Source organism: Galleria mellonella, unplaced genomic scaffold (assembly GCF_026898425.1).
Source record: "Galleria mellonella isolate WM207_F2 unplaced genomic scaffold, CSIRO_AGI_GalMel_v1 utg54, whole genome shotgun sequence".
Classification (NCBI taxonomy): domain Eukaryota; kingdom Metazoa; phylum Arthropoda; class Insecta; order Lepidoptera; family Pyralidae; genus Galleria; species Galleria mellonella.
In genome coordinates, this window is record NW_026442114.1 from 2,656,663 (window position 1) to 3,233,378 (window position 576,716).

At 35.8% G+C, this 576,716-nt stretch overlaps 22 protein-coding genes, 1 long non-coding RNA gene and 1 pseudogene across 30 annotated transcripts in view; 15 read left to right on the forward strand and 9 right to left on the reverse strand.

The window, feature by feature from the left end:
• Positions 1 to 12,994: 12,994 nt before the first annotated feature.
• LOC128201535 (uncharacterized protein K02A2.6-like) lies at positions 12,995 to 17,267 on the forward strand. The gene is made up of 3 exons (XM_052898821.1): positions 12,995 to 13,563; positions 14,196 to 16,553; positions 17,021 to 17,267. The coding sequence occupies exons 1-3, from the start codon at positions 12,995 to 12,997 to the stop codon at positions 17,265 to 17,267; spliced, it is 3,174 nt and encodes a 1,057-aa protein (XP_052754781.1).
• Positions 17,268 to 23,801: 6,534 nt separating this feature from the next.
• On the forward strand, positions 23,802 to 59,920 carry LOC113520208 (integrator complex subunit 7). Its single transcript, XM_052898851.1, has 17 exons — positions 23,802 to 24,040; positions 24,243 to 24,657; positions 25,019 to 25,131; positions 25,655 to 25,788; positions 27,672 to 27,860; positions 29,857 to 29,993; positions 30,250 to 30,376; positions 36,824 to 37,011; positions 38,721 to 38,906; positions 45,691 to 45,821; positions 46,176 to 46,417; positions 46,654 to 46,802; positions 47,330 to 47,534; positions 48,629 to 48,843; positions 51,255 to 51,333; positions 52,225 to 52,419; positions 59,523 to 59,920. Exons 1-17 carry the CDS (start codon positions 23,953 to 23,955, stop codon positions 59,577 to 59,579), a joined length of 2,850 nt encoding a protein of 949 aa, XP_052754811.1. The 5' UTR covers positions 23,802 to 23,952; the 3' UTR covers positions 59,580 to 59,920.
• Positions 59,921 to 65,696: 5,776 nt separating this feature from the next.
• Positions 65,697 to 70,438, forward strand: LOC113509631 (leucine-rich repeat neuronal protein 3-like). Its single transcript, XM_026892996.3, has 2 exons — positions 65,697 to 66,878; positions 69,960 to 70,438. Exons 1-2 carry the CDS (start codon positions 65,767 to 65,769, stop codon positions 70,198 to 70,200), a joined length of 1,353 nt encoding a protein of 450 aa, XP_026748797.1. The 5' UTR covers positions 65,697 to 65,766; the 3' UTR covers positions 70,201 to 70,438.
• A 15,646-nt stretch (positions 70,439 to 86,084) lies between these two features.
• On the reverse strand, positions 86,085 to 95,070 carry LOC113509635 (vang-like protein 1). 2 transcript variants are annotated; one of them, XM_026893000.3, is made up of 5 exons: positions 94,679 to 95,070; positions 94,327 to 94,475; positions 91,708 to 92,682; positions 90,728 to 91,046; positions 86,085 to 89,895 (listed from the first exon to the last, which is right to left on the reverse strand). In XM_026893000.3, exons 2-5 carry the CDS (start codon positions 94,410 to 94,412, stop codon positions 89,587 to 89,589), a joined length of 1,689 nt encoding a protein of 562 aa, XP_026748801.1. In that variant the 5' UTR covers positions 94,413 to 94,475; positions 94,679 to 95,070; the 3' UTR covers positions 86,085 to 89,586. The 2 variants fall into 2 exon arrangements, with proteins under 2 accessions (XP_026748801.1, XP_031766623.1); XM_031910763.2 differs by having other exon boundaries at positions 94,637 to 94,710.
• A 782-nt stretch (positions 95,071 to 95,852) lies between these two features.
• On the forward strand, positions 95,853 to 100,013 carry LOC113509762 (uncharacterized). Its single transcript, XM_026893174.3, has 4 exons — positions 95,853 to 96,401; positions 97,598 to 98,490; positions 98,564 to 98,699; positions 99,316 to 100,013. The coding sequence occupies exons 1-4, from the start codon at positions 95,927 to 95,929 to the stop codon at positions 99,603 to 99,605; spliced, it is 1,794 nt and encodes a 597-aa protein (XP_026748975.1). The 5' UTR covers positions 95,853 to 95,926; the 3' UTR covers positions 99,606 to 100,013.
• Positions 100,014 to 100,768: 755 nt separating this feature from the next.
• LOC113509600 (SCY1-like protein 2) lies at positions 100,769 to 111,698 on the reverse strand. The gene is made up of 6 exons (XM_026892955.3): positions 111,422 to 111,698; positions 110,066 to 110,901; positions 108,307 to 108,979; positions 107,262 to 107,481; positions 106,037 to 106,237; positions 100,769 to 104,844 (listed from the first exon to the last, which is right to left on the reverse strand). Exons 1-6 carry the CDS (start codon positions 111,546 to 111,548, stop codon positions 104,367 to 104,369), a joined length of 2,535 nt encoding a protein of 844 aa, XP_026748756.1. The 5' UTR covers positions 111,549 to 111,698; the 3' UTR covers positions 100,769 to 104,366.
• Positions 111,699 to 112,161: 463 nt separating this feature from the next.
• LOC113509761 (TM2 domain-containing protein CG11103) lies at positions 112,162 to 113,012 on the forward strand. Its single transcript, XM_026893173.3, has one exon. The coding sequence runs from the start codon at positions 112,303 to 112,305 to the stop codon at positions 112,852 to 112,854; it is 552 nt and encodes a 183-aa protein (XP_026748974.1). The 5' UTR covers positions 112,162 to 112,302; the 3' UTR covers positions 112,855 to 113,012.
• An 839-nt stretch (positions 113,013 to 113,851) lies between these two features.
• Positions 113,852 to 115,835, reverse strand: LOC113509630 (40S ribosomal protein S13). Its single transcript, XM_026892994.3, has 3 exons — positions 115,692 to 115,835; positions 115,408 to 115,535; positions 113,852 to 114,182 (listed from the first exon to the last, which is right to left on the reverse strand). The coding sequence occupies exons 1-3, from the start codon at positions 115,712 to 115,714 to the stop codon at positions 113,878 to 113,880; spliced, it is 456 nt and encodes a 151-aa protein (XP_026748795.1). The 5' UTR covers positions 115,715 to 115,835; the 3' UTR covers positions 113,852 to 113,877.
• Positions 115,836 to 118,763: 2,928 nt separating this feature from the next.
• On the forward strand, positions 118,764 to 119,457 carry LOC113509784 (NADH dehydrogenase [ubiquinone] 1 beta subcomplex subunit 4). Its single transcript, XM_026893205.3, has 2 exons — positions 118,764 to 119,065; positions 119,171 to 119,457. The coding sequence occupies exons 1-2, from the start codon at positions 118,928 to 118,930 to the stop codon at positions 119,381 to 119,383; spliced, it is 351 nt and encodes a 116-aa protein (XP_026749006.1). The 5' UTR covers positions 118,764 to 118,927; the 3' UTR covers positions 119,384 to 119,457.
• A 2,033-nt stretch (positions 119,458 to 121,490) lies between these two features.
• Positions 121,491 to 125,505, reverse strand: LOC113509737 (trafficking protein particle complex subunit 5). Its single transcript, XM_026893146.3, has 5 exons — positions 125,141 to 125,505; positions 124,916 to 125,042; positions 123,359 to 123,442; positions 122,704 to 122,802; positions 121,491 to 121,730 (listed from the first exon to the last, which is right to left on the reverse strand). Exons 1-5 carry the CDS (start codon positions 125,302 to 125,304, stop codon positions 121,632 to 121,634), a joined length of 573 nt encoding a protein of 190 aa, XP_026748947.2. The 5' UTR covers positions 125,305 to 125,505; the 3' UTR covers positions 121,491 to 121,631.
• Positions 125,506 to 130,067: 4,562 nt separating this feature from the next.
• On the reverse strand, positions 130,068 to 134,894 carry LOC113509697 (ras-related protein Rab-39B). The gene is made up of 3 exons (XM_026893096.3): positions 134,664 to 134,894; positions 134,234 to 134,582; positions 130,068 to 133,061 (listed from the first exon to the last, which is right to left on the reverse strand). Exons 1-3 carry the CDS (start codon positions 134,769 to 134,771, stop codon positions 132,853 to 132,855), a joined length of 666 nt encoding a protein of 221 aa, XP_026748897.1. The 5' UTR covers positions 134,772 to 134,894; the 3' UTR covers positions 130,068 to 132,852.
• Positions 134,895 to 135,166: 272 nt separating this feature from the next.
• Positions 135,167 to 138,821, forward strand: LOC113509646 (uncharacterized). Of its 2 annotated transcripts, none has more exons than XM_026893024.3 (5): positions 135,167 to 135,291; positions 135,579 to 135,678; positions 136,419 to 136,530; positions 136,814 to 137,006; positions 137,915 to 138,821. In XM_026893024.3, the coding sequence occupies exons 2-5, from the start codon at positions 135,600 to 135,602 to the stop codon at positions 138,767 to 138,769; spliced, it is 1,239 nt and encodes a 412-aa protein (XP_026748825.1). In that variant the 5' UTR covers positions 135,167 to 135,291; positions 135,579 to 135,599; the 3' UTR covers positions 138,770 to 138,821. The 2 variants fall into 2 exon arrangements, with proteins under 2 accessions (XP_026748825.1, XP_026748826.1); XM_026893025.3 differs by having other exon boundaries at positions 135,204 to 135,299.
• Positions 138,822 to 139,815: 994 nt separating this feature from the next.
• LOC113517257 (uncharacterized) lies at positions 139,816 to 461,016 on the forward strand. The gene is made up of 14 exons (XM_052898853.1): positions 139,816 to 140,112; positions 238,684 to 239,064; positions 442,647 to 442,811; positions 445,858 to 446,035; positions 447,888 to 448,139; positions 450,725 to 450,973; positions 451,620 to 451,879; positions 452,250 to 452,391; positions 452,730 to 452,870; positions 453,549 to 453,706; positions 454,110 to 454,180; positions 454,599 to 457,366; positions 458,037 to 458,231; positions 458,943 to 461,016. Exons 2-14 carry the CDS (start codon positions 238,724 to 238,726, stop codon positions 459,195 to 459,197), a joined length of 5,175 nt encoding a protein of 1,724 aa, XP_052754813.1. The 5' UTR covers positions 139,816 to 140,112; positions 238,684 to 238,723; the 3' UTR covers positions 459,198 to 461,016.
• LOC113509832 (UDP-glycosyltransferase UGT5-like) lies at positions 167,236 to 169,822 on the reverse strand. Its single transcript, XM_031910892.2, has 4 exons — positions 168,916 to 169,822; positions 167,947 to 168,166; positions 167,649 to 167,868; positions 167,236 to 167,563 (listed from the first exon to the last, which is right to left on the reverse strand). The coding sequence occupies exons 1-4, from the start codon at positions 169,810 to 169,812 to the stop codon at positions 167,257 to 167,259; spliced, it is 1,644 nt and encodes a 547-aa protein (XP_031766752.2). The 5' UTR covers positions 169,813 to 169,822; the 3' UTR covers positions 167,236 to 167,256.
• On the reverse strand, positions 306,462 to 318,826 carry LOC113521090 (uncharacterized). 2 transcript variants are annotated; one of them, XM_052898856.1, is made up of 8 exons: positions 318,638 to 318,814; positions 314,819 to 315,014; positions 313,736 to 313,836; positions 312,966 to 312,992; positions 312,204 to 312,230; positions 310,219 to 310,356; positions 307,669 to 307,792; positions 306,462 to 306,557 (listed from the first exon to the last, which is right to left on the reverse strand). In XM_052898856.1, the coding sequence occupies exons 1-8, from the start codon at positions 318,708 to 318,710 to the stop codon at positions 306,482 to 306,484; spliced, it is 762 nt and encodes a 253-aa protein (XP_052754816.1). In that variant the 5' UTR covers positions 318,711 to 318,814; the 3' UTR covers positions 306,462 to 306,481. The 2 variants fall into 2 exon arrangements, with proteins under 2 accessions (XP_052754816.1, XP_052754817.1); XM_052898857.1 differs by lacking the exon at positions 312,204 to 312,230 and having other exon boundaries at positions 318,638 to 318,826.
• Positions 409,776 to 413,285, forward strand: LOC128201540 (UDP-glycosyltransferase UGT5-like). Its single transcript, XM_052898854.1, has 4 exons — positions 409,776 to 411,548; positions 411,968 to 412,187; positions 412,528 to 412,747; positions 412,823 to 413,285. Exons 1-4 carry the CDS (start codon positions 410,718 to 410,720, stop codon positions 413,193 to 413,195), a joined length of 1,644 nt encoding a protein of 547 aa, XP_052754814.1. The 5' UTR covers positions 409,776 to 410,717; the 3' UTR covers positions 413,196 to 413,285.
• Positions 416,199 to 420,360, forward strand: LOC128201541 (UDP-glycosyltransferase UGT5-like). Its single transcript, XM_052898855.1, has 4 exons — positions 416,199 to 417,608; positions 418,025 to 418,244; positions 419,345 to 419,564; positions 419,640 to 420,360. The coding sequence occupies exons 1-4, from the start codon at positions 416,778 to 416,780 to the stop codon at positions 419,959 to 419,961; spliced, it is 1,593 nt and encodes a 530-aa protein (XP_052754815.1). The 5' UTR covers positions 416,199 to 416,777; the 3' UTR covers positions 419,962 to 420,360.
• On the forward strand, positions 426,099 to 428,910 carry LOC113511347 (UDP-glycosyltransferase UGT5-like; annotated as a pseudogene).
• A 52,402-nt stretch (positions 461,017 to 513,418) lies between the features above and the next one.
• On the forward strand, positions 513,419 to 516,996 carry LOC128201542 (uncharacterized). Its single transcript, XM_052898884.1, has 2 exons — positions 513,419 to 514,349; positions 514,870 to 516,996. Exon 2 carries the CDS (start codon positions 514,875 to 514,877, stop codon positions 516,744 to 516,746), a length of 1,872 nt encoding a protein of 623 aa, XP_052754844.1. The 5' UTR covers positions 513,419 to 514,349; positions 514,870 to 514,874; the 3' UTR covers positions 516,747 to 516,996.
• A 20,427-nt stretch (positions 516,997 to 537,423) lies between these two features.
• On the reverse strand, positions 537,424 to 550,841 carry LOC113509594 (WD and tetratricopeptide repeats protein 1). 2 transcript variants are annotated; one of them, XM_026892946.3, is made up of 12 exons: positions 550,387 to 550,841; positions 550,194 to 550,305; positions 547,315 to 547,493; positions 545,799 to 546,000; positions 545,236 to 545,353; positions 543,922 to 544,031; positions 542,475 to 542,669; positions 541,798 to 541,925; positions 540,137 to 540,381; positions 539,310 to 539,469; positions 538,367 to 538,694; positions 537,424 to 537,814 (listed from the first exon to the last, which is right to left on the reverse strand). In XM_026892946.3, exons 1-11 carry the CDS (start codon positions 550,581 to 550,583, stop codon positions 538,367 to 538,369), a joined length of 1,974 nt encoding a protein of 657 aa, XP_026748747.1. In that variant the 5' UTR covers positions 550,584 to 550,841; the 3' UTR covers positions 537,424 to 537,814. The 2 variants fall into 2 exon arrangements, with proteins under 2 accessions (XP_026748747.1, XP_026748746.1); XM_026892945.3 differs by having other exon boundaries at positions 539,310 to 539,472.
• Positions 550,842 to 551,577: 736 nt separating this feature from the next.
• On the forward strand, positions 551,578 to 554,904 carry LOC113509715 (coiled-coil domain-containing protein 130 homolog). The gene is made up of 4 exons (XM_026893118.2): positions 551,578 to 551,771; positions 552,140 to 552,456; positions 553,649 to 553,909; positions 554,335 to 554,904. Exons 2-4 carry the CDS (start codon positions 552,145 to 552,147, stop codon positions 554,851 to 554,853), a joined length of 1,092 nt encoding a protein of 363 aa, XP_026748919.2. The 5' UTR covers positions 551,578 to 551,771; positions 552,140 to 552,144; the 3' UTR covers positions 554,854 to 554,904.
• Positions 554,905 to 560,682: 5,778 nt separating this feature from the next.
• Positions 560,683 to 564,001, forward strand: LOC128201537 (FAU ubiquitin-like and ribosomal protein S30). Its single transcript, XM_052898833.1, has 5 exons — positions 560,683 to 561,014; positions 561,188 to 561,272; positions 563,021 to 563,186; positions 563,479 to 563,572; positions 563,898 to 564,001. Exons 2-5 carry the CDS (start codon positions 561,198 to 561,200, stop codon positions 563,953 to 563,955), a joined length of 393 nt encoding a protein of 130 aa, XP_052754793.1. The 5' UTR covers positions 560,683 to 561,014; positions 561,188 to 561,197; the 3' UTR covers positions 563,956 to 564,001.
• Positions 564,002 to 565,677: 1,676 nt separating this feature from the next.
• On the forward strand, positions 565,678 to 567,272 carry LOC128201551 (uncharacterized). Its single transcript, XR_008253283.1, has 3 exons — positions 565,678 to 565,805; positions 566,474 to 566,531; positions 567,148 to 567,272. It is a non-coding gene; the product is annotated as an uncharacterized LOC128201551 (long non-coding RNA).
• Positions 567,273 to 567,505: 233 nt separating this feature from the next.
• The window catches only part of LOC113509831 (intermembrane lipid transfer protein VPS13A-like), a 64,118-nt gene continuing 54,907 nt past the window's right edge, over positions 567,506 to 576,716 (reverse strand). For 2 of the 4 annotated variants that reach the window (XM_031910848.2, XM_031910847.2), the window contains exons 49-53: positions 576,260 to 576,283; positions 575,268 to 575,413; positions 573,902 to 574,047; positions 573,020 to 573,143; positions 567,506 to 571,958 (exon numbers count right to left, since the gene is read on the reverse strand). In XM_031910848.2, coding sequence (XP_031766708.2) covers positions 571,824 to 571,958; positions 573,020 to 573,143; positions 573,902 to 574,047; positions 575,268 to 575,413; positions 576,260 to 576,283 — 575 coding nt within the window. In that variant the 3' untranslated portion in view covers positions 567,506 to 571,823. Of the gene's footprint in view, positions 571,959 to 573,019; positions 573,144 to 573,901; positions 574,048 to 575,267; positions 575,414 to 576,259; positions 576,284 to 576,716 lie in introns of those variants that run through there. The other 2 variants (XM_026893260.3, XR_008253282.1) reach the window with 2 other exon arrangements.

Genomic DNA, 576,716 nt, shown 5'->3' on the forward strand with positions numbered 1-576,716 from the left:
AACCAAATAATGGTGGTTTTACACAGTGGCGGGTAACCCGATATGCGGATTAAACCGGATCCAACCGGAATGATCCGCTAATGGGGAGTAATTGGGCGGAATAACTACGTTACAGTAACCCGAGCTCTCCTTGTTTAGTTAATGATCGGACATCAGTTTACAATGTTTAAACGAATTATCCACAATTTAGTTTCCTTTTTAATTTAATTATCTCTGACAAACAATATTAGGAAACAGTTAGACGTCATTATTTCTTGTAGGCCATCTATAATAGAGTGACAGAATAGAGTGAAATAGTTAACGGCTGATGATAATGATTTATTTGTGTAGGTGTTTATATGCATGTGTGTATGTGTATATATGTATATGTGTTTAAATGTATGTATATATATATATATATATATATATATATATATATATATATATATATATATATATATATATATATATATATATATATATATATATATATATATATATATATATATATATATATATATTTTGTATATATACCTATGTGTATATGTTTGTATGTACGTGTATATGTATATAATAGTGAGTAGGGATATATATTTGCATTATTACATGTATTACATTTCCATATTTAGTAATAATAGGATCTTCATCGTGCCTCCGATCAAACTGTTTATAATTACTCCTCTCCATCCAAAGGTTGCCTGGAAGTGATCGCTCTTAGCGATAAGGTCGCCCATTGTTTTCTCATTGTGATTATTTCTTGTAATTGTTTATATTTATAATAAGTTTACTATTGTAATCTTTTGGAGGAAACAATAAAGAGTATCTATCTATCTATAATGATAAATAATCTATTCCAGCATTATTCTGTTTTAATAGCAATCTTTTGTCCTTACACAAATTTGCTTTCTGCAATAAATCCTTTTTTTTTTTTAATTCATCATGTATTTTCTTCAATTTAGTTATACGTTTTAATATCAATCATTATGTTTTATTCTTATTTTTTATTTTAATCGATTTAAAAAAAAATAATACTTTTGTCGGTATATTTTGTATTCATGTTTATTACACGATTTCTTAACCCATAAAATTAATTTCGTTGTAATTATATATATTTTGATGATTTATTAATCTAAAAGATTTACGTATTTTTTTTTATACAACTTAGAATGGCAAACAAGCTGACGGCCCACCTGATGGAAAGTGGTAACCGTCGCCTATAGACATGAGCGATACCATGGACATAACAGAGTATACTGTTTCGCCCATGACACCTCCCATGCGTTGCCATTCCTGAGGACTCAGGTGTTATTCCTCTGTACACTGTGAATTCACGCCATATCCCACCCTTCAAACCGAAATACAGCAATGCAAACACAGCTGCTTCACGGTTGAAACACGAATGGGACAGAGGTACCCAAGCAATCGACTTTTGTACAAAGTCTCCCTCTGGTAATAGATATTTCTATTTATTATTCACACCTATAATATATGTTCATACGGAGATCGATGCCAAAACGTCGGAATTATCCTTTTCTTTTCTAATAAGCTGTAATCCTTGTTTCTATAACATCAATTTACGAAATTTTTCAATTATGTCACATTAAAATCAGTTACTTCTTGAATAAATATTAAAATTATTTAACTTTTTTATATTTAGCTTCTAATTTTCTTGATTGTAAGCTGTAAGTCAGTTATAACTTAACTAAAATATTAGTTAGAAGCTTTATTAATATATTTTCATGTTACATTAAACTATATTCAATAACTGTAACACTAAGGACCCTCGTACGTGAGTAATAAGCACGTTACCTTTTAACTTTAGTCGCGTCAGCAAATACATTGTTATTTTCCTTTTTTGATGTTGGTTTTTTTTTATACAACTCAGAATGGCAAACAAGCTAACGGCCCACCTGATGGAAAGTGGTAACCGTCGCCTATAGACATGAGCAGTACCATGGATATAAGTAAGTATACTCTTTCGCCCATGATATCCCCCATGCGTTGCCATTCCTGAGGACTCAGGTGTTATTCCTCTGTATCCTGTAAATTCACACCATATCCCACCCTTTAAACCGAAACACGGCCATGCAAACACAACTGCTTCACGGTTGAAACACGAATGGGACAGAGGTACCCAAGCAATAGACTTTTGTACAAAGTCTCCCTCTGGTATATTGAAGTCATATTATCATCATAATTATATCAGCCCTTAACTGTCCGCTACTAAACATAGGCTCGCCCCATAGAGGGGAGATTTTGCCAGTAGTTGCCACGCTTGGCAAACGCAGTGGCAAGCCGCAGTTAAGTTTTTATAGTTTAAGAGGGACGCTGCTGCTCATCCCTCGATCCTCAGACCTAAGGGAACTTATCGACTCGATAAGTTCCCTTAGTCGCGTCTATATATTGAAATGAACATACATAAAGTTGTACAACTTTCTATAGTACGCCTCAGTCTATAATATTGATACCGCTAGGTTAAGCAAAAGAAATTTTATATTATAAAGTAATTAACTTTATAATATAAAATTTATAAATACTATGAACTAGACTGTATACAAACTTTTTTTTCGAAGGAACACAGGACCAAGCTATGTAATGTAATTCAATTTATTTTATTGTCTATTTTTTATTTTTTTTTTTTTTTTTTTTTTTTTTTTGTGGATCTAAGAATAAGAAACAGGCTGGTTATCCGTTTAATGCAAAGATATCATTTTTGTTTTTATTTTTTTATAAAATTATAATTGTTATTCTCATTTTACGTTTTTTTAATAAAACTCGCTTATTACTTGTATACCATTTATTACAATTTCTATTATATTTCTTAACTAACACCATTTTTCCTTTTTACCATAAGCAATAACATTATTTTGTCTCTATTACAAAACATAGACAAATAGTGATGTCAATGCACTAAACATATAAATATAAATAAGTCCGTACACGGTCAACATTAATCATTTATACATTTTATTACTAACCGTACTCACAAGCGTCACATTACTAAAATATCACATTGGACGTAGCCTTGCAGTTCACACCCTATCACCATACACAATATGGCGTCCCCCTCCACTGACGTTCATGTTATATAGTCACATAATTGCAACGGGCACAATGACTTGGTGACAATGGGGTGGTGACGACACGACACGCGGGACCCCGGGGGACCCGCTTCCGGGTGAAACTGGTCCAGGAATAAAGATGGCCGAAAATGTTTTTAATGTTACGAACTGTAGTCGTTCTATACAAAAAAAAAACATAATAATAATAACACTTCACAAAACGCCATCTAGTCTGAAACTAAGCAATGTTAGTAATACAAGTACTAGATACCTGATAGAAATACTTTTGTAAATATATAAAAAAAACAAATAGTCTTTCGTGCCTCAAGTCAAATTGTTTATAATTACTTTTCTTCATCCAAAGGTTACCTGTAAGAGGTCGCTCTTAGCAATGAGGCAGGCCATTGTTCTCTCAGTGTAATCTTTTCTTGTAATTGTTGTATTTATAATAAGTTTACTAATGTAATCTTTTGGAGGAAACAATAATCTATCTATATTTTACGATAATAATAAATGTTTTCTTTTTGAGGAAACGATATACATACATAATGTCCAAAAATAGCAAGTATAAACAGGCATATTCATGAATACAAATTCTGTTATAGATACGATGATTTAGCAAATGATTTTCGTGTATTTTTCAAGTTAACCCGGCTCGGTCGATTCGTACAATCGATTCTCTATGGTAATAGAGAAGTATAAAATAAGTACATGCGGAATATAGAACTATCTTTTTTTTTAAGTTAACAAAAAACAAAATGTCTATGGTACACTTTTTATGTTTTTTTTTCTATACTCGCCATATTTAGTGAAAAATTTTAGCATGTTTATTTTGTCGAATTTAGTAATTTACAAATAAAATATACAAAAAAAATTAACTAGTTACAAGAGATGAACGCATCCGCGCAAAATGAATAATATCCAGAAATTTTTCTGTATATGTGTATAAAATATAATTGTATTTTACAAATGTACATATTGCTTACAAATTAATATACATGTATTATTTAAATGGCAGCCAATTTCAATATTTTAACAACAAAAACATATTTAAATCAAGTATAAATTTAAGTATTTAGTAAAAATAAGCATCATTACGAATCATTATGGACTGTTTGTTCTGCTCTTGCTCTTTCAAATGTATTAAAAAAAATTAACATTTTTATTTTTCAATACAATCTTACAATATATTTTCTTCCATATATTTTGTAATAATGTAATTATGGTAACCCCATTCACGAAGCATAGACAAAAGTTTGACCTGTGTTCAGCGAAGCATTAATATGGAGACACTTAACTGAAAATTTAACCTAAGAGTTAAACCTAGAGCCAAGGGCCTCTATCCATAACTTCAATTACCAATATGAAGTCAACGCATTCAATGTTATTATATTGTTATACTTATTAATAACCGCAGGACACGAGCGGACAATAAAAGTAAGGGTACCAACGTAGTAGCATGGTGTTAATTCGATTTGTTACCAGCTGCGACCCCCCGACGGAACTGTCGGCTGTGAGGACATTATGATAGAATAGAGGACATTTTATGTATAACTAGCTACTCCCCGCGGTTTTGCCCGCGTGAATAACTGCACAAAGTATCCAATGTATTAAGTTAGACTATAATCTACTAATATTATTCAAATTCAATAGTTAGATATTGATATTCATCCATTTTCATAAAGTATCTCATACATCAGGATATTATATCGAGTATGATGGGGACTGCAAAGGGATACTTTTTACAAAAGTCGTTTGCTTGTCCACCTCTGTCCCATTCGTGTTTCTACTGTGAAGCAGTTGTGTTTGCATGGCTGTGTTTCGGTTTGAAGGGTGGGATATGGCATGAATTTACAGAGTACAGAGGAATAACATCTGAGTCCTCAGGAATGGCAATGCATGGGGGCGAAACAGTATACTCTGTTATGTCCATGGTACTGCTCATGTCTATAGGCTACGGTTACCACTTTCCATCAGGTGGGCCGTCAGCCTGTTTGCCATTCTAAGTCATATAAAAAAAAGTATATGGGAGATATTTAAGAACAATTGCTATGAGAGGTCTTAATAAAACCAATAAATGGTAAAACAATAATTTTTAAAACGTCTTCCTGTCTATATGATTGTTCCGGCATCACATAATTTCACAGTTGTATATCTGAAAATCGATGTGATGATCTTAAAATCTGGCAAATATTTTTACTTAATACGCCATCTAGTAGTGGTTACCTACTTACAAAATCCACGAGTTCGTAGTTGTAATAAATAAAAAAAAAATCTAATAAATAACATAAAAAAAAATGTAACCAGATCTCACTAAACCATGACCATAGACAGAGTGCTGGCCACAGATAATTGATGCTTTTATACAAGTATTATCGCACATTGGTGTCTATGGTCGGGCCCATATCGCCTCATCTTACCGTAACTAGATACGATACCGGGCGTAGTGGATTCGTTCACAATAGAATACGTCCACAGAAATTATACTTCAAATAGTGAAAGAGACAGATTTTTTATACAGTAGGTATCCTATGACTACATTCTTATAATTTGAAAATATCTATTTCGTTTTGTTGATTCTGATTTAATAAATAATCTCCGGTCGAAAGCCGACGGATCCATTTTATTAAAAAAAAAAATTATATCTACTAAAATAGATTCATTTATTATTATTTAGTACCTAGTATTTAGATAAAGAAAACTTTATAAACCATATCAATTTACCAAACATTGAAAATGTGAAAATTTGAAATACATGTTTCATTGAAATTGATTCAGCATTTAGAAAATACGTTACCATAAACAAATATAAACTCCGCAGTCAATTTAAAAAAGTTAATACCCTAAATTGGTCCGACAGAGAATCGAACCTACACATAACCAAAGCCTATTTTACTAAAAAGATAGTCACATACTTAAATATTTATTATGAATACTTTAAACTACATTTTCTAACGCACTATTGTTAACCGAGTAGTGTTCTAAGAGTTCTTCTACCACAATAGACGAAACGAAAACGTCATTATACCGCCGCGCCGTTACAATATTTACATTAATGTTTATGTAATAGGAAACAAAAGCTTTCATACAAATCACCGCGCCGTGACGCGACGATCGTAGATAGTGCACTTTGTAACCACTTACATCTACTCCATCTATGTATATAATAACATTGTAATAATCACGCATTTTACTTTTGTGGGCAAGCGATAAGTGATTACAATGAGACTGATTCAGATACTTTATTTATATTTAACAAATATTAGCGTAGTGTAATTCACTCTCCATCTTAGGTTTTATCATAACACCGTCCAGTGTTAAGTCCGCCAAAAATACATAGGTACATGGAATTTCGCTGTGTTCTAAATTTGAAATAAATGTAGTATTTTTTTTTATATATATATTAATATAAAAGATTTATATTGGAATTAAAACATTTCATATTCTCGAAATGCAGAACTAACAACATACTAGCTCTATATTGTTCTGATAGACGCGTATTAATGTAACTTGCTAGTGAAAACTATTGCAAACCTATCCCAATTCTAATCTTATTTCTTATAGTTGTTTCATATATGCATTACAAAATTGTCATTGGCAATTGGCAATATTAGATTCAAGAGAAAACCTGCTAAATTTAAAAAGTAACACAAAGGTCATTGTATGTCTCTCACAATTATTTATTATTAATTACCAGAGGAAGTCTTTGTACAAAAGTCGATTGCTTGGATACCTCTGTCCCATTCGTGTTTCTACCGTGAAGCAGTTGTTTGCATGGCTGTGTTTCGATTTGAAGAGTGGGATATGGCTTAAATTTACAGGGTATAGAGGAATAACACCCGAGTCCTCAGGAATGGCAACGCATGGGGGGTATCATGGGCGAAACGGTATACTCTGTTATGTCCATGGTACTGCTCATGTCTATAGGCAACGGTTACCATTTTCCATCAGGTGGGCCGTCAGCTTGTTTGCCATTCTATGTTGTATAAAAAAAATTATTAACTCTATTTTTCCTCTCAAAGAAATTAAGTATAATATTTATTTATAAATAATGACAGACTTTTACAATTGCATTACGTAATTATACTTACATTAATACACAGTTATAACATGTAAAAACAGAAACAATTTTGCTACGCGTTGAGCTTATTAAGAACTGTTTTTTTTTTTATTATAATTATAATTTTTTTTTTAATTCTAGAATTATTTAAAGAGAATTAAGTGTTAAAGTAATTATAATATCTAATGCTAGAGTTAAAACGTCTCTTTTTAAGGTTATACTCAAACAAATAGGTTTACAACTTAGATTATATAGATAGTGTCCCCATACAAATATTTCGACAAAAATAGATCAACTTTTTATCTGTGTGTGCATTAATAGTGTTTTTTTTTTTTGATCGGTGGAAATAATATGGTAACCCCGCCTGCGCTAACGGGATACGCTGGCGAGGCACCAGTGAAGGGTGATAGATGAGAATGAAAACAGGCCAGTTAGCCCGTCATGATGAATTCATCAGGAATTAACGATGATAGTTTCCAGGGGGAACCGCGAGGAGGTCGACCTGGTTGGATATTGCTAGCAATAGGATTCTTAGTCTCCATTACTAACAATCCCTTTCCTCCCTGCATGAATAGTGTTGCCATGATATACATATATTTATTACTCAGTATATGGAAGGGCGAGGAATGGGCAACAGCGTTCCTCTTAAAACATCTCTAAAACCTAACTGCGGTTGCCAATCTGCCTACTAAGCGTGACAACTACTGGCAAAACTCCGCAAGGGGGAGGCTTAAGACTAATATGATGATGATGATGATGATGATGATGATGATATGGGAGAAATTATATTGTAAGGTTAAATTGAAAATTAAAAACAATACAAAATTATTACTAATAGATTTGAAAAAAAAAACGAGAGAAACAGTGCATAATGATTCGTAATGATGCTTATCGTTATTACTCTGATTTATATCTGAATATAGATGAAGTATGTATATTTTAGTTTTTAAGTCATTGAAAAAGGCCGCCATTTTAATTAATAATAACTGGAAATTTTCAATCTAATTACTTGCAACACTGAAAAAACCGCCTTTTGTTTTGTTTTAAAAAAAATATATGTCAGCCATTAACTAACAAAATTTTGACTCCTTTTTTATACTCGATTCGATTCTCGATCTATATAAATCTAAAGTTTAAAATTATAAGTACGTAGAAATATTATAATAATTATATTTATATTTGTTGTTTATTTCAAATCCACTGCCTGTAAGAACAGTCATCGTAAATTGAGTAACCCATAATCATTATTTAGATAATCCGTTGGTCTTTAAAAGCATAGCTGCTTTCAAATGTTGAAAGCCAAATGCAAAAATCATTCTATACCCGTCACGGTGGCCGACTTAAAAAATAAGAATAATACCTCTTTCTTCGCCTCTTTTGTTACATTGCGTGAACTCAGTGGTTTATCCGAATATCTGTGAGGCATTGTTGAGAGGTGCTTGGGAAACGGGGTGATTAAGCACGTTCGAATACGCGCCGGAGAATTCACATTTGTATAATTAGGGGAAAGGTAAGTAAAGTTTATTTTTTTCTCAAATATTGTCATCCTCTCTACTCTAACATCTTATAAAATTTATGTAAAGCCCTTAATTAATCTATACCATAGATACATATAAAAATCTATGGTTGACATTTGAATTTAAAGTGCGATAATAAAATTTTGTCTTTTAACCACAATTTATTATTAAAAAAATAATAAGTTAAAAAAGAAATATTTCATTCGAAGAGCGTATACGCGAAGTCTAAGATAAGAAGCTTACCCTAGTATGGGACCTCAGGATTATCTGTCCGTTTTTTAAAAACAATTGAACAATTTTCAATATAGATTAGTTATTTAAAAAGTGTTCTAATATACTTAATCTCAAATTCAATATGAACAGTGGAATCCTAAAAGCGTCACAAATTTATCAATACATAAATCCGAGATAAACTCTACAAATCTGTTAAAAAAAAAACACATTCTGAGAAGTGTCGAGTCGTTAAAACATTACGCTCCATCAATTTTGTAACGCTCTTCATCCACACCTATGTCATGAAACTTACAATTGTTAATCTTATTACAAATGGAACAGAGTGCAAAACGTATTAAAAACGCTATAAAATAAAGTGTAGTTTGTTGTCAAACATCACACCTTCGCGGTATCATCTGAATGGACCACTGGTGTAATCAAAACATCGTGAAGTAATCCCTTTGTGACGGAGGCTGCGCGGGCGCAGACGGACCTGACAAATGGCGCGACAGTTTCTGGTGATAATACCTCGCGAACACATTGTGACGGCAACGAGATACAAATCTTTTGGTAATCTCTCACCTTCTATGTTTACCACAATTCAAGGTCGCTATTGGGATATAAAATAAGGTGGAGAACTTATCACATTCATTACTACTGGCGAAACAGCAATCAAACTTTTATTCCTTTTTTTAATGAATTTTAATGAAATACTGGCCAAAAAGAGTATATTAAGAAAAAATACCTCTTCTCTTAAGGTATAAAGGGGTATTTTTCTAATTAGGTCGTAATTCCTAAACTTTTTAAATCAATACTTACTTAAACTCATTTCGTATACATTTTTAATTAGTCGGTATTTTTGTTAAGAATGCAAAATAAGTTTTTGTTTAAATATACATAGATAATATTCATCGAACGCGTTGTTTATAGTAATTGAAAATTCTTTGAAATGCAGAACATATTTTTGTATATTTATTCGATTTTCTGCTTAAATTAAAATTAAAAAAACTATTACTTAGATACTTTATTAATTTAGATAATAACACTAAAAATAATTGATAATATAAATATTAATCAGTGAAATTAATAAATTTATTGTTTTTTCAGGCTGATAGATGTAAATTACACAAATAACTATTTCTTAGTGTTCCAAAATTGTCAGGAACCTATTAAAAATACTGTCCACAAACACTCCTCTAATCTGGTCACACCACCCCACATTGCAAATGGCGTTAATTTTGACACCAACGGCTGCTAACAGAAAAAAAAAAAACACGGTATTTATTATCTGCGTATTATTCTCTGTAAATAAATATAGTGAGTCGATCGGGGCAGATTTCATTGTACCTCTGTCATTGTTATTCGCATTATGTGGGGATCATGATAATGTTTTTAAGGCAAGAGCTGTCTCCTCGTATAGGATTAGTGGTGGAAACGGCTGGATGATTGCCGTGGACAAATATTTGTGATACACGCCACTATGATACCGCGATGAGTGATCGCACCTATTATAAACGTGTTATGTCAATACCTAGTACACTTACCCTGTAGTAGGTTTATGCCATAGAGATTCTACATTCAAAATTTTGATTCTATGATTAATCTGTACGAGTCCAAAAATATAACAGTTTCTAATCTATAGGTATTTATGTTTAAAGCTTTTTGTCAGGTGTTCTACACAAGTAGCTTGTGGGTCAACTATAGTCAAAAAACTTACAATGCTCTTCGAGTCCAATACAATAATGCCTTCAGGGCACTGTTGGGGCTACCTAGTCACTGTAGTGCGTCACACATGTTTGCACGGGAGCGTACAGATGATTTTTACGCAATACGACGCAAACGAATTGTTTCGCTGTTGGGTAGGGTGCGTGTTAGCTCAAACAGTGTCCTGAAGACAATTGCTGATAAAATGGACTGTCCCATCCTAAAATATTGGGTGGGACAGGTTATCAATGTAAGAGCGTTATGACCGCTCATTTACTAACATAGGTTAAGTCAATTTGTAACTAACAAAATGGGCCTTGTAGTCTAATTAAATATTATTATTATTATTATTATTTATTTTTTAAAAAAACTTCAAAGAAGAGAATATTCACAATTCATTAGTTTTTTTTTTTTTTTTTTATATTGTTTGATTTCAAATGTAAAAGTAACTCTAATTAAAACAAATTAATTATAAAAAAACACAAATAGCCACTTGTTTACATATACTATACAAAATACTTATACACAGAACAATTATTAGATTCTTATCAGAGTAAACGTTCGCCTACGCAATGTTAATAAAACTTAATTACCTTCTTAGTTATTTTTAAAATTATTTAATCTAGAATTTAGAATTTTTTAATATCATTTATTACCAATATTAGACATCTAGGCTTAAAGCATTATAAATTATACCTTTTATAACTCACAAGTAAAAAACAAGTAGGTACCTTTAGATGTTTGGAAATTTAATTGAAAATTATTAAGTATGCAACTGAATACTCTATCAATTTCAAATGAAAAAGTCACTATAAATTTTTTTTGCTAAATGCTACCGATTCACAGGACCTTCCACAATCTTATCTGAGCTAAACCTTAATCCTTATTCAGTAGAATAGTAAGCCCAATAATAACTCTTAATCCTCATAACAATAACTTACAATGAATGAAATAACGTGTGGAGATGTTGCAACAAAAAATATTTGCTATCTGTATAAATGCTACGTAAGCAATTGTGCATCTTTCCCGCCTAAAAATAAAGATGACAGATTAAAAATGTCGCCTTTCTACTCTATGATTAAAACTCCCGGAGCAAACTTTGCATTTCCCCGAAAGATTTCTTTTGTATCTCTATTATTAGGGGCTAAAATCTGGTCTCTAAATACTTACGTCCGGCATCAATTACTTACGTAAATCATACAATAACTGAAACGTTTTGTAAAAGTAAAAACTTGTCAAAATATACCATTGTCTGAATGCGGAAGGACAGCGGTGATTAAGTAAGAAAGATGGATTATAGAGACAAAAATTTAGTAAGTACCTACGTAAAAATATTCGTAGAAATTTCTTAGGTGTTTTTAATCTTGCTCTACATCTACGGAAGGACTTTTTTCCAAATATTGACATAATTTTAAACTGCCTTCGAACTAATCAGCAATGCACTTGACTTATAAAACACAGGCCTTAAGCTCAATTCTGAAATTAAGAGTATTTCTATCAGTTATTAAGCGTACTATCAGTATTAGATAATAAAAATACATATTTTAAAAATTTATACATACTATACAAACTTGGAGTATACTGTGGATCTAAACAGACATACGAATACATTGTATAATTATAGTACGGAGTTTGAACCCCCAACCATAAGAAGGTGATGCAGTCTGTTTAAACCGCTACAACTAAAGGTCGTCATACGTAAGAAGTTAAACATATATTCTAGGCATTAAATAGAAATTAAATTAAATAAACCTTACCGCATATAATAATAGGCACATCGAACTACACTCGATTAATCCTATACGTATAAAATAACTCCAATTATCTCAACAAATGATTCGCGATCTGCCATCATTAGACGGCGCCATTTCACATTATTTCTCCGTAATGGCAACACACGATAGGTAGAGCGACACAGGTGGGCGTAATTACCGCCTTTGAGATCCGAGCCGTGTTGCAAAACATTGCTTTGAGTTGATCCTAAATGTGGAGATTCTAAGCGTTACAACTTGAAACTGCTATTACAATAGAAACCTTAGATGATAATTTGATAATGCCCCTGGTCTTTTCATTGTAGGTACGTTTTAAGTGTACTCGTACTTGTTTGAGTTTGCTGCTTGTTACGCACCTCAACACATAATGTCAAAATGTTCTGTCAGATTTGCGCTGTCTGCTATCGCTTGCTTTTACAAAATTAATACGTATAATAAATCTGTTGTTTATAATAATAGCATTTAAATACTACACCCAATATAGAAACCCACAAAACACAACAGACTGGCGACGAGGATCGAAGATTAACTGGTACAGCAGCATTAATCGGTACACCTAAAGTGAAATGGCGGGACAGCCACGTGTTCAATAACCCAATTGTTCCTACATATATACCCTTCCTTCCAATCCAGGGGCTCCTTTCCCTGTGATGATAGCCCGCTTCACAAATTCCTGTATCCATTACAATGGAAGTACAATTTACGCAACTTATGTCGTCACTCGCCGAGACACTACGTACGGTGCAGAACCAACAAGCGCAGATGCAAACCATGTTTATGCAGCAACAGCAAACTACAAGTAATAACACAGTAAGTGGTATTGTTTTACAACCTTATGACGAACTCCACGAATCTTTTGGATCATACATACAAAGATTGAACAATTATATTAATCTTAAAGGGGTTACAAGCCCTGTTACAAAGTTGCAAATCTTCTTAAATTGTATTGGTGCTAAATATTACCAAGTCCTCAAAAATATTACTGCTCCAGATACACTGGAAAATAAAACATATGAACAACTTGTTGAGATATTAAAGAACCATATTGCGCCAGAACCAGGAGAAGTTGCTCAACAACACAAATTCTGTTTAAGGATTCAAAATGAAAATGAATCTATCGCTAACTACGTAGCGGGACTAAAGGAAATAGGAGGAAAATGCAATTTTATCTGCAATTCATGTAAATCTACAACATTTGATACACATTTACGTGTACAATTCATACGAGGTCTTCGCAGTTCAGAAATTAAAGAAAGGTTATTACAAGAATCATCACAAACATCATTTGATGAAATAATAAGGATTGCAATGGCAATCGAAACATCCAAAAGCGAAACCCAACAAATGGGGCCAGATGTTCATATGCCCAATATTAATAAAATTTCACAAAAACCTATACCAAAAATTTACAAAAATACAGGTAAGAAAGGCAGCTGTTATAGATGTGGAAAATCAAACCACAAGGCAAATAAATGTTATTTGAAGAATAAATTATATATTAATAAATTATAGTAAAAAGTGCAACCGAAAAGGATACATCCAATCAGTTTGCTTTAAGTCGCAAAAACAAATTACAACAATTGAAGATGAAGAATATTCAAGTCAAGATGAAATTTATGAAATACATAAAATAGAAAACAGCGAAAAGGATGAAAAGTTTAAAATTACATTACAATTACATAGCAAAGAGAGACATACATGGGAATTGGATACAGGAGCCGCAGTCACCACCTGTTCTACAGAATATTATAATAAATATTTCAGTGATTTAAAACTAGAAAATTCAAAAATAAAATTGAGAACTTATACTGGTGAAATTATAAACCCAATAGGAATTTGTAACATAAAAATACAATACAAAAATAAGAAGATTATTTGTTCTTAATAGGAAAGTCGACCCAGTAGTGGGAAGAGAATGGTTAAGAAAATTAGGAGTACGTTTGGAAATAAATAAAATAGAGATAGGGAGAAATGATATAACTGAAGAACAATACAAGAAAAATTTAGAAAAATTAATAGATCAATATAGAGAGATATTTTCAGAAGAAATTGGAGAAATAAGGAACTACACAGTGAAATTCAGCTTAAAAGAAAATGTTACACCAATTTTCATCAAGGCAAGACCAGTACCGTTTGCACTAAAAGAAAAAGTTGAAAACGAAATTGATCGATTAGAGAAGGCTGGGATATTAGAGAAAGTTACATATTCACAATGGGGAACGCCTGTAGTACCAGTCGTGAAGCAGAATGGCAGTGTACGGTTGTGTGCTGATTACAGAGCCACACTAAATAAAAATTTACTTGATGATAAGTACCCAATCCCAAGAGTGGAAGAAGTTTTCTCCAAACTAAGTGGTGGTAGATACTTCTGTACATTGGATATAAATCAGGCATATTTACACATGAAAACTGACCCAGCCACAGCTGAAATGCAAGCTATCAGCACATGCAAAGGTACATTTAAAGTCAATAGACTAATGTTTGGTGTCAAAGTCGCTCCAAGTCAATGGCAAAGATACATGGATCAGACCCTCCAGGGACTACCAGGTACAGCCTGTTTCTTCGATGATATAGCTATTCAAGGACAGACATACATAGAATTATTAAAAAGAATACAAACTATCTTTCAAAAGTTAAAAGAGTGTGGACTACATTTAAATAAAAATAAATGCCAATTCTTGAAGAAATCTATTACATACTTGGGACATAAAATAAATGAGAACGGCTTGCATCCTACTGTAGAAAAAGTAAATGATATTAAGAATAGTCCACGTCCCACTGATGTATCTACATTAAGAACATTTCTGGGAATGGTTAATTATTACCAACAATTCATTCCTAATCTAGCTTCAAAACTAAATCCTCTATATACACTTCTACAGAAAAATATAAAATTTATATGGTCAAAAGAATGTGAAACTTCATTTCAAGAATTAAAGAAGGAAATATGTAGCGAAAAGGTACTTACACCCTTTCATACACACTTACCAATTACATTAGCTACTGATGCATCACCTGTTGGATTTGGTGCAGTGTTGTCACACATTATGCCAGATAATAAGGAGAGACCGATAGCATTTGCATCGAGATCACTTACCAGTGCAGAAAAAGGCTACAGCCAGCTGGATAAAGAGGCAGCAGCATTGATATGGGGTTTGAAAAAGTTCTTTCATTATTGCTATGGACGCAAGATTACATTAATAATTGACAATCAACCACTAGCAAGAATACTTCATCCGGAAAAGCCTATGCCTACAACTACCGCTGTAAGACTATTACACTATGCAAATTTTCTTGCTGGATTTGACTACAATATAAAAGTACGGAAGTCTACGGAACATGCAAATGCAGATTATTTCTCAAGGTTAGAACACCCTACAGTAAACTATAACCAACTAACAGATGATGATGTATTCTACTTGAATCAACTTACAGTACTACCAGTTACATTCCAGAAAATTAAAGAAGCTACAGCTAAAGATTTAGAATTACAGAAATTATATCAGGATATTCAATCAGGTACAAATTATACAAAAGGACTACATGAATTTTCTATACAAAGTAACTGCATTTTCTATGGAATAAGAATAGTCATTCCAAAACAATTACAACCTGAAATTCTACAAGAATTACATACAGCTCATACTGGTATTGTAAAAATGAAGGCACTAGCAAGAAGCTATGTCTGGTGGAAAAATATAGATGCAGATATAGAAAGAATGGTAAATGAATGTAAACCATGTTGTTTATTACAGAAAAATCCTACAAAAATACCTATACACAGTTGGGAATACCCAAAAGAACCATGGAGTAGAATTCACATTGATTATGCAGGACCATTTTTTGATCAATATTTTCTGATTGTTGTGGATGCATACACCAAATGGCTAGAAGTAATACCTACTACATCCATAACAACTACAGCTACTATTAAAATATTAAAAAACTTATTTACTACATTTGGACTACCTATAACTATAGTATCAGATAACGGAAGACAGTTCCGTTCAGAAGAAATGATGACATTTCTGAAAGAAAATGGAATTCAGTCCAAGTTTACAGCACCGTTTCATCCATCTACAAATGGACAGGCTGAAAGATATGTACAAACTTTTAAAAATAAAATTAAAAGCATGATCCATGAGAAAGGCACATTAATGGAAAAGTTATCAAGATTTTTGATGATGTACAGAAAAACTCCTAATAATACTACAGGATTAAGTCCAGCGGAAATGATGTTTAAAAGGTTATATAGAACAAAAATAGACTTAGTAAAAAGAGATCTAACTACAGAAATGAATATGAAACAAAATACAGAAGGATTTAATAAAATATATAGAGAAGGAGACAGAGTGCAGATTAGATTCTATGACAGTAATAAATGGAAAATTGGGAAAGTAATACGAAAGAAGGGAAAACTACACTACAATGTGGAAGTGGATGGAAAAATACATACAAGGCATATAGATCAGATAAGAAGAACTATGTGTACTCAAGGAAATGATGTTACATACTTACCTTACTTACCTAAGTTGATAGCCACGCCAGCTGCGACATCTGTATCATCACCTGAAAAAGAAAGAAGATTGAATTATACACCTGATGGGAGAGAATACTTACCTGACTCACCTGTACTGGAAACTTCACCCTGCCATGAAACAGGAACGGAGAATAATAAGCCTGTTTCGAAAAGAAAATCTTTATTTGTTCCAGGTTCTATTACAGAGAATGTGACACAGCCACAGCTCGCACCAGTAGCTACGCCGGCATCTCCGAGTGGTGTCGAGCAACCAGTTGTGCTTCGCCGAAGTACGAGAATCAGAAAACCTACAAACAGATTGAACCTTTAAGTTACAACGTGGGGGAGTGTTACGTACGCTCGGAACGCACCTCAACACATAATGTCAAAATGTTCTGTCAGATTTGCGCTGTCTGCTATCGCTTGCTTTTACAAAATTAATACGTATAATAAATCTGTTGTTTATAATAATAGCATTTAAATACTACACCCAATATAGAAACCCACAAAACACAACACTGCTAATTACGATTTTGGCTTTATTGGATATTGTTAGCACATGAAAACTTTTTGTTATCTATAATAATTTGAATTTAATAAAAAAATAAAAACATTCTTTTTCTAGCTGTCAACAAATCTTTTATTTCTTAAAATTAAAAATATTTAAAATATTATAAATAAAAGCAAAATACAGCTAGAACACTAACATTTTTGGTGCCGAAACCCGGGAGGGTATAAAATGAGTAATCCAAGTGGTGAAACAGTGCAACAATCAGTTGACCTCAAGAGACTTCGCTTCGAACGCGGTCGCTGTAAGGCGACCATTACGCGGTTGGAGACTTTTCTCTCATCAGGGGTTGCTGACGCTGAATCGCTACGGCTCCGTAAGGGGGCTCTTGAGGATGCTTATAAAAAATACACGGTCATCAATGCGGACATCATGTATCACGATCCAAGCGACGACGAGGATGAAGCACAAATGGAAGAACGCTATTTTAAACTGTGTGCTGCATTAAATCAGCACACCATCATCAAGACTCTTCCATCAACAAGCTCATCTGCTGGTTCGAAGCTCCCGCCCATTGAAATAAAGGTATTTGATGGAAAGGATCTCGCCGACTACGTGCCGTTTATTGAAATCTTTACAGCTGTCATTGATAGCGACCATAATCTAAATAATATACAAAAACTAATTTACTTGAAGAAATATTTGCGAGGTGAACCGCTTAGTATTATAGATAACTTGCCATTATGTAGCTCGTCATACCAAGACGCACTTATTTTGTTAAAAAATAGATACGATAATCCATTCTTGCTTGTAAGTAATCACATAAATAATTTGTTAGACATCAGTCCCATCAGTAGAGGTACCGCTTGTAATTACCGAAACATAATTGTAAAAATTAAACAGAACTTAGCGGCCTTGAAAAATTTAAATGAGCCTATAGAGTACTGGGATTCTTTACTTGTGAATATAATAACTCGCAAGCTTGACGCTTTTACAATAAAATTTTATCATTGTGAAAGAGATCACGCAGTCAAGCCTACGGTTTCAGATCTTCTTTTATTTTTGGACAAGAGAGCGATAGCTCTCGAGTCATGTGGACTGGAGTCGAACAAGAATAAATCTGTAACCAATTATGTACAGTCAGCAAAGAAAAAACATTTCGAAGTTATTTGTAAATTATGTGCACAAGGTCATAGGCTCTATAACTGTCCTCAGTTTGTTTTAATGTCTATTAACAAACGAATTGATTTTGTAAATAATAATAACATTTGTAAAATTTGCTTATTTTCACATGGCGGCAAGTGTAAGTATCACTTCAAGTGTGCAACCTGTAAGTCTGATACGCATAACACGCTGTTGCACATAGACTCATCGTCACCAACTACTTTCGTGGCATCTAAAGGCGAGTCAAGCGATAGCGTCGTACAGGCTCAACAAGATCAGGTCATAATGCATACTGTTAATCAAAAAGTAAGTAATGTTTTGTTGCCAACGGTACAAATAGCAGTATTTGATATTAAAAAGAACAAGCACATTATTAGGGCTCTAGTCGATTCAGGTAGTGAGTCCTCCTTTTGTACAACGAGACTATTTGAAAAATTAGGTTTTCCTCACTCCGAGTGTCAGAAAAATATTATCACACTTGGACAAAAATCTAATAAAATAAGCAAATTTGTAAATATTAATATTCATTCCATAACCGAATCCTTTAGTTTAAATGTACCTTGTTATGTTATTGAATCTATAACAACAAAACTTCCTCACCAATATATAGATATTACCAATTTTAATGTACCTAAACATGTTGCGCTAGCAGACATTAATTTTCATATACCATCTGAAGTAGACATTTTACTATCTGCTGACATATTCTTTCGTATATTAAAGAAAGGTAAAATCGAGGGAGGTCCGTCTGATCCGATCTTACTTAATACTCGATTTGGCTACATTATTTCTGGCTCATATACATCTTTTAATAATTGCCATTCATTAAATAATGCAGTTGTTTTGAATGCATCAATGGTTAATCTTGATTTAGAATGCTGCATTCAGCGTTTATGGGAGACAGAAAAGGTTCCTGAGATTTTTAATGAATCTATTCCTGAACATGAATGTAGTGAAAAGGTTTTCAAAGAATCTGTTAGTATCAAAAATAAGCGTTTTGAAGTAAAATTGCCTTTAAAAACAAGTACTGACGGAATAAATTCTGCCGATTCATTTGTATTAGCTTTGCAACGTTTTTATCAATTAGAAAAACGTTTTAGTAAAGATCCTTTATATTATGAACTTTATTGTGATTTTATAAATGAATATTTGTCATTAGGTCATGCCAAAATTATAGATATAGACAATTGTAGTGAGTTAGATAAACCATTATACTTTCTGCCCCATCATGGAGTTTTGCGTTTGGATAGGATAACCAATAAGTTACGTACTGTATTTGATGGAAGTGCAAAAAGAGAATCTTCTCACAGTCTTAATGATATTTTGTGCAACGGTCCTGTTGTACAAAAACAGTTATTTGATATTATTATGTTATTTCGAACACATAAATATGTTATTATGTGTGACATTAGACATATGTATAGGCAAATAAATATACACCCTGAACATCGAGCTCTACAAAATATTCTATGGCGCAGTAAAGAGACTGAATCCTTACAATGCATTCAACTTCAGACGGTTACTTATGGTCTTACTAGTTCAGCATACTTGGCTACTAGATGTTTAGTTGAGTTGGCAATTATGTATAGATCTGAGTATCCATTAGCAAGTGAAGCCATTATTCGTTCATCTTATGTAGATGATATACTTACAGGACACGACACTTATGATAAAACTACTGAACTTATTCAAGAATTAAATGATTTACTTAGTTTAGGAAGCTTTGAATTGCATAAATGGTGCGCCAATGATATTAATTTATTGAGCGCTATTCCAAAAAATAAATATGCATTTGATGAACGTGCTTTAGATCAAGATAAGTTGGTTATTAAAACATTAGGTATATATTATGATGCTAAGGCAGACGTTTTCAAAATAAATGGTAAATTAGAGAAAAATGCTGCTCACCCAAGCAAACGTAATGTTTTAAGTGAAATCAGCAAATTTTATGATCCAATGGGCTTTGCTGGTCCCATCACGGTACGGGCTAAAATGATTTTGCAACAAATTTGGCGCCATAATATTGAATGGGACACTCCTTTACCATCCGATTTGTCTAAAATGTGGCTTTCTTTCCGTGATGGTATTATCAATATGCCTACTATAAATATAAAACGTCATGTTGAAGGTAAAGGTTCTAAAAATGTGCAGCTCATTGGCTATTGTGATGCTTCGTTGCATGCTTTTGGAGCTACTATCTATATTAAAAATGAGGATGGAGTATTTTTGCTCTGTTCTAAATCACGTATCACTCCTATTAAATCTAAGCTTACAATACCTAAATTAGAATTAAATGGAGCTGTACTTTTATGCAAACTTATGTGTAAAATATCTTCTTTATTTCCTAATATACAGGACATTCATTTATTTTGCGATTCTCAAATTGTATTAAATTGGATAGATACAAATGTTAATACTTTACCTGCTTATGTGGGCAATAGAATCAAGGAGATCACAAAGCTTTCAAATAATATGTCATGGCATTATACTCCTACAGCTCTCAATCCTAGTGATATTCTAAGTAGAGGCTGTGATCCTACCAAAATTCAAGATAATAATTTGTGGTGGCACGGGCCCGATTATTTAACAGACACAAATAGCAATTACAATTTTTATTTAAGTTACGTCGAGTTACCTTTGAACATAAGTCAAAGTGATATAAATGTTAGTTTAGCATGTACAGAAAATGTTTCTTTATTGTCTATTTTTACTAAAATATCAAAACTGTTTAAACTGCAACGTATTATAGCCTATGTACTCAGGTTTATAAATTACTGTAAAAAATCAGTACAGTTCAAGGGTATACTATGTGTCGAGGAACTTAATGAATCTATGAATTTAATTATTAAGTGTATACAAAACTATTACTTTTGTAATGAAATAAAAGCTATTCAAAGTAACAAACCCCTAACCTCGAATCTTAAATCGCTTCATCCATTTATTGATGCCAATAATATTTTAAGAGTTGGAGGCCGATTACAAAATGCAAATATTCCATTTTCATCCAAGTTTCCTATTATTTTGCCTAAATGTCATTTTACTATTTTAGTCATCAGAAATGAACATTTATCTTTAATGCATGGTGGTTTAAAACTTACTTTGAGTAGCCTTCAACAAAAATATTTTATTATTAATGCTATTAAATTAATAAAGAGCGTTATTTATAAATGTACAATATGCTGCAGATTAAAAGCTGAACGCTCCAAACAATTAATGGGTTCTTTACCTATGTGTAGAGTTACTCCAGCAAGGGTTTTTGAAAAAGTAGGTATCGACTATTGTGGACCTTTTGATGTAAAACAGTTAACTTTAAGACGAAGCCAAGTAACCAAAGGTTATGTTGCTGTATTTGTCTGTTTTGTCACGAAAGCAGTCCATCTTGAAGTCGTATCTGACATGACTACTGATGCATTTTTGGCAGCCCTAAAACGCTTTATAGCTAGACGAGGTTTGCCCTCTGACATATTCTGCGATAACGCAAAGACTTTTAAGGGAGCACAAAATAAGCTTTCTGAATTCTATAAATTTCTTTTTAAAAAAGATTTTATTCATGTTATAAATAATTACACTTGCAGTAAAGGTATTCAATTTCATTTTATACCAGAATATAGTCCCAACCACGGAGGTTTATGGGAAGGAACTGTCAAATCTGCAAAGCATCATTTTAAAAGAGTAGTTGGAAATAAAATATTTACATACGAGCAGCTTTGTACAGTGTTTACAGAAATTGAAGGTATTTTTAATTCCAGGCCTTTAAGTTTATTGTCAACTGATCCCTCCGAGATGACTTTTTTAACACCTGGTCATTTTCTTGTGGGTTGCGCATTAAATAGTTTTCCGCAACCTGATTTAACTTCTATTCCTAATAACCGTTTAAAGTTTTGGCGTAGTTGTGAACAAATACGGCAACATTTCTGGCGGGCCTGGTCTAAGTATTATTTATTAAATTTACAAAAACGTTACAAGTGGCAATCTGTCACTGAAAATGTACGTGAAGGTATGGTGGTACTATTAGTTGTGCCTAATGCTCCACCGCTTCATTGGCCCTTAGGATTAATTACAAGAGTTTTTTCAGGATCAGACTCCAAAGTTCGTACTGTTGAAGTGAGAACCCCTGACCGAAAGACTCATATAAGGGCCATATCTAAAATAGTGATATTACCTATAGAATAATTAAGATATAATTTTGTTGAATCTTATTCTTTTTTACTTTTTGCCGCGGGCAGTATGTTAGCACATGAAAACTTTTTGTTATCTATAATAATTTGAATTTAATAAAAAAATAAAAACATTCTTTTTCTAGCTGTCAACAAATCTTTTATTTCTTAAAATTAAAAATATTTAAAATATTATAAATAAAAGCAAAATACAGCTAGAACACTAACAGATATTAACATGTGAAAGTTGGTAATATTCTGCATGCATACATGTACATAGATATGAAATGATACTTTATATACGATAGATATCTAATTCAAATACATGAAGGGATCGTCAGCATTAGGGATTTGAATTCCCTTTGTTAGTAATATACTATTAGTTGTTAATTCGAACTTGGATACCTGTTTTAACTTCAACTGTATCGGTACAGAAACATAATATCATAGTTCTCGGGGATAAAAACAAAAAGGTATTATAAGCGTCACAGTGTATTTCATGATCTCCATAGTACTATTTATTACCACAGATGATGATTTCCATTGAGTGGATCATTTTTTTATGTTTTAATAATCTATGCCGTATCTATGAATTTTTTATACCACAAAGGCAAACAAACATACAGCCTGGTTGCCAGCCATGGTTTATAAATTTTTCTTTATACCACAAAGGTGGCAAACGTGATGGTAAACGATCACTGTAGCCTATGGACGCCAGCAACACTAGGGGTGAAACCTTAATATATACTTTTTGAAGAACCCTATACTGTAGTCTCTAGGAAAAACTTCGACAATAAAATAACTCGATAAATAAATAGAAAATAAAATGGAGATTTTAATCGTTTAACCGATATACTGCATTGTGACGCCATCTATGATCTGGACTAGACAAGTGCAAGATTCGGTTGATAAAAATTATTAACAGATGGCCCACATTTTTTAACTATACCACTCATAAAATATATGTCTGTGAACGATACAGAAAGCAAAAATTTCGTGTAATTCCTTGTCCTTAAACATAAAATTTACTAGGTACCAAGCGGAATATTGAAACAACGTTAAATCATCAAATTGTCAGTCAATCAATCACACGTTAACTATCAAATATAAATTCTACGTCAACGACAAACACAGAGTAGAGTAACTATGATGACAAGTCATACTGTATTTATCTGTGACCATAAGTTTTTATTATTGAGATTGCCCGGTGTTTTCTTCGATATAATCAAATTTTTCCCTGTCATAACTATAATTATTAAATTGTTTTTTATAAAATTATTAATATAATATTGCTACAATGATTGGAGTTCGGCTAAATACTTTTAATGACAATTCTGGAGAGCCTGAGCAAGACGCAAACTCGGCTTTGACTGAACTGGACAAAGGTAACCTTAGTATTATTGTTTTTACAACTAAAATTTCGAACAAATATAAACATAAATATAATCATATTTATATATAATTTCTTACAAAAATAGTAAAATTAATAGAATAGTGAACTTTTGAATATATATGATACTACTTATACTAAATATAAAAAATTAAGTTATATTTTTTTTATTTTAAAATGTTAAAAATTTGTTCCAGGTCTTAGGTCTGGTAAAGTAGGTGAACAGTGTGAGGCAATTGTCCGATTTCCTCGCCTCTTTGAGAAGTACCCATTTCCAATATTAATAAACTCATCATTCTTGAAATTAGCTGATGTTTTTCGTATGGGCAATAATTTTCTCCGTTTATGGGTGCTGCGAGTTTGCCAGCAGAGTGAAAAACATTTGGATAAGATTTTAAACGTAGATGAGTTCTTACGAAGGGTTTTCAGTGTTCTACATTCGAATGATCCAGTTGCTAGAGCATTAGCATTGAGAACACTTGGTGCAGTTGCGGGAATAATTCCGGAGAGGCAGAATGTTCATCATGCTATTAGACGAGGTCTAGATAGCCATGACAATGTTGAAGTGGATGCTGCAATTTATGCTACCACCAGATTTGCAGCCCACTCCAAGTTTGTATTTTTTATTGTTATAATTTATCTTTAACAACTAGTATAACTGTAGAAATACTTAAAATTAATCTCTATTCCAAGCCACCTTTAAAATTTAGTAAAATAGACTAATATTTTCATCTAATATCAAATATTTGTGCCCACTAGTGGATGTTAATTATGTTGTTTTAATAATTTATTCTAAAACAGTATCTATTGAGCTTTTTGCCACTTCTCTACTTTCTGAAGTGGTGAACATAAATATATTTTTTTTTTTATTTTATATATATAATACTAAAATTATGTAAATGCTATAAATTTCTGAAAAGAAATAGAAAATGTGAATAAAATAATATTAAGCTATATGTTTATTTATTTTCAGTACCTTTGCAGTGGCTATGTGCAACAAACTCTCAGATATGGTTGAATGTGAGAGCACTGGGGCGGAGAGGCGAGCTAAACTGGTTCGTGCACTGAGGACTGTTCATGGTGGAGGTACGAATCCTTACTAATATTATAAATATGAAAGCGAGTTTGTTTGTTACCTCTTAACCCATTAACCAACCATTATAAAATCTAGAATATACATAGTACATTGGATGAAAAGGCTAAAATTGTTATATATAAGTCCTTTATATTTTTATTTTACTACAGATATTTGACTGATAACACAGATTTTTTTTTTATACAACATAGAACTGCAAACAAGCTGACAGCCCACCTGATGGAAAGTGTAGGTATAGGTGTAAACTATAGACATGAGCAGTACCATGGACATAACAGAGTATATGTTTCACAAGTGGGTATTTCTAGAAAAACACTGGCACATTGAATTATTGATATACAACAGATTACACCTGGAAATTAGCAAAATGGTTTCAAGAGGGAGCCATGTGAAGGTCGACCTGGTAGTCTACCTAGTATACCCTTCTCCCCCTAGAATCCATAAACCAAGATTATTTTTGTTCAATATAATCTATCATTGTAATTTGTTTCAACAATTATAATTTTATTTCAGCTGTAAGAGCCCAAGGTGTGTTAAAACTACTACGTTCACTACTGGAGCGGTTCCCATCGTCCAGCTCCGTGCGGGCAGCCATAACTGCGTTGACTGCTATTGCCGCTGACACTGTAGTACACGTCCCAGATCAAGTGAGACTTTTATCCTTACAAATATTATAAATCTTAAAGAATGTTTGTTACTTCTCAAAATCAAAGGAAGCCATATTGAAATTTGGCATGAAGAAGTAGGCGTAGGTAATATCAGTATTGCTATAATATGTATATATTGGATCCATTTGTTTATTTTTTTCGATATTATATATTAGATAACAAAAGAAATTAGAAAGCGGCTTATCAAAACCTATATCTGGAGTATAGCTCTGTATAAATGTGAGACGTGGACATTAACTCAGAAGGAAATGGAATAAACTTAGAGCCTTTGAAATGTGGTGCTGGAGAAGGATGGAGAAAATTAGCTGGAGGGATTGAATTAGCAATGGGGAGGTCCTGCTTAGGCTTAAAGAAAAAAGACAAATTATTAGAACTATTGAGGACAGAAGGGGAAAAATGTTAGGACACTTGATACAACACGACGAACTTATGAACATTATAATAGAAGGAAGAAGGGGGAGAGGGAGACCAAGACATAGTTACATCAGGCAGATCAAGAAAGGAGTTCATGTTGTGTCGTATCAAGAGGTGTAGAGACTCGCTGAAAATCGTAATGAGTGGCAAGAGCTCCACCAACAAGAACGCAGCTCTTAAATAGGATAGATAGATAGATATTAAATAACTATTATTTAATATATCCCTTATATATTATAATATATACCGTCCCGGCGTCGCACGGGTGGACATTTTTACATTTTAAAAAGTAGCCATTAAGGCTGCACACGCGACGGAAGCTTAAAAATGGAGTAACTTCTCCCGTTTTCCCAACATTTCCTTTCACTGCTCTGTTCGTATTGATCGTAGCGTGATGAAAAGTATACTATAACCTGCCCAGGAGTATGAAGAATAATTGTACCAAGTTTCGTTAAAATCCGTCGAGTAGTTTTTGTTTCTATAACAAACCTACAGACAGACAGACAAAAATTTTACTGATTGCATTTTTGGCATCAGTATCGATCACTAATCACCCCCTGTGATAGTTATTTTGGAAATATATTTCATGTACAGAATTGACCTCTCTACAGATTTATTATAAGTATATGAGTAGGTGTATATTGGATGGATTGGATTATATATGTGTATTCCTTATTATATATAGATACTGTAACTACAGTAAATAGCTTTGTTGCAGTCGCATTTATTATTGGATCATGCTGTGTGCACATGTTGTGGCAAGTTTACCTGATACCCGTTATGTACTTGCATATTATAATTTAAGTTTTTATTTGTAAACTTCTGTTATGTGCGCCTAATAAATAAAATAAAAAAATAAAAATAAATAAATAAATAGATATTAGAAAGAAAGAAGAAAGAAATAATTTAATCAAAGAAGCATGCGGCCCACACAGTAGCGCACAAAACAAGAACAAAAGAAATCAAAACAAAACAAACAAAAGAAAATAACAATTGTGTACAAATAGAAAGCAATTAAATTATAATAATAATCAATAAACAAACAAACAAACAGTAGGATGACTCTTGAATCCAACATCGATCCCAATCCAAATCTATTGTAAATGTTACTATATTATTATATCAAAAATATTACTATATATTACTTACCCTTATGAAGAAGAACAAGCTTTTTTTATTTATTTTTTTATATATTCAGACCCATTTTCCAATATACGGCTTCTGTTATATTTTTCTAAAACCCTGGTACATGATAAATACGAGAGTTTGTGCATAAGTTTGAACATACTAACTAATCTATATTTCACTTGTTTATAATATATATATATATATATATATATATATATATATATATATATATATATATATATATATATATATATATATATATATATATATATATATATATATATATATATATATATATATAATTATGAATGTTAACACAGGTGGAACTACTTCTAAATATTGCAATGAACGATGCTCGCTCGATAGTCCGTCGCGCCGCTCTCGTCGGCCTGAAGAAGTTAGCGGAGCATGCGGCGCTGTGGCCGGCGGAGTGCATACAGAACTTGGTCCAAGCTGCCACCGACAGCGAGGATGCGGAGCACACCATGCTGTGCTTACAAGTTATGCAGGTGAGAATAATTGCAAATGTGTCCTCAGGAATGGCAACGCATGGGAGGTATCATGGGCGAAACAGTACACTCTGTTATGTCCATGGTACTGCTCATGTCTATAGGCGACGGTTACCACTTTCCATCAGGTGGGCCGTCAGCTTGTTTGCCATTCTAAGTTGTATAAAAAAAAAAGTGTCCTATTGAAATCAGTGAGGTTATGGACAAAGTTATCTGCGTTGATAATTTCTCACCTATTAAATCTGCCATTAAACAGCTATGTTCGCATAATTGTCATTATGTTTGAAGTATAAAATATGATAGATAGATAGATAATTTATTTGCATTACTTACAGCACACAAGTAACAATACAATCATACACATTAAAAAGAGATAAAAGAATGCATATACAAAAAAAAGGAAAATATATAAAAGAACAATTTCCTTCTTTTATGGGTGTGCCATAGTAACCCAAAACGGTCACAACTCAGTTTATTGCTTTGCCCTCAAAAGAGCAAAACACTGATATTCTGTTGTGGCCAAGAGTCAGTCGCGAAATTCCTTAATAAAAACAAAGGGAAATATGAATAAAATACATTGTGTGTATCTATTACATTTCCTACCATTTGATATTTTATACTAAACTAGCGGCCCGTCTCGGCTTTGCATTTAAAAAAGTGGACGTTAAGGCTACACACGCGACGGAATCTTAAAAATGGAGTAATTTCTCCCGTTTTCTCAACATTTCCCTTCACTACTCTGCTCCTATTGATCGTAGCGTGATGAAAAGTATACTATAACCTGCCCAGGAGTATGAAGAATAATTGTACTAAGTTTCGTTAAAATCCGTCGAGTAGTTTTTGTTTCTATAACGAACATATAGACAGACAGACAGTCAAAAACTTTACTAATTGCATTTTTGGCATCAATATCGATCACTAATCAACCCCCGATAGTTATTTTGAAAATATATTTCATGTACAGAGGTCAATACCTCTCTACAGATTTATTATAAGTATAGATAAATAAATAACAGATACCATTAAAAGAGGGGTAGTCAAAGGTCACTTTCTGTTACATTCTGTTATTCAAGCAATAAATATATATGCTACATAGCTAGAGAAGATACTAAATGTGGAGGTATAAAATCTTCATTATATTATCCATAATTGTCCACTGCTGGACACAGGCTTCCCACATAAGAGGGAGTTTTGACAGTAGTTGTCATACTTGGTAGGCAGGTTGATAACCGTGGTTTTTTTTTTAATGGATGATAATGCAATGGTAACCTTGCCTGCGCTAACGGTATACGCTGGCGGGGCACCAGTGATAGATGATAGGTGAAGATGAAAAGGCAGGTCAGTTAGCCCATCGTGATGGATACACTTGGAATTCAGCACGATGGTTTCCAGGGGAGACCACGGGGAGGTCGACCTGTTAGGGTATATTATTAGCAATGGAACTGATAATCCGCATTACTAACAATCCATTCTCCCCCTGATAACCGTGGTTAACCTTTGGTGATATTTTAAGGGGGACCCTGCTGTTCGTCCCTCGACCATTATGTTCCCTTAGCCGCCTACGACACCCTCAGGAAAGAAAGGGATAGCCTGTTTTATGTCAAGAACATATGGCATAAAATCTTAGTCCTCGAGAATGGTAACATACGATGGGTGCCAAATGAGTTAGTATTTTGTGATATTCATGGTGCTATTCATATCTACAGGCGACAGGAACTATTTTCCATCAGGTGGGCCATCAGCTTGTTTTATCTTCACAAGGCTCAGGCCAGTTACGGGCGAGGAAACAATATCAAATTTCATACAATTTGCGACTCTTGATCAAACCGTGTGGAAAATCGGTCATTACATTTTTATGGAACAGAACTGAATGCTCATGTCTAACATTTGGTCGTTCCTTAATGAGCCGATCTTAAGCCTGCGGTCGATCGGCGAGGGTGCTTTGTACGCTATGTGGTGTAAAAGTGTAGATGGTGAGCGATAGTGCGCGTTGCAGATGCTGGTGCAGTGCCCGGCGGTGTGCGCGGCGGCGGCGCCGGCGCTGCGCCAGTACTGCGCCGGCGCCGCGCTCAGCGCCGACCTGCGCCGCGCCGCCGTCGCCGCGCACGTGCTCACCACCATCCTCGTGCACTGGTACGCCACGCCACGCCACGCCACGCCACGCCACTTGCTTTATTTTAATGTTCACTTTAATTGCTTTTCTTTTTTTTTTACTAATATAGTTTGTAAGGCAATTGTTACTAACAAAATGGGACCAAATTGTAGTCTGAAAAGTAAAATATTATTATTATTAAAGAAATGGTATCACAGAATCAACCCCACTGTGACACAATAGTTGTAATTCGGTATTCAACAGTGTTGTCATTTTCATTTCCCCCCCCCCCCCCAGTTACGAGGAGTCTGTGCCGGTGGATGGCGCGGATCTGATGATAGCGCTCGAGTCATTAGTCATCGCAACCGGCATGGACGATGGCCCCGCCAATATAAAGTCTCTACGGATTGCGCTACGTTGTCTGGTAAGTTGCTAGTATCTAATTTTTTTAAACGTTAAGTGGGTGGTAAACGATCATTCCATCATACCAGCCGTTAGCTATTCACTGCTGATCCTACCTTTCTCGTAAGGTAGCTTTTGTTAGTAGTTGCCCACATTTGTTAAGCAGGATGGTAACCGCAGTTACTGTTTTAAAAGGAATGCTGCTACCCATTCTTTGAGCATTAAATTCCCTTAGTTATCTCTTATGATACCTACGAAAAAAGAAAGGGTTTTCGTGTGTATCCGGCGTCATATGGACCAGTAAAGAATGATAGATGATAATTAAAGCGATTCAGTGGGAATATTGTGACAAATTCATTGAGAATTAACCTCGATGGGATGTTTTGTGGAGGTCGACTAGTGGTCATGGCTGGAAAGAAGCCATATAGTATATTTAAAAAAAAGAATAAGAATGATTTGAATTTTAGCATACCATTCTTGTATCTCTGTGTGTAATGTCTTATAACTATAATTTGTTATGTAAATAAATATAAAAAACACTAGTGGAACTATAAAAGTGGTATCATTTTGGAGTAAATCGTATATATTTTGGTCCATCGAGTCGGAGTATCGAGGATTAACGACAAATTTAAACTGCTTTTTTGTACGAAGTCGGCGAGCGTCAATTGTTGTTGTTGAACATTGTATCGTCATATTGCAGCCGTAAGGACATCAAAGCAGAACTGAACATAGTATTGTAAGTGATAAGTGCTGGTGAACTGTGAGTACATTTTATTTATCTAATTACAGAAGACTAAGGAATTTACTCTAAACATTTCATATAAATATTTACTTGTAAAAACTTTGGATATTATTGAAACTTTATTATTAAATTTATACAATGGATTCATATATAAAAGTACAGTTTGATTTAAGTGAAAGAATTAGTAGAGCAAAATCTAACTTCAAAAAGGCACCCAAGGAGCGACTTCGTTCTATAGATTATATTAGTACTAGATTGGAAGCTTTAGAAGAATTATGGCGTCAGTTTAGTTCGACACATACAAAACTCATTCAAAATACAAACTACAAAGATTTGAATGCTAGTTCCTACGTATGTAATAACGTCTATGATTCTACTGAAGAGTTATATATAGAATACAAATTTCTACTGAAGGAAGCGTTGACTAGTTTAAGGCAGTCTAGTACTAAAAGTGCGAGTTGTTCTGAACAAAACAATAGTAATAAAGATCTTAATTGCAATTTAAAGCTACCCAAGATATCTATATCTCCGTTCTCAGGCAAATATTCAGAATGGATTAGTTTTAGAGATCTGTTCGTATCATTGGTACACAATAATAAACATTTAGATGACGTACAAAAACTACATTACTTGAAAGGATTATTAGTTGTGGAAGCGGAGCAATTACTACGTCATGTACCGATTACTCATAATAATTATACTATTTGTTGGGAACAATTGGAGAAAAGATATAATAATAAAAAATATCTTTCAAACTGTATTCTGAAAAGGTTTATGAATCAAAAAAGCATCAGTACTGAATCAGCTAGTACACTAAAGGAGTTGCTAGATACTACTAATGAATGTCTTCATGGGCTTAACAATTTAGGAATAGACATCAGTACTTGGGACGTGCTTGTTATCTATATTATAAGTCAAAAATTAGATATGGAGTCTCGCAAGCAGTGGGAACTAAAAATCAGCGAGTTCTCAGATGAGTTGCCTACCTTGAAGCAGTTCCAAGACTTTCTAGAAACTAGATTTAGAGCGTTAGAGTTTATTGATCCAAAATTGTATAAGTCTAATGTAGTGCATAAAAGTAATGTTATTAATAATAGCCCTAAAGTATATTACACAACCAATTTTATATGTCCTTACTGTTCTGAAAGTCATCGTTTAGCAAATTGTAAAAAGTTTTCTAAAGAGGAAATTAACACTAGACGCGAATTTGTCCAATCCAGGGGTTTGTGCTTTAACTGTTTATGTTCAGGGCACTCTGTATATGCTTGTCGTCAAATCTCTCGTTGCCGTTTATGCAGACGGAAGCATCATTCCTTACTCCATCTAAAAAATGTTACCAATCTCAATTCAACCGACACTACAGGTATCGCAAATCAATCGGTTGAACAAGATGTCGTTGCACATGCAACAACATCATCGTCTGTAGATCAATCCACTAGTGTCACAGCCTGTGTTTCGACCTCAAACTGTCAAGTCTTACTTGCAACAGCATTAGTTAGTGCACAATCGAAATCAGGTAATGGTATCACACTGAGATGTTTAATAGATCCAGGTTCTCAAGCTAGTTTTATTACTGAATCTGCTATTAAATTGCTGACATTAAAGAAGATACCATACAAAAGTGTTATTTCTGGATTAGGAAGTGATCAAGGTCATTGACCTCTCAGTCTATGGTATTGGTTTCATTACAATCACTTGATGATCCCAATTTTACGTTTAAGGTTCAAGCTTTTGTCTTGAGTAAACTCACTTCAATCCTCCCTGAGAGGCAAATTATTGTAGAACCGTGGTCAGAGTTTTCAAATATCAAACTGGCAGATCCATCATTTCATACACCAAACAAAATCGATATTATTCTCGGAGCAGATGTTTACAGTCAGATCTTGTTAGATGGTGTAATCAAAGGTCCACCAGGTGTACCTATAGCTCAGCGAACAACGCTTGGTTGGATTATTTCTGGCCCTGTAAATTTAGATAAAAGTAATATACAAAGGCTACTAATTAGTATGCATATTTCTCATGTAAGTGAAGATGACTTATTAAAGAAATTTTGGGAGTTGGAAGCTGAAAACAGTGTAGATATTAAAAAACATTTATCTGAAGAAGAAAAGAAATGTGAAGAAATATTTACAAATACTACGAAGCGGGACAATTCAGGGAGATATATAGTTAATCTTCCATTCCGTAGTGATGATCCCAGTCGTAAATATGGCAATTCTAAAATTATTGCAACTAAAAGATTTCTGCAACTAGAAAAAAGATTATCAATGGATCCTAATTTAAAAATTAAATACGCTGAAGTCATTTCAGAATATCTAGAATTAGGACACATGGAGAAAGTACCAATAACTGAACAAGATGATCCTGAAGCAGTCTATTTACCACACCATGCAGTGGTGCGAGAGGATAGAACCACTACAAAAGTAAGAGTTGTTTTCGATGCAAGTTGTCCTGGTACAAATGGCGTATCTTTAAATCAAGATTTATTAGTAGGACCCACTCTTCAAGCTGACTTGCGTCATCTCTTAATACGTTGGCGTCGTTATCCTATATGTCTTGTGTCTGATATAATTAAAATGTATAGACAGATAAAGGTTGAAGAAAGACACACTAACTTTCAACGTCTGGTATGGCGTGATCATCCGGAAAGTGAACTGCAACATATGAGACTATTACGAGTAACATTTGGAACGGTATCAGCACCTTACCTTGCTGTTCGGTGTTTACATCAAATTGTTTATGATGAAGGCAAAAATTATCCTCTTGCTGCTGAAAGAGTTCTAAATCATTTTTATATGGACGATTTACTAACAGGTTGTGAGTCAGTCGAAGAAGGTATTCAAATCTATAAGGAGATAAATGAGTTATTGAAAAAAGGAGGATTTGAGCTTCAGAAATGGAGTAGTAATAGTGAGAAATTATTGAAAGTAATTAGTGAAGAGGATGTAGCTTCACAAGGAAGCGTGCAATTAAAAATAGATAGTGTTTTGAAAATTCTGGGACTGACCTGGAATCGAAGTAGTGATCATTTTGAATATGTTGTACAACTGCCTGAACTGAAGGCACCTGTAACTAAAAGAAAAGTTATTTCCGATATTTCTCGGATTTTTAATTCAGTTGAATGGTTAATGTCTGTTATTCGTGTAAGAACATTTATCCAAATGTTATGGCTCTCTGGAATAGGTTTAGATGAAGAATTACTAATACAACTTTTGAATAAATGGTTACAGTATCTAAAGAATCTTCAAGAAACTTACCTGGTTGATGAATTAAAGAACGAAGAAAGAAAAAAGAAAGATTAGCAGTAGTGTTATTATAGATAGTGTTATTATTAGTAGATTAGAAAAGAAAATTGTACTTACCTTCTCGAATCCGTGGAATGATGAAGATGAAACTCTAAGAGTTGATAGACAGTCGCAATGTACTAATATTAATGGTACATATCATCAGTGCATTATTTTACATAGTTTGCACACTATAATCTTATTAATAATATATAGAAGTTTACTTAAGTTTCTCCTTCGGTTTCATCATAGATATAAATGTAATCATAAGGTCCCACAACTACAAATAGGTGACATAGTGTTGGTGATGGAGAATGATCTTCCGCCAGCATATAATGGCTTTATGGTTTTATAGTTGAAAAGCACCCGGGAATAGACGGTGTTACACGTGTTGTTAGTTTACGCTGCAAAAACAGCATTATAAAAAGGGCTGTATCAAAACTTTGTTTTCTACCATAGTTATTTTGTTTATTTTAAGAGTGAGCGTCTAACATTAATTGATAACTATAATTAAGATCTAAAGCAGTTCAAAGTATTATGTTATGTTTGTTCATTATTATATGTAGGGTAATATTGTTAAATTTCTACCAAGGACATTGTTTATTCTTTAATTATCTTAATTTTGTAAAGTATTTATTCATGGTGGGCGGATTAAGGACAATATTGTCATATAGTCCTTGGTGGGCGGTATGGTCATGGCTGGAAAGAAGCCATATAGTATATTTAAAAAAAGAATAAGAATGATTTGAATTTTAGCATACCATTCTTGTATCTCTGTGTGTAATGTCTTATAACTATAATTTGTTATGTAAATAAATATAAAAAACACTAGTGGAACTATAAAAGTGGTATCATTTTGGAGTAAATCGTATAACTAGATATGAAGAGTACCCATCTTTCTTTCACGTATCAATTTTATGGGGTTGCAGTAGGAATGGTAAGCGTTAATTGTATTACGAGGAGGGATCAAAAAGTAGTGAGAACGATATACTCCTTGGTAAGAAAAAAAAATACTGGCAAGCACAGCTCAGATACATATTAATAAAGAAAAAATCTTCGACCTCCTTTTGTTTTTTTTTTTTTCTGAATGTAGTCATTTGTTTGCTTTGTGACGGAACGTGTTCTCAAAAATGGAGAAAAACGAAATGCGAACCCTTATTAAATACCTCTGTTTGAAAAAGTTAACGACGCAAGAGATTCATTGAGGTTTGGAGGCAACATAAGGAGAGTCTGCTCCGCCGTATTCCACTGTCGCAATGTGGGCTTCTCATTTCGAGTAGGGAGAACGAGCACGGAAGACGAGCATCGTTACGGCCGTCCATCGACATCAGTCACCCAAGAAAATATTGCGAAAGTCGAGATTGAGCGATCGAAGAGTTACCTTCCGATACTTAATTCAAGAAACGTTCATTTCATATGAAAGTATTCAATCCATAATGAAACAATTTTTGAATATGAGAAAAGTCTCCGCAAGATGGATGCCGAGAATGTTAACCGACAGTCAGAAACAAAATCGACTTGACATTTCGAAGATATTTTTGGACAAGTTTCAAGAAGATTCTGAAAACTTTTTGTCTCGTTTTGTAACAATGGACGAAACATGGGTCCATCTTTTTGATCCCAAGACAAAATAGCAATATTTGCAATGGAAACGGCCATCATCGCCGACCCCGAAGAAGTTTCGTGCCGTAGCATCGGCTAGCAAGGTTATGGCATCAATATTTTGGGACTCAGAAGAGATATTGTTGATTTATTACCTGGAGCGTGGAACCACTATTACAGGCCAATATTATGCAGGTTTAATTCCCAAGTTAAGGAATGACATCAAAAAGAAAAGGAGAGTGAAATTTCGAAGGGGCGTGCTGTTTCATCACGACAACGTACCCGCGCACAGGTCGGCAATTGCGATGGCTGCCATTTAGCAAGCTGGCTTTGAATTGGTTGATCACCCCCTTTATTCACCAGACCTGGCGTTTAGCGATTTTTATCTGTTCCGCAATTTGAAAGAATACTTAAGGGGAAACAGATACGGAGCCGATAACGAGGTGATGGATGCCGTAGAGAGCTTTTTGCAGGACCAAGACAAAACTTTTTTTTAAAGAGATCGAAGCCTTGGAAAAGCGCAATAACTTGGTGTGTAGAGAGATTCTGAGACTATGTGGAAAAATAAATTATTAAGATATCAATAGTCGTTATATTCTATCTTATTTTCACAACTTTTTGATTCCTCCTCGTAATAGTGTATGCTGACGGGGTAGCAGTGAATTATGATGAATGAGGATGAACTCAGGGTAGTTGTTTTACCGTGACGAGTTCACCTTGAATTACTTACGATGGTTCGTATTGCATTGATCTAATAAGGAACTCGTGTATTCGACCGTCACCATGTAGTGATAGTATAGTCAATATATAGTGATGTGGTGTGGCGTGGTGTGCGCGGCAGGTGAAGCTGTGCAACGCGGAGCCGGCGGAGTACGCGTGCCGCACGGCGCGTGCGCTGGCGGCGCAGCTGCGGGGCGCGGGGCCCGCGCGCGGCCGCGCGCTGCTGGAGGGGCTGGCCGCGCTGGGCGCCGGGCTGCAGGCCGCCGCCGCGCTCGCGCCAGCACTGCCCGCGCTCGGCCGCCGCCTGCGGTGAGTACGCAGCGAGCGGGCGGCGGGCGGCGGGCGGCGGGCGGCGGGCGGCGGCCGCTGCTGGTGGGGCTGGCCGCGAGGGGCGCCGGGCTGCAGGCCGCCGCCGCGCTCGCGCCAGCACTGCCCGCGCTCGGCCGCCGCCTGCGGTGAGTACGCAGCGAGCGGGCGGCGGGCGGCGGGCGGCGGGCGGCGGGCGGCGGCCGCTGCTGGAGGGGCTGGCCGCGCTGGGCGCCGGGCTGCAGGCCGCCGCCGCGCTCGCGCCAGCACTGCCCGCGCTCGGCCGCCGCCTGCGGTGAGTACGCAGCGAGCGGGCGGCGGGCGGCGGGCGGCGGGCGGCGGGCGGCGGCCGCTGCTGGAGGGGCTGGCCGCGCTGGGCGCCGGGCTGCAGGCCGCCGCCGCGCTCGCGCCAGCACTGCCCGCGCTCGGCCGCCGCCTGCGGTGAGTACGCAGCGAGCGGGCGGCGGGCGGCGGGCGGCGGGCGGCGGGCGGCGGCCGCTGCTGGAGGGGCTGGCCGCGCTGGGCGCCGGGCTGCAGGCCGCCGCCGCGCTCGCGCCAGCACTGCCCGCGCTCGGCCGCCGCCTGCGGTGAGTACGCAGCGAGCGGGCGGCGGGCGGCGGGCGGCGGGCGGCGGGCGGCGGCCGCTGCTGGAGGGGCTGGCCGCGCTGGGCGCCGGGCTGCAGGCCGCCGCCGCGCTCGCGCCAGCACTGCCCGCGCTCGGCCGCCGCCTGCGGTGAGTACGCAGCGAGCGGGCGGCGGGCGGCGGGCGGCGGGCGGCGGGCGGCGGCCGCTGCTGGAGGGGCTGGCCGCGCTGGGCGCCGGGCTGCAGGCCGCCGCCGCGCTCGCGCCAGCACTGCCCGCGCTCGGCCGCCGCCTGCGGTGAGTACGCAGCGAGCGGGCGGCGGGCGGCGGGCGGCGGGCGGCGGGCGGCGGCCGCTGCTGGAGGGGCTGGCCGCGCTGGGCGCCGGGCTGCAGGCCGCCGCCGCGCTCGCGCCAGCACTGCCCGCGCTCGGCCGCCGCCTGCGGTGAGTACGCAGCGAGCGGGCGGCGGGCGGCGGGCGGCGGGCGGCGGGCGGCGGCCGCTGCTGGAGGGGCTGGCCGCGCTGGGCGCCGGGCTGCAGGCCGCCGCCGCGCTCGCGCCAGCACTGCCCGCGCTCGGCCGCCGCCTGCGGTGAGTACGCAGCGAGCGGGCGGCGGGCGGCGGGCGGCGGGCGGCGGGCGGCGGCCGCTGCTGGAGGGGCTGGCCGCGCTGGGCGCCGGGCTGCAGGCCGCCGCCGCGCTCGCGCCAGCACTGCCCGCGCTCGGCCGCCGCCTGCGGTGAGTACGCAGCGAGCGGGCGGCGGGCGGCGGGCGGCGGGCGGCGGGCGGCGGCCGCTGCTGGAGGGGCTGGCCGCGCTGGGCGCCGGGAGGCAACGGCATCCACACCACCCTCAAATATATTGGACGTGACAACTGACATTAATGTCTTAGTTCATAGACATGAATGAAGACTAAATCTTATCTCGATCAATAAATTCAATAAGATTAAAAATAATAGTAAATAAACCGAGCGACACGTAACATCTGAATGTAATATAATGTAAATTGAACTCTCTTTTCTGCACTCAGCCTCTCATTTCGGCCATTTTGCGTATGAGTCGTGGCTAGTACAGCCAACCCAGCTCCGCCCACCACGTAACATCTAAAAAACAATATAATCTCTAATCCATCAGGGAGCAACCGGACGACCCTTCGGACGACGGCACTACGCTGGTGCTGCTGTGCACGGTGCTGTTCCAGGAGCGTGCTGGTGCCGCGCTGGTATCCACCATCTCTAAATCCTGGCAGCGGAGTATCATGGACGCCATCCGTCCCTTCGACGGCTGGACCCGGTACAGGGTCGCAAGGGCTGCGCTGCGGTGAGTTATATTTTTTTTAATATATTTTTATTATAACAAAAACTTTGTAACTGCAATAAGTAATTACTTGATATCATCAATCATCATCACTATGGATCACCAATGATTTACTCATAAAATACTATCCTAATAAGCATGAGTAAAGCCTGTAACGTAACGTTAGATCTTACACATTTTTTTTTAATAAATACATTTTAATAAATATTATTATCTATGTAAACCAGTAGACAAGTACAATATTGTCTATGTTTGTTTCAACGAACCATTGCCCCTCACTACACGTCATGCACGTGACACACCTTCAATGATCTTTAAAGCACCTGTACGTCGCTCTGTTGCGTTAACGCATCTACCTACGTATTAGTAAATTATAATACCGATTTTAAAATAAATAGAATTTAAAAACTATATGTATTAATGTGTTCCCATAGCGGGAACACCCTAAGGAATTTTAATAAGTTTCTGCCTACCTCAAACTGACAATTCGATTGATATAACATATGGAATGTAATTTGTATTTAATTAATAATAATAATGTAATTGTTAATTTTATTTCACGATATTGAATATGTATTTACACACATTTATTGATTTGACTTGATAATTGTTTGAGAATTGTTTTTTTTTTTTTCTTTTTGTATTATTCTATAATCTTAAGTTAAATTTGTATCCTTATTTAAGCAATAAATTAGATTTGCACGCCTACAATTTTAAGGCGATCAAACAGATGCCAAAAAGTTTTGTCACATGGTCCTTATAATGTCAAATGTCTGTTTAAAGCAAATAAATATTTTTTTATATTTCATATAACTACCTACCTAGCGAGCATTACATAGTGCACTGAAGTCTAGATCTAACAGAAACAGATGGTGCACGAAAGTCGAAGACTGAGGAGAGTGGAGTATTTCTGAACTGGGACGTTATTTTTTTTTTACGATTTATGACCTGAGGATGTTGTAACTTTCCACACTCTGATTTTATTCTACCTAATTATACAAATATATATAATAAATAAATATATAATATAAGTCGATGGCTTGGGTACCTCTGTCCGATTCGTGTTTCAACCGTGAAGCAGTTGTGTTTGCATGGCTGTGTTTCGGTTTGAAGGGTGGGATATGGCAGTGCGTTTACTGGGTACAGAGGAATAACATCTGAGTCCTCAGGAATGTCAACGCATAGGGGGTATCATGGGCGACAGTATACTCTGTTATGTCCATGGTACTGCACGTGTCTATAGGCGACGATTACCACTTTCCATCAGGTGGGCCGTCAGCTTGTTTGCCAATCTAAGTTGTATAAAAAAAAATCTAGTTTTTCGCATTTTCTTATATTATTCTAATAGTAAATGCGACAAGTCACGGGATACACTAGTAAAGTACAGTAGTCACTGTACAAATGAGTAATCAGTAATAGTATGTATGTAGTCATCAAGGATGTGCGTATATATATGGTAGATACATTTTATAAATTCAGATTCAAAATACAGATAGCCACTATCTGTGATCTAATCAGTGGAAATGACTTTATATACATCATTGTAGTGGCTGACGTCAATGATCAAGATTCACTATCTTTTTTTTTTTTTATGAGTAAAAATGGTATGGTAACCCCGCCGGCGCTAACGGGATACGCTGGCGGAGCACCAGTGAGATATCACCTATCTGGTGATAGATGAGAATGAAAACAGGCCAGTTGGCCCATCGTAATGAATTCATCAGGAATTAACCATGATAGTTTCCAGGGGGAACCGCGAGGAGGTCGACCTGGTTGGGTATATTGCTAGCAATGGGATTCTCAATCTCCATTACTAACAATCCCTTTCCCCCCAAGATTTACTATCTTAGATAGTGAGATTATAGTAACACAGTAATTTTTTGTAGCCACGAGTTCATTCCCATGACTGGGATATGTTTACTGACCGGTATTAACAGTACCCTAAATCAGGAGTCTGCTTTTGTACAACGTCTCCGTCTGGTAAATCCTCCACATGCGGCTGTTTGGATGTGAAGCTGCAGCTCTTTAGTTCCATACGCAAATACTATTTATTTAATAAAAAAAAAAAAAAGAAACTAAATATCGTTCTGAATCGATTAACGAGGATTAGGCACGAAACTTTATTTATTCAAGTATCGGCAAGAAAAATTTTTGTGGCTTTTTAAAATATTTATAAATATATTTTGTATATTGTAATTTTTTACTCTTCCGACTTCAAAGGTTGCCGACCCCTGATCTAACACTTTCTCCATCTCTTATAGTAAGTACGTGAATACAAAATTTCATAGTGATTGGTTAAGCCGTTAAAGCGCTATAAGATGACATACAAACAAACTCACTATCACATTTATAATGTAAGTAAGGATTATAAATATATATTTTTATATACAAAAAGCCATTTCAATCGTGTACATTTCCACTTAATATGTATCTATGTGTATCTATATATCATACTATATCAGCCGTTAACTAATCACTGTTGAACATAAGCTTGCCCCATTAAGAGGGTTTTGCCAGTAGTTGCCACTCTTGGCAGACGGTTTGGCAACCGCAGTTAAGCTTTTGGTGATATAAGCGTTCGTACTGTTATATAAGTGTCTTCACAAATGTGTCTACCAATCCGTATGTGAGCACTTGTTTAATCTTGAGGATTGGTAGATGCAGCACGTTCCCCAGTTTGATGTCGAAATTCATCAATACCTCTTATTCGGTTATCTCTTTTTAGTTAAATTTCCAATTTGAAAGAAAGTGACAAACAATGTACAGTGGATTTCGGGTATAACGACGATGAAGGGACCACTCTATTTTCGTCGTTATATCCGGAAGTCGTTACAGCCAAAGGTAAAGAGATACAGACACGTACACATGTATAGTTTTTTTTTTTCTTCGCACAATTCAGCATTGTTTTCACCGTTTTTCAATTTTGAAATGATTTCTGCCTTTTCTTTAACAGTGAATGTGCGTCGAGGCAGTCATACTTATTCAGAAATTTACTAAACTCAGTTGTTGCTCAGAATATCACTTTGTAACTGAACCATAAGTTCAACTCCGAAACGTATACGTTTCCCTACCTACTTAGCTGATATCTATAAACAATAGGTAAAGGTCTCCACACTGTGTTGATTTAAACAAAAGGTTAGCAATGTTTGTGAAAGAAAAAAAACTTGTGTCTCTTTGGCGGCCAACTTCGGTCGCAATATCTGCATGGGATTTCTAGGAATTTGTTACAAATGATTCATTAAAAACAGTCGTTACACCCGAACTCGGCGTTACACCCAAAGTCGCTATAGCCACATGATTTTTGTACTAAAGTATGCTTTAAATTCAAGGGACTTAGATTTAACGTCGCTATAGGCAAATGGTCGCTACAACCAAGGTCGTAATAAATGTAATCCACTATAATGGTTAAAATGGGATTGTAGGTTTCTATTTTTATGAATAAAGCGTTAGTCTTTATCATTTAATGAGTAATAGTGAACTTATTTTTTTAATCCATCCACTTTACTTACTTTTTTATATATTTAATTGCCCTAATATAGACGTGAATAATATAATGAACAACCGTGACTTGAATAGATAGATAGATAGATACTCTTTATTATTTCCTCCAAAGGATTTGAATAGTAAACTTATTATAAATATAAACAATTACAAGAAATAATCACAATGAGAAAACAATAGGCGACCTTATCGCTAAAAGCTATCTCTTCCAGGCAACCTTTGGATGGAGAGGAGTTTGATCGGAGGCACGATGAAATACTATTATTTCTTATTATAGAGATATGATACATGTAATAATATAAAATATATATCCCAACTCATTATATACACTTATATACTATTACATATATACACACATACATATGAATACATATATGTAAAATGTAAATATATCCATAACAGCGTTTGATTATAATAAAAATATAAATACAGTAAGTATTAATGAGAAGGAATACAAAAGACGGCCTTATTGCTGAGCAATCTCTTCCAAAAAACCTTTGGGTAGAGGACTGTGATGAGAGTTTTCATATATTTATTTAAATTTTAGCACAAAAACACAGACATAATGTAAGTATACATATATACAGACAAGCCTCTGTCACATAAAAATTATCTACATTCTAGAAAATTAATTAATTTCAAAGTAAACAAGTTTATTTGAAGAAAACATATTTGATTGATTGATTTAAGAACATAAACCCTTTTCAATCGGACGACGAAGCATTATGCTCTTATCGATTTTCAATATAATAAAATATTACACTGCGATATTGTAATCCGTGAGGTACCTTAACAAAATTAATGCTAAATTAAATTAATTTACTTACGGATATAGGAGAAATGTTGAATTTTATCAATTATTAATAATTATTACAGTTAAGGACGAATAAGGGACGGATATATTTATTTATTTATTTTTAACAGAAAAACCATTATTATTTACTATATATATTTTTTATATACATAAAAAAAATACAAGACAACAATAATTAAGCTAAAAGACAATATATACAAAATGCGACAGTGCTTGGTCTTATAGAAATAAACCAAAAATTATAAGGTTATTTAAATAGCTCTTAGTATTAAATATTTCCTGCTTTATTTATTTATTTAACACTTTATTGCACCAACATAACATGATTTGTTAAAACAATTTTCAATACGTCTAGTGTAGTACAAAAGGCGGTCTTATTGCTAAGCAATCTCTTCCAGACAACCTTTGGGTAGAAAGAATTAAAGCATAAATAGGTAGGTGGCGCGTTAAAAAAGATACATTTGTAAAAGATAATATCTGTGACAGCATAGTCATATACATATACATACATAAATAAACACATACAACCAAACATATACATATATATACATACACATACACATATAAATATATATACATACATATACATATATACGCATATAAATACATACAAATATACCATATTAATACACATATATATAACACACATAAAACTGGAAATACGTAGGACTAAGTGATTATAAGGATAGGTAGTGGGCTTTAACTAAGTTTTAAAAAATGGGCAACGATTGAGCGCACCGTATAGAGGTAGGGAGTGAGTTCCACAAACGAACTGCTTGCACGGAAAAGGATTTGGAGTAGAAAGATTTATTACTGTTTGTTTTATACTAAGTTTTAAATTCTTATATTATATAAATATATGTATTGTTTATTTATTTAAATCGACTAATCAAGCTTTGCAGTTTCACGATATGCTCACCTTAAAAAAAATAGAATAGGATAGCAAAATATGTATTGTATAAATAATACAAACACATAAATTATTTTTATTCTATGTCTTCTACCCAAAGGTTGTCTGGAAGAGATTGCTCAGCGATAAGGCCGCCTTATCTACCATTTATTATTAAAATTTACTGTATTTATTGTTTTTAAATGGTGCAATAAAGTAGAAACAAATACTAGAAAAAAAGGGTTAACTCAGCTGATGCTGGGTACCACAGTGCAGTGTGTACAGCAGCACAGCACTGGTTTTCAGTCGGTTAACAAAACAAAATGTAAATGAATGTTCATGACAAAGAATAAATTGTGACTATACTTTTTTTAATACAATTCAATGAAGAAATAACCAACTTTTTTTTATACAACTTAGAATGGCAAACAAGCTGACGCTCCACCTGATGGAAAGTGGTAGCCGTCGCCTATAGACATGAGCAGTACTATGGACAAGTTTTGTTGAAAATACCATAGAACCACTATCTAAGAGATATTAATGACAAATCGACATATCAGCAGACTGTAGGTACATGTATGTTTGTTTATATTTTCATCAAGTTCTAACGAAACAGATTTTTTTTATACAATTTAAAATGGCAAACAAGCTGACGGCCCACCTAATGGAAAGTGATAACCGTCGCCTATAGACATGAGCAGTACCATAGACATAACAGAGTATATTGTTTCGCCCATGATACCCTCCATGCGTTGCCATTTCTGAGGACTCAGATGTTATTCCTCTGTACCCTGTAAATTCACGCCATATCCCACCGTTCAAACCGAAACACAGCTATGCAAACACAACCGCTTCACGGCAGAAACACGAATGGGACAGAGGTACACAAGCAATCGACTTTTGTACAAAGTCTCCCTCTGGTATTTATTCATCACGATGGGCTAACTGACCTACCTTTTCATTCTCATCTATCATCCTCCACTGGTGCATCATCAATGTATACCGTTAGCGCTGGCGGGGTTACCATTCCATTAAAAATATAATAGAATTGTAAATAAATGACATGTGAGATATTAAAAACAATTATATAGATGGTCTTGATAAGAGCATCAGAAGCCAAAACAGTAATTTAAAAAAAAATGTCTGTATATACGTTTGTTCTGGCATCACGTTGTGTTTATGAAGATGTAACCAAATATTATCAGTATGTTTTATCTTGATTCGCCATCAAAAATTATGCATTTCATGGTTTCTCTTCTTCTAAAATATACGCATACAAGTAGCGAGCAATAATCTAATTGCAGAATAATAATAAACAGCCGTCTGGTCCCGGTATAGAATAGGCCACATCTTTTTATCCCGTGGGTGTCGTAAAAGCCAACTATGGGAGGACGAGGGATAGGCAGCAACGTCCCTCTTTAAACATCTCTGAAGCCTGACTGCGATTGCCAATCCGCCGGCCAAGCGTGGCAACTACTGGGAAAACGCCCCAAAGGGGAGGCTTACGTTCAGCTGTGGACAGTTATAGGCTGGTATGATGGTGATGAATAAACAGAACGTTAACAATAGTACTTTCCATTCAGGTACGGCCACCACAGCCTGGCGGCCGATATACTCAAGTGTCTGGCGGAGCAGGCTCCCAGCGAGTCCGCACAACGTTGGCTGTCCGCTTTACACCGGGCCGCAGCCGCGGACGCCATGCTTTTGGAGGAAGGTTGGTCTATCTTGCATGTTCTTTATGCCATTAAGGAAGGACAAGGCTGCATACAAGCATATGGCCAGCTTGATAGTAAGCAGTAGTCACACGACCACGACGACACGACGGTGATAGTGTGCAGCTGCGAGCCTCAAGTATGCACTGATTATCCGGGTATACTGCAGGGACATAGTGCTACCGTGTCAATCATTTTGGCCAGACCTACACTATTTGAAAATAGCTCAGACGTGGGGGTAAAATGTGAGAAAAATAATAAATTTTGAAGTTCATACTATAGTTTCTTGGGAAAAATTTGATTTCTTTTCGTAACCTAAGCGGCTGCTTCACTTTGTTTGCGGTTGGTGGGCGCAGGTATCGCGGGGCTAGAGGCGGCAAGCGCGGCGTGGGAGGCGAGCAGCGGCTGGGGCGGCGCGGGCTGCGGCTGGGGCGCGGGCTGCGCGGCCGGCTGCAGCGGCTGCAGCGGCTGCGCACCGCTGCCCGCCGCCAGCATGGCGGCGCGTGCGCAGGCATTGTCCGCGCTGGCCCGCGCCGCCGGCGCCGCGCGCGCTCTCTGCACGCAACCGCCGCCCGCCGTTGCGCACGCGCACGCCCAGGTACTACGCCTGCCGTTATTACCTAGCACTAACGTTAACAATCAAACACAGAAGTATGCCATAAAATGCGCCAGACTGTACGCACACTACCCGCGTCATTTCCACCAAAAGTATAAACTTAATATATCTTCTCGTAGCGCTCATAAATCAAGTATCAATATACTCGCTACATAAGTATTTCGCGAATAATTTGTATCAGTGTAAGATCATTGTACGTCCCGATTTGCGTGTGGCAGGCAGCGCGGGACCGCGCGGCGGCCGCGGGGGCGGCGGCGGGCGCGACCCGACGCGCGGCGCGCGCGCTGTCGGCGGCGGCGCGCCGGTACGCCGCGCTGGCGCGCTCCGCCTTCCACGCCGACAACTCCACGCTGCGCCACTTACATATGTATCCTTTCTCTACAGTCACCAGTAATCCGGCTAGAAGGACTATATCGAGCTTACTGTTCACATTAGTAATCCAGCTTGAAAACCTAATTCGAATTATAACAATCAAATTAATTTATAATAACTGTTAATAATAATTTTCAAATTTATATCTTATTTTCATTACTTGATTTTGCCTTATAAAGTCGTTGCTGATACGTTTGTCTCAGAAAAAGTACCAAAACGAAAACTAAATATATAGTTTAAACTACTAAAATCTTACTTGCACAACACATTTAACAATAACGATCCGGCTCAAAGGACCATGTAATTTTTGGCGAAAATAAAGAGTACTAGGCTCGATTCTGAAATTCATTTTGATATCACAGCGAAATATTTATTATTATAATTTTAGATTATTATAGTTCATAAAACAGTAATTAGACGAAATTATCAAATTAAAATAAGGTTAACAGATAAGTTCAATGGGTTAAGTGACAGGTACATATCTTATTTGAAATATATTATTTCTTTATCACGATTACTCAGTGCCCAGCACACTTACAACCAAATGGCCCAGTTTCTGGAGCGCATCACGTCCAATCAGCAGGAGCGGCCTGCTGAGCTCATCACCAAAGAGTTGAAAGCCACCACCCTTGAGGAGATGATCGCACTCGCGCCGAGCATCGCCATAGCCAAAATATCGACTAAACTTTTCGACGACCCCACCACTGGACCTGGTTTTACTCACAGGGTAAGTTCTTTTTTTTTTATTTATATAATTTATCTGGCAAACTATTGTATAAATAATTTTCAACTTTATATTATTATTCGTACAGCCGTTGTCAATATTCTGTGGATTTTTCCTCTGACGAGTGTCGGTAAACGTTACAGTATTGAAGATGCTATTTTTTATTAATTGATAGTTCAAAAAGAGTCATTTATCAAATATTTATTAATAATGTTATTTTTCATTACATATAATCCACAGATATCTAAATAAAGTAGATGGATAATGTTGAGCTCTTTGTATGGGGATCAGACATCGCAGTTTATCTGTCATATGACAGCTGTCAACTTGACACAATCCGTCAATCTAGGGATTAGATAGCATTGACATTAGTCTACAACTCGACATCGATATACTTTGAATACCACCGCCCGTGCAATTGTAATGGTCGCAAAATGTTTATTAATAAGATTTCTCATTATATTTCTGAAGTCTATACTTCTTTATTAATATTATATTATTATTATAAGGCTGTGAGCCTAAGTTTAGACATTGTATTATCGAAACAATCTGACTCGAAGCTAAATATCTTTATAAATATCTTACGCTGTTATGTGAAACTTTAAATTTGGTACTAGAATGTTTAAAAATTTATTTAAAAATAGAATTTAGAATAGGTTTTTAAATCTATCGGTACTATGGGATTCCTTGTGATTTATAAGTTAAAGATATAAAGCCATTTTGGAAATGTTGCGGAGCTGATAAGAAGACTCGTGAAAAAGTTATTTCGCTCCTATGTAAATATCATGTGTTACTATTAGTTGCGTATTCATGGTATGAACAGATATATAATGTCAAAGTGTATGATGTTAATTCACCAATCTATTCTAACAGATAGGATTTTTTTTCTGAGAAAGAGTTAAGAATGTGTAGAATGGTCGCACATGCTAGAGACGAATTTTGAAAACAGAATCAAGGTGGAGGTGTAAGAATAGATATCTATGGCAGTCGACTCTCTTCACTTATTCCGCAGAGGATTCAGCGGGAATGTAGATAAAGCCAAATTTACATGGTGACCGCAGAGATAGGTGTACTGTAGTGAGTCTGTGTGTGCGCAGCACGCGGAGGCGATGTTGGCGGCGGTGCGCGCGGCGTGCGGAGGCAGCGTGTGGGCGCGCGGCGCGGCGGCGGGCGGCGCGGGCGGCGCGTGCTGCCGCCTGGCGCTCACGCCCGCGCCGCGCGCGCCGCCCGCCGACCACGCCGCCGCGCTGCCGCTCGCGCACCGCCTCGCGCTTAAGCTCGAGGGCGTCGTGCTGCCCGTGCCGCCGCTCAGGTACCACCACCCGCACTCGCACTCGCACTCGCACTCGCACTCGCACACTCGCTCTCACACTCGCTCTCACCCTCGCTCTACAACTCGCTCTCACACTCGCTCTCACCCTCGCTCTACAACTCGCTCTCACACTCGCTCTCACCCTCGCTCTACAACTCGCTCTCACACTCGCTCTCACCGTCGCATTACAACTCGCTCTCACACTCGCTCTCACCGTCGCTCTACAACTCGCTCTCACACTCGCTCTCACCGTCGCTCTACAACTCGCTCTCACACTCGCTCTCACACTCGCTCTACAACTCGCTCTCACCCTCGCTCTACAACTCGCTCTCACACTCGCTCTCACACTCGCTCTCACACTCGCTCTCACACTCGCTCTCACCCTCGCTCTACAACTCGCTCTCACACTCGCTCTCACCCTCGCTCTACAACTCGCTCTCACACTCGCTCTCACCGTCGCACTACAACTCGCTCTCACACTCGCTCTCACCGTCGCTCTACAACTCGCTCTCACACTCGCTCTCACCGTCGCTCTACAACTCGCTCTCACACTCGCTCTCACCGTCGCTCTACAACTCGCTCTCACACTCGCTCTACAACTCGCTCTCACCCTCGCTCTACAACTCGCTCTCACACTCGCTCTCACACTCGCTCTCACACTCGCTCTCACACTCGCTCTCACACTCGCTCTCACCGTCGCTCTACAACTCGCTCTCACACTCGCTCTCACCGTCGCACTACAACTCGCTCTCACACTCGCTCTCACCCTCGCTCTACAACTCGCTCTCACACTCGCTCTCACCGTCGCATTACAACTCGCTCTCACACTCGCTCTCACCGTCGCTCTACAACTCGCTCTCACACTCGCTCTCACACTCGCTCTCACACTCGCTCTCACACTCGCTCTCACACTCGCTCTCACCCTCGCTCTACAACTCGCTCTCACACTCGCTCTCACCCTCGCTCTACAACTCGCTCTCACACTCGCTCTCACCGTCGCACTACAACTCGCTCTCACACTCGCTCTCACCGTCGCTCTACAACTCGCTCTCACACTCGCTCTCACCGTCGCTCTACAACTCGCTCTCACACTCGCTCTCACCGTCGCTCTACAACTCGCTCTCACACTCGCTCTCACACTCGCTCTACAACTCGCTCTCACCCTCGCTCTACAACTCGCTCTCACACTCGCTCTCACACTCGCTCTCACACTCGCTCTCACACTCGCTCTCACCGTCGCTCTACAACTCGCTCTCACACTCGCTCTCACCGTCGCACTACAACTCGCTCTCACACTCGCTCTCACCCTCGCTCTACAACTCGCTCTCACACTCGCTCTCACCGTCGCATTACAACTCGCTCTCACACTCGCTCTCACCGTCGCTCTACAACTCGCTCTCACACTCGCTCTCACCGTCGCTCTACAACTCGCTCTCACACTCGCTCTCACACTCGCTCTACAACTCGCTCTCACCCTCGCTCTACAACTCGCTCTCACACTCGCTCTCACACTCGCTCTCACACTCGCTCTCACCCTCGCTCTCACCCTCGCTCTACAACTCGCTCTCACACTCGCTCTCACCCTCGCTCTACAACTCGCTCTCACACTCGCTCTCACCGTCGCACTACAACTCGCTCTCACACTCGCTCTCACCGTCGCTCTACAACTCGCTCTCACACTCGCTCTCACCGTCGCTCTACAACTCGCTCTCACACTCGCTCTCACACTCGCTCTACAACTCGCTCTCACCCTCGCTCTACAACTCGCTCTCACACTCGCTCTCACCCTCGCTCTACAACTCGCTCTCACACTCGCTCTCACCCTCGCTCTACAACTCGCTCTCACACTCGCTCTCACCGTCGCACTACAACTCGCTCTCACACTCGCTCTCACCGTCGCTCTACAACTCGCTCTCACACTCGCTCTCACCGTCGCTCTACAACTCGCTCTCACACTCGCTCTCACACTCGCTCTACAACTCGCTCTCACCCTCGCTCTACAACTCGCTCTCACACTCGCTCTCACACTCGCTCTCACACTCGCTCTCACACTCGCTCTCACACTCGCTCTCACACTCGCTCTCACCGTCGCTCTACAACTCGCTCTCACACTCGCTCTCACCGTCGCACTACAACTCGCTCTCACACTCGCTCTCACCGTCGCTCTACAACTCGCTCTCACACTCGCTCTCACACTCGCTCTCACCGTCGCACTACAACTCGCTCTCACACTCACTCTCACCGTCGCTCTACAACTCGCTCTCACACTCGCTCTCACCGTCGCACTACAACTTTATTACACCATAACTATCTGTGTCGTAAATTAAAACATTTCACTCTTGTTTCGGGCAATCGTATAACAAACAGTGCCATCTATTGTTGTACTCATAACACACTTTTTCATCTCGCAGCAAGCGTCAACCGAAGCGGCAAGTGAAAGGTGTTCAAATCACCGTCACCGCCACTCCGCATCCACGAACCAATGAAAAGGTAATGAAAATAAGTGTATTTTCATTAAATGTATGAGCCTGTACATTTTATTACTATAAATTACTAATCAAATAGAAACACGTGCAGTAATTTGTCTACACTATAGATAGCAGTAAAGTAAGTAGATGTTACAGTGACATCTTCGATTTAAGAGAATAATTTTATTGAAAAAGAACGAAGAACTGTGGAACTCACTACCTACCTCTATACGGTGTGCTCAATCTCTCGCTAGTTTCAAAACCTCTGTTAAAGCCCATTATCTCTCCCTTTAAGTAACTATTTTTTCCCATGTTCTATCTTCATCTTCCAGTGTCACTCTCTCCTGTTGTATGTGTACTTTTAAGTTTGTGTATGTTTGTGTATGTATTTGTTTATGTATATATATGTATATACATGTATATGTATATATCTTTGTATATGTTTGTTTATATATAATTAGTACTAATATAATAGTGCGCCACCTACCCTTTATTTTTCTTTGTTTTCTCAATGTTCTCTACCCAAAGGTTGTCTGGAAGAGATTGCTTAGCGATAAGACCGCCTTTTGTATCATTTCTTATTACAGTTAAATGTGTTTACTATTCTATAAATGGTGCAATAAAGTGTACATAAATAAGAACCTAAAAGAATTTATCTTGACTCTTTTTGTCGACTACATCAAGGACAGTGTCAATAATCGTGATAATATGATTTTTAAGGCACATATTTTTAAAAATACTTGAATAGCATTAAAGTATTTGTCAATTTCAATCTATTAAAAAAAAACACATACTTTCTTTTTATTTATTGTTTTTTTTTTTCAATTAATAGTTTCATATTCTCTACCTATTTGTAACTTACGAAATTCTCGCCAAAAAAAATTTTATTTTTTCGTTTCGTTTTATGTCGCAGACCGTGGAGCTAACGAACATCCCTCCAGTGTTGACCGCCGTACAGACCGTGACGCCGGTCCGCGATTTCTTCTCAGCACAGCAACTAGTGTCCGTGAACGCGCCCGGTCTCTACACGGTGGCAGTGGAGGCGGCATTCGTCGACGAAAACGGCGAATTATGGAACACTGGACCTAGGACATCTATTGTTATCAAGGTAGGCATAATTATAATGCTCTTTATAAATTATTACTTCCCGCGGCTTCACCCGCGTGAATCACAATATATAGTATACTATATGCCAAGTTAGGATATGACCTAGCAGTGTACAAAATTTTATTCAAATCCGTTCAGTAGTTTTTGTGGAAAAGAGTAACAAATATCCGTCTATCCTTCCATTTATCCGTTCATACTAAGATGTAAAAGTCCATAAAAAAATAAGGACCAAAAAAAAATTTTTTTTTTTTTCTTTACAAGACAAATTCTTTTAATGTTCATTCATTTACTAAATGACAGTGAGACCGGAGAGAGAATATTCGGGGCCAAACTAAACACAAATTTGATGTCAAAATCACACGAAAATACTGTACAAAATTTACAAAATCTGTTTTTTAAATTTTTATGGAGCAGATTTCGAATGAACGAAGTCACAAAATTGTGTCCGAAACTTCGGAATTTCAGTTTATTGTATACGCTCTTAATTAAAATGCATTGCGTTGTTTAGAAAAAGTACGCGGAGAAGCAAACAAACGCTTTGTACTGTGCTATTTAGAGATAATATAGAGAGAATAGTACAACATATGTGTACCTAAAAGTCGTGCTAAGTACCTAACAGCTAACATTATTCGTGATTATGTTCTTATCGGTCATTGCCTTCATATATCGATTTAGAATCTAAAGATGATATAGTATTTTTTTAATAGATGATAATGGAATAGTAACTCCGCTTGCATTATCAGTATACACTGGCAAGGCACCAGTGAGGGCTGATAGGTGAGGATGAAGCAGGCCAGTTAGCCCATCGTGACAAATTCAATAATAAATAAATCACGATTGTCTATTATTAATAATCCCTTCCCACCCCCTTCAACGACAAATGACAAACAAAAAACGACTTCAACTGTGTCTAAAGCAGTTATTTTAATTTAAAAACTAAACTGCTGAAATGATTATGATATTTATCTGCGATCAATCCGTAAGTGGTATCCTTTCAGATAAAAAATCGGTTTACAACTGATGGAGTTCGGTAACAGACATAAAATAGATACAAAAAAAAAATTAAACCAAATCGTGAACTTTCTTTTTGAAGTCGGTTGAAAACACACCTAATGAAGTATTTGTAAATTGTTTGTTATTAGATAACCAAAAGCAAATAAGATAGTCTAGAAATGTGATAACCGTAATTGGTAATAACCTAGTTCTACTAACACTAATTGTAAAAGCATTGTTTGTTACCAGTTGCTATGTGCGCTGTTCAAAATTAACCTTTTTAGATAAGTTGGCAATTATAGTTTTTTATAAAAAAAAAAAAGAAAAGAAAATATATATATATATATATATATATATATATATATATATATATATATATATATATATATATATATATATATATATATATATATATATATATATATACATATACATATATGAGATCTGATCTGCCAGTGTATTGTATTATTTAGCTTTATTGTAGCTGTATCTTGTTGGTAATCCTATAAATATATATATATCCTATATATATATATATATATTATAGCACATCAACAGACGGTATTTTTATATAAATGTAATAAAATTAATAAGTAACTACATTAATAAACAGAATTAGCATATTTATATACACCAACTCAATTTTTTAGATCATTTGATGAAAAAATATTTCCTTTTTTGCTCTTCATTGCTCCACTTAAAAATATTTTTATAATCTCTCAATATTCTTAAATAATTTAAGATTTAATAAAAAAAAAAAAACTTCAACCGTTTCAGTACCAATTGTTGAAAACAATTGATATTTATAAACTAAACTACAATACCGAATTTGAAAAAAAATCTATGAGACCAGTCTGTAAATATATCCTTTCAGATAAAATAAATTCCAATTTTCAAAAATGAAAACATTATGAAATTCGCCTACGATCGCAGTATCAGCCAATGATCAATGCAGACAATCAGTCAGACGTCCAACTAGAGACAGAGATGACGAAGTAACTTCATATCCATGTGGACTAATTGAATGGCTCCTTTAAAACATACTGATAAGGCAACTGCGACATAGTAAACGTTATCTTTCTTATGAGACAACACTGCTCTTTAAAATGCCACGTGCCAGACGTGTTTATTTTTTTTTATACCACCAAAATGGCAAACAAGCAACAGCCCATCTGATGGTATACGATCACTGTCAACACCAGACCCTCTAGACAAATGGCAAGCGAATTCGTCGATGGAATCAACATGGTTAGCGAGACTGTGAGTTGGAATGAGATATCCGACTTTTTTTTTAATGGATGATAATGGAATGGTAACCCCGCCTGCGCTAACGGTATACACCGGCGGGGCACCAGTGAGGGATGATAGGTGAGGATGAAAGAGCAGGTCAGTTAGCCCATCGTGATGAATGCACCTGGAATTCAGCACTATGGTTTCCAGAGGGGAGCACGTGGAGGTCGACATGATAGGGTATATAGCTAGCAATGGGACTAATAGTCCGCATTACTAACAATCCCTCCCCCCTGCCCGTGGACTGTATGTTAGGATGACATATACATAAAGGAATACTTTATTTACCTTTATATATATCGTAAATCGAGGAATAGCATCTGAGTCCTCGGGAATGGCAACGCATGGGGGGTATCATGGGCGAAACAGTGTACTCTGTTATGTCCATGGTACTGCTCATGTCTATAGGCGACGGTTACCACTTTCCATCAGGTGGGCCGTCAGCTTGCTTGCCATTCTAAGTTGTATAAAAAAAAATAGCTATAACACAGAAATATTGTTTTTTTTTTTAGTATGTAGTACATAATGATGTAGAATATAAAAACCGTCAAGACATTGTAAATATTTCTATTGAGCAAACAATTGAACTATCTTGCGTAGAATTAGTTACTTGTATAATAATTTGCGTTTATCGTCCGCCATCGGCTTGTTTTGATTCTTTTGAACTGGCTATGGAGGAAGCATTGAGACGAGTCGCACGGAGGAATAAAACATTATTTGTATGTGGCGATTTTAATGTTGATTTATTATCGGAATGCTCAATAAGCTTAAGATTGATTAACTTATTTAAATCATTTAATTTGCACAATCTTTTTTTAGAACCCACTAGGGTCGCAGGAAATTCTGCCACTTGTATAGATAATGTTTTTTGTAATTGTGAAGTAAAGGTGGAAATGAATTTCGACTGTCTTGGATCTGATCATTACGGACAAAAAGTTATAATTGAAACTAAGGGATCCAAAGGGACTCAAACAATTACATGCAGACAAATAACACAAAAGAATTTGGCACGTTTTAAAAATAAAATTGAACATAAAATATCTAGTGTCATAGTACCTCAATATGACCCGGACATTGTATGTGAACATATTTTTAATTTAATTGAACATGAAGCTAGCAGTGAATTTAAAACAAAAACATTTTCAACTAGTGTAAAATCAAAGTTTTGTGACTGGGCCACGTTTGGTATTTATAGGTCTAGGGCTAATCTTTACGAACTTTACGAAAAACGAAGCTATATATCCGATCCCTTATTTCATGAACATGTAAAATCTTATTCGAAAATATTTAAAAAGGTTTGTCATACAGCTAAGTCTCTCTATTTAGGTAAAATAATAACTAAATCTAAAGATAAAATAAAAGCCACTTGGAAAGTAATAAATAGCGAAACTGGAAAAGTTAATTTTCAAAATAGCAAAATAGCTTTAAATATTAATAACAAATTGGTAAATTCCGACACAGAGGTCGCGCATACATTCGAATCTTATTTTACTAATATTCCATTAATTACGACACAGGCTCTAAAATCTTCCCCGTCTGCTGCTGAAACTTTACTAACAGACAATGTTAGCAAGTCATCAGCTGTATTTAACTTTAGACATACATCATCAGTAGAAATAATGAAAATATTCAAACAACTTAATAATAAAAAAACAGAGGATCTATGGGGTATATCTGTTAAAATACTGGATAGTATAATGGAAATTATTGCGCCCTCTCTTGCTTTTATTTTCAATAAATGTATAGATGAAGGTAAATTTCCTAACATAATGAAAATTAGTAAAATCATACCGCTTTTTAAATCTGGAGATAGGAGTGACCCAATAAATTATAGACCTATATCCATACTCCCAGCACTCAGTAAAATTTTTGAAAAAATAATCCTTATGCAACATGTCAGTTATTTCAATTTAAATAATTTAATCCACAATAGTCAATTCGGTTTTTCCAAAGGTCGTTCAACTACAGACGCAGGTGCAGAGTTGCTTAGACACGTATTTGCTGCATGGGAAACTAAAATGGATGTGATAGGTGTTTTTTGTGACCTTTCTAAGGCTTTTGATTGCGTTGATCATAATACATTGCTAAAAAAACTTGCTTTTTATGGCGTCAAAGACAATGCTTTAAATTTAATAAAATCTTATCTATCTGATAAAATACAGAAAGTGAAGATTAGCAACGCTACGTCTGACGGGTCACTTGTGCAAATGGGTGTATCTCAAGGATTTATTCTCGGTCCATTTTTATTCCTAGTTTACATTAATGATCTCCCATATGCCATGCAGGATAGATGCGGCATAGTATTGTTTGCAGACGATACTTCATTGATTTTTAAAGTTAATAGAATGACTAATAATTATGACGATGTAAATAGTGCTTTGCGGCGTCTCCTGCACTGGTTTACAACTAACAATCTTATGTTAAACGCTAAAAAACAAAATGTGTTAATTTCTCTCTATCTAAAAGTTTTAATACTAATTGCAATATTAAATTAAATGACGAATCTCTCGAATTTATAGAATCTACTGTCTTTCTAGGAATCACACTAGATAATAAAACACAATGGGGTGCACAAATTCAAAGCCTTGCAGCGAAACTAAGTTCAGCAGCTTTTGCCGTGCGTAAAGTTAGACAGTACACTGATACTGATACTGCTAGATTAGTCTATTTTAGTTATTTTCATAGTTTACTCTCTTATGGAATATTACTATGGGGAAAAGCGGCAGATATTAAGAATATATTCATATTACAAAAACGTGCCGTTCGAGCGATCTACTGTATGAAGAGTCGTGACTCATTAAGAGAGAAATTCAAAGAGGCAAATATTCTCACCGTTGCTTCTCAATTTATATATTCAAATATTCTATATGTTCATAAAAATCTTGACTTATTTCCAAAAAACAGCAATATTCATAATATTAATACTAGATTTAAAGACAAACTTGCTGTCCCCAAGTATCGTTTAGAAAAAGTTAATAGGTCTTTTATGGGAATAGGTATAAAAATTTACAATAAGATACCAAAGGATATGTTGGAATTACCCTTAAATAAATTCAAAACATCTGTTAAATCATATTTACTGAGCAAAGCCTATTACTCACTAAACGATTACTTGAATGACGAGTGTGCATGGCAATAGTTGTTCATGCACTGAATTTTCATTTAATGTTAGACATAGACACCTATATAAATATACATTGTAAATGAACTGGCTTTAAAAGAAAAAAAGTAATTCAATTGAGTTTCTTGCCAGTTCTTCTCAATTGGATCTATATACCGAACTGGACGGTAGGGTAAATATAAAATTATAATGTAAAAATTTGACGTTCATAAGCGGCTAAAATGTCCTACATGAATAAATGATTTTTGAATTTTGAATTTTGAATTTTAATTCTTCAATTGTTTTAAAAATTGACAGATAATTGTGACACTCTTCGTCAAGGTGAAGCTAAGAACGCTCTCAATTGCCTTGTTATGATCATAGACACGCGTTATCATATAACTTTCTTATCATTATCTCATTTGGTATATACGTACTATTTGTATAGGATGTAGAACCAACCTATGGAGGAACGTAGTCACAGCTAAATATTTATAATAATTGAATTAAATAAATAACGTAAATTTCTAATATAGATAATACATATTCATTTATTTTAACATTTATTATATATATATTTCCCACAGCTTTGCGTGCGTTAATATAGTAAGTATTCTATGTGTTAACTGAGTATATAACCTACATTTAGCACTAAACTTCATTCAAATTTGTTCAACTGTTTAAGCGTGATTGAGTAATAAACATATTTATAAATTTCAATATTTATATATATATATATATATATATATATATATATATATATATATATATATATATGTGTGTGTGTGTGTATATATAGGAAGGTATTGTATTTGTTTTTTTTTTTAATTTAAAAGTTATACACAACAGGTAATAACATTATAAACATTTATATAAAGATAATAGTTTGAACTAGATTGAGACCCAGACATGTGTACACACAGCATGGTTAAAGCAGCATTCCTGAGGACTCAAGTGGTATTCCTCTGTACCCTGTAAATTCACTGCCATATCCCACCCTTCAAACCGGGGGGGGAAAGTGATTGTTAGTGATGGAGACTGAGAATCCCATTGCTAGCAATATACCCAACCAGGTCGACCTCCTCGCGGTTCTCCCTGGAAACTATCGTGGTTGATTCCTGATGATTTCATCATGATGGGCTAACTGGCCTGTTTTCATTCTCATCTATCACCCTTCACTGGTGCTCCGCAAGCGTATCCCGTTAGCGCAGACGGGGATTACCATACCATTTTCACCCATCAAAAAAAAACCCTTCAAACCGAAACACAGCCATGCAAACACAACTGCTTCACGGTAGAAACACGAATGGGACAGAGGTGCTCGCGCAAACGACTTATGTACAAAGTCTCCCTCTGGTAAATGAAATGAAAATCTCTTAAATGAAGAGAAGTTAATGCCCTCCTGCCTGCCAAGTTGACGGCCCTCATAATAAAAAATGGTTGCCATTGCCTATAGTTATAAACAGCTCAGCAGACCTGATTGTATTAATGCCGTAAATATGGAAATTTATAAATATGTTTATTACTCAATCACGCTTAAACAGTTGAACAAATTTGAATGAAATTTAGTGCTAAATGTAGGTTATATACTCAGTTAACACATAGAATACTTACTATATTAACGCACGCAAAGCTGTGGGAAATAGCTAGCTATCTGTATACATCGACGATGTGAGATTATGTTACTATTAACATGTATATTGTATATATTTTTGTTTCAGGCACACGAAGACCCAACGACAAAAGGCATACCACAAGCTAATCGAGGACGATACTGAAACAATACTATAATCATTTTAAAAGTTCATGCGAAATGATTGCAAAGTCCCAAGATAATTTTTTAAAATAATTTATCTAAAATAATGAATATTTTTCAATTAGTTTTGAAAATTGTTGCTAACATTTTGTCATGAATGCATTTAAAATAGGTACATATATCTACTAAAAACTAAAATTATGTCTATTAAATATGTCTTCTATAAAATACTATAACGAATGTTGAATTGTATTAGAATTATAAGGTCCTTATAATAAATATTACCTATATAACAATACATTTGTACTTCAAACTCGAATACAGTTCAGTTCTTAGGTCAATTTTGGTAAGAAATAAAGTGTATTTCTTTAAATCTTGGTTATTTTATTGTTACCCGTGGAAAACCTGTATTTTTTCGTTTGAGGAACTTCTGATAAATATTTTCGTAGCAGATGTCTACAGTCTAGAGAGTTTTGTCCTGACCATGACCATCCAATTGATACAGTCTTGTAACATTCTGAACAACTATATAGTTGTGGGGGGAGTGGGGTATTATAATATTGTTAATTATTATTATATTATTGAATATAATTGACCGTATGGTCCCGGAATAGAATACGCCACTAGAAAGAAATTTCTAGTGGGTGTTGTAAGAGGCGACTATGGGAACTAAATGATCGAGGAACGGGCAGTAGCGTCTCTCTCAAAACATCACCAAAGCCTAACCGCGATTGCCAACCCGCCAGCCAAGCGTGGCAACTACTGACAAAACCCCTTCAGGGGGGAGGCCTTTGTTCAACATGGACAGTCAACGACTGATATGATGGTAAAATCTACAAGCATGGACTACGTAAACCAGGTTTGTCCTTATTTCTTACCTTGTTACTTTAATACAGTAGAGATTATATAGGTACCTATACTATACTATATTACAGGCCATGGTTTTGATTTTCAACATATTTGATAATGTCTGACGTGGCTGTCATGAAATCGTCATAGTCGTAGAATACTGACGGATCTGACGAATATATGTTATATTCGTCAGATCCGTCAGTATTTTACGACTATGACGATATATGTATTTCGTCATCACACAGTCACATACGTGGATATTGCACTATGATGACAAAATAATAAATTATGATGATTCATTTTTTAATCAAATAAATAAATAGAATAGGTGAATTCATCACGATGGGCTAACTAACCTGCCTTTTCATTATTCACCTATCATCCCTCCAGTTGCGGACTGTGATGTTGAGAAGAGCCTGCTAGCTATTACTTCTAATGCTGTGGGGCCAGATGACATAAGTCGTACTATGATCCTTCCCATTCTTGACATTGTTCTTCCCATTATTACATTGGTTTTCAATAATTCCTTGTCCTCGGGAGTTTTCCCTTCTGTCTGGAAAAACGCACACATACTTCCTCTCCCTAAAAAACCCAATCCAACATCTTTTTCAGACTTCCGTCCAATTTCCATTCTTCCATTTCTTTCTAAAGCTCTCGAGCGACTTGTCCATCAACAACTAAATGAATTCCTATCCAAGAATGATCTTTTTAATCCCCTCCAATCAGGTTTCCGTGCCGGTCATAGTACGACTACTGCTCTTGTCAAAATCACTGACGATATCCGTCATAGTATGGAAAACTCACAGCTTACGGTTTTAACATTGTTAGACCTAAGTAATGCTTTTAATACTGTCGATTTTGATATATTATTAGGAAGATTGCGCTCTCTCAACATATCTCCAGCCGTAATCGAGTGGTTTCAAAGTTACCTGAATGGACGCCAGCAACGCATTCGTACTGAAGATAGCTTTTCATCATGGTGTCGCACGCTAGCTGGTGTACCTCAGGGTGGCGTCTTATCTCCATTACTTTTTTCGTTATTTATTAACACCATCACTATTCAACTTCGCTCTTCCTACCACCTTTATGCAGATGATCTTCAAATTTACTCACACGCTCCATTTCATGAGTTAGACTCTGCGATATATTCAATAAACAAAGATCTGGCACACATTTCGAGCTGGTGTAAATCATTTGGATTAACTGTAAACCCTAATAAAACGCAGGCTATTATTATCGGGAGCCCCAACTATGTGAATGTGAATGTGAAAGGGACTCCATTTTCCGCACTTAGCCTCTCATTTGGGCCATTGTGCGTATGAGTCGTGGCTAGTGCAGCCAACCTAGCTCCGTCCAGAAGCGCAGAAGCTTCCTGGGTTCTTCACAGGCCTCACGGAGCGACCTCACCGTTCCGAGGATTTCTAAACGTTGATGGGCCACAGCCTCACATTCCAGGATTACGTGAGCTGCCGTTTCTTCGGCGTTGAAACAGCCTCGACATAGAGGGCTGTCTGTGGCTCCTATTGTGTATAGATGTTTGTTTAATGGACAATGACCCGTTATTGTCCCTATCATTGTTTTGAGGTTTTGAGGTTTTTTCTGTCTAGATGTAATAAACGTTTTGATAGTCGTTGATTCAACATAGGTACGGCCAATTTTGATTGTCTGCAATCAGTAGCCTGTATCCATCTTTGGTTTTGTATGTCAGAGGATCTTTGACGAATCCACATTCGAAATTGTGAGAATGGAAGAGGAAGGAGTGGATACGGGCCTACCACCCTCGTTCCTGAGCCTTTCCTAGCTAGTTCGTCTGCGGCATCGTTACCATAAGATCCACTGTGCCCTCTTATCCATTGGAGGATAATACGGTTATTGGAAGATATCCTATCCAGTAAATGGTGGCATTCAATTATTAGTTTGTTGTTTGTCTTGTTGTTTCTTAATGTTTTTAGTACTGCTGCGCTGTCGGATAAGAATCTAATGCTATAACCAGTTATTGCTAGCTTATGTACAACTGCAGCAGCCTCGGTTATTGCAACACATTCGCATTGGAAAATTGAGCTGTGGTCGCCAAGCGGTATGTGCATGTTTATATTAAGGTCTAAGGAAAAGACTCCAGCTCCTGAACCGTTCTCAGTTTTGGAGCCATCGGTGTATATGCGTAATTCATGTACACCGGATTGATCCTTTTCCTCTTCTTTTATTTGTACTTGGTATTTTTTGTTAAATATATAATGATTATGAGTCCTGTCACACGGAGCCGCAATCAAAGGTTGATATTCGATTGCCTGGTTCAGAATAGCAGTGTGGGGACTGTAGTGATTTTTACCCCATAGATCCAGATGCATTAGTCGGATAGCGGCTAAGGCCGCTTCCTGCTGTATGTGCAGGTCTAGGGGTGTTATGTTAAGGGCCAACTCTATTGCTGTTGTAGGAGCTGTTTTCATGCAGCCGCTGACAGAGGAGCAAACCAGTCTCTGAAAGCTTTTTAGTTTGGCGGCAGTGGTCGATAGTTTTGTCCTCGGCCACCAAACTAGTGCCCCATAGACCAACATTGGCCTGATTACAGCCCTGTACAGCCATAGAGTTATTTTTGGCGAAAGGCCCCATTTATTTCCTAGCATCTTTTTGCACTGGTAGAATGCAATTGTGCTTTTGTTAAGTTTATAGTCAAGATGTTTATTCCAAAGCAATTTACTGTCTAGTATTATGCCAAGATACTTGACTTCTTCCTTAAGTTTCAGTTCCGTATTGAAGAGTTTTGGTAGCCTGTAAGGACATGTAACTCTTCTATTTGTGAACATGATTAATTCTGTTTTTGTAGGATTAACAGAGAGTTCATGCTGTACGCACCATCTCTCAATTATGTCAAAAGCTACTCTCATGCGATCACACAGAGTACTTTCGAAGCTTCCTGTTAAAAGTACAGCTATGTCATCCGCATAACCTACCGTGTAGAGGCTGTTATCGTTGAGCTCTATTATGAGTTCATTTACGACTATATTCCACAATAGTGGTGACAGTACGCCGCCTTGTGGACAGCCCCTACCGACGATTCCTCGTGTGGTAGTATTTACAGTAAATTGTATAGCTCGTTGTTTAAGCATGTTATGTATCCATTCTCTAAGTGTTATTTCTACTCCATGTGTAGCTAGTGCCCGACTTATACTGGCAAAGTTTGTCTTGTCGAATGCCCCTTCGATGTCTATAAATGCACCTAAGGTTGGCTGCTTCGATTGCAATGCGTTGCCTATTCGAGATACTACGTTATGAAGTGCCGATTCTGTTGACTTGCCTTCACTGTAAGCATGTTGGTTAGGGTGTAAAGGTTTACACAAGGAGACTTGGCATCTAATCTCTTTGTCACATAGTCTCTCCAAAGTTTTCAAAAAGAACGAGGTGAGACTGATCGGTCGAAAGGATTTGGCCACGGTGTAATCTCCTCTACCTGGTTTAGGAATAAATATAATTTTTACCTCACGCCATTTCAAAGGTATGTAGCGGTGAGCTATACACGCTCGGAACAGCTGTACTAAATAGTCAGCTATGATGCTCCCGCTCCATTTCAGAAGGGCTGGAAATATTCCATCCAGGCCTGCCGCTTTAAATGGTAAAAAGGTACTGATTGCCCATAGTAGTTTTTCTTTATCTATAACTCTGTTTGCCACTTCCCAGTCCGAGCTGCTGGTTTCCCTTTCCTTGTATGGTTCCCATGACCACTCAGCAGTAGTCTGGAAACCTGGAAAATGTGTGGTTAGTAGCAATTCGGTTGTTTCTGTGTCGTTCTTTGTATAGTTATTATCAGGTTTCTTAAGGCAACCTATTGTATGATCTTTCTCATTAGAGAGACATGATTTTACTTTAATCGCCTGGTTATTGTTTTCTATGTTTGTACAGAAACGCCTCCAGCATTCTTGCTTTCTCCGGCGTATGAGTTTCTTATATTGTTTTTTGGATGTTGTGTATTTGTTCCAGTCTTCTTGTGACCGTTTGTTCATGGCTATGTTAAACAGTTTCCTGCCTCAACTATATTTCAAGAATTTGCTGGGAAAATCTACCTAACATAATGTTCGACGGGATATCTGTGGACTATAAAGACTTTGTAAAGGATCTCGGAATATATCTTGACAGAACGCTATCCTGGAGCACCCAAATAACAGAGATTAGTAGGAGGGTTTTTGCGATTGTGGGCTCACTCAGAAGATTACGTAATTTTTTACCTATGGCCACTAGAGTTGCGCTTGCTCACTCCCTTGTCCTTCCTGTTCTTGACTATGCTGATACCTGCTACATTGATCTCACCGAAGACCAACTTAATAAACTTGAGCGTCTCCAAAACCTGTGTATTAGATTTATATTTGGACTTCGTAAATACGACCACATCTCTAATTTTCGCACTCAGCTCAAGTGGCTCCCAATACGTCGACGCCGAGATTGGCATATTGGCTCTTCTTTATTCCATTCTATTCAATCCTCTTACACCTCACTATCTTAAAGAGCGATTTACATTTCTCGGTGAAGTGCAGAGTCACACTTCGCGTACCTCAAATAGTCTCCGTTTAAAAACCCCAGCACATACCTCCGTGTACTACACCAAATCCTTTTCTGTTCAGGCAGTGCGCTTATGGAACTCACTGCCACCGTCTATACGGAGTGCTCAATCCTTGGCTTCGTTTAAAGGACAAGTCAAATCACATTTTCTTTCACTGTAGTTACTCTTTTCCACTCCTTTGTAATTTTTGGACTAGATTTGTCATATTTCCTTGTGTGTGCTATGTATGTATTTATATGTGTATGTTTATGTATGTTATATGTGTATATGTATGTATATATGTATGTGTATGTATATGTGTGTGTGTGTGTGTATATATGTATATATATTGTTATAGTAAGTAGTTTAATAAATTATATGTATTTGATATTTTTGTGCATTACATGTTTTTGTATTTTATGCACGAAAATTATTAATTCACTCTTGCGCCACCTGCCCTTTTCTATCTGTTCTCCCTTAACTAAAGGTTGTCTGTAAGAGATTGCCCTAGCGATAAGACCGCCTTTTGTACCTTTATGTATATATTTCAATCTGTATTTATGTTACTGTATTTCATTTGAATTATTCACTTGTCATTGTATATTTTTATTTATAGTGCAATAAAGAGTTAAATAAATAAATAAATCCCTACTTTATTATAGATTGATTGAATATTATTTTTATCTATTCATGAAATAGATAAAAAAAAAACAATTGTGTATAAAAACGATTAAATTATGAAGTTATCGTATGGCCTTATCGTCTAGTCCGCTACATATAGTCAAACAAATGATAGCTCGCTCAGTTTCACAAGTTAACATCCAAAATGATGTCGAGTTGGAGTGTTATCGCGATCATTTTGTTACAGTGCTACGCGAGCCACAGTATCAGCGTGTGTGACGACATCTGTACTTGTGGTTATAGAAATAATAATGAAGATTACCTAGGTAAAGAAATTGATTGCTCGTTTAAAAATCAAGACCTACTGATTAACAATTACACTCTGCCAAATGTGGTGTGCTCGCTAGATTTGTCATCTAACAACTTGATAAGTATACAAAAGTCGAACTTGCTGCGTTCGGACACACTCCTCGAGCTGTATCTGAACAGGAATAACATAACAGACATAGCTGTGACCGCCTTCGCTTTACCTGAACTGAAGATTTTGGATTTGAGCTTTAATAACTTGGAATATATTGATCCAGAAGTTTTTAGAGGTTTGAACAAATTGGAATATTTGAATCTGGCAAACAACAAGTTCACGGCAATCAGCAGTCTTCGATTCCACCATTTGAACAATCTAAATAAAATTGTACTGGACTTTAACAGGTTAGGGCCCAGTATGATGGAGATAAACTTATTCGATAGAAATGGCTTTGGACTGACAAACAAGATCAAAAGTCTGAGCATTAAAGGAATCGATCTCGACAGAATTCCAGATAACTTCTTCGCCGATTTATACGATATACGACAGTTAACAATATCGGATAACACTTTGGAAGATATCTTCGAACTCCCGACTACTTTGGAATACTTGGATTTATCGAATAATCCAATCAAAGAAATTTCAGAGGAAGATTTCGTGGACGTTCCAGGATTAAGGAGGTTGAAACTCAACAATTTGCTGATCAAAGAAGTTCCTGATTACGTTTTCGCTCCATTGCCCGGTTTGTTGAGTTTGGATTTGGAGAGAAATAGGAATCTCACGTATTTCAGTCGTTTGGCATTTGGCCATGAGGTGTTGGAAGATGCCGACGATTTCCTTATGGAGAAATTGTCGCTCAGAGGATCGAGACTGTCGAAGCTGGACGAAGACCTTTTAAAACCCTTTGGTAGATTATTCCACCTAGACTTGCAAGGCAACCCATGGGTATGTGACTGCGACATTGTATGGGTGAAGAGGTTGCAGATAAACCCCAAAGACTACGACTACGTAAGGTAAGTTTGAATGAATATAAATAAACTTTGGTTATTTATATAATTTATATTATTACTAGCTGTATACCGCAGCTTCACCCGCGTAAATCAGTATATAAAATAGAATAGAATAAAATAAATATTTATAAAATATTCTATGTGCTGAGTTAGGATATAAACTACCCGTAGGTATACCAAATTTTATTCAAATCCGATCAGTAGTTTTTGCGTGAAAGAGAAACATATAATAACCATCGTTAAACATATATAAACCTTCGCATTTTAATAGGATTAATAATTATTACAAAAATTAATGGAATATAACATAAGGTATTTTACAAGAGGCCAAGAATGAGAGGTTTAGATATTGTAAACAAAAACTAAACGCGCCCAGTAAGTAAATATAGATCTTTTTAAATGAAATGAAATTTATTACGATGAATGTGGTAAATTTAGGTAATATTATATATTTTGTGCAACCTTAACATTCAGCCAGCTTGGCATGCAACATTTTTATTTTACTTTATTCTTTATTGTACACAAAAAATTACAAACATATAATATATATTAAATAATGGTGTACAACAGACGAGCTTAACTCTGTAAGAGTTCCCTTCCAGTTCCAGTTCTTCTTCAGTTCAAACCCTGAGTGGAAAAGAGAATTAAATACCATTATACGTATTATTACTGCAAACTATTAATTTAAAAAAGTCGTTAATAAAGAAAAAATAACAATTGAAATAATGTTCATTGCTAAGCACATCACTTGCGAATAACAAATTTTAGTTAATAAAAATATTAATACATTAAATATTAATTAATAAACATTGTAATATTTTTACATGAATATTTTTTATAGGAAACAAAAAATCTTTGTATATCTATTACACTTAGATTATGTAGATAGAGCCTCGAGTCTCAAAAACGGGTCAACTATTTGTTAGCTAATTGTCAAATTAGCTGACTCGTTTTCTTTTATCAGTGTTCTATATACTTACGCACACAATGTATCTTGACGTACTATTTAATAAATAAAATTAGTATCTACGAATTAAAAAGATGCAGAAATTATAAAATAAAATAAATATGGAAGTTATAAAGGAACCACTCATAACTATTTATCATGCAAAATTGTATAAAAATGTTGACCCGATTTTTTCGAAGCATTTGTATGGGAGACACTCTATCTACATAATATAAGTATAAAATATGTAGGTCTACAATGTACATAATGTACTTAGGTACGTACCACAGAGCAAGTAATCAAGTATGTACTAAAACACTTTTTTTTTATTTTTAGATGAGGCTTCATAATAAACGACTGTGGTTTCCTCCATCCAATCTATGTATTTTAAATTTAAATATTTGATAAAGAATGAATATTTTATAATATTATTAAAATGTTAAAACTAATTTAATATTTCTTTATTAACTTAAAACGTCCTCTACTGAAAAGTTGTCTGGAAGAGATTGCTTAGCGATAAGACCACCTGTTGTACCACTTTTCATTAATATTTACTATATTTGTTATTTTTAAGTGGTACAATAAAGTGAAAATATGAATAATTTACCACTTATCTATACAAATAAAAATAAATGACAGCACGTGTTGCTAAGCTTAAAACTCTAGGACAGCTGGACTACCATAAGCTAGACCTATTCAACATTTTTTTTTTTACAATTCGTTGAATTCCAAGCAAGGTTTTTATGAAACAAAAAATTGGCAACATTGCCTGTAAAAACCTAAAAACTCAATTTTTTTTTCATACAAACTGTAGAGAGTAGAGATTACTCAACCTCGAATACATATTATGAATATTTCGATCTTTCTTTTATTGCCCACCCCAGAATCGTATAATGCCTATCATGAGATGCGAACGAAGTTTTCAGCTACGTACAGAGTCATCTTTGAAAATTTCGAAATATGTATTAGATAAAATGAAAATTATAAACAATAATAATATTAGATTAAAATGAACACGATGACACATCTACATGACACATTTTTATTGTCATTGTACTTTCATCACTTTTTAATCTTCGCATATCTTACAGTATAACTATTTATGAATACATAAATATTTATTTATACATTTTTTTATTCTTATCTGTTTCTCACTATTGTTGTAATTATTCATGATGATATAAGAATTTTATTGAATCTTGATTCATCATACTTTTGCCTTCATAGTAATGATTTATAATAAAAAATAAGGTCATTGCCCTATTCATTATTTTTCGCGGGAATTTTTTATCTATTTCTTCATCTTTAGTCTGACTTTTAAAAAGTAAGATCCTCTTTTTCTTTTAAATTGGTAAATAAGATTAAATTACTTAACTCGTTTAAACCAAACATTTAGATATATGTACCCTTAATAGTTATGTATTTATATAAATAAAAATGAAATGCTGCTCTTTTTCAAACTGATCATAAAGAAACGGCAACCAGTTCACCCTATCGGTGTTTGCTGATGGAGTACCGATAATTGATGATAGACGTGGATGAAAATATTCTTCATCGTTAAGAGTATCACTAGAGAATGAATTAATAAATTCTTAAGAATAACGGACATTATAATGACTTGGTACATTGATGAACTCATAGCAATATTTACTTATTACGTGACTTAATCCATCCATCCGATAATACGACGTGCTAATCTCAAAAGTTTCTCAGATAAGATCACATCGACCGCTTTGCATAAACTCATCACAGTTGCGAATAATCTTATTAGATGATATTTTTATATGCTGGCTAGAGACTAGTAAAAGATGATAGGGGAGGGTGAAAGCAGATCAATCAGCACGTCGAATAAATACATCTATTTTGACGAAGTTAAGTCATCCCAATCATTTCATCTTCATTACTAGCAAAATACCCTAACAGGTCGACCTCCACACGGTTTTCTCCCTGGAAACCATCGTGGTTATTTTTTGATGAATTCATCACGATGGACCAACTGACCTGCTTCATCCTCACCTATCTTCCCTCACTGATGCCTCGATAGCCTATCCCGATAGTACAGACGGGCCGACCATTCCATTTCCATCCATTAAAAAAAACTGGACACAGGTTATTTTAAAACACGTTCTTTCTTTCAGATGCGCCTTACCACGATCCTTGTACAACAGCCGGATATTCGAGCTCGAAGATAAATACTTCATATGCAAGAGCACAAAACGATATATTGGTGTAGCTATATCTATAATCACATTATTTGTGGCCACATTCACTATTATGATGTGGATATTAAAATGTATACCCAAGAGGAAGCTTGCCAATTACAATATGTTCAATCCATACATAGCGTATACAACGCTTTCGGTTAATATGACAACATAATTAAATTGGGGAATGTGGAGCGCCCCACGTATTAATTATAAGTCTACAATTTCCGAACGAGAATGTAGACGGCTAGACGAAGAGAGATGCTACACTGCCGTAAACTTGCGGAACAGCATCTATATGTCGAGAACGAGTTTTGGTGAAACAAAATAATGTTGCGGTCACTTAAATTTGTTAATTTTATATATCTCTGATCATTTTTGGAGATCGAGTGACCGGGGAATTAAAAACTCCGTTATACACGATTCATTATAGTATTTGCTATGTATAACCCGCCATTACAAGATAAGTGAAACTTTTTTATAATTGTTTATTATTATTTTTTTTTTATTTTCAGTGGTACAAGTCGCCATCAAGCGAAACATACTCGTAAATGGCGAGACAGAGGATAATCTTGCCATATTAAAAAAATTATAAAATTAAAAAATGGAATTTAAGCTTATTGTTGCAAAATAACGCTTTTTAAACTTGATAGATTATTACAAAGCAAATACTATTGTAATTCGTGTAAGGTGAAACCAAAATTGGTGCCAGTATTTATTTTAGAAAATTATAAAATAATATAAAAGCCAATATTACGTCATCCATAAAACTCTCTTTTTTTTATAGCTACTTATCTTAAAATAAAAAAAAATCTCACTATGACAACATATTTTTATATTGTTACCTTAGTTTTCTTAAGAAATAAACTACTTAAGTGTACCTGTGAATTTTATGTTTGAATCATTAAGTAACTGCATGTATAATAAGTAAAATACACTCCTCGCAAAAATTAAGGGAACATAAAAATTTTTGAAATTTTTGGGTGATTTTCAACAGGCTGTATTTCAGTGAAAAATAATCGTACAGGAAATTTAAAAAAAGGGTTTTGAAGCTTGAAAACTCTAGTTTTCAGATTTTTTGGTGAAACAATTTTTTGAGCTCCGGTTTCCATGCAATTCTTAAACAAAGCTGAAAATAAATTTTTTCTAAATTTTCTAGGTTTCGTTTTTCACTCTATGGGCATGGAAAATTTTTTTCGAGCTACTCCATTGTATAGGTCTCTTAGCGTGTTTATTCAGCTTCAAAAATCGCTTTGGATGGCTCAATTACGACTATTTGTCTCCAAAATATTGAACTTTGAATGCAAAAGCATCCTTTTCCATTCAACTGCTAATATCTCTGGAACTACTGGTCGCACAGCAAGCAAAAATTTTTCTTAAAAATTTTCCATACCATAATAGTCGCACAGCAAGCAAAAATTTTTCTTAAAAATTTTCCATACCATAATAGACCAGTAGTTCCAGAGATATTAGCAGTTGCATGGAAAAGGATGCTTTTGCATTCAAAGTTCAATATTTTGGAGACAAATGGTCGTAATTGAGCCATCCAAAGCGATTTTTGAAGCTGAATAAACACGCTAAGAGACCTATACAATGGAGTAGCTCGAAAAAATTTTTCCATGCCCATAGAGTGAAAAACGAAACCTAGAAAATTTTGAAAAAAATTATTTTCAGCTTTGTTTAAGAATTGCATGGAAACCGGAGCTCAAAAAATTTTTTCACCAAAAAATCTGAAAACTAGAGTTTTCAAGCTTCAAAACCCTTTTTTTAAATTTCCTGTACGATTATTTTTCACTGAAATACAGCCTGTTGAAAATCACCTAAAAATTTCAAAAAATTTTATGTTCCCTTAATTTTTGCGAGGAGTGTATAATAGATAATAAGTTAGAATATAATAAATATTATAATTATAATGATATCCCGACTGATCTATCAACGCACTTTTACAGTTAATAACCTTAAATAAAAAAAAGGCTTGATTTCTTTTAAAAAAAAATATTACAGATTCTAGAGAAATCAAGATTAATATAATGACAGTCTCTTAGATACATGTTTTTTTTTTAATGGTTGAAAATGGATTGGTAACCCCGCCCGCGCTATCGGTATACACCGACGAGGCACCAGTGGAAGATGATAGGTGAGAATGAATACAGGTTAGTTGGCCCACCATGATGAATTCGACAAGAATTAAACATGATGGTTTCCAGGGGGAACCGCGTGGAGGTCAACCATTATTAACAATCCCTTTCCCCCCCTTAGATACATGTTTGTATTCCGATAAATAAGACATAACAAGTAGATATATATAATACGTATATTCATATCTACCTATATATTTTATATCTGCACAAATTCAATAAATATCTGTGATTAAATTGTAGTTCTTGGTAGTTTAATTTAAAGAATTCTAATAATTTATTTTCAAATAATCATTTAAGCCTTAGTTATCAGTATTTATCTAGTCTTTATAATGTACTTATAACAATATAATTATTTTTACCATGTTATTAAAATATAAAAACTATCTTATACAACTTAAAATGGCAAACAAGCTGAGGGCCCACCTGATGGAAAGTGATAACCGTCGCCTATAGACATGAGCAGTACTGTGGACATAACAGAGTATACTGTTTCGCCCATGATACCCCCCATGCGTTGCCATTCCTGAGGACTCGGGTGTTATTCCTCTGTACCCTGTAAATTCACTACTATGTCCCACCGTTCAAACTGAAACACAGCCATGCAAACACAACTGTTTCATGGTTGAAACACAAATGGGACAGAGGTACCCAAGCAAACGACTTTTGTACAAAGTCTCCCTCTGACTTATATATGAGAGACGACCTTCCACAAACACTGATAAAGCTCGCTGGCCAAACGTGCATGGTGGAAGCAGTTGAAGGAATATTGCACAGCAATGAGACACCATCGGCTATGATCGATTGGTTAAAACATAACCAAAAGAGAGGAAAGGGATTGTTAGTAATGGAGTCTAATAGCCCCAATGCTAGCAATTTAACTCTATCAGGTCGACCTCCATGCGGTTCCCACAGAAACCTATGGTGGTTAATTCTTGTTGAATTCGTCACGATGGGCTAAATAATCTGCTTTCATCCTCACCTATCACTGGTCTCCTGCTAGCGTATAGCGCAGGCGGGGTTACCAAACCATATTCACCAGTTTTAAAAAACATAACCAATTAAATTAGAATTTAAGTATCCATGGCATGGTATATTTATGGTAATAATAAAAAAAATTAATTAAAAAAAATATATTCATAAATTACCTGTATATAATAGAAATAATGTCGAATGAGTCAGGAGTTAGTAAAAAATATTTATGTTTTGTTACTAACTAGGCATTATATATAGCTACTAATAATTTATTACTTATTGTATTATTTTTGCACCATATACCATATGTTATGCTTTATATACAAACCCTATAGACACTATCTCCTTTCGAATTCCAAGGTTGACTGGAAGATCCTTATAAGGAATAAGTCCGCCTGTGTACACTTCTGTTATAATCTAATATTTAAACTGTAAGTGAATGGACAAAAATTTATAAATAAATAAACGTTCTAGTCGATGTCTAAATTGTATTAAATAATTATTAATATGTAATTAGATTTCTTTAATATGTCACAGTTAAAACATAACCAGTCAAATGTAGACATAATGTTTAACTATTTTTTTGTTTTTATTTAACTGTGACACAATATTAAACGAGTAACCAAATCGGTACAACAAACAGTAGGTACCTTATCGTTAACTGAAAAAGTTACCAAAGGGAGACTTTGTACAAAAGTCGTTTGCTTGGATACCTGTCCCATTCGTTTTTTTTTTTTTTTTTTTTATGCAACTTAGAATGGCAAACAAGCTGACGGCCCACCTGATGGAAAGTGGTAACCGACGCCTATAGACATGAGCAGTACCATGGACATAACAGAGTATACTGTTTCGCCCATGATACCCCCCATGCGTTGCCATTCCTGAGGACTCAGGTGTTATTCCTCTGTACCCAGTAAATTCACGCCATATCCCACCCTTCAAACCGAAACACAGCCATGCAAACACAACTGCTTCACGGTTGAAACACGAACGGAACAGAGTTACCCAAGCAATCGACTTTTGTACAAAGTCTCCCTCTGGTGTTTCAACCGTGAAGCAGCTGTATTTGCATGGCTGTGTTTCGGTTTGAAGGGTGGGATATGGCAGTGAATTTGCAGGGTACAAAGGAATAACACCTGAGTCCTCAGGAATGTCAACGCATGGGGGGTATCATGGGCGAAACAGTATACTCTGTTATGTCTATGGTACTGCTCATGTCTATAGTTGGCCTTTTACCACTTTCCATCAGGTGGGCTATCAGCTTGTTTGCCATTCTAAGTTGTATAAAAAAAAACTGAAATAGTTATCCTCTATATAGTGTTTTCAGAGAATATAATGAATAATAGATATACCATAACATTGACATTGACATTACAGCCATGCAAACACGACTGCTTCACGGTAGAAACACGAATGGGACTAGAGGTGTCCAAGCAAACGACTTTTGTACAAAGTCTCCCTCTGGTAAATCTGGTTTTAAAATAGCAAGGGGCATACATCGTTAAAAGGGAATGAGGAAAACCTGAGGAGTTCTGTTTATTTCTTTGTAAAATAAAAAAAAAAAACATGTAATATAATTACTAATATATATTAAAAAATACAAAAGTGTACAAATTGTTATACAATGTATTACAATATCATTTGTGCTTACAATATGTATAGTTAGGCAAACATTTTGTGCTCGTGTCTATAATAAAACCACGTGTACGTCTGACTGTACCTACTTCGTAAAAATATATACAAAAATTAACTTTATATTGGTTTCATTTCTTATTTAAATTACACACTTAATAATTATGCATACAAGAGGCACAAGCGAATACAAACACTTACAATTTGAGCATATTCTTTATTATATATAAATAAATTGATATTTATTAAAACCTGGGTAATTTGACTCAGTGAATTGAAGAACAAATGAGGCCTATAAAATCAAAAACAGCTACATACATACATACATATCTGTCACGCCTGTCTCCCATTAGGGTAGGCAGAAACAATGGACCGCAAAATGCTTCGATTCAAACAAACCTCTTTCGCTTCTTCCACATTCATCAATCTCTTCATACACGCTCGCCGGTTACGGGCACTTTTAATTTGGCCCTTCTTCAGCACGTCGCCTATTTGGTCGACATACGTCCGTCTAGGGCGGCCCCTACCGACATCTCCATTCATTCTTGCTCGATAAATCTCTTTCGTAATTCTTCTTTCATCCATCCTCTCCAAATGACCAAACCAACGCAACATTCCACAAACAGCTAAACGCCATAAAATCGATCTCATTTTCACACTGTACTCAAATATTTCTCATAAATAAAAATTCTATTAATTGAAATCCAAGTTATTACTAATATTCAAATTTTCTTCAATCTGATCAAAAATATAGAATATCGTTCCATATTCTTGAGAAAATATTAATTTTTTGTAGTTTCCTAAACATTTTACAGACTTGGATTTAGCTGTGATTTTGTACGCCTCAAATACAAAACAGATCCAATTTTATTCTTTTTTATACTATTGAGAACGATACACTAATTGATAGCTCCCAACATCTCTCGTGCGTGGCGTCTCTGAGGTCATGCATAATGCTAACGTGAAATTGTAACATACCGACATTGCTGTTGTAAGGATAAACAATATTGGGTAGAAGTGACACTCACACGAATATTATAATACGTTAACAGATTAGACAAATGTTTTGCTCCTCACCGCCACCTACTGGATCCATTTCTTATTGACATAAAAATTTCCCTATCTCTCAAGTCAAGTCATAGAATACACATTTACAAAATCGTAACTTAAAACGAGCGAGAAGTTCCGGAGATGAACATGAACGAACGTTGTAACACGGGGTTTTTATATATTAAGTTTTTTTTTAATGGCTGATGAATGGAGTGACAACCCCGCCTGCGCTAACGGTATACGCTGGCGGGGCACCAGTGAGGGATGATAGGTAAATAATAAAAAAGCAGGTCAGTGAGCCCATCGTGATGAATACACCTGGAACTCAGCACGATGGTTTGTAGGGGGAACCGTGTGGAGGTCGACCTGACAGGCTGTATTGCTAGCAATGGGACTGGTAGCCCGCATTACTCACGATCCCTTCCCCCAATAAGATAATAGTTAGGATAGGCCGCATAATACAACTCTTTGAAGGGTTTTTTAAAAGAGATTTTTTATGATGGGATCAGTAGCCCCGTTGCTAGCAATGGAAAGCATCCTGTTCAATTCTTCGTGAGTTCATGGCGGCTAACTGACCTGCCATTTTGGGAGGGAAAGGATTGTTAGTAATACGTACTATCAGTCCCATTGCTAGCAATATCCCCTGTCAGGACGACCTCCACGCTGTCTCCCCTGGAAACCACCAATCTGGATCCCTGGTGCATTCATCACGATAAGCTAACCGACCTGTCATTTCATTCTCACCTATCATCCCTCACTGGTGCCCCACCAGCGTATACTAACGCGGGCAGGGTTACCATTCCATTATCATTTATCAAAAAAAAAAACAACCCTAGGTCGCTAGTCGAGGTACAAATATAGCATAGAAATGACTAACGCATCTTAATCTGTGGCATATTTAAAAAAAAAATTCCAGGATGGGCATGAAATGTCTTTGTCTATCGTTGAAAGCTACGGCTTCTGATCCTAGAGTTATTAAACATTTCTGAAGTGAACACGATCCAAACAACAGTGTCGCTTCTACCTGGATATATATATCTATTTTCGGTCAATTCAAACACGAAATCACGGGAGACGCAGCATGTATAGTTGTTAAAATATACGATAACTTCCATGATTTCATAATTTCTATATATATATATATATATATATATATATATATATATATATATATATATATAAATTTTATAACTCAAGAACGGGCTCACCTATCCTATATAAATATAAATAAATGTTTAGTCTTTGTTCGGACTATTTAGTAGATGGTTTATGTGAAGTTTGCACAAAATCGGTCGAACGGTTCTTCATTTATTACATTTTTTGTAACAAATGAATTCAATAAATGGCGGATCATTTTGTTAATGGGGATTTTTGTGTCAAATTCAAACTTTTTTTAAGATTAGGATTGTGCTGTCAAATCGAAACTTTTTTCAGTGTTGACAGTACAAGAATGTTGTCGATGTCATTCATGCGGTCATTTCATTTTGGGCGTGCTTCGATTAAAGCAAATTGTCAGCGATATTGATGTTAATTTTTTTTTTTATTATTTCACTTTATACGTAGTGAATCACGTATCGGGCCGCTAGTATATTTTATGAAATCCATTATAAGTATATATACAGGGTGGAAGGGACATGTTGGCCAAAACGAAAACAGCTGATTCAGATGAACAGTCTGAATTACATGGCAGATTATTTTCCCATCGGTAATACACCACCATCATATAATTAACGATTCTTAGTATTGACGCCGCGCAATGTATTCGAAATTTTACAACGTACTGTACTCCACGTGACGCGGAATATCTACACCGCGCGGTCAAAGGCGCTTCTTCGTAGGTAGTTTTCGTACGCTCGTGACGTTGACCTTATACAGCTAATTCCGCGCATCGCGATAGGATTTAAAAACAAATATCAGGTTTTCAGTTCAGACTAATGGTTTGAATTTGGGGGGAAAGGGATTGTTAGTAATGGAAAATGAGAATCCCATTGCTAGCAATATACCTAAACAGGTCGACCTCCTCGCGGTTCGCCCTGGAAACTATCATGATGGAATTCATCATAGTGGGCTAACTGGCCTGTTTTCATTCTCACCTATCACCCTTCACTGGTGCTCCGCCAGCGTATCCTGTTAGCGCAGGCGGAGCTACCATACCATTTTCACCCATAAAAAAAAAAATTGTTGGAATTTACTGTTTCAGTTTTTGCCAACCTCTTCTTTACACCCTGTATATACATTATATTGATGCGACGTAAAAAAAAAACTAGATGTATTATACGGATAAATAGTACTGATGTTATCTGATAAGATTACAGTAATATTTGATATGATTACATTATACATAGTAAGCACAAGGATTTAGGTATATAATTTCTTACAAAGAAAATCCTTGTACTTAGCTCTATATGTTTATCATTCGACTAGCTATTGCCCGCTACTTCGTATGCGTGGATTTTAGAAGTATGAAATACAATAAAATAGGTCACTTCTTGTTGGTGTATCAAGATATACCAGATTTTAAGTTAGAAAGAATGAAGCACTTTTCACCGTTGTATTTCTGAATAGTGAAAAGTGCTTCATTCGTGATGCCAGTACAAATATACCAAAAGACGGACAAAAATCCAAAAAAAATTTTTTTTATATATATAACTTATAATAGCAAACTAGCTGACAGCCCACCTGATGTAAAGTGGTAACCGTCGCCTATAGACATGAACAGTACCATGGACATAACAGAGTATACTGTTTCGCCCATGATACCCTCCTAGCGTTGCCATTCCTGAGGACTCAGGTGTTATTCCTCTGTACCCAGTAAATTCACGCCATATCCCACCGTTCAAACCGAAACACAGCCATGCAAACACAACTGCTTCACGGTTGAAACTCGAATTGGACAGAGGCACCCAAAGAATCGACTTTTGTACAAAGTCTCCCTCTGGTAAATTGTTTTGGTTTCAATTGCTTCGTTTAGATCCCTTACATCATTGTTGTTTTTTAAATATCTCTCATACGCATAGAACCTCTAGTTACAATTTTATTATTTTACTAAGAATAAAAATAGATATAGGTAAATCATCATTAGACATGAAAGTTATTACCATAATAAACAATTAACGATCGCAGCGCCATCTAGTCTTAAACAAATAATGTTTATTCAAATAGACTTTTGTTTACAAGGTCTTTTGAAACGCCATTTTAATGATTCTGCAGCTAGGTTTAGAATGTTATCTGCTGTAAAGAGTTTGTTTACGTGTAAGATAATTTTACGTTTGTATGGGTAATCCAGATCACACACTGCGCACACATGTACCTACATACATGTCAACATCATCATCATTTCAGCCATTGTCCGTCCACTGCTGGACAGAAGCCTCCCCCATACATACATGTATATGTGAAAATTAAGTGTAACATTTTAATTATTTTTTACCCCTTCTATTGACATTTTTCTATTTTGTAAATTTATTGTATTAGTTGTTATGTGTAAATATATGTATAAATGACATAATGCACTATAATCTAGACTTTTAATATGTAAGGTCAATTTAAATAATGTAATTGAATTATAATTTTGTTTACCGGTTTTTTTTTATATATATAAAATGTAAAATATTTGCATGCCTACATCTTTTGAGGCAATTAAACAGGCGCCAAAATAATACCACGTGGCTTGTAATAATTTTAAACTGTTTAATGCAAATAAACTCATTATATTTCATTTCATTTAAATTCCGTTTAAACACAAGCAATACGCGCGAAGATTTGCGTCTCCGTAACATTCCATTGTCGATTTAACGGTCTTTTGGACTTTATCTTCTATTTAGTTATCTTCCTTTTATTAAAAAAAATTAACATTGGGTTAATTTTAATTTTAAGTAGTGATTTCTCTTTTTGTTATTTCTCTGTGTAACTTCCTTTTTTTAGACGTCAACATATTTTCGATCTTTGTTAAAAATCGATATTTTTAACTACGACTTTCTACTAAATAGAACTGAGACGTCCCGGTTCACATAAATTAAAAAAAAATCGATACTTTACTTAAAATCAGAAACTACATTTAACAAGACCATGAAATGTTTAAATAGCCAGATAAACATCCCAAAATGCACCGCACTATCTTAGCCTGGCATCTACCTAATCTACGTGTCTGTCATCGTGGTACCTACGATATAGGGTTATCTGTAGTACAGTCCTGTATATATTGATTATCAAGGTTATTTAAAAAAAAAAACTTGATAAACAGATCGTAGCCCTGTAACGTTGTAACCAAGCCAAAGTTTGTAGTTTTAAATTTGTAAAATAAACCTATGGCTCACTAAACGTTCTGGGATACTGTAAGTATTGTGAGCAATTTATAAATAAATAATGAGGGAGACTTTGTACAAAAGTCGATTGCTTGGGTACCTCTGTCCCATTCGTGTTTCAACCGTGAAGCAGTTGTGTTTGCATGGCTGTGTTTCGGTTTGAAGGGTGGGATATGGCGTGAATTTACTGGGTGCAGAGGAATAACACCTGAGTCCTCAGAAATGGCAAAGCATGGGGGGTATCATGAGCGAAACAGTATACTCTGTTATGTGCATGGTACTGCTCATGTCTATAGGCGACGATTACCACTTTCCATCAGATGGGCCGTCAGATTGTTTGCCATTCTAAGTTGTGTAAAAAAAACCAATTATGTTATAAATGTCTCAAAGCACTATTGAAATTAACCGACTTACGCAAATACAAACATATACTTGATAATTAAAATATATATGTATATCAGTTATCAATCAATAACTATTTGTTAAATCCGAGTTGAAATAAAAACAAGTCATTAACGATTTCCATTCAGAATTTGTAATATAAACATTAATGGCTTTCATTCAATAAGTTAGTTTCCATTAACGTCTTTTTAATCAATGGCTTCTATTCAAAACATTTAATTTACGACTTCCATTCAAAATCTGTCTTTTCATTAACCGTTTTCAACTATATTTTTCCCATTTTTCTTTACCTATTTTATCAATTGATAAACATAGCTTAATATATAAATCACCTGATATTTGTAAATAGAAATAACCAGATATGATAATGCATGATACTGAGAATAAATAAGTTATCATAAACAATAATACCATAATCGTTATTACAATTCTTGGTATCCTATATCAGGTTATAGATATTAGATATATTACTTTATGTTTCGGCTCCATTAATACCTACATCTTTAAAATAAATTAATAAAACAATTTCGTTCAAAGCTTAGCAATTCATATTAGACCGAGATAACTTATTGTTCCGTGTCCATGACCCATTTTACTTTGTCTGTAATCAACAAGTTTTATTCGAATACGAAGCTGCCAAATAAGACATACAGGGGGAAAGGGATTGTTAGCAATGGAGTTTGACAGCCCCATTGCTAGCAATATGCCTTATTAGGTCGACCTCCACGTGGTTCCCCCTGGAAACCATCGTGAACTATTCTCGTTGAATTCGTTACGATGGGCTAACTGACCTACTTCATCCTCATCTATCATCCTTCACTGGTGCCCCGCCGGTGTATACCGATAGCGCGGGCGGGGTTACCATTCCATTATCATCCATAAAAAAAAAATAAGATATACGGCCCGCTTGATGGGGAGAAATCACCGAAGCCCAGGAATCGGGGTTGCTAGATACTATTTATTATTTTTTTAATTGTGTCAAATATTTTTTCTCCAAATCGATTTTACCCTCAATTTTTGTTAAGTTTGACCATAAATCACAAAAAGACGATAAAGCCCGATTCCATGTTGTACTTTTAGCTTCCTTGTATTATCCCATCTTCTATTTTGCTACTTTCATACATATATCATAAAGCTGCCAAAAAATTTACCCAAAATTCTCCAAGCCCATTAAACTTTTCTTCCATTTATTTCTACAAAATATCGCGAACAAAAAATTTTTAGCCCAAATTGCAAAAAAAGGTACCCAAACTGGCAACGCTTTAGGGGGAAAGGGATTGTTAGTAATGGAGACTGAGAATCCCATTGATAGCAATATACCCAACCAGGTCGACCTCCTCGCGGTTCTCCCTGCAAACTATCATGGTTAATTCCTGATGAATTCATCATGATGGGCTAACTGGCCTGTTTTCATTCTCATCTATCACCCTTCACTGGTGCTTCGCCAGCGTATTCCGTTAGCGCAGGCGGGGTAACCATTGCATCTTCACACATAAAAAACGCTGCCATAAACGCTTGCAACACCAGAGACGTACACAAAGCTAACCTTGGTGGAAGGTGTTATTGAAACAAAACAGTGTGTGACTTTCTCTTTGTTAACAGTGTAATTGTGTGTTCATTTGTACCAATCAAACGATTTATCTATTAATTTAATAATTATGCCGATAAATAGCGGCATCGTCATAGCAACAAGTATTATTTAACACAAGCGTGCCGTACACCTGTGCGAGTGGGCTCGCAGCTAATAGAAAAAATATTACAATAAAAAAAAGCATGCAGTTTTAATTTTGGAACCTAATTGAATACCCCAACATGGCAACACTTACGTATGATTTATATGACATATTATTTATATTTTTGAAGTTTTAAATTGAAAACTTAATAACAATCTAAGTTAATCAAAAGACAGGCATGTGTGACATTTTTTTTTAAATCTTCAACAAAAAGTCCTGGCTATTAAAAAGTGTAAAATGCAATAAATACTTAAAACGAATATCAAGTTCTAAATTCAAATTTAAAAGGGATTACATTTATTTACTAACTCTGTGACTATGCAGTATTTATGATATACTAAAATGATATCAAATATGATACTATTTATCATAATTCTAATATTGTTTATGTATTCATATTAGGCGGAAAATCATACTGCCATGCAAAAGTTTTCCGCCTTAGGGCCCATGCACACTGGTCACCGAAACGATAATGTATATTTTAGCTATTTTACATATTAATATACATATATAAAATAACTTTATAATATCAATTTCATGAAAGTAATTTTTTTTTTTAATCCATTAGAATTATTATTGATTATAGGCATTTGTTGAAGTCGCGGTCCCGTCAGCATCAAAACTATTGCGATACTGGTTTCATATCACTTTTATACCATAACGTTAGAAGTATGATTTTATTAAATAATCTCATGGAGTATTAATGTGTTTTAGAATCTTTAAAGAAGCTAATGTATAGACTACGAAGATGCAATAAATTTCCCCTGCAATCCCCATACGAAATAATAATGACACTGTTTAAATGTTTTGTAAACACACATTACATTTTAATGTAATAACTGTTGGCTAATTAGGTAATTACATTATAATATATCAGGATCGCGCTCGTGTTACAGCCGCTCATGATTAAGGGTCACGAAATGATGCCGAAACTAGTCGAACTTTCTCGATCTAATTACATGTAAATTAAACCTGTAATTACTTCATTAAAAAATATTGACATTACTTTGGAACTTGTATCATAAAATAAATTCGGTCTCGGCCTTAATGCCATAATCTAGTTATGTACACCTGTGTTATCTACGTATAATATGTATATAATCATAAAAATAAAATGTACTTAGGTATGCGTGTCAATTGTCTAGTACAAGCTTACTTAATTTGAGAATAGATGGCGCTGTGCGATGTATCCGATGGAATTTATTATTCACTTCAGTACTAACGCGCTTCCGTGACCTTAACAGCACATACGTTAAACCATACACTAGTAATTTTTCACACAATACAACTGATAATACTATACAACTAATAATCACGTGTCGACACTGATGAGTGTGTATAACGCTTTATTTTATATATTTTTTATGACAAATCTTGTGCAAGGATATGTGCCTCGTATCATCACCTTTGATGAAGGATTTGTGATCATCACAGAATAATTGATTCAGTTTAATGTTTATTAATTTCTCTCTTTAGTGATCATATGTAAATTACATTTATTAATATTCATTATAAAAAATTTAAGGCATATTTACAAGGCATATAAGTGGGAGTTCGCGAAGCTTGCTATAAATAGGAATAAATATTATTAATCTATGATATGGTTACAATAAATGTCTTGTGTGCCTCGGCATAGAATGAGTCGCCCCTTCCTTTCCCGTGGGTATCGTAAGAGGCGACTAAGGGACGACGAGAGATGGACAGCAGCGTCCCTCTTAGAACATATCTAAAAACCGCGATTGGCAAACCGTCTGCCAAGCGTGGCAAGTACTGACAAAACTCCCCTTATGGGGAAGGCTTATGTCCAGCAGTGGACAGTTAACGGCTGAAATAATTTAAAAAAAATGTTGCAAATACTAATACTCAACAGTGGTTTAATAACAGGCGTCGCTGTACTGCAGTCTATATACTGTGAGTCGATATGTAAGCGTATTATACTAAACTTATCTTGCTCTAGTTTGCTGCTTGTCACATTCACTAAATACTTCGATAGTTGTTACTTCGATATTCATTAGACATCATTCTGGATACATTTAACACAATTATACTTCAGGGGGGAAAGGGATTGTTAGTAATGGAGATTGAGAATCCCATTGCTAGCAATATACCCAACCGGGTCGACCTCCTCGCGGTTCCCCCTGGAAACTATCATGGTTAATTCCTGATGAATTCATCATGATGGGCTAACTGGCCTGATTTCATCCTCATCGATCACCACTCACTAGTGCTCCGCCAGCGTATCCCGTTAGCGCAGGCGTGGTTACCATACCATTTTTACTCATAAAAAAAAAAAGATAGTGAATCTTGATCATTGACGTCAGCCACTACAATGATGTATATAAAGTCATTTTCACTGATTAGATCACAGATAGTGACTGTCTGTGATCTCTATATAGGGTTACCATTTCACTTTCACCCATCAAAAAAATGGGTTCTAATTAAAATATAGTAAAATTATAAAAAAAAAATGCATACTGTTATCATGAATACGAGTTTGAGATCAAGAACGTCTTAAATTTCAAAGGGCTAAAAGCAATTTTGTATAAAAATTCAATTCAACTAAGTTTTTTTTATAAATGTAATAAATGACATAATATGTTGGATTCCAGAACGAAATATGATTGCATGTTCTCTCTAAAGAATTATCTACATAAAAAAAAAATACGAAAGAGATTTATCCAGCAAGAATGTATGGAGATATCGGTAGGGGCCGCCCTAGACGGACGTATGTCGACTAAATAGGCGACGTGCTGATGAAGGGCCAAATTAAAAGTACCCGTAACCGGCGAGCGTGTATGAAGAGATTGATGAATGTGGAAGAAGCGAAAGAGGTTTGTTCGAATCGAAGCATTTGGCGTTCCATTGTTTCTGCCTACCCTAATGGGAGACAGGCGTGACAGATATGTATGTATGTATGTAAAAAAAAATCTTATGCAGCTTCTATTAGGTATAAACAATTTGTTGTCAGTCGATGATAAAAAGATATCATCAGTGATGATGACGATAAGATGACACATTCAAGATACACAAAACTGATTTCTGTGAAAATATGATTAGTGATAGACCACTCGACAAGTCATAACAACACACGTATAAACAATGGAAGGCAAGTTTTTTTTTTCTTTTATACCACTGAAAACTCTAAAGAAATCTCTAAAGAAACCTCTTTATTCCCCTTTTGAAGTACAACTTGTTCACTTCTTTCCTTGTTCATATTAAAGTTACCATAAAAAATAAAAAGCGATCGAGATAGGATTATATATCTATATAATCCTTATTTGTGTTTTATAAAGCACTATGTCTCGACTTTAGAAGTAAGAAAGCGCTATGAATTATATATTGGGGGCTTATTACAAAATAAAAAAAAATACCGGGTCAGATCACGTGACCACAAACTTGTCTATTTTGTCTATGATTTTAATACCAATATATAAGACGATACCCTTTTTAAACTATAAAACTCGCAAGCTCTCGTTAAGCAGTTGTATTTGCATAGCTGTGTTTCGGTTTGAAGGGTGGGATATGGCGTGAATTTACTGGGTACAGAGGAATAACACCCGAGTCCTCAGAAATGGCAACGCATGGGGGGTATATCATGGGCGAAACAGTATACTCTATTATGTCCATGGTACTGCTCATGTTTATAGGTGACGGTTACCACTTTCCATCAGGTGGGCCGTCAGCTTGTTTGCTATTCTAAGTTGTATAAAAAAAAACGCTGGAGGTTGGAGGTCTAAATAATTCTGTTTATAGGCGAATATATATATATATATATATATATATATATATATATATATATATATATATATATATATATATATATATATATATATATATATATAACCACCGATCTTTAGACCAATAATTTCTATGGGATATCAAACAGAATGTCCCCATATACTTATAACCTGAATCTAAATATCCGATAATTCCCTTGTGGTCCCGGCATAGGATAAGCCACTCCTTCCTTCCCCGTGGGTGTCGTAAGAGGCGACTAAGGACGGCAAGACATAGGCAGCAGTGTACCTCTTAAAACATCTCCAAAGCCTGACTGCGGTTGCCAATCTGCCTGCCAAACGTGGCAACTACTGGCAAAAACCCTCAAGGTGAAATTTTAATCTAGAGAATGCAACTTACAATATCATTGTTTAAAAAATCTGACGTCAACAAAGAGATAATTTTGCAAAATTACAATTTATCCAATGTAATAATCGAATTATCAAGTATTAATATTTATCAATAAAACAATTATACTGAACGTGTAACGTGTTTTGAAATGTGCCTTGTGTAAAAAGTATCTATTGTGATTGGTTGAATCAATCGTACAGAGATAGTCTCGGCTGATCGGCTGTTAAAAAAAAAAAACGAGAGTTCTGTACATTTTCCCGAAATGGCATTAAATTTACAATAGTAGCATAGGTTAATGAGAAGTATAAACTTGATATGTTTGTACGAATCGCACTCGCCTGTAATTATGTCTAAAAAGTAAATCAAAGCTGACTTGAACTTAGTCTAAAATGATCACTGGTGATTCGGAATACAGTTCTAAAACGTGCCATATTAGCAATTTATGATATTAACAACCCTTTAGACAAGTAGAGTATAAGGGTATACATGGTATAAGAACCTGAACGTTGTCACATTCTTTCACATGCATGCAATAACGTGAGTCTATCGATATTAGTTAACGATTGCATGAGAAACAAGACATGGCAACATTTCATTCTATCTCAAAGATTTATTTGGAGATAACCAATAAAATAAACAAATAAATAAAAATAGAGATTCGTTTACCAATTTTCTACAAAAAAATAAATATAATAATTATGCTTTATGTATCTTTTTTTTTCTCTCTTTCAAACATCTATTCATTTGTATGTACTGTACGTACAAATATGTTATCATTCGAACGCATTTTAATGACGTATTTCTCTATTCTATTCAGATCTATAGTAATCGCTTCTTTACATATTAACCATCTACTTATATTAGTTAAATATCAAACTACTTATGATAATTAATCTATTTGTGCATAATTATTGTACTTAGAACTACACATTAAAAATATAATATATATATGACACAAAATTTACAATACTTCATATAAAGTGTAAATTCATAAAAAAAAATCTTAAAACTACAAATACATATCAAGTCTTCAAAACGGCTTAATTTCACACACCTTACATCTATTTTATTTAGAATAATCAATTTCAATTGCACAAAGTCATTTTTTTATCAAACATTTAATGTCAATTGAGGACATTTTTAAAAAATTCTGTAACTTAATTATAAAAAAAAAATCAATGGGTACGGACCACAGATAACATAATCTATCTCCTTCATTACATAAAGGTATGTACAGATGATGAACTCTTTGTCCACAGATGAAGTTTCTCTTCGCACAATCTGTCAAAAGATGTGCGTTGTCGTAGACATGGGAGTTATTGCTAGTATTCATTTATTGAAATATTTTTTTGTAAATAATAGACAGCGATTGTAAATCTCAATCACCCAACTTCACAACTGCTTCTATTTTCTATTGAAAATGAAATTTTAAATATGATTTTTATGATCAGTGTGTTAAAGTCTAGAATTAATTCGCTTTTACGATTCAGTCAATAGTCTGAGATTTCATTTCACCACTAATCAACCGCAGCCGATGACTCACGAATACATTTGAGCACAGCGACTATGAGTATGAAATTATTTCATTAAACGATATTTTATAGCAGTCTCTGTGAATTATATACATGACAGAATGTTATTTTACAGGCTACTTGCAAAAAAATCATTTAAATGCTTAAAGCGATTAAAAATTTACCTGTAATTTTTAATCGCATTAAGTCCCGATAGTGTATTTAAAATACTTGTAAAATATTTCAAGTCTACATTGTAACTTGCAATTTTGGGCGTTTTATTATAACTAGACTAAAATGTATTAATTATGATTCTTTTAATAGATTCAAATAACTGGACAGAGTAAGCAAAAACAAAGAGAAATTATATCCGTAGACAAAATGTCTCTTGTCTACACAGGCAATAAATAGATAAATAAAGCAGCTATCAAACCATAATCAAAATAATACTTTGTACTAATGATTGACGTCGTCGTAGAGCCTGGCACAAATATGAACCTTATATCGGATCAACGATAAAGACAAACGACGCACTTCTTTTTTTATACCATAGACAATGACAAAAACAATTCCCGCCAATTTTATTCACAGAATACAAATTTTATAAAACGAATTAGCCTACTCGATACTCTACATTCCTTCTATTTACATTAAAAACAAGCGTAAATAGCTGCCCAGTGGCAAGTAAAATTTGAGCTCAGTTCCACACTTACTAATAAAAATCTCCGACGTACGCCTATTTTAGCTATTAAAGTCTATTGTCTTTATCTTTTGCACTAATTTCTCAACATGAAAGAAAGTGTGAAAACACTCTAATAATTAACGTAAAAATTATGAACATTGCCTGGTTCCTCATAACGAAGAGTACTCTAGCTTGAGAACCAGCCGTATTAGACAACGAATTTATCTATAGAATCATTTCGATTAGCACTCACATAAGATAGAAAAAGACAGCACACATCGCCATCTCATTCTATCACCTGGATTCGCTAGCGATAACGATTCTATTAATAGATTCGTTTGTACTTTTTCTAGAAGGGGCAAGTGATTTGTATGGTTACTTAACACATATTATTATCGAAATGGTTAACAGTTATTTAAAGAAATTAGAACTCCAACTGAATTAATTAATGACTGGCTAGTGGACATCTTAACAGCCATTCGTTTTCCTATTTGAAAACTTTGTCTACTACGAATGCATATAAGCGGCTTTGTCACCGCGCAATATTAGTGACTAACAATTCTCATTTGCACAGAGAGCGTTTATAAACCTCATATTATTGTAGCGAAACCACCATTACTTCACTAAGGCATTAGTAACGGAAGATTCATTATGGAGGTTAACCTTTCGCTTCGTCCTATCTCAACTTTAGTTTAACTTCAGTCAGTAAATCACTTGGTGATAATATTGCATTATTAATCTCATTTTATAGTGTTACCTATGTGTATTTATAAAAACGAAAGAAAAAAATTCAAATTAAAAATTGAGGGTAAAAGAAAAGGAGAAAATATTTCTTTATCTAAGTTTAAACGTCCGTCGTTTCGATGAATAAGGCGGTAACGTCTGCAAATAAATTACTAATCTCTAAACAATCATTGGCTTGTCGTTTCGAAGTGAGATTCTTAATCTAAATAAAATCTAAATGTCATACGTATCTGTGGCCATCCCTGCTCGGGCAGTGGTCGTGTCAGACGGACGTCTCGGAGTTGAGCCGCAGCACGAACCTGTTGCTCTTGGGATCGACCACCTCCTCGGCGAGGCTGAACTTGGGCAGCCGCTTGACGGAGCACAGCAGGTAGACGTCGCCCTGGCGCAGCTGGAAGTGCACGCCGGCGGCCAGCGGGCGCGCCAGCAGGTGGTCGGAGATGAGCGCCCAGCGCTGCAGCGCGCGCGCCTCCTGCTCGTGCGCCAGCACCGGGCCCTCCACCACGAACGGCTCCACGAACGCGCGCGGCGACGCGTCCTGCGCCAGGCAGCGCGCCAGGTGCGCCAGCACCTGCACCACATCCTCGGTAATGCCACCCGCCTGCCCTGCCAGCTCCACCTCCACGTGCTTGCCCCCGGTGTATTCATCACTATAGGCTACCTGACCTGCTTTTTCATTCTCACCTATCATCCCTTACTTGGGTCACGTAAGCGTAAACCGTTAGCGCAGCCGGGGTTACCATTCTATTTTCATTCATAAAAAAAATATACACGATCGTCAGTAGGCCAAAACGCAACTTTTGAGTAATATCGCGTCAGTGACGTCACAGGGAAGTAAACAATCATCTAGTGTCAATTATATACACTTTAAATATAGATCTGGTGTCTGAATTATTAAAAATAGCCACCATTCTTATTTTCTCTGTTATTTGACTGACATCTATCGAATAGAACTATTTTTAATATATGTGTATGAAGACATTTATTCACATACATATATAATGTAAATTTATATCATCATGTTACGGATGGAATATAACAGTTGAATTGCAGAAAGGATTTAAGCCAAGTTAGTAGATACTCATTGTCAAGATAGGAAAGCATCTCAAGTAGGAAGGCATTGAACTAGTATCATCGTTTTCACTGAGGGAGAATCAATAGCAAGGGTAAATATTTAGATCTAAGTGGATTATAAGCTAAGGGTTTCGAGTGCTGGGAAGACACTGAACTAGTACTATTTTCACTGAAGAAGTATCGATCGCAGGGGTGAAATTCATGCCTCCAGGGAAAGTATTAACTGAACGTAAAGATTCACGCTACATATGGGATACCATTCGAACTAAGCCATCGACAGGGTGTGGAGGGTGGCGGTGGCAGTAGTGGCAGTGGATGCGGGCACTCACCGAGTCGGCGGAGTGTCGCGGCTGCTGGCGCGTGGCGCGCAGGTACTTCTGCAGCGCGCGCGCCAGCGACGGGAACACGGCGGCCGCCGCCTCGCGCGGCCCGAGCACGCCGCTGGCGGCGGAGGCGGCGGCGGCGGCGGCGGGCGCGGCGCGGAGGCGGCGCACGTGCGCGAAGGCGTCGTCGGCGGCGGCCAGCAGCCGCGCGCGGCGCTTGCGCACGCGCCGCTCGCGCTCCGCCTCCTCGTAGTAGCGCTCGTTGTGCGCCGAGCCCGCCTCGCGCCGCCGCCCGCCGCTGCCCGTGCACGACCCCGCGCCCGTCCTGCCGCCGCCAACAAACACATTAGCCATATACTAGTTTAATACTGATTTTCACCTCGTCAAAAACTTGGAGGGAAAGGAATTGCTAGTAACAGATCTTTTCCATTATTAGCAATACACCCTACCGAGTCAACCTCTCTCCTGGAAACGATCATAGTTAACTCTTGTCAAAGTCGTCGCAGTAAGTCAGTCAACCCGATTTCGTCTTCAGCTATTATCCACCAGCGTATACTGATAGCGCAAACAAGGCTGCCATTCGATATTTACGCATTAAAAATCCTTGTAAAATATAATTAACATATCCTTTATGTCGGTCTGCAGTATGGTTGTCCTACACTCCAAAATAATATTAAATCTATCGTTTGAACATAATTTTGCAAGCACCAGATACAAGCCTCTTTTTCAGCTTACATTTTTAGATACTTTCATATTTATACATTTTAGATATAAAAAATACTGTGAAACTAGTTGTATTAATAATTATTATAAATTCTATAGTTTTCATATAAAATGCTGTAACTTCATCAAATTCTAAAATTAGTACCTGACTAACAGAATATTTATCTACTGCAAATCCCTAATTTACAGCCTCATTATTTATTTACATTTATAATACTTATTACACTCTATTGATAATATAAACGTCCGACAAAATTACATACCTTGGTTGCCCTGAGGATGGATTTGTATTTGAACTGTCTACGTCATAAAACTTGATGCTGGACTGCGCCCTCCTCTGAGATTTTGATATTGGTATTTTCTCCAAATATGGATTATAAATTGGAAACTCCGTATAATACTTCTGTAAGACCCACACGGCAGCCCTCTGTATACTCAGCTGCCCAATAGAATATGATCTACTTTCTCCATCTGGACTCCTCACTACCTTTATATAATACACTGGTTCCAGATGCCGTATCTCCATTAGAATGACAGCTACATAGTGTATAAAAAGCAGTGTATCTGCAAAATTGGATACGTATCCAACAAGTGACTTGTAATCAATAGCATCTTCGCCAACAGCCAACGCCTTCGTTGCTTCCGTTATTTGTACAATATAAAACAACCAGTAGGAAAATATACATACAGCTACAATAACTAGTGTCATAGCGCGAAATACAAAGATTCTTGGTAGAATAGCATTTCTCGGTCTTAAAAATACTGCCCAAACTCCTATGGCGAGTAAGACAAGCTTGAACGCCAATGATAACAAAATACCTTTACACTCAGCAGTACATGCGAGCAATTGTATTCTTTGACTTGGTTGTATTGCTATATTATCAGATAGGTCAGGGAAAAACCCTATTTTGGGCAACACAACCATTGTTAAAGGACTCACAAATGATACAAAAGCAAGTCCGAGCGATATTGTAGTGCCAAAATATCTGGAACAGAGAAAACCTAATCCCGTATCATTCTCCATTGGCCAATTGCCGATATCCTCCATGGATTGGGAGCCTTCAGATGTGTTTCCAGTTACAGCGGTGGTCGTTTCTCCCCAGTTCTCATCTTGGGGTAGAATTTGTACTTCAATAACCTCTTGTCCATCTCTTCCCATTTCGGGGTTAATATTCACACTGGTTTGGAATGGGGCCATTGTGTTGTCTCCACAGTCTTTTCTTTGCGATTTAGTACTTCTGAAATAAAATATCAATATGGTTCAATAAGTTGCAATAGCTAATTTTAAACTTGTAAAATCAGTTTGTATCTCAAAACAAATAATAATAATTACACTGAGATAAATTCCATTCTATAAAACTTTCATTATATTAATAAGAATTGCTTATACTTCAATATATCATCAGTTAACTGACCACTGTCAAACATAGGCCTTCCCCTTAAGGAATTTTGCCAGTAGTTGCCACACTTGACAAGCGGGTTAGTGACCACAGTTAAGTTTCACAATTTTTTTAAGATGGACACTCATGCCCACCTCTCTCAAGTTCCTAAGTTCCCATAGTCATCTTTAGCAACATCCATAAAAATGGGTGACCCATTCTGTGCTGAGACCTCATGGTGAACTTATTTACTTTGTTATTTCTTAAATAAAGTAGGCATGTATTTTAGTCAATAAAATGAACAACAACAACTAAGGCAAACAAGTTTTTATGTAAAATTATTAGATATTATTTTAAAAAAATATTAATTAAGAATCTTCTCCCCAAGGAATGTTTCAATAAGATTATTTACCAATAAGACTGCTTTATATACTGCTACAGATAAATAAACACTAAAACTTTCACAATAAAATAAATAAAAATATCCTTTACTTTACAATTTACAGTTTCGGTTTGAAGGGTGGGATATGGCATGAATTTACAGGGTACAGAGAAATAACACCCGAGTTCTCAGGGGCATGGGGGGTATCATGGGTGTAACAGTATACTCTGTTATGTCCATGGTACTGCTCATGTCTATAGGCGACGGTTACCACTTTCCATCAGGTAGACCCTCAGCTTGTTTGCCATTCTAAGTTGTATAAAAAAAAACTTTAAATTATACTTTATAATAGTACTACTTTGTTTAGATAATTTGTTGTAATCCTTATATGCCCCTTTTCATATATTTCTACTCCATGTCAATCAAGCATGTTTTTAGTTTATAAACAGAAAATAAAATCTACATATAGTTTTATACAAAATATATTCTTTAGTATTTTAGATTATTAGTTCCAAGCAATATGAATTTTAATTTTATCTTTATTTGCTCTCCCAGTAATTGTTACACTGATAAGATTTAATATTAAAATTACTGTCTATTTATACTTTGTGTACAATCATTTTAAAGGAAACACAGCATGCTAATTAACAAATAAACAATAATACGGCATAACAAACTCTTGAAGTATTTGACATTGGTATAGTTTTTTAGATTCAATAGATGATTGCTTCACATAAGTTTTAGCTATTTAAATTTCTATGCTTTCTTTTTGTGCTAATATATATATATATATATATATATATATATATATATATATATATATATATATATATATATATATATATATATATATATATATAATATATATATATATATATATATATATATATATATATATATATATATATATATATATATATATAACCTAAATAAAACATATATTTTGAGAAAATGTACTTCAACTGTGTCACTTCAACTTTTACACTTAATCATATGCATTTTCATTCAAAACTGGTTCACTTTCTTTGCTAATAAACATTTTGACATTAGTAACTATTTACTTGCGAAAACCGATTATATACCCAAAAAAGTGAACCATTAACTTATTAAGACAAAAGTACCTGGTGCTCCGGTGTGTATGCTGCCTGTGCCTTGAGCTGCGCCGAGACCGGCTACTCAATTCGGATCTCACAGATTCCGTCTCCATTATTGTGATGATCCGCGAATATCCTTTCCTCTATCTTATCCATGAGCATATTCACTGGCACTCCTGTAATAATATATGACCACTAAGTTTAAAACAAACACTGCACTCAAGAGGGCAATTAAAATGCTTGGGGCTTCACGGATCCTGAGCATGCAGAAATTGTCTTTAAACACGAGATACACATCCAAATCTTCAAACAACAGCAAAAACAAATCACATCTTACATTCACTATTTCATTAATTTGCCAAGAGATCGTAGAAATTACCTTCTCATTATTAATTTACGATTTTTATAATTGAAGTCTCAGTCAGTCACTCATGTCGATCGGTGGAATTCATATTGTATTATACGGCCAATTACAAACGTAAATAAGAAAGTCTCTGTTTGCTATTTTTTCACTCTTGTATAATGGTGTATGTCCGACTCTTTCTAACGGAAAAGCCGCTCATACTTCTCTGTATTTAATCGCATAATATTCACTAGTTGCGTTCAGAAACTTGAAAAATCGAAAAAAAATTATATGAAACCTCATAAATCACTTGCAAATCTATTGCCGATTGTTAGACAAAGAAGACAGCGTAACCGTTTTTGTCCATTTGTCCTATGAGGAGCAATAAATAGATACATGAACCCAAACTTGAATGAGTCAGGATATTCTCGTAAACTTGATAACTCGCAAACTATTTTGTCACTCTATACAACACTAGTTAGAAGTTCACTCGAGTACTGTTCTGTTATTTGGTCTCCTTTTTATCAGAACTACATTGACAGAATAGAAGCAATTCAAAAACGCTTTGTTAGATTCTTGAGCACTAAGTTTGATCTGAGAAGGAAACTTCATTCGTATGAATTAAGACTTAATTACTTTAATATAAATTCTCTTATAAATAGAAGATCTATGTCTGATTTTATTGCTCTCTGTAAAATAATAAATTATAAATGGGACAGTAGCACATTGTTGAGCATTATTTCATTTCGTATAGGTAATAAAAGAATACCAAAATTATTTTATATACCAATTTATAATAATAATGTATCGTATCACAATGCAATTATCCGCATGTGCAGAAAATATAACAATGTATGCAAGGAGCTTGATATTTTCCAACAATCCTTGCAAAGTTACATTAAGGCTGCCAATTTGTTACTTAAAATTTATAGCCGTCATTCTTTTAATGTATATAATATCGAATGTTATGCAGAGCAGTTATTGGAGTGCAAATTTAATGCCGTTTTATGTAATATTTATTTTATAAATGTATCAATTTGTAATCTGTTGCCTTGCTATAAATAAATAAATATTTAAAAAATATTGATGTAATCCTTAGTCTATGATATTATCTATGACGAGTCTAAAATACCATGGCGGTAATTTTGAAAAATATAGAACAACAGTGATTACAACAATGATAAGTAATGATAAGATACCACACCCATTGCAAACTGATAACTCACACGCTGTCCGGATTACATGTTTTAGTCATGAAGCTATTGTTATCGTTTAAAAAAAAACATGGAGTCGGAAATAAATTCTAGTGTGAATCAAAACGAAAGTCGTGAAAACAGAGTAGTCGACTTACATTTGGATAGAGTGGTCGCGTCACAACCAGAAATCGGTCCAACTCCCCCAGATGGGGGGTACGGTTGGTTGATTGTTGTATCAGCAGTGGTGTATCAAATCACAGTACCCGCTATACTTACCTTGTATGGATTAGTCATTTTAAAAGGTTTAAGAGAAGTGGACCACGAGGAAGGAGAGACATTGAAAATATGGGATGCCGATATAATGTTAGTACCAGTTATGACGACGATCATTAAACTACTGTTGGATTCATGGAGCAGACTTATAGTGAAAACGTTCAACATGCCTCGGTTTATAGCCCTGGCGGGGCTGTGCCTCACCGTGGCCGGTGTACTGTTGTCCAGTTACTCCACTAACGTTGACAGTAACGATCATATTGTAAACATATTCGCTGGCATTTTCGCAGGTAAATATTAGCTCATAAAATGTTGTTTTTCGTCATTGCCTGCTGAAATATAAAGAACTAGGGGCGGGGGAGGGGGATATGAAAATGTATAAAATCAATTAATTAATTTAACATCGTCAAAAAAACAAGTGACTTTGGAATAAAGCCCGTAAGTTGTAAAAAAAAGTACCGAACACCATAAGCAAGTAATTCGACCATCAGTACCGAAGTACTAGCGAAGATATTGTTGAATGTAGATAGATGCTTTATTAATATAGGACTAATAGTTTTAATTATAATGCTTGTTAATTCTTACTCGACATTTTATTCTCATCAAGATTAGTTAACACAGAGCAGAGTAAAACATTATGTTCGGAAACACATTACAACAGATATCATGTAACATACACACAAAATATATACAATAATCAAACCTCTCTGCTTGATTCATAATGATGGAGATACGTTTTATGGAAACGTAATAGTATATATTTACCAGAGGGAGACTTTGTACGAAAGTCGATTGCTTGAGTACCTCTGTCCCAATCGTGTTTCTACCGTGAAGCAGTTGTGTTTGCATGGCTGTGTTTCGTTTTGAAGAGTGGAATATACCATAGAGTGAATTTACTGGGTACAGAGGAATAACACCTGAGTCCTCAGGAATGGCAATGCATGAGGGGTATCATGGGCGAAACAGTATACTCTGTTATGTGCATGGTACTGCTCATGTCTATAGGCGACGGTTACCACTTTCCATCAGGTGTGCCGTCAGCTTGTTTGCCATTCTAACTTGTATAATAAAAAAAAAAACACAACATAATAGGAAACATAATAGTTTTTAAAGGCCACGTAAACCTGTCATCCGATCATATAAGTTTTTCATATACTCATAGGTCATGGAATGGTAACCCCACTTGCGCTATTGCTATATGCTAGCGAGCCACCAGTGAAGGATAGGTAAAGATGAAGCAGGTCAGTTTTCCATCGTGGTAAATTCATTAAAAATTTGCTGAATTCACCACGCACACATTTGCCCCTGGAAACCACGATGGTTTCCAGGGGCAAATGCGTGAAGGTTGAACTGTTAGGTATATTACTAGTAATGAGCCTGTTAGATCTTATTACAAACAACCCCTTTCTTTCTCTTTATAAGTATTTTTGATGGCAAAACGATAACAGTTACAACTACTTACCTACCTATCTATTTATGTTTTCAGGAATGGGATGCGCTCTAACAGGACAGCAAACAGAAATGATAATAACAATCTACTTCAGGGAAAAACTGGTGATACCGCAGCGGCTGATCAGGATGGCGCCAACTATAGGCAACTGTCTTGTGCCCATTTTGGTCGGTTACCTGTGCACCTTATATTCGGGCGATGCAGTCGTGATGATATACGGAGCAATTATTATGCAGAATTGCTTTTTCTTAGCATCATATACTAGACCTGTGTACATAGAGAAAGTCATTAAAACTACATATAGGATGCTCCAAGATGCAATTGAAGATGATGATCAAGTTATATTTTCGAATCAGAACCGATCAAATGAAAGACAAGAACAGAGGCCTGCAGCCGCTGCAGGACCAAGTGGACAAGAAGAAGATGCGAACGACGTAGTAGTCTTCAACTCCAAAAGAAATGCTAAAGAAATCATGGACCCACAAATTCAACAACGCGAGAAGAAGATAGTCATTAACGAGAATAGATTTTCCTCAGATTTTAGCACGATGTACACCGAATTTCCATCTAATAATAGATTTTCGTCAGACTTCGGTGCCCTTGATGTGACCAGCTATAGCAGGATCACTGGTTACCAAGAACTCGAGAGTATAGACAGGGACGGGCCAAATCCTCAACCGTTGTACAGGGAAACAACAGTAAATTCCCCAGAAAATAGTGTAGTATTTGCCACAGAAATGACAGAAGGCACCATAAGGAGAACTGGAACGTTAAAAAAGAATATTATAGCAATAAAAAGCATGTTGCTGGATCTCAACTTCTACTTGTACACATTGCTTCATCTCTGCACTACATTTTCTGTCCTTGTACTAGGAGTTGTATTTCCGCTTCTCGTTTGGCAACAGAATCCGTCGATGAATATTTGGGGGGTATGTAGAATTAATTAGAAATTCTCTAACTTCTCCTTATTATAGCAGTTCTTATAGTCCAATGTTGTTTCAGGTTTCAAAAATGTTGTCAATGGCGCACGGTTCGGCTCTATGCTTCGTGTCAATCTGCATGTTCTTGCCAAAATCCATCAATGAAAAAGCTAGGCTTTGCAGTCTGTTCTGTTTAACTGGTTGCATTGGATTTTACGGTAAGCATTGAACGAAATATATAATCAAACAAAGAATATAGGTACAACAGTTTTAGCAAGAGACTACTGCGTAGGGTTTTTAAAAAAGGTTTAAAAAAGTTTCATTAACAGCTTGCGTGCAATTCTAATTGTGTTACACGCTCTCATAAACCGCTTACCATCAGGTAAGCCGCAAACAAATATGTTGCACCATCTCTGCGGTGTAAAAAACCAGAATGTCCAAAATAGGGCAACTTAAAAGATATAGTTTCCTATTGTCCCTACGGAAAATCGAACCCTATTGCTATTCTCACTTACGCAAAACAACCACCATTAACCATGAATCACGGGATAAAAGGAATTGTTAGTAATGGGGATCTAACAGCTTCATTGCTAGCAATATATCCTATCTGATCAACATCCACATTATTCCCCTGGAAACCATAGTGGTTAATTCTTATTAAATTCATCACGATGGGTTAACTGACCTGCTCATTATCATCTCTCACCCCACACTGGTGCTCCGCCAAAGTACCTATACTGATAGCGTAGGCGAGATTATCATTCTATTTATCATCCATTAAAAACAACTTTGAACCACGAGATCGTTCAACTGCTACTGCCTCCTTTTTTCCAGGCATAACCTTGACAGGGAGCAAGTTCCTTCTAACAGCTTGGTGCATGTTCTCCAGCTTCGCGACAGCCGCGTGCAGCATGCTCCTACAACCGCTGCACAGCAATAGCAGCTTGAACGAGTTCAGTACAACGGCCACCATGACATCCGCTAATATCGTGGTGGCCATCTTCCTCACCGTATGGAGCGTGATAAGGAACTACGAGTACCAGACTTGTTTCTTGACCGCGAGCATTTTGCAATTAGTATGCGCTTGCGTCTTCCTCGCATCGTCATTCAGACGAAGGAGATAAGGAAATAACAGTTTACAAATGGAAAATCGCCTTTTCCGATAAAATTGTAAGGGAAGCTACATTAATTGTTCAAGCTAAAATATACTGAATTAAAAAAAAAAGTTATGGAGTCATAACTAACTTAACATTTTTTACAACTTACAAATAAATACAACTCTAATTCCGGGTGGGTTGTTGGGACGAAGTAGTTTTTTTTTTTATGGATGACTATGGAGTGGTAACCCCGCCTGCGCTAACAGTATACGCTAGCGGGGCACCAGTGAGGGACGATAAATGAGAATGAAAAGGCAGGTCAATTAGTCCACCGTGATGAATACACCTGGAATTCAGCACAATGGTTTACAGGAGGGACCACGTGGAGGGCAATTAATTAATTGATTTTAATAATTAAAACTAGAGTATCTTTAATTTTTGGTTGCCTATATTTTCTTGTACCTACCTAAACTTTGGAAAATCCATAAATTGAATAAATTCGTGTCTATTTATTCACAGTGCGAAACACCTAGGCCTGATTAGAACGATTTTTAAGGTAAACAAAATAATAATCTTTAAAAGTTCCTTACTACAAATTAAAAAAAATGTTTCTATTGGTCATAGCTCATAAAGAACATAGTACTCGTATCCACAAAATTAATGCTTAAACCCCCAGTATATATATATATATATATATATATATATATATATATATATACCTAACTACTTATTTCAAGTAGTTAACTGGATGAAGGTATTATATTATCTGTGATGGAAGGGACAGGTCGGCCAAAACGAAAACTGCTGATTCTAATCAATGATCTGAATCAGATGGCAAATTATTTTCCCACCGGAAATTGTGGTGTATTTCCATACTATATAATTAAGAATTCTTAGTTTTGACACTGCGCAATGAACCTGTTTGAAATTTTTTCATCCACACGACGCATAATACTTTTTTTTTATACAACTTAGAATGGCAAACAAGCTAACGGCCCACCTGATGGAAAGTGGTAACCGTCGTCTATAGACATGAAAAAAGATAATTTTTTTCATGCAATTTAAAATACAAAACAAAATTAAAAATTAAAAAAGGGTATAGAAAATATTTAAAAAAAATTATATTAAGTTTTAATTTATACCAGATACCAGTGTCTTAAGGTATTAAGAAATTAAATAAAACGAATAAATAGTATTTATTTACATTTTTTATTTATTTCGTTATTTTATAAGAGATCAATTTTCTATATAAGTATGTTGATAAATAAAATATTTTAAGTTAAACATCAGTGGCAATTAGATCCAAACATTATTTACAATACTGTAATACAAATAATTTGTATGTTTAACATTATATAGATAGAGTATCTCAATAGACACACTTAGATAGAGTATCTCTTCGGACACACTGTGCACACTGTGCGGGGAGAAATCGGAATCCATGGAACACTTGATGTGCAACTGCGATTCGTTGGCAAGTATGCGTATGAGTCTACTGGGAACGGCTTATCCAGAGCTAGGGTAGTACAGGTATCTTAAACCGCGGGATATCGTTAGGGTAACACATAGGATCTATGAAATGATGGTATAAGGCAGGGGGAAGCACAAAAGATCCATATGGGTCGACGTGCATCGGCTTAGCTGACCCCATATGCGAAAAAATAAGATAAGATCTCAATAAAAATGCTTTGAAAAAAACGGATCAATTTTTTCATACAATTTTGCGTGATATATGGACCGTTTATTTTGAAAGTGGTGCAAGTCCATTTTCTTTTGTTTCGAGAAAATTAAAGGTTACCATATTTGTTGATTTAAAAATACAGACAAATCATATGAGGTCTGGCACTGTTTCTATTGTTTTATCAACATTTAATTTGTTTATATAAATTTGTTTTTTGATAATTAGACTACGATTACACATATTTATGTGCTGTAAATGGACTTACACCGCTTTCAAAATAAACGGTCCATATATAATTCATGAGTAATTCCTTTATAACTTCTACATTTATTTTGTCTTATAATTTATGCAGCTTTTTAATGCGTAAACACTCATTTTATTTATTAAATAATACATCAACATACATTTTATGCGTAAATATATAGAGTACTGATAAAAAAAACAAGTCAGTTAATTTGACAATTAGCTGACAAAAACTTGAGCCGTTTTTGAGACTCGATACTCTTTCTATATAATCTAAGTTTCTATGTAATAATAATTCATAACATAAAATTCATTTTATGGATCTACAGATTGTATTTTTTATTTTGGATTGCTTCAACTTGAACATTATGAAAAATTAGGCGTGTTTTTATCCCCAAATGGGGCCTGGCCCTTTCAAAAAGTTATATTACGTACTCTCAGACAGACTTTATACATAGAGGTGGGCACCAGACAATTCTAGAGGTGGGCACGCCCGTCGCCCCCTACCCCTCACATTTAAATACGCCTGAATGTGAATGTGAAATAGGACTCCATTTTCCGCACTTAGCCTCTAATTTGGCCCGTTGTGCGTATGAGTCGTGGCTAGTACAGCCAGCCTAGCTCCGCTCAGAAGCACAGAAGCTTCCTGGGATCTTCACAAGCCTCACAATTTTTAAATACGCCCTTGAGAAAAATAAATTCATGCCATCCAGGCCTACCACGAAACGTTTTCCGAAATTTCGGAGCCAGACGAAACATAAATTTGATGTTAAAAGATAAAAATCAAGCAGCATGGTTTCTAGAAGCCATTATATCCTTAGCTGTACTATATATTTTTATGTATAAGAAGCAACGAATTTAACAATAATAAAATCATATTACGAACACGTAATTAATAAGTTTAAAAGTTACATTTTAAATGCTCAAGTACCCTCATATTTCATATGCACTAAGTATATTATAATTAATAGGAATGTAAAATTATCATCTTATAAATAATTAAAAAGAAAATCATATTAAAACATTTTCCGCAGTACTCATAAAAACTTAAAACTCTAACATCGGTTCAAAAACTTGGTTATTTTCTTTCAAATTAAGAAATAAACTTAAAAACTACAGTTTTAGTTACTCGACCAGCTAAAACAATTTTGATGTTTTATGCTTTTATGAATAATGCACAATACAATAGTCAACATATATATATATATATATATATATATATATATATATATATATATATATATATATATATATATATATATATATATATATATATATACAGCGTCCTTTGCAATAAAAATTAAGAAAAATAAAATAAAGAAAGACTGAAAGAAAGCAACATTTGCATTTTTTATCAATATAATCTAATATTACAATATAGTTTTTGAAGCTAAACTTAAAGCTTTGAATGCAAGTGCTCTTATTGTATAGTTAAATAAATATTGATGGCCAGCAACAATGGTTTATAAAATTTAAAATTAAAAAAAAAATCACTTAAGTTTCTTGCCCGTTCTAAGCTGAAATTGCATTCCGAAAGAGCTCTACAATCATAAAAAATTTACTCTTAATTTTTTTTTTTATTTAAGTTTACTTGAATAAAAATATTTCTATCTTTCGGTGTTGTTCATATCTACACGTTTCTGAGAGTCGCCCGAGACGAAAGTCTGTGCCGTGTAGACTTGTAGACCGAACATTATGGGCATAACACAAATACTTTATTACGACAATAATTTTATAATTCGAGACCGTGACTGCCGGTGTAAGAACTATCATCACGCCAAATGCTTTAGAGAGAAGACAGACTGCCTCTATCGTTACATACATTACTTGTTTCATTTATTTTTATAAAGAAATATAAATACTAATATAATTTCCATGGAACCTTTCAGATAAAAAAAAAGAATTATCCAAATCGGTTTATGAATAACGTGGTTACGAGATAACGAACATAAAAATACTACCAAATTCAGAACCTGTACCTTTTTTCTGAAACCGATTGAAAATTTAATAAATTGTTAAAAAAAAAATTAAGTGCGAACGGAATGCTCTCGACTGTATCTGCTAAATACATATTATAGATATACAGATAAATGTAGACCTTATTATAACGCAGTAAAGTTCATAAGTTCTTCAACTTTCGCTATTCATTTTAATAGCCCAATAAATAAATTATCAATATACAAATTTCAACCGTATTACAACGCAATAACGTCTTTGAGTGCATAACGACTTGCTAAACTATATCAGAATGATAGACATTACCATAATACCACAGTATAAGTAATAATACTAAAATACAATATGGACACTCCCTGCCGCCCGCTGCGTCTGACCTCACCCCCTCTTTAACACGAGTCAGCTACCAAATTCTAATGGATGTCTCCAATCTCCACTTTAATAACCGCCGTAGTAACAACAGGATAGATAGAAAGTATAATATTTAAGAGGTTTGAAGAAGAATATACGTCACAGCTCATTCCACATTACACAATACATCGAAGCGCGCTTTTCTCGCGCTATACCTAACAACACAAGCACACACACACATTGTCACATGTACAGACTGTCCAATATAGAATAAAAAAAAAATATTTAAAAAATGAATAGTTTATATTTTTGTTGTACTGGCAACAGTAATTTTTATTTTATATAAAGAATATTTTTTCTAAATGGCAATATTGTATTGTATTGTAGTGTAATATTGTGTTATATCAATTTATTTGTGTTTGTTCAATAAATTACGATAAATTAAAAATAAGGCTTTTCATTAATACAAGTACAGATGTCACTTGTATCTGTAGTTGTGACAATTACAGATTGTGGCAATTTTGTACGAAGTGTCCGGTGTCTGATAATACCTGAACCTAACTCAATAGATCCATCATTTCACTGTCACTTAACTTTTTAACATTATTATTCGTGGTTTGATTATTGTTCTGACTCTGATTAGGGAGTAGAGATTCAAAGGCCGACCAGTCCTGTTTCATGTTACCCTGGTTCTGGTTATTTGCCCACTTATTATTGAAGTTACCACTCGCTGGTGACCACCCAGTGGTGGGTGGTAACGCTAATTGACTGTTGAAGCCTGTGGGCATGTTATTCTGATAACCGAACGGCATTTGATTTGACGTCATTGATATATTGTAGTTTGGGCCTTGTGGTGATATGGGGTTGGGAGTGGATGTGTTTGGATAGGACTTTGTGGTTAGCTGGTTGAGGTTGGATTGCAGTAGAGAGCTGGTGAGGTCCACGGGCTTCGGTTGCTGCCGCGGCGGTGCTGATATCGCTGTCGGCGGTGGCTGCTGGGAGAATTTGCGCACTGTTTCTTGTTGTTGAGCGAGCCTGTAAAAATATTGTTTTTTTTTTTTTTTATACCACAAAGGTAGCTGATGTAATATTACAATACAGTATATATAGAGACATAGACCATAATCGTATACAGCCATAGGTGTGAGAGTGTGCTCTATCTTGGGTTACAATAGTGGTAAACAAGCACACAGCCCTTTTTTTTTATGGGTGAAAATGGAATGGTAACCCCGCCTGCGCTAACGGGATACGCTGGCGGAGCACCAGTGAAGGGTGATAGATGATACCAGATGATGATACCAGAGGGAGACTTTGTACAAAAGTCGATTGCTTGGGCACCTCTGTCCCATTCGTGTTTCAACCGTGAAGCAGTTGTGTTTGCATGACTGTGTTTCGGTTTGAAGGGTGGGATATGGCGTGAATTTACAGGGTACAGAGGAATAACACCTGAGTCCTCAGGAATGGCAACGCATGGGGGGTATCATGGGTGAAACAGTATAGTCTGCTATGTCCATGGTACTGCTCATGTCTATAGGCGACGGTTACCACTTTCCATCAGGTGGGCCGTCAGCTTGTTTGTCATTCTAAGTTGCATAAAAAAAAAAAAAAAAAAAAAAAAAAAGATGAGAATGAAAACAGGTCAGTTAGCCCATCATGATGAATTCATCAGGAATTAACCATAATAGTTACCAGGGGGAACCGCGAGGAGGTCGACCTGGTTGGGTATATTGCTAGCAATAGGATTCTCAGTCTCCATTACTAACAATCCCTTTCCCCCCACTAGTATAGGTTAGGTTATTAGGTTAGCTTTGTTTAGTTCGTGAGTAGATGACACCGTGTAAAAGCTTGCCAACAAACATAATATCAGTCATTAAGAATTACTGCAGTTAAAAGACAGGTTCATATACTATTATTTCACGTTTCTAACTTCTTTTATAATCTAACACTGCTTAGTAGTTTGTATTCACACAAATTCATTATTTATATAGTTAATTTAAAAAAAAAAAGCAACAGCTAACTTTCTTGCCCGTTCTTCTTGGCTGAAAGTGCGTTGCGAATGGGCAATAATGAAAGAATGACAATTCAAAAATGCTTAAATCTAAGTTTACTTGAATAAAAATATTTCTTTTTTTTTTTCTATTTCCGTAAAAATTATTATGTCTACTAACTGTATCCTTGGACTTCTCTAGTCATAACCCAATAGTTATGACACAATTGTCATACGTACCTCTGTTTCTCTTCAATGCTGAGCGAGCCAGCGCTCTCGGCCAAGTACGGTGCTGGTTCCACTTTCTCCTGCTTGCTACTGCTGTTATTGAATGAGAATGGGTCCAGGCCCAGGCCGGAGAACATTTTGTCTATATCCGTCTGCGGTGTGGGCGCAGAGACTAAATTGTCGGATGTTGCTGTGAGAGCTTGTTCCATTACTCTGTAAAAATTAAACAAATCATGAGAAATTTTAAAGATGTTTTTTAATAATTTAAGTAATATAGAAGGAAAGGAATTTAATTTACATAAAAATTAATGAATGAAATCACTAAAAAAGGAGGATAATTATTTTTAAAGCTAGAGATTTCTTTTTTTTTTTTAATGTATCATACATTTAGGTGGTGCTATGTAATGATAATGGAATGGTAACCCTACCTTCACTAACAGTATACACTGTTGGGGTATCAGTGAGGGATGATAGGTGGGTATGAAAAGGCAGGTCAATTAGCCTAACATTATGAATATACCTGGAATTCAGTACAATGATTTCCAGGAGGAACCACATAGAGGTCGACCAGATATGGTATATTGATAGCAGTGGGGCAGCTAGATCCTATTACTAATAATCCATTTCTTCTCTCGTACCACAGGATTAACAACAATTCCAAATGTCGAAGGCATAACAAAGCAAAGATCCTAGTTAAGAATAAATAATAAATAAGTATGAATGAATGACAATGAATAAATAATAAGGCAGACTTATTCCTTGAATAAGTTCAAGGAATAAGTCTGCCTGTACACTTTTTCCGTTTTTTCTCTTAATTTTTCCTTTTTATAAAACTTAGAATGGCAAACAAGCTGACCGTCCACCGGAAAGTGGTAACTGTCGCCTATAGACATGAGCAGTACCTAACAGAGTATACTGTTTCGCCCATGATACCCCCCATGCATTGCCATTCCTGAGAACTCAGATGTTATTCCTCTGTACCCTGTAAATTCACGCCATATCCCACCCTTCAAACCGAAACACAGCCACGCAAACACAACTGCTTCACGGTTGAAACACAAATGGGACAGAGGTACCCAAGCAATCGACTTTTGTACAAAGTCTCCCTCTGGTCTTCTATAGTTCAAAATAATTTTAAAGATTCGCTGAAAATCGTAGTGAGTGGCAAGAGCTCCACCAACAAGAATGCAGATAATAAAGTTTTAAAAACAAATACTAACAGACATAACCAACTTACTTGGACTCATTCTGTATAGAGTTCAACTGCTCCAGTTTGGCTCTATGCTCCGTTTCCACCTTCGATATCATCTGCTTGACGAGGGTGATGAGGGCATTAAACTGGTTCAATGTCAGTCCATTCTCTACACATAACGGTATAAGGAACGGGAGCACTTTTGTGGCCATCACCTCCTTTGTTATACCGAGCTTTTTGTGACTAAGTGCCAATTTGTAAATCCCTGAAAATACAAATAGTATAACAGATATTGTAGTGTTGCACTATACAGACAAGTTTTACGACCCTATTTATTAAATTGTAAAAACAAAATGCTCCAATAGATTTCAAAATTCTAAATTTAAATTATCTTTATTCAAATTCACCAGAGGGAGACTTTGTACAAAAGTCGATTGCTTGGGTACCTCTGTCCCATTCGTGTTTCAACCGTGAAGCAGTTGTGATTGCATGGCTGTGTTTCGGTTTGAAGGGTGGGATATGGCGTGAATTTACTGGGTACAGAGGAATAACACTTGAGACCTCAGGAATGGCAACGCATGGGGGGTATCATGGGCGAAACAGTATACTCTGTTATGTCCATGGTACTGCTCATGTCTATAGGCAACGGTTACCACTTTCCATCAGGTGGGCCGTCAGCTTGTCTGCCATTCTAAGTTGAATAAAAAAGAAATAGACATGTTTAAAACGTGTTTTTTTTTTTATTTACTGCAGGATTCAGAAGGTTGTTATCTGTTGAGAAGTGCCCACGAGAAATTCAACAATTAGTTCACATATATTTATTTAAATGTACTATGTCTAAAATTACATGGTCATTAAAAAGCCAATACATGGTCCACTAACACCATGACCGTTTGTCATTCAAGTAATCGTTTAGCAAGTGATAGGTTTTTTCAGTGAGTGTTTTTTTAATAAATTTATTAAAAGATAGAACCAAAACATCGATCTGTATATATCCGTTTAGAAAGACGGAAAAAAGTAACTTATTTTCCTAGTTTAAATTAAAAGAACAAGAAGAATTAAAATAATAGACATAAGTGTTATCATTTACCTAAAATCCCCATCAAGACAGCTGGCTCCCTCGATGGTATCTGAGGTAGAAATGGTATAATCTCGTCTAACACCAACCATTTGTCCAAATGTTCCAACAACTTGCCCAAACATAGCAAACAATTGACACGCACCGAAATATAGTTGGTACTCATGCATAGTTTCTTGATACGAGGCAAGAGGGCATTCTTCATGGCCGGGTAATCAATCAGCGATGCAAATGTTGGTAGTACGGACAGACAGAGCTCTTGTATTTGCTGCGCATCAGCTTCCAATGCCCTATATAACATCGGTAATATGTCAGTCTTGACTTCATCACCTGGTGTTAATTTCAACAGTAATTCCATTTTTTGCATAAAAATCAACAATATTTGTATTGGATCCTGTATTAACATGACAGGTTTTAAGACAGGCAGAATATATTTGATATATTCCTCTTTTGTAGAATTCTCAGCAATGAGTAGTACGTTTGGAAGGACAAATGGAACCATGGGCGGGTTGACAAACTCCTTACTGAGGCATGGTAGAATGCGATAGATGCAGATACGGTGTGGCATCTTTTGTATTATTTGTGGTAGCCCCTTGTAGAACTGAGATTTTTGTAAATTGTCCCATTGGAAAAGGGAGTCCAAGTAATTAAGTGTTTTCACTCCAACATCTTCAAAATATGGTATCTGCAATGGAATAACAAACATTATTACAAATGATCATATTATATTCAAAATTCAAAATATCTTTATTCATGTAGGTTTATTACAGACCCTTATGATATGTCAAATCTACTGTCAGTACTGGGAACGGCTTATCGGACAGGAGACTACAGATATCTTAAACCGGGACAGGATATCGTTAAGGTAACACATAGGATCCTTTAAATGATTGTATAAGGCAGGGGGAAGCACAAAAGATCCCGATGGGTCGACATGCAACAGCTTAGCTGACCCCATATGCAAATATAAGATACTGTCAGTTGGAAATGATTTCGAGATGAGAACTAACAAGAAACTCGGCTTGTATTTTTTTCAAATAAATTTTATACATGTTTACAATAATACAGATTCATTTTTAAATTCAAATTTGGGAGAATAGAGTGACCACCAGCATATGCAATATTTTTATGAGACCTTATATGCAATGATATACAATGAACGCTCTATATAAGCAACTCATTTAAACCAATTTCAATAAAAAAATTCTTATTGGCAAATGTTGCTTATTGAAAAAAAAATGGAATATAAAAATTCTTTACATCTGGAAAATATTTTTACTTATTTTTTTTACTAACTAAGCTGAATTGAATAATAAAATATAAATGTTGCTTACAGAGAGATTGCTTATATATAGCATTCATTGTAGTGTCCAATTTAATTAGATAATGAATTATAAATTTTATTTCAGTAAGAAGATGCAATACCTAAGGTATCCAAAAGCATATTGCTAGCCTAACCACTTACCAGAGGGACTTTGTACAAAAGTCAATTACTTGGGTACCTCTGTCCCTTTCGTGGTTCTAACATGAAGCAGTTGTGTTTGCATGGCTGTGTTTCGGTTTGAAGGGTGGGATATTGCGTGAATTTACTGGGTACAGAGAAATAATACCTGAGTCCTCAGGAGTGGCAAAGCATGGGGGTATCATGGGTGAAACAGTATACTCTGTTATGTCCATGGTACTGCTCATGTCTATAGGCGACAGTTACCACTTTCCATCAGGTAGGCAGTCAGCTTGTTTGCCATTCTAAGTTGTATAAAAAAAAACTTACTTTTAAAAACTGGTGTGGATCAGGTCTCAATTCAGGAGTTGCATTCAACATCAACTTGACATACTCCTTGAGGCCATCAGCTACACATGACAACCTGGACTGTGGTAAATTCCTTAATTCATTAGCAAACCTCTTAAATTTCATGTAATCATTACCAATGTTGCCCAAAGTATGATGTCCAGTACTATGTAATACATAAATAACCATTCCAAGTGAGTATATATCACTTGCCGGAGAATGTGTTGCTGTAAGTATATACTCAGGAGCCAAATAGTCAAGCAATGGTTGGGACAATGGATGCATAGCTTGACAGTATTCGTTAAAAGGCCAATACGGAGCAGATCCTGTTGCATTCTGATTAGCAATGCAAAAATCAAAGCCAAATATTTTCCATGCACCTTGTTGATTCACAATAATAGACTCTGGACATATATTATGATGTAATAATTTAACATCATTGTGTAAGAATGCAAGCCCCTCGGCCACTTGCAATAATCCATATTTAATTTCAAGTTCGTAAAGTTTATAATTGACCAAATGGCTTGGCACTGGCTGTGGCATGTTTTCTGTGTTACCCAAAATATTGGCTAAACTTGCAAACACTGGCTCCGTAGCAAACGCCAAACTCTCTCTGCTTTCTTCCAAGCTGTGTTGGACTGTGAGTATCTGAGGGTGTCGCAATTTGGTCAGCTGAACAATTCCACGTTTTAATACATCCAGCATAATATCCCTATCTGCTTTTGAAAACCTATCAAGTTGTTTCTTTTCAAATACAAAAATTGATGCCTCCTGTTTAGTTGATTTCTTGTAGCCTTTGTAAATTTTCCATAATAAACCTGAAATTAATAATTATATACTTATACATTTATATATATTAATTAATTAAATAATTTTTGTCATGACATAAATGGATATTATATATGAATGTAAATATATATATGTATATATATATTTATATATATAAATTAAATAATTTTTTGTTGTATAAATTACATTGTGTTTACATACTTATTTAGCTGTGTGTTTATGTTTTGATCATGCTGTGTACGCATATTTTTGGAGGGTTAGCTTGTACAAAATATTATTGTACTGTATAAATTAATGTAACATTGTTTATTAACTCTAATGTGTACCTATTGAAATAAAATAAAATACATATATTCATAAGGATAAAGGATTCTCTCATTATTTTTTGTATAATCAATTTAAATATAAGGATATTATGAGTGTTGTGTGACGCAGATCCCATCCCACAACTAGACTGCAATATTGTCAATCCTATATGTGTTCCAATACTAACAAACTATGAAGAAAGTATAAGTAGAGAATAATTGATGTTCGGTGCAGTGTATTTACCTGGACCAGCACTTGCGATAAACTGTGTAGCTTCAAACTCCCTTGTGACTGGATTTCCTGGTAGTACACCCGACAACTGAGATACAGTACTACTCACAGACGAATAAAATTTATTAAACACCTCCATATTTAAACTTTCACTACCTAGTTATTGGCTAAATCTGTGTTAATAAATAAGAAAGGAAAATCATTACAATCCACAATTCCACACAAAAGAGAAAAAACAAGAAATCAAACCAGTGATGAACGATAGATGTTAAAACGTCACATACTTGACTTTGACAACACAGCCCACAGAAAAATTACAGAATATATGACATTTCAAGATATCTACATAGTTTAAAAATGTACAGGGAAGTAAAGTAGAGACATTATTTTATATTTAAATGCTACCTACAATTTTTAAAATGTTAAACCTATTTTAGTATTGAACTGTTTTGCCATACCAGTATGTTAGTTAAAATAAATGTGTAGTAGGTTTTAGTATTTATAAATAAGGAAGTAAAATAAAAAATGATATCTATAAAATAAAACAAACATACTTTATCTATGCATCTAATATCTATTTATCTATAGTTCAGTTGGTTGTTGGTTTAATTCCTTGGTCTTAGGTTTAAAGTGACCGATTGACTGACTGCTAGCTGACAACTGAATTGAACGCGAAATAATCTAGACAAATAATCATATTGAAGACTAGGCAGCATGGTCTCTGACCTTAGCCTGTTCCATAAGGGAACAAATGTACTAAAAAATAAAAGCGAAACTGACATTTGTTTGTTTTTTAGGTGGTGTGGTCAATTGACAAATTTTTATTAACATATTATTTTTTATACGTAAAAAATGGAATGGACTGAATTTTGTTAATTAGAAATGTACCAAATATGTCTCTTATAGAGTACATATTTATACTATCTTTTGTAATCCTTTTTATGGTATCTGCTAGCTTAACAGAAAGTAATCCATATGCAGATGAACCGTATCGACCTCTGGGGCCACTCGTGAAGTGCAACTTTTTACCTTTGGATTTTCTCAATTGCAAAGAACCTTTAGACCATAAAGGAAATCACTCGGCTAGAGATGCCGCCGGCCACGGATGCGTGAAATTCGGAGGGGTTAGATATGAAGAAGTTGAACGAACTAAAGTGCAATGTGAAGTCCTCAATAACATAGAGTGCCACGGACCTAGAACATTCCTAAAAGATGGGTTTCCATGCGTGCGATATTCTGGACATTACTTCACCACAACTTTAATCTATAGCATACTCTTAGGTTTCCTAGGAATGGACAGATTTTGTTTAGGTCAAACTGGTACTGCCGTTGGTAAATTACTTACTCTAGGAGGCTTAGGTATATGGTGGATAGTGGATGTTGTGTTACTTATAACAAATAGTCTACATCCAGAGGATGGCAGTAATTGGAACCCATATGTTTAATTTATTATACTTAAAAATCTAATTTATTTTTCACAATTCTGCTGTAAAAAAATTTAGAATCTTAAGTATGTACAGATTTAATAATTATGATTAAAATTATGAAATAAAGGTTGTAGCAACTGTATTTATTATTACTTTATTAAAAGAATTGTTAATTATATTTGTATTTTCATATATAGAACTTCCTAACACAACTCAATATTATTATATGCATTCTTACACAGCAAGAAGAAGCAGTTGTGTTTAAATAACTGTTTCAGTTTGAAGGATGGGATATGGTGTGAACTTACAGGGTCCAGAGGAATAACACCTGAGTCCTCAGGAATGGCAACACATGGGGCGGTATCATGGGCGAAACAGTATACTCTGTTATGTCCATGGTATTACTCATGTCTATAGGCGACGGTTACCACTTTCCATCAGGTGGGCCTTTAGCTTGTTTGCTATTCTAAGTTGTATAAAAAAAAAATATTTAATCTCCTCAGCTTAGAAAAGGAAATAAATAAAAATATTTTCCAGACAATTATTTTTATACTCCTCTTTTCCCCTATAAGCAACTTTTCCCGATAAGACATTATTGAAAATGGTTCAATTGAGTTGCTTATATATAAAATCGTAAATAGACAATATTTGTACTTGGAAGACATTAAAAAAAAATATAAGTGGTCTTAGTAAGAGTAACAAAAGCCAAAACAGTATTCTTAGAAATTTTGTATTTGTACTGGCATCAAACAAAAAATGAACCAAATTGAAAGCAAATCTCACAGTTGTCTTCCTGAATGTGTAACTTTTCATCAAAGGTGTCTTATCCTAGATTTAATTTCTTATATGAGAGTACCATACCTATTTTTCTGTACCTTATGTTTTATAATTATCTCTTAATGATTATACTGTCATTTATGAGTCCTCCAGTCCTTTCAACCTTAGTATGTCTTAAAATAATACAAACAACAAAACTTAATTAAAAAAATATTAGATGTAAATTAAAACAAAGTAATAGTTTCAGATTAGTTTTATTTAAACTTAAGCCACGAGGGCTGAGGCGGTGCTCGATTCATACTTCCAATTGGGAGGGAGCACACTCTTTGTTTTATAGTAGCGGGCTAGCCTGTGGATCCTCGACTCAACAAGAATCAGCCTAAATTTGCTGTCCTTATCTTTCCTGTTGCGTTCCAAATGTTTCCTCATGGCTACAGCCTTCTTGATCAAGTAGTATAGATCTTCTGGTAGATCTGGAGCAAGACCCATGGCTTTCATGATTCTGAGGATTTTTTTGCCTGTGACAAATCTGACTTGGGCCACTCCATGAGAATCCCTGAGCATGACACCTGAAATATGGAAAAAATTTTTTTTTGTTTATATAGTTGTCATTGGAAGACAATACTGAAATATAAAAATTATAATTAAAAAAAAAAAACTATTATGTACTAAGTTAGAATAGACTTAGTTGCATAGATAAGAAGAAACTCTTAAATGTAGAGAGCAAAGATAGGATACATCCTATCCATGCACCAAATTAAATGCAATTCCCTTTAGTAGTTTTCGCATGGAAGATAACCACAATATAAGTATTTTATGACCATGTCATTATTATTTCTATTTAAAAAAATAAAGATTAAAAATATTGTGTAATTTGCATAAAAATCTTGATAAATACACTGCTCCTACTATTATATATTTATTGTTGTAAATATTACAAAAATATAATAATTCTTATTTTAATTAAATATTGGTTTAATAATTTTTTTATGGATGAAAATGATATGGTAACCCCGCCTGCGCTAACAGGATATACTGGCAGAGCACCAGGGAAGGGTGATTGATGAGAATGAAAACAGGCTAGTTAGCCCATCATGATGAATCATCAGGAATTTACCATTATAGTTTTCAGGGAGAACTGCAAGGAGGTTGACCTGTTTGGGTATATTGCTAGCAATGGGATTCTCAGTCTCTATTATTAACAATCCCTTTCCCCCTCAGTTTAATCATTATATATTGGTGTGTTATATACACACCAAATTTGTATATTAATATATACACACCAAAATATTAATGGACATGCACTAGGTTAAGCAAATACAATATTGCCTAAACACATTTTTAGGATGGGTGTACATATTATAATAATTCGATTCTTCACAAATAATCATAGATTTTCAACTGATTCATATTTAAGATCATAAAAAATGGAGATTTTCGATATGTTTTTGATTTCAGATATGCACAAAATATTATTTTATTGCTAATAAGTTTGAAGTTAAAATGTTCTTATAGTAAGAATTAATCCATTATAACTATATAGGACAACTATTTGACGTTTTCACCTTACTGTTTTGCTATAGAACGTTTATAAATAATACTTTTTGCTATTATAGGTTTATGATAGGTGTGTAAATCATCTATGACATTGGTTTTAAAGTTGTTGCAGTTATAATGCATATTTTTATAATCATGTTGTTTTCTTGTTATAGAGAGCTTATAAAGGGTTAATTTTTATGAATAAAGCGATTAGCGTTTTAGATTTAATGTCAAAGGTATAGTAACTATACATACCAATTTGGGAGGGAGTGAGGCCCTTTTTACCGAGTTTGTATATTTGTTCCTTGACATCATCAGCGGTCAGTTTCAGCCAGGTTGGCACACTGCGACGGTACGGCAAGGCCGACTGGGAAATACCCTTACTGAAATAATAAAAATGAATTCAGAACATAGCCATGTGGTCAATTTTCGCAGATAGGTTAGGTAACTATGAAGCGGAATTGTCGAGAGCTTCTAACAAAATTAACACCAAAACGATAGTAGCACATTTCATGGACATATTAACACAATAAAATTACCCAGGTGCGTGCATACGACCCATGGTTACGGCTTTTTACAAATACAGCCGATCTGACAACGACAACAAGTAAAACCAAAAGATGGTGACCGGAAATAGAGTTGACTATCTTTATTCTTAATAAAGAATCGATTTAATGTTTAAGTAATCGATTTAGTAATCGAGAACAAAATAAGACTGATTCGATTTGAATCTATTGTAGTAACAACAAATAAATTACTTAGAAATTTAAAAACTTTCAGATAATTATATTTTATTCCATAAATAATGAATTACTGAAGCTGTTGTAGAGGGTCACAGTGAAAGATAATATTCTTTAGAACAACAATATATATATAATACATGTAGATACAAGACAAAAAATCCATTCAAGTGGTCTTGCAAGTCATCGGCTTCATTCATTTTATGTAAAGTGAGTCGTTTTAGTAAGGTTGCCTTTTTTGCTGGACCTTTCGAAGCATATAATGACTCTAATTTCATCCATACTTCGCGTGAATTTGTGAAAATTCCAGGTATACCACGAGCGGCAAACTTATCCTTATTTTGATCTTTGTTTAAAATGTACACGTTACTTCCAAACTTGCGCATGTAATTAATTTTAATTGGTCTCTCATGCCATTTTTCATAGGGGATGTCTCCCCCTAAACTACTGGTAGGACAACGATTTCTTATGTAACAAGCTGTGTCGACAGCTTCTGCCCAGAAACCTGTGGATAATCCCGAAGAAAGTAACATACAACGCGCCATTTCAACGATTGTACGATTCATCCACGGGATCGCTGAGAGGATGAATCGTACAATCGTTGAAATGGCGCGTTGTATGTTACTTTCTTCGGGATTATCCACAGGTTTCTGGGCAGAAGCTGTCGACACAGCTTGTTACATAAGAAATCGTTGTCCTACCAGTAGTTTAGGGGGAGACATCCCCTATGAAAAATGGCATGAGAGACCAATTAAAATTAATTACATGCGCAAGTTTGGAAGTAACGTGTACATTTTAAACAAAGATCAAAATAAGGATAAGTTTGCCGCTCGTGGTATACCTGGAATTTTCACAAATTCACGCGAAGTATGGATGAAATTAGAGTCATTATATGCTTCGAAAGGTCCAGCAAAAAAGGCAACCTTACTAAAACGACTCACTTTACATAAAATGAATGAAGCCGATGACTTGCAAGACCACTTGAATGGATTTTTTGATGCTGTAGATAAGCTGGGAGATATGAGTGTGACGATACACGAGGATCTGCTGTCGATAATGTTGTTATATATATATTGTTGTTCTAAAGAATATTATCTTTCACTGTGACCCTCTACAATGGTTATGGGCCCAGCACAATAAGTGAGACAAAGTAAAGAACTATATATAATAAGTGATAATTCGGTAAGTTTGTAATTTTTTACAAAAGACAATGTCGAGTTCGAGTATAAGATTTGAACCTCTTAATCGTGAGAATTACGATAGTTGGAGGATTCATGCACAGGCACTACTCATAAAGAATGAGGCCTGGTCCTATGTTAGTGGTCGTAAGCCAAGACCGACCGATGTAACAGAATTGGAAAAATGGGAAGCAGAAGATGAAAAAGCACGTTCGGATATAATTTTATCCATGAGCAGTAGCGAACTGCGGCACGTAAAAGGGTGCACAAATTCACGCGAAGTATGGATGAAATTAGAGTCATTATATGCTTCGAAAGGTCCAGCAAAAAAGGCAACCTTACTAAAACGACTCACTTTACATAAAATGAATGAAGCCGATGACTTGCAAGACCACTTGAATGGATTTTTTGATGCTGTAGATAAGCTGGGAGATATGAGTGTGACGATACACGAGGATCTGCTGTCGATAATGTTGTTATATATATATTGTTGTTCTAAAGAATATTATCTTTCACTGTGACCCTCTACAGCTGTAAAGTAAAACTTGTGGTCTAATAAGTGACCAATGATCTACGCGTCTTTTTGAAAATATAAATTTTAATTTTAAATAAACATAATAATCTTTTTATAAATGTATCTATTTTTATTTTTATTTTCATCTTTAAAGTATTACAATTAATAAACAAGAGTTCGCTTTGAGAAGAGGATGATATATGTAGCTGTGTTTGATATGGCACTACCATGTCTTATAATATAATTGAGATAGTTTTGTTTAATGTACCATTTTATTTATGAGGAATGGCTAGGTTTATGTGTAGTTATATGTAATGATTTTATGATACTTATGACATACGAACTAAATACAGTACGTTACAAATCGCGTTAAGTATCTTTGGGCGAACTGTATGTATTTATTTTGCAGCTATGATTACAAAGAATTTACGTGGATTACTTAATAATCATAATGCCAATAAAAATGCAGCGTTCGCATGATAGCTTTGTTATTATTGTTCATAGGCTAGTGTTACGCGATGACCAGTAATAGTTATCAGATTAAATACATTTTTTAATTTTCCAGTTAATAACAGTGTTTCTAAGGTTGTTCATTGAGCTCTTATAGTTACTGTGTCAGCTATAATTAAAACGGTAACTTTGCTTTCTTAAAGGCATTTTTATACAGAGTAGAAAATTTGCATTTATTAAGAATAATTTTTGTATAAAATGTTTTATAACATATATCAAATATATCAAAATATATGAAATTCTATCATTATCATCATCATCATATCATAACATATATATGTAATACTCCTTTTAACGGAATGCAGATAATTTGATAGCACCTTATATATTTACCAATACATATTAGTTATTATACAATACATAGTTATTTTTAAAAATCAAGCTGAATTGTCATCATGTTATTTATTAAAGCTTACTTTTCCCAAAAACATTATATAATTATCTGTTTGTACATTGTAAGAAAATTATTCTAAAATGAATTTAAATATGAGGCTAAAAATCATTATTTTGGTAAAATTATGTAAGGTTTAATCTTCAATTTATTAAATTACTTTAAATATCATTAGTGTCTTTTGCGCATCCCTATCCGGAAAAGATTTCTGCTTCTATAATTCTATATTATCTTTGCTATCATTCACAGAACTACAATTATGAGAGACAGATTGTAAGCATTTACGGACTCTATTATACATTGAGTTATTTATCTAAGATCAATCCGTAATGACAATTTCGTGATATTGTAACGGGTAACTTTGTGAAACCATAAAACGTCAAACTTATTATTTTTTACTGCTTAGTGATTACACTTATTCCAATTTTGAATTTTGGTCGAAATGGCCAATAATTATGGAATATCAGATGCTGAATTCAACCTTATTAAACAGCAAGCATCACGGCGTGCTGAGTTGCGTAAAGAATTTATAAAGCAACGCACCAATCCATGGAAACATGCCGCAGAATCAGGCTATGTTGTGAGTATTATTTCATTACGTAATTATAGTATCTAATCTTCATTATTAAATAAACAAAACAAATAATAAAGTAATAACAATTTTTAAAATTTACTATTGTTGTAGTTTGATCCAGCTGTTCAGAAATTTATGTCCATGAAGGTCACTCAATTTGATAATTTTACACCAAACCCACGGACCAGTTTATTTGGAATTTGTGCTGTAATTATTCCTATGGTAGCTTACGGATACATCGTCTGGAATGATCGCAATAAGACAGAACAGAAAATAAGGTCTGGTGAACTTCGGTACAGAGATAGAATGTTCAAATTTGCATAATTTTGTATATAAACACATGCATGCTCTGTAGTATATATTGTGAATAGCAAAATAAATTAATAATAACAAATAAATTTGATTATTTTATTTTAACTTTATTCCCTGGTATCTTTAAATAATACTAGCTGAATACTTAGCTTTTTAAAAAAAAGTTTCACTTTTTAACCACCTTTTTTGTCAATATCTTTGACACTGACACTATTATTAATATGTGCATATTGTAACTACAAGGAAGCAGCAATGTCTTCATATGGCTTTTCAGAGATTGAGTGTAAAATAATTTTGGACCAAATTGAAAAACGGGCGAAATACAGACGTGAATTTCTGAAACAAAGAACAGATCCATGTAAACATACTCAACAAGCTGGTCATGTTGTAAGTATCAAGCTGGCCATGTTGTACAAGAACTGAATTTTACCATTGTTTTGTCATTCTATATTGATATTTTAAATTTCTGAGGCAGTATTCAATGGGGCTAATTCTTAGATACCATTTCTAGACCTATCTTTAAAATAAAATTTCAATTTGATATTGCAGCAAAATCTTTAAGGACCAATATGTAATAAATTACCAAATAAATTAAAAATTTTGACTTCAAATTTTTATAAGATTATGATGGTCAATAAAATTTTATTTTGTAGATATTATCAAAATATTAATGTAAAAGGTCTCTAAACCATGTCTTAATCAACCCCATTGTCTAGAGTCATAAAACCTTATATTTTAAAACTCAAATTCTAATGTAGCTATCATCATTATTCATCATTATCAGCCATTAACTGCCCAGTGCTGAACATAGGACTCCCCTGTTGGTGAAGAGGGGGGGGGGGGGGGTGCCAATAGTTTCTATGATAAGCAATTACAGTTACATTTTGTTGATGTTTCAAGAGTGATGTTATTGCCCATTCCTCAACCTTTAAGTTCCCCTAATTGCCTCATATGACATTCACGAGAAAAGAAGAGGTGGCCCGTTCTATACCGGGACCACACAGCAAATGTGTTATTAAGAACAAAACTTGAAAATAGCTGAACCAATTTGGTGTTTTATTTCTAAATAAGTGAAAGGAAGATTGCTATGAAAATTAGCCTAGAAAAACTTAAAAACCATTGCTAGGATTGCCACAGTTCAGTATCTTTTTACAGAAAAGACTTCGTCTGGTCACTAGTTTATCACCATATTTATTTTGATATTCTATGAATTGTTTCATTACAGTTTGACCCAGCAGTTCAGCGATTTATTTCAATGAAAACCTGTCAATTTGATACTTTTCAAGCGAATACAGGAACAGTCTGGAAGGCGTTGCTATATTTGGCTCCCTTTTTTTTATACGGATATTTAGTTTGGGATAAGCGAAGTACATTTGAAAAGGATTGCCGTTGCGGCAAAGTGAGATATCGTGACAGAATGTTTAAATTCCAATAATATAAGAGGGTCAGTGCAGAGTAGTGTGACATTGTAGTGCCCAAACCCTACGACTGACACCTGTCTCTAAGCCCACAGGCCTCCTGCGACACTGTGATGTGCCGTTTATTTTGGCGTACAAATTTCAGCCATATGTTAGAGTTAATTTTAACTCTAGAAGCCCATATTTATCCTCATAATGATTATAAACTTTATTATTATTACTAATTATAAATAAAAAGAAAAACAAATACCTAATTTAATTACAAATAAAAAAAAAATTAAATGTGTGACCACATTTTTATATAAATCGTTTACAAGCCCTTTTGAATCATCTCTTTTTTTTTTTGATGGGTGAAAATGGTATGGTAACTCCGCCTGCGCTAACGGGATACGCTGGCGGAGCACCAGTGAAGGGTGATAGATGAGAATGAAAACAGGTCAGTTAACCCATCATGATGAATTCATCAGGAATTAACCATGATAGTTTCCAGGGAGAACTGCGAGGAGGTCGACCTGGTTGGGTATATTGCTAGCAATGGGATTCTCAGTCTCCATTACTAACAATCCCTTTCCCCCCAATCATCTCTTTTTTATGACTCAATTTTTTTTTGCTAGGTTTATTCAGATTGTTATTTTGCTAACAGAGTGATAGAGTATTTGTACTTATTTTAGGCTTATAATACTGTATAAAAAAATACAAAATATTTCAGTACTTATCGAATATTATTAATGTAAATTAAACATACATGCATTGACATACATAACTATATACAAAGCAATTTCAAACAAATCGTATATGAGCACATTTTATTAAATATAGTAATTAGGTATTAGAACGGGATTTTAACGATCATCAAGAGATTTATCTCTGATTATAACGAAATCTTCGAATTTAATCATGTATGTGGTGCCTTTGTGCCAGTGAGCTGTAACTTTAGCAGGCTGAAAAAGAAAATGGGACACTTTATAATAATTATAGTATAAAGATTTATTTAATACTATTTAATTTAATATATATATATTATGGATGATAATGGAATGGTAGCCCCGCCTGCGCTATCGGTATACACTGGCGGGGCACCAGTGAGGGATGATAGGTGACGATGAAAAGACAGGTCAGTTAGCTCATCCTGATAAATTCAACGATAAATTAGTCAAGACGGTTTCCAGGGGGAACCGCGTGGAGGCCGACCTGATAAGGTATATTGATAGCAATGAGGATTGACCTTTCCATTACTAACAATCTCTTCCCCCCAAATGTAGTAAGATATCAATTATCCAATATATAATATTGCAATAATGAACCCGCTCTTAATATCAGACTGGTATAGGCGATATCGCAACGGGTGGTCATCAGTAGAACTCTATATATATATAAATCTCCACTTTTTGCCTGCTACATATTAAGTGTGGATTTCAGAAATAGGAAAATCATAGGTGACGATTTCCACTTTCCATCAGGCGATGTCAACTTGTTTACTATTTTATGCAAAAAAAAAAAAAAAAAAAAAACAATGAAATAGACACTTCTAAATGGTATATCAAGATAAAGCATATACCTAGATTTTAAGTTAGACTCATCCACTCCTGAACGTAGACCTCCCCTTGGGGAGTTTTGCTAGCAGCTGCCACGCTTGACAGGCGGGCTGGCAATCACAGGTTAGTCATGTTTTCGGAGGGACGCTGCTGCCCATTCTTCAACTAATACATTCTCTTAGTCGCCTCTTATAACACCCATGGGAAAGGAAGGGGTGGTTCATTCTATACCGGGACCACATGGCGAAAATAAATATTGTATAAATAATCTATTTCATACAATTTTATCCTAACTTGCATGACCAGATTAATGGTTTGGCACTTTATTTTATCTTTCTGTTTATCCAAAATGAAACATTTAGGATTTATAAATACTTACAAAACCACCCTTAGTGAGTACTGCTTCTATAATGCCCGCATTGAATGTGGCACAGTTGAGCGAGCCCTTGTCTTTTGGTACACTTATGAATTTGTTAACCTGAAAAATATTTTTTTTTTTTATAATTGTTGATTGTTAGCATATAGTTTATTTATTCTTTATTGCACAATAAAATTTGTACAAATAGCGAGCAAGGTTATTGCCCTATGGTTATTCTCTACCAGTTAACCATTAGATAAAAACAGAAAGTGAAGAATGGTGGGAAAAATACATTACATAAAAAAATTACCTATTTAATAAAATTACGTATTTAATATAAAACTCATTGTACATGCAATAATAATTTTGTATTTCCAGAAAATAATCCGTTCTAAAGATCATCCAAATTTGTTTAGCATTATGATAAGAGACATCTAAGTGATTTCACCAAAAGATCATTATATGTATCAATGTAATTTTTAGTTTTACCAATTTAAAAAAGGAAGTATTATTCAGTTATATATTTTATGTTACCAGATCAGTATTAAAGAATTTGGTTTTTTATCTGACAGGAATAGAAATTTAATACAAATTGGCTCAGAAGTTTGTCAGGTTTTGCTACATTTCTTTTTTTTTTGTGGAACTCAATCTTAAATTATAACAACAAATAACTTACTAGAGCATCCTTTTCAATGATATAGTATGTCTTGTCGTCTTCATTTGCATGTTCCAATTTATCAGCTTCTTTACCATACAAGGCCTGCAGTTCAAAAATAAATAAGATTTAAACATTTATTACATTAATATTTTTCAAAAAGGGTATATTAAGGTTTCTTATGTTGTGGCATAATGGGTCATCATATGCTGCAACATTTATAATAAGATTGAGCTACATTTATAATAAGCTAATCAGGGGATGACAGAAATAAGTATGAAAGCAGGATAAATGCTGCAGAGAATTCTGAGAAGTATGTGTGCTATCACATTAAAAATAGAGTGAATAGAAAGAAGTGAAGAATTATAAAAGAGATTTATTGAGCATGATAAATGGAGATGTTGGTAGGGTCCACCCCAGATGGACATATGTTGACCAAATAGACAATATATTTAAGAAGGGCCTAATTAAAAGTAGTTACCTATAACTGGCAAGTATGTATAAAACAATTGATGAATACGGAGAAGGTGAAAAATGTCTACTTGAATCAGTTTTTTTTTTATACAACTTAGAATGGCAAACAAGCTGACGATGATGGAAATGATGGATGAAGCTGATGGAAAATGTTAACCGTCGCCTATAGACATGAGCAGTACCATGAAAATAACAGAGTATACTGTTTCGCCCATGATACCCCCCATGCGTTGCCATTCCTGAGGACTCAGGTGTTATTCCTCTGTACCCAGTAAATTCACACCATATCCCACCCTTCAAACCGAAACACAGGCATGCAAACAACTGCTTCACGGTTGTAACACGAATAGGAGATAGGTGTAACAGATATGTAAGTATGCTATAATATCCTTTTGTTGTATGCATAATATGCAGGCATCTGAAGCAAGGCCCTGCATTTTTTACAAGTCACATATTTTCCAAAGATGAATACTTTTGCTTAGTCTCTGTTAGATGTACCTGTTATAAATATACAACCTTCACATTATCTGTCTTATCTATGACCATTTTGTTGCTAAGTAAGATTTACAGTAACATTTTATTCTGCATAATATATATATTTTAATATCACTTTCTATTCTTAACTTTAATAATCTGAAATATAATGTCTATGCAAAAAAAAATTGCTAATGAATAATTTTTAAGAATATAATATAAATTTTAAATTATAGCAATGTGAATATGATCAATCTCATATATTTCAATTAATTAAGGGTTTATGTAGCACATATGGGTACATAAACTCTGTAAATATACTATAGGTGACAATTACCACTTTCCATCAGGTGGGCCGTCAATTTGTTTGCCATTCTAAGTTTATTTTGTTTGCATAAAATAAAAATAAAGCAAATATGGATTATCCATTGTAAATATATTAAACATGAGTAGAAATGTAAAATAAGTAATACATCCGTCATTTTTTAATCATAAAAGTCGCATTGCTTAACCGTTTTAGCTCAGCCTAGTGTAGGAAGCAATGATAAATTCTGTGCTAATACAAACATACTTTGTTAAATAAATATATCTTTATCTTCCTTTTATATTTTTTTATGATATAGAACCCACCTTCCAAAGTGCAGTTTTCACAAATAAAAGCAAGTTTAACACCTTTATTTCACGTTTGCTGTTTTTTTCTCGAGTAAAGTATAGATCTAACAGTCTAGTACCCACATCTTGACCAATTTCAGATAATCTGCAATAAAAATTTTGTTAGAGTTTTCATTTACTATACATGATGCCCAATTGTAGTTTGTTACTTGTATTTATTCTTGTAATTAAAAATTATCTTACTTATTTTGTAGCTCATGGATAGACTGGGAACGATTTTGACAGTATTGGACAATTTCAGAAAATAACAGTGCGTAAACTGCTAACGAAATTTCGCCTTTTCCTTTACTCAAAGGTTTATCGAGAATTGATGATTTCGACCGACTCGATGACATGTCTAAGATCATTCGACGTGACTTTTAATAGGCAGAAAAGCACGTAAATTGCTAAATAAATACACAATTTCAATTTATGAAAGAAAACATTTGTTTATACCACAGTAACGTATGTAATTGAAGAATCTTTTAATAAAAACGAATTAAATTGGATCAAAATGTAATTAATATATATTGACATGTCAAATCAGTTTTGCCAGATGCAATTTTAATTTTTCCCCAAATTCAAGTGCTTTTCTTCCATCGATTATGACATTTTTTTGCCTAATTATAAAGGCTTTTATTTTCATTACCTTTTATCAAGTAATAGTCACTACTACAAATAATAAAGAACTTTCTATTACTCAAAATTACTACTCAAAGTTTCTATAGCAATTTCCATCTTATTGTAAAATTTCTCTAAGATACAACTTTTTATCCATAATTAAGAAAAATATTTAATCTTGCAATACTGATGTAACGTCCTGTCAAAAAGCTAATATATCAAATTTGGCAACACTAAGAGTGCCACAGATTATGTATATACCTATTAATATATACAATTTTGGAAAAATTCATTTACGCATTAATAATTATGTAGAACGTTGATTACTAGATTATTAAATTTAAAACAATCAAGTACCAACCAGGTCGCGTTATCTACATTTGTTATAATCGGATAAGATCGAATCTGCCTGAGTGAATTTCGACTCTGATTATCTGAGAGACGTTTGTAATAATAAGTTTAGGCATATATAAGTTCTTAACTCTATATAGTCAGATAATCGTAAAAGGGTCTTTTTTTATGGGTGAAAATGGTATGGTAACCCCACCTGTGCTAACGGTATACCCTTGCGGAGCACCAGTGAAGGGTGATAGATGAGAATGAAAACAGGTCAGTTAGCCCATCATGATGAATTCAACAGGAATTAACCATGATAGTTTCCAGGGCAAACACGAGGAGGTCGACGTGGTTGTGTATATTGCTAGCAATGGGATTTTTAGTCTCCATTACTAACAATCTCTTTCCCCTATCGTAACAGGGTCACGAATACAGTTTGCATAATCTTTTTAAGATTAATTTTTTCCCCCCGTTTCACCCGAGCTAGCCTATTTTTCGTTCTTGGGGTAATTTTCAACAGATTAAGAAGGTGGTCAATTTCTTTGTATTTTTTTTTTATAATTGTTACTACTTGTTAATTGTAAATCAATTTGATTTTTTTTATCTGAAAAGATATAACAATACTTATACATTGGTCCCATAGAATATTTAACAAAATCGGTTTAGTAGTTTAGTTTTTAAGTTGAAAAAGCTGGTTTTGCCACAATTGAAGTTGGTTTTTGTTGTGAAACACAATCTTAATAATAAAGGTTGACTCTATTTTATGAAATCCCCAAACTGCTGTACCGGGGATTGGGGGAAGGAGGAATGTTAGTAAGAGACTATCGACATCATCGCTAGCATTATACCTTGTCAGGTGGACCCCCGCGTGGTTCGCTTTGGAAACCATCGTGGTTAATTTCTTTACTACGGGTCAACTAAACTGACTGCATCTTTATTACTCACTGGTACCCAGCCATTGTACACCTGTGACTCAGAGAGGCAACCATTCTACTTTTATATTTTCATAGCAACTGTGAAATATTGTATTTAACAGCATAATTTACTTTTATGGCTAGAAAATAAATATTTATTCATTAGTACATATATGTGTACATGGCGGACTTAATGCTAAAAGTCTCCCAGTCAACCGTAGGGAAGTGTCAGAATACTCGAATGCAGTACTACTAATTATTGATATAAATACATGCTAAAATTACATATATAAACGAATAAATATATATAAATAACAAATATATTTACACATATATAAAATATACTATAATATACACGAAATTGAAAGTCGATTTGCTTGGGTACCTCTGTCCCATTCGTGTTTCCACCGTGAAGCAGTTGTGTTTGCATGGCTGTGTTTCGGTTTGAAGGGTGGGATATGGCGTGAATTTACAGGGTACAGAGGAATAACATCTGAGTCCTCAGGAATGGCAATACATGGGGGGTGTCATGGGCGAAACAGTATACTCTGTTATGTCCATGGTATTGCTCATGTCTATAGGCGACGGTTACCACTTTCCATCAGGTGGGCCGTCAGCTTGTTTGCCATTCTATGTTGTATAAAAAAAAATACTACTCGGATAAAGTAAAAAAGTGTGCATATTTTTTTTTTAAAGACAATTAAGTCGGTAGTCTCTTAACGGTATCAGGAAGCGCTTTCCAGAGCCGTGAAGAATGTAGGAGAAAAAAAAAATTATATATAATATTTAATATCAGAATAATTATCATAAAAAATCTTTTGTTAACGCTTAGTTGACTAAATAAATTACGACCACACCTATTGCATTACAAGCGATTATCTAATGCTGGTATCTGAGCTAAAATACATTGAATGTATGTATGTATTACTTACATCTTTGATTACGAGAACGGTGAAAGGCGGTTACTTCCGCCATTACTATCATAATAATTAATACCGTGACATATCAAGGTTACAATAACAATAATTTTTTTTTTATACCCCGAAGGCACACAAACGTACAGCCCCTCTGATGGTAAACGGTCACTGTAGTCTATGAGGGAAAGGGATTGTCAGTAATGGGATTAGATGCCCCATTGCTAACAATATACCTTATCAGATCGACCTCAATGCGGTTCCCCCTGGAAACCATCTTGTTTTTTTATGAATTCATCAGTATGGGCTAACTGACTTGCTTTCAACCTTACGTATCATCCTTGACTGGTGCCCCGCTAGTGTGTACCGTTAGCGCGGGCGGGTTTACTATTCCATTATCATCCAATAAAAAAAACTGTAGTCTATGGACGTCTGCTACAGTAGGTGTATCACGTGCGCCTAAAGAAACCTTAATATAGCTTTTTTGAAGAATCCCATACTGTAGTCTCTAGGGAAAACCTCGGCAGAGAGCTCATTTCACAGCCTGAGAGCTCGCGGCAGAAAATTCCTTTGAAACTGTATCTATATTTAATATAAACAATAATAATAATATATCTAATAATTAATAGCATACAAAAAAAACTAGCATAAGATGAGCACAGAAATGTTAAGTTGGTATGTACATAATCTATGCCTAGTAGGAGGGAATTGTCAGTAACGGGGACTAGTGTCCCCATTACAAGCAGTATCCCGACTGATCTCTACGTAGTCCCCTGAAAATTATCGAGGTTAATTCCTAGTAAATTCGTTATGATGCGTCGACTAACTCGATTTCATCTTATCCTATCATCCTTCATTGGTAAACCGCCAGCTTTAAATTACATATAGATAAAGCATCGAGTCTTAAAAACGGGTTAACTTTTTGTCAGCTAATTGTCAAATTAGCTGACTCGTTTTTTCATCAGTGTTCTATATAGTTACAAACATAATGTATCTTGACGCTTATATGCCATATTTAATTAATAAAATGAAGTTTTACGCATTCAAAAGACGTAAAAATTATAAAATAAAATAAATATAGAAGTTATAAAGGAATCACTCATAATTATTTATCACGCAAAATTCTATGAAAAAGACCCGTTTTCTCTAAGTATTTGTATGGAGACCCTTTATCTAGCCGCTAGCATATATAGACAGTGCAGGAGGGGCTACCATTACATTTTCCCATATAAAAATAAAAACCAGTGCCTAGGCTAGCTAGCCTTTTTTTTAGTATATTTGGTACAGTACCTATCTCATCTTTCACTGAACAATCAGTCACACTTCTTTTTATTCGACAACCAAACGGAATTTTTCTTCTTATTATAATATTTTACGGTTAAAAGCGTCCAGTTTAAAAAAAATATGTAATTTTACAAGCTTTTTATTCAGTTCACATTTGTATGTATGTGTTTTTATTTATATTTTTTTAATGGGTGAAAATGAAATAGTGACCCCGCCTGCGCTATCGGTATTTTTTTATACAACTTAGAATGGCAAACAAGCTGACGGTCCACCTGATGGAAAGTAGTAATAACCATCGCCTATAGACATGAGCAGTACCATGGACATAACAGACTATATTGTTTCGCCCATGATACCCTCCATGCGTTGCCATTCCTGAGGACTCAGGTGTTATTCCTCTGTACCCAGTAAATTCATCCCATATCCCACCCTTCAAACCGAAACACAGCCATGCAAACACAACTGCTTCACGGTAGAAACAGGAATGGGACAGAGGTATCCAAACAATCGACTTTTGTACAAAGTCTCCCTCTGGTAAATGCTATATGCTAGTAGGGCACCAGTGAGGGATGATAGGTGACGATGAAAGCAAATCAGTTGACTCATCGTGACAAATTCAATAATAAATTAACCACGACTTCTAGTGGTACCACGTGGAGGTCAACCTAATAGAATACATTGCTAGCAATGAGGCAGTTAGACCCCATTACTAATAATTCCTTCTCCCCACATGAAGGTGTTTGGGGGCCCCCAGGATTAGAGGCCTGGGGTGGACTGCACTTCGTTAATCCAATATTGAAAGCGTCATTTTTCTTTTAAAAAAATCTCCAATATCTATCTATCTAATATGTTTAATCTAATCTGATCTAATGTGTTTACTAAACGTCTCTTTTTAATAGTGTTTTGTTACGATTCAAGTAGGTACCTAGTTTTGTTTGCAAAAAGATAAAAGTACTTTTAGATATCATATGATCATTTATATCGTCATTAAACGCTATATCTTTTCATCTTTTCTCTGTTCATTGGACTAAGCAAATGGGGGCAGATTAAAAATGAGGCTAATAATAATTAATCAACTTTATTCATTACATTATGCATGTGGTATGCATGCTATTGCAGGTACAATATTTAACTTAATGTTAGGTTAACAATGTTAGTGGACAATTAGGACAAATTGAAGTGAATATTCACAAATTATATCAGATTAAATTATTTCATGTTCAATTCTTTGGTCTCTACGCTATATCGTATCAGATAGAATCAATAAGAGGTTGACAGACAAATAGGTAACAGTTTTTATATTGTATTACATAATAAGTAAATAGGTTTATTATTTTTTTTCTTTTTATAAAAACATTCCCGTATAAAAAGTTGGGAAATTATTCCAATTTTCTCTTAGTAAAAACCTTTTTTTTGATCATACAATATTATTTCAAGTACTTATAGTAGAGTATAATTACACCCGAACTGCGAATTTTTACCACGCGCTTACTGATGTGCACTTAGTAATAAGGTAAATTGTGCCCAAAAAACGGTCAGATTTCAACAGATATGAAAGGAGCTAACAGATGCTAAATAACAATATTGTAATACAAAATTAATTCAAAAGGAAAAATTTGGTATTCTACACTATAAAAAACGAAAAAAATCGTATCAAAGTGGTTAATCTAATGTGACTCATATAAGCGTCTCAAATAAATATGGCAAAATAGTAAATACGCAATTTTTGACGTAAAATTTTAAAGAAACATTAGTATGAAAATTGTATGAAACTGTACGCGATCGCAGTTAAAAAATTTAGCAAAAATGATGCAGTATAAAAAAAAGTGTGATGAAAACTCGCAGTACGGGTCTACTCTTAAATTTTTATAAACGAAAAAAAAAAAATCGATACCCAAACTCCCATCCTAGACGTCATTTTGTAAACCCACCTCAAACAATGGTCAATAGAAAACCTAGTTTCAATACAAATTTAATTTATGGCCAGATTATAGAGTATTTAATTCATTATTATAATTAATTTTAACTTATTGAACATGTTACATCATTAAATAGAAGTACATTAAGGTGCTGATGATCATGCCATTACAAATCTGCATCATTCAATGTTTTGATAACAAAATAATTCACATATTTGTAACATAGTTTAATTGACATTATTATTTTTTATTTAAATAAAGTTCTTTATGTACCATACCAAAGGTATGGTAAACAACCAAATGGGAAATTAAACCAACCCACCTAATAGAGGGTGGTAACAAGTGTTTACCCATGGTACCTCTATTGCCTTTGAGGTTTTGGTATTTGCCATTATTATGCAGTTATTGTGAAATCCAATAAATAATTTTACTGTCATACAATATGATGATCACAATTGGGTATATCCAGTGGTTATACAATCACTGGAATGGATACCCAATAAATAAACTCACCGTCATATGACTAGTTTAGATCATAGCTATGTAAATACACCCATTTAGTGTATTTTTTTCTTACACATCACAAACATATTATATTAAAAATATAAATTAAAATCAGAAATGTAAATATAAATACAGTAAAGGTATGTCAACATACAAAACAAAAAAAATTAAATATAGTCAAATTTTACTGAAGTCAATTTTAAAATGAACACAGTTCAACAGAAAGGAGTTATGTCAGAAAAGTTTAAAAATGAGTTTCTGTTAGCAAAATGATGTAGACATTTCATACACTATTATGGTATTATCGTCTCATTTTTATCATTTTGTGGGTTGTGTACCTTTCTGTTAAACACAAATGCTTTATGACACAAGCATCAGGCCTTAATAAACAGTGCAATGTATACTGAGTTAGTTTGAATTAACTACATATTATTTCTAACATCTAACGTACTTACTGAGTAATGTGATAACAAAAAACCCCATGAATTACCATAATACAATGGCATAGGACCATTCACATAATGGTACTTCTTAAAAAAAAAAATAACAAGCAACAATAACAAACTATTCTACAGGACATGTCAGACAATTTAAAATAACCCAGTATACTTATATATCGTATTATTCATAAAAACATAGTAATGCCAATAAACCTAAACTATTTGTGAGCTCTGTACTCTTTCAAATTTTTTTTTTTTTTTATCAAGGAAGAGACAAAATATATTAAGTTAGATTTATTAGATTTTTGCTCCCTTATGATTGTTAAGTAAGTTTTTAGTAATAAGTACTTTTATAATTTGCTATAGCACAGCATGGGATGGTGCCATCTTATCACCATGATATAATAGGGATTCAAAATATGTTACACAACTATTCGTTCTATTAAGGATATTTTTTATACATTTAACTAGTTGAAATAGCAAATGTTGTTTTACCTCCTACTAAGTCTATTTCTCTTATTATCCTATATTTCAATTTAGAACAAACAATACAAATTTACAAAACTTCATCAAAATTGGTAGAGTTTCGAAGATTAGCATAAACAAACATTGTGATAAAGAATTTTTATACATTTATATTAATGTATATATATATTAATATGACTAGGCATTCTAATATAGGCATTAATTGTTTGAAATACATAATATTTATTATTATTATATTATGACTATATTGTGCATTTCTATAGAGATAAACAAGTAGTTATATATACATCCTTATTATATCATGGCAGCAAAATTGTACACTGTTGTGCTATAATATACAAAAGCACTCTTATTACCAAGTATCGTTATACAGGGAGAAAATGTTTCAATGAATAAAAAGAGTTTAACTGCATCTGCTCCTTAACTACATTTATATAAAATTACTCTTAAATATTTCATACTAGCCGTGAGTCGAATATGTACACAATAATTTATTATCTAACAGCAAGTGGACTGGACAGTTTCCGCTTCTAACAAATTGAAATCCATACCGTTGGGCCGGTTGAAACCAGTCTTTATACCGTCCCAGCCGTCTTCCACTTTATATTCACCTGTTTGTATGCGGTTGTACACCTCTTGAGCAACAAGTACAAAGGCCTCTTCAACGTTTAAACCACTTTTTGCTGATGTCTCTACATGATGTAGACCTGTAATTGTACACATTCTTTTATTTTCCAATTACGCTTATTTCTTAAAATTTCAGTGCCTGAGTAATAGTGATAATTATTTTATTATTGTTAAATCATTCTTTTACACACAACTAAGCTTTGTTCCTGTAGTTTTACATGTATGAGTAAGCACAATACATACATATCTGTCATGCCTATCTCCCATTAGGGTAGGCAGAAACAATGCAATGTCAAATGTTTTGATTGAATCAAGCCTCTTTCGCTTCTTCCACATTCATCAATTTTTTCATACATGCTTGCCGACTAGGAGTACCTTAAATTGGCTCTTTTTCAACATGTCGCCTATTTGGTTGGCATGTTCATCTAGGACAAGCCCTACCAACATCTCCATTTGTTCATGCTCTATAGGTCTTTTGTAATTTTTTTCATTCATCTTTTCCAAATGGCCAAACTAATGCAACATTCTCTTTTCAATTTTTGTCACTAAACATTGTCTTTCAGTGCACACTTCTCTCTAACCACACTTTTTTCCACTCTTAATTTTTAATGCAAAACCACACATACTTCTGACAGTTCTCATCTCTACAGCACCTTTGTTACTTTCATTCTTCTTCTGCCATACCAGTGTGTGTCAGTACTTCCTGAATTATAGCAAGGGGAGTTTTGCTCATTATAATTGAGAGCAGTGCACCATTAACACTATTTCTCACTTTCACTCTAATTTCAGTATCTCTCTCACACATTCCGTCCTTTGTAAACAATGAACCCAAATATAGAAACTCACTAGCTTGCTCTACTCTTCCATCTCCTATCATTATCTAAGATGCAGTTAAACTTACAGTTCCCACAAAAACCATAAAAAAAGTTGTCTTTTTCACATTTATTTTCATACATTTCCTAGCATACACTTCATTCATTCGAGTCATTATTTATTGTAATACATACTCAGATGATGCAATCAATACTTGGTCATCATCATACAAAAGAGTCTAAGTACAATAATGATTAATTAAATGCAGCCATTTGAACATGATTAACAAACATCTATATATTTTTACAAACTTTCATATTTAGAATATAAATAAGATATTCAAGGTTAATGTCTTGATAATAACACTATGATAAAGGTTAATTATAAAAAGTTATATATTAAATTTTTATCAAAATAAATAAACATTATGTGATCATACCATTTTCTTCAGCAAACATTCTAGCTTCCTCACACGAGACTTCTCTCCGGGTAGTGTTCTTGTTGTCACCAACCAAGTCCACCTTACACCCTACTAGGGCAAACACTGGTCGGTGTGGTTCTATATGCCTCTTTGCCTCCATCATCCAAAGAGGTATGTGCTCGAAACTAGATCTATTACACACATCATACACTAATAAAGCACCCACTGAATTTCTGTAGTAAGACTTCGTTATAGATCTGAATCTTTCTTGGCCAGCTGTATCCCACAATTGTAATTTAATTCGCGTACCATCTTGTACTTCGATAATTCTGGCGAAGAAATCTACGCCCACCGTGGGATCCGATAACTATAAATAAAAATGCAACATAAATTAGAATTCACGAAAAAACGTAATGGAACAAAATGAAAACAATGGAAACTATTTTACCTCTGCGAATTTCCCGTCCGTAAAATACTTCAACAATGAACTTTTTCCCACTGTACTGTCGCCGATTAAAATTAGCCTAAATTGGTAATCGAATATTGGGTCAACCATTTTTATACTGTACTTCCAATAACATAAAATTAATATTTTAATAAGTATGATCAAGCCAAAAATTACGTATTAAAATGACAATACAGAACAGAATGAAAACATTTTTTTTTCTTTGTTCAATCAACAACTCGAGATAACCATAGAGTAAGAGTAGATAGAGAATAGTAGTAATAATAGACCGTGTACTGGGGTACACGGTCTATGGATTAGCAAACTCGCGCATATCATAGACTTAGTATTATGTACTTACGATAATTTATATGCCACAGATATATCTAAACGCATATATTACATTGCTATTCATAATATAAAAATGGGCTTGCATCAAAGAATATACCTAATACTCTTTTTCTGCACAGTTTCATTTATCACATAATGTATATATAAACAAAATGAATTTTTATGGATTGTACGGTTTATGTAATGACCATCTACGAAGTTCACTCAGCTGGTTGTTTTCTCTAGTAATAAATTAGAAAAAAATCTTATTTGTGGTTACCTGTTTGTTGCTTAGGCTAATGTAACTAAGTTTGTATTTTCACGTACATCAAGTTTTAGATTTAATATTTATGTTTATGTGTAGTTTCATAGATTGGATTATATCACTCCACAAGAAATTACTTGATAATAAAAATTTATAACCTATAAAAAGACTGCCGCTTTCATTTTATCCCGTGTAACCGCATAGCTTACTTTATACCTACAACTTATTTTGTGTTTCGATTATCTATTTATCAGAAATTGTAAGAAATTACCTAGTGTTAGTGTGTAACAAAAAGGAATATTACCAATGTTACTGGTTTTCAGATTTTATCTTAATAGACTAGTATGAGTTTCAACGAAGGTTGCAAAATGAAGGAGAATATTACTGAATTTTCTGAAAATAAAACAAAATCAACGCCAGTTGGTATGTAATATTATTACAATACTTCTGTATGTTCTTGTCAGAGTCGTGATTTAAGCATTTTCAATTTTGAATAGAGAATTTATGATAAAACTTGTGTGGTAAACAGAGGAAGGATATAATGTGTCCCCACTCTTCCTAGGTTGTTTTAACAGTTGATTAATTGGATATAGTATTCTTAAAAACATTTTAAGAGAAGCTGTATTTCAAAACAAATATGGGTATTTACTAATTCATTATATTATTCCAATAACAATTCCAAAAGTAAGTTTAAAGTATAATTTCTCTACATTTAAAAATTATGTTAAATAAACCTATAGTCAACTAGAAAATCGTCAGCGAGATCTTCAGAAATATGAATATACTGACAATACTTTTAGTAACTTTTTATTTAATATTACTTGTGTGAAGTTTGAACCTATTCTACAAAAATTTTACTTTATTGAATCGACTGTTTAGAGTTTTATATATGGCTGTAATGTATTTTGTACATGTCAAAGTGAAAAGTTATATGTGTATGTCATTTGGGGAATGAAGGAGACAATAATACCTATTCCTATTAACAGAGGTGGATTTGTAATGTTATTAAATTTTAGATCCAAAATTCACGACCTAATTAGTGGTAGTTACATGAGGTATTAGCCCTAACATAAGGTCTTTATTTTGTATGACTGTGGCATCATTTTTGTAAAAATAAGTAATAAACAACATAATTGTTTTATTAATTTTTTAAATATTTTTAGCAATGGTTGCACCAGAGGTAAAACAAAACGCTGATAACACAGAAATCACCAAAACCTGTGCAGTATTAGGATGTGAGGACTTTAAAAATTTAGATGAAGAATCATTTTTTAGGTGTGTATTTTTATGACATTTAAGTAAATTAATTTTGTATATAATTAATAAAGTGTATTATTACTAATTATTATAAATAAACCAAAAGAAGGGTGTGATAGAAAAAACCCAGCTCTTTTTAATTATAATTAACATTTTAATAAATTTTGACATAGACATGCAATGTAATATACAGTAAACAACCAGACTGATATAAAGAAACATATTTTATGAATACAAATATTTGTATTGTCCAGGGATTGCTACATCACCATGGTTAAGTAATAATTCTGCCTGATTTCAGGTTTCCAGAAGATGCAAACTTCAGACAGATATGGACAGACCTGACAGGACGCAATAACTGGACTCCAACTGATTATTCATATATCTGCATACAACACTTCTCTGTTGACTGTTTTGTATGTGATGCCGATGACAAAATGGTCCTAGTAGACAAGGCTGTACCATCTTTAAAGCTCCCTGGACATGTTTTAGAGGTATTTATAAATAGTATTGTTATTAAATGTGCAATTTAAAAGGACTGATTGTGATATTAATTTAACACTTAAAAAAAAACTTGTGTGTTGTACTTTTTATATAACAGGTTGTAATCTGTGAAATTATTCATAATGATGCCCACAGCCCCCTTTTATCATTGCATTGTTTGCAATAGACGTAGAATGCATCCTCACATGCTCCAATATAAATGTTTGTATACAGTGTGGTTTCAGAGGAGTTTACTTTTCCCAATACAAGGTTTTCTCTAGAGCGGTGATTCCCAACGTGGGGTCCACACCCCACAGGGGGGGCAATTGATAGTTAAGGGGGGGTGGGCAATTAAAAAATGGAATCAAAGTGATTTTAACCCTTTTGCTCCAGGCCATTTTAATGCAATGTTAGGAGTAGATATCGGTACCAAAAAAAGTTGTTTGATGTTACCAAAATATCAACTGGGCAATATCATAAGAGTCATCAAGTAAACTTTGTCAGGAAAAATTATGTGGCACAAAAAAGGTTGAGAAACACTGCTCTAGAGACTATAGTATGGGTTCTTCAAAAAGGGTATATTAAGTTTTCTTCTGGGTCAACAATGTGCATGTGACCGTTTACCATCAGACAGGCTGGTATGTTTGATTACCATCTTCGTGGTGTAAAAAAATAAGATTTAACAAATATTTGAAGTAAAAAGTTGCATATTAAAAAAAAGAAATAATTAATTAAAAAAGATATTGCAGCAAAAAATAAAATCTAACAAAAATAATTATGAAGGGGTAAATTTTGCCAAACATTTATGACAGCAGGTGCTAGCAGGAGGAAAATTGAGACAAAAATCTACTATTATTATGTGTAAATTTGTAAATACTTTTAGATATTTAATTAAATTAAAATATACATATTTTTTTAGGTTGAATATATTGATGAAGACACATTTGATAATGAAGAAGATGATGAAGGAGAAGAATACTCGGACATGGATATGGATGAAATGGATGACAATAGTTCAGTGACTGATAGTAAAATGATGAACGACAGTAAACCAGTGCTTAACAATAGGCTGGTCGTGGAAACTAGACAGGTGACTGACAACAGATCGATGACTGAAACTAAAATGGTGGTTGATACTAAACCATTGATCAATACGAAAATATTGACCAATAGTAAACCAGCAATCAGTAATAAACTGATGACCAATATGGGAATGGTGAATGCCAAAAGATCTGTTAATGGGACTGCAAATATAAACAATGTATTAAAAACAAAAGTAAAAGAAGTAGACAATGCAGAAATATTAAAGCTATTTACAGTAGTGCAGAAAATGCAACGACAAGCTGTCGGCTTAAAAGACAAGTTAAAACGCATCATGAAGGCCCACAATCGTTATAATAGAGCCATAGAAAAAGTTGAGGAGAGGGTAGAAAGAAAGAAGAAGATTTTGGAGCAGAAACGAAAGAGAAAAGCTCGAATACTTCTATCGCTACAAGATAAAATTAAAGAGGACACAAATGGTTTAGTATTGGCTATGCCAGTGCGGCAGACAGATGACTTAATGAACTTCGCACTCAGTATATATAAATATTCGCCCCAAGCATACATTTACGTTCGGAATACATTACGAACTATGCTGCCGAATACTGATATATTAGATTCGTGGATAAGTTCTGGATACCAGCCAAAAAATCTGTTGTCAAATAATAACTTGATTAAAGTAATTGCTGAACAAACAGAAAATGTGCTGGCTTGCAAAATTATTATAGGCTAATTTCAGGTGTTAATTACAAATAGTTTTAATTAATAAAACAATCTTCTATGTTTATGGTTTTTTAAATGTGATAAATATCTTCATTTATTGCATGCCTACGCTCTACTAAATTGCCCTGTTGTGGGCATCACGTACCCTTATTCTCTATTATACAAGGGCCAGAAAAAAAATTGTTACCAAAAGTTGTTTCATTTCTCACAAATTAATTTTTAGGTAAAAATTGTTATATAAATATTGTATAAGACAGTAAACCGTTCTTTGTTTTTGATCTCGATTTAGGCCAGAAACCATAGACTAATATAATTTCTATAAACTTACAAAATAATCTGTACTGCTTATAACCGACTGAAGTCCTGTCCATCTTTCGTGACAATAAAGTTTTTATTATTATTTTATTATCTACAATTTTATCCTCCTTTGTAACAATCCGTTAACGGCCCTATTACGGCTACTAAACCTAATTATTTCTTATTACTGCACAAAATAAAAAGAAAAAAACGATTAATTAAAATCGCATTACGATGTGATTACTGGTAAAGGCAGCCTCTTAATGAAGTGGACGTGATGGTCACAAAAACTACTTAAAAACTATTAATTACAAGAATTAGTTTTGGTTGAAACGCAAAAACTTATATCTACTTATTATATTTTTGTTAATTAATTCGTTGTAATATGAAACTGAAATTTTAGATTGAGCAAAAATAGATACTATGTAAATCGGAATCGATTTTAGTTCTTATTTAATTGATGAAGACGACCGATGACTACATGAGATTATTAGATACCTATTTTTTCATTAACATCATAAAAGAATTAATTCTGAAAGCGTCCTCTAATGGAATAATGTAGTTCTTTTCTCGTATTGTCATATTGTAAATAAAAAAAGCATTATATTATGAACCTTTGTTACTTTTTGTACGGTGATATTAGTATCTCCGAACCTCGGTGTGTTGTCAATAGGTGGCGTTAATCGTAAACAAAACGGGCCTCGTTAGAAAGGGATGGTAAAATACGGCCAAACAAATTCGGTCCGTCAGTGCCGTGATTCCTTCGTGGAAGGTGGCTTGGTGTCGTAATCTCGCGATCGTGTAACGTCGCGCGTGAACAAAAATAAATATCCCATCTGTTCAAAAAATATTGTGCGAGTTTTGTTATTTTCCTAAAAAACCTACCCCAAATATGTGTGTGCATCGTTAACCGCTGTTTATTGTTACATCGTAAATCATACAAGTTTAGTTTCTTATTTTTGTGTTTGCAAAGTGCACAGTGAGGTTTTTGTTTTCGTTCCGTGTATTGTTACTGGATTTATTAATTCTAATAAGCTGAACAGCGATTACTAAAAGGTACGTAATATGCAATTTTTATATATCTGTACTCGTAGGAAAACAAATTTTTTCGTACTTACTGGAACTGTGTCCGAGTCATTGAATCGCAAGCATGTAACAGGACTTTCAATCACAATTCCTCGTGCGTGTACCGGCCTTATTCGTTGTAGCCATAAAGGTACCACGCTCCATCGCCATAGAATACGTGTACATATTTAATGCGCTCCATTATATGGACATAAACAATTATAAATGCAATATTTTAATGGATGCCTCATTCAAATCATGTATTTTATCATTTCTCTTTTGACGTTTATGGACATGAAATTATGAATTGGCTTCTGTCTTGTCACTTGATGGAAAGTGTCGGTCGTTTAATTATGCATTGTTATGTTTGGATGATGTTTAAATCGTTTGCGAATGCTTCAATTACTAACTATAGTGAAAGTATTTGCCTACGTACCTACCCACCAATCTATACCTATTCGTTTTGCAAGTATTTCAACGCTAAAAGAGTAGGTAACTATGAAGGTAACGTTCGTTATTGTTGCAAAAATCAAATAAACAGAATAGCTTATTGTTTGACTAACATTTCGAGGAAGACTGATTTCGTTTGTCATGCGGTCATGTGGTTGTTTAAAGGTGATGTAAATACGCACAAACTACCCACATTATTATGTCAGTAGAGAGGTTGTAAGGTGCGTAAATATTCAAATTTCTCGCAAATAATATGGAATATTATTTCTTATCTATATAGTATATTATTATTATTATTATATATATATATTATTATTATATATATTGCTGGTAAATAAATAGGCAAATATTCATAAGATGTTTAGATTATACTTACTTTTATTTATTAATATACCTCTAGCCCTTCTTGCTCTGTAGATTTGACACGGTTTGAAATATTTACGTTTTAAGTTCGAACACTGGATCGTTCAAATCGCATTACGGTCACGATTTGTTTTCTTGATTTAGAATATAAATCAAGATCATATTTTGCAACTTCCTACATGGAATTACATCACATATAATATTTCTTATAAAAATGCAAATTATAATGCTTATTTCATAATGATATAAGTTTTAATAGCACAGACAACATTAAAAGCGCGTACGACGACAGCGATGCACGGCATTCTGTGAATTTGCGCGCGCTGATATTGCCAATGTTGCCGTTATTAATATGTTAATTTAACGTGGCGAAAAGATAAGGTGTCATATGTTATTTTGTAAAATTTTTCAATTATTGATTAGAGCCATAGTAAATTATCGTATTCATATCTGATCTACTGTACTTAATTAATTAATAACGAACCAACGATAATCAAATTCAAGTATTTTATGTTGTGAACTTGCAATAATGTTTTAATTCAAAATTGATTAAACGGTCATTTTAAATATCGACAGGTTAGACACATATTATCTGTGTATAAGGGCACACTAATCCTTTATTTATAAAAAGTAAAACCTTTTACGTAGCTTTGCCAACTATTACATAATTTTATCATTTTCTAATTTGGAATTTAGTGCAAAAGAAAAGACAAAACTCTACCATAGTCAAAATAGATTTGTGCGACGTTTGTCATTTTTATGAATAACGGGGTAAACTTAGATTTAGGATAGTACCTAAGAACAAGAAATTACCGAAATCTTTTAATGTTTTTATTTAAAATTTATTTTAAATTTAAATCTTTTAATAGTACCAGCGGTCTTAGGGTAAATAGTAAGTTGTCACTACTAACACTTAGCGAATTAAAAAATAACAACAATGTATAATTAAAGCTAAGAACAAGGAGTTACAAAATCTTTGAATTAAACCTATAGTATAATGGATACTATACTACAGTTGTGTCTTCACTATAAAATAAACTTACACCGTATACTTTCATTTGTAGGGATGAAGTATTATTTCAAATGGATGTAATAAGACAGGCCCGTATCTACTTAAGGCTTGTGATTATTCGTGAATAATTTGCTAAGTGGAAAAGGTCGAGGGACCGAGCGAGAACAAAATCTTGATATCATTATGCTGGTCACGGTAGGATTCTACGATCTACAATTATTCGTCTCGGTACTAATCTGGCTTTGATAGGAAACGAAAAGTTGCAAGTTCAGTGTCATTGGTCGTAATGACTGGCCTGTGGTAGTCGTAAGACTAGTAATTTATTTGTCTATTGCGAATATATTGCTAGTGAACTAATAGCAATATATTCGCAAAAGACAAAATATATATAGTAAATTAAACGTTTACTAGGTATAACTAGTTTTATTCGCGGGTCCGTAAGCGTTTTTCATCGCCTTAATGGCTGATTTAAAAACTTGCCCATGCTTCTTCCTAATTTTCTTTAGAGCATTTTTTTTCTTTCAGTGCTATTTAAAAAGAGGATGAAGCATGCGCTATCTAGTTCGTAAATATAGAGGTTTTGTCTTTAAGTGTTTTTTGGTCAATTTGACTGAGCAGATTTGAAAAATTATTTTACATTTTCTTTCAATAGAATTTAATGAAAAAGTATCCAAGTCTTGTCGAAATTATCACATAAATATTGTAAAAGAAATTAGTAAGAAATCGAAACGTCAATTCAATAAATCGATATTTTATTTGTACTGCTATTGGAAATCGGCAAATTGTCTATGGTTGTGTCACTTGTTCGTATGTTTATATTATCATTAAGATGTATGGAAACGGATTATATACAAGTGGACCTTATTCTAGATATATAGTAGGCCACTTGTTTTTGGAAATTACACGTGTAGTCTAGCACTCCGCTGATGCCCATAAAAAGAATATCCTGGTATTTCTTGAATCTTCGATGAGTAATAAGTATGAGATATTTATTTTTGTTCAGGAAGTTGTACATTTATAGCCAACAATTTTTGCGAGGATAACTAAGTATACAGAACTTGTGCAAACAGATCACGGGATATGTCTATAGACATTCGGAGCACTCGCATATAGTAATGTCCGGTTTGGCGTCACATTGTCATCTTGACTGCTAGGATGTGACGTTTGTTTAGTCAACCTGCGGATCGTATCATTTTCTGCATTTCCTGTGCATATTCTCGTTTAGAGTTTCATCACGCAGTGAAACTCCGAGCATTCCTCTCAACTCATATTACTAAAGGACTTGTAACTATATATTCCCGTCTGTACTTTCCGTATGCGGTCTGCTCTGTATGAACATGCCAAATTGCTTATCGTTGCAGTTACCAGTTTGTAATTTGATGGATCTGATATTGAAGGTATGTATATAGTATGTTCATTACTTAAAATTAATGTTAGTATGCATTAATACTATCAAAAATATTTTTTTTTCCTAGAAAACAATTTATATTATTTAAAAGTTAAAAATATAATTCTTGAAAAAAAAAGATCAATTTTGTCTATGAATTTCTTCCTTCTTGGATAAAGTGCTCAAAATTTTAGAGCAAGTAAACACTACGTAATACTCAAAAAACATATATTTCAGCAAGTAACTTAAGTTACATAACTTGTTGAAATTGTAGACTTCTATAAACGAAACAATTTGTAAAATTGGTTGAATAGTTTTGGAGTTTATCCATTACAAACAGTCATATATTTTGTTTATTTATTTATTAAACTTTAATACACCTAGATAGTGTAAATAGCAGACCTAATATCAGAATAATAAAAAATGTAATTGACAGTGTAACGTAATAAACAATATTAAATTAAAATAGTAATTTAAAATAATATACTGATTATACTCATATTACATTATATAATAATAAAAAATTATTCAGATACAAGGAAACACCAGCATCAGACAAAGAAAAGTGATTTCTCTTTATAATACTAATATAATTATTTTCGTATTGTGATTATTTCTTGTAATTGTTTATATTTATAATAAGTTTACTATTGTAATCTTTTGGAGGAAACATTAAAGAATACCTATCTATCTATAAATAATAGTAATAAAAAATATATTTCATTTCCTGGTGTCACCTTCTATATTCCATTAGGACATCATCATCATATCAGTTGTTAACTGTTCATTGTTGAACAGAGGCTTCCCCTATAAGGGGGGTTTTGTCAATAGTTGCCGCTCTGGGTAGGCGAGTTGGCAATCGCAGTTAGGTTTTGGTGATATTTTAAGAGGTACGCTGCTGCCCGGCTCTTGACCATTAAGTTCCCTTACAACACCTACGAGAAAGGAAGGGGTGGTCTATTTTATGCTAAAACCACACGGCAAGACAGTAAGACATACATAAATCATATTAAAAAGCCAAGAAGACTTTTGTAGTCTGTAGTCCGGCATTAAATGGAATACTTAACTCCACTTTCGAAATAATCTCAGTTTTCTTACTGAATATTCATTTTATCAGTAAATAATTCACCGTTTACTTGCTTTCTTGCTCGCAAATGGATTACATAAAATCGACTTTTAAAATTAGGCACGCGTAAACTCGTGCCCGTTTAATTGTACCGTGAAAATTGCCCGGTGTGAATAAAATGCGCAGGTGTATTAAACTTGGCAAATCATTACCTCGATTGTAATAACGAAGGTCGGTTAGAAAAGAATAATATACTTAGGTAGGTATCAATGAGAAATCGCCCTTCGTTTGCTCAACATCCACAGCCTGATTTTACCGCGCTTCGTTGCAATTAGCTAGTAGAGCTAGGCGCTCATTGCACGATTACTCGACGGTTTATTTATGCCCGGAGAATTTAAGTAAAAAGATGTATTGATATTGATTGCAATTAATTCAATTTTAAAAATACTGAAAGAGGGATTATTCCTTTCTTGCCATTTTAAGTTGATTTTGAATAATTATAGACGGATCAAGCAGGCAGTGAAGATATAGTGAAGGAATCTTCAGAGTAGATTAACTAGACAACATTATTCACGGCTGACAAAATGAATAGCAAATACTATTGTGGAATGGACGTTTTACGACTGTATATGTACATATCTCAAAAGAAAAAAAAAACGCTTAATTGCAATCTAAATTTCAGATAAAGAATTGATTGTCTACGAAAACATAGTACATAACAAATGTACGTAACGTTTCAAAATCCAAAGGATTAAAAATGTGTGAGTGAAAATGTTAACAAGGTTTCAATCAAGGAATATAATATTCCTCTGGCCGGATCGTTACTGAAGACGTTTCCTCACAAACACGAACAGAGCACCGCATCTGTATATGGTCACACACATTGAAATGAAAATTTGGAGGTGCGTTCCATATTGACGTAGACAATCTATAGTTGCCATTATAAATATAACAATTAGTATTTTTATATTTTGGTAACTATATTTCCATATCCTGCCATTTTATACATAGATTAATTCTGTTTTCTTAGATCGAAAAGATGAGAAATTGGTTTTTGGAATCGGCTAGAACCGTACTCAAGACCTTTAAGGTCGCAATAGTGAGTCACAGCCCATAACTCTCTTCAATGTCTCAAATTTCATGCACCGGCTCGACCTTTCCACGATTTTATTAGTTTCAGGTGTTCTAGATTATTCAATTGTAGCTCCGGGTTCGTAGGTACGCAAGGCAAATGACTGTGTGTACCTATATAATATCTATGTAATTATTTTAAATTAAATAGAATTTCCATTTAATAACAAGGAATTTTTGACAGAATAATAAATGGTGTTCTCCTCTAGTAATATATCTGATTCTAGAATAAGGGTACACGATGATCTCCTAAGCTACTGTAGTTTCTGACCTTTACGTTCCTCTCCTTTTTTCATTCTTTCCTTCATACCGTAGATGGTGGATACCACCAACAAATGCATTCTTAAGGAGGATTGACATCGGGCAGACGGCCGATCGTAAAACGAAACGCCAAAAGTCAAGTATGAATAAAATCATGTTACGCCGAACCCAAATAATTGGGATAAGTGAAGAAAGATTATGGTCTGACAGAATAATAATAATACTGTAAAACGATATCAGTGCAGTGCTATCAAGTCTGAAACGATCTTATTTTTCTATTCTTCGTATCTTATTATCTAGTTATTTAGAGCAAACTTTTGTTAACGAGCTTTTTGAGCTATCCACTAGATACTTCGAGCTATAATTTTTTTATTTTTTTTTATACAACTTAGAATGGCAAACAAGCTGACGGCCCACCTGATGGAAAGTGGTAACCGTCGCCTATAGACATGAGCAGTACCATGGACATAACAGAGTATACTTTTCGCCCATGATACCCCCCATGCGTTGCCATTCCTGAGGACTCAAGTGTTATTCCTCTGTATCAAACCGAAACCATGCAAACATAACTGCTTCACCGTAGAAACACGAATGGGACAGAGGTACCCAAGCAATCGACTTTTGTACAGTCCCCTTTGTTAATAATATGTACTAGATAAGTGATAAACACAGAAAACACACGACCAATTTAAACAGGGATTAAACTTGTAATCATTAAAAGGTGAGGTAGTGTGTTAAACTACTACTCCACGAAAGTCTTTAAATAAGAAACAGAAAAATTTGAATAACAAATTCTATACAACCAAAATAAAGAAGCCAATTTTTTTTTGTTAGAAGAAAATGGATTGGTAACTCCGCCTGCGCTAACGGGATACGCTGGCGGAGCACCAATGAAGGGTGATAGATGAGAATGAAAACAGATCAGTTAGTCTATCATGATGAATTCATCAGGAATTAATCATGATAGTTTCCAGGGGGAACCGTGTGGAGGTCGACTTGAGAAGCCGAACTGTTGATTGCGAGTGATATATGGGTGCCTAGCGAAGTAGACAGGGATATTATGTCAGTCGCGTATGTGAATATTTTTGTTTCTACTCATATTTTTAATGTGAAACAGCTTGCATGGCTGTCACGGAAATCATCCAAAGTCTAGATGACTTCCGTGACAGCCAGTTTGAAGGATGACATTTGATAGTCTTAAATGATGAGAGACGTTTATACTCGGTTAATGACAGAGTAATGGTAACAGCCTGAGGGGAATCTCTCTTGATGTGATGTTTCGGAAATAAGGTAAAATTAAAAATTGTAATAGGAACTGTTGAGAGAAAGCGAATTAGCAGGAATAAATTTGTAATATTAAACAGTCGCTGGGGCACACGGCGGGAAAAGAAATTGCCTTTTATAAATGAACGGAGCGTGTCGCCTTGTAAGTAATATTTATTTTTTCTGTGGTACTCGACAATAAAAATGAAATAAATGTTTATGTTTCCATAATTATTCTCTTGTAATAGTGCTTTATAGACTTATAATATCTTATTGTACCGCATTTTGGCAATATATTTCATTCATTCATAAGTAGATCTTGTCGTATTTTCAATCTTTACAAAATTACAACATTTTTGGTTCCCATGCACCAACAATTGCAGTTTATTTCGTGATGTCCATGACGCTGGCTGTTCATGTCTATGTCCAAGCAACAGTTACTGCTTTTCAACAAGCAAAGTTGTCAGCCATTATGTGATTGCAAACTGTATGCAAAAAAAAAATAACGTGTTCCGCGTGATCGAATTTGTGGGATACAGTTAATAGTATTTATTACAAATGTGAAAAACTAGCAAACATAAATACATCAAAATCCAGAAATTCTGATATATATACAAAATTGTGTAGTAATTCTATATTTCACTTTCAAGGTCTATTTACTAAATTATATCTAGTTATAAACAAATTGAAAATTAAAGAAATTTCAGTTTGCAATTTGGTAATTGAAACGAATTGAGGTGGGCGCGCGCCGTCGGCCATAATGGACTTCCGTTTTACAGGCGATGCGACACATCTTTGCTCAACTCTTAGAATTGCGGGCAAAAATATTATTTGATGATTTTTTTTATAGATGATAATGAAATGGTAACACCGTCTGCTCTATTTATGTTGGCAGAGTACTTAGGGACATTAATGAGTCAGTTTTTGGCGTCGATATTGAAATCCAAAGTAATTTTGTTAACGCAACTTAGAATGGCAAACAACCTAACGGTCCATCTGTTTTTTTTTAATGGATGATAATGGAATGGTAACCCCACCCGCGCTATCGGTATACATCGGCGGGGCACCAGTGAAGGATGATAGCTGAGAATGAAGAAGGTCAGTTAGCCCATCGTTACGAATTCATCGATAAATTAGTTACGATGGTTTTCAGGGGGAACCGCGTGGAGGTCGACCTGGTAGGGTATATTGATAGCAATGATGATTAACCTCCCCATTACCAACAATCCCTTTCCCCCAAACTACGGTCCATCTGTTGGAAAGTGGTCACCGTTGCTTATAGACATGAACGTAACAGAGTCGCCCATGATACTCCTCATGCTTTGCCATTTTTGAGGCTTAAGGTGTTATGTCTCTGTGCCCCGTAATTTCATTGCCATATCTCATTTTTTAAACCGAAACAGCCTTACAAACATAAACGCTTTCCGGTAGAAACATCCAACACATGACAGAGGGCACCCAAGTAAACGACTTTTGTATTATGACTCCCTTTGTATTTCTGTTTAGCTCATATATTTTTTGTAATATCTATGTTGTAGGTAAACTACTCTGTACTCTATAGATCAAAGAGGATATTACAAAAGACGTTGACATATCATTTGACAAAACTCCCATAGCTAATTGAATAGATTATAAAAAAAAATGCTTGCTAGTACACGTAAGTCGAATCTAGTCCGTTTATGGTGGTATAGTGAAGGGATAACCTGGTTAATCGAGGTCACATGTGGATAGTATTACTACTAGATGGAGTTGAACTACGTATTACATGATTATGAGTGTTCTAACAGTTTAGATTCGGTATGAGATGTTCTTTTCTCATAAAACGACCGAAGGACACATTATATAAAGTTCATTTTTGTCCCCCACTTATGTATCTGCAATTAATCCTTCTTATACTATTATACAAAATAATTGTGTAAGTGAGTTTTGTTTGTTTATTTTTTTTGCAACTTAGAATGGCAAACAAGCTGACGGTCCACCTGATGGAAAGTGATAATCGTCGCCTATAGACACGAGCAGTACCATGGACATAACAGAGTATACTGCTTCGTCCTGTTATTCCTCTGTATCGTGTAAATTCATTGTCATATCCCACCCTTCAAACCGAAACACAGCCATGTAATGTTACCTTATTCTGTCGTGCCATAACATTTTTAACGCTCAAGTATTCTCCTAATTAAACTACACTTTTCATAATTTTTTTGTAATATTAAGTAAGCATAGATTTACTATGTTGTATGCCATATGTTTCTAAGTCCCGCCATAGAATGGGCTACCCCTTTTTTTCTTGTGGGTGTCGTAAGAAGCGACTAAGAAAATATAATGGACGAGGGATGGGCAGCAACGTTCCTCTTAAAACAACCGTCAAATCCTAACTGTGGTTGTGAACCCGTCTGCCAAGCGTGGTAACTACTACCATACCATATTAGCCGTTAATTATCCATCCCTGCTGAAAGGCTCTTCTTATAGGGGGGGGGGGGGGGGGGGGGGGGGTATTGCTTGTAGTTGCGTGAATTTACTGGGTACAGAGGAATAACACCTGAGTCCTCAGGAAGTTTCTAAGTTGTATAAAAAAATGTGTCATATCGAAATCAGAGAGGTTATGGACAAAGTTATCTGCATTGATAATTTCTCACCTATTATTTGTTACTTGTTTGCCATTCTAAGTTGTATAAAAAAAAAAGTTGCCACGCTTGGTAGGATTGACACCGCAGTCAGGGCTGGTGATATTTTAAGACCATCCAAGCATATTTGAATAATAAAATGGGGCGAAAACTAAATTTGTAAATTTGCAAGAGTTAATATTGACGTCTAACGACTAAACACCTGTTGACCTGGTTGGTAAACTACTAAACTAGTACAGTGTAAGCGAACATGTCAATATAGGTATCTAAAACATTTAGTTCTACAACTGCTGATCGGAAATAATGTTTCACGATAAATTACACCTCGCAACGTATTTGCGAAATCATTGCTAATATGGCACCGTTGGAGAGTATTATTTCGTGTCTAGTCGAGATATTTGTGGAATAAGTAGTGTTGTAATGGGAGCAGCGATTACGGCAGCATGCACTTTATTGCACGAGCTTAACGACCACACCGATATGGTTACAAATTCCGCGTTCAACGAGAAATAGCTCGTGAAATAGACACTTGATCGGTAACATTTATTTGATCATTTTAAATCTCCCCAAAGATAGCTCTTTGGATAGATTGTGTGGATTTTTGTAACTGACTTTTAAAAGGTGACGTTCTTTGAGTCGTTTTGCGTTTTTTTTTTGGTGTATACGTCTCGCTTTATATTGCCTAATTATAAACAGATAGGTATGTTTTTTCGTTTTTCAATCGATATAATTTTCTCCCTTGTTGGACCCCTATCAATTTTGTCATTAAGATCGATGTATTTTTTGCGAAGCATTAAACAATTCTGCTTGACGTATTCTCATATATCCCACACATCTGTGTTTGACACATAATTCCGCGTTCTAAATTTAAATACGTACTCGTATAGGTACGTGTATTTTTTTTTTTGGGTGTTTGAGATTCTTTGTTTAGACCAATGATTCTCAACTTTTTTGTTGCGGCATATATTTAACGATTTCAAAATTTGGCGGCACACAAAGAAAAAGATAAAAATTATTTACTTACTATAACACACTGCATAAATAGTTTATGACAAAAATTTTCAATATTTGCAAAATTTGGCGGCACACTTTTAAAATTTGGCGGCACACAAAAGTGCCGCGGCACAGTGGTTGAGAATCACTGGTTTAGGCATTCAGTTCAACTACCCGTATTTAAAATATCACTTATTTGTATATTGGTATGTTTTATGATAAAAATTAAACTAGATTAAATCTTTAAACTAAATTTCTATTGTAGGTAGTATATTAATTTGTTATAACATCTATTGTATAAGTAGGTAGGTAGGGGGAAAGGGATTGTTAGTAATGGAGACTGAGAATTCTTTTACTAGCAATATACCCAACCAGGTCGACCTCCACGCGGTTCCCCCTAGAAACTATCATGGTTAATTCCTGATGAATTCATCATTATGGGCTAACTGACCTGTTTTCATTCTCATCTATCACCCTTCACTGGTGCTCCGCCAGCGTATCCCGTTAGCGCAGGCAGGGTTACCATACCATTTTCAGCCATCAAAAAAAAAAAGTAGGTAGCTATTATATTTAAGTATCTACGTAATATATATGTAATAATATTCGCCGTGTCGGTCCCGGCATAGAATGGACCACGCTTTCCTTTCGTGTGGATGTCGTAAGAGGCGGCTAAGCGAGGACGAGGGATGGGCAGCAGTATCCTTCTTAAAACATCCACAAAGGCCTAACTGCGGTTGCAAACCCGCCTACCAAGTGTGGCAACTAATGATGAAACTCCCTTTATAGGGAAAGCTTATGCCCAGCAGTGGACAGTTGACGGCTGAAAATATAGATAGATAGATAGATAACCTTTATTACCAGTATTAAGAAAATAAAAAATTAAAACAACAAAAAGAAAAAAAAAACAATGTTGCTGGTAATAGGAGCCGCTATCTATATATCTATGTAATATCATATTATATATTAATATTTCATTTAGCTATTTATTTGTACCTGTTGTTTGTGTGTCTTTTTGTCTGTTTATTTGTTGTATAAGTGTTGATGTCGTTCGTACAGTTCTCGTGTACTTTAACTACATGCTTTCTAGCTGTATTATATTACGTGGAAAAGATCTCTTTTAGAGATAAGTCCACCCTTTCTCACAACATTTATAACCGTCTTATATATATAATTTATAAGTGCAAGATATATATTATATAAATAGATTACTTAGTAAGTTTTTTTTTTCTTTTTTTTTTGACGGGTGAAAATGGAATGGAACCCCGCCTGCGCTAACGGGATACGCTGGCGGAGCACCAGTGAAGGGTGATAGATGAGAATGAAAACAGGCCAGTTAGCCCATCATGATGAATTCATCAGTAATCATGATAGTTTCCAGGGAGAACCGCGAGGAGGTCGACCTGGCTGGGTATATTGCTAGCAATGGGATTCTCAGTCTCCATTACTAACAATCCCTTTCCCCCCTACTTAGTAATGTTAATTTTATCTCTATTGAAATTGCTTTTTTAGGGATACCTAAATATCCTTACTTTGTATGGGAGTTACTTACACTAATTGATCGGATCCATTCATCCAATCCATTTAAATATTACCTCCTTTCATCAGTGTTATGTTTATTGAGACTTGCCTTTACGATGATTGAATATTATTTAAATCAGGATGCTTTGGAAACGATTTAAAAAAAAAAAGGATGTAATATGTAAGTGATGTTATTGTAACTTATAACAAATAAATAAATAAATATGAATATCACATAACTATTTTATGGAAATGATTACACCACCTATCTATTGTTTATACAACGATCGATTAGATCATGATTCACCATGATCATCGATTAGAGCAATAGGTATCATTTTCAACCGACTTCAAAAAGAAAGATTCTGCATTAGATTGTATATTTTTTTACTTGTGTTTTTTTTTGATGAGTGAAAATGGAATGGTTACCCCGCTTGCGCTAACGGGATACGCCGGCGGAGCACCAGTGAAGGGTGACAGGTAAGAATGAAAACAGGCCAGTTAGCCCATCATGATGAATTCATCAGGAATTAACCATGATAGTTTCCAGGGAGAACCGCGAGGAGGTCGACCTGGTTGGGTATATTGCTAGTAATGGGATTCTCAGTCTCCATTACTAACAATCCCTTTCTCCCTTTTTACTGTGTTTGTTACCTTATAATTCCGTCAGTTGTATACCGATTTGAATTTTTTTTTATCTTTTTCTGAAAGGATATATTTACAGGTTGGCCCTGTACAAATTTTATCAAAATCTGTTCAGTAGTTTAGTCTTTAAAACAAAATAACTGGTTTTGCCACAATTGAATTTTTTCTTTTTTTTAATGATAGAAAGGATAATAGATTGGTAACCCCGCCTGCGCTATCGGTATCCACTGGCGGAGCATCAGTGAGAGATGATAGGTGAAGATGAAAAGAGAGGTTAGTCAGCCCATCTTGTGAATACACCTGGAATTCAGCACGATGGTTTCCAGGGGAACCACCTGGTCGACCTGACAGGTTATATTGCTAACGATGGGATTGGTAGTATGCATTACTGACAATTCCCCCTCCTCCACCCAATTGAAGTCGGTTTGAGTTGTTCTGTTTTTGTAGAACAAGAACTGTGTGTGTATGGTCGATTATTTTAACATAAATAAATTAAATGTATTTTTTTTTATACAAATTAGAATGGCAAACAAGCTGACGGCCCACCTGATGGAAAGTGGTAACCGTCGCCTATAGACATGAGCAGTACCATGGACATAACAGAGTATACTGTTTCGCCCATAATACCCACCATGCGTTGCCATTCCTGAGGACTCAGGTGTTATTCTTCTGTACCCTGTAAATTCATGCCATATCCCACCCTTCAAACCGAAACACAGCCATGCAAACACAACTGCTTCACGGTAGAAACACGAATGGGACAGAGGTGTCCAAGCAATCGACTTTTGTACAAAGTCTCCCTCTGGTTGTATGTATGTATGTATGTATGTATGTTAAATGTTACAACTGTTTTTGATATTATCACGGACAGATGGACAGATACCCAAAGTTTTTTACATTTTCCGATTTTACCTTTATAAACACGTAGCTCTGAAAAATATTTCTGTTAATCTAGTTATGTATGTGAGATGGGATGGAAGTATAAAAATAGTTCGACGACTTATCCGTCTAAATATAGTTTGCTGGAATATTTTTGGACGTGGGTATTGAATATTATCTACTGGCAACATCGGTTCCGTATCACCACACACACACACCGCGACGTATTCGAGTCTCTTATAAATTTGTGAGTCAATTTCAAAAAGGTCGACCGTCACAATTCACTAAAACATTTTTTTTGTATGTTACGCGCTATTTTAGTAAATTCAAAACCGATTTTGACAATTAATTAGTCCCCGTATTAATATTGTCACGGTTGTTGTTATCATTTCAGCCGTTAACTGCCCACTGCAGGACATAAGAGCTTTCCCATAAGGAAAGTTTTGCTAGTAGTCGTAACGTTTGGCAGGCGGGCTGGCAACCGCAGTTAGGCTTTTAGAGATATTTTAAGAGGGGCGCTGCTGCCCATCTCTCGGCCTTAGTCGCCTCTTACGACACCCACTGGAAAGGTATGGGTAGGACCCATTCTATGCCGGGGCACACGGCGGGAACGGTTGAAGTAATTTTTATGTATTTATTTATTTCTTTGTACACATTAAAAATGTATAGAGCACGGACTTAATGCCTGATAGCTCCACCAGTCGACTGCAGTGCTAAATACAGAGAGAAAATGGCGGTGCATTGGTCGAATAAAATCCATTTAAGTATAAATATATGATTTTAAAATTGAGTAATTTTTGCGAAGTAAAATCTTATAAATTATTTATTTATTTATTTCTATGCTTTTGTACGTTAATTTATTGATATTAGGTTATAACAAACAGTACACAGACGGTCTTATCCCTTAAAGGGATTTCTTCCAGTCAACCGTGAGAATTCGAAAGGAGAAAGTATTTCTAGTGTTTATATGTAAAGCATAACAAATATGGTGCAAAAATAATACTTTAAATAATTAATATATGCTGTTTGAAATAAATTATTTTATTTTATTTAAATAATACTTATTAAACGCTCAATAAATTATTTACGTTTGCTGTGCTTACAATCATAGCATAATTGCGAATCTTCATAATAAAAGATTTTAAATGAAATTCATTTTTGGCTAATAAATTAATATCATTGTTAAAAGTATCGTAAGTACATATTATATTTTTAGCTACAGGTTTAACCTTCGTGTGATTTCATCGAGAAAGCTCTACTAGTTTTGGAATTATTCGGGACCCTTAATCTTTAGTGGCTGTGACGCGAGCGTGACGCTGACTGCGCGCTTTCCCGACCAAATTTACTTACTACATTAAAATTAATATCTTACCTACATTATTATTTATGTTATAAATTTGTAAATTTTGAAAATATTATTTGCAACTGGTATGCGCTAATTATATTTGATCTTGATTTGATCCCACCGCCTCCGCCCTCCGCTTCCCGCCCCCTGCCCCTTTCGGCCGTGCGAAGTCATCCAATTTAGTGGTAATTGACGAATCGTCTCCTTTATTGATGTTTGTCTGTCGAATTATTAATTTGTACCTACATTCTAATAATGAAACAGCATTATTGTATATCTCTCTACACGCACCACTGAACACAATTTGATGGAACTCGATTTTAAGGGGACTTGCCTGAGCGTGTTTTATGCATAACGCAGTTCTCGCCTATCCTTTCATCTTTTGTTATTGTTTACAGTAATTAATTAAATTCGATATTTTGTCGATAAATTATTTATAACTAATCGGGTCAATTCCACGTAGATAGTATTCCCATTTTTTTTAAACTACGGAGGTGGCAAACTAGCATACAGATCGTCTGATGGTGAACAATCTCAATTCCTACCTGATACCTGCAACACTAGGGCTGTAACATGCACGTTGTCGACTCTGAAGAAATGTTAACTTCTTGATAAACCAAGTGACCTGACTTTATTTTTTTTAAACAACTTAGAATGGCAAACAAGCTGACGGCCCACCTGATGGTAAGTGGTAACCGTCGCCTATAGACATGAGCAGTACTATTGACATAACAGAGTATACTGTTTCGCCCATGATACCCCCCATGCGTTGCCATTCCTGAGGACTCGGGTGTTATTCCTCTGTACCTAGTAAATTCACGCCATATTCCACCCTTTAAACTGAAACACAGCCATGCAAACACAACTCCTTCACGGTTGAAACACAGATGGGATAGAGGTACTCAAGCAAACAAATTTTGTACAAAGTCTCCCTCTTCATCCTCGCCTGTTATTTCTCACTGGTATACCACCACTGTATATCGACATTGCAGGTGGGGTTGCCATTCGATATTTCATCAGAGTCGTAAACGTCTTGTTTTTCAATGCTATTTTCAATGAAAGCATTACTAATCTTAATAATTACCTAATTGTTATAAAACACAGGACATGTTTGTGTTGTCTATTGCTTATTTTGGCTGAAATCCGACAAACAGTTACGAGAAATTATATGGAATTGAACACAGATGTAATAGAGATAGACGAGTCACTAAACTTGTATGAAAACGAAGTTTGTCACATCTTAACTATGATACTTATTTTGGTTCTGTCGTGTTGGGGATTATTGGTACATGATGGAATTTGGATTTCACCTTTGTAAGGAAGAAAACACTGAAATATAATTTGTAAAACCTGTTGAAATAGTATGTGTTTTTTACTGCGAGCTAATATGAATAGATTGATGAATGGCAACACTGTGAGCACTGTATGTACACGACTGTTTGCTAACAGAGTCAGTGATAATAACAGGGCAGACGAAGCGAAAGACGGAGTCCTGTCGTTCATACCCGAAGAGCCCCGAAAGTCGTCTTTCTTATCTGTGACGATGTCGCGAGCGCCTGCAACTCGCGCACAGCGGCCCGAGGCGCACAGTTAACGCCGCTTATGATTAAGGTTCTCGAATTGATCTCGAAACTAGTCAAGCTTTCTCGATCTAATTACAAGCGAGTTAAATCGGTAGTTATTATATTAAAATATAGTGTGTGCTTACGAAATTTTTAACAATAAATGTTTTTTTTTATGAACTTTGTGTTCCGTCGTTAATTTTTATACGACAACTTTTTTGCTATTTTAGTTTGCTATTTAAGCTTATATGAGTATTTTTGTATTTAAATTTTTTTCCCCCTTGTATTAAGGAGGAAAAGGAATAACAGTGTTGAATGACTTGTCGAAACAGGTCAGTTTGGAATTCGTTTAAATATATCCATTATAGAATGTATAATAAATTACCGGGTACTGGGGTATGTCTTAGCATTTAATCACAGCTTGTATCGACAGTAATAGTCTTCCTTCTGTCCAGACAAATCTCTCTTTTCTCGAGCATACAATTAGCGTGACTTAGCTCGAAGCCAACAAAGGTTAACGCGTTTAGCTCTGACCTCGGGATGGCCTTTATCTTAATATACTTTTATTGTGTCTAAGAAAGACTAGTTTTTACTCGCGATTTCGCCAGTATATATTAATTGTTCTGAATTAAAAAAAAAACCTGTAAATCAGCCTTTCCCAAAGTGGGTAATAACGCCCCCTTGTGGGCGCTGCAGGCCTAAAGGGCGGTAAACGACCTAGAAAAAAAATGAGAGGCTGGGGGGGGGATTTTAAGTAGGTTTCTTCAGGGTCGGCAACGCGCGCGTAATACCTCTGATATTGCAGGCGTTAATAGGCTACGGTAACCATCACACACATATATATATATATATATATATATATATATATATATATATATATATATATATATATATATTCATTACAATCCATTCGGTAGTTTTTGCATGAAATAGTAACAAACATCCAACCGTGCTTACAAACTTTCTCATTTATTATATTAATAGAAAAAATATATTTCTAACGTTTCACCTACACACCAGTAGATAAATGTATTAGGCTCGTATAAAACTAAATGGGTTTTTCCCTGCGTTTCACCTGTATCTTGTGGCCTAATAATTATATCCGATATAATAACATTAATATTATCCGTGCGTCCGTACGTGACGGTATCAAAGCTCGCTTCGTTGCCGAATGCCGAGATCACGGTACCTGCAAATTGATTGGTCAGTAACTATTTCTATTAGTCGGATAATTTTATTGGTATCGATTCGGGGGATTTTCCCATCCGCTTATTAGATACGAGGATATTTCTTTTCTACCTGTCTTCGTAGAATAGGGATGAGATTACTATTTCTATATTTTCAACCGACATCAAAAAGAAGGAAGTTTTGGTTTGTATTTTTTTCTTTTTTTTTATACAACTTAGAATGGCAAACAAGCTGACGGCCCACCTGATGGAAAGTGGTAACCGTCGCCAATAGACATGAGCAGTACCATGGACATAATAGAGTATACTGTTTCGCCCATGATACCCCCCATGCGTTGCCATTCCTGAGGACTCAGGTGTTATTCCTCTGTACCCTGTAAATTCACGCCATATCCCACCCTTCAAACCGAAACACAGCCATGCAAACACAACTGCGTCACGTTAAAAGTTTTCAACTTTATAAATAAACTAAGAACCGCGCGCAGCATCACTGGTTCAGATCACATTAATTCGTCGCGGTGATATACTTTTTTTTACTGTTTCACGGCAGCCATTTGTTTTCTCTAACGACTTTGTATATAATCTGAACATAATCCTGTTCACTTATTTATATTTGAGCTTCAAACGGTGGTGTCTTTCCAGTTAACTACTGTTTTTTTTTGTTCAATGTACTGGATTTGGATTCCCAAGCATTTGCGGTTGCGCTTTTGGTGTACGCTCGCATATGCCAAGGTTTGCAGTCGATTATTATATTATATATAATTATATGGGTAAAGAATTTGGGTTTCATCATTAAGTGGGTACTTTTTTTTTTTTGATAAGTGAAAATGATACGGTAACCCCGCCTGCGCTAACGGGATACGCTGGCCGAGCACCAGTGAAGGATGATTGATGAGAATGAAAACAGGCCAGTTAGCTCTGTAATTCATGATGAATTCATCAGGAATTAACCATGATAGCTTCCAGGGAGAACCGCGAGGAGGTCGACCTGGTTGGGTATATTGCTAGCAATAGGATTCTCAGTCTCCATTACTAACAATCCCTTTCCCCCCCATTAAGTGGGTACTGAGAGCAAGACTTTTAAGATAACCTTTTTGATGCGGATTGATGGGCGGTGAGTTATCGTTGTAGATTTTACGATTTACAGGTTAAGCAGTTGATGGAGTCGTATCCCGTTAGCGCAGGCGGGGTTACCATATCATTTTCACCTATCAAAAAAAAAAAAACTCTGAAACTACAGTAGTAGAATCATGATAAAATATTGCAATTATCAACAGTGATGTACAGTTTCCAGTCGTAATCACCGGTAAACAGCTCGACCGTGAGTTACTAAATTGCAAACAACTATTGTAGTTACAGTGTGTTCACGTGAACGAGGGTTGGTCCTTGTATCTCATGATTTATTACTTGTGAAGTATTCAACCCTACCCAGATAGTTTACCAGTCGCTACACACTGTTTACAGTGTCCAGGCGGGATAGCTGTGCCTCAAAGCATCGCATACCATTCGTCTCGAGTTCAAGACGAGACAGGACATATATGTTGAAGTGATTTATTTATCTGAATATATTGTATACTAGCTGACCCGACAACCGTCCTGTCAAAAGCTGTTGAATAAGCAGCCAAGAACTGTTTGTAGGTCGAAAGAAAAATGCAATTATTTTTTAGATATTTCCGAAAAGTTTTCTCTTTATTCCTTAGATTTTTTTTTATACAACTTAGAATGGCAAACAAGCTGACGGCCCACCTGATGGAAAGTGCTAACCGTTGTCTATAGACATGAGCAGTACCATGGACATAGCAGAGTATACTGTTTCGCCCATGATACCCCCCATGCGTTGCCATTCCTGAGGACTCAGTTGTTATTCCTCTGTACTCAGTAAATTCACGCCATATCCCACCCTTTGAATCGAAACACAGCCCTGCAAACACAACTGATTCACGGTTGAAACACAAATGGGACAGAGGTACCCAAGTGTTTTAGTCATCGTCCTGAAGAAATGTATTATCACAGTTGCATGGACATCCTCAGATTTGTAAACTATCACTTTAAGAATGAACTAGTCATTTTCCCGAATTCTTTTCACTATTAACGAGACTTTCTTACGAATGATGGCATGGAAACCATTAATCCGCGCTTGTGTGAACATTTCTGAGACGCTACAGAAGTGGGGAAGTCTCAACATCATCTTAAAAATATTATTGTACAGGACACGTAGCCACCACTTACGTTACACCAGCGATTTTTCAGTATGCCCGAACCATAGATAATCCGTATAGAGACCCAGACAATATGTCTTAAACGGCGTAATCTTGACCAGCAGGCCAACACTTGAATCTAATATCAATATCAATCTAATCTATATTTTTTTAATGGGTGATTATGGAGTAGTAACGCCGCCCGCGCTATCGGTATACCCTGGCGGATCACCAGTAAGAGATGATAAGTGAGGATGAAGCAGGTCTGTTAGCCCATCGTGGCGAATTCAACAAGACTTGTTCACGATGATTTCCAGGGGGAACCACGTGGAGGTCGACCTAATATAGCAATATACCCTATATTGCTAGCAATGGGGCTGGCAACCTCCATTGCTAACAATCCCTTTCCCCCCGATCCAATTTATTGCCAATGACAATTTTATATTGCACTCGTAAACTAATAGGAATTAGGTTATAATTGGGATCGGTTTACAATAGTTTGTATTGACAAGTTACACTAATTAGCATCTATCAGAACAATATGGAACAATTATGTCGTTAGCATTGCAATCTGAGAATGCGAAACATCTCAATTCCAATATCGATCTGTTGGAATTTATTTCAAAAGTAACCCCACTCGTCCGAACATCGAGCGAATCTACAAATTGTGCATTCGGAGACATACATTTTACCAGAGGGAGACTTTGTACAAAAGTCGATTGCTTGGGCACCTCTGTCCTATTCGTGTTTTTACCGTGAAGCAGTTGTGTTTGCATGGCTGTGTTTCGGTTTGAAGGATGGGATATGGCGTGAATTTACTAGGTACAGAGGAATAACACCTGAGTCCTTAGGGATGGCAACGCATGGGGAGTATCATGGGCGAAACAGTGTACTTTGTTATGTCCATGGTACTGCTCACGTCTATAAGCGACGGTTACCATTTTCCATCAGGTGGGCCGTCAGCTTATTTGCCATTCTAAGTTGTATAAAAAAAAAATATAGTTAATGATTAACTTTTATTTTTACTTGCTGACAAAAAACAAACGTCTAACGGTCTAACGGTAACCCTAATTTATAAACGTCTACAACACTAGGGTTGTCACGTGCACGTTGCCAACCCTAAGGAAACATTATTACGCCCTTTTTGAAGATCCCCATGCTGTAGTCTTTGGGGAAAACCTCAAAATGAACCAGTACGTCACGTCAGACTCTCGATGTTTTGTTCTTAGTGTATTCCCCTTTTTACTCGCAATTATCCTTTGTATAATATCCCTCCATCTGTCTACAAGTCTACGGGGTCTGAAATGAAAAAAGACAAAGGCTGAAAGTAATAAAACAAAACCCATTAACATTAATTACGCGGCAACACACGTCGCGTAGGTCTGACATTTAAAAAGTCGGGGACCGGGGACCTCGCATTATAACGAATGCCGTCCCTTATTATTAAAGAATTCTGAAAGTAATCCACGTTTATAATAGTACATATATATGAAAATGGTTATATGTACTTATGTATATTTGGGATGAATACATTCTGAACTGTTTGTTGGCAATTTAGCACATAATATGGTATAAATTTCCCCTTCCATTTCCGTGGGTGTCGTAAGAGGTGACTAAGGGAGCATATGGTCAAGGGATGGGTAGCAGCATTATACTTAAAACATATGTGAAAGTCTAACTGCGATTGCCAACCCGCTTGCCAAGCGTGGCAACTACTGGCAAAACTCCCCTTAAGGGGAAGAATAATGTTCAGCAGTGGACAGTTAGATAGATAGATAGATACTCTATTGTTTCTTCCAAAAGATTACAATAGTAAACTTATTATAAATATAAACAATTACAAGAAATAATCACAATGAGAAAACAATGGGCGACCTTATCGCTAAGAGCGATCTCTTCCAGGCAACCTTTGAATGGAGAGACAGTTAATGACTGAAATAAAAAATACATGATTGACAGTTTAAATATTATAATAATTATATTTTAGTTTCATGACATGAGCAGTACCATGGACATAAAGTATACTGTTTCGCCCATGACACCCCCCATGCATTGTCATTCCTGAGGACTCAGGTGTAATTCCTCCGTACCCAGTAAATTCACGCCATATCCCACCCTTCAAACCGAAACACAGCAATGCAAACACAACTGCTTTAAGGTTGAAACACGAATGACACAAAGGTATCCAAGCAATCGACTTTTGTACAAAGTCTAAATTAACAATATAACAAATTTAACATTTTGTGTAGCGTTGCTGTTTATGCATACCTATAGCAGGCGTACACAACATTGACTACAGATTACATGCATATAAATATCATAATATAATTAATATAATAAATTAAATTTATAATTACATATTTTTTGTTACAAAATCCAAATTACAGTAAAAGTAGGTACGAATTCATTTGTACATTTGGATCAGCCTAAACATCTGTGTCTGAACTAGGTTATAAAACCTGTATCTCAGACAACAGCGCTCAACCCTCATTACATAGTATAATTTTAGATCAGCAAAATACAAATATAAAGCAAGACTAGGCAATAACATCAAATCTACATTGTCTTCAGTACCTTACTGCGAAACACTGCCAACGAGCTATGGCTTACGTCTATATCCGGATCTGAACCGCATATAGTACCTATCTGCGTGCTTTTAAATTTTAAAGCTTTCTTTATGTGCTGCCTATAATACACCTATTACAAACGCAATGGGGGTTATATAGTCATCCCTTTCTTGTATAATAACAAGAACAATTTTCTTTAAAAACAGCATTACCAGAAAATTACCATACAAAGTACAGTCGTGCGTGACGCTGGCAGGGCGCCGGAGTCACACTCCGTGGGAAGTAACAACAAAAAGTTTTCACTATCGGAGCTAAGCTAACAACCTCGTTCGAAAGCGGAGCCACCGCCCGGAAAATGTGCGATAATAGTTGCGAACATTATCATAATATTTAAATTTAATTAAAGTTATTTCTGGACAGTGATATTTGGAAAATAAACTGTCAGTTCCCCCTTATGTAGGCGTATTGAATGTTATGTGCCCCCCGGCGGTAACCGTCGAGTGACACGTGCAGAATCTGTGCGTATTTTTGTTTCATATTCAATTTTAATAAAATTCACCAATGTATTTCGTTTTTCGTACGCACGGACAGACAATTTATTGATCCGATCAACTGAAGTCTTAGTTTGTGGGTGTCGCTAATTCCCTCCATTCCTGTCCGAACCATAGACAGGCCGTCTATCATCCGCATTGTAGTCTATGATTGATGACGACTGGTATTCTCAGCACTCGGAATACAGAGCGACCATTGCGGTTTGAGTTATCAATACCTTTCGATTTTCAATTAATATTGTTCGTATATTAATCAAATTGATGCGATGCCAGAAATAGCCACAAGTTGCAATTTTTTTTTATGGAATTCGGAATGGCAATTAAACTAACGGCCTATCTGAAACTGTTTCTGTAATTTGGATTATTAACTATGCCATCAATTTATATATTTGAGGTTTTTTTTTGTTTAATGGGTGATAATGGAATGGTAACCCCACCCGCGTTATTGGTATACACCGGCGGGGCACCAATTAGGGATGATCAATGAGGATGAAGCAGGTCAGTTAGTCCATCGTGACGAATTCTGGAGGTCGACCTGATTGCTAGCAATGTCGAACTCCATTGCTAATAATCCCTTTCCCCCCTATATTTCAGGTTTGTATTCATGTTAAACAACATCGTGACATCTTTTCAAAAGCTATGGATATGTATCCACGTAATGCACGTAATCCAGAGAGATTAGTATTGGATTGTATCCCTCGAACTACTTTGTAACAAAATAATTATTATGTATATAAAAAATTATAACAAAGTTTTTGAATTTGTTAAGCAATATTTCATAAAATTATTTTGAGTAAATTTAATGTCGTAGACGAGTTGTAATCTAGGGGTCTAACTTGAAATGAAATTCAGAATTTTTTAAATTCGTGTATTTGTTAATACCGAAATTGACCCAGTAAATGGAACTTAACATTTGATTCGTCATAAATCCTACTAGAAAAGTCTAAAAGAACGATATATTAACATTTTTAATGTTTTCAAATAGTATGTTTTATGTAATTGTAACATCAAATTTGTCTTTCGTTTGGCCTCGAAATTTCGGAAAACATATCATGGTAGTCTCTTTGGTTTTTTTTTATGGGTGAAAATGGTATGGTAACCCCGCCTGCGCTAACGGGATACGCTGGCGGAGCACCAGTGATGGGTGATAGATGAGAATGAAAACAGGCCAGTTAGCCCATCATGATGAATTCATCAGGAATTAACCATGATAGTTTCCAGGTGGAACCGCGAAGAGGTCGACCTGGTTGGGTATATTGCTAGCAATGGGATTCTCAGTCTCCATTACTAACAATCTCTTTCCCCCCAGTCTCTTTGGTTGAAACATCGAAATAACTCAAGTAATCATAGTTTACCTAAATGATCGCGTACTTGTAATTCCCGTCTCTCATGAATCGTAAACCACGCAATGCGAAAGTGTGAAATTTAAAATCTCACAGTGTACGCTATGATGCACATGTTCACGCAGTATTCTTCCCGAGTATTAAAATGTTATTTCTATGTCTCTGTGCTCTGTAATTTCACTGCCATATTGCACTTTTTAAATTAAAATACAGCCATGCAAGTACAGCTACTTTGCTGCGGAAACTCGAGTGGGATAAAGGCACCCATGCAGAATACAACGTGCATATAAATATATGCATGTACATATTTAATTAAAAATATGTAAATAGGTATAAATTGAATAACTACGTTTACGTGTACATGTAATTAAATATTTAATTTAATTTAATTTCATGAGTATACGAGTAGCAAATTTGGTATCAATAAACAATCTAGCTTTTTTTTAATGGATGGTAGACGAAATGGTTAGGTTGGAATAGAGAATAGAAAAGGCAAAATACTGGGCCACCTGACACTTTTTAAAAAAGCATAGTAGAAGAAAAATAGAGGGCAAAAGAGGAATGGAAAGAACGAGGAAACATATGGGACAGATAATGGAAATACTAAGAGTCATGTCATATAGGGAGGTCAAAGATATGACAAGAGAAAACCCTTAAATGAATAGAGAATGAAATGGTTACCCCATCTGCGTTGTCGGTCTACACGGGCAGGGCACCAGTGAGGGATGATAAGCGAAGATGAAGCAGATCAATTAGCCTGTCGTGACAAATTCACTAATGAATCAATCACGATGGTTTCCAGGGGGAACCACGAAGAAGTGGACTTGATAGGGTATATTGCTAGTAAATGGGGTTACTAATCCCCGTTACTAACAACCCCTTTCCCCCCAAATAAAAAGGTTTCATATAAGCAACTTCAACTAGTTCGAACACTGAGCTGCTTCGTTACCATAATCCTATTATTGCTGCCGGCTATTTGCAGTGGTTGTGTTTAAGCTTAAAGTTAACATTTGGCAATGAAATTACAAGATACGGAGGTGAAGAGCTTAGTCCTTGCGAATGGCAATGCACGCATACCAAGGTACTACATTATGTTTTGTGATGTTCATGTCTAAGATGTAGGTAATCGTTACAACTTTCAGCTGAGTGGTCGGCATGTTTGTCCTTTAAAGTTCTTTTTTTGTAACATGCGGCTGACATGATGGTAAGTGACTACCGCCGCCCGTGATCACCCGCAATATCAGAGGCATTGCATGTGTTACCGGCCTTTTAAAAAGGAATATGCTCTTTCCTTGAATTTGTTTCATAAAAAAGACTTTTTTTATTATAAGTACAAATCATGGAAACTTCATTTACTTGCGTATAACTAAACCTAACTTGAAAGAAAATTTCGCATAAATTTTATTCATACTTTTAATAGTGTATACCAATTAGTGAATACTACTGGACTGTTCTAGCAGTTAAAGCTAATGTCTAGGGTTATCACCTGGTCAGTTTGAGATTTTACATCCAGGCTAATTTATTGAAATATCACGGTATCACGCTGTATCGTATGGAGTGTAGACATAACAAATTTATTTATTTTATCGATAGTAAAACCTCCTCTGAATTAAAATGTTGTTGGTGTCAATCATTCTCTATCGAGTCAAAAACTAAGGCCTAAATTTGATACTAGTATCTAATCAACTTTCGTACCAAACCATTTTGAAATCTGTCTGTAATCCTGTGTTTGTAAATTCTTAAATTTTTCCAATTTATGCTCTGTCGAATTAAAAATTAGGGCCAAAAATTTAAAGTATTACGAGTATCTAATCAATTTTCGTACCAAATCTTTTTTAAAATACCATCTGTAATCCTGTTTTTGTCAATGATCAAACATTTTCCAAATTATACTATGTGAAATCAAAAACTAAAGCCAAAAATTGACACTAGTATGTAATCATCTTTCGTACCAAACCATTTGCAAATACTCTCTGTAATCCAATTTTTGTGAAACTTTTAAACCTTTTTACAAGTCTATATTATGTTTCATATAGGAATTTCAAATTCATTTTTTTGTTAAAAGCACATGAAGTTTGTTGGACTATATCTATCTGTGTTGGCTTCAGTTCTGTTTCCTGTTCTTACTTTTATAGTCTAAATTAAACCGGGCGTTATACAAAATAGGTCGAAGCTTTTAATCTCGGTGAAACCATTTGATTTGATTGGAAGCCCTGACCGTACGCGTACCTATCCAACACGATCGAAGACACATTACATGTGTTCACATGGGCGTACTCTCGGCGGTGATTGCACTACCAGTGTGGGTAAAGCAATTTGTATACACTAATTGCACGCACTAAACTGTTACGTACTCGGATAGTTGATTAATACAATGATAGAAGGAAATTTCGCGGTTCCGCCCACGCGAAACTGATATCCATTTGTCAATATTTCTAAGTTTTAAGTGGTAAACAGGTGGCAAGAGAAGACCAGGACGCTCTGGAAAAAGGTTTAGTAGGTAAATAAACTAGTTAGTCTAAATCAAGCGGTCTCAGCTGGAAAGATTAGCTGGGGATAGAAAGCTACATTTCACGTATTATAATAGGATTTGTTATGCATAATCCGCCGAATTAGACTCTCCCTGAGGGTATAATACGAATATGAACGGACTAGTACATATATTTCAGAGGTTTCAGTCGCATATTTTAGAAAGTATATGTAAAATTTTAAGGATCTTGACTAAGTAATGTAGTCTTTTCATTATTTTGGTAAATTGTTATAAACTGATAAGTAAAACGGCTTCTGTTTTTATATATTATATTTAACGTGTATATATTTGCATTTCAACCAGTCAAGGCCGAAATTAAAAGTTGGTATTAAATATTTCATACAAATAAATATAGTACAGAGAATTAATGTAGTACTAGAAGCAAATAGTATTAAAAACAGCTCCACTTCGAAGAATTCCGCGTAGGACATGTTGGCGGCGGGCGCGCGCAAATGGCTTGCTCCACCGTGGCGCAGCATGTAACGCGTCCACCAGAGGGCTCGTTCCAGCGGTTGTTGAGGTGCGTCCCACAGCAGCGCACGTAGTCTCACTATGTTCCGGCGGTAGCTGAAATGAGTGAAGTTTTGATTGATTATTATATATAAGCATGTCCGCAAGAATTTACATATATACTGAACTCGTTTGTACCAACCTACTGTCACTAATTATAGTAGTCACTGCGTTAATTATCAGTTCCTCTGTAATAGTATTCATTTCAAGTTTTATTCCTATTCCATGTCGCATATATCTTTCAGTGCTCGCCCACTGATCCCAAATTAAAGGTATCCCAATTAGAGGCACACCGGCATCGATAGCTTCATCCGTTGATTGTATACCTCCTTGTGTTATAAACACTTTTACTTTGGGGTGTTCTGTAACAGTTCATTTATAATATTTGTTAAGTATTTTAAGATATTTCTTTCAAAAATATACCGTACGAGAAAACTTACTCAAAAGATCAGCTTGCGGAAACCATTTAGCTATCTTAACATTATCAGGCTTTCCTGGCAGTTCGTCTTTAGGCCACTTGAAAAGGATATCATACGGCAGTTTCGAAAACGCATTGAGTAATACTTGTATTTTAGCCGAGTACAAGCTTAGATCTGCTGTTGTACCGAATGATACGTAAACCACGCCGTTGACTGAAGCTTCTAAGTACGACGAAATATTCTAAAATAAAGAAGTAGTCAGATTAAATAAATATACATTATTATTAAAATTATTGTTGCATATATCTAACTACCTATTTCTTAACTGTTGGTTAAAATTGTTAAATTATTAATTGTTGGTGTTTACGATATCATCTTACATTTTATATTTTTAGAAAAATAATAAAAAAATTCTCAAACACCATTTTTAATACTCATTTTTCACGAAATATATTTACTGTACAAATAGTCAATCAAGAAGTCTCTTTTTTTTGAGAAAAGTAAGAATATATATCGGTGTTTCCCAACGTAGAGCCCACGCCCCACAGGGGGGCAATTTGATAGTTAGGGGGGACAATTAAAAAATGGACTCGAAGCGATTTTAACACTTTTCCTCCGAGCCATTTAAATGCAATGCTACGAATAGATATCGGTGCCAAATTTAACAAAAAAAGTAAGTAAAAAAAGGCTGTAAATATTTATTAGCTATAATTTCGTTTGACATTACTAAAACATCAACTGGGCGATTAGAGTCGTCAAGTAAACTTTGTCGGGAAAAATTATGTATGGGAGCATAAAAATTTTAGAAATGTTCAAGTAGGGCATGACACAAAAAAGGATGGGAAACACTGATATAGATTTTGCAATGTTCCATACATTCCATACACCCAATATACATTTTGGTAAGCATTATTTTTTAAATGTTTGGTAAATCTTAAGCTTATATGTTCTTTGAACTTGTAACGCTTAATTCGTAATAATAATACTCACTTTGGGTAGTTCTTCGTATGGTTTTTTATGTATCCCATAAATATAAACTACGGAAAGCGGTACTGGACGGATGCCATCCCAAATAGGATGTGTGTTCAAATATAACATTTGAGCATTGTTTTGCAAAATCTCCATGGCGGGTACTGAATTGAACTCGGGCGTATTTTTCATGGCGTTGTTTGAACCTAAGTATAGCACGTTGTAGATTAATCTTTGTAAACTAAGATCAACATGTAATTCTGATATTTCTTCGAATAATGTAAGATTAATTAATCTTTTTCGCATACAGTTAGGATACAGGAGAGGTTGTTCCGGAGCTCCAAAATTTTCCATGTCCCTATACACTGGCCCAAACGAATTGATTTCTAACACAGGTGCTTTGTGGAAATGGGATATCATTAAGTTCGTTTTCATTAACGATTCTGTTACTATCAAATCATATGTGATATTTTTATTTTCAATAATTGCTTTCACTTCCTCTATTTCAAATTGTTTTTTTACTATTTTTACGAATGACGTCAAAGAATAAGTGCATAATGTAACAATATTATTCTCCTTGTTTGCTATTGGTTTCGATATTTCTTCATCCCATATTTTTAGTGATATTTCTTTTATATCGATCTGTGTGAGATTTCTCGGCACTTGTCCCTTGGGATATACAGGATACGCGGTGATGACTACAACTTGATGTCCTTGTTCCAAATAAGCGTCCACTAAACAGTTAAAAACTTGGTGGTGACTGTACGATGGGTTTGAGAACACAGCCAGTATACGTGCGCCGTTTGCCATAGTTAATGAAAGTAATATAAATTCGACGATAATGCGGAAACGAACAAACATCTTGTTCACAGAAGCTATCACTTCCAACTGAATGTTGTTTTCTCCAAAGTAATTCATTAAATGAACTTGATTAATGTTCTTACAATAATATATCACAACCTAAGGCACGTATCTATATAGTTTAAATGTGCACGTATAAAATAAAAGTAATATTTTTTATGTACATTGATGAAATACTTACTTGGTTAGTGTCATTCTGTCTAAAAAACTCATCGTTCCATACAATTTGAAGTCGACTATAAATTCCGGTCATCCATAACATCGCGTACAAGATGAACGGTTTGTATTTTTACAGTACGACATCGACAATCAATCGCCGCTTCACGGTTGAAGAGAAAAAGCGCTTCTATCAATCACCTGCTATCGGCACCTCGCACTCCGCAAAGGTCCCACCCACGCACATTCTGCATTCAACCATTTCGACCCTCGTCCGTGAAAGTCATGCATGTAAAAATTTAAACGTGTGTCCGTCGCAGACAGAGCGATATGACCATGTTGATGTAGGTGCGATACCCTGTTTTAAATTTAAATTAATATGACGGTGACGGATGACCATAGATGATCCTACTATCTTTCCCAATATCTAATATTATAAATATGAAGGTCAGTTTGATTATTTTTTTATACAACTTAGAATGGCAAACAAGCTGACGGCCCACCTGATGGAAAGTGGTAACCGTCGCCTATAGACATGAGCAGTACCATGGACATAACAGAGTATACTGTTTCGCCCGTGATACCCAACATGCGTTGCCATTCCTGAGGACTCAGTTGTTATTCCTCTGTACCCTGTAAATTCACGCCATATCCCATCCTTCAAACCGAAACACAGCCATACAAACGCAACTGCTTTACGGTTGAAACACGAATGGGACAGAGGTACTCAAGTAAACGACTTTTGTACAGTCTCCCTCTGGTTGTTTGTTGATTGTTTTTGTTTTTTACCTCTTTATATAGTCGCTCAATGGTTAAAAAAATCTAACATATCCTATATAATACCTATTATATAGGACAGAGCATATCCGTGTACGCTAGCTCTGTAGACTTACTTCAATTGATTATTATAAATCCAGGTTTTGTTAACGAAATCGAGAGCAAAATTTTGTAATTTAAATTGGATAATTTTGAATATATTGGGCTATTTAGATAGATAGATGACCTTTATTACCATTGTTAAGAAAATAAAAAATTAGAACAACAAAAAGAAAAAAGAAAATGTTGCTGGTAATAGGAGCCGCCTCAGCTGTTGCTATACCATATATGTATGTGTTTAGTACCTTAAACGTCATTATACATTTGATAAAACATGTATACATTTAAACTTTGCGGGTAGAACTGTTTTTATTAAGGAGATGGGGTGTAAAAGAATCGTTTTACACGCATCATAATAGGATTCATTTTATAAACCGTCGATGAGACGATACGAGCTTCGTTTTAGACCATATCATCTCTATCGATCAGGTGAGATCGTGATCAGTCGCAGAACTCTTTAACAGAAAAATGAATGAAATTGTAATAGTTCCTTTAATATTTACGTCCTCAACATGATCGGCGGGTTATACAAAACGGACCTTATTATAAAGTACAGTGGGTTTTTTATTCTGATCTATTAGTAAAAATAATTTAATTACTATTTGTATTTTGTGGTGGTGTGAATATTGCTTTAGAACAGTCTATAACGTCATACAGGTGTTACACTGTTAATAAATTAATTGTTATTTCTTTTCCTTGTATTGGATATTGTCATTAAATTGTTAAACGACCTATCTAAATCTATTTTCTTGTTTACTAATACTATATTACCTGCGTAATAATTTTTTGTAAATATTTATAAAACTAATGTTTGTCACCAGGTGGCGTATATTACCATATTGTACATAGTACGAAGAGATTCACTATAATGCTTAAAGGGTAGAGAAAGTGGCATTATTATTTCGTCTCTGAATTTTTACGTCTCATTTAGATTAGTAATTACGACAAATATAGTTACTAGCGTGGAGTATCCTGTAATTTTTTTTAGTGAGAAATTTAAGCACGTTTTGCTATATTCTTAATTACAGTTCTGGCATTAAGTAATGATGTGCTCCAAGATAGATACCAGAGGGAGACTTTGTACAAAAGTCGATTGCTTGGGTACCTCTGTCCCATTCGTGTTTCAACCGTGAAGCAGTTGTGTTTGCATGGCTGTGTTTCGGTTTGAAGGGTGGGATATGGCGTGAATTTACTATTTATTATTTATGTACAGAGGAATAACACCTGAGTCCTCAGGAATGGCAACGCATGGGGGGTATCATGAGCGAAACAGTATACTCCGTTATGTCTATGGTACTGCTCATGTCTATCGGTGACGGTTACCACTTTCCATCAGGTGGGCCATCAGCTTGTTTGCCATTCTAAGTTGTATAAAAAAAAAATAGAGCACGCAATAATGTCTACTCGCTCTAGCTTTAAACGGCGAAAAATTGTTGGAGTCAGAAAAAAACGACACCAGAAGGTTTTATTTTTTGTCTGTGCGAATGAGAAGCGAAGAATTAAAGTGCTTAACTATAAAATATTTGGTAGGAATAAGGTTAAGGTGCGAGGTTGTTAAAAAGGAGTAAAGGTGTTTCTTCAGCGTTGACAAAGGATGTTACAGCCTCTTCAACCAGTTTTCTCACTAGGCACTAAGACATTTGATAGACAAACGCTTGATATACCAATAGGCGGGGTTACCATTCCATTATCATCCATTAAAAAAAAAAGTTTGCGTACATTTTTTACAATTGATAAATGCATAACAGATTACTACACTATTATCCCGAACGGATTTAGACTAGAGATTTGATTAGACATTTTAACTGTTCTGTAAAAAATTACACAGAAAAAAAAATATAAAACGTATTATAATAGGTAGTAGATAGTTTGTAGCATATTAGACATTATAATCATTTGACGCCCCAGTTTGAGTGTGCCACAAAACATGCGTGGACCGAATGGCGGTCGGAGATTTGTCTATTTTTTTTTACAATACAGGGGGTAAACGGGCATGCGGCTCACCTGATGGTAAGTGACTACCGCCGCCCATGGTCATCCACAACACCTACGGCATTGCAGGTGCCGGCCTTTTAAAAAGGAATAGTTATAGAACAGCTGGTAACAAGAATAGCATTAAATTTTCTAATGTTGGCAATTGCATGCATAGTAATGGCAGTGAAATTAAACGAAATAAATTCTAATCAACTAAGTAGTGATATCGACTTCCGCAAAATAATACCTAGTTCGGTGAAAAAAGAAAAACGTTTAATTATGGTATTAATTTAACTATATATGTATGTTACCAAGAGCTCGATGTAGCGGCGGGCTGTGCTATCAATCCACTTAGCCAAGTCAATGTACTAGAACTAAGTAGTGCGTGAGATACCGCAACTAACCGGTACATTTGTAGCGTAGGAAATAAATAAGAGTGCATATATGTATGTAACGCAATATAAATAAATGTAACGTTTTTTACAATATTTACATGTTGTTATTAGAATTCTGTGCGCGGACGCCATGTTTAGGCGCTTTCCAAATGATGGTTTTTCAATCAGTCTTAATTTTTTTTTGTGACTCTAATGTTACGTGATTACGTCTCCTATTTCGAATTGATTTTTTTTGCCGACTTCCAAATAACGAGGTTTTCAATTTGGTTATATAGTTTTTATTTATGTTCGTTATCTCAAAACTCCATCATTTATAAATTGATTTACATTTTTTTTATGTAAAATAATGCACTTTTAGATTGGTATCATAGAAATTTTGTCAAAATTAGTGCAGTAGTTTGGTTTTTAAAATTGTTTTTTTTTTTGTAGAACTCAATTTAATTTATTTTGATTTAAAAACTGAACTACTGACTAATGTGTAAGTATTTTTTTTATTATAATTTGTAACCCTCGGTGCCCGAGTCCAACTCGCACTTAGCCGATGTTTTCTTTTGCTTTCCTTCTTGATCCCATATTCGTTGTGTTCTTTAAAATTTACTTCGTACTACATGATTCTACGTCTAAAATATTTTAGACGAAATATTTAAAAAAAAGATGAGGTATTCATGTGAATTTTTTTGTTGTATGCCTGTATGTCCGGATATTTAACGTAATAAATAGTCTTGACGGGAATAAATTTATTATATATAAATGATAAATCTTTATTGTGGAGGCTATATAAAAATAGTAACATACAAAATACATATTTTACAGTCCAGTTTTTATCATCTTGACAAGTTCACTTGTTTGTGTGTATGGTACATGATCTTCTTTAATATTACAATGGTGGCAAAATACATACAGTCTGTCTGATATTTTTTTAGTTGAGAGAGATTATTCCCTGGTTCATATTGGTTTTGTATGACCCATCCCACTTGTTTGAAATTCGAACGCTTTCATCGAACGTTTAGGTACGCACTTATCTGACAAAGATTAAATAAAATTGTACACAGAAAGGTTTCTGACCTGTTTACCTAGCAATGAAAGTGACTCTACCCATATTATTATGGCATAGCATTATGAAGTAATTCCGAGACTTTGCAACAATGAAAAAACGTAACAACTATAGAATGTAACCGGTCACGGGTCAGTTGACAGTCTAAATGAGTGGGAACTGTGTTTGAATTTGGTCGCCCGACGTATTATAATTCTTACCGTATATATAAGACGATGTAATTTGCAATAGTTTTTATAGCAGATTACTGTTTTCGTACCTCAATTTCGTTTTATTGTTATCTTTAGTTTCATTAGTTTTGCAGAACATCGTGGGAATTTTAGTTGGAAATAATAGACTAGATTACATTTTTTTTAAACAGCTTTGACGTTGTTTCTATACAGCTTTAATTAGGATGTAATAAAAATAATAATTATTTATTCAAACAGCATAATATTGCGGTGTAATCCTTTAGGGTCTAAGAGAGGGTATCATTATATATTCTAAATATTTTACGGCTGGATAGCGGTATGAATACAAATATTTTCACGTCGGTACGCATCCCTTACGTTTCTATTTTTTAAATATAGAATTGTATTTTTTTTTCAACGTTTATGCGTTCAGAATTTTTTAATTTTTGAATGTTATTTTGTGTATCTAAGGAGTCGTCATTATATTAGATTATTTGGACAGTGGTATAGTGCAGTGGTAAATATGTTGCTTCTCGTAAATCAAGTTTCGAATTCGATTTTCTGTTTATTTAATTTAGGTTACAATATTTTTTAAATTGGCATCAGGTAGGTGGATCCTAAGTTTGTTCGGCAATTAATGAATACTCTTAAAATTATTTTACTTTTACTCTTTAGCAAATATTTAATATATAAAATTATGTTAAATAAAAAATATCAAGAAATAAGATCATAAACAATATAACCATAAATACAAAAAAAAAAAATGGGAATAATACTTATAGAAGTAGCGACACTGCGAACAAGAAAGGTTAGAAAAATGGAAGAGGCGAATGTTTTTTATTTGAAATTTTTATTGTTTCCTTGTATACACTGTCTTACGATGGGATAATTTAAATTTAGAACACGCACACATGTGTGCTTTTTTACGTTCACTCCGACACTTGCCTGAATCTGAAACAAGTCATTAATGTTCAAATATACGAGTTAATTTGTACTTTATTAACATTCGTATTACGGTTGAATGTTGTCTGTTACGTTAAAAGAAATATAGAAGTAATCCCATACGATACGCGTTCACAGGAAGTAGTAACGGATATAAGGAATTTTTATGCATGTTTCATTATTCGGCTAGATCTTTGTTTGTTTAGAAAACTCATTTCGAACTGGCTGACTCATAGCATTGCTGGCGTGAATTTATTGGGTACAGAGGAATAACACCTGAGTCCTCAGGAATGGCAACGCATGGGGGGTATCATGGGCGAAACAGTATACTCTGTTATGTCCATAGTACTGTTCATGTCTATAGGCGACGGTTACCACTTTCCATCAGGTGAGCCGTCAGCTTGTTTGCCATTCTAAGTTGTATAAAAAAAAATTGCTTGTAAATAAAACTACTAAACAACTAAATACTAGGCATATAAAAACCTAAATCTCAACCATGTATTTCCGGCATAGAATGGGCTACACTTATTTTCCCGTGGATGTAAAGAGCGACTAAGGTAACTTAATGGTCGAGGGACGGGCAACAGCGTCCCTCTTAAAACATTAAAGCGCAACAGCGGTTGCCGATGCCAACCGTGGCAACTACAGGCAAAACCCTATAAGGGTATGGGCGAGGCCTATGTCCTCCAGTTGACCGCTAATGAATGAAATAATAATAATAATAGATACCTAAATTAAATATTATAATTTCAACTTAAATTATTTATTTTAGAAGTAGTAATGGATTTCTCAAATATAATTTAGTTTAGATTTAGTTCCACAAACAATATACTATTACTAAGTGATAAAATTGTTAATTATTGACAAGTAAGCTTTTTTATTTTATTTTAAAACAAATGAAATGTGTCAAATGTCGTTGACATATTTAATAGATGCAATATATTTAAAATTTGAATTTAGAATGCGGAATCATATGCCGGCTTTACAACTAAACATAAGTTTGTAATAATTTGATTGTTTTGTTCCGCAAGGAAATACTAAACATACCAGAGTGAATAAAAAATAAAATCGGATTTTTGGAAGACACATAAATGTTAATCTAATCTAGTTTCTCTTCGTGACTTCGTTCGTTTGTGGCTGGATAGTTTAGTTAGTTTAGCTCGTAATAGATTTAAGATAAATCAAATATCAAATTAATGTCCTGCCTTTAGCTTAAGAACTATGATAAATTCTCTCACTTAACTCATCGTATATCGTGTCATAGATCATCTATGATGTATCACAATGGCAACGGAAATATCACGATGGTTCTCAGGAGGAATCGCGTGGAGGTCAACCTGATTGCAACTATTGCTAGCAATACGCCCTGTATTGCTAGCAATGGGTCCGTTAGACCCACTTACTAACAATCCCTTTCCCCCCGAAAAATAGTATACATATATGTTTTGTCTATTATATCGTCATATATGTAACATTTTAAAGTGGACACTGTCCTCGAACCACTAAAATAGCATAGGTAAATCGATCGACAGCCCAGCGGCTATCAATTTTTCACAACACTGCTTGCGGTTAATGATCCTAGAAATTCACGGTCCCCTCTCTTGCTAGCCGAATTTTTTTTTTAATAAATTTGCCTCCGTTGTGCCAAAGTTTTAATAAATAAAAAAAAAGTGTTTTTTGCACCTTCTTCGTTTTTTTAATGGCAGTCGGTCGCTATTTTTTACGACCATTTCTTCATGAACTTTAAAATTATTATATTTCTACAAGTAATATTCAAAACTCACCACAATCATAAAAAAAATTACGCATTGTACCATCGCGTATTTAGGTACGAGTATACTCAAACTACAGCTCTTCAGTTTAAATTAAATGCTCAGCGTTCCCGCCATTTTTCAACTCTCTGTTATTGGCTAAGATATGAAATTAATACGTATACTAAATTTGTGGTTATTCGGATTGTCTGTGGTTGCCTTTTACGGCAAAAAAAAAATACATAAAGCGTGTTCTATTTTTAAAATTTAAAAATAATGAACTCGGTAATCTTTGAAAGGTCGATAAAGACACTATCAATTCTGTTTTATTATAATATGTATTGCAGTGAGTCATGGTTCATGACTGTTCTTTAAGGCAGTCTATGGAAGAGGCCTATGTCCAGCAATGGACAAATAATGGCCGATATAACAATGATAATAATAACATTTTTGTATTGGAAATAAATACTGATGTTCCAGAAAATATTCATTATTAATGCATTAAATTGTTTTGTTACAGGTACGATATGGCTGATGTAAAAAGGTGAATTAAAGGTGAAATGAACTGGCGTGTATTTACTGGGTACAGAGGAATAACATCTGAGGCCTCAGGAATGGCAACGCATGGGGGGTATCATGGGTGAAACAGTATACTCTGTTATGTCCATGGTACTGCTCATGTGTATAGGCGACGGTTACCACTTTACATCAGGTGGGCTGTCAGCTTTATTAATTACTTACAAACCTTCACTAATATTGTAAATAGCAAAAAATCCCATCATTTTTGGATAAAACAAATTCAAATAAAAATTAAAGAAAAAAAAATCGAATGGACTAAGTTATGAATGTCTTAAAATATACCGCAGAGATTATTTTTAAACGTTTTTACATTAAATTCTAACTTTACATTTTGTTATTCTAATTTGTATAATGTAACATAATGGGATCAAGTACAATGCCCTGTGGGACGACTAATTTAAACTAAGAGACTCGGTTTCCTTGGACTGTTTTCTTTACGTCACAATGGATTTTCGAGAAGCGGATTCAGTGTTTTATATGGCGGTACCTTGCATTATTAAGTTATCTAGTGTGATTCTCAAACTTATATCTAATTTATTTATTTATTTATTTACAAGAAACATGGTAAGTGTATAGATGTTACAATAAGTATAAGTCCTCATATTTCGCCATAATTAGGCATGCAAATATTAAAACTTAAAAAGAAAAAATGTTAAATAAGTCATTAAAATTCGAAATGTCACACACTTGTCAACAATAAAAAAGAAAGAAATGCCACTGTCAAATCATGGACTATTGATAACAGCTGCGTATTGATAATTTTTTGTATTGTTTTCTTTTTAATGGCATGCTCATTTCTGTTTGCAAACTGTTATTGTAACTTATAACAAATAAATAAATAAATTCGATTAGCGACGAGATGTTAAAATATTTAAATTTAGAACGCGGATTTGTATTCTACAAATAAAAGCTTCGCAATAAGCAGATATTGGTTCCGCAAAGAAAAACGACAGCTTCTATAGTTATAAAATTTAATATATAGGAGAAGAGAAGCCCAATAGGAGAAGGGGAAACCCTACCACTTATAAAAAAAAATCTTGCAATCGTCTCGAATTTCGAATGTCAAATATAGAATGCAGATACCATTTTTTTTTTAATTTTTATTCTCTTATAATTAATTTAACAGCAAGACAATTCACATTTTATCTTTCTTTGACATTTTATGGATGGAATATGTCTTTATAACGATTAATAATTTTATTTTGACCCTGTGTGTAATCTTAAGTAAATAAAAGCCATAAAAAAGCGATAAATATGTTAATGCGTTAATTAATAGTGGTCTTGTGCCTTATCACAAATTGAGTTGATTTTTATGCCGTTATGCGTGTTGTTTTTATATATATATATATATATATATATATATATATATATATATATATATATATATATATATATATATATAAAATGTTACTTAATATAGGTACCAGTATGTATATATTGATTTAAATATAAAATAATAGTTATGACTAAGAATTTACTCATGCCATATTTCTTGATATGTCAAAAGCGTTCGATCTAGTAAAACATGACTTACTAATATTAAAATTAGAAAATTTAGGAATCAGAGGAATATCACTTGAGTGGTTTAAAAGTTATTTGCATAATAGAAGACAATGCATAGAATTGACAAATACAATCAATAATGAAAGAGTAGTAACACGTTCCCAATTTAAAATTAATGAAACCGGGGTACCTCAAGGTAGTATACTGGGCCCGTTACTATTTCTTCTATATATAAATGATCTTCCAGATTCAGTTGACCAAAAATGTATTTTATTTGCAGATGACTGTACATTGCTATGTAAATGTAAAGACTTGGACACTTTCAAAAATGACATTAAGGATATATTAAATAAAATAATAACATGGTTAACAAAAAATAATTTAAAAATTAATTTACTTAAAACAAAAATAATTCATTTCAAAACTTATTCAAGCCCCAGCCTTGACCTAAATATAAATTACAAAAATAATAATATAGAAGTAGTGGATTCCACTACTTTTTTAGGTATCACGTTAGATAAACACTTAAATTGGAAGAAACACGTTGATAATGTTTGTAAAAGAATTAATAAATTTGTATTTGCATTGTATAAATTGCGCCAGATTGCAACCATACAGACTGCTCTTAGTGCATATCATGGATTCGTTTCATCGGCACTTAGTTATGGTTTGATTATTTGGGGGAATTCGCCTGACATAGAAAGAGTCCTCAAAGCGCAAAAAAAAAATGTATAAGGGCTATTAGCAATGTGGGGTGCCAGGAATCTTGTAGGCCATTATTTAAAAAATTAGGAATCCTTCCCCTGACTTGCATGTATATATTTGCTATATGTACTTTTATTAAACAACACCCTGAATTATTTAATACATGTGGACAACTCAAAGAAGGCAGTAGATCACACAGAAAAAATAAACTTGTGATACCAAAAAGTAATTTGACCTTGTACCAAAAGAATGTTTCATTTATGGCCCAAAAAATATATAATAAACTTCCTTCAGATCTTTTAGACCTTCCCTTGAAAATATTTAAGAAACGGCTTCATTTATGGCTTCTGGATAAGGTCTTTTACAGTATGGGAGAATATTATGCCTACACATCCCAAAAATAGTTAACATAATTATTAATAATATAAATCCTTAAGACTTGACATAAATTTGCTATTGACATAACATATGGAATGTAATTTGTATTTAATTAATAATAATAATGTAATTGTTAATTTTATTTGACGATATTGAATATGTAATTTGACTTGATAATTGTTTGAGCATTGTTTTCTTTTTATTATTCTATGATCATAATAATGTACTAGTATAAATTAAATTTGTATCCTTATTTAAGGAATAAATTAGATTTGCATGCCTACAATTTTAAGGCAATTAGACAGAGGCCAAAAAGTTGTGTCACATGGCCCTTATAATGTCAAATGTCTGTTTAAAGCAAATAAATATTTCATTTCATTTCATTTCATTTCATTTCATTTCATTTCATTTCATTTCATGCCACATAACAAATGTTAAGACGAATCAAAAGTTGGCGACCCCATACCGCCAAACGCAACTTAGGACTACCTCCCCATTAGATGGAGTGACGACCTCGAATGCATGCAGGCAGTCAATGTATGCGGGCGACCTATGTTTAGTAGTGCACAGATAATGATTATAGCTGGTCCTGTCGTGTTAGTCATTTATTTTCAAAAATTTTTGACATTTTTATTTCTTTGTAAAAAATGGTCAGTTTTACTAGTTAACAGTTCTATAAAAGGTTTTTACCAATGTCCCTTCATAGTATAGAAATTTATTATTATAATATATATATATATGTATGTATGTATGTATATATATGTATATATATGTATGGGACTCTAGGAGGCTCATTTTACGTTTTCATATATATATATATATATATATATATATATATATATATATATATATATATATATATATATAGCTCCTTATTTAGGGTCTGTGGACCCTACGGCCACATCTTTGGTGGGGGCAGCATTTTACCTATAAAATATATTGTTTTTTTTTTATATTAAATTTAACACGCATTTTTAGACAATTGAGTTCCCATTTTTCCTTTTACCTTATTTTTTAACCATTTCCGCCCATTTGCGACAAAGGTCCATTTGTGGTGGGAGTCTTTTTGTGGTGGAGGCTTTTAGGCTATAGCCTATGTAGCTATAGCCTATGTAGATCATTAAATGCGATGTTGGCTTGTACGCAGTACGTTCGCACGTTTAGTTTGATGTTATTTTATTTATTTTTAGAATTAAAATAATAAATAACGGGAAATTGCTTCGTCAGAATTGCTCCCGTCTGGATCGTAAATATCAAATTCATTTGTAAACAGGACTGTTAGATGGCCGGCTTTTTCCAGTTTGGTCAAATCCCGGAACGGGTAGGAGCGGTGTTTGATTTAATTTGTAACCGACTTAAAAAAAGGAGGTTCTCAAATCGATTGTACTTTTTTATGTGTGTTACCTCAAGATTTCGTTAGTTGTAAACCGATTTGGATTTTTTTTTATCTCCAAGGATATACTTACAGATTGGTCCCATTAAAAGGCCGGCAACACACAAGCAACTCTACTCGTGTTGCAGGTGTTCTTGGGCGACGGTAGCCGCTTTCCATTAGGTGGACCGTCTGCTTGTTTGCCTTTTTACTAATAGAAATAAATCATTATCATATCAGCCGGTTATTGTCCACCGCTGAACTACGAGTATAATTTTGCCAAAGACACGCCTAATGGATTTGAAACCGCAGTTAGGTTTTGGTGATCTTTTAAAAGGGACGATGCTGCCCATCCCTCGACAATTAAGTTCTCTTAGTCGCCTCTTACAACACTTACGGGAAAGGAGGGGATGGCCCATTCTATGCTGGGACTATACGGCGACTATTTTTTTTAAAGAATAACTTTTAGTTTCACTAGCCAAACAATTTTTTAAAATCAACGCTAATTAATTATTCAATAATCTATTAAGCAAGTACATAAAAAAACTACTTTTGTGACAGCTAGTTGGGAATTTATTTTGACGGGCAACACTAATTGTCAATGGCGACCTCCGAACCAGCGCGCGTAGCATATGATAATGCCACTGTTACGTAAAATTTCCGGGTGTTAGAATTTTAATCTTCACAACTTTAGTTATAAAAATAGACGCCGCGTCCCTCACGCTATAATCGGAAGTAGGGCTCCCATGTACTCCGGTTACGGATATGGGTTCTTATACGTGTATTCCTCACCACTATGGGTGTGAATTGTCGCAGCTCAGAATAGAATCACTCTCACCGCCACTGCGCAGAGGTCGTACACGAGTATGTTATTACGTCTATAGTACGTATGTATATTTATATTCTCACGCTCTGTTTAGAAAAAAAAATATGCTCACAACTATAATTTCTAATGGAGTAGTCTGACCTAAGAATAAGGAATTATATAGAAGAAATGATAAAATAAAAACTGTAAATCATATGCCTCCTTTCTTCTTTTGCAAATATAAAGTCAATTATTTGTCAATTTGGTAGGGTAATACGGCCGTATTACATTTTCTATACACTAGCCCGCTATGAATTGACCAAAATAGCAACTGATGGTGTATCTGTCGTCCTCTTTTTAACAATTATATTTGCATAAGATGAATGGAGGCAACTATATGATTTACAGATTTTATTTTATCATTCCTTCTATGTAATTCCTTGTTCTTAAAGTCAGACGTATTTGTTGATTTTTACTGTCTGTCACAGTCACTTGGATTAATGTGTTACTATTTTACTCCAGTAAGTATTTAATTGAATAATACACTAATAAAATACTTACAGCACTTTACTGAAACTGTAGATTATGGGGTTGAAACATTTTAAAACTTTATCAAGGTAAGTACTGTAAAATTTCTTAGAGAGAAAATTGTAGAAGATAAAAGTTAAAAATTTGTAGTGAGGGTTTCAAGTTAGGTCGTTAAGACTTCAGATTCTCACAAAGATTAATTCTTTAACTTATCTTCGTGTTTAAATTGGTTGCAACTGTAATATTCTTTGTCGTGTTTGAGAGACCAGACGATGAAATCTAGACATCCAGTACACTAAAGATGAATTGAACATTTTTTTTTCTATTCTATGGATGTATTAATGTCTGACATATTTTATTCTATCCGTTCAAACGACATAGAACGATAATATAAAAGTTAACGCGAAATTTAAGCGGCCCTTAAGCGAGAAATCCAAGAAAGTCCTAAGTTGAAATGTTTTTATTTTCATAGATAAAAGAGAAATCACTCTGAACTCACAATGTGGATACCTACTATGACTACAGATAATAAATTAATGTTACGACCAAATAAAAAATAAAGATTAGAGCAATGCCCTCTTGTTGGAGGTCTTTTGTGACGTTCCACACAAATGTAATGTCAGAAATTCATATTGTAGAATATAAATGAGTAAATATGCCTTTTTTCTTGTTATATTTTTATTTATATTTGTTTTATATACATATGTCTAATAGAAAAAAAATCCACAGTCTGTTACGCCTACGTAAAGTCCGATATTTTTCAATTCATCCTCTTTTAAGAGAATTAATTTTGCGCCTCGTGTACTAACTGACTTGAGGTACTAATGGCCGAAATTTTTTATCGTTTTTTGTTACTTGTTTCTTTAAAAAAAATCTATATCACAAGGAGAACACTTCTAGTTGCCGATGGTTCTAATTATACCCTGTAGTATTAAGGTAAATGTATAAAGTTTAATTTACACATTTATCGAAGGTAGTGTTTTATGCCAGGAGTGTTCTCTTTTAGCGATCTGTCCGGTTCTAGAGTAAGGCATATGGGTATGCGAACTCTGCCTACTGAGCCACTGCAGTTTCTGACCCGTATTCACTCTGCAACTGCACTGTTACTCTTTCCATTTTCTCCATAAATCCTTCATTCGTCTTTTACCAAGTTCCTTTACTCGTCTCCCAACGACCCGCTCCTTTTTTCTCAATCCTTTTCTCTATATAGTAGTTGGTCTTAGAAATGCTATTGTTGTTGGTCCAACAAATGCATTCCCAAGAACGGTTGACGTCTGACAGGCGACCAGTCGTAAAACCAAAAGCCAAAACTTTGTGTAATATGAATAAAAACATATGACATTGATCCCAAATAATTGAAATAAGGTCAGGAAGATAATAATGAACAGAGGGAGACTTTGTACAAAACTTTTCTGCTTTGTAGACGCTGTTCTACTCGCGTTTCTGCTGTTAAGCAGCTATTCTTGCATGGTTGTTTTTCGGTTTGAGCAGTGAAAATACACAGTAGGTACTGAGTAGGGGGGGGGGGGTAACGAATGGTATCGTATCATAAAATGGGTATAACCTTTTTTTCCGCCATCAATGTCCAAAAGTACCCAATATATAGATATTGGAGCGGTATAAATATTACCCATGCCTAGTACTGAGACATAACATCATAGTCTTCAGGAATGCTAACGCATGAGTATCATGGCTGCCACTTTTTATTCTCTGTTGTTCAAGGTACTGTTTATGTCTATAGGTAAAATTTACTACTTTCTAGTATATATATTTTTAGTTGCATAAAAATATGCTGAACTTATCAGCTGTTTCCGTGTAACTGGATAACAAAAATATCCATAGACAAAAAAAATTATGTTATACGCCAGTGTTAACGGTGCATTGCTCTCGATTATGTCAAGTAAAAATGTATCGAGCAAAGCTCGCCTTGCTATAATTCAAGGAGTACTGACACCAACACTCATGTATGGAAGCGAATCGTGGGTATGGCAGAAGAAGCATGAAAGTAAGATAAATGCTGTACAGATGAGAGCTTTGAGAAGTATGTGCGGTATTACTTTAAAAGATAGAGTAAGAAACAGTGTGATTAGAGAGAAGTGTGGACTGAAAGTCGATGTAGTGACCAAAATCGAAAAAGGAATGTTGCGTTGGTTTGGTCATTTGGAGAGGATGGATGAAAGAAGAATTACGAAAGAGATTTATCGAGCAAGAATGAATGGAGATGTCGGTAGGGGCCGCCCTAGACGGACGTATGTCGACCAAATAGGCGACGTGCTGAAGAAGGGCCAAATTAAAAGTACCCGTAACCGACGAGCGTGTATGACAAGATTGATGAATGTGGAAGAAGCGAAAGAGGTTTGTTTGAATCGAAGCATTTGGCGTTCCATTGTTTCTGCCTACCCTAATGGGAGACAGGCGTGACAGATATATATATGTTATACGCGTATTGTCTATGATTCAAATTGTGATTGATGCGCCAGCCAATAAAAATGGAAAGGACTCCATACACGCATACGAATTTCCAAATCCTTCTGACATATAAAATCACTTTCCAAATTCGAAGCACTTATACCGACGTCAGTATGACAGACAGACAGACGGTCGGCTGTCTCACTGTTTATATTGAATAGAGCATCGTTTAAATCCGATGGAAGCGTTGAAACATTAATTAGCTAACACTTAGTTTGATTGCTTTCGATCTTTTTTTTTTTTAGTTTAGTTACGGTCAAGCGTGTTGTAAATATTTGGTAGGCTATTGTATAAGAGTACTGTTTAAGCGTTTTTGTGTTACAAACTGTAAGTACAAAGAATATAATACTTTGTTTAAGACCAGCTTTACTAGATTGGGTATTTGTTTCGCAATTTTTGATAAAGTTATTTTTATATGCAAAATTTTGGAGAAATTTTTGGAAAAAAAGTTAAATGGAAAAAATGTTTAAATGCACTTGGAGAAAATTGGGTAATTTTATTTGAAAATTTTGGTTAAACTATAGTTTTAGTACTTGTTAACTCTGTACAGATATATGAGGTATATGATTACAGTAAAATATATGACTAAATATATACAAACATAAAGGAAAGAGGAGAGAAGAGAGAAGAGTGTAAACGGAAGGAATGACATGTTTTGTTAATTTTGTGGCATATAGAAAATGTAGTGAAAACCTAAAACTCGTATCGACTTAGAAAAGAAATATTTGACGTTTGGGTAAAAATCAATATTCCCATCTGGCAACCCTGATTAAGGGGTACTTCCAGCTTATAATAAAGTTTTAAGACTACGTGAATATCGCGGTACTGTGTCCCGTTGTTGCATTAAAGATGGGTATCCCGAGCGTTCTAACTCCCCAGTTATGAGATTGGTTCAGATTTGGGTGTTTTGGGATAGATTTATTGTTCAGCGATTGTTTTTTTTTTATACTAAACACTTTATAAACGTATAAAATGTTACTTCTTCTTCTTCAAAAATAAGGGGATTCTCAATACGGTTGTATTTTTTACGTTTGTTACCTCATAATTCCATCAAATGTAAACCGATTTGGAATATTCTTTTTTTTCTTTTTTTTTTTTACTGTCAAATTACCATTGTCTTTTTTTGTACACCACTGAGGTGGCAAACAAGCATACGGCCCACCTGATCGTAAGCGGTTACCGTAGCCTATGAACGCCTGCCTTTATCATTGTTATTTTCGTTTAAAAAATAAAATAACAATCTTATATAAGAGGCGTAATAAAACAAACCGATGCAATGCATGTTGTTTTATAACAATAGGAAAGTATGATAACTATTGCATTGGGTTTTCTTATATCTATGCTAATCTACGGCATTGTGTCTGGGCGATGTTTACCATTTTACATTGTCTTTATGGTCCGTTAGCTCATTTATCATTTATTGTAGAATAAAAAAAGTTTTTTTTATACGTTTATTTACGTAAATTCCAATTTTAAATTCAAATTTATTATCAGATAACAAAAGAATTAATTGATTGAAACATAAGTACATATATTCGATTTGCACAATAGGAATACAATAATATATTGTCTCCAGGTGTTTTTCAATTCACTAAAAAGTTTTTTAATAAAACAACAAAGTGATGCGTAAATCAAATAAATCGTCAATACATCCACTTTAGTCTATCCGAACCCACAAATATAACACTTCCCAAATACAATTTCTTCCTCAGTCCTTCACTCAAAAAGGAAATAACAAATCGTCTCAACGGCTCAGTGTGAACCCCGTCCTCTGACGCCATGACAGTTTTTCCCGCCATTTTTTTTCTTTTTTCTTTGTGATGCCCTGATTTATTATATCTACAGCCTTGGTGTTTGGCCGTAACCCGAAGTCCCGCAACAGATGTTCGCGTGGCTATCTCTGTAGGAACAAATTTAATAATTACTCAATATAATAACCTACTTATACCTTGCTACTTACGTTTACTGGTAGGGATGTTCATGTGATTTTTTTTTTATATACTGTATTGAAATGTTGTATCGATACTTCGCGATATATCGATATTTTCGATATATTGTATGTAATTTGTATGTAACTATATGTTAAAAAATAAAAGGAAGTCGAAATGTTAGATATGGTTATGCTTTTAATATTGTACGATATTTCCTTAGGATATTCCATATATAAATATATATATATATATATATATATATATATATATATATATATATATATATATATATATATATATATATATATATATTATATTATATATATATTGAATCCATGTATTTGTATGTGTTTGTTTACCTTTATAATTGTTAATGTGTAAGTTAAATATATCTTTAAATATATAATATTGTGTTTACATATTTGTTTGGCTGTGTGTTTATGTTTTGATCATGCTGTGTACGCATATTTTTAGAGGGTTAGCTTGAGCAAAACATTATTGTACTGTATAAATTAATATAACATTGTTAATTCTCTGTAATGTGTATCTATTGGAATAAAATAAAATAGAATATATCGTATGAAATGTATTTGTAGTATTATTGATATAAGGTGATTCTATAATATCGAATTGATTCGATATATCGCGTGTGTATATCGATAGTATATGAAGTATCGATTCATATTGAGTATTCCTAGTTTTTGTTGATGAGGTTTGTGATCAAGAGAGAACACTTTTAGCTAATCTTCCATAGATTTTGTTTTCTTAAAAGTGAAGAATCCACAATAAGGATTTACATATAAAAATATTTTGCATATATTTTTTTTTTATTCGTATTACGAATAGAAACATTTATTTTTGTCACTATTTATTTTAGATCAGTTTGTTTATTTGTAAAGTCAAATAGCTGGATAGGTATTATCGCTACAGTGAAGGTATTTTTTTTTGAAACCCGAACACGAGATGTATTAAAAGTCCCGGTAGTTTTTAAACTAGAATAAATCCGGTGAAACCCGGATTTCAGCCCCACTTTTTGTAGACGACAACGTTGCAATAGAGATCGCTTTGATACGGACATAATGTTTTGTCTTATGCCAATGTTTCCGGTGCTTTAATTCTGGTTAAATATTACGTATTATGAAGTAATTGGTACTAGACAGCTATATTTATTTTATAGCTCTTTTCAAATTTAGAAGAACAATTTATCACTTGGTAGAGTTAAAAAAAAATATTTCTCTTGTCTCTGGATTATGTTTTTTTTTTGCATACTATGCGTGTGACTATCGAGTTACATTTATATGGAGAATTCTAAATATAAACACCAAGAGAGAAGGGGTGGCAGTAGGGGAATTACGTTAATAATTAATTCATTAATCGACGAAATTTAGCTATGTAAGATCCACAAAGAGAATTAAAGAAAATTGATTGGTTTGTCCAAATGGTGGTTTAACTCGTTCGTATTTTATTGTGTGCCAAGCAATATTTTTGATAATTATTTTTTATTTATACTTAATCGATAAGTTTTACAACCGTGTTTGACCCATATTCATATTATTAGGATTTATGAGCAAATTCTTGTTCGTCATGGAGCAAATCTAGTTTTAAGACATCGTTCTAAATTTAAATATAAAAAGTTTACGAAATAGTTTGGGTGCGTTTTATTCATCTATTTCTACTAATATAATGAAATTGTAACTAGAAATTGTTTGTATATGAGGATGTTTAAGAATATTTGATAGGAGACCTTAATAAGTGTAATAGAAGCCAAAACAATAATTTTTAGAAATTTGTCTTTTTTTATACAATTTAAAATGGCAAACAAGCTGACGGCCCACGTGATGGAAAGTGGTAACCGTCGCCTATAGACATGAGCAGTACCATGGACATAACAGAGTATACTGTTTCGCCCATGATACCCCCCATGCGTTGCCATTCCTGAGGACTCAGGTGTTATTCCTCTGTACACTGTAAATTCACGCCATATCCCACCCTTCAAACCGAAACACAGCCATGCAAACATGACTGATTTACGGTTGCAACACGAATGGGACCGAGGTACCCAAGGAAACGACTTTTGTATAAAGTCTCCCTCTATATTAATAATAAAAAATATGTACATATACATATATTACAAATAAATAAATACAAAATAAATGAATGTCATGGCTACATCTATATACGTAAATAAGAAGTCTGTGGGCGTACAAATAGGGGAGCATTACACGAAAAAAATGGGATACTTAACAGTAAGGAGAGAATAATATGCTCAATTTGATCGTGTTGCCATATTAAATTGAATAAAAAATATGTTTTATTATCACGTTGTTCACATTTTGTATTCTTTAATGCATTTTTTTTGTAGGTAACATTTATAACGGCCATTTTATTTTCAAGCTGTGTTAAATGGAGCTAATTTAGAAGATAAATGTATATACATAGGTACTCCTTCTTTGAAATATAGTTTAAAATATTTATTTATTTATTTATTTTACATTTTATTGCATCAAGTATAAAAAAATAATCAATACAGTAAATAATAATGAGAAGTGAGTGATACAAAAAGCGCCCTAACGCTAAGCAATCTTTTCCAGACAATCATTGGACAAAATTTAAACACATATCGGAGAGATTTTGCCTCGTTTTTTGTGTTCTACCGCTTGTACGATGCCCACAGCAACTTTATACCATCGTTCAGCTCGCCATCGACAAGGAGTTCACTCTCTTTACCTTGGAGCTTGGATAGTCGCATACAATGCGGTTTCAGAGGTGTTTCCTTCCATTAACGCTCATGCATCAATCTATCATGGCATTTTCATATTTTGATTTAATAACTAAATTACTTTTTACCGATTTTGATGTGATATTAAGTATCCGTTTAAAGAATATTTATTTATTTATTCATTAGTACAAATATGTGTACATGGCGGACTTAATGCTAAAAGCATTCTCTCCCAGTCAACCATAGGGAAATGTCAGAATACTCGAATGCGGTACTACTAATTATTGATATACATACATACTAAAATTACATATATAAACGAATAAATATATATGAATAACAAATATACTTACACATATATGATATATACTATATTATACACGAATTTGGGAATAATATAAAGCACTTACTGCTCGGATAAAGATAATAAGTGAGAATGAACGCTTTTTTTGAAAGACTGTTTAGTCGGTAGTCTCTCAATGGCGTCAGGAAGCGCGTTCCAGAGTCGTGAAGAATGTAGGAGAAAAGAATATTTAAGATCAAAAAATCCAAAGCAGTTTATAAATGAAGGAGCTGTGAAGTAATAAATATAAAGAAATACAACTGAATTGAGGGCTATCTCCTTTTTTGAAGTCAATTGATATTGTAGCGTGATGACAACAAAGGCCTTTTGTGACGTCGCGTCGACTCAAATGTTCTCGTCGTATTGTGGGCAAATAGAGTGCCACATTCATAACATAGCATAACATAACAAAACAGACTTCTTTATTGCGTACAAAATATATGTATATGTTAAGGGCAATCGGTATAATTCAGGTGTTCCGTACTATTCCTATGCCGTGTGGTCCCGGGATAGAATACGCCACCGCTTCCTTTTCCGTGGATGTCGTAGAATCGACTAAGGCAGGGCTAAGGATAGGCAGCAGCGTCCCTCTTAAAATATCTCCAAAGCCTAACTGCGGTTGCCAATCCGCCTGCCAAGCGTGGCAATTACTGGCAAAACCCTCAAGGGGGAGGCTTATGTTCAGCAGTGGACAGTTAAAGGCTGGTATGATGATACAATTTTTAGGAAATGTGTTTACTATATTTTTTTTATGCAATTTAGAAAGGCATACAAGCTGACGGCCCACCTGATGGAAAGTGGTAACCGTCGCCTATAGACATGAACAGCACCATTTTCTACAAAACATTTATGGTATTTTTTTGGTTATTCCTTTAAAATTCAAACAACAAGTTGAAAGAAAGTAAAGCAGAAAACATAATTTTCTTTTATCAAATTTGGATTATATGGAAATCGTTATATAATATGTTTAGAAAATATAAAATTGTGATTCATAAAAAAAGAAATCGTCTTCAGTTATGGCAAAATCAGTTATTTTCATTTAAAATATAAATTACAGATCCGATTTTGATAATATTTCTATAGGATCAATGTGTAAGTATATTCAGATAAAAACATAATTTTTCTAATCGGTTTACAACTAATGGAGAACTAACAAACAAAAAAAAAATACAACCAAATTGAGAAGTGCCTTCTTCATGAAGTCGGTTAAAAATAGATAATTACTAAAATTACGCAGCACTAGCTCGCATTTTTGAGTGAATTTATTTTGAAAAATTTCCATAGAACGACGGTTTTAAATTTAGAAATGTACGTAGGCTAGATTTGCATTTATAAATTATGTACGCGCTTCATTAAGTGCTAAGCGTTGCAACAAAAATATATTTTTTTTTCTATTCTATTAATTTTAACGGGAAATATTAGGTACTACTTTGCATATAAATGCCTCGACCCGTGACAAAAAATGTCACGCAGATGTTACCGCTGCGTAACCTATATGCGTAATAGTGAAATAATGGTCTGTGGATATTCTATGATACTTATTTTTTTTTATATTGTTTCCTAACCTGTATGCGATTTTGTATCCATATTTTAATAATAAATTAGATTTGAATGCTTAAAATTTTAAGGCAATTAAACAGATGCCAAAAAGTTCTGTAACATGGCCTTTATTATGTCAAATGTCTGTTTAAAGCAAATATTTCATTTCATTTCAATTCATTGCGTAATGTATAGCTACGTATAATCTAAGAACAACGAATTACAATATCTTTGCGCACAATAATGGTCTATGGATACTCTATGATTCTTATATATTTTTTTGTACACAATGGCGGCGGTTGGCATTATATACTTAGTTCCTTAGTCTAGCGCAAAAAGTATGGAGTGCTTTCAATCTGATCCCTGATCTATGCCGTATGGTGAGACTGAATGGCCATTATTGTATAATTATTATATATAATATAAACTTTTGATTATAAATTGCTTTTAAAATATTTTTTAATAACTTATACGTAATAGTACCTTTTACGTAATAGTGTAATATTGGTCTATTAATTTAACTTGTATTTTTTTTATTAAATTGTCGGTGTTGGCATTATATGTCTAGTTCCTTAGTCTAGCTCAAAATCTGTGAGCGAACTAATCGTTCTATGGCGCGACAGACAAGTACATTTTCCACATAACAAATCTCTGATAAATTTAATGATTTAATGTATGCTGAGGTTTAAGTTCAATTCATGTTTGTAGTTGACGGTCGATCAGTTGGGTCTTCGGCCCATTTAATTCAGAATATTGGTATTATATTGAAGTCGGGCCTTTTAGCAGTATCGAGTAATATCTATGTGTTTGATGTAATTGGTCTTCAAAGGATATTTATAATGAAATTTGTATGGGAACCTCCGGTGATACGCTTCTCTGACGCCCTTCAAAGTTGGACCAGTCCCCGGAAATCCGGACGGATGGCAACCCTCACGACAGTCAACATATATAGGCATTAGGTACTTATATACATATTATTATATATTTTGTTGTAATATAACAATAATATATTTCTTTCGAAGAATTAGGTACCATACAGGTCACAGTGACCTGAGATGAGATATAGGTAGTTTACCAGAGGGAGACTTTGTACAAAAGTCGATTGCTTGTGTACCTCTGTCCCATTCGTGTTTCTACCGTGAAGCAGTTGTGTTTGCATGGCTGTGTTTCGGTTTGAAGGGTGGGATATGGCGTGAATTTACAGGGTACAGAGGAATAACATCTGAGTCCTCAGGAATGGCAACGCATGGGGGGTATCATGGGCGAAACAGTATATGGTACTCTGTTGTGTCCATGGTACTCATATCTATAGGCGACGGTTACCACTTTCCATCAGGTGGGCCGTCAGCTTGTTTGCCATTTTAAGTTGTATAAAAAAAAGGTAGTCTTTCAATCAACTTAAAAAAAAGATTTTTTGTCGATTGTAGTCGGGGTGCTCTGTTTTTGTGGAACGCAATTTTATATGAGGCTGATTAATTATTTAAACACAAATTAAATGTATAGGATCTCTAACTCAATCTTTTAACAGACAAAAAAAAAAAAGAAAGTTCTCGATTCGGTTGTATTTCCTTTATGTTTTTTACTTTATAACTTCGTCAGTAGTTTAGTTTTTAAATAAAAATATTTTTATACGTATATGGTTTTGCTACAACTCAAATCGTTTTTTTTTTATGCAACACAACTTAATTTATATAGTGGAACAAAATTCGTTTTTAATAAATTTTGAATTTGGAATTTTGTTTTCTGTTCTTTAGCCCTTTTGTGTCATTACACTCAATTTATCGATGTGTGTGCGTTCCCTTTTTCTTACGGAGCAATTGAAACTTATTTAATCTGCCCAGTCGTGCACTACCAATTACTCAAGTGACCTAAATGGACAGTTAGCTAGTTATCCGTCAAAGAACTTACAGTAAACGTTGAAAGCAGTGAAGTGTATCAACTTGTTGACTGTTTCCAAACTTTGTTACAGAACGGTGCATCACTCTTTGCGAGAATATTGCAGTTTTTGTTTATGTTACCATCCACTGTTCGGAACGGATCGTGGTTTGATGCCCAATATTAATTTGCGTTTCTGACAGCTTCCACTGTAAATTATTTTGGTATGGTATTTTAGAAGTTCTTTTTTCTTTTGTCTCCATGTAATTGGGTTGAAAACACAAGTTTTTAAGCTAAATTCTCAGGAAATAACATTGAAAACTGCATTCAATTTATATTCGTGATGCCGGAACAAATATATAGACAGATGGACAACATCTTTAAAAAATTATGTTTTGGCTTCTACTGTTGCTCCTACTGAGGGGTGACGATCTCAAATGCATTACAAGGAGTCAGTGGATGCAGGTGGCTCAGGACTGTTCCTTATGGCAGTCTATGGGGGAGGCTTATACCCAGCAGTGGACAAATAATGGCTGAAATGAGGATGATGATAATTTTTTCTTAAATATCTTCTATGTACAAACAATCCCCAGTTACGATTTTATTACATTAATGAGATATAAAACCAATTTATATTTATTTGTCCTAAATATGACCGGTAGAGTATACAAGAAAATTTGGTTTATGCAAATAAATGCGAAAGGTCACTGGCTAACAACAGGTGTGTTAGTAACAAGTTTATCTGCACTTTAATCAGGTTACACTTTGTTGTAATCGCACCTTAATGAAGTTGCTCGAGTTGAACCGAACTTTAATTAGGTTTACGCCTTTAAAGTTCACTACGGACGCGTGCTTAATTTAATTTCACTTATCTTTGTTCACTCTATTTACGCGGGGTTAATATGTGTTATATTATATTATATATAATATTAACACACACAGTTACATAAATAATTATATGTGCACATGCACGCACGCACACACAAAATCACATTCACACATACGTATATTAATTAATTTGTAATCCAAATACTAAACTTGGTTTTATTCTTTAATATGTTATATTATGACAAAAAAAGAAACGAACTAGATGTCCTTTATACAGGTCAAAATATGACCTAATAAGGACAACAGTAAACATATTGAAAGATGAAACAATTTACCAAGTTTTTTTTTATAAAGGGATAAACAAGCATAGATGAGTGATCATCTATGCTTAAGACAAACTCTTTATATGTAAATCTATTTATGGAAAAATTAATAATTTTTAAATTAATAATTTGGTTACATAGATTGTGATGAAATAAATAAATATTATTAGAGTCATTAGACATATTGTACTCGTATAGTCTCATCTTGGTATTTCCCCGCCTACGCTAAGGATATATACTGATGGGGCACCAGTGAATGACGATAGGTGAGAATGAAAAAGTTTAGTTAGCCCATTGTGATAAATACATTAGGAATTCAGCACGACGGTTTCCAGGGGGGACCACGTGGAGGTCGAACTGACAGGGTACATTGCTATCAATGGGACTGGTAGTCTTCATTACTAATAATCCCTTCCCCCCTCTAAACAGAGATTGTACTTAAATATATTTCTTTTGTAATGAAAGTTATGTACATTTTTTTTTACAACACAGGGGGCAAACGAACATACGGCTCACCTGGTATTATACATAGAAAACAGCCAAATCAATTTAAAAGTCTGTGACATACTCATAAATTCATGTTTGTATTAAGCAGAGTTCGAACCCGCGACCATCGTCATCATATTTCAATAGTTGCAGTAAATAGATTAAAAATAGTTTTCAAATAATTTTTAAATAAAATTGTTGCAACTTGCCCAAATTTCATTTCGATTTTTTGCCATTAGCAAGCTAATGAAGTTATAATTGTTTGAATTTGGATCTGCTTTCAACTTAGGCCTTCAGATACATGTGATTCTTTTTAATTCTAAGACGGTTGGAAGAATGGGATCGAACAAATGGGATCTTTGAATTGATTTGGAGCGTAGGGGTTTGCTATCAGTAAATAGCTATCATTGAACTGAGGGAGAAATCAAGATTAACCGGAAACGGCGTGCTTGCATGAGACGAGATATGAAAGTGAATGAAGCAAGAGATATACTCGTATCTAAAGACAGGGCTTTGATTTTTTTTGTCTCTGTAAAGGATTTGAATAAGTTAATAGATGTATATATAGTTGTTGTTGTACAAGTAAAGATGTATGAGTAATAAAAAAAAAAAGGATTCTATGCAACTACTGTTACTATTACAAATGTAATATTTCAAACAAAAAGAAAAGGTTTGTATATAATCTATGCTATCACTTTATTGAATTTAAATTTTTTATTATACTTGTATGGATTATTTCATAGATCGATATTAATGTTTTGAACACCTAATAAAAGTTGTATAACATTTAATTGATTTTATTGTGTTTATATTTCTATATACGTGCTTACATAGATTCATTTTCCATTTTCGTTATATAAGGGCAGTGCCAACTCTTAAATGGCGCAATTATTACTCTGTGCATTGCCTTTAACTGAAGATCGAGGCAACAATTCCATTGAACTGGAAATAATAAAGTCAAGTCGTTTAAGACGTTTCATCGCGGAGAGAGTGGGAAGGAACGCCGCCGTCCACGTCCTCCGCTCGAACAATAAACTGTTCATAGGAGAGCGAACTGCGAGCCAGCGGAAAATTAACGTAAACGATATTGAAACTTATCTTCGCATAATAAGGTGGAAAATCATAGAGTCTATAGACAATATCTGTGACCTTTTAAGTGCACCATAGACAACTGACAGCTTCCGTCAGTAATCAGGTCACGTTCCTTTTTTGAAACGCGCGCGGTTGTTGTTTTCGAAAGAGCAGATTCTGACTGAAATGAGAGGTTTATGTGTGCTTTATGTATGGATGGGATGGTCTAAAATAGATTTTTATTATACGTTATGTTATAGTGTTAAATTAGGTAGAGTAGAATGCTTTTTTGTTTATGTTATGCTTTAGTTTATGCCATGATGAAAGGGAAAAAGATCACCATATGGAAGTCGATTGGTCCAATGTTCGAATATTTTGAGCAATAGAGGCGCATTGTTTGCTCATTACAAATTGTCGAGAAAAGTATAAATACGTTTTACTTTTATTGACTTTCTGTACAACAGATTTTACTGTTGAGATATAATTCATTTGGAACAATATTTCATTCATCTACTTTTGAACTGAATTCGATAAGTCTTTATTTAATCGAATTGGCTTATTTCTGTGTTAGTCCTACACTAATATCATCACGAGGAGTAGTATTTAATAATAAAATCATTAGAAATTTCTTAAGTGAGTATTTTATTAAAAAAAAAATGAGATGAATAATAAAACAAATATTAGATTACCATACTAATTTGACTGGAATTAATTGTACTGGAAGCGTCGTGTTAGTACCATCATATTATATTAGTATTAGTATCATTTTGTGTTGCTTTTTGACTCATATATGATATATTTCTTTGTAAAAATCTTCAGTTTCGATACTAGAACAATCCTTACATCGATGCTATCATTTCGGTTTCACTTTTTATATTTATTTAAAACTTTATTGACCAATAAAATGTGCGACTCAATACTATAGGCATTATTAAACCTTTAAAAAAATATTAATTAATTTATTTATAAAATTTATGCAACGGACTATATAAATGAAAGATTTCTTTGCAGATATTTGGCAATTTAGTAAATTGCAAATTATCACAATATTCTCGCTAGCTTTGAGTTTTTTTCAATCAAATATTTATTGAAATATATTTGTCATAGCTCAGTAATATATTTCTTTTATATATATTTTTAGTTTCTATTGAATATAAGTGAATGAAACACTCGTCAGTGTACGCAGTTCGCCATTTTTCGCGCCAGTGACTCGAGCGACACAAAGCTGTGAACGATTATGGGCACAAAGGAGGTATTTGCGGCAAGTGAGATTCCTTGGCGGGCTTCAGAATTGAAGAGGTTCTGTACTCATTGTAATTTTGGATCGCACAGCGCGTCGAAGTTCTTTGAATCCAATTTATTTTAACACTTCTCGTCTTGTAAGTGAGCCATTGTAGTCGATTACAGTATTATAATTCTGTTTTGGTAAATAAATACAGCATTCAGTAATTTAAATAATTTAATTTTCTTTTTTTTTTTTACAACACAGGGGGCCCACCTAATGGTAAGTGACTACCGCCGCCCATGATCACCCACAACACCAGCGGCATAGCAGATGTGCTGTCGGCCTTTTAAAAAGGAATATACTCTTATCTTGAAGGTTATGTTGTCGTATCGGTTCGGAAATACTGCTGCTGGAAGTTGATTCCAAAGAATGGTTGTGCGTAGACGAAAGTGCCTAGAAAAACGCAAGGTGAAGGACCGCCACTCGTCCAGATGATTGGGATGAAACTTTAGTTTGTGGCGGGTGTAAAGTTTAATTTTCTATTTAGCTTATAGGTTATAAATATTATGAAACGTACGTGTACTTTGATTTTGAATGATGTGGTCAGTAACTATGTATATAGTGGGGGGACAGGAATTGTTAGTAGTGAGATCCAACGGACCCATTACTAGCAATACACCCTAATAGGTCAACCTCCACGCGGTTCCCCATGGAAACCATCGTGGTTAATTTTTGATGAATTCATCACGATGGGCCAACTGACCTGCCTTTTCATCCACACCAATCATCCTTCACTGGTGCCCCGCCAGCGTATCCGAATAGCGCAGGTGGGGTGACCATTCTATTTTATTCCATTCCAACCAAATTACCACGAGGGAAATTTGTAAACGGAAAGCTTTAATTTTGTTTGTATAGGATAAATTTAAAAAACATTTAAGTGATTTTAAAAATTCTTTCGCCTATAGAAAACTACATTAGCTGTGAGCAACGTGGGCTGATCTTTATTAAAAAAAATCGTGCGAGCTAAAGCGAGTTACTGGTCTGCTATATGTGGCACTATAAAGGATCCGTTCGTTATGCTCTTTAGTTATTCTATTTGAAAGCAATGGTTTGATTTTGGTAGCAACTGTGTCCTAAATACAAAAGCTTATACCAAGCCGCCTTGCCAGTGGAATATAGTACGTTAGAATCCTTCTCTTATAACCTGTGCCCAGTAATGGAATGGGTAATGATAATAAGAGCGATTTATATTTCTCGGTGAAGTTCAGAGTCACGCTTCGCGTACCTCAAATAGTCTCCGTTTAAAAACCCCAGCACATACCTCCGTGTACTACACCAAATCCTTTTCCGTTCAGGCAGTGCGCCTATGGAACTCGCTGCCACCGTCTATACAGAGTGCGCAATCCTTGGCTTCGTTTAAAGGACAAGTCAAATCACATTTTCTTTCACTGTAGTTACTCTTTTCCACTCCTTTGTAATTTTTGGACTAGATTTGTCATATTTCCTTGTGTGTGCTATGTATGTATTTATATGTGTATGTTTATGTATTTTGTATGTATGTTATATGTGATTATGTATGTATATATATATGTATGTGTATGTGTATGTATGTATGTATATATATTGTTATAGTAAGTAGTGTAATAAATTATATGTATTTGATATTTTTGTGCATTACATGCTTTTGTATTTTGTGCACGAAAATTGTTGATTCACTCTTGCGCCACCTGCCCTTTTCTATCTGTTCTCCCTTAACTAAAGGTTGTCTGTAAGAGATTGCCCTAGCGATAAGACCGCCTTTTGTACCTTTATGTGTATATTTCAATCTGTATTTATGTTACTGTATTTCATTTGAATTATTCACTTGTCATTGTATATTTTTATTTATGGTGCAATAAAGAGTTAAATAAATAAATAAATAAATAATGTTATGATGGGGTGTTCTTTTCCCCCCTTTCAGACCCTCTTGAAGTGACGGCGAATGGTCCCCTCCAGGCTGCAATTGTAATAATATATAATGTAATAGTATAACTATCGTATTAATGAACGACTTAGCCGTAGGGTTTTTTTCCTTAGTACAGTACTAAGGAAAAAAACCAGGCCTTTGTCAAAATAAATCTGCTAAAGGTACCTGAATGTCCGTTAATGACGCCTTCTATTTGTAAATGCTTTATGTCTTCTACGTCTTGTCAATACGACACATAATAATAATATTTTTTTTTAACAAATATATACTGCAACTTCTTTATTTTTATTTTTGTAACACGGATTAGAGAATTCTTTCTTTTTAAAGTGCTGATACAATGCAATACACACGACCTTCCCTAATTTCCCGCCATATTTCGTAACGTCACTGTCATTCCATTTATAAATGTTGCCGGCCAGGAAACAGTCAAGGCATAGACAAAACAGCAATATGTCGTTTCTTTTTTTATGTTGTCAAGGTTTAATGAATTTTTAAATCTCGCAACAATGGAAAGTGTTTCCGATGGTACTGTAACTCGTAACCCAATAAGGCTGCATCAAACGGCCCACTTAAAAGAGCCAATTAACAGAAGTCCAAACACGCACACCGGGAATGCAGTAAGCAGCTGTACTGTACTCATTCGGTGCATTGACACACATAATTGTACGTGCAATGTATTCGTTTGTACGTGTCAGAAAGTTGAAGTCTGACATTTGGGACAAATGACCGCCATTGGCATTCGATTTTCAATGGCATGCAAAACGTGACCTACTAATTTGCTAGAAGTGATTACTGGTATCGACTGGTATCATATACCTATTTATTACTATTACCAGAGGGAGACTTTGTACAAAAGTCAATTGCTTGGGTACCTCTGTCCCATTCGTGTTTCTACCGTGAAACAGCTGTGTTTGCATGGCTGTGTTTCGGTTTGAAGGGTGGAATATGGCGTGAATTTATTGGGTACAGAGGAATAACATCTGAGTCCTCAGGAATGGTAACGCATGGGGGGTATTATGGGCGAAACAGTATACTCTGTTATGTCTATGGTACTGCTCATGTCTATAGGCGACGGTTACCACTTTCCATCAAGTGGACCGTCAGCTTGTTTGCCATTCTAAGTTTGTATAAAAAAAAAAAGCTTATTTTCCTCTTACCATATATTTACATTCACATTTATTAACGTATAATAAGCAAAGATTAATAATGAGTACAACTAAAGTGTCTGTAACTACTAGAGTTATTAATCTGTACTTTTGTCTCGAATACTTTGTTCTCGCCGTGGTAAAACGACAAAAAAAAAAAGAAACAATGTAATTGTGTTATATTTCTTTCATCATCATCATCATTTCAGCCACTGTCCACTGCTGAACATAAGCCTTCCCTTTGGGGGGTTTTCCCAGTAGTTGCCACGCTTGGCAGGCGGATTGGCAACCGCAGTCAGGCTTTAGATATGTTTTAAGAAGGACGCTGCTGCCCATCCCTCGCCCTCCCTTAGTCGGCTCTTACGACACCCAAGTGAAAAGAAGGGGTGGCCTATTCTATGATGGGACCGTACGGCCATATGTTTTCATAGTCGGTGCTAAACTTTAAAATTACTGTTCAAAATCACAAATAATTTTTATGGCCAATTAATTAATGAGATTTTGCTTGAAACTTGGTTACACGAGTGTTTGTTTCGTTGCAGTAAAAATGTTTGTAAACGGAAGTAGTTTATAAATTAAGGAAGGTAGTTACTCATTTATTAAACATTAACATAGTAAAATATTGTACTAGTTAATTAATTCTGTTGTTACCGTAATAAATATGTTATGTAATTCATAACTATAACTTACAAATGTGGTGGCATAGTTTCACTTAAAAAAATACAAATATATACATTCACATTAGTTACTCGGTTTACATTTATTTTTTATTTTGTTTCTATAGTTTTCTTAATAAATGAATGAATGAGTATACTTTATTTGCATTATACAATATAGGAAATAAACAAGACGATTTACAAACGCAACGATACAATTGTATAAGTACAGTAAGGCGGTCTTGTTGCTGAGAGCAATGTTTTCAAGACAACCTTAAGGTAATGTACTAATTGTTGTACAAGTAGGTATGATAGTACTGTATAATTAAGTAAGTACTTTTATCAAATAAAAAAATATATAATTATTAACTATATAATATGTACATATTACTAGGACATATTTTATTTATTTATTTATTTATTCATTAGTACAAATATGTGTACATGGTGGACTTAATGCTAAAAGCATTCTCTCCCAGTCAACCATAGGGAAGTGTCAGAATACTCGAATGCGGTACTACTAATTATTGATATACATACATACTAAAATATTTATTATTGATATAAATTTAAATATTTGTGAAATTATCATATTTGAAATTATTAATAGTTAAAATTGTTTAATCATATTTTGAAATTTTCTTATTATTAGAAATCAGATTCACTAGGGTTGACTAAAGAACGCACACCTCTACAATGGAATTAACTATATTTAATTAAATATTGAAATAAATTTATATCAAACATTTTTAATTTGTTATCTAATATTAATTTAAAAAAGGTAATATTATATTTTTCTTTCTTTTCATATACATACATATATGCTATAAAAACTTCATAATAATATTTTTTTTATGTAGGTACATAATATTGTATTCAGGAATTAGAGTAGAACAAATAGCATCATAAAAAAAGTGCTTTTAATTAATTTTACTTGAATAAAAGGCATTCTTTTTCTTATAGAATAGTGAAAAAATTCAGTATTGCACGCTTAGATTACATAGATAGAGCATCGAGTCTCAAAAAACGGGTCAACTTTTTGTCAGCTAATTTGACAATTGTTTTTTTTCTAATCAGTGTTCATTATACTCACGCATACAATGTATCTTGACGTATTATTTAATAAATAAAATGAATATTTACAATATTTATTTTATACAAATAGCATTAAAAAGATTCAGAAATAATAAGACAAAATAAATATGGAAGCTATAAAGCAGCTAGTCATAACTACTTGTCACGCAAAATTGTATAAAAAAAAGTTGATCCGCTGTTCTCGGAGCATTTTTTTTAATTGGTGATAATGGAATGGTAACTCCGCCTGCGCTATTGCGATACGCTGACGGGGTACCAGTGAGGGATGATAGGTGAAGATGAAAAGACAGACCAGTTAGCCAGTCGTGACAAATTGCACTAGAATAAACCACAATGGTTTCCAGGCGGAACCGCTATTGCTAGCAATGGGTCAATTAGACCCCATTACTAATAATCCCCTCCCCCCTCGAAACATTTGTATGGAGACACTCTTCCCATATAATCTAAGACTACATGTTAAAAGTAAATACGAGAACATTAAGTAGATGTACAGTTGGTTGGTAGGATAGTATCATAGTACGCTGGCAAGCCGTGTTTTGCGGTTTGTTACGGCTTCGAATCTATTGAAATGTGAGTCGCCGTCAAAATATCGAGTGACCGCTATCGGTTTCAGCAAAATTGGATTTATAATGCAAAAAAATAATTCATCTAGCTATAATTTATTTTGTTTTATTTGATATCTTCTATAATGAGGTTTGACGGCCTCCGTGATGCAGCGGTAGCAACGTTGTTTTGCGTAAATTCTCAGATTTGAAACGATTAAAGAATTCGATTTTTTTTAATTATGTCTGTTGTGAGTATTTTAGATGACCAGAAGGTTGTGATGGGCATTTTATTTTTATTCTTTATTCTTTATTGTACACAAAAGGTTATTGAAATGTAAAAACAAACATAATAGTGCACAAAGGCGAGCTTATCTCCAATAGAGATTCCTTCCAGCAAACCCAATATGAGAAAACTGACAGTTCATTAGTAGTTACAGTCATACATGTGTACCAATCGACTTAAATTTTATAGTAAAAATAAATAAATAAAAATATATATAAGTAAATACATATAAATAGTTAGATATATATTGTATATAATACACAAATATAATAAGTACGTACATCAGCATTGTGAGAGGTAATAATTCTTCAGACGTGATTTGAAAATCCCAATGCTTGGGCTATTTCTAATTTTTAATAGACTTTAAAAAAAAAGTGTTCTCAAGTTATCTTTTTTTTTTTATTTTGGTACACATTTCAATACATTTTTATTAAGCTGTTTTAATTGAAATTACCCGAGATAATATCTCAGAGTAGCTATTTTTATCTGTAACAGAAAACTATATTCGCGCCAAATGATCGAAACCATAAACAAATCATTGTTTATTGTCTATGGCTGTTCATTATAAAGTCTGCGCAGTATTAATGCAGTTTTGTTTATGACGAGTAAATTACATGGAATAATAAGCTTAGATTTTAATTAATCATACAATATTTATAAGGATATGAAATTTTGAATAATAGTTACTTATATAAGTGATAACTGATCACTCTCTCCCTAAAGGTAGTCTGGATGAGATATCATTTTTTTTTTAATAGGTAATAATGGAATGGTAACCCCACCCGCGCTATTGGTATACACCGGCGGGGCACCAATGAGGGATGATAGATGAGGATGAAGCAGGCCAGTTAGCCCATCGTGAACAAATTCATCAAGAATTGTTCACGATGGTTTCCAGGGGGAACCACGTGGAGGTCGACCTGATAGGGCATATTGCTAGCAATGTCGAACTCCATTGCTAACAATCCCTTTCCCCCCAATGAGATTGCATTAGCTAAGATCTTTTGTACCTACCACTAAGGTGGCAAACAAGCCTATGAACGCCTGCAATACGCACGCATTGGCAATCTTGAAGAAACCTCTTTGCCGCTTTTTTGAAGAACTCCATGCTGAGGAAGTAAATCTGAAACATCGGTATACGACACCATTCAGGTTTTGATGTATGGGGAATTGCTGCTTGTAATTTTTTTTTGTATATGTTATTTATTTACACGTAGATGGTGCAATACTGTGGAAATAAATTAATAAGTTATTTTTTGAAATTTCAACAGAAGAGTGGCTTTACCGTTTCAGCGTGGGCGAAGCCGCGTGTTTACTTATAAAACATAAACAACGCTACGATAATTTTGTTTCGTTTTTCCTTTAATTGGCTGACTTTTTCCGTTGGTAGCGCGTTCAAGAAAGTTAAACAAGTTTCATTCGACTGCTCTTTCAGAATCCCCGAGGTGTTTCGGCCATTTTGAATTTTCAATTATCTATAAAACACCGGCTATAAGCGATTAATTAAAACAAACTTAGTAATTTGAGAGGGAAATTGACTTTTAGAATATAGACAGATATATGTATAAGCGTTGAAAACATTCGAGGGCTCCAATCGCCAACGAGAAGGTCATTCAAAATTCACTATTGTTCTCACGAAGACCACGACCGCTCTGTCAAGAGTAAACGAGTAAATACAGATTCTATTTTTATGTTTTTTTTTAATAAATGCTAATGGAATGGTAACCCCGCCTGCGCTAACGGTATACACTGGCGGGGCACCAGTGAGGGATGATAGGTGAGGATGAAGAGGCAGGTCAGTTAGCCCATCGTGATAAATACACTTGGAATTTAGCACGATGGTTTCCAGGGGGGACCACGGGGAGGTCGACCTATTAGGGTATATTGTTAGCAATGGGACTGATAATCCGCATTACTAACAATCCCTTCCCCCCTCTATTTTTATGTTAGGTTCCTGAAGGTTGACGAAGATAATTGTATACAATCAGTCTCTATTTTCTCTTAATATTTATCTCTTCTTCTATTCATCTTCACCAGCAACGATATTTCCGAACCGATAACATCGTAACTCTCAAGAAAAGAGCATATTCCTATTTAAAAGGTTGGCAGCACATCTGCAGTTTCTCGAACGTTGCAGGTGCTCATGAGCGGCAGTAGTTGTTTATGGCGTGAATTTACTGGGTACAGGGGAATAACACCTGAGTCCTCAGGAATGGCAACGCATGGGGGTATCATGGGCGAAACAGTATACGTTGTTATGTCCATGGTACTGCTCATGTCTATAGGCGACGGTTACCACTTTCCATCAGGTGGGCCGTCAGCTTGTTTGCTATTCTAAGTTGTATAAAAAAAACCATCAGGCGAGTCATCTGCTCATTTATCCCCCTGCATTATGAAAAATTCTCGTGTGGTTCCGGCATAGAATAGGCCACCCCTTCCTTTCCCGTGGGTATCGTAAGAAGCGACTAAGGGAGGGCGAGAGTTGGGCAACAACGTCTCTCTTAAAACATCTCTAAAACCTAATTGCGGTTGCCAATCCGCCTGCCAAGCGTGGCAAGTACTGACAAAGGGAGAGACAGAGGGAGACTTGGTACAAAAGTCGATTGCTTGGGCACCACTGTCCCATTCGTGTTTCTACCGTGAAGCAATTGTGCTTGCATGGCTGTGTTTCGGTTTGAAGGATGGAAGGATGGCGAATTTACAGGGTACAGAGGAATAACACCTGAGTCCTCAGGAATGACAACGCATGGGGGTTATCATGGGAGAAACAGTATACTCTGTTATGTCCATGGTACTGCACATTATTTAAAAAAAAAAAAACTATACCACATTCTTAATTTCAAGTAGGTACATGTTTATAGTCTTGCAATTTTTGTAGACTTTAGTGATACCAACCTCAATGTACTATTAACAATTCTCAAAAAACTTATAACAAATTAATCGTCTGTACATTCCATTCTTCTCTTTTCTATACAAATAAAAACTTACGCCACGCGCCCTCTAAAACGTGGAAATGTCATTACGAACAATGGAAATAACTCCATCAATGGATTACGCCGGTATCGGATCTAATTTCCAGTCGCTGTTTGTGTTGCCAATAACAAGCCACCGATGGGGGCGAGTGGCAACACCATCGAACGTAAAATAAGCCTTATTCGGTGGAAAAAAGCACCCTCATATATTCTGTAGACCTCTTAATCCTGGCTTAACTTGTATGGGTACATCGCTCGCCTGTTCCTTCCAACAAGTAAGTTTTCTGAGTGGGATTTGCGGGGAGCAGTGGGGACTGTTGCGGTGGGGTCGCAATGCTTACTTAAGTTACTGCTGTTAAGTATATGTGAAAAATGTAAGAGATATGATATAGCAGATACGAATTCGCAATGGCATATCTTAATTTAAAGTGACTTCCAAAAAAGGAGATTTTCAATTCGATTATATTTTTTCGAACGACTTTAAAAAAAGAAGGTTTCTAATTCGGTTGTGTTTTTTTTTATGTTTGTTATCACATAACTGCGTTAGTTGTGAACTGATTTGGAAAATTCTTTTTTATCTGAAAGGATATATTTACAGATAAGTCTTAAAAGAAAAAAAAAAAAAAGTAATTCAATTGAGTTTCTTGCCAGTTCTTCTCAATTGGATCTATATACCGAACTGGACGGTAGGGAAAAAAATAAAATTATAATGTAAAAATTTGACGTTCATAAGCGGCTAAAATGTCCTACATGAATAAATGATTTTTGAATTTGAAAAATTTGAATTTAAAAAAATATCACAATCGTTCAGTAGTTTAGTTTTTAAATCAAATTAATTAGTCACAATTCAATTGGTTTTTGTTTGTTCGACATAGATGTAGATATCACATAAAGGATAGTCTTTCAATCTAAAATAGCCGTCAATCGCTCAAACTGGGCCCCTAACTTCATCTGCCTCCATATTGTCAGCTTGACAACAACTGGAATTTCATTGAGAACTTTTGAGAGATTCGTTAGGATTACATAGATTCGCTGGTCATAATTAATTGTTTCAGCTCGTGCCCGTTCCCGTCCCGTGGCCTGTTTCAGATTCAATGTGCAAGCGCCATCTGGGAAGTTTGTAGATAAATCATTTAAGCCAGACGCGCCGTTTGTTTGTGGATTACCGAAATATGAACAGAAGTTTGTAATTTCTTTACTTAATAAAAGCTTACTCTTTGATTCGGCAACCGTAGTCTATGGATGATTGATATTAACCAGAGAGAATGTGTGAAGAAACACTTTCCTGTTCTTTCGAAGTATTTCATTTTTAATACTATACAAAATTCTAGAATCTTTCGCAACTTGAACCTATATTTTCTTTAAGTTATATGTACCTTAATAATTTTATTGTAAATGTAATTATTTAATAGTAATGAATTAAATAAACAAAACAAATATTTTAAATGTGCTATTTATATATTTCCTTTTTTTTTATACAACTTAGAATGGTAAACAAGCTGACGGTCCACCTGATGGAAAGTGGTAACCATCGCCTATAGACATGAACAGTACCATGGACATAACAGAGTATACTGTTTCACCCATGATACCCCCCATGCGTTGCCATTTGTAAATGACATTTTACAAAATCTCTCTCAGGTGAAATAGATAGTTACGAGTATAAACTATAAGTGTGCCAAATTTCATACTACTCCGGCTGCGCAATTTTCATAAAAAGGGGTACAAAGTTTTTGCTTCATAACTTCACATGATATATACATTTAGACGTCTTAACATATAGATAATGGTATAAATAACAGATAAACGTAGCCCAAAAACGGTTCTACGGAACCCTAAAACAATCCGACGCTCGATGATAGATTAGATAGGAATGGCGCAAGAAAATGGCTCTGTACGTACAATTCGAGACCCTTAAGTGCTGTCGTGTGACAATAAGGCAAGACTTAACAGGATTATGTCTCCTGAATGGATCCAGGAAAATGAATTTCCCTCAAGGGACCGGTGTAGTGGATCAGAGATTCGTGGAATTCGTTTTTTACCAAAGAACCAAAGGGAAATCTCAGCTTGTTCCCGGGAGGAAAAGTATCGGAAGCTACATTTATACTGATTACGAGAAGGTGCTAGGTTTAAATTTTACGTTTTATACATATAGATTTATTAATATGTCGGAAAACGACTTAAAAACTTGTGTGTTCACACATCGGTCTTTTACCATAAAGTGTTTAAAATTTAAACTTTGGTATGAAAGTATGATATAGTAAATATAAAACTATTATTCTCTCAAAGAAATTAATTAATCAATCAATATTGTATTAACCAAGTACAAAAAAAGAGAGAAAACTCTCATTGCGTAGGAATCTTTATTTTATTTATGTATGTTACCCACCCATACTATGATTACTCGAAGACTTCCGGACCCATTTGGAAAATTGTTTTTTTGTTTAAAAGGATACACTTTCAGATTGGTTTTATAGAAACTAACATAATCAATTCAGTACTTTACCTTTTTGATTAAAATAAATTGATTTTTCCAAATCAAAATATTTGCTTTTGTCACGATTTAGTTAATTTTTTTTTGGCGGAACACAATCTTAAATTACTTGCATAGCCATAGGTGCAATTGTAAATTGGTATTTTATATAGAACGTTATAGATACATACATAAAATATGCAAATATTTTACTGGACTAGATGTTATTTTGCGAAAAGTCCATATCACTGGTTATGTGTTCGGAAGTATTTTGTTTACATAAAACAAGGTAATTTTGTTTGAATTAAACAAATTTAATTCTAATCAAATGACCACAAAATATGTAGATAAAAGTAAGATTTTTAGAAAAAACGAAGCAAAGATGTAACAAAAAGTATCTTTATTGCTAGATAACGATTTCTTCCATGCACATATAGGATAGAGAGGAAATCAATTCAACACTCCAGTATTGTTCCCATATTAATTTCGTCACAATTCAACTCAAAGGGTTTTTTTTGTGGAGCAAAATTATATACTGTAAGAATTGCAAACATTGCACTTTATAATTCAAGTAACACCCGTAAATTCTCCGAACAAATCCTGTATAATCGGGACTTACCGGGATGAGCAGCCCTAGATTAGTCGAACAGCCCCAAACGAGCGACCTCCGCCTCGTATTGACAAGTGGAATTTCATTACACATGCTCGGCTCACAGGCACGCGGCGACATCTGTCGGCTTCTCCCGCGATGTCGTGGTCTTAGTTCTATTGTCTACATATTTGCATAAACGTGCCAAGTTACGTATTCACGAGTTGGCGAAAACTTGAACAATTGCTGGTATTCCCACTGTATTTTCTCGTATAGAGGGTATTAAATTTTGAATTGATTTTAATCGAGTCATTATTCTCAATGGATTTCAAAAAGAAGTTCTTAATTCAGTTGCATTCGTCATGATCATATCAAACATTATCCGTCCACTGCTGGACATAGGCCTTTTCCATAGACTGCCATAAAGAACGGTCCCGAACCACCTGCGTCTACTGGCTCCCTGCAATGCATTTGAGGTCGTCACTCCATCTAGTTATCTACACTGTGTTTGTTCACACGGAGTTGCCATTCAAGAAAGTTTCTTCCCCTTCGATTGTCGGTTCATCGAGCTACGTGATTAACTCATTGTCACTTTAGGTTGCCTATTTTTCGGGTTATGTCGGCCAGTTGCATTTTTCATCAAATGAAACGAAAAATCGCTTTGCTTCTTTGTCACATCTCGGTGATTTAAACAGTCGTTATATAATTAAGCATAGACTAAATACTATAGGACTTAGGTTACTTTTTCTCTTACATAATTATATAGATAGATAATTTACTTGCATTATTTACAGTACACAAATTATAACAGATACAGATATACATAAAAAGCGAGATAACAGAAATGATTACAATAAAATACATAAAAGCCAATTAAAATTTTTCCTTTTGTGCGTGTGCCATAACAATACAAAATGGTCACAACTCAGTTTATTGCTTTGCCCTCAAAAGAGCAAAGTATTGATATTCTTTTAGTACTTAGTACTAATTAAATTACTGGTAGTAATTAATACTTATATCATGGCTTCACCAGATGAATTTGCGAAATAATGATAAAATATTTATATATATATATATATATACAAGCTCAGCTTAAAGCGAGCCTTTGCCACTCTTTGTGTATTCTACCGCTTACATAACAGATTGTGTTCTGAGGAATTGTTCAAAATGATACCTACAGCCATCTTTTATCATCACACTGCTTGCCATCGACAAGGAATCGACATCTTCACGCGCTAGAAGCTAGATAGTCACGTACAGTGCGGTTTCAAAGGAGTTTTCTTCCGCAAACGCTCAAGCTGTGGAATGAGTTCTCTTCCGAGGTTTTTGCTAGAAGCTACAGTAACAGAAGTTCAAAAAGGGTGTATTAAGGATTTTTCAGTGTCTGTAACCTGCACACTCCTAGTGTTCATAACACGGGCTGTATGCTATATATACATATATATATCCGTGAGAATTAACCACAATGGTTTCCAGGGGGAACCGCGTGGAGGTCGACCTGATAGGGTACATTGCTAGCAATGGAACTGTTAGATCCCATTACTAACATTTTTAACCGTCTTCAAAAAGCTCCTTCTCTTTGAAGTCGGTTAAAAATAAGTTTGTAGAAGACTATAGTTTTATGAATAAAGGGGGTTAGTAATACTACACACTACAATACTGCACTGCTAAACAGTGTGTTAATAGTCATTAGGACAAACGATATCATATATATATATATATATATATATATATATATATATATATATATACTTGCTAAGCTCGATGTAATATGTAAAAATGTAATGTTTTGAACGCTCACAGTAAGCCCGCTGGATTAACGTTAATAGAAGATTGTTAACAGAAATGTTTAATAGAACATCTTTCATAGAAGATCGGTAATAGAATATCGTTAAGAATATCGATGATATCGTTTGTCCTAATTGACTATTAACACACTTTATTCATAAAACTATAGTCTTCTACAAACTTATTTTTAACCGACTTCAAAGAGAAGGAGCTTTTTGAGGTCGGTTAAAAATGTTAGGAATGGGATATAACAGTTCCATTGCTAGCAATGTACCCTATAAGGTCGACCTCCACGCGGTTCCCCCTGGAAACCATCGTGGTTAATTCTCATGGAATTCTTCACGATGGGCTAACTGACCTGCTTTCATCCTCACCTATCACCTCTCACTGGTACTCCGCCAACGTATACCGATAGTGCAGGCGGGGTTACTATTCCATTTTCACCCATTTAAAAAAACTTTCGGACTGTTTAAAAAGAAATAGAGATTCCTACGCAAATTAAAATAATATAGTAACTCGAAAGTATTAAAATTGTCTATTAAAAATAATAAAATACTAATTTATCTTTCAATCTAGACAGACTCGTGCGAAACCGGGGCAGATCGCTAATCATCATCTTGCTATTTTATCCCAATTATTATTTGTGGTCGGCGTAATATGTTTCTCTCTTCAATTCCTCTCTATTCCCAGTCATTTCCGCATTCACTCCCATTCTGGCCGTATCATCTTTCACACAGTCCATTCATGTCTTTTTAGGTCTTCCTTTTTTTTATGCAATTTAGAATGGCAAACAAGCTAACGGCCCACCTGATGGAAAGTGGTAACCGTCGCCTATAGACATGAACAGTACCATGGACATAACAGAGTATACTAAATCACCCATGATACCCCCCATGCGTTGCCATTCCTGAGGACTCAGGTGTTATTCCTCTGTACTCTGTAAATTCACTGCCATATCCCACCCTTTAAACCAAAACGCGGCCATGCAAACACAACTGCTTCCTCTGCCCACATTCTTTGTTAATACCTTTCTGAAAACATGTTCCTCATCTCTGCGCATCACGTGTCCATACCAGGACAGACGGTTACTTCTTAACTTTTCTATCTCTGGTGTTACTTTTATACTTCCTCTGATATTGGGGCAGATCGCTTATACGGAATGAAATTCTAAAATAGTAAATGATTACTCTTTGTTTTATAATTTACATAAGCTACTGTATTTTTTTTTTTAATATTTTTATTTCCTTTAACAAAATTAGCCTATGGTACAACATAGCTATGACCCCACACTAGGCAAAGCCTGTCTCGTGGTAGTCAAAGCAAGTAGTTTTACGGTTTCAGTTGAATTGTTTATATGTCATTGTTTATTTTTATCTTTTTGATGCAATAAAGAGTTAAATAAATAAATAAATAAATAAAAAAAGATGTCCATGCAAACGAAGAGTGTGACCATATTTGTCAATTTACAAGTTGACGCAATGAGACTGTGAACAATATACGCAGATATCGGCTGTCGTGTTTGAGGCCTGACATAACAACGTAGAACTTGAAGTCGAGCATAATAAGCCAGGATATAATGAAGAGGCAGGCTCTGTATGGATATTACCTCAGCGCCGGGTTGAATAATAATGACGTCGTACGCATATAGGACGGGTTATTGAGATGGCTATCAACGCTAGAGGCTTCTAAACGGGTGATAGTCAAGTGTCATGTTTGATTTCTTATTGCATTTTTTTTTTTGTATATAACCTTTATTGCACTCAGAAATACATTAATAACAACAATTATTAGGAATAACGTGAACAAAGGTGAACTTAATTTTGAAGTGAGCCTTCAGCTAGTTTGTCGTTCTAAGTTGCATAAAAAAAGTTTTGTGTTATTTTGACACATATTTTAAATACACTGTTTGGACGTAACCCTTCTTTGCATGATTATTTTTATTGGTGACATAAATCAAGGTGATATAATTCATGTTCAAAATTATTTTAAAAATTGGTTAACAAAATAAATTTGACAGCTATGTTTTTTTTTCTGCAATCGACATTAAAAAGGTTTCCATACACGATCAACTTAAAGTGAACTTGGTCGTTTATATAATTTTGGGCATTCAATATTATGATGGAAATTTCCACCATTATGCAAAGAAGGGTTAACGCAATAAAAAATTGTAGGTAAATAGTAGCTGTATACCCTGGAAGACGGATATAGGCTTTCAATAGTGAATAGTACATTAAAAATATACTGTAACTTGTTTGAAATGTAGTGTGGATACCGTGAGTGCGGTGTGAAGGGTGGCTCTAGACCGATGTTTCCCAACGTGGGGCCCCATAAGGGAACAATTTTATAGTTAAGGGGGGGGGGGCAATTAAAAAATGGACTCGAAGCGATTTTAACCCTCTTGCTCCAAGCCATTTAAATGCTACGAGTAAAAAGGAGATATCGGTGCCAAATTTAACAAAAAAATGCTGTAAATATTTATTAGGTATAATTTTGTTTGACGTTACCAAAATATCAACTGGGCAATTAGAGTCAGTAAAAATTATGTATGGTGGCATAAAATTTTTACAAATGTTCAAGTGGGGCATGGCACAAAAAAGGTGGTACCAGAGGGAGACTGTACAAAAGTCGATTGCTTGATATAATAAATTTTCACATTTATTAATCTTACTAATTTTTTTTTTATACAACTTAGAATGGCAAACAAGCTGACGGCCCACCTGATGAAAAGTGGTAACCGTCGCCTATAGACATGAGGCAGTACCATGGACATAACAGAGTATATTGTTTCGCCCATGATACCCCCCTAAATTCAACAAGCTCTAGCAATCTTATGAAACCGTTTATCCAATGGTACATAGTGATAACAGCGAGGGGAAATAGCAATAAAATTGTTTCACACATTTATCGGAAAATAATGAAATCAATAGAGAGATTTGGCCCCTATATTTTTAGCTATTTTTTTTTTATATTTACGCTGTAAATGTGATTTCATCTCATTCTGAGGTCTCAGAGACTTTAGTACTGTGTCTAATTAAAAGTTTGTATGTAATTTAGCTTTCGGAATAACACAAAATTCGTTAATTTTGTCATTGACTCACTTTTCGCAGATGTAGAATAGTGATAGAATCACATTAATTATAGAATCATATAATTTATAATTAAATAGAAAATGTAGTTAATTAATTAATAGTAAAATATTATTCATTTCTTTTCTCTTTTATAATTGCGTTTATGTACTTTTTGTGAAATTGCTTTGTCTCTATTAAATATTTTTGATTCTATTACAATTCATTAACCGACTTAAAAAAAGGAGTATATTGTTATTGCGGTTGATATTTTTTTTACCGTACCGTCATTTATATATCATTTTGAAAAAAATCTTCTTATATCTAACAGGATGTACTTTCAGGTTGATGCTGTAGAAGTTGTATTAAAATCGTTTCAGTAGTTTAGGTTTTAAGTCGAATTCACTAGTTTTGTCACGATTGAAGGTTATTTTATGAAACAAAATTTTAAATTATATATATATATATATATACATATACACATATATATATATATCTATCTATATATATATACATATATACATATATATATATATATATACTAGCTGACCCCGTAAACGTTGTTTTACCACTTACTGCGAAATATAAAATCGCGATTAAAATACAGGGGTTGATCGTAAAATGATGAAAATTTAAAGTTGTATGTATTTTTCAATGCTAAATTATAATAAAATAAAAAAAATTATCATTGACGGGTATGAAAAATAGATGTTGGCCGATTCTCAGACCTACCCAATACGCGCACAAAATTTCATAAATATCGGTAAAGCCGTTTCGGAGGAGTTTGGTAACAAACACCGTGACACGAGAATTTTATATATCAGACATATTCTTTATTGCACTTGTAAATTGCATAGTTAATGCATTTATAAATGTTGTGAGCAATGGTGGACTTATCTCTGACAGAGATCTCTTCCAGTCAACCCAGTACAATTAGAAAACATGTTGTTAGCGGGCAGCTGAAGTGCTACAACTATTAATATTTAGAGTACATAAACATACAGTTAAAATAAATAGATAGATAGATAGAGACACTTTATTGTTTGGCACGGTGAACAATTTTGTTAGTTCTAAATATGGAGATGTGATACATGTTATAATATAATAATAACGGGAAAATTAGTAAACTGTGTGGCGGTTGCAATGTGGGATTTAGCTATTATATATAATTAATATGTATTTATTATCAGCAGCGAACTGTCCACTGCTGAACATAGCCCCCCCCCCCCCCCATAAGGGATGTTTTGCCATACTTGTACAGTATTTAAATGATTTGGCATAAATTTTTTTATCCTTTGTCGCCACCTATCGGTTCCATTTTCAATCGACTTAAAAAATAATTAAGATTGTTGTCTTTATAAAAAGAAAAAAAAATTGTGACAAAACCAATTATTTTGATTTAAAAACTAAGTTACTGTACCGATTTTAATCCTTGTTTTTAAAATAGGTTCTCAATTCGGATTTCAAATATATATATATATATATATATATATATATATATATATATATATATATATATATATATATATATATATATATATATATATGAGACACTACGCTTGGCATGTGGGTTGGCAATCGCAAGTTTGCTTTTGGTAATGTTTTAAGAGTGACGCTGTTGCCCATCCCTTAACCGTTAGTTCCCTTAGTCGCCTCTTTCAACCCATGGGAAAGCAAGCGGTGGCCTATTCTGTGTCGGGACCTACACGGCGGATATGGGGGGGAAAGGGATCGTTAGTAATCGAGATTAACAGCCCCATTGCTAACAATATATCCTATCAGGTCGACCTCCTCCCTGGAAACCATCGTGAACAATTCTTGCTGAATTCGTCACGATGGGCTAACTGATCTGCTTTATCCTCACATATCATCTCTCACTGTCGCCCTGCCGGTGTATACCGGTAGCGTGGGTGGGGAAACCATTTCATTATCACCCATTAAAAAAAAAACATGGCGGATATATAATTTACATTAATTAAATTTACATTATTAACGCTTTTGATGGGTTGTTTTTTTGTCTATTTTTAAGTGGTTTACGGAAAAAATGTTTGTACAGATTACATTGAAATTCGGTTATAAGTATATTAATATTGGAAACACGTCGTCGAAGCTAAGCGACACTAAGTAAGGTATCCTTGGACGGGAGTCCTTGAATACCTGATGCGAGGCCTAAATACCTTCAAAAGGTAGTTAGGCCGACAGGATAAGTCGTCGATTTAGATTTTCATTGCTAACTAGCATTGCTCGCAACTTCGTTCGCGTATTTTAGGATCACGTTGTATCACAATTTTGTAGAGCATTTTTCACCTTTTCTTTATTTATGCTGTTTAAATTAATTTAAAAAGAATATAACTCTTGACAAAAAGAAATTGATTTCAATTGTAATATAACCACCAGTTATTTTAATCTAAAAAATAAACTGTTGAACCGATTTTAATAAAATTTCTATTTGACTAATCTGTAAGTATAGATAGATAGATAGATACTCTTTATTGTTTCCTCCAAAAGATTACAATAGTAAACTTATTATAAATATAAACAATTACAAGAAATAATCATAGTATATTTCAGATAATAAGGTAATTTTTCGAATCGGTTTAGAATTTAAATGAAATGACATTAAATGAATTGAAATGAAATGAAACGAAATTAAATGTTAATGCCATAAACATTGTAAATAAGATGTTACATTTGTCAAGTTTACAAGATGTCCTTTATGTTTCGCCACATCAAATGGCATGCAAATATTTATTATTTAATTTTAACTATTTATTACATAATATAATTTTAACAATACACAAAGATCATTATTGGCGCCAAGTGCATACTTTGGGTCATGCATTATACGAGGTCTGTCCGGAAAGTTCGTATAAAAGTGTTCTGGAATGCGAGAAAGAGGAGTGGGGAGGCCAGGTAAGCGCAGGACCCCTTCCTTATGTCCCTAACAATGCTTCAGTTCTGGTCTGACCGCCGTGCGGTGCGAACTGGCTTGTCACGCCATCTGTGAAGTTACCTCTTAACGAAACCCCGTCGGCATGGAGCCCGCTTCCGTTGAAGAGCAGCGCGTCGTAATCAAGTTTCTCTCGAAACTCGGCAAGAATGGCCGTGAAATTTTTGCCGATCTCAGAACAGTTTATGGGGATGATGCTGTGAAGGAACCAACCGTCCACAAGTGGCTAAAAAGATTCAGAGAGGGCCGAGAAAGAGTTCGATGTTCGGGGGATTGTCCATCAAGAATTCGTCCCTCCAGGCCAGACAGTTGATGGAAAATTCTACGTCGATGTGCTCAGACGCCTCAAAGCTCGTGTGGCACGAGTTCGTCCAGAATTGGCGCGAGAGGGGCGTTGGATTCTTCACCACGACAATGCCCCTGCCCACACCTCTCTTGTTGTCCGTGAGTTGTTGAGTAAAAATTCCATTACGGTGACCGAACACCCCCCTATTCGCCGGATTTGGCCCCGTGTGACTTCTTCTTGTTCCCAAAAACCAAATTGGTACTTCGGGGGCGGCATTTGGGGGACATAAATGAGATAAAAAAAGCTACGACGGGGCAGCTGAGAAACCTACAACCAGAGGACTTTCAAGGAGCCTTCTCACAGTGGAAACGGCGTTGGCACAAGTGCATTATGTCACAGGGGGAGTACTTTGAAGGGGATAAAATTGATTTACCTGAATAATTGTAAAATAAAATTTTTAAAAAACTTTTATACGTACTTTCCGGACAAACCTCGTAAGTAATGATAGAAAAGTTATGCATATGTCAAATAAAAAATCAATAAATTTGAGTGCCGACGGCCACTTTCTATCATCGTACGGCTCGCCATCGACAGGGAGTTCACCCTCATACCTTACAGCCTAAATGGTCGCGTACAACGCGGTTTCAGAGATGCTTTCTCCCACGAACACTCAGGTTATGTAATGAGCTCCCTGCCGAGGTTTTCCCAAGAGACTACAGCATGGGGTTCTTCAAAAGGGGGGTAAAGAGGTTTCTTCAGGGTCGGTAACGCGCGCGTAATCTCTCTGGTATTGCAGGCGTTCATAGGCCACGGTAACCGCTTACCATCAGGTGGGCCGTACGCTTGTTTGCCACCTCAGTGGTATAAAAAAAAGAGCTATGAGGTAACAAACAAAAAACAAACAAATGAATTGAGAATCTTCTTCTTTTTCAAGTCAATTGAGAAGAAATCAACACGCTGTGGTCACTTTACATCATCAACACTACAAATTTTATGATGTAACCTTTATAATAATAGTTGTATTTCGTGAAGCCGAAATTGGAAGAGACTAACAAGCGAAGCGAGTCACTGCTTCCATTAAATGCCCGTATTAAATTTGTCAATGCACCGTATCTAATTCGGTCTTGACCGATGACGAAAACATACTCTCTTATTTATATTTTTTATGACACTTACAATGACAAACAAGTTGACAGTCCATCTGATAAAAAAGTGGTAACTGTCGCCTATAGACATGAGCAGTACCATAGATATGATTACGTTGTGATACTTACTCTGTACATATCAAAGACGAGATAGTCTTCAATTTGTCTACAGAGTAAATGTTTGTATATGGTAGATTTATCAGTCATTTAAATTCGGATCTTTTCAATTTACTTCAAAAGGCAGGTTTTAAATTCGGTTGTATTTTTTATGTTTGTTACCTCTTAACTCCGTCAGTTGTAAAGCAATTTAGTTATTCTTTTTTTTTTCTGGAAGCATATTTTTACAGATTGGTCCCATAGAAATTTTATAAGAATTGGTTATTTGTTTTATACAACTTAGAATGGCAAACAAGTTGACGGCCCACCTGATAGAAAGTGGTAACCGTCGCCTATAGACATGAACAGTACCATGGACATAACAGAGTATACTGTTTCACCCATGATACACCCCATGCGTTGCCACTCCCGAGGACTCAGGTGTTATTCCTCTGTACCCAGTAAATTCACTGCCACATCCCACCCTTCAAACCGAAACACAGCCATGCAAACACAACTGCTTCACGGCAGTTTAACGATTGACAAGTTTAGTGTAGAAATCAAAATAATTACTTTTACCACACGTGAAGTTGTTTTTTTTAAAACAACAAGCTTTTCAATTGATGGATAAGTAAGATTTAATATAAAGAACTGTATATATGTATGTGTTTCGGTTTGAAGGGTGGGATATGGCGTGAATTTACTGGATACAGAGGAATAACATCTGAGTCCTCAGGAATGGCAACGCATGGGGGGTATCATGGGCGAAACAGTATACCCTGTTATGTCCATGATACTACTCATGTCTAAAGGCGACGGTTACCACTTTCCATCAGGTGGGCCGTCAGCTCGTTTGCCATTCTAAGTTGTATAAAATATATATATATATATTAAATTTCAAATTGTGATCATTTAGTTGACTATGAAATTTGCAACTTGAAAGTATATTGTTAGAACGTTTGTAATCGAGTCCGTCCACTAGACCATTTACTTTGTTACTTACATTTTTATTCACTAGACAAAACTAATTAAATGGAAGGGTAATGAGCTCCCTTCGTTGCTATTAGGGTTGTTGTAGCGCGAATTAAACGATGAAACCAGAATTGGGTACTTGATTAAAATATTAAATGAATAAATGTATGGTTTATTTTCTCTTCACAAAAGGTAGTATAAAGTGACAACTTGAGGTACAATTGGATATGTAAGACCAATTTTGTGAGAGACTGGTGCTTGCGGTAGGTTTTTATAGATAATTATTAGTGAATATAACGAACGCACACTATGTATTTGATTTATATTTCTTTCTTTTTTTTATTATTATTTTTTTTTCAGTGGTATTTCGCGGCTCACTTTTGGCCACAACAGAATATCAGTTTTTTGCTCTTTTCAGGGCAAAGCAAAATGCTGAGTTGTGGCCATTTTGTATTACTGTGGCATACGTATGAAGAAAAAAAAATGTTACTAATTTTATGCATTCTGGTTTTGTTTTTGTTTTTTTTTTTAATTTTTTTTATATGTATCTTTTTTTTATTTTTTTTTCACATTGCATTTATGTCTTTTGCTGTTTGTGTGCTGTAAGTGATGCAAATAATTTATTTATCTATCTATTATATAGATTAAAATATTGTAATGTACTTGTTTGTGTTGTGCGGTCCCGGCATAGAATTGGCCACCTCTTTCTTTCACGCGGATGTCGTAAAAGGCGACTAAGGGATGGGCAGCAGCGTCCCTCTTAAAACGTTACAAAAAACTTAACTGCGGTTGCCAGTCCTGCCAAGAGTGGCAGTTATTGGCAAAACTCCCCTTACGGTCGAAGTCTATATTCAGCAGTGAAAAGTTAATGGCTGATATGGTAAATGTGAGTGGAAAGGGATTGTTAGTAATGGGGTCAGACTGCCCATTTGCTAGCAATATACCCTATCAGGTCGACCTACACTCGGTTTTTCCCTAGAAACCATTGTGAACAATTCTTGTTGAATTCGTCACGATGGGCTAACTGATCTGCTTCATCCTCACTTATCATCACACACTGATGCTCCGCCGGTGTATACCGATAGCGCAGGCGGGGTTACCATTCCATTGTCATCCATTAAAAAAAAGATATGGTGAATTTATCTGTTTGTAATTTAATTAATTTCCGTCTAACGAACTTGTGAATTGTATGTATTTCATTAGTGTAATGGAAGTGTTTTGGTGATTAAGTAAATTAAGGTCCAGGTTTGATTCCCGGTAGGACCTGTTTACAAATTTCCGTTATCGGTAAAAGTTTGTTGTGATCAACCTTTGTATAGAAAATGCGAAGTAATTGAGCAAAACGGATTTCTGGTAACTCGGTAATTTCTATCAGCGTCAATCCAACTATATTATAAATGTGAAAGTTTGTAAACGTGTTTGAATGTTTGTTACTCAGTCACGGTTAAAGGGCAGAACGGATTTGAACGCGATTTGGTACACGGGTTCTAATCTCACTTAACACATGTATTTGTTTATATTTATATTTTATTGTAGGTACACAAAAATTATATTGTATTATATTTTTTTAATTTATTTATTACTGTTATTCTGGACATTTACAATCCTGATATCATGGGGGAAAGGGATTGCTAGTAATGGAGACTAAAAAAGCCATTGCTAGCAATATACCCAACCAGGTTGACCTCCTCGCGGTTCCCCCTGGAAACTATCATGGTTAATTCCTGATGAATTCATCATTTTGGGCTAACTGGCCTGTTTTCATTCTCATCGATCACCCTTCACTGGTGCTCCGCCACAGCGTATCCCATTAGCGCAGGCGGGGTTACCATTCCATTTTCATCCACCAAAAAAAATCCTGATATCATTAAGAGACTACCGACTAAACTGTCTTTAAAAAAAACGTTCACGCTCACTTTTTTTACTTTATCCGAGCAGTAAGTACTTTATATTATTCTCAATTTCGTGTATAATATAGTATATATCAATATATGTGTAAGTATATTTGTCATTCACATATATTTATTCGTTTATATATGTAATTTTAGTATGTATGTATATCAATAATTAGTAGTACCGCATTCGAGTATTCTGCCACTTCCCTACGGTTGACTGGGAGAGAATGCTTTTAGCATTAAGTCCGGCATGTACACATATTTGTACTAATGAATAAATAAATAAATATTATGTAATTATATTTAATACAACGTTTTTTTTTTAAAGACGGTTTAGTCGGTAGTCTCTTAATGGTATCAGGAAGCTCGTTTCAGAGTCGTAAAGAATGTAGGAGAAAAGAAATTGTTTTTATCTGAAAGGATATACTTTCACATTACTCCTGCAGAGATTTCATTAAAATCGGTTCTCTAGTTTAGTTGAAAACCAAAACGGTGTTTTTTTTTTGTATTGTGGAATACGATAGTTTTTTTGTTTTAATTTTCTTACACGTTTCACCTTTTTTAAATTGATGGCTATTAGCCCTTCTTTGCATAATGGTAGAAATTTCCATCATAACATTGAATGCCCAAAAATTATATAAAAGAACAAGTTTACTTTAAGTTGATCGTGTGTGGATAGCTTTATAAAGTCTATTGCAGAAAAAATAACATAGCTGTCAAATTTATTTTTTTAAACCATTTTTCTTTTAATTTTGAAGATGAATTATATCACCTTGATTTATTTCAACAATAAAAAAAAAACATGCAAAGAAGTGTTATCTTCTCTTAAGTCTTCCGCCACCTTTGAACCTTTCAGCATACGAAGCGTATCTGTACATGGTTTATTTTTAGATTAAATGGGGCATACTACGTCGCATCTCGAGAGCCTTCCATATCAACTAAAACCAGCGGAACGTTATTAATGTGTTCATTAATAGGTTAATTTCGCTTTTCGCCCTGTGGTCTCGTTGTAGAATGGGCTACATCTTCGTTTACCATGGATGTCGTAAGGGAATGTAAAAGTCGAGGGATGGGCAGCAGCCTTTTTTAAAACGTCACCAAAGCCTAACTGCAGTTGTCAACCTGCCTGCCAAGCGTGGCAACTGTTGGTAAAACCCCTCAAGAGGGAGGATTATGTTCAGCAGTGGACAGTTAAAGCCTGATATGATAATGATAAGCTACAATGACCATTTATCATCAGACAGATTGTATGCTTGTTTATCACCTTCGTGATATAAAAAAAACTCCCCCGTTTTTTGCTACAATTCGCATTGAAGCCTATCGAAGCTGATACATGTAGAAGCCATCAAAGTGCATAAAGTGGTCGGGTTAAGCGTCCACATAATAAGAATAATCTTTCGTGTCCCTCGCAGGCATGGCAATTAGTGTAACCATCTTTACTTACTTCTTTATCCATACAAATATTTTAAACGTAACGTGTCATCTCTTTGTAGTGTTCTCATAATGGATAAAAACGTATACAGTAAGTAATTATTGCGTAAAGAGTGGGCACTACTTTTATATTGACAAAACTGGAAAATGAATCTATGTGACCACCTAGGAGTATAAACACAATAAAATAAATGTGTACAATCTTTATATAAATTTATAAGATGCATCTATCCAAAATATCCAAATCGATAACCAGCTATGTTACGGTGTAAAATCTTTAAACGCAATGAACTGGTTGCATAGGTTTCATGTAAAGATGTTTTTGTCCGAAGTGACGTGGGACGATCCAGATAGTTTTATAGGCGATCGCAATCTAAGGCTGGCGAGCTGACAATATTTTAGTTGGGTATCACCAGCCCATTTCACAGGTCATAAAATGTTGACCCAAAGTACACTGCCATACGTAAACAGTCTTTATTGTGTAGATAAGTGGCGGCGCTATGTAAAATACATGGCTTTGATATTATGCTAAAATTATATATAGGTACAAGTATTTATTTACGTATGTAGCCAAAGTTTACACCAGAAGGAGGAGCCGTCTGCTTGATCTGTCTCATTGTGTTTCTGCCGCTAAGCAGCTGTATTTGCATGTATTTCTATGTATTGTGAAATTATTGGATGTTATAATTCAAGATTTTCATATCACTGGGAGGTCTACCATGAAAATTTCATTTGTTTCATTTTCGTGTTTTAGTTCATACCGAAATTGGCCTAGTTTTTTTTTGATGGGTGAAAATGGCATGGTAACCCCGCCTGCGCTAACGGGATACGCTGGCGGAGAACCAGTGAAGGGTGATAGATGAGAATGACAACAGGCCAGTTAGCTCATCATGATGAATTCATCAGGAATTAACCATGATAGTTTCCAGGGGGAACCGCGAGGTGGTCGACCTGGTTAGGTATATTGCTAGCAATGGGATTCTCAGTCTCCATTACTAACAATCCCTTTCCCCCCTAACTTGGCCTAGTAACTGGAGATTAAAATTTCGTTCGTCATAAATCCTATCGTAAAAGTCCAAAGGAAATTTTTCAAATACATTTTTACCGGGGGGAAGATATTGTTAGTAATGCGGATTATCAGTGTTTATATTTTATCATACCTCATACCTTACAGCCTAAATGGTCGCGTACAACGCGGTTTCAGAGATGCTTTCTCCCACAAACACTCAGGTTATGGAATGAGCTCCCTGCCGAGGTTTTCCCAAGAGACTACAGCATGGGGTTCTTCAAAAGGGGGGTAAAGAGGTTTCTTCAGGGTCGGCAACGCGCGCGTAATACCTCTGGTATTGCAGGCGTTCATAGGCTACGGTAACCGCTTACCATCAGGTGGGCCGTATGTTTGTTTGCCACCTCAGTGGTATAAAAAAAAATGTAATTCCTTGTTCTTAGGCAGAAACCTTGATAAATTGTTAACGTATCAGTAACTTAAAATGTACATTTATATATTCACATTATTGTACGTAGACATATCTCTATTTGAAAAACGAATAGAGTTTCGTGCTTCCAGTCAAACTGTTTATAATTACTTCTCTCCATCCAAAGGTTGTTTGGAAGAGATTGTTTTTAGCGATAAGGTCGCCTATTGTTTCCTCAGTGTAATACTTTCTTATAATTGTTTGTATTTATAATAAGTTTACTATTGTAATATTATGGACGGAAATAATAATCTATCTATCTAGCTATCTTTATTTTATTTACCTCGTGTACCTTTTTATTCTTGTACCTTTCCTGCACTAGATTACCCGTTAATCATTTTCTCTCTCACTGTACTGGGTTGGCTGGAGATCTCTTTGAGAGATAAGCTCACCCTTGCTAACAAGTTGTTAAACTAATCGCTGTATCTTTTATTTTTTAATGCCATAAAGAATATATGTATTTTTTTTTTATAAATATTTTTTTGTGTTGTTTCTTTATTATAATTCTTAATATATGGTTTTTTTTTAACCCCTGTGTGGGTGCCGTCGCATATTTCTTGTAAAATAAAGTTTTTTTCTTTCTTTCTTTCTTTCTTTCTTTCATGTAATATCCGTGTGTTCAGAACTGGTTTTATAACAATAAAACCAGTTATTAATAATGTAATATTCAATAGGCGCCTAATGACAACAAAAGTGAATTAGAATAGAATAGAATAAATATTTACAACGAACCGTTTAAAATAATACCATAGATACATCAAAGTTGCAGATAACTGGTGCCTGAACTGGGTATCCGAACAACCCGTATCACAAGGCACCAGGACCCCTGCCTGGCATGGAACATTTTATGGTAATACATACAGTTGGAGAAGACACATGAAAATACATATACACACATAGTTATATAATATTTAAAAGTTTTTTTTTTATACAACTTAGAATGGCAAACAAGCTGACGGCCCACCTGATGGAAAGTGGCAACCGTCGCCTATAGACATGAGCAGTACCATGGACATAACAATGTATACTGTTTCGCCCATGATATCTCCCACGCGTTGTCATTCCTAAGGACTCAGGTGTTATTCTTCTGTACCCAGTAAATTCACGCCATAATCCACCCTTCAAACCGAAACACAGCCATGCAAACACAACTGCTTCACGGTTGAAACACGAATGTGACAGAAGTACCGAAGCAATCGACTTTTGTACAAAGTCTCCCACTGGTGGTTTAAATAACAATCAGTCAAACTGTATATAAATTAGTAAATAAAGGCAAAGTAATCAATAATCAATCAATATTTAATGAGAGCTGTATATTATTATATTTTGGAAGATGTTATTGACGTCTTAAAGAGAATTGACACAGCCTGCCCATACATCGGGCGAACAATACAATTAGACTAAATACCGACTGAATTAAAATTGTTAAATGTGAATTTATTTAAAAAGAGACGGCTGAATACTTGGCTGAATGTAAATAGTTTTTATGATGTAAAAGAGTTCTTAAACAAAAAACGAAATGTTAATTGTTAACCTTAAATGTATTTTTGCATGCTATCACCTTGTTAGCTAAGCACGAATGTTCTTTGACTAATGTAACATCTTTAACTTTACCGTGTTTAAGCAAATAAAGATTTATTATTATTTTTTAAATTTCACTAAAATTCTCATCTCCCCTCTTAAGGAGAGGAGATGGCAACTAACCCCCGGCAGAAGCACAGTCGGCCGGGGTTCAGGGCCCCAGGGAGAGAAACCGGCGTACAATGCGGGCAGAATCTAAGAGCACCGCTTTCTGCATCTTTCCCGGAAGTGAACCGCCTCTGAATCCCAACCGTCTGAGATGTTGTTCGAGACTGGTTGGGATAAGACCGTTCACCGACATAACGATTGGGATGATTTCGGTAGATGTCACCCCCACATTTCGGTCACCTCGTGAGCCAGGTCGAGATATTTTCTCTTCTTCTCGGTTTCGGCTTTCACGAGGTTCTCGTCATGCGGTATGGTGACATCCACCAAAAACACCCTCGAGAGTGCCCGATCCATCACCACGATATCAGGTTTGTTCGCAAGAACGGTCCTGTCCGTGATGATGGATCGGTCCCAGTAGAGCCTTACGCTGTCGCTTTCGAAGACCGGCTGGGGCTCATACTTATAGTACGGCAACCTCTCATTCGCGAGGCCGTACTTCAGAGCTAGCTCTTGATGGAGTATTTTGGCTACCTGGTTGTGTCTGTGCAAGTACTCAGTGTTGGCAAGAGCTGAACAACCCGAAAGCACATGTCTGAGTGACTCTCCGGGATGGCGACATGCTCGACAGATGTCCTCAGTGCCATCCTTCAGAATGTGCTTTCGGTAATTGTTCGTCTTAACCACCTGATCCTGTATTGCACAGACAAAACCCTCGGTCTCTCCGAAGAGATCACCGAACTGTAGCCAGTGCACGGAGGTCTTCGTGTTTACGTACGGCCCGTGAAGGGCTTTGAAGAACCTTCCGTGCAACTCCTTCTCTTTCCATACGGCCTCCCGCTGAGAGGTACCCAAAACTTCGGGTTTTCGCCAGTCCTCTTTAGCCAGAGAAAGAGGGGTGAATCCTTTGTCACATTCTATGACCTCTCTATGCAAACCCTCGTCTCTTTTCTCCAGAAAATATGTCCTGAGGCTGTCAATCTCGCGGTTGTGCATGGTCTTAACGCTTAACAAGCCTCGACCACCAGCTTTCCGCGGGATATACAGCCTCATGACTGACGATTTCGGGTGATGCATTCTATGGAGGGTCATAGTTGTGCGGACTTTCCGATCCAGGGCTTCGAGTTCGGTTTGAGACCATCTGAGCACGCCAAAAGTGTAAAGGAGTACGGGTATGACCCAGCCGTTATAAGCTCGGATTTTATTGGCGCCCGACAAAGAACTTTTCAGTACTCTTGTAAGGCGCGCAAAAAATTCCTCGCGGACTGACTGTTTCATATCCGTCTCCTTCACACCGATGTTTTGTGACATGCCCAGATACCGGTATGTTTCAGCCTCGGAGAGGGTTTTAATATTAGAGGGATCTGTGGCGATCCCTTCAGTTTGAGTGACCCGTCCCCTCTGCACATGGAGGACCGCGCACTTGTCTATTCCGAGCGCCATCCTAATAGAGCTGCTATAATCGTTTACGATATTTAGCAGCTCCGTCAGGCGTTCAACGCTCGGAGCTAGCAGTTTCAAGTCATCCATGTACAGAAGGTGAGACACTCGTGTACCTCCTCTCCGATACTGAAATCCAGTCCCCGAATTCTCCAGTAAAGTACTGAGTGGATTCAGGGACAGGCAAAACCAAAGTGGACTCAAACAATCGCCCTGGAATATTCCTCTCTTTATCTCTATCCGGTCAGCGGTATCCGTCAATCGCTCGCCCTGGATAGTCAGGATCGTCGTCCACTGCCTCATGCATGCCTCCAAGAACACTCGAACTGTACCGTCGATCTTGTACAGCTCGAGTATCCTCCGGAGCCATGAATGGGGCACGGAATCGAACGCCTTTTTATAATCTATCCAGGCGGCGGAGAAATTCCGACGGTTCCGCTTGACCACGTGGCCAGCGACAGCATCAATGAGGAGCAGCTCCTTCGATCCGCGGCTACCGCCCCTGCATCCGTTCTGAGCGCTAGATAGGATCTTATTCTCGTACACATGACGAGAGATCTTAGCGCTCAGAACGGATGTTAACGTCTTATATATTGTCGTAAGACAAGTGATGGGGCGATATTTAGATGGATCCGCGGTATCGTCCGTCTTAGGAGCTAAATGAGTGATCCCGGTTGTAAGGAAGTTCGGGAGCGCCCTGTTTTCGAGGGCACTCTGGAATTGCACGGCTAAGGTCGCATGGCTGGCCGAGAACGCCTTTAACCAGTAGTGCTGCAATCCGTCGATCCCCGGACTTTTCCAGTTCGGAGCCCGACGAATCGCGGCAACCACGTCTTCCTCCGTAATGGCAATGGCGTTCATCGGCGTTATTCGAGCACATGCTTCCTCAACATCGTGCATCCATGCGCCCTCCTCATGTTCCACAGGTTCAGACCACAGCTGTCTCCAGAAGGCGACGAAATTGGCTGTTTCGGGTCTTTGTCCTGTGGACTGTAGTTTTGGGCGCTCCAAGTTCCTATAAAACTTCCGTTGATCACTCATAAAGAGGCGATTCTGTTGATACCTCTCAACCCTCTCAGAGTACCGTCGGAGTCGCTTCCCCCATGCAGCGATCTTCTGCTTCAGTTCATCTATGCGCTCCGTAAGTTTGTGCCCGAAGTCCGGCTGGAACAGACGTACACCTGTCCCAGCAAAGGCCTCTTTTACGGAGCGCATAATTCTCGGGCGTGTGTTGCCCTCCCTGAAGCAGAGCAGTCTACCAATGAGGACTCTGGCCTGGGCGATCCGTCGTTCAATCCTTCTTTTCCAGGCTGGTTTCATATTATCCCTTTGGATATTACGTCCAGCCCGGGGCATTTTTGCGCCGGTATATCGGCATACTGCCAACGCAGCGCCAAACAGGATTGAACTCGTCTCTCCCAGGTCACCGCTGCCCTCAAGGTACTGAGGCAGCAGTCCATTTGTGGCCTCAATGGCATCCCGCGTCGCCACATTTGGATATATCCGGGGAAGCTTCGGTCTCTCTTCGAGGGGAGTTCTTCGGATCTCTAGAATCGCCTCCTCTAGTATGCTCCTCATATGCTCTATATCCTGGGAAGTTGTTCCGTCCGCATCCGCTTCTGAAAGCGTTTCGGCAACCACCTCTACGCTAGGTAGCACGTCTGAGATGGGTTGCTCCACGGTCGTGGAGTTTGCTTCTGGAACAACTTCACTTCGCAATCGTTCGAGTTCGGTCGCGCTAAACATACCAGAGCGCTGTATGTACCGAACTCTGTCGGCTAGGTTCTGTTCCGAGACGGTTAGATCCGGTAAAAGACGCAGAAACTCGCGGTGCATTACTGCCCGGTATCCTGTTCTGCCTGTTTCTGTCCCTGTAGCCCTGAAGAACGCACGCATGAGGTCCTCATTCATGGCTCTTGTCCACCTCATGCGACGTGTACCACCAGTGGCGGGCATCGATTGCTGGGCCTGTGACGGCCCTGCCGGCGCCAAGCCAGCTGATGTCGATGGCGAGGGGTCGGACCGGCCAGGTGGTGGGGCCGGTCGGCTGGCTCGCATTCTGCCGCGCCTACCGCCAGTTGTAGACGCGCCCCGGCGACCCCCGGGCAGCGACCCTATACTCTCTCCGTTATTATTATTCGCCATCTTTATTTTTGCCATTGCCCCTTTAGCCGCGTAGGTTTAATTTATACGCGTGACCGCCTTCCACTTGAGCTAGATGGTGAGCTCGGACGCGGGGTTGGACTTTGGAAGGCTTATTATTATTATTATTATTTACAGTCATACAATAAAATGGTCAATAAAGTTGAAAATAGAATAAAGCATGTCAATCAACAGTCACAAACTAACTCATGGTCACCATTAGAGTATATTAATGATCATCTTATATATTAATTAAATTATTTATAATATCAATATAAAAAAAAATGTCAAGAAGCAAATAATGCATTCGAATTGTAAAAAACATTTTCGAGTAACCATTTTTTTTTAATAATAATTTGAATTTAGTATTAGACTCTATCTCATTCGTAGAAAGTTGTGGTTAACGAAAAAGGAAATCGAAAGTGGCCGATCGGGTGCACGCTGCCAGCGTTTGCAGCTTGATTGATCGTGGCAGGCTTGTCCATACGGATTTAGATGTAATCACTTTTATACTGACTTTAAATTTGTTCTTTGGAAACTTTGAAGTGAGGATTTTTAACGGAAGTTTAATTTTTCAATTAATTTTTATTTCTAACTCCAGGTAACACTTGTTATTCAAATTGTCAATAATTTTTTTTAATGAAATGGTGTACCCGCCTACGCTATCGGTATACGCTGGCGGGGCACCAGTGGAGGATGATAGATGAGTATGAAAACAGGTCAGTTAGCCCATCGTGACGAATGCAAGAAGTATTAATCACAATGGTTTCCAGGGAGTACCGCGTGGAGGGCGACCTGACAGGGCTTGCTAGCAATGAGGTCATTAGTCCACATTACTAGCAATCCCTTCCCCCTAATTATCAATAATTAAAGCATGAATTTAAGGATGTATTTACTTTGGCATACATTTTTATTTATGCCTAACTAAAACCACCGATATCTAGATAGAGATTAGTATAAAAACTAGAATTTGAAGACACAGATGATGTCATGTACTCACGCATTGGCAGAGTAATACGTGAACCAACTAGTTGACCTTAGCCCACGCGCGCTGCTCTATGACTCATGCATTACCATAAACAAACAGACGCAACTATGGTATGGCCCCATAGGGGAAATTATTTGCTACACACATACACCATTATGACAAGTTTTATGTAATTATTGTTACAAAACTGAAGGTTAAAAAATTTAATTTCCATTTGTATAAATATACGAATATTTCTGTTTCGTTTTCCCGCGTGAATTTTTTTTTTAATGAATGAAAATGGAACGGTCGTGTTTTTAATGTTTCTTTTGTTTTGTCATTGGGCTTTTGTCTATGACTATTATGAAGCAAGTTTTAAAATTAGAATTGTTTATATTTTATTATTACCTCGTATTGTTGATATACTGCGTTTTTACTATGTTTTCCTTTATACGTTATATTTATGTTTTTTAGCTAATAGTAATATTTATTGTATTGTCGATTATCTTGCACCCTGGCTGGGTACCATTGAAAATAGCAGTTGAGGACGCAGTTAGGTCAGTTGGCCCACCGTAACGAATTCATCAGGAATTAATCATTACGGTGGAAGTGTCGAATAAGTCGCTTGTAACTTTTGCGGGAACGCTAGTCCCCATAATCCTACAAAACGCCATATTAAGCCGATATAGTATATTACCAGCGTGGTAATTAACTATATCTTCCTTTATGGATAAAGACCAGAGTCCAGTTGTGGGTTTTTAAAAATAAGTCAAAAACAAAATATCTAATTTGTTTGCCAAGTCTGTCAGCTGCAACATGCTTACTTTAATTTATTTTCGGTCCACATGCCCTGTGGCTATAACTTTTATGCCCCTCAAACAACATTCTAACAACGTAGTACTAGTTGCTAGTAAAATATTTTAAAGCCCCAGCCTGGGATCTGCTGGAAATTTATTGCTAGAATTTTCCGCATAGATGCTCTATTACTTAGGATCTGTTATTTCAAACCGTTCACCAATGTATTTTGATGCAAAATGTGCTTGTGAATAGTTTGAAAGCAGCGATTTCGATAGTGATGTACCAGTAAACGATGAAATGTTGTGTAGACACATTAAATTGGCAATTAAATTGATAACTTGTCAATTTAATTATCAATCTAATTTGATGGCACCTCAGAATCGATCTAAGAACAAGGAATTACATAAAAGGAATGATAAAATAAAAACTGTAAATCATATGATTGCCTCCTTTCTTCTTATGCAAATATAATTAGTAAGAAGAGGAAGAAAGATACACCATCAGTTGCTATTTTTCTCAATTCATAGCAGGCTAGTGTATAGAAAATGTGTATGTAAAATTTTTGTTCATATTGATATGTCAATTATTTGTCAATAACAAATTTTACATTACTAGATTATATATTCGACACAGTTTATGTAGAAACTATGCAATCAAGTTGTTATTGAATTTGATAGGGTTATACGGTCAATAAAACCTAGTGACAAAATTGGAATTGACCAAAGATTTCAGAATAGAATAGATGGAATGCATAATTCACATAGTGTGTTGCTCGTTGTATTTATGAAATTGCCAATGCGTTAGAGAGAGATAGACATGTGAAAACGCATCTGCTTTTTAACTAGTGCGTAGATGTCAAATTAATAAAATAAATAATTTGACAAACAAAATATTGAAGATTATGACTGAATAATTGAAGCGACATTAGAAAAATAAAATTCCAGACAAATTATCATTTTAAAGACTAGGCAGCATGGTCTCCGACCTTAGCCTGTTCCACAATGGAACAAACGTACTAAAAAAAAAAAAAATAAATAAATATATATTTACATATAATAAATATATATGTATATCATATCAAGTTATTAAATTTAGATAAATATGAGAGATAAATTTAGAGAAATGATGCCACAGAATATTTATAGTGGTTTGTAGGTATAATCATTTTTTTTTAATACAACTTAGAATAGCAAACAAGCTGACGGTCCATCTGATGGAAAGTGATAACCGTCGCCTATAGACATGAGCAGTACCATGGACATAACAGAGTATACTGTTTCGCCCATGATACCCCCCATGCGTTGACATTCCTGAGGACTCAGGTGTTATTCCTCTATACCCAGTTTCTCCCTTGTGTCTAGCGAATACAGTAGTTTAAAATAACACAAGACTCATGCGTTGCCGTTCCTAGCACTAAGATAATGTATGTTAATATTAAACTTGTGTTTACTATGCGCTCACTGTATTATCACGTTAATGTTTGTATAAGTAAGACGGTCAACTCTTCTAGACCTCCCGGAGACGAGATATGAAGTTTTACGACGGTACCCCTTAATTTCCTAATATTTTGTACATAGTAGTTTTATCGCGGCGTAACAATCTTAATGTACTTCGTTACTTTGGGACGTGACCATTGTATATATAAAATATACCCACAATTGTCTACGTAAATAATATTTTAGTTTGTCCCCTGTAGTACATTATAACTTTATTACTGATTACGTTTAAATATATGTTAATTAAATAAAATTATGCAAAACTGAGTTTTTATTTTGAGCAACTTAGAATGGCAAACAAGCTGTCAGTCCACCTGATGGAAAGTGGTAACCGTCGTCTTTAGACATGAGTAGTATCATGGACATAACAGAGTATATTGTTTCGCCCATGATACCCCCCATGCGTGGCCATTCCTGAGGACTCAGGTGTTATTTCTCTGTACCCTGTAAATTCATTGCCACATCCCACCCTTCAAACCGAAACCACAGCCATGCAAACACAACTGTTTCACGCGAGAAACACACACAATTTTGTACAAAGCCTCCCTTTGGTAATGAGTTTAATGAAGCTATCAGTTTTTCTTAATATAGTTTGATTTTTTATTTTTTGTAATTAGTGTGAATTTGGTCTGTTGATGTTGAACTAATAGGTATATACTTATTAGAAATTTTTATATCTATTTATTTATTTTTATTTTTTTATTTGTATATATATTTTTTCATATTGAAAGTATGTTCAGTTCTGCTTATCAGTGTATATTTTAGTATGTATGTATATCAATAATTACTAGTACCGCATTCGAGTATTCTGACACTTCCCTATGGTTGACTGGGAGAGAATGCTTTTAGCATTAAGTCCGCCATGTACACATATTTGTACTATTGAATAAATAAATAAATTTATACATAAATCGTATTAGTCGTCGCGTGGGCATATCTTTGTTTACAATTCAAAATTGTTTAAAAAAATACGTACATAAAGTACGTACCTATTGTTGCATTACATTTTCAAGAAGGGGACACTTACATTGACCTCTTAGGCACTTACCGCAAATGAATGTGACCTTCAGTTGGAATTTATAACGACAAATGCCACGGTAAGGTGCAAAAACGTGTGACATTTGTTCCGCCCACGTTTCGCTCCGTTTCCCCAGCCGTGATAGGTTATTGGCGGAATTCTAGGGCGTGTTATGTGGGTCTTACGCGGTCACTTTTGGTGTTTCGCAATGGGTTTCTAAACGACTCACGTTTGCAATACATCTAATTGGCAGTTTTTGATGGCAATTCACGGAATGGTTAGCGTTATAAGAGCCATTTTAGTGACACGTTTTGCTCATAAACCAACTAGTAGTTGTAATTAAAATTTAAAACTATTCCTTATTACTTAAATGTATTAAGTTCCAAAATAGCATCCAGATAATAAAATATCTGCAGATGAGTTATTATCATATTTGGTTTGTTCTTCTCTTTCTTTACTAATATAATATGCCAGAGGATTTAAGTAAGTTATTTTTAACATTTTATTAAAACCAGGGACGTAACTAGATCCCAGTTTAAAGTAGGACAAAAGAACTTTTTGGTAATACAGAATTCATAATTAAGTGTCTAATTTTCTTTGGCTCTTCCGTTATAAGGTGGGCATCGGGCCTTTTAAGGTAGGACATTGCCCGTCAAAGTCCCCCTTCGACCTTAGATACGGCCATGATTAAAACCAATAATAAAATGGTACAAAAATTATAATATCACATCATGCATGTGCTTAAATGTGCGAAACGCAATTAAAACTGTACAAATAGCGTATCAAAATTCGTCGATTATGAAAATATTATGTTACACAATACTGAGGTCAACGGCCGGCTACCTGTCATATTTACTTTATCGCTGTCTCACTCTAACGTACCTGTAACTGCCCTACTACAAGACTACAATTATTCTGTACAATATTTCTGCGGCAGTAATGTTGACGGGAGGTTCCATTAATTGTTTTCTAGCTACAACAAACCTACATAGAAATTGTAGTATGGCGTGGGGGAGATTGACGTCGATTGTTGGTCATTAAATGCCGTAACTACATAACTTTAAGTGCCCGTTTATTGTGATAGTATCTTACATGCCTAATACAATATTAACATGCATACAAAGAGCGTGTTGTTATTGAATGTGTAAAGACATACGTAAACGTGCGCAAACAATATAGATTTTTTTTTTGATGGATGATAATGGAATGGTAGCCCCACCCGCGCTTTCGGTATACACCGGCGGGGCACCAGTGAAGGATGATAGGTGAGTATGAAGCAGGTCAGTTAGCCCATCGTGACGAATTCAACGAGAATTGTTCACGATGGTTTCCAGGGGAACCACGTGGAGGTCGACCTGATAAGGCATATTGCTAGCAATGGGGCTGTCAAACTCCAATGCTAACAATCCCTTTCCCCCCTATAAAATAGAGTGGTGCAACAATTTGTTTAGTATAAATAAAGAAAACTGTTATAAATAAGATGATATACTTGTAAACAATTAGCAAAACACGTATGTTTGCTGTTTAATTCTTTAATGAGGTCCATAAAAGGGAAATATAATACATAATCAGAATGGGTACTTTCTTTGTATTTAAAAAAGTTAAAAGTTTCATAATCTTATTTTAATTATTTATTAAACTGTTTTATCAATTACAATTAAGTTAAATTCTTCATTAGAAAAAATGTGATAAATTACACCTAAGTCTAACAGAAGCTTTGGTTTTTATAATATAAAATTGTCAGAAAATTAGTAAAAAAATGTAATAAATTAGTAAAAATTCCTGTAATAAATTAGTGCCGTCGATTTCGTTTGTTTGTGGCATAATAACATTTAGTTACAATGAATGTTCTGCTGCATTTATCAAAATTTTCATATTTAACGCCATCTATTGTCAAATGGGGTTAATAATTTACATATCAATCAATATAATAATATGGCTTGAAAAATAATATCGAAATCGCTATAGAATTGTCGGAGATATGGCGAAACAACAACAAAAAGACACAGGCGACTTGCTAACATCCTCTTTTAAAAAAAAAATCCTTCACAATTCAACGATCACCGGATCGATAGGGCCTGTCTAGACACAAATTACATAGTTACCATTCGTCCCGCACAAATATACTTTTTAAATAACACGTAACTTTCGTTTCTTGAAATTATTCAGTTTGCGAACTTTGCTTAATATCTGATTTGCAGGTTATTTGTATTCAACGGGTGTCGCCCGAGTTACGGAGAGATTCGACTTGTTCAAAATAAATAAGGTGAAAGATACGAATATATTTGCCGTTCCCCTCAACAGGTTTTTGCACGTGACTTATCTATGATCTGGGACCAATACTTAACGAAGTAAAGTAGAAATTTGAACGTTTTACAACGTGAAACATTGCGATCGCTAATGGCATAGGGTTTCTGAGTGATTTCCAAAAGGAACACCTTTCCAATTTGTTTACTCGTATATTTTTTACTAGCTGCATCCAGCAGATTCGCTTACGTAAATCAGTACATATTCTATGTGCTGAGTTAGTATATAATATACAGGTGTACGAAATTTCTTTTAAATCCGGGCTTATAGCTTTTATGCAACTTAATTTTTGTTTACAAATATATAATATGTATCGTCTGGGGGGAAAGGGATTGTTAGTAATGGAGACTGAGAATCCTATTGCTAGCAATATACCCAACCAGGTCGACCTACACACGGTTCCCCCTGGAAACTATCATGGTTAATTCCTGATGAATTCATCATGATGGGCTAACTGGCCTGTTTTCATTCTCATCTATCGCCCTTCACTGGTGCTCCGCCGGCGTATCCCGTTAGCGCAGGCGGGGTTACCATACCATTTTTACCCATAAAAAAAAATACCAACTCAGGTCTTTTAATTTTATTCAAATAACTATTAGGTTTATTGACGAGTTTAGTGTGAAAACTTTAAAATGGTTTAAAAATTTTGAAATTCAATTAATTTGTACTCTCGAGATTGTATTTAGTTTGACCGAAGAATTGAGTATAACAGTTTCAATATTGTTCTTGATACTAAAAATATTTTGTTTATGTAAACAAAGATATTTATGTAAAATGCGTAGCTACTGTATTATTTGCGTATTTTTTTTTTGATGGGTGAAAATGGAGTGGTAACCCCACCTGCGCTAACGGGATACGCTGGCGGAGCACCTGCGAAGGGTGATAGATGAGAATGAAAACAGGCCACTTAGTCCATCATGGTGAACTCATCAGGAATTAACGATGATAGTTTCCAGGGGGAACCGCGAGGAGGTCGACCTGGTTGGGTATATTGCTAGCAATGGGATTATCAGTCTCCATTACTAACAATCCCTTTCCCCCCATTATTTGCGTATTAAAATGTATAATCTCGTCAATGTTTATAAAACATTTCAATATAAACTTAACGCTTCAGTGACCTAGAAACGTAATAAAAATCAGGAAATACACTTATAAAAGCGTTGTAAATAGGCTCTTACTTCTACACGTGTGACATATTAGTCGCGTGACGTAAACGATCGTTTGTAACGTGGCAAAAACTTAAAGCGCACGGAATCAGATAAGAGAGTTGTCACGAACACAATGTGATAGTAAGCTCTCCTATATACAGTTTTGTTTTGTACTTTTTGAGTCCATTTCTCAATTCGAGACAATGTATTTATGCGGAGCTCTTCCCATGTCATTCTAATCCCCGCGCTTTATCGAGTGACCAATGGAAATGCGCGAATAACATGGCGCCGGGGTTGCCAGATGCTATTTACAATTTCTCTCCGAGTTGGCAATTATTTTTCTTCAATATGTTGCGATAATAATTACCTGTATGCAAAGATTACTAATTCGTATTGCTAAAGAAATAATGAATACTATTGACGATAAAAATCATAAGACACAGTGACCGTTTACCATCAAATGGGCCGTGTGCTTGTTCGTCTCTTTTGTGATATATGAAAAAAGACCATCTACTGTCGCCCTACTGCCTGCCAGCGCCTGTATTTATCTACGCATATATTTATAAATTTTTCTTCGAAAAAAATCCAATTATTATATTTCTTTACGATACCTACACATTTTTACCCAGAATTGCTGGATAAACACACAACCTGGCAACGCTGTAGAGCGGACATTTTCATTCATATTTCTCCCGTGGCGTTCCAACGATTACGGTTTGAGCGGTCGCGTTCTTTTTTCACTGCAATTTTGGCGGTATTTTCAGTGGACTTTTTGTGGCCAGTTTTAATCGTTGTTGCCATTTTAGAGAGCTCGTCGACGAGGGCGTTTCGTTTGTGTTTCTTTTTGTGGCTCTTTTTGATGTGTTGTATCAAACGCGTTGCAGGAAACGACCGTGTTTTTTTATTATTTTGATGAGCTTTTCTTGCCACTTGTACAGTTATTCATTCATCTACTGGTCAAGTAGTATAATTATCATGAAAAATTTATTTATTAAGAATCTTTTACTCTATGTATAATAGATGAATTGGTTATTCATTTCACCAAATGTTCACAATCATAGGAATTACCGTATTTTAATATGCCATTTTATTATTGTTTCAGATCACATTGATCTTCAATATGATGCGATGACCTGAAAGCGATGCTGCTGCAGCAGGCGTCATCGTCGCCTGGTCCCAGCGGCACGGCCAGTCCGAAACTTGCACCCAGTCCGAGACCAAATCCTAGTCCAAACTTTGGTTCACGACTCACCGGCAGTCCGAGTTTGAGCGATGGAGCTTCGAGCTCTAATAGTCCCAGGTTGGGCGCCAATAGTCCCAAGTTGGGCGCCAGTCCAAAATTTGGAAGTCCACGACTGGGGGCTGGCAGTCCCAGACCGAGCCGGGCGTTGGAAGATGAGGCCGCGTTAGAAAGGCTACAGGCCGAATTGAAAGAAGGCTGGACTGTACATACGGGGAGAGATGGCAGACTGTATTATTGCAAGTAAGTTGTAATGTTACATTACAATGAAAAATATTTATAGATTTTTTTTTTTTTTTTTTTTTTTCTTTTCGCGTCCGGTGAAGCTGTAAAGGCCACACACGGCCAACAGCAAACACATTCAGAAAAAAAAAAAGATTTTTTTTTATAAAAATATCATATTTTTTTTAATTTAAAAGGAATTGACAGTTCAAATAAAGTATAGTTACTAATGATCTATATATTAATACGTGAAGCAAAAACTTTGTACCTCTTTTGACGAAAATTGCGCGGACGGAGGAGTATGAAATTTGGCACACTTATAGTTTATATAGAGAAGGTTTGCAGAATGCTATTTTTTTTTAATTATGCATAAAAAATACATTAAATCAATAAAAAATAAATTACACACACTACCATGTATTTGACACACACACACACGCATATATACTCTTTTGTTTATTGTTAAAGTCTGTAATTAAATTAAGAATAGATTAATATTGTTTGTTTTTTATAAATTATTTGTTTATAGTCTTACTGAATATTTATGTAATGGTCGAATTTCGATTACGGCGCGATCACTAGTAAGATTTAGTTCTACAAAAAAAATAGCTTTTCTTTTTTATACAACTTAGAATGGCAAACAAGCTGACGGCCCACCTGATGGAAAGTGGTAAGCGTCGCCTATAGACATGAGCAGTACCATGGACATAACAGAGTATACTGTTTCGCCCATGATACCCCCCATGCGTTGCCATTCCTGAGGACTAAGGCGTTATTCCTCTGTACCCAGTAAATTCACGCCATAACCCACCCTTCAAACCGAAACACAGCCATGCAAACACAGCTGCTTCACGGTTGAAACACGAATGGCACAGAGGTACCTAAGCAATCGACTTTTGTACAAAGTCTCCATCTGGTAGCTATTTAATATGTTACAAAATTGATAAAATACTTACATGGAAATAAATTTAATCAATTGCAAAAAGAATTGTAGATTCCTAATAAAATAATGAACCACCATTTGCAGCAAAATGTGTGTGTGTATTGAGTAACAAATTGAATGTAGAATTAATAGGGATATTTGTATAGAAAGCAGACGAGGTCGTCTATATGTTATTTGCCAGCTGATAATATATCTTCAATACATGATATTAATTTGAGCAAATAATGAATTAAGTTTTATTTGTTCAGAGAAATAGCTGTTGAGTTGTTGTCTTATAAGATGGTAGTTAAGCCACTGCGCAACTATACAACTGTGGGGGGAAAGGGATTTATAGTAATGGAGACTGAGAATCCCATTGTTAGCAATATACCCAACCAGGTCGACCGCCTCGCGGTTCCCCCTGGAAACTATCATGGTTAATTCCTGATGAATTCATCATGATGGGCTAACTGGCCTGTTTTCATTCTCATCTATCACCCTTCACTGGTGCTCCGCCAGCGTATACCGTTAGCGCAGGCGGGGTTTACCGTACCATTTTCACCCATCAAAAAAAAAAAAAACTATACAACTGTATTTGCATTCTATTTAAAGCTGAAACTAGATTTGCAACGGCCACCGCGCTCGCAGTCGAGTTTTAAAGTAACATTTAATTGGCGGCTGCAATTTATTCTTCAAAGAGAAAATGGCCTTGTTATTCGATAACAACTGGCGTTTATTGAACTGCGTGGCTATTATCATTTTAAATTGTTGTTTTTTTTTTCATATCTGTGAATTGTTTAATTAGGCTGCGGAAGAGAATTACGTAATATGTATGTTTTTCGATTAAATTACATGCTTCGAAAAAGAATGATAAATTTATTTGCTTGTACAGGTTATTACAATATTTAAATACAATATGTAAAGATTTGAAATTTATTCTAAAGATTTTACATTACAAATCAAGTAAATAAAAACTATTCAGTTGCCATTGTCCATCAGGTGGGCCGTCAGCAATGGATAGCAATAGGCTATTGCTATCCATTGCTATCCTATTGCCAATAGGGATTAACCTCCCCATTACCAACAATTCTTCCCCCCCCCCCCCCGTCCGTGCGGTTGTAAGATTATCACTTGGACGTCTCCACTCTCAAATAGTAGCTTTGTGTAAATATTTTGTGAATATTCATCACAAGGCGAGGTGGGTTGAGCGACGTAATGATCTACTTCGGCGAACAATTACGAGGGTATAAAATTTTAATTAAATACGTACAGACTGCGGCGAATGGAGTTTGTCTATATTCTATAAATGCGACGGATATAATGCAAAATATCGATATTTGTAACATTTTATTAGAAGTCTGAACTATGAACTTTCAGTATGATGCTTACAGCCACTTTCTAGCATCGAACAGTTCGCCATCGAAAGGGAGTTCATCCCCATACCTTAGAGACTAGATGGTCGCAAACAGCGCGGTTTCAGAGACGTTTTTTCCCTTAGATTATATACGAAACTAACTATGATGAACTTTCAGTATGATGCTTACAGCCACTTTCTAGCATCGAACAGTTCGCCATCGACAGAGAGTTCATCCCCATACCTTAGAGACTAGATGGTCGCAAACAGCGCGGATTCAGAGTCGTTTTCTTTTTAGATTCTGAAGAGTGTCTCCATTCGAATGCTTCGCGAAAAGCGGGCCAACTTTTTCATACAATTTTGCATGATAAATAGTTATGAGTGATTCCTTTATAACTTTTATATTTAAGGTTTACTGGTAGAAAATGCTTATATCATTAAGTCCGCGTTTTGTATTACATTTTATTGGTCAATAATGTTTAAATAAATAGAAATTTAAATAAAAAATAATATTCATATAATAAACTAGCTGTGTCCCACGTCTCCGCCCGTATGAATCAATAAGTATACTATTACCAGAGGGAGACATTGTACAAAAGTCGATTGCTTGGGTACGTCTGTCCCATTCGTGTTGCAACCGTGAAGCAGCTGTGTTTGCATGGCTGTGTTTCGGTTTGAAGGGTGGGATATGGCGTGAATTTACTGGGTACAGAGGAATAACACCTGAGTCCTCAGGAATGACAACGCATGGGGGGTATCATGGGCGAAACAGTATACTCTGTTATGTCCATGGTACTGCTCATGTCTATAGGCGACGGTTACCACTTTCCATCAGGTGGGCCGTCAGCTTGTTTGCCATTCTAAGTTGTATAAAAAAAAAGTATATAAAATTTTCTAAATTTCATTCTAATCCGTTCAGTAGGTTTTGCATGAAAGAGTAACAAACACTCATCCATCTATCGTTACAGGCTACCGCATTTATTATATTAATAGGATAGGATGAATAATTTGTAAATTTCTCCGAATAAGTTAATAGGTGTTTTATCCGTGCTTCCGCAACGAAATAACGTAAATTCTGTTTTGGTAAAGGATTTTCGAAATAATTTTATAGGAACTCTCCTGAATCGATTTATTGGTTCTATTCGTAGGTACTTGATCAATTTCTCTTGTTATAAAAAATACTTTTTCTTTTAATTTATTTCATTTATTTATTTATTTTATTATTCTATTACTATTCATTTATTTATGTATTTAATTCTTTATTGCATCATAAATAAAAATATACAATGATAAGTGAATAATTCAAGTGAAATACAGTAACATAAATACAGATTGAAATATACACATAAAGGTACAAAAGGCGGTGTTATCGCTAGGGCAATCTCTTACAGACAACCTTTAGTTAAAGGAGAACAGAACAGAAAAGGGCAGGTGACGCAAGAGTGAATTAATAATTTTCGTGCATAAAATATTCTATTACTATTATTTGTACTACTATTGTTGTATTATAACTTAAAAAAAGTATACTTTTACGTATATTTATATGATTTTTATGCCATTAAGGTGGCAAACTATTATACATAATTAATATTTTTACCATTAAGGTCTGTCTATCTACTCTAACGTCATCGTGATCAGTTCCTAGTATATTTGTTACAGTGAGCCGATATACCTGTTTTCATTCTCACCTATCATCATTCATCAGTTAGCGCAGACGAGTTTAAAATTTCATCCTAATCCATTAATGATTTAAGATTGTTTTTTAACAAAAAAAACAAAAAAAAAACAATTTTAATTGTGGCATAACTAGTTATTTTTATTTAAAAACTAACCTATTGGGCCGATTTTGATAAAATTTCTATGTAACCATTTTGTAAGAATATGCTTTCAGATAAAAAAAAAAGATACTCGTATTTCTAAATCAATTTACAGTTGACGGAGTTATGACGTAACAAATGCAATAAAATACTACTCAAATTGAGATATTCTATCTTTTTGAAGTTAGTTCGAAAAAATTGCACGACAATTGGCGCCAAGAGGAGACAAGCGAAGAAATTAACTTTCAAAATATCAGTAAGATTACGGATCTCGGCAGCGAGAGTGGACTTATCTCTATAAGAGATTTGTTCCAGCCAAATTGGCGCAGTGAAACAGGAAATGATTAGCGAGCAATCTATTTTGATGACCTTCAAGTACCGTGATCGCATCTTAATCGGTATCCTCTGTCAATCAAGTGCTCAGCGGCACGTATCGATCGGCTCTGACCTCAATGGAGTTGCATTGTTTTATTACAGAGCTAGCTTTTGGCTCGCTGCTTCGTACGCGAAGAAGTAGGAAAAAGATAGATAGATAGATACTCTTTATTGTTTCCTCCAAAAGATTACAGTAGTAAACTTATTTTAGATATAAACAATTACAAGAAATGATCACAATGTGAAAACAATAGGCGACCTCATCGCTAAGATCTCTTTCAGACAACCTTTGGATGGAGAGAATTTCTAAAAATTATTGTTTCGGCATCTATTGGTCTTATTAAGATTATTGAAGGGAGATTTTGAACAGAAGTACTGTGTCCCATTCGTGTTTCTACCATGAAGCAGTTATGTTTGCGTAGCTGTGTTTCGGTTTGAACGGTGGGATATAGCAGTGAATTTACAGGGTACAGAGGAATAACACCTGAGTCCTCAGGAATGGCAACGCATGGGGTGTATCATGGGTGAAACAGTATACTCTGTTATGTCCATGGTACTGCTCATGTCTATAGGCGACGGTTACCTCTTTCCATCAGGTGGGCCGTCAGCTTGTATATCATTCTAAGTTGCATTAAAAAAATTGGAATGAAAATTATTGTAATTTTAGTCTTCAATGTTTTTTTTTTTTTTTATTTTGCACGCTTGATCTACGTAGATTTTGTAAGGTTTTATATTATAATGTCGGTAACGATATTGCCTTGAAAAAAAGTGAATACACACACACACATCAATAAATGACAAGACCTACATTCAAAATATTCGAATTCAGAACGTGGGGTTGCCTGTCTATGAATAGGTAGATTTTGTTTCGCAAAAATTTTTAGTTCTGCAAAAATGGCAGTTTTAATTTTTATAAAATACATTTTAGTATATGGACAGGAGTAAATTGTATAAATTACAAAAAGAATTGCAAAAATCGGTTCAGAATTGGCTACGTAGTTGTGCATAACCCATATTCACAAAAACCTACAGATGAATTTAAAAGCTCCTTTGGGAAGTCGGTTATAAAACTAAATACTTTTAAATGTTAATATTATATTAATATAATTATTGTGTTACGTCATAAAGTAATTTTGTGACTAACGTGCAGATTATAATGGAGTTGGAGGCATTAGAGGTTACGGAAAGCGCGCGCGCGGGAAACAATGCCGCCAAACTGCGTCGCCAACGGTTCGGAACGCGCTCGTGACGTCAATATTTTTCCGCCGCTGTCCGCGATCAGGGTTGACATATCAATTATTTTGCATTTACACTGGCAAATTGGTTTTGGATTTGGCGTGATCGGTTATTGGTTATATGTCTTTGTTGGTTATATTTGATTCATTGATAAACGTCCGAGGAAATAGATCAATTGAGAATGATTATATAACACTTGCAGTGTTAATTTCATAATCATAGAAATGTCAAACGGCCCATAAACCTTATTTTAACCTATTAAAGTGTTCTATTTCTTTTTTCATGCGAAAAGTGGTAAAAATTTCTAGTCAACGAGAAATACCAATTCGATTTATTACAATTCAAGATGTTAGAATTCTAGAGGGAGCTAGTTCGTGAGTTAAGTTCGTCTAAGTTAGCACTCAATTAGATGCGAATTCATATCTAATCTAACAAGGATGGCATTGTGAATAGTTAACTGCTTAATAGGTAATATTCGTATGTTAAATATTATAAATCTGTACTTATAGTATCAAAAATTAATAAATAAATAAATTGTATATTTATACCAAAATATAATGTTAAACGTCCTTATTACAGCTTCATGGCAGAAATAGGAAACAAAATTATACATTAAGGTGAGTCACAGTTAAAAAGCAATTCTATCACTGGTTGAAAATGTATTTCTTTTATAATTATATGAAATGGATCCAAGAGCCTACCCGACACGTAGCTTAGCCGCTTTAAGGGAAACTTTTTGATATTCGTATTTGGTTTCTAGAAAACGATAAAATTACCAGTTGTCTAAATATTTAGATTTAACTAAAGTTTTAACTGTAATTTATGATTAAGAATTTTCTGTTTTAAAGTCTAATGTATTTTGATATTGTTATACTATACTAGCCACCCGCCCCGACTTCGTACGTAGAGCATACATGCTTTTTTTGCATCGGCTTGTTACGTTAAGTATGAGTTAAATTTAAATGTAACGTATTAGCACACTACTTGGAGTATTTTTAACGTTTTTTTTTTATTTCCGCTCTATATCGTATCAGTTCAAATAGCTTTTGTAATAATCATAATGGGTATATAGTAGGCTATCCTTAAAAGATAGACATATGTCTTCACGGACATTTTTGTAGATCTACAAAAGAGAAATCATCCAATCATACATTGTTTTGTTGTAACTCAAACGGATTAGGCAGCATTTTCGATGAAAGCCCCCAGGCGGCTTGATTTTTTCTTTCATCTTCAATAACCTTCGTCATATTTCAACCAGTTTAGACAGAATCGTAACGAATTATACACTTAGGTCTTCCTCAGAAATCACTTACTCTCTTGATAAATGGAAATCGCATGTATATCCATTCAGTAGTTTTTGAGATCATTGCGAATTAACAGACAGATAAATGCAATGGGTTACTTTGTTTTTTTTATACGTAGTGACTAGTGACAGTTCTAAAACCCTCATACACATTTTACACTCATCCGATCTGTGCACACACACGTCATCTATGCACTAATTTGATCTACCGATAAAACAAAATACGTCTAAACAACTATATAACTCAAACAAGTTTGAGTTTTAAACATTTATAACTTTTCTCCTACGATTACTTTAAATTTCAACATATTATTATGTATTTTAAGTAGATATAAATGTATGCTTTGTTGGTTGTCCTTAAATAAATAAACATTTAATTTATTTTATCTACATTTGTTTTATAAGTTCATTCTATAATATAAGTTATATCAGCTTAGATTGCTACATATCTAAGTAAGGCCCGAGTCTAAGAACGTATAACGTACAACAGTATATTACTCCATTAACCTTCCCGACACCTTCGAGGAGAGAACGTTAAAATTAGATTATGAAAAATGACAACCCTAAATCAAGCCAACATGGCGGACGCGCGTCATCGTTCCCGCCTTGCCTTCATTAAACGGATTGAACTGAGACAATGTGCTCGATATCCGCTTATAAATTATGTGCTGGCACACCCTGTACTTGTAATATAATAGATTTTAATTGTGGCTAAATCCATGGGCGTTACGATGCATTACGATGATCTATCGTGTACACACGCTAGTGATGGGATAATTACATAGGGCGGGGATATAATCAAATGTAGTTTTTTTTTTTTCAATAGATGATAATGGATTGGTAACTATGCCGGCGCTAACGGTATACGCTGGCGGGGCACCAGTGAGGGATGATAGGTGACGATGAAAGCATCGTGACGAATTTCACTAAAAGTATTCATGATGGTTTCCAGGGGAAATGCGTGGAGGTTGACCTAATAGGGTGTATTGCTAGCAATGGGTCAGTGAGACTCCATTACTAACAATCTCTTTCCCTCTTCAAGATGACGGATACCACTTTTTATATCAGATGGGTCGTCGGTTCCTTTGTTATTCTCATGTTGTATAAATAAGGAAATAATAATGTGTATCCAGTGTCATTCGTATTACGCTTTGACCTGAACTACCTACTCGCCCCTCAGCCTTCTGACATCTGTCAAACCGTCACAAAACTCAAACATTGGCGCCGAAAGTTTGACGGAATAATATAGATTTTATCGTAATTTATTGACAAGGGTTTTCACGTTTTTGGCAGTGAAACGAAATTGTCATTCTGAAGGCATTTGAGAAAATGTTTTTTTTTTTTATTATTTTTTAGGAATTCATCGTCAACTGGAAACTTATTATGACAATTTAATATTATAGTATGACTCTGATACTTTCAGTAAGTTCATGTTTTTTTAATGGATGATAATGGAATGGCAACTCGACCTGCGCTATATGGTAGGTGAAAGCGAATAGACGATCAAATAAAATCAGTATAGTAAATGAGTAAAATTAGTAATCGAATTAATAAAATTAGCAGTCGAATGATTTAAAAATTATTCGATTACTATTCGAAAATTATTCGAATGAATTGCTCAGTCAACTAATTAGTGGTAGTAAAATAAAATCGCGCATCGTTCTCTGTGATGTCTATAGTACAATTTTAGGTGACGGTTTTTTTTAATGGGTGAATATGGAATGGTAACCCCACCTACACTATCGGTATACGGTATACTATGCCATTTTTACTCATTAAAAAAAATTTTTTTTGTACAACTTAGAATGACAAACAAGCTGACGGCCCACCTGATGGAAAGTAGTAACCGTTGCCTATAGACATGAGCAGTACCATGGACATAACAGAGTATACTATTTCGTCCACGATACCCCCCATGCGTTGCCATTCCTGAGAACTCAGGTGTTATTCCTCTGTACCATGTAAATTCACGCCATATCCCACCCTTTAAACCGAAACACAGTCATGCAAACACAACTGCTTCACGGTTGAAACACGAATGGAACAGAGGTACCCAAGCAATCGACTTTTGTACAAAGTCTCCCTCTGGTTAAATTATAAATGATCTAATCCTTATTTATGAAAACGTCAAACGTCCTGTAACTCTATTTTGGCTACTAAAATACGTTGTCTTTACGCGTATTATTTTGGATAGATATGGGCACAGCCTACTATTTGTCCCTGTATTTGTCAATGGACATATCCCGGCTACGCAGACGAAGTCGCGTGTAAAAGCCAGTGGTTGAAAAACGCACTTGTTGAGTGCATTGTGCTAAATATTGTCGGCATTATTAAAAGCGGTGGAAACAAGAAGCGGCTGTGCAGCTGTAACTGCACCCATCTCTGATTACAACGGCCATTATTGCGCGCAGTCAGACAAGGCCTTTCATGAAATACGTGGAGTGTCCCGCGTTATATCGATGCTACGGTTAGCGTTTTTCAAACGACTTCAAAAAAAGGAGGTTTTTAATTCGATTGTATTTTTTTGTTAGTTGGCAACCCTAGCTACGGTAAATGGTATGCTATCTTTTACCTCTAAAGTTTATATCCTATATTTTTTTTTATACAACTTAGAATGGCAAACAAGCTAACGGTCCACCTGATGGTAAGTGGTAACCGTTGCCTATAGACATGAGCAGTACATAACAGAGTATACTGTTTCACCTATAATACCCCTCATGCGTTGTCATTCCTGAGGACTCAGGTGTTATTCCTCTGTACCCTGTAAATTCACGCCATATCCCACCCTTCAAACCGAAACACAGCCATGCAAACACAACTGCTTTACGGTTAAAACACGAATAGGACAGAGGTACCTAAGTAATCGACTTTTGTACCCTGTAAATTCACTTTATTTATTAATAAAGAATATTCAGTCATTCGTTGCGTTCAAGTGAAAGTAAGTTTCAACATGTCGATTTTTGTCGTGCGACCAAAAATGTAATGGAAAATCGACCCATATAAATCCACCGTAATGGGGGATTTACATGTCCCTTATTTCCTTAATGAGATTTACATGAGTCGGATTTCGTCGTGAGACTAATCGCTTCATAAAGCCGCATAGCATTGAAACACGAAACAAGTGGCCCATTTTGTAGGAGTATATTTAGCGGAATGGTTTTCTTATGATTATGCTGGCATATAAATGATTTGGAAATATCGGCATCATCATCATTATCATCATACCAGTCGTTAACTGTCCCCTGCTGATCTATGTTCAGGATTTTTTTTATGGGTGATAATGAAATAGTAGTTGAAACACGAGTGGGGCAGAGGTACCCAAGCAAACGACTTTTGTACAAAGTCTCCCTCATTTGATAATGCATGGTAAAATTTGGAAACATAAATACTTTGAGGGTTTGTAATTTTTAACTAACTTTAAAACGAGGTTATTCTCAATACGGCTGTATTTTTTGTGTTTATGTTACGCAATATTTTCATCCACTCCGAAGCAGTTTTAACGATTTTTATGTTAGCCCCAATAATTTTGTCAAGTTTGAAGTGATTTTGTCCAGATTGCAGGGGTTCTCTGGCAGCAAAATTAATGGGATTTTAGAATGGAATTCCGTCAATCATAAATCGACGAAATTGAAAATTGTATTTCAGTGATTTGAGGTTTCGTCGCTTTGTAATTAAATAGTCGATTTTAATGTTGCGGCGAAAAATCGTGTGTTGAAATCGTGTTATGTAAACCCAGGTTTAGACTGTAATACGGCACGCTAGAATTTCATTCATTATGACGCCTGTCGTCGACAAATTACATTAGTTTCCACCAAGTAACCTTCATTGATAACATTATGTGAAATTTAAACATGATTCAGCGTACATTTGGGCTTCCCTGTGCCGCCATTTGGAATTATATTGGCCTATATGTTACTATAGCAGGTTATTCGTCCCGACATAGGCAATATGGCGTTTCAGTATAGTCCATACTCATAGTAGTTATTCTGTAATCTGGTTCAACAGAATTAATGAAAAGATTTATTTATTTATTTTTGTACATTCGCTTATAATATAGATATTAAGTTATACCAAAAAGTACGCAGGCGTACTTATTCCTTAAAAGGATTTCTTCCAGTCAACCTCGAGAACCCAAAAGGAGTTTAGTATAAAAAGCATAACATAATATATATATATATATATATATATATATATATATATATATATATATATATATATATATATATATACATAATACTAATATACATAATATATATGCATACATAAGCCTCTCCCTAACAGGGGTTTTTCCAGTAGTTGCTACTCTTGGCAGGCAGACTAACAACCGCAGTCAGGCTTTAGAGATGTTTTAAGAGGGACGCTGCTGCCCTCTCTTAGTCTTCTCTTACGACACCCACGGGAAAGAAACGGGTGGGTTATTTTATACGGGGATCACACTGGAATTTGTGTAATAATTTGAAGTAATGTCCACGAAGGGACATTTTGAAGGGAAGTTTGGTTATCAAAGTTTTGTTGATATTGTCATAGAACCGCTCTCTAAATGGAATTATTAACCAATTGAAACATTCGAACAATTAACTAATTGATCTTTGAATCGATTGGATATCAGCAAACTGTCTTATGGTCGGATTCTAATCGGCTTTAAACGCCTGCTTTCGTGTTTACCCTTTAAGTTGAAATTTTTATAAATCCTTTCTTAACAGAAACTTGCGATATAAAATAAATTTATGTTTCATATCTTAGCTTTCTAGACGTGTACGTTTTTACTGTGTGTTGGTAGTCAGCCAGGACATATTATTTTATAAGTATAGGTTATATAATTTCCATTCTTTTTTACATTATTTATAGAATTTCAATCGTGAAGCAGTTGTGTTTGCATTGGCAAACACAACTGCTTCACGGTTGGAACACGAATGGGATAGAGGTACCCAAGCAATCGACTTTTGTACAAAGTCTCCCTCTGGTGAGATTTATTTATTTATTATTTATTTAACTCTTTATTGCACCATAAACAAAAATATACAATGACAAATGAATAATTCAAGTGAAATACAGTAACATAAATGCAGATTGAAATATACACATAAAGGTACAAAAGGCGGTCTTATTGCTATGGAAATCTCTTACAGACAACCTTTATAATATTAAATAATCAAATCTTTCCTCTTTATAAGGATGTCTGTAAAGCAGTACATATCTATAGGTGACGGTTACCACTTTCCATCAGGTGGGCCGTCAGCTTGTTAGCCGCTCTAAGCGCCATAAAAAGCTGATTGGAGTTCGGCCCTCGATTTGTCTTATATATCCGCTGTCAAGTAGAATTCACCTATCTCGACAGTAATTTATATGTCAACCTTGCCCTTTATTTCATGCCCACGTTTTTCCTATTTTCGTTACCCTTTCGAAAAATAACTTGATAAGTGTAAATTAGGCGTATACAAGCTTTGTCAGCGTATTTGTTCGCGGAATCAAAATAAAAATAACATGTCCTTCTGTAACTCGAATAAGGTAGTATGTGTATTTTTTATGTGTGATAATCGAATGGTAACCCCACCCGCGCTATTGGTATACACCGGCGGGGCACCAGTGAAGGATGATAGGTGAGGATGAAGCAGGTCAGTTAGCCCATCGTGACGAATTCATAAAGAAATACAATGGTTTCGACTATAGGCGACGATTACCCCTTTCCATAAGGTGGGCCGTCAGCTTGTTTGCCATTCTAAGAATAGATAGACAGGTAGATAAAATTCTTGAAATTGTTTTGACTATTACTGCTTATATCATCAGATTCATAAAGTTTTCCTTAAATATCTTCTATATACAGACATCTAGTTACAATTTTATGTGTATATCTATAGACTAGCCATTCTCCACGGCTTCACCCGCGTGGAACCTCATTAACTTCCCCTGGGTTGGCGGGTACAGAATGCCAATATCATTACCCTTGCCTTTAGTGCCGAGTTTTATTGGTCAATAAAGTTTAAATAAATAAATAGCACGAATTTTGGACAATCCTGTCTTAGTTAATACTCATTTATTCAGAATGAAATTAAAATATTTAAATTTAAAAAAATAAATAAATAATGAAATACGAGTATATTTGAGAAATATTATAAAAATTCTGAGACTCTAATGCGGCGTGTCATGCTTTCAAAGCTAATACAGGTATGGCGTGCATTTATAGCCATTGGCGTACCATATCAGCCATTAACTGTGCTGAACGTAGGCCTCCTCTATGAAGGGGTTTGGCCAGTAGTTGCAACCACAGTTATGCTATGGTGATGTTCATCCCTGGAACATTAAGTTCTCTATTACGATACTCAAGTGCGTGCGTGCGTGAGTGCGTTTTATGTGACTTCAGTCGAACACGATAGGGGATTTCATACTTTTTAAGCGACTTCAGTTGGATACGTTTGGGAATTTTATACTTTTTAAGTGACTTCAATTGAATATGATAGGAGAAAGTTCTCGTAATTTACAACAATTTCACTTGCAACAATGTTGTTGTAAATGTCAATCAATAAAATGACTGTCACAAACTTCGTATTTATAAAAAGAAAAAAACTACAATCAATCATAGTATTCTTGTACAGACCAGTCCCTACTAGAAGCGCCTTTTAACAAGTATGACGGACGAACCAGCCGTCATAAACAGCAGTAGAGGGCGAAACAACATTTACCGGCATAGCTAATACAAACCGAAAACTCAAATATATGGTAATGATTCATGAAGCAAGCATTACCGGTAATAACCGGAGTAATTTACCGGTAATATGTTTAGAACCGGCACTGTCTGCGCTAGAGAGTCTACTCCGCTGGTATTCCGTAATGGATTTGATGTCAGCGGGAAGTAATCGCAAATTAGAAATGAAATCTCCAAATGATTTTATAACGAGAAACTGTTTGATCTGCGGATTTGTTTATTAATTACTTATATTTCATTTATTTTACACAATTTAGAATGGCAAACAAGCTGACGGCCCACCTTTGAAAAGTGGTAACTGTCGCCAATAGACATGAGCAGTACCATGGACATTTCAGAGTATACTGTTTCGCCCCAATAACAGATATATTAGATATTGTTTATATAATATAAATTATCGAAACAAAGAACCCGCTCGTAATGAATATAGATATCTGATTGGTGTGGGCGATATATATTTTTTTCTCCTATCCCAATTAACAAGTACCACGTTCGTGATTAACCGTTCATCCCAAAAATTTACTGGTAGAGAATGCTACTGGCATAAAATTCGCTTTTTGTATTTCGTACTTTATTTTGGTTAATAAAGTTATTTAAGTAAATAAATAAATTAGTAGATATCGGATATTATCCATCTGTAGTTAGTATATTTAATTCATAAATAGTCTTTAAATATTTAATATTATAAATGTAAAAATAAGTTGGAAAACAAACATGTTTGTTTATTTCTACGCGCCTTCACAGCTCGATCACTTGTCACGAAATTTGGTATTCACCTCCTATTTGGGATGTAGAAGGACATAGGGTACAATTTATTCCGGTCAGTGGATATCCCGGTCAGGATGAGGTCGGGGGGGGGGGGACTAGTGTCGTAGTATGAAAGAGCAATGAAGGAAAAAAGGACAATGCGCTGCTTATTTCCACCAGAAGCTTCCATATTTGGGGAGCGTATGTACAAATATGAATTCTTCCGAAACAGTACTACAACAATAGATGTGAACGCTTACAACATCTTATCATTTACTATCCGCACACGTTGATGACCCACATCTGTCAACGCGTCCGTGCACAGTGTTCCATACGGTACGGAATAGGACTTTTTAGGCGACTTCAATTCGACACGATACGGGAATTTACATTTTTTAAGCGACTTCAATTTAATACGGTACGGGATTTTAGATTTTGTAAGTGACTTCAATGGAACACGATACGGGATTTCATACTTTTTATGTGACTTCAATCGAACACGATACGGAATTTCATACCTTTTAAGCGACTTCAGTTGGATACGATAGGGAATTTTATACTTTTTAAGTGACTTCAATTGAATACGATACGAGATTTGGTTATTTTGATGAGATTTTAAAAACAACGAAGTTCTAGTTGGACAGTATTATTAAGCGACAACCAAACGAGGTTTTAGTCCGACGGCATTTTTAAGCAATATCCAAACGAAAGAGGTCCCTAATTTAGCCTACTTGTGTGAATTTATCACTCAAATTGGCTTAGCTGTTTGAGCGTGATTAAGTAGCAAACATACAAATATTTTTACAAACTTTAACGTAGCATTATTTTTAGCATAACTTTCTTTTCTTTTTATCTCAAGATATATTCACGCGTACTTAATTCTCGTAAGTCAATGGAAACGGACACGCGTGGAAGCTTTTATGCTATCAAGTCGTTTTGATTTATGGCTCACTAAATTTATGAGTTGGTTTTACTGAGTACGTACTCAGTATTAATGTTGCAGTTGCGTAAACCGGTGGGCTCGTAATGCGTATGCATAAATTTCACCACGTACCTTTTGATGGTAATAGAATTTTGCGACTCCTAGTTACCTCCTTAAACATTTGTTATGAAGCAGTCTTGTGTGTGTGTGCGTGTGGGTGTGTGTGTGTGAGTGTGTATGTGTTTTGGTTCGAACTTCAAAGAGACTATATGTGACTCGCATTGTGGACCATTGGATGTCAGTGTATATACAGTGCTTCTGCATTATTAAATCGGAGGTGATTTTTTTTTATACCCATTATTACTACTTTTTTTTAATGGGTGATAATGGTATGGTAACCCCGTCTGCGCTATTGGTATACACTGGCGGGGCACCAGTGAGAGATGACAGATGAAGATGAAAGTAGGTTAGTTAGCCCATCCTGACGAATTAAACTAGAATTAGTCACGATGGTTTCCAGGGGGAACCACGTGGAGGTCGACCTGACAGGGTATATATTGCTGCAATAGGGCTATTTGACCCCATTACTAACAATCCCTTTCCCCCTCATTATTACTATTTGAACATCAGAGAATATACAGTGTCGCCCATGTTATTGATGTCTATACTGGGAACTTTATGATCGAGGGATGGCAGCAGCTTCTCTCTTAACATCTTTAAAAGTCTTACTGCGGTTGCCAACCTAACTGCCAAGCGTGGCAACTACTGGCTAAACTCCCCTTATGAGGAAGGCTTATGTTCAGCAGTTTACAGCTGAAATGATGTGTTGTATAAGAATGGTTTTATGTATATCACAAACACAAGCTTTTGTTTATTATTATTCAAATTTTTTATACCACTGAGGTGGCAAATAAGCATACGGCCCACCTGATGGTAAGTGGTTACCGTAGCCTATGAACGTCTGCAATACCAGAGGAATATATTCAAAATATCTGAATACCAAAATAGCCATGGAGTTGTATCCGAAATAAACATACCAACAAACTGTCCCCTGTATACCCAACTATTCCTTTGAAGCGTGAAGTTAGCAGCGTTTATCTCTCGTTAGTGGCTTCACGAATATTATGTTTTAAACAGTTCGCTCCAAAGTTCCAAACTTGGACGAACTTGGGGTATGTCTAACTCCGGTTTGGGATTAATAAGGAATTTCGCCCGTTACGTCAAAATCAAATTACTGTATGACAATCTTCGTATACAGCGTTATATATATATATATATATATATATATATATATATATATATATATATATTTAATTAAATGATAAAAAAACAATAGAGACATACGTAAATCTAATATTGAATTCTTCTTAATATTAGATATCTAAATGTACGTTAGTTTCCTTTTAAATTATTTATTTATTCATTAGTACAAATATGTGTACATGGCGGACTTAATGCTAAAAGCATTCTCTCCCAGTCAACCGTAGGGAAGTGTCAGAATACTCGAATGCGGTACTACTAATTATTGATATACATACATACTAAAATTGCATATATAAACGAATAAATATATATGAATGACAAATATATTTACACATATATTGATATATACTATATTATACACGAAATTGAGAATAATATAAAGTACTTACTGCTCGGATAAAGTAAAAAAGTGAGCGTGAACGCTTTTTTTGAATTATTATTTTTAATTACGGAATTTCACGACTGACTCTCGGTCACAACAGAATATCAGTGTTTTGCTCTTTTGAGGGCTAAGCAATAAACTGAGCTGTGACCATTTTGCGTTACTATGGCACACGCATGAAAGAAAGAAAGGAAATTGTTGATTTATATATTTTGCTTTTTGTTTTTTTTTTGTTTTGTTGCTTTTTTATTTTCATTCTTTTATCTCTTTTAATGTGTATTATGTGTATGTTTTTTTTTTATTGTAATTTGTGTGCTGTAAGTAATGTAAATAAATTATCTATCTATCTAAACCGACTTCAAAAAGGAGGTTTTCAATTCGGTCGCATTTATTTATGTTTGTTACCTCATAACTCCGTCAGTTGTAAACCGATTTCGGAAATTATTTTTTTATCTGAAAGGATATATTTACAGATTGATGCGGTAAAACTTTTATCAAAATCGGTTTAGTAGTATAGTTTTAAAATAAAAATAACTATTTGTGTAACAACTGTAGTCGATTTTTTTGTCGAACAATCTTTAATTATTATGTCTTACAATAATTTAATCAATTGTCATGTAATTTCCTTCCCCGTGAGTGTCGTAAGAGGTGACTAAGGAAGGGCGAGGCTTGGGTAGATAGCAGGGTCCTCTCAGTCAGGGACCCTCTTGAAACAACTGCAGTTACCAATTCGCCTGCCAAGCATGGCAACTACTGGCAAAACACCTTAAGGGGAGGTTTATGTTGTTCAGGAGGGGACAGTTAAAGGCTTTTATGACGATGATGAAGTTAATAGATACTTGATAATGATGCAAGCAAGCAAAGCTACGTGAAACACCTAGTTTAAAATGTATAAGAAATATATAGTAAATACGTAAGTAGACTAATACTAAATAAATTTTTCCTCTAAGGATTATTTGAGATAAACGATATCAGTTACTGGCCGGGTCATTAACCTCTGACGAGCAGAGGGATCACATTTTCAATTTATTAAGAAGGCATTCAGTTTGGCATCTTGACAGTTTAGAGACTACAGTCCGGTATAGGGATCAAAAGGGATCAGGAGCTAAAAATAACACAGTATTTTTTTTTTTATGAAACTTAGAATGCCAAACAAACTGACGGCCCATCTGATGGAATGTGGTAACCGTCGCCTATAAACATGAGCAGTACTATGCACATAACAGAGTATACTGTTTCGCCCATGATACCCCCCATGCGTTGCCATTCCTGAGGACTCAGATGTTATTCCTCTGTACCCTGTAAATCCACGCCATATCCTACCCTTCAAACCGAAACACAGCCATGCAAACACAACTGCTTCATGGTAAAAACACGAATGGGACAGAGGTATCCAAGTAATCGACTTTTGTACAAAGTCTCCCTCAATTTATTAGAGAAGCGACTTTTTGTCATTATCCCGTAACAGTTCATACTGCGGGATTCCATTTTCCACTCTTCAAATCAAAACACAGCCATGCAAACATATTTGGGGGAAAGGGATTGTTAGTAATGGGTTCTAATTGATCCATTGCTAGCAATACACCTTATTAGGTCGACCTCCACGCGGTTCCTCCTGGAAAACATCGTGGTTAATTGTAGTGCAATTTGTCACGATGGGCTAACTGACCTGCCTTTTCATCCTTACCTATCATCCCTCACTGGTGACCCGCCAGCGTATCGCAATAGCGCAGGCGGAGTTACCATACCATTATCACCCATTAAAAAAAACACAACTATAACTATGTATACATGAATAATAATAAAAATTGTTCTGAATAATCCGCCGATATAAATATAATTAATCCGTTAATATTAAGCCCGTAGCGCGAGGGGCCTATTGAATTCGGCGGGTTATACAAATCCTGTTACGAGGGGAGAAGCAATTGTTATTAATGGGAATTAGCTATTGTTATCGATATAGCCTCTCAGGTCGACCTCTTCGCGGTTCCCTCTGGAAACTGTCGTGAATGATTCTTGTTGAATTCATCACTCACGGGCCAATTGATCTGCTTTATCCGGGAGGAAAGGTATTGATAGTAATGGAAGCTAAGAGCCCCATTGTTAGTAATATTCCCAACCAGGTCGACCTCCCCGTGAATAACTTCACTGGTGCCCCGCCCCTCAAGTTGGCGGGGCACCAGTGAAGGATGATAGGTGAGAATGAAAAGGCAGGTCAGTTCGCCCATCGTGATGAATACACCTGGAATTCAGCACGATGGTTTCCAGGGGGGACCACATGGAGGTCGACCTGACACAGGGTATATAGCTATCAATGGGACTCGTAGTCCGCATTACTAACAATCCCTTCCCCCCAACTCCGTCAGTTGAAAAATTATGAAACCCGTATGAAAAATTCTTTTTTATCTTAAAGAAGATGTGCTTACAGGTTGGTCCAATAAAAATTATTAAAATTTGTTTAATAGTTTAGCTTTTAAACCAAAATAGTTGATTTTGCTTCAACTTCTTTCTTTTCAATCTTTATTTCTTGTCACTTCGGTTGCTTCTGTTTACGAACATGTACTTTAACTTTACGTTATCATGAACTTTCGTACTGAACTATCGATTTCCAGCGTAACCTTGCAATAGGTCAGATGCATTAATTAATGCATTTGTTATGCAACGCAGCAATAAAGATAACTCGTGACACCGAATAAATTAACTTGTATTACACAAAAGCGCCGGCAAACGTCCAATGTACAGAGCAAGTAATTATTACGTTATTTAAAAGTCGGCACCGCCCTTTCATTGACGAAACTTGAAAATGAATTTATGCAACCATCTTGAAGCATCAATACAATAAAATAAATTAATTCTAATTGTATTATATAAGTATTTATAAAAGTTACATTATTAATGTTAATTTACATTGATAATTTAGACAGAGGTATGTCTCATGTTATTGCCGTGTAGTCCCGGTATAGAATTGACCAGCCTTTCCTGTCCCGTGGGTATCGTAAGAGGCGACTAAGGAAACTTAATGGTCGAGGGATTGGTAGCAGTGTCCCTCTTAAAACATCACCAAGGGTTAACAGGTGTTGCCAACCTGCCTAGCAAGCGTGGCAACTACTAGCAAAACGCTCCTTTATGTCGGAGGTCTATGTTTAGCAAATGACAATTAACGGCTGGTATGATGATGTTTAAAATATTGATATTGATGGACAATATAAATTACCTAGCTATTTTATAATATTTATATTCTTAAATTCAATGAATTGATTGCATAGGTTTCATTGAAATGTATTTTGTTCAAAATGACGTGAACGTGGAACGAATATTAAAATTAATAATATTATAAAACGAATTATTATTATTTTTACGGCCCCGGATTCTTAAATATTTTTAAATAATGAGAATTTATAAAACACTGTCCGGTAATTGGAAAAAAGTATTAAAACAGATCATAGAGTATTTCTGTTACTTTCATAGCATTCTGATTTCATATTTGTTTTATATTTATTTTCATTTAATTGTCACTAGGTATGTATGAATCCATAATTTTGTCTCATTAATCGTTCCTTTATTTGAAAATTCTATTTGCTTATTTAGCACGTTTCGATTTATGTTTTCTTTCTATGATGTCTTCAATTTATATTATCTTTTTGTTTCCTCTTTCTTTGACTTAAATGAATACATCATTCATCATCATTCATTCATTTTATATTGAATTTTCGCCGAAAAATAAACCCATGTAATGCTATACAACCTACAACATATTTTACCTAGTGATATAATTAAATTGGACTTTCTATTATTTAGGGGAAAAGATCTCTTTTCAGAGGCTTAAACATCATTTACCTGCATCTTTTCATGTAAAAAAATACAAAAATATGTTTGTTACATTCAGAAATATAATATTATTTTAGAGATCACTTTACTCCGCATTATTTTTTTAAAGAGCTACTTACTGGGCCTTTTGTATTTTCCCAGTTCTGTAGTAATACATTTTTCACTTTTGGCTCATATATTATTAAGTACAGATTATTGTGGTCAATCAAATTCTGGTTAGTGATAAGTACTATTAAATTTTTACAAGTATATTGTCTTAAAAAATTAAGACCTGTATATATTTACTAACAAATTCTGATATTTACACAAAATATTATGTTACATAAGAATAAGTATAAAATTAAATCTATCCATGAATTTAATGATTTGGTTACACTAAGTAATATCTCTCAAATCTTTATATTATTTACTAGCTGTATTCTGTAACCTTGCGTCTGTAAAATAATATATCCTATATAACTTAGAGTTAGGATATATTCTTTCTACTTTCTAAATTGTATTCAGATCTGTCCAGTAGATTTTGGCGTGAACAAACATTCATCATTTCTCACATATTTTTGCATTTGTAATAGTAATATCAGAAATAGAAATAGCAAAATTTGCAGTGTCATCTATATTTCCAATAATACGCATGCTACTCTAGCCATAATGGATTTCATCAAATAACTAAAACCATGCAGCTTGCAATTTAAAAATATGCATTTAAATGGATTCACTCTTTTGGGAGATAGTATCTCATAGATAAATAGTCTCTAAACTTATAATATCTATCATTTTACGTCGGCGTTAAAATAAAACAATGCTGATACTCAGCTGTTTTTCTAAAATTTTTTTATAATAAATTGCTTTTCATTAGTAAGTTTTGTTGTTGTTATGACGATACGCCACTTGGCTGTCTGGATGTATGTCTGAGTCTCGAATGAATATTATCCAACAAAATAAACAACACTTTATTATTGTATAACCCGAGGCTACAAAGCAGGGTCCCTCCACGAAAGCTGTTAATTTGGGCACAGACATTATGATGTAGGTCTTGTTACTTAACAGAATATTATAAATATTGTAATTTTAATGGCGCTTACCTGGTTGAAAATTATGAATTCGGATATGTTAATTGTTTAGTCTATTACGTTGAATTAATGTATTTAAATATAGGTGTTTTTAAAGGTTTGCTTAATTTGAGACTAGATGGCGCTGTATAATATTGTCAGTGATATTTAGTTATTATTTTTAATTACGTGATTTAATCATTCAGTTTTTAATATATAATATATCATGATTGTTGTTATTAACAAATTTTATTTCAGTTCTTGATATAATAATGACAGAATGACAATATAATAAAAAATAAATTCGTTCATTAAATTGGTAGTGTTGGATATACATGGTTGCATAGATTAAAGTAATCAAAGGTCGATTAGAGACGAGAGAAAATACCGTATCCATTTTTGAAAACTTTATACACAGAACTAAACCGGTCTGTGTTAGGTACAATAGCTTGGATGGATACCAAGTTGGTGGAGATAGCGCGCGAAGTGTCGGCTTACAATGGACGAGTGCTATGAACTAGTATCTATCTATTCGCAGCTAGTAGGTATTTCGCTTGTCTGTCGGTTATGCAACTAGTCAAATAGACTTAATAATAAAGGTACCGATATATAAAAGCATTTTATTTTAATTTATTTATACCGAAGTACCCGTGAAGAAGTGGCCGTGTTGTTCCGGCATAGATTAGGCCACCCCTTCCTTTTCCGTAGGTGTCGTAAAAAGCGACTAAGGGAAGGCGAGGAATAGGCAGACTGCGGTTGCCAATCCGCCTCTCAAGCGTGGCAACTAATGACATAAACCCAAAAATTGGCAAAAATTAGCAGTTACCAAAAGTTCATTACTTAATAAAACATCCATTTGACATTAAAATAACGAAATAAATACTACCAAAATGGTACAATTTAGATATTTTGCATATATAAAAACACATCTTGCATATAGACATAGTGGCGTCTCTAGAATCGATGTCTACCATAAATAAACGTACGTACGTTTGGGACTGAAACTATGTAATTAGTTTTCATGGTAAACACACGTAGTTTAATAATAAATTCGTCGTATGTGGTACATCCTATTCGGCATTTCACACATAAATTAAAAGATAATTATCTATTTATTACAAAGTAAAAGCAATTACCGATAATGGATTCCATTTAATATTTAACCTCCAAATTAGTGATGCGCCGAATCAGACTTCTCGGGTAATTACTATTCGAGTATTTCGGTATTCGTTAAAAAATCGAATCCTGACTCGAATTAGAGAGTTTGGACTAGTACTCGAATACTATTAGTGTTGTTAAGGTATTTGAATACTTTATTCGGGTACATTTTTAAATGATTTCTGAAGCTTCATTTTAATGAAGATAATAAATACACAGTGATTTGGCCAGAATAGGAGTGAATGCGGAAATGACTGGGAACAGAGAAGAGAAAAACAAATTACGCCGACCACAAATATTAATTGGGATAAGGGTATAATGATGATGAATAAATACACAGTGATTTGGTCAATTATTTTGGGAAAGGAAAAAGTAGTGAAATGATGGAACACAAACATAAAATTTACAAAAAATATGCTAGTATTGTAATTGAATACTTATATAAATTGTGAAAGAATACAGGTATCGAATGTTACCTGTACTCACTCGAATAATTTCGTATATTGAATAATCGATTATTGTGTATTCGAGTTAGTACTTGAATATGTTTGCACAAGCACATCACTACACCAAATACCTCACAGATGGACGAGTTTAAACCGAAAACAATGGACATTCGTCTATTGAAATTAACAGTTAACTCAACTGACTGACGGACAGACGGTTAACGATGGCAGCTAATTGGATAGCGGCGCTGAACCTTTGAACTCGGTACGGGGTTCGTTTCCCCATAATGAATATGTTACTTATATATGTTTTGCGATATGGTCCCGGCATAGAATAGGCCCTTACTTTCCTGTGGGTGTCGTAAGAGGCGACTAAGAGACGGCGAGGGATGGGCAGCAGCGTCGCAGCGTCGTTCAATAGTTTTTACACGAAGGGATAACAAAAATTCATCGATCGATGTATCCATTTATCGATCATTACAAACTATCGCATTTATTACTATACTAGCTATTAGCTATGACTTCATCTGCGTGACCGGGATATGTTTAATAACCGGGATAAAAAGTAGCCTATGACTTTCTAAACCCCATGTAGTGCATGTGTATCGTATTTTATAGTGGTTGGTTAAGTTGTTTTACTGCGATAAGGTGACAAACAAACAAACTCATTGTCACATTTATATAATATTATTAAAAACACTTTTGGGAATTAACTTCCGGCACCAGTATTTCCGAACCGATACGACATCATAACCTTCAAGAAAAGAGTATATTCCTTTTTAAAAGGCCCGCAACACATCTGCAATGCCGTTGGTGTTGTAGGTGATTATGGGGGCGTTAGTGTACTTACCATCAGGTGAGCCGCATGCTCGTTTGACCCCATGTGTTGTAAAAAAAAGACAATAATAGAATAATTATACTAATATAATTTATGTATATATAAATTCTAACTAAATCTAAACAGTCCTTGCCGGGGGGAAAGGGATTGTTAGTAATGGAGACTGAGAATCCCATTGCTAGCAATATACCCAACCAGGTCGACCTCCTAGCGGTTCCCCCTAGAAACTATCATGGTTAATTCCTAATGAATTCATTATGATGGGCTAACTGGCCTGTTTTCATTCTCACCTATCACCCTTCACTGGTGCCCTGCCATCGTATCCCGTTAGCGCAGGCGGGGTTACTATACCAATTTCACCCATCAAAAAAAAAACAGTCCTTGCCAACACACACATGTAAGCGCGATTGTTTTTTTTTTAATGGATGAAGATAAATTGATCCTCCCACTCCGGATACATACAATGAAGAGGGCACCAATGGAGAGCGAAGTAAGCTAAGTTCGCCCATTGCCTCGAATTCATCAGGAACTTTCCATGATGGTTTCCAGGATGTATAGCTGCAATTACTGGCAATCCCTTCTCATTACGCAGTTGATCTGTCGTGCACAAATATAGACAGAGTCTGTTATCTCTTTTTTTAGAAGCGTTCACATTGTCCCATGCGATTTTAATCAGTACCTTTTAATTAATCCAGGGTGGAGGGAGGGAGGGAGTTTATTTCACTACTCGATGTTTGTTGTTGTTTTGTTTCAGACTGGTCATTTTGTTCGTAACTAAGTTACAGTTTACTGTAATATACACAAAGAGAGTTTGACAATTTGGGGAACTATATTTGGGATAATAATCAAACTTTTTTTTGTAATGCGGTCAATAAAGAATAAATAAATAAATGAATAAATAATGATAAAATTATGCCCTTCGATTACCATTTTTAACTGACTTCAGATGACCAGGAGGTTTTCAATTCGGTAGGTCACTTAGCCCATCGTGATTAATTCATCGTTAAATTAATCACGACAGCTTTAAGGGAGAAACGCGTGGAGGTCGACCTGATAGGGTATATTGGTAGCAATGGGACTGATAGTGTGCATTACTAACAATCCCTTCCCCCCATCATAATATGTTTGCAAAAAATATATGTATATTCATATCCATTCGACCCCTTTGTACATGTGTGATCAACAAATATTTGAACATGTTATTATTGGGGGGAAAAGGATTGTTAGTAATGCAGACTATCAGTCCCATTGCTAATAATATACCCTATCAGGTCGACCTCCACGTGGTCCGCCCTGGAAACCATTTAATTGGCCTGCCCTTTCATCCTCACCTATCACCTCTCACTGGTGCCCCGCCAGCGTATACCGTTAGCGCCGGCGGGGTTACCATTCCACTATCATCTATTAAAAAAAAACATGTATTTATTTTACATAATTATAATAATTTTATATCTCATTTATTAATAGTATAATTGCAAAAGTTTATAAAGATGGACGGATAAATGTATGATAGTCTTTCACGCAAAAACTACTGAATAATTTTAAATAAAATTTAATTGGATGATGTTCAGCGTATAATATCCGAATGTACAAAATACAAAACACAAAGGGAAGTATTGATACAGAAATATAGTCTCAATAGGCCAGTTAGCCCATCGTGATGAATACATCAGGAATAAACCATGATAGTTTCCAGGGGGAACCGCGAGGAGGTCGACGTGGTTGGGTATATTGCTAGCAATGGGATTCTCAGTCTCCATTACTAACAATCCCTTTCCCCCCTGTATTAATGTATTAAATATGTGAAGTACTTTTTAAGATTAGGATATGATGGGGCTGACATATCCTTATAGGATAAAAGCCTCTGTTTGTAAAATGTGCTGGTCCTTGTTTTGTATGTATTATTTATTAATTATATTAGTTGTAAAATACTTGAAGTATTATAAGTATATTTTGTTCTTTTTCAATTGTTTATAAATATTCTTTTTTATAAAAAAACTACAATTGTCAATATATAAAAAGGTTAATTTTAAACAGCCTCTAAAGAAAAAAGATAAAAAAAAAATTAAATTTGGAACAAGAGTAGGTTAAATTCTAACTTAACACATAGAATAATTTATGTATTAAAATTTATTAAAATTAATTAAAATTTCCCAGCAAATTTATAATATAGTACTCATATAACAGAGTACTGGCAATTTTTTTTTTATACATCTTAGAATGGCAAACAAGCTGACGGCCCACCTGATGGAAAGTGGTAACCGTCGCCTATAGACATGAGCTGTACCATGAACATAACAGAGTATACTGTTTCGCCCATGATACTTATCCCACCCTTCATACCGAAACACAGCCATGCAAACACAACTGCATCACAGTTGTAACACGAATGGGACAGAGGTACCCAAGCAATCGACTTTTGTACAAAGTCTCCCCTAGTAAACACAAGATAATCAATTGATTAAAATTCAACATTCCCATCTCAATCCTCAAACGATACCATGTCACCAATCGCTTCTAAAGCGGAATTGAATTAATCGTGTAATTCGTGCAGCCGCCATATTGTTCTGACAACGTGCTGAGAATCTTGAATGAAGCCCGGTTCATCCATACAGTTAGCGGATAAAATGTATATATAGAATAGGACCCTGTCCCTCAGTGATAAGGTTCAAATTGAAGCTTTGGAATTCGCTGGCAAGATAATAGCCGAATATGTCTATTGAGCGGTTTGTATTCGTTAGGTCGTGTAGAGTCACGAATTCGATATTGTGATAGCAACTACCATTGGTGGTCTCGGTTTAGACCGACTTCCAAAACGGTGGTTTTCAATTGTAATGTGTTTTTAAGCGATTTATTATTTAACCCTTTTTTGCATGATTTTTTTTTATCGGTGACATAAATCAAGGTGATATAATTCGTGTTCAAAACTAAAGAAAAAGTGGTTAAAGTAATAAATTTGACAGCTATGTGTTTTTTTTCTGCAATGAACACTAAAAAGGTATCCAGACACGATCAATTAATGTCCCATTCGTGTTTCAACCGTGAAGCAGTTGTGTTTGCATGACTGTGTTTCGGTTTGAAGGGTGGGAGATGGCGTGAATTTGCTGGGTACAGAGGAATAACACCTGAGTCCTCAGGAATAGCAACGCATGGGGGGTATCATGGGCGAAACAGTATACTCTGTTATGTCCATGGTACTGCTCATGTCTATAGGCGACGATTACCACTTTCCATCAGGTGGACCGTCAGCTTGTTTGCCATTCTAAGTTGTATAAAAAAAATCTTAAAGTGAACTTGTTCTTTTATATAATTTTTGAGCATTCAATGTTATAATGGAAATTTCCACCATAATGCAATGAAGGGCTAAAAATTGTGGTCTCACAAAAAAACTAATTTCAATTGTAACAATTGTAATAATTTTTAATTAATGATTTTGATTACAAAACTACACCACTAAGCCGATTTTGATAAAATCTCTATGGGACCAATCTGTAATAATATCCTTTTAGATAAAAAAATCTTTAAATCAATTTATTTTACAACTGATGGAGTTATGATGTAACAAACATAATAAAAATGTAACCGATTTGAAAACCTCCCTTTTTCAGAAGTTGGTTGCAAATGGAGACGGCTCAATTTGCCTGTATTTACTCATGTCTATGTTACACAATATCTTTGGCCAAATGGGTCGAAATCAATGGTGAACAAGGGAGGTGTAATTATTCTTTGCTTAAAAAAAAAACTGCTTAATACTACAGGCGAGCTTAACTCTACAAGAGTTAAGCTCGTTTCTTCCAGTATTTACTGGATTTGGGTTTCTAAAGTGGATTGTTCATTGTTCAACTTTTAAATAAAATCTCACTCAACTGCATATATATATATATATATATATATATATATATATATATATATATATATATATATATATATATATTATGCAATTTAGAATGGCAAACAAGCTGATGGCCCACCTGATGGTAAGTGGCAACCTTTGTTCATGAAATCTTTATGCAAATATAAATAATGTTCCACATTACGTTACTTATTGCAGACATTTACAAATTTAAAGAAAATCCAAAGATCGTATAATGTTTTACAGCCTGTGTCACACGCCACCCCATGGGGTTTGTCCCCCCCCCCCCTCACCCATCATTGTTAGTCCAACTCCCTGGCCGGTGTCACCCGTCTCCCGTCTCCTAACCTCTAAATTACCGGTTTCAGGTTAGAAAAGAAATTTTCACAGTACATTTAAATGAAAACTTTCGCAGATTTTCTCCGAACCAGAGAGCATCGTTTCGAATTTTCGGATTTATTGTTTATTTAATCTGATCCCTTGCCTTGGACAGTGTTATTGGACGCTTTTTTCACCGTCATATTTAAGTTTTTAGGTACGTTTTTTTTTTTTAGCAATAATGTTTCACTTCTTTTTTTGCGTCTTTCGTCTTAAATTTCTTTTGCTTTCATATTAATTTTATTTTCCTTCCCGCTTACACTTTTGTTTCATCGTAAATTTTAAATATTTCTTGGAAGTGTTAATTAGATACTTGGAACTTAATAATATTTAGTGTTCGCTAGAAGGTTTCTCTTCCTTTTCCATAGGTGTCGTAAGAGGCGACTAGAGGAGCTAAATGGTCGAGAGATGGACAGCAGCGTCCCTCTTAAAAAACTACCTAGGTGCTCTATTTCACTGGTATTCAGTTAGCCTATCGTGACAAATTCAACAAGAATTGTTCACGATGGTTTCCAGGGGGAACCACGTGGAGGCCGACCTGATCATATTGCTAGCAATGGGACAGATAGACCCCATTACTAACAATCCCTTTCCCACCGATATATGTGTATTAGATGTCTCGGAAAATGAAAAAGCCACCCCTTACTTTCCCGTGGGTGGCGTAAGAGACGACTAAGGGTGGGCGAGGGATGGGCAGCAGCGTACCTCTTAAAACATCCTTAAATTCTTACTGCGATTGCCAATCGGCTTGCCAAGCGTGGCAACTACTGGCAAAACCCCCCTAGGGAGAGGCTTATGTTCAGCAGTGGACAGTTAAAGGCTGATATGATGACGATGACGATGATATTATATATATACTAGCTGACTCGACAAACGTTGTTTTACCATATATATTATTTGGAGAACTATACATGAAAATTTATCGTACTACAATTATTATATTCGATTTTCGTCTTGCAACCCTATTGCGACATATAAAAATCGTGATTAAAAAATAGGTTTTGATCGTAAAAGCATAAAAATTTGAATTTGTATGTATTTTTCAATGCTAAATCATAATAAAATAAAAATAAATTGTTAAAAAACAAAAAAAAAAAATATTTAGGGGTAGGTCACCCTTATCATTGAGGGGTATAAAAAATAGATGTTGGCCGATTCTCAGACCTACCCAATACGCATACAAAATTTCATAAAAATCGGTAAAGCCGTTTCGGAGGCGTTTGGTAACAAACACCGTGACACGAGAATTTTATATATTAGATTTATAATAGGAAATTATTATCCTACCATTATTTGGAGACATGTCTAATCGCTCGAAGGCGAGGGCTGTCAAGGTTTGTTCTCTAAATAAATTTATTTAACCGGTTAATCTTTATTCTGTAAACCCGAATTTAATTTTTGGTAAGAATACCGCTTATAGTGGAGATGATATTGCCTTTTCCGCTCCCCTTCAGGCTGCCGTCTCGGAGTGCTTTATTTAAACAGGCACGTTTTATATAAAAAAAAAAAGAAAAATATAATTATATTTTCTCACAGTCTTTATTAATTTACCTTTATTTACCAACGCTAAGCGGTTAAGTGATTTATATAAGTACCGGTTTATATCGGTTTTTTTTTAATAATACTTATTTACTTCACTCTAATTAACTTTAAAAAAGGAGAGGTTTCTTAAATCGCCTGTATTGTTTATTAGCAATCCGCCATGGCTTCGCGGGGGTAGATAGAAAGATAAATTTTGATACTTTGTGTTATATTATTGTAATTTTGTAGGTATCTCTATTTTTTTTTAAATAATATATAGCCAATGTAATTCACTGATATTGATTAACTTTCTATAGGTGTAAGAATTTTTAAAATCGATTTAGTAGTTTATCCATTACAGACAAACAAACAAACAAACAATAATAATGTTATTATTAGAGACTGCCAAATGAAGGAGGTTATCAAATCGTTTGTATTTTTATATTACGTAGTATTCGTGTCTTTGCAAATTATGAACCGATTTTGATCGTTCTTTTTAGATTCGATAACGATTTTGTATCCCGTGTTGGTTCTATATTAAATTGTAATACATATGTAGTAGCTTTTTGTTTTGCAAAATTAATAATCTCGAATCAATTTATCGAAATTATGATAAATCATTTAATACTTTAAATACCTTTTAATTTTAATAAAAAAGACTTTCTTTTGTTTGTTGATGAACACGCTTTTGTAATAAGTCGTTTGAACATGTATTGAACAATTGTCTATCGCAATTTAAGTTTTTTTTTTTGCTAAAATGATCGATATCAATTTTAATCAATATCGCAGACAATTGTATAAAATAATGTAATATTTAGAAATTTCTTATATAATTTTGTTTTGTTTTTTATTTAACTTTCTTTATGTTTTTGTTTCTTTTTATGTTTAATTTTTTTTCACTAATAGTTGCAACCGAATGGTTTTGTCGCAGCGCATTTATTATTGGATCACGCTGCGTGCACATGTTGTGGCAAGTTTACCTGATCAATACATTAATGTACTTGCATGTTATAATTTAAGTTTGTATTTGTAAACTTCTGTTATGTGCGCCTAATAAATAAAATAAAATAAAATAAAGAAATATTTTTACAAAAAGGGTAATATAATAAGATTAGTGAAAAAAGAACTTTTATTCCGTTCCCTCAGAATGATTAATTATAAATTTGCCATAAATATTTATTTATAGGTAGTAAAGGTTTGTTTTGTTTTTACCTGTGAATTTCAAATGGCAATAAATTAAATTTCACCTCAAAAACTAACGCGTGCGAAACTCCTGTACAATTTGGCAAAATGAAACCCAATTATACGAGCGATTTACATAAAGGTCCCGACCTACTCGTATTTCAAACGTGGAGCGCCCAGAATTCAAACGCACACATCGTCTGAACAAGTACGTCTCTCTAAATATACATTACAGTTTTACAATTGTAATTAAACGATCTCTGTGTATAGGAGATATTAAAAAATATATAGACAGATACTCTTTATTGTATCCTCCATAAGATTACAATAGCACAGGGCCGTAGCTAGACCCATGTATAAGGTAGGGCAAAAAAAAATTTTAGTAGGGCAGATGTTATAATTAAGTGACTTCGAAAAAGCGAATCTGTCAAATTTTTTTTGGACCCTTTCATTTTAAATTTTTGGTGATGTTTTAAGAATAGCGTTGCTCGGTCATGAAGATCCCTTAGTTGCCTCTTTCGACACCCACGAGAAAGGAAGGTGTAGCGAACTCCTTGCTACATTTTTATATCTCCGTTTCATTTGGTCCTTCGAGCCGGATCCAAATGAAACGGAGATAATATTTTTAATATGCAATGAGAGGATTTTAGAATGGAAAACTACAGAAAAGACGATGGGACAGACATTAGCAAAATGTATTTTGAATGTAAAAACAATATGTCAAAAAAATATATAAATTTCGAATGATAACAAGAATATAAAAATGTAGCAAGGAGTTCGCTACAGAAGGGGTGACCTATTCTATGCTGGGACCGCACGGCCTTTTTAATTACACAAACCAATATTAATAATGTAGTTTATTCTTTCTAATGGTTATTGAATACTTTTATGTTTTTGGTGTAAAGTAAAGCAGTTGTGTTTGCATGGCTGTATTTCGGTTTGAAGGGTGGGATATGGCGTGAATTTACTGGGTACGGAGGAATAACACCTGAGTGCGCAGGAACGGCAACGCATGGGGGGTATCATGGACGAAACAGTATACTTACTCTGTTTGCCAATCTAAGTTGTATAAAAAAAATTCTCGTTGTAACCAGGTACAATATGGTAGAACTTTCATATTTTTTATATTTTTATGTTTACCCATATTTAACAATACAGAGAGTTTGATTTGATATCTATATTAAAAGTGAATTTATAAAAGTATTTAAATAAATAAATAGTCCTCAGGAATGGCATGGCATGGGGGGTATCATGGGCGAAACAGTGTACTCTGTTAAGCCCATGCCTATAGGCGACGGTTACCACTTTCCATCAGATGGGCCGTCAGCTTGTTTGCCATTCTAAGTTGTATAAAAAAATAAATAAATAAATAATCATTAGCTAAAACATACAACAGTGTAATTCGTATAATTGGAGCGTTTACCAAACCTAGATTATGTATTTAACGTATCTTGAAACTAATCAAGTATTCTGTAGGGGAGCTCAATGAAATATGGCACTCGTGTCTAAATTTTTGACTAATTAATTCACCAGTTGCTATTACCTGGCTAGATGGAGCCTTAAAGGATTTAATAATTTTGAGTTCGCTGCAAGTTATAAGCGGAAAGCGGTTACGAGTCTCTAGCGACGCATCTTTGTTTTGAGATGAGATAGCGCATTGGGATTTCTATTAGTGACAACGTATTACACTATTTACCTAGTTACTACATTATAACCGTTTTACCACGAAAATTATTGGAAACAAGCAACAGCTGTGTTTCATGTCCGTTCTCCTCAGCTAAAATAGCTTTACGAATTGATTCATAAAAAAGTCTATTCAAAAATGCTTAGTATTAAGTTTACTTGAATATAAATTATTTTTATTATATATAAAAAGTTAAATTTCCGATAGACACGTATTCAATCTCGTTTAGATGTATACTGCAAAAATATGTTTAACCTTTGTTTATGTCTAAACAAAGAAAGTGTGTTATATGTTATTACGATATTTAAAATACAAGATATATAGAGAATAAGAGGTTAAAAATTAATATTATTGCACTGACTAAATAGCATTTAATTACATAGATAAAGTTTTTTTTTTATCGTTGTTTAGTGAAATAGTGTTTTAAGTATTTACTGTAGCAAGATCATTCTTATCTTGTTTAATTTCACTACCATTTATTACTACTAAGGGGCTACCATTATTAAGGAAGGTTATAGAGCTTCTCATAGGGTGGAAAGGGTTTTTTTTTTGATGAGCGAAAATGGCATGGTAATCCCGCCTGCGCTAACGGGAAACACTGGCGGAGCACCAGTGAAGGGTGATAGATGAGAATGAGAACAGGCCAGTTAGCCCATCATGATGAATTCATCAGGAATTAACCATGATAGTTTCCAGGGAGAACCGCGAGGAGGTCGACTTGGTTGGGTATATTGCTAGCAATGGGATTCTCAGTCTCCATTACTAACAATCCCTTTCCTCCAGGGTGGAAAGAGTTATTAGTAATAAGGCCTACCAACTTCATTGCTAGCTTGGAATTGCTTGGCTTCAAGCCTTCAGGCTTGTTCTAATGAGATCTAAGAGGGCCATTGCTAGCAATACACCCTATCAGGTCGACCTCCATGCGGTTCCCCCTGGAAACCATCGTGGTTAATTCTTATTGAATTTATCACGATGGGCCAAGTGATCTGTTTCATCTTCATCTATTATCCCTCATCAGTGCCTCGTTAGTGTATACTGATAGCGCAGGGAGTTTCCATTTTAATTTCTCCCATTCAAAATGGTATGGTCAGTCCTCCGTACCAGTAATGAGTGGTTTCACTTGGTAATTTATTTAATAATAGGGGAATTAAGAACAATGATCTTATAATCACAAAATCTATGAAAATCTACATATGTTTTAATAATGATTTACCGTAAAAAAGAGGAGGATGTAACCGTTTTTCTCGTATTTTTATTTTGAGTGCATTTTTTTATCTTTATTTATTTAGGGACTTTTGTCTTTTTAGGCACGTCAGTCCCATCGTACCTTAATAAATTTTACGACATCATTGGATATATTTAAAAAAAATATAATTAAATTCAAAAAACACCACCAAATCAAATAATATGAATGAAAGGAATGTCGTGAATGTGAAAAGCAATGTGGAAAAAACAATTTAATAATCTATGGTCGGATGTAGGCCTTAAGGCAGGTAGATCTACATTAAAACCTACATCCAACCATATCATACACCAGCCTCGCGTCGTCGGACGAGGGGTCTGCTAGAATTTGAGTGTATTTGATATTTTCAATTGTTTCTTTTATAATTCATACCAAACATTATTTTTTTACTTTCATCGGGGTATAATAAATTTAATTTAGATTTTTATTAAAAATATAAATTCATATAATCGCTATCGCCTGTGTTCTGTCCCGTGTCTTTTGCACGGAGTTTTAAGTTCCCCTAACTAATTTACGTGACGAGATGGGATTAATTGAATTTTGAGGTTCACCGCAATACTGTTAAAGGGATGTTTGGACCTCAACTTGTCTGTTATAAAATTAGAGCAATTATAAACTGTTTATATTGTTGAAATCACAATATCTTTGTGCTTTTTAACAGGGGGGAGTTTCTCAATTCGATCGTATTTTTTGTGTGTCTGTTACGTGATAACTTCAATAAAATTATGCACCGATTTTGATAATTATTTTGCCATTGCCATTGATATTATAATTTGCCTATTTTTAAAAACCTCCTTGTTTCCTACCAGATTTATATTTTTATATTATTTTTCCGGATCTATTTTTTTTTTAACTCGCCACTTATCTATTAATTCATTTACCTTTTTATTTAGAATTAAAATTCTTTCTGCCCAAACGTTGTCTGGAAGAAATTGCTTAGCAATAAAACCGCCTATTGTGTTATACTATACTTGTCGAAAATTCTTCAAGAAATCTTGTGTGATCATACTTAATTTCAGACACAATGTACATTGTTTTTTTTAATAAATGACTAATGACTCATGATTTGGAAGTGTAAATAAGCTCAAAGCCCACCAGATGGAAACTGTGTCGTATTGAAACAAGATCTGCATCTATGTTCATAGAAACTGAACAGTGGCTGGGGAGGGAACTTCAACTATTTAATATTAGTTTGGCGAAGCAAACATCCTATGGTATTTAATCAAATTGTTGCATAGGACAAATAGGTGCGGCTAACGGAATCTTGTTGGTGATACGGTTGTGTTGTGTTTTTTTTTTATTTATTTTTTTTATACGACTTAGAATGGCAAACAAGCTGACGGCCCACCTGATGGAAAGTGGTAATCGTCGCCTATAGACATGAGCAGTACCATGGACATAACAGAGTATACTGATTCGCCCATGATACCCCCCATGCGTTGCCATTCCTGAGGACTCAGGTATTCCTCTGTACCCTGTAAATTCACGCTATATCCCACCCTTCAAACCGAAACACAGCCATGCAAACACAACCGCTTCATGGTTGAAACACGAATGGGACAGAGGTACCTAAGCAAACGACTTTAAGTGTATTTAAGTGTATCCTGGTGGTGGGCGTAGTTTATTTGTTTGCGTAGTGGTATGGCGTTATAGGTTGCCTAGCAACGGCCTGTTTGTCAATAATCCACGGGGTTTTTACTGTACGAAAATTTACAGTAATTACTTATAATAGATATAATAGGCTAGACATATATAACTTGAAGTATCGATAATCGATTGGGGAGAAAGGTTTTCAAGTAACGACCCAAGTACAAGCAAAGGCACTATAGAACGAATCAAATTTTCACCACCGTAAAACTCGCCACAAACTAAAGTTTCATCCCAACCATCTGGACGAGTGGCGGTCTTCCACCGTGCGTTTTTCAAGGCACTTTCTCCCACGCACAACCACTCTTTGGAATCAACTTCCGGCAGCAGTATTTCCGAACCGATACGACATCGTAACCTTCAAGAAAAGAGCATATTCCTATTTAAAAGGCCGGCAGCACACCTGCAATGCCTTTGGTGTTGTGGGTGATCATGGGCGGCGGTAGTCACTTACCATCAGGTGAGCCGCATGCTCGTTTGCCCCCTGTGTTGGAAAAACAAAACCCTACTAAGTCGATCGGCAACTTCGGATATATTGTAAAGATTCAGTGAATGCTTGGTGAATTCAGTGATGATTCTAGATCATTCCTTGAGGCAGTCAATGGAGGTACTAGGGAAGAAAGGGATTTTTAGTAATGGAGACTGAGAATCCCATTGCCAGCAATATACCCAACCAGGTCGAGCTCCTCGTGGTTCTCCCTGGAAACTATCATGGTTAATTCCTGATGAATTCATCATGATGGGCTAACTGGCCTGTTTTCATTCTCATCTATCACCCTTCACTGGTGCTCCGCCAGCGTATCCCGTTAGCGCAGGCGGGGTTACCATACCATTTTTTCCCATAAAAAAATGGAGGTATTAAGTTTATTAATAATGATAGGAAAAATATTAATAAAATTCATTCTTTATAAGCTTAGTATAAGTACAGTTCATATGGCCTAATAACGAAGAATCTAATCCTATAATTACCAGAGGGAGACTTTGTACAAAAGTCGATTGCTTGGGTACCTCTGTCCCATTCGTGTTTCAACCGTGAAACAGTTGTGTTTGCATGACTGTGTTTCGGTTTGAAGGGTGGGATATAGCGTGAATTTACAGGATACAGAGGAATAACACCTGAGTCCTCAGGAATGGCAACGCATGGGGGGTATCATGGGCGAAACAGTATACTCTGTTATGTCCATGGTACTGCTCATCTCTATAGGCGACGGTTTTCACTTTCCATCAAGTGGACCGTCAGCTTGTTTGCCATTCTAAATTGTATATATATATATATATATATATATATATATATATATATATATATATATATATATATATATATATATATATAATTCTAGATTTTTTTTTATTTTTTCTGCCATTAAATATTTAATTTTCGAATTCACAAATACAACTTACTTATATTCCAAATTTAATTTATTTTCTAATGTCGTTTTTACTTGCTAATCATTTATTTCCTAGTATTGTATTATACATAAATTTAATGTTTTTTTTCTTTTTTTCAGGTAAGTAAAACCTTCACCTGGTGCTTCGATTTGAAGGTATTGTATTATATTAAATATTTGTTTTTATTTGTTTTTGTTTGCATTAGTTGAAGTCGGTTTTTTTTGTGGGACTCATTCTTAATTTTTTTTTTAATTTATTAATTTATGTGTTTTTTTTTTTGTATTTTTCTGTTACTTATTTTGTTAAGTATGATAAAATACATATAATCAGTCTTGTGATGTAAATTTCGTTTCACCTCCCCGGATAGTACGGCATTAAGATATCAAAATGGTTCCCAACCGTAATACGGGATAATCTGGGCTCTGGGCACTCCCCTCGGGGAAAGATTGATGATATCATTATGATCTCTTCTAGGGTACGTTATTTGTATTTAAGATTTTTGTATAGATATGCATACTGCATATATATATATATATATATATATATATATATATATATATATATACACCCATACATATTATGCATATACATATGCAGTACATTTTATATCATCAGGTGAGCCGTATGCTTGTTTATTCTTCTATGTTATAAAAACAATCGGTTGAAAATGCGGGTAGAACTAGTATTCAATATAAACAGCTATTTATACAAATCTTGATCCTTGAAACGGTCCTTTATTGCATCGATTTATATACTGTGTCCCCTGAGTGCCACATCGAGCGTGACCGGCGTTCCACCTGAATTTGTTGAAACTGTTTAAACGTAGATACCTACTGTATTTTCGTGTCCCTCGTTTCCCCAAACACACTCGTGTTTTAATACGACATAAATTTAATTATTTGTCATTGAAATTATAAGATACGATAATTACTTGAATCCCGATGTTGATTTTGTTTTTGATAGTTTATAGCCGCCATGTTCTGAAAGGAAGAGATTCCTAAGAACAAGGAATTACATAGAAGGAGTGACAAAATTGTCCAATTCATAGCAGGCTAGTGTATAGAAAATGTTATACGGCCGTATAACCCTACCAAATTCAGATACAACATGCTTGCATACTTTCTACATAAACTGTGTCGAATATATAATCTAGTAATGTAAAATTTGTCATTGACAAATAATTGACATATCAAACATTTTCTATACACTAGCCTGCTATGAATTGAGAACAATAGCAACTGATGATGTATCTTTCGTTCTCTTTTTACTAATTATATTTGCATAAGAAGAAAGGAGGCAACCATATGATTTACAGTTTTTATTTTATCATTCCTTCTATGTAATTCCTTGTTCTTAGGAAGATTCCCAACTCGTCTTTAATGTTTTGAGGTTATGTTCTGTTATAACGTCGAGGTCTCATTTATTTATTTATTTTGTGATTTTTTTGTAACAGAAGGCAAATGGCCCCATTACTAACAATTCCTTTCCCTCTAACAATGGGGCTATTAGATCCCATTACTAACAATCCCTTACAGGGGGTAAGGGACTTACTGGGTCTGTTAAATTCTTGGACGCTCAGTTTGTTTTCGAGTCTGTTTAATATCAAGATTTGATTGAAATATTTGAATCGACAGTTGGGAATAGATTGTATGGGTAAAAGAAAATGACGTATTTACGTTTTGTTTTTTTTTTTTATTTTTCTATTAAATACATAGATAATATAAACCGTCTTTCAAAAAAAGCGTTCACGCTCACTTTTTATCTTTATCCGAGCAGTAAGTGCTTTATATTATTCTCAATTTCGTGTATAATATAGTATATATCATATATGTGTAAGTATATTTGTTATTCATATATATTTATTCGTTTATATATGTAATTTTAGTATGTATGTATATCAATAATTACTAGTACCGCATACGAGTATTCTGACACTTCCCTATGGTTGACTCGGAGAGAATGCTTTTAGCATTAAGTCCGCCATGTACACATATTTGTACTAATGAATAAATAAATAAGTATTATAATTTATTTGTAATTCTGTATATATTGTTAATTTAAACAGTAGGTCCACAGCTAACTATAATATAAAATTAAATAAAAATATTATAAAATTGTGTTACCTGTGATGGTCAGCGTTGTACTTCCAACACTAGGACACATAAGTGAAAGTAAAATGAGAAAAAAAAAAAATATAATAAAATTATATAAAAAATAAGGTATAAAGATACGCAAGAAGGTTGTAGTCGTGTGTGGCGCCACAGTTCAAACAAATTGGTTATGACTCAGTTTACTGCTTTGCCCGTAAACAGTAAAGATTTCAACCTTTCATCAGACTCACGAATATTTGTGAAGAAAAATGTTTGCCGAATTGGTTTAGTTGTTCTGGAGTTTTGCGCTTAGCGATGTACATATTGATTGATAAATTTTGAAATAATATTTTTTTAATATAAGAATACCTAGAATAACTTACATGGATTTTAGTCGAGCATTATCAATTAAAATTCCTTTTTTTTTCTTCGTGGGTGTCATGAGAGGTGATTAAGGGAACTTAATAATCAAAGATGGGCCGCACAATCCTTCTTAAAATATCGCTAAAGGCTAACTGCGGTTGCCAATCCGCCAACCAAGCGTGGCAATTAATCCTACGTTCAGCACTGGCTCATTAATGGCATAATGATGATGATATGATTAAAAAACAGCTAAGTTAGTAATATATATATATATATATATATATATATATATATATATATATATGTATATATATATATACATATATTTTATTTGAATCTAAATGAATTTACAAAGATAGCTCTGTTACAAAATTAGCTACAATTGTTGATATATTATGTTGTTTTTTGAGGAATGGCAACGCTTGGGCAAAACAGTGTAAGTCCATGGTTTAGAGACTTTTTTAATGGGTGAAAATGGAATGATAACCCCACTTGCGCTATCGGTATACACTAGCGGGAGATAGCATCAGTGAGAAATGATAGGTGAGGATGAAAACAGGTCAGTTAGCCCATCGTGACGAATTCAACAATAAACGACGATTTCCAAGCGGAACCGTCAGCTTGTTTGCCATTCTATGTTGTATAAATATGGATAAATGATAAAATAAAAATATGGATGCGTGTGTATAATTATGTATACACACATATATATATATATATATATATATATATATATATATATATATATATATATATATATATATATATATAATACATACGCAGCCATATGTATATATATATACGTGTCTGCCTGTCTTCAAAAATAATCCAAGAGATAGGGAATGCAATATGAGTTTTTTTAAGGGCTCCAAGTCCTAACGAAGTCCTTAGCTACGTGCGTATTTTATGCTTGTGTTTGTAATAAATTTATTTATTTTCTGGTTCTTGTTATAATTATAGTTCTATATTTAGGTATTAGTATTTTATAATAATCGGATAATAATATTATTATTCCCATTAGGATTGGCAGAAAAATGGAACGCGAAATGCTACAATTCAAACAAGTTTCTTTCGCTTCCTCCACATTTATCAATAATCTAGTAATGTAAAATATTTCTTGAGTAGTCACCTACTTGGCATATAATTTTATTCAAATTCTTTCAAACTCTGCACTCTGTATGTCTATTCTGAAATCGGAAGCTTTAAATAATAAAAACAATGCTATAAAATATCCGGTGTGGCGGGGCGTGTCTGGCGTCTCGCCAGGCGCGGTCGCAGGTTCGGTGCTCATGCCGTGCCATCCCCTATGACTTACGGCTGCTATCCACTCGGCTATTAACAATTCAGTTTTGTTTTGGAAGTCGTAAAGTATACTGAACCCAACGTAATGTTCGGTTGCAAATAATTTTACTTTGTAAAGTTGAAAGGTTTTGTTAAAGGCATTTCCTGGCATTTTATATAGTGCCTAACATCATGAGGGGTATTGTTGGTAGCGGGGACTAGCGACCCCATTGCTCGAACGACCTCCCCGAGGTTCTCCCTGGGAACTATAGTTGTTAAATACTGGTGAATGTGTCCACTGTCCTGACTTCATCTCTCATTGGTACTCTGCCAGCGTGTACCGAAAGCGCTGGCAGGCTTTAAAAGTAATTATCGAAATCGAAAACATATCGCTTAGAGTCACGTAAAACAGTAAATAAAAATGCAGACCAATTGAGAAACTCATCCTTTTAAAGATAGTTTCAAAATGAAATCTGACTTTATTCTATTAAAAATAAAACACTTCTTTGAAGAAAAGATAGTAATATATATATATATATATATATATATATATATATATATATATATATATATATATATATATATATATATATATACCCCTATTTCATATTTTTTGTTTAATAGTGTGTATAATAAACTATAAACATATTAATGGTAAATATTGCTATTTTGCGTATATTATGACTTTACCCATAGCTGAAAGCTCGACTCCTAATCATATTCATATAATAAATAAGTGAGAAAGCTTTTAACGATGGACACATGGAAGTTTGTTACTCTTTCACTCAAAAACCACTGAACGGATTTGAATGACATTTGGTACACAGATAGGTAATTAATCCTAATTTAGTACATAGGATATATTATGTACTGACAGTAAAGAAATATACATATGACGTAGTAAAATCGTGTACATATAACGTAGTAATATCGTGACTTACTTAGTCCAAATTCGTGTCTCTACCAATAAACTATACAGGAATAAAACTAATCGTAAATTTATTCAGATATGCTATGAGTCTATGGTGTGTCTATTGGGGAAGTTGCAGTGCTGTGGAGGGCTGGAGTGAAGCCAAGCCTATGTTGGCTCGATATATTAATTACTTAATAGTCGCCATACCGCACAAGTATGTAGTAACATAGATGTATACATTCACGCCTATGTTTGTTTAAACTAGTTTTTTTCCGCGACTTTGCCTGTATACGTGTTTTTTTTTAATGATAATGGAATGGTAACCCCGTCTGCGCTAACGGTATACGCTGGCGGGGCACCAGTAAGGGGTGATAGGTGACGATGAAAAGGTAGGTTAGTTAGTCTATCGTGATGAATTCACTTGGAATTGAACACGATAGTTTCCAGGGGGAACCGCGAGGAGGTCGACCTGACAGGGAGTATTGCTAACAATGGGGCTACTAATCCTGATTTTTAACAATCCATTATCCCCCTGCCTGTATACGTGTATATATAGTATCTCACGTGATATTTGAGGATCTTAGATTGTACAGATAGAGTATCTCCATACAAATGCTTCGAGAAAAGCGGATCAACTTTTTCATACAATTTTGCGTGATAAATAGTTACGAGTGATACCTTTATAACTTCTATATTTATTTTTTCTTATAATCTCTGTATTTTTTTAATGCGTAAACAATTATTTTTATTTATTAAATAATACGTCAAGATGCATTTTATGAGTATTTATATAAAAGACTGTTAGAAAGAAACGAGTCAGCTAATTTGACAATTAGCTGACAAAAAGTTGACACGTTTTTGAGGCTCGATGCTATATTTATATAATTTAACCGTAAGATATAATAATATTTACATATAGTACTTACATATACATAGTATAGATTACTAAGATTTTAGCACATAATTTTTTTTTTATTAGTTTTATTTTCATTAATATTTCCTTTGTTTTATTTTTTGCATATACGTTCGTATACATTTGGATCTTTCTAGGGTTTAATACCAAAAAGAAACAAAGAATTAGACAAAAAAAAAATCGTAAAAAAAGTTTTTTTTTTATACAACTTAGAATGGCAAACAAGCTGACGGCGCACCTGATGTAAAGTGGTAACTGTCGCCTATAGACATGAGCAGTACCATGGATATAACAGAGTGTACTGTTTCGCCCATGATACCCCCCCATGCGTTGCCATTCCTGAGGACTCAGGTGTTATTCCTCTGTACCCTGTAAATACACGCCATATCCCACCCTTCAAACCGAAACACAGCCATGCAAATACAATTGCTTCACGGTAGAAACACGAATGGGACAGAGGTACCCAAGCAATCGACTTTTGTACAAAGTCTCCCTCTGGTAATATTACGATTTTGTTATTCCATTTTCGTTCCATAAAAATACCAATCGGAAAATCTTTAATATAATATTTACGAAACCGTTATCAATGTTCTGAGGTAATTCAATATATTTCCGGCTACTGCATTCAACGTGGCCAGTGGAGTGGAGACCCAAGGGCCCCAGGTACGGAACCCGTCCACCTTTGGGCTGGTAACGAAATTATTTACCTAAGTGCTGTGGGTTATTGTGATCGAGTATAATAAAAAACACTCTCCATTCTGCGGAAGTTAATTAGAAGGGTCCCTTTTCAACTGCCTTCGAAAAGTAAGGTCTTAATTCGTGAGGATTTTTGGGCCAGCGAAATATCAATTTTTTTTTGATAGGTGAAAATGGTATGGTAACCCCGCCTGCGCTAACGGGATACGCTGGCGGAGCACCAGTGAAGGGTGATAGATGAGAATGAAAACAGGCCAGTTAGCCTATCATGATGAATTCATCAGGAATTAACCATGATAGTTTTTAGGGGAAATTGCGAGGAGGTCGACCTGGTTGGATATATTGCTAGCAATGGGATTCTCAGTCTCCATTACTAACAATCCCTTTCCCCCCGCGAAATATCAATTGTGTGTTTTTGTTTGTAGAAATAATTGGAAAATACATGTAGGTTGATTATTTTGTGGAGAAAAAATACGTTTATAACAACTGGTTTCTGGAATCCCTAAGAAATTATAAAGTTTTTTTTTGTGAAATAACTACAAACTTTTTCGGATTTTTTTCCTTTACTTGTGTCATAATATGACATTGCTTCTTGCCGAATTTCATGATAGTAGGTCAACGAGAAGTACCCTATAGGTTTTGATTACCTTTGCGAATGTCAAAATATACGATATAAATGGAACATAAGCGACCGTATCTTTTGATTGCGTCGATTTAGAAGCTTGACTTTTTCACTGCTTTAAGAGATTGCACACCTGAGTATATGATATTAATTTCAACTTGATACCTCCACGCGTTCTTAAGGAAAAGGATCAAGGATCTTGACAGACAGACGGACGGACGGATAATGAAGTGATCCTATAAAAGTTCCGTTTTTTCCTTTAGAGGTACGGAACTCTAAAAAGTAATATTCTTTATATATATATATATATATATATATATACAACTTAGAATGGCAAATAAGCAGACGGTCCACCTGATGGAAAGTGATAACCCAGTAGTACTCCCCATACATTGCCATTCCTGAGGACTCAGGTGTTATTCTTCTGTACCCTATAAATTCACTGCCATATCCCACCCATCAAACCGAAACAGTCATGCAAACACAACTGCTTCACGGTTGAAACACGAATGAGACAGAGGTGCCCAAGCAAACGACTTTTGTACAAAGTCTCCCCCTGGTGATATATAAATATATATCTATGCACAATCAAAGACAAACTTCTACTCGTGTCAAGTTTATGTACCTACGTTCTCCGACAGTGTACAGATAGCAAAACAAAATAAAATAATACAAAAGCGGTCGGCAGTGGCGAGCGGCCGAGCAGCGGGCTGTTATGAGGTTTTGTGAGCACGAGTGAAGCTGTAGCGTGCAAACTTCGCTGCAGCGTCGACGGGTTTACTTTACTTGTACACTAGTGTTGCCAGGTTTGTTTTAAATCGGTACATGAGGTCAAAAAAATCGGGATTTAGGGTTGCAGATCGGGACAGTAAACAAAAAACAAGGGGTTTTTAACTCTGTGTCTAATTTGTTGCGTTTTAAACTACTAATGCAAGTATAGTATTAGGTATATTACCTAAATTAAATATGTATTTAATCTTACATAACAAGTAGTCAATCTTGCTGGACTAGTAGAAATTACAAAATAAAATCTTACTTTAGGTGTAAATATACATAATATGTAGCGTAAATATACATTTTTTTATGAAGAAACTTTTTCATTTTTTGATTAATCGGGATATTTAGCGTCCCGATCAGCTATAAATCGGGACGCGTCCCCAGATCCCTGAAAATCGGGACGTCCCGCGCAAATCGGGACACCTGGCAACACTACGTGTCACGTCGTACGGTTAGCAGAAACACCCACGTTATAATATAAAGCAAGAGTTAAAACTAAGCGAGCAACTATTTATTCTCGTCCTGCCTCTAAACAAGTGGAAGTGAAATTTTTTGTGGGACACAAAAAAAATTACTTCAGTTATGCTATTTATTAATTTATAATTGAGGGAAAGGGATTGTTAGTAATGCGGGCTACCAGTTGCATTACTGACAATATATCAGGTCGATCTACCCGTGGTCTCTCTGAAAACCATAGTACTGAATTCCAGGTGTATTCATCACGATGGGCAAACTGATCTGCCTTTTCATTCTCACCTATCATCCCTTACTGGTAACCCGCTAGCGTATACCGTTAGCGTAGATGGAGACACCATTCCGTTATAACGCATTAAAAAAAGCCTATATTTGGGGCATTATAAATAGCGAAATTTATTGTTGTTTTTTGTCTTACTTAAAAGTATTTATTTGGAAAGAGGATGTCAAGATTATAAGTTCAGACCAGTGTAAACAATCCATCAAAATGGACTTCCCTTTCATAGTGAGGTAAATATTACTTGAAAAGATATCAATTGACAATGGCGACGATGGATCGCTCTCAAGAAGTAAGAACTTTTATCCGTATATACTACAAAGTTATGATCTGTCACTATTTTTTTTTTTTAATGGGTGCTAATGGAATGGTAAACCAGCCCGCGCTATCGGTATACACCGACGGGGCACCAATGAAGGATGATAGGTGAGGATGAAGCAGGTTAGTTAGCCCATTGTGACGAATTCAACAAGAATTGTCCACGATGGTTTCCAGGGGGAACCACGTGGAGGTCTATCTAATAGGGCATATTGCTAGCAATGGGGCTGTCAAACTCCATTGCCCAACAACAACAAACAATCCCTTTCCCCCCATATACAATCCTGCTGAACATAGGCCTTCCCCATAAAGAAAGTTTTGCCAATTGTTGCCACGTTTGGCTAACGGTTTAGCAACCGCTATTAGCCTTTGACATCACCAAAGCCAAACTACGGTTGGTTTTAGAAAAGACTCTTCTGCCCATCCCTCGATTAATAAGTACTCTCGTCTCTCTCGTTATTAAAAAGACTAAACAATATTTAAACATTTGGACAAAGTTTTTTAAACACTTTGTAAACAGTTTTTAAATAGTTTTTTTTTTTTTTGGAATTAAACAGTTCATGTTTGCTAACGGTACCTTTCTGCCGAAAGATATAATATAAAGTTTAATGTACACAGCCTCTCGTCACACTGTAACGGTTAAGTAAGTGTGCGCGCGTGACGATCCCGCCCGAATACATGCTTATCTCTCTTATTTAGGTACGTACGTACATAGACAATTTCATTTTAAAAATAGAATCGAGGTAATTTACTTTTTCACGGGTAGGGATCGTTAGTTATGGGAACTAGCAGCTACATTGCTAGCAATATATCTGGTCGCTTTACACGATATCCTCCCTAGAAACCATCGTATTTCATTTCTGATGAATTCGTCACCATGAGATAATTGATTTGTCTTCATCTTCACTTATCAATTCATAATTCTTTAGTGCAGTTTACTAGGCTTATTAATAATATGGATTGGTAGTTAGGTCTTTTCAAATTGTATAATTGTTACTTAGTGTACATTGACGCTTATCTGTGAGAGCTGTATACACCTTTAATTGATGTGTTCATATAGCCTTAAGCTTGGTAGTGAGGAGTGAGATTTTTTTGTTCAAACTTAGATTTAAGCATTTTTAAATAGTAGTTTTTCTCTTTTACTTACTAATAACATTGTATATTGTCTGCTTAATTATTGTGAGCATATTGTTGGTGTGTCTTTTATAAATAAATAAATAAATAAATATTGATGCCCTGCCAGCAGTGACAGATACGTAGAAGGGGTTACCATTCCATTTTCATAATTAAAAAATAATATAATCGAATGACATCATCAACACAGGTATTGGTTGGCGTCAGAGATATTGGATATAGTAATTCATCTGAGGTTAGAGTAGGTACATGAAAGATCTTTTAAAGCGAAGGAACTGTTCCCATACTGCTATAAATAAATTAAGCGCATTTTTTTTTAATCAAAGTTTGGATTATTTTTTGAATATTATAAATTACAAGACGCCAAGTAATTAAATCATAATGTATTTAAATGCATGGTACAAAATATAAAATGATAATGGCAACCTTATTATAGTCTATGGTCTATCTACAACGAACCTACTTTCACTTACTCTAAACTAAGATATCTTACGAAGATTAGGCTGTCCAGAATTGTACCTTGGCCTTTCCACTTCTGGATAAACTGTAACTATTACCAAGATGCTTTGTAGTTAATGAATCCATCGATAGGTATCGTTAACGGAACATTATCGAAGGTTCCCGCCGCGACTTCGGAACTATTTCAATCAGCCGCCGGAATGTCCGCTGGCCGGAATTACTGATCCAGTTCCGAATAGGGAATCTGGTACCAATTTTCAGTCGAAATGATGGAATTAGGCCGCTGACGTTATTTTATAGATTATTAAGCCATAATATTATTTAGTGAATGTTTTCTATAGATAATAATTATGCTATTATCGTAATATAAGTAATAGTCCGAAGGATAAGCAAGCTGAATTGGCAATAGGCTGGTTACATAGCTCGAAGAATCGACAACCGATGGGAAAAAAACGCTCTTGAGTGGCGACTTTCCACTAGATGGAGTGATGACCTACAATGCGTTGCAGGGTGTCAGTGGATGCAGGTGGCTCAGGACCGTTCTTTATGGCAGTCTATGGGGAAGGCTTATGTCCAGCAGTGGACGGGTAATGGCTGAAATGATGGTGATGATGAAGTAATAGTACTAAAGTACAGTATGGGAACTTTCTGTCGCTCTCTGCGATCTGACCTCATTCCCTTTTTAATAGGCGTCAGCGTCCAAACTTTTTAACCGACTTCAAAAAAGGAGGTTCTCATTTCGGTTGTATTTTTGTTATGTTTGTTACCTCATGATTCTGTCAATTCTAAACGACTTGAAGAATTCTTTTTTTTTATCTGAAAAGATATACTTACAGATTGGTGCCATAGAAATTTTATTAAATTCGGCTCAGTAGTTCAATTTTTAGACCAAAATAACCGGTTTTATCACGATTGAAGTCGATTTTTTTTGTGTGACATTATCTGTGACACAACCTTTATTTCCCGCGCAAATCGTAACTACACACGCACACATTGTTACGTGTACAGATGTTACTTGTTTCTGTTGTTGTGACCATCACAGATCGTAGCGTTTTTTTTAACTTTATATGAAGTATCCAGGGTGTGCTATTATCTAAAATGTGATGTAATTAAGAAAAAATTGTTTCTAATCAGTGTTTAAAATATTGTTATCGTGTAAAAATTAAACTTACAATAGACAGGTGTCGAATGCATATTTAGATGTTTTGCTGCAAAAGCGTGTCTTTTAGACACGCTTTTGCAGCAAAACATAGTCTGTTTATACCTCAAGCAAAATAATGTCTGTTTTATTAGAAGGTGTGAGAAGTAGTCAATTTAATAATAATAATCTTTTAATGACCTTGGAATTATTACACTGACCAAACAATATTTAACCAATTAGACAGCGTTCTGTTAAGCAATGTTTGAATAGCGTTTAAAATATTTTTTTTCTAACAAGACTGAAATATTTTTTTATTTTGGGATTTTGCTAAAGAAATAGCCACCATAAAGTTTGAGTACATCAGATCTAGACTATTTACTATTTAAAAAATGTGCCTAAACCTAGCGGGATCACCTGTCGAGGGGAAATGTGAGTGATTCAGGGAATTGTCCTAAATTTATTTAGTTTAGTCTTGCTGAGAATTGAATATATGTCAAGAGTATTAAAGAAATAAAAGCTTTTATTTTTATAGGTCATGATGTAGAAGTAATTTTATATAATTGATGAAAATGGAATACTAACGCCACTTGCGCTAGCGATATACACTGGAGAGGCAGTAGTGTGGATAAAAATAGGCCTGTTTGGAAATCGGAGATTGACATTGCTAGCAATGGGGCCGTTAGTCCCCACTGATAAACACAAATAGAATTTCTCGTTACATATGTCCGTCTGGACATCAATAGCAAGAATGAATGAATTCTTGCTCGATAAATCTCTTGTAATTCTTCTTTCATCCATCCTCTGCAAATGGCCAAACCAACGCAACATTCCTTTTTCGATACATCGATTTTCAGTCCACACTTCTCTCTAATCACACTGTTGTCTAACTCTATGGACACATGTCGACCAAATAGGCGATGTACTAAAGAAGGGCCAAATTAAAAGTACCTGGCGAGCGTGTATGAAAAGATCTGTGAATGTGAAAGAAGCTAAAAAGGTTTGTTTGCATCGAAGCATTTGGCATTCCATTATTTCTGCTTATCCCAATGGGAGATAAGGTTTACAGATAGTTACAATATTCTTACCTAAAATTCCTATAAAACATATCCATAAATAGGTATGTTTATTGATCATACATTTGTAATTCGGCGGACGTCTGCACCGGATTGGTCGGATAAGTCCCTTGTAAATCCGGATTGAACCGGCTGATTGTAATACCAGATAGTCGGACAAACGGGACGGTCCGCTATCGGTAGCGTATCGAGAGCTTGGAAATTGCACTCTAATAGGTCAGAGCAAACTTCGTTTTGAAATTGTGCACGTAAAACGGAGTTCGTTATTGGATCAACTTGGTTGCATAGTTGAAGTTCGTGCGACAGCAGCGCCGCCGGTGGCGTTTTTGAGCGGGGTTGCCAGATACCAATATTGATTGTTATCTAAACGTAAAATATTTTTTCTACAAATCAATCAATCAATCGATTCCCAAGTAACAACTTGTATCATTTTACACTACGTTTTGCCATTAGATTGTAAAAAAAACATTCTTCTGTATCTAATATTTCCTTCTTCTTATCTTCTCTTACGTATTTTAACATATGTGTGTGCCATAGTAACATAATTAAAGATTGTAATACCACAAAAAAGAACTGACTTCAAATGTAAAAAAAAAACGAGTTGTTTTGATCTAAAACTAAACTACTGTGAACCGATTTTATTAAAATTTCTACGGGATTAACTTATAAGTATATTGTTTCATATAAAAAAAGAAATTTTGCAAATCGATTTAGAACTGACGGAGTTATGAGGGAATAAACATAAAGAAAACTACAACCGAATTGAGAACTTAATTCTTTTTTAAGTTGGTTGACGAAAGCAACTCATTGTATAGCATTGCCCTACTTAACAAATCGTCATAGTCGTAGAATACTGACGGATCTAGGACGGACGGACGAAATGTTTAAGATGTCAATTTTTTGTCAATGACAAATTTTACATTACTAGATTGTATATTCGACACATTTTATGTAGAAAGCATGCAAGCAGGTTGTATCTAAAATTGGTAGGGTTATACGGCCGTATAACATTTTCTGTACACTAACCTGTTATGAATTGACAATAGTACCAACTGATGGTGTATCTTTCGTCCTCTTTTTACTAATAATATTTGCATAAGAAGAAAGGAAGCAACCATATGATTTACAGTTTTTATTTTATCATTCCTTCTATGTAATTCCTTGTTCTTAGTAGAAAACTGTCATAGACAATTGTCATTATGATGTGCTCTCATTGTTTACAATCTTAATGCCAATTGTACACAATTGAACTTTTACTTTAACTAATAGCGAATTTGCTTGAAAACTTTTTGGCGCCATTTTATGTAACTATAATATGATCAACAGAATAATGTAATCTCAATATGAAATGAATAGTGCTTTAACAAGTGCCTCCAAAGTTGATTTAATAACAGCCGCTCGACTGTCGACGTCGAGCGCGCCCCGCTGCATCAGTGAGCCAATTTTGTGTTGGAAACTTATGCAGCTTACTGTTCTGTCAGCAGCAGGCGAATATATAGGGATGGGACGTTATTTAAAATATCGATAATATTCAAATTATATTTTATATATATTTAAAATCGTCGATTTAATCTCCGGAAACGAAAACATCGTTTATAATTTGTACCCCCTTATTCATATAAATGTTAAACTTTTTATAAACTTATTTTAGCTATTGAACTGTTTCGTCTCTTTCTTTTACACTAAATACGCAATTAGAAAGAAAGTAACAAAACAGTGTAATAGTTTTTGTATCATCTTTTCATTCATTATTTGTTATTTTTTTTACTAAAATTTAAAAGAAACAAATAATAGTAACAAGATTTATGGAAGGTATTTTATAAATAAGGCGGTAAAGTAGCTGTAATTTTTTTTTTGTGTATAGGATAAAAGTACCAAGTATAGTTTAAATCCACGTTAGTTTGGATCCTAGCTACGATATATACTATCCTTTATCTGTGACTACGTCCGCGTGACTGGAATATGTATACTAATCGCCATAAAAATAAGTCTATATCGTTCTCCATCTCATATAATACGTGTGTACAAATTTTCAATGATTGGTTAAGCTGCTAAGGTGCTGTAAGGTTACAAACAAACAAACTTACTTATTTATAATATTAGTAAGTTACTGAATTAAAATTTATTTTTGCATATATCTATATTTTTATAATCATGCACAAGTTAAACAAATTTGTTTATAGTACAACAAGCTTTATTAATAAGTAAAACCAAATTAACGGTACTTTACATTGTAAATCAAATTGTTACATATACAAGTAAGTACTCGTATTTGATTCTAATAGATTTTCTTTTAATGTATATTTACATTTGGATCCACTCAGACATATAGCAGAATAAAAATAGATCGAACAAAAACATTAAGTAACATTTATTTGGTCTTTGTATCTAAATATATCAATTTACAAACTAATATAATCCATTATTTCGTGTACACAAGAAAAAAAAAAAATAAACAAAGATAAAATAATTTCGTTTCATTTCACTCTATTTTTAAATAAAAATGTTGTTGTTTATTTAATATATATGTACTCAATTTGGCGGGAATTTGTTATAATAGTGACTACACAGAGTAAATAATCATTATTGCATTTAAGAGTCGGCACTTTATCTACATTAAGGAAACTGTAAAATGAATCTATGCAACCATGTATTACCATGTGGTTCCGGCGTACAATAGGCCACCCCTTCTTTTTCCGTGGGTGTCGTAATAAGCGACTAAGGTTACTTAATAGTAGAGGGATGGGTAGGTAAAAAGACACTGCGTCTTTTTTAAAACCTCTCTTAAAACCGTGAAAAAATATCAATCCACTGCCAAGCGCAGCAACCACTGGTAAAACTCTACTTATAGGGAAAGTTTATGTTTAAATGAACGAACATGAATGTATAAATACAAAATAATTGAATACTCATAGTGTTTTACAACTATTTATACGTTTCTATACAAAATATCGATATCGATATGGGTATTATAAAATGTCTAGATATTTTATAGAGTAAATTTTTCAAATTCAATTAATTGTTTGCATATATATTTATACGAACAGTTTTTTGTTCAAATTAACGCTTGATTGGTGGATGTGTGCTAAAGCAATGAATCAACAATCTAGTATTCGGATTTTTTTTTATTTATTTATTCTTTATTGTACACAGAAAAAATTACAACATATATAATATATATATATATATATATATATATATATATATATATATATATATATATATATATATATATATATATATATATATATAAAATAAAGATGTACAACAGGCGAGCTTAACTCTGTAAGAGTTCTCTTCCAGCAAACCCTGATTTTTTATTATTGATATTATTTAACCAATTTTGTTGCGTTAAATATGTAAATTGTAACAAGTAAGATGAAATTTAAAAATATTCTATCCTTCAAACCAAAACACAGCAATGCAAATACAACTGCTTCACGGTTGAAACACGAATGGGACAGAGGTGCCCAAGCAAACGACCTTTGTACAAAGTATCCCTTATCATCATCGTCATCTCAGCCATTATTTGTCCACTGCTGGACATAGGTGTCCCCAATAGACTGCCATAAGGAACGGTCCTGCACCACCTACGTCCATTGACTCCCTGCAATGCATTTGAGGTTGTCACTGCATCTAATGTTATTGACTTTTGCCCGCAACTTAATAAACATATTGATCGTTTTTAGATTTACATTTATACATTTAATTTATACGCTTAAAATAAATTTGAACATTAATTTATTTTTATTTTTATTTATTTATTCATAGGAAAACCAGGGCTACACTACAGCAAATAGATACAGTTTTAGAATAACAAGATAAGCCACTAATAGGTTTTCACAAATAGCAACAATACAGATACAAGGCGCTGTACACAAAGTAACAAAAATAGTAGTTAACAAATAAAAAGGGAACAAAGGGAATAAATAAAAAAGAAAAAATAATAATGATAAGTAAAATACAAATTAAAGATTAAATGTAAATATTTGACCAAAATATGGCCTTTTTATCCATACAATAGTACCTAATTCAAACTGACTATAAATAAAAAAATTGCTTACTCAGTTGCTTTCTCATTGATATTATATTTTTTGAAAATAGATCGATATTTTTTTTTTCAATGGATGATAATGAAATGGTAATCCCGCCTGTGCTATCGGTATACACTGGCGGGGCACCAGTGAGGGATGATGATAGGTGACGATGAAGCAGGTCAGTTAACCCATCGTGACGAATCTAACAATGAATCAATCACGATGGTTTCCAGAGGGAACCACGAGGAGGTCGACCTGACAGAGTATATTGCTAGCAATGGGGCTACTAATCCCCATTACTAACAATCCCTTCTCCCCCCAAGGAGAATAGATCGATATTAAGAGTTCTAGAAAGAGAATTAAAATTAAGCTTTATATACTTTAGAATAATTGTTAGCATGACTTGCTTAATATTTTTAACTGTGTTAACTTAACGCTGACATCACTTAAGTGTATTAAAACAAACTATTCAAGTTGCTGCAGAAGTTTAAAATATAGCGGCCATTTCTCTTAAGTACTCAGTTAAACTTTGCTTTTTCTCTTTTCAAATTCCCTCAGTATCTGCGTAGCTACTGGGAAGCACTCACTGGATGTCTGAACATTCGTTTTAAATTCTTTAAAAAAAGATACGAGCCACTGTGGTCTGTTCCAACAGAACTTAAAGAAATGGTAACCAAGTTTTAAATCAAATCAGATATATATATATATATATATATATATATATATATATATATATATATATATATATTTGCATTAAGTGATCTTTTACTATTGAGGGGTCAGTGTACGTGGCTTAGAACCTCTCTCCCTCTCGCCCATAGACTTCCATATGGTAGTCTATGGGCGAGGCCCATATTTAGCAGTGAATAAATAATGACTGTGATGATGATGATGATTAAGCGATGTATTTGCTTGATCTGGAGAACCTGTTTTTTTATACCACAAAGATGGTAAACAAACAGACAACCCGTCTGATGGTAAACTGTCACTGTAGCCTGTAGACGTCTGCAACACTAGGGGTTATTTGATTAATTAATATTTTGCTTTATTCCACTACTGTTAGTATGCGTGTGACTGCGAACACTCGAAGGTTGATATTTGGTCGACATACGTCCATCTAGGGCGGTCCCTACCGACATCTCCATTCATTTTTTGCCATATAAGTTTCTTTCGTAATTCTTCTTTCATCCATCCTCTTCAAATGGTCAAACCAACGCAACATACTCTTTGTTAAAATGTGGGAGGAAAGGGATTGTTAGTAATGGAGACTGAGAATCCCATTGCTAGTAATATACCCAACCAGGTCGACCTCCTCGCGTTTCTCCCTGGAAATTATCATGGTTAATTCCTGATGAATTCATCATGATGGACTAACTGGCCTGTTTTCATTCTCATCTATCACCCTTCACTGGTGCTCCGCCAGCATATCCCGTTAGCGCAGGCGGGGTTACCATACCATTTTCACCCATCAAAAAAAAAATACTGAAATGTAAAATTGCATTGTAGATTGTAAATAAATAATCATTTCGACGATATGTAGACTATGTTTCAGTCACAGCATGTAAATATTATAGCAAACTTTCTGAGACCGCGTCGGAGTCACGTCTGAGAGGCATCTCGGCTCAGATCCATTAGGGTGCAAAGTACCCAGACAACCTTCGGAGGGTCTATAAAAATAACTACATTGATCGTAACATCGAATTTTGGAGCCCCTCGTCGTAGTCGGCCGTAAAAGTGATTCAGATCTGGGGTCGGCGAGGTCACACCTGTTGCGCTACGCTAGTTAGCTATATTGATCAATCAACGGATAAATAAAATGTAAGATGCGTTCACAATATATATATATATATATATATATATATATATATATATATATATATATATATATATATATATATATATATATATATATAGACCAAGACATAGTTACATTAGGCAGATCAGGGAAAAAGTTGGTGTCGTATCGTATCTAGAGGTAAAGAGTGAGTGAGTGCCAAGAGCTTCATCGACAAGAGTGCAGCTCTTAAATAGGAAATAAGTAACATAATAATAATATTATATATATAATAATATACATACATACTCGAGGAGGGTTGACGTGATGCAGGCGGGCGGTCATAAAATAAAATTGAAAACCAAAACCTTGTGTAATATGAATAAATACATGTTACGGCGACCCCAAATAATTGGGATAAACTTTAGAAGATGGGATGTAATAAGCAACGAACGCATTTCAGTGGTATTCATACTTTTATGGTTTATAGAGATTGAATAATAGCAGCCTTATACTGTCCAGTGTTGAACATAAGCCTCCCCCTTGGGGGGTTTTGCCAGTAGTTGCCACGCTTGGCAGGTGAAATGGCAATTGCAGTCAGCCTTAAGGGATGTTTTAAGAGGACGCTGCTGCTCAAACCTCGCTCTCTCTTAGTCGGCTTTTACGACACGCATGGGAAAGCAAGGGGTGGCTTATTCTATGCCGGGACCACAAAGCTAATAATAAATATTGCTAATAGAGATTGAATCTTAATAATAACCTGCATATTTATGTGTAAACATGACAATTTCTGACTTAACCGTATCCAAAAACTAATTCCAAGAATTTTTATGTTAATCAAAAATTTTAAAACAGTTTTTTAGGGCAACAGTAACCGGATTAAGTTACGTGTATTATAGTTGAGACGGCTCGACTAGTTTCCGTACCATCCGGGATTCTTAATCTAAAACAGCTGTTATGCGTGTACTTGACTAAGGGTCCCGGATAATCACGAAACTAGTGGATATTTTTTTGATTGAAATACATGTACTAAGTTTATCTGGTTGTTACTACATTAAACCATAATGAGTGTTCACGAAACCTTTAACCATATTGTTTTACGGATTTTCCTTTACATACATACATACATTTAAAAGTTTATAAACAAGTATAGTATGAAAATCATACAATTTCTAATTGTAACCAGGAAAATATATTAATGCAAGTAAACCGCAAGACCTATTCAATTATTCAAATATTTTACGAGATTTCAGCGAAGCCTTACTTTATGTAAGCCACGATTCGTTTTACTGCCCATTAGAATTTCCTTTTAAGAAGGCTTTTATTGCTGAATATAATTGAGTTTGTTTAATTTACCTTGTATTTTAGATTCGCATATTTACAATACTTATGTAGAATTTAGTATAATTTTATTAATGTAAAGAAATTAATGTCTGTTAGACTTGAATATAATTTTTTTTTTTATAATTATTTTCTTGGTATGGTAATTTAAATATATTGACCAGAGGGAGACTTTGTACAAAAGTCGATTGCTTGGGTACCTCTGTCCCATGCGTGTTTCAACCGTAAAGCAGTTGTGTTTGCATGGCTGTGTTTCGGTTTGAAGGGTGAGATATGGTGTGAATTTACTGGGTACAGAGGAATAACACCTGAGTCCTCAGGAATGGCAACGCATGGGGGTTATCATGGACGAAACAGTATACTCTGTTATGTCCATAGTACTGCTCATGTCTATAGGCGATGGTTACCACTTTCCATCAGGTGGGCCGTCAGCTTGTTTGCCATTCTTAGTTGTATAAAAAAATACCTTTTTTTATTGTGTAATTTATTTCATTTAATTTGCTGTATTTGACAGAAGAATTTACCTTGTAGTCCCGGTATAGAATGGGTCACCACTTCTTTTCCTATGGCTGACATAATACGTGACTAAGAGAAGTTAGGTCTAGGGGTAGATAGCAGTGTCTCATTAAAACATCATTTTCTTTTTTTTTATACAACTTAAAATGACAAACAAGTTGACGGCCCACCTGGTGGAAAGTGGTAACCATCGCCTATAGACATGAGCAGTACCATAGACATAACAGAGTATACTATTTCGCCCATGATACTCCCCATGCGTTGCCATTCCTGAGGACTCAGATGTTATTCCTCTGTACCCAGTAAATTCACGCCATATCCCACTTCAAACCGAAACACAGCCATGCAAACATAACTGCTTCACGGTTGAAACACAAATGTCAAAGGCCAAGGCTGTGGTTGCTAACTCACCTGCCAAGGGTGGTAACTATTGGCAAAACCTCGTTAAGAGGCCTATGTACTATGCAGCAGACAGTTAGCGGTTGGTGTAATGATCGATAAATCGATATTTTTTTTACATTATTGAGTTTTATAACTTTTATATCGAAGGTTATTTCTGAAATTACCAAAATTTATTTAACTCTTTATTGCACCAGAAACAAAAATATACAATGACAATTGAATAATTCAAGTGAAATACAGTAACATAAATACCGATTGAAATATACACATAAAGGTTCAATATGCGGTCTTATCGCTATGGAAATCTCTTACAGACAACCTTTGGTTAAAGGAGAACAATTGTAATTTTTTCTCTAAGTTCCACTAACAACTCATTAACTCCCCAGTGCTGGGCGCAAGCCATCCTTGAGTACACAGTACATTTCTCATTATCATTTCTACAGAAATAGGTGTTATCTTGAGCTATCTTACTCGCACAGGGGAAATGAGAGCACGTAGGAGACAGCAAATATGTAATATATTTGCTGTCTCCGAGCGTAAATATAAATTTGTATGAAAGTAAATGATTAAAGTATAGCATTAAACCTACCTTAATCATTACGACCTCGCTATATCACGTAGGTAGGCTGGCAGAAAACTGGAAAATGTCACCTATATCTACGGTTGCCATCCGTCCGGGTTTCCCCGGATTTGTCCTAGTTTAGAGGGCTTCCGAGACCCGTCTGGACGGGGCTTTTTTTTTAATGGGTGATAATGGAATGGTAACCCCACAAGCGCTATCGGTATACACCGGCGGGGCACCAGTGAAGGATGATAGGTGAGGATGAAGCAGGTCAGTTTTTTTTATGGGTGAAAAAGATATGGTAACCCCGCCTGCGCTAACGGGATATGCTGGCGGAGCACCAGTGAAGGGTGATAGATGAGAATGAAAACAGGCCAGTTAGCCCATCAAGATGAATTCATCAGGAATTAACCATGATAGTTTCCAGGGAGAATCGCGAAGAGGTCGACCTGGTTGGGTATATTGTTAGCAATGGGATTCTCAGTCTCCATTACTAACAATCCCTTTCCCCCCGAAGCAGGTCAGTTAGCCCATTGTGACGAATTCAACAAGAATTGTTCACGATGGTTTCCAGGGGAATCACGTGGAGGTCGACTTAATAGGGCATATTGCTAGCAATGGGGCTGTCAAACTTCATTGCTAACAATCCCTTTACCCCCTCTGGACGGGGCTAGTCCAGGTTTAAAAATTTAAAGTCTTGTACCGCTCGCGACACACGTATGGATTGGGGGGAAGGGGATTGTTAGTAAAGGGTTCTAATTGACCCATTGCTAGCAATACATCCTAACAGGTCGCCCTCCACGCGGATCCTCCTGGAAACCATTGTGTTTAATTCTAGTGGAATTTTCACGATGGGTTAACTGACCTGCATTTTTCACCCTCATCTATCATCCCTCACTGGTGACCCGCCAGCGTATCCCGATAGCGCAGGCAGGGTTACCATTCCATTATCAACCATAAAAAAAAAAAAAAACATATAGGTTTTATATTTTAATAAGGTTTTATTTTAATCGCAAAACACTCTGATTATTAAAACAATTTGTAGCAAACTGTAATAAGATACTGTTTTGTTAGTACATTTAAAATGACGATAAAAGATGGCTAAATTTAATTTTAAGGTCTAAAAATAAATAAAAAGGTGATTTAAGACATTTTCAACGGTTTTTCGTTACACTATGTTTAGAAAACCTGTCTATAAGTCCGAGTTTTGGACTCTAAAATCTTGGGTTTTCACGCGTCTTGTCTTGGTTGCCAAATTTTAGAGATGGCAACCCTACCCATATCTCTCGGCTCCGGAGAATGTTTGGCAAGTTCGCGGCGTAAAATCGTCAAGCGTGCGCAATAAAAATTATTGTCTTCACGCTCCAGAATGGCTGCTTCCAATTCAGAGAAACTCACAAACGGGCCATGTTATAAGCGTAAGGGTTGTTAGATGTTTCTCTGTACTAATATTCTGCTTGTAATGACGAAATTGAACACCTGGTGGTCTACCATGAAATGAAATTTAGAATTTTCGGGCTGTATTTCGTGTTTTTGTTCGTACCGAAATCGTGCCAATAAATGGAGCTTAACATTTTGTTCATCATAAATCCTATCCTAATAGTCAAGAGGAGCGATATTTTAACATTTTTAATAATTTTAAACGGCATGTTTTATGTAATTTTAACATCAAATTTCTGTTTCGTTCGTCCCCGAAATTTCGGAAAATATTTCATGGTAGGCCCCCTGTTCAGCATATCGTATGGGAATAGAGGGTTATGAAATGCACCGTAACTGTAATAATTGTAGCGAACTATTGCAGGTAATATTTTTTTTTTATTTTTGTTTAAATTTTATTTTATACAAAAATCCACAGCTCTTAAAAACACAACTTACATGCTAAGTCTCTTATGAATACAGCCAATAATGGATTTTATTTATACAAACAAAAATTTTTATTCCAAAGCGAGGTAGGCAAGTTAGAGTGGGTGTATGCAAGTAATAAAAGCACATGTATGAAAGGAACCATATATAATAGTGAGTGTCCATAAAGTTAAGTTAATTGATATATAAAATAATTAAAATTCATGTTGCTAAAGTTCAGATATTGACAACAATGATTAAATAATACTAATTCATGGTCACCAATTGTAAAGAGGGTTAAATGTATGCGTGGGTGTATGTGTAGTGTATGTGTGTATGAGGCAATTATTATGGTACAGATTGCGTATCTAACAGGGAGAATTAATAATATTTTTTTTGTATACAATTGAGGTGGCAAACAAGCATACGGCCCACTTAATGGTAAGCGGTTACCGTGGCCTATAAACGCCTGCAATACCAGAGGTACTACGCGCGCGTTGCCGACCCTGAAGAAACCTCTTAACCCCCCTTTTGAAGAACCCCATGCTGTAGTCTCTAAGGAGAACCTCGGCAGGGAGCTCATTTATTTCTTCGGACAAAATAAGGCCTATTTTATTAGCTATAATTTACTTAATCTATGTTATTGAATAATTGTCCAAGACACTCTTATGTTTATATTAATATGCGTGGTCAAGGCGAAAGGCGGAAGTTATGCGTACCTTCGATAGCTGCAACTCACGAGTTTAGCGCTGGTGTGCCTAAGTGAATGACCTAACCACCGCAGTACAGCTCCTCGTCTTCTTTACTGTTTTGGGTGGCTTCGATGGGCAGAATACAACACGGGATAGTCTTTAAGTTTAAATTGTCCAACACAACACTGTATAATATAATTTTAATGCGATGCGCGTGCGCGACGGGTTCGTTCGGCAAGAGGGATAATTGCACTCTGCTCTGTGTCGTTTTTGGTGCGTCACTTGCCCACAGAGCATAATAAAATAGATGAACCCAGGTACAATCAAAGCGGCGTAACCAATGCGTTCTAAAGATTTTATTATATTATATAATATTTTTAAAGGGCTTCAAAAAGAAAAATATAAATAAATCAAATAAAAAAAAGTAGTATTCGTCGTTTATTTATTTATTTATAGGATCACCAACATAAGATACAGCTAAACATTTCAATACAATACACTGGTAGATTAGATCTAACTGTTCTAACATTTATAGGCAACCACAGCGTGCCTTGTGTTTGATAAACATTAAAATGGAATTAAATTATTAAATGTCATTAAATAAGTAAAGATATTAACAATATGAATAATAACATAATATAAACAATGGGAATTGTAATTAAATTATTTTAAATTATATTTATAGACATGTACAGCATGTATTACTGTGACAGTAGACCTCAAGAATTATAATTTTTAAATACTTAGATATCACCTCCGTACTCTGTAATTTCACTGCTATATTCCACCCTTCAAACCGAAACAGTCATGCAAATACAGCTGCTTCACGGCAGAAATACGAGCGTGGTAGATGCACCCAAACAACTCCTGTACAGTTATTCTCTCGTAATCACATTTAAGTAGTACTGGAATCCATCTACATGACAATAAGAAATGAACTCTAATGTACAAACGTTGAGGATTCAATTTGTAACCTCCTCTTTTATGGCTCTACTAGATTTCTCATCTTATACTTTTTGGTGTAACTTTATTTGCTGGGGAGCTCTTGATTTATTTATTACTGCCCCCTCTTTTTTACTGCCTGATTAGATTTTTGTGACATTTATAATTCAGAATTAATTTTCCCTTGAAACCGTATGAGATTTATTACTGTGTATGAATGTGTGAACCTCGAGATGTAAAGAGTAGATTCTAGCTTACAAGAAATACATTTGTTTGATTATTATCAGGAAAGTAGGAATAATTTATGGTTTTAATAATTGTAGTCAGATTTCCAGTACACCATACTATTACTAATTACATTGTAAACTAACCCCCTTGAGTTAGTAGTAACGTAACTTCTGTAGCAGGTTTCAGTTTTTATGAATAAGGATTCATAAAAACTAAGAATAATATCTTATATATAAAATTCTCGTGTCACGGTGTTTGTTACCAAACTCCTCCGAAACGGCTTTACCGATTTTCATGAAATTTTGTATATTGGGTAGGTCTGAGAATCGGACCCACCTCTAAATTTATTTTTTATATTTCTTTGAGAAATTTTTTTATTTTTATTTTAATATGATTTAGCATTGAAAAATACATACAACTTACTATACAAATTTTCACCCTTTTACGATCAACCCCTGTTTTTTAATCGCGATTTTTATAAGGTAAGGTTTATAGGTTGCAAGATGGCAATCCAATATAGTAGTTGTAGTACGATAAATTTTCATGTATAATTCTCGAAATAATGTATATGGTAAAACAACGTTTGCCGAGTCAGCTAGTAATAACATAAATAAGATTTTATGAATTTTTATTTATAAAAATTAAAACCTTATTTTAGCTATTGAATAGTTTTGTTCCTTTCTTTCCAATTGAGAATTTAGCGTAAAGAGACAAAACACTTGTTTGTTTGTCTTTATCTTGTTTTTTATGAATAAGGGGGTAAGAGTAGTATCCTAATTTTAACATTTATCAAAATACATCAAATTCAAAAAATCCTAAAAACGGCCTTTTTATAGCAGCTACTATACCATAAATAGAGAGATAGAAAGTCTTCAAAATCTTGCATTTTTAATAGCTATACAAAACATTCTATATCTAAGGTTTTTTTAATGTATGATAATGGAATGGTAACCCCGCCTGCGCTATCGGTATACACTGGCGGAGCACCAGTGAAGGATGATAGATGAAGATGAAACAGGTCAAATAGCCCATCGTGACGAATTCAACGAGAATTGTTCACAATGGTTTCCAGGGGGAACCACGTGGAGGTTGACCTGATAGGACATATTGCTAGCAATGGGGTGGTCAAACTCCATTACTAACAATCCCTTTCCCCCCTACATCTAAGGGCTCACGACAATAACGTTTATATATAATACAAGCTTCGCGTCTAAATGATGTAACGCTATTACATCTAGTTCTCAAATAGACAGTCAACGAGGGGAAAACTACATTACGCCACTAGTAAGTGCTAGCTTTGTATCCATTTGTACTATTCTAGAATACTAAACATTCCCAATTTAACTCCACTTTCATAGATGTCATCTAAGTTCCTCCATTTTCACTTGCGACATACATTGTTTTAGTATTGTATTACCCTGCCCTTAGACAGAGGCGTTCTAAGACAGTAAAGGCTTTACAGCTAATGAATGGAATTTAACATAGATTAATGTTCTCCGTGCAGAAATGAAGGGGTTTTTTTATCCGTGGAATAAATTAGAACAATGGCAATAGACTCAAGGTTGTTTTTTGTTTCGAAAAATATCTTTGCTTGATAAATTGGCCACTTAGTTCTCAGTGATAAGTAAGTGTTTGGTGTTAAAAAAATCTTTAAGCTTATACATTTTTGAGAAGTATATACATATATGTTGTGTTTTACCAGAGGGAGACTTTGTACAAAAGTCGATTGCTTGGGTACCTCTGTCCCATTCGTGTTTCAACCGTGAAGTAGTTGTGTTTGCATGGCTGTGTTTCAGTTTGAAGGGTGGGATATGGCGTGAATTTACAGGGTACAGAGGAATAACAGCTGTGTCCTCAGGAATGGCAACGCATGGGGGTATCATGGGCGAAACAGTATACTCTGTTATGTCCATGGTACTGCTCATGTCTATAGGCGACGGTTACCACTTTCCATCAGGTGGGCCGTCAGCTTGTTTGCCATTCTAAGTTGTATAAAAAAAAAAAAACAATTGATGTAGTTTTTTTATACAACGTCTTTTTCATTTTGTTTAATTTCTTAACATTTCTCTCATAGTTTGCCATAAAGAATGATCGTAAATCCCCTGCTATCTATATTCTTCCATTTTTACCAACACATTGAGTTTGTCACTTCGTTCTCTTATTAACAATTAAATAATTGGGAGCAAGGGATTGTTAGTAATTCAGACTACCTGTCCCATTGCTAACAATATACCTAGTAAGGTGATGGTGGTGGTCGTATTCCCCCCTGGAAAACATCATGTCGAATTCCAGATGTATTTACCACGATAGGCTAACTGACCTGCCTTTCTACTATTCCTTACTGGTGCCCTGCTAGCATATACCGTCAGCGTAGGAGGGGTAATCATTCCATTATCGCCCATTAAAAAAATAAACAATCTAACAATGAAATTACCAAGGTAGTATAATAAATTTCCCCTACAACAAACAGTTGGCTTGGTCATCAACGATTTTGTGCACATTTTCTCCTGTGTCCAGCGTATTACGTTCGTCACAATTGAATTCTATTGCTTTTTCCTCATTGTGAGCCAGGAGGGCCGGTTATCCGGCGTCTATTATTAAGATTCTGGCCCTTTTTAAAGTAAATAGGTCGGGTCTCCTTTGAAGTACACCTTCAGTACTCTAATATATTGATTACACGCGGCAACCGGATATCCTTGAAACAAATACATTATCCTTGTTTTAGATATGTTTTTTACCTTCGGGTAATATGAAATATTTTAATTCTTCTTACGGATATATTTAAAAAAGAAGCTCATTCAGAAAATGCACATTTTCTTTCCTCAAATCAGAGAAGAATAACAAATGTAAATTAGCACGGTAAAAATCTAATATTAAAAAAACTAATATGGTTCCGGCATACAATGGGCCACGCCGTCCTTTCTCATGGGCGTCGTAAGAGGCGACTAAGGGAACTTACTGGTGGAGGGATGGGCAGCAACGTCCATTTTAAAACATCGCCAGTGTCTAACTTCGGTTGTCAGCTTGCCCGCCAAGCGTGGCTACTACTGGCAAAATCTCCAAGAGGGAGGCTTATGTTCAGCAGTGAATAATGAATAGTTTATTTATATATTTATTTATAAAAGACACACCAACAATATGCTCACAATTAAGCAGACAACATACAATGTTATTAGTAAGTAAAAGAGAAAAACTACTATTCAAAAATGCTTACATCTAAGTTTGAACAAAAAAATCTCACTCCTCACTACCAAGCTTTAGGCCATATGAACACATCAATTAAAGGTGTATACAGCTCTCACAGATAAGCGTCAATGTATACTAACTATCAATTATACAATTAGAAAAGACCTAACTACCAATCCATATTATTAATAAGCCTAGTTACGGAAAAACCCCCAAGAGGGAGACTTATGTTCAGCAGTGAATAGTGAATAGTTACGGAATATGGTATGGTATATGATTTATTTGCTAAAAATCAATTGAATGCTTTAAAAAGAAAAATCAATTGCTCAACTGTAACACGGAATTGACAGATTTACAATTAGGAATAGATTAGTGGAACGCCTGGTCGATTTTTGTTAGCAAATGTATAACTGTAACATTTAAGAATGGCAAACAAGCTGACGGCCCACCTGATGGAGAGTGGTAACCGTCGCCTATAGGCATAAGCAGTACCATGGATATAACAGAGTATAATTTCGCACATGATAGCCCCAATGCGTGGGGGGAAGGTATTGTTAGTAATGGTGACTAAGAGCTCCATTTGCTAGCAATATATCCAACCAGGGCGACCTCCCCGTGGTCCCCCCTGGAAACCATCGTGCTGAATTCCAAGTGTATTCGTCACGATGGGCTAACTGACCTTCCTTTTTTTTCATTCTCACCTGTCACCCTTCACCCTTCACCCCGCCAGCGTATACCAATAGCGCAAGCAGGGTTACCATTCCATCTCGACTCGTTAAAAAAAATAGCGTCAGTGCTAGCATTATACCCTATCAGGTCGACCTCCACGCTGTTCCCCTAAAAACCGTCATGTTTAATTCTAGTCGAATTCGTTATGTTGGGCCAACTGAGCTACATTTATCCTCACTTATCACCTTTTACTGGTATACCAACAGGGGCAAACGGTTACCATTCCATTTTCACGCCCAAAAAAAAGCATTTAAAATATTAGCAGGATTAAAATAAAATTTAAATATAATAGCAATGTTTAGTAAACATGACACTAGCTACAAAACTAACTCGAATTCTGCACAATCTCGCCACCACTAAATCAAATTCAAATTACCTATTTACAGGGTCTAACGTTGCAAAGGGGCTGTTAGTTTCGAAAATAATTAAAAAACACCCCTTCCGGCCAGCGCGGCAGTAATTTAGCTCGAAAACGCGAGAGAAAGGCCCGATTTATATGAAATTAAAAAGTGCAAGATTTTTCGTCGATAACAATGCGGATAATTAAAAATTATGTCCCGTGAAAAAAAAAAAACTATTACAAATGTGACAAAACCAGGATAATAGAATTCTTGTTCTTATAATGCCATCTCTATGTGCCAGGCAACGGGCAGGTCAGTTGGCCCATAGTGATCAATTGAACAAGAATTAACCACTATGGTTTCCAGGGAGAACCGCGTGGAGTTCGACCTGATAGGGTGTATTGCTAGCAATGGGGTTGTTAAATCTTATTATTAACAATCCCTCCCCCCCATAACGCTATCAGATCGCATTACTAACAATTTTTTCTTCCCCTATGGATGGATATTTGTTACTTACATATATTTGAATGAGATTTGGTACATAGGTACATTACATTTTAACTTAACAGAGGATTGATTCACGCGGGCGAATCCACGGGAAACGGTTAGTTTTGTATATTGACAAGTAACAGCCTGTCGCGGCTTCGGCACACCTACAATGCCGTTGGTGTTGTGGGTGATCGTGAGCGGCGGTAGTCACTTACCATCAAGTGAGCCGCATGCCCGTTTGTCCCCTGTGTTGTAAAAATTGTATTGATATTTTTGGGCAATTTTTTTTTATATTTGATAATGATATTGTAACCCCACCCGCGCTATCGGTATACACCGGCGGAGGCACCAGTGAAGGATGATAGGTGAGGATGAAGCAGGTCAGTTAGCCCATCGTGACGAATTCAACGGGAATTGTTCACGATGGTTTCCAGGGAGAACCACGTGGAGGTTGACCTGATAGGGCATATTGTTAGCAATGGGGCTGTCAAATTCCATTGCTAACAATCCCGTCCCCTCAATTTATGGGCTATTGACGCTGCAGGTGGTTCGGAAATAAAACAGAATTCTACGAATTTGTTTTCATTTATGGAAAGTGGTAAGAATCTGAGAAATTAAACTTGACATCTGTGTATTCTTCTTCTGGATAGAGAAGTAGTAACCTGTAATAAAGAAAGTATATGTATAAGTAGCTAGCTCGCGAAAATTTTTTTGCAACATAGAATGGCAAACAAGCTGACGGTCCACCTGATGGAAAGTGGTAACCGTCGCCTATAGACATGAGCAGTAACATGGACATAACAGAGTATACTGTTTCGTCCATGATACCCCCCATGCGTAGCCATTCCTGAGGATTCAGGTGTTATTCCTCTGTACCCTGTAAATTCACGCCATATCCCACCCTTCAAACCGAAACACAGCAATGCAAACACAACTGCTTTACGGTTGAAACACGAATGGGGCAGAGGTACCCAAGCAATCGACTTTTGTACAAAGTTTCCCTCCGGTAAAAGGGAGACTTTGTACAAAAGGGTTTTTGTACAAAGTCAGTTGTAGCATAACTGATATTTTGATTAAAAATTAAACTAATGAATCTTTTTTGATAACATTTCTGTGGGACCCATCAGTAAGTTTAGCCTTTCAAATAAAAACAAGAATTTTCAAAATCGATTTACCACTGACGTAAGTATGAGGTAACAAACGTAAAAAATACAACCAAAATCGAGTGTCTCCTTTTTGAAGTTGATTGAAAATTAATACAGGATCAACAGGGGGTAAAATACATAAACAGGGAGAGATACTAGAGGGAGACTTTATACAAAAGTCGAAAAAATTAAATATTATAATCTCTAATAGTATAAAATAAAATCGTTGCTATCTGATGTGTATCTAAAGTGGTAACCGTTGCCTCTACACATAAACAGTACTATGAATACCACAGAGTATACTGTGTCGTCCATGATATTCTTCATGCGTTGCCATTCCTATAGACTAAGGTGTTATGCCCCTGTACCTTTCTTTACTGTAGAAATTATTTAAGGACTGTTCACATTATTGTCAATATTTTTCATGATATTTATAAACTACGTGCTTTAAGTGGGGAACGCTCTATACTAATCTAGCCGAGCATCCTCGATCGAGTGGAAAATACAAGCGAGTCAATCGGGCCAGACTTACTGTTAAATTACAAATTATTAATAATAATAATTCTTTTTATGTAATAAATATATAAAAAGATATTGTTATGAATAAAATAAAATTTATTTTACAAACCTTTCAATCGACACACGTTCTGCTAGCGTCCTGTACTGACTCGTGTAGGGCAGGGCAAAGGATTTGGCGGCATCTATATGTTGTAATATGTCGTATGCCCATTCTGATAGATTGTATACAGCCACTGAAATATCGAATTTTTTATTTTATTTTTATTTTATACCGGCTTAGTCGTTGTCTGTTTATTATTGCGTCCTGAGGTTGAATGAATGAATGAATAAAAATTTATTTCAATAAAACCATAACACTTACATAAACATAAATTATAAGTAATAACAAATTAAATATATATATAGGTTATAATGTTGTAAAATATATTAATTAATTGTCTTCTACATGAACCCTTTAAGGCGGTGTTTCCCAACGTAGGGCCCACGCCGCACAGGGGGGCAATTTGATAGTTAAGGGGGAGGCAATAAAAAAATGTACTCGAAGCGATTTAAATCCTCTTGCTCCGGGCCATTTAAATGCAGTGCTACGAGTAGATATCGGTGCCAAATTTAGCAAAAAAAGTAAATTGAAAAAAATGCTGTAAATATTTCTTAGATATAATTTCATTCGACGTTACCAAAACATCAACTGGGCAATAAGAGTCGTCAAGTAAACATTGTCGGAAAAAATTATGTATGACACGAAAAAGGTTGGAAAACATTGCTTTAGAGTGTTACAGATATATAATCATCAATTATATATCATTATCCTATTTTTTAATGGGTGATAATGGAATGATACCCCGCGTGCGCTGTCAGTATACACTGGCGGGGCACCAGTGAGGGATGATAGGTGAGGATGATTAAAATGGCAAACAAGCTGACGGCGCACCTAATGGAAAGTGGTAACCGTCGCCTATAGACATGAATAGTACAATGGACATAACAGAGTATACTGTTTCGCCTATGATAGCCACCTCAGTCACCATCTAAGTACGCCAATATTGGTATCCCAAGCGTGGCAAAAAACACGATTGTTTTGCACAAAAATCAAACTATTTAAGGTTGTCTGTAAGAGATTGCTTGTAGCGATAAGGCCGCCCTTTGTATATGCACGTTCTGTATAAATACTCCTTGTATACATCTCTACTGTGCGCAATAAAGAGTTTATTATTATTATTTAAGAAAAAATATAAAGATTGCCACTCGGGATGTTGTAAGGATTCTAAAGATACCCCGTACATCCAAATATGTTAAGGCATTTAGAAGTTATGGTGGAGTAAAGAAACACACACGAATGAAACTCACACACATACCTACAAGAATCCTGATAACTACATTCATTTTTGTGGGTAGTTATATAAAAATAGAGACGACTTGCCTATTTTCAACCGACTTCAAAGAAGAGGTGTTCAATTTGATTGTAATTTTTTAGGTTTTTTACCTCATAATTCCATCAGTTATGAACCGATTTGGAAGATTCTTTTTTTATCTGAAAGGATATACTTACAGATTAGTCCTATAGAAATTTTATTAAAGTTGTTTCAGTAGTTTAGTTTTTAAATCAAAATAACTGATTTAGATGACTAAATCAGTACAATCAATCATGGGATTGAAGTTTGTTTTTTTGTGGAAATTTTTTTTAAATCTCCATGAGTCTTTTAATGATGTTACACACACAAAGATGCCCCTTTGTATGTGTGGAGTTAGAGTTTTTTGAAAATGTTTCACCAAAATGGAATTCAAGCTGAATAAATTATGATGCTGTGACACGGACAGATTGTCGAGGACAGGCGGACGGTCCAGTCTTGTCTAATGGACTGGATAATATCTGAAACCTAACAAAAGGAACAAGTGGATTTTGTACAGTAAATGCCAGACTTTAATGTAACAATATTAATATAGAAGCAGTAATGAATAACCCCTTTTGAATGAATGAGTATACTTTATTTGCATTATACAATATAGGAAATAAGCAAGACAATTTACAAACGCAACGATACAATTGTATATGTACAGTAAGGCGGTCTTGTTGCTGAGAGCAATCTTTTCAAGGCAGCCTTAAGGTAATGGACTAATTGTTGTACAAGTAGGTATGATAGTCTTTAGAGATGAAAGAGAGAGAGAGAGTGAAAAGAGAGAGGGGAAAGAGTTTATTGATAGTAGATTTCTTTTTTATGGGTGAAAATGGTGGGGTTATCACTAACCCCATCTGCGTTATCGGTATAAACTGGCGGGGCACCAGTGAGGGATGATAGGTGAGGATGAAGACAGGTCAGTTAGCCTATCTTAACGAACTCAAGAATTAATTACTATGGTTTTCAGGGAGGACTACGTGGAGGTCGACCTGATAGGGTATATTTCTAGCAATTAAGTTGCCTTTTCCCCCAATAAAGGAGTTTAACAGCTTCATTTATAATTGCACTATCACTTCGAAAGTGATATTTCATACACCTCATGCGTTGCCATTCCTGAGGACTTGGGTGTTATTCCTCTGTACCCAGTAAATTCACGCCATATCCCACCCTTCAAACCGAAACACAGCCATGCAAACACAGCTGCTTCACGATTGAGACACGAATGGGACAGAGGTACCCAAGCAATCAACTTTTGTACATACATTGTTCAGTATTATTCATGTCGTAGTCGATCAAGTGTGGTATGTCTAGAATTACTTCTAAGTCTTCTTCTTCAAGTACCATATGGATGACTCCTTTCTTCTTTCGGATCTCGTAAGGATATATCGCTTGTATAGTTGCTGGAAAGAAAAAAAGGTAGATAATTAATCCACGTGGTTTCTGAATAGAACATGTTTTCGTGCTGAATTCCAGGTGTATTCATCACGATGGGCTAACTGACCTGTCTTTTCATTCTCACCTATCATCTGACTTGTTCCCCGCCAGCGCATTAGCCCATTAGCGCAGGCGGGTTGCCATTCAATTTTCACCCATTAAAAACAAGTCACACACGTTGCTCAGGTAGTTTGCTATAGATTTTATTTCAAGTTTTTTTTTTTTTTTTACAACACAGGGGGCAAACGAGCATGCGGCTCACCTGATGGTAAGTTACTACCGCCGCCCATGGTCACCCACAACACCTACGGCATTGCAGGTGTGCTGCCGGCCTTTTAAAAAGGAATATGCTCTTTTCTTGAAGGTTATGTTGTCGTATCGGTTCGGAAATACTGCTGCTGGAAGTTGATTCCAAAGAGTGGTTGTGCGAGGAAGAAAGTGCCTTGAAAAACGCACGGTGGAGGACCGCCACTCGTCCAGATGGTTGGGATGAAATTTTAGTTTATGGCGGGTTGTACGATGGTGAAAATTTGCAGCAGGTATCAATCCGAACAATTCTTCAGAGCACTCCCCATGATAAATTCGGTAGAAGATGCACAGAGATGCAACATCTCTACGCAGTTTCAGTGGGTCGAGCCGGACAGTAAGACGCCGATAGTAGATAAGTTCTCTTATGTTTATATATCGTGCTTTAATTTTCCAGTCACGTCTGGTTAAAACATTTTTGAGTTAAAATTGAGTAGTTAACTATTTTATTTCTTACTATATCTCCATTCGGAGTTCATAATTTACTTCATAGTAAGTAGACTTTCCATCAGGTGGGCCGTCAGCTTGTTTGCCATACTAAGTTGTATAAAAAAAAGCACACTCTTGGAACATGCAATTGCAGTTGTACCCGTTTGTATTTTTGTTGTATTTTGTCGAGAGAGGGACTGGTTGTAAACCAGCGCTGTGTAGCTGTACACATCGCACTGGGACTTTTACCAGAGGGAGACTTTGTACAAAAGTCGTTTGCTTGGACACCTCTGTCCCATTCGTGTTTCAACCGTGAAGCAGTTGTGTTTGCATAACTGTGTTTCGGTTTGAAGGGTGGGATATGGCGTGAATTTACAGGGTGTAGAGGAATAACACGTGAGTCCTCAGGAATGGCAACGCATGGGGAGTATCATGGGCGAAACAGTATATTCTGTTATGTGCATGGTACTGCTCATGTCTATAGGCGCCGGTTACCACTTTCCATCAGGTGGGCCGTCAGCTTGTTTGCCATTCTAAGTTGTATAAAAAAAAAACGCTCACATTATCAGCTGAGCCAGTTCCTTTTGCCTAATATGAGACACTTTTTATATATAATATTATATTAATTCTGTTAAATGAAATATGTGTTTTTCTGGTAATAAATATTTTCTATTTTATTCTAATAGATAAATACTTGTAGAGTAACAGAAAATTATGAAATTAATTGCTGTATACTATACAGACATACATACATACATATCTGTCACGCCTGTCTCCCATTAGGGTAGGCAGAAACAATGGAACGCCAAATGCTTCGATTCAGACAAACCTTTTTATTTATACAACTTTTGAACAACTTAGAATGGCAAACAAGCTGACGGCCCACCTGATGGAAAGTGGTAACCGTCGCCTATAGACATGAACAGTACCATAGACATAACAGAGTATACTGTTTCACCCATGATACCCCCCATGCGTTGCCATTCCTGAGGACTCAGGTGTTATTCCTCTGTACCCAGTAAATTCACGCCTCTTTCGCTTCTTCCACTATGTATACTATACTGTATTATAAACTTACCATTGCCCTTGAACTTCTTTAGTGACCCTGAAAATATTGAAAGTATCAGAAAGTAAATTCAGTCGCATTGCTTTTATGCAGATCTACACTCATATTATAAAGAGGAAAGATTTGTGTGTATGTTTGTTATGAATAAACTTAAAAACTACTTTGCCGATTTCAAAAATTCTTTCACCATTAAAAAGCTGCATTCACCCTGAGTAACATAGGCTATATTTATCGCTAGAAAAGATTAGGAGTCCTTGCTAAAACTTTAGTAACGTAAGTGAAGGTGTAAAACAATTCTATAAAATATCTTTGGTCGCGTGCGCTGCGGAAACTATTGGTGATAGAACAAAAGTATGTTCTACGATATTGAAGGAAATATCAATAATTACAAAAAACTTCGCGATACTATATGTCCAACTATTATCGTTATGTCACAATAACCACTTTTTAAAATGTTGTAAAAATGTCCACCCGTGCGAAACCGGGCGGACCGCTAGTTAACAATATATAAGGCATAACACCATAGTCCTCAGGAATGGCAACGCATGTATGGTATCATGGGTGACACGGGAACACTTTGTTATGTCCATTGTACTGTTCATGTCTATAGGCGATGGTTACCACTTTCTATCAGGTAGGCCATCAGCTTGTTTGTCATTCTAGGTTGAATAAAAAAAATATTTTAACAAATGATACAAATAAACATATATGTACGTACACGTGTGTGTGTGTGTTTTTTTTTTAATTAACTTATAAGACTCAAAAAAGTCTTACCATTATGTGTCTGCACCGATGTGAATTCTGAAATTTATAAAAAAAAGGTGTATTTTTATTTGTATGTAAAAATTAATGATAAAGAATACTTGCATAATTTGCAATTAAGGATTTATGCATTAATTGAAGATATGTTATTTGACATATTTCTTTATGATACAATTATTAATATGTAGATACTTAGGTAATTTTCTTTCCTTAAGTTTTAATTAGAGCTTAAATATCATAGATTTTTTTTTAATAGATGATAATGGAATGGTAGCCTCACCCGCGCTATCGGTATACACCGGCGGGGCACCAGTGAAGGATGATAGGTGAGGATGAAGTAGGTCAGTTAACCCATCGTGACGAATTCAACAAGAATTGTTCACGATGGTTTCCAGGGGAAACCACGTGGAGGTCGACCTAATAAGGCATATTGCTAGCAATGGGGCTGTCAAACCCCATTGCTAACAATCCCTTTCCCCCCAAATATCATAGATTAACGATTTGGTATATGAAAAATCTAAATAATATAGTTAATATAAGCATCATTACGAATGATAATGCAATGTAAATGCATGGGGGGGTATCATGGGCGAAACAGTATACTCTGTTATGTCCAAGGTACTGCTCATGTCTATAGGCGACGGTTACCATTTTCCATCAGGTGGACCGTCAGCTTGTCTGCCATTCTAAGTTGTATAAAAAAAAAAAAAATTCGATCCTAATTGATGAATTTCAAATTGTACAAGTGTACCAACGATATTGCACCTGTTGCATCCACTCACCCCGCTCGGGTTCGGCGCATAGTTTCGTGTCGTTGTACACCTGTTGGACCCTCAGAGGCAGCTCCAATGTTAAACCAAATAGCCCCACCGCACCGTCCATGCTGAAATTTTAAAATCATAACTTTGTTCTTTCATTCTTTTTCGCTGTTCCGTGCCAAAGCATGCACGGAAAAGTTCTCACTCCTAGACTATGCTATTGTCTTAATCTCCATTGAAATGCTTCGAGGAAAATGGGTCAACTTTTTCATACAATTTTGCGTGATAAATAGTTATGAGTGATTCCTTTATAACTTCTATATTTATTTTATCTTATCATTTCTGCATCTTTTTTTTTTTTTATTCTTTTATAATTCTTTATTTAATAACAATTCACACCTAGTTACATCTACTAGCCACCGAACTAGGCTGAGCCTGTATCTCAGTGGTTAGTTAAAAACATCCTTTGACTTAACATAAGACGGTACAATCTAAAACATAAATACACTCATTTGCAATGTTCAATTTACTTTTCTTTTTAATGCTTTATTACTCATTTTATTTATTAAATAATACATTAAGATACATTGTATGCGTAAGTATATAGAACACTGATAAAAGAAAACGAGTCAGCTAATTTGACAATTAGCTGACAAATAGTTGACCCGTTTTCGAGGCTCGATGTTCTATCTATATATATTTAAGATAATTTTCCTTGTGTTCGAGTGGAGGTGTGAATTTGTTTTTTTTTTTTTTTATAAAGCTTAGAACAGCAAATAAGCTCACGGCGCGCCTGATGGTAAGTGGTAACCGTAGGCACGAACTGCACAGGATACCTTGTAAAACTCATAGTACCACATCCAGCGTTGGTCTTTTTTAAAGACTATGGAGACTTTGTAAAAGTCGTTTGCTTGGGTACCACTGTCCCATTCGTGTTTCAACCGTGAAGCAGTTGTGTTTGCATGGCTGTGTTTCAAGCAAGCAATCGACTTTTGTACAAAGTCTGATATGATGATAATAATGTTAGTGTTACGGCTCCGTACTCTGTAATTCACTGCCATATGCCGTCCTTATCTAAATAAATATTTTTTATTGGTTTGTACTCACCTTATACCAACAAGTTCGCTCTCCTCAAGCCCGGATAGTTTGATACACGTGCCGCTATTTCCATATTTAAAATAGTAAGGATCGTAATAATCTATGTTCAATATATTATTGCCTAATAGCACGTTGTCTCTCAGAGCTTTGTACTGTCGCTTGAAGCATACAAAGTCTGTCGTATGGCAGGCGATAAGGTAACGGTCTGTGAAAAAAAAATTAAGAAAATAAATTCAAAATCATTTGCGCTCTTTTAACCCGTTAAACATTTATAAAACACCCTGATATAATGTTAGGGACAATAACGGCCCATTGTCCATTAAACAAACATTTATACACAATAGGAGCCACAGACAGCCCTCTATGTCGAGGCTGTTTCGACGCCGAAGAAACGGCTGCTCACGTAGTCTTGGAATGTGAAGCTGTGGCTTCAACGTTTAGAAATCCTCGGAACGGTGAGGTCGCTTCGTGAGGCCTGTGAAGAACCCAGGAAGCTTCTGCGCTTCTGGGCGGAGCTAGGTTGGCTGTACTAGCCACGACTCATACGCACAACGGCCCAAATGAGAGGCTAAGCGTGGAAAATAGAGTTTTATTTACATTATAAACACCCAGGTGTATAGAACAAAAACTGCATAGAAATGCAGGGTTTTGTCGTTGTCTATGGTATTGGAAAGGAGATTTTTTTTTTATCATAGATACTATAAATTTTTGTCACAGAAAAAATGGGTCGAGAATCGATGAAAATTTTTGATTTGAAGGCAAAGCTGCGAAAATCAGCTTGTACATAATGTGAAAAAGGCAAACTGTCAGAGAAGGCATACTAACCCGATAGTCAGTAATATATACCATACATAAGTCAATCTTTATTTTTACTTTTCATACAAAAAACCAACATAATTATGTATTTTATACAAGTATGTATGAGGTTTTAACTCGATAATTTTAACAAGACAAACGAAATGCGATCCAAAAAGAGTTAAGCTAGCTCAGTTCAAAATACAAAACGAGTATCTGTTAACAAAGGTAAGTACAATGGCAGTTAAAATATGAACCGAGCTCCGGTCGGTTCACTCTCATAAATATTTATTGCTGAGGAATTTTTGATAAGTGCGGACTCGCGCGCGAATTGCTGTGTACTCGTACGTACCCCACTGGTGGAAAGATAGGATTCATTTCATCGAAACGGGCGTTTATTTGCTTATTGTCTTACATAATATTTGGATTATCAATATTTTATGCGATACGGTACGGTTCCTACGCGTGCTTATTTCTTTTTATAAAGAAATGGAGTGACGTAAAAATTGGCGCGAACTCATGTGTTTTTTTTTTTTTATTTTTAGGCAAAGAAATAGTTGTATAAGTTTATTGGCGTGCACGACTAATAACTTTATATTTTTTTATTATTGTTTATGATTTGTCGTTGAATAAATGACGTTTATAAGTTACAAACTTAAGTATTTACTTTTGGAGTGGGCACATCTAATATTTACAAATTCGAATATCCTGCTATATCTTTCTCTATACTTTCTATGTTTCTACAGTTTTTTAGTTTCTTGTTAACCACTTATTAATAAAAATAAATAAAATACTCCCCATACGTTGCCATTCCTGAGGACTCAGATGTTATTCCTCTGTACCCAGTAAATTCACGCCATATCCCACCCTTCAAACCGAAACACAGTCATGCAAACATAACTGCTTCACGGTAGAAACACGAATAGGACAGAGGTGCCCAAGCAAACGACTTTTGCACAAAGTCTCCCTCTGGTAAAAGTATAATTTAAAAACTGGTTTATATTTTACCTTGATGCGCCATCTAGTAGTGGTTTATATCATTGGTTATGCTACTTCTGAAATCCACGTGTACGAAGTAGCGGGCAAACAGTATTTGATGAACGAATTTTAAATACGCATTAAACACTTTATGTTGAATTTAGAAAACGTAACTTAGGTAACAATATGGTTCGAGAATTTTGAATAAAAATATGCAAATGTTCGCATCCTTTTGTTTTGATATATATATATATATATATATATATATATATATATATATATATATATATATATATATATATATATATATATATATATATATAATCTCAAAACATTTTTTACAAACATTTATAATTAATTAATTCAATAATTTGGTCCATACATTCTAACACAGCACGTTCGGGGGGAAAGGGATTGTTAGTTGTATGGCGTGAATTTACTGGGTACAGAGGAATAACACCCGAGTCCTCAGGAATGGCAACGCATGGGGAAACAGTATACTCTGTTATGTCCATGGTACTGCTCATGTCTATAGGCGACGGTTATCACTTTCCATCAGGTGGAACGTCAGCTTGTTTGTCATTCTAAGTTGTATAATATATATATATGCTGAATTACATCTATGCAACTGTACTTAAGTCAATATTACAGTGGACAAAGGGATTGTTAGTATTGGGGATTTAACAGCCTCATTGCTAGCAATATAGGGTAGATCAGGTCTTAATCTTGATTAATTCTATATGAATTTATCACGATGGGCCAACCGACTTGTTTTATTCAGGGGTATTTGTTTTATTTATAACAACTGCTTCACGGTTGAAACACGAATGGGACAGAGGTACCCAAGCAATCGACTTTTGTATAAAGTCTCCCTCTGTTAAAAACCGGGTCGTGTCGCTAGTGAATTGTAAAAGTTTATTTACCATTCCATATTTCATATATAAATTACTAAGATTTTGTTCCACATAAAGGAAACGTAGTAAAACCATTTGTTTTCATTTATAAACGAACCGTTTTTGATGAAACTTCTTAACTTTGATGAGACTAATTTGAAAAAATATATTTTCAGATAAAAAAGATTTTTTTCGAAATCAGTTTGTTTATGCTGCGTTACTTATGAGATAACGAACGTAAAAAAAACACACCAGGATTGAAATTCCACCTTTTTTGAAGTCGATTGAAATTGCATTGCTAATTGCTAAGCCAGTTGATTAAATAAGTCAATAAAAATTCAAATATTTCCTCTTTATAATTCTGCACTGGATTTACCCAAATTAAATTATGTTCTTTCCAACTACTGGGTTGGCTGGAAGAGATCTCTTTCAGAGATAAGTCCTCACTTGCTAACAAGTTGTTAAACTAATCGTCGCATGTATTGTTTAAGTGCAATAAAGAATATATATATAAATAAATAAATGAAATCATATTTATTTATTTATATTTATTCGCATGCCACGTGATACAAATTAGATATTATAATAAGTAGGCACATAAGACACGTGACACCCATACATTTTTGATAACTGTTAAAATCACATAGGATTATTTATTTTTATTTATAATACTACCGGCCCGTCCCGGCTTCGCACGAGTGGACATTTTAACATTTTAAAAAGTGGCCAATAAGGCTGCACACGCGACGGAAGCTTAAAAATGGAGTAACTTCTCCCGTTTTCCCAACATCTCCCTTCACTGCTCTGCTCCTATTGATCGTAGCGTGATGAAAAGTATACTATAACCTGCCCAGGAGTATGAAGAATAATTGTACCAAGTTTCGTTAAAATCCGTCGAGTAGTTTTTGTTTCTATAACGAACATACAGAGAGACAGACAAAAATTTTACTGATTGCATTTTTGGCATCAGTATCGATCACTAATCACCGCCTGATAGTTATTTTGGAAATATATTTCATGTACAGAATTTACCTCACAGATTTGTTATAAGTATAGATTATATTATGTATTAAATGTAATAATACATATTAGCGACTCATTTAAAAAAAAACCATTAAATGTATGATATGTTTTATTTATTAGTTATGAATGTATCACTCACCAAGTTTATCATAGTACTCCTTAGCACTACATAATGAAACGATACCAACAAATAGAATAGTTTGACTCCGCATTTTGTTACATAGTTCACGGTCGCGGTTGTTTAGATATTACTGACTACGTAGGTAGCTATAGCTACATGATGGAGTCGTTGGTCGACCACGTAAACTGCGGAGTTAGCACACTTTGTAGAACAAGACGGCGATGGAGCGGTTTAGTTGTAGAATTTTTTATGCAATTTAAAATGGCTAATAGACGGCCCACCTGATGGAAAGTTTATTGTCAAAATAATGTTATTTTTTTAATGATTTTATCTTGGATAATTATAATAATAATATTTATTACTCATTTTGATGACTTCTTAAACAAATAAATCATCATTATCATATCATCTGTTAACCTTTCTTTATATAATGGTGGAAATTTCCATCATAACATTGAATGCCCAAAAATTATACAAAAGAACAAGTTCACTTTAAGTTGATCGTGTCTCGATACCTTTTTAATGTCCATTGCAGAAAAATAAATTTATTTTTTTAACCATTTTTCCTTTAATTTTGAATATGAATTATATCACCTTTATTTATTTCACCAATAAAAAAATCATGCAAAGAAGGGTTATTTGTCTAATGGTGGAAATTATAATATTTGTCTAATGGTCTTTCTTTGTATAATGGTGGAAATTTCCATCATAACATTGAATGCCCAAAAATTATATAAAAGAACAAGTTCACTTTAAGTTGATCGTGTCTCGATACCTTTTTAATGTCCATTGCAGAAAAAAAAACATAGCTGTCAAATTTATTTTTTTAACCATTTTTCCTTTAATTTTGAATATGAATTATATATCACCTTTATTTATTTCACCAATAAAAAAAATCATGCAAAGAAGGGTTAATTGTCCATTGATGAACATAGGTCTCCCTCTATTAGGGAGTTTTGCAAATGCATTGTAGCAGTGGATGTAGGTGGCTCAGGTGGCTCAGGCCCTTATGGCCGTCTATGGTGGAGACCTATGTTCAACAGTGGACGGATAATGGCTGAGATGATGAAGTTGATGATTGTAGCGGTCATTACAAGATACGATATTAAAATATTTAAAGCTTAGTTTTTTTTTTTTATTATATTTAACAAATAAATGTTTTACTCTAACGAAGTTTACAGTTGAAACGAATCGATCTCATTAAGCAAGTAAATTAACAAATATATTTCCATAAATAGTCATTCGTTACATTTAAGGAAAACGGATTATATTAACTTCCCCGTTGATCTCGTGTTTATTAGTTAATTCAAAAATAATATTGTACTGTTACCAACCAATCCATCATGGCTGTCGGTTATTTAGTCGAACTGTTTACTAGAAGCTTGGGCTTAGAAATAAAAAGAAGGAATAATTCGGTTCTATTAAGCAATTGATGAAATATCATGATATAATTTGTACATGAAGCATTTTTCACGGTAACTTTGTAATTAAAAGAAAGTAATTTTCGAAATTGATTTTGACGTGATCTATTTATGTTATTCTTACTTTATTTAATGAGAAAAGTCCGCAAGAAACTCAATAGTTACTTTTTTTTATTATAAACTAGCGACCCACCCCGGCTTCGCACATTACATTACATCACATTTGAAACCTTTAAAATTATCAGTGTTCCTCTAATATATTATGCATGTATTATACATATAAACCTTTCTATTGAATCACTCTATCTATTAAAAAAAAAAAAACTGTTTCAAAATCCGTTGCGTAGTTTTAAAGATTTAAGCATACATAGGGACGGACAGACAGCGACAGCGACTTTGTTTTATACTATGTAATGATACGTACGAATAGGTTACTATTTATATCGGTTCCTCGCTATCTTCTGGTAGTATTTTAATGTTACATTTTCACTATCCGGTAGTTTTTTTGTAGCACAATATTTTGGATTATGACAGTACTAAGTCCGTATCGTTAGTGATGTAACTTTTATTGTTTATTGAAACAGTCGCGTCTGAATATTTGATCAAGTGTTGGTTCTATGCTTGTTATTGAAAACTAGTTACAGTAGTGATGGTTTTTTGGAATGAAAATGGAACGGTGACCCTATTCTCGCTATTGATATACACTGGCGGGGTACTAAGTAAAGGGAGTCTAATGAGTAAAACGCAGACGGGGTTACCATTCCTTTATCATCCCGTAAAAAAAAACATCACCAAAGTCTAACTAATGTTGCCAACTAACAAACAAATATTACACTCGTGCGAAGCCGGGACGGGTGGCCAGTGACATATAAACAGGTTCCTATTTCGCCAAAATTGAAAACTTTCTTTTCAAAGTCAGCTAAATATTTATTCAACCCCGCGATTCTAATACAACAATTTAGTAGGCATTTATAATACATAACTGTAACACAATCAGTTTGCGTCTCAAACAAGTTACAACTCTCCGGGTAGAGTAACTTTGTGCAATATATCCCGGATATGTTTGCCCTATTGTTGTTTAGTTGTTAAGGGAAGTTCGCACATCAACAGGTTATGCCCGGAACATGGGATTAGAGTTGTAAATTATCCTTGGTCAATATTATTTTATCAATTAATGGGGATTATCTATTATATATCTTTCTATATATGTGGGATTGGTATGAAATGGAACGTATGTTAAAAGTGTTGTATGCATAGATTGGAATACGAGGAAGGATGACTGATGTGGAGTGAAGTGAGGAACGGTTGGGAGTGAAAGATGAAGATGGACGACAAATGAACGAGTGTGTGTGTGCTCCAACGAATTTTTCTAACTTTTAGATTTGCAATTATATAAAAGTTGAATCGCTTGTGTAAAAAAAGGGATTTTATTTCTGGCTCCTTGGACCTACATATATGTATATAAATGGCAGTGTTGCCATATCAAAGGGCGACTTTGTAAAAAAGTCGTTTGTTTGGCCATCTCTGTCCCATTCGGGTTTCTACCGTGACGCAGTTGTGTTTGTATGGACAACACCACCACCACCCTACAAACTGTAACTTGTGTTACGGTTTGTAGGGTGGGATATGGCAATGAAATTACGCAATTTTATCATTATCATCATCGCCATCATAAAAGCCTTAAGCTGTCCAGTGGGTACAGAGGAATAACACCTGAGTCCTCAGGAATGGCAACGCATGGGGATACCCCCCATGCGTTGCCATTCATGGGCGAAACAGTATACTCTGTTATGTGCATGGTACTGCTCATGTCTATAGGCGACGGTTACCAGTTTCCATCAGGTGGGCCGTCAGCTTGTTTGCCATTATAAGTTGTATAAAAAAAATGTTGCTATGATTGACGGTCGGATTGGCAACCGTAGATAGGCTTTTAGAGATGTATTAAGAGGGGAACTGCTGCTGTTCAGCGTGTAATAGTGTAATAATTTCATGGAACACAATCTAAATCATATATATGTTTATATATGGAAGTTTAGCAGTTGACACTCTCGACTTGAGCTATAAAATTTGAGGTTTCGCTTTTTACTGCCCGCCTGAGAGAGCGCGCAAGTTATATGCACAGTTTTATGTTACTATATAATGCCAACATACGATTTATATATGTCGTATATTTACTTTATAACCTAATAGAATTTTCCGTGATTTGCCTAGTGTACTCGAGAGGAAGTGAGATGAGTAAATGAGAGAAGCTTATTAATGAAATAATACTCTCTCAATTATAGTTAAGCTCGCTTTTAATTCTAGATAGATAGATACTCTTTTTTGTTTCCTCTAAAAGATTTTTTTTTGATGGATGAAAATGGTATGGCAACCCTGCCTGCGCTAACGGGATACGCTGGCGGAGCACCAGTGAAGGGTGATAGATGAGAATGAAAATAGGCCAGTTAGCCCATCATGATGAATTCATCAGGTATTAACCATGATAGTTTCCAGCGAGAATCGCGAGGAGGTCGACCTGGTTGGGTATTCAAGATTCAAGATTTATTTATTTGTAAAACACGCGTATAAATACATGCAGATGTTGACAATATAATATACGTTCGACATGTTTAGCCTGTACTGTATATTGCTAGCAATGGGATTCTCAGTCTCCATTACTTACAATCCCTTCCCCCCTCTCTAAAAGATTACTGTAGTAGATTTATTTTAAGGGAAAAAGAAAAAAAGAAAAAATTACAACACACCCAGGTCAGGAATTAAAAAAATATTAAAAATTTTAACAAAGAAACTACACAAAAACATATAAATATAAGAAAATATAATAAAAAAAAATGCATATTATAACAGTTTCATCTAAAATGAGTGTGTCATATAAATAGATACAAACAATTTAAAAAAATGTTCACACTGAGTCACACGAACTTCACACAAACAATGGCAATTTAGCTTTAGCTTAAAACCGAATTGAGGTGTTAATTGTATTTTGAAAAGAAACTAAATTAATAAAAAAAAAATGGTTTATTCAAATTCAAGTTCTGAACGATAGACGTAAATAGCACATAGGTGCTCGTAAATTGTTAATGTCGATGCTAACAATTCTGTGGTGAACTAAATTCTTCACAGGTCCGGGGCGATAAAGCTGAATGTGGTCCCCATTTTGAGAAGTTGATGTAATTTACAAGCTTACTCAGTTCACGTCTTACGTTATACCTAATCTTGCAAGTGAAATTTTAATAAGAGTTAAATAAACATACATAAAGTATGGATATGCATAAATAAAATGAAAAAGTTCGGACTAGAGGTCCCCAGGACTAAAGTTCCTGGACGTGCAGAATTTGGTACGGGATATATTGATATGTTATTTCTTGTTCTTAATATTGATACGACAAAGTTGGTAATGACATATATTGATTAACAATTGACAAAATTAACACATAAAAATCTTATATACTAAATAAAAAATAAAGAAAATGTCATTCATATAATATCAGCTGTGAACTGCCCACTGTTGTACATAGGACTCTCCCTTGGGGTTTTGCCAATAGTTGCCACGCTTGGCAGGCAGATTGGCAACCGCAGTAAGGCTTTGGTGATATTTTAGGGGCATTGCTGCCTATCACTCGACCATTGAGATACCTTAGTCGCCTCTTACAACACCCATGGGAAAGGAAGGGGTAGCTCACTTTACGCCGCAGCCACACGTTAATTACAATTTATATTAATAAAGCAGGTTTTCTATATACTATACACCGTTTCTTTTTTATTGATAAAAAAAATTGGCTAATTCTCTCACGACTATTCGTTTATTTCAACGTACCTATTGGAGAGAGGTCACGCCGCAACTGATAAAATGTGAGTATGACTTAAGGGAAAACATATCTGTGTAACCTCTTTCGTCGACGTTTATTTTTATCAGATAAACAGTGCTGGTAACCTCACATTAATGTCTTGCCTCAAGAAATTCGTGACGTCACTGTTGACCGTGAGCGTCCTTACAATATGTTATTGGTAATATGTATATCGATATTGTAAGAAAAATACCTGTACTCTTTCATTTTTTAAAGGTCTTCTTCTTTTCATTTAAGAGTTTCCTCATTTCGGTGCAACTAATTCACGCATCTTCTTCCAGCCAGCTCTATCCCAAGCCATATCCTTGACCTCCCTATACGACCTAGTATTTCTTTTTTCTGTTCCATGTAGTTATTTTTCGGTCTTCTTCTTCGTCTTTCGCCCTCTATTTTTCCTTCTAATATGCTCTTTAAAAAATCATCATGTCGTATAAGATGGCCCAGCATTTTGCTTCTTCTGTTCTCTATTGTTTTAATTAATGTTCGTTTTTCATTCACCTTTTTCAGGACTTCCTTATTCGTTAGTTTTTCTGTCCAGTTTATCCTTTCCATTTGATCCTTTTTAAAGGTCATTTACATTTATTTTCTCCGTGTAATCAATTGATACATTGATAATGTTAAATTCCCGCCATTTTATTAATCTTATTCAACTTTATTACACCTGGATAGTGTAAATGGCGGACTTAACACCTACTAAAAATAACAGACACTTTATTTTTGGAACAATAAAGATTCTGTTTCACAACGGTCACGCTTGGGGGAGGGTGTGTTAATAATGCGGACTGCCAGTCCCATTGCTAGCAATATATCCTGTCAAGTTAACCTATGGAAACAATCGTGTTGAATTCCATGTGTATTTATCATTATGGACTAACTGACTTGCTATTCTATTCTATTAACATCCATAAAAAAAAAATCAAACAACAACTGATCCAAATATTAATTTAAAATTCAGAGATTTACTTCGGGTTTCGGTTTTAGAATCTTCGGACCGTATTCAAGCGCTGTCAAATTGAGCTGTCATCGCACAAATCTCTTAATGACAAATAACAAATGTATAGACAGATAATTATCATACATAGAGAGAGAGAGAGAGAGAGAGAGAGAGAGAGAGAGAGAGAGAGAGAACATTTATTTATAGCACAACGGAACGTTTCTGATCGTAGTGGAGCGATTTCATCAAAGATTTGAGTGCGAAATGGAAGTTCAGTCGAGCGTGAACTAGAACACGAAAGCCTTTTTAATATTCTGTTCCTTCACCGCCCTTGTCCCGGTTTGTACAATATCGGAAATAATCTAGCTTTAATATCTGAGCGTAGTTCTAGTTTTTCCAATATCCACCATTTTAGCGTGTACCGAGTTCTATTAGGAAATGTCAAATGAAATGCGAGGGAGGTTCTGTGGATTGGTTTTGCTTGCGATACATAGACAGAGAAAGCTAGTACTATTCTTAATCTATGTTATGATACGTTGAAAATCATATAATAAGTTGGTACACGTCTGAGCCGCAAATACTTTCCAAAAAGAAAATTTATCTTTGCTAAGACTACACAACATAGATTAAGGATAAAGCCTGTATCCTCTACAGAGTACGTAATCATTACGTTATATAAGAGTTGGCATTACCTTTATATTGATGAAACTGAAAATAGAATTTATGTAATCATTTGTCGTGTTATTAAAAAAAAAATCTTGTACAATTGTTTATTATATAATTGTCTTTAAAATATTATTTTCGATAGGTATCATAAAAATACTTTCTAGTATAAAATTTATAAATTAAATGAATTGGTCACATAGATTTCATACAAAAAGTTGTTTCGTTTTTTTTTTGTTGGAAGTGACGAGAGTCTGATAATATTCTGGTTGCATAGATTAAGGATACTTAGTACCAATGGGTCAAAGTTTTTAATCTGTATATCAAACGTAACTAAATACGACATAGCCAGTGATTTAGGCGCATAGAAGAATAAAGGCTTACTAAATATACGGGGCGTAATTTGGTTCATATGAAACAAAAACATTTAATTATGTATAAGACTTATAGAAAATATATTATTAACATTATGAATGTTTTTTTTTTACAGGTAAGTAACCCAGTTTATTCACGGTGCCATTATACGATTATGCCAAGGTATTAATAGATTTAATATTTTTTTATACAAATTTTGTTATTAAATATTTAATAAATTAATTGGATTTTTAATACTTAATTATTATTTTTTATTGAGCTGTAGAGGCGTCAAAAGAAAATGAATAAACTTAAATTCATATTAATAAGTAGCTTTTTTCCCGCTACTTCGTACGCTTGGATTTGAGAAGTAAGAAAAATAATGAAATAGATGGCGTATCAAGATAAAATATCTTTATTCATTTAATGACATTTAATAATTTAATTCTATTTTAATGTTTATCAAACACAAGGCACGCTGTGGTTGTCTATAAATGTAAGAACAGTTAGATCTAATCTGCCAGTGTATTGTATTGAAATGTTTAGCTGTATCTTATGTTGGTAATCCTATAAATAAATAAATAAAATAAACACCAATTTTTAAGTTAGACCTTCAGAAATACATCTGTGAAAGCCGATTCCAATTTGACGCAGTAGTTTTTGCGTGATTCCGTAACAAACATAGAGATTGACAGACAGACAAAAATTGCAAAAAAATATTGTTTTGGTATATATTGGTTTCAGAGGGATCCTTCATATTATGTTTTCTTTATTATGTCCTACGTAAAGACATCGCTGGTTACAATTTTATTTATATTAAATTTATATTAGTAAGATTTTCCTAGCATACGAATAAATACTGGAAATGCAGATGTGCTGCCAGCCTTTTAAACGTTTTATTAAACAAGGGGTAAGGTTTACATATCCAATATTTTTTTATGCAACTTAGAATGGCAAACATGCTGACGACTCACCTGATGGAAAGTGGTAACCGTCGCCTATAGATATGAGCAGTACCATGGACATGATACCTCCCATGCGTTGCCATTCTTGAGGACTCAGGTGTTATTTCTCTGTACCCAGTAAATTCACTACCATATCCCACCCTTCAAATCGAAACACAGCCATTCGGTTATTATTATTATTAATTTCGTATCCATATCTGTTCGCGACATTATAATCATTTATATATGTAATCATAGAGATAATTTATAATTGTTAAGTCCTTAGTTTTAATCGTTTTTGTATACTGTTATTTTTACGTAGATTTAAGATGTACCTATAGCGTAAGTTAAATAAAACATTCTTTTGTGTGTTGTTATTATTACCTGAAAATAGAATAAGGAATAGAAATTGTAAAAATAAATAAAAATAAGCAAATTGTAACAAATAAAGAGATGCCATATGGTGCCGATCTGAAGAGATACGCGTCTCTTTCACTCTCGCCCCGTCCCGCTCGCACAGACTCGCTAACGCGAATTAGAATATGTTATCTTGCGGCCGGGCGGGTATAAAGATAGGCCGACTTCCGTCGAGCGGCATTCGCATTCGCGCATTCACGCACTGCACTCTCGAGAAGAAATAGGACAAGGAAAAATACTCTCTTCAGACGGTACCGGAGGCTTCAGAAAAGTAATCAGTGCGTTTCACTCCAGCCTGAACCAACGCCCCTACAGTCCACGCTCACCGAACGGCAGTCCACACCGTTCATCGTGGTCCTTCGAGAAGCCGGATTGCTGGAGGAACACCGTTGGTACATCGAGAAGCCGGATTGCTGGAGGAAGACCATTCTGAAGCCGGATCGCTGGAATGCCGACTACAAGAAATATGAAGTCGTCGCAGCAGAAAATCGCCGTCACCGAAGCCACAACGTCCGCCGCCACCACGTCGACCACGGCCGCCGGAACGCTGTCCGTCGCTGCCACGCCGTCCGCTGCTGCCACCACGTCGTCTGCGGCTGTCAGAACGTCATCTGTCGCTGCCACGTCGTCTACCGCCGCCACCACATCGACTACGAACACGTCCGGCGATACGACGACCACAGGAGCCACGGAGACTACCGAAGCCACAGGAACGACAGAGGAGACAGCAAAGAAGAAGGAACCGAAGCACGGCACGGCACGCACGGTTCGCACCACGGCCTCACAGAGGAAGAAGGCTCTGGCCAAGGCACGGGAGGAGCTACTTCGCAAGGAGGTGGAATTGGCTGCTGCACGTGTCGCCGCCCTGGAAGCCGAATCGGAAGACGACGATGAGGTAGAGGACGACGACGCTACCGTCAGAAGAGAACGAACGTCGGATTGGGTTCATCGAAGCACGCTGGCACTCACGATGGAGCCGCATGTACCAGAAATAGAAGAAGTCACCGGCAAGCGTCAGGGGTTCGTCCCATCGAGACCCGTTGAAGAGGATTCGAGAGCGCCGCCGCCACAGCCGAGCAGCGACGCACTTCACCGGGACCACGCACGCCACGTTGACCCACATGCCGCCATTCCTACGATAGCAGCAGCGATGCAGTCGATGAAGAAAGAAGAACCGGTGCTGAAGGTGGGCATCGATTGCAACGAGTTTGCGATCGCCATGCAGATGGCCGCTCGCAACATACTGCCCTCCACAGCGTCAAGAGTCACCGAGTTGCCAGTCTTCAATGGATCGTCGAGCGAGTGGTTACCATGGAAGATGGCCTATGAAGAAAGCGCAAGTCAACACACAGAACAGGAGAACCTAGCAAGACTGCGCAGAAGTTTGAAGGGGGCCGCAAAGGACGCGGCACGCTCCCTATTCGTCGGGTCTACGACCGCAGAAGAAGTCATGAAGATGCTAGCCGCGAGGTTCGGCCGCCCTGGAGCACTCGTCACAGCCGAACTGAACAAACTCCGCGCGCTACCACGACTCTCGGACAACGCAAGAGACGTCTGCCTCTTCGCAAGCAAGGTGCAGAACGTCGTCGCCACGATACGAGCGCTGAACAAGAGTCACTACCTCTACAACGAAGAAATAGTAAGAAACGTCACAGAGAAGATGCCGTCGGTACTACGCTTCAAGTACTACGATTTCGCCAACGACCAACCGGAGGGACAACCGGACCTCATAACACTCTCTCAGTTCCTGCAAAGGACCGCCGCACGATGTGGAAACTTCGCCCCCGCCGAGGAGATACCGTCCGAAGACCGGCGGGAGTCCGCTCCTAGGAAGACGGCGAAGACATACGCGACGCAGGAGAAACCCGCTACACCACCGTGCCCGATGTGTCGACGAGAGGGACACGCTCCATCGGACTGCAAGACGATGAAGGAAGCGGACACATCGGCGAGATGGGAGCTAGCGAAGACTCATAGGCTGTGTTTCCGTTGCCTCAAAGTGAGAAGATTTCGCCACGCCTGCAAGAGCAAGAGATGTGGAGTAGATGAGTGCACGCAGACTCATCACCCTCTGCTGCACGTCACCACGCGACAACAGCCGGAGAACGAAGTGACAACACACGTCGTCGAGGACAAGTCCGCCGCAGTCGCCGCATCGGCAAGGGAAAACGACAAGATCGCGTTCCTGAAGATCCTGCCGATACGAGTCACCGGTCCCACGGGAACGTGCGACACCTACGCGCTACTGGACGACGGGTCGACTTGCACCATCATCGAGACGGCGGTGGCGGAGCGAATCGGTGCTACGGGTCCCCCCGCACCATTCTACATGGAAGGTGTGGCCGGGGCACGGATCAACGCAGCTCAATCGACGCGTGTTCACTTCCAGATCCGCGGGCGGAATTCGCAAGAATACACAGTGGGGGCACGGACGATGGACAGACTGCAGTTATCACCGCAGTCAGTACCGCGCAGCGTCATCAAGGGCTGTCCACATCTACGAGACATAGAGAGGGAACTGGTCTACGAAGAGGGCAAACCGACGGTACTGTTGGGGCAAGACAACTGGCACCTACTGCTGGCCCACGAAGTCAGAAGAGGATCCGACACGCAGCCGGTCGCATCACTCACCGACCTGGGATGGGTATTGCACGATACGAGTCGCGGCAAGACAAGACAGCAGGTGCACAGAATCAGCCACATAGTAACGACACATGAAGAGGAACAATCGATGGAAGAAATGATGAAGCAACATTTCGCGCTCGAATCGCTGGGGATCGCACCGAAGAGGTCTTACAATGAAGAGGAACGTCGCGCCCTACGCATTTTAGAAGAGAAAACTCGTCCGTTACCGGCGGGAGGATACGAGACGGGGTTATTATGGAAGAAGGACGACCCTGTGCCGCCGGACAACTATGAATCGGCAATGCGACGTCTCCAACTGGTCGAAAGGAAACTCGACAAGAATGAAGAAATTAAAAAGAGGTATGAACAGCAAATGGACACACTACTCAAGAACGGGTATGCCGAAGTCGCCCCGCCACGGAGTTCCCAACGGGTGTGGTACCTGCCACACTTCGCCGTCATCAACCCGCAGAAACCGGGGAAACTGCGGATCGTGCACGACGCAGCGGCCAAGACGAAGGGCATCAGTTTGAACGACATGCTGCTGCCGGGCCCCGACTTACTTCAATCGCTACCGGGGGTCCTCATGCGGTTCCGGCAACGACGGGTGGCAGTCACGGCGGACATAAAGGACATGTTCATGCGGGTCACCATACGGGAAGAAGATAGGGACATGCAACGGTTCCTGTGGCGAGGAGATCGACGAGAGGGTCCACCTGTGGAATATAGGATGAAGAGTGTCATATTCGGCGCCACATCATCACCGTGTACAGCGATCTACGTCAAAAACAAGAACGCAGAACAGTACAAGGAAGAGTTCCCGGAGGCAGCAACGGCGGTGGTCATGAACCACTACGTCGACGACTACCTCGCCAGCTTCGACACGGAAGAGCAAGCCGTACGCGTCTCAAGACAGGTCGCACAGATCCACGGTCGAGCCAACTACTATCTCCAACGGTGGGCGTCGAACTCGCATCAAGTGCGCGCCGCGTTCTCCGACACCGGCGGGGACAGCGTGGTACAACTCGACGCAGAGAAGATACTGGGGATGGTATGGCGACCTTCTGAAGACACCTTAGGCTTCAACTTCAATGGACACAAGCTTCCGCCACGGATAGCCAGCGGGGAACAGACGCCGACGAAGAGGGAAGCGCTACGAGCGATTATGTCGCTGTTCGATCCACTGGGCCTCGCCACTCCCATCACCATACAGGCGAAGAAGATACTGCAGGAGACGTGGCGTACCGGTATCGACTGGGACACCGAGCTGCAGCCACGAGAAGCGGACGCCTGGCGGAGCTGGATGGACCACGTGCGACGGCTGTCCGCGCTGGAGGTGCCGCGGTGCTACCCGGAGGTAGCCACGGCCGATACAGCGGAGCTGCACACATTCGTCGACGCCAGCTCGGACGCGTACGCCTGCGCCGTGTACTGGCGGGCCGTGAGCGCGACCGGCGAAGTCAACGTGTCGCTGATCGCAGCGAAGGGACGAGTGGCCCCACTTAACAAAGTGACCACGATACCGCGACTGGAGCTGCAAGCGGCCGTCCTCGGATGTCGCCTATCGCGCACGGCAGTCGAAGAACACGACCTGAAGCCCGCTCGCCGAGTATACTGGTCGGACTCACGCACCGTGCTCGCATGGCTACGCACCGGTCCTCGCGCATACAAGCCGTTCGTCGCACACAGAGTCGCCGAGATCGTCGAAGAAACGAAGACGAACGAGTGGAGATGGATACCGACGCGGCACAACGTAGCAGACGACGCCACACGCGACCCACCGACGGACTTCGGCTCGCAACATAGATGGTTCCGTGGGCCGGACTTCCTGTACCTCCCCGAAGAGCAGTGGCCGCGTGAAGATAGTACGAGCGACGATAGTCAAGCGGAAACGGGAGAAGAACGCGTACACAAACTACAGAACGCGACGCAGTTGTCTATAGCATTGCCCGATCCGTCACGTTTTTCTAATTGGTTGAAACTTGTTCGCAGTTCAGCACGGGTATTGCAGTTCATCGACCTCCTGCGACCGACCAGTCAACGCTGCGCCGCCACCCGAAAGAGAAACAAGAAGAAAGAGAGCGCCGACCCCACTTGGACCCGCACGAAGAAAGTCGATAGAGAGAAGATGAAGATGAAAATCAAGAACAGCAATAGTCCATCTGTGTGTTTCATCCCCATAGACACACACTACCTCGATCGCGCGCGACGGCTATGGATTCGCGCGATGCAACAAGAGGCGTTCGGCGACGAAATCGCAGCATTGAAACAAGGGAAACAGCTGCCGTCATCCAGTCGACTCATACAGCTGTCGGTCGTCATAGACAACGACGACATTCTGCGACTTCGATCGAGAATAGCAGCCGCCGCCGATCTGTCAGCCGAGCAACGAGAGCCCCCCATCGTCGACGGAAACCACGCCTGGGTGCGCCTATACATCGCATGGGTGCATCGGAAACTTCACCACGGCGGCTTCGAGATCACCACGAACGAGGTGCGACAACACTTGTGGGTGTTGCGCCTACGACACGCCGTCCGCGGTGAGCTGAAGAGGTGTCAGCTGTGCCGCCTACGAAGAGCAAGACCGGCGCAGCCGTCAACGGGCAACCATCCGCAGAGCAGGCTGGCGCATCATCAGCGACCGTTCACGTTCACCGGCCTAGACTACTTCGGGCCTATGACCGTGACAGTGGGCCGCACTCACCAGAAGCGGTACGGAGTGCTCTTCACCTGCCTAACGACGCGCGCAGTCCACCTGGAAATCGCCGGCAGCCTCAGCACGGACTCCGCCATAATGGCCCTGCGGCGCTTCATAAGCCGCAGAGGGTGTCCCACGGAGCTATGGTCCGACCAAGGCACCAATCTCAAAGGTGCCGACGTCGAACTGAAGAAATCAGCCGAGGAAGCCATCCAAGAAGAGTCATCAGTCCATTTCATCCGGTGGCGCTACATTCCCCCGAGCGCACCCTTCATGGGAGGTGCATGGGAACGGTTGGTGCGTAGCGTGAAGACCGCACTAGCCGCTACGTTGAACGAGCGGGCCCCCAAGGAAGAGGTCCTCTACACTCTGCTGGTCGAGGTCGAGCACACCCTCAACAGCCGACCGCTAACCCACGTGTCAACATCGGCAGACGACGACAGCGCCCTAACCCCCAATCACTTCATATTGGTCCATCGCGCGTCCCACTGCCAGGCAGCTTCACGGAGAGCGACACGGCGGGACACAGGGAGTGGCGTGCCAGCCAGAGGCTAGCTGACTGCTTCTGGAACCGGTGGGTGAAGGAGTACCTACCCGAGTTACAACCCGAGCCCCGAGCTACACACGGAGCCATCAAAATGGACGACTTGGTCCTAATAGCAGACGGGACCTTGCCTCGCAACACGTGGCCGCGAGGCGTGGTGGTGGCGACCTACCCTGGACCAGACGGCGAGATCCGAGCAGTCGACGTGCGGACGAACAAGGGCATCCTACGGCGACCCACTAAGAAGTTGATTATACTGCCCACATCGACATCGAGCGACGCGAACACGAGTTGACTCCAGCTACGAGAGCTGCGGCGGGAGATTATGTTCGCGACATTATAATCATTTATATATGTAATCATAGAGATAATTTATAGTTGTTAAGTCCTTAGTTTTAATCGTTTTTGTATACTGTTATTTTTACGTAGATTTAAGATGTACCTATAGCGTAAGTTAAATAAAACATTCTTTTGTGTGTTGTTATTATTACCTGAAAATAGAATAAGGAATAGAAATTGTAAAAATAAATAAAAATAAGCAAATTGTAACAAATAAAGAGATGCCATATGGTGCCGATCTGAAGAGATACGCGTCTCTTTCACTCTCGCCCCGTCCCGCTCGCACAGACTCGCTAACGCGAATTAGAATATGTTATCTTGCGGCCGGGCGGGTATAAAGATAGGCCGCCTTCCGTCGAGCGGCATTCGCATTCGCGCATTCACGCACTGCACTCTCGAGAAGAAATAGGACAAGGAAAAATACTCTCTTCAGACGGTACCGGAGGCTTCAGAAAAGTAATCAGTGCGTTTCACTCCAGCCTGAACCAACGCCCCTACAGTCCACGCTCACCGAACGGCAGTCCACACCGTTCAATATCCAATTTCTATTGTTTTACCTATCCACCTGCCCCATTATCCAGTCCGTTGCCCAAAGGTTGACTTGAAATTGCTTATGTTGCATTCACACTAGTTGTATGTAATGATGTTGACCGCCTCACTGTACTTATACAACTGTATCGTTATATTTATTAATTGCCTTGCTTATTCACTATATTGTAGAATGCAAATAAAGCTTTTTTTTCTAATGAGTGATAATGGAATGGTAATCCCGCCTGCGTTATTTAAATATGATGGCAGGGCACCAGAGAGAGACTGCTTATTTGCTTGCTGGAGTCTTCAGGAATGGCAACGCATGGGGGTTATCATGGACGAAACAGTATACTCTGTTATGTCCATGGTACTGCTCATGTCTATAGGCGACAGTTACCACTTTCTATCAGGTGGGCCGTCAGCTTGTTTGCCATTTTAAGTTGTATAAAAAAAATAACACCATTGCCCTCAGGAATAGCAACGCATGAAGATACCAAGAGTATCGCAGTGATGTTAATCATGTCTACAGGTGACGGTTTCCATTTTTCTTCAATCGGGCCTTCGGATTATTTGCCATTCCAAGTATTATGAAGAGAAAATCAAGCTAGCGGCATACATGATAGAAAATCAATATCATTCCTTCTATATAAGTATAATAATGTTACAATATGTTATATTCCAGGAATTCTTACTTGTAGCCGTGTTTATTTGTAGTATTTCCTAGAAAATTGTTTTCAGTATTAACAACTCTGCCAGCAATGAAATAACTTAATAATTTAAGCGTAAAAGTAGACTGCATATGACGCAGTATACGATCCAAGAAATTGTTAAGAGCCGGGATTAGAAACAGTTATTATAGTTTTAGCTGTAGCGTTTCTAGAATTGTCTGTTGATTCGAATAACAGTACTATTATAGTATTTATAATATAATAATAATAAAAAGAGAGCCGAGAAAAAGAGGAAATATCTCGACTTGAGAACGAAACTTTGTACAGAAGACGTTTTCTTGGGCTCCTCTGTTCCATTCGTGTTTCTACCGTGAAGCCGTCGTGTTTGCACTGTTATGTTTTGGTTTGAAGGGTGAGATATGGCAGTGAATTTACAGAGTACAGAGAAATAACACCTGAATCCTCAGGAATGGCAACGCATGGAATATATTACTGGCGAAACAGTATACTTTGTTACGTTTATGGTACTGCTCATATCTATAGACGACGGTTATCACTTTCCATCAAGTGAGTCGTAAGCTTGTTTGCCATTCTAAGTTGCATAAAAAAAATATTGGATATGTAAACCTTGCCTCTTATTCACTAAAACGTTTAAAAGGCTGGCAGCACATCTGCATTCCCAGTATTTATTCGTATGCTAGTAAAATCTTAATAATATAAATTTAATATAAATAAAATTGTAACCAGCGATATCCATCAGCTTGTGGGTCGTCAGCTTGTTTGGCATTTTAAGTTGCATAAAAAAATGAAAGTAACTTATGAATTGCAATATGTTTATTATTATATTAATGTTACTTATTTATTATTGACGTACCTATATTATGTACAAAATTTCTAGGTGTATAGTATTTTAATTAATTTTGCATACCAGTATTTTGGTGAATGTTTCACCAATGTATCTCGAAGTATACACGACTGAATATCTAATGTAACCATTTTTAATGCAAATAAAGAAACTGAATTAGAAAAAATTAATTTATAAGGGGGGGGGGGGGTTGCCAGTAGTTGTCACGCTTGGCAGGCGGATTGGCAATCGCAGTTAGGCAGGGACGCCGCTGCCCGTATCTCGAATAAAATTTTCTTACGACACCCACGGGAAAGCAAGGAGTAGTCTATTCTAGGTCGGGACCACACGTCAAATCCCATTTGTTTTGAGGAGAAGGAATTTTTAGTTATGCAGATTATCAGTCCCATTGCTAACGATATACCCTAACAAGTCGGCTTCCCCGTGGTGCCCCCTGGAAACCATCATACTGAATTCCTAGTGTATTTATCACGATGGGCTAACTGACTTGCTTTTTCATCCTCACCTATTATCTCTCACTGGTCTCCCGCCAGCGTATACCTTACAGCCTAAATGGTCGCGTACAACGCGGTTTCAGAGATGTTTTCTCCCACGAACACTCAGGTTATGGAATGAGCTCCCTGCCGAGGTTTTCCCAAGAGACTACAGCGTGGGGTTTTTCAAAAGAGGGGTAAAGAGGTTTCTTCAGGGTCGGCAACGCGCGCGTAATGCCTCTGGTATTGCAGGCGTTCATAGGCTACGGTAACCACTTACCATCAGGTGGGCCGTATGCTTGTTTGCCACCTCAGTGGTATAAAAAAAAGGGCGGGGTTACCATTCCATTATCATTCGTTACAAAATTCATTTGTATAAAATTAGTTAATAATTTTGTTTTACACATAAATATCACGAGATAAATCGTTTATTTCGTAGCAAAACCGGCGGGCAAACGTTAAGATATAATAACACAGGTAATACCGAGCGTAGTCGAGTGATTATGTGTTTACGAGCGGGGATCCCGGGTTTATTCCCGGCAGTAAAGCGTAACGGCCGTTTATAGGCCTTGCTATGATTGTAGCGCTTGAGACGTACGCCTCAGTCGTGTACAAATACTGTCTATTATTGGTATGGACAACATCATCATTTCAGCTTTTAATTACCCTCTCCTGAACGTAGGCTTCTATTTTTTTAATAGGTAATAATGGAATGGTAACCCCGCCCGCGCTATCGGTATACACCGGCGTGGCATCAGTGAGAGATGATAGGTGAGGATGAAGCAGGTCAGTTAGCCCATCGCGACGAATTCAAATGTTGTTCCTCTTTTCAGGTGAGTTGTGTAATATCGATATATTAATAGTAATAAGGTAGCAAGTTTTTTTTTATACGACTTAGAATGGCAAACAACCTGATGCGAAGTGGTAACCGACGCCTATAGACATGAGCAGTACCATGGACATAACAGAGTGTACTGTTTCGCCCATGATACCCCCCATGTGTTGCCATTCCTGAGGACTCGGGTGTTATTCCTCTGTACCCTGTAAATTCACGCCATATCCCACCTTTCAAACCGAAACACAGCCATGGAAACACAACTGCTTCACGGTTGAAACACGAAAGGGACAGAGGTACTCAAGCAATCGACTTTTGTACAAAGTCTCCCTCTGGTAATAAACTCGTCTCTTTTCAGAATAACACAATTCAGTGTATTATTTCACATGTAAAAAGTTTTAAAAAATATAAACATATATAACACATTATATATATAATAAATAAATAAAGAAATATCTGCTAGTTTGGTTCTTCCGCTGATGTTCTTATTTCTAATTCTATTACGAGCAAAACTTCGAGCATAGTCCTTTGCAAAGTTTGCGGAATAACTTGACGCTTTTATATTATATTGTTTAATTTAAGTTCTACATACAGTTAGCTGCGTAGGACCTTGTTTCGCGTACTGGTTCAAAGGCCTACGATCTTTGAGATATTCTGGTTAGTATTCTATATAACTTGCCGTGTGGCTTCGGTATAGAATGGACCTTCCCTTCCTTTTCCGTGGATGTCGTAAGAGGCGACTAAGGGAACTTAATTATCGGTTAGTGACTACCGCAGTCCATAATCACCCGCAACACTAGAAGCATTGCAGGTGTGCTGCTGGCCTTTTAAAAAGGAATACGCTCTTTTTTTGAAGGTTATGATATCGTATCGGTTCGGAAACACTTCTGCTGGAAGTTGATTCCAAAGAGTGGAAGAAAGTGCCTTGAAAAACGGACAGTGTAGGATCGCCACTCACCCAGATGGTTTGGATGGAACTTCGAGTCGTACTGTGATAAAAATCAGTAGCAGATATCAATCTGAACAGCGGGTCTACCATGAAATTAAATTCCGAAATTTCGGACTCAATTTCGTGTTTTTGTTTATACCAAAATCGGACCAATAAATGAGGTTTAACATTTCGTTCGTCATACATCCTATCATAAAAGTCCAAAGGAACAATAACATTTATAATATTTCCAAACGGCATGTATTATGTAATTTTAACATCAAATTTGTGTTTCGTTTGGCTCCGAAATTTCGGAAAACATTTATTCTTTATTGTACACAAAAGGTTATTAAAATGTAAAAACAAACATAATAGTGCACAAAGGCGAGCTTATCACCAATAGAGATTTCTTCCAACAAACCCAATATGAGAAAACTAACAGTTCATTAGTAGTCATACATGTCATACAGTCATACATGTGTACCAATCGACCTAAATGTTATAGTAAAAATAAATAAATAAAATGTCTTTACAATTGAAAAGACCAATAGGTATAAATAAATAAATAAAAATATATATAAGTAAATACATATAAATAGATATATATTATATATAATACATAAATATAATAAGTACGTACATCAGCATTGTGAGAGGTAATAATTCTTCAGACGTGATTTGAAAATTCCAATGCTTGGGCTATTTCTAATTTCATGAGGAAGTGTGTAAACATTTCATGGCAGGCCGTCTGTTCTCATAAAAAAAAAATGTTAACAAAATCTAGTGTCGGTGAATAAAAATATCTTATTCTGATGAGACAATAACTTCACCTTTAAGAGCAAGATATAAATTACTTTGTTTGTAACTTTCAAAACTCGTAAAGACTTCGGAAACAATTTTCTAAACTATGGATGCTTCTTACCTCATTAAATTTTCACTCCCGAACAAACAATTACAGATACAAAGTTTAAAAGTCTCAAGACGTGCCATCAATGGAGATGAGATTGGCAAGCGCTAGTTGAACTTGGGTACAAAGGGTTCCGTACTAACATATGTTGCTCGTATTACGTTTGTAGAAATCAAGATGCGCATGGATTTTTAATATTTTAAAGCACAGTGCACAATGTTTAATAGTTAATGGAAGAAAGATGGAAATATAATGGCAGTTTTTCTTTTTTATATAATATAAAGGGCTTTTGTCTTTAACAGACATGCCACTCCTATTGTGCACTAGAATTGGACTACAAATATTATAATAGTACGAAAGACAGTGTTGCCATATTGATATTTGTGTTGCCGTATGAAAAATTTTTTTTTTGTGTTTTGGTTTTAGTTACTATTTTTATTAAGAAAAATAAAAAAATACATTGGATCTTATTTACAAGGTTATTCCTTGTAATATAGTATATTATCTAGAAATAGGGTTTAATTGTATAGTTTGTATTTTATGTTAGAATCTTAAATCAGTTCTAAGCTAATTTTTTTTTTATACAACATAATGGCAAACAAGCTGATGGCTCACCTGATGGAATGTGGTAACCATCGCCTATAGACATGAGCAGTACCATGGACATAACAGAGTATACTGGTGCGCCCATGATACTATCCATGCGTTGCCATTTCTGAGGACTTAGGTGTTATTCCTCTGTAGCCTGCAATTCACTACCATATCCCACTCTTTAAACCGAAACACGGCCATGCAAACACAACTGCTTTACAGTTGAAACATGAATGAGACAGTGGTGGCCAAGCAAATGACTTTTGTACAAAGTCTCCCTCTAGTAAAATGGTTGTAATCTCTGTCAAAGAATCCTGTTTTTTACTTTTTACCTTATTAATTTGATTTTCTTTTATGGAATTAACAATCTTTTTTAATTTAATAAATATTCTTTGAAGAATAACGTAATAGGTATACGGGTTAAATAGAATATAAATAATGTTTATTCAATCTATTTTAATACCATAAAAAGACTCTTAAATTGTCAGTTTTGGCCTTTTATTTCCCGCCATGTCAATCCCGTAACATGATTGACTTAACGTTGGCATAAACCTAAAAGAGTTGCCATCTTCAATAAAAATGAAAATATATACATGAATAAATTATTTTTAATGTGAAGTCCGCCTTTTGTACCATATTTTCATTCGGTCAATGAAGTTATACATATAAATAAATATATGTATAAATGTGTGTAGTGTGCTATGTTTATTTTAATGTTATAAATCATAAACACGAATTATCACGTAAGCTTTTTATCTGGCAATATCATGGCCAGTGAAGCTAACTTTTTGTATTTTGAAGGCATAACAGTAAACTGTGTTGCGACCGTTTTGTCTTACTGTAACACACATATGATTTCAGTTTTGTAGTTCATGTATGTACTGTTTTTTGTACACGTTACTAGATACATGAATACACTTATTATTTTAAACTAGTCTAAGTCTGGTTTTGTCATAGAGTAGGCCGCCCCTTCTTTTCCTGTGATTGTCTAAAGAGGCGACTAAGAGAACAGTCGAGGGATAGGCAGCAGTGTCCCTTTGAAAAATAACCAAAGCTAACTACTTGCAAAACTCCCCTTCATCAGTGGACAGTAGATCTCTGATATGATATTGATTAACCACGATGGCTTCCGGGGGGAACCGCGTGGAGGTCGACCTGATAGGGTGTATTGCCAGCATTACAAACAATCCCCCCCCCCAAAAAAAAACCTAACAACCCGAACCTTAGACTACCTAATTAATAAATGTTTCTATTCTGTAAATGACTTTTTCAATAATTGTAATTTATGATACTGCTTAACACTGTAACAACATAACATTGACTTATTATTAATAATTGTGATTTCAATTTTGTTAATATTATTATATTACGAGTGTGACTGTATTAATTCAGTAATTAATTAATTAATTTAGTAATTTTTAGTAATTAAAAAAAAAACATTTACACACCTATGTAATGGTAAATATTGCTGAACAATTGTAATTAGTTTTAAGATCTGTCACTGGCAATCACCAATATTTATTTATTTATTTAACACCTTATTGCACCAACATAACAGGATTTGTTGAACAATTTTCAATACGTATAGTGTAGTACAAATGGCGGTCTTATTGCTAAGCAATCTCGTCCAGACAACCTTTGGGTAGAAGGAATTAAAGCATAAGTAGGTAGGTGGCGCGTTAAAAAAAATAGATCTGTAAAAAATAATATCTGTGACAGCCTAGTCATATACACATACATAAATAAATAATACATAGTAAATAAAAAATCATTTCTTCATTACATAACACACATAGAGTACAGAATACAGACTCCTAATAACAACAAAGTTTTTGTACACAATTAGTGCTGTGAACTGGTAAGAACTACGTTGAAAATCTACCCTAAATTTATTCTTTGGACATCGGCGCGAGCAAGACTCGGAGGCGGCTGGGGGAGGTGTAATAAACCCCGTAATTAAGAGTTTCAGTCGTACCACCCTTCCTCCTTTATATATTTATTACTAACGTCCTAAGAACCTTTGTCTGAAGACTTTGAACTGGTAAATATTTTAAGTGCTCCACAAAAATCAACCTTAACGTCTGAAGCATATGGTTTCGAGATCGCAAATTGAAAAGTTCTCGCCTACTATCGAATATTCATGAGAAAAATCAAAATAAAGGATTTTAAGGTTCAAAGATGGCTAATTAATTAAATTTTTACTTGATATTATAAAAGAAAGTGAGTTTGTTTGTTTGTTACCTTAAAGCGTTTTAACCAAACTTTAACCAATCACTATAAAATTTATGTACAATATGGGATCCCTTACCAGAGGGAGACTTTGTACAAAAGTCGATTACTTGGGTACCTCTGTCCCATTTGTGTTTCTACCGTGAAGCACGTGAATTTACAGGGTACAGAGGAATAACACCTCAGTCCTCAGGAATGGCAACGCATGGCGGGTATCATGGGCGAAACAGTATACTCTGTTATGTCTGTGGTAGTGCTCATGTCTATAGGCGATGGTAACTGGGATGGAAAAGGATATAGGCTACTTTTTATCCCAGTCATACATATACCGATTACGTGGACGAAATCGCGGGTAAAAGCTAGTCTGTTCTGTTTATGCCTTTGCTAGTAAAGGATGAGGATTTAAAACAGTGGACTGTAAAACTGTTATAATTGTCGTTGTAGTTATTTGAAATTGACTCAAACAATATAAGATAAAAAAAAATACACGTAAAGTGCCGTCGGTGGCGTGACACGAAGTGGCGAACAGAGCCGACCTAAGCCGAAAGCGCCCGACGGCTCTCAGTGTTGCCGTTCGACGAAGCTCGAACAGTTCATGACAATAAAGTTTTTGATTGGTAATTTTTAACTGGTTACGTAAAGCGTTGTAAGATTAAATACTTAAAATAATCCTTCGTTGAATTCTTTGTGACGTGATTAGATGTTGTTTTGCGTAAATAAAGGTCAAATTTCAATTCTTGATTGACCTTTAAGAAACTTAACTTTAGTGAATTTGGCTCGATAATGATGTAGGTATCATTCCATTAAAGTTATTAAAGTTTACCAGAGGGAGACTTTGTACAAAAGTCGTTTGCTTGGGTACCTCTGTCCCATTCGTATTTCAACTGTAAAGCAGTTGTGTTTGCATAGCTGTGTTTCGGTTTAAAGGGTGGGATATGGCGTAAATTTACTGAGTACAGAGGAATAACACACGAGTCCTCAGGAATGGCAACGCATGAGGGTATCATGGGCTAAACAGTATACACTATTATGTCCATGGTACTGCTCATGTGTATAGGCGACGGTTACCACTTTCCATCAGGTGGGCCGGCAACTTGTTTGCCATTCTAAGTTGTATAAAAAAAACTTTGCAATTCAAATTTTATCTTCTTTATCATCATATCAGAAACTATATGTTCACTGTTGATGATAGGTCTCGCCCATAGACTGCCATAAGGAACGGTCCCGAGCTACCTGTATCCACTGTCCTGTAATGCGTTTGAGGTCGTCACTCCATCTAGTGTGGGGTCGCCCTACACTGCGTTTCCCTGTTTGTAGTTTCTTCTCCACTGGTTGTCGTTTCTTCACAGTTACGTGATCAGCCCATTGCCCCTTCAAGTTTTTTTTTTTATACAACTTAGTATGGCAAACAAGCTCACGGCCCATCTGATGTAAAGTGGTAACCGTCGCCTATAGACATGAGCAGTACCATGGACATAACAGAGTATACTGTTTCGCCCATGATACCCCCCATGCGTTGTCATTCCTGAGGACTCAGATGTTATTCCTCTGTACCCTGTAAATTCACGCCATGTCCCACCCTTCAAACCGAAACACAGCCATGCAAACACAACTGATTCACGGTAGAAACACGAATAGGACAGAGGTACCCATGCAATCGACTTTTGTACAAAGTCTCCCTCCCTCCCTACCTCTCGGTCGAAGTTGGACTTGTGTATGTGTGCGTGCGTTGCAATATCTGCAAAATGAGGTCCGTGCTCAGCATTATGCTGTAGTGTCAGGGATACTACAGCGCTGATTTTCAGCACGAGCCTCGCCAACCCGCGGGGTCCTAATAATAACAATAATGTTTGGATAACTTGACCAACACAGCGGTGTGCTTGAAGTGTATTGTGTAAAAAATAAGTCTATTCGGACAACTTGTCCCAGCTATACATACTCGTCGTAAACTTCGTGCGTAGTATTTCCAATCATAACCGGTGAAATTTGATAGTTCAGCGAAATTTTCATATTAAATTACCGATAATCACGCTACTAAACTACTTGTAAATGCAAAGTCGGTTCTGCTGATTCGATTCTATTATAAAATTTTGTTTATATAACTCTCTTCTCTCCTTTGAATAGTAATAATTTTGCTGTATATGGTAGACTGATAGTCTAATTTTAGATCAGAGAAAGATATGAAGATTAATGACTTTATTAACTAAATAAAACTAATAACAAACCGAAACACAGCCATGCAAACACAACTGCTTCACGGTTGAAACACGAATGGGACAGAGGTACCCAAGCAATCGACTTTTGTACAAAGTCCCCCTCTGGTATAATAAAAATACACTATAATAATCAAATTGAAACTGTAATAAGAAACTCAATAGGAAATTTTATAAGAAGAAATAACTCATTGCACGGCGAACAACGGCTAACCGCCCGCTAAATTTAAAATCATTCGCGGACCATATTTTAGCTTCTGCGTACCACTAGTGGTCCATTGATCACTGGTTGGAAACCACTGGTTTAAAAGGTGCAAGTGACAAGTTCAAGTAAGTAAATAAATCTTAAAATCATTAAACGAAATTTCTAAAGTAAGTAGTATATTAATTTATTTTAACATTTATTATATAAGTAGGTAGGTATTATATGTATTTATAGTGTATGTATTTATGTAGTATTTTATTATATATTTTAATATTTTATTTAACTGCATATTTGTTTATGTATTAATAGTTGTAGCACTTCAGCTGCCCGCTAACGTAATGCTTTCTCACTGTACTGGGTTGACTGGAAGAGATCTCTGTTAGAGATAAGTCCACCCTTGCTCACAACATTTATAAATACGTTATTTTATATGTAACTTACAAGTGCAATAAAGAATATATATAAAATGAGTATTAGACATAATTCTTTGTGGAAGCAGGCGCAAGAATACCTCTCTAACAAAACAGTCCCAACTCACAATAATCCACTCGAATTTATTTTCTCTAAACTTTTTTGTCGTTCATCAAGATTTAGGACTATCCAGAGCTAGAATTACCAGCGTCTGTTGGCAAATACAGACTGTTTTACATCGGACGTAGAAAACGATTTGGCCTATAACCGAGACTCCGTGGTGGATATCTGTGATGAACATTTATTTATTTATTTAATAGTACTTAAAAATTAATATTGTGTTTTATAAAAAAAAAAAAATCGACTCCAATTCCAAAACCAGTTTTTCCATCCTTTTTCCTGGAAGAAATTGCTATTTAGCGATGAAGATGCCAATTGCTGCCTTTGTAATTTCATCATCGTCATCATCGTCATCATATCAGCCTTTAACTGTCCACTGCTGAACATAAGCCTCCCCCTTGGAGGGTTTTGCTAGTAGTTGCCACGCTTAGCAGGCGGGTTGCTAACTGCAGTTTAATTTTAGGTGATGCTTTAAAAGGGACGCTGCTGCCCATCCCTCGCCCTCCCTCGTCCTCCCTTAGTTGGCTCTTACGACACTCACGGGAAAGGAAGGGGTGGTTTATTCTATGCCGGGACCATACGGCCTTTTATCTTGCTGTTATGCAGTTAAGTTTATGTGTTATTATTTTGTTTGTGTACATATTGTTAATCTTTATAACCAGTATTATTCTTGGAATAGATCACACACCATGGAATTTTAAATTGAATGTAAAGAACAAATTACGTAATCACGGATAAGTAGTTATTTATGTATTTTTTTTGTTTTGTGAAAATGGTATGGTAACCTCGCCTGCGCTAACGGGATACGCACGCGGAGCACCAGTGAAGGGTGATCGATGAGAATGAAAACAGGCCAGTTAGACCATCATGATGAATTCATCAGGAATTAACCATGATAGTTTCCAGGGGGAACCGCGAGGAGGTCGACCTGGCTTGATATATTGATAGCAATGGGATTCTCAGTCTCCATTACTAACAATCCCTTTCCCCCCAGTTATTTATGTTTATTACATGATATCAAAAAAAAATAAAGGAGAGATTTTTTTCTATCTTTTTCTTATACATGATTATATATGATTATATAATTCTTATATAATTATGATTGGACGCTTCGCAATTAGAAGTATTTATTATACATTGTTCTAGAATATTTGCACTGATATAAATTTGTACTCTATTATTAATTAGCACATATATGTATGTATTAAATGTGATGTGTCTTGTACCTATTAATAATTTTGCATGCTTTAGAATATAAGGCGAACATTTGTACTTCACCTAATAGTTCAATATATGTAAAAAACAATGTTCTCGCAAATAAAGAAATCTAATCTAAATCTAGTCTAAATTAAATACCCAGATTGATTAGAAATACATTTTTTTTTAATATCTTTTTATACTATCTTTAATCTACGGTAATGTGTGAATGTAGTGTCAAATATATTCATCTACATATTGCTGTATTGTCGTTCCGTCCTTTCGAACTGAATTTATCTGCCGACAAATGCCAGACATCCCAAATAGATTATATTAGAGAAGAAGTCGACGATTCTCGATTCCATAATCCTGTCGCGAGTTGGTTATATCCATGTCCTACGAGGCACAGTTAAGCGATAATTTTATTTTGTAAGTGATATCTAAAACGTGGCGCAATCCACGTCGAAATGTCAGTAATAAAAAGCAGGTATTTACCTGTAATCACGTTACGTTAAGTCTCAATCGTGAAATATATAATATGTGAACAACGCGAAAGTTTAAAATTAACCAAAGGAGCTCTTATTTCAGCCGATGTGACATCGCCAATTTTGAATAGATTTTTAATTCTTAAATCGTTCTGTAGAGGCAGCACTATCATTTATTGATGTAAGCCTAAGCCTTTGTAAATTTTATTTTAGAATGACAAACAAACTGACTGCCTACCTGAAAACAGTAACCGTTACTTATAGATTTGCCCCCCCCTTTCCATAAAAAATAACACCTACAAATCTATTTTAACTATAACACTGTTTTGTTACTTTCTTTCAAATTGCGAATTTTGAATAAAAGACAGAGACAAAGAGTTCAATAGCAAAAATAGGTTTATGAGTGATTTGACATTTTCCTAAATAAGGGGGATGATCAGTGCCACGAACGTGGCTGTAATACTTTATGATTCTCATGATACTCCTCATCCGTTTTTATTTCTGAGGAATATGGTATTATAGCCCCGTACCATGTAATTTCACTGCCATATTTGACCCTTCATACTGAATTACAATTAGGCAGCTGTACTTGCACAGTTGCTTCATGATAGAAATACGAATGGAAAGGGGGAAGGAGATTGTTAGTAGTTGGGTCTAACGACCCCATTGCTAGCAATATACCTGATCAGGTCGACATCCACGTGGTTTCCCTGGAAACCATTGTGGTTATTTCTTGTGGAATTCGTCAGTATGAGCCAGCGGACCTTCTTCCATCCTCACCTATCATCTTTCACTGATTCCGCCAGTGTATACCGATAGTGCAGGTAGGGTTACCATTCCATTATCATCCATTAAAAAAAAACAAATGGAACAGAGGTATCCATGCAGATGACTTTTATACAAAATCTCCTTTTAGTAATATAAGTAACAGAACACATGTCAAAATTAAAGTTTTTTATTTACCGCAAACTGATTCTTTTTGATTGTAAGACGTAATCTCTTTGATTGTAAAGCTCAGTCACATTATTCATCGCGTAGCCTTCCATAGCATACGTCGCCCACTAAGGTCTCCAAAAAGTTGGGTAACAAAATGAACTGAAATAAAACAATAGGAGCGAAGGGTAAACTTAGTTGACACGTCGGAACTCTTTGATACGGCCCTTTGTTATCGCCCTTTTGTTTACTTCTTCCCTTGATGTATGGAATGTACTTTTAGGTCTGCCAACTGCCGATGATAATTGAGCTTGTTTTTACACTTGTTTACACATTGTTCGCTTGTTGTTTCTATAATTGAGTTTCCGAATACACGAGTTATTATTGTTCGCTTCCGCAAACCGCTTCATTAGACGACATTTGATTAGTTCCCAATAATCAATTAGGATTTTCTCAACTACTACCAGAATGAGGTTTTAATACGTCTATTTTTATGTTTTTTTTTTTAAAGTATTTTTATGTTTGTTACCTCATAAAATGGTCGGTTAAAAACCGATTTGGATTTTTTTATCTGAAAAGATTTACTTACAGATTGGTCCTCATAGAAGTTTTGTCAATATCGGTACAGTAATTTAGTTTTTAAACCAAAATAACCGATTTTGTCACAATTGAGGTTCTTTTTTGTGAAACGTAATCTTAAATCATACGAGAATAGTATTCACATCAAAAGACAAGACAGGTTTATTAGATACTAGTGGCCCGTCCCGACTTCGCGCGGGTGGACATTTTTACAACATTTTAAAAAGTGGTTATTGTGACGTAACGATAATAGTTGGACATATAGAATCGCGAAATTTTAAGACAGACATGCACAAAAAGACGAGAAAAACAATTAAATACTAAAAAAAAAAAACTTAACAGAAAAGTAACTAGTTTTTTTCGTGTGTGTGCCACAGTAACACAAAATGGCCACAATTCAGTTTATTTCCTTACCCTCAATAGGGCAACACACAGATTTTCTATTACAGTTTTGGCCATTTACATTTTTCTTATAAATCAGCATTCCAAGAATTTTCATATAAATTTCCACGTCCCTATCGGATGAAATCATCACGTCGCCAGTAAAATGTCATTCCGAAAACCAAGTAATATCTTGGTGTCTTCATAAACGATACGCTGGTGCGAGTGTGTTAGAGGAGTGACGTTGAGCCGGGTCGGCGAATGTGCGGAGTCACCTGATAAATAGTGTGCGCTCCAATCTCGGAAAACCCATGGTCATGTACATAGATAGACTAATATATTTACCAGAGAGAGACTTTGTACAAAAGTCGATTGCTTGGGTACCTCTGTCCTATTTGTGTTTCAACCGTGAAGCAGTTGTGTTTGCATGGCTGTGTTTCGGTTTGAAGGGTGGGATATGGCGTGAATTAACTGGGTACGGAGGAATAACACCTAAGTTCGCAGGAATGGCAACGCATAGGGGGTATCATTGGCGAAACAGTATACTCTGTTATGTCCATGGTACTGCTCATGTCTATAGGCGACGGTTATCACTTTCCAACAGGTGGGCCGTCAGCTTGTTTGCCATTCTAAGTTGTATAAAAAAAAATTTAAAAAAATAATAAAATAGATTTCCATATCTACTGCTACATGTTATAAAATAGAACCCCCGTCGCGTCTCTCTGTCTGTATATTCGCAATAACCTCAAGAACTACTAAACGAATTTTCATGCAATTTTCATTTATAGTTTAATAACCATCACTTTACTTAACTACATAGAATGGGCCACCCCTTCTCTTCCCATAAGTGTCGTAAGAGGCGACTAGGGGAGGGCGAGGGATGGGCAGCAGCGTCCCTCTTAAAATATCTCTAAAAGACTAACTGCGGTTGCTACCCCGCCTGCCAAGCGTGGCAACTATTGGCACAACTCCCCTTATGGGGAAGGCTTATGTTCAGCAGTGGACTAACTGTCCTAGCTCTTAAATATTCCTTTTACACAATTAGCGAAATTTACAATAGTTTTTAAAGAGAGACTAATAAAACAATATAGCTTATCCTGTGCCACCAATAAAATAAATAGTTTCAATATTATTTTACCATTTTGCAAAGCGGATCGCGTTCGTAGCTCGAGAGCTGGTGGTCTACCATGAAATGAAATTCCGAATTTTCGGGCTCAATTTCGTGTTATTGTTCATACCGAAATCGTGCCAATAAATGGAGCTTAACATTTCATTTAACATAAATCCTATCCTAATAGTCCAGAAGAATGATATTTTAACATTTTTAATAATTTTAAACGGCATGTATTATGTAATTTTACCATTAAATTTCTGTTTCGTTCGTCCCCGAAATTTCGGAAAATATTTCATGGTAAGCCCTCTGGTTAGTCTGTTTTTTTTTTGATGGGTGAAAATGGTATGGTAACTCTGCCCGCGCTAACGGGATACGCTGGCGGAGCACCAGTGAAGGGTGATAGATGAGAATGAAAACAGGCCAGATAGCCCATCATGATGAATTCATCAGGAATTAACCATGATAGTTTCCAGGGGGAACCGCGAGGAGGTCGACCTGGTTGGGTATATTGCTAGCAATGGGATTCTCAGTTTCCATTACTAACAATTCCTTTTCTCCCTATGGTTTGTCTGGTAGGTACACTGCAATGTAGGTGTACCAACATTACTCATATTGGACTGCAGGAATTTACCGCTTTCAGTTCTATGTTAGGCTTTTTGATGTAATAACATTGTTTTGACGACAGTGTAAGATGCGTTATGTTTTCAACCAACTTCAGAGAAGGAAGAGGTTCACAACTCGTTTGTATTTTTTTTACTAGTTTTTAATCGTGAGTTCGTCCGCGTACCCGGGTTATGTTTATTGACCGGGATAAAAGGTAACAAACAAATTCACATTAAAACTTTTTTTTGTACAACTTAGAATGGCAAACAAGCTGACGGCCCACCTGATGGAAAGTGGTAACCGTCGCCTATAGACATAGGCAGTACTATGGACATAACAGAGTATACTGTTTCGCCCATGATACCCCCCATGCGTTGCCATTCTTGAGGACTCAGGTGTTATTCCTTTGTACCCTATAAATTCACGCCATATCCTACCCTTTAAACCGAAACACAGCCATGCAAACACAACTGCTTCACGGTTGAAACACGAATGGGACAGAGGTACCCAAGCAACCTTCAGAAACTGAAATTGGCATCCTTTGGTGCAGGTAGTTTTACACAGAGATTTTCGTGATCACTTTTTCTTTTATCAGATTTCTGTACCTATTTCCATGGTTCTTTTTTAATTTAAAAGAATTCTTTCTCGGGATGACCCTGTGTTCATTTTTGTCTTTAAATATTTATGCTTATTTCATAGAAAATCATTGACATAATGCACTTAGCGTGTTACGGTGTAATAACTGCCCCATAATCATTTCCATGAATCGATAACACCCCGCATTGCGTCTACCAGGTGCATGCGGTGCCATGGTGCAGTTTTGCTATATATTTTTTTTTATAAATGATAATGGAATGGTCAATGGATGACGATAAGGGGTACCAGTGAAGAATGATAAATGAAATTGAAAAAGCAAGTCAGACGTTATCTATTTATTACTGGATATAGGCCTCCACCATAGACTATTATAAGGAACTTTGTCTAAGAGTCTACAGCATGGAATTCTTCAAAGAAGGCGTAAAGAGATTTCATCATTTATCAGGTCGACTTCCACGTGGTCCCCCCTGGAAATCATCATGCTGAATTCCAGGTGTATTCATCACGATGAGCTAACTGACCTGTCTTTTCATCCTCACCTATCATATATAACTGGGGTCCCGCTAGTGTATACCGTTAGCGCAGGCGGGGTTACCATTCCATTATCATCCATTGAAAAAAAAAAACCTACAGGTCAGAGCAGAACTATACAAATGAAGAATGTTGTTAAAGCATTTTAAAAAGATCGGTGGTTATGAAATAAAATCGTGTCATTATAGGGGAATCCAACTCGTGTATTAACAGTTTCACAACTTTACAATTAAAATACGTTTGTATTAAAGCGACTTACCAAATTATACGTCTTTACTGGTCAATGGTCAATCAACAACTGTCAACTGTTGGTCGTTACTTCTAGTTTTTATATCGACTATTTTTGGCGGGTAAATAATTATTCCGGAAATGACAAATCACCATTTTGTAGTTAAATCAAATCAGCAACGGTGGCACTTGACAACAGTTACGTTATGATACAAATATAATAAAATATTGGTATACTAAATGTAAAGATGCTAACACATTACGTCTACTCTTTTATGCTATACATTTTTATAAATGTGGCCAATGAAGAATAAATAAATAAAGGAATAATTTTCGATTTTTCCTTTCAAGAAGTTTTTCTTTTCGCTTTAAATTCTGCATGCAATTGTACAAGTAGTTTGCTTTACTTTTCTTATGCGAAACATGGTTTGTTAGCACAGTCGTGAACTTCTCGCTCGTTCAACGTACTTCTTTTTTTAACTGAAAACCCACAGACAATTTTTAAATTTTCTTGAAAAAATTTACGATAATATTATAAATGTGTACCTCTGTCCCATTCGTGTTTCAACCGTAAAGCAGTTGTGTTTGCATGACTGTGTTTCGGTTTGAATGGTGAATTTGCAGGGTACAAAGAAATAACATCTGAGTCCTCAGGAATGGCAACGTCCATGGTACTGCTTATGTCTATAGACGACGGTTACCACTTTCCATCAGGTGGGCCGTCAGCTTGTTTGCCATTCTAAGTTGTATAAAAAAAATAATTAAAATCTCTGGAGTACGCTCGAAGTATCAGTGGTTAGGGATGCGGAGTTAAGAACCTCTTAATAAAAGCAGACAATCGCCCTTATTGTTATTGTGTTTCAGTCCAGTTCATGCTGGCTTGAGGGTAAATATTAAAATGCTCTCAACTGTATTCCAAGCGGGGTAATTAGAGCGGTTTTGTGGATCGCTCTTATTCTAGTAAATTTATTTTTACTCGTAACTTTGTCGCCTATGTAAGGCCAGCGGCTACTTTTTATGAATTTTAGTGAATATATGCCACCGTGTAGTCCCGGCATAGAATAGGCCACCCCTTCCTTTCCCGTAGGTGTCGTAAGAGGCGACTAACGCAGCGTGAGGTATGGGTAACAGCGTTCCTCTTAAAACATCTCTACAATCTTAACTGCTGTTGCCAACTCGCCTGCCAAGTGTGGCAACTAGTGGAAGCTTTTCTTCAGCAGTGGACTGTTAAAGGCCGATATGGAAGTTAAGCTGTAAAGGCGATAAAAGTTGGCAAACAAATAAATTATAAGAAATAAATAAATTAAATAAACTCGATCATTTCCCAGCAAAAATAAGGGTAGGATGTAACCATGTTGACGACTGTCATAAAGTCTCCCTCTTGTAAAATATTTAAAATTAATACAAATTGATATTACCAAGTAAAACACAACCTCGGATCGAAATGCAAAATTCAATTAATATGTCCGTATCAATGGAAATCAATGAAAAGATAGCCAAATTATGTTTAAATCATTACAAAAACACTCTTTTTCAAATTCTTAATAAGTCGAAGTGTTAAATCAATTAATACATTTTTATGTATATATGTATGTGTATATATTAGTACATAAAGTATCCTATGTACTAAGTTAGGATATAAGCTAGCCGTATACTAAATTTTATTAAAATTTGTTCAGCAGTTTTTGTGTGAAAGAGATCCATCCATCTGTCAGGATTTGTATTTCTATTGGATATGAGAAGGCTGTCTTATGGTCAACATAACAACGTGGGGGGGGGGGGGGGGGGGAGAAATTGTTAGTAATGCAGAATACTAGTGGTATTGCTAGCAATATAAGGTATATTCTGTGATATCCTGTAATATAAGGTTGTCTTGAAAAGATTGCTCTCAGCAATAAGACTGCCTTACTGTATTTATACAATTGTATCGTTGCGTTTGTAAATTGTCTTGCTTATTTCCTATATTGTATAATGCAAATAAAGTATACTCATTCATTCATTCATTCATTCATTCATATATTGGATGATTCTGGAGAAGGAGAAATTCTTACTAATAGATACGATATGATTACTATAGATGTGAGAGGACGGGATTGTTAGTATTCTAACAGTCCCATTGCTAACAATATATCCAGCCAGGTCGGCCTTCACGCAGCCCTCCCTGAAAACCATCGTGCTCCATTCCAGTTGTATCCATCACGATGGGCTAACTGACCTGCCTTTTCATTCTCATCTATCATATCTCACTGGTGCCCCGCCAGCGTATACCGTTAGCGCAGGTGTGATTACCATACCATTATCATCCATTTAAAAAAAACAACAACGTAAACATATTCCGGTCTCGCAGTAGAAATTGCGGCTAAAACCTAGTAAAGTTACTAAAGAAACTTACTACTTTTTCAATATACCTTTTACCTACTCTCAACCTGAACAACTCACAAGAAGATAATGTAGTCCACATAAATGTTCAAATTCTCAAAGGACCATAGAACTATTTTTACCCATTCTCTTAAAGGAGCGCATATTTTAGGCTGTATCTAGCAAAGTATCAATTCAGCCGGCATTACTTCTTGACTTAAATCCGGTCAGGCGTCGTATAAGAAATGGCTCTTAGGTGAAGAGTCATGAATAAAATATGTTTTAGCCGAGATGTCGGATACACACTAGCTAAAGTTTGACCTCACTAATGCGAGTTTGGCTTGGACGTACGTTTAAGAACTTATTGTTATGAATATGGTATACCATCTTAGGTATAGATTCAATAGGTATGTATTAGGGGGAAAGGGATTGTTAGTAATGGAGACTAAGAATCCCATTGATAGCAATATACCCAACCAGGTCGACCTCCTCGCGGTTCCCCCTGGAAACTATCATGGTTAATTCCTGATGAATTCATCATGATGGGCTAACTGGCCTGTTTTCATTCTCATCTATCACCCTTTACTGGTGCTCTGCTAGCGTATCTCGTTAGCGCAGGCGGGGTTACCATACTATTTTCACTCATAAAAAAAAAGAAATTACATCTTTCACATGGATTACACAACACACACACATACTCACGAACATTCCCACATTCATTTATTCAACTTCGCTTCTCTTAAGGGCATATATATATATAGTGTTTCATAATTGCTTCTGTATCTATATTGTTGATTTTATTAATTTTTTCACTATATCAATTTTATATTCCTTTTTATATTAATACCCGCCCACTATTTACTTTTTATTATAACACTTTGTGATTTCCTTGTCGGGTACCCACGATACAGGTTCGCCTAGTGTGGAGCCCATTGTATCTTGTGTTTGTAACTTTGTGTTTTTTGTCAAATACTTTCTATTTCTATTATATATATATATATATATATATAAATATATATATATATATACACATATTACAAGCTATGTCAGTTAGCCCATCACTGCTTGCATGCATGCTGAATTTCAGGTGTTGAGGAATACACCTGAAATTCAGCATGATGGTTTCCACGAGGGACCACGTGGAGAACGACCAAACAGGGTATATTGTTAGCAATGGAACTAATAGTTTGTATTACTGATAACCCTCCCCCTAGTATTAAAATTGGCGGTGACCTTTTTTCCGCCATCAATTTATTTATTCAATGGCCAGTCCATGAAACCCAATATACAGTATCGAATCGGTATCAGTTCGAAGGGTGGGATATGGCGTGAATTTACTGGGTACAGAGGAAAAACATCTGAGTCCTCAGGAATGGCAACGCATGGGGGGTATCATGGGCGAAACAGTATACTCTGTTATGTCCATGGTACTGCTCATGTCTATAGGCGACCGTTACCACTTTCCATCAGGTGGGCCGTCAGCTTGTTTGCCATTCTATGTTGTATAAAAAAAAATCCATATTACATATGCTTACTACTTGGTGACCCAATATCTGTCCTTAGTTTGAAAAAGCAATTTTGTATGATATCTCATTATTTAATTTCAGAATTCCTATTTTTGTACAACCTTGTCTTGACTGTAATTGCGCTCCAATTTCAAAGTTGAAAGCATTTAATTATAATAATTATTAAATTATTTAAAATTAATTACTTTAATTAAATAAATTAGTATTGTAAAATGCTAAAAATATTGGAAATCAATATTACTTGCTTTCAAAACTGTCGAAGTAAATAGATTAGAATTATGTATAAAAATGAAGCAAGCGTAAGTTATTCCCTCGTACGTGCGGCTTTATATATACATATAATTTGGAAGAAAGATGGATTCAGAGTGATCTATCACTTTCTTCTATCGTGAAATGTATGGAATGAAATTGAAAGCGTTAGCGATACGTAAAATAAGAATCTACCCATATATTATAGAACATGTTAGGGCAGAATTTCTAGAATCAAAAAAACTCCGGACTTTACCAGAGGGAGACTGTACAAAAGCCGATTGCTTGAACACCTCTGTTCCATTCGTGTTTCTACCATGAAGCAGTTGTGTTTGCATGGCTGTGTTTGAAGGTTGGGATATGGCGTGAATTTACTGGGTAATAAATAATACCATTTTCAAATCGGTAATTACATTCGTGAAAAATAAGTTTTTTTTTATACAACTTAGAATGGCAAACAAGCTGACGGCTCACATCATGGAAAATGGTAACCGTCGCCTATAGACATGAGGAATACCATGGACATAACAGAGTATACTGTTTCGCCCATGATACCCCCCATGCCTTGTTATTTCTGAGGACTCAGATGTTATTCCTCTGTACCCAGTAAATTCACTGCCATATCCCAGCCTTCAAACTGAAACACAGCCATGAGAACACGACTGCTTCACGGTAGAAACACGATTGAGACAAAGGTGCTCAACTTAATGACTTTTGCACAAAGTCTCCCATTGGTTTTTCGATTATATGGAATACCCTTAGTTTTATTTAATTCGGATAATCGAAATTTTAAAACTGCATCATTGCTACACAGGGTTAGGACAAGCATCAACAGCATTCTAAAAGTAATAGACGAGAAATATACGAGTAACTTGCCTACAATTAGGCATTTCATTCAGATGCTGATCTAGTCGGCTGACTCACATCTGAGTGAACTGCTTTAATTAAATTAATTTGCTTTTCTTTTTTACTAACATAGTTTGTAAGAAAATTGTTAATGGACCAAATTGTAGTCTGAATAATAAAGTATATCATTATTATTAAGACGATAACTGCAATGCATTATTTAGCGTCACTCATATATATATATATATATATCATATCATATTTATTCGCTTGCTACATGGTACAATAAGAAGTTACATACATATACAGGCACATAGCATGCACCCCCCCCCCCCCGCAGAAGTATGCAAATGTTAAAATGGTTTTAAGTCTACATTATATTACAATTATAAAGTCCACTGTGGCAACGCGTTCAATTCTCAGTGGGCAATTTAAAAATTTACAAAGTCACGAAATGAAAATGAAAGGAAAGGAACCCAACTCGCCAGAGAGACTTCAGAATTAATTTCACTCGACAAGTATTATTTAGGAAACTCTTTTATTTGATGACGTTACGGGAATCTTTTAAATTTTAAACGTTGCCAAAGTGAAGGACTGTATAAAGTTGTCTCTAAATATAATGGAAGGTTGTTTGATCGCTGATTATTTAACAGACTTCATAATGGTGAGAATTTATCGATAATTATTGATGTAATCGTCAATTATGAACCATTTTTTTTTAAATACTGGGTGTGCTTTCATATTGGCCCATATTTCATATTATAAACAAAGATAAAATGTATTTTATCTTTGTTTGTATACATACGTGCGTTTTTCAAGGCACAACCACTCTTTGGATTTAACTTCCAGCAGCAGTATTATCGAATCGACATCATAACCTTCAAGAAAACAGCATATTCCTTTTTAAAAAGCCGGCAGCACACCTGCAATGCCGTTGGTGTTGTAGATGATCATGGGCGGCGGTAGTCACTTACCATTAGGTGAGCCGCATGCTCTTTTGTCCCCTGTGTTGTAAAAAATATATATACATACATATCTGTCACGCCTGTCTCCCATTAGGGTAGACAGAAACAATGGAACACCAAATTCTTCGATGCAAACAAACCTCTTTCGCTTTCTCCACATTCATTAATATTTTCATACACGCTCGCCGATTACGGGTACCTTATATTATATTTGGGTATTCTTCAGCATGTTGCCTATATTTAGTCGACATATGACCATCTAGGGTAGCCCTTTACCGACATCTCCATTCATTTTTGCTTGATAAATCTTTTTCGTAATTCTTCTTTCATCCATCCTCTCCAAATGGCCAAACAATATTCCTATTTAGATCTTTGTCACTACATCGTCTTTAATTTCACACTTCTCTCTCTGTTTCTCACTCTATCTTTTAATGTAATACCACACATACTTCTCATAACTCTGATATGTACATCATTTTATTGTTTCTGGGTGTTTTTAAACTAATATTAGAAAAAAAGCTATATATTAAATAAGTACTTTGGTTTAATGAAATCGAAAAAAAAAGAATAATTATCTATGCCCACGATAAAAATGTACCAGGAGATATAATAAATAGATATGACCTTTTTACATATTACATCTACTTCGTGTTATGTACCTACGTATATATGGAATTAGTCGATTTTAGTGCGGACAAAATTATGTTGATAAATATTACTTGACTGAGTTTGGCATATCGTTATTAAAATTCCATAGACAAACATCGAAATATGAAACCTCTAATTCTGATGAAGGAATTTTGTGATAAAGTGTGATTTTTTGTTTTTTTTTTTATACAACTCAGAATGGCAAACAAGCTGACGGCCCACCTGATAGAAAGTAGTAACCGTCGCTTATAGACATGAGCAGTACCATGGACATAACAGAGTATACTGTTTCGCCCATGATGCCTGCCATGCGTTGCCATTCCTGAGGACTCAGATGTTATTCCTCTGTACCCTGTAAATTCACGCCATATCTCACCCTTCAAACCGAAACACAGCCATGCAAACACAACTGCATCACGGTAGAAAAATGTAAACGATTTTAAAAATTCTTTCGCCTCTATAAATGTATATGGGATGCATTTTATTAAAACAAACAACCGTGTGAAGCCGGCGCGTATCACTAGTACGTAATATAAGTACTCGTTAATTGGAAGGTTCATTAATCGCGCAACGCATAAAAAAATATGGACGACTTCAAAGTCTTTTTTCTAGAAATAACATGAAAATATATTTTGCAAGTTATAAAATATAAAGTGTGCGTTTTACAAAAAAAAAACGCATTCAATTGGAGCAAAATCACTAATTTTGGTTTAAAAACTACAATACTGAATCGATTTTGATAAAAATCTGTGACACTAATGTGTAAATATATTCTTTCAGATATAAAAAATAATTTTCCAAATCGGTTTACAACTGACGGTAACAAACATAAAAAAAAAATACAAACGAATTGAGAATCTACTCCTTTTTGAAGTCGACTGAACATAAACAGACCTACATGCCATTTAATAAGGGATGAAAGGGATTATTAGTAATGGAGACTAAGAATCCCATTGCTAGCAATATACCCAACCAGGTCGACCTCCTCGCGGTTCCTCCTGGAAACTATCATGGTTAATTCCTCATGAACTCATCATGATGGGCTAACTATTTTTCATTCTCATCTATCACCCTTCACTGGTGCTCCGCCAGCGTATCCCGTTAGCGCAGGCGGGCTTACCATTCCATTTTCACGCATAAAAAAAAACATGCTATATAATAAACAGAATTAAAAATAAATAAATTCTACATGTAACGGTGACAACCCTACAATTATGCTCTCTAGTGCTAATTATGAAACTCATAATAACCAATTACAAGGCTGATAATTAGCTCGTTTAGAGGCGAAACACGTATCACAACATGTGATCCGACTAACTTATGGTTTATATTAAATGTTACGTGGCAACCAACGTTGGACAGAATTAATTGGTAACACCAATAAATTACGTTTTTTTATGGGGAATGATTTTTTTATACAACTTAGAATGGCAAACAAGCTGACGGCCCACCTGATGGAAAGTGGTAACCGTCGCCTATAGACATGAGCTGTACTATGAACATAACAGAGTATACTGTTTCGCCCATGATAACCCCCATGCGTTGCCATTCCTGAGGACTCAGGTGTTATTCCTCTGTATACCCCGCCCGCGCTATTAGTATACACTGGCGAGGCACCAGTGAAGGATAGGTGAGGATGAAGCAGGTCAGTTAGCCCATCGTGACGAATTCAACAAGAATTGTTCACGGTGGTTTCCAGGGGGAACCACGTGGAGGTCGACCTTATAGGGCATAATGGGGCTGTCTAACTCCCCAATGATAATCAAATTATTCTAACGAAGAGGACGAAGTTTCCTGTAAAATGGTAAAGAATAAATAAAAAAATAGGGACAACGTCATTAATCTATAAGACTATTTAGCTGCACATCCAGTAATGGCTGAATGAAATGATAATGATGGTAACAAAGCAGAATCCTCCTATATAACAATTGTCCAATTTGCTGTTACTTGGAATTTCTCCATAATTTGGAATCACGTTTTTCCGAACAGACAGACTGGAATGATTTGACGGAAGTCGCGTCGGGGCTGATGTCACGCGCCCAGCCTTTTGTCCTACCACCTACCACCGCCCCAGCACCGCCCCACCATCGCCCTACCACCGCACCGCAGCCCTTTGTTTCAACTTTTCAATTGCACACAATTTGATGTAATTTTCGAGAGTAGACATCGGTGGTACAAGTCATAAGAAATAATCATATAAAAATAACAAGAATTTTTGACAAACGGAAATAGCTATTTTAATAAAAGCAATAGATTTTATTAAAAGACCGAAATTAACGTGATCGTTTAGGTAAACTATGATAATTTACCTGAATGAAGACAGAGTTAGTTTTGTGTGCAGAAACCATGAATATAGTAATATAACCATGGTCAGTGTAACTTGGTCGAAATGTCGAGATAATTCAGGTTAATTATAATATTCCCGTCTCTTATAAAACATAAAATGTGGCGTGGAATTTAATAAAGGCAATAGGATCAAAAAATACCGTCTAATTAAAACATTTTTTCTTTATCTTATATATAAAATTCTAGTGTCACGGTGTTTGTTACCAAACTCCTCCGAAACGGCTTTACCGATTTTTATGAAATTTTGTGTGCATATTGGGTAGGTCTGAGAATCGGCCAACATCTATTTTTCATACCCCTCAATGATAAGGGTGACCCTCCCCAAAAATTTTTTTTAATTTTTTTGACAAATTTTCCCATTTTTATTTTATTATGATTTAGCATTGAAAAATAGATTAAAAAATGTATTAAATTTTCATCGTTTTACGATCAACCCCTGTTTTTTAATCGTGATTTTTATATTTCGCAATAAGTGATAAAACGACGTTTACGGGGTCAGCTAGTTGTCTATAAAAAACTAAATTTGAATCGTTATGACTGAGCAGTTTTTCTTCGCAACAAGCAAGACAACAATAACAACAGCGATTTTCAACATTGAAGTATATGCTATTTTATTGAAAAAAAAAAAATCAAAATCGGTCCTGGGTTAAAAATAAATAAATTAGTTAAGATATTGTGTAACATACATAGAAAAAATATACTTATTTTTCAAAGAATCTTCATTTATAAATTCAATTGGAATAACAGTTGAAATTACGATGACGAAATATTATAACTGAAACTTAATTTTACGTTAATTAAAATAATTGCTACAAAATAAAATTTGATACGAAAAAATATAAATTTGGCAATTAATAACACAAATGCATGAATGTTTATTAAATCCAGACTGGTATGAGAAACCAGTATAAAATATTCGAAGTCGCCACCGCTTGTGACTTAGAAACTGTAACAGGGGTCTTTCATAGAAGTCTAAAAGTTAGAATGTGGCCTTTACAGGTGAATGGAGGTATTCAGCTGAACTTACAGGGAAGTCTGGCGTACAATGGGCGGATAATGAATACCTGGTTGACAATTTATTGAACTGTAACGTATAGTAATTTATTGAATATTATTTGCTAGAAATATAATATAAATAATTTGGAAATTTTGTCCGACAAATAAAAACCGACTTCAAAAAATTTTGAAAATTCTGTCCCACAAATAAAAACTTTTTGTGCCAAAACTAGTTATTTTAATTTTTAGGATAAAACTACTGTACCAATTTTAATTAAATTTCTTTAGGACTAATTTGAAAGTATATCTTTTCAGATAATAAAAAAAAAATCCAAAACGGTTTACAACTGATGGATTACTGAGGTAACGAACAAAAAAATAAATATATAAAAAGAAACAATTGAATCGAGAAACATTCTTTTTAATGTCGGTTGAAAGTAAACTTTTTTAGGACTTTTCAGAATATTAAAAAAAAATTGTATTTGGTTGAGCTGTTCTCGAATATTGCGCCTAGCAATATATTTAGCAATTATAAATATTTAAGAGATTTTTGTTGAATGTCACAATAGTTAACCGGTATATGTACCTAAAAGAATTCATAGGGGGGGGGGAGGGGGGGGGGGAATGATTATTAGTAATGGGGTCCAACAGCCCCATTGTTAGCAATATCAGGTCGACCTCCACGTGGTTCCCCCTGGAAATTGTCGTGGTTAACTCTTGTGGAATTCATCACGATGGGCTAACCGATCTGTTTTCATCCTCACCTATCATTTCTCACTGGTGCCCCGTCGGTGTATACCGATAACGCAGGCGGGTTGGGTTATCATTCCATTTCCACCCATTTAAAAAAAGTTTTTTTTATACAACTTAGAATCGCAAACAAGCTGACGGCCCACCTGATGGAAAGTGGTACACCCTTCAAACCGTAACACAGCCATGCAAACACAACTACTTCACGGTTGAAACATGAATGGGACAGAGGTACCCAAGCAATCGACTTTTGTACAAAGTCTCCCTCTGGTAATATTAAATATACTACAATAAATACACTTTTATTTAAATAGATTTATAATAAACAAACAATGGTTTATACCTTCAGTTCCCTATAGTATTAAAAGTAATAATGCACAATCACGTAGTTTTAATTCCCCCGTATAATAGAGTCGATGCTTCTGGGAGCGACCTGCGTCAAACCCAGCCAACAAAGGTTTTCCTGAAGACTTATTACAGAAACTTAACGCTCGCGAGTAATTGAAAGCTATAGGAAATCTTTACTGTTTAAAAGTGTATTAAATTAAAATAAATCGGTATTGAAATTTTAAACAATTTTAATGGTTTATTTATAGACATAGGTCCCTATGATCCCGGCATACCAGAGGGAGATTTTGTACAAAAGTCGATTGCTTGGGTACCTCTGTCCCATTCGTGTTTCAACCGTGAAGCAGTTGTGTTTGCATGGCTGTGTTTCGGTTTGAAGGGTGAGATATGGCGTGAATTTACTGGGTACCTACAGAGGAATAACATCTGAGTCCTTAGGATTATCATGGACGAAACGGTATACTCTATTATGTCCATGGTACTGCTCATATCTCATAAGCGACGGTTACCACTTTCCATCAGGTGGGCCGTCAGCTTGTTTGCCATTCTAAGTTGTATAAAAAAAAGCATAAAATAAGCCACCCCTTCTTTTCCCGTGGGTGTCGTAAGAAGAGACTAAGGGAGAGCGAGGGTTGGACAGCAGCGTCCCTCTTGAAAGATATCCAAAGCCTAATTGCGGTTGCCAATCGGCGTGCCAAGCGTGGTAACTCTTGGCGAAACCCGTTAAGGGGGAGGCTTATGTTCAGCAGTTGACAGTCAAAGGCTGACACGATGATGATGATTTATAGAGTAGGTAAATAGGTGTACTTCAGATTCCGCTTTCCATCAGGTGGACCGTCTGCTCGTTTGTTTCTGTAACAATAAAAAAAAAGTATTTTACTCCGTGTCACGATTTCCATTCATGCTTATCTCCGAAACGGCTCAATCGATTTTAACTTTATAAATATTTATTATTTGTACCAAATTAGGAGATAATAGGGGGAAAGGTATTGTTAGTAATGGTGACTGAGCTATCCCATTGCTAGCAATATACCCGACTAGGTCGACTTCCTCGCGGTTCTCCCTGGAAACTATCATGGTTAAATCCTGATGAATTCATCGTGATGGACTAACTGGTCTGTTTTCATTCTCATCTATCACCAGGGCAGGCGCAGGCGGGGTTACCATACCATTATCACCCATTAAAAAAAAATTGGGAGATAATTATGTCTAATAATTATATTTTTCATTGTTTCAGGTAAGTGAAATCTATTTCTGAAGCTTCATTTTGCAGGTATTTTATCTAGCTATTGGCGGCTATTTCGTACTCATGGATTTCAGAAGTATGAAATTGGCCACTTTGAGATGGCTTATCAACATAAAACATATCTGGTATATCTCAAGTTAGACCTTCGGGAACACAAAAGTAAAAACCGCATCCAATTAGGTGTAGTAGTTTTTGCGTGATGTCGGAATATACGGATAGATAGACAAAACTTCTAAAAAATATTGTTTTGACTTCTATTTCTTTATTTATTTATTTATTCATTAGTACAAATATGTGTACATGGCGGACTTAATGCCAAAAGCGTTCTCCCTCTGGTAATTGTTTGTAATAGAGTCATTAGAAAGTTAGCTCAATTGCTCCTGTAGCTTTATTTGTGTACAATTAGTTTAAATTTAAATTATCTTTATTCAAATAAATTTCTTTACAAGCACTACTAACTTTATCACCATCATTTCAGCCATTATCTGTCCACTGCTGGACATAAGCCTCCCCATAGATTGTCATAAACAACGGTCCTGAGCCACCTGTATCCACTGATTCCCTGCAATGCATTTCAGGTCGTCACTCCATCTAATGGGGAGTTGTCCTACACTGCGTTTGCCGGTATGGGATCGCCACTCAAGAACCTTTCTTCCCCATCTGTTGTGGGTTCTTCTAGCTATGTGACCAGCCCATTGTCACTTCAGCTTGCTTATCCTTCGGGCTTTGAGGAGCATAAAAGGCGTGCGTGCGTGCGTACGTGCGTGGATGCGTACGTGCCTGTGAATGTATATATTTATTCACGAATTAAATATCTTTTTTATTAAGTAAACGTAAAATGTACATGTAATTTAATCACGTTTAAATGACGCCCAAATTATTAGGATCGATCGTCCGCTGACAAGCTGCGAAAATTAGCTCGGACATCACACGGTCGGAATATGGAGCAATTACGGCGGGTACTCGCTTCCCCTACATCCGCATAACCGGATCTGACATAATACAATTAAATTCGGAAGAATCGATACCACAGATATCAATTTAAATAGATAACGCATTTGTGCTTTACAATTTTTTCCCTAAAGCGCGATTCTCTCGTTTTTATTTTTTTTATGGGTGATAATGGAATGGCAACCCCACCTGCGCTATCGGTATACACCGCCGGGACACCAGTGAAAGATGATAGATAGATAGATAGATAGATAATGATAGAATGATGATAGATAGAATGATAGGTGAGGCTGAAGCAGGTTAGTTGGCCCATCGTGACGAATTCAACAACAATTGTTCACGATGGTTTCCAGGGTGAACCATCTTGGAGGTCGACCTAATAAGGCATATTGCTAGCAATGGGGCTGTTAAACTCCATTGCTAACAACCCCTCCCCCCCCCCTTTATTTAAGAGTTTCCTCTTGTTGAGGTTTTTATTTATTACGTACCAAAACCTATAAACTATTATAATAAAATTAATTAATTCAAACTATATCTTATTTTTGATAAGACAGACTTTCTTGTCGTTTAGACATAAACGGTGGTCAAACACGCTTTTGTGGTGAAACGTTTAAATATTTGTTGAATACTTATGTATCACAAACTTATTTTTTTTCTATTAGTTTAATGCTAAATAGTCTTCTTTCATTCGTTCATTTCAAAATTTTCTCATTTGTTAATTTTTACGTCCATAGTTTTAAATAATTACTTATTACTCATTTACAATACTTTTATGTTCAAAATTTTTATCTTTCGACAGTTCGAAAATTTTTGTATTCACTTAAAAACTAGTTAGTTATATTTTAACGGCAAGTCTAACTGTCCAGTTAAGGTATTGCCTTGACAGATTGACTTGTATTTTAGTCGGGAATGCTCGACTAGTTTCGGATCCATTCGGGACCCTAGTCGAGCAGTCTCCACTATAAATTATAATGTTTTCACTATTTTATTAATGTTGTTTTGCTTTATATTGCTTTTGTTTTGTTATTATATATCAAGCTAAAAGATGTCTCATCAAAATTTATAACTTTTTAATTATTATAGATGTGTGTATGTATGCGTGTGTATGTATGTGTGTATATGTATATGTATGTATGTATGTATATATATATATATATATATATATATATATATATATATATATATATATATATATGTGTATGTATGTATATGTGTATGTGTGTGTATTTATGTATTTCGCATATATAAAAACCGATCATTGTCATTACGCAAATGTGAAAACGATTCATGGCTTAACATAGATAAAAATTTGAATATGTATTGACTGTAATTCAGCTGTACGTTTTCCAAAAAATAAATAAATAAAAATATTATGCTCTACAAAAAAAAACAGCAATCGTAGCAAAATCTGTTATTTTGATTTAAAAACCAAACCAATGAACTAATTTTGAGAATATATCTTTTCAGATAAAAAAAGAATTTTCCAAATCGGTTCTAAAATTACGGAGTTCTGAGGTAATAAACTTCCACATTTTTTTTCAAATCTGTTTAAAATCACATAGCCCATTAATACTGTGGAAACTCATTATGGCGATGCGTCCTCTAATAATTTCCTCCAGATAACAAACCCCGTGTACAAAGCTTAAGCACCCAAGTTACGAAGTGCTTAAGGGTTTGACCAGCTGATGAAATGTGTTGCTACAATGCCTTTGGCAATATAACTTTTTCAATTTAACTAACAAGCCATTAATCAACCGAATGTTAGATGGAGTGGCGAAAATTATGAACGCTCCGATGGGTTTATCTATAATTATATAGTCTATGACTCCGTTTGCGTGTGGAATTTTGTTAGCTAATTGTATAAAGTTTTTTTTTATATTGTTAATAACTATGTTCAAAATATGCATTAAAATAAACTGAAAAATAAATTGACCTATCAGAATATAGGCAATGAATGAATTGAATTGAAAAAAGTTGTAAATTTGCGCCGTATATTTTTAGCAACGTCAAAGTGATTTAAAAACCTCGATTAAAATTTTTTTTTTGTATGTATTTTACTCGGTATTCTTATAAATTCTAAGTAGGTTTTGATGACAATCGATAATTTATTCTCATTGCTCAGTTTTATATTTTATTTTACACACTGATTGTACATAAAAATATGACAGAGGTAATCAAATGTACAAAGGCGAGCTTAACTCTAAAAGAGTTCTCTTCCAGCAAACCCGAAGTGGAAAGGAGCATGTCAGCGGGTAGAGCGGTGTACAATATTGTGACAATTTTCAAACAAAATAAAATTAGATTTAACCAACTAATTATATCATATTTAATCGTATATATGTATACACACATATTTTTTTATAAGACTTAGAATGGCAAACAAGCTGACGGCCCACCTGATGGAAAGTGGTAACCGTTGCCTATAGACATGAGCAGTACCATGGACATAACACTACACACACATACTGTTTCGCCCATGATACCCCCCATGAGTTGCCATTCCTGAGGACTGAGGTGTTATTCCTCTGTACCCTGTAAATTCACGCCATATCCCACCCTTCAAACCGAAACACAGCCATGCAAACACAGCTGCTTCACAGTTGAAACACGAATGGGACAGAGGTACACAAGCAATCGACTTTTGTACAGTCTCCCTTTTATATATATATATATTTATATATATATATATATATATATATATATATATATATATATATACAAATATATAATTACCCATACATACACATTCAGTATTTCTATAAATAAAAATATATAATCATAAAGATAGAAAATGCTCTTTAAGTCTACTCTTAAAAATATTTAGGGATCGACTCTCACAGATAGGCATAGGAAGAGAATTCCATATTCTAGCAGTATGGACGGTAAAAGATCTGCTTATAACGGGTAGACGCTAAATTCGTTAGTAAATTAGTTAGTTTAATATAAGTTTTGTCAATAATACAGTTGTTTTTGAATCTCTGCGTCATAATAACACGGCCAGCTGTACACCAGAGGGCCTACCATGAAATGTTTTCCGAAATTTCGGAGTTAAACGAAACAAAAATTGGATGTTAAAATTATATAATACATGCCGTTTGGAAATATTAAAAAATGTTAAAATAATGTTCCTTTGGACTTTTATGATAGGATGTATGACGAGCGAAATGTTAAACTCCATTTATTGGTCCGATTTTGGTATAAACAAAAACACGAAATTTGAGTCCGAAATTTCGGAATTTCATTTCATGTTAGACCCGCAGGACGCTAATGGCTTGTGTAGTATGAATATTCACGCAAATCCTGTTTACCCATGAAGCAAATTAGCACAGTTCGCGCACAGCTTTTCAATTGCCCACATTTTCCTTTCCATTCATCGGTCGGCGGTTTTAATTTGTAAGAGGTATGTATGACCCGAATAGTTGTAGCTATATCGGCAGTCAGCACTCATTAAACCCTCGCCCTGAGTAATTAGAGGGGCAACTTAATTACAGGCGGTAGGTTTCTCTTCTAGCGCACGAGTAAGTATCTCCACAGAGCCTTAGACACATACACGCGACACGCCTGTAGGTGAATTCATAGTTGTGTAGATCCACGTCGTGATCGTCAAATCGAAATCATGCCGAATATACGTCAAATCAATGTATTTTTAACATATATTTATTACAAATTCACGTTTTATGCGTGTTCGTGTATGTACATGTGAGGCACTTTAAATAAAAATATAATATTATGTCTCGATATATGAAGGTTTGAAAAGTGGGATATGGCGTGAGTTTACGGGGTATAGAGGAATAACATATATGTCCTTAGGAATGGTAATGCACGGGAGGTGTCGTGAGTGAAACAGTATACTCTGTTATGTCCATGGTACTGCTTATGTCTATAGGCGACGGTTACCACTTTCCATCAGGTGGGATGTATATATATATATATATATATATATATATATATATATATATATATACATATATATATATATATATATATATATATGTATATATAACGGGCAAAATTTATTTTTGAAATAATAAACAATATAAATAGATAAGGTCTCCATTTGTTTTCAATAAGTTTGTCCACTGTAATTCTTAACGTATTTCTACAGTACCTACATCGTACAGTTTGTATCTATCTTAACCTCTTTACGGACACTTAATCAAGTGGTTCCAATGGCAGAAAGGTGATTTGGTTGTAAGCAATATTACACTTGCGTTTTTGTGGATCTTCGGTTACGGCGATGAGAGTATAACAGATTGTTAGGATTTTTATCCGACTTCAAAAACGAAAGAAGATATTATCAATTGAAATACGCTTTGAGTGTATTTTCATTAGTTGTAAACTGAAAGTGATTATTGATTACCTTATGAGTCTTAGAAATTATCGAGTGTCTTCTTTTTCTAAAAAAAATCACTCTTTCTTACTCTATGTGTGTGTGTGTGTGTGTGAGAGAGAGAGATAGAGAGTGGAAGAGTGTATGTGCGTGTGCGTTACGCACACACGCACGTTTGTGTGACTTGTATGAAAGAGGGAGAGAGAGAGAGAAATAAATTGAAGTCATATCAATGGTCTCAAAGCTTAACTATGTCTTTACTATTATGTTCAGTATGGCAGTTTATTCTTTACAAACAAACAAAGGTATCCTCTTTTTAATATTAGTACAAATACAAATAGCTTTATTTTGTTTGAAAAGTGGTATTAAGGATGGTACATAATATTTAAATATTGTTCACACTTTTCACCAGAATCTTGCGTACAAAATTTATTTAATTGTGCTACTATACTATGCTAATACTATTTTACTTATTTTTTATTATATAAATGTCAACATATTTACGTATTAATAATATAATTTATTATACAGGTTTAATTTATACAGGTTACAAATTATAATCATTTTACATATTACATTAATTGAGTCACGTTAAATAAGTGACCCAATTAATGTAATTTGTAATTATATATATATAAGCTTTAAAATATTCTTTAACCGAGTATAAACATTTTTCTATCAGCCACCTTTATATATAAGTAACATATAGATTACCGTCAACATATTATATTAAAAATTACCTCTTTTTTTATTTTACAGTTTATTTTAATTGTAAAATTTGACCGCCCTGACTGACATATGACTGTTACTTATAATTTTGTATGCGTTGTATTCAAGCACCACCTACGTTTGCTTTATTTTAGTTTCTCCCTTGGGATATTTTGACTTTAAAACAGTGTTTATATCAATGTTATAAATAATCACGTTTAACAAGCTTTCGACCGCAACTTCGGTCACCACATTCTATTCTCTTAAGTATTACTAAGAGCTTGGGTACCTCTGTCGCATTCGTGTTTCAACCGTGAAGCAGTTGTGTTTACATGGCTGTGTTTCGGTTTGAAGGGTGGGATATGGCGTGAATTTACTGGGTACAGAGGAATAACACCTGAGTCCTCAGGAATGGCAACGCATGGGGGATACCATGGGCGAAACAGTTCAACACAACTCTGTTATGTCCATGGTACTGCTCATGTCTATAGGCGACGGTTACCACCTTTACAAAAATATATTCTTTATTGTTCTGATATATAGATATTGTAACTACAATATATAGATATTGCTATATATTACCCACCCCTAGTATAAAAACGACAACTTATAACATACCAACCAACATTAATAGACAGTTAAATTTTCTAAAATCTCTATAAAATTATTCAATATAACTTTGCACCGAAGAGGAATTGAGTTCTCCAAATTTACGTGTAACATATTTATGTTATTCGTTTAATTAACCATACGGTGATATACTCCTGACCAAAATGGCGGCAATAAGAATTAATTTGGCGCCCTGCTAACGCTCTCGGCTTGTTTATTGTTCCGAAAACGACAAACCACCTGTTAGGGGTTTAAATATTTTGGCCAGATATGGTTTGAGTATTTATATTAAAGAAACGTTCTATTAACCGTTTCTGGTCCTTCTGTCTTACCATCTGTACGACATAAGTTTCTAAATCGTAAACAGAGAGAAATAATTACACTTCACGTTTTTTGCGGGGTAGGCAGAGAGAATCAAATACCAAGGGGGGAAAGGATTGTTAATAATGCAGACTACGAGTCCTATTGCTTGCAATATACCCTGTTAGGTCGACCTTCGTCCACTTTGTAAACCATCGTGCTGAATTCCAGGTGTATTCGTTACGATGGGGTAACTGGCCTGCATTTTTATTCTCACTTATTGTCCCTTACTGATGCTCCGTCAGCGTAAACCGTTAGCGCAGGCGGGGTTACCATTATATTGTTATTCCATTAATAATAAAATAAAAAATTTCAAAATTTCATTAAAAACAAAAAACTGTAGAATAACTTTTTTCTTTTCGCGTCGCGGGATACAACTACATTTCTATAACGCATTTGCCGGAAAGAATTTGCTCCCTTGTAATACTGTAAACAGGCAAAGAAAGTTCAAAATCGATTGGTAAATCTTAGTTTTAAAATTAGAGTTTTACAATTTTCTGTTTCCATCCACTTTGTACGTTTTTAACTCAGCCAATGGCCCGAACTTTATAGCCGACACATAAAACCACATTCGTACATTCAGCCGGAACTGGATATATCCGGTGTGAACTACTCTTAACCAGTTCTCGCCGGATTCAAGCGGATTGGATAATGCTCTTTAAATACGGATACGTACGTTGTGAATCCAGAAATCTGCGTTTTATTGGTTGACACTTAAATCTAAGATAGATGGTGATTGAAATTAAAAGAAATGAAATTATGTACTCGTATTTAAAAGTTTTTTTTTTATAACATAGAGGGCAAACATGCTTGGGATTCACCTGATGGTAAGTAATTATAAACACTGGACACTGGAACCCATAAACACTGGAAGGAGTGGCCTATTCTTTGCAGGGACAGCACGAATTAAGAAATTTAATCATTAATATTTATTAAATTTATTGTCATTTACAATCCGGTCTTTTACAATTTTATCATTCAAGTAATTCAAAAAGGTCTATATACCTACATTTTGAAATGAAATAAAAAAAAAGAACAAAAGGAAACATAATCCAGATATTTATAAACTTTCCCATTCGCTAGAATCTACATCAATATCTCCCTTACGGTGGGTGGAGCTAGGGGTCTACCATGAAACGATTTTTCGAGCTCAATTTCGTGTTTTTGTTCGTACAGAAATCGGCTCGGTAAATGAAGCTTAACGTTTCGTTCGTCATAAATCCTACCGTAATAGTCCAAAGGAATGATATTTTAACATTTTTAATATTATTAAACGGTTTATGTTATGTAACTTTAATATCAAATTTGTATTGCGCATTGTAGGTTTTAGTACTTTATGCACGAAAAAATATTATTTCACTTTTGCGCCATCTACCACTTCTATCTGTTCTCCTTTAACCAAAGGTTGTCTGTAAGAGATTGCCCTAGCGATAAGACCGCCTTTTGTACCTTTATGTATATATTTCAGTCTGTATTTATGTTACTGTATTTTACTTAAATTATTCAATTGTTAAATTAATAAATAGATACTTCGTTCGGCTCCGAAGTATCGGAAAATATTTCATGGTAGGCCCTCTGATGCTGATGTTATAAAATGATTAAATATTTGCGCTCTCGACTCTCAATATATCCAATTCATTTTTGCTCTCCGAACGGAAACAGTACGAAATGAGTAAATACACTTCGGATGACGTCTAAAGGTGAGCAAATATGAGCACCTGCTTCATATTCTCAATGCTACACGTGCTTCCTGCATTGGAAGTTGGATTAATTAAATTTTACTTCCTAAATAAACTACGGACCGAAGCCAAGCTATCTGGACAGATTGGTAATTGAATAAATCATTCATTGTATAGTGTAAGACTCTTAGCTGCTTCAGTTTTATCATCATCATCATCATCATCACAATCTACTCCTATTCCACCGTCAAACACAGGTCTTCCTCATTTTTACGACTTACTACATGTACGATCCTGAGCCGCTTACATTCAGCAACTTCATGGAGGGGCGGGGGGGTAGAAAGGATTATTAGTGATGGGGTTTAAAGTCCCATTGCCAGTAATATGCCATCGTAGTTAATTCTTGTTAAGTTCATCATTGATGACCCGCCAGAATGTAACAAATACACATACAGGGGTTACCATATTGGAATCATCATTAAAAAAACTCGAAAGTTTCTTTTAATAACGAATTGGAAAGTATTCCAAGGGTTCTCTAATAGCATCTTCAAACAGGCAAGCGTAATATATAAGGGTCACTGAACGGAATGACGACCTCCAAACATAGCCATTTCCATAGCGCACCGAGGAATTTGAAGCTTTGTCATACAGCTTGCAATGTATTATAGACGCTAAGAGTCGGTTATTGAGTTGAGAACATTTTTAGGTATAAATTATTAAAACCATATAAAGTATTAAAACCATAGAACAAAAATCCGAGGGCCACAAAATAGGTTCATCCACCGTGCGTTTTTCAAGTCTATTTCTTCCACGCACAGCCATTCTTTGGAATTAACTTCCAGCAGCAGTATTTCCGAATTGATACGACAACATAGCCTTCAAGAAAAGAGCATATTCCTTTTTAAAAGACTGGCAGCACGCCTGCTATGCTTCTGGAGTTACGGATGCTCTTGGGCGGTGGTAGTCATTTCCTATCAGGGGTTTTTCCACTGAATTATAAAATAAAGGTGCCAAGAAAATGTCGAAGTAATTGCGCAAAACTTGTTCAAATAAGATTCCAGAGAATTCGACCATTTGTAACGGTCTTTGTTTGCGCTCTCTTGCTATTTAATGCGAAATACTATGAAACAGTTGAGTACACGAGAAGATCAATAGATAATGTTGTGTTGTAAAATATATTTCTGAAATTATCCACTTCAGTCGTACCAGTATGAATGAATTTAAAAGTTTATTTATTTATTTCTAACCTAATACAGTTGTTTGAATACATAGATGGATGTTAAAATATTTACCTAATTATTGGCAAAGACATTTGTGGGTACAATTAGAAAATCATTATCTACCAAAACACAGCTTTATTGTCACAGCCAAAAGATGTCAATTGTGAAATATCAATATAGAAGCAACAGAGGAGTAAATGTTATTGACTTTTTATCAGATTCGGAAAGTTCATCATCGTCATTATGATGACGATGATCAATCGTTAACTGTTCACTGCTGACCATAGATTTCCCCTTATTGGGGGTCTTGTCAATAGTTGCGATGCTTGGCAGGCGGGGTGGCCACCGCAGTTAGTTTTAGGTGACATTTGAAGAAAGCCGCTGATTTACATCCCTCGACCATAGCAATAAATAATAGTACTAAAGTACAGTATGGAGATTCAGGGAATATCCGCTGTGGTCTGACCTCATCTCCTCTCAAACATGTGTTAGCACCCAAACTATTTTTCCGCGCTAATCGTAGCTACAGACGTACACATTGTTACATGTTTCTGTATTTGTGTATGGATCGTGGTATTTTTGTATGAAGTGTCCGGGGTATATCTATAACCTGCCTTAAGAAACGATCCCCAGCTATCTGCATCTATTGACTCTCAGCAAAGTATATGAGGTCAATGCTTCATCTAGTTGATGTCGATCTATACTGTTTTCTTGTACGAAGTCACCACTTAAAATCGTTCTCCTCCATCGGTTGGTCCTTCAAGCTTTGTAACCAACCAATTGCCACTTTGGTCTTTTATTTTTTGGCCTATGTCAGTTACTCGTTTTTCTGTGGATACTCTGATTTCGGATTCTGTCACGCAAAGTAACTCTACATAGCCCTCTCCATAGCTGCTGAGCAACTTGAAGTTTCTGTATGCGGTTAATAGTGTAGGAACATGTTTCGGGTCTGTAGATCATCACTGGTAACACGCACTGTTTAAAGTTTTAAAATTTAATCTTGATAGATTAGGTTAAAGATTTCTTCAGGGCCGGCAATCCCCTAGTGTTACAGGCGTTCATAGGCTTCAGTAACCCTTTTACCATCAGACGAGATGTATGCTTGTTTGCTACCTTCGTAGTATAAAAAACAAATACTAATTATACAAGGATTGAAGTAGACGTTTTTATGGGATAAAGTCCAAATTGATTTTTTAAATTGAATAACATCGCGGAGTCCCCAAGAAAAGATGAATGGACTGTATGAAAGAGGATATGCATAAAAGAGCGTTTCACGTATGACGGTTGATAAGGATGAGTGGATGAGGGGATGCTGCGCTGACCCAAAATAATGGGATAAAGGGAAGACAGTAATGAGAGAAATCCTATTAACAATCCATATTCCCTTATTTTATATAATACGTTAGTATGTATTTATATGAATGTATGTATTTATATGAATGTATGTAGTTATGGAAAGGATAAACAAGCTATTTTTTATTTCGGTTAGTAATCCCAGTAAAGCGGACGAAGATGCGGATAATAACTAGTATTATGTGTATGTAAAAGTTTTCAAAGTGTTTATATCTTTGTTATTGAATTACGGTATACTAGTCGTTTAGGTTAAACGGAATTGAATGACATTTAGTAAATAGATGGACCATATCTTAGCCTCTAATTTGAGATACTTATTATAGTATAATTTATATAAAATCTCCTGTTCTCAATTTGAAAAAAAAATTCTGCACGAGAGACCCCTATCGTTAATTCCTGGTGAATTTGTCACGATGTGCCAACTGGCCTGACTACAGTCTCACCCATCATCCATTACTGCCGCTCCACCTTTGTACACTATTAGCTTAAAAGGGGGTAAGGGATTGTTAGTAATGGAGAAGGAAGTTAAAGTAAGAGGAAGTAGTCCCCATTGCTAGCAATTTACCATGCTAGGTCGACCTCCACGCGGTCCCTCTTGGAAACCATCGTTGTTAATTCCTGGTGAGTTTGTCACTACCTAAGCAAACTGTGTCTTCATCTATATCTATCATCAGTAACTGGTCAATGTATATTGGGAACGCAAACAGGGTTACCATTATATTTTCACCTTTAAAAAAGAACTTTATTTTCATCTATTAAAAATACGCATTCCACGTGACGCTAAACTCGAATCATTCCTATTATTACTTGTTCCAAGAAAACCGTTTCATCTGAAACATAAAGAGATATGGCATGGATCTTGGAAATCCACAAAACGTACTCGAATACATAACGACCGAATGTAGAACTTATCACATCGGTTTAAGTTTAATTTAAGCTTGATGTATTAATACTGTCGTCTGACAGCGTAGGTACCTACGTTTCGCATTGACGTTGAGTGACACGAGCTGTGATATTGTACAGCGACTGTGATTAAGTATGTGATATAGTTTTAATTATACACCACCAGATGGAGTGTCTCAATACAATTGATTGAATTTTGACCCGTTTTCAAACGCCTTCCAAAAGAAAGAGGTATTCTTTTTTTATGATTGTAACCCCATAACTCAGTCAGTTTGAAACCGATTTGGAAAATTCTTTTTTTATTTAAAAGGATTACACTTTCAGATTGGTCCTATAGAAATTTTATCAAAATCGATTTAGTAGTTCACTTTTTAAATCGACCGGTTTTGTCAGAACTGAAGTGACAGTCGATTTTTTTATGTGAGACACGATCTTTAATTATTAACACTCGATGCTCCATCTTGTTGTATTTGATCTATGCACTGATAGAAGTATGGCGACTGTTATATTGATGTAATATAATATTACACTATCAAATAGGATTATTAAATATACAATAATAATGCTTGAAAATGGAATGGTAACACCACTATAGTATTGGGTTACACTGTGCACTAGTGATGGATTGAAAAGTGGGTACAATGATATGACAGTTGGCCCAAAACTCAGCAGGATTTAAGCACAATGGTTTCCAGGAGCGACCGAGGGGAGGTCGACTTAACAAAGTAGCTATGGTGTTATCGATCCCATTCTATATTCAAATACAGTATTTTTAATGTAATGTACATTTACCTTGCATTTACATATTGGAAATTTGCAAATTTGTCAGAAATTATCCAAATTCATATACCCTACTAGGTTATATATGTTATGGTGGTGAAATGTAGGTTTCTGTATGGTCCCGGCATAGAATAGGCCACCAATTCTTTTCCCGTGGCTGTCGTAAAAGCCAACTAAGGGAAGACGAAGGTTAGACAGCAGCATCCCTTTTAAAACATCATTAAAGCTTATATGCGGTTGTCAATCCGTCTGCCAAGCGTGGCAACTACTGGCAAACCCCCCCAATGCCTCGTCGCTACGAATCGCTTTATAAAAACAACTTGGTCATTTTAAAATTCAATTTGGTATTACATATAAGTAGTTTTGGCGTTTAATCAATGTCAGTATTAATCTATAATAAACTACCATCGTATATAAAAAAATGAAATTAAGTTCAGAAAATATGTTAGATTATTAAAAACACTTCTACTAAATAAGGCATATTATGATGTAAAAGATTCTCTCAGTGATAAAAACGTCTAGTCGTGTCCCAATAGGGTGTCTATCTCTCTTGCTCCCATTACGATGCCTAAAAGGTACATATGTGTCTATTTGTCCTATATTTGACTATGTAGTATGAATCCATATGATGGTAATGTAATAAATAAATACCAAATATCTCGTCGGTTATTAATATACATTTTGAAGTCGCTTTAGAGTAAATCGAGTGATGTTCTGACAATGAAATCCGTTGCCCTAAATTTGTCTTGAAGAGATTGCTTTCGACTATAAGTCCGCCTTGTTGTATTCATGTAAGTGTACATATTACGACAACATAACCTTCAAGAAAAGAGCATATTCCTTTTTAAAAGGCCGGCAGCACACCTGCAATGCCGTAGGTGTTGTGGGTGACCATGGGCGGCGGTAGTCACTTACCATCAGGTGAGCCGCATGCTCGTTTGCCCCCTGTGCTGTAAAAAAAAAAAAAAAAAAAATTATATATTATATTATTTATACATTACTTATTGGGTGTCGTCCCGGCATAGAATGAGCTTCCCCTTTCTTTCCAGGGGGGGGGGGAGGATTATTAATAATATGGACTACCAATTCCATTGCTAGCAATATACCCTTTCAGGTCGACCTTCCCATGCTCCCACCTGGAAACCATCGTGTTAAATCCCAGTTTACAATGTCTAATTGACCTATCACCTCTTATCACCTATCATCCCTCACTGGTACCTCGCCAGTGTATACCGATAATGCAGGTAGGATTACCATTTCATTATCATCCGTTAAAACAACAATCCTCTTTCTTTCCGTGGGTATCGTAAAAGGGGACTAAAGGAACTTAATGATCGAGGGATGAGTAGCAGCGTCCCTGCGGGTGCCAACTGGCATACCAGGGGGGAAAGGGATTGTTAGCAATGGGGTTTGCAACAGCCCCATTGCTAACAATATGCCTTATCAGGTTAACCTCCACGTGGTTCCCCCTGGAAACCATCGTGAACAATATTTGTTGACTTCGTCACGATGGGCTAATTGACCTGCTTCATCCTCACCTATCATCCTTCATTGGTGCCCCGCCGGTGTATACCGATAGCGCGGGTGGGTTACCATTTCATTATCACCCATTAAAAAAACCAGCATTCACGCTTGGTATGCTGGTATGACTACTAGCAAAATCCCATTTATTGGGGGAGGCCTATATTCAGCAGTGAACAGTCAACGGCAGGCATGATGATGATGATGAAATTTATTGCTATAGTGGATATATTGTTCTTTAATTAATATTATCTTTCGTCGCATTTGTTTGAGAATATTTTCGAGTACACTCAAAATTTTTTTTATGCGACTTAAAATGGCAAACAAGCTATCGGCCCATCTGATGGGAAGTAGTAACCGTCGCCTATAGACATGAGCAGTACCATGGACATAACAGAGTATACTGTTACGCACATTATAGCACCTATTAGTTGTCATTCCTGAGGACTCAGGTGTTATGCGTCTGTACCCTGTAATTTCACTGCCATATCCCACCCTTCAAAGCGAAACACAGCCATGCAAACACAACTGCTTCACGGTAGAAACACGAATGGAACAGAGGTGTCCAAGCAAACGAGTTTTGTACAAATTCCTCAACATGTGTACTACATCACCTTTTCATTCCCTTTCGTGTCTATTTTAATAAACCTATATGAAATGATATTATAATATATGTGTGCCGACCCCCAGGCGACTCCATAGCTTGACGACATGTTATTAAAATTCTATGAGTGTGAAGATAAGATATATTCTTTTTCCTTGTTTTTCTACATGTTACAAATGCCAGGCAGTAGCTAAATGGATTTTCATGCGCGTATTTATTATTAACTAGCTTTTAGCCGTGATTTTGTTTGTGTAAATAGATGTTTCCTGACTGGCTCAGCTAATTTTTTTTATGCAACTTAGAATGGCAAACAAGCTGACGGCCCACCTGATGAAAAGTACGCCTATAGACATGAGCAGTACCACGGACATAACAGAGTATACTGTTTCGCCCATGATACCCCCCATGCGTTGCCTTTCCTGAGGACTTAGGTGTTATTCCTCTGCACCCTGCAAATTCACTGCCCAATCTTCAAGCCGAAACACAGCCATGCAAACACAAGTGCTTCACGGTAGAAACACGAATGGGACAGAGGTGCCCAAGCAAACGACTTTTGTACAAAGTCTCCCTCTGGTATTGTGTGTCCCAGTGCAATGTGTACAGCTACACAGCGCTGGTTTACAGCCAGTCTCTTAACGAAATACAATACAAAAATACAAACGGGTACAACTGCAATCGCATGTTACAAGAATGTGCCTTTATATGTACCTATAATTTTTTTTGAATAGATGATAATGGAATGGTAACCCCACCCGCGCTATCGGTATACACCGGCGGGGCACCAGTGAAGGATGATGGATGAGTATGAAGCAGGTCAGTTAGCCCATCGTGACGAATTCAACGAGAATTGTTCACGATGGTTTTCAGGGGAACCACGTGGAGGTTGACCTGATAAGGCATATTGCTAGCAATAGGGCTGTTGCAAACCCCATTGCTAACAATCCTATTCCCCCCACCTATATATTTTAATCTCGTTTTCCTAAATCGAATAAAAACACATTACAGAAAGGCCGTCTTCATCACAAATACGTCACCGTACAGTCGACTAGGAAATTAAATGTCAATAGTGACATGTGAAGTTGGCCGCATTAGGTACAGTCGGCGCCAAGAATGATGGAATAGATGATTTTAATCAACTAGACAGCTCCGCGGTTTAGTTTCTTATTTCGGATCGAAAAATCACAGAGGGCGTTAGTTCAAATCTGAGAGTAATATTTGTATGACGATTACCTTAGTATTCGATGGTGCATACGCCTATCTATCATCACGGCATGTCCTTTGTGGTATAAGCAGAGAAATTTGAATGGTAAATACCTTACATACATTTTTTATTTCATCAACGTCTTCATCAATTAATGCATTTTAAAAAGTTAGGGGTGTGTAATATATGATAAAATCTATATATTGTAGTTACAGTAGTGGGGGGAAAGGGATTGTTAGTAATGGAGACTGAGAATCCCATTGCTAGCAATATACCCAACCAGGTTCACCTCCTCGCGGTTCCCCTTGGAAACTATCATGGTTCATTCCTGATGAATTCATCATGATTGGCTAACTGGCCTGTTTTCATTCTCATCTATCACCCTTCACTGGTGTTCTTAATTTCAAGTAGAGTATGCTAGCAGCGTTTTTAATTTACGGACGGAACCCCAAAATAAAAATTGTTACTCCCACTTAACTAACTAGTAGACACTAATATAAATTCTGAAATCCTACAAAACCAGCTAACAAAAAAGGTGTGTATCTCTATTATATGTTGAAGTAAGTACTCTTCCCATTCTCGTTCGATTGAGAAAACAGGTTACACCGTACCTCCCCCGGGGGTGAAAACGTGGTGTGAGCCGTATTTAGGGACTGTGGGGCCCTGATGAAATCCATTTTTCTAATTTAACGTTGCGTTTCACACAAAACAGCGATATATATTGTGTCAAATGCACCCAATATGGAAGTAGCCTTTATAAATTGCAAATGGAAGTATCACAATAAAAAAAAATATTTTATTTTCCTAATAAATCTCATTTCAAATGTCTTTAAAACACCAAATCGGTTCAAATTTAGCTATATTGTGTAACATACACGTAATATAAATAAATTAATGAATGGGTGGTTTATTTTTCTCTTCACAAAAGGTAAACAAGTAAGAGTTTGAGGTACAATTAAATATTTGAGACCAGTTTTCTGTTAGACTGATGCCTGCAGTTTTGAAAAGACCTGTGTTACAAATACTAATGTATTTAAATAAGTTTACCTTTAGGATGTTATGTTTGTTTTAGCCTTAGTATTTGTATCTATTTATTAAATCATTTTTAGATGAAAGGATTGATTTTAATGTGTTTTTTTTATTATTGTTTGTTACAAACGTATATAGAAAGAATATGTGACTCACACAATAGCATAAATTAATGACAAAAACTGAATGTAAAAATATTAATTATATCCCATAATCAAAACAAACAAACAAGATTAAGATAAATACATAAGAACATAACTACTTATCCATAAAAACATACATTCTTTGACAGTCGCATGTCAAACAGTCGAACCCGTTAAAATACTGGATAACTTGTCACCAGGGCCCCCTTTCGAGCCCTGAAGCCGCACCTGGCGGCATCTCGTTGGAACCCGCCCCTGAGACGCCCGTTCACTTTCTATAACGAACGTGTGAAATTGTGTTACTGCTGATGGCTTGTAAATGCGATCACCATTTGCATTGGAACTTTGTTACTTTACGCAGCTTTAGAACGGAGTTCGTCGCACATACAATAATGAATGACAACACACATAATGGTTTTATCGTACACGAATATCCTGTTAATATAATAAATGTGAAAGTTTGTAACGATGTATGGATGGATGGAAGGGAATTTGTAACTCACGCAAAATCTACTAAACGGATTCGAATGAAATTTGGTATATTTATTTTATTTATTTATTAATTCTTTATTGCACAATAAAATGTACAAGTGGCGAGCTTAATGCCATATGGCATTCTCTGCCAGCTAACCATTGGGTAAAAACAGAAAGCGTATAAAGGACAGATGTGGTGAAAAATGTGTGGCAATTATAGTAAATTCACGCCATATCCCACCCTTCAAACCGAAACACAGCCATATAAATATAACTGCTTCACGGTAGAAACACGAATGGGACAGAGGTCTCTAATCGAGAAAGCAGACTCCTTTCTTGATTCTCTTTTCTCTATTCTAGATTTCTAGTAATGGGGGCTAGCAACCTCATTTCTAGTAATATATCGGGTCCTCACGTACTTCAAACAAAATGGTCATGCACTGTGCGGTTTCAGAGAAGTTTTCTCTCGCAAACGCTCAGGCTTTGGAATGAGCTGCTTGACGACGTTTTCCCTAGAGACTACAGTATAGGGTTCTTCAAAAAGACTAATGTTAGGGGGGTTTTCAGGGTCGGCAACGCGCACGTGACACCCCTAGTATTGCAGGTGTCCATGGGCTACAGTGATCGTTAACCATTAGACGGGCTGTATGTTTGCCACCTTTGTGGTATAAGAAAAAAAGGTCGATCTACACACAGTCTCTTTTGCAAAGGATGCTTTGATACCATCGCTCATTGGTACACCGTCAGCGAAACTAATACCGCAGTCGAGATTTCCATTCCATTATCTTTAAAAAAAAAAACCATTCGGTAAGCAACCCTATTGCCGCGTTAAGGAAATTAAACGCGCGAGACATAACGCGGTCGGCGTGTGTCGCGGCTCGCTGTAATGAAACTGTCGTGTGGGTATCCCCTAATGGTTACGCGCGGCGGCTGTCACATAACATTGCAGTGGGAATTAATTTTCGAATGTCACCTTCTTCCTTCCTTCTTTCTACTTCTTAAAGTAATAAGACTTGTCTCCATTGTTATCTTCGTCGTATCTTATCAACTGATAACTCTCCGCTGCTGAACATAGGTCATAGGCCACTGTTTAGGATTTATTACGATGGTTTTTTAAAATAATCAAATTAAAGGCAGAGATGAATTTGTATGACCTTCATAACGGATAACCAACGATAGAATAAAAAAACATAAACTTATTTTTGATGTTTTCTTGGCTTAGAAAAAATAATCAGGCGCTTAAACAGCCACCCCTATAAAGGGGGGTTACCAGTTTGCGAGTGCTTTTATTTATTTTTTATCGATATAGCAATAATTTATCCTATTTTTTAATCTTTATTCTTTCGTATTGTACAATTTTGTAAAAAACACATACTAGCAAAAAAACATTGTGATTTTATGTGAGTTCTAAATCGTTCAAGAAAAGATTGCGTATTATCTTTCACTTTACAATGGTACATAGTAATAAAAATCATTCGCAAATTTAGAAATTTTATTTTAATTTGTCTTTAAATACAAAATTGTTAACAAAAAACACAAGTCTCGATTGCAGCGGCATCTAGTATTTCCTGTCTAAGTTTGTTTAGTAACTAAACACCTTAAGGGGCCAGTCTCACTTTGGAAAATTATTTTAAATACGTCAATTGCCATAACCTTTTGTGGTGGCCAGAATCTGATGATGAAGCCTTAAGATTATAAAACACTAGTTACATAGCGAGCCATTATCGAGACCGCTGACACTGCATCGCATCCAAAACTCGACGTAAATGACGTAAATGCCTTTTTTTCAATGGGTGATAATGGTATGGTAACCTCGTCTGCGCTATCGGTATACGAGGTTTGTCCGGAAAGTACGTATAAAAGTTTTTTAAAAATTTTATTTTACAATTATTCAGGTAAATCAATTTTATCCCCTTCAAAGTACTCCCCCTGTGACATAATGCACTTGTGCCAACGCCGTTTCCACTGTGAGAAGGCTCCTTGAAAGTCCTCTGGTTGTAGGTTTCTCAGCTGCCCCGTCGTAGCTTTTTTTATCTCATTTATGTCCCCCAAATGCCGCCCCCGAAGTACCAATTTGGTTTTTGGGAACAAGAAGAAGTCACACGGGGCCAAATCCGGCGAATAGGGGGGGTGTTCGGTCACCGTAATGGAATTTTTACTCAAAAACTCACGGACAACAAGAGAGGTGTGGGCAGGGGCATTGTCGTGGTGAAGAATCCAACGCCCCTCTCGCGCCAATTCTGGACGAACTCGTGCCACACGAGCTTTGAGGCGTCTGAGCACATCGACGTAGAATTTTCCATCAACTGTCTGGCCTGGAGGGACGAATTCTTGATGGACAATCCCCCGAACATCGAAAAAAACAATCAACATTGTCTTGACATTTGAGCGGGATTTTCTTGATTTTTTTGTTCGTGGTTCCCCGGATGTCTTATCGAATTAGATCGGCAAAAATTTCACGGCCATTCTTGCCGAGTTTCGAGAGAAACTTGATTACGACGCGCTGCTCTTCAACGGAAGCGGGCTCCATGCCGACGGGGTTTCGTTAAGAGGTAACTTCACAGATGGCGTGACAAGCCAGTTCGCACCGCACGGCGGTCAGACCAGAACTGAAGCATTGTTAGGGACATAAGGAAGGGGTCCTGCGCTTACCTGGCCTCCCCACTCCTCTTTCTCGCATTCCAGAACACTTTTATACGAACTTTCCGGACAGACCTCGTACATTGACGGGGCACCAGTGATAGATGACTGATGAGGATGAAAGCAGGTCAGTTAGCCCATCCTGACGAAATCAATTAGAATTAACTACAATGGTTTCCAGGGAAAATCACGTGGAAGTCGACCTGACAGGGTATATTGCTAGCAATGGGGCTATTTGACACCATTGCTAACAACCCATTTCCACCTTGACGTAAATGCTAGGCAATTGCTGACGCAGCAGCACGAGTCTGCTCTACGTGACGTCTTGAAAACGCACTCCTGGTTCACACTTCGAACTGGGCACTCATTTTTATTATAGTTAGATATAGGTATTTTATATTGTAATATTTATAGAGTTTAATTAGTTTTTTGTTTTTTGTTTCGAGTACTCCAGTTTTCGTCCTTATAATTATTATTTTTAAATTATTAATTATATTTTCTTAATCTACAAAATATATGGTTTAACTTTTTTTTTGTTGGGTGAAAATAGAATGGTAACCCTGCCTGCGCTAACGAGATACGCTGACGGAGCACCAGTGAAGGGTGATGAGATGAGATGAGAATGAAAACAGGCCAGTTAGCTCATCATGATTAATTCATCAAGAATTAACCATGATAGTTTCCAGGGAGAACCGCGAGGAGGTCGACCTGGTTGGGTATATTGCGAGCAATGGGATTCTCAGTCTCCATTACTAACAATCCCTTTCCCCCCTATGGTTTAATTTAGAGTAATGAGCACCTGATAAGAAATTATTACCTCATGGAAGATAGGCAATGAGGTTAATCATTATTCATAGGTATGGGATAAGTCCGCCATTGTATATTAAATAATTTATCAGTACTCAATTTGAATTATGTACAATAAAGATTTTACAATACAATACAATTTCCTGGATGTAAAATACGTATTCATAATAAAAAGAAAATACAAAAACAAAACAAATTGGCTTGTTTTTAAACATGTTTATAAAGAGAGTTTTTAATTTGCAAACAAAAAAATCATCGTTGCAGACGACTGCTATTTTATATAGCTTCCTATATGCAGACAGAGTACATACAGTCGTATGCTCTTTCACGAATAACCCAGTTCCCGAGATAAGAGTCGACAAACAACCTACGGCAGTTCCCGGTGCTACAAACGTCCACCTTGTTAAGCAGACAAGTTGCTTGCATGGGTTGCGAGTATATTTAATTGTCTGCTATATGTACGTATAGTGTACTATGTTTACGTACTGGCCACTAATAATATTACGTTCTATATTGTATTCACGTACTGGCCACTAATTAAATTGTAAATACTGGCCGGTAACAAAATTCGAAATTTAAATCTTAATTTAAATAGACTTGTTCACAAGCACTTTTAAATTGTCATACTTATATATATACAATAAAATCTACTCTAATATTATAAACAGGAAAGATTTGTATATTTATGTGTATTATGTTTATATGTTTGGAATGAATAAACTCAAAAACTGCTTTGCCGATTTCAAAAATTGTTTCACCTTTAGAAAGCTACATTCACACTGAGTAACATAGACTATATTAATTGCTAGAAAAGATTAGGGATCCTTAATCTAAAAATTATAATAGAAACCTTGACTTGTCATTGTGCGACGAAAACTGTTACATTGGTTCATAAAGGTATATAATATAATACCAATAAAAACTTTATAAAACCCAAATAAACTCATAGACATGGCACTGTACTCACCTAACACTGTTCTAACTTCAATACGCCAAACCAAGTTAGGATTGCGTCAAATATCCGACGAAAAAATTACGTTCACAAATTCTTCGATATTTTCACAGCCGCAGGCCTAAAGAAACCCTTTTACAGGCCGAACGGGTCGCGAAAATAACCGAAATACCTTACCGAATGTATAACAAAGCAATTTATTTGAACCGTGACTTTATTACCTTAGCGATGAGGAGGAAAATCGAAAATCCATTCTATGTACGTCCGTCAATGGATTGCAGTACTTCTTAGCTGGAGTGATCTTAATTTGAATTTAATATTGCATTTAAAAAATTCCAAAAAGAAAAAAAAAACTAAATTATGTCAATAATTTAATGATTATAATTTATTATATTACCCATAGCTTTTTTTCATGACTTTGCTCGTGTAAATTAGATAGATAGATACTCTTTAGTGTTTCTTCCAAAAGATTACAATAGTAAACGTATTTTAAAACAATTACAAGAAATAATCACAGTGAGCATATTGCTAGCAATGGGGCTGACAAATTTCATTGCTAACAATCCCTTCCCCCTTTGAAAGAGTAGGTCTGTCAGCCCATCGTGATAAATATATCTGGAATTCAGCACGATGGTTTCCAGGGGAGACCACCTGGAGGTCGATCTGATGAGGTACACTGCCAGCAATGAGACTGGTAGTACGCATTACTAACAATTCCCCCCCATCACGGGTATTGTAGGTGATAACTTGATTTGTTTGTCCCTCAAGTTTCAATTCATGGACTTCCTAAGTTGGCTAGTATAACGTAGCTGCTATTGTTGGGCCAACAATGGCCGACCTACGGATTTTGATTCGGTAACGACTGAACTTCGCGCGAATTGTTTTCAGGGTTGTCACTGTCACCTCAGCTTTTTTAATGGATGATAATGGAATGGTAATACAGTTTGAAATGTGGAATATGGCAGTGAATTTACAGGGTACAGAGGTATAACACCTTAGTCCTCAGAAATGGCAACGTATGGGAGGTATCATGGACGTAACAGTATATTCTGTTAAGTCTGTGGCCTATTACTGGCCAACACAATACGCCTTTTGTGGGGAGAAAGGGATTGTTAGTAATGGAGACTGAGATACCCATTGCTAGCAATATACCCAACCAGGTCGACCTCCTCGCGGTTCTCCCTGGAAACTATCATGGTTAATTCCTGATGAATTCATCATGATGGGCTAACTGGCCTGTTCTCATTCTCATCTATCACCCTTCACTGGTGCTCCGCCAGCGTATCCCGTTAGCGCAGGCGGAGTTACCATACCATTTTCACACATCAAAAAAAAAAACGCCTTTTATATAACTTACCATCATATTCCGTATTTCATATTTTTACACTTTAAAATATGTCTACAGGGCGGACTTAATGCCTGATGAAATTCTCTACTAGTCAACCGTTACGCTAAACAGAGAGAGTTAATGGCGGTGCATAGATTTAAAAAAAATTTTACCTAAATACAAAATAATATGTAGATAAAACATTAATACATGATTAGTCTCTCAGTTAGAGACAGCCCTGACTTTTCCATAATACTAACATACAGAAGTTATTATAGCACGTGGGCTGTATATAATGCTTTAAGAGATTTTTAGTGACTTTTACGGATTCTCCATTTGTTTGTTGTTGCCGCCCTCTTTCCAGGTGTCATTTAGTTGGATCATAGGATCAGCAGTGTTTGGAGTTGTTTGTGACAGCCCTAGTTTTTTGTGTACTTAGTGTTCAAATGAATAATTTATTTATTAAGATTCTCTTACAACTTTTTATATTTTAATATATATTTTTTTATATTGTCAATCGATAGGATAATAATTAAAGATTTTGTCCCACAAAAAATAACTTTTATTTTGACAAACTTAGTTATTTTAATTCAAAAACTGAACTGATTTTGATGAAATTTCTATGAGACCAATGTGTAAGTATATCCTTTCAGATAAAAAGAGAACTTTCCAATTCAGTTTACAACTGACAGAGTTACAAAATAACAAACATACAAAAAAATATAACCGAACTTTAAAAAGAAGGTTCTTTTTGAAGTCTGTACCATGCCATTTTCGCCCATAAAAAATCTCTTCAGTAGTTCTTGCATGCATCCACTGACTCCCTGCAATGCGTTTGAGATCGTCACTATCTAGCGGAGTTTCGTCCTACACTGCATTGACCCGTACAAGATTCAAGAACCTTTCTCTTCCCCAAGGTTGTCAGTTCTTTGAGCTATGTGACCATTCCATTGCCATTCAGCTTACTCTTTATCCATAAATATATGTTATTAAGTTTACTTGTATAAAAATATTTCTTTCTTCATCTTTCTTTCTTTTAAATTTCTTTTACAAATAAAAAAATAACAACATTCGTAGTGATATAATTAACATAGGACCGTCATAGTAGTAAACTATGAAGCAAATGGTATTATCAAGATCTATTGTTTACTTCGATTATAACAAATCTTGAAATTAACTATTATTGGTGTTAACTCTACCAAAAGAAAAATCAAAATTGCATGTTTTAAAACATGATACTCGTAGCTATTTGTAAGCCTTTAACGTAAAAAATAATTTATCACCAAAATCGGCTCATATTTGGCGAAGATATAGCCCAAAAACTTCACAATCCGAATGCAAATCCTCCTTTGTAAGGGCTTTTGGAAACTGATAATTATCTTGCTATACAAAGCCATTCCATTTGAGTACCATATATCAGAGAAAAAGCTTTTAATGTATTGAGAAAGTTGCGTAGGCGTTACTCGGTCTGACATGGGTATTGTTAGAAACATTCTACGCACTCCTGTGCTCCTGGTCCCTGTGGTTTTTGTTTTTGACACCCAAAATGAGGAGATTCCCAATTCTTCCGTATTTTTGCGGTTATTACGTCGCCCTTTCTAAATGTATTATGTGGATTCGTCCGTGGTCGTATCGTGATATTTAATAGTCTGTAACCTTCTTCGAGAAATGAGGTATTCAGAGCAAAAAGATTTTTCCGAATTCGACTGCTAGTTCTGGAGGTTAACGTGTTCAAAGAAACTCTTTGGCTTTATTATTAGTTTAGATTTTAAATATTATTTGTTATTTAATCAGACATACCTCCACTGTACTCCGGACTTCTTCGATTCATTCAGTGAAGATGGATTAAAGTTGCTTTTCAGTTACTCTTAAATCATTACCAAATGATAGTCGAAATTTTTAGCTGTAAAAATGTAAACCTCAAAGTCTAACTGCGGTTGCCAATCCGACAGCCAAGCGTGGCTACTTCTAGTAAAACCTCCCATATGGGGAAGGCTTTTGTTCAATAGAGGACAGTTGACGATTGATATGACGATAATGAATGTATTGTGCCATAATGCTGTCTAATTTCATGCCATATCTTTCAAATTAAAACACAAATAAATGAAAAATCGTAATTGTCTCTTACCATCCTTTTTCTAGTAAAAGTTCTTTACTTATAATAAATCTGTAGAGAGGTCAATTCTGTACATGAAATATATTTCCAAAATAACTATCAGGCGGTGATTAGTGATCGATACTGATGCCAAAATGCAATCGGTACAATTTTTGTCTGTCTGTCTGTATATTCGTAATAGAAACAAAAACTACTCGATGGATTTTAAAGAAACTTGGTACTATTGGTATTCTTCATACTCCTGGGTAGGTTATAGTATACTTTTCATCACGCTACGATCAATAGGAGCAGAGCAGTGAAGGGAAATGTTAAAAATCCACCTAATAAAATAAAAGTCCACCTGTGCGACGCCGGGACGGGTCGCTGGTTAGAAATAAAACTAGAGGTAATTAGAACTGCGTAGAGCAACTACCAGAAATTACTAAAAGGCTATAGATAGGTTTGTCCTTATAATTAGACTAAAATTTGGTTTATAGACATCAAACATTAAAGATGGAGACCATTTCCGAACTACTTTTGCGAGTACATCCCTAAAAGCTTTTCTGTTTAGAATGTATTATTAAGGTACAGTAACGATGACGTTTTCCGATCTCGATTCGATTTCATCTAACGTATCTTTTAATCGATTTTAGAATTGTCGAACCGATCTTTTTAAAATAAATCGATCTAAAGATAGGGTATATCATCATCAGCCGTTACCTTTCACAGTCACTTTCACACATACGCCTTCTCCGTTAGGGGGGGGGGGGGGTTATATAATAGATTTTATTACACAAAGACTACTTGAATCGTGACTTTTTAAACTGTTTTAAAATAAGTATTCGTATAGTTGATTTTTTCTTAGAATAAATTTTTCCCCATTATTCTAATTTTGTTTTATTTTTTTATTATTTTTAATGGCCATTTTTCTGTTAGTATGTATTTGTTTAGTTTGCATTTTGTAGTTGTTTCCTACAAAATGCATAAGAAAAGAATGAAATCGACTTTTATGAAATCGAACTTTTGAAAGACGATTTTATCACGACTCGATCTGAAACCTCCCGATTCGAATCGATGTAAAATACCGGTAATTTGCACGAAATCGAAAACCCTAGCGGTGACATTTGTGAGAGCGTAGGAGCTATATTTAGCACATTTAGCAAGTGTAACGATACACACACAAACATAAATCTGCCTTGACGTACATTACCTTCGGGGCCTGTCGTTTTATACTTAGGCTTTTAGTTCACTCGGGCTTCCAGATATTTATAACGTGTTAAAATATTTATTTATTTATTAATTGCACTATATCAGCAAACGAAATCATCTATCTATCAGTAATATGTCCACTGCTGAACATAGGCCTCCCCATAGATTGCGGCTAGGAATGATTCCTAGCCGCTTGCATCTACTAACTCTCTATAATTAATTTGAGGTCAACACTTCATCTAGTATAAGGCATTTGATTGTACAGAGTCGCCACTCAAGAACCCATATTCCACATCGGTTATTGTTACTTCGAGCTATGTCACCAGTCTATTGCCACTTCAGCTTACTAATTCTTCATAACAACTAAAAGAAATATTACAGTGACATACGAAATATGACAGAGTAGAATCAAATTATTTATTGGGAAAAATGTTTTACACGCGTTATATTGTTATGTATTATTTCCGAACCGATACGACAACATAACCTTCAAGAAAAGAGTATATTCCTTTTTAAAAGGCCGGCAGCACACCTGCAATGCCGCTGGTGTTGTGGGTGATCATGGGCGGCGGTAGTCACTTACCATCAGGTGAGCCGCATGCTCGTCTGCCCCCTGTGTTGTAAAAAAAAAAAAAAACACTTACCTTATACATATATACCGACTTTTATTTTTCATGAAATGGCAATTTTTCAAACATTCCATGTAAGTCTCATATACTATAAATACGTAATGCAGAGTATGCATATGTAGGCTATACATTTGAGCCTTAATTAGCTAAATATCAAAATTAAAAAAATAAAGGTTAATAGTATAATTGTGTGTAAAATTTAATATAAAAAGTACGAAATATAAAAAAGAGCACCGTGACGTAGTGGATTTGACCGATATATTGGTACGTAAATGTAAATTTTCCTAACTCTCCCGAAGGAATACCGCAGGTATTTAATCTATGCTGTTAATTTGTTAATAGCATAGACTAAGGATAGGTATGTGTAGCTAGTAGTAGTCTACAGTGAATTGATTTGGCTACCCGATTTGTTACTTCACGCAACGTCAATAATTAAAAAAAAAATGCTAAAAATATAACGATTTCAATTGTAACAAAATTAATATTGAACTAAAATGAGAGTAAACCCTATTAATAATTACGAGTATTAAAATTATTGGATTATAAAGTTTAATTTCAATAAAGTTTGAAAATATATTTATATTATTGTTTATAAATGGCAACAATTAAATTATTAGTTGTTTTTTTTCGACAGAAGCACTTATATCCATAAATAAAAAAAATGATAGTTTTTTTGCAAGGTGGTAACACTATTTTTTATATGCTCTCTTGTCTGTGATTTGCTATACAATGCAAGTATAAATTTTGTTCAATGGAAATAAAATTTAATACAAAATATTGTCCTCATTTGTTTATAAAAACATCACGCCCATATTCCATAGGAGTTTACATCAAAAATTAAAATTCACTTACAAACATGCTTTAATATATAATAAAAAGTTAACTTCACTGACATTGTTTTCTATAGTAGGTACCAAAACACCCACTTCAAAGTCAAACTTTATTAAAACAACTCCCTAAAATTATATGCGACTAAAATGAACTATTCAATGCTCACGTTCGCCTGTGGAACTTGCCATCCCTTTAAATTAAACAAGCAGTTATTTCTGAACCAGAACGTGCAGAATTATATGGTATTTTGCAAATATTTATGTTACGGAACTGGCGCACGTTCCGTTGCCATTTCGCGCCGCGTCCCGTGATCCCAACTGTTGAAACAACAATGGCGGATTAGCGCCATAATCCCGCCATTGTAGTGGCTACCTAGATTAATTTCGTTCCGTTCTTATTTCAAACTCGTGTTTGTCAACCATTTTTGTTAAAGAATAATTAATCCATTATACTACTATATTAAAATAATTATATATTTATTTGTTTATAACAAGGCAACAGATTACAAATTAATACATTAATAAAATAAATATTACATAAAACAGCATAATATTTGCACTCCAACAACTGCTCTGCATAACATTCGATATTATATACGTTAAAAGAATGACGGCTATAAATTTAAAGTAACAAATTGGCAGCCTTAATGTAACATTGCAAGGATTGCTGGAAAATGTCAAGGTCCTATGGACTAAAATAAATATATGATATATAATTATTTTAATACCTATTATAATATAGGTACTGTATTAAAGTAATATTTAATAATTTTTACTTCTTATTTTTAAGCTACTTGTACTTCTAAAAAAAAGTGTATTTTTGTGAATGTGTATTACCAACTTTAAAAAAGAAGGAGATTATCAATTCGGTTGTGTTTTCTTTTATGTTTGTTACTTCATATCTCCGTCAGTTATAATTATAAACGGATTTGGAAAATTTCTTTTTTATCTGTACATATATTCTATATTTACAGATTGATCTCATAGTAATTTAAAAAAAATCGATTCAGTGGTTTATTTTTTAAATAAAAATAACCGGTTTTGTCACAATTAATTTCTTTTCTTTTTTTTTTTTGAAACACAGTCTTAAATTATATGTCTATATTTGTCTATAGTTACAATGTTTCAGGATTTCCTAATCGGCAAATGCTCATTGTGCCAATTTTGTATTCCTTTCCTTTTATATTAATACCCGCCCACTAAGTACTAATTTATTGTAAGAGATTGTGAATTGGTAATGTTTGTTAGGTGTCCACGATACGGGTTCGCCTAGTTTTTTTTTTTTTTATTTATTTTCTCCACAAATTTTACAAAAAAAAATAGTTATATAAAAAAAAATACAACTATATATGTATACTTGCAATGGTCTGTAAAACTTGTGGGAGACTGGACCCTAAACTAGATCAGAGATCAGCGGGTCTACCATGAAATGAAATTCCGAAATTTCGGACTCAATTTCGTGTTTTTGTTTATACCAAAATCGGACCAATAAATGGAGTTTAACATTTCGTTCGTCATACATCCTATCATAAAAGTCCAAAGGAACAATATTTTAACATTTTTAATATTTCCAAACGGCATGTATTATGTAATTTTAACATCAAATTTGTGTTTCGTTTGGCTCCGAAATTTCGGAAAACATTTCATGGTAGGCCCTCTGTATCTCAGGAATCCAGGCTCCCAACTCAGACATACATACAGGGTTCACCTAGTATGGGTCCTTTTGTATCTTGTAATTGTAATTTTGTGTTTTTATCAAAGAATGAATTTCTATTCTATTCTATATTAACAGGAAATTTGGCGCAGTTTTCCGTATTCTAATAACTTCCAGGTGACATTAACGAAATGTTAACGTAGTTTATAGGAGTCGAGCCGGGCCGGGCCGGGCCGGTACCGTGTCTAATGTACCGGAAGGGTTCCAATTGACCGACCACGTTATACGTGCTGCCACAACATCGATGCTGATTAGCGAGTCTATTCTCTCATGGTTATGGTCTCACTTTACATTTCTAAGATGAGGGGCTTTTTTAATGGATGAAAATGGAATGGTAGCTCCGCCTGTGCTATCGGTATACACTGGCGGGGCACCAGTGAGAACTGAAAGCAGGTCAGTTTAGCCCATTCGTGAAGACTTCAACAAGAATTAGCCGAGACGGTGTCCAGGAGAAATGCGTGGAGGTAGACCTGATAGGGTATATTGCTAGCAATAGGGCTGTTGAAACTCATTACTAACGATCCCTTTCTCCCGTCTAAAGTGGGGTTTAGTCGTTTAATTATGATCGAGTAACAAACATACAAACGTCTTTACAAATGTCCACATTTATAATATTAGTAAGAAGTAAGATATATCACCGTATGATCCCGGCATAGAATGGACCATCCCTTCCCTCTCTCTGGGTGTCATAAAAGACTAAGACAGCAGCGTCTCTATTTAAAGATCATTAAAGCTTAACGGCGATTACCAAATCGTTAACCAAGCATGACAAATACTGGCAACCCCCCCCCCCCCCCCCTTCCAAATAGGGGGAGGCCTATGTTCAACAGTGGACAGTAAACGCTTAACATGATGATGGTGATGAAGATATATACTATCATATGTGATGTATGTTTCATATTGTGGTAAACAGTAGTGTTTGAACCTCATTTGCAATGCAATTGCAATTGTAATAGGTATTAAAGTATTTAATCATCTTCCCTTAAACATTAAATGTCAGGATAAGCATATGTTTAAAATTAAACTCAAAGCCTGGCTTTTTGATAATGTTTTTTTTATAATTTAAATTAATACTTTGATCTTAAAACTCATTAAATTAATCATTAATAATAATTGACATGTAAGCGAAATTATGTCTATTTTATTTTAATTTAGTTATGATTATTCTTTGTCTCGTTAATTGTATTGTCAAATATTTCATATTTATTTGTAATCAAATAATGGTAATAGTATTTGAATGTTTCGATGTTAATGTAATCGCTGTTCTTAAATTGTTTCATGCCCGATAGGGTATAACTGTTGATACTGATGTCAAATCCAAAGCAATGGTCACTGCTATATGTATGTACACAGTTAGCAATAACATTCTATTCTATTCTCAATATTTGATACAGGAACCTACGGAACCCAAACCGCAGGAACAGTCACTACGGATGATAATTAGCAACCTCAGTCGACATGCCACCTCACGCCCTGTCCTGTCCTAAGTAAATAAATATGTGGGTTCATACGATCTGCCCCGTATAATATCAAATTCAACATGGATTTTGCTACGCCAAATGTTTCGCGTAAACAGTGCAAATGTCGCGTATATAAATAATATTACAGTAAACATACAAATAATTTTACACACTCTCACACACACATGCATTCAAATTACACTCCTTTCAATTTCTCCCGCGAACACTCAGGTTATGGAATGAGCTCCCTACCGAGGTTTTCCCGAGAGACTACAGCATGGGGTTCTTCAAAAGGGGGGTAAAGAGGTTTCTTCAGGGTCGACAACGCGCGCGTAATACCTCTGGTATTGCAGGCGTTCATAGGCTACGGTAACCGCTTACCATCAGGTGGGCCGTATGCTTATTCACCACCTCAGTGGTATAAAAAAAAAACACTCTACACACAGGGAGCACATTATTTCACAATTTTCATTATTACCAATAGTTATAATTAGATGAATTAACTTTATATAAAATCAACATTCTATATGTAGCACTAAAAATTTTGCTGAACTAATATTATACTATGTAATGAGGGTTGAGCGCTGTTGTCTGAGATACAGGTTTTATAACCTAGTTCAGACACAGATGTTTAGGCTGATCCAAATGTACAAATGAATTCGTACCTACTTTTACTGTCTTGTTTAATTTCCAGTGCTCAGTTTGTTACAATCATGGTTATGCAATAAAGTTATTATTATTACTTTTTAAATTTTACTAAAATTCTCATCTCCCCTCTTAAGGAGACGAGATGGCAACTAACCCCCGGCAGAAGCACAATCGGCCGGGGTTCAGGGCCCCAGGGAATTTAATGAAGTTTATTATTTCAAAGTTAGAAAGGCAAAGAAGCTGAAGATTCACCTGATGAAAAGTGGTAAGCATCGCATGTAGACATACACAGTATTATGGATATTCAAGAGTATACTGTTCGATCATGATTACCATTCATGAGGACTAAGGTGTTATTCCTCTGTACCCTGTAATTTCGCCGTCATATCTCACCTTTCAAATAGCCAAGCAAACTACTTTTGTACAAAATCTCCCTCTGGTAAATTTATTTAATAAATTATTTGCGTAAAACAGTTTTAATATTATTAACACTAGTCACGTATTCACGCTTTTTACTAATAATAATTAGCTTTTTACTACGGTTTTACTCGCGTGGAATACATTACTTCGTGTCTCTATAGGAATTTCTAGAAATCTCTCTATAATGCTTATTTAAATTATTATAGAGAAAGCATGTGTAAAGTTTTATATTGCTAGATCGAACAGTATTGGGTGTATTGATAATCCGGCTCGAAGGACCAAATGTAAGTAAGACTTAGTATCTTTTATACTGTTTTGATAATTTACCTACTACTTACTATTAAGTTAGTAATTTTAATGTAATAACTATAGGTTTAACTTAAATTAAAAATAAAATTTATTACATTTAAATACATATAATGTATACATTCGAAACTTATAATAATAACATTTGTAATTTAATACATTTTAACGTATAAATGCTGTGCAAATAAATAATTATACGCATTAATAGCTTATATTTTAAATACACAATCGGGACTTAACGCGAAGAAATAACTTTGCAGGTAAATTTATTTTATTTATTTAACAAAGTATGTTTGAATAAGCACAGAATTTATCATTGATTCCTACACTAGGCTGAGCCTGTCCTGTAGGAATCAGGATTCGTATTACCATATACATGCATACAGATATTAACATAGGCTTTCTAATAGTACAAATAATTGTTTACCTACTAATTACTATATAGTACCCAAAAACTCGCTTCTTTATTACCGACGTTTCGACGTGAATTACACTACGTCGCGGCTACGACAAGGGTATTTAAAAATATGTGTAAACAACGGGAAAGTTTAAAATTTATGTAGATAGATAGATAGATAAACTATTTGCATCACTTACAGTACACAAATAACATTAGCTATTGGTACATATTTATAGAAATTAAACAAAACATATACAGAGGGAGACTTTGTACAAAAGTCGTTTGCTTGGGGTACCTCTGTTCCATTCGTGTTTCAACCGCAAAAGCAGTTGTAAGCATGGCTGTGTTTCGGTTTGAAAGGTGGGATATGGCGTGAATTTACAGGGTACAGAGAAATAACAACTGAGTCCTCAGGAATGGCAACGCATGGGGGGTATCATGGACGAAACAGTACACTCTGTTATGTCCATGGTACTGCTCATGTCTATAGGCGACGGTTACCACTTTCCATCAGGTGGACCGTCAGCTTGTTTGCTATTCTAAGTTGTATAAAAAAAGAACATAAAGGAGGTTACATAATTTCTCGTGAGTGCGCCACAGTAACACAGTATGGTCACAACTTCGTTTATTGTTTTGCCCTTAAAAGAGCAAAACATTGGATATTCTGTTGTGGCCAAAAGCCAAAAGTCAGCTATTATTAATACTATAGGTACTATTAATAGCTCAATTTAGAGGGGCTTGTAAACGAGTCGCCTTAAAGTAATATAAATTCCAGTACAGTTATAATTTATGCATTGAGTAACAATATACAGAGAGTCGTTTAACAGATTTTAATTAAAAATTACCTCGTCTCATCTAAATGTGTTTCACCACCGCACTGTCTTCCTCGTTACCGTAATTTCATTAATTTTTAATTTCGTCTCTATTATGCCGTGTAAATTGTTTTAGAACTTTTTCTTGATGAGATTACAAAGTTACGGAAATTATAAAAGTAATGAGCTATAAAATTGTTCCAGTTTTACGAGTAATTTAAAGTTTATATTCAGGGTGAATGCTCCTAAAAGTTTGACCGCATATTTTAAGGTCATCTCTAAACATGTTTTCTTTTTATACAACTTAGAATGGCAAACAAACTGACGGCCCACCTGATGGAAAGTGGTAACCGTCGCCTATAGACATGAGCAGTACCATGGACATAACAGAGTATACTGTTTCGCCCATGATACCCCCCATGCGTTGCCATTCCTGAGGACTCAGGTGTTATTCCTCTGTACCCAGTAAATTCACGCCATATCCCACCTTTCAAACCGAAACACAGCCATGCAAACACAACTGCTTCACGGTAGAAACACGAATGGGACAGAGGTACCTAAGCAATCGACTTTTGTAGAAAGTCTCCATCCATTTTAGTTCAGGTTTGACAACCTAATAATGTAGATAGATTTGCTCATCTATTACAGTTGTTTTATATAGTAATGTTTTATATATTTAATAAATTATGTGTATGTTTATATTTGTCTAATTATATGTTTATATTATATGAATATATCAAGTATTGCTTTATTTTTCATCTATTCAATAATGCATCGCCTACTTATTTCTCGGTTCGCCCAATGGTTGACTGGTAAAGAACACCGTCCGGTGTTAAGTCCGCCAAATGTACATAGAATTTTACTGTGCATTAAAGTTTAAATAAATAATCAAATATATATATATATATATATATATATATATATATATATATATATATATATATATATATGTATATATGTATGGTAAGTACGATAGACAGATAAATTATATATTATTATGTAGCAAAGTTAAGAGAAAAATTAAAATGAAATAGTCACTTGTACTTAAGGACTTTAACTAAGAGATATTAAATTTAAGCTACTTTAAATCCACCATGGGGCCCATCTTATAAAGAGGTTATCTATAAACATGAACAAACACCATGAAAATCATAGGAAATATTGTATTTTACTGAACTAGATGTTATTTTACGGAAGTCCATGCCACTGGTTAGTTAATTAGAATTAACAACTGGCAACATTTGCGAGCAGTTATTTGATAACCGATACTTAATAACTATATATTCGTTGTTGAACCTATATATAGATATTGTAACTAAAAATATATAGATATTGCAATATATTACATACTCCTAATATTTTTTTTTTGTCTTAAATATTATTTTTCTCGTGAATTTATTAATACTTATATACCTATATATTTAATGTATGTTTTTGTTCTTTTCAGGTAAGTGATTGCATCAGGAGCTTACCATCTTAACTTTAAAGTATTAAATTAATCGAATTTTATTATCAGAAGTGGGTGTATTAATCCTTAATAATATTATTGTATAAATGTACAACCCGCCACAAACTAAAGTTTCATCCCAATCATCTGGACGAGTGGCGGTCCTCTACCGTGCGTTTTTCAAGGCACTTTCTCCCACGCACAACCATTCTTTGGAATCAACTTCCAGCAGCAGTATTTCCGAACCGATACGACAACATAACCTTCAAGAAAAGAGCATATTCCTTTTTAAAAGGCCGGCAGCACACCTGCAATGCCGCTGGTGTTGTGGGTGATCATGGGCGGCGGTAGTCACTTACCATCAGGTGAGCCGCATGCTCGTTTGCCCCCTGTGTTGTAAAAAAAAAATGTAAAATTGACATTGAACCTTTGACCTTTTATTTATTTTACATTTTATTGCACCAAATAAAAAGAAAAACAAACAATAACAAATAAAGTAAATATTATTGAGAAGTGATACAAAAGGCGGCCTTATCGCGAAGCAATCTCTTCCAGACAACCTTTGGGTAGAGGATGTTGAGAAAAAGACAAAGGGTAAGTGGCTCACCGTTATATAAATATTATCATTCCTGAGTTCTCAGGAATGGCAACGCATGGGTTTTTTCTTTTAATAGGTGATAATAGAATGGTAATCCCACCCGCGTTATCAGTATACACTGGCAGGGCACCAGTGAGGGATGATAGATGAGGATGAAGCAGGTCAGTTAGCCCATCGTGACGAATTCAACAAGAATTGTTCACGATGGGTTCCAGGGGGAACCACGTGGAGGTCGACCTAACAGGGCACATTGCTAGCAATGGGGCTGTCAAACTACATTGCCAACAATCCCTTTCCCCCCAACGCATGGGGGGTATCACGGGTTAAACAGTATACTCTGTTACGTCCACGGTACTGCTCATGTCTATAGGCGACGGTTACGACTTTCCATCAGGTGGGCCGTCAGCTTGTTTGCCATTCTAAGTCGTATAAAAAAAAATATATAATCTTTTATTATTATTTCAGCCGTTAACTGCCCACTGCTGGACATAAGCCTTCCCCAAACAAACTTATAGACGAAATATTAAATAATAAGTATATACCTGTATGCACATTAACTTTTATCCGCGACTTCGTCCGTATGACTGGAATACGTATACCGAACGGGATAAAAAGTTTCCCATATAGTACGTGTACATTAAATTTCATAGTGTTTTTTTTTTAAGGCGCTATAAGATAACATTTGCCGTGTGTGCCCAGCATAGAATGGATTACCCCTTCCTTTCCCGTTGGTGTCGTAAGAAGCGATTAAACGAGGGCGAGAAATGGGCAGCAGCGTCTCTTAAAACATCTCTAAAAGTCTAACTGCGGTTGCCAACCCGCCTGCCAAACGTGGCAACTACTGACAAAAACCCCCTAATGGTAAACTGCCATAAGAAATGGTTTCGTTCTTTATGGCAGTTTATAGAGGAAGCCTGTGTTCAGCAGTGGACAGATAACAGCTGGCAACGTGACACCCCTAGTACTCGTATAGCAGGCGTCCATAGGCTACAGTAACCATTTTACCATCTACAGTATCCATACTATAGTAACTAGTTTATCATCAGATGGGCTGTATGCTTGTTTGTCTTTGTGGTATGAAAAAAAAAGTTTAACATAAGAATCTAATTAATTCCAGACAAATTATCATATTGAAGACTAGGCAGCATGGTCTCCGACCTTAGCCTCTTCCACAACGGAATAAACGTACTAAAAAAAAACAATATAATTAATAAATAAAAATAACACAAACAGACTGTACTTTTTACGAAGTCGGCCAACAATCTGCGATGACGTCCCTCAATTCAAAATATTCCGTATAATTTCTGTTTAATTAACAGCTTACGAGTAAGCAGCCCTTAGAGTTAATTAAACGGCTCTCGTGCAAGACGCTGCGTTATTGTTGTTTCCCGCCATTTACAATAAAATGGCGTCTGTACGTGAGATGACGCGGTGTTTATTTTATTGTTTTAAACTTCGGTTTTCTACAATCAGCAGCTTATGGTGCATGAAGCTAATCCATTTAAGAACTGAACGAATGAATATACTTTATTTGCATTGTAAAATTTTATTTTAATAATACAATAAAATTATAATTAGAATATGTCTGTATGTAGGGTTGCCAACTTTTTTACAAATAAATAAATAAAAGTATATTTAGGTCTGAGAAGAATATTAACCCTTAAAAGCCTGATTTTTAAATCAAATTAAAAAATATATAAGGGTACCCTTTACTGTGTTTACTAATAGGGAAAAATAGTAAAAAAAATCAAAACGATATTTTTATATATTCATTTTGAAAAAAACATTTGGTAACATGTAAACAGCCAAATATTAAAATAAAATCGATTGTAGGCGTCCAATGCGATATATAACCCCGGTATCAAATTTGAAACTTTAGGCATTTAAGGATTAAAGAGTATTTAGAGAAAAATGAACAGTAATTTATGTATTTTATGTTTTAAATACCATTTTTTTTTAATTTATTTCACTACTTATTAATTTACAGTCTTTTTAAAAGCTTTATATGCCTCAACACAATTTTAACTAAAAATAAACGCGGAGCTCTGACTAAATAAAAAAAAAATTGTGTGAGCCTCTAACGTTTATAGTGTAAAGCATTTTCAACTTTGAAACAGTATTTCGTATACTTTATTTTTGTTCAACAGTAAAAAGTATAATGTAGTAGCCGTAGGTGTTGTGGGTGACCATGGGCGGCGGTAGTCACTTACCATCAGGCGAGCCGCATGCTCGTTTGCCCCCTGTGTTGTAAAAAAAAAATAGTGAAAAATAGTATAATACTGTTTTTAACAGTACAGTTAGCACTCCTATCTGTACAGAGCAATAGAACCCAAACCAATATTGTTTTTTAGAAAATTTATGTCTTTTTTTTTTATACAACTTAGAATGGCAAACTAGCTGATGGTGATGAACACCAGTTTTTAACTTACTTCTTCAGGAACTCAACTGTGAAAACAATCTCTAATTTGGTGCAATAGTTTTTGTGTGATACCGAAACAAAGAGACAGACACCACTTAAAATGGCAAACAAGCTGACGGCCCACCTGATGGAAAGTGGTAACCGTCGCCTATAGACATGAACAGAACCATGGACATAACAGAGTATACTGTTTCGCCCATGATACCCCCCATGCGTTGCCATTCCTGAGGACTCAGATTTTATTCCTCTGTACCCTGTAAATTCACGCCATATTCCACCGAAACCTTCAAACCGAAACACAGCCATGCAAACACAGCTGCTTCACGGTTGAAACACGAATGGGACAGAGGTACCCAAGCAATCGACTTTTGTACAAAGTCTCCCTCTGGTAAATAAAGTATATAATATTATCTGGTATATAAGGTAACCCTAATGATGTGTTCATAATAATTAAACAGAATACGTACAATGTTATAAGTAGGGGGGAAGGGATTGTTAGTGATGCGGACTATCAGTCCCGTTACTAGCAATATGCCCTATAAGGTCGACCTCCACGCGATTCCCCTTGGAAACCATCGTGCTGACTTCCTAGTGTATTCGTCACGATGGGCTAACTGACCTGCCTTTTCATTCTCACTTATCATCTTTCACTGGTGCCCCGCCAGCGTATACCGTTAGCGCAGGCGGAGTTTCCATTTCATTGTCATCAATTAAAAAAAATGCTATCAGTAAGCTTAAGGTTATTTTTTTTAATAGGTGAAAATGGAATGGTAACCCCGCCTGTGCTCTCGGTATACGTTGGCTAGGCACCAGTGATAGATGATAGATGAAGATGAAGGCAGGTCAGTTGGCTCATCGTGAAGAATTCGACAAGAATTAATCACTATGGTGTCCAGGGGAACCGCTTGGAGATAGATAGAGTATATTGCTAGTAATGGGGCTGTTATTATCCTTTATTAACAATTATTTTTTAGTTGTTACCCTTTTATATATACCCATTAAAACTATTAGGCCGACCTCCACATGGTTCCCCCTGGAAACCATCGTGAACAATTGTTGTTGAATTCGTCACGATGGGCTAACTGACCTGCTTCATCCTCACCTATCATCCTTCATTGTTGCCCCGCTGTTGTATACTGATAGCGCAGGTGGGGTTACCATTCCATTATCACCCATTAAAAAAAGCATTAATCCCTATTATCCGCTGGTCTATCCGAGTCTGTTTGTTATAGGCATGATGGGATAAAGCAGACCGGCAGTGAGGAGAGATATCGCTCTAATAAAATATAGTGTTACGCAGAAGTGCTTGAGACAATCAAACTGTAAGTACCGAACGGTAATGTTAGCGCGTGCTGTCATCCGGTAACGTTTAATATCCCGTCAGTCAGAAGTTCTGACTGACTGACTGACGTACTGGAGTAGATCAGTTCTGACTCAGAACTAATCTACTCCAGTACGGATCCTTAACTCGCGCTGTCCAGATATTAAATTATTTTTTATTTTTAGTAGTAGCTTGCCAAAGACATTAGGAGCGGCTTAGAAATATCTAGAGTCGGGTTAAATACTGGTAATATTATATATAACAACAAAAAATAGTAAATTTATTACTCTGCACTCTACTATTAAATTTAGGCTTCATTTGAGCAGGGAACAGTATATAATTTTAAAATTGTATTCTATTGGGTTTTTTTTTGTTTTGTTTTGGTTTATCACTCATATTGTTATACTTATTTTTTGTTTTTAATTTATATTATTGTGTGTGAACTATTGTAATTTAATAACATAATTTTATTAACAATTTTATAGATACAAAATTAAGCTCTGTAATTTCGGAAAACATGGTAGGTTCTCTGAACTAAAAAAATACTTGTGGAAGATTCTCTTTCTTTATATTATTGTTTTACTGTATATTTTATGATTATACATTATTAAATGATTTGATGAATGCACTAAAGTTACTTGTTCTTGGACAATTCTTCTTTTCATTTAAGAGTTTCCTCTTGTCGGTGCAACTAATTCATGCATCTTCCTCCAGCCAGCTCTATCCCAGGCCATATCCTTTACCTCCCTATACGACATGACGCCTAGTGTTTCTTTTATCTGTCCCATGTAGTTATTCCTCGGTCTTCCTCTTCCTCTTTTTGCCCTCTATCTTGGACAATTGCTTATACCAAAATATTAAGAAATGTACGATATCCTTTAACAATACGTAGTACCACTGACTAGAAATATAATAAAATAAATAATATAAATAATGGTTGTCATTTCCATTAAGCCCGTATCTTTGTACGGAATCACAGGACGTAGTAATTTCGTTATCCGCCCGAATGGACTTCAGCTTTTACTTTTCAGATATATTTCAGATCCGAGCAGTTCATTTTGTGTGGAAACAGTATTAAACTATGGTATACGTGTACAAAGAGGCTGTTGAGAAATGTATTATTGTTAGAAACGCGGGTATTTAGAAAAAAGCTTTTTAAAGGGCGTTTGTTTTGTTTGTAGGTAAAGAAAATTGTGTATTTTATTCAATAACTAGTTATTAATATGTTTTTTTTTTGTTATATCTATATGTATATATGCAATTTGTAGCCATTCTTTGCATGATTTTTTTTATTGGTGAAATAAATCAAGGCGATATAATTCATGTTCAAAATTAATGTCAAAGTGGTTAAAAAATAAATTTGACAGATATGTTTTTTTTTCTACAATGGACATTAAAAAGGTATGCACGATCAACTTAAACTGAACTTGTTCTTGCATATAATTTTTGGGCATTCAATGTTATGATGGAAATTTCCACCATTATGCAAAGAATGGTTAAATAAGATATTTCATCGTCATCATTTATTTATTTATTTATTTAACTCTTTATTGCACCAAAAACATAAAAATAAACAATGACATATAAACAATTCAACTGAAATATAGTAGCATGAAGTACAGATCAGAATATACATATAAAGGTACAAAAGGCGGTCTTATCGCTAGGGCGATCTCTTACAGACGATCTTTGGTTTAAAGAGAACATATAGAAGTGGGTAGGTCATCGTCATATCAGTCTACTATCCTGGGCCTCCCCCAAAAAGGAGGTTTTGTCAGTAGTTACAACGCTTGGATTGACAATCGCAAAGTTAAGTTTAGGACACAGCTGCCAATCCTTCGGCCATTAAGTTCTCTCAGTCGCCTTTTACGACATCCACTGCAAAGGATTGGCCTATTCTATGCCGGGACCACATGGGAAAGAATAAGCAAATAAGAGATTTACTTAATACTAATTTAACCTGCAACTTCATTTATTACCTTTTTTTTTTTATTTGTCTATATCTAGGTATTGATAAGAAGGTAATAAACTAGAAATAAAAGGATTTTTTTCTCTAAATAAGACTAAAAGGGGGAAAGGGATTGTTAGTGATGAAGACTAAAAATCCCATTGCTAACAATATACCCAACCAGGTCGACCTCCTCGTGGTTCCCCCTGGAAACTATCATGGTTAATTCCTGATGAATTCATCATGATGGGCTAACTGGCCTGTTTTCATTTTCATCGACCACCCTTCACTGGTGCTCCGCCAGCGTATACCGTTGGCGCAAGAGGGGTTACCATTCCATTTTTACCCATCATAAAAAAAATAAGACTAAAAAAGGTAGAAATAAATAAGTTACAAACGAATAAATACAAATAACGTACGTTCCCATCGACTGTCTATAGGCTTTCAATATTTTATCTTATATTTTTTTATAAATATTAAAAAAAACAACGGTTTATATTCTCACCTGGATTCCGTAATACAGGTACGTCATATTAGTTCAATATATACACATTTCTAAACAAAGGCCCCAGGTGTTCCACAATTTGTATCGTGTTTTTACTTTAGCTGAGTGGAACAGGTTAAAAATATTGTGGAGAAGAATTTATTTTACCTGCTTTTATTTTACCACAACTTCGCTCACGTGTGGTATTAGATTTCTCGTGGATTTCGAACCATTTCGAGTTCGGATTTCGAGTGTAAATGTAAAATTTCACATGCCTAAGTTCTATACGAGTGAAATAGCAAAATTAATCAATCTATAATACCACAGCTTAAATAAAGATGTAAGATAAACGTCAAAAAGTGTTTCCCGCCAAAAAGTAAACATGCCTATTTTTTTTTTACTATTCATTCAAGATAAAGGAGTAAACCAAAGACATTTTTATTTGGAAAGTTACAAACTTGTAATATGTAAGACGGAATTACATTTTCAATGGTATGTTCCAAATTGAGGTTGTTTGGAAGAAAAACAATATTGTACAAGTTTTAGATGACTGCAAATCTTCGGGGAAATAAAGACATGGGGATCTACTTAAAAGTTTCCGTTCGAAATTACTTCAAAACAACAAATCTTATATCATACATCTTTGTTTACTAATATTAGAGTAGAGGTGGGTAGATTTTTTTATACAATTTAGAATGGCAACACCTCTCTATCACCAAAGGGAGACTTTGTACAAAAGTCGTTAGCTTGGGTACCTCTGCCCCATTCGTGTTTCAATCGTAAATAAGTTGTGTTTGCATGGCTGTGTTTCGGTTTGAAGGGTAGGATATGGCGTGAACTTACAGGGTACAGAGGTATAACACCTGAGTCCTCAGGAATGGCAACGCATGGGGGGTATCATAGGAACAGTATATTCTGTTATATCCATGGTACTGCTCATGTCTATAGGCGACGGTTACCACTTTCTATCAGGTGGGCCGTCAGTTTATTGCCCATTCTACTTTTAAATATATAAAAAAAATTACAAGCATTTGTTTACAAAGCAATAACGAACTGCTGATTACCCCTATAACTTGCAAGAACTTGTATCGGGAGCAGTTTTATAGTGCTTTATGGGGCTGACTTATGGCGAGGGACGGCGGCTCACTCGTTCAATTATCGGTACACGGTACATTTTGAGAAATATACGATCCGTTTACTGATAACATTACAATAATGGTATTTCATTTATCATACCCACAAATGGTATGGTTACGTTTCTAACCGACTTCAAAGAGGGAGGTTTTCAATTTCGTTGTTTCTTTTATGTTTGTTGCCTCAGAACTTTGTCGTTTGTAAACCGAATTGCATTTTTTTTTTGTTATCTGAAAAGAAATATTTTCAAGCACTTGTTTTATAGAAATTTCATCTAAATCGATTTAGTAGTTTGGTTTTTAATTTAAAATTGGTTTCGTCACAATTGAAGGCGGTGTTTTTTTTTTTTATTATACTTTTCATACGAAAATTGATGGATTTTTTAAGTATTATGTATTTATGTATGTGTTATGTAGATCTGTATGTCCGTAACAATGGCAAAATGTATTCGTTATAACAGTTTTGAAATTATTTAAGAAAAAAAAAGCAAAAATTGCTCATCCTTTATCTCGGAAAGTACTAGGTTCGAATTTTGTAAAAATAAAAAAAAAAAAACAGAAAATAGTTCCTTACCTATAGATTACAGAGAAAGCCATGAGAAGTCTATGGTATTTAAAGGAGAATAGAAAATTACTCAGTTTAATTTGTAGTTGTGAAGTATTATTAATACAAGCAAATTTTTTTATGCCACTTAGAATGGCAAACAAGCTGACGGCCCACCTGATGGAATGTGGTAACCATCGCCTATAGACATGAGCAGCACCATGGAACACAAGAACAGTACCAACTGTCTCAAGTGATCTGACACTCTCGTGTCATTAGAAAAATAGTATGTCAAAATCACATACACAATAAGCGAAAACGAGTGTGTGTGCGGAACCCGAAACGGGCCTAAACTAACACAGTTTGACGGTGACAGGCTCGTAACTGCGATTTTATTGGATGACAGTAAATATAATCCCGCCTTTTTCATAAGAGACGACTAAGGGAACTTAATGATCGAGAGACAGGCAGCAGCGTCTCTCTTAAGACATCACCAAAGCTTAACTGCGATTGCCAACCTGTATGCCAAGCGTGGCAATTACTAGTAAAACCTCCCAAAAGGGGGGTGCTTATGTTCAGCCGTGGACAGTTAACGGCTTATATAATGGTGAAATATAATCGAGGCATAAACAATACAAAGACACTTCCGTGTCGGCATTAGCATCTTATGGATTTATAAACATTATATGTTATCCACTTTGGTCTCCGGTCGTCCACGGGGTTGGTTCTGATCGAAAGATCGAAATTTCCAGAACGAAAACGTTGAAACCAAAAACGTAACGTGATTTCTTTTGCGACACCAGCGTTGTACACATCATTAATCCTTCGAGCTGTTTCTGCAGCACTGGTGCTACAGTAGAATTCGTACTCATAAATATACCGATATTCCATGTTTTCTATTATGTGGTAATAAGCGATGCCAAGGGAAAAAGTCATGAGGAAAAAACAAATGAATGACTCTTTTCACAACTCAAATGTACCAACTAAATGAATTTATATATTTGAATTTGGAATTCTTAACCAAAGAGAAGACATTTCAGTATAAAGTGGTCAGTACGACAAAACGCTAATTTCATATGTAAGGACCTAATATATAACTATATATATAGGCTTTTTAGTATTAACCAGATGGAGACTTTGTACAAAAGTCGTTTGCTTGAGTAGGTACCTCTGTCGGATTCGTGTTTCAACCGTAAAGCAGTTGTGTTTGCATGGCTGTGTTTCGGTTTGAAGGGTGGGGATATGGCGTGAATTTACAGAGGTATTACGCATGCGTTGCCGACCCTGAAGAAACCTCTTTACCCCCCTTTTGAAGAACCCTATGCTGTAGTCTCTTGGGAAAACCTCGGCAGGGAGCTCATTCCACAACCTGAGTGTTAGTTAGTTCTATACTTTATTTCATTCAAATAATTCCTTTATTTCGAAATCACAACTGCATTCACAGTTTTATGATCTTCAATCAAATTCTCATTAAAAAAAAAATCACAAAATTGACGACACGAAAAGGAAACGCACGGGAACATTCGGCGACCGCAAAAACCGGCGTCCGGTCAGTTCGACTGGTGTTTAGATTGCGGTGGGCAGCCAATTTGTCCAGTCCCCCTCGCTCGCTTCCGTTCAGTTTGTTCTCCCGTCGAGATGACTCCCAGGGTTGGCAATTGGCAGCAAATACAGACAAAAAATCACTCAAATAGAAACAGATGATACAAGTACTTTTGACTATGAAATGGATGTTACTGCTTAACATCATATGAGTCGTTAACTATCCACTGCTGTACATAAGCCTCTTCCTCGATGGGGTTTAGCTAATAGTTGCCACGCTTGGCAGCAGGGTTGACAACCGCAATTAGGCTTTGGATATATTTTAAGAGAGACAATGCTGTCCATCCCTCCACTATAAATTTTGAAATAACAGAATTTACAGGGTACAGAGGAATAACACCTCAGGAAGTCTCAAGGAGTCCTCAGGAATTGCAACATATTGGAGGGTATCATGGGCAAAACAGTATACTCTGGTATGTGCATGGTACTGTTCATGTCTATAGGCGACGGTTACCACTTTCCATCAGGTGGGCCGTCAGCTTGATTTCCATTCTAAGTTGCATAAAAAAAAAACATTTGAAGATCAAATTATTGTCATTAGACCTCTTCAAATATTAAAGTCTATAGCAGTAATCACAATAGCGTTTTACAGCTGTTACTTGATTGAAGCAAACACGAGAGATATTTAATAAAAATATGATAAATACCACGCTTACATGACGTGAACATTTTATGATAAAAATAAAACTGGTCAGGTGCGAGCCGAACTCACACACGGAGGGTTCCGTTCATAACATTTTTCACATTTTTATCGAAAAGCATAGAAATAATTAACCCTTACACTCCAGTCTACTAACTCATAGAGGATAACTCATTAACTTATCAGTAACTTATTATAATGTAAATATAATAAAGGTATTATAAACATTATAAGATAAACACCGACGATTTCGCATACCTAAGTGTAAAAGCCGCTGAGTCAGTAAAACAACCGTGTCGCCGTAACCGCAACAGTGGATGCAAATACTGCAACAACGGAGTGCAGAGGTTTAAAAATAAGTTTTAGAGTACGCAAATATATTACAAAAATAATTCATTGTAGTGAACGTGAGGTCACAGCTGTGAAAGATACTCCTAATGGTTTACCATTCCTGAAAGCCAAACTATCTTATGCCACCATACTCTGCTACATGTAATTTCATTATCATATCTCACCTTTTAATTCGCAGGTGATCTTTGTTAAACATTATATCCTGACCTTTTTTGATCCTAGATAAAAAGAATTAAAAATAAATGTATACTATATTTCGTATATTGTAAGAAGAAAATAAAAAAAATATCTACTACTTAAGTGAATTGATGTTAAGTCGGTCACTGACATTAAAAAGAATGAAGATTCAGAACGCGAGACTAAAAAGAGGCATTGAAAATAGAGCGCATTCGTCCCAATTATGCAATCATTTCTATTCAGTGTTTTAAAAGTATTTTTTTATAGGAATACTGAATAGGAACAACATGTATTTGATCCAAAATCTTTTTGAAGAAGCGGAGTTGAGAAAAGGAAATTGGAGAGAAGAGAACGGAGTGCTGAGAAACCTCATGTGTCCTTATGTGAAAGAACTACATGATAGATAGCTTACTGGCAATCGTTTTAAATTTAGTACGTAAAACATTAATAGAATTAACAGAATAAATAAATAATCAACAGAAATAACATCTATCACATTTTACGCAAGAACCTTACCAGTTAAGTAAATATCAGAACAGAAATAGTATTTAACCTCGTTGTTAAACTAAAAATATCTTATATTACATACTGCAATTTTCTTTGTGGACGTCAATTGTATGGTTCTGTTAAAATGGGGTTATTTTTTGCACTTGTTATTTGTTTTGTTCTCGATTTGTCGGTCGTTAGAAGTGCACGAATACTAGCAGTATTCCCGAGCCTGTTTTACAGTCATCATCTATTTTATCGTAATTATATTGACGCGTTTCTGGATGAAGGACACGAAATAGTTCTTGTTACTCCATGTAGTACGTACTCTAAAGGAGAGATACCAAGAAATCTTACACTGATCGATGTACGGAACGTTTCTCTCAACCTATGGACCGAAGGATCGGCAAAGATTATAGCGGAAAGCCAGAACAATGTTCAAATGTCACAGGGAATATTCGAATTGATTGTGCAAATTATCGGGAAACAACTCCAAACAGATGAAATTAAAAATCTTATTGGTGATAAAAATAAAACATTTGATTTGTTGCTAACAGAAGCATTTATAAAAACAACCTTAATAATCTCCCATTACTTCAAGATACCTGTATTAGAAATCAGTAGTCTTGGACAATTATATGGAGATTTCGAAAATATTGGAGCACCTGTACAACCTCTATTGTATCCACGGCCTCAGCGAAAAAGAATTTACAACCTCACAATTATTGAAGAAATATCCGAATTATACAAAGACTTTCAGATTTCTAACTTACATCTTGAAAAACTGGCTGGAAACTCAAATGAAGTATTAAAAAACACTCCGTTCGGTTCAACGCCCAGTATTAATATTTTGCAGAACAATGTGCATATGTTGTTTTTGAATTCGCATCCTGTCTGGGAAACCAACCGTCCAGTACCACTTTCTGTGCTCTATGCTTTTGGAGTACATCAAAAACCGTACTCGAAATTGCCCCAAGTTAGTTGATTCCAGTAAAATTCGGTAATGTATTGATAAGGGAATATATTTTGTTGTGATTGAACGCAATTATAGCTGGGCCATCCATTATAACCTTGACCGGGTGTTGCTCGTAGTAGAGACTGGTCATCTATAAGCACTACAATTGATTACTTACTTAGCTATTTATACTTTAAATTTACTTGAATGAATATTCTTTCCTACGATTAGATCATCAAAGGTCATATAAATTTATAAATGGTCATCTAATTTAGAAGTACAAAAGCAGCTCTATCTATATGCAATTATTTTAAATATTTTATGATAGATTTATATTTTTATGTGAAAGAAATAAGACGGTACATTTACAAATACCAAGCGTAATGACTCCATATTGATAAAATTGATGGTAAATATTATTTATTGTTTCTGTATTTAAGGATCTTTTAACGTATTTGGAATCTTCGGTCAACGGCGTGGTTTACGTAGCATTTGGCACAACGGCGAATATATGTCAATACTCAGCAAAAATGCAAGTACTTCTCAACGCGTTCTCGCAGCTGCCGTATGATTTCCTTTTAAAGTGGCCCGAAGATGAGCTGCCAGGGAAACCGGAGAATGTCAAAATAGCTAAATGGTTTCCACAGGCCGATCTTTTGAGTGAGTTACGAGTATTAAGTTAACAGCATTCAAAAATCTTTTATAATAAATGCCTCATGATGATCATAACATTTTACAATAATCGTAGTTCATATTGATATGAATAAGTCAACATTGATACCATACGCTTATAATAGATATTCTAAGGATTACCCTTTTGTAATAGTTTTCACGTCAGAAACTTCACAGCGCTGGCGGACAGAAAGGAATAATCTTTCATTCCATATGTCTTGCATATCTAATTGCATAACTCATTTTATTCATAGACGTCGATTCCAGAGCCTCTTTGCTTTTCCCCTTCGTTAGATAATAGACTATTTTTAATAATAACGTGTTACAGAGCATCCCAAGATCAAGGCGTTTATAACCCAAGGAGGCTTGCAATCGACGGATGAAGCTATACAAGCCGGTGTACCGCTGATAGGGATCCCTTTGATATGGGACCAGTGGGGTAATGCTGAAGGATATGTTCGTCACGGAATTGGTGTAAAACTAGAGATGGAACACATAACAGAGGAGCAGCTAATAGAAGCGGTGAACGCTGTTGTGACAGATGACAGGTTAGTAGATCGTGTCGAGTGAATAGTGGCACGATACAGGGAGTGGACGGTCAGTGAACGTGTCGGTGGTTGCAGCTACCGGCGCAACACAGCGAGGCTGCGCGCGCTGCTGCGGGACGCGCCGCAGCGGCCGCTGGAGCGCGCCCTCTGGTGGACGCGCTACTTGCTGCGACACGGCGGAGCGAGCCACCTGCGCGCGCCCGCCGCCAACATGTCCTACGCGGAGTACTTCGAACTCGAACTGTGTTTGATATTATTCTCTGTTTTATTTATTTGTAGCATTCTATTATACTGCTGTTTACGTTTTGTTTTTGAGAAGTATGTAATATTGTTATATAAGCAGTGCTTTGTAGGCCTGAAAAGTAAATTCATGAATGTAAAATATAGATATATTTACTTTTTTCCAAAGGTTTTTGAGACGGGTTGTCTGAGAAAACCGGCAAATTAGCCGAGAATGAAGTAAACAATACAAACTATTATTATGTATGTTATATTTTATTTTTGTGTTATTGAACCTGATTAAATAAATAAATAAATATTATTAAAGTTTTAATTGCTCTTAATAAGACCTCTCATATAAATTTTTCTTAAATATCCCTCATATACGGGTATTGTCTAGTTACAGTTTTATTATGTTAGTAATTTTTTTTATACTAACTTTATTTGTTTTACTTCGTTATAACATTAGGTAATATTATTTTGGCTGCTATTGCTCTTAATAAGAATATACATAGCATGAGGAGGTATGAGGAGGGATTTTAAGAATAAGGGACTTACTTGACCTACTGGACTTGCCAGTGGGGACAAAGAAAGTGAAACGTTCACAAAGATAAGATGGGGTAGAGGAATTAAACGGTACGTAATAAAGCTTGGGCGAGTGTAATTTTCGTTTCAATGGTCAAAAATTTCTAAAAACAGTTTGAGCGAGTGAGAAGAATAGTATAGTCTCCTATTTACTCGATTGATATGTTCACCCCAGGATAAGTTGCTGTTAAACATGATTCCAAATTTTTGGCGCTTTTAGCATACGGAATCGGAGATTGCTCATAGAAAATAGGATGTAAAACATCAATATCAAGCGCACTGTATCTCCGATACCCACCTATTACTTTTGCCTGAGATTTACGGGGCTTGACTAGAAGTCCATTGGATTTTGCCCAATTGGATATTTTATTTAAATCATGGTTTATACGATCAATAGCCTCAGAGGTATCACAGAGTTCAAAGTGTTGGTATAGTTGCAAATCATTTACATAGACATGGTAGGGAGAAGAAATAACTTAAGTAACATTAACTCAGTATTTAACTGAGAAAAGAAGCAGGAAGAGAACGTCGCCTTGTGGAACCCCAGATGCAACCTAACACAAATTTGAGTATACTTCGTCATAGCGGACGCATTGCAGCCGGCCCTGAAGATATGAATTTAATCAATTTTTTTATACAACTGAGGTGGCAAACAAGCATATGGCTCACCTGATGGTAAGCGGTTACAGTAGCCTATGAACGCCTGCAATACCAGAGGTATTACGCGCGCGTTGCCGACTCAGCTCATTCCATAACCTGAGTGTTCGTGGAAGAAAACATCCAATTGATTATAGCTGGAGATATGTTAAGAGATGAAAGGATGCTTAAAAGAACGTCATTGTCAACAGAATTAAAGGCACTGTTGAAGTTACTTCATACTGTATTTTATTTCATTTGAAAATTACAATCTACCTCATGTTTTACATCACAAAATTGGCGATACGAAACGTCTCCTCGCACAGGAACATTCGGCGACCGCAAAAACCGGCGTCCGGTCAGTTCGACTGGTGTTCAGTTTGAGGTGGGCAGCCAGTTTATCCGGTACCCCTCACTCGCTTCCGACATCAGTTTGTCTCCCTATCGAGATGACTCCCAGGGTTGGCAAAACAAAGCAGTACAAACAAAAAATCACTCAAATAGAAACAGATAATACAAGTACTTTTGACTATGAAATGGATGTTACTGCTTAACATCATATGAGTCGTTAACTATCCACTGCACACACTGAACACATAAGCTTCTTCCTCGATGGGGTTTAGCTAATAGTTGTCACGCTTGGCAGCAGGGTTGACAACCGCAGTTAGGCTTTGGATATATTGTAAGAGAGACAATGCTGCCCATCCCTCCACTATAAAGTTTGAAATAACAGAATTTACATGGTACAGAGGAATAACACCTGAGTCCTCAGGAATGGCAACATATGGGAGGGTATCATGGGCGAAACAGTATACTCTGTTATGTGCATGGTACTGCTCATGTCTATAGGTGACGGTTACCACTTTCCATCAGGTCGTCCGTCAGCTTGTTTGCCATTATAAGTTGCATAAAAAAAATCTGACGGTCAAATGATTGTCATTAGACCTCTTCAAATATTAAATTCTGTAGCAGTAATCACAATAGAGTTTCACAGCTGTTACTTGATTAAAACAAACACGAGAGATATTTAACATGAATTTAATAAGTACCACGATTACATGACGTCAATATTTTATGATAAAAATAAAAGTGGTCAGGTGCGAGCCGAACTCACACACGGAGGGTTCCGTTCATAACATTTTTCTCATTTTTATTATAAAGCATAGAAATAATGACATAGAAATAATTAACCCTTGCTATCCAGTCTATCAAATCATAGAGGATACCAATGACTTATCAGGAACTGATTATAATGTAAATATAATACAGATATCTTAAATACTATAAAATAAACAAACCGACGATTTCGCTTATCTAAGTATTAAGGGCACTGAGTCAGTAAAACAACCGTGTCGCCGTAGCCGCGACAGTGGATTTAATGTTAGCATTTTAATGTCGCAAATACGGCGACAATGAAATGCAAAGGGTTAAAAATAAGTTTTAGAGCACGCAAATATATTACAATAATAATTCATAGTAGTGAACGTGAGGTCACAGCTGTGAAAGGTACTCCTTTTTTTTTAACGTCTTGAAAATGCTATATGCAGACCCATACACCTTGTGGGAGGTGAATGGGTACTGTGGGAATCCCCCCCGTAAGGTGGGGGTGTATGTCGGAGACATGGGTTCGCTTTCGCACTTACCACAACTCCGACGGCAGCGACCCGTCCCCTGATGGTAAGAGCAGGTCTCCTCTCTTAAGATAGGGTGGATGGCGTGTTCACCCTACCACTCGGGGGATGCGCCGGTATATTAGCATATGCCCCAGGACCATTGGGACAATACTTTCCCACAGGTATCACCCCAGCCCCAGTATGAAAGGTACTCCTAATGGTTTACCATTCCTGAAAGCCAAATTATCGTATGCCACTATACTATGCTACATGTAATTTCATTACCATTTAATTCGCAGGTGATCTTTGTTAAACATTATACCTTGACCTTTTTTGATCCTAGATAAAAAGAATTAAAAATAAATGTATACTGTATTTTGTATATTGTAAGAAGGAAATAAAAAAATTATCTACTATTTAAGTGAATTGATGTTAAGTAGGTCACTGATATTAAAAAGAATGAAAATTCAGAATGCGAGACTAAAAAGAGGCATTGAAAATAGAGCGCATTCGTCCCAATTATGCAATCATTTCTATTCAGTGTTTTAAAAGTACTTTTTTATAGGAATACTAGATAGGTACAATATGTACTTGCATTTGAACTAAAATCCTTTTTAAAAAGCGGAGACTGAAAAAGCTCATGTATCTTTATATGAAAGAAGTAAATGATAAGTAGCAACCGTTTTAATTCAGTTTGCATTGAGTAAACCAATAACAATACAAACATAGGCTATTTTAATTCGTTCAATCAACATATCCTCACATGTTTTGTTACACGAACGAAGCGACGGATACAAAGTAGTATAATAATCTTAATAGAATTAACATAAAATATCTATCACATTTTACGCAAGAACCTTACCAGTTGAGTAAATATCAGAACAGAAATAGTATTTAACCTCGTTGTTAGACTAAAAATATAATATATTACGTACTGTAATTTTCTTTGCGGACGTCAATTGTACGGTTCTGTTAAAATGGGGTTATTTTTTGCACTTGTTATTTGTGCTGTTCTCGATTTATCGGTCGTTAGAAGTGCACGAATACTAGCAGTATTCCCGAGTCTGTTTTACAGTCATCATTTATTTTATCGCAATTACATTGACGCTTTTCTGGATGAAGGACACGAAATAGTCCTTGTTACTCCATGTAGTATGTATTCTAAAGGAGAGATACCAAGAAATCTTACACTGATCGATGTACGGAACGTTTCTCTCAACCTATGGACCGAAGGATCGACAAAGATTATAGCGGAAAGCAAGAACGATGTTCAAATGTCACGGAAAATATTGGAATTGATTGTGCAAATTATCGAAAAACAACTCCAAACGGATGAAATTAAAAATCTTATTGGTGATAAAAATAAAACATTTGATTTGTTGCTAACAGAAGCATTTATAAAAACAACCTTAATAATCTCCCATTACTTCAAGATACCTGTATTAGAAATCAGTAGTCTTGGACAATTGTATGGAGATTTCGAAAATATTGGAGCTCCTGTACAACCTCTATTGTATCCACGGCCTCAACGAAAAAGAATTTACAACCTCACTATTATTGAAGAAATATCCGAATTGTATAAAGACTTTCAGCTTTCTAATATATATCGTGAAACATTGGCTGGCAACTCAAATGAAGTATTAAAAAACACTCCGTTCGGTTCAACGCCCAGTATTGATATTTTGCAGAACAATGTGCATATGTTGTTTTTGAATTCGCATCCTGTCTGGGAAACCAACCGTCCAGTACCACTTTCTGTACTCTATGCTTTTGGAGTACATCAAAAACCGTACTCGAAATTGCCCCAAGTTAGTTGATTCCAGTAAAATTCGGTAATGTATTGATAAGGAGAATATATTTTGTTGTAATTGAACGCAATTATGGCTGGGCCATCGATGCCCCAATTGAATTGAGCGATGTTGCTTGTAGTAGAGACTGGTTTGCTATAGGGTCACTTACTTAGCTATTTGTACTTTAAATTTACTTGAATAAATATTATTTCCTAGGATTAGACCATCAAACTCTATATAAATTTATAAATGGTCATCTGCTAATTTAGAAGTACAAAAGCAGCTCTATCCATATGCAATTATTTTAAATATTTTATGATAGATTCATATTTTTATGTGAAAGGAAAAAGACGGTACATTTACAAATACCAAACGTAATGACTCCATATTGATAAAATTGATGGTAAATATTATTTACTGTTTCTGTATTTAAGGATCTTTTAACGTATTTGGAATCTTCGGTCAACGGCGTGGTATACGTAGCATTTGGCACAACGGCGAATATATGTCAATACTCAGCAAAAATGCAAGTACTTCTCAACGCGTTCTCGCAGCTGCCGTATGATTTCCTTTTAAAGTGGCCCGAAGATGAGCTGCCAGGGAAACCGGAGAATGTCAAAATAGCTAAATGGTTTCCACAGGCCGATCTTTTGAGTAAGTTCATAAGTTAACACCATTCAAAAACTTTTTGTAATAAATGCCTCATGATGATCATAACATTTTACAATAATCGTAGTTCATGTTGATATGAATAAGTCAACATTGATACCATACGTTTATAATAGATATTCTAAGGATTACCCTTTTGTAGTAGTTTTCACGTCAGAAACTTTATAGCACAGGCAGACAGAAAGGAGTAATCTTTCATCCCATATGTCTTGTATATCTAATTGTATAACTCATTCATAGACGTCGATTTCAGAGCCTATTTGCTCTTTTCGTTTATTAGATAATAGATTATTATCACTATCACTATCATCATCATCACTACATAGTATAAAACAAAGTCGCTGTCGCTGTCTGTCCATCTGTATGCTTAAATCTTTAAAAATACGCAACGAATTTTGAAGCGGTTTTTTTAATAGATAAAGTGATTCAAGAGGAAAGTTTATATGTATACATGCATAATATTGTGTAGGAATACTGATAAATCTAGAGGTTTCTAATGTGATATCGTAAATAAACACATTTTTTTGCGCTTACATTGCAAACGCTGGCCGAATCCCACGAGATAAATCAAAATCATGTACTGCAGTATTGTACACTTTATAAAGGTCAACAAAAAAGTTCTCGATGGTACATGTCTATCTCTTAAGGATAACTCACAGTAACCATTTTTTATCCTTTACATATTACGGGAAAAATGGCTTATTTACGAAGTGATTTTAAGCATTACAGCATTAATTTTTATCTAATTATGTACCTTAAATATATTGTCCATTTAATATAGATCAATATGTCTCTTTACAGCACGTGATTTAAAAAAATATTTCCGAAGATGTTTTAGGATTTAAAATGCAGGGACATAGCGGGGCGGCGGTACGAGGTCGGCCGACGGCGCGTGCTTATAAGTAGCGCGTCGAAGGCCGCGCTTCTCCCTATAGCACTTTATCATGTTTGTATTGTCTAATGACAAAAAAGCTGTAAACTTTGTTTATAAGGACATTCTGTAGTATGTAGGTATATTTAGTATCAGCATTACACCCGTGCAAAGCCGGAGCGGGTCGCTAGTTTTTTATAATAACATGTTACAGAGCATCCCAAGATCAAGGCGTTCATAACCCAAGGAGGCTTGCAATCGACGGATGAAGCTATACAAGCCGGTGTACCGCTGATAGGGATCCCTTTGATATGGGACCAGTGGGGTAATGCTGAAGGATATGTTCGTCACGGAATTGGTGTAAAACTAGAGATGGAACACATAACAGAGGAGCAGCTAATAGAAGCGGTGAACGCTGTTGTGACAGATGACAGGTTAGTAGATCGTGTCGAGTGAATAGTGGCACGATACAGGGAGTGGGCGGTCAGTGAACGTGTCGGTGGTTGCAGCTACCGGCGCAACACAGCGAGGCTGCGCGCGCTGCTGCGGGACGCGCCGCAGCGGCCGCTGGAGCGCGCCCTCTGGTGGACGCGCTACTTGCTGCGACACGGCGGAGCGAGCCACCTGCGCGCGCCCGCCGCCAACATGTCCTACGCTGAGTACTTCGAACTCGAACTGTGTTTGATATTATTCTCTGTTTTATTTATTTGTAGCATTCTATTATACTGCTGTTTACGTTTTGTTTATGATAAGTATGTAATATTGTTATATAAGCAGTGCTTTGTAGGCCTGAAAAGTAAATTCATAAATGTAAAATATAGATATATTTAAAACAATACAAATGAAGCCAGCGATTTATTATGCACTAGCTTTTGACTTGACGTAAGCATGGATTTCAGAAGTAGAAATATCAATAAAAGAAACCACTTATATATGGCGTATTAACATAAAACATACACCATATTTTAAATGAGACCTTCAGGAACACGACTGTGAAAACAGTCTCCAATTTGGTGCAATAGTTTTCGTGTGATTCCGGTACGAACAGATAGACAAAATTTTCAAAATATTTTGACTTCTGTTGCTGGTAATAAGAACTCTTATATAAGTTTTTCTTAAATATAACCCATGTACAGACGTTGTCCAGTTACCGTTTTATTATGTTAGTAAATATTTTATAATAAATTTGTTTTTATTAAATAATATTATTAACATTACAGCTAACAACTATAAAACAGGAGCGAGAACAAGAAACAAATGTAGTTTTATTCTTTTCTCATACCAAAATATAATATATGATGGAATTGTTCTTTATTCTTTATTGTACACAAAAGGTTATTGAAATGTAAAAACAAACATAACAGTGCACAAAGGCGAGCTTATCTCCAATAGAGATTTCTTCCAGCAAACCCAATATGAGAAAACTGACAGTTCATTAGTAGTTACAGTCATACGTGTGTACCAATCGACTTAAATGTTATAATTAAAAATAGATAAATGAAAAATATATATAAGTAAATACATATAAATAGTTAGATATATATTATATATAATACACAAATATAATAAGTACGTACGTCAGCATTGTGAGAGGTAATAGTTCTTCAGACGTGATTTGAAAATCCCAATGCTTGGGCTATTTCTAATTTCATGAGGCAGTGTGTTCCATAATCTAATTGCAGCCACAACAAAAGAGTGTGAATACGCTAGGTCAGAATCAATCGGAGTTCGCAATAAAGAACGATTAAGAGTCCTTGTATTGCTTTCCGTTGAAAAGAGAACTTTCCTCCCAGAGAAAGAGAGGTTTTCTCCCACGAACACTCAGGTTATGTAATGAGCTCCCTGCCGAGGTTTTCCCAAGAAACTACAGCATGGGGTTCTTCAAAAGGGGGGTAAAGAGATTTCTTCAGAGTCGGCAACGCGCGCGTAATACCTTTGATATTGCAGGCGTTCATAGGCTACGGTAACCGCTTACCATCAGGTGGGCCGTATGCTTGTTTGCCACCTCAGTGGTATAAAAAAAGAGAAAGTTAAACCGCATGCTCATTTTATTAGAACTACAAAAAAATCAGCGTATGCATTCTATATCATACAGATAGCTTTCTATAAGATTATTAATATTTAAAAAAGTTTATACAAATTATGTGGAGTTTAACTGCTGTTTAGACGGATACAACAGTAATTTTATTAATCACTCCACACTGACACCGCATTGTTTTTTTTTATGGGTGTAAATGGTATGGTAGCCCCGCCTGCGCTAACGGGATACGCTGGCGGAGCACCAGTTAAGGGTGATAGATGAGAATGAAAACAGGCCAGTTAGCCCATCATGATGAATCCATCAAGAATTAACCATGATAGTTTCCAGGGGGAACCGCGAGGAGGTCAACCTGGTTGGGTATATTGCTATCAATGGGATTCTCAGTCTCCATTACTAACAAGCACTTTCCTCCCGACACCGCATTGTTGCTACATTGCACCCGTGCGAAGTCGGGACTGAAAGCTAGTAGATTAATATAGATTGCAGTATTGCCGTGTGGTCCCGGTATAGATCACCCCTTGCTTTCCCGTGGGTGTCGTAAGTGGCGACTAAAGGAGGGCGAGGGATGGGCAGCAGCGTCCCTCTTAAATATCGCTAAAGCTTGATTGCGGTTGCCAATCCGCCTGCCAAGGGTGGCAACTACTGGCAAAACCCTTCAAGCCGAAGGCTTATGTTCAGCAGTGGTCAGTTAAAGGCTGACACAATGATAGTAATTGCAATATCAGTGTACATTTTATTCCATTTTTATTTCTAAACAAACTAAAGTTTCATCCCAATCATCTGGACGAGTGGCGGTCTTCAACCGTGCGTTTTTCAAAGCACTTCCTTCCACGCACAACCATTCTTTGGAGTCAACTTCCAGCAACAGTATTTCCGAACCGATACGACAACATAACGTCCAAGAAAAGAGTATATTCCTTTTTAAAAGGCCGGCAGCACACCTGCAATGCCGCTGGTGTTGTGGGTGATCATGGGCGGCGGTAGTCACTTACCATCAGGTGAGCCGTGTGCTCGTTTGCCCCCTGTGTTGTAAAAAAACCCCGCCAATTCTCAGCACCGACCGAGGGATGTAAATTTCACGGGGCTTTATGGTTAAATGCCGTTGTGTTTAATTGTTGTCTCTGAGCTTGTACATTTACCGAGGAAGCGTTGTTATACATTTTGACCGTACTCTAATCGGGCGCGAACGTTTGTGAATGATTATGTTTGTTTATACTAAAATTTTAAAGAGACAAGATTTAATTGTTTATTTGTTTTTTATGTAACTTAGAATGCCAAATAAACTGATGGCCCACCTGATGCGACGTGGTAATCGTCGCCTATAGACATTAGCAGTACCATGGACATAACAGAGTATCATTTGTTGCCCATGATACTCCTCATGAGTTGCCATTCTTCAGGGCTAAGTTGTAACGCTTCTGTACCCTGTAATTTCACTGTCATATCCCACCCTTCAATATGAAACACAGTTATGCAAACACAACTGTTTCACAGCAGAAACACGAATGGGTCAGATGTACCCAGGCAGATGACAGTGCATAAAAGCTAGTCAACCAATTTAAAAAATTCTTCTACTTCTTTAGCAATTCCGCTTTCATCAGCGAGTAACATATTATGTTTGAAAATCCTATCTACCCGTGCGAAGCCGGTCGGATCTCTAGTTATAATAATTATTTATTTGTCCGAAATGTGCTACAAAGGTCTTAAATGGCAACTGAGCTACACTAACAATGGTACTGCTCATGTCTATAGGCGACGGTTACCACTTTCCATCAGGTGGGCCGTCAGCTTGTTTGCCATTCTAAGTTGTATAAAAAAAAACATTTCGCCTTATCTAAAGGCATGTAAATTTTGTCTTAGCACATGTTAGTTAGTTCTTAGTGGCTAACATTTTAAAGTAAAAATTTATCAATTACGTATGTCCAATTAATTATTCTAAATACACATTAATTGTTACATTTAATTAGTTAATTATGTCAACATTTAAAAAATAATTATACCGCTGTGTCTGAAAATAATTATACCGCTAACAAAAGAGTTCAATATAATATAATTTGACATCTACGGTATCATTCATACCTGAATACCTTCATTCCTAACATTTCTCTTCTTTTCTTACTGAGTGGAAAAAGGGATTGTTAATAATGGGGTCTTATAGCCCCATTGCTGACTATATATCCTATCAAATCGACCTCCATGCGCATCCCCTTGGAAACCATCTTTGTTGATTCTTGTGCAATATTCCTCACCTATCATACCTCACTGGTGTCCCGTCAGTGTAAACCGATAATTCAGGCAAAGTGGGGGGAAAGTGATTGTTAGCAATGGAGTTTGACAGCCCCATAGCTAGCAATATGCCCTATTAGGTCGATCTCCACGTGGTTCTTTCTGGAAACCATCGTGAACAATTCTTGTTGAATTCGTCACGATGGGCTAACTGACCTGCTTCATCCTCACCTATCATCGTTCACTGGTGCCCGCCGGTGTATACCGTTAGCGCGGGTGGGGTTTACATTCCATTATTACCCATTAAAAAAACGCAGGCAAAGTTGCCATTTTATTTTCACCTATAAAAATACACTATACCCGAAATATGCGTACTAGAGGGAGACTTTGTACAAAAGTCGATTGCTTGGGTACCTCTGTCCCATTCGTGTTTCAACCGTGAAGCAGTTGTGTTTGCATAGTTGTGTTTCGGTTTGAAGGGTGAGATATGGCGTGAATTTACAGGGTACAAAGGAATAACACCTGAGTCCTCAGGAATGGCAACGCATGGGGGGTATCATGGGCGAAACAGTGTACTCTGTTATGTCCACGGTACTGCTCATGTCTTTAGGCGACGGTTACCACTTTCCATCAGGTCCACATTCCGTCAGCTTGTTTGCCATTCTAAGTTGTATAAAAAAAAGGCGTTCAGTTATAGAAACACGTGTAAGTATAGGCAAATATTGTAACACATTTGAGGAAATTTTATACCGTTACAATGAACTTTAGTAACTCATTATTAATTAATTCACTAATTGCCGTTTAATTATACAAATTAATTAAATTTAATAATATATAATGTCTTTTGCTCTAATATCACGTCATTAATACAACAATACTGTTGTATTTAATATGTATTAAATACATTTCAAATATACTTTGTTGTGTGTAAAGCTATGGTTTCGACAGATCGTTAGGCGTATTTATAAAAATTGGGCAAAAAAAATTAAAGAAATAAAAGATTTTACAATACAGATTACATTACTTAAAGATGGCACAGTCGCTGAAATCTTTTAAAGCAGGTATCATAAAATTTTATTTTGAAAATCCCTCTTCATTGAGCCAATTGTGAATATATGTATTTATTATGTATACATGTATGTGTATGTAGGAGTGTATATATGTATGTGTATGTATGTATATATATGTATATATATATATATATGTATATGTATATGTATGTGTGTATATGTGTATATATGTATGTGTATATGTATAAGTTTTTATTTATTAATGTTATATTATTATTAATTTACTTTTATTATTTACATATGTAGGTATATGGAGCTGTTTTTATTGTGTTATATATTCAATTTTTTTTTTTTTACTGGGTATTATTTAGTTTATCTTTAATTGTACGGTTATTACCCTTATACATTCTACAGTTTTCTTTCAGCTTCTCAAAGGTTGACTGTAAGAGATCCCTTTATGGGATAAGTCCGCCATTGTATACTAAATCATTTACTAGTATTTAATCTGACTTATGTACAATAAAGATTTTTACAATACAATACAATGGGGGTACTTCAAAAAAGCGGTAAAGGTAAAAGGTATCTTCAGGATCGGTAACGTACCCGTAATGACCTTGGTATTGCAGGCCGTATGCTTGTTTGCCACCACAGTGGTATAAATAAATTTAGAATTGAATTACTTATATGTAAGATAAATGCTGTAAAGATGAGAGAATGAATGGAGATGTCGGTAGGGGCCGCCCTAGACGGACGTATGTTGACCAAGTAGGCGACGTGCTGAAGAAGGGCCAAATTAAAAGTACCCGTAACCGGCGAGCGTGTATGAAAAGACTGATGAATGTGGAAGAAGCGAAAAAGGTTTGTTTGAATCGAAGCATTTGGCGTTCCATTGTTTCTGCCTACGCTATGTTTGTATGTATTTTAATATTTTCGTTGTTAATTTCGAAACATTCACGTTGTTTACACATATTTTATGTAAATACACAATCGAGACTTGGCGCGATGAAAAAATATTTGCAATAAAGAAACATACAACATATGTACATTTACAACTAACGGAATTATGAGTTAATAAACATAAAGAAAATTACAACCGAATTGGGAAATTAATTTTTTTTTTATACAACTCAGAATGGCAAACAAGCTGACGGCCCACCTGATGGAAAGTGGTAACCGTCGCCTATAGACATGAGTAGTACTTACTTCTTTTTGAACGATTCATCCATACATATACAATACCATACTATTAGTATTTTTTATAACGGGTTCCATGCAGGCGAAGTCGAGAGAAACAGCTAGTAACAAATATAAGAGACTCTACATTCATATTACAATCAAATATTGCTATCGAATGTTTACTTACTAAATATAAAGATACTATTTGGCGCTTTGTATTGTTTTCGACATATATATTTCTACTTGAGGTATCTTTGTTTCACTTTGTTTGAACTTTTCATTGTCGTCATAGCTTCCTAACCTTACCTTAGCCATCCAATCGTACACTCTATTGCCGTTTATTTAACAAATAAGCAAATACAGTGAACAGAACAAATATTTTAGAACAAGTAATAAGTACATATTTAACGATATCTTCAAACTGTTGTTATAAAAGCAACAGTTTCTAGTTTAGTCATTGGCTTCACGAACAGCTGTAACACGAGTTAGACATGATGAGGTTTATTGTTGCATTGATCAGTTTTATTTCTAATCTGTCAGTTACAAAAAGTGCTCGAATACTAGCTGTGTTTCCAAGTCTATTTTATATTCATCATCAAGTCTCTCAGTCTTATATCGAAGCATTTCTCGATGAAGGATATGAAGTTGTTCTTGTTACACCGTTGCCTCCGTATCCTAAGGAAAATATACCAACAAATCTCACACAAATCGATGTACGGGACATTTCTATCAACCTATGGAGAGAAGGAATAGCAAAAATAACGGCGGAGACTCAAAACGATGATTTCTCCATGATGAGAAAGTCACTGGAGTTAATTCTTAAAATAACTAAAAGACAGTTCCAAACTGATGCAATTAAAAATCTCGTTAGTGATTCGACAAAATTTGATCTATTGCTAATAGAATCATTTATGAAAGTAACTATGATGATATCACACTTTTACAAGACATCCATAGTACAAATCAGTAGTCTTGGACAAATGTACGGAGATGTCGAAATTATTGGCGCGCCCATACAGCCTCTCTTGTATCCACGGACTATGGGAAAAAGAATTTATAATCTTACTGTTTTGGAGGAAATATCAGAATTGTATAACGACTTTCAAATTGAAGAAATATTTTGCGGAACACTAGCTAGAAACTCCAATTAAGCGTTAAAGAACACTCCGTTCGGTCCAACGCCCAGTGTTGATATTTTGCAGAATAATGTGTACATGTTGTGTTTGAATACTCATCCTGTCTGGGACAGCGTTCGTCCAGTACCACTTTCCGTAGTTTACACTTTTGGAATACATCTAAAGCCATACAGAGATTTGCCCAAAGTAAGTTGAGTTCCTTTGAATCAGGTAATGTATGCATGATTAAATTTTCATACATAAAAACTTACTTGGGTTGACAAGGTTAGGTAGGAAGCTTACTGCTACACTAACTTAATTCCTTGATAAAACCGCAAACGGCCAAGTTGATAGGAATAACAAACAAAAGTCCATATAGGCACTAGAAGTAATTAGTAAAAGAACGGAGTTCTTCAGTTCAACTAACTGTTACCACTTTCCAATATGTAAAATACTTTTTATTTGCAACTGGCTTTTGCGTTCTACATCTGTCCTGTGACCAGGATATGGTCATTTACCGGGATAAATAGTAGCCTATGGCCTTCTCCGTCGCATATAGTGCGTGTATGCCAAATTGTATAAGTCGTTAAAACGTCAAGAGATAATAAATAAACACAAATGTACAAACTCACGTCCATATTTATAACTAACCGAGTCAACAAGAGTGTGAATAATAAAGAAAATTTTCTTTGTAAGAACCTTCCGCGGACTTCAACAAATATTTGAAAAACAGAATACTATTATAGTATTGATACAGCCGTCTTTGAGTTTTTCCCTTAGCAACACATTGAGTGATTCATTATTATTTGTAAGAATTGAAGATAAATGAATGAGCCTAACTGTGTTACCAACCCCTTTGCCAAGTATGGCAACTACTGGCAATACCTCTCAATAGGAGGAAGCCTATATTCATCAGTTAACGTTTGATATCATCAAGTTTTAGTACACTAATCATACAAAAGAAAAACTATTTGATAAATGTGGTCATAGCTAAGGCAATCCCATTTTAGATCTCACACCAGTGACCAATGTAAGAGCAGTCCAACCTGCTTGCAATCATGTTCCTAAAATAGATAATTAATACCACTTCATTTAAGGATCTCTTAACGTACTTGGAAGCTTCAGTTAACGGCGTAGTATACGTAGCATTTGGTACTACAGCGAATATGGAGCTGTATTCGGCAAAAGTGCAGGTACTTCTCAATGCGTTCTCGTGGCTACCGTATGATTTCCTTTTCAAGTGGCCCGAAGATGAGCTGCCAGGGAAGCCGGAGAATGTCAAAATAACTAACTGGTTTCCACAGGCCGACCATTTGAGTGAGTAAAAAACAAAAACTTTTTACGAGTATAACAAATAAATCTGTGAAGATCCGTGCAGGCGTCTCAAGGTCATCAGTTGTTTCTACAGCTTTGTTTGTGTCGAGGCTTTTTTAAATTTTTAATAAATTTGTAGTTCTTTAATGACGTGTTACAGAACATCCTAAAATTAAGGCGTTTATAACACAAGGAAGGGGTGCAATCGACCGATGAAGCTATACAAGCCGGTGTACCGCTGATAGGGATCCCTTTGATATGGGACCAGTGGGGTAATGCTGAAGGATATGTTCGTCACGGAATTGGTGTAAAACTAGAGATGGAACACATAACAGAGGAGCAGCTAATAGAAGCGGTGAACGCTGTTGTGACAGATGACAGGTTAGTAGATCGTGTCGAGTGAATAGTGGCACGATACAGGGAGTGGGCGGTCAGTGAACGTGTCGGTGGTTGCAGCTACCGGCGCAACACAGCGAGGCTGCGCGCGCTGCTGCGGGACGCGCCGCAGCGGCCGCTGGAGCGCGCCCTCTGGTGGACGCGCTACTTGCTGCGACACGGCGGAGCGAGCCACCTGCGCGCGCCCGCCGCCAACATGTCCTACGCGGAGTACTTCGAACTCGAACTGTGTTTGATATTATTCTCTGTTTTATTTATTTGTAGCATTCTATTATACTGCTGTTTACGTTTTGTTTATGATAAGTATGTAATATTGTTATATAAGCAGTGCTTTGTAGGCCTGAAAAGTAAATTCATAAATGTAAAATATAGATATATTTAAAACAATACAAATGAAGCCAGCGATTTATTATGCACTAGCTTTTGACTTGACGTAAGCATGGATTTCAGAAGTAGAAATATCAATAAAAGAAACCACTTATATATGGCGTATTAACATAAAACATACACCATATTTTAAATTAGACCTTCAGGAACACAACTGTGAAAACAGTCTCCAATTTGGTGCAATAGTTTTCGTGTGATTCCGGTACGGACAGATAGACAAAATTTTCAAAATATTTTGACTTCTGTTGCTGGTAATAAGAACTGTTATATAAGTTTTTCTTAAATATAACCCATGTACAGACGTTGTCCAGTTACCGTTTTATTATGTTAGTAAATATTTTATAATAAATTTGTTTTTATTAAATAATATTATTAACATTACAGCTAACAACTATAAAACAGGAGCGAGAACAAGAAACAAATGTAGTTTTATTCTTTTCTCATACCAAAATATAATATATGATGGAATTGTTCTTTATTCTTTATTGTACACAAAAGGTTATTGAAATGTAAAAACAAACATAATAGTGCACAAAGGCGAGCTTATCACCAATAGAGATCTCTTCCAGCAAACCCAATATGAGAAAACTGACAGTTCATTAGTAGTTACAGTCATACGTGTGTACCAATCGACTTAAATGTTATAGTAAAAAATAGATAAATAAAAATATATATAAGTAAATACATATAAATAGTTAGATATATATTATATATAATACACAAATATAATAAGTACGTACGTCAGCATTGTGAGAGGTAATAGTTCTTCAGACGTGATTTGAAAATCCCAATGCTTGGGCTATTTCTAATTTCATGAGGCAGTGTGTTCCATAATCTAATTGCAGCCACAACAAAAGAGTGTGAATACGCTAGGTCAGAATCAATCGGAGTTCGCAATAAAGAACGATTAAGAGTCCTTGTATTGCTTTCCGTTGAAAAGAGAACTTTTCTCCCAGAGAAAGAGAGGTTTTCTCCCACGAACACTCAGGTTATGTAATGAGCTCCCTGCCGAGGTTTTCCCAAGAAACTACAGCATGGGGTTCTTCAAAAGGGTGGTAAAGAGATTTCTTCAGAGTCGGCAACGCGCGCGTAATACCTTTGATATTGCAGGCGTTCATAGGCTACGGTAACCGCTTACCATCAGGTGGGCCGTATGCTTGTTTGCCACCTCAGTGGTATAAAAAAAGAGAAAGTTAAACCGCATGCTCATTTTATTAGAACTACAAAAAAATCAGCGTATGCATTCTATATCATACAGATAGCTTTCTATAAGATTATTAATATTTAAAAAAGTTTATACAAATTATGTGGAGTTTAACTGCTGTTTAGACGGATACAACAGTAATTTTATTAATCACTCCACACTGACACCGCATTGTTTTTTTTTATGGGTGTAAATGGTATGGTAGCCCCGCCTGCGCTAACGGGATACGCTGGCGGAGCACCAGTTAAGGGTGATAGATGAGAATGAAAACAGGCCAGTTAGCCCATCATGATGAATCCATCAAGAATTAACCATGATAGTTTCCAGGGGGAACCGCGAGGAGGTCAACCTGGTTGGGTATATTGCTATCAATGGGATTCTCAGTCTCCATTACTAACAAGCACTTTCCTCCCGACACCGCATTGTTGCTACATTGCACCCGTGCGAAGTCGGGACTGAAAGCTAGTAGATTAATATAGATTGCAGTATTGCCGTGTGGTCCCGGTATAGATCACCCCTTGCTTTCCCGTGGGTGTCGTAAGTGGCGACTAAAGGAGGGCGAGGGATGGGCAGCAGCGTCCCTCTTAAATATCGCTAAAGCTTGATTGCGGTTGCCAATCCGCCTGCCAAGGGTGGCAACTACTGGCAAAACCCTTCAAGCCGAAGGCTTATGTTCAGCAGTGGTCAGTTAAAGGCTGACACAATGATAGTAATTGCAATATCAGTGTACATTTTATTCCATTTTTATTTCTAAACAAACTAAAGTTTCATCCCAATCATCTGGACGAGTGGCGGTCTTCAACCGTGCGTTTTTCAAAGCACTTCCTTCCACGCACAACCATTCTTTGGAGTCAACTTCCAGCAACAGTATTTCCGAACCGATACGACAACATAACGTCCAAGAAAAGAGTATATTCCTTTTTAAAAGGCCGGCAGCACACCTGCAATGCCGCTGGTGTTGTGGGTGATCATGGGCGGCGGTAGTCACTTACCATCAGGTGAGCCGTGTGCTCGTTTGCCCCCTGTGTTGTAAAAAAAAACCCCGCCAATTCTCAGCACCGACCGAGGGATGTAAATTTCACGGGGCTTTATGGTTAAATGCCGTTGTGTTTAATTGTTGTCTCTGAGCTTGTACATTTACCGAGGAAGCGTTGTTATACATTTTGACCGTACTCTAATCGGGCGCGAACGTTTGTGAATGATTATGTTTGTTTATACTAAAATTTTAAAGAGACAAGATTTAATTGTTTATTTGTTTTTTATGTAACTTAGAATGCCAAATAAACTGATGGCCCACCTGATGCGACGTGGTAATCGTCGCCTATAGACATTAGCAGTACCATGGACATAACAGAGTATCATTTGTTGCCCATGATACTCCTCATGAGTTGCCATTCTTCAGGGCTAAGTTGTAACGCTTCTGTACCCTGTAATTTCACTGTCATATCCCACCCTTCAATATGAAACACAGTTATGCAAACACAACTGTTTCACAGCAGAAACACGAATGGGTCAGATGTACCCAGGCAGATGACAGTGCATAAAAGCTAGTCAACCAATTTAAAAAATTCTTCTACTTCTTTAGCAATTCCGCTTTCATCAGCGAGTAACATATTATGTTTGAAAATCCTATCTACCCGTGCGAAGCCGGTCGGATCTCTAGTTATAATAATTATTTATTTGTCCGAAATGTGCTACAAAGGTCTTAAATGGCAACTGAGCTACACTAACAATGGTACTGCTCATGTCTATAGGCGACGGTTACCACTTTCCATCAGGTGGGCCGTCAGCTTGTTTGCCATTCTAAGTTGTATAAAAAAAAACATTTCGCCTTATCTAAAGGCATGTAAATTTTGTCTTAGCACATGTTAGTTAGTTCTTAGTGGCTAACATTTTAAAGTAAAAATTTATCAATTACGTATGTCCAATTAATTATTCTAAATACACATTAATTGTTACATTTAATTAGTTAATTATGTCAACATTTAAAAAATAATTATACCGCTGTGTCTGAAAATAATTATACCGCTAACAAAAGAGTTCAATATAATATAATTTGACATCTACGGTATCATTCATACCTGAATACCTTCATTCCTAACATTTCTCTTCTTTTCTTACTGAGTGGAAAAAGGGATTGTTAATAATGGGGTCTTATAGCCCCATTGCTGACTATATATCCTATCAAATCGACCTCCATGCGCATCCCCTTGGAAACCATCTTTGTTGATTCTTGTGCAATATTCCTCACCTATCATACCTCACTGGTGTCCCGTCAGTGTAAACCGATAATTCAGGCAAAGTGGGGGGAAAGTGATTGTTAGCAATGGAGTTTGACAGCCCCATAGCTAGCAATATGCCCTATTAGGTCGATCTCCACGTGGTTCTTTCTGGAAACCATCGTGAACAATTCTTGTTGAATTCGTCACGATGGGCTAACTGACCTGCTTCATCCTCACCTATCATCGTTCACTGGTGCCCGCCGGTGTATACCGTTAGCGCGGGTGGGGTTTACATTCCATTATTACCCATTAAAAAAACGCAGGCAAAGTTGCCATTTTATTTTCACCTATAAAAATACACTATACCCGAAATATGCGTACTAGAGGGAGACTTTGTACAAAAGTCGATTGCTTGGGTACCTCTGTCCCATTCGTGTTTCAACCGTGAAGCAGTTGTGTTTGCATAGTTGTGTTTCGGTTTGAAGGGTGAGATATGGCGTGAATTTACAGGGTACAAAGGAATAACACCTGAGTCCTCAGGAATGGCAACGCATGGGGGGTATCATGGGCGAAACAGTGTACTCTGTTATGTCCACGGTACTGCTCATGTCTTTAGGCGACGGTTACCACTTTCCATCAGGTCCACATTCCGTCAGCTTGTTTGCCATTCTAAGTTGTATAAAAAAAAGGCGTTCAGTTATAGAAACACGTGTAAGTATAGGCAAATATTGTAACACATTTGAGGAAATTTTATACCGTTACAATGAACTTTAGTAACTCATTATTAATTAATTCACTAATTGCCGTTTAATTATACAAATTAATTAAATTTAATAATATATAATGTCTTTTGCTCTAATATCACGTCATTAATACAACAATACTGTTGTATTTAATATGTATTAAATACATTTCAAATATACTTTGTTGTGTGTAAAGCTATGGTTTCGACAGATCGTTAGGCGTATTTATAAAAATTGGGCAAAAAAAATTAAAGAAATAAAAGATTTTACAATACAGATTACATTACTTAAAGATGGCACAGTCGCTGAAATCTTTTAAAGCAGGTATCATAAAATTTTATTTTGAAAATCCCTCTTCATTGAGCCAATTGTGAATATATGTATTTATTATGTATACATGTATGTGTATGTAGGAGTGTATATATGTATGTGTATGTATGTATATATATGTATATATATATATGTATATGTATATGTATGTGTGTATATGTGTATATATGTATGTGTATATGTATAAGTTTTTATTTATTAATGTTATATTATTATTAATTTACTTTTATTATTTACATATGTAGGTATATGGAGCTGTTTTTATTGTGTTATATATTCAATTTTTTTTTTTTTACTGGGTATTATTTAGTTTATCTTTAATTGTACGGTTATTACCCTTATACATTCTACAGTTTTCTTTCAGCTTCTCAAAGGTTGACTGTAAGAGATCCCTTTATGGGATAAGTCCGCCATTGTATACTAAATCATTTACTAGTATTTAATCTGACTTATGTACAATAAAGATTTTTACAATACAATACAATGGGGGTACTTCAAAAAAGCGGTAAAGGTAAAAGGTATCTTCAGGATCGGTAACGTACCCGTAATGACCTTGGTATTGCAGGCCGTATGCTTGTTTGCCACCACAGTGGTATAAATAAATTTAGAATTGAATTACTTATATGTAAGATAAATGCTGTAAAGATGAGAGAATGAATGGAGATGTCGGTAGGGGCCGCCCTAGACGGACGTATGTTGACCAAGTAGGCGACGTGCTGAAGAAGGGCCAAATTAAAAGTACCCGTAACCGGCGAGCGTGTATGAAAAGACTGATGAATGTGGAAGAAGCGAAAAAGGTTTGTTTGAATCGAAGCATTTGGCGTTCCATTGTTTCTGCCTACGCTATGTTTGTATGTATTTTAATATTTTCGTTGTTAATTTCGAAACATTCACGTTGTTTACACATATTTTATGTAAATACACAATCGAGACTTGGCGCGATGAAAAAATATTTGCAATAAAGAAACATACAACATATGTACATTTACAACTAACGGAATTATGAGTTAATAAACATAAAGAAAATTACAACCGAATTGGGAACTTACTTTTTTTTTTATACAACTCAGAATGGCAAACAAGCTGACGGCCCACCTGATGGAAAGTGGTAACCGTCGCCTATAGACATGAGTAGTACTTACTTCTTTTTGAACGATTCATCCATACATATACAATACCATACTATTAGTATTTTTTATAACGGGTTCCATGCAGGCGAAGTCGAGAGAAACAGCTAGTAACAAATATAAGAGACTCTACATTCATATTACAATCAAATATTGCTATCGAATGTTTACTTACTAAATATAAAGATACTATTTGGCGCTTTGTATTGTTTTCGACATATATATTTCTACTTGAGGTATCTTTGTTTCACTTTGTTTGAACTTTTCATTGTCGTCATAGCTTCCTAACCTTACCTTAGCCATCCAATCGTACACTCTATTGCCGTTTATTTAACAAATAAGCAAATACAGTGAACAGAACAAATATTTTAGAACAAGTAATAAGTACATATTTAACGATATCTTCAAACTGTTGTTATAAAAGCAACAGTTTCTAGTTTAGTCATTGGCTTCACGAACAGCTGTAACACGAGTTAGACATGATGAGGTTTATTGTTGCATTGATCAGTTTTATTTCTAATCTGTCAGTTACAAAAAGTGCTCGAATACTAGCTGTGTTTCCAAGTCTATTTTATATTCATCATCAAGTCTCTCAGTCTTATATCGAAGCATTTCTCGATGAAGGATATGAAGTTGTTCTTGTTACACCGTTGCCTCCGTATCCTAAGGAAAATATACCAACAAATCTCACACAAATCGATGTACGGGACATTTCTATCAACCTATGGAGAGAAGGAATAGCAAAAATAACGGCGGAGACTCAAAACGATGATTTCTCCATGATGAGAAAGTCACTGGAGTTAATTCTTAAAATAACTAAAAGACAGTTCCAAACTGATGCAATTAAAAATCTCGTTAGTGATTCGACAAAATTTGATCTATTGCTAATAGAATCATTTATGAAAGTAACTATGATGATATCACACTTTTACAAGACATCCATAGTACAAATCAGTAGTCTTGGACAAATGTACGGAGATGTCGAAATTATTGGCGCGCCCATACAGCCTCTCTTGTATCCACGGACTATGGGAAAAAGAATTTATAATCTTACTGTTTTGGAGGAAATATCAGAATTGTATAACGACTTTCAAATTGAAGAAATATTTTGCGGAACACTAGCTAGAAACTCCAATTAAGCGTTAAAGAACACTCCGTTCGGTCCAACGCCCAGTGTTGATATTTTGCAGAATAATGTGTACATGTTGTGTTTGAATACTCATCCTGTCTGGGACAGCGTTCGTCCAGTACCACTTTCCGTAGTTTACACTTTTGGAATACATCTAAAGCCATACAGAGTTTTGCCCAAAGTAAGTTGAGTTCCTTTGAATCAGGTAATGTATGCATGATTAAATTTTCATACATAAAAACTTACTTGGGTTGACAAGGTTAGGTAGGAAGCTTACTGCTACACTAACTTAATTCCTTGATAAAACCGCAAACGGCCAAGTTGATAGGAATAACAAACAAAAGTCCATATAGGCACTAGAAGTAATTAGTAAAAGAACGGAGTTCTTCAGTTCAACTAACTGTTACCACTTTCCAATATGTAAAATACTTTTTATTTGCAACTGGCTTTTGCGTTCTACATCTGTCCTGTGACCAGGATATGGTCATTTACCGGGATAAATAGTAGCCTATGGCCTTCTCCGTCGCATATAGTGCGTGTATGCCAAATTGTATAAGTCGTTAAAACGTCAAGAGATAATAAATAAACACAAATGTACAAACTCACGTCCATATTTATAACTAACCGAGTCAACAAGAGTGTGAATAATAAAGAAAATTTTCTTTGTAAGAACCTTCCGCGGACTTCAACAAATATTTGAAAAACAGAATACTATTATAGTATTGATACAGCCGTCTTTGAGTTTTTCCCTTAGCAACACATTGAGTGATTCATTATTATTTGTAAGAATTGAAGATAAATGAATGAGCCTAACTGTGTTACCAACCCCTTTGCCAAGTATGGCAACTACTGGCAATACCTCTCAATAGGAGGAAGCCTATATTCATCAGTTAACGTTTGATATCATCAAGTTTTAGTACACTAATCATACAAAAGAAAAACTATTTGATAAATGTGGTCATAGCTAAGGCAATCCCATTTTAGATCTCACACCAGTGACCAATGTAAGAGCAGTCCAACCTGCTTGCAATCATGTTCCTAAAATAGATAATTAATACCACTTCATTTAAGGATCTCTTAACGTACTTGGAAGCTTCAGTTAACGGCGTAGTATACGTAGCATTTGGTACTACAGCGAATATGGAGCTGTATTCGGCAAAAGTGCAGGTACTTCTCAATGCGTTCTCGTGGCTACCGTATGATTTCCTTTTCAAGTGGCCCGAAGATGAGCTGCCAGGGAAGCCGGAGAATGTCAAAATAACTAACTGGTTTCCACAGGCCGACCATTTGAGTGAGTAAAAAACAAAAACTTTTTACGAGTATAACAAATAAATCTGTGAAGATCCGTGCAGGCGTCTCAAGGTCATCAGTTGTTTCTACAGCTTTGTTTGTGTCGAGGCTTTTTTAAATTTTTAATAAATTTGTAGTTCTTTAATGACGTGTTACAGAGCATCCCAAGATTAAGGCGTTCATAACCCAAGGAGGCTTGCAATCGACCGATGAAGCTATACAAGCCGGTGTACCGCTGATAGGGATCCCTTTGATATGGGACCAGTGGGGTAATGCTGAAGGATATGTTCGTCACGGAATTGGTGTAAAACTAGAGATGGAACACATAACAGAGGAGCAGCTAATAGAAGCGGTGAACGCTGTTGTGACAGATGACAGGTTAGTAGATCGTGTCGAGTGAATAGTGGCACGATACAGGGAGTGGGCGGTCAGTGAACGTGTCGGTGGTTGCAGCTACCGGCGCAACACAGCGAGGCTGCGCGCGCTGCTGCGGGACGCGCCGCAGCGGCCGCTGGAGCGCGCCCTCTGGTGGACGCGCTACTTGCTGCGACACGGCGGAGCGAGCCACCTGCGCGCGCCCGCCGCCAACATGTCCTACGCGGAGTACTTCGAACTCGAACTGTGTTTAATATTATTCTCTGTTTTATTTGTCTCTTTTATTGTAATCTTTTATTTTTTCCTATTTATGTTCAAAATTTTTAAATGCCATCTTTCATTACCTTCCTTAAATAAAACCCTGGATTCGAGAGTCCTTTGGTCCAGTTTAAAAAACAAACGTACGTAAATTGGCTCAGGATTGCTTATTCCAGTTTCAGAGCAAATTTGTTTAATTTGTTTAATATTTAACATAAGTAAGCAAAAACAACAATTTTATTACTTGTTGTAGTTTGCTAGTTTTGGTTTCATTCTGTCATAGTTGCCTATTTATTTAATTATTTATTAAATTCTACACATTATTTGTATAAATATAATAATGACTGAATTATAATTAAACCAATAGTTAATTATATTAAACTAATATTATAAAATATATTAATTTATTTATTCTATAAATACCCATTTCTTTCCCAGAACAATAGTATTTATAATCCAAAGAAAACGTGTACAAGCTATTTCCGCAGAGCGATATTGTCGCGAGAAAAAACCTATTACAAAGGAATTCAAACAACATTTTTCTTGAGTAAATTACAAAATAAGAAAATGTTACCACATAGACTGCGAACTTAGGCGTCGGGGCAATAAGAAGAAATATCGTAATAAACATTTTTGCACACCTCAAATATTTTGCATTATATTTGTTGTATGTGAAGGAAAAATATATGTTAATTGATTTAAGAACAAAACTGTTTTATTTATTTTATCAATTTTAGCAGAAGAAGTATTTAGACTTAAAATAATTAAGAGAACGGAACGTGTTCAAGAATACGTATATATATCAAGTATGTCTTGGATTAAAAGAGAAAATCATAAGTACAAAGAAATCCAGACAAGACATATTAGTATGGTATTTACTACCTGTCATCATTAGGTGCACTTAAATTCTCGCTAGCTTTAAAACCTCTGTTGAGTTCTACGGTCTCTTCCGGGGGGAAAGGGATTGTTAGTAATGCGGACTATCAGTCCTGTTGCTAGCAATATACTCCTTCAGGTCAACCTCCACGTGGTCCCCCCCCTGGAAACACTTTACTTTTAGCGCAGGCGAGGTTACCATCCCATTATCATATATTGAATCGTCTATCTCTTCCTTTATGTACTATTTTCTCGTGTTCTCTCTTCATCTTCTATTTTCATTCTCTCCTATTGTATTATCTTCCTACCCTTACCCTAATTATTATTTGGAGTCAGCGTTATATGATTTTTACCGTATTACGAAAAGATTTAGCGATATGATAGTGCGTCACCTACCCTTTTTTCTCAATGTCCTCTGCCCAAAGATTGTCTAGAAGAGATTGCTTAGCGATAAGGTCGCCTTTTGTATCACTTCTCATTTATATTAACTATATTTATTATTTTATAAATGATGTAACAAAGTGTAAAATAAATTAAATATAGGTTCAGTAAGAGAGTAAACCCGATCGATTGCAAAAAAAATGTCAGTTGTAAACAGCGCAGAAGATATTATTTTGCGAATTGATTGAAACGTATTCGCAAATGAAATTAAGCATTTAAAAAATGCCTTATAACATTTAATTTATAAGAACGAACTAAATAAAATGCACGTATAAAATTTCTAATTCGAGTTACATCAAGATACCGTACACGAAACCCCAAGTAATTAGGTTTATTAATTTATACTTCAAAACACGAAAATAATTTGACTTTATTTCGTTCTTCACTTCCGTCAATTTGCTACACCCTTTAATCGTGTACGTAAATAACTTTTCTATGTATCTTGCTTTAACATATTACTACGTTTTTTTTCCTCTTTTACATTACCATAGATTGTAACAGTACAGATAGCCAAAATATCTCGCTTTTTAACTTCAAAAAAATCTCAATGCGGTTGTATTTTTTTATTGTTGTTATCTCATAACTTTGGCATTTTTAAATCGAATTAGAAAGTTTTTTTATGTCAAAGGATTACTTACAGATTGGCCCCATATTATTTTTATCAAAATCAATTCAGTGGTTTAAATTTTAACTAACATAACTGGTTCCGTCACAATTGAAGTCGGTTTTTTTGTAAAACTTAATCTTTAGTTATATAGGAGAGTAGAATGATATTGTGGCATTGCGTTCGGAAATGTTTGAGGTTAGATAAAAATGATATGATTATATTAATCAATACTTTGCTCAGTAGCGTACCATTTGGGGTCTGTGGTAAATCCCCACAGTGATGGGGCCCTATCAGTAAAAATAAAATACTCACGTATGTAAACAAAATCTATAACAGAGTATTTTGTTTCGCCCATGATACCACCCATGCGTTGCCATTCCTGAGGAGTAAGGTGTTATTCCTCTGTACCCTGTAAATTCACGCCATATCCCACCCTTCAAACCGAAACACAGCCATGCAAACACAACTGCTTTTCGGTTGAAACACGAATGAGACAGAGGTACTCAAGCAAACGATTTTTGTACAAAGTCTCCCTCTGGTAGTAACAAATAAACTCACTTTCCGTTTATAACATCAATAAGGATTTCAGCTTTTAAAATGTTACCGATTTATTGTTATCTTTAAGGCGCTTGTTCACAGTTTTCGCGGTCGCAACACGGGGCCCCCGCTAAACTTTCCAGCGGGAACATAAACATGCTATATTTTTACCGCCTTGTTGTCCCACTCATTACAATAAAGATAATTTTCTCTTTAGCCCTCGTTATCGTACTTTTATTTCGCGACAGGGTATTGTCATATACTTTTTTATTAAAGTCAAGTGAGTGACGCTTATTGTAAATTAAAGATGCGACTGTCAAATGCGCTGTCGACGGTTCTAAGAACAAGGAATTACATAGAAGGAATGATAATATAAGTAATAGATTAGTAATAGAGACTATCGGCACCATTGCTAACAATATACCCTGTCTGTTTATGGGATTTTAATGGAATTATAACCCCACCTGCGCGGGGGGGAAAGGGGTCTAATTGACCCATTGCTAGCAATACACCCTATCAGGTCGACCTCCACGCGGTTCCCCCTGGAAACCGTCGTGATTAATTCTAGTGGAATTCGTCACGATGGGCTAACTGACATGCCTCTTCATCCTCACCTGTCATCTATCACTAGTGCCCCGTCAGCGTATCCCGATAGCGCAGGCGGGGTTACCATTCCATTATCACCTAATAAAAATAAAAAAAAAACCCACCTGCGCTATTGGTATACGCTCGCGGGGCACGAGTAAGGGGTGACAGGTGAGCTTGAAAGCAATCCATCGTAACGAATTCCACTAGAATTAGCTACGACGGTTTCTAGAGGGAATCGCGTGGAGATCGACCTGACAGTGTATATTGCTAGCATTGGGGCCGCTAGTCTCAATTACTATCAATCTCTTTCCCCCAATATACTCTGACAGGTCGAAATGATAGAGTTATGGGGCACAAATATAAAAAAAAAAACTCCAAATTTAGATATCTCCTTTTTGAAGTCGGTTCGGAAAAAAGATACCTGGACTACAGCCAATTGTTTGTTTAAATGTGGTAAATAGAAAGCTATTTAACAGGTTTATTTGTATAAAACTATATCCTGGATTATCGTAAAGCTCGCTAGCATAGTTCGAATCACGTCGCTCGTCGCTTCAGGAAACAAGGGGATTATTTTGTTATATATATATATATATATATATATATATATATATATATATATATTCTTTATTGCACTACGATATACAGTAACAACAATAAATTAATAACAATGTTAGCAAAGGCGAACTTATCTCTAAAAGAGATTTCTTCCAGTCAACCTAACACAGTGGCATAGGAAGTAGTGAGTGGGCAGTAATAGTGCTAAACAGAAGTTAAAATAAATATTTACATAAATTACAAATCATTATATATATATATAATTAAATAATTATACTAAATTCTACATAAATATTGTATATTATATGCAAATCTATAATCATACATATATAAAAATAAATTACCGAATGTATGTAAGCATCTCATCAGAATGGATGAACCTAATTGGCTAATTCTTTTTGTAATTGTAATTGTTAAGACAAGATTCATGAAAGGTAATATTCGAAAAATTAAAAAAAAAAGTGAAAAAAAAATTGGTTTAAAGAATCTTCAAAGTGAGTGAATGAGTGAGAAGACAGTAGAGTCCGTGCATATCCAGAGCGATCAACTAGTTTTAAATAGTTTTTTTTGCCTTCATTCTTATCACCTATCAGCATTTAACTGTTCACTGTTACACACTGTCACATAAGCCTCTTTGGGGGGTTGGGGGTGGCCAGTAATTGCCACGCTTGGCAAACGAATTGGCAACCGCAGTTAGGCTTTGAAGATGTTTTAAGAGGAACGCTGCTACCAATCCGTCGACTATTAAATTTCCTTAGTCGCCTCTGACTACACCCACGGGCAAAAAAGGGACTATTCTATGCCAGGATCATAAGACTAAATATATACATAAGTACTCGTATTTGTTACTAAATGAATATAGAACTAACACCGAAGTGAAAAGAATTCGGAATTGACAACGTAACTGCGAAACGTGTTTGAAAATATTTTAAATGCATAACTTTGCATTTGGGATACTTAATATTTATTGTTAAGATCCAAAAACATATATAATATAATAATACCATAAACAATTTTAAATTTATTATTTAATATAGAAACATTATTGTTAATTTGGCAACACTGCCTCATAATTCCCGCTCTTTTTTCAATCAACTGTCAAACGTTCTGCACTGTACTTTGTGGTTTTCTTTATCTAAAATTAAATTAATATTAAAACTCGAACGTATTTTGATTTCTACAATTATTATTCGTTATATTATTATTGGTGTCCGAGTTGGGGGCCTGGATTCCTGAGATACAGATCTCTGATCTAGTTTAGGGTCCAGTCTCCCACAAGTTTTACAGACCATTGCAAGTATACATATATTGTAATTATATATATAATTTAGAAGACGTATGTTTCTAAATTGGCTCGGATCTGGTTATTCTTGGTTATGGCCCCAGATGTACATTGCGTGGTTCCTTATAACACAAGGTGTCCCATCTCGAGGGCCGGGTGATTAGTGTGATTGTATGACACTTAACGTTATAGACATATTGGAAAATTGCCCTTCAAACGATCCGATCCAAATTAAGAATTGAGAACCTCGTTTTCGGTATCTCATGATTTTAATATCATTGTTTCAGTCACGTCACGAGAACAGCGAATTGGCTGCCTCCAGCCGAGAGCTGGCCTATCGCGAGGGAAGGCAGTGGAAGCGGCAGCGGGAGCCAAGCAGAGCAGGAAGACGAGGACTTGCCGTACGGATGGGAGCAAGCGTTGGATAGCAGGGGCAAACCTTATTACATCAAGTGAGTAAACTTTGTCCTCAGTATGGTTTATGGAACGAGAGGTATCACAGTCGTTACAGTGTGTTCAGTGTGTGAGTGGTTTGTCTTATAAGTGACTTATGACACAATCCGCTATTATAATAGCGAATTCTGTAACCTGTTATGTCTGTGTCAGTGAATCCATAAAGACGTCGAGCGGTTTGAGTGGTCAATGATCCCATGCTAACAAACGGTTTGGATTCCCCGAGTTTGAGTCGGGATTTTGACTCTTTATCCATTTTTTACCGTCTATAGTTCTTTACCATAGAGAATGTTCCAGGGAATTATATCACCAGCAGGTCTACTCGTGAATTTAATATCGATATCAATCCAAGCCAATGACAATTTTGTACTGCACTCGTGAAATAACAGTTAGGAATTAAGTTTCTTTTTTTATACAACTTAGAATGGCAAACAAGCTAACTGCCCACCTGATGGAAAGTGGTAACCGTCGCCTGTAGACATGAACAGTACCATGGATATAACAGAGTATACTGTTTCGCCCATGATACCCCCCATGCGTTGCCATTCCTGAGGACTCAAGCGTTATTCCTCCGTACCCAGTAAATTCACGCCATATCCCACCCTTCAAACCGAAACACAGCCATGCAAACACAACTGCTTTCCTTATAGTTAGAATTAGGATCGATCTGCAGTAGTTTGTATTGGCAAGTTATATTAATTATGCATCTATCAGAACAATATGGAACGTTTACGTCGCTAGTGTTGCAATTCGTGAGTGTGAAAGGTCTTAGTTCTAATATCGATTTATTGCAATTTATTAAAATTATAACCCCACTGATGCCTTCACCTTTTCACCCTTTTACTATCGGACCTCTTGCCGTAGAGCTGGAGATTACCCTCATTTTTTGAGTGCATGGCACATTACCACTGTCTGTACATGCCGTTTATTTTTACTTCGTACATCTAGATTGTACAATGAGCTTTCGTCTTCCAAATTCCCCTTACAATATAATAATATAGGGCATTTCAAAAATGCCTACAAACATTTAAAAGACCGGTGAAGCACAAGCAACTCCTTTGCTGTTGCAGGTGTTAATAGGCGAGGGTTGCCGTGTTTTATTAGGTGGATCCTCGGTTCTTTTGCCTCTTTAACCATAAAAAAAACAGTTCATTGGCAACCTTCTATAAAGTTTTGATTAAAGTTTATTCCACCTTAGTAGATATAAATTCAGGGCTGTGATAATGGATGAAATAATATCATAATTACCTATGTTGCATATATGTACATGCACGTATATACACTACATATTTACATTTATTTATATCATACTATTATACATTTATTTATATCACACTACACATACACCCACGCATACATTTAACCCTCTTTACAATTGGTGACCATGATTTTATATTATTTAATCATTGCTGTCAATATCTGAACTTTAACAACATGAATTTTAATTATTTTATATATCAATTAACTTAACTTTATGGACACTCACTATTATATATGGTTCCTTTCATACATGTGCTTATATTACTTGCATACACCCACTCTAACTTGCCTACCTCGCTATAGAATCAAAATTTTTGTTTGTATAAGTAAAATCCGTTATTGGCTGTATTCATAAGAGACTTAGCATGTAAGTTATTTTATAAGAGCTGTGGATTTTTGTATAAAATAAAATAAAAAAAAAAAGTAATGAGCTAGATTGCTGTGCTGATTTTTGGGTGGGCGGATATTTTCTATAAATATGTTGTTGTAGGAAGCTGTAGATCATCTATTGTAATCAAAACAACGATAAGCATGTGAGATTTTGTTGGATGAAAATATCTATCACAAGATAGATGTTAATCATAATTTTTAACCGATTTCAAAAAGAAGGAGGTTTCCAATTTGATTGTATATTTTTTGTTTCTTACCGTAAATATCAGTTTGTCAGTTGACAAAGAGTCTTTTATGTCTAACTGCGTTTAGCTGTCGCATTAGAGGCCCAAAATTTTGGTCATTTTTAACCTACATTTTTTGTGAAATATATTTCATTATTCATGTAACACACTCATATATATATATATATATATAATTTATATTAAATTATTTCAATATGTTACAATAATCATGTCAAATATTTTTCACCACCACTGCCCTTCATACATATAGTTATTTGGTAGAGAATGCCATATGGCATTAAGCTCGCCACTTGTACAGTTTTATTGTGCAATAAAGAATAAATAAAATAAATAAATATTTTGTTGGCGCAAATTGAATAAAATTGTAAGCTTAATTTACAAAATTTTCCTAACTTTGTACCAGTAATTTGTTGCCAGGTGGCGTATGTTTTCTCATATTAAGAACCTTGGAATATTCTGACTAAATGAGATAACATACTTCACGTGTATGTCTGTGCGTCATTGCTATACATTACATGAATGAAACTAACTGCCTTCCAGTACAAATTGTGTGTAATTTAAGACGGTGTCGCCGAGTCGAGTTCTCGTATAGATGAATTACCTTACGTTAGCACGAATTAGTACGGTCGTAGTAAAATATTTCTATGTAAAATAATAATGCGCGACATTTACTAACGTTTGTTCAGGTGTCACCTAAAAACTACTGCACCAAATTGAATGCTGTTTTTCACTGTTGTGTTTCTGAAGGTCTAACTTAAAAACTGGGGGGGGAAGGGATTGTTAGTAATCGAGTGTAATTGAGACATTGCTAGCAATACACCCTATCAGGTTGACCTCCACGCGGTTCTCCCTGGAAACCGTTGTATTCTAGTAGAATTCGTCACGATGGGCTAACTGACCTGCCTTTTCATTCTCACCTGTCATCCCTTACTGGTGCCCCGCCAGCGTATCCCAATAGCACAGGCGGGGTTACCATTCCATTATCACCCATTAAAAAAAAAAAACTTAAAAACTGGAGTAAGTTTAAGACGTATCGAGATAAAAATATTTTGTCTTGATACATCTTCTAGAATTAGTATTTGGTTTTCTTCTGAAAGCCACGTGTAAGACAAAACTAATTAATAAATACATACACATGTGTACATTACAGTCATGTCAACAAAACAACGACGTACGTGGCACCCGAGGGCTGCTCGTGCGAGTCGCCCCCAGCCCCGAGGGACGTGGTGCTCGAGCGAGACCCCGAGTTGGGTTTCGGGTTCGTGGCTGGCTCAGAAAAACCAGTTTTGGTCCGGTTCGTAACCGACAACTCGCCCAGTGTGGGGAAGGTAAGAGAATATTTGGACATAATTATGTAAAAAAACAGTCGTCTCAAGAAAAATTTTAAATTAAATATTCCAATCTACATAATATAACTGTCACATATAAGCGGGAGCACCAAGATACCAGCTTGAACCCTTCGATTTAGTGCAACGACGAGTTATGAGAATTGTCGGTGATTCTAAGCTTACAAGCGGTATCGAACCCTTAAGTCTTAGATTTTGCCTCACTCTGCGTGTTCTACCACTTGTACAACGGACTGTACTCAGAGGAATTATTTAATATGATGCCCACAGCTACTTCTACATCTACCAGAGGGAGACTTTGTACAAAAGTCGAATGCTTGGGTACCTCTGTCTCATTAGTGTTTCTACCGTGAAGCAGTTGTGTTTACATGGTTGTGTTTCGGTTTGAAGGGTGGGATATGGCGTGAATTTACAGGGTACAGAGGAATAGCATCTGAGTCCTCAAGAATGGCAACGCATGGCGGGTATCATGGGCGAAACAGTATGTGTGTGTACTGTTATGTCCATGGTACTGCTCTAGTCTATAGGCGACGGTTACCACTTTCCATCAGGTGGGCCGTCAGCTTGTTTGCCATTCTAAGTCGTATAAAAAAAAATACTTTCTACTATCGAATAGCTTGCCATCGTCAGGGAATCCACCCCCATACAAAGAGCCTAAATGGTCGCTTACAGCGCAGTTTCAGAGATGTTTCCTCACCAGAACGCTGAGGTTATGAAATGAGCTCCCTGTCGAGATTTTTCCTAGAGAGATTACAGTATGGGGTTTCCAAAAAAGGGGTTAAGAGATTTCTTTAGGATGGGCAACCCGTAATGCCCCTGATATTGCAAGCGTCCATAGGCTACAGTGACTGCTACCATCTGCTACCATCAGGTGGGCCGTATGCTTGTTTGCCGTCTCAGTGGTATAAAAAAAACGCGCTTTATATATGTTTGTTGCTGGCAACTGCGGCAACTAATCATTTTTTATAATTTAATTTAATTTATTGTTTATATAATTTTTTTTTCATTGTTTACATCAGTTTTCATGCAGTTTGATTAAAATACTGTTCAGTTTTTGAAATAGTTTAATTTGGAGCAAATAAAATATTACTATAATTAAAATACTTATAAAAACTTACTGATTATAAGTTTTTGTCGTATTCCAAGCTACGGGAAACATCGAGGATTGCGGGTGAACCCTTTATTTACTGGTTAGCTTACTGTTACTGAAAGAATTCTTAGAATTTGCTCCGGAACACTCTTGAGTATTATTACAATGTACAAAGTCAATATGTTTCAATATTAATATGTTGGGAGATTTGAAACATATTGTTTTTAGATTAAATTTAGTCAATATATACAGTTCAAAATAAACAAAAAGTGGGTAGCTGTTATTTATAGCTTCGATCCTGGGAATCAAGGGTAACTTCGGACTAAAATATAAAACGATCCACGATGGTATAACACCAAATTCACCATATTGCCGTTGACTGTCCACTGCTGAACATAGGCTTTCTCCATAAAGGGAAATTTTGCCAGTAGCTGTCACGTTTGGCAGTCGAATTGGCGACCGAGATAAGCCTTTGGTGATGGTCTAAGAGGGACGCTGCTTTCAATTTCTGGACCATTAAGTTCCCTTATTTGCCTCTAATTACTATAATAAATAACACCATAATCCATAGGAATGATAACGCATGAGGTGTACCACTGGCATCACATCGTCTATTCTATGAAGTTGATAGGCAATTCATGTCTATAGGCAACAGTTGCCATTTTCCATAAGATAATCTATCAGTTTGTTTGCCATTCTAAATGTCACAAAAAACTCATAACATAACTCATTTCTCTGCTTCAGCTCGAACCCGGCGATCAGATCCTTTGCGTCAACGGTGAAGACGTCAGCTTAGCAGCTCGTGAACACGTCATATCAGCAGTCAGGGCGTGCACCGAGCGCGTAACGCTACGAGTGTGCCAGCCAGCGAGGAGTGGCAACCCTATGAGAAGGTCCGCATTGTTGTCAGCAGCGAAGAGGGCAAGACTGCGGGCCAGGCCGCCTCGAGTTAGATTCGCCGACTCAGTCCAGCTGAATGGAGCGCCTATGTATCCGGTAAATATATTTTATACCCGGTGGATTTAATTTTTGTCATGCTAATTGGAATGTTAGACGAAGTGATAACCAAGAGTGGTAACTGTCATACCTCATCCTGTGCGAGCACAGAGAAGGTGATTTTAGAATAAGGGCATACGGGTATGAGACCCCGGCCTCTCGAGTCGCTGCAGTGTCCCCTCATATCCTTTCCCACATAAGTCCCTTATTCCTCTCATTTACTAACTTCCTTTACGCATTTCTAACGTTCTCTTCCTTTTTTCCTCAATCCTTTCCTCCAAACTGTAGGTCGTGGATACCTCCAACAAATGCATTCCCAAAAAGGATTGACGTCAGGTAGATGGCTGGTCGTATAATTATAAGCCAAATCCTTTACTAATATGGATAAAACCATATTATGCTGACCCCAAACAATAATTGGGATAAGGGTAGGAAGATGATGATTAGCTTTGTCAAACAAAAATACCTGTAACACTGTGATTTCCGTGATCTACTGCAGCGATTCCTAAAGTGGATTTCGCGGAACCTACGGATTCCGTAAAAAAGTCACCAAGATTCCTCGAAATTATTTATACAGTGAAACAATTTCATTCTTCTCATTAAAAGTTAAATGAAACTATAAAGTGTTTTACTTTTAAAATATTTGTAATAAAAGCTTTTGTTCTTATCTAAATTATAGTGTTTTTGATTTGTAATCGTTTGATATGGGGCTCCATAAAATAAAAGGTGTTTGGTGGGCGTTCCGTTATCTTAAAAGTTTAGGAACCCCCGATCTATTGTATTCGGCCTTTTTTCAAAGTTCGCTGCTAATTCCTGTCGGTGATAGGAACTTTATGATGTTTTAGCAATGATGTTTATCTCCCCAGAAGATTAAAGTCTTCCTGAAGGTATTATGCCTCCCCCGTTCGCACTCGGTAATTTCACTTTTTATCTCAATACGGTAGTAAAATTATTGGATGGAAGTATGAATATTTATACAAATTATGACATCTACTATAACTCTGTCTCATCCCATCATGCAATCATTGGCGTGTTTGAGATTATTTCCCAGGGTGGACTTAGCCATTTTAAATGGTGCACGTTTACTCTCAGACAAATTACAAAAATTTTGCAAACCTTTGCTCACATCCCGATATGAGCACCAAATAAGTCTAGAGTGGACAAGGCCTTCCTCTGTAAATTTTCATCATTTCAGCCGATATTCGTCCACTGCTGGACATAAGCCTCCCCCTATAGACTGCCACAAAGAACGGTCCTGAACCACCTGTATCCATTGACCACTTGCAATGCATTTCAGGTCGTCACTCCATCTTGTGGCGGATCGTCCTCTAGTGCATTTGCCCGTACGGGGTCGTTTCTTAAGAACCTTTCTTCCTTATCGGTTATCGATTCTGCGAGCTATATGACCAGCCCATTGCCACTTCAGCTTAATTATCCTTAGGCTTATTTAAATACATACATACATACAGAAGACATACCTCGGAGCGCATTCTTCGGCTCTTTATTTCCAGTTACCAGCTACTTCATTTATCGTATTGCGTTACCTAACCACATACTGTTCTACACTACACGCGCCAATTCGCAGTTCAACCTGTGACTCCAAGGATTATTGATTCAATGGCAACTAGTCTACAAGAGATATTATAAGGGTTGAATACGCGTGAATGTCGTTTCTGATGTTACTTCTCTATAAGCTACAGTAAATCAGATTGGCGGCGGTGTGGTGGGCCGGATGGTTGGGCTCCTTATAATATGGTTGAATACAGAGGGAGACTTTGTACAAAAGTCGATTGCTTGGCTACCTCTGTCCCATTCGTGTTTCAACCGTGAAGCAGCTGTGTTTGCATGGCTGTGTTTCGGTTTGAAGGGTGGGATATGGCGTGAATTTACTGGGTACAGAAGAATAACACCTTAGTCCTCAGGAATGGCAACGCATGGGGGGTATCGTGTTATGTCCATGGTACTGCTCATGCCTATAGGCGACGGTTACCATTTTCCATCAGGTGGGCCGTCAGCTTGTTTACCATTCTAAGTTGTATAAAAAAAAACTACAACGACTGGCTCATCCGTCATACTTGTGAACGCGTGGTACTAGTAGGGACTGGTCTGTTGAAGAACACCGATTGATTGTAGCTATTTTTTTTTTCTTTTTATCAATACGAAGTTTGTGATAGTTCATCCAAAAATTGTCTAAGAGCCACTCATAATTTTTTTTTTAAAACTTTCATTTAAAAAAAACAACAACAACTGTGTTTTTTGTCCGTTCTAGGAGTCTAGTCTAAAAAATGACTATTTTTATTTATTTAAAAAATTGTTTGCCATCAAGCCGGTTGGATTGTATAAAAAATGGCTTATTTATTTATTTATAAAAGACACACCAACAATATGCTCACAACAATTAAGTAGACAATGTTATAAGTAAAAGAGAAAAACTACTTTTTAAAAAATGCTTAATTCTAAGTTTACTTGAACAAAAACATCTTACTCCTCACTACCAAGCTTAAGGCCATTGTATGGCCTTAAGCTTGGTATTAAGGCTACAAAGCTTTTTTGATAATGGATCTTTTACTCATGTATGGTTTCAGCCATCGGCGTTCTCCCTCGGTGATCTATGTCTACCACCAATGGCGAATGTTCTGAAGGTGTTCCTCGAAAATGGGCAAACTAAGTCGTTCAAATACGACAGTACCACCACCGTCGCTGACGTGGTGACCAGCCTGAAGGACAAACTGTGCATAACCGCTGAAGAACATTTCAGTTTAGTGGTAGAACACGTCAAGAGTTTGAGGAGAAACAAGCTTACCCTCTTGGACCCGAAGGAGTTTTTAGCGAGGGTAAGAATTTATTTTGTATTTGCTATTAATTTATCCAATTTTATATTTAGCTAGGGACTTAAATTATTATTCTAATTTATTCTTTATTGTACACAAAAGAATAAAAACATATAAATAAAGACATTAAATAAAGATGTACAACAGGCGAGCTTAACTCCGTAAGAGTTCTCTTCCAGTAAACCCTGAGTGGAAAGGAGCATTTCCAGATATCATATAGGGATAAAATATACATGAGTTTTTAAGTTAAATCTTCAGGAATCTATTTAGGTGTAGTTTTAGCGTGATCCTGGATCAAACATACAGACAGACAGACGAAATTGTCAGAAAGGCTTATTAAATAATATTTATTGCCATACTAAAAAATTTATATAGCATACCATATCAGTCGTTAACTGTCCACTGCTGAACATTGAACTCCCCCTATTGAGATGTTTTGCCAGTAGTTGCCATGCTTGGCAGACGGGTTGGCAACCGCAGTTAGGTTTTGGTGATGTTTTAAGAGGGACGCTGTTGCAAATCCCTCTACAATTTTGTTAGTCATCTTTTATGACCCCCACGGGAATGGAAGGGGTGGCCCATTCTCTATCGGGACCACAGATCCAAATACAGTCGGTTATATTCTAAAATTTACTCATTTCCATTGCAGATTGCCGCTCGACCTGGCTCCCACAAAATGCGCTGTCTCTTCCGTGTCGTATTCATGCCTACTTCTGCAGCAGAATTGGCGCAGCGAGATCTAGCAGCTCTCGATTACCTTTACCTGCAATGTTGTAACGACGTGGCCCAGGAGAGGTTCGCCCCCGAGTTGCAACCAGACGTCGCGCTGAGATTGGCTGCACTACACATGCATCAGCATGCGCTGGCCAACAATTTGTCGCCCGCCAAACTGACAGTGAAGGCTGTTGAGTGAGTGTTTTTTTTTATACAACTTAGAATGGCAAACAAGCTGACGGCCCACCTGATAGAAAGTGGTAACCGTCGCCTATAGACATGAGCAGTACCATGGACATAATAGTCTACTGTTTCGCCCATTATACCCCCCATGCGTTGCCATTCCTGAGGACTCAGATGTTATTCCTCTGTACCCTGTAAATTCACGCCATATTCCACCCTACAAACCGAAACACAGCCATGCAAACACAACTGCTTTACGGTAGAAACACGAATGGGACAGAGATACCCAAGCAATCGACTTTTGTACAAAATCTCCCTCTGGTGGTAATTTTGAACTGATTGCACAATCTAAATATGAACTAATTAATTTCTTAATTTTCAGAAGAGAGTTCGGCTTGGAGCGCTTCGTACCGAGCGGCTTACTAGAGAGCATGAAACGCAAAGAATTGCGGCGGCTGATTGCACACTTCCTGAAACTAAACTCCCAAATGACGGGCAGTCAGCGGCAGCTGACCCAGCTGCAGGTATGTTCAACTGAAATAAAAGAAAGTTTGCAGTATAGCAGCAATGCAGATTTCTTAATGAGCGACTGCGCTATCGGTATATGCTGACACCAGGGATGATACGTGAGGATGAAAACAGGTCAGTTAGCGCATTATGGCGAATTCAATAACTAATAATGATTTCTTCGGCTCTTCCGAAGTGTCGCGTGAAGGTCATTCTGACCCTATATTGCTAGCAATGAGGTTGTTAGACCCAATGCTAATAATCCCTTTCCCCTTGCAATTCAGGCTTGGCTGTTTTATGTTACAAAGAGACAGATAGACAGATACTACATACAGAGTTACTGTTATGTTTCCAGGCAAAGCTCCACTACCTGGATATCGTGGCGGGCCTGCCCAGTTATGGCGCCAAGTGTTTCAGCAGCACTCGTCCCGAGCGGGTACTCCTCGTGTCTCCGCGGTTCGGCCTTAGCCAGATCGTTGGCAGGAGCAACTCTGTGGTCAGTGTCATCATTATCAATTATATCATTCATAGCTTGCGGTGTCCCACTGCTGGGCAATTGCCTCCCACAACCGCTTCTACCGTGCACGGTTGCTGACCAAGTCGTACAAGTCTTTTATAATCTTATTAATATAATAAAATTGTAATCTTTAAAAATTGTAATTGATAATATAATAAATGTATCTGTACATGGAAAATATTTTAGAAAATTAATATAAACAGTATTAGTACTTTGGACGACGGTTGTCACTTTCCAACAGGTGGGCCGTAGCCTTATTTGCCATTTTAAGTTACTTAGAAAAAGGCTAAGACCAATCAATGCCAAAACAAGAATTTTTAGAAATTTCTGTTATATTTTTGTTCCAATATCATGCAAAACTATTGCGTCAAATTGTATGCGGTTCACAGTTATGTTCCTGAAGGTTTAACTTAAAAATTGATCACATAGCCTCAGCCGACAGACATCTATTGGCTGAGCAATTTGCATTCTTTTTTATTTAAAAAAAATTAAATAATCATAGATGTATTTGAAAGATGTCTTCTCCATCCCAAATATATCAAATTTCGTAACGATCGCTGAGCCGTTAAAGCCAAGAGACACCAAATAAACAAACAACTTCACTTTCACATTTATAATGTTCGAAAGATTAGAACACGTTTTATTGACGTCTTGCAGCCCCAATCGATTGCCTCTCTGGAAGAAGTGGAGGGTATCAGAGTGAAGCCGGAAGGCTCTGGAAGCTCCGACGTGGCGATATTCCTGAGAAGAGACCGGGTACTAGCGCTGCTTATGGACGAAAGAGATGCCGCTGAGATGCCTTTAGTTATTGCCGGGTAATTTATCTGTTATATTACATTTAGAATGATTCTGGATTTCTTGGCATAGAGTACTTTGCATATTGTCTTTGACTCGAGTGTTGCCAACTCTTTTTAAAAGTTGCCAAGTTACAAAAGTATTTCCTGCTACTTTTTTTTTAATTATTGAAATTCTATTGCCAATTCTTGATGATCATCCTTCATGTGTACATTATCATCGTCATCATACTAGCTGTTAACTATCTACTGCTGAACATAAGCCTTCCTCTTGGAAGAATTTTGCCAATAGCTGCTGTTCATCCCTAGACCTTTAAGTTCTCTTAGTCACTTTTTATGACACCCACTAGAAAAGGAGAGGTGGCCCATTCTATACCGAAACTAAACGGCACATCAGTTCATTATTACTCTAAAATATTTCCAGATATTACCGGTTGGCTACAGGTCAAGAGCTAAATGTGGAGCAAGAGAGAGAACCTATAACGGAAGATATAGGTATGAATTATAGTAGTAATAGGTTTTATTTTTTAATTCCTCTATATTTTTTCACGCTGTAGTCGTGTAAGAAGAAAAAATATACCATAATTATTTCATTATTATTAAAAAATAGGATTTACTTCCTTGTTAATTCCAAATTATTATGTAATGAAGCTGTCTATAACATTTGTAAAGCAAAAAATAGCATGTAGGCACACGTGATTTTTTACAAATTCAAATATTTTTAAATCTAAAGTGTCTACAAAACTTTTTGTTATTCATCACTGTGTTTTCTCATAACTTAACTAGTTTATTTGCTTTAAAATATACTTGTTTATTTTTTCATTTATTTGCAGTTATCCATATTTTATTTTTATATTTTGATCTTGTCTTGATATAGACAGATATATATAAAAATAATATTGTTTATTTTCAGCTCCACCTTACTTATCACAGCACAATGTCGTGCCAGCCAAGTGGAGTTACTTGAATTACGACGATCCAAATGTTCTCGCCAAAAAACATTATGCGATCTTTAGCATGCCTCCACCGTACCATTCCACGCCGGATCAATCTAAATCTAGCTTAGATACTAACATGAATTCCAGTATTACAAACAGAAACCACAGTAATAGTTCCAGTCCCCTGATCGGCTATGATTCCAAATCAGGATTACTTGGACACGATTTGCATTTAGACAAATGTAAAAGAAACGAAGAGTTTAGATTATTCGATCCAAATGACGCTTGTTATTTGGACGACGGCATGGGTTTTGATCTTCAAAGTGTTCTGTCTATGGAACTCTTAGAGAATGCGAGCAATAACCCTAGGTTAATGGAAGCTAAAAACGAAGAAGTATTAAGAAGAGTGGCTGAAATGCAAAAGTTAGTAGAAAATTCTGAACAATATTTGACTGAAAATTGTGATGTTTATAATGATGATATGTACAATGATGGTGTATTAAGAGATGAGTTTTTAGGTAAAGAATCCAGTGTAGATCAATTAGAAAGTGATACTGAGTCGAATAATAGTAGAATGTCGGCAACCGATGATGCTCCTGGTATTTTGAAGCACAGTGATTCATTATTGCTTTTAACAGAAACTATAAATCAAGGATTAAGTGGTTTAAATGTACCAGAAAATGTGAAAGACAATAATAGCACCGCATTAACGGTAAGACAATCCCAAGGGCTTAGTGCTATCCTAAACAACTGTGGATTAACCGACGCTTTATTAGCTTTAAACAATGATCTTTGTCATTCCGAAAGTGATAACGATTCATTGTATACTCCTACAAATAGTCCCATTAGAAGACACCAAAATAAGCCAACTAATAAAATAGTTAGAACTAGTTTTGGTTTACATAGTCCAGATACAATACCAGACAATAAAGAACCGAATTTAAAAGAATATTTGAAACAACTCAGAGAAAAAAGTAATCAAGAAGATGCAAGAGCATCTGAATTTCCATTTTATTGTCAAGAAAGCATGGTTGATAATGATGTCGAGCTTATAGATTTAACATTGATACCTCCTCCACAAACCCCTGATGAACTAGACTGTGCTACGCAAGTGCCTCAAATTTTACCAGTCGTTCCAGCATCATTTGCTGACGACAAAGAACAAATACAAGAAGATAATACTGCACCAAAAACCAGTGAGCTTGAAGAATTTATAGCTAATGTTACTATACAGCCGCCAACTGTTAAAGTAACACCAGCAATAGAACTTACTCCAGAAGAAATTCTATCATATATTATTCCACCTCCACCTGGATCTAATTCATCAACTCTTGATAGGGAACAAGTAAGATACGTTAATCATAGCCAGATATTAGAAGCAAAAAATGGACAAAACGTAAATAATACCAAAGCCACGAATGGTGAAGTAGTAAAGGGAACACTAAGTGTAAGTGAAATTAGAAATATGTTTGCAGCAAAAAGTTTAAGTGATGCTCGAAATAGTCTCTTGTTGAAAGATAAAAGTAAACCACAAGCTCCTACTAAGTCTGATTCACCGAAAGGTAAAAGAAAAAGTATAAGCGGAGACAAACAGTCTAATGGTAACGCTCATGTTATAGAATATCCCACAGTTGAGAGAAAGGGTATGTTCTCGTGTTGCAGTAAAGATAAAAACAAAAGCGATGATAATAGTGATGAAACGGAAAAACTTGATAGTCAAATGCAAAACTCAGACTCGATGCCAGATGTTTGTGAAATCAGACCACCGCCGAGAAGAAAAAGTTCAGACACAAGAAAACCACCCGAGAGACCACCAAAAACACCGCCAACTCCAGCTCCACGACCTAGGTCCAACTCATTTACTTGTCTAAACAATGAGCTTACTGCCGTCGAAATTCCAAACAATCATTTTAGTACATTGAATAATAGAAAATTAAATTACAAAGTTGTATGCGAAATCAACGAGCAGAATATGCAAAATCCACCACAATTACCTCCACGATTAGAGAACAAAGCCTTGTCACCTCCCCCGCCGTTATTACTACCTCCCAAAAAGCCACCGCTACCTCCCGTACCAAGCATTGAAGTATTACGAATAAAAAACGCACAGAAACAATCACCTATAAGAAACCCAGAGCAGCGTCTTGCAAGTATAGGCTCGCCACACTTTCAGCGTAACCTCAACACGTATAAAAATCTCGAAAATGAGAGCAGAGCAATGGATGATGAGTCGCTGAATGTGAGATCATCTCAAAATTACAGTTCGATGACGTTGCAAAGCCGACACGTCCGTTCGAATTCCGAAACCAAGAGCACAATATTAAAGAACAAGGAAATATCGACGGCATTGTCTCTGTGCTCGCCACAGATGAACAGACGGTTTAGCAACCGGCCCGACCTGCTGAATGGTGCTCCCGGGAACGACTCTAGAACGTTCAGTCCGCCATTATCAGAGCGCAAGTCCTTTCGAAGAGATAGCGCGAGTCCCACACCGAAAACACAGAATCACGTGAGATTTAAAGAGGACGTTGTAGATGATATCCCGACCCCTCCTTCACCCCCTACGGTGAAGTTTCCAGAATTCCAAGCGGGGAACAATGGGCACGTATCGATTGAGAACCTGCTTTGTAAGACTGAAGTAGCTGTCGATGGTCTCCTGCAAAGACTGCACCAGGTGGCGCAAAAGTGCTCCCATCAGCACGCGCACGGCGGAGGGGAGGATATTGATGAAATAAAATTCCAGGTGAGTCAGTGTTGCTAGTTTCATTCAAATTGTGGATAGTTTAATTAATTTCTCAATTATATGAGAAGGCTACATGCAACAGAAGCACTTTTTGTGTGTTTTACCGACCACGTTAATGTAACGATTGGTGATTGGCATTTTGCAATGTTTACGTATTCGATTCCCGAATTAGGCAACAAACATTTATATATACCAACTGATTTCCGCATTTTGCTCACGTGAATCATTATGAATCTGTGTTAAAAAAAATTTGTTCAACCTTTTAAAGCAGAAAAACGTAATGGAGTAACATATATCCAAACAACAGCTGTTTAAATGTTTGTTATGTATTCACACTTTTACGCGGGCGTTTTTTCTGTGTACTATATTTACTATATATTTACAAAAAACATACATTATCGTATATTTATTAATTGTCGAATATTCTACGAATAATAATTTCTGTTTGCCTTTTACTGTAATAATAAAATTTATAATTAATTTAGAGCTTTATTTGTACTTGGTTTGGGCTGTACCTCCCAGCTTAGATTCTCGGTTGAAGCAAATTAGGAGACAAAATTTTCTATGTATATTAGCTCGGGTCGAGGTCTTCTGTATTGTAGCTTCCAGATATTTTTGTTCTATTGCAGGTATAAATAACATTGTATCATGTATGCTTATCGATTACCAGCGCGCGCGCAGCGAGCTGACGTCCTGCGCGGTGTCGCTAGTGGGTGCTTCGAGGGCACTCGTGGGGGCACTAGGTGCACCGCCCCCCTCCGCCTCTCCCGCGGTTACCGGGCCGCCCCCCGCTGCTAATGTTACCGCCCCCGCCGCCCTCGCTGACTGCCTCACACCGCTCAGAAGACTCGCCGACCTCTCTCAGGTACAATTCAATTAAAGTTCGAATTTCGCCCTTCTGACGTTCATGCTTATTTTTTGTTTACAACGCCATCTAGTATGATAATGCGCTTGTTACTGATTGATGGTGTTATAAGTTGAAAATCAAGGTATGACAGAAATCCAAGATATACAGTTAAAAATTTGGAGTATATATATCATCCATTCATCGCTGAACATAGACCTTCCCTATCTGTGGGTGTCTTCAACACACAACTAAAATTTTTGATTTTGATGGTAAAAAAGCACTTGGGTACTTCAAAAGCAAGACGAATTAGTTGTTAGAACTAGTCGAAATGCAAACTCAAAATAGGTAATTATTGTAGAGTTGTGTTTAATCTATTACCATAAAAAAAAAATATTAACCATAGTGTGGTCACAGCATAAAATAGAACACATTACCCCTTCCTTTCCTGTGGGTGTCATAAGAGATGTCTAAGGGAGCTTAATGGTCGAGGGATGGACAGCAGCGTTCCTTTTATATCATCACCAAAACCTAACTGCAGTTACCAGCCCGCCTGCCAAGCGTGGCAACTATTGACAGACCTCTCTTATGAGCAGTAGACGGTTAATGGCTATGAATGAATGGATGAAAATATTTTTACTTAATAACTTTTTTGCCTTTTCAAACACCAACAGAAATAGTTCTTTTCTTTAGAGATATCTAACTACAATTTTATGAAAACCTACTTTCCAGGCACTCGGCAGACACACATCCGCACCACTACAAACGAGGAACCTCGTGCTTCGAGTCCACGACGTGACAGCAGCCTTCAAGGAGCTAGCCGGCGCCGAAATGGCACAAATAATACACGACCACAACCTGAAGAAAACTCATATGCAAGACCAAGACACCAATTCCACGCTAGAAGGACAACTCGCTCTAAGAGCTGAATGCTTAGCAAATGTATTGGCTACATTGCTTAGAAGTTTACGAGTATTTTCGCCGTAAATTATTACGCGCCAAAATTATTGGAGGTTAGAAAAAAAAGTATTATCTATGCAAAGATGGCTGCTCATAATCATAGGGTAATTATTTTTTTTAACCAATGTCGTCGGGCTATATACATCCATAATATAGATTAAAATATATTTTGTTCGTTTGTTAATTACTTAGGTGTTTCTGTTGAAATATAACCGTTACTAAAATGAGACCAAATAAAATTAGGTACACTTGTGTATAATAGTTGGCTACGCATTATGTTTAGTTCGTAGTTTTGTAAATTTTAATGTGAGTTAATGTTTACATATGTTGTTATACACGATTTTGTAGCGTTATTTTTAATCTGCGGATATTAGAATCACGCAACTTGAGCCACAGATATTCATAAGTACTTAGTATAAATATTTTTCAAAGAGAATCAAATTTTATATGTAAAAACTTATTTATACACTAAATAAAGTACATATTGTGAACAGGGATTTCGCTTACTTTTTAACTGATATTATTTTCAAATTCTATTATTATTTCATTTCTTTATAAGAATAAATAACACAATAAAAATAGTTTTCTAACTTTTTACCAACGCAATATGCGTAAAATAACAAATAACCTAAAAATGTAGCGTGCTGTGGCTCTAGTTAAATTGAATTTCTAAAATGCTGGTACCTATGTTGTGAAAAAAGTTAGTCTGTTAGATGTTCTTTTTTCAAATTAGTACCTACCAACTATTTTTGCTTTTAATATTCCGTAGGCGAAACGTTACCATAGAGTTTAATTAATTTTATCACATATCTATTTACACGAGAGTTTTACTGTATATTTCTGTATTTAAGAACGTGTGATCAGATGTAAGGGTGCAAACTTCGATACTAAACTAATCATATCTCAACAACCATATCTCAGTGTTTAAAAACACGATTTCGATTGAAAACATTTCAAACTAGAACATCGTAAAAATGCCGCGCAAAATTTTTATCATTGTGTTGGCAATTTCGTTTTATAAAAAAAAGTATAATGTTGCCAGCAATCGTTTTTTGGTACACGCGATGTGCTGATATTAAAATATTGGTGCTATTTTGGAAAAGTGTACGTTTTTTGTATTGTGATTGTTTAAAAATAACCTGTAATTATGTTTTAGATGACGTCTATATCATAAGATGTCATAATGCACCAGTGATTTGATTTATATAATATAAATAAATAAACATAAGGTTGTTTTTTGCAATGCAATAATTTAATATAAAAATACATTTTACCGCTAATATGTTATAATGGTTTACGTGTTATTTAACTATTCTCGCCTGCTAAGTACAATTTTGTTTTTTTTTTTGCACGAATTCCAAAGCTTCTGTACAGTGACCAAAGAGATGAGAATTTTTTTTTTTTTTGTTTTTACCGAATATTTCATTTTCTCTTCGGCTTGATATTCTTCCACATAAACAGATTACATAACATATTATAAAATATATACTAAATAGATTACTCGTCATGTTAGGCAGATACACATATAAAAGTTCTATTTTTCTGTTAATGTGTTTAAAAACAACTATGTATTATATATATTATATTAAAATAACAAAACACTAAAATAGCACTTAATTTATACCAAAATTTATTTATTTTTTATAGCTGTAACACTATTTTTTGTAGGGGCAAGTTTTATTATTCGTTTACCCGATGTGTATCGTGCTTTACATGTACCAACATTTTAATAAAAAAAATACATAGAATTATATACCTACATACAAGGTAACATTGTATCACCCCAATTTATTTATTGTTCAAGATAATGCAATGCATTTGATGTAATAAAAATCTTATAAAATAATATACTGGTTTTATTATAAAGTAGCTGTCTGTCCGCTACTTCGTTCACGTGAATTTCATAAGTCGGAAAACCAATGAAACAGTCACGACACTTCTAGTTGTCGTGTCAAAATAAAACATATACCTGTGGCTAATGGCAACCCTAAAAAGCTGAAGCCAAAGTAAAAAAAAATATTTCTTTTTTTTTTTACATACAGCAGTTTTTAAGTTAGACCTTCAAGAACACAACTGTGTAACCACATCCAGTTTAGTGCAGTAGTTTTTGTGTAATATCAAAATAAACATATAGACAGAATATTGAAACTTCTTTGTTGTTAATATGTAAATATTATATTTTGTTTCTATTTAAATGGTTTCATAGAAACAAAATATATGCATATTATACTTTGTTTCTATTCAAATGCTAGCCTTCTCTTATATCTGTACGTACAAAATATGTTTGGTAATATAAAAAAAAAATGTATTTCCATTACAACAAAGAAAATTACTAAAACAATTTTTCGTATCTCTTAATCTCTTGTGGTACCCACATATTTTTTTCAATGGGTAAAAAATGGCATTATAACCCCGTCTGCGCCTGGTATACACTGGCGGGGCACCAGTGAGAGATGATAGGTGAGGATGAAAAGCAGGTCAGTTAGCCCATCATGACGAATTCAACGTTAAATAAATCACGATAGTTTCCAGGGGGAACCGCGTGGAAATCGACCTGATACAATATATTGCTAGCAATGGGATTTTCAGTCTCCATTACTGACAATCTCTTTCCACCAGTACCCACATATTAATATTTCTTAAATGTCTATCTATCTGTAAAGACATCTTGTTTTGACATCTATTGAGGTGATAGACTTGCTATATGGTCCCGGCGTAGAATAGGCCACCCCTTCCTATCCTGTGGGTGTCGTAAGAGCCGACTAAGGAGGTCAAGGGATGGGCAGCAATTTCCGTCTTAAAACATTTCACCAGAGGGAGATTTTGTACAAAAGTCGATTGCTTGGGTACCTCTGTCCCATTCGTATTTCAACCGTGAAGCAGCTGTGTTTGCATTGGTGTGTTTCGTTTTGATTGGTGGAATATGGTGTGAATTTACTGGGTACAGAGGAATAACATCTGAGTCCTCAGGAATGGCAACGCATGGGGGGGTATCATGGGCGAAACAGTATACACTGTTATGTCCATGGTACTGCTCATGTCTATAGGCGACGGTTACCACTTTCCATCAGGTGGACCGTCAGCTTGTTTGCCATTCTAAGTTGTATAAAAAAATTCTTAAACCTGATTGCGGTTGCCAATCCGCGTGCCAAGCGTGGCAACTACGGGCAAAACCCCCCAAGGGTGAGGATTATGTTCAGCAATGGACTGTTAAAGGCTGGTATGATGATGATGAGGTGCTAAATATTAATTTTCTTAAACATCTCCCATGTGGGGGGAAAGGGATTCTTAGTAATGGAGACTGAGAATCCCATTGCTAGCGATATACCCAACCAGGTCGACCTCCTTGCGGTTCTCCCTGGAAACTATTATGATTAATTCCAGATGAATTCATCATGATGGGCTAACTGGCCTGTTTTCATCCTCATCGATCACCATTCACTGGTGCTCCGCCAGCGTAACCCGTTAGCGCAGACGGGGTTACCATACCATTTTCATCCAATAAAAAAACATCTCCCATGTACTATAAACAATGACTAATTATAATTTTGTTATAATGGTAAGATATTTACTGGATTTCAAATGTAGTAAAACTAATTAAATAGGCCGCTTCTAGATCATGTACACTAACTAGATTGTAAGTTAAGTTTAAACCTTCAAGAACATATTTTTTATTTATTTATTTTTAGATAACTTGGATCCATTTTTGTTAGTAAGTGTACTTAAAAATTATGTTAATACTTAATCACTAATAATGATCTAATCCTCTCGGCGAGCATTCTCACGAGAGGACTATCTAATTTATTAACAAACATGTTCAGGATACTGTTGCTACTCCCGCGTATTAGGGGGGGGGGGGAAGGGATTGTTAGCAATGGAGTTTGACAGCCCCATTGCTAGCAATATGCCCTATTAGGTCGACCTCCAAACCAACCCCCTGGAAACCATTATGAGCAATTCTTGTTGAATTCGTCACGATGGGCCAACTGACCTGCTTCATCTTCACCTATCATCCTTCACTGGTGCCCCACCGGTGTATACCGATAACGCGGATGGGGTTACCATTCCATTATCATCCATTAAAAAAAAACTCCCGCGTATTCGACGTAAAAACGAAGCTGTCTTTTTACGCCAGACTGCGTCAAAACTATCTGTGCGAGCGTCGGCAAACATCGCTGAGGCGCTACAGAAGCGCGGGAGCCGCAACAGCAACCTGGAATTATTATTAAATCGGATACGCAAGGCATTGCAGGCATCTCGAGTATACCGGAACCACTGACTCGCCGAATACAACGATGCACGATACGCTTTAAATAGTGTTATTTTCACCGCATTTGTACATCGCGCAAATCGGCGGGACAACATATTGGCGCGGACCGACAAAGCCCTCCGCTCCCTCTCCATATCTACATCGCGTCTAAGGTTGGCGGTAACCAGGTGACCAAGATATTTAAATTGATGCACTCTTCTAATTGGAACACTATTCAACATAATAGGAGGTATATATGTTGGACACTTAGTACTCGCCCTAAAGATGACAACCGAATCTAATTTGGTGCAAATAGTTTTTTTGTAGTGCCGGAACAAACATTCATTTTTCTCAAGCATCTCCCATGTACAGATATCGTCTAGTTTACAATATAAATGGTTTGTTATATAAGCAGCGAGTAGATGTTTGTCATACGACTGGACTGCATCGCAATTTTCACACGATACCTTTCAACCGGTTCGGTTAGAACAAACACGATTCTGATCTACCCGATAAAGTAACGGTTCCGTACGCCATATAAATCATATTCATTCGTATCACATACAACGCCATCTATTGAAAGTAATTCGAACTAGCGATTCCCATACAAAATTACTTTTGATTTTTCGATTTTTCACTTTTAAACTTTCCTGTAACAAACAACAAAGGAACAAAACAAAGTTTCCCACAGAAAAAAATATCCAATTCTATTATAACAAAATTAGTTATTTTTGTTATCTGAAAACTAAACCACTAAACCGATTTTGATTAAATTTCTATGGGAACTGGGGGCCTACCATGAAATGTTTTCCGAAATTTCGGAGCCGAACGAAACACAAATTTGATGTTAAAATTACATAATACATGCCGTTTGGAAATATTTAAAATGTTAAAATATTGTTCCTTTGGACTTTTACGATAGGATGCATGACGAAAGAAATGTTAAACTCCATTTATTGGTCCGATGTTGGTATGAACAAAAACACGAAATTGAGTCCGAAATTTCGAAATTTCATTTCATGGTAGACCCGCAGTATGTATATCCTTTCAGATCAAAAAAAAATTCCAAATCGGGTTAGAACTAATGGAGTTATAAGGTAACAAACATAAAAAATACAATCGCATTGAGAAACTCTTTTTTTTAAGTCTATTGAAAAATATTCAAATCGGTCAAGCCGTTTTTGATATTTTTCGAAACGAGAGAAGATAATTATAATACTTGAATAAGTATTTGATGTGTATTAAGTTGAAATATTGTTATAAACATGGTACTATGTACCTATATTGAACTGAATATCTAATTCTGGCTTACCATTTCGCTTTTGTTCATAAAAAAATTAACAAGCATACAGTCTAACAATAAACGGTAACCGTAGCCTGTGGACGACAGCAACACCATGGCTGAACAAACCTTAATATATCAGTGCTTTGCTCTTTTGAGGGCGAAGCAATAAACTGAGTTGTGGCCATTTTGTATTGCTATGGCACTCTCACAAACGAAAATTGCATTTGGTTTTGTGTATTTTTTTGTCATTTATGTTATCTCGCTTTTTTTTGTGTATGTATGTTGTAATTTGTGTGCTGTAAGTAATGCAAATAAAATTATCTATCTATCTATCTAATATGTCCTTTTAGAAGACTCTTTTCTTTTGGTGTCTCGTTGGACTAGGTTCTAGGATTTATACTAACAACTGACCTCTCCTCTCTAATTCTGAAACATTGCCTTGCAGCTGTCCAAAAACTTAGATTACCAGTTGCCATCACAGAGGCTGTATGTTTTTTTATGATTTAATGACGACTATTTGAATGACGAACTAGCGAGGTGTTAGTCAATCATGCACGGGCCAAATGATGGATTATTTTAGATATAGTACCCAAATATCTTAGTGTAATGACAACCGGATTAACTTACGTGTATTTTAGTTGCTCGACTAGTTTCAGGACCATCCGGGGCCCTTAGTCATGAAAAGGGGGTCATGGTTTAAACCGGTCATTATTACATTAAAATGTAATGTAGGTACTTACAAAACTTCTAAAGATAGAATACAAATACTGTTAATTAAGATTTACAAGAGTAACTGTTGAGTTGTTGTTCCCAAGGAACCCTAAGCAACTAGTTTCAATTACTACACGTACCTGCCCATGTACAAAAAGATGATCGAACCTAGACTTTAAAGTCATGAGTCACACTGTAAGATATAATATGTATCTATTTTTATCTTCCAGAGTGAGACCTTGTATAAACCTTTCTGCATTTTTTTAATGGATGAAAATGAAATGGTATCCCCACCCGCGCTAACGGTAGAATAGTGAAAAGATTTATTGCCAGAAAAACACAATTACAACAGAAAATACACATATAAGAATTGTCTCACATTAGATAAAAGGAACTGGCTCAGCTGATGCTGCGAATGTCCCAGTGCAGTGTGTACAGCTGCACAGCGCTGGTTTTCAGCCAGTCCCTCTCTTAATGAAATACAAAAAAATGCAAATGGATATAACTGAAATTGACTTTTATACGGTATATACTGGCAGTGCACCAGTGAGGGATAATGAAAGGGTAAGTCAGTTAGCCCATCATGATGAATACACCTGAAATTCAGCACGATGGTTTCCAGGGGGACCACATGGAGGTCGACCTAACAGAATCTAATGTTAGCAATGGCACTGGTAGGCCCCATTACGAATAACCCCTCTCCCCCTTCTGCATAACCCTTGTCTTGCTTACAGTGTTGCCAGAATTGGTATTGGTATTCGCAATTTGGAGAATTGAAAAATAAATAGCATTTGGCAACACTGATATTACATTGAAACTAATTGAATTACGGCTATATAACACACAGATGGGGTAGAAAAGTTCTTGACCTCGTAAACCCACCACTACATCTAGCAACGACCTCAAATGCATCGCAGGGGGTCAGTAAATACAGGTGACTTGGGACTGTTCCTTGTGGTAGTTTATGAGGGAGGCCTGTGATCAATAGGGGACAGTTTACGGCTGATATAATAAAGATGATGAGCAGACATCTCATCCCTTTTTGAGAAGTACATATAGGGACCACATTATATTCTGTGATACCGTTCATATCTATAGGTGATGAGTACAATTCTGTGAACAGCCAGCTTGTTCGCCATTCCAAGTTGCATAAAACGTGATAATTCCTTACATTTTTAATATCATAAAATTCAATTTATTACTCATATCTCGAAGTGGACGAAATCTTTATTAGAACCTGCCAATGTTTACAAATATAGTGCATTCGACGTCAGGCTATCGAACTGTTTTTTTTTTTTTTTATTAATCTTATGGCGATGTTTATATTCTGCCATGTCTAATTAGCGCTACGATGAATTATGCAAATTATAAAAATGATATTTTTTCCCCAAGATGAGTTAAAGCGGTTATGTTATTATCTGATAATTAATGTGCCGGGAGATTGACAGAATATTGAACATTTATAATTTATAATTAATTGTAATTTATAATTTATAATTAAATGTCCCGTTATAATTTTAAATTGTATGATACTATTATTGATCGGTGACGCGCTTGTACAATATTTCATTGTTTTATTTTTATTTTATTCATATATATTAATTTATATTTTATTATATAATATTAATACATATAGATAGATAGATAGATAGACAATTTATTTACATTACTTACAGCACACAAATTACAATAAAAAAAACATACACGTAATACACAGCAAAAGAGACAAAAGAATAAAAATAAAAAAGCACAAATAAAAAAAAAATACAAAAACAAAATACATAATTTAAATACATATCCTAGTATTAGGTACATATTTAACATATATGCATGGAATTATATAATTTTATTTGCTTAATATATACATATACATATATATATATTTTTAATTTGCAAAAGATACTTTCTTAATTATACATAGTACTATCATACCTACTTGTACAACAATTAGTTGAACCATTGCCCTAAGGTTCGTCTTGAAAAGATTGCTCTCAGCAATAAGACCGCCTTACTGTACTTATACAATTGTATCGTTGTGTCGTGTTGTTTGGGGGTATCATGGGCGTAACAGTATACTCTGTTATATCCATGGTACTGCTCATGTTTATAGGCGACGGTTACCATTTTCTATCAGGTGGGCTGTCAGGATGTTTGCCATTCTAAGTGATAATGGAATTGTAACCCCGCCTGTGCTATCGGTATACGTTGGCGGAGCACCAGTGAGGGGTGATTGGTGAGGATGAAAAGGCTGGTCAGTTAGCCCATCGTTACGAATTCCACTACAATTAACCACGTTGGTTTCCAGAAGGACACGTGGAGGTCGACCTGATAGGGTGTATTGCTAGCAATGGGTCAGTTAGACCCCATGAAGAGTATCATGGACGACATAGTATATTCTGTTCTGTCTATAAGCGTCGGTAACCAATTTCTATTAGGCCGGGTAGGCGGTCAGCTTGTTTGCCATTTTAAGTTGCATAAAAAAAGGTGAAGCATTTAATTTTATTAGTATAATAGTGCATTCCACTGACGTCCGACATCCGATTACAATTATTTTATTCACCTTTACACTACGCAGGTACTAGAGACTGTTCTCAGATCTTACTACATGACCTTTAATATTAACTGCACAGCCTTTTCATTGGACATCTGACTAATATTTACCTGCTTATGATTTTTAGGGTCTCGTCTTCATATTTGTGAGAACTATGAAGTTATGAATGTTCAATCCTCTTCACAGAGTATGTTGTTTTTCCGGCGGGAAAGGGATTGTTAGCAATGGAGTTTGACAGCCCCATTGCTAGCAATATACCCTATTAGGGCGATCTCCACGTGCTTCCCCTTGGAAACCATCGTGAACATTTCTAGTTGAATTCGTCACGATGGGCCAACTGACCAGCTTCATCCTCACCTATTATCTCTTACTGGTGCCTCGCCAGTGGGGTTACCATTCCATTATCATCTATTAAAAAAAAAGTTTTTCCATATTTGACCCATTTTTCTTCAAATGAGTCAAGCAAGTCGTTAGACTATACAGCCAAGTCTTATTTTGGTAGTTTCTAATCACAGAGTAACTATTCACTATGTTTTTTTTTCTTCTTTTCGATTCACTATGTTATTTAAGAGTCAGCACTGCTCTTATATCGACAAAACTGGAAAATAAATGTATGCAACCAAATAAAAGTATCAAATAAATAATATTCATAGTGTTGTACAACTAATTATAATGTCCTTTTGTCCAAAATATCAATAGCGATAGGTACCTATTTTAAAATAACTAGCTAGCTTACTGTAAACATTCCAAATTCAATAAACTAGCTGCATAGTAACTAGCCTAGCAGATGTTAAGGTGCAAGCTAGGTATTAATAAACTCTTTAGTGAAATTTGAAAATAGAAAAAGAAGCCTAGTAACCTTAATATTTGTCATGTTGTTCTATGAATTGAGTTTTGTCTTTAAAACTGTCTTTACAAATTTTAAATAATATTTTAATATAATAATGCGATATAGTAGTTTTTGTATTTAGTGTGTGTTGTGTTTATTATAAAGACTTTGTACAAAAGTCGATTGCTTGGGTACTTCTGTCCCATTCGTGTTTCTATCGTGAAGCAGTTGTGTTTGCATGGCTGTGTTTCGGTTTGAAGGGTGGGATATGGCGTGAATTTATAGGGTACAGAGGAATAACACCTGAGTCCTCAAGAATGGCAACGCATGGGGGGTATCATGGGCGAAACAGTATACTCTGTTATGTCCATGGTACTGCTCATGTCTATAGGTGACGGTTACCACTTTCCATCAGGTGGACTGTCAGCTTGTTTGCCATTCTAAGTTGTATAAAAAAAACTGTCAAGTTACTTGTACTAAGAACTAAATCTTTTGTGTTCAATACAAGTGCTACTATTACTTTCTCGCTGGTCATTTTTCCATTTCTACTCGTAACAAGGTAGGTATTCAGCTGCAATTCCAACAGCAGACAGATCTGTGTATGAAACGCAGAAAAATTAATGAACAAATTTTGATTTTAAATTTAACGTATACACTATATTTATCAAAGCGATAAAATGTCTCAATTTTATGAAAAAAGTCCTCTTCGTTGAAACAACATTGTAAAGAAAATTAATACTTTTTTTTTCTAATAAAAAAAAATATTCACAAACTCATGCATAGATAGCTACGTGGCAAGCAAAGACCACAATAACATACTTCTATAATCATATTTTCATGCTACGGAACTCGTTTAATTAAATTTGCCATTTTTTTTGTCTAAATGTCAGCAAGTCGAGTCATGAAAGGTTACAATTAATGGATAATGAAATAACTACACTGAATAGACCATCATTTGTACTTTAAAGATAATAAATGCCATCATATGAATATTTATCATTTGTTAACGAATTAGCAAATTGTTTGTTGAATCAATTATGATAGAATTTTCTATATATCACAGTTTTAGCTATTTGCAGCTACTGTGAAGTGAAAATAACTGTATTAAATTATGTTTCAATACTAAGAGTACCATAATAGCCTGAATTATGTATATATAAAACTTTGTTTTTATAAAATTTAGCTTACCTTTAGCTAGATTACTAACGCAAATATAACACAATGGGGTTGCCTGTTCTCAATCAACCGTAACCTAGAGTTGCCAGGTGGCGATACCTTACAAGTGACGATTTTTTTTAAAGTTACTATAAGAGTAAGACTCTTGTAGTATATGTTTTATCAAAAATAACTAATTTCCTATAATAACAAATCTATTATCTCAAAACTTTAGATGCAGTCAACCCTTACTTGTGGCCATTTTTCATAAGTAACCATATGGTACCTTGTAAAGGAAAGAATAAACTTCTGTTTGACCTAAATCGTATCAAAAAGCATGATGAATTAACCAAATTTACCAAACGTTTTATTTATTTTCACGTGGCAACCCTAGGTTATTGCTAACTGAGAGCAGACAACTTAAGTGCATTGTATTAGATTTTCGCTCATATTTCATGTAAACAAAGTTTCATTAAAAAGTTTCATACAAGCAGAATTCAATGACCGGATCTTAGGCCATTCGTGTTTCAACCGCGAAGCAGTTGTGTTTGCATGGCTGTGTTTGAAAGGTGAGATAAGGCGTGAATTTACTGGGTACAGAGGAATAACACCTGAGTCCTCAGGAATAGCAACGCATGGGGGGTATCATGGGCGAAACAGTATACTCTGTTATGTCCGTGGTACTGCTCATGTCTATAGGCGACGGTTACCACTTTCCATCAGGTGGGCAATCATCTTGTTTGCCATTCTAAGTTGTAAAAAAAAAATCAATACGATCTCCGCAAATAACATAAGACAGCAGTATTGACAAAAAAATGAGAGATAGATGATTTTTTGTTTTTCTGTGATGACCATAGTCTTGCCATATTCCATTAGGTGGACTGTCAGTTAATTTATTATTATTAAAATTATTTAATACCCTAAAATCAGTATGATTGCCACAAAAAAGAAGAAAAAAAAAACTTTATTCAATATATTTTATTGAAAGGTTGTAAGTATTCAAATGCGCGTTGGAAGATCAGCCAGAAATTTGTTTTTAAGAATGTGAACTTAAAAAATAACTTTCAATGCCTTTTAAAATTAATATTTCACTAACGATATGGCAACTGGTAAATGCATTAAAAAAATAACTAAGTTGATAGGTGACATTTTACCACAATCAAAAATATATATTATTAACAAACTAATACCAGAAATTAACTTAAGACAACGGCTGTATAGTCTTAGTCCTTTTGCCTTCCTTGTTGATAAGGAAAATAGAACTAAAAAATTTAAGTGTATATTTTTTTAAACCTAACATGTAGTACAGCGGAGAAAGTACATAGATAAATTTAAAAAATACAGATACTACATTACAATAAATATTAAAAATGCAATATATAATAAATAGTCTGCAATCACATAGCATGCGTACAATAGTACCATTTATTTTATTGTATATTTCAAAATGAAACCTAGGTTTTAAAGCTACTAGTCCACCTAATCCCGTCTAAGCAACATATCTGAACCTCATGACCGATGTCAATGAATCCGACTTATTTTATCGCCAACCCGCTACTCTGCAAGCGGCATTCCTGCCTCACAACAAGTTACCCTTTAAGAACTCTATAGAAAACTATCGCAAAACCTAAAACAGCGACGTTTCGCAGGTTCAGAGTCTCGGACGGCGATTGCGAGTCGTGACGTTGGGTTTAAAGCAACGCGCGCGTTTCCGTCCAACTCCCAAGGGTGGTGGCGAAGGATAAAACCGGGAACGCAATCAGGAACTGGCTTAGGACTTGGTGAGTGCAATGCACCGCTCGTGCAGTCTATAGACCGGTTTCTAATCGACGTATTTCGCTGCGCCCGATCGGCTCGCGCGTCTCGGAGAAAAAGTTAGAATGAGCGCTTTGTGAACTCGACTTGTAGATTGGTACCTACTTGCCGGCGAGACCTGTCGCCATATTTGAAGACAATTTTGAGAAAATTTACCATATTTTTAACCGACTTCAAAATGATGGTTGTTTTTTTTATGTTTGTTACTTCATAACTCCGTCACTTGTAAACCAATTCGGAATTGTTTTTTTATATCTGAAAAGATGTAGTTACTGTTTGATCTACTAGAAAATAGAAATGAATTTAGAATTTTTTTCAAAATAAGTTCCGTAGTTTAGTTTTTAAATGAAAATAACTGGTTTTATCATAAAGGGAATCGGTTTTTTATGGTACAATTCAGAACTGATTGAAATATCGAATAATGTAGGTAAAAGTTATAATAATATAGGTAAAGGTTGTCTGGAAGAGATTGCTTAGCAATAAGACCGCCTTTTGTACTACACTATACTTATTGAAAATTGTTCAACAAATTCTGTTATGTTGGTGCAATAAACTGTTAAATAAATAAAATAAAAATATGTGAAAAAAAAAAGACAAAATATACTTTCTCCTTTTCGACGGTTGACGCAAAAAAAAAATAAAGAAAAATTCTGACGTGAATATCATACTTGTCACCATTAAGTATGTAAAATTTTCGATGGAAACAAACCGCGGACGGGTCTTTTTATGGCCATCGTCAGGAATCAGTGGGCGAGGTCGAATTGATCTCCGGACAGGTTTGAAGGTATGTCCTTGAGGAGAGATGCCGCCGCCATGTTGGGCGAAAGTGGCCCGCACTGACCACATATACAAGCATCTGATTGAGTTATAACCACGGAATTGGCGGGAAACTCGAGTTTCACTAATCAACGTTAGCTCAATATCGTTTACTAAACTGTCCAGTGACAGATGATATTTTTGAAGTTTTTCAACTGTCTGACTAAAACCTCCTGTTCTCAATTCAGTTGTTATGTTTGTTACCTCATAACTCCTTTCTTTAAAAATTCTTTATTTTTTTTATCTGAAAGGATATAGTTACAGATTAGGCCCATAGAAATAGTATTAAAATCGGTTCAGTGGTTTAGTTTTTAAATCAAAATTGTTTATCATAATTGGGTTTGTCAAAATTGATGTCGGGTTTTGTTTTTTTTTTATACAACTTAGAATGGCAAGCAAGCTGACGGCCCACCTAATGGAAAGTGGTAACCGGCGCCTATAGACACGAGCAGTACCATGGACATAACAGAGTATACTGTTTTTTGTGTATCTTTTAAATCAAATAGTGCCAAACTTAGTACTACGTGACCTTTATTAATTTAGACTCTTTAATGTAAACAAACTTATTTCACTTCAATCTTTAATTATTAAGCCCAGGATGTATTCGCTAGTGACAAATGTTACCATAAAATCTCCTATAAGATGCTGTAATGGTATATTATGTACAGACAGACAGAGCGGTATGTATATAAAACATAATTACAAGAGTAAGTTTCCATTGATGGTATCTTTACCAAAACCGGAATAAACGTCCAGCGTTTGCTGTCCAAGTAATGATACGTAATATCTAATATGGGAATGGTAATTAAGCAACGCAGGAATAGATGAGACGCTTAAATAGTAAATGATATTTATTAAGATTTTACTAGAGGGAGACTTTGTACAAAAGTTGATTGCTTGGGTACCTCTGTCCCATTCGTGTTTCAACCGTGAAGCAGCAAGCATGACTATGTTTCGGTTTGAAGGGTGGGATATGGCGTGAATTTACTGGGTGCAGAGGAATAACATCTGAGTCCTCAGGAATGGCAACGCATGGGGAGTATCATGGGCGAAACAGTTTACTCTGTTATGTCCATGGTACTGATCATGTCTATAGGCGACGGTTACAACTTTACATCAGGTGGGCCGTCAGCTTGTTTGCCGTTCTATTTTGTATAAAAAAAAATAAAATCTCAGTAAGCAATTTGCTTTGCTCGGATATTGCGATTTGATAGCGTAAACGAAATACTTGTATAATAGAATATTTACGACTTTTTCTCCACTTAAAATGGCAAACAAATTAATGGCTTATTTAATGGGAACTGGTAAGCTTTGAGCATGCGTTATATGGATACCGATCCCAGAACTATATATTGGGGGGGGGGAAGGGATTGTTAGTAATGGAAACTGAGAATCCCATTGCTAGCAATATACTCAAACAGGTCGACCTCCTCGCGGTTCGCCCCGGAAACTATCATGGTTAATTTCTGATGAATTCATCATGATGGGCTAACTGGCCTGTTTTCATTCTCATCTATCACCCTTCGCTGGTGCTCCGCCAGCGTATCCCGTTAGCACAGGCGGGGTTACCATACCATTTTCACCCATCAAAAAGAAAAAAACTATATATTGGGTTCCTCTGGACGTTGGCGGCGGAAAAAAGGTCGTCACTCTTTTCGATATCGCCCATATCGGTCGAATATCTGTTTTCGAACATGTCTGTTATCCAATTTTATTTTTGGATAACAGACTTTTAAAATATTCGTTATTGGCCAGAATATAGATATTGGAATTGAAATATATAGATACTGCTATATGTTACCTACACCTAAGCAGGTGTCACCGGGGGGAAAGGGATTATTAGTGATGGAGTCTAACTGACCCATTGCTAGTAATACACCCTATCAGGTCGATCTCCACGCGGTTCCCCCTAGAAACTGTCGTCGTTAATTCCTAAAATTTGTTCATAAAATTTGTTTGCCGTTCTAAGTCGTATAAAAAAAGTTACCGCTATCTATTCTTTATATTTAATATTTTAAATTATTTTAATAAAAAATATAAATACAAAAAAGGACAATAATCACAGAAATAATCGACTGTAGCAAACGTCGTTGCCAAGTTCTGTTGGACGTCCGTCCATACATCAGAATTCTCGAATACCTACCGACTGCATCTACTTAATCACATTCATAGGGATACCTTCGTTTCTCCTTCGGTTTTAAGGTTTAAATTCCTATTACCCGAATCTTGCAGTTAAGCCCTTTATTGATGCAATGGTGCACTGGTCAATAGCTGAGGTATAACGTGCAAAAACGCCCCCAGACACCAGCATTCTTACAGCCCCGTTGAGAGACATTAGAATTACTCCTAAATGGTCAGTTTTTAGTGTCCCAAGCGTGCTATATGAAAGGAATTTTGATCTAAATGTATGAGAATTCTTTAGTATTTGTACGCAACTAGAATAATTTCATGGAATTGTATTTAAAAATGTAAACAAGACATATTTATAAAGGTAGTTTTTAAATAGGTGTATAAGATTTTAAATTCATAATTCTGTTAAAACTGGACCGTACACATAAGAATCATATTGGACTGGCCTAATCTTCTGGTTTACCTGGACTAGTGAAAATTTGGTATGAGAAACATAATAATTTTTATGCATACCTTTACATACTTGCATACTGCGCGGTTTTTTTCAAAACGCATAATAATAAATTATACAATTTTTAGGGAAAACAGTCACCCTTCCCCTGTCTGATAAAAAAAAAGATTTTCCAAATTGGTTCACGACTGATGAAATTATGAGGTAACAAATATAAAAAATACAACCGAATTTAAAACCTGCCTTTTTTGAAGTAGGTTAAAAATTTATGGACAATAGGTGTATATTTAATTTTTTTTATTCCACTGAGGTTGCAATCAAGCATACGGCCCACCTAATGGTAAGCGGTTACCGTAGCCTGATATGGCCGATATTTAATATTGCATATATTCATCTCACATTACTTGTTAATATTAAATAATTAATTTGTACATAATAATTTCACATCTTTCATTCAAACACAGGCTCGACAATGATGTTTCTTCTCGTATGCATTTGTTATTCTCTTCTGTCATTCTTTCGTATCTAGACCGCTCGCCACTCGCTCTCTTTACTACATAATCTTTAATTTTCTATTTTATTTTCTATTGTATATATGTTATACACACCAGAGGGAGACTTTGTACAAAAGTCGATTGCTTGGGTACCTCTGTCCCATTCGTGTTTCAACCGTGAAGCAGTTATGTTTGCATGGCTGTGTTTCGGTTTGAAGGGTGGGATATAGCGTGAATTTACTCAGTACAGAGGATATTACCTGAGAGAATAACACCTGAGTCCTCAGGAATGCCAACGCATGGGGGGTATCATGAGCGAAACAGTATGCTCTGTTATGTCCATAGTACTGCTCATGTCTATAGGCGACGGTTACCAATTTCCATCAGGTGGGCCGTCAGCTTGTTTGCCATTCTAAGTTGTATAAAAAAAAACAAACAAACACACAACGTTACTTGTATCAACTTAAACCGAACGGCTGACAGCAACAGTCCACAAGAGACGACAATCAATTATAAAAAGTAGAAAGATCTAGAAAAATTACCCACACAAAAGATTATATTTACATCTAATTTATAAACTACGTGAACTAGTTCTGAGAAGAAGCCAGCTTGATAAATAGTAAATAAATAGTTATTACTAACTGGTATCGTCGGTTTTCAAACTGAATCGATATATTTTTTTCTCCTATTCACAGGTCTAATTTAACTCCGCGTCTAACGCATGGGGTCTTAGACCTTGTCTCAAGACGAATGCAGCACTTGCACCTTATATGGCGCATGTCAATTTATTGGATGTACTTGATAGCTCGCGTTCCCGCGCATTCGTTCCAATATGGCCGCGCGGCCGCCATTTTTCTACTTTTTGTCATCTCGTTTAGTTTTATTATTAGACGTAAACAGTAAGAATGGTTAGGAATAAATTGCTTGCTTATAGGAATGAAACTATGTTTTATCTGAGAACACATAAATACTAGTTTATTACCCGAACGGTCGCTATTTAAATGTCGCCCACTATATTATTGTAAGTCACAACGTTGCACAGAACAAAATGTATAATGCCTAATGCATAAAATGGATACCAACCAACACGATTCGTTTAAAATTAAATACAGAAATTTTAAATGTATTTTATAGATAAATTGTGTACTTAAGTTTATAATTTTTTTAAATATTTACCATTGAGTTAACCTCTGCGATGGCTTTTTTTATTGGTGAAAATGGAATGGTAACCCCGCCTGCGTTATCAGAATGCGCTGATAGCGCAGGATAGACAATAGGTGAAGATGAAGATAAGTCAGTTGGCCCATTGTGAAGAATTTGACAAGAACTGTAATGTTTTAATGAAACCAGCCCAATGTCAGACAACAACTGTTTTAATCATATTATTAAACTACCTTCAAACTAACTATACATGACATCTTTCCCTATATATAAAAAAAAAGAACAAGACATAAGAACTTATATCCCTAAATAAAATATATAATTGAGTACTTATTACTTATTGTATCAAAATGTTTCGTGATCTCATTTACAAATAAAAAGAACAAACTAGTTTACAATTACGATCTTGACGGTCAGTTTATTACTAGGAGGATGGTGGTCAGAGATCTTGGCATAGAGTTTGATGAAAAGTTATCATTTAAAGAGCATTATAGTACATTAATTACGAAGTCATCTAAACTTCTTGGTTTTATTGCTAGGGTCACGGTTGATTTTAAGAATCCCCATAGCCTTATTCTTTTGTTTAATGCTCTGGTACGAAGTATTCTTGAATACGGTTCTGTTATATGGTCACCTTGCTATAAATGTCATTCCGATAGAATTGAATCTGTTCAGCGAAAATTCTTAAAAATTCTAAGTTATCGTAATGGTTATGGGCGGGTTCTATCAAGTTATGAAAAAAGACTAGAAAAATTTAATGTGACTCTCTTATCTACAAGACGAAAACAGATCGACTTACTTACTTTACACAAAATAGTTCATTACCATATTCACTCGGCTTCTCTACTCTCTGCTTTGACCTTCAATATAAAAACTGTAACACGGAGTTCTAAAACATTTGCACTCTGCGTTTATAAGAACAATACATCGTATTATAACCCGCTTATCCGTATGTGTCGTACTTTTAATGAATTTTCAACTAAGTGTCCTCAAATTGATATCTTCAACTCACGTCTAAACAACTTTAAAAGCATTTTGCAATCGGCCATCGGGTCTCTTTGACATGTCCTTATTCTTTATGTGTTTTTATCGTTTGCATGTGCTTCGCTGTTTTTTGCCAATTTCATGTGCTTTCATTGTATAGCTTTGTAATTTGACATTGTATACCGACTGCTTTGGCCATGCTGTGCATACACGAGTCTGGGTCTCAATCTGGTTCGGTCTATTGTCTTTGTATAATGTCTATCATGTTATTGATTGTAGCCTGTTGTGTGTGCCTTTAATAAATAAATAAATAAATATTTGCTTAAATATATACACTTTAACTACATAGTTACTTATCTACTACAATACAAGTCTATAAACAGTAAATAGGAATATATATTTTTATTAAATCTATAGATGAAAAAAAAACCTTATCAAAAAATAAACATGTAAATGCAATAACAGTCCGAGTTTGTAATGCTTTATATGTACTTCTTATATACTAATTTATAACCCCTTATTGCTAAAGAAATCAATATAATGAAATATAGTAGATGTAGTATGTTTTATACAAAAAGAGATATGAGTGTGTTCACTGAGAATGCATTCTATCTAATTTATTTGACTGTTTTGGCACGCTTGCGCGTAAGCGGTGGTTTAAGAAACATACTACCACTGCTGCTATTTGGTTGCGGGTTCGAACCCGGCGGTGTTTCAGCAGTGCGGTACGGTGCATCCACCGTGCCACCGATACATATGTCCGACCTTGTCTCAGATGTCTTTTGGTTTAAAGCCTTATTAACCCCGGCTGGTTCAGCTTTGTTTATTTCAAACTTTACTTCCGGTGGTTCACATTTGATTAAATGACGACGATTACGTCGATATTTGGTTCCTATTTTATTTTCTATAATATAAGAACGAGGCGTATCAGCCGTGCTTACTACAGTGGCCCTAGTACGATTTTTACCATCATTACATATTACTTGGTCACCTTTTTCTAACTTGCATAGCGTTTTACAATGCCGATCATAGTATCCCTTATTGGACTTTTGCTTATAGACCAAAGTATGATATTCTGTTTTATTTACAAGTTTTGGTTTTAATATTTGTACGCTGGCCGGAAGTTTACATCTTAATCTGCGACTCATTAACATCTGTGCAGGAGAGCTTAAACCTTCTCTAGGAGTATTTCTGTAATTCAATAACGCTAATTGAAAATCTCCTCCTGTCTTAATTGCTTTACTCAAAAGTGACTTAACTGTTTGTACAGCACGCTCACTCTTTCCATTTGACTGAGGATAGTTGGGTGAAGAAGTCACGTGATGAAAACTCCAGTCACTAGCAAATAATTTGAACTCGCGACTACTAAATTGAGTGCCGTTGTCACTTATTAATATTTCAGGTATGCCATGACGAGAAAATACTTCCTTTATATTTTGTATGACTGTATGTGAGGTAATATTTTGTAAATTACATACTTCAACATAACTAGAATAATAATCTACGACAATCAAATAATATTTTCTTCTGTACTCAAAAATATCAGTACCTACTTTCGTCCACGGCAAAGGGGGTATCTCTACTGGAATCATAGGTTCCTTTGTTTGTGCATTTAAACTCTCCTGACAAGTAGTACAACGCTTTCCATAAGACTCAATGTCGCGTGACATATTCGGCCAATACATAACCTGTCTCGCTCGCCGCTTGCACCGATCTATACCGAGGTGGCCCTCGTGCACGAGCCGCAGCATCTCAGCTCGCAAACTCGAAGGTATCAGTATTATACTATCTTTAAATACTACAGAATCGACGACATATAACTCGTCCTTTATCGCCCAAAACACTTGTAATTCTTTTGGTAAGTTATATTTATGGTCTGGCCATCCCGTTTTTATATACTCGATCAGTGCGCATAGAATCTTGTCCTGTTTAGTTTCCTTTTTAATTAATGCCAATTTTGAATTAGATATCGGTATATTGCCCACCACCATTTGAACTTGGTACAGTACATTCTGTTCCACTTCCACACTATATAGCTCAGGAAGCGGCGCTCGAGACAGTGCATCAGGAACATACATATACTTTCCTGGCTTATAATTAACTAATAGATCATAACTTTGTAGTCTTAACAACATGCGTTGTAAGCGAGCTGGGACCGACATCAGTGGTTTTTTAAAAATACTTTCTAAGGGTTTATGATCCGTTTCCACCAATATTTTAACCTTACCATAAATATATTGGTGGAATCGTTCGCATGCAAAAACTATGGCCAGCATCTCTTTTTCGATTTGCGCGTAACGCCGTTGGGTGTCGGTGAGTGTGCGCGAAGCGTATTCGACGGGTCGGCCGGCCTGCAGCAGCACGGCTCCGAGCGCGTCGCGCGATGCGTCCACTGACAGCACTAGCGGCCGCGATACGTCGTACAATGCCAACACCGGCGCGCGACACACGCTTTCTTTTAATGCAAAAAAAAGATTTTTGTTCCGTATCTTCCCAACGCCATTCATTTTCCTTTTTTAATAAATTGGTTAACGGTAACGCGCTCTCAGAATGATTCGGTATAAATTTTGACAAATAATTTACCGCTCCCAAAAATCGCTGTAAACTTTTCTTATCATTCGGTTCTGGCATCTCCTTTATGGCTTTTATTTTGTTATAGTCTGGTCGCATACCGTTTTTATCAAATACGTGCCCTAAATATACAACTTCTTCTACACCCACTTTGCATTTATCTCTGTTAAATTTTAAATTTATATTTCGTGCTCGATTTAATAGTGCAACCAGCCTATCGTCATGTTCTCTTTTCGTCTTTCCCCAAACAATAATATCATCGACGAAACTATCCACCCCTTCCAAGTCTTCTAAGAGTTGACGCATTTTCGCATGGAATACCTCTGAGGAACAATTAATTCCAAACGGTAACCGAAGAAACTGATAACGGCCAAAGGGAGTTGCGAAAGTACAAAGATCTACGCTTTCCTCATCGAGTTGCACAGCCCAAAAGCCTGAGTTGGCATCAAGTACCGAGAAATAACAGGCGCCATGTAAACGTGTCGCTAACTCCGTTACTGTGGGCAGCTGGAAGTGTGCGCGCTGTACCGCGCGGTTTAGATCGCGCGGGTCTAGGCATATGCGAATGCCATTATTTTTTTTAGCAACTATAACTAATGGATGAACCCACGGGGTAGGATGATATACTTTCCTAATGATACCTAATTTTTCCATTTTTTGTAACTCTAGTAATAATCTATCCCGTATCCCTAACGGTATTTTTCTGGAAGCACATACGACAGGGCGTATGGAATTATCGACTACAATGTGATACTTTCCGGGCAGACATCCTACTCCTTGAAATAAGTCACTATAATCTGTTAAATTTATTCCATAAATTCGTTTTACTAATTTCATTAATTCACATGATTTTCGGCCCAGCACGCTTTGACAATCATTGTCTGCTATCGCAAATCTCAAATTATATATAGTATTTTTTTACACCCACTTTATGCAGCATGTACCTTTAATAGGTATTTTATCCCCACTGTATGCTTCTAGCTTTATATTAGTATTTTTAATATCACATTCATTATAACCTAGTTCTATGAATCTCCTGTATGATAATACATTTATGTCCGCCCCCGTGTCCAATTTAAAATTTTCTTCCCCGTTCGCACAAGTCAAAATTTCAAACCACTTTCCTGATTCACTTTTGTTATCAGTAGTTACTGATATGTGAAACGATTCTTCCTCGTCTGACTCAGTATTCGCTTCTTCTTCGCCGATTTCGTATACGTGCCTAACTCTGCCACTGTTGAAATTAGTATTATAACCAGACTTACATGCTCGAGCGAAGTGTCCTCGTTTACCGCATACAAAACAAGTGGCATTCTGAGCCGGACACTGCTTCTGCTGGCAGCGCACCCTGGCACCGCAGCCAGAGCAGGGCGCGGCGTGCACAGGCGTGAACCGACCGTCGGCGCGGCGTGGCGCCGGCGCGCGGCTGCTCGGCCCGACGGCGCGCCGCCCGCGGCGCCCGCCGCTTCCCCGGCACTGCTCAACACTATTCACTTGTGCACACTCACTACCACTGACAGTGAAACAATTCAGCTGCCGACCGCTCTCCTGTGATGTTTCCTCGGCGATGCACAAATTCATAGCTTTTTCCAAGGTCAAACCTTCGTGTCGTAATAGCCTATCCCTGACAGTCGCACTGCGTACCCCACATACTATACGATCTTTAATCAAATCCTCTTCTAGCGATAAGAATGCACACTTCTTGCTAATAAGACGTAACGCCGTCACGTACTGTTGAATGCTTTCACCTTCTTCCTGATTTCTCGTGAAGAATTTATATCTAAGTAATGTAATATTTTCTTTAGTTCCAAAATAACTATCAAAATTTTTTAGTACTTCATTCACGTCATCTTTATCTGTATCTTTAGTAAAAGTGAAAGTTTGATACACGTCAAACCCCTCCGGACCGATCAAATTTATTAGTAAACTGGCTTGTACTGCTGAATTCTCGGAATCTACACCCGAAGCCTTGATAAACAGCAGGAATTGTTGTCGCCAACGCCTCCATGCATCGGCACGACTCACAGGGCCTCCCTCCATATTTAATTCGGGCGGTGGTCGCGCGTGCTCCATTATGCCGTATAACAAAATATCCACTCACGACTAGTTTTTTATGCAAATTTATATTTGTTAAGTTTAATCTTTATTTAAATACGTTATTTATAACACTTTTATCAAATTTATACACGTATTTATGATATACCGCTGTCACCATGTAATGTTTTAATGAAACCAGCCCAATGTCAGACAACAACTGTTTTAATCATATTATTAAACTACCTTCAAACTAACTATACATGACAAGAACTAACCACGATGGTTTCCAGGAGGATCGCGTGAAGGTCAACTTGATAGGGTAAATTGCTAGCAATGGGACTTTTAGAACCCATTACTAACAATCCCCTTCCCCCCAACTGCAATGTTGGTCGACAATAGCAGCGTACTAGTGATGGATGATAGATGAAGATGAAGTCAAGTCAGATGGTCCATCGTGACAAATTTACTTGGATTTTAACCACAATAATTTCCAGGATAGACCGAGTGGAAATCAACCTATCAATCGTATATATTGCTAGCAATAAAACCATAGAGGTCTTTAGATTAGACACGTCATCCTTATTTTTTTAATGGATGACAATGGAATGGTAACCCCGCCTGAGTTAACGGTATACGCTGTCGGGGCACCAGTGAAGTATGATAGGTGAAAATGAGAAGGCAGGTCAGATAGTCCATTGTAATAAATACACCAAGAATTCAGATCGATAGATTCTAGAGGTAACCACGTGGCGGTCGACCTGGCAGGGTATATTGTTAGTAATGAGACTGTTAGTCCGTATTACTGACAATCCCTTCTCTTTAATCTTTAGATTGTTTTTTTATTGGTGATAATGTTATGGTAAACCCGTCTACGCTATTGGTATACACAGGCGGGGCACCAGTGATAGATGACTGATGAGGATGAAAGTAGGTCAGTTAGCCCATCCTGACGAATTCAACTAGAATTAGCTACGATGGTTTCCATGGGGAACCACGTGGAGGTCGACCTGACAGGGTATATTGCTAGTAATAGGGCTATTTGACCCTATTACTAACAATCCCTTCCCCCTTATCTTTAGATATTACGTGTACAAACGCACAACCCGTTTTACATCATGCGTAGTCGGGTAAAAGGCTATATAGAATATCTAATAAATCAGGTGGGGGACACCTCGCAGCCGAGGTCATATTATAGAGTGGTACTGGTCGTTGGCTCGATGCAACGCCAAGTTTTTGCACCTTATCGTGATCATTTTATTTGATAAACCGTACTGAGTGCGATCCCTTCAGTAGAAAGGGTTCCTTTAGAGTCTTATATTGAAGTATAGTAAGTTAAACAGAGGGAGACTTTGTACAAAAGTCGATTGCTTGACTACCTCTGTCCCATTCGTTTTTCAACCGTGAAGCAGTTGTGTTTGCATGGCTGTATTTCGGTTGGAAGGGTGGGATATGGCAGTGAAATTACATGGTACAGAGGCATAAAACTTTAGTCCTCAGAAATGATAACGCATGAAGAGTATCATGGATGAAACAGTATACCCTGTTATGTCCATGGTACTACTCATGTTTATAGGCGACGGTTACAACTTTCCACCAGGTGCAGAACAGAACAGAACAGAACAGAACAGAACAGAACAGAACAGAACACAACAGAACACAACAGAACACAACAGAACACAACAGAACACAACACAACACAACACAACACAACACAAGACAACACAACACAATCATACAATAAAGTTGAAAATAAAATAAAGCACGTCAACCAACAGTCGCAAACTAACACATTACAATATATTAATGATCATCTTATAGATTAATTAAATTATTTATAATGTCAATATAAAAAAAAAAAGCATTTTCAAGTAGCCATTTTTTTAATAATAATTTGAATTTAGTATTAGGCACTTCTTTTAGATTATTTGGCATATGATTATATATTTTTATAGCCATTATATAACTACTTTTCTTATATGTCATTGAGTTAGTTTGCGGTAAATATAAATGATCATATTGCTCATTGGTACATTTCTAAGACGAACTTCAGATTAGAGAGTGAAGAGATTTTTTTTTATACTATATACTAATAGTCAACAATGCAAGCGACGTTCCTTCTACTAGATGCATAATTTTCTCAAACATAATAAAAAGTTATTGTAATAAACAAAATTTTTATGATTTTGATTACATTAGTTGTAATTTTCATAGGGTTTTTGTTTTTATGTTACTCATTATAGATGAAAGATTTTTTTTTAATCAATTTATTAATTTTTGAGTTCATCCATTACAAACAAATAAACACAATTTATTTCTCGTTGCAAGATTAGATTAGATTAGATTAGATTTAGAATACACACAAAGAGAAAACCTTTCTATGAACGCTTTACAAAAATATTCGGTTATTTTGCGTTTATAATGAAACACTCTATCTAGACTGTATTAATCTACTTCTATACGAGAGAAATGTGAATTGGACACAATGTGAATTGAAACAAGGAACAAATTGCACATTCCTTACGATACCTTTCAGATTTACCATCCAAGTGTTTATTAAAATAAGGGACACATAGCAATTACAATGCTGAACTTCGCAATTGTATTTCTTGTTATATCAGAAACAGCTAGCTACCTACAAACATAGCCAAGGATAGAGTTTATGATTTAATAGAAAATAACTCCCTTGAGACAAGTACAATAAATATCTAGTTAGATATTCTTAAACTAACCACAGTTTTAATCACGGCCGATAGGATGGGTGGTTAGACTTGCATTCCACTTGTATGCAGTACATGCATTATTAATATCTTAGACAGCGCAGCATAAAATTAACGTTATCTATCTTGTGAAGCTGAATAAGCTCGTTACGCACTGAGTCGACAAAACGCTGCGGTCGTTTGTTTGAACAAAAACTCGCAAACTTATTTAAGGCAATGCAAAATTGTATTTTTTTTTTTGTAATACTTTATCTAAAAACTTAATTCGTTTAATTATCCACTTTTGAACTGCATTCCTCTTGAGGGGTTTTGCGATTAGTTGCCACGCGTAGCAGGCGGATTGGCAACCGCAGTTAGGCTTTAGAGTTGTTTTAAGAGGGACGCTGTTGCCCATCTCTCGGCCTCCTTAGTTGCCTCTTATGACACCCATGGAAATGGTGGCCTATTCTATGCTAGGACCAGATCATACGGCAACTTATCTATTTGTTATATCTTACTTATTATTCTTTTATATTTACGTATTTAAATACTTTTCAAATAAAATAGTTATTTCTATTCACTAGGTACTAACTTTAATCTATTACTATACAAAACTCTTTTAAATATAGTTCATACACATATTAATTCATCTGAGTAACAAGCATTTTTTTTTTAATTACTTCAAAGAAGAAGGTTAGGGAAAAAGCATTTTATTAATTACTTCAAACAAAAAACTATGCTATATATAGAGTTACTGACAGTATCTTGTGGCTGTCTCGTTTCTTCTACATTTGGAATAAAATTATTTTCATACCGTTCTGTTGAAACTAAAAAGACGTAAGGGTTAAAGTATAAACTGCTACATTAAAAACAGATTAGAAATAAAATAATAAAAGAAAATAAAAAGTTAGAATTGGTTATGCTATTTGAACAACATAATTTTAGATTTTGTTCCACAAAAAAAAAGTAATTTCAATCGTTCCAAAACTATATTATTTTTTTATTTAAAAACTAAATTACTAATCTGATCTCTGACCTAATTAAATCTAAAAAAAATATTTTTCGGATAAAAATAAAAGAATTTCCCCGGTGGGTTTATAAATGATGAAATTTTAAGGTAACATACTCGTATACAAAATTAAACCCTAATCTTTTCCATTTTTGACGTTTAAAGGTTGAAAAATAAACAAATATCTCTTTGGACTATGGAAATAAATTCTTAATATCGATTCAGAATCTGTGTAGATATCTTGTAACATACACACAAAAAATTTGTAAACCTTTTTAAAAATTGCAATAAAAGTTAACAGGGGAAAAAAAACGCGCGACAAACGCCGCGTTTTACCGACCAGTGTCGACGCATATCCTTAACTCCAACTAACTCCCGCTTAGAACCTGTCCTCGCCACTTATTAGAAGTTATTAAAGGCACTTTTTGCTCGCTACGGCCAGATTGCACGTCTAATTGCGGGCGTGGACGCGTGAGAACGGCTCGCCGGCTCCCGGGCTGCCTCCAATGACATCTTGAACGCCGGGGTTTGTATATATTTTTTCTATTCACCAACCCTACAATGGTGATGTTAGTTGGACGACACAGATGGCGCAGCGATAAGAGTTATCTCTTTTTCACGAAGTTTCCATATTTCATACATCAAACCCTTAATCTGTATAATAGAACTAGCAACGCAACGCTGGGTGGGATGACCCCATCCCCCGGGTGGGATGACCCCGCGGGGGAAAGGGATTGTTAGCAATGGAGTTTGATAGCCCCATTGTTAGCAATTTGCCCTATTAGGTCGACCTCTACGTGGTTCCCCCTGGAAACCATCGTGAACAATTCTTATTGAATTCGTCACGATGGACTAACTGACCTGTTTCATCTTCACCTATCATCCTTCGCTGGTGCCCCGCTGGTGTATACCGATAGCGCGGGTGGGATTACCGTTCCATTACAATCGACTTTTGTACAAAGTCTCCCCCTGGTGGTCAATGCGACAACCTTCATATCTTTGTTGTATTCACTATCTTATACATTTACTGAGGTTCTTTTTCCGTGTTTAATATAATAGTAATTTATAATATATATAAATATAGAGGGAGAATTTGTACAAAAGTTTGCTTGGATACCTCTGTCCCATTCGTGTTTCAACCGTAAAGCAGTTGTGTTTGCATGGTTGTGTTTCGGTTTGAAAGCTGGGATATGGCATGAATTTACAGGGTACAGAGGAATAACACCTGAGTCCTCAGGAATGGCAACGCATGGGGAGTATCATGAGCGAAATAGTATACTCTGTTATGTCCATTGTATTTACTGCTCATGTCTATAGGCGACGGTTACTACTTTCCATCAGGTGGGCCGTCAGCTTGTTTGCCATTCTAAATTGTATATATATATAAAATATAAAAAAAATACTATGTATAGTTAAAAAATGTTAGATCTGTACATTGAAGCTACTAGTGGATACCGTGTAAAACGATTGTGTCAAGACCGCCCCAGACGAGTTATTATCGCGCCAAGCAAACTGGATCCTGTCGCGTTATCGTAATCTACTTGCCTCATTAGTGGATAAGAGTGCGCACCAGCCTACTCCAACACGCGGTATGTATACGCACGCGGCGTCAAGCGTGAGTTGCATTACAATATCACTAGGAACAATAAAGATAGGGGAAAATAGGGCAATGGCGGTCAGTATATATAATATATATATATATATATATATATATATATATATATATAGATATATATATATATATATATATATATATATATATATATATATATATATAATTCATAGATATATATAGATAAATAAATATATGTTCATAGAGATATAAGATGCTTTTTAAGTCTACTCTTAAAATGAATCTGCAATATTAAGTTTAAGATTTTTTTAATGAAATAAATCAGTGAATGCCTTTACATATATCAGCTAATCGAAACGTGTGACCCGCCATCTTGTTGCTAACGTGCAACATTGTTGCACCGGTGCAATAATGCGAAATAAATTATGTAAGACCAACCGACAATCACACCATTTGCTTGCACGCTCTTAAAAGTCGAGAACATTTTCAGAATTCCATTCTCTGTCTCTCTGTCAGATGTACTTGGTTTCTAAACTAAACAAGTTTTTTTTTTAATTTTATTTTTATACAACTTAGAATGGCAAACAAGCTGACGGCCCACCTGATGGAAAGTGGTAACCGTCGCCTATAGACATGAGTAGTACCATGGACATAACAGAGTATACTATTTCGCCCATGATACCCCCCTTGCGTTGCCATTCCTGAGGACTCAGATGTTATTTCTCTGTACCCAGTCACGCCATATCCTATCCTTCAAACCGAAACACAGCCATGCAAACACAACTACTTCACGATAGAAACACGAATGGGACAGAGGTTCTCTGCAATCGACTTTTGTACAAAGTCTCCCTCTGGTAAAGTAGTAAAGTAGCTACATTTTGCTCCGCAAATTTAAAAATACGATTGCCTGCCAGAAGAGAATATTTAAAAAAAGACATAACAGTGTCATTCAGGATGGTGTAAAGATTCTAACGATATTTTCATCCAAATCTGAGGAACCATAGGTACTAGTGTCTATGGTTCAGATATTTAGAAGGAACCAACTCCCAGCAGAAGTATTTTGGAAGAAAAACGATATAAAAACCTTAAAGAAAACGCCACACACCTGCAATTTCTCTGATGTTACGGGTGCTTATGGGCAGCGGTAATCACTTACCATCAGGTAAGCCGCATGCTCGTTTACAAGTTTCTAAGTTATTGTGTAATAAATAAACTCACGTACACGAACTCTGAAAACTTACACTCCTTTTTGGGCTGTCGGGTAATGAGGCAGAACTTCGAAGACAGACAAAGACCTCCGGTTTTACATGCCTCTCGAAGCAAAAAACAAGCGACAGTCATTAAAGAAATCAAATGATGTACATATTTATAAGGAGAAACTCACTGTCTGATCACTCTAAGCTGTTATATGTATATAATTGCATGAATGTTACATAGAGGTTTCTTGTACCTAACTTAATGCATCGATGTATTACTAATAATGAGGCTATTGACCCCATTACTAACAATCCCTTTCCCCCTATACGCCTACGTATCTAAGTGAAAATTATTGGATGTCTCGAAATTACGACGGGAACAAAAGTCTGACTAACTATATTAGATAGAGTAGTGATATTAATAGTTAGTGAGACTAGATAGTTACATTAACAGTTAACTAGACTAATAGTCGAACTTTATTTTTGCCTATTTAACCTGCACTTCAGATACTTACCATTAATAATAGGGGAAGATAAAATAAGGTCAGTTGGCCAATTTCAATCAAATTCAAAAAGTATTAACAATAATGGTTTTTAGTGGAATTCAACCTAATAACATTGCTAGCAATGAATTTATTATTTTCCATTACTAACAATTCTTTTTCAAAATATCTATCTTGATCTTGTCTGGCCTTTTATCTAACTAATCTTAATTAGATAAAAGGTCAGACTAAAGAGATGGAACAGTAAAACAAATAGTTACACTAGTGAGACTCAAAGTCTGACATCCATGGCCCCGAACACAAATAGTTGGACTATTTAGTTACACTAGTTAGATTCATAATTAGACAAATAGTTACACTATTTAGTTTTGCTAGTTAGATTAATAGCTACTCTAGTAAGACTCAAAATCTGACATCCATGGCCCCGAATACAAATAGTTGAACTATTTAGTTACACTAGTTAGATTCATAGTTAGACAAATAGTTACACTATTTAGATTTGCTAGTTAGATTAATAGCTACTCTAGTAAGACTCAAAATCTGACATCCATGGCCCCGAAGACAAATAGTTGAACTATTTAGTTACACTAGTTAGATTCATAGTTAGACAAATAATTACACTATTTAGTTCTGCTAGTTAGATTAATAGCTACTCTAGTAAAATTCAAAATCTAACATCCATGGCCTCCACGACAAATAATTGGACTACTTAGTATTTAGTTAGGTTAATTGGATTAGTCAGTTACTCTAGTACGAGTCAGAATCTGATTTCTAGAGTTCCTTGCTTGGGTTACTATAATATTTGTCAAGTTTATCTTTAGCTTTAATTATGCTTTATATGTTGTATTTCCTATTATAATATAATGTTATCAAATTGATATGATAATTAAACACTTTTAACCGACTTCAAAAAGATGAAGGCTCTCAATTCGGTTGCATTTTTTTATGTTTTAACTGACGGAGTTATGAGGTAACCCTCATAACTCCGTCAGTTATAAACCAATTTGGAAAATTCTATTTTTTTATCTGAACGGATATACTTAAAGATTGGTCTTGATTAATTTATTTTGCTATGACGAAGTCGGTTTTTTTATAGAACACAATCTTCATTATTATCTATAGAGTTAAGCATCTAATAAAATTAATACGCAAAAGCAATATTTAAAAGTTTTTAGAACAAAATAACTGTAGATCCATGTGTTGAAATTCAGAGTTTTCGGACTCATTTTCGTGTTTTTTTTTTCATGTCGAAATCGGTCGTTTCTCATAAATCTTACCGTAATAATCTAAAGGAACGATATTTTAATAATTTTAAACGGTATGTATTTACGGTAATTTTAATATCATATTTGTGTTTCGTTCGTCTACGAAATTTCCGAAAATATGTCATGGTAGACCTTCTAGTTTTGTCATGGCAAATTGCAGTCGTTATTTTCGATTTTGGGCAACAAATTTTCTACTCGTTTTACTTATCGACAAAGTCACCAATGGTGTATAATCTCCACAGATGGACCGCCGTCTCGATTCGGAATGGTTCCAATGTCTCGGCCTGTAACACCTAGCTATTTTCATAGGAGCGATCGCGAACTAGGCACAGTGAACTTGGATCCATTTGAGTAACACACACACTGGCGTGTTAGTGCGACCGCCACTCACACCAAACTGCCCTCCTGGACGAAATACAAAAACGAAACGAAAAATCTATTGCTAGAGTCGCACTAACGAATCAATGGGACAAACTGCGATGGGCAAGCGTGGTATTAAAATTTCTAATATGGGCGCTGATCGAATGGATTCTATAAGTTTATGCAAATTTTTTTTTTTTTTTTGGTACAACAACAGATTACAAACAAAACTTTTAACAATAGAATACAACAGTAGCGTTATAGTTGTACTCAACAACCAGAGGGAGACTTTGTACAAAAGTCGATTGCTTGGGTGCCTCTGTCCCATTCGTGTTTCAACCGTAAAGCAGTTGTGTTGGCATGGCTGTGTTTCGATTTGAAGGGTGGGATATGGCGTGAATTTACTGGGTACAAATGAATAACGCCTGAGTTCTCAGAAATGGCAACGCATGGGGAGTATCATGTGCGAAACAGTGTACTCTGTTATGTGCATGGTACTGCTCATATCTATAGGCGACGGTTACCACTTTCCTTCAGGTGGGCCGTCAGCTTGTTTGCCATTCTAAGTTGTATATATATAAAAAAAAAAATTCACAGAGATAAGACGGAATAGGTTGATTTTTAATACAAAAGAAGAATGAATGATGAAAACTACATACAAAAATAAGAATCAAATACAAACTACCAAACTACGCTTATAAACTATTAGGTTATCAATGTATGTAAAGTGGTTCAATATGATGAAAATTTCTGATAGAATATGTCAATATCCGATTTACAATCAATGTCATTGTACAATTTGCACATTCTGTACATTGGATTTTTTTTTTTTATACGTGAAAATGGTATGGTAACTCCGCCTGCGCTAACGGGGTACGCTGGCGGAGCACCAGTGAAGGGTGATAGATGAGAATGAAAACAAGCCAGTTAGCCCATCATGATGAATTCATCAGCAATTAACCATGATAGGTCGACCTGGCTGGGTATATTGCTAGCAATGGGATTCTGTCTCCATCACTAACAATCCCTTTCCCCCCATATTGAATTATTATATGACACATTATTGTTTGCGAACGGTATAGACAAAAATTTTGTTGTACGAGAAGAATGCAATTTATGCAACTTTGAATGACAAACAGGTAATCATCATCTACATCATCATATCAGCCATTAACTGTCCACTGTTGGGAAGGCCCGGACCACACAGCAATTTCATAATAATAGATTTTTTAACGGGTGATGATGGAATGGTAACCCCGCCTGCGCTAACGGTATACACTGGCGGGGCCTCAGTGAGGGTTGATAGGTGAGGATGAAAAAGCAGGTCAGTTAGCCCATCGTGATGAATACGCTTGGAATTCAGCAGGATGGTTTCCAGGGGGACCACGTGGAGGTCGACCTGGTTGGGCATATTGCTAACAATGGGACTGGTAGTCCGCATTAATAACAACCCAATAGTCGAGGGGTAGGTAGCAACATCCATTTTAAAACATCACTAAAAGCATAACTGCGGTTGCCAATCCGCCTGCCAAGCATGACGACTCCTGGTAAAACCCCCCTTATGGGTGAAGTCTATGTTTTTGTTTCTACAACTTAAAATGGCAAACAAGTTGACAACTTACCTGATGAAATGTGGTAACTGTCGCCTATAGACATGAGCAGTACCATAGACATTACAGAGTATACTGTTTCGTCCATGATACCCCCCATACGTTGCCATTCCTGAGAACTCAGTTGTTATTCCTCTGTACCCTGTAAATTCACGCCATATCCCACCCTTCAAACCGAAACACAGCCATGCCAACACAACTGCTTTACAGTTGAAACACGAATGGGACAGAGGTACCTAAGCAAACGCCTTATGAACAAAGTCTCCCTCTGGTTCGGTTCAGTTTCCTTCCCAAATGTTCAGCAGTGGAGAGTTAATAACCGATACGATGATGATGATTCTTTTGTCCTAATTAAATCAAACAAAGCCATCGTTTATAACTAGTGTTGTTATAAAACTGTGACGCTACGGTGTAACGAACACCGTCCATTGACGGTGTGCTCTGTGTACTTAGGCCGCACTCACACTGCGCCGCCGTTACGTGAGCGCACATAATAAAGGTGCACGCACACTTGGCAACAGCGGGCAACGTCCCTTGGTGGCTGTGTAAGCGCAACTATAGTTATGTTTTATTTATACCAGTACTTTCTTAGCGTCGGCAGTACGGGAAGAGAGACGAAAATGAGATTTTTATGTCATACAAACAATTTTTATTTTAAATAAGTTTGTATGTGAAAGTTGTATTTTAAAAAATGTGCTAAATATTTAATATTTATGTCTAATAATTTCTTGTAATTATTTTATATTTATAATAAGTTTACTATTGTAATCTTTTGGAGGAAACAATAAAGAGTATCTATCTATCTATCTATCTATCTAATGTAGATTAGAACTGACATTTTGGCAATTGCCAACGTCGGACAAAAATTAAAAACAAAAATATATTATGGACAATTTTTTAAATAAGCTGATTTCATATTGTGAATATTTTCATTCAAAGGATGGCTAAAAAGCGACTGGAACAATAATTGTAACAGTACGAGACAAGGAAATCCTGAAATAAAAGTATACCAGACCGCCTGAACAATGTGGGTTTTAATATGCCAATTAAGAGGGAGACTTTGTACAAAAGTCAATTGCTTGGGTACCTCTGTCCCATTCGTGTTTCAACCGTGAAGCAGTTGTGTTTGCATGGATGTGTTTCGGTTTGAAGGGTGGGATATGGCGTGAATTTACTGGGTACAGAGGAATAACACCTGAGTCCTCAGGAATGTCAGCGCATGGGGGTATCATGGGCGAAACAGTATACTCTGTTATGTCCATGGTACTGCTCATGTCTATAGGCGACGGTTATCACTTTCCATCAGGTGGGCCGTCAGCTTGTTTGCCATTCTAAGTTGTATAAAAAAAATTCACGTTAATGGGTCCTTACAGCTAATATAAATACATCATCATCCTGTCTACCGTAAACTGTTCACTGCTGAATATAGGCTTCTTCCATAAGGCTTTACCAGTAGTTGCCACGCCTAGCACGCAGGTTGATAATCGCAGTTAAGCTTTGGTGATGTTTTAAGAGAGACGCTGCTGCCCATCCGTCGACCCTTAAGTTCCCTTAATCGCCTCTTACGACACCTACAGGAAAGAAGGAGGCGGCCTATTCTACGCCATGACGACACGGCTCTGTACTGCAGTGTTATATCTAAGTAATTATATATTAGTAGTTATAATAAGTTCTGTGTCTGACTTGCGCCATCTACCTTTCTCTCTGTACTTATCCATTCTTTATGCCAGGTTGTCTGTAAGAGATTGCTTTTAGCGATAAGGCCGCCTTTTGTATATGCACATTCTGTATAAATACTCCTTGTATACATCTCTACTGTGCGCAATAAAGAGTTTATTATTATTATTATTAATTTGACAACTTATAATTGGTATTGTCAGTAGCAACTAGATTAAAAACTTTAAATAAAAAATAACTTATATATACTTATAAATTAAGTTATCCGCGGTAGGAAAAGACGCGAGAAAATTATATAGTTCAATTTATTTAATAGTACGTTTGACCTAATAAATAAATATACACTCTAATTGGATTATCATCATGTCAGCTTCCACCTAATTTCCTATAAGAAAAAAAAATATAAAAAACCAACCCGACTTTCACTCTCGCCCCACGAAAAGATCAAGTAAAAAAAAAACGTTCACTTATGTATTTTTTCTTTACAATTGACAGCGGCATTAGAGACGCGTCTGTGTACACGTGTGTGCGTGAGCGGCGCAGGCGCAGGTAACCGGGAATCGTCTGGGGCGGGAAAGGCTGCGTCCACGTTGTTAAATGTGAATAGTATTAGAATTTTGCTCTTAGAAGATTCTTAATAGCATTGTTATTACTATAAATATATAGTTATTCTCACAATAATCATGAATATTAGATACTTTTTAAAACTTAACTGTACTTAAATTACTCTAATGCTAAATTTGTGTAAAAAAAGAAACATGTTAGAGTTGTAGACTGCAAATATAATCCAATTAAATGTTTAAATTAATAAATATATGCTTATATATTTAAAACAAAATAGAATAGTGTTATAATTTATAAAACGCGAGGAAAAATTATTGAAAAAAAAAATTTTACGAAGAAACTTTTTTAATTTATTTTTTATCTGTTTCAATTAGCCGCTGTTGAAGCGCCGACTACCGCAGTTGAAAAAAGAAGCTCCGCCAAAATCTCGCAAGAAATTAATTACAGAAAAAAAGAAAGGGGTGTGCACGGCTGGTGTGCCGCTGACGTAATTTCTGTGAGGACGCGTCGGCTGCGCCTGCGCAGTGCCCGGCCAGCCCTCGCGCCTCCCGCACGCCGCGCGAGCTATCCCTCACTCACCCTATCCTGACTTCAAATATACCAAACTTCCCTATATCATTTATAAGAGAATCATTTCAAATGATCATAATCCCCGCATCCATCCCGCTGTGTGTCTGTAACATCTGACGGCGCGAGCGCACGTGTCGTGACGTCAGAGCATCGCCGCGCAGACGGAGGAAATTTGTAAGTTTTTTTTCTGTTACTACCTCTAGTCCTAAAAGTATTTTTTTTTTTTTTATTAAAAATAACAATAATTTTTAATTATTTTTTATTCGTCCAGTAAATAAAATTCCATGCTTCATATCATTCATATCATTGATATTATTAAATTATTAAAAATATAAATTACTTGGATTTTTTTTATTTTTCCAATATTTCCAAATTTTGCAAAATATTTTTTTCAGCACTCAAATTTGTAAATCTGTATTATTTTTATTGAGTTTTAAATTATGGGCAATATAAAAAAAAAAGCTTATAAAAATGAGTCCATTCTTAATTTTAAATTTTAAATCCAGAACGTATAAATTGTAAATCGAATAGCAATTGATTGCAATTGTTGGGTACAACACTACGTTGCGCTCCACGTCAGAAGCGAAGCTAGACATAACCTAGGCCAACGTAGTGGCGGCGACCACAGGTCAATACACTCGGTCACGGCCGTATACTTTCACAGGAATAGAATTGTTCTCGTTTGGACTCGGATGGGGAATTCAAATTAGGTACTGGGGAATGTTGCAAGCGTTACCTTGTGACTTTGTACCGCCATACATACCTCTATTTACACATGGTACTATTTTTTAATAATCGAATTGTATTTTAGGACGTATTTAAATTAAAAAAAAGAAGCAATAGAGTAGGTAATTATATATTTTTTCTTTTTTTCTTAACGTGCATTTCTTGTTTTTTTTTTTAGCTAACCACATTTGTATTTACAGGTATTTACATAATATATACTATATTTATATATTTTCTCCAGCCCAAAATATACATAAAATTTTTGGCTGTCGTATATTTTAATAGTAAAAACTATTTTAAAATGTCTCCATTATCTAGGAATTCACATTCTGAATGTATGAATGATAATTTATTGTAATAATTCAGAATCGGACCATGGATGAAAGACAAACACGTGGCGGAGATGCAAATATATTAAGATGGATGTGTGGGATGACAAGGGATGACAGAATAAGAAATGAATATGCACGGGGAAGTCTGAAAGCAGCGTCAGTAACGGAGAAGTTGCGAAGTAATAGAATGTCTTGGGTACGGTCATCTCGTGCGCAGAAATGAAAGCCTATATACTTTACTATATATATATATATATATATAATATACTATACTACACTATATACTCCTAACCATGTTGCGGGTCACTAAATTCATAGACAATTTATAAAACATAACTTACGAATGCAACAAAGTATTACAAAATTAACAAATTAAATATCTAAAAATTGTAAGTGTCTTGGCTCGTTTCGAATCACTGACTCCAAAAACTTTATGCATCGTTTTAAATTTCCAGCTAATCCTCTGATAATAGAGAACACGGCGTAAAAAATAAATCTAAATACTATAATAATTAAAGATTGTGTCCCACAGAAAAAAAAACCGACTTCAATTGTGGCAAAACAAAAACTGAATCGATTTTGATAAAATTTCTATAAGACCATTTGACCAGCCGATTTTGGCTTAAAACTAATTGAATTGTGAGGTAACAAACATAAAAAATACAATCGAATTGAAAAAGCGTCCTTATTTTTGAAATCGGATGAAAATTGAGAACGGCATGTCTCTGTTGCAATTAAGCTGACACCAAGAACTTTGCGAATCATTCTCAATTCCCAATTAACTCTCGTATGATGGAAAATACGGTTAACAAACTAAATTCTAATATGCACAGCGAAATTAGAATTGTCAAGTGTTACATTCACCATAAGGGCAACGGTCGATCAATGCCTCTGACTATCCCCGTTCGGAATTATAGCCGCGAGCATACTTATTTTAAATAATTAAGTTTAAATTAAATATTACATTTAATATTTTTATTCTTTACAAACATTCAATTATTAAATGAGATGGACTTTGTACAAATGTCGTTTGCTTGAGCACCTCTGTCCCATTCGTGTTTCTACCGTGAAGCAATCGTATTTGCATGGCTGTGTTTAAATTTGAAGGGTGGGATATGGCAGTGAATTTACAGGGTACAGAGGAATAACACCTGAGTCCTCAGGAATGGCAACGCATGGGGGGTATCATGGGCGAAACAGTATACTCTGTTATATCCATGGTACTGCTCGTGTCTGTAGGCGACGGTTACCACTTTCCATCAGGTGGGCCGTCAGCTTCTTTGCTATTCTAAGTTGCATAATAAAAAATAATTAAATTCGTTACTAAAGCCTACTACTAAAGTAATTGCATGGCGACTTCTATATCAAGTTATTTCGATAAACATAGATAAATAAACATTTTATTTGACTCATCTATGTATACATGTTAATTTACAGCTAAATTCATACAATCAAATGAGTTACATAATTAAAAAATAAAACAGAAAAGATATGGTATTTTATCATTTGTGGTACACCATTAAAGAACTGTCCAGAATATAAAAATTTATACAAAAATAAAGAACGTAGTAAACGTGCAGTGCAGTGGCTGCACTTTCCTAAGCGCGGCGCAGCGTTGTCGCAGGTCAGTGGCCGTGTTGTAACAGGCGATGGACACGGGACGTTCTAGTCGAGTCAGTCTGACGTCCACGTGGCAAATAATCACCATTCAATGACCACCCAAGTCCACAGAGTGAGGTTAAAATGTTAACAGTACAGAAATAATTGAGACATTGTTGATATGTTAACCACGATCTTAATTATACAATACCTACTTGTACAACAATTAGTCCATTGCCCTAAGGTTCGTCTTGAAAAGATTGCTCTCAGCAATAAGACCGGCTTACTGTACTTGTACAATTGTATCGTTGCGTTTGTAAATTGTCTCGCTTATTTCCTATATTGTATAATGCAAATAAAGTATATTCATTCATTCATTAAACAATTAGCAAGAAATGAAAATAAATCTTTATAAAACTTAAACATTTCCAATCTTGATTTCCAATCTTCAGTCTGTAGTAATAATTTAAAATATTGCTAGCAATATGCCCTATTAGGTCGACCTCCACGTGGTTCCCCCTGGAAACCATTGTGAACAATTCTCGTTGAATTCGTCACAAAGGGCTAACTGACCTGCTTCATCCTCACCTATCATCCTTCACTGGTGCCCCGCCGGTGTATACCGATAGCGCTGGTGGGGTTACCATTTCATTATCACCAATTAAAAAAAAAACACACCTGCCAAGCGTGGCATCTACTAGCAAAACCCCCTCTAGTATTAAACTGAGAATTTTTAATTACATGCAACACTAAAAAAAAGCCCATTATGTTTTCATTATAAAATGAATTGTTACAACATATGTTTATAATATGAATTGATTATAAAATAAATTAGCTGATTTTGACACGTTTTTGATACATGATGCTTTATTTATATAATTTAAAATTATAAGTAATACAATATATAACAATAAGATACATTAAAATATGGACAATGGACATAAATGACATCTGACATTGCTTTTTAGGTCATTGGCAATAAAAAATTATAAAAAATATACTATTTACATTATTTGCAAATAACTATGTAATGTAAAATGCCAGACATATAAAAAATAGTAGCAAGGGCGGCGCTGCGGTAGGATTAGGGTTGTCAAACATATTATACTATTATTATATGTACTTGGTATATTTCAGTTCGGTCGAAAAAATAAATTTCATAAATAATTTTAGATTGTGTTCGACCATAAAACTGACTTCAATTGTGGCAAAACGAGTTATTTTTATTTAATACTTAGTTTTATTTAATAATAGTTACTGAACCGATTTTAATAAAATTTCTATGAAACTATGAATTTGCGTATTTTTCCTTTTAGATAAAAAAATAATTGGCCATATCAATTTACAGCTGACGGAGTTATCAGATGACAAACATAACAAAAAAATATATAAATCAAATTGAAAATCTCCTTTTTTTAAAGTTATTTGTAAATACTATACAATACCTTATATACCTTCTTTGCATAATGATGGAAAATTCTATCATAACATTAAATGCCCAAAAATTATATCAAAGACCAAGTTCACTTTAAATTGATCGTGTCTTGATACCTTATTAATATCCATTGCAGAAAAAAAAACCATAGCTGTCAAATTAATGTTAAAATGTTATTTATATTTAATATTATATTCTGACGTCCTAACGTTCAAAATAAAATAAACTGTCTTAAAACAAATTGGCAACCCTACGAGGGGTATAGGGCCGTGAGTATAACAATTTGTCTCTATGCGAGGACCCTACCTGGGTGAGGTCAACGGTGACCACGCCAGACAGGTTTTTGTTAACGACAATAGTGATGTGCATTTAAGTCAGCTGTTCTTATGTTTCACGATGAACCATAAATATTTTTTTTTTCTTTTTAATGGATGATATGGTATAATGGCCTGCGCTATAGGTACATACTGAGTCACCAGTGGTGACCAGAAGGATGATAGGTGAGAATGAAGCAAATCAGTCGGCTCATCGTGATGAATTCAAGTATTATTTACCACGGTGGTTGAGGGAAAAGAGATTGTTAGTAATGAGATCTAACAGACCCATTGATAGCAATATAGGGTATATTGCTATCAATGGGTAGTCAGGTCGACCTCCACACGGTTCCCTCTGGAAACCATCATGGTCAATTCTTGTCGAATTCATCATGGTGGGCCAACTGACCTGCATTCATTCTCATTTATTATCTTCCACTGGCACCCTATCGGTGTATACCGACAGCGCTAACAGGTTTACCATTCCATTTTCACCAATTAAAAAAACAACCACGGTGGTTTCCTGGATAGAACCGCGTGGAGGTAAACCTGATAGGGTTTATTGCTAGCAATAGATTATGAATAGTTAAACCTAATTACTAACTGTTAGAATTGGGGGAAAGAGATTACACTTTCTCTCTAATTAAAATGATGTTTAAAATATTTTATTTTTATGAAAGCGTTGTGGCCTGGTCTATACTGGTCCGACATAAGTGCCAAAGCTCCCTTAGTAAAGGGATGATAATGGCATGGTAACCTCGCCTACGCTCTTTATATATAATAACAGGGAATCAATTTGTAATTACAGATGAGAGTGAAATCAGGTCTGTTGACCCACAGTGACGATTCATTTTTTTTTTTAATAATAATAATAATTTATTTCATAATAAATGTTACATTTTCAATATAGGTAAAACCCTGCTCCCTAAATAGGTAAATCCTGTACTTTAGGATAAGCAGTGCTCTTCCCTATACGGCATAATGACACAAGATATATATAAAAAAAAAAAAAACAGTAAAATATAAGGTAATAATACAATAATAATTTAATTTGTCCAAATAATATTTTGTAAGTGAAATCGTGACTGTCTAATTTGTGAGTGTATAGTATTCATTAGAAACAGGGTATATTTCTAGTAATGAGGATTAACCTCCCCATTAATAATAATCCCATCCCCCTTCCCAACTGCAAAAGTCGGGAGTTTGGTTCTGGAAAACACCAAAAACTGTGATACGTAAATTGAATTAGCAACTGATTAACTTGTGGAGAGATTGGTCAAACTGTTAAAGCGCCAATTGGTAACAAACAAATAAACTCACTTTTATATGCTATTAATATTGTATATATGAAATTTTGTACAGATGGATGAATGTTTGTTACTCTTTCACGCAAACTACTGAATGGATTTGAATGAAATTTGGTACACGGGTAAGTTATGTCCTAATTTAGCATATAGGATACTTTATGTACTGATTCAAGCAGGTGTAGCCAGGACAACAGCTAGTTTACAATATTAGGAGGAATTTTGAAACGTTAAATAGATACGATATTAATAGTTTTTATCGATAACTAGCTCGTGTCACAACACTAGTACAACACGACGGTAGCCGGTATGACATTTCACTGCCATGGCCCTACACTGCACTATTATACAAATATATATATGTATGTATATATATACTTAGATATACCTTAAAACCTAATATATATATATATATATATATATATATATATATATATATATAAAAGAGAATGCTGAGTGACTAACTGATTTTTTTAATGGATGATAATGGAATGGCAACTCCGCCAGCGCTATTTGAATACGCTGGCAGGGCACCAGTGACGACTGCCACGACGACGGAATTGTTAGTAATGGAGACTGAGAATCCCATTGCTAGCAATATACCCAACCAGGTCGACCTCCTCGCGGTTCCCCCTGGAAACTATCATGGTTAATTCCTGATGAATTCATCATGATGGGCTAACTGGCCTGTTTTCTTTCTTTCTCATCTATCACCCTTCACTGGTGCTCCGCAAGCGTATACCGTTAGCGCAAGCGGGGTTACCATACCATTATCACCCTTAAAAAAAAACATTATCATTATTAGCTCAGCCATTATCTGTCTATTGCTGAACATGAGGGTCCCCCATAGACTGCCATAAGGAATGATCCTACACCACCTGCATCCACTGACTCCCTGCAATGCATTTGAGATCGTCACTCCATCTAGCGTTGGGTCGTCGTACACTGATTTGCCCGCACGGAGTAGGAAGGAATTTTCAGAATTCTATCCCTCAGGGGGTAAAACTGGCAAAACCTCCCAAAGGGAAGGCATATGTTCAGTAATGGACAGTTAAATGCCGATGTGATGAAGGGGATAAAACAGAAATTGAAAGTTTATACAGAATTTTCATCGGTTTAGAAGTTAGACATGGGAAATTTTAGGTTTAAGCTCATAGTTCAAAACAAAATTCGCGAGAAATCGGATATCGCACACGGGTTATTTTGCTAGCAAAACCTAAAAGGTATATAGGAAATTGACCCTGAAACAAAAATAATGCACCGTACCTATAAAACAGAACGTTTTTTTTAACAGTGACGTTTTAACATCTGCGTCCGCCGCGTGTTTACAAAATTCCGTTAACAAAGACCTGTTTATTGTTTTTTTTTTTTTTATAATTATTAGGGGCGCGTATGCATCACATTATTGCATAAAAAATATGCTTTCGGCTTTATTTCCTTATGGGACAGTCGAAGGCATTGGAAAGTATTCCATTTTAAAAATTATCAACCTGTCAGCCTTTATCTGTCTACTGCTAAATATAGGCCTCTCCATTATAGGGTTGCCAGTAGTTGCCACGTTTGGCATGCGAATTGGCAACTGCAGTTAGGCTTTGGTGTTGTTTTAAGAGGGTCGCTGCTGCCCATCCCTCGACCGTTATCGAAAAGAAGGGGTGGCCCCAGATGATGACGATTCCACCTACTTTTTTTGTATATTGGCCAACATTTGAATCATATCTTTCATAAATCATAGGTCTGCAAATACCTTCAGGATAGAGCTTGTTTTTTATAATGGAATGAGATCGTAACTCCGCCTGCGTTATCGGTTACGCTGACGAGGCACCAGTGGGAGATGATACGTGAGGACGAAACAGGTCAGTTAGCCTATCTTGATGAATTCAACAAAAATAAAGCACAATGGTTTCCAAGGGAAGGAACCACGAGACGGTCGACCTGATAGGGTATATTGCTAGCAGTAGGGCAGTTAGTATTGAAACTTCTTTGTGGCCATGATGTAAATTTAAGTCTAGTCACATATATATGTTGATATTATTTTTCTACACGGTTTTTGTTTCTATTCAAATAGTTGTCACGTCTTGTATCTACACGTATTATATATATTTTTGTTCTAAAGAATATTATTTTTTCACTGTGACCCTCTACAGTTAGACCCCATTACTAACAATCCCTTTCCCCCGAAAATATGGATTACGAAGGTACAACACCATTTTTTGTTGAAATAACAACATATAAAGGGGGGAAAGGGATTGCTGGAAATGGAGTCTAACAGTCCAATTGCCAGTAATATATTTTGCATCAGGTCGACCTCTACACGGTTTCCTCTGGAAATCATCGTGGTTTATTTTTGTTAAATTTATCAGGATAGGCTAACTGACCTACTTTCATCCTCTCCTATTATGTCTCCTTGGTGCTCAGCCAGCGTATATCGATAGCGCAGCCGGAGTTACCATTCCATCTTCACGTATTAAAAAAGGGTGTACCATAGGTATCACAGCGTATTCCAACCGTTATCATTTCCCATCAGATAGACCGTCAGCTTTTTTATAATTTTTTATACACAAAACTCAACCCATTCCTCTAAAGCAGCCTTTCCCAAAGTGAGCGATAACGTCCCCTTGTGGGCGCTGCAGGCGTAAAGATCGGCGGTAAGAGATCCAGAAACAAATGGGGGCGTTGTGTAGAGGCTTGGGGGGTGATTTGTTAATCTTGAAGTAATAGTGGTTTTTAAGTAGGTAAAAAAATGGGGGCGCTAAAATATAATTTATTCTCAAAGTGGGCAGTAGACAAAATAAGTTTGGGAACCCCTGCCCTAAAGTATATATCTACCGTACCTTGCGCTATTGAAGTCAATATTCCCCACAGCTGCTGCATTTGGTTGTATGGATGCCATATTTTACGTTTGAACTTTCTCGGTATTTGATAACACGTCCCAATGATTATTCCAGTAGAAAAAAAAAAATAAAGGTCAATCGAAGATATCGAGAATGCGTTCAATAAACAGGGATCAGCGGTATCGTTACAAAAAACCGGTTGCATGGCCATAGCGGGACAAACAACAAAAAAAACAATAAATAGATATTGTTGGTTTGTCCGTCCACTCTTTAGTTCATATTACAACTTGCCCATTTTATTGGTTTCTATGGAGAAAATGGTCAGGAGTTATAAAAGAGCTGTCTATGAATGTAACTTTTATTTTAAGTGTGTAAATTATTTGTTCCAATAATTTTATTTATAATTCAACATTTTGTTCTTTAAATACAGCCATTTTAATTCTGAAAATCAATGTGGAAAGAATATGGGAGGAAGCACTGTCGATTGCCGAAAAAATATATTAATATCCAAAAGGAAGGGTTTATTAATTTGCTTCTATGTTTTGTAATTAATTATCATAACGAATTCTAAAGAAATTTTGGTAAATATTTTTTGCATTGAATTAGATGTAAATTTTTTCTAGACAAAATAGCACTAAACAAATATTTCCACGACATTTTACCAGAGGTAGAATTTGTACAAAAGTCGATTGCTTGGACCTCTGTCCCATTCGTGTTTCTGCCGTGAAGCAGTTGTGTTTGCATGGCTGTGTTTCGGTTTGAAGGGTGGGTTATGGCAGTGAATTTACAGTGTACAGAGGAATAACACCTGAGTCCTCAGGAATGGCAACGCATGGGGGGTATCGTGGACGAAACAGTATACTCTGTTATATCCATGGTACTGCTCATGTCTATAATCGACGGTTACCACTATCCATCAGGTGAGCCGTCAGCTTGTTTGCCATTCTAAGTTGAATAAAAAAAATCCGTTTGAACGCAAAAAATCTTTTTTTTAACATTAATACTTCTAAAGTAATAATCTGTAATCAAGCAAATAAAGTTATCATACATTCATTTATTCCCTTTTCATTAAAATCTTACAAACAATACAATAGATACATTCCATTTAATTGTTATTCTATTACATTTAGGAAACACATTTATTTACATTTACCAAAGAATATGTTGGAATTACCCTTAAATAAATTCAAAACATCTGTTAAATCATATTTACTGAGCAAAGCCTATTACTCACTAAACGATTACTTGAATGACGAGTGTGCATGGCAATAGTTGTTCATGCACTGAATTTTCATTTAATGTTAGACATAGACACCTATATAAATATACATTGTAAATAAACTGGCTTTAAAAAAAAAAAAGTAATTCAATTGAGTTTCTTGCCAGTTCTTCTCAATTGGATCTATATACCGAACTGGACGGTAGGGAAAAAAATAAAATTATAATGTAAAAATTTGACGTTCATAAGCGGCTAAAATGTCCTACATGAATAAATGATTTTTGAATTTTGAATTTTGAATTTTGATTTGTTCAAATTCTTGTGAAATAACTACATTTATCAAGTTGTTTAATATAAATATTGGAACTCCAACTTTCCTAGTCCAACGACAACTGGGTGAAGTAATAACGCCTTGTGTACAAATATTTGTCCAGTCTCTAGACCCCAGGCCCTAAACGTAAGGTCGAACTTTGACGGTTAAACTAGGGCCACCAAAGTAAACTTTGGTGATACCAGGATAAAGCAGAATGCATATATAATAAATTCAATTCTTTTTATGAGCATTCATAACAAAGTATAGAATCGATGCTTTATTAAAATCTTTAATGTTGAAAAAGTTTTGAATTGCAATTATGTTTCTACTTTTACAAACAATTAAATTTTTTTAATTGTTTTTGATTAATAATTAAAAAAAGTGCTCTGCTTCATAGAATACGTATACATAAATTTACTATTAAAAATTTTGCACCTACTTCATATATTTCTTTGGAATTTTTCTAACACTTTTTTGCCATCAATATTAAAATTTCAGTGAAACAAATCTTTGACAGTTTAATAAATATATTATCGCACGGTTAACGTTTAAGTTCACTATAACTCTTTAAATAATCAATCAGAAATTTTCAAAAATTATTAAATTATTTCTGGAAATCGACAGATAATTGTGACATTGTCACACTTTGTCATACTAAATTATGACCGCTCATAAGCTACTTTCGAAGAGAGAAGTTCTCAATTTGTCTGCATTTTTTGTGGCTACGTTACACAAATTCATTGCTAATTCTAAACCGATTCTAATAATTACTTTTTTCCCAATTGATAGTATTTACTAGTGTGATTCTACTATGGTAGATGATTGTCAAAATTAAAATCGCTTTACTACTATTGTTACAAAATTAATACTTTTCTTTTATACAACTTAGAATGGCAAATAAGCTGACGGCCCACCTGATGGAAAGTGGTAACCGTCGCCTATAGACATGAGCGGTACCGTGGACATAACAGAGTATACTGTTTCGCCCATGATACCCCCCATACGTTGCCATTCCTGAGGACTCAGGTGTTATTCCTCTGTACCCAGTAAATTCACGCCATATCCCACCCTTCAAACCGAGACACAGCCATGCAAACACAACTGCTTCACAGTAGAAACACGAATGGGACAGAGGTGCCTAAGCAGTCGACTTTTGTACAAAGTTTCCCTCTGGTAATAATACGAGAATAAAGCATACTGCTCTTTATATATCTTCTAAGAATACATATTGGTATTTAGTGATCTTGTTCACAAGTAATTTATAATTTAAAATTTTGTTACAAAACAAAATGTATTAGATACATATAAGAAGTGTCAAAGGGCAGGCCTATGCTTTATTCTCGTATTAATTTTGTAATGTTAAATGGTAACTTCATTGTTGATTTAATTGACAGAGCAAAAAAATTCTTTCGTAGCAAAATCCACTTGCAGACATTCTAAATTCAACGTAAAAATATGCGAATATGTATCTACCTACATATTTGTATATTTTAAACTAAAACAAAAAAAAAGTAGCTTTAAAAGATAACACACATATTTTACACTGAACTTAGAATGACTACAAGTGGATTACTAACATTTGTATCTACAAAGTTTAGTCTAAAAATGAACAATCCACTAAAACCCGAAGTGATGGCGAACCTGGTTCCTCATAAAAAAAATACTTTCCATGCGTTACTCGTATCGGATGCATCTCCATGTAACCAATTAACAACAGCGTGTTAAATTATATTTCGTCCGCCATTACGTTTAACCACGGTTTACCCATCTTAATTGGTGGAGATACGACTAGAATATGTAGACGCACCATTGTTCTATTCTTTTTGAATTTATTTATTTATTTATAAGAAACAAACAGTATTGCCAATTAAATTTTAAATATATTTATAAAGTTAGACTTTTGTTTGGTTTTTCATAAATTTAAATTAATTTTGCTAAAACTATTGTAGGTAGTTTTAAATTAAAGAGTATTATATTTCCCGTATAGATTCTGCCTCTATGTTGGCGTGCAAATCTTTAACAATATTAAATATTTCTATATTTATTATATTTCCTTTCATTTGTCATATAATATTGTACATACATAATTTATTACAGTAACAGAAAACAGTAAACAGAAAATAAAACCCTGTACAATAGTTTTCTAAATTAATAAATTATTTTAATAAACTATGAAAGCGTATTGAGTCATGTAAAAGAGCAAAATTAACAATTGCATCTCTAGTACAGGTTGTCGGGTACATTTGTACCTGTAAAAGTATAATAATGCATAACAGTTTATGCAATACATACATACATAACTAAATTTATAAGACTTTCATTGTGCCAAAAACAGTTACATTCATTTGAAAACTAACCACTAAATTTATTTTCATAAAATCTATATATATATATATATATATATATATATATATATATATATATATATATATATATGTATATATATATATATATATAACGAAATAATATATAATTTTTCTAATCCGTTTATAAATGATTGACTTATGAGGTAACAAACATAAAAAATGCAATCAAATTGCGTATCTTCCTTTTTTTTAAGTCAGATGAAAATTGAAATTTTACATTACACACATGCAGTGTATCATGTTACAATTTAATTTAAGCGTTAATAAATATCTACAATTCAATTTAGATGAAAAATGGAAAAGTTTATTACATTACTTGAACGATAGCAAGCCGTATTTGATGGAAAATGGTAACACCGTCGCCTGCAGACATGAAGACCGTTACAATCAGCTTGTTTGCCATTTCAAGTCTTAACTGCATAGTTACTTTTGTGCATAGTCTCTCTTTGGTAAATACCATTTTTTATTTTGATGACAATGATATAGTCGTTAACTGTCCACTGCTGAACATAAGCCTGCCCCATAAAGAAGGGTTTTGCCAGTAGTTACCTTGGCAGGTGAGTTAGCAACCGCAGTGGAACAACCAGAGGAAGACTTTGCACAAAAGTCGATTGCTTGGATACCTCTGTCCCATTCGTGTTTCTACAGTGAAGCAGTTGTGTTTGCATGGCTGTGTTTCGATGTGAAGGGTGGGATATGGCATGAATTTACAGAGTACAGAGGAATAACATGAGTTCTTAGGAATGGCAACGCATGGGGGGTGTCATGGGCGAAACAGTATACTCTGTTATGTCCATGGTACTGTTCATGTCTATAGGCGACGGTTACCACTTTCCATCAGGTAGGCTGTCAGCTTGTTTGCCATTCTAAGTTGTATAAAAAAAAATCGACAATTCCTCTCACTGGCCCATAACTTTAATGTTGGTATCATTTTTTTAAAATAACAATTTTTATGTAGGTACCAAAGTCAAATATATTATAAATATGAAAGTAGGTTTGTTTTTTTTTGTTGTGCCTTAGAACTTTTATAGGTTAATCAATCACTATGATATTTGGTACAAGTACTGGTGATGGCACGGAGAAGAACATAAGCTATACTTTTTGTCCCCTTCAGTGAACATATCACCATATGATTGGTACGCGGACGAAGCCGCGGTATGTAGCTAGTATTAAATATTTGAACGATTTCCCTGCACCGGTGAGAGTAGACAGTTAGACTAGATACATCAGGGTCGTTCCAATGGCCGCGCCCAAGTGGGAAGCGTGAAACAATGGTGGGACAGCGGTGCCATTCCGTGCTATGCTAATCTGCAGCCAATTATGGCGAGGAATGGCTTGAAAATGGCGAAATGACTTTAAAAAAGACACGCTATTAGTTTTATAAGCGAGATAGTATGAGAGAATACCAGATAGATATAGAATGTGACATAAAAAATTATGGTTTAATCTTTAAGCCATTCCTTTTAATGGGTGAAAATGGAATGATAACTCCGACTGCGCTATCGGTATACGCTGACAGGGCACCAGAGAGAGATGATAGATTGGAATTAAAAGCAGCCCATCGTGACGAATTCTACGAGAACTAGCCACGATGGTTTCCAGAGTTAACCGCATGGAGGTCGACCTGATATTGCTAGCAATAAGGCTGTTTAATCTCATTACTAACAATCTCTTTTCCCTCTTTAAAGGAGCTTATAAACTATTTTAATAAAAATTCCATTAGAAAAGTTGCATATGTTTTGTTTATACCACTAAGGTAGCTAGCATACAGCCCACCTGATGGTAAGCGGTTACCGTAACTTAGCAAATGGAATACTTTTAGTCCTAATACAGCTAGTAAATCATAAAGACTTTAAGCTCGCAAAGAAAATATATTTTCTGACAAAACCTAGCATGTACAGTGTGGCATCAAAATCACCGTTTGAATTCTCTAGCTCTTCAGCTACGGAACTACGGAACCCCGTGTACAAACAACGACAAGTCCTATTGACTTAAAAAACGAGTAGCCAACATGGATTCCGAGCCGAGGACATGGCTACATCACTCCTTACGCACAACACACTCGCCGACAAAAATGGAACACATACCAACAATATTTGTCCCGAAGAATTCCTTTGCACTTGTCAAAAAGCAAACAGTCCACACAAAGAGTTCGAAATTTTAAAAAAATAGAGGAAGAAAAACAAAAGGTTAGAACGAGAGGAGAATACCAAATGATACGAGTGCAGTGTTCCACCGACTGAGACATAAAATAAATCATTACGTATTCGATACACAACGTTTAACGATAATAATAGACCGGGACAGGGTTGGGGGACGATGCATCGGACGGTGTAGCTAGATTCTAAGAAGCAACATGTAAGAACTATCCACTCGTGGTATGTAATGAGATATTAAAATACCGCAGACTCGTCATTAATGTGAGTTAACATCGCTACTCAATTAAATAATTCGAGAAAAAAACATAAAAAAGCCAACGTGAGAGAGCTTTAGAAAAAGGTGACACCCCTATCGAATGCAGGCGAGCAAACGACGCGCGCCGCTGCGCTCGCGCCGCCCTCCCATTGGCCGTTGCAGCTCGACGTGGTGGCCGTGCGAGAGGGACGGAGATACGTTGTCCGTGGAGCGAGAGCGGGAGGGGCGACTGCAGTCGGCGGATGCGAGGGTTTCCGATCGTTGACTCCATTCAAGGCCACGGGCGAAGTTACTTTTGTAGTGTGTCATCGTAACGCCTGTAATACTGAACAGAAATGACCTTCAGCACTTTCTTTTGAGGTCGATTAATTAAGATAGGGGTGTCACAGTAGAGTAATTCGTTAATTAATCACTTACATTCTTTGTCATGGACAAAAAAAAAACTTTCGCCCAATAAGTATGAGTCGAAAACACTTAAAATTGATCAACCGCATCATCATACCAGCCTTTAACTGTCCACTGCTGAATATAAGCCCCTTGAGGGGTTTAGGCCATAGTTGCCACGCTTGGCAGGCAATTTGGTAACCGCAGTTATGGTTTGGAAATGTTTTAAAAGGAACGCTGCTGCCCATACCTTGCCATGCCTTAGTCGCCTCTTACGACACCTACAGGAAAGGACCACACAGCATTATAGGTACTCTAGCTAGCTGAATACTAGGATATATATCATATTAGGTATATTATGATTAATATTGTTTTATTAAAAAGCAATAACACATGAACTTACTTGGTTAGAACTCTTCAGAATGGGGGGAGGGGGAGGGATTGTTAATAATGGAAACTGAGGGCCCCATTGCTAGCAATATACCCAACCAGGTCCACTCCACGTGGTCCCCCCTGGAAACCATCGTGCTGAATTCCAAGTGTGTTCATCACGATGGGCTAACTGACCCGTGTTTTCATCCTCACCTATCATCACTCAGTGGTGCCTCGCTAGTGTATACCGATTGCGCAGACGGAGTTACTGTTCTATCATCAAGGTTGTGATAGTAACTGGAAGAAATCGTAAATGCAGGAGGTTTTCACTTTGCTTCTATTTTTTTGATAAATTGGGATATTTTCAAAAGACAGGGTTTAGTCCAGTACAAGATACAAGATAGGAGGTAGGTATTTCTTTGGGAATCAGAATTTTAAATTATTGTAATAATTAAAACTATGCAACACTAGCTATATCCCGCCGTTTTGCCCGCGTGAATCAGTACACAAAGTAGCTTATATGTAAGAAATTTTATTCAAATCCGTTCAACAGATTTTGCGTAAAAGAATAACAAACAAACATGTCTGTTATCCCACAAGGGCATAACGTAAATGGCCGAGATAAGACGTAGCCTATGCCATTCTCCATACCAAATGCATTCCATAGACCAAATTTTCTGATGATTACTTGAACCATTAAAGCGCCAAGAGATAATAAACTTGCTTTTAGGTTTATAATAAATTCAATTTCAAATTATCTTATTTAAAAAGACTTTTTTATAAGCACTTTTAAATCGTCATTTATTTAATCTACTGCAGGATTCGGAAGGTTGTTATCTGTTGAGAAGAGCCCGCGAGAAACTCAACAGTTACTCTTTTAAATCTCTGTTAACATTATGTGTATTTATATAAAATTACATGGCGTCAAAAACCCGTGTATGATCGACTAACGCCATACACATTTATATATATTAAATATATATATAATTCTATAATAAAAAATTAAATATATGTATATATAATTTATAATAATATATAATAAGGTAAAAACTAGTATTTACAATAATTTGTCTTTCATTTTTTACAAACAAATTTTTTACATTTAAATTCATACTTTTTCTATTCGTATGTCGAATAGCAACGCATTAAGGGGTACCATGCAGTATGGTGTTGTTCATGTCTATAAGTTACCCTATTCTTTCAGATAGACTGTTAGCTTAATTTATATTTATTATATTATTTATAAAATTGTTAACTCTGGCTGATTACTAGAACTAAGTAGGTGAAAGGAGCGTAAAAGGGTTATTTGAATCGAAGCATTTGGCGTTCCATTGTTACTGCCCTTATGAAGGTGGAAAAGGGATTGTTAGTAATGCAAACTACCAGTCCGATTACTAGCAATATACTCTGTCAAGTCGACCTCCACGTGGCCCCTCTCGGAAACCATTGTGCTGAATTCCAGATGTATTCATCACGATGGGCTATCTGACCTGCCTTTCCATTCTCCCCTATCATTCCTCACTGGTGCCCCGCCAGTGTATACCGATAGCGCAGGCGGGGTTACCATTCCATTGTCATCCATTAAAAAGAAACCTGCCTAGCCTAATGGAAGACAGACGTGACCGATATGTATGTATTACTAAATTCCAAGTCCAGAAAGCTATTTTTGTTTGTAATCAATAAACTCTAACACTTACCGATTTTTTAAAATTCTTTCACCTATAAAAAGCTATTATTTTTGACAATTCTATCATGCGTACAGATGGGCAAAGCACCGGGTTTAAACCCGGTGCTTTGGTAAAAACCCAATAAACACCCATAAACTCCCATAATCACCCAAAAAAATAGGTTTTTACGTATTTTTTTGAAAATATGTAAGTAATACCAATAAATTATTTTTATAAATTGTATTGATCAATTCTACAATATTAAATAAAACGTTAACTAATAATATTTCAGGAAATTTTAAAAATCTATATATAATAAAATGAAAGTAATTAATTTTCAGTGTTTTCATGTTGCAGTTGATCAACATGTTGGCCTTTTGCTTCCCGTAGATACTTTAAAATTTCTTCATAACACCTCGTTCGCACACATGGCCGTATATATTTAAATTCTTGAGCCACTAACAGTCCGAAATACTCATTTCTTTTATCCTCTTCTCCATAAATTAAGCATTTAGAACAGTTTGTTTCTTCTTTCAGTAAATTTTCTTTTACTTTATCCTCGTTTTTTTCTTTGTTGCGACGACGCTGGGTAAATCATCTGGACACTGGGTCTCACTATCGCCAAATATATTTGGAGATCGGCTTCGGCTACGGCTTGGCAGACATTTTTTTCTTTCTACAATTTTAAATTAAATTTATTAGAATAAATGCTTCGAACACACGCGATCTAAGTACCTTTTGTGTTTATTATACCTTACCTACCTAGGTATAAAAAGAGTACTTACGTAGATTTTCTTTTATTAACTGTTTTATACGAAGATCTTGATCTCTCAAATTAGCATCCATTTTACTTCCAGTGATTATCAACTAAATTAATAATCCACAAAGTATTAAATAACGTTTTTATGAAATATTTAGCACAAAAACAATACCCTTTAAATATCGATCGTCAGTAACTGTGGCTGACTTACCTATATTCTAGCAAGCAGGACTGCCAGATGTGAAGGGGAAATCCCCAATAAATTGTTGCATGTGACTGATGATGTGAGCATGTTCGTTTCATAATAAAAATGTTGCCAGGTAACCAAAAAGTCGTATGTTTTTGTGCGAATTACGATCATAATCTTTACGATCGTACATTAAAAAATAGACAAATAATAGTATGAGTACGATTTAAATCGTATATCTGTCAACCCTGCTAGCAAGACAGCGACAAAATCACGTTGCATAAAAATGTAGCCCAAGCTTATATCTTATGAAATATACGGAAGAGATACGGACTTAGAAAAAACAGAAATGTTGTTCTTTGTGGAAGTCATTGATGAAATTCTATGTATTTTAGCCCGCAAACTTTCTTCAAACAAAAACAGCGCCATCTAGTATCGAGTTCTGTAATTATCTCTTTGTTTATGGATTTGAAGTAAGACCGCCACGCATGCAATACATTATGACTGGGGATTCCCCTATTCGTCGACGCTGAATATGAGGCGACGACAATCACTGTCAAACGTGTTCACTATTACTCTGACTCTGGTAACGTGACTTCCTGGTAACGTGTTAGGTAGGAAAAGCAGTAAAAAAGTGCATATTAAGGGAGCAGATTTGAAATAATATTTATACTTAACAAGAAATAATTAAAGGTAAGTGGATTTTTGAATGATACAATTATATCATGATCACTTAACAATTTTAACTTAAAATTAGATGTATTATTACAAGCTTTTATTTAGCTTGCGTTATGTAAATAAAAGTATGTAGGTATGTTCGTATGTTGATGCAATTATCCTCAATCCTCAACCGACTGGGATAAAATTTTCCATACACGTTTATTTTGGATGATAGTGCATAGTTAGCTGAGAGTCGTCATTGGATAATAATGGTGGATAGCCTAAGATGTGTACTAGATATTTATTTTTAACATAATATGCGTAAGTACCTAATCGAATTAAAGAAGTTGCTGAGAAAAATACAGAACAATACGATAATAAACTAGCGTCTGCGTTTAATCCTCCGAGGAGATGTAATTTTACAAAGGTTTTTTGTATTTATTTATTTTTTTAATAAATTTATTGTAAATAACAAGAAATAATCATTGTAAAAAAATAGGCACTCTATTGTTGAATTTTCGTCAGACCAACTAATCATCGTTCATTTTTTTAGGTTCAATGGGGAGACCTAAAGATTTACGCATATGGGAGCACTACCGTACTTTACCAAACAAGTCTGTTTCTTGCAAGCTTTGTAATAAGGTCTACAAATTCAGTAATGCTGCCAAAATGCTTCAACATCTTATCACTTGTCCAAAATCTCCAGAAACATTAAAAGACTCTATGAAACTTATAAAAGATAGCTCGTCCAAAACCAAAATGTCTGGACTGTCAGAGATAGAGACAAATGATTCTTTTATAAGCCCCTCGTCGTCTGCTAACACTACAATAAATGCTGAGTTTCAAGACACCGATGATCATATAAAAACAGAATTAGCGAGAGCTATATTTGTAACAGGGACGCCATTATCGATGGTGCAACATCCTTTATGGATACAATTTTTCGAAAAATTGCAACCAAAATTTAAAATACCTTCACGTAAAGCTTTAGCGACAAAATACTTAGATAAAATATATAGAGAAATGCGTTTTGAGTTAAATGAGGAACTAAATGCTTGTAGTTACTTACACCTTCAGTGCGATGGCTGGTCTAATTTAAGAAATGAAGGAATAATAAACTTTCTTATATCAAAACCTCAACCTGCATATGTTAAAAGTTTGAATACAGAAAGTAATCCTCACACTAGTGAATACCTTAGCCAAGAAGTTGAAAAAGTAATGAAAGTGTATGGAGCAAATAAGTTTCTTGTACTTATTGGCGATAACGCTAGAAATATACAAAAGGCATTCGAATTAACAAAACTCAAATATCCACATGTTGTTCCTCTCGGTTGCTGTGCACATATCCTTAACTTGTTGTGCCAAGATATTGTAAAGATACAAGAAGTAACTGTGTTTATTATGCAAGCCATAAATATAATAAAAACTGTTAAAAGGAGTCAACGATTAAGTTCCTTGTTGATAAAATCAAGGCAGGGTGAAGATTCTACACAAACACTAAAATTGCCTTGTGCTACAAGATGGGGAAGTCATGTTACTTCGTTAAAAAGTTTGAAAGCAAATAAGATAGCTTTACAAATATTAACAGTTAGAGAAGATGTGGTAATTTCAAGAGATATTAAAGATTTAATTCTAAGTGATGATTTCTGGACGAAGACAGGGGAATGTATAAGTATTTTGGAACCAGTCACTGAAAGCATATTTTACTTAGAGAGCGACCAGAATCGTTTGCATCGCACATACATTACATTTAGAGATGTACAAGCTAAGATACGTTTTGCATTAAATGAGATTTCGACATTGAGCGAAGAAAGCAAACAGCAGATTCTAACATCAGTATCTTCAAGATGCAATATGGCAATGAGGCCAATACATTTTGCAGCATATATTCTAGACCCCAGGACTCTAGGAGTCGAACTTACTCAAGAGGAAGAACTTAAGGGTATGGAGTTTATCTACAATTTAAGCCAACACTTAAGTTTGTCAAATGTAATGGCAGATTTGGCGTGTTATAAAGCTAAAGAAAACTTTTGGGCCAGAGGATTTGTATGGAGCTCATTAGATAGCATTGAGCCCCTAATATGGTGGAAAGGTATTTGTGGTTCCACTGAGTTAAGCAAAGTAGCGATTCGTATTCTATCAGCTCCCTGTACTTCGGCAGCCACTGAGCGTTCCTTTAGTATCCAAGGCTACATACATAATAACAAAAGAAATCGACTTACAACTGAAAGAACTGAAAAAATTTCATTCATTTGTTATAACTGGAATCTTAAACATAAAGCTGAATGCGAGGACATTCAGTTTAATGAAGAAAATACCTTAGAAGCTTTCATTGAGCAAGTAAATGAACATAACAGTTTAGACGAAATAGAGCCTATCGAACCTATACAATTCATCGCTTGTAATAACTCTGAATCTGACAGTGATTGACTGTAGTTTTACATTTTACTTTCATCTCTTTCTTAATAAACTCAAAATCAAATTAAAAGTTTTTTATTCTGTAGGCTGCATAATAATATTGTCTATGTCCAGTATAGTGGACGTCTTGCGGCTGAGATGACGATGATGAAGTACAAAATCATAAACACCCAAAAATTTGGGTGTTTATGGGGTTTAAACCCAATAAACCCAAAACACCCGGTTTTTACCCACCAGACTTTAAACCCACCCAGGTGGATTGCCCATCTCTAATCATGCGAGAAGTCGGGCCGGATCAATAGTATATCATACAAAATTAAAACACAAAAAAAAATGAACGACGAATGACTACGTGACTCAATTTTCCATAGAGAACTGTGTTGAAACATGGCCGCCGTCCCGGGCTCACACAGTTTGCGTTAAAACTTAACACATCCGGTGCATGGTGGCAATAACCCATAACCTATCCCAAAGATCCGTAAATAGATAAGACGAAGTAAACCAACGAGCCAAGTGATAAACTTTCCAGCCTATAAGGTCAGTGACTTCTTATCAGCGCCCGCAGTAGAGGCACTTTTATCTACCTAATAACTGAAACTCCGATATCGTGTAGAAAGCACATTCTTTTTCAACCGACTTCAAAATTAAGGAAGTTCTAAGTTTAATTGTATTATTTTACGTTTTTTTTTTTATACAACTTAGAATGGCGAACAAGCTGACGACCCACCTGATGGAAAGTGTTAACCGTCGCCTATAGACATGAACAGTACTATGGACATAACAGAGTACACTGTGTCGCACATGATACCCCCCCCCCCCCCATGCGTTGCCATTCCTGAGGACTCGGGTGTTATTCCTCTGTATTTAATTCTGACAAACCAGTTATAATATATAATAATAACCTACTTATAATAAATCTGTAGAGAGGTCAATTCTGTACATGAAATATATTTCCAAAATAACTATCAGGGGGTGATTAGTGATCGATACTGATGCCAAAAATGCAATCAGTAAAATTTTTGTGTTTCTGTCTGTATGTTCGTTATAGAAACAAAAACTACTCGACGGATTTTAACGAAACATGCTACAATTATTCTTCATACTCCTGAACAGGTTACAGTATACTTTTCATCACGCTACGATCATAAACATGTGCACCCGTGCGACGCCGGGACGGGCCGCTAGTTTATAAAAACTAAACTACTGAACTAATGTTGATAAAATTTCTATTGGACTGATCTATGAGTATATTCTTTCAAATTAAGAAAGAATTTTCCAAATCGGTTTCGAACTGACGGAGTTATGAGGTAACAAACTTTGTACTTTGTACAAAAGTCGTTTACTTGGGCACCTCTGTACCATTTATGTTTCTACCATGTAGTTGTGTTTGCATGGCTGTGTATCGGTTTGAAGGGTGGGATATGGCGTGAATTTCCAGAGTACAGAGGAATAACACCTGAGTACTTAGGAATGGTAACGCATGGGGGGTATCATGGGCGAAACAGTATACTCTGTTATGTCCATGGTACTGCTCATGTGTATAGGCGACGGTTACCATTTTCTATCAGGTGGGCCGTCAGCTTGTTTGCAATTCTAAGTAGCATGAAAAAATTGAATTGTGTATCTCCTTCTTTTTACAGTCGATCTAAAATATTAAATGCAATTTATTTAAAATAAAATATGAAACGCGATAATTCTATTTACTGGAACTTGTGTTAGCTGTCTATAATCTGTAATTTCGTCGAAACAGATGTTACAATGTTGCCTGTTACAAAATACTTTGTTTAATTTATTTCGTACTGCCATTATATTACGCTTCATTAATAATTTTTTATGCAACTCAGAATGGCAAACAAGCTGACGGCCCACCTGATGGAAAGTGGTAACCGTCGCCTATAGACTATAGACATGAGCAGTACCATGGACATAACAGAGTTATACTGTTTCGCCCATGATACATCCCATGCGTTGCCATTCCTGAGGACTCAGGTGTTATTCCTCTGTATCCTGTAAATTCACCGCCATATCCCACTCTTCAGAGCGAAACACAGCTATGCAAACACAACTGCTTGGGGGGAAGGGATTGTTAGTAATGGGAACAAACCGAGATGTTATACATTTTTTTTATGTTCAGCGTCATGTTCAATAGCATGCTAATTTTGTAGGTACTATTGATACATACATACATACATACATACATACATATCTGTCACGCCTGTCTCCCATTAGTGTAGGCAGAAACAATAGAACGCCAAATGCTTCGATTCAAACAACAAACCTCTTTCGCTTCCTCCACATTCATCAATCTTTTCATACACTTTCGTAGTATTGAATAGATATCAAAATACATAATTTATATAAACATTAATGAGACATTAATATTAAATATTATTGCGTTATTACTGAGTGGTCCCGGCATAGAATGGACCACCCCTTCCTTTCCCGTGGGTGTTGTAAGAGGCAACTATAGGAATTTAATTGTCTAGAAATGTGTACCAACGTCCCTCTTAAAATATCTCTAAAAGCCTAACTGGGGTCGCCAACCCGTCTGCCAAGCATGACAACTACTGGCAAATGTTCAGCAGTGGACTGTTAAAGGCTAAAATGATAATGAAAACGATGGGGGATGAAAAGTGGGGATGAAGCTGATCAGTTGGCACATTTGACTTAAAATAAACGTTCTTACTATCTTATTTATATATTATATTACTAAAGATTTATAATAATAAATAAATGTGGATATGTGAAATGTGTGGGTGAAAATGGAATGGTAACCCCGCCCGCGCTATCGGTATACACCGGCGGGGCACCAGTGAAAGATGATAGGTGAGAATGAATTTAGGTCAGTTGGCCCACCATGATTAATTCGATAAGAATTAAACATGATTGGTTTCCAGGGGGAACCGCGAGGAGGTCGACCAGGTTGGGTATATTGCTAGCAATGGGATTCTTAGTCTCCATTACTAACAATCCCTTTCCCCCCAACCTTTAGGTATTAAAATGTTAAGAAAATACCACAAATTCAGGAATTCATTGAATCACCTCCTTCATCAGTCATTATTAAAAGACATTCTAAGTTGTATGATATAAACAATATTGTTTAAACCATACAATAATGAAAGTACAGGATCGTGTCCATTGAATTAATTACTTTTATGACCCTTGCGGTGTAGTGGTTTAAAACCGTCTCACCCTCCAAAAGTTGTGGGTTCGTTCGAATAGGAAAACCTTAGTAATATAAAAAAAATGTACAGACGATGTCTGTACGTGGGAGGAGGTATCCAATCTGGTACAGCAGTTTTCACGTGATGCCGGATTATAAGGAGAAATAGCCAAAATTGTTAAAATTATTGCATCTACTTCTATCGCCTTTATTAAGACTCTTCATAGGTTTTTATAGTATACTCTGTTATGTCTATGGTACTGCTCATGTCTATAGGCGACGGTTACCACTTTCCATCAGGTAAGACGTCAGCTTGTATGCCATTCTTGATTTGCATTGATTTTATTGCCAGAAAATATAAAAATACACATATAAGAATTGTCTCACATTAGACAAAAGGCTCAGCTGATGCTGTGAGTGTCCCAGTGCAGCTGTACAGCGCTGGTTTTCAGCCGGTGTCTCTCTCAACTAAATGTGTTTTTTTTTTAATGCCGGTTAAACATAGTCGCGGGTAAAAACTATGTTAGCTATATAGTACAAAGACGAGTAGGTGTCTCGAATTACTTAAAACGAACACATGCACTAAAGAAATCATTCTTTCATTCATCATCCAATATGCCTTTCAATGTCTACCGATGTGGGTGAAATATTCGAACACGTTCGCTCTTCGATTATGACATTTAGCACTGTGGTATTAAAACTTGAAATGGATAGTTCTAACATCGCCCACGCTCCATTCGCTGTGTGATGATGTCGCAGGGTTTATGGGAATTGAATAATGTCGAACGAGCGTTATTTTATCTCGTAATATTAATACTTTATGTTGCTATGTATTTATTTCTTATAATAAAGCATTTTTTCTTTATTATCAGCTTTCATTTGAATCGCTGTTTGTTTTATTTATTTCCGTTTCAAAGATTTGTAAATGTCCAGATAGATGAATTAATTTATTAAGCGCCTGCTGGCATTAGACTGAAATGAAATTTGGTATAACTACGTGACTTGGTGTTACGTCGTGTGGCCAGGGGGAAAGGGATTGTTAGCAATGGAGTTTGACAACCCTATTGCTAGCAATATGTCTCTATTAGATCGACCTCCACGTGGTTCCCCCTGGAAACCATCGTGAACAATTCTTGTTGAATTCGTCACGATGGGCTAACTGACCTGCTTCATGCTCACCTATCATCCTTCACTGGTGCCCCGCCGGTGTATACCGACAGTGCAGGTGGGGTTACCATTCCATTATCACCTATTAAAAAAAAAAAGTCGTGTGGTCTCATAAAATGGGCCACACCCTTTCCCGTGGGTGTCGTAAGAGGCGATTAAAGGGAATAAATCAAGGGATCGACAGCAGTGTCCCTCTTAAAACATACATTCATTTTTATTTAAGAGTTTCCTCTTGTCGGTGCAACTAATTCATGCATCTTCCTCCAGCCAGCTCTATCCCAGGCCGTATCCTTTATCTCCTTATACGACATGACGCCTAGAGTTTCCTTTATCTGTCTCATGTAGTTAATCCTCGGTCTTCCTCTTAAAACATTACCAAAGTATAAATATCGTTGGGTTGGCAACCGCAAGTATACTGCCAAAAACGCCCTTATGAGAGAGACCTATATTCATCAGTTAAAGGTTAATAAGATGGTGATAATAATGATGACGGTGATAATGATGATGATGATGTAAATTTGGTGATATAACATTATTAATGTGTTAGTGTAGCTTATGAATTATGGATACAGAGAGTAGCTTTGTAAATTTTGTAACAAACTATTCCAACTTGTTTTAAAGGCTTGATTTTTTTTTAATTCAACTTAAAATGACAAACAAGCTGACGGCCCACCTGATGGAAAGTGGTAACTATCGCCTAAAGACATGAGCAGTACCATGGACATAACAGAGTATACTGTTTCGCCCATTATACCCCCCATGCGTTGCCATTCCTGAGGACTCAAGTGTTATTATCTGATACGGGAATTTGTACGTTATGCGTTATCTTCGACTATTTAGATCAACTTTTTTTTAATAAAAAGGGATTTCAGTTCTGTGTTCTTGCCATTACTATTTATTTCGCTAAGATTAAAGTTTCTACAGATTCACAAAACAAAATCCTAAACCATTAAAGAATATTTCAAAACTCTTCTAAATTAAATTGAATGAATGAAAAAATATTATTTCCCTCAAAGAATGGTACAGATTACGTAAGTAAAAAATACCAAATGTATACAAAAAAATGCTTAATTACAAGAAGCAAGATAAAGGGGCAGCAATGGGCGGCCTTATCGCTAAATAGCGATCAACCAATCCTTACAAGCAATCTTAGGATGGTGAGAAATAAAATATAAATTATTCTAAATGAAATAACAAACAATTCAATTCAAGTAACAAACAGCTAAAGTAATTTGAATCAATATTTCTATCACAATATTGGAATATGTCGTGACATTTTATCTCTGTGACACTTCCCAGATGATAATTTACAATAACAATGCACTCAAAGTCTCGAACTCGTTTAGCTAATAATAAAAATCATGTTCAATCTACTATTAGGACAATGAAATTGTTTTCAGCATGCAATTCGCTTCAAGTGTAAAGACAAAAGCTCGGTACAAAACGCAGACCTATTTCTCCTTTGCTTACGTCGCTATACAAAGCAGTTCTATTCAGATTCTAATTAGAAATACTATTGCTTTTAATAATTACCTAAGAATAGAGCACAAATAAAAGGAATTTATTTTCAATAAATATGGACACAAAGAACTACCCTAATTGAAGAGGCGCCTTCGTATTAAATTAGCAGAAACGAACTTGAAAACGCAGTTCGATTGCCACAAAGAGTTCTACAGTTGTCCAATGCATACACAACACTCTACTCTATTCCAATAGGCGGACGTGTCGATTTTGAATGTAACCGTTTTCAAAATGGCGTCCGACTCGGGCGCAACTTTTTCGTTCCTTTTTAAATTTCAAACGCAGAACAGAGCCGGCATTCCCGCAGTCGAGTTCTAGGGGTGGGATGGGTTACTCGTTTACGGATCATTTTTTCATTGACTCAACTTATGGGGAATACGCGCCAGTTAATACCATTTAATTTATCCAATTGATTTGTTTCTTGTTAGAGCGCGTATCTTTGGATCTAATTTTGTTCCAGTTTGATACTGCTAGCAGTCAAGCGTGAATGGGGGCACAGTGTGGAACCTAAGGGGAGAACATTGGAAAATAATTCAATTTAAACTTCGTTGTGTTCGTGTTAAGACATGTGATACAAAAGTGGATTAACGTAACATGAGTTAAAAAGTATCTACATTAATTGCTCACGAATTTTAAAGTGGTTAAAGAGTGATGCAGGTAAATATAGTTAGGAATTTTATATTTTCTTATATTTTTATTTATTATAACTGCCTTCTTTTTCTTTTTTTTTTTTTACTCAAAAGTAGAAATAGGTTTGATATTATTATTGAAAATGTCTCGTAACTTTTTAAGCTGTATATTATGTTATACGCAACTATAAGATCTTCTAAAATCCAGCCAGTTTCATACCTAATAATAGCCGCGTTCGAAAAACAAACTTAAATTGGTTAAAATGTTTCATATTTTGTAAACTCCGAATATTTGCGATATATTTAAGGTAAAACATTTCGAATTTGACTATTTCGAGTCGTAAGTTCCAACGTGGTCGACGCCAAAACCTTTCAACAATTTAAATAGCAACTACCTTCACCATAGTTGATATGATGGAATACTCCGTTTATAAACCATACATTGACTCGTAAGAGGGCGGTAGGCTCGCTTTAGCCACGTTGAATTATAACATGCTCGGTGAAACGTCAGCATGTAATGGGTTACGTTCACCACATACATACATATCTCGACAAATATCTCTCTCTACCTTATAAGAGATTGAAATCATTGGTTTATTTATCATTTTATTATGTGTGCTTTTATTATGTAAAATACGACACCACGCGTGCACAGCCGCGGGCGACAGTTAATATAATCTAGGATTTTGATCCGCTTTAACTGAACTTCAATAAGTTTTAGCAAATTCTGTGTCAATGGTAAAAATCATCAGTGAAACTAGTTTTTTTTTATACTGAATTTATAATTTTATTTATATTTTTTTAATTACTTGTATAAATTTTCAAGGCATTATAAAGTGATAAGATTTAGTATGAAATATTATAATTTTTAATTAATACACAATTGTAACAAATGTTAACGAATTCATCGTTGTCTAAACAATGTATCTACATTATATCTACAATAATAGGTATTTTATACAATACATAGTTTGAGACAAATTAAAAGAATATTAAGAGAGATTAATTAGTATTTTATTAGTAGTTTTTTTTTACCACTAATTAAAAACAATCATTATCATATCAGACGTTAACTGTCCACGGCTGAACATAAGCCTCCCCCTTTCTTACCTTAGTTGCCACAATTATCATGCATGTTAGCAACCGCATTTAGACTCTGGTGACTTTTAAGAGAGACGCTGCTGCTCGCCCCGCGACTACTAATTTCCCTTAATCGCCTCTTATGACACTTACAGGAAAGAAAAGGGTGTCCCATTATATGCCGGGACCATAGGACAATATAGAACTAGAATAACAAGTCAGAATTCATAAAAAAAAAAACTAACAATACCATTTATTAAATTGTTTCAAACCAATGATCTAGAACCGTCTATTAGAATAGCCAGTCGAAGTCACTTGTAAAAATTTTTACCGATTTACATGGCTAATATTCTTAGCTACTGAAAACATCTGTATTGTTTTGCTGTAGCATAACTTAGACATTATGTACTAGCTGTTTCCCGTGGCTTTACACGCGTGCTTCAATTTATTAATTTATTATTTCTGAGGGAAGCTTACAGCTATAATCACTTTATAATTAATTATACATGATAACAATAAGCTAATTAAAAACTATCACATGTTGTATATATATATATAACATTTATAAAAACATTTCTGTGTGAAGTTTCAAAAATAATTATAATAAATTCAATTCAAAATAATGCCTCTTTGTTGCACAGACTTCTGTTAATTTTTTTTTTTGTGCAACTTAGAATGGCATACAAGCTGACGACCCACCTGTTGGAAAGCGGTAGCCGTCGCTTATAGACATGAGCAGTACCATGGACATAACAGAGTATACTATTTCACCCATAATAACCCTCATGCGTTGCCATTCCTGAGGACTCGGGTGTTATTCCTCTGTACCCTGTAAATTCACTGCCATAACCCACCCTTCAAACTGAAATACAGTTATGCAAACACAACTGCTTTTTTACAAAGTCTCCCTCTTGCATTACTTTATACAAAAAAGCTAATATTAAATAATATAATCTATCTATTATATACACACTGTATATATATATATATATATATATATATCAAATATTAGGTCTTCTCTAATTGTATAATTGTTACTTAGTATACATTGACGCTTATCTGTGAGAGCTGTATACACCTTTAATTGATGTGTTCATATGGCCTTAAGCTTGGTAGTGAGGAGTGAGATGTTTTCGTTCAAGTAAACTTAGATTTAAGCATTTTTTAATGGTAATTTTTCACTTACTTATAACATTGTGCATTGTCTACTTAATTGTTGTGAGCATATTGTTGGTGTGTCTTTTATAAATAAATAAATAAGAATAAGTCCTTCAAAAATTACTTAAAGATATAAAATTTCTTTGAGCCAACTGGTAGGGTACCTAGGAGACTTGCTGTATTTCCACGCTGAATAGCTATGGAAAAGCGTTGACCAAAGTATAGGGCAGCTTTCCGGTCACTAAATAAGAATCAACTTGGAGCCCAACTAACGATTCCTTTCCCCCCTCTCAGGAATTGTAACACATTAGGCATATACTTGTTCAAGCAATCATGGTGTATTCTATGATGTTTAAGATGCCATTCATGTTAATATAACCATAAAAAAAAGTTATGATTACCGCTTTGCAATAGACGGGTCGTCAGCTTGTTTGCCATTTACAGTTATATAGAAATTTTTTTTTTTTATTATAGGTGATTATGGAATAGTAAAGGTGGGCCTTTGTATATTGATAGCGCAGGCGAGGTCTCTGGTGTCGGGGCACCATGATAGGTGAGAGTAAAAGCAAGCCAGTGAAAGCATTGTGAGTGTTAGCAGTTACATACATACTAATGGTAGCGGAATTAAAGAATTCTTTTTTTTATACAACTTAGAATGGCAAACAAGCTGACGCCCCACCTGATGGAAAGTGGTAACCGTCGCCTATAGACATGAGCAGTACCATGGACATAACAGAGTATACTGTTTCGCGCATGATACACCCCATGCGTTGCCATTCCTGAGGACTCAGGTGTTATTCCTCTGTACACTGTAAATTCACGCCATATCCCACCCATCAAACCGAAACACAGTCATGCAAACGCAACTGATTTATGGTTGAAACACGAATGGGACAGAGGTACCCAAGCAAACGACTTTTGTACAAAGTCTCCCTGTGGTAACTCTAATCAAATAACCAGTAAAGATTATTTCTAATCTATTTTATAATATAAGTATTAACAAACACTATTCAGTTTCTTTATCAAGCGACTTCAAAAACAAGTAGGTTTTTTAATTCGCTTGTATTTTTTTAAGTTTGTTAGCTCACATTTCCGTCAGCTTTAAACCAGTATAGAAAATTATTTTTCTACTTTAACTGTTTGGTAGAAATATTATCAAAATCTTTTTTTTTATACAACTTAGAATGGCAAACAAGCTGACGGCCCACCTGATGGAAAGTGGTAACCGTCTATCCGCCTATAGACACGAGCAGAATAAAAATGAGTAGAAACTATTGAAATCTGTTCAATATTTTAGTTTTTAAATTAAAATAACTGGTTTGATCACAATTGAAGTAGGCTTTGTGGGACCCTATCTTTAATTACCACAGTGTTACCCAATCATAATACCACCAATATAGTAATAAACCATACTTTACCTATTTATTTTTTCCTTTCAGGCAACACTGTAGTAATCGACACAAAGAAGATAAATCATTATTAGCCCAGTCATCAAGATATCATCAAATTCCCACGAGGCATTGTCATCACAAGATATACGCTGAATCGACAAACCTACAACAAGTCGTACCCTGCAGAAAAATATATTTAAAAGAGAAGACTTTTGCAGAAGAATGTTCAAACATTTTCCCAAAATTGGGAACGTACCTGGGCCTGGTAACTCCACCACCGTTGGCTGTTGCAATGCGCCAACGGAGGCAGAGTTCCCGTTCCTAGAGGCGAAACTCTTCTGGACGAAACAAGGAGACTTCTTGAAGAAGACAATATTTTGTAACTTAACAGTGTTTCTGATTTTTTTTTCAAGTTAACTATAATAACTATATGTAGGGGGGAAAGGGATTGTTAGTAACGGAGACTGAGAATCCTAATGCTAGCAATACACCCAACCAGGTCGACCTCCTTGCGGTTCTCCCTGGAAACTATCACGGTTAATTCCTGATGAATTCATCATGATGGGCTAACGGGCCTGTTTTCATTCTCATCTATCACCCTTCACTGGTGCTATGCCAACGTATCCCGTTAGCGCAGGCGGGGTTACCATACCATTTTCACCCATCAAAAAAAAAAACTATATGGAATCTTATAACCGTAGTAAACCCGACCAAAGTATCGAGAGTCGGCAGTCGTGAGTGCGCGACAGTAACACAAAATGGTCTCAACCCAGTTTGTCGCTTTACCCTCAAAAAAGTAAAACACTGATATTCTGTTGTGGCCAGAAGCCACCTTTAAATTTCATATAAAACAACTCGGTCGAAAGATATAATAATATCACTTTAAAAAAAAAACGTATCTTTTCCTCAACTTTGTTAATATCCCTTACAGACCCAAGATTTTTTTTCTTTCAGATTAAATATATTTTCGTGTTTTGGAGCCAAGCCATGTTGCCGGCACGCACGAGACTACTGCACCACCTAACCGCTAAAATGATTTCTTATTGGCTGGTTTAGAATCTCACTATCATGTTATTTCAGCTTCGTGCGTAAAAATGAATTGCGCGCGATTTTAGAATTTTTTAAAGTTACAACTCACGCCCGTATCGTTCAGGTCTGAAAGGGATATATTTAATTTTTAGAAATTTACAAATGATCTTAATAATACAATAAAAATTTCGATAGAACATTCAAACAAACAAACAGCTATTCAACTAGTGATTAAATAAAACAAAGAAATTTCTAACAAATGTTTAATTCAATATTCGATTATAAAAAAAGTATCAAATGTTTTACAAAATGAATATATTGGCAAAGCGTCACCTCTCTTTACATATCCTACGTGAAATTAGTCTGTGGCAACCCTGTCTTTTTGACAGGAGATTTTAGACAGAGAAAAAAACATGGTGGTTGCTTTTCGTGTACGGTGAGGAAAAAAATTTTAATCGGTTGGATTTATGTATGTATAGTGTGACGTTATATATTATATCATTGGCATAATATTAATAGTGCTTATATACCGACACTTTGTCGTTTTATTGCACCTCAACTTTGCCGCGTGGTTTTCACCGGCGTACCAACTCCAAAAGTCTATACAAGAGCGACCGAGGTAGCACAGGATAGCTCACCATAGATCGAAATTTTTAAAACATTAAACTGACTCAAATAGATGATTAAAAAACCACAAAAACAAAACCAAACTTCAAATTTGAGAAATATAAAACATTAGAATATATAATGAAACAAAAATAAAAAATAAAAAGCACTTTCGACAAAAAAAATGATCGTCAGAACCCTATTTTTTTAAAGTAGGTTAAATGCTAGAAATGACATGCCAATAATTTTAATAATCGCTATAGGTGTACTGTTTGTGTTTACGTTATTACTATTGTACTAAGAACAAGGAATTACATAGAAGGAATGATAAAATAAATGTAAACCATATGGTTGCCTCCTTTCTTGTTATGCAAATATAATTAGTAAAAAGAGGACGAAAGATACACTATCAGTTGCTATTTTTCTCAATTCATAGCAGGCTAGTGTATAGAAAATGTTTAACAGGTCAATTATTTGTTAATGACAAATTTTACATTACTAGAATATATATTGGACACAGTTTATGTAGAAAGAATGCAAGCAGGTTGTATCTACTTGCAAGTTGTTACTAGAGGGAGACTTTGTACAAAAGTCGATTGCTTGGGTACCTCTATCCCATTCATGTTTCGACCGTGAAGCAGTTGTGTTTGCATGGCTGTGTTTCTGTTGGAAGGGTGGGATATAGCGTGAATTTACTGGGTACAGATGTATAACACCTGAGTCCTCAGGAATGGCAACGCATGGGGGGTATCATGGGCGAAACAGTATACTCTGTTATGTCCACGGTACTGCTCATGTCTATAGGCGACGGTTACCACTTTCCCTCAGGTGAGCCGTCAGCTTGTTTGCCATTCTAAGTTGTATAAAAAAAAATCTGAATTTGGTAGGGTTATACGGCCGTATAACATTTTCTATACACTAGCCTGCTATGTTTTGGACAATTTTATCATTCCTTCTATGTTATTCCTTGTTCTTAGCTTTTATACTTGCCTATGAGTACTACATTAAGAAGTTATTTGATTACAGATTAAGCTGAATGCAAGCAAAGCATGGCGGCAAGGGACGGTCATATTGCTTCCCGTGTAGATAATTGTGTAATTTACTAAATCTTGAGTTATGTAATTGAAAATTGGTATTTGACTGAGAAATTGTGATGTACCCGTGTTGATTTGTACGTTGGAAACAGCAGAATATGATGGGAATTTATTTATTACCTTTATTGTATCATATATTAAATATATCAAATAAATTTATTATTATTTTTTAAATTTTTAATATGTCAATTATTTGTTGTTGCAAACGGTGTTGCCCGTCGCGGTAGGAGGACGTACCTACACGGTAGTGCAATGACGAGTTAACTCGTCACCAGTGGGGGGAAAAGGATTGTTAACAATGGAGTTTGACAGCCCCATTGCTAGCAATATACCTTATTAGGTCGCCCTCCACGCGGTTCCCCCTGGAAATCATTGTGAACAATTCTTGTTGAATTCGTCACGATGGGCTAACTGACCTGCTTCATCCTCACCTACCATTCTTCACTGGTGCACCGCCGGTGTATACCGATAGCGAGGGTGGGGTTACCATTCCATTAAAAAAAAAAAACTCGTCCCCAGTCAGCAAAGTGTTAGACTGGCGCGAACCGGATTGCTGGTACTAGCGAGCCGGATTTGGCCCGCGGGCCGTAGATAGATGATAAAAAAATTATTTGAATTCCACTGCAATTAGTATACGACTACTGCCATTTGAGGATTGACTATTATATTTATTAGTAGAAGTACTACGACATTTCCTTATTAGTTGCCAATCCCCGACCGTCATTCAGTCCACGCACATATTGTGACACGTGTTACACCTCTAAACAAGTCATCAACTAGGCAATCAATCAGGCTTTTTACATTTTTATAACATATTTTTCCATACGTAAAAACAATAAAAAAGCAAAAAATACTCCTACAGAAGCAATTTATTGACCATTTGACGTTCAAATTGCGATAGTCGACTGACTCGGATCCGGGGGAAAGGGATTGTTAGTAATAGGGTCAAATAGCCCCTTTACTAGCAATATACCCTGTCAGGTCGACCTCCACGTGGTTCCCCGTAGAAACCATCATGGCTAATTCTGGTTGAAATCGTCAGGATGGGCTAACTGACCTGCTTTCATCCTCATCAGTCATCTATCACTGGTGCCCCGCCTGTGTATACCGGTAGCGCGGACTGGGTTACCATACCACTTTTTTTTATTGGATGAAAATGGAGTGGTAACCCCGCCTGCGCTAATGGGATACGCTGGCGGGGCACCAGTGAAAGGTGATCGCTGAGGATGAAAACAGGCCTGTTAGCCCATCACGATGAATTCATCAGGAATTAATCATGATAGTTTCCAGGGGGAACCGCGAGGAGGTCGTCGAGGTCGGTGGCTGGATATATTGCTAGCAATGGGATTCTTAGTCTCTATTACTAACAATCCCTTTTCCCCCCTACCATACCATTATCACCTATTAAAAAAAAGACTGGCTCGGATCATAGATTGATAACTAATAAGAGCCTCTATGAATAGAAGTCAATCCTCAAATGTTAGCTGTCAATTGCATACATGCTTATAGTAACGGAATTATATAATCCCAACCATCTGGACGAGTGGCGGTCCTCCACCGTGCGTTTTTCAAGGCACTTTCTCCCACGCACAACCACTCTTTGGAATCGACTTCCAACAGCAGTATTTCCGAACCGATACGACAACATAACCTTCAAGAAAAGAGCATATTCCTTTTTAAAAGGCCGGCAGCACCTGCAATGCCGTAGGTGTTGTGGGTGATCATGGGCGGCGATAGTCACTTACCATCAGGTGAGCCGCATGCTCGTTTGCCCCCTGTTGTAAAAAAAAAAAATTTAATCAATTAACCAGTGACATAGCCTACTGCAAAATAACGGCCCCTTCAGTAAAATAGGTTTATTTTACTAAATAAGACGTTGTTTAATTTTCTTTTTTTTTTTAAATAAAAGTCGAAGTTATACGAACTATATGAAACTCTTTAAATTTAGGAAATTCTGTTATAATGTAAATTATTATAAAATAAATGTTTATTTGTATAAATGTTAATTTTGTATTTGTTACCTCACAACTGTGTCAGTTTTTACCCTTAAAAGCCTGATTTTTTTAAATCAAATTAAAAAATATATAAGTGTACCCTTCACTGTGTTTACTAATGTGGAAAAATAGTAAAAAAAAATTAAAACGATATTTTTATATATTTATTTTGAAAAAATAAAATTGGTAACATGTAAACAGCCAAATATTAAAATAAAATCGATTGTAGGCGCCCAATGCGATTTATAATCCCGGTATCAAATTTGAAACTTCAAGTATTTAAGGGTTAAAACGATTTGGAAAAGGCTTTATAAAAAATATAGTTACAAATCGATTCCATAGAAATTTTATCAAAATCGGTTCAGTAACTTAGTTTTCAAATCAAAATAACTGCTTTAGTTACGATTAAATTTCCTTTTAATTTAAAAAAAAAAATGTGTTTAAAAAAGTTGTTTTTAAACACAACTTTCTTAAAATACCTTATGAATTTATTAACACTCATTGTTATATTTTCTTTCATCCATACATTTACATTACTTACATACATACATACACCCACTCTAACTTGTCTGCCGGGGGGAAAGGGATTGTTAGTAATGGAAACTAAGAATCCCATTGCTAGCAATATACCCAACCAGGTTCACCTCCTCACGGTTCTCCCTGGAAACTATCATGGTTAATTCCTGATGAATTCATCATGATGGGCCAACTGGCCTGTTTTCATTCTCATCTATCACCCTTCACTGGTGCTCCGCCAGCGTATCCCGTTAGCGCAGGCGGGGTTACCATACCTTTTTCACCCATTGAAAAAAAAAACTTGCCTGCCATGCTTTCGAATTATAATTTTCATTTATATAAATAAAATCCGTTATTGGCTGTATTTATAAGTGACTTAGCGTATAAATTATTTTTTAAGAGCTATGGATTTTTATATTAAATACATATATAAAGTAAAACGACCTTGTGTACCTCGAACGCTTTATCATTATTCAGTACATAAATAGAATTATAATTTTATACACTACAATTATTCATATACAAACAATATTCGATATTTATACAGGGCTAAAGCTGTTTACAACTGCGCCTTACGCCTCAATAAAAAAGGAGATGTCACATTTATGGTCTAAACGTTGTACAGACGAAAAAAGACACGTCAAATAGTTGTAGTACTCGACTGTACTATACATACATATACATATCTGTCTGTCTGTTTACTGTACATCTATCTTTTTACTGTACGGATAATCTGGTAGTATTGTTTTATTGTTACCCTATACCCTTTGACCGCAACAGAATATCAGTGCTTTGCTCTTTTGAGGGCGAAGCAATAAACTGAGTTGTGGCCATTTTGTATTGCTATGGCACACTCACAAACGAAAATTGTATTTAGCTTTATGTATTTTTTTTTTATCATTTATATTATCTCGCTTTTTTTTTTAGTATATGTATGTCGTAATTTGTGTGCTGTAAGTAAGTAATGCAAATAAATTATCTATCTATCTATCTATTAAAATTTGGACAAAACATCAAAATTGGTGCACTGTTATATTGGAGATATATTATGTAACATACATACAAACGATAATGTTAAATTAAAAAAAAAAAAAAGTTTAAATTTTTTATTTTCTTTAAGTATTTTTTTCATACCACTGAGGTGGTAATCAAGCATACGGCCCACTTGATGGTAAGCGGTTACCGTAGCCTATGAACGCCTGTAATACCATGAGTATTACGCAGGTATTGCCGAGCCTGAAGAAATCTCTTTAATTATAGCTGAAAGATATCTGTATAATATAAAATAACTTCTTTGTGGCCCTTATAAAAGAAACTATTCCATTATACGTACATTATTTTGTTTATATTTCAGCATTTTTTATAAAAGCTCTGAGTCGACTTGATTTCCTCTGACATCTTGAACAATTATCGTAAACATAACCAATTGTATTAAAGTACCAGAGGGAGACTTTGTACAAAAGTCGATTGCTTGGGTACCTGGCCTGTTTTCATTCTCATCTATCACCCTTCACTGGTACCCCGCCAGCGTATCCCGTTAGCGCAGGCGGGGTTACCATACCATTTTCATCCATCAAAAAAAACCCTACAGGTATTCCCTTTGTGGTATAAAAAAAAAAGAATATTAATAATAAAATAGAATGAGATAGTGACATATCCAACTCATGGTCTCTTTTTGTCCATATCCGATTTACGTTTATAAACAATACAAATAAAAAAGCTATTTACGAACAAGGCATTCCAAAATACCATTCTACCTATGTAAATTTGTATGTATATATATATATATATATATATATATATATATATATATATATATATATATATATATATATATAGAATGTATAATTATACCGTCAAACTGCAACATCTCCTTTCCTTAACAATTTCAAACTGAATTGAGCGTGCGCTCTCAAAGGGAGCTCAAGTTGTGGTCACACTAAATTAAAAATAAAAAAAAAAAATACTACAAACATAAATAAAAAAAAAAAAAAAAACAAGTTGTTTGTAGACGACCATTGTGGTGTGGCGAGTATAATGCCTTGCGTCAATGAAGTACAAGGTTTGATTCTCAATCGGATCAATTTAAGAAATATTGTTTAGTTAAATAATCCAATTTATATATACATAGATGTATCAGTTAGCTAACCGAATACAGTTTACAAGCAAAAAAGGTAATACAATTACTTCCTGAATGCCTTTTTTTTTTATACAACTTAGAATGGCAAACAAGCTGACGGCCCACCTGGTGGAAAGTGGTAACCGTTGCCTATAGACGTGAGCAAGCAATCGACTTTTGTACAAAGTCTCCCTCTGGTAAAAGCCTCTGATATTGCTGGAATTTATTAGGCTGCAATGCTCACTTGCCATCAGGCGAGCCATATGCTTAATTGCCACTCTTGCTGTATATAACAATACCGCGTAATTTAAAAAGAACCGTACCGCAGTTTAAAAAAAATTCTAAATTGAACCGAACAAAAATCAAGTAAGGCTCTCACAGAGACCTTAATAGCTTTTTTTTTTATTATCAAATCAATAAACAATTTATTGTAAAAAAAAAATTATATTTCCAAACACTTTTGCTTTAAAAAAAATCGATAATCTTAACATTAGTATTCATCCTAGACAACTAAGACACATTGGAAAAGAAAATAAGACGTATTATATATATATATATATATATATATATATATATATATATATATATATATATATATATATATATATATATATATATAAAATAAGTAAAAAAAATTGCAAAGCATATCACAGACCTTATGTCACATTGCGACACGATTTAGTCACTCTGTGACATTGTCACTTCTCTTAAACCTCCAAACGCGCGTTTGGTGTGACCACAGCATTGTGTTCGCCACTGAAGTGTTAAAATATGTATTTTAAAATATAAATTTCGCATTTCCTAAGGAGAATAATAACTTGTCCAACTTAAATATAAACAAAGTTGTTAAAAGGAAGGCTCACTTTGGGAATTTACCAGCCTTTAACTGTCCCCAAAATACCCAAAATACCAGCCTTTAACTGTCCACTGTTGAACATAAGGGCCACAGAGCCTCCCCCTTGGGGGGTTTGCCAATAGTTGCCATGCTTGGCAGGCATTAGCAACGGCAATTAGGATTTGGAGATGTTTTAAGAAAAAAAGTTGCTGCCCATTCCTCGTCACCCCTTAGCCGGTTCTTATGACTCATACAGACAAATCTATCGATAGATATGCTTTCGCTACCGACTGCGTAAGACAGAACGAGACAACAACACGATCAAGAGGCGTCTCATTCTTTCCTATGCGTACGCTAACGAAACCGTATCTATTGACGAAATCATTTGTTATTCAAACAGGCGGCCAATTTATTAGTTACACGCCTAATTACAGTATACGATAACAAAGTAGCGACGACGTGTGTGATAAAAAAAAATAATCATTAAAATCAGTCTATAAATCATACGCTACAAATGTTAAGAAACACACGGTGAACTTATCACCTCTTTTTTTTTTTTAAAGTCGAATTAAACTGTGAGAATTAACGCGTAGTCTATTTAAACTCAAATCACGTTCAAATTAACACTTCAGTGCAACAATACCACCTGAATTCAATTTACAATGACGAATCATTATCATTAGACGAATAAAAATGAATGATGCCAATGGTCTGTCCGTCTATTTACGACCTATTATTTACATGTTATAATTAATTTTTTTCTTTTTTACTAATTGGTGTCAATTTTGTTTCTACAATGAAGTTTTGTGGCAAGTGACACGTGACTATGAATGTAAGATTTTTTTTCACAAAAACAACATATTTTAACCGACATTCACACAGACCATATTATTCAAAATGAATCATACAAATCAGCCTCTCAGGGGGGAATGGGATAGTTAGTAATGGGATCTAAACTCCCCATTACTAAGCAATATATTTTTTGATGGGTGAAAATGGTATGGTAACCCCGCCTCCGCTAAAGGGATACGCTGGCGGAGCACCAGTGAAGGGTGATAGATGAGAATGAAAACAGGCCATCATGATGAATTCATCAGGAATTAACCATGATAGTTTCCAGGAGGATCCATGAAGAGGTCGACTTAGTTGGGTATATCGCTAGCAATGGGATTCTCAGTCTCCATTACTAACAATCCCTTTCCCCCCACTATCAATATATTCCCCATTACCATATCAGGTCGTCCTCCACGTGGTTCCCCCTGGAAACCATCGTGAACAATTCTTGTAGAATTCGTTACGATGGGCTAACTGACCTGCTTCATCCTCATCTATCATCCCTCACTGGTGCTCCGCCAGTGTATACCCCGCAGGCGGGGTTACCATTCCATTATCACCCACAAAAAACTCAGCTTCTCAGGGAATCGGTGTAAATATCATGAAGAAAATAAAGACACATACCTTCTGCTTTTTTGGAATAAACTTAAAATATCAGGTTTTTTAACCCTTCTTTGCATTAACATTGAATATCCAAAAATTATATAAATGAACAAGATTGGATAGATATCGATGTTAAATTCAAGAGTAGACCTACTGATCATTGATTAAAGCTTATTTTTATTAAGTAACCAATTTAAAAAATGAATTGGTAAGTATATATATATATATATATATATATATATATATATATATATATATATATATATATATATATATATATATATATATATATATATATATATATGGTTGGTACGTAGATGTAGATTGGATTTGTAGGGTTGGTACTATTGTTGAAGTTTCTTCTATTGTCTATGATGCGAGATGATGAAGAAATATTGGGCTCAAAAAGAAATCCTTAAAGGGAACTACAGTCTCAACTTAAAAAAGATAATTATGGATTCCTGCATCCTGCCAAGCCTAACATATGCATGCCAAACATGGACCTATACAGAAAAAATAAAGAACAAAATCCTATCATGTCAGCATGCGATGGAAAGAAGTATCTTAAAGTTAAGAAAAATACAGAAAATAAGAAACACTGATATTAGGAAGAAAACCAAAATAAAAGATGCTCTTCAGCATAGTATGAAACAGAAGTGGAGATGGGCAGGTCATTTAGTGAGGTACAAAGATAAAAGGTGGACTCTCCAAACGATAAAATGGCGAGGTCCAGCAGGAAAAAGAAATGTTGGAAGGCAAAGAAAGAGATGGGCAGATGACATAATAAAGATAGCAGGAAAGAACTGGACGGGTATTGCTATAGATAAGGAGAAGTGGAAAAAGATGGAGGAGGCTTTTACCACGAAAGTGGATAAAAAGCTATAATAATAATAATAATAATATATATATATATATATATATATATATATATATATATATATATATATATATATATATATATGATTTAGAGACCCCTACATTATATATAATAAGCAAATCTTGGATTCGATTGTATTTTATAGCAAACAACGTCTCAATGTATCACCTTTATATACCTAGACGTATTACAAAAATAAGTTATCTACAGTATCCATAAACAAGACCATAGAGTGGCATCATTTATTTTTAAAATTAGAATAAAACCTCGGCGCATCGGACGAACGGCCGACAACAAAAAAAATATCATTAACCTCTCGAAGAATTGTAGAAATAATGACAACGACGGTTCTATCATTAATGTATAATAATTATTTACAGACGAATAACTCATCGTGACGTCATGATTATGGGGTAACAGTGGCAGCGCGTGATGCGGCCGGCGCGGACACTCCGCGACATTACCTGAAAACAAATTATTTATTTATTTATTATAATTGTCGCGTACAACGCGGTTTCAGAGATGTTTTCTCCCACGAACACTCAGGTCATGGAATGAGCTCCCTGCCGAGGTTTTCCCAAGAGACTACAGCATGGGATTCTTCAAAAGGGGGGTAAAGAGGTTTCTTCAGGGTCGGCAACGCGCGCGTAATACCTCTGGTATTGCAGGCGTTCATAGGCTACGGTAACCGCTTACCATCAGGTGGCCCGTACGCTTGTTTGCCACCTCAGTGGCATAAAAAAAAAAATTAAAAAACACCAACAGCGGTTTACAAATAAAATTAAGAAACATTCTATAACAGATAAGTATGGCCAATAACAGGTTTTTCCAAAATAAATTCTGTAGATTATGTAGTTGACGTATATATAATTAGTACAAATAAATACGAAACGATACGATGGCGAAATCGATCGGCACAAATCACACATAGATTTTTACATAATTTTTGAATAGATCGAGATTGGACCGAGACTGGTATTAGAGCGTGGATCCGGGCTGAAGGCGGCGACGTTTACCTATGTGGGCCTGCAGGCGGGCGAGTGCGGGTCGCGGTCGGGTCCGCCCGCGAAGCTGATGTTGAGCAGCATGGCCTCGAAGGGGTCGCTGCGCATGCGCTGCTGGTTGGCGTGCGCGGCGGCGGCCGCGTCGGCCACCAGGCGCGGCTCGGGCTCGTCGTCGGGCCGCGGGCTCCACAGCCGCACGACGGCCTCGATGCCGCTGGAGGCCAGCAGGCAGGCGGACGGGTGCAGCTGCACGCAGTTCACGATCGACTCGTCGCCGCGCAGCACGCGCACGATGTTGCCCGAGCGCCGGCACCAGATGAACATGCTGCCGTCGTCCGACCTGCCCACATGCCAGTACATCGCTAAATAACTAAAAGTTTTTTTTCACCAGAAGACTGTACAAAACTCTGGTGACACCAGACATAAAGGTACACATAATAAATGGTACCAGAGGGAGACTTTGTACAAAAGTCGTTTGCTTGGCCACCTCTGTCCCATTCGTGTTTCTACTGTGAAGCAGTTGTGTTTGCATAGCTGTGTTTCGGTTTGAAGGGTGCGATATGGCAGTGAATTTTCAGGGTACAAAGGAATAATACCCGAGTCCTCAAGAATGGCAATGCATGGGGGTATCATGGACGAAATAGTACACTCTGTTATGTCCATGATACTGCTCATGTCTACAGACGACGATTACCACTTTCCATCAGGTGAGCCGTCAGCCTGTTGCTAGCAATATAACAAATCTAAATTCACTCGTAGCCACAAATTTGGCATAGGGCCAAGAAAATTGGCCTCCTTGATGCAGGTGGTAGTGTTGCAGTAGCCCAGGAAACACTGCTAGCATCCCTTTCATTCCCATCTATCATCCCTCATTGGTGCCCTTCTAGTGTATACTGTAAGTGCAGACAGGGTTATTGTTCCTTTAGTACCCATTAAAAAAAAGCCCCAAGCTTACCCAGCGGCTACAAAGTTGGCATCAGGCCCAAGAAAGTTGGCCTCCTTGATGTCAGTGGTGGTGTTGCAGTGGCCCAGGAACCGCTGCGAGTAGTCGAGCGCGGCGGCCCGCAGCTGCCGCTCGAGGACGCTCGTGGACTGGTTCTCCTCCGCCTCGTCAGCTGCTGGTGATCCAACAATCATATCACTTAGACCAGCTAACCAATTCCCGTTAGCACGCATCAAAATTTCATTCAAGAAAAACCAATAAAAAATTCCCAAATGAAGACATTGTAAAATAAACATCTGTATTAATATCTCAGTTCACTCGTTTTAATATCGTTGAACGGGGGGGAAGGGGATTGTTAGTAATGGAGACTAAAAATCCCATTGCTAGCAATATACCCAACCAGGTCGACCTCCTCGCGGTTTCCCCTGGAAACTATCATGGTTAATTCCTGATGAATTCATCATGATGGGCTAACTGGCCTGTATTCATTCTCATCTATCACCCTTCACTGGTGCTCCGCCAGCGTATCCCGTTTGCGCAGGCAGAGTTACCATACCATTTTCACCCATCAAAAAAAACTATTGTTGAACAACTTTATGGCTGTTTTATGGTTTGAAATATGTATTCATCATTATCATATCAGCCTTTAACTGTCCACTGCTGGACATAAGCCTCCCCCTTGGGGGGGGGGGGGGTTGCCAGTAGTTTTCACACTTGGCAGGCAGACTGGCAACTGCAGTTAGGCTTTGGAGATGTTTTAAGAGGAACGTGGCTGCCCAACCCTCGGCCATCAAATTCTCTATCACGAGTAGTGAATGCGAGTGTAGAGGAGAGCATGCCTTCGTCGGGCTGCGTCTCGAGCGTCTCGAGCGCGACGTTGATGTCCTTCTGCAGCAGGAAGACGGCGTGCGAGGCGGCGTGGCGCGGGAACTTGTCCTTGAAGTACAGCAGGCACTCGTGCGCCTCGCGCGCCCGCTTCACGTCCATGAGTCCCTTGGCGAGGCGGAAGTGCGACTTCACGTGCGAGCCGTCCAGCTTGATGGCGCGGTAGCAGTCCTTGATGGCCGCGTACGTGTCGCCCGACCTGTACCGCCAGCCATTTCGATTGAGCGAGGGGAAGGAGGTAGTTCATAATAGAATCCAACAGTCTCTAACGGGGGGAAAGGGATTGTTAGTAATGAGATTACTAGTAATATACCCTATCAGGTCGACCTCCGCGCGGTTCTCCCTGGACACCATAGTGGTTAATTAATTAATTATTGTACAATTTGTCACTATGGGTGAACTAACTTGTCTTCAGCTTCACCTGTCACCCTTCACTGGTGCTCCGCCATCGTGTACCGATAGCTCAGGCGGGTCTACCATTCCATATTTAGTTATTAAAAAAAATATACTCTATCAGGTCGACCTCCATGTGGTTCCCCCTAGAAACCATGGCGGTTAATAACAAAATATCAATGTTTCACTCTTTTGAGAGCAAAGCAATAAACTGAATTGTGACCATTTTGTGTTACTATAGCATATGTACAAAAGAAAAAATTATGTTTATTTATTTTTTATTTATTTATTTATTCATTAGTACATATATGTGTATAAGGCGGACTTAATGCTAAAAGCATTCTCTCCCAGTCAACCATAGGGAAGTGTCAGAATACTCGAATGCGGTACTTGTAATTATTGATATACATACATACTAAAATTACATATATAAACGAATAAATATATTTAAATAACAAATATACTTACACATATATGACATATGCTGTATTATACACGAAATTGAGAATAATATAAAGCACTTACTGCTCGGATAAAGTAAAAAAAGTGAGCGTGAACTTTTTTTTTACGACGGTTTAGTCGGTAGTCTCTTAATAGCAACAGGTAGCGCGTTCCAGAGTCGTGAAGAATGTAGGAGAAAATAATTTGAAGCGAAACCAGTACGGTGAGAGGGAATAGATAGTTGGAGAGTATTACTGGAACGAAGGTTACGTTCGTGAGTTTCAAAAAGGTACTTGAATTTTACGTTACTTTAATTAATTATTAATTTTACCAGAGGGAGACTTTGTACAAAAGTCGATTGCTTACCATTGCAAAGGTACCCTGTCCCATTCGTGTTTCAACCGTGAAGCAGTTGTGTTTGCATGGCTGTGTTTCGGTTTGAAGGGTGGGATATGGCGTGAATTTACAGGGTACACAGGAATAACACCCGAGTCCTCAGGAATGGCAACGCATGGGGGTATCATTGGCGAAACAATATACTCTGTTATGTCCATGGTACTGCTCATGTCTATAGGCGACGGTTACCACTTTCCATCAGGTGGGCCGTCAGCTTGTTTGCCATTCCAAGTTGTATAAAAAAAAATACTGATTAAGTAGTTAGGAGACTGGGATTTATGCATTTTTTTTTGTAAATGTATTATTTTATCTAGATTTTTGTGTATGTGTGTTGTGATTTGTGTTGTGTGAGCAATGCTGTGTATGAGAGTGTGTCTGCACCCACCAGCCTCGCCGCATGAGCGCGGCGGCGCGGTTGGAGTACAGCACGGCGCAGTTGGGGCAGAGGCCGATGGCGCTGTTGTACAGCTGCACCGCTGCTGAGTAGTCACCCTTGTTCACGTACTCGTTGGCCTGCGGGCAACATACGTTTTTATTTTTAAATAAAAATTTAATTCGCTTGAAAAAGTTTAATGGAAGAAATCTCTTATAAGAGATAAGCTCGCCTTTGTATATTAAATTTTAATTGTTCTTAACATAATGTTTGTAAATATGGGTAAATAATAAAAAAAAAAAATTGTACAAAAGAAAAATGCAAACTTTAATCAGGACACTCGTTTTGATTCAAAAATAGGCAAAAGTATCATGTTTTTTTTTTCTGATGGATGAAAATGGAATGGTAGCACCGCTTGCGCTAACCGGATATGCTGGTGGAGCACCAGTGAAGGGTGATCGATGAGAATGAAAACAGGCCAGTTAGTTAACCCATCATGATGAATTCATCAGAAATTAACCATGATAGTTTCCAGGGGGAACCGCGAAGAGGTCGACCTGGTTGGATATATTGCTAGCAATGGGATTTTTAGTCTTCATTACTAACAAGCCCTTTTCCCCCTGAAAATATCATGTTAGAATATATATCAGTCTCCTATATATCATTAAAAATGATTATTGCTGACTAACCTTCTCCTTAAGAAGCCGTACAGGTTCGGGCAGTTGTGCGGGCGGGTCCATGGGTCCGTGGGCTACGTTGGTGCCGTTGGTACCGTTCCGCGGCCCCTGCTTGGCCTCCCCCTCGCGGTAGCCGTGATTGTGCTGGATGATAAAGCTCTCCACGAGCACCGGCCGTCGAGCTGAGTTTATGTCAAACAGATATACCTGCAAACATTTGTTATTTATGAACACTTAGTTGTTATACCTTAGTTGTTTTTCTATTTAAATATTATTATGTAAGTATTAAAAATGCATGAAATGTATGTAAGGATAAAGTCTTCAGCTCTCTTTTCTCTGTCTACCTTGTAAGGGACTTGGCGTCAAAATAGATAAATTATCAAAACTCTTTCATATAATCCGGCGCAAAGGACCAATATAACTAAATAAAGAAACAACTTTTACCTCGATTATAATGACTAAAATAAAAAACGTCGTCACGATGGGCTAACTGACCTACTTTATCGTCACCTATCATCCCTCACTGGTGCCCCGCCAGCGTATACCGATAGCGCAGACGGGATTATCATTCCATTATCATCCATTAAACAACCTATTAAAAGCGATTCTTTGGGGAAAAAGTCTAGTTCCACTGTTGGACCTCTCCTGTAAAGGGATACTAATGATCTTTATGATGACAGAAGTATAGTCAACTAACTTTTACCCACGATATCGTCTATGGTACTGGAATGTATTAAAAAGTGACTTATGTCCGTCTCCATCTCATGTAATATGTACATACCAAATTTTACATAATAAACAAACAAACTGACTTGTGTTATGTCCATGCTACTGCTCATGTCTATAGGCGACGGTTACCACTTTCCATCAGGTGGACCGTCAGCTTGTTTGCCATTCTAAGTTGTATAAAAAAAAAACTTTCACATTGTTAGTTACATAAAACAATAAACTGCTTTCAATTATAAGTGGACTGTATTTAATATTATAGACAATTTTAAGTAACAGCTATTCTATGGGACGGTAGAAGCAAAAAGTGACTAAGTGACAGTTTGAATTGTACTTTGTAACTAGTTTAATTGTTGCCATGCTTAATAATTATAAATAAAAAAAATACAAGATACTTTATGATCAAATTATCTTGTACACATATTTATAATATTGCTTGTTTGCTTGAGTACCTCTGTTCCATTCGTGTTTCAACCGTAAAACAATTGTGTTAGCATGGCTGTGTTTCAGTTTGAATGGAGAGTTACGGCAGTGACTTTACAGGGTACAGAGGAATAACACCTGAGTCCTCAGAAATGGCAACGTATGGAGAGTATCATGGGCGAAACAGTATACTCTATTATGTCCATGGTACTGCTCATGTCTATAGACAACAGTTACCACTCTCCATCGAGTGGGCCATCAGCTAGTTTGCCATTTTTAATTGCATAAAAAAAATAGGGAGTAAGGATACCTGTTCAGAGCCAAGGTTGACTAGTAATTCGTTGCCGTCGTGACTAAAAGCTACGTATGTGGTCGCCTTCTTCGGGAACGTGTGTTCATTCGGCTCCATTGATAAATGACCTGCACAAAACGTTATACTTTTATAATTATACAGTACTTTCTTAATTATACATAGTACTATCATACCTACTTGTACAACAATTAGTCCATTGCCCTAAGGTTCGTCTTGAAAAGATTGCTCTCAGCAATAAGACCGCCTTACTGTACTTATACAATTGTATCGTTGTGTTTGTAAATTGTCTTGCTTATTTCCTATATTGTATAATGCAAATAAAGTATACTCATTCATTCATTCTATTTTATTTTATACCACTGAGGTGGCATATTCATTCTCAAATGTGAAAACTAAAGTATTATATATAATGTCACAACCTGTAATTTGAAAATGACAAATATTAATGTCCCATTAAGTATTGGGCTTGATAGACCCATGCCAATATGTGTATGGGAATAGCCCCATAAGAGAAGGATAAAACACCTTAGATATTTCATTCAATATACCTTGCACTACTACATTAACGATTTCTTTCATCGTGACGATTTTTGATAATTCCTCCACATACTTGGCGCAAAGCGGAGCGCGGCAATACGGGGCATGTTGAGGTCGGGGTCTCAATATGCCCGCACCGCCACGCACCTTGTGTGAAGTAGTACACGGTAGCACGGGGCATGTGTCCCAGTGTCTACACGTACCCGGCACGAGATATACAGTGGCACGGGGCTCATTGAGATCGGGGTCGTCGTGCCCCAGTGCATCAGTGCCACCACGTACCTGGCGCGAAGTAGTGCACGGTGGAGCGCGGCACGTTGAGGTCGGTGTCGCCGTGCCCCAGTGCCCCTGTGCCACCACGTACCTGGCGCGAAGTAGTGCACGGCGGAGCGCAGCACGTTGAGGTCGGGGTCGCCGTGCCCCTGTGCCCGTGTGCCCCCACGTACCTGGCGCGAAATAGTGCACGGCGGAGCGCGGCACGTTGAGATCGGGGTCGCCGTGCCCCAGTGTCCCAGTGCCCCCACGTACCTGGCGCGAAATAGTGCACGGCGGAGCGCGGCACGTTGAGGTCGGGGTCGCCGTGCCCCAGTGTCCCAGTGCCCCCACGTACCTGGCGCGAAATAGTGCACGGCGGAGCGCGGCACGTTGAGGTCGGGGTCGCCGTGCCCCAGTGTCCCAGTGCCCCCACGTACCTGGCGCGAAATAGTGCACGGCGGAGCGCGGCACGTTGAGGTCGGGGTCGCCGTGCCCCAGTGTCCCAGTGCCCCCACGTACCTGGCGCGAAATAGTGCACGGCGGAGCGCGGCACGTTGAGGTCGGGGTCGCCGTGGCCGGCCCGCGAGCACCGCACGTGCTGCCGCTCCCACATCAGCCGCGACGACGGCGCGTTTACCTGACAACACCACCACACCACACCACGTCAGCGAAATATTCTTTGTCAAATAAATACCACGGATTATAAATATTTTTTGATACTCAAATATACCATAAAAAAAAAGAAATATAATGCAGTAATATTTCTTCTATTTAAATCTAATATCGCATTTATCTTAAATAGATCTTCCTGTTTGGGTGAACACTCCATAAAACATCTATGCACATAACAAATCTGCTCATAGTTCTATGACTAATTGCAGAGAAGAAAAAAAGGTATATGGCATGAGTAAGGTACACTATACCGCTTCTAAGCTATAGTATCCATTATTTTTAAATATATACAAAAAAAAAAAACTATAAAAAACCACTTATTTAATTTTATAAGATTTCAAAAAGAAGAAAAAATAGTTTTTTGTTGGTTTTAGACCCATTTTTTTTTTAAATACGGAGCCTATTCTCACCTGAAGTTTCGCCAATTTGATCATCCTAGTATCGTATAGTCGCACGTAGAAGTCGTTCGCGCCGACCGCGAGCTGATACGGCCTGCGGGGGTTCACTGCGACGCACTTGGCCTCCGCGTAGCGGCCGAGGTGGTTCAGCAGGTTCACTAGTACGTTAGCGGAGTCCGAGTTGCAGCGATGTGACATTCGCATGTCGTGTTGTCTTGAAAAACAAGATAGGTTAATTATTTTTTACTTCAACAAAAAAAAATGCTCATGACACAAGTTAACCCTTTGCATTCCAGCCTAATAAGTCATAGAGAATACCAATAACTCAGTACCATATTAGTTACAAGTACATCCCTGCGATGTAAAAGAAAAATGGAGTAATAAAACAAAACATTTATTTTTTAAAAACTTATTAAACATTAACATTTGAAGACTTATTAATGTTACAGTGTACATTGTGATATCTATGGTGGGCGCCACTTTCTACCGAATAGTTTGTCAGCTTGATTACTTTTACAGGTGAGTCTATAACTCATAATGGTAGAACCATTATGAGTTATCACATCAGGTGTCACAATCATTGCTTTGTGTAATGAGATCCTGAGTTTATTTCACAATTAATTCAATTGTGGAAATTAGCTTAGGTTCAGATGCCTGGGTTGTGTCTCCAGAAGTCCATTGCCTAGTTCCAGCGCCACATTTTAGACCTATGGATTTCCTAGGCTACATCTATAGTAGGGGTTTCATTTTACATATAAAACAGACGATTATATTTTAAAATTTAACCTTAGAATTATAAATTCATTTTATATTATTAAATTTTTATTAACATTTTACCAGAAAATTAAATATTTAACTGTATTTAAAATGGCAATAAATAACTGTCTCTGTATTTGTAATCATTACTACTTCTTTGACTAAAGGGAATTCTTAGCAGTTAGAGCTGACATAACAGTGTTGCTAGTAATATAAAATACAGCATACACTAGTAGAAAATTAAGTTATTACTTTTTCATTTACTTGATTTAATAACTAATTCTACCCATTTGCGACAATAATCTATTTGTGGTGGACTCCTTATGTTGTGGAGGCACCTAGTCTATAATAGGTTATGAGGAACCAGGCATCACCACATTAGACATAGACTACATAGGTGTAGTCTATATCTAAATGTGGTGATGCCTGGTTCCTCATAACACAGGGTACAGTAGTAGCACTTGTTATTACAATGCACACTGCAATGACCACAGTGGCAGTAAACTATAACTTTTTTTTAATGAATGATAATGGAATGGCAACCCTGCCTGCGATATCGGTATACGCTGATGGGGCACCAGTAAGGACTGGTAAGAATGAAAAGACAGGTCAGTTAGCCTATCGTGATGAATACACTTGGAATTCAGCAAGATTTCAGGTGGGGTCGACCTGATAGGGTATATTGCTAGCAATGGGACTGATACAGTCCGCATTACTAACCATCCCTTTCCCCGCAGTTAAGTACAACTAGAAGAGTGTAGAGTGCACTCACAGCACGAGCCCGTCCTCGCCGGCGGACCACAGCAGCTGCGGGTTGTCGGGCGCGGCGGCGAGGCGCTTGACGCGGCCGCAGTGGCACGAGCAGTCCCGCAGCGCCGCGCCGCCCGCCAGCGACCGCGCGCGCACCGTGCCGTCCGCCGCGCACGTCGCCACCGTGTCCGCCGACAGGAACTGCCGCCCACCACACCCCATTAACGTCAAGTACAGTACCCATCACTCACCAGTACTGAACCTATGCCTCCCCCATAAAAGTGGCAAAAGTAATTGCCACACTAGGCAGACGTGTTGCCAATTAGAGTTGGACGTTGATGATGTTGCCAATCAGAGTTGGACTTAAGAAGGATGTAGATTATCCCTTCATTCATTAAGTTCCCTTAGTCGCCTCTTAAGACATCCACAGAAATTTTTTTGGTCCATTCTATACCTGGACATATGTGGGATACAGCAGTGATATTAAAAAGTATAGAGGCATATCGCCATAGTTCTCAGAAATAATAGACAATGGTTACTCCTTTCTATCAAATGAACCATCAGCTTCTTTGCTATTCTAAATTGCATACAAAACCAGATAATGGTTACATCCATTAGTTTATTAAGGAGATAGCCTAAAAAATACGTACTGCACAAAACACACATCAGCTTATCCTTGCATCTACAAGATATAGAGAGTAACTAGAAGAACAAAGCATGCTATACTAACATAAAAGAAGGACTCAAAAAATCTCTTTAGCAAATGACATAAACTATGGTACAATTACCACTTTCAACAACTTATGATGGTGAGATTATTTACCACTATTAGTTGCATAAAAATGAAATTGTATTACTTAATCATTGCTGTCAATACCTGAACCATAACAACATGGATTTTATTTGTCACTACATAGTATAAAACAAAGTCGCTGTCGCTGTCTGTCCGTCCCTATGTATGCTTAAATCTTTAAAATTACGCAATGGATTTTGAAGCAGTTTTTTTTTTAATAGGTAGAGTGATTCAAGAGGAAGGTTTATATGTATAATACATGCATAATATTGTAGAGAAACACTGATAAATTTAGAGGTTTCTAATGTGACGTGATGTAATGTGCACCTGCGCGAAGCCAGGGCGGGTAGCTAGTTTTGTATATTAATTAACCTGACTTTATGGACACTCATTGTTATACATAGTTCCTTTCATACATGCACTTATATTACTTACATACACCCACTCTAACTTGCCTACCTCACTTTAGAATTATAATTTTCGTTTGTATAAATAAAATCCATTATTGGCTGTATTTATAAGAGACTTAGCATGTAAGTTGTGTTTTTAAGAGCTGTGGATATTTGTATTAAATAACTAAATAAACAAAAAAACAATGACTTAGTTACTTATTTGACATAATTACAGCATTTATTTCTACCAGAGGGAGACTGTACAAAATTCGATTGCTTGGATACCTCTGTCCTATTCATGTTCCTACCGTAAAGCAGTTGTGTTTACATAGCTGTGTTTCGGTTCGGTGGGATATGGAGTGAATTTACTGGGTACAGAGGAATAACACCCGAGTCCTCAGGAATGGCAACGCGTGGGGGGTATCATGGGCGAAACAGTATACTCTGTTATGTTCATGGTACTGCTCATGTCTATAGGCGACAGTTACCACTTTCCATCAGGTGGGCCATCAGCTTGTTTGCCATTCTAAGTTGTATAAAAAAAAATTTTGCTATTGCACATTAAAAATAATTTTATGAAGCTTGTAAATAATTACAGCCACTAAAACTTTAAACAAATTAAAGTAATGATTCCCGGTTTATAAATATAGTCTTACATTTTTTTTTTTACATTTCTATAAATATGCTCATCATAATTATGTTCATTATTATCCCATCATCATCCATCATTAAATAATAATATAAAAAAAAAACTAACAGCTTTGTTTACACATGAACTTAAACTGTACAATTTAAATATAAAAAAAAATGAATATATATATCACAATGCATGCAGAAATATTTTATTGTTTTCTCATTAAATTATATTAGCAGGTGAATGCAAATTAATTGATAAAATTCTTATCTTACAATGACATCTGTACATCTAGACCTCGCATGATCTCTTTTTATACAATTATAAACATGTGGCATGTAATTATAGACCTTAGCACATTCAAATAAGGTAAGATATATAGCATTCAAAATTACAAGTCATGCTTACAGCCTGCACACATTTTTATAGCAGGTAATGTTATCTCTTAAAATGAGTCAACATTGTTTATCAACATTTGTATAAGACAATACTAAGATAAACTTTAATAAGAGAACTTTTAAATTAAACAATTTAAATACAAAAGGTATCAACCTTCAGTATTATATATAATAAATTTACACATACAAAAATCCACAGCTCTTTTACAAAATAATTTATATGTGTGTTACATTTACACTCAGTGTCTTACAAATACATCCAACAGTATAATAATTTTATACACATACCCACTCTAATTTTATAAAATAAATTAGAGTGGGTATGTGTGAAAGAAATAATAACAATGAGTAAATCCAAGCATTATATCTATCTTATATATAAAAACATCAAACCTCTAATAGAACTATTTTAACTATTAAACTTGTTTCTGTTTCTTTAATGTTAAATGCTCAATAAAAAAAAACTGACAAATGTATAATAGTTAAAATAGGTTTATAGTTTTAATTTTTATAAATAAGGGGGTATATCTACAAACCTATGACTGTTCATTTAATTTATTGCTTTAACCACCTAATATTTGTCTTGAATACAAAAAAAAATATTAAGTTGGCATTTTTAGTCAAACAAAGCAAGCCATTGTAAACAAATTATTTTTAGAATAGACATAAGGAATAGGGGCTTACCTTCACTGAGAATATATTGCCTGTATGGTCTGTAGCTATATTATGAAGCTGCTTATACCGATAGGGGTCCCACAAAATCACATGAAGATCGTCAGAGGCCGATGCTAGTATACTGTGGAAGAATAGGTGTGTTCATGAAACACAGCAAACAATTAGCACATTTTACAAGGCAGACAAATTTAGACAAACTTACGATCCGTCGTGATTCCATTCGAGGCAATTTACACAGCCAGAGTGCCCGTGAAGCTCCTTCTCGAGTCCTAACCGGTTAATCATGCTTCTGGTCACCACAAGGCGACTCTGGAATTGTCTATCGACATCTCCGCGTTCCCGGGCGGCAGTCAGCCCTACTGTGCCCTTTGTCCAAGCAGGATCCTCTCTCCGACCCATATTTGCTAAGTATTACTCAATATGTCTGATCGACCATCACAATCAGACAAAATTACGAACTAACTGCGGCTTGATCTATTTATAGTATACGATATTATAACACTCATTATTGCCTAATAAGATGGAAATTGTTTTCTAGAACGATAATATTGTTAAAAAAATCTAATAAACAAACAATTATTATTGAACAATAAGCTTTTTTCTAGATGTGAAGGAGAAATTTCTATGAAAATATGTAACTGTCAAAAGGGCTGTCACTTCAGCACTTCAGTGAGTTGCCAGTTTGCTAAACAAGTTGCAGATTTTTATCTATGATAAGCAAAGAAAATACAATCAATCAATATCCAAGTATCAACGAATAAATATACACATGCTTACTACAAAAAATATATTCATTTCATAATTAATAGGTACCAAATATTAAGTTATATTAACAAATGAGTAGGCAAATTTTATTTGTAACACAGTGATAACGACAGTGACATGCAAATGCCAATTTCAATTTAATACAAAAACATTTATATCATGGTCTGTGTTTTAAGTTTAATTATCTGCTATTGTATGTTTTTGATTACTGACACTACTGAAGATAACGACCGTATCTAAGGATGTTTAATTTTTTTGCCTTCCCTATTGGTAAGGAAAAGCCAAAGAATAAGGAGCATTAATCTTAGGAAAAATTAAGAGGAAAACGGAACAAAAAAATTACTGACACTATTATCTGTGATAGTCAGCGTTGCGTATTTTTCGCAATTTTTGGCTTTGGAGAAATTCGGATAAATTTTTGGACAGTAATAGAACTTATACTTAATATATTGAGAGAAAAAAATATTTGACGTTAAGGTAATAATCAATAATTCGTATCTAGCAACCCAGGTGACATTTGACGTTAACTCGTTGCCTGATGAATTCCAGACAAATTATCTTTTTGAAGACTAGGCAGCATGGTCTCCGACCTTAGCCTGTTCCAAACGGAACAAACGTACTAAAAAAAAAAAAAAAAAAGTTGCCTGATGAGCTATTTGTATATAGTGTAGTTGAAATAATATTGTTTTGTTTTGTTAATAAAATCTGTTAATAACTACCTTTATATTTGTTTTGTTTACTTTTCGGTTCTTCAAAATTTTAATTCATCGTTTTTGAAAAGTGTAATTGTGACACAAATCAAAATTGGGAAACAATAATAAGGTAACATGTTATTTAATTTCGATATGTAATCTAAAATACATCTTTCTTTTAATGGATGATAATAGAATGTTAATCCCGTTTGCGCTATCGGTATACATTGGCAGGGCACTAGTGAGAGATGATTGGTGAGGATGAAAAAGCACGTCAGTTAGCCTATCGTGATGAATTCAACGAAAAATTTGTCGCGATGGTTTCCAGGGAGAACCGCGTCGAGGTCAACCTGACAAAGTATATTGATAGCAATGGGGACAAACCTCACCATTACTAACGATCCTTTCCCCCCATCTAAAATATTTAGTTTGTTATAAGTAATAACCAAGTTTAATGGTAATTGTTTTAAAGAAACATAATATTTTTAATTAATTCAGACAAAATGGGCGAACGAAAAGGTCAAAACCTCTACTACCCGCCCGACTACGACCCAAAAGTCGGTGGGTTGAACAAATTCCTCGGCACTCATGCGTTACGGGAGCGCGCTCGGAAGCTGCACATGGGGATACTAATCATCCGCTTTGAGATGCCATATAATATATGGTGTGATGGCTGCAACAACCACATAGGCATGGGTGTGAGGTACAACGCGGAGAAAAAGAAGGTTGGCATGTACTACAGTACTCCGGTGTACCAGTTCAGGATGAAGTGCCACCTCTGTGATAACCATTTCGAAATCAAAACGGATCCTGGCGTAAGTATTGTCATCAACATCATCATTGTTTAATATAAATGACTCATCATCCCATAGCTGTGTCTACATATATGTGTAACAGGAATTTTATGACATCTTTATTTCTAGTTGAACTTTAAACAATTGCCAGAAATGACAAACATAGTATTCCATTACACATATGTATAGACATCATTATGAAATTAATATAAGTTTTAAAAATACTATCCCACAGTTAGACACAGATCTATTATTACCACCATAGTCAGCTACCCATTAACAATGTCGTCTGACAATAAAAGTTTAGCATTGCCATCTTTTACACCTTAACTGGAGAGTTACCAATATTGACAGTATAAATTTTAAACTTTTTTTTATATAACTTAGAATGGCAAACAAGCTGACGGCCCACCTGATGGAAAGTTGTAACCGTCGCCTATAGACATGACTGCTCATGTCTATAGACGACATGGTACTGCTACCATGGACATAACAGAGTATACTGTTTCGCCCATGATACCCCCCATGCGTTGCCATTCCTGAGGACTCAGGTGTTATTCCTCTGTACCCTGTAAATTCACGCCATATCCCACCATTCAAACCGAAACACAGCCATGCAAACACAACTGCTTCACGGTAGAAACACGAATGGGATAGAGGTACACAAGCAGTCGACTTTTGTACAAAGTCTCCCTCTGGTGGAAGACAGTTTATTTTATAAAAATATTTTAAATTATTTTCTATAAAAACTGAAAATAATTTGTTACTCATAGTAAGAGTTTTTAAATTTTATTCTGGTTATATCTAGAAAACTACTATTTGCTATCAATACAACAGTTATTCAACTATGCTATCATAATTTATATTCCAAAATATTCCTATGAAATTCATGGAATAGGATCCTAAAGGGCTTTGCCGACTGCACATAGTTGCAGCCATGTGATGAAGGCTTGTTCCAGTCGAAGATAACATAAATAGGTATCACCTAAGTTGAGCTACCTGTGAGCAGCTGCAACTGGTTTTAGTCAGCTAAACTAGGTGTAACCATGCTTTAGCTTTTAGCTGTTACATATATATCATAGAATTTATGAAAACAAGAACTAGTTCAGGTCATTTTTAATAAATACTTAAACTCACGATGGGTTTTCCCAAGTGACTATAGGAAAAGCTAGTCCTAGACTAATTTTTATTTGTCTTGATTACTTATTTACAGAATTTAGACTATGTCATAGTATCAGGAGCAAGACGTCAAGAGAATAGATGGGACCCCACCGAAAATGGGCAGGTAGTACCAGAAACAAAGGAAACCCAAAAACGACTATTTGATGATCCAATGTTCCGACTGGAGCACAAGACTGGGGACGAAGTTGGTGCTAAACAGGATAAACCCAGGCTCGGAAAGCTAGTTGGAAGGAATGAAACAGTATGGAAAGATGATTATGAAGCTAATTGCTCTTTGAGGAGGAACTTTAGGGTATGTATATGTATGTCTCCTATTAGTTTATACAAACACATAAAATTAAAAAAAAATAACTTACCTCAAGGATATATGCTCTTTAGGGTCAGGAAGAACTGTTCATAATAGCTATGCTCTCCAATGGTAATAATTAATTGAATAATCAATAATTGCCCATAGCCTATTGGTTTATAACTAACAATTGGTCCTTTGAACCGGATTAACTTATTTATTAGATTCCTATGACAAACAAATAATTATAGTTTTCTATAATTGTTACAATTATTTCCCATTTCATAAATATTTTATTGCAACTATATATATATATATATATATATATATATATATATATATATATATATATATATATATATATATATATATATATATATATATATATATATATATATATAATAACTTATTTGTAATTGTTTCTTTTACAGAAAAGAAGGAAAGAACTTGAAGAAACATCAGTAAATGACAGTTTACTGTTAGCTAAATCCTCATTGGACATTAGCCTTTTACCGGAAACAGAAAACGATAGAAATATGGCCACACTATTGTCTCTTCAACCTTCACGGAGTATAGACGAGAAACAGAGCTTAACTAGACTACGAATCCTAAATAGCCCAGCATTACCCAGTTCAGGTGGACTAATTCCTGCTATTGGTAGACTGAAGAAGGAAAAACTGTTAAGTAAAAATACTCCATTGACAATAAATTCTTTAGGTATTACTTTTAAAAACAATAAAGTTGAAAAAGAGGAAATACACACAGAAAATAATCCAAAAATTCAGGTCAATGATGAGAAACATATGGAAGAAACAGTAAAAGATAAAGAAGTAAATCAAACTACACCTAATACCAGTGTTATCAGGGATGATAAAGACACAGTGCCCAGCAAACCCAATAGTTTAACATTATTAGCCGATTACAGTTCTAGTGGAGAGGATTCAGGGTGACTTAACAAAATTTTGTTAGAACTCATTAAACATAATATTATAACAAAGCCTTTTTATTTCCTTATCCTTGTTTACAGTACATGTTATATCAGCTGTCTGCTGAACATAGCCTTCTTCATAAGTGAGGTTTTGCCAGTAGTTGCTATGTTTGGCAGGCGGATTGGCAACCGTAGTTTGGTTTTGATTTTAAGAGGGATGCTGCTGCTCATCTCTATACCATTAACTCCCTTAGTCGCCTTTTATGACACTCACGGAAAAGAAAGGTGTAGCTTATTCTATGCCGGGGCCTACACACCTACATCGAGACTTACGAGAAGGGATCAAAAAGTAGTGAGAACGACATACTTCTGGGTAAGAAAAAAAAATACTGGCAGGCATAGCTCAGGTACATATTTGTAATATTAATAAAGAAAAAATCTTCGATTCTCTTTTTTTTCTGAAGGTAGTCATTTGTTTGCTTCTGAACGTCGGAACGTGTTCTCAAAAATGGAGAAAAACGAAATGCGAGCCTTTATTAAATACCTCTGTTTAAAAAAGTTAACGGAAGACAAACATCGTTGCAGCCGTCCATCGATATCAGTCACCCAAGAAAATGTTGCGAAAGTCGAGATAATTGTATTGAGCGATCGAAGAGTTACCATCCGATACTTACTTCAAGAAACGGTCATTTCATATGGAAGTATTCAATCTATATTGAAATAATCTTTGAATATGAGAAAGGTCTCCGCAAGATGGATGCCAAGCGGCCATCAAATCCGACCCCGAAGAAGTTTCGTGCCGTGGCATAACTGGCAAGGTTATGGGCTCAATATTTTGGGACAAAGAAGGGATATTGTTGGTTGATTACCTGGAGCGTGGAACCACTATTACAGACCAATATTATGCAGCTTTAATTCCCAATTGAGAAATGCCATCAAAGAGAAAAAGAGAGGGAAACTTCGAAGGGGCCTGCTGTTTCATCACTACAACACACCTGCGCACAAGTCGGCTGTTACAATGGCTGCCATTCAGCTAGCTGACTTCGAATTTTTTATTTATTCATTAAAAATAATAACAACATTATAACAGCAAAAGCCAAATCAATGTTATAAATCTAGTTTGCTAACATACAAATTTATAATAAGTGTATTTAACCCGACTCGAGATATGTCTGAGCCGCTTCTAATATCTTTGGCAGGCTGCTACTAAATATATCAATGATGTTTATAATATTATTTAATAACCGTACTGCGTGAGTTAAGGGAGCGTGTTGAAGTACGTTAGTTCTTACTGGCGGTACATTAAACGTAACCGGATGACGACGCGCGCTAACATAAGCATTCGGTATTCGCAGTTGAACTGTGTCATATCCTCCGTATTCTACGTACTGTCTGCGTTCACCAAGGTAGTCAGCAAAAATTTTAGTTTAGATGCGGCGTAAATCCCATGGCAGCAAACTTAGTCAATAAAACGTCATTATCGACAGTATCGAAGGCTTTTTGGTAGTCGAAATAAGCGGCATCAACTTGACCTCCAGCACCGATAACTGGTGCCATATATGATACCAAGGACAGCAGATTACTTCCCGTACCTCGACCTTCCCGGAAACCATGTTGGACATCGGATAACTGTGATTTTATCTGTGAATGTATATTTTCATTTAATACTGAATCGAATACCTTGGCGAAAGCAGACAGCACCGCCACCGGTCAGTGTTCACTTACATCAGATCCAGAATTTCCCTTACGCACAGGAGTCACTCTGGTGATTTTCTAGTCTTTCGGTTAATAACCTTTCATTAAACACAAATTAAATATGTGTAATAAAGGTTCTTCTAAAGCCATTCGACAGTTTGATAATAAACGATGGTATACCATCAGGGCCAAATTGGTTGACCACCCCCCTTATTTACCAAATCTGGCGCCTAGCGATTTTTATCTGTTCCCCAAACTGGAAGAATACTTAAAAGGAAACAGGTCCGAAGACGATAACGAGGTGATGGATGCCGTGGAGAGCTTTTTGCAGGACCAAGACAACTTTTTTTTAAAGGGATTGAAGCCTTGGAAAAGCGCTGGACTCGGTGTGAGTGTGGTAGAGAGACTCGGAGAGTACGTAGAAAAATAAATTATTAAGTTTAATTTAGTTTACCTTCAGATTTTCACCTCTGATTTCGTTTAACCTCCATCGATTTTCATGAAAATTGGTGAATAGGTGGGGGATACCTTAAGAAACAAAAGAACATAGTGCCAGATTGCGCTTTTACCCTGGGGGTGGATGCCACCCCTTCTCGGGGATGAAAATTATTTTAATAAAAATAACCCTAGGAATCGATAAAGAGACAAATTCTAAGCAAAATTTGTTATATAAAGTTTTTGGAATAACTCAATACTTTCCGAGTTATTAAAGATCAAAGATTATGATTTTTTGTGAAGTCAAAATGAGCTATAGGTAGCTAAGTATTCAAACTTAAATAACGATGCATTTTATGACATATACTTCCTAAAGAGTTTTTAAAGTACACGGAATAACCTTTCTAGCACTGTAAAAAGTTAATAGCATCAAAATTGAGCAAATTATGATAAAAATAAGATGTCACTATCAATTTTTTTTTTGGAACAAACGAAAATTACAACTTTCACCATTTCCACAAAAATTTAAATTTGTGGTTATCCCTAAAGGACTTTCTTTTTTAGCATAAGTGATGACTTCAAATATTTTGCCTGGTTTAGAATACTTATTTTTGAAAAAAAGTATGATTTAATAAAATTGAAAGTTTTAAAATTTTCGTAAATTTCATTTTCTTTTGAAAATAACTTCTAAAATATTGGATATTCGTAAAAATGATAAAGAACAAAATTTCAGTTCTTTTTTTAACAAAGATTTTGTTTTTTTTTTTTTATTTTTATAGAAACAAAAATAACTGAGATAGAGACGTTTAAAGCCTAACTTTTACTGCGAGAACCATGTAACCGGGATCCTTTATCTTTTAAAAAATAAGAACTAAAAAAATCTTATTTAAGACAGTCTTATAGCTCTTCCACGTGGTCCTCCCTGGAAACCATCGTACTGAATTCCAGGTAAATTCATCACGATGGGCTAACTGACCTGTTTTTTTCATTCTCACGTATCATCTCTCACTGGTGCCCCGCCAGTGTATACCGTTAGCGCAGGCGGGTTTACCATTCCATTATCATCCATTAAAAAAAAAAAAAAAGTCTTATAGCTCTTGAAATTACCTTTCAAATGGTTTTTGGATGAACCTGATATTTTAAAAAGTTAATGGAGTTATTGTAAAAAAAGAAATTATATTTTTTTGGAACAGAGATTTTGTATGCATATGTATATTATAGGAAAACGTGTCAATAGGTACATGCTTATTAAATACACATGTATGGGTGTGTGTATGTGTGTTTTGAAGATAGAGAAAGCGAAAGGAATGGTATACATGTATTTTAATACATTTTTCTCTTAATTAATAAATTAAATTCTCATGTCAAAAAATACGTCATGAGACAAACAATATTAAAAAAATATTTCCAACTTTAAAGTATGCTTTTTCATCACTTTTTGCATAAAGGGCAGTTTGAAGTCGTAGTTTGAAGAATGTGAATTGAATAATACTAATAAAGTTTGAAATATACACACTTCAAAAAATTCATACTATTTCAAATTATTAATCAATTATTATATAATTTCTTATTAAGTAGGTAATACCTACGTAAACTTTTTTGATCTAGGGGACATACTGGCTGGTTGTAAAAAAAATAAAGTATCATTTTTTTTCACAAATTCAAAAGCGATTGTATTTGTTCGAATTTTATAGCGTTTTCTTTACTTATTAAAATTTAGTATTCTGTATCAATTTTATGATTTAAACAATAAATTAAAAAAAGTTTCGAACGAATTTGGATTTTGAGACATTTTTTACGTTATGGAGCGAAGTCATTTGAACGCAGATGAAATGCAAAGAGCTGTAGGGATGTTGCAAGCGGGACGAAGTCAATCTCAGGTATCTCGGTATTTTGGTGTCAACAGAAGCGTTATTTGCCGTCTTCATCAGCGTTACACTAACACGGGAGATCCTGCTGATTAGCATCCAGGTCGAGGAAGGTGTACACCTACACGGCAAGATCGATACATACAACTGACTGCAAGACACCAGCTGATGTTAATCGCCTGAGAGGTAGGTTTAAGGCTACAAAATTCAAGTGGTGTTGTTGTTAGCTGCCAAACTGTGCGAAATCGACTGCATGAGTATGGCCTACGAGCACAACGGCCAATTAGGTGCCCACCGATACGTCACGGGAATCGCGCTTATTAGAAGAGCAATTTATTATTTATAATATTTAATATATATAAAATGATATGTGGAGTATTACGTAATACTAACTTTACATATATGTATATAATATATTCTTTAGCAATATAAAGGTACAACCTTTATATTGCTAAACGGTAACCGCAGTGCAGTATAAAGTACCAACCCTACCTGCAAATAAATATATACGTAGGTATTAAAATCTATATAACTATTTTTATATTTAAATAACACGTGTTCGGATATCACGCTAGGATAATAAATAAGAATTGCCCGCCCAGGCTGTTTGCATATTTCCATGACCGTTTTGATTATTATTTAATTTGTTATATCTCTCATTTAGAGGTAGTTTTAGACACGGGCCAAAGCCAAGTGTTTTTGGAATGTCAGTTCAATGATAGGAACTTACGGACCGGGCGACATGTATTTAAAATGGCTGCTTTTTGGAGGAGTATATATGTGGAGGGTTGTATACATAATGTATGGAGACTTGTGTGTAAGGTTTTCGGGATAACACCCGTTGTAGATAAAACTATTGGTAAGAATGTAGGTACACTGCTGCAGTTCTTATCAGTTTTGGCAATTTAGAACGTACTTACAAACAATAGATACTATATATGTCGGCAAAATTACTTGCCTTTTATCATTACAAACTAATATTGGTCGTTATTTAGAGTGCAATTACGAGTACAATAGGAAACCGTCAATACCTGGAAATCGTCAAACTAATTACAATATCAACGTTACCGGACCACTCGAGTGGTGACTCAGGAAAGGAAAGAAAAGGAAAGGGGTAGTATAACATGGCCACAACGTACTTGACTTGAGATCACGTACACCCATCTTAAAAGTACTAAAGGTTTTATAAGCGACGCCACGACTCCATTAAAGCTGTTAATGGTTCACTTTTCTTTACATGTCCTTTTCAGTAAACTTGGTATATACAGGGTGAAAGAGGCAGGGTGGCCAAAATGAAAACGGCTAATTCAAATGAATAGTCTGAATCGAATGATAGATTATTTTCCAACCGAAAATGCCGCCACGATGTGTATTTGAAATTTTACGATCTACATGACGCGAGATACCTACAGCGCACGGCCAATAGCACTTCCTGCTACGTAGTTTTCGTGCCCTTATGGCGTAGACCTTTCACAGTCAATTCTGCGAATCGCGGTAAGATTTTCATACTCATCGTACATTGCTGTTTTTAAGTATTTCATAGTATTGCACTATAAAATATTATTATTTCTTTGTATTATGGCAATATTATATTTTACGTGATTTTAAATAGAAAAAAAATAATACAGGAAAAAAGTTCGTAATTTCCCGGAATATTTTTTTAATTAATTTTATTAATTAATAAATTTCATATAATTTTTAAAGTGCTTAAGAGAAGTTGGTAAATAAGAGGATTAAGGGTCTTATGTGGAAAAGGAGGGGAAATTGTTAAATAATTTTTTTTTTAATGTTTACCATTTTCGTAAAATTAAAAATTCACATCTGGCAACCCCAGTGATAGTAATCCTTTGCCTTTGCCAAGCTGCTTTGCTGCTCGCGGGTACATAAATAGTGTCCAGTGGTCTGCGACCATCAGTCTACATTTATATTTCACGTGCATAAGAGTGATTAATTGCGTATTCGTCTCGTCTTTGTGATCGTATTGTTAGTCCATTAGTACTAAGAGAAAGATTCTTCCTGATTTTTTTTTCATATTTAATAGTGCTTTGTTATACGTAACGTTATAAGCGGATGACTTACTAGTCCAAGTATTAATAAATTTAAAAACAAAGCTGTATGTTAGATATCCTCTTCCGGTGCCTTATCGCGATATCATTTCTTTCTGCTATCAGAATCGAGTGTTACGGTAAGTAATTTTATTTAATAAAGAACTTTGCACTTACAATTTAGTGATTTACGTTGTTAAAAGTATTGTGTTCTGTCGATGAAAAAATAATAAATCACATACAAGTGAAGTGATATATTTAATTGAAAATTCGGTAGTGGCCACGCTGTGTATCATTGCGTTTCTTTTTCTAGAAGTCTCAAAATGCAGCTGCACATTAGAGGACAATCAACGCACGTGTTAGATGTCAGCGGAGAAGAATCCATTGGACAAATTAAGGTAAAGTCTTAAATAGATAAATTGCACTAGATTGAGAAAATAAATTGTTCTGATTCTTCTGCTTATGATAATACAGTAGTGCTATTTAATCTGTAGATTTTTGATGTTATTTAATTTGGAGTGTCTGTTTGTACTATTGAAATAACCGTTTTTCAATAATTTATTCCTTGTATATCAAAATAACATTTTTTACAATTTTTTTTCTGTCTGTCTGTCTGTATGTTTGTTCCCGTTAATCTCTGAATTGGCTGGACCGATTTTGACGGTATTTTCATTGGCAGGTAGCTGATGTAATAAGGAGTAACTTTGGCTTCGTTTGTTTTAGAAAAATTCTTTTATTTTAGAAAAATGAAGTAACGTTGCAATGTCCGAGTACTGTCCAGTACCGCGCGCAGCTCACGCGCATGTCACAGCTATTGTCAATAAAAATATAACTTGATTTGGAATAAGTAAAAATAAATAAGTATCATAATAGAAAAAACTAAAAAATGAAAGAATCGACTGTTGGGCAGAACGAAGTTCACCGGGTCAGCTAGTAACTTATACATTTGTAATCGTATGCGTATATTTTTATTTGCACTATATCTTAATATCGTGGTACTTAATCTGTAAATTTTTCATGTTATTTCATTTAATAACTTCTAAAGTTATAATTGTTTAGGTAATTATTTGCACTATAATGTACTGGATACAAAACACATATATGTTTATCATGAAACACGATTTGTCAGTTATGGTTGAACTCTCAGGTTTTTTGGTTAGAAATTCTTACAATTATAGACGTGACAATTATTAGATTATCATAAAAAAATATCGATCAGACATTCCTTTACTGATGTGTAGGACACCACGGGCTTTGAAATACAATGGTGGTGATAATTCATAGATAATACATATCATTCATAATTTGAATAACCATTGGTTGGTAATTAGTTTAATGGGTCTAAATAATTAGTCTGATTAGTTAAACTAAGGTAATAGCATGCAGGCTACAATTATTTATAATTAACATTTAAACATTTAAATGTACTTGTTATTAGTGACTTACCCTGGCTTTCAAATCTAATTACATGTAAAATTTTCCTTAAATAGAATATATCCCACACTCCTCGTCGATAATGTTACTTTCTATAGGTGCAAGAATTTTTAAAATTGATTGCGTAGACATTTTTGGAGTTTATGTTGCAAACAGAAAAAAAAATCTTTCCTTTTCCTTTATGATATTAATTTAGACACTACAAAAAATAATACAATGAATGATATTGCGTGTGTATTGTACTTAATAATATTTGACAACGTACAACATTGTGAACTACAGTATCATCGATACCTTTCTCATTTCAGATTATCACAAATTCTAACAATAAATGTATTGTTATTGCATCTTATAAATCAATATCAATATATAAGTATATTAAAACTTCACAAATTATATTTTAGAACTTACACAGTAGATTACTTTTGCTCATTTAATATTTCGAGGAACAGATTTTTTACGTATTGAAGTAAACCTCTTCCGTTTCTCCTTTGAATGCTCAGGCTGTAGAATGAGCTCCTTGTTGTAGTTTTCTTGCCCTAGAAACTACAGTACGAAGTTCTTCAAAAAGAGCATATTTAGGTTTCTTCAGGGTTGGCAATGTAAATGTGACACTTCTAGTAGTGCAGGCGTCCGTAGGCTACAGTGACCATTTACCACTGGACAGGTTGTATGCATTAATATGTACGTATTAATCAATTATATTTTACAGGATCGCCTTCGAGCTTCAGCTGTGGTTGGTGCTGAAGAGCTAACACTATCGGCATGTGGAGCTCCTCTTGATGATTCATGCCTTGTATCTGACCTGGACTCTACAGAACTTGACCTCACAATTCCACTTCTTGGTGGTAAAGTGCACGGTTCTTTGGCTCGTGCTGGTGAGTAGTTTGGTTTGTTTGAGAATGACTTGATATTTAACAATTTTCTTGTTTTAAAGATATCTATACTTATACTCCATACGCGGGTGTCATCTTCTAGTCTCAAGGATTACTAGATTTTTTTGTTTTATGTGTATAAAATAGGAATCCTCGTATTTGCTATGAATATTATATTTTTACCCTAATTATTGTAGTAAAGGTTTTCGATTATTAGTAAATAATTAATAAATAATTCTAGTTTCTGCTTTTGTGTACCGACAAACATTGATAAATATTTTTCTTCTTATATCAGGAAAAGTGAAGAGTCAGACACCAAAAGTAGAAAAAGAACAAAAAAAGAAGAAGAAGACCGGCCGTGCCAAACGCAGAATGCAATACAACAGAAGGTAATATATTTCTTAATACTGCTTTTATTTATTTGGGAGTGTTCATGTAATGCTATGTATGTAAAAAAAACCTCGCCCTCGCCGTCTCTTAGTCGTCTTTTATGACACCCACGGGAAAGGAAAGGATGGCCTATGCCGGGTCCACACAGCCATTCCCTACATGGTTTCCTAACACACTTTTTAAAACTTATGTTTTGCTTTGAAAAAAATTATTATTCCTTTATATAAAATATCTAAAAAAAAAGTACTGATAATTCAAAAATATACCCCTTACAAATCCCATGTTGCTTGTCAGCATTAATAATCTATCATAATTTTGTTACAGATTCAAGAATGTTGATCAAACCGTCGGCCCCCGTCGTGGACCCAACTCCAACTCATAGGTTACATTCTTTGTAAAAAAAATGCAAATATAACATCTTTGCGCCACATTTGTATTTCATTACTTAGTTATAGACATTTTCCTGTTCCCAATATATTCCCGAAGTGATTATTATTGATGATTATCAAACATCTGTTGATCTTACTAGATTGAGCAGACCAAATTACATGATGATAAAACCATCGGCTTATGTTGAAAGCGGGTAATAAGACCAAGTGTTGTTCATGTCACATGTCATATAATTATTTCTTTTTTATACTCTGAATAGCAAACGTGTTGAAGGTCCACCTAATGGAAGTAGTTACCATCGAAGTATTTCATGCGCTATTCCTGTAGACTGATGTCATACTACATATATATCTCCATACCTTGCAGTTTGCCTGCCATATAAGGGTGGACATTTCAAATTGAAACGCAGCCATGTAATCGCAGTTGCATCACGGGTGTCATAGAGGGTTTATGATTTATACAATCTCTGGTAACATTCAGTACTTATCAGGTGGAAGGTGATAACAATCAATAGGTATAAAAGTTTCATTTTTAGTAATATAGCTTTTCAACTCGGCCTTCATGCGTTTCCCCCTGTACACCATCGTGGATAATTCTTATTGAATTCGTCATGTTGGACGAACTGGTCTACTTTCATCCTCACCTATCATCCCTCATGATGCTCCGCCATCGTATACCGATATCACAGATGCAGTCACCATTTCATTTTCACCCATTATAAAGAAAAATACGTTTAACATTACTTCATAACTGATTGAATAGTGATCGGCCTCCTAAATAGGATAAGATGATTATTTTATACTTTATTTGCATTATACAATGTGGGGCAGCTTTTCCCAAAGTGAGCGATAACGCCCCTAGTGGGTCTTGCAGGCCTAAAGGGTAAGTAAGTAAGGTAAGGTAAGAGACCCAGAAAAAAAAAAATGGGGCGTTATGTAGAGGCTTGGGAAGTATTTGTTGATCTTGAAATAATAGTGGTTTTTAAGTAGGTGAAAAAATGGGGGCGCTAAAAAGTAATTTATTCTCAAAGTGGGCAGTAGACAAAATAAGATTGGGGACCCCTGATCTAGGGTATAAGCAAGACAATGTAACGATACAGTTGTATAAGTACAGTAAGGTAATGATAGTCAATAAATAGGTAATAAAAAAATTGAATACTCAACAAAATGTCTTATATTTATAAATTTTTTTAAGAGTAATAACCTCAAATGAAATACTTTTAAAGTAGGTATTACATACGGATTACGGTAACCGCATTGCAGTACAAAGTACCAACCCTACATACAAGTAAATATATACGTAGGTATTAAAATCTATACAACTATGTTTATATTTAAATAACACGTGTTCGGATATCACGCTAGGATAATAAATAAGAATTGCCCGCCCAGGCTGTTTGTATATTTTCATAACCATTTTTATTATTAATGGTTTTGTATATTATTAAGCTCTTATACATACCCGACTAGCCATGATCAATAAAATCGATGAAGTGAGAAACGTCCGACTGTGACTTGGTTACATCTTGAGTTTGTCGCCATTTTCTATTACTTGTTTTTAATTTTCAACTTTTAAACAGAATGTTAGTAATGAATTGTTGAGGTAAAAAGAACAGACTCAACCTTTATGTATTCTATCTATGGTGTTGTCTCTATGAAAAATAATAGATGTAAGCTTTAGGGTTAATTGTCTTTAATTGGAGCTTTGTCTGCGAGTGAGCGCAGCGAATAGACGTTTCAATATTATTTGTTTTGTTTGCTTTTCTGTTCTGCAAAATTTTTATCTATTTATTCGTTTTTCATTTATTAATTGTGACAAAAATTTAAATTGGATAACAATAAGGTAAGAAGTTCATTTTTATTGAATTCGATACGTAATCTAAAATACAGTGTGAACTCTATGTGCCGACACTGAAAGGGTTGCGCATATTCTAGCGTTATATAGAGTTTTCTTCATATGGAGAGAAAAATAAATCCATATTATCTTTGTTACATATTTTTTGCTATCTTAGTATTTAATTTTATTTTTTTCCGTTCCTATGATACCGACGGTCAAGACAAATGCGAGCTAAACAATAAAACAATGCAAATAAATAAAAACAAAAGAATGAAGGTACACCACTGCAGGTCTTATCAGTTTTGGCAATTTAGAATGTACATACAAACAATAGATATAAGTTTACAAAATTACTTGCCTTTTAATGACAAACTAATAGTGGTCGTTATTAAGAGTGCAATTACGAGTACAATAGAAACTCGTCAATACCTGGAAATTGTCAAACTAATTACAATATCAATGTTACCGGCCCACCCAAGTAAAATTCAGGAAAGCGATGCAACTGAATTCCACCAGCATCCGTTCCGCGAATATTGAACCAAAAAGACATTTATTTCTTATTAATATTTTACTCAATTATTTGTGTCTAGGATTAGAAGTTATTTTAATTGTAATCTTTGTTGTAAACATAATATTATAACATAGCTTTGTTATTTCCTTATCCTACTTTACAGTACGTGTTGTATCAGCTCTCAACTGTCTACTGCTGAAACTAGCCTCAGTGCTGTCAAGGTCGGTAAAGACGCAATGCCCAGCAAAACCAATAGTTTAACATTATTAGCCCATTACAGTTCTAGTGGGGAACAAAGTTTTCTTATACTCAATAAATATACCATGTCATTATGAGATAATACCACCTTATTCCTTCCAATTGCTTTCACGAATTATATTTGTATATATAAAATTCATAACCCTGATATTTGAGCAAGAAATTTAATGCGTGAGTGTTTCGATTTAAGGCTGTTTTACCTCCGAAAGCGAATGTAGTCGGTACAAATATTGAACTGAAAGCGATTTATTTTATTGAAAGACTAGAACGTTCTTGCATTACTAAAAACATTGTCCATATTACTATGATAAAATATTAGCCATCAGTATGTTTCTAATCCCATACTTTGTTTTTAATTAATATTTACAAATTCTGGTGCAATTGCAATTGTGCAGGAATCATCAAACGGAGGGGAAGGCTATTTCTCGATGAATGAAAATGCACAACTAACTTTGTGCTCTCATACATTTGTAGGCGTTTACAAAGTTAATTGTGCAGTTAGGTAAGGTTAGAAAATAAATGTTTTAATATAAAATTGGGCTTTTATTGTCTAGCCTCAAAATTATCGTCTCCCCCCAGATCTCCGGTTTCTCGGGAACAATATAGAGACCAAAAGGTTTAGATGGACGCTGTGGATCTCATCTGCTCTTCGGCTCTTCGGCAGCTAGGCTTGAGTGAGAAGGAGGTCTTCATCATAAAGGAGGTGAGAGTGGTCGTAGTCCGGGAGATCATCGCCCACTCGCGGTTGCGCTCATCTGCGACCTTCGTATATCGGACGACATATTAGACCCCGGGATCCGCCAATAGTAAAAAACCTTAAATTTACTAATATATGGGCTTTTACAATAAGACATTATTTCAAGCGAGTCCTTGTTTAAAAATGGTAATAGATTTCATTCTACCCTCTTGTTGAATTATGAGAATAAAACTAATAATATACTTGAATATAACTTTTATTTTCTTTTATAAAACATTCAATTACCTTCAATGATTAACATGCTTCGATGTAGGTAAATATTTAATGTATAATCGACAAGTGTACACCAATTCCAGTGATGGATATTAAATATTGAACATTATTAACATACCTAATTATGTCTTTTTGAATGACAAAAGAATGAAGTGAAAGATGATAGGCGAGTATAAAAGCAGGTTGGTTGGTCTAACCTCATGAATTCACTAAGAATGAATTATAATGGTTTCCATAGGACACCGCGTGGAGGTCGGCTTGACATAGTAGGAATAGTGCTAGCAATGTAACTAATGGCCCCATTACTAGCAATCTTTTTCCCATTCTAATTATGACAATCCCAATCTGAGACAGTACTCTTGGCCTGTTATTTGTTAATCTCACCACGTTTTGGAGTACAGTATATAGGCTATAGAAGAGCAACGAAATGTAAAAAAAAAAAATAAGAATACTGTCCATAAAATAGCATTTTGCGATTATCTAGTAGTGTTTTCCAACCTTCCAACATACGTGACCTATTAACTACTTTTAAATTCGTCACGATGGATGCCCAATTGGCTATCCATCGAGACAAATTCATCAGGAACTCAGGTCAGTTGACTTGACTTCATCCTTATTTGTCATACTCACTGGTGCCCCGCCAAAACATGCACAAATACTGCATGTTTTATCATTCCATTTATGTCACAAAAAAATTGTAAATGAAAAATCACTCCATTCAGCCTGCAAACCCCTCGAAAGTAAATTCATGCGAATACTCAGTTGTAAGCCATCCGAAGGTTTAAAAACACTGACCTAGTAACTTTTGAGGGCGTTCTCATATTGCATTTTGTAATTACACTTTCTAAACTTATATTAGCGACATAAAGCTTGATTAATTTGACTAGAATTGGTCGATATATTTAAAATCATACACATAAATCTATTTTTAAAAAACTATAAAATATCTAAGCATTATGTTTTTTTTTCTTTGCTAATACTAAATTACATAATTATCATGCTTTCTTTTGTTTATTATTTTCATTAATGGCAGGCAGCACGGATTACAAGCGGCCATTTTTTTTAAATAATTTGAATAAAGAACAATACATACTTCATACATTAATAAGTACAGACATTCAAAGTGGCATAGTTCTAAAATGTTTACAAACAATTTTATTCATAGACATATAGTTTCCCTCTCAAATACATAAAGAGCGAGTGGCTGTGCCCACCTCAGAATAATCTGGTGCCCACCCTAGGAAGCGGGCGGAATTTTCTGCTTTGCGCAAGAACATAAACAGGAGCTGAGGGTACATTATGTACCTTTTAAGGGGCTATGCCCCATAAAAATAATCTTAAAGATGCCAAAGCTTGTTTATCACTTTCAAAAGGAGCCAATTAATTCACCTATATCCTTTTTATGGCCTGTACATTACGTGATATTTTCGTTAATTTCAATGATTCTTTTTACGACTAACCGAGTTTACTCCTGTATTTTTTCTCTATTTTTAAAGTAAAATATTAAATTACGTACGTATAAAATTGTTATTCAAAAGTGAATCGCGTTCTTGCCGGCATATAATTCAAGACAATATGCAACAGTAGACCGAGAATAACTGAAAATATTTATTGTCTAAACATAGTCTGAGCTGATATGTACCACAATACTGTGTTATACAAACTGATAGACGGTAGCTCATTTACTAATGCTAACATAGGTTATATACAGGGTTGCCATCCGTCTGGGTTTCCCCGGATGTATCCTAGTTTAGAGGGCATCCGAGGAGCTTTTTGGGCTGCTCTTGACACATACATTGTGCCCGTACGCTGCGATCAAGCGACGAACTGACTCGCTAAATTTACCGACCCCCGGCCCTCCCGTCACACTATTTTTCATTACACTGTTTAAAAAAAACCTGTTGATATGTCCAGGTTGTGGCCTCTAAAATCCGGGGTTTTCACGCGTCTTGTCCTGGTTGTCAAATTTTAGAGATGGCAACCCTACTTATATAGTATTTATAATTTACGAATACATTGAACAAAGTTTTTATTCTGTAAAGATTCGCACTTAATTAGCAACTCGCTTCACCTAAGTGTTCACTTTATCTAAATTTTATACTTTTTTTTATGCAACTTAGAATGGCAAACAAGCTGACGGCCCACCTGGTGGAAAGTGGCAACCGTCGCTTATAGACATGAACAGTACCATAGACATAACAGAGTATACTATTTCGCCCTTGCGCCCTCATGCGTCCAAGGTGTTATGTCTCTGCACTCTGTAATTTTGAATCTGTGAGTTTTGGGAATCATAAGTGAAGTGGCAAAAGTTTTAAAATGTAAAGTGAATACCTAATTTCAGTTCACTTCGACGCCATCTTGACAAAATGGTGCTTCATTTGTTCACATAATACCAAGTGTAAATCATTCGTGGAATTGCTAGTGAAAATTCAGTTTTCGTTTACAGAATAGCTCTACAAGAATCAAGATAGAATCACATCAAATAAAGGTGCATTATACTTAGCGCATGAGAAAATAAAATAAATAGTTAAAAGTCTTAGATTATATAGATAGAGTGTCTCCATACAAACGCTTCGAGAATGACGGGTTTAGTTTTTCATACAATTTTGCGTGATAAATAGTTATTATTCCTTTAGAACTTCTATATTAATTTTTGTGTTATAATTTCGACATCTTTTTAATGCGTAAACGCTTATTTTATTTATTAAATAATACGTCAAGGTACATTTTATGCGTAAGCATATAGAACACTGACAAAAAAAACGAGTCAACTAATTTGACAATTAGCTGACAAAAAGTTGACCCGTTTTTGAGGTTCGATACTCTATCTATATAATCTAAGTTAAAAGTATATGTAATCATGCTTCTGTTCATTGATAAACATAAAGAAAGATGTCTGTTTGAATTGAAACAATTAGAATTTTTTAACTTCTATCTAGATACCCCAATATATGAGCGTAGCCATACAAATGGAGGCAGAAGCGCGCAAATGCATCAACAAACCTAACACATTTTCATATTTAATCCAAATTCACTTCGCGCGGTTATATTTTTTCTTCAATATTAAACATATTTGCAATCGCCATTATCAGGTTTCCTATTTGCTTTGTTTCCTGAACAAAATCCTAGCTACGTCCTCACTCCAATGAATTTAGATATAAAATATTTAAAAGTATATCTGCTAGTGTTAGATAAATAAACACATTATTTGAGTACACGTAAATTAACAACTGAAATTTTACAATCAAATTAATTACATTTTGTTTTTTAATATTAAACACAAGATAAAATACAAAAATATATTTTCGCCATGTGTGTCGCGGAGACCCAAATAGGCTACAGCTCAGTGATAGCTTTGCTTAAAAGCAAATCACTGATTTTCAGCTGCAGCCTGAAGACTAACTAGCTATACTTTATTTTCTATTACTTATCAAGCTTGTTTTTGGTTTTTATTCAACGATAAACTAGTATTCGCCTATAGCTATTTAAAAAATGTTTCAATATCTAGTCTAAACAAATCAATGATACGATTCTTTGATCTGCAATTTTCACTTCGTTGCTGATTATTTGGCTGTGTATAAAGCGTTATGAAGAAATAGACTAAGATACAATAAGATAAGATATATACCTCGTGGAGATATTTGGGTGATCACTTCATGATACCATCCCATACTTTATGGTACGTTATTATTTATAAGTAGATATATTACCCTGGACGGGATAGACAAACGTACACTTACAACTTTCATTTGGCATAATTTGACGTAATATAAACACCGGGCGCCGTAAATCAGTCTCTATTCCCCGATAGTGAACAAACGTCAAACATACATTAATGTAAATATTTCAAAAATTCAGTACTTTGCGCTTTCTTTATCTATCCCGTGAAGAGGATTTGATTAAATATTGACAGCTGTGTAAAATAGTGGTGGGTAATATATCGCAATATCTATATATTGCATCTATATATTGGCCCAGTAACGGATTTATCGGTTATCCAATATGTAATGTAAAAATGAAGAATCGGATTGAAATCAATATCCGATTAATATGGGCGATATCAAAATGGGCGATGATATTTTACTCCGCCGTTGATGTCCAGAGGAATCCAATATATAAATATTGGAGCGATACTGATATTACCCCAGTGTAAAACACAGCATTATTCCTTTACCAAAACAATTTAGTACATTTATCAATAACTTCACTCGAGGTGATGAAACAAGCATTCTCGTAATGCAACAATGAATAATCTAGGCCTTTTTATGTGTAAATTGAGTGTTTACTATTCAGAGCATCGTTTGTCCTCTAATGCTAGGATAAGGGCGCACTCTATCTTGGCCTGCAGCCACGCCAGAACTTCAGGATCGGAGATCTCTATTATCTTCTCGTCCGTTGAGAAGTAGCTCACCATTTCATCCTAAAAAATCAGAAAATCAATATATATATATATATATATATATATATATATATATATATATATATATATATATATATATATATATATATATATAATTAATAAAAGTGATATCTTTTATTTTTTTAACACTTAAAATCATCATAATCATCATCATATCAGCTTTTAACTATTCACTGTTGTATATACCCATCCACGCTATATTTTTTATTTTTTTTTTGATGGGTGAAAATGGTATGGTAACCCCGCCTGCGCTAACGGGATACGCTGGCGGAGCACCAGTGAAGGGTGATAGATGAGAATGAAAACAGGCCAGTTAGCCCATCATGATGAATTCATTAGGAATTAACCATGATAGTTTCCAGGGAGAACCACGAGAAGGTCGACCTGGTTGGGTATATTGCTAGCAATAGGATTCTCGGTCTCCATTACTAACAATCCCTTTCCCCCACCCACACTATACTAATTGCTATAAATATCATTATAAGATATTCACATTTGTCAACCGACTTCAAAATAAAAAAGATTCTCATTTCGGTTGTATTTTTTTATGTTTGTTACCTCATAACTCCGTTAGTTCAAAATCGATTTGGATAATTCTTTTTAATCTGAAAAGATATACTTACAGATTGGTACTATAAAAAAATTAATAAAGTTCAGTACCTTAATTTTTACATCAAAATAACTGACTTTGTTGCTGAAGTTGAAAACGGTTCTTTTTTGTGGGACACAAAGATTTTATCAAAGATGGCAAGGATTTTTTTTATACAACTTAAAATGGCAAACAAGCTGACAGCCCACCTGATAGAAAGTGGTAACCCTATAGATATGAGCAGTACTATGGACATAACAGAGTATACTGTTTCCTCCATGATACCGCCCCTGCGTTGCCATTCCTGAGCACTCAGGTATTATTCCTCTGTACCCTGTAAATTCACGCCATGTCCCACCCTTCAAGCCGAAATACAGCCATGCAAACACAGCTACTTTACGGTTGAATCACGAATAAGACAGAGGTACCTAAGCAATCGACTTTTGTACAAAGTCTCCCTTTGGTACCTTACCTGTTTAATATTCAATATGAGCTTGTCACCGCGTACAAGTGGCACGCCGATCACGTCGTCCAATTTAACCACCCACTCGATGTGCCACGAGCCATTGCCACCAGCTCGCACCATGAATACGTGTCTGTAACATGGATGGGGTAAGTTCACTAAAGGCGTATTTAAGAAGGAGGACAGGGAGGGGAAAATCATCTAGTGTCCATCTAAAGATACGAGTAGATTTTTTAACTATGAGATCTTTTAACTGTGCGAAAAAAGATGTCTGAGAGTATATATTGTATATTTTTAGGTGTCAAGCCCACCCCTCTAACCCCTTGAAAATAATCTTAAATACGACAGTGAACTTTACGCATTGCACCTGAACTGATGACTGGAATAGACTGAGAGAATGGAAGGTGGTATATGCATTCTTAAGACATTATCCGGCTCGAAGGACTAGACAGATGTCAGATTGATGTTGTTTAACGAGAAACAGTTTCGTGTATACTGATGTAACATTTTAGATATTTTTTATGTGAAAATAATAAAACACGTCCGACAATGCGACCAATGAGTAAAAATTTTGAAATCAGTATCTAGCCGTGGCATTTAAATAGAAAGGGCATGCTACGTATATAACAAAGGACAACATAATCGTGAATAAATAGAGGAATATTCGAAATAAAACTGTGTAGTGGTCATCTGATCGTCGTTTTAATAATTTTCTTCTTTGGGGAAAAGACTGAAGAAAGCACGTCTCCCGACTCTCCAGTTGGGAGACGTGCATAAGTTATTGTTATGGTCTACTGTTTAAGAGAAAATTTTAATTTTCGGAACAACATGAAGTGTATCCTATAGCAGCTCTAGCTCTACCCTCGGCAGCTGCCAATCGCCAGTACTCACTGCGTGGAGACGAGCAGCGTGTAGTGCGAGGCGCGCGCGAGGTGCGCGTGCGCCACGTACGCGTCGGTGTCGGCGTAGTGGCCACGCGCCAGCAGCCCCAGCAGCGCCGCGCCCAACGCCGCGTGCAGCGAGTACGGCCGCACGCCCTGCCCGAACACGCTAACATCATATCCGGCTCGAAGGACCAACTCACACAATCAACAGCGCTGTCATATCTAGTATATACTACTTAGTATTCTTTTCATTACCACAACCTAGACAAGTGGACGTATAACAATTTCACCAGAGGGAGACTTTGTACAAAAGTCGATTGCTTGAGTACCTCTGTCCCATTCGTGTTTCAACCGTGAAGCAGTTGTGTTTGCATGGCTGTGTTTCGGTTTGAAGCGATATGGCGTTAATTTACAGGATACAGAGGAATAACACCTGAGTCCTCAGGAATGGCAACGCATGGGGGGTATCATGGGCGAAACAGTATATTCCGTTATGTGCATGGTACTGCTCATATTTATAGGCGACGGTTACCACTTTCCATCAGGTGGGCCGTCAGCTTGTTTGCCATTCCAAGTTGTATAAAAAAAATTCATTTTATTTAATGTTTGTAAAGGAATTATTGGAAGTTTTATTCAGCTACAAAACATAACATATTAATGAGAACTTTATGCATTAAAATAACAATTCCTTGGTAGTAGCTGAAATGGTACCCACGCAATGGCAGCTTAAGCTGCAGCGCTGTTTTTCAGTGGGACCACCACTCGATAGGTAGCACTCGAGAGAGAGGATTAAATCTATTATAAGACACTATTAACTGGACTTTATAGATGATATCAGTATTATATATGAATATAATAATATATTATTTATTGTATAACATATACGACACAACAAGGTATAATGAAGATAAATACATAAAATAATTATATATATTTTTTTATATAAAAATATTAATTTTAGCATAATAAATAAATCAGATTAAACGAAAACTTGACGACTTGCAATTAATACAAGAGGAAGGGCATTAATAATGGCAGTTTAAGAAGGTCATTCCTCAATAGTGGATAATGAAGTCTTACTTTATCCACTATCATTATGTTTATTTGTGTAAATAGATACCGAAGTGTACATACTACAGCAGGGGGGAAAGAGATTGTTAGTAACAGGGATTAGCAATCCTATTACTAGCAATATACCCCATCAGGTCGACCTCCTCGCGGTTCCCCCTGGAAACCATCGTGATTGATTCATTAGTGAATTTGTCACGATGGACTAACTGACCTGCTTCATCGTCACTTACCGTCTTACCACTGGTGACCCGATAGTGCAGGAAGGGTTACCATTATAATGTATTAAAAAGAAAAAAACATACATCGGCAGACGGACAGTGTCTGGGCAGGCGGCTGCGTGCCACAAGACGTCCTCCACTCCGTTCCACGCACGCTTTGAGCGTATTCTCAGCGTTGTGGAGTCCGAGTTGGCGTGAAAGCGACGAGCGAGCCGCATCGCGACACATATCTGTAAAGTGTAAAAATCTATTTATTTTTTATTACTTAATATACAATAATTACTAAAAAAACGTTTGGCACAAAAGGCTGACTTTATGCTATATAAGCATTTTCTCCCAGTTAACCTTTGGAAAAACGGAACTGTTATTATGGGGGGGGGGGGAATACTGAAAATTCCTACTAATACGATTATAATAAAATTTATTGTGAATTACCTAAAATGCATGCAATATAAACGGAGAGGTTTAGATAAATAGGCAGGTCGTATGTGTTATAATTACCCCATATGCGTTGCCATTCCTGAGGACTCAGGTGTTATTCCTCTGTACCCAGTAAATTCACTGCTATATCCCACCCTTCAAACCGAAACACAGCCATATAAATACAACTGCTTTACGGTTGAAACACGAATGCCCATGCAAACGACTTTTATACAAAGTCTCCCTCTGGTAAAATACATAATATATACATGTATTCTTTTACAAATCGTTATAAGACAGTTTTTTTCTTTCGTGCATTCAATTGAATAAAATGGATAACTCAAGAAATAAAATAAATTGAATAAAACTTGAACAACGTAACAGGTCAGGAATTTATTATTTTTATAACAATTTTTAGAAAAATACAAGTGCGTTTTTACGTGTAATTTGGTGGAAAAAGCTCAACTAGTTTCCGAGTCCATCCGGGACTCTTACTGGTGATTATTTATTACATTAAAATGTGTACTTACGAAGCTTAACAATAAAATATAAATTAATGTTAGCTATTTCTCTAAGTGTTGAATATTCTAAGAAAACTTCATATAAGACAAAAAGAAGAGAAAAAGGCAATTTATTGTATCATGCAATATACTCACGGCGAACATTAATACAATCATCTTCTGCGCACACGCACGTCGAGGGCAAACCAGAAACATTGTTAATGAGTACATAAACATGACATGTCATGTATCTAAGTAAAATATGTTTACCACTTCTAACCAAAACTTAATAATTATTTTTATCTGTCTAACTATTCTATCTATTTTAAATCTTTTCTTTATGAATTAGCTCACAAATAGTAGGTACAAATTCTACTATGAAATTCCACCATTTTAATGACGTTAACCTTTGTTGAATTAATGAATTTATGGGTAGGTTTTTATAGTTCAGTAACACGCGAATGATGCATTTTCAGGAAAGTAGACTGTAGTGACCATTTACCATCAGAAATATATATATATCGTCATATCTGCTTTTAACTATCCACTGCTGAACATAAGCTTCCCCCTTGGGGGTTTTGCCAGTAGTTGCTACAATTGACAGGCGGATTGG

Bases quoted from the DNA above. Each gene is read 5' to 3' on its own strand.
- LOC113509832 (XM_031910892.2), bottom strand. From the start codon at position 169,812: ATGAATTACTTTGGAGAAAACAACATTCAGTTGGAAGTGATAGCTTCT. The intron at 168,167-168,915 runs GTGAGTATTATT...TCTTTATTTTAG, and splicing joins CATACGAAGAACTACCCAAA to AATATTTCGTCGTACTTAGA. The intron at 167,564-167,648 runs GTTGGTACAAAC...CACTCATTTCAG, and splicing joins ACTATAATTAGTGACAGTAG to CTACCGCCGGAACATAGTGA.
- LOC128201540 (XM_052898854.1), top strand. From the start codon at position 410,718: ATGGGGTTATTTTTTGCACTTGTTATTTGTTTTGTTCTCGATTTGTCG. The intron at 411,549-411,967 runs GTTAGTTGATTC...TCTGTATTTAAG, and splicing joins CGTACTCGAAATTGCCCCAA to GATCTTTTAACGTATTTGGA. The intron at 412,748-412,822 runs GTTAGTAGATCG...CGGTGGTTGCAG, and splicing joins GCTGTTGTGACAGATGACAG to CTACCGGCGCAACACAGCGA.
- LOC128201542 (XM_052898884.1), top strand. From the start codon at position 514,875: ATGGGGAGACCTAAAGATTTACGCATATGGGAGCACTACCGTACTTTA.
- LOC113509630 (XM_026892994.3), bottom strand. From the start codon at position 115,714: ATGGGTCGTATGCACGCACCTGG. The intron at 115,536-115,691 runs GTAATTTTATTG...TTATTATTTCAG, and splicing joins GGTCGTATGCACGCACCTGG to TAAGGGTATTTCCCAGTCGG. The intron at 114,183-115,407 runs GTATGTATAGTT...TCCATATTTCAG, and splicing joins CCTCACTCCCTCCCAAATTG to GTGTCATGCTCAGGGATTCT.
- LOC113520208 (XM_052898851.1), top strand. From the start codon at position 23,953: ATGATTGGAGTTCGGCTAAATACTTTTAATGACAATTCTGGAGAGCCT. The intron at 51,334-52,224 runs GTAATGAAAATA...TTTATGTCGCAG, and splicing joins ATCCACGAACCAATGAAAAG to ACCGTGGAGCTAACGAACAT. The intron at 52,420-59,522 runs GTAGGCATAATT...TTTTTGTTTCAG, and splicing joins GGACATCTATTGTTATCAAG to GCACACGAAGACCCAACGAC.
- LOC113509761 (XM_026893173.3), top strand. From the start codon at position 112,303: ATGTCTCTTATAGAGTACATATTTATACTATCTTTTGTAATCCTTTTT.
- LOC113509697 (XM_026893096.3), bottom strand. From the start codon at position 134,771: ATGGTTGACCCAATATTCGATTACCAATTTAGGCTAATTTTAATCGGC. The intron at 134,583-134,663 runs GTAAAATAGTTT...TTTTATTTATAG, and splicing joins CGGACGGGAAATTCGCAGAG to TTATCGGATCCCACGGTGGG. The intron at 133,062-134,233 runs GTATGATCACAT...GTACAATTACAG, and splicing joins AATGTTTGCTGAAGAAAATG to GTCTACATCATGTAGAGACA.
- LOC128201537 (XM_052898833.1), top strand. From the start codon at position 561,198: ATGCAGCTGCACATTAGAGGACAATCAACGCACGTGTTAGATGTCAGC. The intron at 563,187-563,478 runs GTGAGTAGTTTG...TTCTTATATCAG, and splicing joins CGGTTCTTTGGCTCGTGCTG to GAAAAGTGAAGAGTCAGACA. The intron at 563,573-563,897 runs GTAATATATTTC...ATTTTGTTACAG, and splicing joins AGAATGCAATACAACAGAAG to ATTCAAGAATGTTGATCAAA.
- LOC113509646 (XM_026893024.3), top strand. From the start codon at position 135,600: ATGAGTTTCAACGAAGGTTGCAAAATGAAGGAGAATATTACTGAATTT. The intron at 136,531-136,813 runs GTGTGTATTTTT...GCCTGATTTCAG, and splicing joins GATGAAGAATCATTTTTTAG to GTTTCCAGAAGATGCAAACT. The intron at 137,007-137,914 runs GTATTTATAAAT...ATATTTTTTTAG, and splicing joins TCCCTGGACATGTTTTAGAG to GTTGAATATATTGATGAAGA.
- LOC113509594 (XM_026892945.3), bottom strand. From the start codon at position 550,583: ATGGGTCGGAGAGAGGATCCTGCTTGGACAAAGGGCACAGTAGGGCTG. The intron at 544,032-545,235 runs GTACGTGGGGGC...CGTTTTGTGCAG, and splicing joins CGTGCACTATTTCGCGCCAG to GTCATTTATCAATGGAGCCG. The intron at 541,926-542,474 runs GTTAGTCAGCAA...TGTTGCCCGCAG, and splicing joins TACGGCTTCTTAAGGAGAAG to GCCAACGAGTACGTGAACAA.
- LOC113509635 (XM_026893000.3), bottom strand. From the start codon at position 94,412: ATGGAGACGGAATCTGTGAGATCCGAATTGAGTAGCCGGTCTCGGCGC. The intron at 92,683-94,326 runs GTACTTTTGTCT...ATTTTATTTCAG, and splicing joins CATACACACCGGAGCACCAG to AAGTACTAAATCGCAAAGAA. The intron at 91,047-91,707 runs GTATGTAATTTT...TGGCGGCGGCAG, and splicing joins CCATCCTCAGGGCAACCAAG to GACGGGCGCGGGGTCGTGCA.
- LOC113509784 (XM_026893205.3), top strand. From the start codon at position 118,928: ATGGCCAATAATTATGGAATATCAGATGCTGAATTCAACCTTATTAAA. The intron at 119,066-119,170 runs GTGAGTATTATT...CTATTGTTGTAG, and splicing joins CCGCAGAATCAGGCTATGTT to TTTGATCCAGCTGTTCAGAA.
- LOC113509737 (XM_026893146.3), bottom strand. From the start codon at position 125,304: ATGATCTTAGACATGTCATCGAGTCGGTCGAAATCATCAATTCTCGAT. The intron at 123,443-124,915 runs GTGGGTTCTATA...TTTGAACTGCAG, and splicing joins TGAAAACTGCACTTTGGAAG to GCCTTGTATGGTAAAGAAGC. The intron at 122,803-123,358 runs GTAAGTTATTTG...AATATTTTTCAG, and splicing joins TCATTGAAAAGGATGCTCTA to GTTAACAAATTCATAAGTGT.
- LOC113509715 (XM_026893118.2), top strand. From the start codon at position 552,145: ATGGGCGAACGAAAAGGTCAAAACCTCTACTACCCGCCCGACTACGAC. The intron at 552,457-553,648 runs GTAAGTATTGTC...ACTTATTTACAG, and splicing joins AAATCAAAACGGATCCTGGC to AATTTAGACTATGTCATAGT. The intron at 553,910-554,334 runs GTATGTATATGT...TTTCTTTTACAG, and splicing joins CTTTGAGGAGGAACTTTAGG to AAAAGAAGGAAAGAACTTGA.
- LOC113509631 (XM_026892996.3), top strand. From the start codon at position 65,767: ATGATGTCGAGTTGGAGTGTTATCGCGATCATTTTGTTACAGTGCTAC. The intron at 66,879-69,959 runs GTAAGTTTGAAT...TCTTTCTTTCAG, and splicing joins AAAGACTACGACTACGTAAG to ATGCGCCTTACCACGATCCT.
- LOC128201541 (XM_052898855.1), top strand. From the start codon at position 416,778: ATGGGGTTATTTTTTGCACTTGTTATTTGTGCTGTTCTCGATTTATCG. The intron at 417,609-418,024 runs GTTAGTTGATTC...TCTGTATTTAAG, and splicing joins CGTACTCGAAATTGCCCCAA to GATCTTTTAACGTATTTGGA. The intron at 419,565-419,639 runs GTTAGTAGATCG...CGGTGGTTGCAG, and splicing joins GCTGTTGTGACAGATGACAG to CTACCGGCGCAACACAGCGA.
- LOC128201535 (XM_052898821.1), top strand. From the start codon at position 12,995: ATGGAAGTACAATTTACGCAACTTATGTCGTCACTCGCCGAGACACTA. The intron at 13,564-14,195 runs GTTATTACAAGA...TGTTCTTAATAG, and splicing joins AGTTCAGAAATTAAAGAAAG to GAAAGTCGACCCAGTAGTGG. The intron at 16,554-17,020 runs GTTATATAGAAC...TATTTGTTCCAG, and splicing joins GCGGAAATGATGTTTAAAAG to GTTCTATTACAGAGAATGTG.
- LOC113517257 (XM_052898853.1), top strand. From the start codon at position 238,724: ATGCTGCTGCAGCAGGCGTCATCGTCGCCTGGTCCCAGCGGCACGGCC. The intron at 442,812-445,857 runs GTGAGTAAACTT...TGTACATTACAG, and splicing joins GGCAAACCTTATTACATCAA to TCATGTCAACAAAACAACGA. The intron at 457,367-458,036 runs GTGAGTCAGTGT...ATCGATTACCAG, and splicing joins TTGATGAAATAAAATTCCAG to CGCGCGCGCAGCGAGCTGAC.
- LOC113521090 (XM_052898856.1), bottom strand. From the start codon at position 318,710: ATGCGGAGTCAAACTATTCTATTTGTTGGTATCGTTTCATTATGTAGT. The intron at 315,015-318,637 runs GTGAGTGATACA...TTTTTTTCACAG, and splicing joins GGAGTACTATGATAAACTTG to ACCGTTACCTTATCGCCTGC. The intron at 312,231-312,965 runs GTAAGACTTTTT...CAATATTTTCAG, and splicing joins ATCGGTGCAGACACATAATG to GGTCACTAAAGAAGTTCAAG.
- LOC113509762 (XM_026893174.3), top strand. From the start codon at position 95,927: ATGGAGTCGGAAATAAATTCTAGTGTGAATCAAAACGAAAGTCGTGAA. The intron at 96,402-97,597 runs GTAAATATTAGC...TTATGTTTTCAG, and splicing joins ATTCGCTGGCATTTTCGCAG to GAATGGGATGCGCTCTAACA. The intron at 98,491-98,563 runs GTATGTAGAATT...ATGTTGTTTCAG, and splicing joins CGTCGATGAATATTTGGGGG to GTTTCAAAAATGTTGTCAAT.
- LOC113509600 (XM_026892955.3), bottom strand. From the start codon at position 111,548: ATGGAGGTGTTTAATAAATTTTATTCGTCTGTGAGTAGTACTGTATCT. The intron at 110,902-111,421 runs GTAAATACACTG...TATTAATTTCAG, and splicing joins TATCGCAAGTGCTGGTCCAG to GTTTATTATGGAAAATTTAC. The intron at 104,845-106,036 runs GTACGTATGACA...ATATTTTTACAG, and splicing joins AGCATTGAAGAGAAACAGAG to GCTCGCTCAACAACAAGAAA.